This window comes from Mus caroli, unplaced genomic scaffold (genome assembly GCF_978045245.1).
Source record: "Mus caroli unplaced genomic scaffold, Mus_caroli_1 scaffold_10, whole genome shotgun sequence".
In the NCBI taxonomy this organism is placed as follows: Eukaryota; Metazoa; Chordata; class Mammalia; order Rodentia; family Muridae; genus Mus; species Mus caroli.
The window spans coordinates 104,115,229-104,632,692 of record NW_028227265.1 but is presented as its reverse complement, the minus strand read 5'-3'; the positions used below and the strand labels follow the sequence as shown (position 1 = coordinate 104,632,692).

The following is a 517,464-nucleotide window of genomic DNA, read 5'->3' as shown; positions in this document are numbered from 1 at the left end:
CAGACGAGGACATCCATCCTCTACAGATTAAGGTAGACGCTCTCCACATGGGTACCAGCTTGCCTGCCCCTGCTTCCTTGGTCACTGTGTGGAAAACTGGAAAAACCCCCAATGTGCCAGACAATTTACTTCCATTAATGTCATATAAAGTGTGCAGACTGGAGCTGGGTGTGATGTCAAATGCCAGTAATCCTAGCACATGAGAGGCTGAGGCAGGAGGATTACTGATAGTTGGAGGCCAACTTGAGCTATACAGCAGAATGAATCCAAGAACTGAGAAACTAAACCCTCCCTAAACTCTGCCCTGCCTCACCACTGAGGAGGGCGTGCACATCCCAAGAGGAGATGGACTTTGGGCTGACTCACCTGCTCAGAGCTTCCAGCCTCTCCATAAACTGTACTGAGCCGGTGATGTCTAGGAACACCAATCAGCCTGGCCACAGGAAGAATGGCACCATAGAACTTCAACTCTTGTCTGGGGCCTTGAATCAGGGTTGTGGGGATAAGGGAATGCCAGAGAGAAGCCAGTGGTCAGCAGAACAGAACCAAGTGGGACTTGGGTAGTGCATGCAAAGAGGCTTGATCCTGGAGCAGAGACTTAAGCCCCAACAAGCGAACCATCATCACCATCACCATCATCATCATCATCATCATCATCCCAGTTAAGACCCAGGGAAACCCTACAGGTGTAGCTCAGACTGGCTGCTGAGCATGCACGAGGCTCTGAGTTCCATCTCCAGCACTGCAGAGTGAAAACCAACCAACCAAATAAATGAGCGGGGGAACAACCTCTGGGCAGCAAAGGATGCATGTGGACTGTAGCCCAAGCCAACGGCTAGTCCGGGCTCCTCCTCCAGGTTCCATATTCTACCTTCCCCCAGGCCTGGCTCCTCTTCCAGTTTTTCCAACATTCTTTTCTGCTCTTAAAAAACCAAGAGCTTCAATTTAGCTGTGCTGACCACTGCCCAGACTCCTCCTCTCCCAGACTTCTCTGTCCAGAAAGGAAACCAAAGGACTCCCAGCCGAGGCTCTACGCGGCCAGCCCCAACTACTGGTGCCACCAACCTGGCTGACTGCAGAGGAAGCCTGAGCATGGAGGGAGGAGAAGGAAGAATGGGAGATAGAATCCCGGGCTCCGTCTTGTCCTCCCTTTCCCCTATAGGTCCTGGGTTAGCCCCACCACCTCAAACGCAGCGTTACCTCTGGGGTTTGGAGAGACCCTCCTAAGTTTTATAGCACCGTGAGGCTTCCACGTTCTTGTCTAAGCTCACAGAGGCCCTGCGGAGGAGATGATTGTAATTCTCTCCCAGACTAGAAAACTGAGTTGAACAGTGAGGCGCATAGGCTAGACAGTGGGAAAACAGAACTGGAATGAGCCTACCCACATGTCTGGGATAGGTCACTATGACACAACAGTACCTATGTTCCACGTATCTCTCCACTGTCCCCAGTACCTGGTCCTTGCCCATGGCCTTTTGGGGCCCCATTTACATCTTTGGAAACTGAGGCACGCACTCACTGTTCTTCCTCCCTGGTTCTGTTTTTTTTTTTTTTTTTTTTTTTTAATTTGGTTTTTCGAGACAGGGTTTCTCTGTGTAGCTCTGGGTGCCCTAGAACTCACTTTGTAGACCAGGCTGGCCTAGAACTCAGAAATCTGCCTGCCTCTGCCTCCCAAGTGTTGGGATCAAAGGCATGCGCCACCATGCCCAGCCTCTTCCTCCCTGTTTTTATCTATCTATCTATCTATCTATCTATCTATCTATCTATCTATCTATCTATCTATCTATTTTTGTTGGCTTTTCAAGACAGTACTTCTCTATGGAGTATGTCCTAGAACTTGCTCTGTCTGTTCTGCTTCCCCAGTGCAAAGATTAAAGGCAGATGCCATCACCCACTGGCTTCCTTCTTATTCATCTATGATAGGCTGATGGATGCTAATGACTTCTGCTCTTTGGTCTTGTTTATGACAAGCCTGGGGACACCAGGCATGCTCAAAGCCACTCGAGTCAAACCTGGGGCTCCTGAGAGGGCATGAGGGGATGACCCTACCCACTAGTCTTGCCTCCCAGCCAAGGCCTCTCCCCTCTCAGGGTTCCCTCCGACAGAGGCTTGAGTTGTACTTCAGGAGAGCCCCTGAGACCTCAGTTTCCTAATGGGATGCAAATTGGAGTCTGCTTCCATAAAGATGTATTATGCATGGGCTCTCTACTCCATTCTCTTGAAAGCTCCTCATCCATCACCTCGGCAGGGCCTGGGCAACCTCAGCTCATGTCAGCAGTTTCTTCCCATTTGGTGTCTGCTGCCAAACTCATTGACTTAGGCTGTTGGGTCTAGGAGACGTCTAGTGTTTAGAGCAAGGTTGGCCCTGCCCTTAGTAGTAGAGGATCGGACCAAGATGAGAAGGGTAGTGCCCTTCCTCATGGAACCATCATCTCCAGAAGTGGTTGGAGTCACATGACCTCTTGGCACTATGTTTGAGTGCCCGCTGGAAGAGGTGTGGAGGTTTCCTCCACCTTAGGTTCTAGTCTGAGAGGGTCAGGATCCAGGTCTGACTCTTAGCCCAGAATTAGGCTGGAGAACTTTCTTATCACCTTCGCACACTCATGCCCTGGCACACACACACACACACACACACACACATTATTCTCTACACAGACTCAGCTTCGACTCATGTACACACAACAGACACCTAAACCTACACTCGCGCACACACACACATACACACACACACACCCACACACACAAGCATACATGTAGCACTACAACACACACTGGGCACACTGGTGTATGTAGAACTCACATACATAGTGACAGCCATCATTACCTACACGCCATATACAACTCCGTATCACACCCACACACATTCACAAAGACTCACGTCCCAATATTACCTCACAGGCTCCAGACATGAGCTGCTTTATTCATTCGAGAAAGGCTGGGGCTGCAACCTTCCGGAGTCGCTAGGATACAGACTGTGTGGGCGTTCAGGATCTGTGATAGACAAGTTCCCAAGCTCAGTGGGAGTAGCAGTGACTAGTGAGATAGGAGCTGAGTTCCCTTTTAAAGGATTTTCCTTTCAATGGAAAGGGGGTTAGGCAAGAAAGGATGAGAAATCGAGTGTGAAGAATCAGGTGTTGGAGATGTGACAAAGTGAGAGACTTCTGCCTTTGAAGATAAGGAGCCCATATCCTCACCCCTGTTGGCTAGGCACGCATACACTAAAGCTAGGACTGAGCTTGGGGTATGTTTGCCATAAAAAGCCCAAGCCAATTCACAAAACACAACACACAATCTAGGTCAGGGTATGGTCTACCAGCGGAGGCTTTTAAACTGATAAACCAGCCTGGCAAATCCACCAAGGCTTCGGTGACCAGGGACTCAGGGAAGATCATGTGAGTAGACAGTAAGGCTAAGGAAGAGAACACCTTCAAGACTGTGGTATTGAGGACCTGGCCTCTGAGCTGAACTGAATGAGGAGCCTGGGTTCCTCAGAGGGGGAAAAATGACCTGTAGCTACCCTTCAGAGACTCTCACAGACTCATCTCTTCCAGGAAGCCATCCATGATGCCCGTCCTTAGAAACCAGCATATTCGTTACCGAGTAACGAATTAGTTACTTTTGAAGGTTTATCTCTTTATGTGTATGGGTGCTTTGTCTGCATGTATGTCTGCACACCAGAATAGGGCATCAGATATATCCTATGGAGCTATAGTTATAGATAGTTGGGAGCTGCCATTTAGGTAGTGGGAGCTGAACTTAGGACCTCTGCAAGAGTGTCCAGTGCTCTTAACTGCTGAGCCAATTCCCCAGCCCAAGACCTAAGTTTCTGACCTCAGACTTGATAAAGACAGCAGAGTGTGTTTTCATAAGAACTTTGATGACAAAGAGTGGGATCCCCATATACCAGAGCAAGTCATCTATGCTCAGAATTACTAGCAAGCCATGTGAGGTGACCACTATTTCATATCAGAGGGCAGGAATGCACAGAGGGGGACAATAAGATACTGAGTGATAGCCTTAGGGATAAGGTGGGATTCGAATGGTGCTGGAAAACAGGCTTCACTTCCCAGACATCTTTGTTCCTTGTAATACTTAGTATAAAATTAGACCTTAGTTAGTTTACAGCCAATTTATTATCTTGTCCATTCATCCAGCTAATCTACTTACTTTCTTCCGAGCCCATTGATGGAGCGTCTAAAAGCCTTCCTCACCCTGGGAAAAGCAGAGTCTATATCTGGCCTACTCCTTACCCTGTGAGTCTGTCTTTTCTAGGGAAGGTTAGAAAGAACCAAGGTAGACGTCTGGCTGCCACCTGACTCTGTAAGCCAGAATGCATCTGAGTCTTAGAACGAGGTCCTCTGAGTTGTAACTCAGTGTCCCCCTCCCACAATTCAATGGTGAGGCAAAGTCTTAAAGATTCAGTGAGAATACGTTAGAAGCATGCTTTCTGCTTGTCACAGCCCACTCGGGAAGCCCACTCGGGAGGCTGAGGCAGTTAAACCTTCAGTTCAGGGTCAGCTTGGGCTACACAGTGGGACCCTGCCTAAGAACCACTGCCATCAGCAAAATCCACACAAAAGACAAGTTTGTTTTCACAAAGCCTGGCAGTGGATAACCCTAATACACATGACAGTCCCTCAGCCAGGAGACCCAGGTCAACAGGCAAGTCATGCAATGATGGCGCCTCACTTTGCTTTTTCTCTTTTTTACACAGAGTCTCACTCTTACCCTCAGCTGGCATCAAACTCACTAGGTAGCCCAGGCTGGTCTTGAACTCATGGAAATCTTTCTGCCTCAGTGTCTCAAGTGCTAGGCTTACAGGTATGTGCCACCATGTCTGTCTATTTCTAAACATATAAACAAATGTGTGTGTGTGTGTGTGTGTGTGTGTGTGTGTGTGTGTGAGAGAGAGAGAGAGAGAGAGAGAGAGAGAGAGATTGTTTTTGAAACAGGGGTCTTATGTAACTCATTCTAGCCTCAAACCTCCTATGTAGCAAAGGGTAATATGCTCCATCACACCTATTTTCTATGGTGCTGCTAGCAATAAAATTCAGGGCTTCATGCTTACTATATAAGCAATCTAACAACTCAGTTATATTCCAGTGTGTGTGCGCAAACAAATGCATGTGGAGGTTTAGAGATGGATACTAGGTGTTTTCCCCAGTAACTTTGGGGTTTTTTTTTTTATATTTGTGTTTTTGTTATTTCATTTTTTTTCTTTTTATGCACATGAGTGTTTTGCCTGCATATATGTGCACCACGTGTGTGCCTGATGCCTGTGGAGGTCAGAAGAGGGTATCAAACCCCCTAGAGCTGGAGTTGCAGATGGTTGTGAGCCTCCATGTGGTTGCTGGGAATTGAACTCAGGACCTCTTAAAGAGCAGTCAGTGTTCTTAACCACTGAGCTATCTCTCCAGCCCCCACTGAGCCATCTCTCCAGCCCCTATGTGTTTTTCAGACAGAGGTGCTCATTGAACCTGGGTCTACCGATTGGCTTGACCAGCCAGCGAGCCCCTGGATCTGCCTGTCTCCAGCACTACACCCCAATATTGGATGGGATTACAGACAGACAACCACATTCAGCTTTATGTTGGTACTGTGGATCCAAACTTTATCACGGAACTGTTTCTCCAGGCCCTGTGAAATAAAGATGTCTATTTTTCTTTTTAAGTTCCATGTGGGAACAAGAGAGGAGGCTCAACAGGGCTTGTTGTGCAACCATGAGGCTGTGGTTCAGGTCCCAGCATCTACTTAACAAGCCAGGAGTCCTGAAAACACCTGGCACTCCAGCCTCCATGGATTTCACACCCTCTTCTGGCCTCTGAGAGTTAGCTTGAACACCCACGTGTGTGCATACATACTCACCCGGGCACACCCCTAAATACATAAATTTTTAAAAATTCATGTGTTTCAAAACAGAAAATCACTCTGGCAAAGCTGGCTGTTACAGGTGTGAATAGTAGACCCCAGCCTCATGGTCAACATGTTTTGCCCATGGTTGCTCCACCCATGACACCTCCTTGTGCTCTTCTTGTTTCTAACAGTTTAGCTAACATTTCTTAGTTTTGATAATCCTAGCAGTTTGGGTTTGGTTTGGCGTTTTGAGACTTTTTTCTCTTGTTCCAGGGGCTGGCCTTGAACTCCCGACCCTGTTTCCATCTCCTGACTGTTGGGATTTCAGGCATTCCCCCACTTTGTTGTTTTTGGTTTGTTTTGGTTCAGATCAAGTATGACCCTCCTGTGGCATCTGTGAGGGAATGGTTTCAGGGAGGCAAAATCTGCAGATGTTAAAGTCCCTTGATTTTGTGTATCCATAGAAAAGCATACAAGCCGGGTGGTGGTGGTGCACACCTTTAATCCCAGCACTTGGGAGGCAGAGACAGGCAGATTTCTGAGTTCGAGGCCAGCCTGGTCTACAAAGTGAGTTCCAGGACAGCCAGGGCTATATAGAGAAACAGTGTCTCGAAGAAAAAAAAAAAAAAGAGAAAGAAAAAAGAAAAAAGAAAAGCATCTACAACCTTCTGTATTCAACGCCATGTAGACAGTCGTTACATTATATGGATTAAGGAATGCTGAAAAAGAATAATCTAAGGCTGGTTAAATTATGGAGTCACAGACACAGAAGATCAACAACTGTTTTATAGGACACCAGACAGTTGGTATTTGTCTCTTGACCCTGATTTTGATTTCAGGTCTCTTAGAGCCACAGAGGAGATCGTAGAGCTGAGACCACTTCTGTTGTCTGGACCAGGGAGGGTGGGAGTGCCACTCTCCCTTCCCTCTGTCTTAAAGTCCTGTGTCAGGAGCAGCTGAGGGGCCAGGGCAGGTGAGTTGTGTATCATGTGAGCATGTCATCTATGGGGAAGCCTAGCCCTAGTAGCATCCTGGTTCTACCTGGCTAAGATAAGGTTGTTCCCAGCTTTGCCTTTTCTTCAGGGGTCACCCCTAGTGAGGCAGAATCCAAGAAGGGAAAGTCTTGGCTAGAGATGAACTATTCCAGACGATTAGTCTCCGTTCACATCTTTCCAGAGCCAATCCAAGAGCCAGGCCCATCCCTCTCAGTCAAGTTCAGTGGTCCATGGGGACCAATAAAACTGTGGATGCTGGGGCCTTGGAGAAGTTTCCTTGACAACCTATTCTCTCAGGTGTGGGAGAAAAGGGAGGGTACCTGCGTGGGGACAGGATTCTGCGATGCTGAGCTACTTTTAGGTGTGTTGGTATCTTTTATGTTCCCTTACACCCTCTCATTATACAACTTCCTAGGGTCAATCCTCAGTGACCAATCTCTCCTTTCAGAACAGGCCTGATGTGGGGGAGGCAGCACTGGCTACTGAACTGTGTGGGCTTGACAGAGCTGGCAGGCAAACCCAGCATGCTAAATGCAGTGGACCATTCAAGATGTCTAGACAGGAAGCCAGGCTGGGAGAAAAGCAAAGACACTCCCCTCATACAAGAGCCCAAGCAGCCTGTGCCACTGCCCCCAAGAGCCCAGAGGATGGGTCCTTTGGGCTCCAAGTACCAATTTATAGCACATTTTCACCAGATTAGAGGGTGTACCCTGACAGGGTAAGTGATATTGTGTCCAGTGAGGCAGACACACCACGGCCAGTTGTAGGATTAGGTCAAAGTGGCCCAGAATACCTAAGGCTAGGAGACTAAAACTAGCCTGGCTGGAAACAAGAAATAAAACAACCAACCTTTTTGCTGGTGGGTACCTGACTTCAATCTCAGCACGTGGGAGGCAGACGTTGGTAGATCTTGTTGAAGTCAGTGCCAGCCTGATCTACATACTGAGTTCCAGACCAGAGCCAGGTCTACAAAGAGAGACCCTTGTGTAGAAAACAAAAAGCAATTTGCTCAGTCAGAACTGCAAAAACATTACTGGTACTGAGCATGCTCAGAATGTTACTTAACTGGGTGAGGACCCAGAGGGGAGTCCGGAAGGGTAGCTCTGGAGAGCACCTTAAATACCTCGAGTCTGCTTCTTAGTCTCCATCTTTGTGAGATGGTTTAATACGCATCTGCCCTGCCGGCCTCGTAAGTTATGGCGCGGCACAGATGAAATGATATAGGAGAACGACCTTTGGAGAGGGCTTGGCAGGCTTGCCTATAAATGATGTTTACACTGTGCAGCTAGCTCTGAGACTGCTTGATTCTGTTGCCTGAAAGGCTTGGGGTTTTTTGGCTATCAATGACTGAACCACTTAGACTAGAAACACACACCCTGCCTCCCGCGCACGTCTTCCTCTCCTCCCCACCCTGACAGGGCCTCTCACTACCGTAGCCCAACAGTAGATCCAGGCCCCTGGTCGCTACACACAGTTCTGTGCCTCCTGCTACTCTGCTTCCATTTCTGCCAGGACCGCATCATCCGGTGCCGGGACCCCATCATCCAGTGCCAAGTTCCCTCTGTCTCACCTGACACCAAGGATGCCGAATGAATTCTTCACTTGCGTTCTGGCGTCTACTTGCTTGCTGCCAGACCTATCATAGGAGGCCCCTGCCAGATTCTGAGATCTTGAAGGAGCCATAAAAGAGTGAGAGCCACAGCAGAAAGATGATAACCAAGCACACTATCAGATTTGACCGTGGATCTTCGTCGGTTGCCCAAAAAAACGGCTGCCTCGCAGTCCGTTCAGCAGCCTGACCCTCTGTCTTATTCAAGCGGCTCTGAAAGCCATCTCCTCTAGGAAGCTTTCCCAGATCAGCTAAGCCCCTGGCAGCTGCTCCAGCTGACTGCATCTGAACTGCGTCTTTTCCTGGATGCTTCTCACATCTACCTGAAGGCCCGTGTGGTTTCAGCTGTGGAGCCTCTCCCAGCATCCGTGCCTGCGCACTTCCTCCCCCTACCTTCCCGGTACTCTACACCCTCCCGACTCCATCATGCACTTGACATAGATTTGATGTTAATACCTACTTGTTCCACGATGCATTCGCTCCCTGCTCTCATTCGGTTTTGAGTGTGACCCTTTCTCCACAGCCTGACAGTTTGTCTGAGATGCTTACAGCTTGGATCAACAAAGGAATCATCTTTTTCATCATTTTCCCCTGCCCTTTTGTTGACTCAATGGCATGTGACTGGACTCCTATCCCTAGAGCATTAAATTGGTCCAAATTCCATATCTCACCATCCTCAGCCCTTTAACTGAATCCTACTCCTCTGAGACTTTTGTTTTGTTTCCCCATGAGAAACAGTCTTAAAAAAAAAAAAGGCTGTTTCTATGTACCCCTAGATAGCCTTAAATTTACTATGTAGTCTAGGCTGACCTTAAAGAGGGAATCCTCTTGCCTCAGCCTTCCGATTGTAGGCACGCACTAATATGCTCAGTTTTAAGGGCTTTTGTTTGCGGGTTGGGTTGCTTTCTCCAAATCGTTATACAGACAGTTCCATTTTCTCTCTGACTCAACTGACTGGTCATTTATCCTCTGATGACAGCCCTGCCATCAATCGATGTTAGATGCAATGGAGCATGCCTTGAACCCCAGCTCTCAGGTGGCAGAGGCAGGCAGAGCTCTGTGAGTTTAGGCCAGCCTGGTCTACAGAGCAATTTCTAGGACAGGCTACTCAGAAAAACCCTGCCACAAAAACAAAACAAAGCAAAACAAAACCAAACAAAACAATGAAACAGCCCACAGGGCTGGGTGTACTAGCACATTCCTTTAATCCCAGGCCTACAAAGGCAGAAGCAGGGTAGAACTCTGTGAGTTCAAGCCCAGCGGGGGCTACAACTGAACCTTCCTGCAGCTCTTACAGAGGGCTCTACCGGCCTGTCTAACTCTGGTTATCCTGGTCTAGGGTGTAGCGTTTGTCACAATCCTGGACTAACATGGCAATTCATTGTACTTGCTTTGAGTTTTTTTAAAAAATGATATTACACTGTACTTTTCTGTGTCTGACTGGTTTCTATCATTGTCTCTGTTGACAATAACTATTTTTTTCTTTTCATCGTTGAGTATCATCTCATGAGTGAGTGAATCTGCTTGGTTGGCCCATCTTCTTGGCGATGAGCATTGGGTTATCCTGTCATGGCTGCTGTGACCTTCTTTGTGCCCCCGCCCTGGCTTACCACAAACACAGGTCCGAGAATTCTCCAGGATTTGTTCCCGTGATGGAATAACTACAAACTTCCACTTGAGGATCATTTGCCAAATGGTTTATGATAAAGTCGTACAGTTCCCACCAGCAGCATGAAGAGGAGTTCCCTTTAAGTCCTAACTAGTGCTTAGCTAGGTGTGGTGGCTCAGGTGCATAACCCCATTGCTTAGGAGGCAGACGGATCAGGAGTTAGAGGCAAACCTGGGCTACACAGAGAATTTGAGGCTATCCCATGCTACATAGCAAGACAGAGTCTCAAAAAATTATATATATGTACATATATATATATATATACTCACACATATATATACATATACACACACATTTATACATATATAATTCTCAGGATGGCTATCATTAAGAAAATAAATCATAACAAGTGTTGGTGAGGTACATAAATAAAGAACCTTGGTCTACTGCTGATGGAAATTTACGGTAATCCGGCCACTATGGAACCCAATATGGAAGTTTCTCAAATAGCAACCAAGAATGGTCTTACAGCTAAAAGAAATGCCTAAGTAGGAATAAAGACTGGATAGGTTTGATGCAAAGCGGGTTCTCAAAATTGTTCTTCATTGCTTCTTGCCACCTTCGTTGGCAAAGAACTTCGTTCTGAACTGGCAAGGAGACCTCCGAGTGCCGAAAGGGAGCATGAGTCTGTTTCTTCCCGATGTTTCCGATGCTCCCTGTCACAGGCAGCTGTATCCACTTCCTCCTGCATCAAACTTCTCTTTGGCAGCTTGGCCCCGTAGGAATGCAAGGGACTGTCCCCGCTTACACTCCCTAGTGCATCCTTTACCGGAGATAAGGAGGAAACTTCAGTGTCGTGTCTGCCAGCCATACACCTAAAGCATGACTCTCATGCGGAAGCCCCAGTCCTCCCTTCTACAGGAACAACTCCCCAAACACCATGCCCCATTTTTAGACAAGTCTTCATCACGACCGTGTTTGTCTTTCTATTAGAGAGAAAATCGCCTTCCCGATGTTTCTTGCCCCCTGCATCATAGTTCCGAAGTTCTCCCCCTTCACCACGAACCTGAGAAATGCAGCCGGAACATCATTCTTAAGCTTGTTGCAAGGACAACATAATTATCTGTTAGAATCAAGCGTGGTGAGCACTTTTTGATTGCTATACCGACATTGTACCTAGTAAGGTTTCATAAAGACATTTCCATGAGTATGCAAGGAGCTTTGACCATGTTCACCCCATACCTTCCTCTTTCTCCCCCGCCCACCATATCCTTTGTTCTCCTGGACACTTTTGTGTCTATTCTCATGGCATATATAATTTTATGTATTTATATAAAGCATAGGATCTAGAAATGACTGTGACCAAATTCCTTAACTTTGGCGTGTGAATCAAAGACTGCTGGATACCTAACTCCATTCATAACTTGCTGTTTACCAGGTATCTAAATGTAAGAATTAAATAAATAGGGTCATCCAGATGGCTCATCTGCTAAGGGCATTTGCCAAACCCTTGTAAAGGTGAAAGGAGACACCGACTACATAGAATTGTCTTCTGACTTCCACACACATGGCATGGCATGTCACATACACATAACAGAGCCCTCTCTCTCTCTCTTTCTCCCTCTCATTCATACACACAAATAAAATATTTTAAAATATATTTAAATAACTAGTGTGGTGGTGCACGCCTTAAAAATTCTAGTGCTCAACCAGGCGTGGTGGCACACGCCTTTAATCCCAGCACTTGGGAGGCAGAGGCAGGCGGATTTCTGAGTTCGAGGCCAGCCTGGTCTACAAAGTGAGTTCCAGGACAGCCAGGGCTACTGAGAAACCCTGTCTCGAAAAACCAAAAAAAAAAAAAAATAAAAATAAAAATAAAAAAAAATAAAAAAAAATCTAGTGCTCAAGAGACAAAGGCAGGTGGTTCTCTGTGAGTTCCAGGCCAGCCAGATCTACACAGGGAGACTGTGTCTCAGTGTGTATGTGTGTGTGTGTGTGTGTGTGTGTGCATAAACATAGTATTTAATTTAAATGGGTGAATTAATGAAATTTCTGTTAATCTAGACTACTGTTCTCTAGTACTAAATCCAAAATAAATAAATATTAGGGAAGATGATTTCTATGCCAGATGGAAGAGGTACTTTCTCTCTAATCTTTGGTTCAGATAACGGTGGTAAGGTGAGAAATGGCTTTTGAACAAATTGGTGCCTTTAACTCAACAACTACAAAATCCTTGTCTAAGGCTCTCCTGTATGTGGCAAGTTCCTGTCTCCCGTCCTCTCTGAATTCTTTATGCCAGCTGATAGCAAAACCCACTTGTAGCAAAGGCCTCTTTCTGTAGAGGATGGTACCATGGGCCACAGCACAAAGGCTTGAATGGTTCTGTTTAAAGCTGAATGGACTATTCAGTCTTTGCGCATGCTGGACTGAGAACTGTACAAGCAGCCCAAGAACCTTCCTCAGAGCAGGGGAAGTCTTCTTTCTTAATCTGTGTATGTATGCATGTGTGTGAGTGTGTGTATATGTGGTCATGTGTATGTGTGCATGTGTGCCTGTGTATATGTGTATATATGTGTGTGTGTGTGTGTGTGTGTGCTTATATATGTGTGCTTGTGTAGAGGGCCCAAGACAAAGGATGACCTCTGATTTAGTCTGACCAGACCTTCCTGGATTGGGACGGTAAACACCAAGCTGGCAAACTTCCTCCCAGACAGGGACAGTGTTGAGGGAGAGGAACATGGTTGTTACTTTTACTTAGGGCCTGGAAGGTTAGATGAATGATGAGTCTACTCTCTAATTTAGCATCCCGCCTGAGAGGAAGCTGAGAAGATTCTAGAATAAAAAGGAAATGTGATCACTCTCACCAGATCTCCTTCACTTCGGGGCTTCAGACACCTTCTCCCTTGTCCAGAAATGTGAGAGCCTATGTGCTCTCCCATTAACTCAGTCCTAGAACTGAGCCCTGGGATTTGTGAGGACTGAGCTTGTCTTGAACTCAGACAGCCTCAGGAATCTCCCATCTATCTATTCCCATCCTCTGTGGCTACCTCCCAGCTTCTGCCAGCCAGCCACACAGTTCACTACCTGACATTTTGCAGAACATGTACAGACTCAATTGCATTATCGGAACAAAAAAAAAAAACCCAAAAACCAAAACCAGTAACCCCCAAAGGGGTGGAGAACTACTGAACAAAGAGAAGAAACTTGTTTCCACTCATCCGGAAGCTTAATTTGTATCAGATGAGATTTACATAAGGCAGGTAAATGCCAAATGTATGAGCCAATGTGGGACACAAAGAATATTGAATTGAATATTTAGGTAGGCCCTGCTGCATCTGAGCCCGGCCCCACCTTTGAGGGAGGAATTTGCAGAAGGCACTAGCGCCTGGCTTTCCTGAGGGAGAGCACAGCTCTAAAACCAGGTGTGCAAGGGAGGAAACATAGAAAGCAGGTGCCTGTGGTTCCAGCCTGTCTATGTGGTTCTGTGTAAAAGCAGTCAGGAGGCAGGGCGATGAGCATCTCTGAAAGTTTGAAGCCCAAACAAGAAAAGTAGGTGTTTAGGGCAGCCGGAGAGATGGCTTATCAGCTAAGAGCAAACACTGCACACAGGAAACCAGAGTAAGGTTCCCAGGACTTAGCTTCTGGTCACTCTGGGCATCTCTGTACACACACACACACACACACACACACACACATGAGCACACACACATAAAAAGAAAGAAAGAGAAAAATCTGGATAAACTAAAACACAGAGAGACCGGAAACTTCAGCATCGAGAAAAGAAAATTTAAGACAGAGACCATTTTGTTACTAAGACCCCATATTGTCTCTCACACATCCCACAGATCCAATTGCACAAATCTCCAACATTTAGAACTCTGCAGGTAGGCACAGCACAGCACAGCCTGCTTAACCTGCCCTGTGGCACCCTTCAAAATCATACAGGTTTCTGAAACAGGCTCTCACCCCTGGAATGCTGGGATTACATGTTTGTGCCACATCCCTAACCAGACCCACTTTGTTTTGCTTGAGACAGTCTCTTCGCATAGCCCTAGCTGTCCTGGAGTGAACTATGTAGACTAGGCTGCCCTCAAATTCATCAAGATCCACCTGCCTCTGCCTACAGAGTGCAGGGATTAAAGCCGTGAATCACCACGGCTGGCTAACATTTATTCATGTTGTATTTTTCATTTTATGTGTATGGGTGTTTTGTCTGCATGTGTGCATGCCTGGTTACAGACAGTTATAAGTCACCACGTGGGTGCTGAGACTTGAACCTACGTCCTTTGGAAGAGCAGGCAGTACTCTCACTGAGTCATAGTTCCAGCCTGAGTTCCATGGTTTGAAACTAATATGACAGATGACATCCTCTCCTCTTGAGTTCCTCTACAGGATAAAAATACACAGGCAACAACTAGCACCTTCTGAAGCCTAGAACAGAGCCTGACCCCACTAGCAGGAGGGACTGTTGCTCTCTATGGCCCCTCATTGGTGTTTTGCCTACATGTATGTCTGTGTGAAGGTATCAAATATTGGAGTTACAAACAGTTGTAAGCTGCCATGTGGGTACTGGGAATTGAATCCAGGTCCTCTGGAAGAGCAGCCAGTGCTCTTAACCACTGAGCCATCTCTCCAGCCCGAGGCTACTTTTTCTATACCAACTAAAATAGTTGGACTTGCAGTTTTAATTAGCCCTACCTCAAGAAGGCCTGTTAAATTCCAGGCTCTGGAATTTACCACCAGATCAGCTAGGAGATACTGGGTATTCATCCCTGGAAGTACCATTGTGCTCATAGACATAACTTGGGGAACAGCTCTTTGTGAACCCCAGGAGCCTTGGCTGCAGAGGGAGAGCCGACACCTCCCAGGATGCTGTGGACTGAGAGACTGTTGTCTGGAGACCATGCAGCCTGTGGGACAGTGAGTCGCCTCTTGAATCCTACAATGGCCGGACTCACAGGATCCCTAAGTTAAGCATCTCTCTTCCAGCAGCAAAAGAGCCTGCAGCCTCCTCTGACCCAACTGTCCCCTCTAATCACCTGTCATTCATCTGCTGTATTCTCTCATTCCCTTTAACCTCTTCCTTCTCCACATTTTTTATATTTTATTAGATTATTTTATATTTATATTATTCCATCTCTGAGGCTTGTGTCTCAGTGCGAGCTCTCCCTCATGGACCATCTCTCCCTTCCCAGCTGTCCCTGCCCCAAATAGCTGCTTTTAAATCACGCTCCCCATGCCGCCCAGAGTATGGTACAGTCAACAAGTCTTTTGGTTAAAAATAAAAGCACCCAGGAGTTAAGGCGATTGTACCTGCTGCCGTTCCCCACAGTTTACCCTGAAGTTCCATAGAAATGGGCAAGAAGTCGCTTTTTCCCCCCCACCACCTGTCATGAGGAAGGATTGCGGAGGTCAGAGTCAGAAGATGACAGAGCAAAGGAACATGAGTCTCTCGGTGCCCACTAGATTTGCAGTGATTGGAATTCACCACAGGTCAGGGACTCTCCATTTTATAGCTGAGGAAATATGACCCCCAATCACACACACACACACACTCGCACTCTCTAGAGTGTCTTCTGGTCTTCAAGGGGATCCTGGAGGCCAGTGAAACAAACACCGGTCTTGGGTTATTCTATGTTTTGATTAAGGCTGGTGGAAGTCTCATTTAGATTTTCCAAGAGGCTTGAGAGTTAAAACCAAATGGCTACCCCAAGCAGAAACAAGGCCCTTCCAGGGCCTGGGACAGCGACCATCCAACCTGCTGCCTGGCTGAGCTCTGTGTCTTTCCTTTACAGTGCGCTCCAATTCACTACTTGTCACTAATACTCTTCTCTGCTGCCACCAACACGGGAAAATCTGATCTGAAAGAAAAGGCAGACAGCAAGGGATCTATAGAAACAAACATCATCAAATGTCCTGGCTCCCTTCCCAGGGCTCAGTGAAAATGCTGGAGGGGAGAGACCACAGGGTTCAGCAGGTCTTCCCCAGTCTCCAACAAGTCCTGAGGACTGGACTTGCTTGCTGATCACTAGCCTGCTGCTGAGGAGGAGGAGGAGGAAGAGGAAGAGGAGAAAGAAGAGGAGGAGGAAGAGGAGGTAGCCCTCCTAGTTGAAGCTTGGGCTCAGTGGCAAACACAGAGAGGGACACGTTGGGTATTTGTCTTCCTAGAGTGTAGTCTTTATTTCTGTATTTAATGTTCTGCACTTTACCATTTTAATGATATTTACTGCATTAAAGGGCTGGAGAGATAGCTTAGTAGTTAAAACTGGGGGCTGGTGAGATGGCTCAGTGGGTAAGAGCACCCGACTGCTCTTCCGAAGGTCCAGAGTTCTAATCCCAGCAACCACATGGTGGCTCACAACCATCCGTAACGAGATCTGGCGCCCTCTTCTGGAGTGTCTGAAGACAGCTACAGTGTACTTACATGTAATAAATAAGTAGTTAAAACTGTACCGTGCTTGCTCCTGTGGGGGATCCATTCGTTCCCAGGACCCACATCAGGTGCTCACAACCACCTGTAACTGCAGCTGCAGGGCGGGATTTGGTTTCCATGGGCACCTGTACTTATGGGCACATATTCACATACACAAAATTAAAAATTAAATCTTCGCTGCCTAAGGTGGTACACGCCTTCAATCTCAGAACTCAGGAGGCAGAGGCAGGCGGATCTCTGAGTTCGAGGTCAGCCTGGTCTACAGAGTGAGTTCCAGGACAGCCAGGGCTACACAGAGAAACCCTGTCTTGAAAAAAAACAAACAGACAGACAGACAGACGAACAAAAATCAAAATAAGCAAACAAAACAACCTTGGATTTAGTCATGGTGTTCAGTTCAACTCTAATCTGGGCAACTAGTGACCCCCATTCTGTTCTTAGGAGGGTAAGTTAGGGCTGGTACTAGGCAAAGGGTTCCAAGCACCCTAGTGTCTTAGAAAGGAAAGGAAACATCACGGTCATAGACCAAGCTGGCTTTGAACTCAGAGCTCGGCCTACTTCCAGAGTGCTAGTGCCGCTATGCCTTGCAAAGCCGGAGTACTGCTCTCTTACTTCTGGACCCAAAACTTTAGAAAACCAAAGCAGATGGAATTAAATGCAGGTGAAGGGAGTGGGAAAAAAAAAAAAGACAAAAATAAACTTGAAGCATACATAGCAGAAAGCATACTTGATTTGGAAGAATTTTTCCATCTCCGTTCTCCCCAGGCCTATTCATAACAGAGATATGGTTTCTTAAAATACATTTTCTGTGAGGGCTGGGTGAGTCTCCTTTAAAAAATGCCTGCGGTACTTTCCCTGGCCCTGCCTCAGATGGACTCCTGACCGGCACCTCTAGTAAGGCCAGCTGGATCTGAGCAGCTGGGGTGACCCGGAAAAACCCAGCTAAGGGCTACAGATCCCAGCCTACAGGTGTCAGATTCCAGTGGTTTTTTTGTTTTGTTTTGTTTTCTTCCTCTTCTTTTCTTTTCTTTTTTTCTTTTTTTGTTTTTTGTTTTTTGTTTTTCAAGACAGGGTTTCTCTGTGTAGCCCTGGCTATCCTGGAACTCACTTTGTAGACCAGGCTGGCCTAGAACTCAGAAATCCGCCTGCCTCTGCCTCCCTCCCGAGTGCTGGGATTAAAGGCGTGTGCCAGTGTGCCACCACCGCCCGACTTTTTTTTTTTTTTCTTAAGTGTCTATATGATATGCAAGCATTATGAATACATGTTGGGTACATGTGTGTGGGTGCTTATACACAGTGTGTGTGTGTCTCTGTGTATGTGTGCCTGAGGCAGACTCAAAGACTGACAGTGCCAGAATTCCATCTGATTCTCTGAGGCAGGCTCTCTTCACTGAACTGGGAGCAGACTCTGGTGGTCTCCTGGGATCTCTTCTCCCTGCCTCCTCGGGGAATCACAAATGAGCCACTACACCTACCCAGTGCACATGTGGAGCCTGAACTCTATCCTCTAAGCCATCTTCCCTGCCCCTCAATCATTTTTCTATCACCCCCCACCTTAGTCCTCCTTCTCAACAGTTACCTGCATCGCTGCACACACCCCTGTACTCTCAAAAAAACCACACCCAGTCACTGGATTGGACAGGATAGAGCTGTTGTGTGAATTCAAGCTGGCTAGCACTAAGTCCTCTTCAATGTACTGCTCCAGGTGGTCACCATTCTTTTTTGCTTAGTTGATACTTTAAAAATAATAATAATAATAATAATTAAAGTTTTAAAGAAACACTAGTTCTAAATCCCCCACTGAAGGCATGTTAAGAGAGAGGCCTCTTCCTGTAGAGAAGGATTTGGAGTCTGTCTCTTTGGACCTGGAGGCTTGCTTCTGTGCCTTGTCTTGTTATTATTTCGCCTCCAGAAGGCTCAGTCTTCCCACCTGTGAAATGGGAGCTGATCATAGTCCCTGCCTTATCTCTGTGGAGTTAAATGAGATCGATACACCACTGCTTCAGTGTGCTGCCAACTTGTAGTAGACACTGTCAAACATTAGCCTCAAAAACCCAAACCAAAACAAACAAAAGAAATCATACACACAGGCTCAAGCACAGAAGTAGTTGCAGAAGCCAGGACCTGCCCGTCCCCTCCAACTTCTCCTTCTTTTTCCTTCCAGCCTCCCCAGCATCATTGCAGAACCTGAGCCCAGTCTTCGAAAAGAAGCTCAACTCCAACCACAACAAGCAACCAGACCTGGGGCAGGGTGTGTGTGTGTGTGTGTACCAGTAAGAAGCAATTGAAGATACTGTTGAAACACAAAATGAAATAAGACTTTAAGGAACAGGCCAATGAAAGTAATTTAAAAGTAGAAGAGGAGAAATAGAAGAAACTCCACAAACCATAATTTCAGAAGAGGCTAGAATGAATTCACCCAAATCCCAAACTTTGAATTTAACGTTTTTTTCCCCCCTGACATCCACAAGTATAAGGATGTGTAAGGAGGAAGAGAGAGAAGGACTGGATTGCTCAGCAGGAGTGGAAGTCACAGACTGAAGATGTAAATCACACCCAGGGCTGTAAATGTCTAAGCAGGTAAGAATGCTTGCTATTCTTGCGGAGGAACTGAATTCTATCCCAGAAACTATCAGCTGGTTTACCATCTCCTTCCCTTCAGGTAAGGGACGATTTAGAAAGGATCGTTGCTATCCAAATGGATACCTAACAGGCCATTTTTCATGAATTCTCTTCTTGCCTAAGTACAAAACCCATCCCATTTATCTTAGGCTCTTTATTGCTGCGATAAAACACCATGACCAAAAGCAAGTTGAGGAGGGAAGGATTTATTTGGCTTAACAGTTCCACATTGTAAAGTCCATCACTGAGGAAATTCAGGACAGGAGCTCACACAGGGAAGGAACCTGGAGGCAGGAGCTGATGCAGAGAAGTGTTTCTAATGACTTTCTCAATCTGCCTTCTTAGAGACCCCAGGACCTCCAGCCCAGTGGGGGTCCTATTCCCAATGGCCTGCACCTTCTCCCATCAATCACTAACTAAGAAAATGGGTAGCCCCAGCTGTCCTGAAACTCATTCTGTAGACCAAGTTGGCCTTGAATTCAGAGATCTGCCTGCCTCTAGATAAAAGGTGTATACCACCATTGACTAGCATGAAAGCACTTCTCAATTGAGGTTCCCTCCTTTCAGATGACTCTAGCTCTAGTTGACATAAAATTAGCCAGGACAATTGACCCCTTGTCAAATTGACACACCAACATATCACTGTTAAACCGTAACCTTTTCTTTCTTGTTCATCCCCAAGAACACACATGGATATCAGCATCACAATATAAAACATTTTACAAACTGAAAAAGACTCATGGTCTTCACAAATTCAAACACGTTACAACTCAGTCTCTTAAAAAAAAAATCTAGCCGGGTGTGGTGGCGAACGCCTTTAATCTCAGCATTTGGGAGGCAGAGGCAGGCGGATTTCTGAGTTCGAGGCCAGCCTGGTCTACAAAGTGAGTTCCAGGACAGCCAGAGCTATACAGAGAAACCCTATCTCAAAAAAACAAAACAAACAACAACAACAACAAAATCTAAAGTCTCATTGGTGGCACAATAAAATAAAATTAAAAAGTCCAAAGGCTCACTGGTAACCTTTAATCCCAGCACTCAGGAGGCAGAGGTAGGCAGATCTATGAGTTCAAGGCCACCCTGGTCTACAGAGTGAGTTCCAGGACAGCCAGGGCTACACAGAGAAACCCTGTCTCGAAATAAAACAAGACCAAAAAACAAACAAGCAAACACCCCAAGTTCTAAAGTCTCATTTCAAAACAAAACAAAACAAAAAACGAAAAGCACTCTCAACTGCAAACTTCTGTAAAATAAAAAAATAAGTTGATACTTTCTTACTTTAAGAAGGAACCAGGGCACAATTACAATCAGATCAAAACAAACTCCAAACTCCAAACTGTGTAAATAAGTCAATGTCCAATCATCTGGATTCACTCACGGTCTTCTGGGCTCCTCCAAGGGACTTGGGTCACTTCTCCAGCTCTGCCATCTGCAGCAGACACAGCTATTGTCTATGTCCTGGCCAGCTTTACCCCACTGCTGCTGTTCTTGGTGGTCATCCTATGGTACTGGTATCTTCCATATACTGGGGTCTTCTGCTACAACTGGGCTACACTTTCACTGATAGCCTCTCCTGACCTCTCACAGTGCCAAGCCTCAGCTGCCCTCCATGACCCCTTCATGTCTTCAGAATGCGTACACCTGGGAGGCTCTTATGCTACAAAGTTCAGCTTCCAGCACAAAGGTACAACTTTGGTTGCCTCTGGAGCACAGCTTCTGTGCGCTGACCCTGAGGAAATGCTTCCCAGATTTCACCTCAGTGATGGTGGATTCTTCTCAATCATTGCTAATTTCTTAGCTCCAGCTGACCAGCATCAATTGTCCCAGGAAAGCAAGGGTTTTATTTACTTCAGTGGTTCTAGTCTCGTGTTACCCACAGCTGATTCTTCAGCCCCAGTTAACCAGAACCACAGATTCTCAACTCAAAATACCAAACATACCCTATAAGTCTTTAAGTGACTCTCAAACTTCCCTCTGGAATTCACAAACCAAGCCTCCATTGTCTGCAGGGCTTTCCACATTCTTTTCTTCCCAAGCTCCCACAAAACAGCTCACCAAGCTTTGAATTCTCTCTCAATGGCTCTTCTAGCCCAAAGTTCCAAGGTCCTTCCACAATCCTTCCCAAAACATGATTAAGTCTGCCACAGCAATACCCCACTAGGCTGGTATCATCTGCTTAGGGTTTCTATTGCTGTGATGAAACACCATGACTAGAACCAAACTGGAGGGGGTGGGAGTGGAGGAGTGGAGGATTATATGATATTCACATCATTCATGAAAGTCAGGACAGGAATTCAAACAGGAAGGAACCTGGAGGCAGGAGCTGATGCAGAGACCATGAAGGGATGCTGCTTACTGGCATACTCCCCATGGCTTGCTCAGCCTGCTTTCCTATAGAACCCATGACCCCACCTCCACCCCCCAGCCTAGGGATGGCACCACCCACAATGGGCTGGGCCCTCCCCCCATTAATCACTAATTAAAAAACACCCTACAGCTGGATCCTAGGGAGGGCATTTTCTCAAATGAGGCTCTTTCCTTTCGGTTGACTCTAGCTTGTCTCAAGTTGACCTAAGACTAGCCAGGACACCATTCATTGTAGGTTTAGAGGTTTTTGTTTTGATTCATTTTGTTTGTTGTGTGTATGTATGTGTCTATGTTTGTGTGTATGCACGTGAATGCTTGCAGTTGTGTGTGTGTTTGTATGTAGTCAGAGGTCGGACGTTAATGACATGTCTTCCTCAATCACTCTCCTCCATTTTTTTTTTTTTTTTTTTTGTGAAGAGGAGCTCACTCACTGAACCTGGAGTTTGAGGCCAGTTAGTCCCAGGAATCCTGTTCTCTGCCTCCCCGGCACGAGGGTTGTAAACCAGCTTTCTCAACCTAGCTTTATATGTGATTGTGAGTTCCAGGTCAACCAGAGCTACACAGTGAGATTCTGCCTTAAAAAAAAAAAAACTAATTAATTAAAATAAAAAATAATAAAGAGGCCGGGTGGTGGTACTACACGCCTTTAATCCAGCATTCTGGAGGCAGAAGCTGGCCAACCTGGTCTTCGTAGTTCTAGAACAGCCAGAGATAAATAGAGAAAGCCAGTCGCAAAAATCCAAAATATAAGTAAATAAATAAATACAATAAATAATAAAGAAGCTGTCACAGCCACAAAGATAATTATTAGTAGTAGTTTAGTTAATTACCCTTTTGCTTCAATAGAAAAGGAAAAATTGGTTAGGGAGCAATCACAAATACATAGTAAGATTTTCTCCGTTGTTTAAAATTACATTTTATCTCATTTCTTTTTAGGTTTACTTTACTTTATGCATGTGTTTTCCTTCATGTATGTATGTGTACTAGGTATGTGCCATTGGAGGTCAGAAAAAGGGCATGAGTGCCCCTGGATCTAGCATTGTAGATGGTTTTAAGCCATCATGTGGGTACCAGGAATTGAACTCAGATACTCCACAAGAACAACAAATGCTCTTAACCATTGAGCCAGCTCTCCAGCTATTAACATGATATATTAGTATGTGTGCATCTGTGTGTGTGTGTGTGTGTGTGTTGTATGTAGATGCCTATGCAGCATATGGGCACATATGTACCACGGTATTGTAGTTAGGGTTTTTGTTGCTGTAATAAAAAAACATGACTATCAATTACTTGGAGAGAAAAGGGTTTATTTCATATTATCCTTCCAGGTAACCGATCAGTGAGGAAAGTCAGAGAAGGCTTGCTCCCCATGGCTTGCACAGCCTGCTTTCTTATATCCCCCAGGTCTATCATCATAGGGGTGGCACTGTACACAGTGAGCTGGGCCTACCCACATCAGGCATCCATTAAGAAACTATACCACAAGCTTACCTACAGGCCATTCTGGTGGGGGATTTTTCTCAATTGAGATTTCCTTTTCCAAAAGGACTCTAGCTTGTGCCAAGCTGACATAAGACTAGCCAGCACATACCACACACATATGGAGGTTAGAGGTTAACACACAGGAGCGAATTCTTTCTATCATGAGGGTTCTGGGGGTTGAACTGAAGTTGTCAAGCATCACAGCATCACAGCTGGTACCTTCACCTGCTAAGTAATATCATTGGCTCCCTTGGTAAAAATGTCAAGTTCTAAAGAATGTACTCTGTGGTGGTTTGAATATGCTTGACCCAGGGAGTGACACTATTAGGAGGTGTGGTCTTGTTGGAGGAAGTGTGTCCCTGTGGGGTGGGCTTTGAGATACTCCTAACTACATGGGAGCCAGTCTTCTCTCAGCAGCCTTCAGATGAAGATATAGAACTCTCAGCTCCTCTTGCACCATGCCTGCCTGGATGCTGCCATGCTCCTGCCTTGATAATAATGGACTGAACCTCTGAACCTGTAAGTCAGCCTCAATTAAATGTTGTCCATCATAGGAGTTGGCTTGGTCATGGTGTCTCTTCACAGCAGTAAGAGCCTAACTAAGACATATTCTAAAAGCATCTTCCCTCCCACTGGTCCACTAGTTGCTTAGTCCACCAGTTTTGTGAGCTTCTTTCCAGATATTCTAGATGAACAAATATGTTAGTCTTCCATATCGAAGGGCTCAGCAATCCATGGACTCAGTCTAGAGTGCGAGATATTTTTAAAAATTGTGTCTGTTGAATATGCCCAAACTTTTTTCTTTCCATTACTCCCTAGATAATGCACTGTAACAATGTTTACATAGCATTTGTATTGTACTGGGAATTATCAGTAGTCTAGAGATGCTTTAAAGTGTTAAGAAAGAAGTCATTGTCATATGCAAACACCCATTTTATGTGAGGTTTCCCAGCATGCTTGGATTTTTGGTGTCTACGATTTTGGTGTTCATGGGAAGGTGAAAATAACTGTTACAGCATTGTTGGTGAATGAAAACCACTGAAGTCTGTGTGCATGCCCCTTATCTGACTAGTCCGCAGGGAACTTGGCAAAATAGATCATGTGCATCCATAATTCAAAACTGGGCATCCTCCTCTGGAGGATCCAGGTTCCGTTTCAAGCACCCTGCCAGGCAGTTCACAACCTCCTGAAAGTCCAGACCCAAGGGGTCCAACACCCTCTTCTGACCACACACACACACACACACACACACTCACTCTCTCTCTCACTAAATAAGTAAACAAATACATATTCTTTAAAAAAGGATTAAGAAAGATCATTAATTATTACCTAATTAGGAGGGAATAAACACGATGCTTCATACATCTGCATGACTGTAACCTTGTGTTAAGAAAATACACTTATATAGATACCTATATAAATATAGCATAGCTAATCTATGTGCATGCAATAAACATCTGTGTAATAATCTCATAGAGAAGAATTACTGGAGCCAGATGCTTTTGGTTTCTTTCTTTTCCTTTTTTATTTCTTCTCCCCACCCCCACCCCCACCCCCCTTTCTTTTTTTTTTTTTTTTTTTTTTTTTGGTTTTTCGAGACAGGGTTTCTCTGTGTAGCCTTGGCTGTCCTGGAACTCACTTGTAGACCAGGCTGGCCTCGAACTCAGAAATCCACCTGCCTCTGCCTCCCGAGTGCTGGGATTAAAGGCGTGCGCCACCACGCCCGGCTCCCACCCCCCTTTCTTAAAGATAGGGCTTCCCGCTGACCTCAAACTCACCAAGGCAGGAGGGTGACCCTGGACTACTGACTCTCCTACCTGCATGCCCAGAGTGTTAGGTCTCCTTTCTTTCCGCAGTGCTGTGGACTGAACCCAGGGTTATGAGTATGCTAGGCAAACACTCGCCTGCATCTGATTTTTCTCCCGCCTCCTGCTTTTAAGTTCTCCTTCTCTTCCACGACGCCACCTCTCCCGATATCACCAAAAGTTCTCAACCACCTAGCAGAAATTGTTTGCAACTCAGATGGAATCCACTTCAAAGTTCAATCCCCAAGTGTCTCAGTCTAAGCCTGAATCTTTGATCTTTGTCCCTAGGCAGAGGCCTTAGAACTCATCCACCCCCCCCACCCCACCCCCAGGGCTTCTCAGAAATGCAAATTGTTTGCTCTGTCACCTTTTTAGTCGCTTGGCCTTGGATGAATTGTTGGCTTTAACTGGGAAAGGTTTGTAAGTGGGAGGAAGGGAAACTTTGGAAATCCAGAGGACAAAAGGCCAACCTGCCTTCAGTAAGCATCCTGAAGGGAGGTGAAAAAAAACCAGACCGGAGACCAAGGTTGTACAGATTCATTGAGGTCTGTATAAGCCTCCTTTTCCATTCATGTTTTTGTTTTCTTGTTTCACAGTAAAACCTGTAACAAAGGGGACTGTTTATCTTGGGGTGCCAAAAGGAAGGGTCAGCAAGTGTGGAAAATATCCTTTTCTGCCACTGCTGTTGGAGAAAGGAATTTCAACAGGGGTGTAGGTAGAGAGTGGATAGTAAAGCCACACAGAATCCAGAAAGTAGGCTCCAAAAGTGATGGCTTGAGCCAAAACAAAGTTCCTGGGCTTAAACGGAATAAAAAACACCCGGATTGATAGTGTACCTACTGCGTGCTAGGCACCACGCCAGCTGCATTGTTGCAGTATCTCATCTAATCCTTTCAACAGTCTCAAGAAATTACTCTTGGGATCTTCAAGGTACCATCGTGGAAACGGAACTGGCAAGAACACAAGCAAGAAGGCGTGGCAGATCCGGAACCCACACTCAAAAGTGACCTAATGTCAACCTAACCCATCCTCCCATGTGTCTCTGAGTCTGCTTTCCTCCACCATTTCAGGTAAGTCTGCATGTTTGCTTGGCGTCTCTCAAAAGTTCAGGCATCTCTTCCTTTCCTAATCTGTTCTCTTGGAGGCAGAGCCTGACACACAGATGTCCTCCGTCTCCGAGAATGAATGTGGCAGCTCCCTTTCCCGATTGCTCTCACAGCATCCAAAACGAACCTTAAGTTATTTACAAAAACACCATGCCAAACAAGATTCTGCCCCTCCGTCCCTCACTGATGCTACACTAGGGACAGCCAAGGGTTACCAAATGGCGGCCAGATGGTAACTGGCTGCTGTCCCTAACTCCAGGAGCCTGGGGCAAAAGGCACAAGCGGCCCACCTGCTACCCAGGGCCTGTGAACCAGCCACTTTTAAATGGAGAGCCAAGCAGTTCTCTGCTCTTGCATCCCTCTCCTGCGACGACGGCTCTCCCAGCTAGCCCGGCCAGTTCCCAGCCTTCCAGGGACTCCAGCCGGCTGGGCTGGGCTTGGTGGGCCTGAGAGCCCAGCCTCTGCTTCCTCCCTCCCAACCAGGGAGCACTGATGGCCGGATCAGGAGGGGGTGATCGGCCATGATGGGCACAGTTGATTCCTGAGTTAACAGCCCGGAGAGAGCCTGGCTCTATAGAAGTTCTGCCTTCCTGCTAGAACCTGCGAGGCAGAGGGAAGGCTCTGCAGACGTGTTCCTAAACAAAGAAGGCAGCCGGGGCTTTGGGGAAAGCTCCGTTTCCCCCACTTGTATTCAGCACCGCTCCCCTCCTCCCACCGATCCCAGAGGCAGCAGTCCCCTGGTTATCTCTGGTTCTGAAGCGCAGGGGCCTTTGTCCCCCTCTCTGCCGACCCACCGGCAAGGCGAGGGGCCAACAAACCTTTCCTGAACTTGCTAGCTCTTTGTTATCTCAGAGGGAAGATTACGTTTCCCGGTAAAGAGGCAACTGCTAGGAGCCCTCTCCCTCCTTGCAGATCCAGGGCCCCGCCGCGGTCGCCCCACCCTGTGGCCTGCGGCGTCCTCCGAACTGCCCCGGGGACTAGCTCCTGCAGAGCCGCAGCCCCTCTTGGAGCCGGGAGGGAGTGCCACAGCCCTGGAGCAACGCTGCAAGGCGGGGAAAGCAGGCTCCCTGGCTGGATCTGCGATCTGTCTCCTCTGGGTCTGTCACCTTCCCCAGTCCGGCCTCTCTAGCTGTTTCCCGGAGAGCAGGTGGATAGAGCCGAATTGGCTACTCTTATCTACCCTGACACTGTAAAGGAATCTTTTAACTGTGTCAAAGTCTGCGCCTCAACACCAAATAGGCACGTGGGTCTTCTTTTCTGGTTACAGCAAGGACACATTCTGGTAATATGCATATGCATATCACCAAGTCACATACCCAGCCCTGTGCTGTATTAAAATCCTCTTGTTTTAGATGGGCCTGGGAGTACAGGCCTGAAACCCTGCTTTGTGAAAGGTTGTTGTAGAAGTTTGATGCTCGCCTGACTGCCTTAGTAAGACCGTGTCTCTAAATAAATAAAGATCTTTTTTTGGTCAGAAGAACTGCTGAGATGAAGTGTAATGCTCCGTCCTTAGGAACAGTGGACAAATGTAGTTGGCCCTGGGTAGTCAGTTCTGCATTTTCCATGACTCCCCTTCCCCACAATTACCCAAGTGGTAAGGTTTCTTTCTCTGGTAACGTAAGGATCTATGATTTGTCAAAGAATAATACTCCATACTCTGGACTCAAATAGTATGTAAACGTAAAGAGTGTTTTATTCTGTAGTAGTCTAGTTGGGGTCATGGGAGCATGACCAAGATAGACAACCAAGTGTGCTTGCAGGCCTGATTTAAAGTACATCAGGGCATTCCAGGGGTAGGTGACCTTTATCTTGTTCTATCTCTAGAGACATCCCATTACCAGGGCTTGGGGGCTGTCAGTGTTGTTGGGGAGATCTGGAAACTGTTGTTGACTGATTGTCCTTGCCTCAGACCAGCTTCTGAGGCCTAGACTTGCCTGGACTTACCCAGTTCTTAAAAACAGAGATGCAGGCCTAGTCTCCTGAACTGTCAATTTAAAGCCCGTCATAGAGTCAGCCTAGCCTTCTCAGTAACCCAGGTTTCTCACATGCAGCTGTTCCCCAAACAACAGATCTATAGAAAACTCTTGAGATAGATGAGATCTAGAAAAGATCTAGAAAACTCTTGAGATAGATGAGATAGATTCATGGGACCACTGTCTTAGAATAGTTCTGCAGCTTGCTGGAGAGAACCCACAAAATAAAAAAGACAGCTAGTAAAACTATGCTAAATATCAAATCAGTAGATACAGTGGGAGGCAGAAACACCTCCAGGTGGCTGGGCCGAGGCAGAGAAGGCTGTTTGGTAGCTTCTATGAGAGAATAATTGGGACCAGACTAAAAGCCAAGGGACTGAACAGGGCAAGGATATTGTTATGTGGGTAATAACTCTTAAATATTGGCTGGTGTTCATTTATTCCACAGAGTCATTTCTGTTTTTTATTTATTTTTTGTTCAAAAATACTTTCTGAATATTTACTTCCTAGGCACTCAATAAATGTATTCTCTCTTTACCCCTCCTCCAAATTTGAACCCAGATCATTTTGTATATACTAAGCACACTCAGTTAAACATCAAGCTATGGTGGGTGTGGTGGTGTCTTACAAACTGTTGTCTCAGTAGGCAAGAGGCAAAAGGTGGGAGAGTCTTTGAGTTTGAGGCTATGTAGTGATTATATGCTACCCTGGGCTACAGCATAAAACTATCTCTAAAAGCAAAGACAAAACAAACAAACAAAAAAACAATCCAATACACCAATAAACTCATCAATAGCCCTTCTTCTTTTTCCTCCACCCTTTACTGGAGATAAACAAATGTGGTAATATCCCGTAGCTTCCATTTTTTCACCTGGTGGTCACATAGAAAACTGTCTTAGAAACTCTTAGTCTTCAATGTGGAGGGAAGAGTTGGGTCGTTTGGTATTCAAGCTGTCCTGGCTTGCTCTGTGGAAGAATAGAACAGTCCTCCTCATGATGGCTTTCACGTGTGTGACCCTTTTGGCACACTTACATTCATTCAGTCTGCTTCTCCTGGGGGAGACCCATAGAGGGACTAGATCTTATCAGATTCGTGACATGCCCAAAGTCTTTGAGTGGTGGAATTCACACCTAGTGTGACATATTCCACCCTTCCAGTGCTCCCCAAGTAGACATCACATCACAGTCACCAGGAAAATTTGCAGAGCCCCCACCCCACTGCTATGCAGCAAACCAACAGGCACCAACCACCTAATCAGGTCTAGAGTGTGCTGGAATCAAAGCACTGTCTTCCAGCTAAGCTGCATCGCCAGCCCGTGTGTGTGATTTGTTTGAGACAGGGTCTGTAAGCACAGGCTGTCGTCTCAGTTCCTATGTGGCCACCGGTGATCTTAAGTCTCTGACCCTCCAGGGCTAGGATTGCATGTGTACATCATCATTTTAGACTGCTGGAAAGTGAGCTCCTGCAACGAGGCGAAGGCCCCACTAGCTGTCTCAGAATTGTTAGCATGCTTCATCAAAACATGGGGATTTCTCATGTCCAAGCAGGACCAAAAATTTGTATTTTTTAACACTCTCAATATGATTCACGTCCACTGGACTCATTGGATTAAAGAGCCACCGATTAACCTCTCTGTGGAGGGACCTGGTGAGAAGGGCCTTTCAGTGATTTTCTTTGAGGTTCATAGTATACTGTGGAGGCTCTGGTTTGACTCTGATTAATTCCTAAGGCAAACAAAACAAAACAAGCAAGCAAGTAAACAAACACCCCCTCCCCCAATCCGAAAAAAACAAAACAAAAACCCCTCCTCTCTTCGGTTGCTTCCTGAAAGCTGGTGATTTCTAAGGCTATCATGAACAGCACTGTAGAATTTGCAGGGTCCATTCCAGAGTGAACCACAAAACCTAAATTATGTGGCTGGGGAAAGTTGAGATCCAAGGAAAGGGTCTGAGGGGGAAAGTCAACCGATCCATCAATAAAAACAGTTCGTATATTGTGAGCTATGTGAGGGTCCTATTTATTCCTTTTAGAGACTGGAAACCCGAGATTTAGAGCACGAAAATCATACCCCAAGGCACAGAGATAACCAAAGACCAAGTTGCCAAGTGCAACCTCAAAATTATAGCCAGTCACCCGCCCCTCCCCACCCTCCACTCCTGTCCCCAAATCGCTGATCTACCCACAGTCTGAAATTTGGGCGCCTTCCAGGCGAAAACTCAAGTCAGACCAGATTGTAGAGCAGTTCTGCTCGCTCCAGGCTTCTCCCGGGCTGCGGCTTGAGAACTACAAGGCCCAGCAGGCAACTGCAAGGGGAGGAGGAGGAGGAGGTGGGACTAGCGCCGGGTGGGAGTGAGAGAGCGAGCCCTCGCGCCTCGCCGGCGCACAGCGCTCGGAGCGCTCCTGCGGGTACTTTGGCGGGGCTCTCCGCTGCGGGCGGTGCCGAACGGGAGCCGGAACGCCGGTGCAGCCGCTGCGTGCAGAGGACCCGGGCTGCGCAGGGAAGCGGGGCCGCGACGTCCGGACTGGACAGAGACTGTGCTTAGCGCATTGCGGCGACCTCGCCTTTCCCGGCCGCGAGCGCGCGCCGCAGCTGGAAAAGCAGCGGAGACCGAGGACTTTTCTCAGGTCCCAGGGGCGCACCACAGCCGTGCTGCAGTCAATGCACGCCGGAGCCCCAGGAGGGGTGATGGAACTCGGGCTGCCAGAAGCCTGAGACACCGCCACCGCCGCCGCTGCGTACTGGAGAGCGGGGGGCGCACGATCTGGGGACCCCGGGCGGCGGACCCGAGCCCTCCCCCCCGCCCCGCCTCCGGGGCACCAGCTTCGGCTCCATTGTTCCCGCCCGGGCTGGAGGCGCCGGGCTCGGAGTGCCGCTGGGAGTCGTGCCTCGGCCGCAGAGCCCTCGAGACCCCATCAGGATCTGAACGGAGCCCGGAGACGAGCGGCCGGAGCGCAAGACACAGACACCCGCCGCGCCACGGCGAGCTCTCCAGAGGCGGGACCGCAGCGCCAAGTGAGGTAAGAGTCGCCGGCGCCCGCAGAGCCGGCTGGCTGGGCGTCCCGAGCGGCCCCCGCGCTTCGCCAGTCGCAGCCCGCGCCTCCCTCCTCCAATCCCCCCCTCCGACTCCGCTCCCTCCCCGGCGCCCCTGTCCCTCCTCCCTCGGCCAGTGTCGCTGCCCGCGCCCCCTCCCCGCGCGCGGGGCCCGCTGCTGCTGCCCGCTGCCCAACTTTTCCGCCAACTCGCGCTCCGGAGCTAGCGAGGAGGCTGCTGCGCTCCGAGTCCAGACCCCGACCCTCTCGGCCCAGGAGAAGGCGGCGGAAGCTGTGTGTTCCCTATTGGGGAGGAGGGCGGGAATGGGCCGGGAGGTGGAGGGGGTGTGTGTGTGTGTGTGTGTGTGTGTGTGTATACACATCATCTATCTTTTGGTCCTCTTGAGGATTCACCCCGTTTCAGGCGGTGGCTTTAAGCTCAACACCCTACATCTGGGATCTTTTCAAGTGTTTTCCTACCTCCGGGCAAGTCTGGGGTCCAGGTTGGGGGGTTGAGGAGGAAAGGAAGTGGCGGGGAACGCTAGCTTGTCTTGGAATAGGTTTGAAGGAGGTGTCGTCACCAAATGGCTGAATCGGCTTTAGCGGAGAGCGAGCAAAGATTCCCCCCTTTTGAGGGGTGATGGTGGCGGCGGCGATGTTCTATTCTATCTTAGACTTAGAGGACTCTTGAAGGGGTCTGGAGAAGCGGGGGGTGGGGGGTCTCGGGCTCTGGATCGTTCTGGGACGTGGAGGAAATGAGGAGAGCTTGTCCGGTGCGGAGGAGCCCTCTTTTGCCCGCTTGTTGCTTCTCTGGCCCAGACCCCCTCTCCACACCTCCTGCGCCTCCTCTTGTGGTGTCTCCGGCGGGGTAAGACAACCTAGTACTCATATTTTTAGAGGAATTTACTGACTTTTTAAAATATATAGATGGGGTTTGTAATAATCAGTTACCCACCCAGTGAGGCAGCCGGACACCTTGGGAGTGCAGGAGGGAGTTCTCTTTCTCTGGGCCTAGAAGCTATTAACTCATTTGCAAAGCATTTCGACGGCGTTTTTCTCCCCCACCCCACCCCCCATTTCCCAGATGTAGCTGCCGCATCTGGTTCCGTTTCACCCTACACGGGTACACCGCAGCCACATTATTAAACATCCCTCTTCCTCCCCTCCCCCTCCTAAATTAAAACTGAGATTCTTTAGCACCACCGCCACCACCACCACCCTTTAAAATTTCTTGAGACGTGGAGCCGAGGCTTTGGGATTGGAAGAGAAAAGCAAGTTATAGATCCCAAAGTGGTTTTGGATTCCTTCACTCTCTTGCTGGTGGCGGAGGATGGGGAGGTGCGGGGAGGGGGGCGGTGTTTAAGAATCTCTGGACCCTCTTGGGAGCCGCTTGCTTACGAGAGGTGGCCTTTGTCGGTGGGTCTGGGCCAAAATTGGCCCTGACGTGTCCTGGAACCAAGTATTGCCTCTCCCTTTAATTATAGTTGGAGCATCTGTCTCATGTGGACACCGCGGGCCCACCTATAGCCACGCGTCCAAGTCCATCTCGGGGGTTCCGTCCTCCATTTGGGGAGCAGGGTGCGACACCTGGTGCTGTAACTGCCAGAGGGACCTTGTGTTTTCAGTGAGTTTCCTGGGTTGCAGCCCTCAGAAGCTTAAAATGGAGTGTTTTTGCCGTTTAAACAATGACTACAGGGCCAGGGATGGAATGTCCACTCTTTTTTGGGGGGGGGGGCAACAAAACATCCTAAGGGTCCATCCAAAGTTAGCGGCTGGGTGGCTGGGTGGGTAGAGTTTGCCGGTGCCTCTCACCCTCTCCAGTCTTTTAAATTGAAAACACTTCTCTGGTTTCCTTCTTAGGGCGGTAGTTTTGGAGGCTGTAATGAAATCGCACTTTCCCTAGACATGGTAATTAAGGTGACTGTTTCCTTCCCAGATGTGCTCTGGCCTTCGCACCTCCGGACCATTGCTTTTTTTGGAATAGTATCTAAATTGTAGAACCATTGCCCTGAGATGGTTGAGCAAAAAGTGGCCAGTCTTCCTCCCTTGGCCAGGCTCCGGGTTTCCTCCTCTCTGGGCCTTCTTTTAAAGCTAAGTAGCTTGCCCCTGGGACCTGCCACAGTCTAGCCAATTACCCCCACGCTGGGGTGGTGTCTCTTCCTTTCAGTGACCTAAGGCCAAAGGGCTCCACTAATACCCGTCAACTGTGCCGATGGCTTGCCTCCCTCCCTAATGGCTTGTTTACATATTTCCCCAGTTGGGACACACTCTGGGGACCCAGATGACCCCAGAGTGCTGGGTGTTTGGGGACCCTGAATTGCTGTCTGGGGCTCGGTTCCAGCCGGAACAGTTACACACTTCATCAGTGACAAGCTACTTAAAATATGTTGCGTTTACCCTTAGTCATATCTGAATGTCAGCTTTTCAGTGAGTGGCAGTGGATTGAGAGCCATGTGTATTTCCAATATGAGTTTCATGGGTATTTTCATTCACAATGCGAGGTTGGAAGAACTGCTTCCTTCAGTCCCATGGTATACAGTCTTGAGAGGGTTGTTTTCCTTGGCCCCAGGCCATGAAGCCATGGTGGAAGGTTAAGTCAGTGTCCTTTGAATAGCAAGTGAAGCAGAGGGACTGAAGAAACAGAGGAGCGTCACACTTATCACCATCTCCTCACCTCTCCTCACGAGAGAGGATTAGAATACATATAGCCACCCTAAACCCCAGCTAGCTGACTTCAGAGGCGACTCCAGATGAGGGAATTGAATGGAGCATTGCGTAGGCAAGACACCAATCTTGGAGACCAAGACAATCCACGGAGTGCACTGATAGCCATCCTCTCTTTGCTTATTTGTGATACTCACTCCATGCACGGCTCTTAAAAGCTTGTTCCAAAAAAAAAAAAAGAAAGAAAGCTTTGTTCCTGGGAACTTGGGGCTTAGCAACTAGTGTCTCTGAATGCTTTTTTATTTCACGTTCATTTTTTTTCCTTATTAAAATCACATTTATCTACTCATCTATTTATGTGGGCACCCCAGTGCTCCAGTGGAGATCAGAGTGGAGTGCAGGAAGTGGTTCCTCTGGCTGGAGAGATGGCTCAGCCGTTAAGAGCACCACTGGCTGATCTTCCAGAGGACGCAGGTTCAATTCCCAGCGTGCACCTCAGGCAGTTCACAGGAAAGGTACTGTCTCTGAAGACACCTGCACTGGTATGCACATATCCACCACACACATATATGTGTAATATAAAATAAAGTAAAATGAAATAAAATAAAAAGGAACTTGGTTTTCTCCCACTATTGTGGGTTGGATCTAAGAGATCTAAATCAAGTTTAGCTGCAAACCCCCACCCCTTCTTTACCTGCTGAGCTATCTTGCTGGCCCCAAAGGCTCTTTTCTTGCCTCCAATTTTTGTAATCTCTTTGATCAAAATGGCTGTTGAAGGGTAACACCTGTCATCTTGATGACCTCCATGCCTCTGGGTAGAAGTCTGAGGAGCCCCAGTTCAAGGTCATCCTGCATGCTGAGTTTGAAGCTGGTTTGGACCTCCTGACGACCTTGTTTTCTTCCTGGAAAGTCTGGGCCTGAGCTACAGGAGGAAGAAGAGTTTGGATGGACTGTGATGTCTTGTGAAAAGGCCACACTCCTGTCACTTGGGAGGAGTTTCATTTCCTCTTGGGAAATTTGTCTTGCAGGTCTCCCCTTCTCCAGGGTTCTGGAAAGGGTCGGAATGCACGGTGAGGAGGCCAGGTGTGGAACTTTAGAAAAGGTGCTGGTGTTTCCAGAGGGGGGATTAAGTGCCTCCTATGAGTTAGGATATTGCCCCCCACCCCTAATTCACACACACACACACACACACACACACATTGCCCCCCACCCCTAATTCACACACACACACACACACACACACACACACACACACACACACACACCCCACCTCCAGTTTGCATTGGCTTTAAATAGAAATTCTTAGCTTACTACCATCCCTCCAAGAAGAAGTCCCAACCCCCCAGCCCCCAAGCCTGGAGATTTAAATAATGTTCACCTGAGTAAGGAATTCCAAGATTACACTGGTAACACTGGACACCTGTGCTACGTCCTGTCTTCAGCAGCTAAGCTGTTGTTTCACTTGCTGTGTTCTTGTTACTGTTTGTTTTTTAGACTTAGGTGTACATGTATGTATGCGGATCACACGCATTTCTGACCCCTGATGCATTTAGAAGGGGGTGGTGTTAGGTCCCCTGAAACTAGAGTTACAAATGGTTTTGAGCCACCTGGTGCTGCTGGGGACTAGACCCAGTTCATCTTTAAGAGCAGCAGGTACTTCTATCTGTTGAACCTTCTCTCCAGTCCCTGGGTTTTTTTTTTTGTTTGTTTGTTTGTTTTGTTTTGTTTTTTGTTTTTGAGTCTGGTTTTCATAGCCCTCAAGGCCAGCAGCTTGAGATACTCCTGCCCGAGCTTCCTGAGTGTGAGGTGGTAGACAGGCTCCATGCCCCCATACAATTACTAATTTTTCGATATAAAAGACATTTAGATACTTTTTACATATGCAAACAAACACCCCCCCCCCCTCCTTTGTTTTGTTTCCGTAGTGTTGGGGCTCACCCAGGGTATATTGCTCTTGCTAGGCAAATAGTTTTACTCCGGAGCTAAACTTTTTTCAATGTGGATACTTTGTAACAGAGATGCAAAATAAGCTAGGCCACTCTCTATAGAGAAAGCCTAGTCCTCACTCTTGGGTGTGTCTTTCAGAAAGCCCATTTCCTTCTTTTAACCCCCGTTGCTTAAAATATTTTTAATAAACCAAACTTCTTCATAAAACATGCAAGCATTGCATTTCTTTTTATTTTATTTTTATCTATATGTATATGTCTGTGTGCGAATGTGAACTTGTGCCGCCGAACTCAGAACTGAACTCACTAGACCCGAGTGATGGTCTTCAGCTAAGGCAGCCAGCAAGGCTGAGAGAGCTGCAGCTCCACAATTAGCATTTCTTTTGTTCCAGTGTCAATTTTGTGAGCAAAGCTACCCCTAGTGTTTAAAAATGTTTATTAAAAGCACTGTGAGTGGAAAGTTCCCTCTATTGTTTAGTACCTTTTATTTTTACCTAAAGGGAGTCATACTTCTGTACCATAGTCCTCAAATCTGGGACCTCAGTATGTTTAGAACATTCCTCTGTTGGTATTGTGGGTAGTTAGCATGGGGAACTGGCTGTGGCTCCCCCGCCCAAAGTCTCTTCTTTTTCCTTGGATATATGCGGGTTGAGAGCCTTGATTCCAGAAGCACATGCCCTGTTGGCAGTCAAAGAATTTCAGACTCCAAGATATTTGGGATCTCACACGTGGGGCTTACTGGCAAAGCCTATCCAAATGTTCTGACATCCAAACAACTATATCTGAACCATGGAAGGTTCCAGACATTTCCCAAAGAGGGTCCTGGGTCTGGGATTGTTTCTTCTAGGCTCACTTGCCTTTTGTCCCACTCTAACATGGATGCTCCATCTCCTGTGTATATCCCCACCTCCCATTCTGAGGGTAGGATGAAAGGCAGGTAGGCACCAATCCTGCTTCACGGAAGCCCACAGGTTTTTCCAGTGTCTTAGAGTTTCTGTTGCTTCTGTTGCTGGGATGAAACACCATGACCAAAAGCACCTTGGGGAAGAATGGGTTGATTTTTATCTTACCCTTCCAGGTTACTGCCCATTGCTGAGGGAACCAGGGACGGATGGAGCCACAGAGGGGTGCTGCTAACTGGCTTGCTCCTCTGCTTTGCCTGCTTTCTTCTAGCTCCCAGGACCACCCACCCAGGGGTGGCACTGGACACAGTGAGCTGGGCCTGCCCACATCAATCACCAATCAAGCAAATTCTCTGTAGGCCTGCAGACAGGCCACTCTGCTGGGGCATTTTTCTCTGTTGAGGTTCCCTCTTCCAAATGACTCTAGGTTGTGTCAAGTTGACATAAAACTAGCCAGGATGCCTGGGGAGAGAAGAAAGGGGGACATGGGGACATGACCAGTAAGTTGATGAGTTGACCTAGGCACCCTGGGACAGGGGCTGTTGATTTATACGGAAATCAGAGGACTGGGCTGAAGAGCTAGAAGGCCTCTGGAAGCAGAGCTTTGTGACCTAATTGTGGGGATCTAGTTGCAAGAGGGACACTGGCTCAGACCCCCAAATGCAATGGGAGCCTCCTTAAGTTTCGGGGCAGTAGTATTCTCATTTGGAAGTCTATGAGAAGAAACAGGTGAAATCCACTTTAAATGTATTTGTTTAGATTTTAAGAATACATTGTATTTATAGCAGGTCTATGTATGTATATGATATTATTGCTATTTCTAAAATATCCTTTTACATGGAGTCAATATGAAAATTCGGAATTGCTGGCAATTCAATTGAACCAACAGCTTCAAGCATGCTAAAGTACACACTGTATCTGGTCCCAATATTTAAAAAAAAATGGTTAAGATATTTTACGTTTTTTTCCCCTGTGTTGATGGCTGAGTTCTGTTTTTCACTCTCATTCACCCCAGTTGGCAGGGACCATATTTCAATAGCTCAACAGCTGCAGTGTGGCCTGGAGCCACCAGATTTGCCAACTAGGTCTAGAGTGTTAGGGCTGTGAGGCTGGAGGGTGGGAAGTACCTGTGCGAAGCGAGGAAGTTCGTGTTCTGTAGGGGAGTGTGGTCCAGGAGAGACTCAGAATACAAGGAGTTTGGGGTCTGGAGAGACGGCTCAGTGGTTAAGAGCATTGGCTGCTCTTTCCGAGAATCTGGGCTTGGTTCCCAGCACCCCCACATGGCGAGGCTCACAATCTGTAATTCCAGTTTCAGCGGGATCGGATGCTCTCTTCTGTTCTCTAAAGGCACACACGGGGATACACAGACGTACAAGCAGGCAAAACAGCTATATACATAAAAGAATATAAGTTTAAAAGTAATTTTTTTTTAAATACAAGTTTACGATTCTTTCTTCTGTTAGCCTAGTATTATAGAGAGAAGGCGCTTCACTGTGCTTGCCATGCGTACACACGTGAACGTGTATACATGTAACCACCTGTGATGTGGGAAGACAAATGTTCAGGTCTCCTTCAGCTGGGAACCAATGCCCAGGTTAAGGAACTGTCCCGTGGGTCAGTGTCGTGAATAAAAGTGTTTGTTGACTGCCTTCTAGAGAACAGGGAGATGGAGAACTAGGGGCTGAAGAGATGGCTCAGCTGTTAAGAGCACACACTGTCCCTCAGGAAGACCAGGGTTCATCTCCCAGGACCAACATCAAGTGGCTCATGCCACTTTATACCAGGGAATATGATGCCCTCTCTCCTTGACTTCTTGGGTACCCATATACGTATGACACACAGTCACAACACACATGCACACACACATACACGCGCACACGCGCATGCACAAAGAAAATTTTTAGGAGAAAGATGAGAAGGTGGGTGTGGACCCTAGCACTTAGGAGGCAGAGGCAGGTGGTTCTCTTGAGTTCGAGAGCAGCCAGATCTACAGAGTGAGTTACAGGATAGCCTGGACTACACAGAGAAACCCTGTCTCATGAAAACCAAAAGAAAAAGAGAGGAAGATGAGGGAGAAGAAGAGACCATGACCTACTTGGCCCTGAAAGCACCAGCCAGTAGGTTTCGTGCATCATTTTAGACAAAGAGATCCGATGTTGTTAATAGACTCTCTAGTCCTTTCGAATTGAGGTACAAGGCTGGGTGCTCCAGGCTGACTTCCTGCTAGATGTAATGAAGCTCCTGTTGTGTAAGTTATTTAAAAGAGACCCTCTCCGTCTCTTTCACACTGTCCATTTGGTCCTTATAACCACCCAGATATCATCAGGACAGATATTTTAGCCTTCCCACAAGTATGAAAACCGAGGTAATATGATCTCAATGCTCTTCCTTGAAGATCTCTTCATCTAAGCTCTGGAATCGGGGAGCCTGGGCTGAGAGTGGAAGAACTGATGGGGTGGCAGACGTAGCACTGTGAGGAAACCTCTGTGTACACCTGGCTGTGGGTCACACCTGTCAAGCAGAGGCGATTCCTAAGGGCTACGGGGCCAGTCTTTAGGATTCCCCATCCAGTCTGGATTCGTGGTTTACGCCACCGCACGCTCTGCAGATGTGTGAGCGGTGCATTGAGTGCACCCGACAACCTTTTCATTCCTGGAGTTGGTACCAGGAGACTGAGTGTCTATAGCATCTTTGTTGTGCAATTTGAGGCCCAGAGGGTAGAAGAGGGGGGGGGCAGGAGGGACTCTTGTACCTGTTTTGGACATGAGTCAGGGGGAAGGTGCCAGACTACTCTCAGAATAGTCTCAGGTGTCTGAAGAGCATTCATCACCGGGGATGAAAGAAGGTGTGTACAGCCAGCCCACACCTAGCAAGAGGTAGGTGGGCAGATGTCTCAGGGGACAGAGTGACAGGTGGAAGCTGCGGTCTGCTGGAGTATAATCAGTCATCTCATGGTGACACCTGCTCCTCCTACCCATCCTTTGTTGATACTAAGGACTTAGTATTCAGGGTTACCCTGGGATTCGGGGTTTTGTTGTCCAGTGTACTTCCTGGATAACGGCTATCTACACTGATTAGGTACAGCTTTGGGATCTGAGGTGTGGGTTTAGAGCATCTTCAGGCCTGAGGCTGTGCCTGACCCTGGGTCCTGAATGGCCCTGAGTGGACAGGGAACGAGGGACTTGTCATTTCCAGCATTAACTTGGATTTCTCTTTATCCTCTTAGTTTCTCTAGCGCATGGGAATCCGCCTGTGTCTGCCCACATCGGATAGAGGGCTGGTTTTTATTTTTGAATTTCCTGTGTTGGGGATGAACTCAGGACCTCTTGTATGCTGGGCGGTGATTTCTCCCCTGAGCTGTGTCCCATTTAGGTGTGGTGAAATTATTTGCGTTCTCCCACCTTGAATTAATGTCTCCCAAACCTGGGCGATCAAGTTCTAGTGTTACCAACAGCTCCATTTCCTTGGGCAAAGTTCTTAAGCTCTTGGGTTCCCGATCTCCCCCCCCCCCCCCGCCCCCTTCCCCATCCCAGTTTCCTTCTCTTAGCCGAGACCAGTGCTCTCCTTAGAGGCAGAGGAGGAAGAATAAAGGGAGCTTTAGAGTTATGAATGTATTTTACTTGTGTAGGCTCCACAGAACATTCAGCAAATATTCCTTCCATTTCTAACCCTTTTCCTAAATTCAGAAGGAGGAGGAAGAGGAGGAGGAGGAGGAAGAAAAGGAAAAAGAAGCTAGAAGGGAAATATTTACTTCACTTTTAGTTTAAAATTATTATTATTTTTTTTTAAGTAAGCCTTTGGAGGAAGCTAGTGGTAGTGTGCATATATTCCTCTGGCCAAGAATTTGGTTTTTTTTGGTTGTTATTTTTTTTTTTTTTTTTTTTTTATTTATTATATGTAAGTACACTGTAGCTGTCTTCAGACACTCCAGAAGAGGGCACCAGATCTCGTTACGGATGGTTGTTAGCCACCATGTGGTTGCTGGGATTTGAACTCTGGACCTTTGGAAGAGCAGTCGGGTGCTCTTACCCACTGAGCCATCTCACCAGCCCCGGTTGTTATTTTTTATTTATTTATTTTTTGCCAGCCAGGATTGACTTGACTGGCTAGAGAGGGGCCCTTCTTGGTTCCGGGGAAGGCAAGGCTGAAACACCACATTAGGGCATGTTCCGGAAGCAGAGTCTCTGACTAGCTTGGATGGTTTCCTGGAGCACCGAGGACAGAAAACACCTGGGAGACAGGAGATGGTCACCCCAGTATGCAGTGGCCAGCCAGTTCTCGCCAGTTGTCATCTTATCCTTAGGACTCTCAGAAGTCGTTTTAAATTTTACCATCACAGAGCCAGTGAGATGGCTCAGTCCACATAACCCATGCAAAGGTAGAGGGGAAGAGCTGACTCTATGGAGTTGTCCTCTGACCTTTGCATGTGTGCTGTGACACAGTTACCCTGTCCCCCAGCAGTAATCCATAAAAGAAAAACATTTACAATACCAAAACATGACCATCACAAACTCGAAACGGCTCCAGGGCTGCAGAACTCACGGCTTTTGCCAGGTCCGTGTGAGCTACTTTGCCTCAGTCAGCCTCTGCATCGGCCCTTGACTGCACTTGTCTGTAGAGCCTTCCTCTCCCACTCTCCCTGACATGGCCATTCCTGGCTGTCAGATGTTAGTGTCACCACCCAAAGTCAGAGATAGCTGGATCCACCGCACAGTGTCCTGCTCTGCCTTCAAGTAGGGGTGAAGCATGTGTTCCCTGGGAGGGAGGCTGGTGGGACTGGAGGTCCTATGAGTCTTCTCCTTTTAGGGGCAAAAAAGAAAAAAAAAAAAGACCCTGGGGACCCGGGGATGGATCTCTGCGGTAGCACACTTGCTTAGCCTGTGAAAGGCCCTAGATTCTATCCCTGGTCAAACCTACCCCCTGCCCCCCACAAATGTGGTTTATAGAGTCTCCATATTCCATGTGACCTGAAGCTATGAACTAGTACTTTAACCTCCTATTTCTCACCCCCTCTTTCCCTTTCTTTCTCTCTTTCTTCCCTCTTCTTCCCCCCCCCCCCCTTTCTGTCTGTCTTCCCGGGACTCACTGTGTAGACCAGGCTAGCCTTACTCACAGAGATCTGCCTGCTCCCAGAATGCAGGGATTAACAATATGCATCATCTTTCCTTTAGTCACCTGCCCATGAAAGACGGTCTGGAGCACCTTCTGTGTCTTGACTTGTGACCCCACTCTTCACCTCTCTATTTACTCTTTATCAGAGGGATTGGTTTGTCCCGGATGGAATGAAGTCGCGTGTTGGGAAGTCAGCAGATTCCTGTCCCTTACAATGGTTGCATAATACTTAAACAAGGCTTGCTCTTTTTCTTTCTTTCTTTCTTTCTTTCTTTCTTTCTTTCTTTCTTTCTTTCTTTCTTTCTTCCTCTCTCTCTCTCGTTATTGTTTTGTTTTTTATTTTTAATTTGCACATTACCACAACTATCTACAAATAGTGTGTGTGTGTGTGTGTGTGTGTGTGTGTGTGTGTGTGTGGCAGGGGTTGAGGAGGGGATGAGTCACACTGGTCTATCTGGGGCCTAGACACCAATGGGACCCTGAGCAGCAGCAGCAGCCTCGGCCTTGCTTGGACCATAGCCTTTAGTTGGTACAGTCTGCAACCCTTGGCCGTGCAGCCATGAATCTAATCCCTGAACTTGAGTGGGTGATAAAAGCAAGTCTGCCTACCCTGTGGATGGGGCTCTTTGTCATTCAACCTCCTTAGGCTTTAGAAGGGGTTTAATGACCTCAGTGTGTGCACTTGTTGCTTCTGTATTGCTTGCCTGCATCTTAAGAGATTCATATCTTTGTGATTCGGGTTTCTTTGGAGGTGGGGGGTGGGAGGTTGAGACAATTCTCTGTGTAGCCCTGGCTGTCCTGGACTTTTCTATGTAGACTAGGTGGGCCTCAAACTCAGAGATCCCCATGCCTCTGGGACTATAGGAGTGCCCTCCACACACAACTTTCTTACCTGCGTTTCTTGATGCCATTTCTGTGCCGTTGGGGGTCGGGCTGTTTGAATGTGGTGGTTCTTGGCCTTGTCTACTTAACCGGCATCGGAAGTGCTTGGGACCTGAAACTGCACAGTGTTTTTCTTAAGCTCTTAATCACAATATGGCTTTTGGAGGCTTCCATGAAGTCCTTTCCTTTCCTTTCATAGATGAGCGAGGCTTTTATTTCAAAGAACATCATGGTGGCAGTCCTAGCCAACTTGGCCCTTAGTCTGTACTGAGAACGTTGTTGTAGAACTGCAGAGTAGAATCCAGCTTCCCAATGCTCTCACAAAATAGCTGAAGCAATCAAGTTAAAGAGAGGAGAGGTTTCTTTAACTCCGTTTTGTGGGTTTCAGTCTGGGGCTGACTGTTGCTTTTGAGCATGCCTCGTGGTGGGATGAAGGCAAGTCCTTGGAGCTCTTCGTAGTGGAGAAATCCTGCTCACCCATGACCAGGGACAGAAAGGGTGGAGAGGGATGGAAGACTGGATCTCTGTAATCCTCTTCAAGGGCATGTCCCCAGCTGACTTAAACCCTCCCAGGAGGGCTATCTCTCAAAGTGCTCTTTACCCCTTAAAGGTACCCATGGGGGAACAAGCCATATTATGGATTTAAGCCCAGTTGAGACCTGTTACCCCTGATTCAGTGTCAGGATAGGCTCAGTTCTCTTTGTACCCTAAGAAGCATCCTTCTGGGATTGTAGGAGCCAGAGGGGTCAAGAACCCCACAACATCAACCAGGGCTCATAGGGACTCAGAGTCTGAGCTGACAGTGAGGGAGCCTGCATGGTCTAATGGAAGCCCTCTGCATATGTGACAGTTGTGTAACTGTGTTTTTGTGGGATTCCTAACAGAGGGAATGGAGGCTGTTTCTGATGCTTTTGCCTGCCTGCTTTGGGAACCCTTATCCTCCTAACTGGGTTGCCCCGTCCAGCCTTAATATGAGGGGAGGTGCCTAGTTGCTGTTGTTGTTTTTAAGATTTATGTATTTATTTATTTTGTGTGTTATGAGTGCACAGTAGCTGTCTTCAGACACACCAGAAGAGGGCATCGGAGCTTATTAGGGATGGTTGTGAGCCACCATGTGGTTGCTGGGAATTGAACTCAGGACCTCTGGAAGAGCAGTCAGACTGCTGAGTCATCTCTCCGCCCCAAGGTGCCTAGTCGTATTGCATCGAGTGATATGTCATGTCTGGTTGATATCCCTGGGAAGCCTGCCCATTTCGGAAGAGAAATAGAGGAGTGGATGGGGAGGGGAAACCAGGGTCAGGATGTAATATATAAAAGAATAAATTAGTTTAAAGAAGCAGAAGCAGCAGCAGCCACCGCCGCCTTCCTGGCAGCAGGTTGACCAGGGATGCCATGCGCTCCTTTTCCCCCTCACCCCTCTCCTCTCCAGCGTCTATTTCAGCCGTTGTTTCTTTCCCCAGAGTCAGCTTGCGAAGGCAGACCACGCTCACGGTGGAATATCCATGGAGGTTCGGAGCCTTGTTACCAACCTCTAACCGCAGAACTGGGATGTGGGGCTGGAAGTGCCTGCTCTTCTGGGCTGTGCTGGTCACAGCCGCTCTCTGCACTGCCAGGCCAGCCCCAACCTTGCCCGAACAAGGTAAGATGCCAAGCGGGAGGGTCAGCTGGACCCCTGAGCTGAGGAGACAGGGTGGGCTAACTGTCGTGGAGGTGATGCAGTCAGCTGGACAGACTTCCTCTTTGGAGGAGCAAAGGGCCCCTTCCCCATACCTGGGCTGATTTGGGCTTCCTTCCATATACGGAACCAATTTTATCAGAGGCGGGGATCAATGGGGACCGCTAGCCAGAAGTGAGATTCCAGGGGAGCGCTTTCTTTCTGGGTCTTTAACTCAGATGATGAAAGATGCGAGTGACGCGAATAGAGATTTGGAGAAAGCATTCCAGAGTAAGAAGAGCTTGGCCGTGTGGCCTCTGGCTTCCAGAAAGCCGTCCCAGTGACAGATCTTCTACAAGGGCATGAGCAGTCAGTTACGAGCATGTGCCTTTTTGGACTCTGTCCTTCAGGTCTTACCTGGGGGCCTGGTGGGTAGTTTGCTTTGGAGATGGCCTGTTTAAGGGACTTGGAAAGGAACAGGAGGCAGGATGGGGATCAGGGGTCTTAGGAGGCCCCACGGGCCTGTGGTGTGTTCCCCAAAAGTTGTTCTTGCTCCTGGTGGCTTCTGAGGGACTTGGAGATTAATGTCGAGACCTTTCTGTCGTCAAAAGGCTCGAGAGTTCGTGGCTGGTCCTAGAAGGCTGCCGTCGAGTGGGTCAAAGGCTTGAGATGGCCATGCCAACCATGGCCATGCATACAGGGCTGTCCTCTAAGCTGTCAGGGATCTGTTAGCTGATCAGTGAGTGAATCTGTGCATACGAATGTGTACACAAATGGCAGTGAGAGAGGAGCAGGGTGCGGTGGCGGAAATTGACATATTCATGGTGCATTCAGTAGTAGAACCAAAGAGAGAGATGAGCAAGCACATGCTTAAGGCTCAAGGCAAGAGAGGACCTCTGTACCTATAGGGCTATAGGTATATATAGGTATATAGTTACCGTCAAACAGTGGAGAGACAATAAATATGAAGCAGACCGTTGACTTATTAAAACTTATTTATTGTATGTGTCTGAGTGCCTTGCCTGCGAGTATGTGTATATGCTTGGTGCCTGCAGAGATCAGAAGAGGGTTCGTGGAGCCTCTGGAAATGGGAGTTAAGAATGATCATGCGTTAGCCGGGCGTGGTGGAGGCAGAGGCAGAGGCAGGGGGATTTCTGAGTTCGAGGCCAGCCTGGTCTACAAAGTGAGTTCCAGGACAGCCAGGACTACATAAAGAAACTCTGTCTCAAACAAAACAAAACAAAACAAAACAAACAAACAAATAAAAAAACCAAAAAAAAAAAAAAACCCAAAAAGCAAAATAAAGCAAAGCAAAACATGATTGTGAGTTGCCTTGTGGGTGCTGGGACCCCACTTCCCTGCACAAGAACAGCAAGTGCTCTTAACTTCCGAGCCATCTCTCTGGCCACCAGTAGTCCATAGTTAAACGGTACAGTAAGGTTTTATCAGAATGCAGGGGGATGTCATACCTAGAGCTGAACCGCATCTGTCCCGCTGTCCGCGGTGCCACCTGCCTTTAATCTCAATACTCGGAGGCATATCTCTGAGTCTGAGGCCATTTTGGTCTGTGCCAGTGCCACATAGAGAGAGTCTGTCTCAAAAGGAAAAACAGAGAAAAGAGAGGAGGGGTAATTTATCTTTTTGTTTTTGACATAGGATCTTGCTGTGCCGCACGATCTTCTACCACAGCCTTTTGAGTGCTGGATTACCTGTAATCTTACTTTAGGGTACTAAGGTCTCTGAGCGGGTTAAGAACCAGCATTCTTAGTCGAGAGGCTTAAGATGTGTGGACAGTGGTATTGCTCACTGAGTACAAAGCTGTGGAGAGGAACACCTGGGAAAACTGGATACAGCCGGCATATGGAAGGCTTACTTACATCTTGCTAAGGAACTCAGTATATCTAAATGGTTCTTACCGAGAAATTTGAAGTGTACCGACATAACCCAGTTTTCGGTATCTTGGTTTGCTTTGTGCGACAAACCACTAAAATGGGAACAACAATAAAGGCTCAGATGTCACAACACAGACACAATACTTCCACGTGAAAATGTGCATAGCTGTTCTTGCATCTGCTGTCAGGAAGGGCTGTAGAAGGGCACGTTGAGTGTCGAGTCAGGGAGTGGGACTGAGGCGCCGGGAGAGTGATGGCCGTATTCTAGGAGCGAATCCATGGGTTTCGCTAAATAGTCGGACGCCCGCTCCTCTTCCCTCCCGGTCCTTTTCTCTCCTCCTCTTCCTCCTTTCCAGTCTCATCCTCCACCTTTGCCTTCCTTTTCTCCTCTAACAAACTCTTAACAGCTCAAGGAAGGAAAGCAGACAGACAGTTCAGATCTCATCCCAGGCCCTTGCAGGCAGGCAGTTTCCAAATGGTCCTCTTATAAGAAATTTTAAATGACTTTTTATTTATTTTTTTAAAATAATTTTTACGTGCATTGGTGTTTTGTTCATGTGTGCATCTGTGTGAAGGTGTCAGATCCCCTGAACTGGAGTTCTAGACAGTTGTGAGCTGCCATGTGCGTGCTCAGAATTGAACCTGTGTCGTCTTGACGGATATAGCCAGCGCTCTTAACCCTGAGCCATCTCTCCCTGCCCCCACGTGAGGAATTTTAAGTGGAGGGGGAGGGTCGTTGAAGCTGCTGAGCTGCCAAGGTGGAGACTGAAGCAGGGGACCTACGACCTTTTCAGCTGTTTTCTTTTTGTTTGTTTGAGACTCGGTCTCTGTGTGTAGTCCTGCCTGTTCTGGAACTCTGTAGACCAGGCTGGCCTCGAACTCAGAGATCTGCCTGGGATGAAAGGTTTGTGCCACTAAACCTAGGCACAGTAGTGGTTCTGGGAATAGAAGGGGAGGGGAGGGATGGAAGAGTCTGTGTAGTAGTCATAGCTGAAGTCAGTTGGTTGAAGGATAATTTATTTAGTATGAAATGTGCCAATTTGAGACAGGCAGCTCAGTGAGTTTTCATAAGGGCTACATCTTATGTTGCTACCATCCTAGTTGAGAGATGAGTGTGTCACCCTAAAAGCCTTTCCCATGCTTCTTGCTGTCTCCAACCTGTGTCCTGTCACTTCCTGTCACCGTACACTAGCAATGTTTGTTCGAGGATTTCCTGTCAAGAATGAAGTCTTACGATGACATCTGAATCTAATCACCTGCGATACCCATGTGGGTCACTGTATTATTTCATTTCTTTCCCTATTTTCTTTGTGACAAAGTCTCACTCTGTAGCCCTGGATGCCCCGGCTCTTATTATATAGACCAGGCTGGCCTCGAACTCAGAGATCCACCCGCCTCTGCCTCTGAATGCTGGTATTAAAGACTTATGCCACCACACCCTGTGTGTGTGTGTGTGTGGGGGGGGTTGGCGGTTTTGAAAGAACACAGACCCACTATTAACTGTGATGTCAGAGGAATAGTTTCTGCCCATGCCCTGTAAACTTTGGAACCTCACAGACATGCCGTGTACTGTAGTCTTGGCCATGCTGATGATTAAGTAATGCTGCTATTGTCTTTAAAAACAAAACAATACAAAACAACTGTACTTTATGTGACAAAGATTGGTCCACAAGTTAAAAACAAATCATCCCAAACTTTGCTTGCACTTTGGGAAGGCTTTAGGGAAGGGGGAAAGGAGATGGCAGCCCCTCCCCTGACTGAGCACAATCCTGGCAGTCCTCTGCAAACGCCCCTGCCCTGAAGGGACCCAGGAGGCCTGCAGTTTCTGGCTGTCCTTACAAAGTTGATTTAATAAGGGTTCCAGGAAAACCAACCTCCTCTCCTACCCCACCCCTTCCTTCTCCCGTTTGCCATATTACCGAGTCTTAAGTTTTGTTACTTCAGATCAGACTTTGGGGTTTGTGTGTAAAATGAAACTGGGACACAGGCCCAGGGGCAGAATACCCGCTTCCAAAAGTTTAGGAGTCTGAGGAAGACTGCTTGCATGTATTTGTCTCTGAGAACAGGACTTGAGGGATCAGTGAGTGGGTACGTCCAAAACATTGCGGGGCCACTTGTAGTTGGGAATGGCGGCCTCTGCTTCCCTGTTCCCTGAGCACCCTAAAGGAGCAAGCGAGTGTGAGACTTCCAGCCTTGAAATACTTTCCTCCATCCACAGAAACCTGCATCTCATAACAGATTTAATGGCTGAGGTTTACAGCTCCTCCCACCCACCCAGATTTGAAGGAGTCTGCTGGCAGGATGAGGGAGGAGAGGTTACATCAAATGGAAAAGCTGCAGGCTGTAGGCCCGCCTGTGTACCACAAAGCCCGGCTTTGTCCTTGTTCTGCCGAAAAAACCTGTGCCTATGGGGAAAGGCTGGGGGTGCTGCCAAAATCTGGCCCTGGCCTCAGCTGTAGCTCCCTAGTAGCCCTCCCACGCCCACCCCACTAGGGGTCCTGAGCTGCCACTGGTCCAAGAGGGTGTGGATTTCAGCCTAGCTGCCTGGGAGCCTAGCTAGGTATGCAGTGTGCATCACTGACAGGCAGGCTGTAGTCCAGGCAGCTTTTGCTTGTTGGTGTGACCTAAGGAGTAGGGTCACATAGCTGGCCTGGAACACTTTGGGGGACGCACCGTGGCCGCCCAATACCCCCCAGTAAAATTTCTTGTGAAAAGACCTTGTTTGTTTCTAACCCACTGGACAGTAGAGGATTCCAGAATGAAAGTGGAGTTATATGAAGCAAAGGTGTTAATTGACGCCCCCCCTTTTGTTGTTGTTGTTCAAGTGAGGGTTGGGGGGTTAGGTAGGTCCATGAAGCCTGTTGCCAGGTTTCCCTACGTCATTGTGCATCCCCTCCCTGGAGGTAGAACCAGTGCTTCTGAAAGGTACTTGCTAGTGGAGGGGGGTGGGGTGGGGAGGGAGGGCCGTGCTCAGCCTGTGAGAGAATGTGAGGGTACTCACGTGTCCGGATCAGCGAGGCCCCGGGCAGCCGAGCCGCTCAAGGCTGTGTTCTTGGCTCGGGCCTCCGCATTGCTACACCATTAGCCTCACTCATTTTTCCACTCTGCCGTTGCCAGCCGCTCCCCAAAGTAAGGGGGGAGGAGGAGGAATTTCTCAGGGAAGAAAGAACAAATGGTTGTCCAGAGGACTTGCTGTCGGTGGGGGGCAGGGATGGAGGCCATACAAAGAATCCAGCCAGGATTCTGTCACCCCGAGTCTGGGACTACCTGTGGGGAAGGCAGAACTGGAGGGAGCTGGCTTCTGCGAGAGCGGCTTCTGCTGCTTCCCGAGTGGGTGGGCAGGGCCTAGGCAATGGGTAGTTTCTGTCAAGGAGCAGGGTGTCTCTGGGATGTCATTGATGGCCTTGGGGAAGCGAGTTCTGGGGAATCATTATCCAGGAGGTGAGAGCCAGGTCAGAGAGTCTGACCAGCAGCTCTGCCCTGTTTTTATAAGGCCTCATTCCTCGAGGCTATTGGGAAGTCTTTTGCTCAGCCCCCATCCCCCACCCCCCACATCCTTACTTCCCTCTTCCCTGGAAACCAGACAACTGTTTCTCCCCTAACTGGGAGTGACCCCGCTGCTAGCTCTCCTCAGCTTTGTAACAGTACTCATAACAGATTCTCAGATGCATAACAGTATCACAATTACAGTTAGGAAGTAGCAACAAAATAATCTTATGGTGATGGTGGGGTCACCACAACACTGTATTTAATGGTCACAGTGTTAGGAGGTTGAGACCCATGGCCTTAAGAGAAGCCTTTTGGAGTCTGGGCTGCCTCTGACTTTTAGTTTGCTCTGTCAGCCTGTAGTGTGACCGGGTAGGAACCCAGTCACCAGGGCCCTCTAAATGGCTGTAAGTAGAGAGCCCTGGGCTTGAGCCATTGCCCCGCCTCGCCCCCATCGGGTCTTTGGCTAACACCACTGTCCATTTACCTCATACCACACATGGTCCCTGCTGTCTTCATTCGGGAATCATGTCCTGCATACGGAGCAAGGCTAGGGTGAGAGTTGAAACCCAGCACACCGTCCTTATTAGCTGAGTTGCTGTGCTCCTGAGCCTCCTGGGATAGCTTGTGTAAGAGAGGCGATTGGGGGGGTTGGGGGGGGGGGAGGCAGCCGTGCTCTTCCCCAGACCCTGAATGTGTAGGCAAAGTGGGTAAGAGGGCCCGGGAGTTCAGCAAAATGTAGACTTGCCGCCTGTGAGTCTGGATAGAAAACGTCAGGACTGAAATTTCAAATGGTTAATTAGCAAAGAAAATTGTGTCCAGGACTCACCCTTTCCTCCCCCATGGTCCCCACAGAGACTGCTAGGCTCAGGCTGGTTACAGGCCTCTTCCTTCACTGATTCTCCCCCATCTCTCCAAGTATATTCCTATTTTTTTCCTTGACCATAGCATGCACCATATATTTGTCCCTCTCCTTTTACATGAAATGCCCACCCGTCCCCGCCCAACTTTTTATAATTCTTTAATCATATGTACTTAGTTCTTACCCTTAAGATTTAGTCTGGGTCCCCACTAAGATTTTATTTAAAAGGCCACCTCTTTCTTGGGGTTTCTTTTGTTTCCACATTATTTTATGTGTGCTGTGTGCATGCAGTGCTTGCAGTTCCGGACAAGACCAGAAGAGGGCGTCAGCTCCCCCCTACACACATACACACCCCTGAACTAAAGTTACATACAGATGGTTGTAAGCCACCCTGTGGGTAGGTGCAGGGGAATTGAACCTGGGTCTTCTGCAAAAGCAACAAGTGTTCTTAACCACTGAGCCAACTCTCTAGGCCATGCCTCCACAGTTTAAAGAATCCTAGATTACCCCTTCTCCCCCTTTTCAGTTTGTAGTTGAATGCTTGTTTTATTCTGTTTGATGTATGTTTTTTTAGAAAAATATTTTATTTATGTATGTGAGTACACTGTTGCTGTCCTCAGACACATCAAAAGAGAGCATCGGATCCCATTACAGATGGTTGTGAGCCACCATGTGGTTGCTGGGAATTGAACTCAGGACCTCTGGGAGAGCAGTCAGTGCTCTTAACCGCTGAGCCATTTCTCCAGCCCAGACACTGTCAGTCTTTAAGAACACTGATTTATTTGATGGGTGTAGAACCTTTAATTCTAGTACTCTGGAGGTAGAGGCAGGTGGATTTCTGTAAATTAGAGGCCAGCCTGGTCTACAGAGACCCTGTTTCAAAAAGCAAAACAGAACAATCAATCAATAAAACAACAAAAATTAAAACAAACAAGAAAACCTCCAAAACACTATTTTGATATGTGTTTATAACAAGAAATCAGAAACTACAGGCTTGTACAGACAGATAAATAATGTCTTAGATTCTCATCATCCATCAATAATCACAGTTGGCCTGAATCTTTTTTTTTAGATTTTCTTCTTGTGTTTATATCTGAGAAATGGAATTTATACCATATATATTGGCTTGTATCTTAAATCTGTTCCTATACAGACTTTTTTTTTGTAGTAACTATATAGTATTGCATTGTGTGGGTTACAGAATTTTTACCCTTCTGCTACCAGAAAATGATTTAGGCTATGTGTAGTGGATTGCTCTGTGGCATTTTCTCTTCTTTTTTTCTTTTTTGTTTTTAATTATGATTTTTCAAGACAGGGTTTCTCTGTTTAGCCCTGGGTGTCCTGTGACGCACTCTGTAGACCAGGCTGGCCTCAAACTCATAGAGATTCCCCTGCCTCCATCTCTGGAATGCTGAGATTAAAGTGGTACACCCCCATATGTTTTCATAGACTTGCAGATAGAATAAATAACCCAATTAGGGAGTGATACTTGAAGCCCACATCAAATAAAGACAAGATATATAAGAACATCTCACACTGCATAAGAGGGCCAAAGGGCTCAAAGTAAATGGACAAACTGCTTATCTGCAGGCAGTGCCAGCTCATTAATTTCATTATGGTTGGATATACAGAGAGGTATTTATAGTGATTTGTTGCCTTAATGGTGTCTGGAGGCTTGTACTATGAAAAGGTTTTGTCATCACGCAAGCAAAATAAAGTGTTCTTACAAACTTACAAAGTGTAGCCCCGCACACCTAGGCTATATAGTGCGTACCTCTGTGTATATGGTATTTGACCTTGGTCTTAGGCCACAATAAGCCAACACAAGTTTAAACCAAGTACAAGATCAGGATACAGCCAAAGATGGAGGAACATTGAACGTGTGAGGCTGCTCTTGGCATAGTGTGAAACATTGTTTTATAGTGAACTTTTTTCTTTTTAGAGATGGGCTCTCATCTACACCAGGCTGGCCTCAAACTCCCAATCCTCCTGCCTCCGTCTCCCAAGTACTGAGGCTATATCACTGCACCTAATTTTATGGTGAAATTTTTTAAAAAAGGGAAAGTGCATGTGTGTGCTTGTAGATCAGAGGATAACTGGCTGGAGTCAGTTTTCTTCTTCCACCATGTGAGTCCCAGGGGTTAAACTCAAGCCAAAACCTTTCCTATGTAATGGGTGACATTCTAAAGTAATAATTAAAAGTATAGCATAGGGCTGGAGAGATGTCTCAGTGGTTAAAAGCACTGACTGCTCTTCCAAAGGTTCTGAGTTCAAATTCCAGCAATCGCATGGTGGCTCACAACCACCTGTAATGAGATCAGATGCCCTCTTCTGGTCTGTCTGAAGACAGCTACAGTGTACTTACATATAATTAATAAATAAATAAATAAATCTTTTTTAAAAAAGTATCGCATACTCACAGCTGACAAGATGGTGTAGCAGGAAAAACACTTGCTACACAAGCCTGGGTGATCACTTGCTGCTGAATTCAATCCCCAGAACTTCTGTAATGGGAGAAGGGGTGACTCAGCTCCACAAAGTTGTCTTTTGGCTTCCACGGGTGTAGGCGGTGGGCGTGCACATACAGAATGACAATAAAGAATTTTTAAAAATGCTTTAGTATATCCAACCTACTCTATATCATAGTTTGGCCCACTTTAAATGTGTTTGCCGGACTTCCTTCAACCTGACGCTTGGCCAAAGCAGGAAACATAGAGCCTAATCTTAGCCAACGGAGGAATATCTCGGCGAGTGCCTGTTATCCTAGCTGTTTGGGTGGCTGAGGCAGGGGGATTGGGAGTTTGAGACCATTTAGGTAGAGGTTGTAACTTAGCGTTTGGCTGGGTGCTCGCTTGACATGTGTGAGGGTCCTGGGTTCAGTTTTCAAAACCCCTCCTCTCAAACTGGTTTATGAAGAATCAGTTATTTTGCCCTGTAATCCTAGGCTGTTTAGGAGCCGCAGCAAACAGCCAACACATCAAGGCTGCATGGCTTACGAGTAGCCTAGAATATGGTATAGTTTCTACTTTCCTACCATATTATAGTTGGAAGGGTTTTTTTTAAGATTTATTTTTAATTACATGTAGGTATGTTATGTGTGTATGTGTGTGCACAGGACTGCAGCCCACAGAAGTTAGAAGAGAGTGTCAGATCCCCCAAAGCTGGAGTTACAGGTGGTTATGAACCTGTCTCACGATGTAGATCAGTCTGGTTGCAAACTCGCAGAGAACCACCTGCCTCTACCTCCCGAGCTCAGGAATTAGAGAAATGTGCACCACTATACTATGTTGGCTCCATTTTCATTTTTTTAAAAAGGTACCTTTTTGTTTTCAATTTTATTTTCATCTTTTAAATTTTACCTGCTTTGTGTTTGGGCTGCAATGCATTTACACGCACCGCGTGTGTACAGCACCCTGCTAGGGTCCTCTGTAACTGGACCTACAGATGGTTGTGAGCCTCCATGTGGGTGCTGGGAGTTGAACCCCAGGTCCCCGTCAGTACTCAACCACTCAGTCATGTCTCCACACCCTAACAATTCTAATCTTAAAAATGAAAAGTTGGCCGGGCACAGTGACTCTAGAATCTTGGCACTCGGGTGAAATGTGGACGCTAAGCCAGAAGGCACCTAGCTAGGCTTGTGGTTAGCTTTCATATTACACATGGAGACTGGGTCTTCACAGGACATCACTAGCCCAGAATCAAGGTACTAGGCTCTTCTAGCTCAGTTGTCTGTCTCTGCTGAACTGTGTTGGCTTAATCTGGGCCTGCCACTGAGTGAATGTTAGACCTCTCTTCCCAGAGGTCATTAGGGTTGCTTAGCTGAGGGAAGCTTGTATGTACCCCGAGTCCCATGGTTCTGGATTACCAGGTAAAAAGGGTACAGAGAGCCCCTCAAAAGTCAGACCCCCTCACCCATGCTCTTTTGAGCATTCAAGCAAAGACTGCTTGCTTGTTTTTGATATTGTGAGTGCAGGAGATAGAGGCCGCAGAGTGAATTCATTCTGTGGACAAGCAGGGGCTATAAATGAAGCTCCATTCTGGACATCTATGCTCCCAGATCTTCGTGGTCTGGTAGTTTGTGTGAGCGAGTTAGGTCCAGATAGATGTAACCTGAAGCTCTCCACTTTAAACCTTTGTATGGCGTTTTTCAGACAGGGTCTCTCTGGGTAGCCTTGTCTGTTCTGGAACTTGCTATGTAGCCCAGGCTAGCCTTGTTAGTACTATTGCTTCAATGTCATAAATGCCAGGCTTTTATAGGGCAAGAGCCACCATGGCTATGTTCACATTGCTGTCCAGCAATCTCGGGATCTTCCGCCTTCCCTAATTGATAGCCTATTACCAAGTAACCAGCTTTTGCTGTATTATTTTATCTTAAGGCATTTCATTTTGTGTATTTTCATAATGCAAAAATAAGGGACTTTTTTTTTTTTTTTTAAAGGCAAGGTCTCAGATCTTGTTGCATAGTCTGGATGGCCTGGAAATTGCTTTGTATACCAGGTTCAGTTAATCTGCCTGCCTCTGTCTCTGGATGCACTGCCCCATACACATACACAGTGCTGGGATTTAAGATGTGAGTGCTACTAAAGAGTCACCCCACCCACCCTTTTTTTTTTAAACCTATGAGTGAACGTGATAGTGGGGATTGAAACAGAACCTCTAAAATTCCAAGTAAGTCTTCCACCCCTAAGGTGTCTCCCCAGCTGGGGGCATTTCTTCATGGCAGAGAATGACATGACGCTTTGTGAGAAGGCTATTTGCCCACCCTGGATTGGGTGGTCTAACGCTGGGCTCTCTGACCTAAACACCCCCAGACTCATTGGCACGGTGCGGACAGACCGCAGGCCACACGTAACCAAGCCGTTCACTCGGGCACCATCTGTGGTTTTTTTTTTGGGGGGGGGACAGAAGGCACATTCCGAAACAGCTGACACTCCTACTGGATGAATGGATCAGCAAGTTTTTTGGGGACTGCAACTTTTCCTGCCCAGCTGCCGGCCTTTTCCTTCTCCAAACTGGAGCTTCGGAGCCTGGGGGGAGGGGCGGCCCTAGAAGGCTCCTCCCCGGGCGGGCGCTTGGGGGCAGGGCAGTGCATTCCTTTCTTTAAGGAACCTGACCAGACTTTAAGGTCAGGGCCTAGAGTAGAGCGGACTTCGGGAGTTACCTCTTCCCTGTAGAGTCCTCTTATTCCCCCCCTCCCCCATACTTAATGATCTTCCCATTACAGAACCCAGACCAGGAAGTGTATGACAGGTCGCAGCTGCAGACACATGGCTGGGAGGCCTGGGCTCCCTGCCAGTAGTGGGAGGGTCCAAGCTACCGCCCTAGCAACAGGACCACCACTCTCTCTCCTCCCCGCCCCACCCCCCTTCCTGGCCGAAAACTTAGCAGAGCGGTCCTTAGGCATTCTATCATTCGGTGGCCAATTGTAGTTTCCGATTCGAATTGAGGAAGTGACTTTGGGTGATGGGGGCTATGACAAGACTCACCTGCTTACTGCTGACGGCGCTAGGCTCTTCCAAGAAGTCTGCAGCGACTTTAACCCAAAATTGAAGCCACCTAGTCCAATCACAGAAGCTTCCTAATGGTGTGTGTGTGTGTGTGTGTGTGTGTGTGTGTGTGTGTGTGTGTGTTGGGCAAGGGTATCCATAAGCCCTCTGGAGGACTACAGCTCCCCAAACACGCTTTGCAAGTACATGATGGCATGGGCCCACGTTTTAGTCACAGAGCTCCAGTCTCCCTACCCCCCCCCACCCCCTCTATGGGGATGGATCTTCTGACTTTAAGTTGCTCAGGAAATGTCAGTGGACCCTAAACTGCCCTAGGAGGCAGTTGTCACACAGTTTTCCTCCGCTGCCAGCTGTGTGGTTGGCCTCCTTCCCCGAATCTGCCATGGCTGCATTCTTCTGGTGCCAAGTGAGACATGGTGACTCCAACTCCTGGGAGCCCTGAGCACAGACAGCCCTTCCTGGAGCTGCAGGGCATCCTCTTTTTGGGTTCTTTCTGGCCAGTGAACTAGGAGGAAGAGGAGCAATGGATTTAAAGACCCAGTTGGGAAGAAGGGTACAGGAAGAGATTTGGGTTTTTTTTCCTGCTTGGTCCAGGTTTTTACCAGCAGAGCCAGAATCTTTGCTGGGGAAGAAGGGGAGATTTGATTCCTTTCTTAATCATGTAATTACAGTCCTTCCAGCTGGACCGGGCTGCGGTGGGAGTCGGGGGTGGGGTGGGGGTGGGGGGACACCAGGGCCTGGGTACCATAAAGCCAGTGGGAAAACTACAGGCATGAAGTTTGTGTCCCGACTGAACACAGTCCTGGTGCACACCTTTGTTGAAAGGTTTGTCAGGTCGAAACAAAACTCTTGCCCTGGGACTCCCATGTAAGCCCAGCTTGGGGGAGTGGGGGGGCCGATTTGGGAGGGGAGGGGGGTGTCATGTGGTGGACACAAGGACCCTAGCTAGCTGCGGCTTTGGCAGCTCCGTACTAAATTACAGTGATGAGGTGGGGCACACAAAAGACTGAAATCTTTTTTTTTTTTTTTTTAATAAAAACAAAACAAAACTTCAGCCCCAAGCCCCTGGGCTCCTGAATGGCCGTGGCTTCCTGTCAGGATTAGCTCGGCTGCCTGGGCATGTGTGCGCTGCCTTTCTCCTCAGGAAATACCTTTAGTAAGCCCCGGTGGAGTCCCCATGGCAACGAGAGAGGGGACCTGCTGACAGAGGCCATTCAGCCCTCGTTGTTCCCTGGCCTCTTTGTTGTGTGCTTCATCACGGCCCCTGTGGCAAGCACCGCGCTTTGCACCATTTTGTCAGCCCAATGTGGAGTTTTACATTTTAATGGGCTGTTCTGGCAATGGCCCATTTGCATGCAAAATGTTCCTTCTCGCTCCTCTCCCTTTTTCTATTAAAAAAAAAAAAACCTGTCCAAACCCCCGGTCAGGGCCCCAAATGTTGCTGACCAGGAGAAAGGCCCCTGGTAATTGATTGGTGCTTCGGTTTTCGTTACCACAACACACCTATGCTCCCCCGGTTTTGCAGCCCTCCTTGTTTTGAGGAGATCTCGGCGCCCGGTCCCTCGGAGAGTGATGACTATCACCTGGGATCTTACTGTGATTGCTTGTTCTGTCTTGGTCTTGCTAGATGAAAGTTAAGTTTTCGGTTCCATTTCAAAGTCAGAATAACGTAATAAAGACCTCTGCCGAGGGCCCCTGGAGCCCCGCCCGCCTGTTCCTTCTTAGTTGCTTTCAATGCCACCCCAAATTCCTCCCACATCCACAATTGCTCCCCACTTATCACTGGGAGCTTGTGCCAAGACTGTAAACATTCCCAGACCACCATCTCCCTCTTGTTGCTGAGACGACCCCCTCTGCCTTCATTTTCTTTAACCCAAAAAAATCCCAACCACAGGCATTTCACGGGGTGTGTGTGTGTGTGTGTGTGTGTGACCCTGAGACCACTCGAAGCACCCCTGTCTGGATTTAGCGAAGGGAGTCTTTGGGTACCTAAGATGTCTTTATCATTCCTGACCTTTGAGAGATGCTACACTAGTGTAGACTGTTCTAGTTGTCAGGTAAACAGGGCTAATGTACGGATTCTTCGAAGCCTTGTGTTCCGTCCTCAGCGCCACATGATGTGGCGTGGTCATAAACACCTGTGGCGCCAACATCCCTCTTCAGTGTTCACTGATAGCTTGGTAGTCCCTGCCTCACAGGGAAAGAAGGAGGGAGCAAGGAATGTCGCTTTTTTACTGTAAGCTTCAGAAGTAATTTGAAGTGATCTATTTGTGTTGTTGTTGTTGTTAGAAAAAGTCATTTAAGAGATGCAAAGTCTCTAAAGTGGCAAAAAGCTTCATGTGAGGGATAATGAAGAAATGGGTATGGGGTGGGGGTGGGGGACGGGATCACTGAGGCAGGGGAGAGGAGACAGCTAAAAGACTCTGGATTTTGTTTTTATTTTTCAAGACAGGGTTTCTCTGTGTAGCTCTGGCTATCCTGGAACTCTGTAGATGAGGCTGGCCTCGAACTCACAGAGCTCTGCCTGCCTCTGCCTCCCGAGTGCTGGGGCTGATGGTGTGTGCCACCGCTACCCACAGCTCTGGATTCTTGAGGAGGGAATAAGCTGGGCTGGGGAATCTCAGAGTGTGAGGGAAATGGCAGACAGCGTGTCATTTCTGCTGTTGAGCCGGACTTCTCTCAGGACCTCTGATCTATGGATCTCGGCCAAGGAGAAGATTGTCCAGGCCCCATTGACTAATGTGGATGGCGCTAGAGGTTATCAGCTGCAAGCTGTAAATGACGGGTGAGAAGACAGCTCTCAGCTGTCCTGACTGCTAAGAGCTGAGCTGCAGGGATGGGGGTGGTGGTGGTGGGAGGATAGCAGGGAGGGCTGTGAGGACAGTGCTGTGTCTGCAAGCCATCCGTGGGTCATCCCTAACCGTTTAGAACACGCTTCGGGTGAGAAGCAGTGGGGAGGAGCCCAGGACACAGCTAGAGCCTTTTTGTTTTGTGACTTTGCAGGAAGTCTCACAACCTCTCTTCAGTGGGAGGCAAAGACAAGGAGCTCGATCACAAATGACCACGTTTTGTAAGTGTCACATGCAGTGCCAATGATTAGTTAGGGCATGCCACTGAGGAGGGTACCCCCAATTCCCAAACCTGCTCAATTGGAGGGGTTCCTTCAAGTTAAAAACACTTTTTTTTTTTTGGTTTTGCTTTGTTTGCTTGTATTGAGACAGGGTTTCACTATATAGCCCTGGCTGCCCTTGAACTCATGGAGATCTCCCCGACTCTGCCTCCAGAGTGCTGGGATTCAAGTTGTGTGCCTCCACACATAGCGAGGTAAATGAATTCTTAAGGTATTGTTGAGATTAAGCTGTGAGATTGGGGGGTGGGGGTGGGATGGGGAGGATAAGCCCAGAGCAGCCAATTTTAGAATCCCATGCAAGAAGATGGGAGGCAACTGGGCTCTATTAGATGAGATTAAAGGGTTGAACCAAAAGCGCTTTGCAGATCTCAGGGAGAAAAAAAAAAATCAATGACTTTAAAGACATGGTGAAGCTTAGTTGTGTACACACAGTAGCTCATTTATCCCAGCACTCCAGAGGCAGGAGGCTTGTCACTATGAACTTCATAATAAATGGAAGACCAGCCTAGGCCATTCTGTCTCGATGGGCAGGGGTGGGGGTGAGGGAGCAAAACAAAAGACACAGTGATGTAAATGAAAGGGTGAAAGGGTGAGCTGTGCCCGGGCTTGTGTTGGCACTCGGGTTTGGCTCCCACTTCTTAGTAACGCTTACTACCCAGGTGGATTGCCCTGTACCTTTTATCTCTCCGTCTGCCTCCATTTCCCCCGCTTCTGAAATGAGGATACCGATGGGACCCTATTTTATCAGCTGTGGGGATCCGATTAGGTAACACAAGACGAGCTGTACATGGCGCAAGCCCCACAGCCCCACAGGATAGAGAGAACACGATGAACTAACTTGCAGCCTGGAGAAACCCTCTGCCTGCTGTGTGCTGGTATCTGGTTTGCATGGTTGTGAATGGGAAGCTTGCGGGGGGGGGGGGGGGGTGTCGTGAATGGCAAAGTGCTGTGTAGTACTGCTGCCTCTCTTCTTTGAAGTCACAGGAAAATGTGGGGTTTGGGCATGCTCTGCCCTCAGTCCATGTTTTATAGAAGCAGGTCTGGGGTATGTTTTAATAAATTTTTTAAATTGCATTTATTTTATATTAATGGTGTGTGTGTGTGTGTGCGCGCGCGCGCGCGCGTGTGCACACACACACATACACGCGAGCGCACACGCACATGCCCAGGGACATATACACAGTGCACATGTGGTGGTCAGAGGATAGCTTGTAAGAGTCAGTTCTCTCTACCACGGGAGTCCTGGAGGCAGAACTCAAGTCAGGCTTTGCAGCAAGCTTTCTTGCCAAGTGAGCCATCTCACCACCCCAGGAAGTGATCTTGTACCATCCGGTGCTGTTCCAGCTCTGCTGATTCCTGTGGCACGAGTGGGCTGCATTGGCGGTCTCCACAGACAGGTGTGCCCCCGAGGATTTCTTTAATGGCTGTCTCCTATTGACTGCTGTACAAGCGGAAACATAATAAGATTTATATGGATTTGGGCCTCCAGGCTCCACTCTCCCGCTGATGATACAGGGCTCATGTCAGAGACCAGATTTCGAGTGGGGAGATGGATTTGATGGACATCCTCAGACCAGAATTAACCTGCTAAACCACTGGATCACTTCCGGCCTGCTCTGGTACAAGCCCCTCTTGGCTTGTTGAGAAGTTATCCCAATAGCTGAAGTATTTGGGGGTACAAATAGGAAAGGGGGCAAAAAGGTTTCATTCACATTTATCATGTTCTTTAACATAAAAGCACTATGAAAGCTGATTTCTTGAAGATTACTGAAGTCTGGTTCCCCACCTCTGTTCTAGAGGCTCTGAGAGAGGAGAGGATAAGGCTGACACATAGTTTTCCCTCCTTCTAAAGCAGTGGTTACTTAGTAACTGTAATTTTGCTACTGTTATTATAGCTGCATGCTTTGATACTAGTACTGGTTTGGGGGGCGGGGGGCAGGCGGAGGCAGGCAGATCTGTGAGTTTAAAGACAGCCAGGGCTACACAGATAATCTTTTTTTTTTTTTTTTAGATTTATTTATTATTATATGTAAGTACACTGTAGCTGTCCTCAGACACTCCAGAAGACAGAGTCAGATCTCGTTACAGATGGTTGTGAGCCACCATGTGGTTGCTGGGATTTGAACTCCGGACCTTCGGAAGAGCAGTCGGGTGCTCTTACCCACTGAGCCATCTCACCAGCCCCACAGATAATCTTTTTAAAGATTTATTTTATGTATATGAGTGCTCTATCTACATGTACTCCTGTATGCCAGAAGAGGGCATCATATTCCATTATAGATGGTTATGGATGGAAATTGAACTCAGGACCTCTGGAAGAGTAACCATTGCTCTTCACCACTGAGCCATCTCTCCAGCCCCGAAGATTTATTTTTGTTTTTATGTGTATGGGTATTCTGCCTGCATCTATGTCAGTGCATCACATGTATACCTGGCATTCAAAGAGGCCAGAAGAGGGCATTGGATATCCTAGGACTGGCATTAATGGTGGTTATGAGTTGCCATGTGGGTGCTAGGAACCAAACCTGGGTCCTCTGGAAGAGCAGCCAGTGCCCTTAACCTCTGAGCCATCACTCCGGCCCCCTTAAAATGTTTTCAACCAGCTCGGAGGGACACACTTTTAATCTCAATACTTAGGAAGCAGAGACAGGCAGATCTCTTGTAAATTTGAAGCCAGCTACATGGTGAGTTCCAGGCCAGATAGGACTACATAGTGAGGTCCTGTCCAAAAAACAAAAACCCCAGCTGTTTTAGAAGACATTTCCGTTTGTTTAGTGTGTGTGTAGTGAGGCCAGGGAGCTCATTCCTTCTCCCACCACATGGGTTCTAAGGCTTGCCAGCAAGTGCCTTGCCCCTGCACCATTGATCTGACTGGTTGGCTCTGTACTTTATTTCAACAAGTTCCTATCCTATCCTACTATCCTGTGCTACCCCATGCAATCCCATGCTATCCCATGCTACCCCATGCTATCCTATCCAGTCTTCTATCAAGATTGGAATGTGGATTTCAGCATTGGCCGAGTATGACCCCCTTTTGCATCCTTCACAGCCAGTTTAATGAAAGTAGCAGTTAGCTGCTCTCTCATTGGCTGATAAACCTGCCACACTGTAGCTCCAGGCCATTGGTCTTGACTGAGAAAGTCCAGCTCAGAGGAGGCTATGAATGCCAAGTACCTCTTGTCAAAGGAAGATGTAAGTTCCACACAATTCTTAACCAAGGCAGTGAGTTGCTAGTGAGCGTTACCTAGTAACAGGGTCAATGTCAGGACCACTCTAACACACAGGTAATAGTCCAACGTGTTACCTTTCTATGCCTTCCACAACAAAGTAGCTTTCTTTATAGCTGCTTTGTAAATGGGGGACCCATATATCTAAGGCCTCTGCTATCAATGAAGAAAGCCACTAATACTTTACCGCCCCTTGGCTGATTAATGAGTCCTCTAAAAGACCCATTTCTGTGTCCCTGGTGTTAACTGTAAGAGTCAGTTCTGGTCTGGGTTGCTTTCTAGGTCTTAGGAGAAGCAAGGTCTGGGTACTTGTCATCACTGAGGGACAGGACTCCCTGATGTCCTCTGGTACTGGTCATGCACCCAAACACTGAAGTGTGGAGAACAACTCTGACATAGAAGGGCCTTGCTTCTTCTTGACACGGTCACAAAATACCATACAGAGTGCGATCCCATTGTCTGAAGTACACGGAACAGTGGTGGCTAGTATGTGGTAAGGGTGCTGAGTGTAGCGGCGGGCACCTATAATCCCAGGATTTAGAAAGCAGAGGCAGGCAATCTCTGGGAGTTCAAGGTGCAGGCTTGTCTATAATGAATTCTAGGACATCCAGGGCTATTGAGAAACCGTGTGTGTGTGTGTGTGTGTGTGTGTGTGTGTGTGTCTGACTGTCTGTCTGTCTATCTATAGGGTGTGTAGGGGATGAGGATTCAGTTCTATGACTGGATTTTTTTTGAGACAGGGAGGTAAAATAGTCTGAAATTAGATTTTTGGAATGGTTTTCTAACTTGGAATATACAGCTATTCTCCCATGTCTATGGGATCAATCAACCACAGATGGAGAATCTATGGGCAGAATTTTTTTGTCTGTCCTGAATATGGATGACAACCACTATGTAGACTGGCATGTCTGCTGCTGGGATTTTTCTGGCCCGTAGACTTTGACTGATTGAGGCAGGAGAACTCGGGAGGTTATGACTGGTGCCATCAGAAGTCCATTTACTGTGCAGGGGGATGGTGCAGTTGTGCAGGGGCATAGCCAGGTTTGAGTGGAGTAGGAAGACAGGGTTGGCAGGAGCCTTTGGAGGCCAAGAAGGATTTGGGCCAAGCAATGGTTGCACCTGCCTTTAATCCCAGCAGGTCAGCCTAGTCTTCAGGGTGAGTTCCCGGACATACTGGGTTAGACAGAGAAACCTTGTCTCAAAAAATCAAAGGGGGAAAAGGGTGCGGGGAGAGAAAGAGGGACTTGGGTCTTACTTTTTATCTAGGGTAAGATTTTGATGAAGACAGTGACTACGTAAACCAGAGGGTGGGTCTTGGAGGAGTGCTGTCCCAGGATAGCTGCAAGAGTGGGGGGTGGGATGGGGGGAGAAACAATGTAGAAACAAGGATGCTGGTACCCGAGGCTTTCTTAGCTCAGAGATGAGTTTCTTTCCCACATTGGTCAGCACCAGCTAGAAGTTACGACCATGGGAAAGGGCAGGCTGCTGGCTCCTTCCCTTGGGAGCAGTGCCTGTCTGTCCGTTCTCTTCGCTGAGTTCTTTGGGAGCTACTTTTTAGTCTCTGTGACCTGTGTAAGTAGACTGCTCGATGCCTGACTCTGAGAATTTGACTTCGCTGTTGTTGACCAGTGGTTAGTGGCTGGTGGGGATCGAGAGCAGCAAAATATTTAATCAGTGAGATCACTTGAGGGGAAATGAAATCGGATCAATAGGCGGAAGGAACGCTTGCTGTTTTCCTTCAGGGTCAAATCCAGGCTGTTTTTCTTCTTTTGGCAAAACCATAAACCAGTAAGAATGGAAGGAATAGTCCGTAGCAGCTATTTTTAATCAGCTGTGCGTTCTGTTCCCCTCTGGTGCTCTCCTTGACCAGAACACAAAAATAAACATGTATTAGCTTACTGGTATTCAGACGTTAACTTGAGATGGCACTGTGTTTAGGAGAGAGAGCCCTTAGGTCGATAAACTGCAGTGTGTGAGCTCCTTGGAAGAAAAGCCATGGTCAACCCCCATGGATGGACCTAAGGCTTCTAGTGCAAAACCAATGGACCACTTCAGAGAGGAGCTCATTAAAATGAGAAGTTAGAGGCTGCAGTGGTAGCTCCTAAGAGGATCAGAGTAGGGAGGGTCCCAGTCTGGTTCCTACTCCCCATGTTACGTGGCTCACAACTGTGTGTAACACCGGCTTTAGTTGTTGGTGGGACACTGCTCGCCTCCATAGGGACCCACACCCCACATGCACACGTCCACAGACAGACACAAGCACATACACACAGTCAAAAATAAGACCAGTCTGAAAGAGAGAGGAGCCACAAGGCGCTCAGTGGCCCAGCCTTTGCCCAGCCCTGGCTTCCACCCAAGCACTGCTAAAGAAGGGATGTGGGGTAGGGTGGGGGTGTCAGATGCTGTGGGACCATCTGTGCTATACAGTGAGTTCAAGGCACTCTGGGCTATGTAGTAAGACTTTGTCTCAGAAAAACAAAAGTCCCAGTGTAAGTAAAGGTTGGTTACATACCTTGAACCCCAGCATGGAGGATGAAGAAGCTGGTAGACCTCTGTGAGTTCTGGGCTAGCCAGGGCTGCAAAGTGAGACCCTGACAAAAGAAGGAGGCCAGATGGTGGTTAGACCTGAGATCCCCGCCAGTTCTAGGACTAGATGGTGAACTCCTAGAGAGAAGCAAAGGGTGGAGTCAGAGCAGGATTGGGGGAGCTGCTTCAGAGTTTCAGGCACATGTGACTTCAGCCTAGGTGGGTGGCCAGCACGTAGAACATTCTTTCAGAGGAGGAGGCCAGGCCAGCCATTCATTTAAATGTGCAGGAAAAAAACCCAGAAAGTTCTTTGCTTCCTCCTTAGCAAAGGGATTAATTTATTTGGCCAGTATGGCTAACTACTGGTAGTGCCAAGAATATGGGTCTTTCTGATCACATGAATGAGGCAGCTCATCCACAGGAGAGGTGGATGCAGGGGCTGGCGAGATGGCTTAGCGGGTAAGAGCACTGACTGCTCTACCGAAGGTCCTGAGTTCAAATCCCAGCAACCACATAGTGGCTCACAACCACCCATAATGAGATCTGATGCCCTCTTCTGGTGCATCTGAAGACAGCTCCAGTGTATTTATGTATAATAATAAATAAATCTTTGGGCCAGAGTGAGTAGTGACTGAGTGACCGGAGTTGACCAGAGTGAGCAGAGATCCTAAATTCAATTCCCAACAACCACATGAAGGCTCACAACCATCTGTACAACTACAGTGTACTCTCATATATATAAAATGAATAAATAAATAAATCTTTTTTTTTTAAATTTATTTTTAAAAAAAGGCGGGGTGGGTGCTCTCCATAGTTGGATGTTGGGGGGTAGGTCTTGTTCTGGTTGAGATACAGAAGGGGATGTGTAAGGGACTAAGGCAAATTAAAGCACTTAATTGGAGGCTTGCTTACAGTTTCAGAGGGATGAGTCCACGACCGTCCTGGTGGCAACCATGGCAGCACGCGGGCAGGCATGGCACTGGAACTGCAGCTGAGAGCTTACATGCTGTCTACAAGTTAGAGGGAAGGAAAAAAGAGAGATAGACAGACAGACAGACAGACTTGGTCTGGCATGGACTTTTGAAACCTTACTCATAGCAATAACACCTTCCCCAACAAAGACACCTCCTCTCACTCTGTCCCAGAACAGTTCTGCCAACCCAGGATCAAACATCCAAAAGCCACTCTCAGTCACACCACCCACAGTGCGACACCGTGTCTCAAGGAGAAAGATGGGGTGCAGGAAAGGGTGAGCCCAGGCAGGCCATGAGGAGAGGTTTATGTGTGCCATGTCTGTTGCCAGAGCAAATGTGCCGTGGTGGCAGCTGCAGGCCTTGGGCCTAACACCTGTTAGCTGGAGGCTCCCCTGAGCTGACCTCTTGCTTGGCTGTCCCTCCCACATGTGCATCTGTGTTGCTGGAGGGCCAGGCCCCCACCCACGCTGAGTCATGTGTACCAAGAGCCCTGGTTGACCAAATGCCTGCTCTCATCTTGGGCGTTGGGGTTACTGGGTTCATGAGGGGTTGGTTGGCGTGATTCGCTAGGGAGAGGGGTGAGGCCGACTGGGGTGTGTTCTGGTGGGAAGTGGCAAAGAACTGAGCAGCATATGGGGAAAGGGGCATTCTAGAGACGGGGAGGCCCTTCCCCTTAGAACAGTGGAAGTTGAAACACTGCTTAATGCTGCTGCTGCGGCTGCTTCCTAACTTTGCCTCTTTCTTCTATGACTAATGGAGAAGCGGGGTGGAGGAGAAGAGCTGGGGGCCTCGGGTTGCCCATCATTTCCGACTGATACACGTTCCGGTCCCCAGCTCTCTTGCTTTAGTTGAGGCCTGGACAGTGCAGTGACCTACGGCTCGGCTCGCCCTATGGCTCACCTAACTCCCTTTCTCCTCCTCCTTTCTCCACTTGGCTCTTCCTCCTGGCCCTTGTGGGTGGCTGCTGCAGCTCAGCCCTGGGGAGTCCCTGTGGAAGTGGAGTCTCTCCTGGTCCACCCTGGCGACCTGCTACAGCTTCGCTGTCGGCTTCGCGATGATGTGCAGAGCATCAACTGGCTGCGGGATGGGGTGCAGCTGGTGGAGAGCAACCGTACCCGCATCACAGGGGAGGAGGTGGAGGTGCGGGACTCCATCCCTGCTGACTCTGGCCTCTACGCTTGCGTGACCAGCAGCCCCTCTGGCAGCGATACCACCTACTTCTCCGTCAATGTCTCAGGTTGGTAGCAATGCCCTCTGCCCCATCCCACTCCTCCCACTTTGCTAGTTTGAAAGGGAGGCGGGCTTCCCCTCCATGATCCCGCCCCTTCTCTGCTTCAGAACTGCTGCCCACTAACATTGCTCCCTGCCCGCTGCGTGGCTTGGCTCTCGGTTGACCGGGTAGGGCAGACGCCAAGCTAAGACCTACCTCTGAGGTGATTATGAATGCTTGGGGGTGTTAAGACCCTGTCATTTCTCCAGCACAGCAGTCCAGAGCATGCTAAGTGGGGCTCGCCCACTTCATCTTGTCAAGGCCTAGGCTTAGTGATTGGGACCTGAGAACATACAGTAAGGTTCGCTGCCGTGTTCGGGCTTTGTGGGAAAAACCTGTTGCCTAGCAACCAGGGAGCGAGCCTAGAACTCTCATTGCTGGGAATATGCTTCCCGTAGAATGTCAGTTTCCCAAAACCAGCATCTGAGGAAGAAGCAGGAACTTTTCCTTGTACCATGATGGGGGCTTGGTACCTTATCTCAGTCACCATTTAGAACTTGTCCCCAGATAAGAAACATGTTTCTCTAGTTCCCAAGAGTGTCAGTCTCTCCACTAGAGAGACCTCTGGTGGATATCAAGACCTTTTTTTTAAAATAGGGTGCATCCCGCCCGGGCTGGTGAGCTGGCTCAGCGGTTAAGAGCACTGACTGCTCTACCGAAGGTCCTGAGTTCAAATCCCAGCAACCACATGGTGGCTCACAACCACCCGTAATGAGATCAGATGCCCTCTTCTGGTGTATCTGAAGTCAGCTACAGTGTACTTATGTATAAAAATAAATAAATCTCCTTTTAAAAAATGAGGTGCATCCCATTTTCAGAGTGAAGTATCTCTCTACACAGCCCTGGCTATTCTGCAACTCACTGTGTAGACCAGGCTGGTCTCAGAGTCTCCAAGATCTGCCTGCTTCTCCCTCCCGGGTGCTGGGATTAAAGATGTTACTGAACATAGCCTGTATTTACACAAAATGCATCCCATTTGGGGAGTGAGACTAGCTATAACCGGCATAGTAGTGTACACCTTTTGTCCCTGCACTCCACAGGATCTCTGTTTTTGAGTTTTGTTTTTGAAGCCAGCCTTGTCTACATCTCTACATCATGAGACACCCTGTCTTAAAACATCTACCAAAAAGGCAGCTCTGGAGCAGGAGAGTTTGCCCAACTGTTAAGAGAGCCTGACACTCTTGTAGAGTGGAATTGGTTGCCAGCATTCACATAGCTTGTTTACAGTTGCCTGTAACTTCAGGTCCTGGGGATCCGGCACCCTGTTCTGGCCCACCCGCCTTGCGCTCCTGCATATACATGGGACATACTCACACAGGCTCATATAGATACATATAAATTGAGAGAGAGAGAGAGAGAGAGAGAGAGAGAGAGAGAGAGAGAGAGAGAGAGAGAGATTGAGAGAAAGGAAAGCAAGCAGCTCCAGCCCTCAGGAAACTCATACCAGAAGATTCTGATTGCAGGCTGGTCAGCCGGAGATTTTAATAGTAGCCTCAAGGCCCAGGTGTCTAGATCTGCCTGGGTTTCTCAAAGGCTGATGTCCAGAGAATACTGATTCCTCAGCTGCTGTTGTGGATACCCAAGTGGTACTGTTAGCTGAGTGGCCTTGGTGTATAGGCTAGAATTAAATAAATTTGGGGGAAAAAAAGGAGCTGGCCCTGCTAGAGCCATCTGAACTTTTAGGCAGAAGGCCGGGATGAGCACTGGAGCACACAGTTCTTAAACACAAACTGTCACTGAGGCAAAATTCAGGAAAATTGGGAGTCCTTATGGGACGGCTGTTGCGTTGTCCATGTCACCGCGTTGACCGCAGTAAGGTGGTCTGTCTAGACAGGGCGACTGCTGTTTGGACGGAGGTCTAGACGTTCCTCAGTCCCCCTCCTTCCTCTCACAGATGCACTCCCATCGTCGGAAGATGATGACGACGACGATGACTCCTCCTCGGAGGAGAAAGAGACGGACAACACCAAACCAAACCGTAGGCGTGAGACACTGTTTTCTATCTTACTGCCTTTGAGACCTGGGAGCTGGGACTTAGAGGAAGGCCTGTCTAAAGTGGGAGGAGAGAGGCTCAGAGGGACTGGAGGCCATGGTGCCTGGTTGCTGCCTCTCTAGAAGACTGGGGTACTTACTGAACAGGTAGACGGGAGGCATGGGGTCCTGCCTGGGCCCTGGCTTCTGAGCCTGGCCGCCCCTGCTGCCCTCATTCGTCTCCTTTGGCTTTTCCTGTACAGCTGTAGCTCCCTACTGGACATCCCCAGAGAAAATGGAGAAGAAACTGCACGCGGTGCCCGCTGCCAAGACGGTGAAGTTCAAGTGCCCGTCGAGTGGGACACCCAACCCCACTCTGCGCTGGTTGAAAAATGGCAAAGAGTTCAAGCCTGACCACCGAATTGGAGGCTACAAGGTACGCGTGTGTACACACCAAAGCAAAGTTAGAGTAAGGCGCTGGAGCGGGGACGGGGTAGCAAGCCTGTATTATCTGCTATGCTTACTTTGGGTTTTGTTGTTGTTTTGGTTGCCTTTGTAAAGGTGAGATGTTGTTGATGTTGTTGTTGTTTTAATTTAAAGTTTATTTTGTAATTGTTTCACGTGTATGTATGTGTGTATGTGCCACATGTGTGCCTAATGCCTACAGAGGTCTGAAGAGGGTGTCAGATTCCTGGGAATTGCAGTGTTTTGATTTTTTACTACTTTAGTTTTTTTTTTTTTTTATTTGCGGGAGGATATGCATATGTGGAGATCAGAGGAAAAATGGGAGGACTCAGTTCTCCTTCACCTAGGTGGGTCCTGAATATCGCTCTCAGGTCAGCAGGCTTGGTCACAAGTCCCTTTCTTTACCAGTTGAGTCACCTTACAGGCCACCATTAACCCTCCCCTCCCTCCCTCTTCTCTTCCTTTCTCTCCCCTAACCCCCTTCCTCCCTCTTCCCTCCTCCCTCCTTCCCTTCCTCCTCTCTTTGGTTTTTGAGACAGGGTCTCACTCTTTCCTTAGCTCTGGCTGGCCTAGAACTCACAATGCAGACTAGGCTGCCCTCAGGCTCACAGAGATCCACCTGCCTCTGCAATCCGGGACCTAGGATAAAAGAGGGGTGTGTGCCACCACGACTGGTCCTCTTGTGCACTTTTAAAGGACCTTTCTCAGGACCGATTCCTGGAAGTGGAATTGTCAGATCCGATGGGGTAGATCTGTTTTAAGCTCTTAGTGCCCATAATCCATTTCCCTCTCTCCCATGCCTTTCCCCAGTGCTTCTGCTCCCATGTTGGGCGTTAGAAGCCTGCACCATTGAGTTTCATCTTCAGCCCCCAAGTCCTAAAAGGAAAAACCAGTCACCTCCCGTAACAGAATAGTCGAATGACAGACTCCCTAGACATTTGCCAAGAAGTACAACTGGGTGAACGCGTTTGTGTTGCTTTTTGATACCATTAGGCACTTCCTATGCTGATAAACTGCTTCCTCTCCCTCCGGGGTCAAGTCCTTTGTACTTGTAGGAAGAGCATTTTGATGAGAATCTCTTCCTCAGAGATCTGATGAGTCCCCAAGGTCCCCAAATATGTCTCTTCTCATACCTTTTTGACTTTTTTTTTCTTTTTTTTTTTACTGTGTTCCTTGTCTATGTGCCCCAGACTGGCCTGAACTTCAATGCTTCTGTCTTAACCTTCCACGTGCTGAGATCACAAAGATGTGCCACCATGCATGGCTGTTGATTGCTCCTGTATAAGAAAAGGAAGAGGGGATGGCTAGAGAGGCAGCTTAGTGATGAAGCAGAGAGCACTCTACTCTGTTGCAGAGGGCCAGAGCCTGGTTTCCAACACTCACCTCACGGCCACCCGTAACTCCAGCTTCAGGGTTTCTCTGTGTAGCTCTGGCTGGCCTAGAACTAGCTCTATAGATCCGGCTGGCCTGGAATTCAGAGATCTGCCTGTCTCTGCCTCTTGAGTACTGGGATTAAAAGTGTTCACCACCACCAGTTCTTTTTCTTTTTCCTTCCTTCCTTCCCTCCTTCCCTCCTCCCTCCCTTCCTTCCTTCCTTCCTTCCTTCCTTCCTTCCTTCCTTCCTTCTTTCCTTCCTTCCTTCCTTTTCTTCCTTTCTTTCTTCCTTCCTTTCTTTTTTTAAAGAAAGAATATGGGGAAAGCTTTACCTTACCAAGTCCTTTTGTTTGCAAGTTAGGATTTTTGTAACCACATCTGAAGGCTGACTGTCAAAGGGCTGCGACTGTGGTAAGCAGCCTGCAGGGGGAGCTCCTCCATGCAAGAGCAGGGGAAGGAGGAGGACGGGTCTGACCAGAGTCAACTAGAAGCAATGGGGGTTTCTCTGTAATATTTATGTGCATTCATTTTGTGTGCACATGTGCAAGCAATGGCGTGCACATGGAGGTCAGATGACAACTTTCAGAAACCGCTTGTCTCCTCCCACCACGTGGGGCACGTGCCTTTATCCACGGAGCCGTCTTGCCAACCCTGAGGAGATAGCTTGTGAAACCTGCCATGTCAGGCATAGGTGTGGGCACGGAGAGGAGTCCCAGCTTAGGAGAATTGGCCAAAGGTGCATTGGTCCAGCTCCCCGCTGCTCCTGAACGCTGCTGTGAAGATGGCCAGCGTCTTCATGGACCTTGTCAGTTTTAGTTTACAAGAAGGGTTCTGAGTGTGACTAGACCAGGATCTAGTCCTTCTGTGCTTTGTGTGGCTAACAGTGCAGCACTGGCCGTGTGTGTGGCTCTCGTCTGCCCTCCCCCCCCCCCCCGCCCCCAGGTCCTCAGCAAAGCCCCTTGTCTGTGCCCCACAGGTTCGCTATGCCACCTGGAGCATCATAATGGATTCTGTGGTGCCTTCTGACAAGGGCAACTACACCTGCATCGTGGAGAATGAGTATGGGAGCATCAACCACACCTACCAGCTTGATGTTGTGGGTAAGAAGGCTAAGTGGGCAGAGGCAGGGTGGGGCAGGGTGGGGCAGTGGAGGAGGCTGAGGTCCTAGGATGGGGTCTGGACATTTGGTACTCAACGTCCTGCTTTGAACTTTACTTTCTGTCACCCCCCCCCCCCCCTTCTTCCTTCTTTCCTCCTTCTTTCCAGTTTGAGATATGGTCTCAGACTTTAGCCCAGACAGCTGTGGAACTCACTGTATAACTCAGCCTGACTCTGAACTCATGGCCATCCTCCTGCTCCAACCTCTCAAGTGCTAAGATTAAAGGCTTGGGCCTACCTTAAGCCTCACTTTTCTTTCTTCCTCCCTCCCTCCCTCCTTTCTTTCTTTCTTTCTTTCTTTCTTTCTTTCTTTCTTTCTTTCTTTCTTTCTTTCTCTTTCTCTCTTTCTCTCTTTCTCTCTTTCTCTCTTTCTCTCTTTCTCTCTTTCTCTCTTTCTCTCTCTCTCTCTCTCTCTCTCTTTCTCCTTCCTTCCTACCTCCTTTCTTCCTTCCATTCTCTCTCTCTCTCTCTCTCCCTTCCTTCCTTCCTTCCTTCCTTCCTTCCTTCCTTCCTTCCTCTCACAGGTTTGCCTTAAGCCTCACTTTTCTCCCTCCCTTCCTTCCATTTATTTATTTTTGAGACAAAGTATCTCTATGTATCCCTGGCTACCTGGAATTTACTATGCAGACCAGACTTCCCTTGAACTCACTGGAGATCTGCCTGAGTGCTGGAATTAAAAGCATGCACAACTGTTCCTGACTCACTTAAAAAAAATCATTCATTAAGCAACAGCTACTGTTACACTACATATCTAGGAAGACACAGCTTGATATAGCAAGGAGAAATACAGCCCAACAGTAGCTGTTGCTTAACGCCGGGCATGGTGGCGCAAGTCCGTGCCCCCTGAACTTTGACCTTCCTGTCTTTGCAGTACAGGTACCATTAGAGTATCTGTATAAACCAAGTGCACATTCTGGGGTGCAGAGGCCAAGTGCCTTGAAATGTAGAATCGCCATTATGTCCACTTGGTAGTATCCTGGAAGACAGGGGAACAGTATGTTGTTCATCTCAGGGCGCTGATTGAAAAGGTTCTGGGTCTTCTGCTCCAGAGACAGTGTGGTCCAGCACCTCACAATGAATGCCTGCCTTGGCATTGATGTAGCCCAGGCAGAAGATTCTGATCTCAGAGATCTGGGAAGGGTCTAAGATGCTGGAATCTGGGGTCATGTCTCTATTTAGACAAGAGACTTGGTTGTGTCTGGAAATGTGAGTGCAGGACTAGAGGAAATGGCACCCCTTCTCTCAACTCAGGTTCAAAGGGCTGGAGTTTAGCAGAAACAGTGGGAAGGATACTGTAGATCAGTGTAGGCCTCACCACTGGCCAGTGAAGAGTCTGACATGCCTGTCCTCTCTGTGCCTCCACAGAACGATCTCCGCACCGACCCATCCTTCAGGCAGGGCTGCCTGCCAACAAGACAGTGGCCCTGGGCAGCAATGTGGAGTTCATGTGTAAGGTGTACAGCGATCCGCAGCCTCACATTCAGTGGCTGAAGCACATCGAGGTGAACGGGAGTAAGATCGGGCCAGACAACTTGCCGTATGTCCAGATCCTGAAGGTAATCCTAGCCTCCTTTCTTGGCTAAGTTTGCTGGGAAGGTGACCAGGTGGTCCCTGGGGCTCAGTGCCTGGGATTTGAATTCAACTTTACCCATAAGGCACATACTCTCTCCTAGTAGGGATCTGGCCACAGGCTGGTGACAGCGGGGGGGGGGGGGGGGAGTGGGTGGGTGTGTGTGTGAACTGGGAACAGAGGGTGGAGTGGGTGACGCTGGTGGCTGGTTCCTGAAGAGCTTTGAAGTGTCCCAGGATCTTGGGTCAGTTGTTCAAGGAAGACATTGAAACTCTTGCTTGCTCGTGGACCCGGGACCACAACCTTCCAGCAACAAATGTTTCCCGGTGTCGTCCTGCTTGTTTTTCCTAAGTTAACAATGCTTTTAGAGAATGGAGGCCCACGATAAGGGTGTTGCTTAAACAGTTGGAAAAGCAAATGGCACCTATAAGTCCTAAGCCGCTTGGGGAGTAATGGCATTCTCTTCCTTTTCCCTCTCGCTCCCAGACTCGAGTGCTCCATTAATCCAGGGAGCTAACTGGCCAAGTCTCCAGTGAGTCTTGCAGCAGGAGTAACCAGAAGTTAGACCTCATCCTCCCCTGCCTTGGCTGGCCTAGAGACTTACTGGCTGTCCCTGTCTTTCTCTTTGCCACTGGAGCTGAAAACATTCTGGAGGAAAGGGGGCCAGCTCTAGCTTTGGGCCTTTTGAAGCTCGTTCTTCAATTACGAGTTCCCGCCCCACCCCCGTCTTGGAGGAGGGAGTGTAACATATACTGAGTGTTTGCTTTGGGACAGTGACCCCTCCTCCGACCCCCTCCTTTTCCCTCCTCTTCTTTCCTCCCTCCATTTCCCTTTTCCTACCCTTCCCCCTCCTGTTTTACTATTTTAGCTCTTCGTCTCTATCCACTCTCATTAGCAGTTTTGTTTTTACTTTTTGTCCCCCTCAGAAGAGAAGACTGTAGGTCTCAGCGTCTCCCTTGCCTTGACTCCTCGGGCTGGAAGTTACCGCCCAGGGGCATAGTGTGGTCACATCTCAGTGTCTGCCCAACTGACTGGTGTGTCGTTGGTTTATTCCAGCATTCGGGAATTAATAGCTCGGATGCGGAGGTGCTGACCCTGTTCAATGTGACAGAGGCCCAGAGCGGGGAGTATGTGTGTAAGGTTTCCAATTATATTGGTGAAGCTAACCAGTCTGCGTGGCTCACTGTCACCAGACCAGTGGCAAAAGGTAATGGGGAGATGGACGGGACCATGTACCGGGTACTTGATTTAGGCTCCACACTGCTGGGGCAGGTTGGGAAGTCAGTACCAACTCTACCTTTCTCCTTCTGTGTTCCTAATGTGCCCAGAGCCATGGAAAAATCCCTGGCTTGGGAGGCTGGTTTGGTTTGGTACTATGCTGGTTGTCTTTGGCTCCCTTTGTGCCTTATGTATATATGTGTTCTCTCTCTCTCTCTCTCTCTCTCTCTCTCTCTCTCTCTCTCCTCACCCTTTTTTCTTCTATGTGTGTGTGTTTCTGTGTATAAGTACTTGTGCCTGTCTGTGGACTTGTAAGGTGTTAGGAATGATGCTTCTGACTGAAGTTTTTGATAGTGACAAAAAGAAGAGACCAGATATTCTCTCTCAGACCAGTATCTGCACGTCGTGCGTGCATGTGTGCGTGTTCGAGATGCTCTGGGGGCTGCTTTTCTTTCCTTGCTATCCCGTCTGTACCCACTGATTCTCTTTACCTAAAACCAAACAGCCCCCTACCTGCCAGGCCTCATTTCTCCATGCTGCCCACCGCCCGCATGCTTGGCTGGGCCAGTGGCTGCCAGCGTCTGGTGAAGGGTCGTAACCAAGCCGTCGTCTCCTCAGGTCTGCCGGAGAGCCTCCCCTCCAGAGCCTCGCTGTTTTCCTCTAACAGGTCTCGCTGGCTGGTGGTGTGTTTTTTTGCCTTGTTGCAAAGGAGATGCTGGGGAGCGTTTCTTCCTTTGGTTTTGGTCCCCTCCTCTGTCCTTCTCCGTTTCTCTGCCTCTTGGAGGCCTCATGTCCCGGGCTTGTCCATTTTGCTTCCGTCGTCTCTTCTAGACTGCTGGAGTTAATACCACCGACAAGGAAATGGAGGTGCTTCATCTACGGAATGTCTCCTTTGAGGATGCGGGGGAGTATACGTGCTTGGCGGGTAACTCTATCGGACTCTCCCATCACTCTGCATGGTTGACCGTTCTGGAAGGTATACACTGCACTGATCCTTTCTGGGTCCTGCCTTTTGCCATGGGAGCAGCACATCCGTTACAGGGCTGGGGAGAGGCAGAAAGGGACGGCTCCGTCTGCTGCGTGCCCTTTTCTGCCCTGGCTTTGAGGGCCATGCAGAGGGAGTTCCTGGATTTTCAGGAAGTGACCGTGTCAGCCTCCCCTTGCACATGTACATCTGGCTCTCTCCCTGGTCAATGTAATGCATGCGTGAGCTCTGGGTTTACCTTGCAGCAGGGCTTTCTAGCACAGGCTCCTTCCATCCTTGGGTACAGCATCTTCCCTCATCCATTTGGTACAGAGGCTTTGAATGACGGGGTCTTCTTTAGCCAGTCCCACGAAAAGTCATGGGCCTCTCCTCCATGAATACATGCCAATAGGAGCTTACTGCGGCTTCCCTGGAGTATTGGCCCACTCTTCATTCTGCTCTGCACTTTGACGTGCCAGGATAGCAAACCTGAGACACCTGTCTTAGCCATTCAGGAAGTCTGGAAGTGCCCATTGGTCCTCTCAGGATATCCCTCCTGGCCTGCCCTCCCATGTGAGAAGATCTGTGTCAGTGTGCTACCCAGGAAGGAAGGAACCTGTGGCCTTGCTGGGTGGTGGGCTGGTGACCACAGGCCCAGTATGGTCTTGCTTGCATGTGGCCTGAGAGCTGCTCTTTCTGTGGCCGCTAAGTGCATACCTTCTCTACTCTTCCCTTCCACCTTGCTTGCCCAGCAGTCTCCCACACTGCCGCTAGCAAAGAAGCATCCTATCTTTATCATCGTCTCTGTCCGTTTAGTCAGTGCTCCCTGTGAGTCTTCATTTCCTGACAGTTGATGGGCGGGGAGGGGAGGGGAGGGGAGGAGGAGCGGGGATGATGGACAGACACAAACAGAATACTTCCCTGTCATCGGCTCTGTTGTTTCCTTGTTGGGCTGGGAGGACTCCCAAGGGTATCACTTCGGCTGGCTGAGGTTTTAGAGGGAGGACTGTTGGAGGAAGGCTGTATGCATGCAGGACAAGGAGGTTCCAGTAGGCAGACAATGTTTCTCACGGTGAAGGGAAAGGTAGACTGACTAGCAAGTGGGGATGAGTGTGTGTCTTAGCTGGGATCACTATGGCAGCAGTGAAACCCCGAGATCAGCTTGGGAAGGAAAGAGTTAATTTATTTCCCTTACTCTTCCATATCACCCAAGTTCATCATCCAAGGCAGGGGGAGGGGGTCGGGTGCCAGAAACGGAAACAGGGCAGGAACCCAGAAGCAGAAGCCTGGTACCGAGGCCATGAAGGCGTGCTGGCTGCTTACTTGGCTTGCTCAGCCTGCTTTCTTATAGCACCCAGGGCACCTGGATGGCACCACCCACAATGCACTGGGCCCTCCCCCTATCAATCACTAATTAAGAAAATGCCCTACAGGCCTGCCTACAGCCTGCTCTTATGGAGGCGTTTTCTCCAGTGAGGTTCCCTCCTCTCGGATGACTTTAGCATGTGTCAAGTTGACAAAAAACTAGCCAGCACTGTATGAATTCTAAATAGAGGTGAAAGAACATAGAAAAATGATTGCCTGGCCCCCATCCCATTTCCTTACCTTTTAAGAATCCTGTGGGACCATGAATAGATTTCTTTTCTTCTTCATTTTTTTAAAGATTTATTTATTTATTATATATAAGTACACTGTAGCTGTCTTCAGACACACCAGAAGAGGGCATCAGATCTCATTATGGGTGGTTGTGAGCCACAATGTGGTTGCTGGGATTTGAACTCAGGACCTCTGGAAGAGCAGTGAATGCTCTTAACAGCTGAGCCAACTCTCCAGCCCCATGAATAGGTTTCTTAAAAACATGTTTTTTCATCTAGAGACATATTTAGACACTATATTTACTCAGCCTGTGTTTTAGCTATTTACTGATCTGATCTAACAGAGGTGATGGGTGTTTAGTAATACATGAGATGAGCATTCATTAGAGTCCCACTCTGTCATGTGCTTTGAGGACTGTCTGGTCTCTAGGGCATAGCAGCCTGTTTCCATATGATATGTGTGTGCAACATATGCAGGGTCTTTGGTGCCCTTCCAGTCCAGTGATCAACTATGCAAGTTGGCTCTGGAGTTAGTGAGTGTTGGGCTTGTTTGGCAGGATAGTCTAGGTTGTATGTACCCTCTATGGGGTTTGAGTTTAAGGATGTTTAAGGATACTTCAGAGGTCCCAAGGTCCTTTGATGCCAGGATCCCAGGGGAGAAGGGCAGGTGCTGGGTTTCTCATGGGGCACACCTCTCGTGAGTGAAGCTTCCCCCCCAGTCCCCATGACCTGCTGACACACTGTCCACACTGACCCAGCCCTGGAAGAGAGACCAGCCGTGATGACCTCACCGCTCTACCTGGAGATCATTATCTACTGCACCGGGGCCTTCCTGATCTCCTGTATGTTGGGCTCTGTCATCATCTATAAGATGAAGAGCGGCACCAAGAAGAGCGACTTCCATAGCCAGATGGCTGTGCACAAGCTGGCCAAGAGCATCCCTCTGCGCAGACAGGTAACAGAAAGTAGATGGGGGATTTGCAGGCTCACCACTGTCTTGCCGCAGCCTCCTCTTCCTGGGCCTCCGGGGCCGGCTCCCTTTCCTACCCTCCTGGTTGGCTTCTCATCTCCCACTTTGGACTTCGCTCCAACTTCTGGACCAGACACATTGGAATGTTATAAACCAACTCTGGCTCTATGCCTGTCCACCCTGTACCCCAGCCACAAAGACCTCCCTCTGTCACCTGAGACACGGTGGGAGGAAACGGGTTGGGAGGTGCAGGCGTGTGAAAGATTAATCCTTCCTCAGAAGAGGGCTGGCCCAGAAAGGTGCCTGCCCAGAAAGACTTTTTGTTTGTTTGTCTTTTGATTTTTTTTTTTTTTTCAGGACAAGGTTTCTCTGTGTAGCCCTGGTTGTCCTGGAACTAACTTTATAGACCAGGCTGGCCTAGAACTCAAGAGATTGCCTGCCTCAGGCTTCCCTGCCCCCCCCCCCCACCCGCCCACCTGCCCCCCCCCCGCCGGGCCAGTGCTGGGACTAAAGGTGTGCACGCACACCACCAGCGCCTGGCTGTGGAAGGACTTAAAAAAAAAAAAAACTTTTATTTATTTATTTTTAAAGATTTATTTATTTATTTATTTTATGTATATGAGTACACTGCAGCTGTACAGATGGTTGTGAGCCTTTGTGTGGTTGTTGGGAATTGAATTTAGGACCTCTGCTTGCTCTGGTCAGCCCTGCTCACTCAGGCCCAAAGATTTATTTATTATTATACATAAGTACACTGTAGCTGTCTTTAGACACACTAGAAGAGGGCGTCAGATCTCATTATGGGTGGTTGTGAGCCACCATGTGGTTGCTGGGAATTGAACTCAGGACCTCTGGAAGAACAGTCAGTGCTCTTACCCACTGAACCATCATCTTGCCAGCCCTGGAAGGACGTTTTGATGGTAGAAATTCCTCAGTCAGAGCTTCTGCCCTTATGGATGTTTGTTTGTTTGTTTGTTTGTTCCGCCATACTGTTAGGTATGGAAGTAAGTCTGTGCAGTGGTTAAAAAACAAAGCTGGGGGTTTGGGAGGAGTTGGCTACCACTTCACCCTCTCCCTGCTAGAAGGGTGACCTCACTCTTCCTTACAGGTGTCAGCTGACTCCAGTGCATCCATGAACTCTGGGGTTCTCCTGGTTCGGCCCTCACGGCTCTCCTCCAGCGGGACCCCCATGCTGGCTGGAGTCTCGGAATATGAGCTCCCCGAGGATCCCCGCTGGGAGCTGCCACGAGACAGGTAATACTGCTGTAGTGTTCCATTGTAGACCCCTGTTTCGAGAAATATTAAAATGAACCGCCAAGTTCCTGCGCCAGCAACTCTTCGCCCCCACCTCCGCAGCCTCCACAGCTAAGCTCCATGCAGCGTCCGGTCGCAGTCTTCCCTTCCCAGCTCTGGTTCACTGCCTCAGTGCCGCCTGTGCCCTCTCAGCCATAATCTTGCTGTGGTCGGTGGTCCCATCTTCCAGTAACCCAGTAAAGCAAAACTCTAGAAGCTTAGAATTAACAAGGCAGATTTATATATCAATAAATTTTCAGTTCACAAGATGCCCACACAATAATCTCAGAACCAATTATTCTGTCCCTATATGATATTTATAACTACCCGTTGCTATTTGAAACTACACGGGATCAGGCTCTTCTTCCTGTATGTCCGCCTCCATCTTGGCTTCTCCTCCCTCTCCTCTGAGTGGCTCTCTGTCTCTGCAACTCTTCGCTCTGCCTCCCTTTTCCCTGTCCAGCAGGCTTCCTGCTGCACTAATATTTTAATGTAATTGGGCAGAGAAAATCCTGCCACAGTCACCCTACCCCCCACCTCCCAGGCTTTTGTTCTGGCCATTCTGTAGTTTTCCATCACAGACCCCTCTTGCAAGAAATATTAAAATGAACTGCCAAGTTCCTGGGTTGTTGTGTATGCTAAGGCCTTCTAGGCAGTGAAAGTACATGAGATGCCTTTAGAAATAGCTCCGCTATTTCCTGCTCTTGGTTGAGTAGCGTACCAGGAGAAACAGGGTTGAGCTGTCCTATAAAAGCTTGCTCTGGGGGGCTAGAGAGATGGCTCGGCAGGTTAAGAGCACTGACTGCTCTTCCGGAGAGGTCCCGAGTTCAATTCCCAGCAACCACATGGTGGCTCACAACTGATGCCCTCCCCTGGTGCATCTTAAGACAGCTATAGTATACTTATATACATAAAAAAAATTACTAAAAAAAAATCTTCCGGGTGATAGTATCACACACCTCTGCATTCAGGAGGAGAGGCAGAAGTAGGCAGATCAGATCTCTTAAGTTCAAGGCCAGTCTGATCTACAGAGCAAGTTTCAGGACAGCCAGGGCTACCCAGAGTAACCCTGTCTTGATAAAGGGGGTTTGGGGATATTGATCTTTACCAGCCCTGACTATCACTGCACGTTTATCCTGTCCTAACTGTCACTCACTGCTTGTCCCCCACTCAAGACTGGTCTTAGGCAAACCACTTGGCGAGGGCTGCTTCGGGCAGGTGGTGTTGGCTGAGGCCATCGGGCTGGATAAAGACAAACCCAACCGCGTGACCAAAGTGGCCGTGAAGATGTTGAAGTGTGAGTGGAACTCCTGTGTCCTGTAGAGTCGTCTCTTTCTAAGAAAAGGGGGGTCTGGACCCAGTCAAAAACATCCTATGATGCAGTCACGGCTCACACCTGTCTCACTACCGGAGCTGAGGGGGATGTCACACTATACGTGTTTAAATATCACCTAGCTTCTTAATGTTGTCCTGGGCTCAGGTGGTCATTTTAATCCTACAACGGGCTGAGTTTTCTTGCTGGTGTCTCCAGCTGCCCTCAGTACCACATGGTAGTGGTGGCTCCTGGGAGGAAAGTAGAGAGTCCTGGAGAAAAGGGGGCTCCTCCAGGATCCGCTTCCCCCACCCCACCCCACCCCACCCCACCCCTGGCGCTCCGCTGCCCTTCCCACCTGCCTCACCCCGCTCTCTGGTTTGCATGCGAAGCCGACGCAACGGAGAAGGACCTGTCAGATCTGATCTCGGAGATGGAGATGATGAAAATGATCGGGAAGCACAAGAATATCATCAACCTTCTGGGGGCATGCACACAGGATGGTAGGCGACTCCTGGGGCAGGTCCGGCCTCTGGGCATCGGCTGAGAAACTGCCTTGCCAGGGGGGTTGATGTGTTGCTCAGGAGCTGGGCCAGCCTGATTGGCACACATTTAAGGTTTCTTACCAACACCCAGATTCACAGTGTGAAAGGGACAGTAATGTTATTAGAGTCTACATCAGGACACCTACCCTCAGCTCTGCTTGGGAACTTTCTGGCCTATACTGGGAGGGGGTCTTCTTTTGGCTACTTTGGGAAGAATGGTTTTACCTGTTCCCTTCTGGAGGCGGCAGGGAAGCGTTTACACTGGGCATGGGAGACAGTGGGCTATGGCATCAGGAGGAGGGGCCTCCATTAGGCGCAGCTCCCCTCCCTGACCTATTGCCTGACCTGTGGTCTCTCTCTCTCTGTGCTCTCAGGTCCTCTTTATGTCATTGTGGAGTATGCCTCCAAAGGCAATCTCCGGGAGTATCTACAGGCCCGGAGGCCTCCGGGGCTGGAGTACTGCTACAACCCCAGCCACAACCCCGAGGAACAGCTGTCTTCCAAAGATCTGGTATCCTGTGCCTATCAGGTGGCTCGGGGCATGGAGTATCTTGCCTCTAAGAAGGTGTGGAGACTGAATGCATCCTTCCCCGCAAGAGGCAGGGTGGGACTTTATCCTGCTAGCACTCCAGCTATATCGTCCACACCGGCCTTGATTCATGGTCCTTCTGCCTCAGTCTCTCTGGTGCTGGGATATTAACACAGGCTACTATATCGGTCTCCAGCGTACACCTGTTAATCTTTAGAGCTGTGGGTGCATGGAGCTTGGCCCCTTGTGTTGTGTTAGGCTTTCAGAGTTGGGAGAGCCTTGCAGCTTGTAGCCGTGGGATCAGATTGAATTAGGTTTGAGTCTATGTCACCACTTTCTGCGGAGACTCAGGCAGCTGTTTTTAATTTATATATATATATTTTTTTCTTTTTGAAATTAAGGTCCCACTAATTTTTGTAACAGAGGCTAGCCTCAGATTTACTGTGTAGCATAGATAAGCCTGAAATTTATAATTATTCTGCCTTGGTCTCTCAAGGGCTGGGATTATAGGCATGTGCCACTGAACCCAGCCTTGTATTTCTTTTTTTTTTTTTTTTTTTTTTTTTTCCCCCCCTTGGTTTTTTCAAGACAGGGTTTCTCTGTATCCCTGGCTGTCCTGGAACTCACTCTGTAGACCAGGCTGGCCTTGAACTCAGAAATCCACCTGCCTCTGCCTCCCGAGTGCTGGGATTATGATGGTTGTGAGCCACCACATGGGTGCCAGGAATTGAACTCAGGACCTCTGGAAGAGCCTCCAGACCACGCTCTTCTCTCCAGTCCCTGTATTTCTTCAGATACAAAATAAGAGTACTTATTTCTACATAGTAGAATTATTTTTTGTTTTTGTTTTTGTTTGTTTGTTTGTTTTGTTTTTTTGAGACAGGGTTTCTCTGTATAGCCCTGGCTGTCCTGGAACTCACTTTGTAGACCAGGCTGGCCTTGAACTCAGAAATCCGCCTACCTCTGCCTCCCGAGTGCTGGGATTAAAGGCATGCACCACTACACCTGGCCATAGTAGAATTATTGTGACGATAAAATTAACTGTGTCTGTGAAAATGCTGAGCACGGCTTCAGTGCCCACGGTATCTTTGCTTAAGCAGGCGTGCCCTGCTAGGGAGGGCGACGCTCAACCCACACACCTCACAGACCTAGCATAGGCCCAGGTGGTCTGTTTTGGAGGTATGAATCTAAAAGCTAGAGGTTAGGATCAAGAAATAAGGCATAAAGGAAGGCTTGTTACAGTGACTGAGAAGGCTACAGTTGGAGGTGTCTGGAATTAAAGAATATTTGGAAGGGGTCGTCGAGAGGGTCTGGGAAAATCTAGAGGGTATAGAGGTGTGAAGGCAGAAGACCCTCGAGGAAACACTGCCCGCTGTGGCAGTAAGCGCTGGAGTAGAGGGGACTGGATGGGTGAGTGGCAGTTCAGGGCTGTCATCTCCTCTGGTCCCCCCCTCTGCAGTGTATACACCGAGACCTGGCTGCTAGGAACGTCCTGGTGACCGAGGATAACGTAATGAAGATCGCAGACTTTGGCTTAGCTCGAGACATTCACCATATCGACTACTACAAGAAAACCACCAACGTAAGTTTCTTGCTTAGAGCGTGGCGTGGGGCTCCACACCACTAGACTTGTGCGCACTTCGATCCTGCTTTGATGTATCTGCTGTATTCGTGTGGAGTTGAGTGGTCTAAGATGAAAGGGCTTGTAGGATGGGCTGTGGACTTGTGTCCCACTTCCCTGTCAACTCACTGCCTGTGCTGTCATCTTCCGTTCACCCCGTGAGTCCTCTGTGTCATCCCGCCAACACACATCTGCTGCTGCTTGTAGGGCCGGCTGCCTGTGAAGTGGATGGCCCCTGAGGCATTGTTTGACCGGATCTACACCCACCAGAGCGATGTGTGAGTTTGAAATACACAGTTACCTGGTATATGCGGGAGAAAGAATTCTAAGGGCCCTGCATGCTAGACTGATGGGAATCTTATTCCATCACTGGGGCGGGGGTAGCATTGTCTTGTCCCGTGAACAGCGTGCTTCCGGCTTCCTTGCATAGTCTCTTGCTGCCCTCTTGTCTCCTGTGCCCTGCCCCCCTGAACTTAAGGTCCCTGTAGAGGTGGGAAAGGTTCAAGATGCACACCTACTACTCTTATCTTCTTGAGGACTTGGGAAGGAACTCCTAGGGCAGCCTGACTCTGTGCTAAGCCACAGCGGAACTGTGCTCTCCTGTAGGTGGTCTTTTGGAGTGCTCCTGTGGGAGATCTTCACTCTGGGTGGCTCCCCATATCCTGGTGTGCCTGTGGAGGAACTTTTCAAGCTGCTGAAGGAGGGTCATCGAATGGACAAGCCCAGTAACTGTACCAATGAGCTGTAAGCATAGGCTGGGGGGTTAGTAGCCGGCACTGTTTGAGTCCAGCCCTGGCAAGCTGGGTTGGATGTTGGGACAGCAGGTGGGGGGCCTCAGGTGATGGTGGCTTATGCGAGGTTCCTGAGGTCCCAAGCCTGGCTCTGAAGGAAGCAGGAGCATGGTGGGCAGGGGTTGAAAGGTCTGTTTGGGAGAATGGCCTCCCTGTCCACCCCTTCCCGAGCCCTCTGGTCCAGCTCTGCCCTGGTCCTCTCTCTCTCTCTGACCTCACCATCCTGCTTCAGGTACATGATGATGCGGGACTGCTGGCATGCAGTGCCCTCTCAGAGACCTACGTTCAAGCAGTTGGTGGAAGACCTGGACCGCATTGTGGCCTTGACCTCCAACCAGGTAGGGCTGCCCCCCCGGGGTTGGAACTTGGGCCTCTGTCACATAGGCTCCTGGGAAGGTTTGGGTGCCACCCACCGATCCCTTTCTGTCACAGGAGTATCTGGACCTGTCCATACCGCTGGACCAGTACTCACCCAGCTTTCCCGACACACGGAGCTCCACCTGCTCCTCAGGGGAGGACTCTGTCTTCTCTCATGAGCCTTTACCTGAGGAGCCCTGTCTGCCTCGACACCCCACCCAGCTTGCCAACAGTGGACTCAAACGGCGCTGACTACCAACCCTGTCCCCAGCCTTCTCCCATTCCGTCGTCACCCATGCCCCTCACCCACAAATCCCCTTATTGGACACACTGCCTTTCTCCTTCTCCTTTGCGGCTGGCAAGAGCCAGTGTCTGACTGAGGCCTTCCTGTGTTGTGGCCTTCCCCTTCCATCACACCCAAGACCCCTCTTCTCCCTCTTCTTAGCCTGCTGTGTGAGAGAGGAGCCAAGAGGCAGGTGCTTGCCGGCGGCTGCATCCTCCTTCCCAGGTGTTGGACCAAGACCCGCCCCGCTGCCTGGCACTGCTTGGAGGTGTGCAGAGTGGAAGCAAGTGGAGCATCCGGGGCGTTCCTGTTGACCCATCAGCCCCTTCTGTTCTGGCGGCAGGGGCCTTGGGGCTCCTGGAAGCAGTGAGGTTTCTGTTTAGGCCTTAACTGAAGGCAGCCTCTGCTCCAGATGGATGGTACCAGTAGCCTCTTAATTCCAATACTAATTTGCTTTGCTGACCAAATACCTGCCTGGTACCAGAAGACAGGGAGGCATAGACTGGGAGCCGTGATGTGCCCTTGGGCTGAGCCCTAGACTTGGGGCTCTGTACATAGCTATGAAGAAAAACACAAAGTGTATAAATCTTGAGTATATATTTACATGTCTTTTTAAAAAGGGTCGTTACTAGAGATTTACCCATGGGGGAGATGCCCCAGGGTAGCATCCGTTGCTATATATTAAAAACAAACAAACAGAAAGAAAAAAAAAAGGAAAATGTTTTTTAAAAGGTCATATATTTTTTTGCTACTTTTGCTGTTTTATTTTTTTAAATTATGTTTTAAACCTATTTTCAGTTTAGGTTTCCCTCAATAAAAAATTGCTGCTGCTTCATTTTTATCCTGGGCGTGTGAAAAGAGAGCAGGTGTCCACCGCAGAGGAGGGAGACAGGGGCTAAAGGGCCATGAGCTGGTCTTCTCCCCCACCCCCCATGACCTCTGTCTCCTGGATTGTGCCCCAGACCTCCCAGCCAAGCCTTTTGTCTCCTGATGCATTGGGAAAGGCAGGGGAAGAAGAGGTCCTGAGGGCAGAGAGCCAAGCTCATACACTTGTTTCCTCAGAGGAGAGAGTGAGAGGATGAGGCTAGCCAGAGGGTAGAACTGGACAGAAACCCAAACCCTAGACTCTGTACATTCAGATGTCTTGTCTGTCTTCCCCAACCTACTCCTCATATTCCTCTCCTGTAAATATCCTCCCCTTCCCTGTTGGTCTCTGTTACCCAGTTGGGTCTGTCCCTGAGCTTGGCTTCCTATAGTTTTTCCTTTACAAACTCCACCCATCCCTCAGGAAAGAGCAAACAATCTCTCTGGTTTGGGTCAACTTGACAACTCAATTCTGCCACCTGCTGGTTGTTTTGGTACCTTGGTCTCTTATTCAAACCCACCCCACTCTAGCCTTAGAGGATTTGTTTTTTGTTTGTTTGTTTGTTTGGTTGGTTGGTTGGTCTTTTTTTCTGGGTCTCTGCTGAATACAAACCAGTTCAGTATGATTTCATCCGTTGGGGTTAGGGCGGCTTCTTTAAGTGCAGTTTTGGCAGCTGTGGTTTGGGTCATTGTCATAAGAGTTCTTATCGTTGTTTCTCTCTGTACACATGTAACTGTCAAAATATTATGAATGGTTTTTATGCTCAAAGAAGACATCATTTGGCAAAGAGGGCCAGGGAATGAATTTAGCACAAACTTATTTTCTTGGAGACCGTCCGTATCATAGTGTTTTTTGTTTTTTTTTTCCCTTGTTAAAGCTGAGCATTATTTCTGCCTCAGGTCTACTTGGCTCCCTGCTGTGTGGATTGAAGGAGAACACAGAAAGGGCTTAGTGTGACTCAAGGAGAGGAGCTAGGAACTGGAAGGAGCTGAAGTCCCCTCTGTTACTATTCAAATTGCCCGCAGATGGCCCCGGGGACAGGGGTGGCTATCAAATAGAAAGTAGTGACATTGACATGAAGGGAAATGAAATGGCCATTTCACTTAGAGGACCAGATTAGGTCTCGTGGGAGGGGGAACCCAGCTTACAGAATGAAGACGTACTGTCAGAGCACAGCATCTGTCTGGTTTCCTGGGGGTTAAAATATGGCCCAGGCATCAATCAATACTGCTTCCCCATCTTTTCTAATTGCCACAGGCTAGAGGTCATCAGTCCCCTGGCTCTGTTAATGTAATGTATCGATTTCAGGTAAGTAAGATTGAACATAGATGAAGTAAGAAATCGGCCTTAATGGTAATGAACTCTCTGTTTATCAACTGCCACTGGGTGGAGCCAGCAAGCTAAAATACCCTCCTACACACAGACAGTGTTAGGTAATACTGTCAGAACCAGTGTCCTCTGAAGTAACAGATCTACCTGCAAGTGGGAACTTTTGGCCTGGGTATAGCATTGTCAGACTCTGGACATGACCAATATGTCTTGTACAGAATTAGACATGGCACAAGTGCAGGGCCATACTATTAAGTAGCAGCAACAACTATTACAATTACAATTCTGTGTAGAATGTGCGCTGTGTCTAATGTCGCTACAGGCGCATGTCAGAGCTTACAACTGTACCCAGTGAGACTGTTAGCAGCTGGTGGAGCTTGGTTCCACCACATATGCAGGAAATAGTGAGCTGGGAGGGAGAAGGGAGGGCTTTGAAGCAACGTGGCATGGCCTTCTATCCCCTTAGCTAGCAGAAACCAAGAAGGGAGTAGACCAGCAAGAACCCTGAAGTTGGCTGGTCCTGGTGGTGAATGCCCTTAATCCCAGACTCAGAAGGCAGAGGCCGGTAGATCTTGAGTTCAGGGACAACCTGGTCTACATCGTGAGTTCAGGGCCTGCTGAAGATGCACTGTGAGACTCTTATCTAAAAGGAAATTAAATGAACCAGAACACACTGAAGTTATGAAGGACTCTGGAACTGGCTCCCTCTTGTTTGACACACAGCAGCATTCAGAATCATCTTTACTGTACTGCCTGCTGGGTGCATGCATGTCCTAGTGCACAGAAGCAGTGCATTCAATTGCCTTGCTGTCGGAGGTTCCATTGGTGTGCTGAAACTGGCTCTCTAGAGGAAAGTATGTGTGTCTTGCACTGAAGTCATCCATTTCCAACCTTGGGACCTGCAACTGTGCTTACTAGCCATTGGCCAGACGCTACCAGTAAGGTTTCAGCCTGGGGTTATGGCCAAGTACCCCAAATTTTGAAAACATTGACATCGCCTTTAATCCTGAACTGGGGAGGGGGCAGAAGCCAGTGGATCTCTTAAATTCAAGGCCAGCCTGGTCTATATATTGAGTTCTAGGTCAACCAAGATTGCATGGTGAGACCCTGTCTCCAAAAAAGTAAAATGGGGGATGGGAGTGGGGTGGGTCGGGCACAGGTGGAGCCCTCAATGGCCAGACTCCACGACTTCACTACTTCCATTTGCTCATTGAGAAGGCCAGAAGGAATCCACATGCATCGGGGAGATGAAAGAGGATTACGCCAGTTAAGTAGCTAATCCCTTTCCCGTATTACACACCTCTAGTATGCACTAAGTTTAAAAACCCACCACTTCCAAAGGGAAGTTGTATTGTGAGATACCTGATTAGAGCAATGGCAGCATCCCAGAGTGGTGGATGAACACAGCCTACAGAAGTCAGTTGATTAGCACACTGGGTGGGACTGGTCCTCCATGACTAGGGAGCATTTTGAGGAGGTACATGCTCTGGGCTGGGGCGTAGTCCAGTTGCTAGCATGAGGATTAAGGAGTTCATTGGCTATGTGGTAGTGGCACACACCTATAATCCCGGCACTCCTGAGTTCAAGGCAAGAAGTCGTGCCTTCCTGGGAAGCACGTCTGTCCTGGTCCACGGGTGCGGTACTGTTCTACTGAGAAGTCCCTCTACAAAGGCAGGCCAGGTGCTCTTAAAGGTGGTTTGGGGAATCTCCATGTTCTGGCTAACAATTCCGAGCCACAGGAGGCAGAGAAAGGTATCTGAGGTGCCAAGCTGACTCCATTGTGAAATATATTTACTCTTAAAAGGTCCACATCCAATTGGGCCTGCTAACATAAAGTCTACATAATCCTAGCTACTTGGGAGATGGGGGGGGCGCTGAAAATTCAAGGCTAGCCTGGGCAATTCCGATCTTACCTTGCCATTTACAAAGTGAAAGAAAGGGCAGGGGAATACATGCAGCTCAATGACAGTGCTTGCCTAGAAACCACAGCCCCACCCCCACCCCAGCTCAGTTCCCTCCCCAAGTTCACACAAACAGGAAGCCATTCGAACACAACTTGGTGGGAGTGTCTTTATGCAATGTTTAGTAAGATGACAAAATTATACAGTAGAGATGGACTGTAATTAAGCTTCTCTAAATGGCCTGAACTTGGTGTCACTGCTTGCATCTCTGGGATGGTCACAAGGCCTCCAACGACTTAATGGCTGATCCTTTATCTCAAGCCAGACAGTCTTAGCTGGAATTCCTTTGTGGACGCCACTGCTGAAAGGCAGTGACTGAAGAGAGGGAGCGCCATCTTCAAGGGATCCTTAGGCTCCTTTGGAATCAGCCTTGCTGTTCTGTGAGGTCTCCTGGGACTTGGCCTGGAGGATCTGGATATAAAACAGCACTTTAGGCTTTGGTCACAAACAGCTTAAATTCTGCAAGCATCCACTTTGAGCTTCTTAATCAAACTAATGGCCACAAGCCAGGCTCTGTGTGTGTGTGTGTGCGCGCGTGCATGCATGTGTGTGTGTGCATGTATGCTGAGCCTGTAATCCCTGTTGAGACTGGTGAGGAAGGAGAACTGGCCTGAGTTCCAGGAAAGCCTGAACTACATTCAGAGTAGTATGAGGTCCACCCTCCCCAAAGGAAGGCAACAAGACAGGGGCCACAGATTCAGACCTGTGCGACTGCTTTGGTAATAAAGATGGAGACACAAACGAGCACGGAATCCCTTTCTGAGTGCCAGCCCAGCCACAAGATCACAGATGAGCCTACGGTGGACCTGTCACACGCAGTTCATCTGTCCCCAGCCGCCCACCCCACCCAGTGACCTTCCTACTGTTTGCTTGTGCTTTCTTACCTCCCCCAAATGACTTGGCCCAAATGGGAGAAGTGGGCACAGAAATGTCCTATTTATGTGTCTTTTTCTAAAACTTTAATTGCTTTCCTGCTTGTATTTCCTGACATCAGAAGCCCGTGTAAACTGGATAACATGTGGGAACTATTTGCATTTAGCACATAAAACTAAGGCTCTGCCTATAGTGTAATTAGCTCTAGACTTCCATGTTAGGGTTGCTCCACCAGGGTGCGGGCTTTCCCCCTCAACTTCGGGACAGTTGAGGGGAAGAGGTAGTGGCCATGAGATCGCTAGAGTCCAGCCTGCATTCCTGTCTGGATAGCAGCAAGACTCTTGTAGTGTTCTGTGGTAAACTTGATGCTGTGGTCCCAGTGCCCTTCCGGATACCTGGGGAGAGGTTTCTCTGTAGGTTACTTACTGCTTCTTTGGAAATAGTTGCTGCTGGTGCTATGAGTGATGACGACGGTACTGGGGGCAGTTGTATAAATTCTTCATCCTTAAACATTAGAACTGAGAAATTAGTGATTTAAGCCAGTGCATACCAGGATCTACCACGGATACCAGGAACTTGTAACAACTATATTATGTAGGGTTTGAAAGGCAAAAATCTGAAAATTACATCAAATGTTGACTTAAAACATTATTTCTGGCAGTAACTGGAGATGGAAGCTGTGGCCTCACATTTTCCACAAGCCCGTTACCAGTGAGCTACACACCCAGTCCAATAGGTTGAGCTTTTTAAGAAACAGATTAAGCAGTGCTATTGATGTTCTTTATTACCAGGTAGTGCTGCATTGGATACAATGAGTTCTGTTCCTCTGGGAGGATTAGACATGTAGAGAAATGGCTGGGTGTGTGCTCCTGTCATCTCAATCCTTGAAAGGCTGAGGCAAGGGGTCCCGGAGCCTGCAACCAGCCTGAGCTACACCATCATCTCGTTTTGAGGAAAAGAAAATTGAGTCTGATAATTTTTTTTTTTCAGTTTAATCACGTAGAAAGAAAGTAAAGTAACTAACTAACCTTCGTTCCCTTCAGCTGAGGTGCAGAGTCTGTGAGGTTCTCCTCTGACTTGGGCGGTGGAGGTGCAGGGATCGCTACTCCAAGGTTTGTCTTTGGAGTCTGGGGACACATTATGCAAGTGTAAATAGTCAGGCCCAGAAGCATGGACAAGAATATGTGCCTTCCTCTGTCCCTCTGTGTAGGGGTATGCATGTGGGGTTGAGGTTTTGTGTGTGTGTGTGTGTGTGTGTGTACATGCACGCAAGTGTGTGCATTTGCGAGAGGTATGTGTATGGGCAGGGTCTCACTATGTAGATCTAGATGGCCTAGAGCTGACCTCTGCTAGGATTAAAGGTGTGTGCCTGACTATATCTTCCTCTATTTTTATTGGTTTGAGATGAATTTCAATGTGAAGGTTGGCCTGGAACTCACTATATAGACCAGACCAGTCTTGAATTTGTAGAGATCCCACCTGCCTTTACCTCCCGAGTGCTGGGATTAAAGGCATTTACCACTATGCCTACTGGACTTTCTTGAGTTACATGGAATATGCTCCTGTAAGTTAGTATTTGAATACTGAACTCCCTATATACAAAAGTTGCATAGTATTTATATTCTAGGATTTACAATACGTAGTTCTAGGCTATTGAGCACTACATAGTAAGACTCTGCCCTCAAACAAACAAACACAGGTAGAGTATCCCATGCCTTTAATCCTAGCATCCAGGAGGTAAAGTCAAGAGGATCTCTGTGAGTTCAAGACCAGCTTGGTTTACATAGTGAGCTCTAGGCTAAGTAAGGATTCATAGTGAGATACAAACCAAATAAAGAAAACCTAAAACCACAAAACAATTTGGCAAGTCTGGTTTTGCTCCCAGTCATAAACAAAGCCGCCAGTGGTGGGGCGTACCTTAATCCTAGCATTAGTGAGGCAGGGGCTGGCAGGTCTCTGAGTTCAAGGCCAGCCTGGGCTACAGAGCAAGTTCCAGGATAGCCAGGACTATACGGAGAAATTCTGTTTTGAAAACCAACCAACCAACCAACCATAAACAAAACCAAAAAACAAACCAAAAAACTACAGGTAAAAAAAAAAAATTAATGAGTTGAAAAAAAAGAAGAAAAAAGTTAACATTCTAAGTTATTCCTTATTTGCTTTGACATTTATATAAATATGAACAATTGGACTTGGAAAGAAAAGGAGCCATTAGCTTAAAAAGATACAAGTAATAAAGAGTACTGAAAGTCAGCTAACCCAGATTCCCAAAGCAGTGCCTGCTCTGACCGGAAGACACTGGTGGAGAGGCCTGTGCTGGTGGGATCCAGGCTCTGTCTGCATCCATGCACTTACCTCGATATTCGGTGGAAGTTCAATAGGCTTTGGCTTCACATCGATCAGGTAGAAGGTGCGTGACAGGAGCAAAAGAGAAGGAGGGACGTTCTCCTTCAAGTGGAGGTCCAGCCACTAGAGAATGGGAGGTAATAAGACATGCTGATATAGACTGCTGTACCTCAAGAGGACCTGTTTGTCACCTATGGCTTCTCTGGCTTGCAGCTAGCTGTTCCCAGAGCACACTGATGATAACCTCTGGCACAGGACGAAAGCACCAGCGTCCTGGCTTCTACCTCTGGGCAGGTACCCAGCAACCACTCGCACTCGTCACTCAAACTCTATCCAGTTCTGCATCCAGATAGCTAAGTGTCTTCTCTTAGCAGAAACAGATGGCTAGAAAGGATAACCCAGAAGCCAGGTGCATGCCTGTAGTTCAGATTTGGGAGGTGGAGGCAGGATGTTGAATTCAAGGCCAGCCTGAGCTGCATGATAAGAGCCTGACTCAAAATAAACAACTTATGAAGTAAAGAAGTCAGCATTAGAATGAAGGTGTGATGTGAGTTTTAAAGCACCACAATGGCCAAGTGTTTTGTCTGTCACTGTGTTTAATTTTGCTGGGTAGCCCAGGTTTCTCACCTGTGATCCTCTTGTCCCAAAGCTCCTAAGTGCTGGGATTACAGGCATGGGCCACCATGTCACAGCTGTTCTGTAAATGTTACGTAATGAGTGACACACATTGCTTTGTACTTTGTGTGTGTGATATGCATACGTGTGGGTGTGAGTGGTGGCCAGAAGACACTTTGAGGAGGGATCTAGAAACTAAGCTGGGGTTTGTGGCCTTTGCAGCATGTGCTTTGACAGACGAGCTATCTTGCCAGCCTTTGTCCCTTGCTGTTTTGTCCCCATTGAAACAATCATGTCAGCAGCTGTAGTACTAACCCCTTAAGTATCTGGCTATGTTTCCATTGTATATAAACACCAGAGTCTCAGTGCTAAGGAAATAGAGGCAGGTAGACCTCTGAAGCTCAAGGGCAGCTTGGTCTGCACAGTGAGTTCTAGCCAGGCAGGTAGATATAGCGAGATCCTGTCTCTTACACAAACAGAACAGAACAGAATTTAGGATAGGGGCAGCAGAGGTGGCTCAGTGGTTAAGACTGTGTACTGCTCCGTGTTCTACTGCACACTGGACCGAGGCTCAGTTCCAGCACCCACACCAGGCAGCTCAAAGCTGTCCCTGGCTACAGCTCCAGGGACCTACAGATGCTTCTGGCTGCCATGTCTTCTGTTGCTTTTCAGGACAGGGTCTCATAGCCTCTGTGACCCAGGCTGGCTGGTCTTGAACTCTTGGTGGTCCTTGTGCCTCAGCTTCCTGAGTGCTAGGATTAGAGTCCTCAGCTACCAAGGCAGGCAGTGTGTGTGTTTGTATTTTTGAGGGATGATGTGGTTTGTCTTCACGGTTTTATTTTTCAGGTAGCAACGCCTAAGTGCCCTCTACCCAATCTCTAACAGCCTGAACCTTGCTAATATGTTGAGTGTGGCTTATCTCAGGTTTCATTTACTTTATAAGAAAGGTTAAGATAGCCACATGCTTACTATTTTTAATATCTTACTTTTTTTTTTTTTTTGAGACAAGGTCTCACTCTGAAGCCCATGCTGTCCTAAAACTCACTATATTGCCCAAGCTGGTCTCAACCCATGGTAATCCTTCTGCCTCAGCCTCTCAACCAATGGATTGCCCTCTATAAAGGTTCGGCTTCCAGTTAGTGTATTGTGCTAAGATTAGGAGAATGGCTCCCTAACATGGTTTCCAAGTGGCAACACTGCCCCTTGGCCCCAAATAATCTTAACATGATACAGAATTTCTTAAAATGATAACAATGAGGACCTAACGGGAGCTAATTCTTGGTTTTTGAATACACTGCTGCTGCTGTTAGAATACAGTGTGCTCTCTGATGGGGGCTACAGACATCTACCACCAAAGCAAACACCATAGGCTGATTTGGAGCACAAGAGGGAAGAATAGCCAAAGTGGGCTCTGAGATGACACCTGTCAGCAGAGACTGAACTGACAAGTGAGAGACCTGTGTGTGAGAATTTCTGCCAAGACCCCACTTTTTTGTTGTTTTTTTTTAGCCAAATTCTAAATTAGCCCCAAGATCTACCATATACACACCTTCCAGTTATTCAAACATTAATCTAACTTAGTGGTTCTCAACTTGTAGGTCACAATGGGTCAAATGACCCATTCACAGGGGTCACTTAGGACCATCAGAAAACAAATATTTACATTACAATTCATAAAAGTAGCAAAAATAGTTATGAAGTAGCAATGAAAATTACTGTATAGATGGGGGGTCACCACACCACAAGGAACTGCAGCATCAGGGGCTGCAGCATCAGGAGGTTGAGACCTGCTGGTCTAGATGCTTTATGAAGGGATTTTACAGATGAAATGGAGGTCCCACCTCAGTCTACTCTGAGATATGATCAAGGTGGGATTTACCTAATCACAAGACCTGGAGGCCCAAACCAGAAGTCCAAGGTCTAAGGCACGAGTAGGGACTGGCACATGGCAGACTTTACAGATGGAAGAAGGGGCCAAGAGGGAAATACAGGTGGCTCCTGGAGCTGGGAACAAGTGGGCTGGCAGCCAGCGAGGAGACAAGAACATCTTCCTTCCTACAGCTGCATAAAACTCAGCTCTGCCAACAAACTCAAGGAGTTTGGGAATGGATCATTCCCCCAAGGACTCCAGGGAGGACTCCAGCCAGCACTTGTGACCTTTAGGGCTTTAAGCTACTAAATGACTGCCATTGTGATCATTTATAATCATGGTAGTTTGTAATAGCACTGTAGAAAATTGGTTCCCTTCCCTGTCAAAGGGGAAAGCAGATACACCTCTTCAGGGTATATTTAACTGCTCCATGAAATAAGGTAAACTATGTGTGGTGGCTTAGCTGTCTGGACTTTAAATGTTCCCCTGAGTTCCATGTGTTAAAAGCATGTTCACCAGGCTATGGTGCTATTAGGAAGTGTGGAACTTCTAGAGCTGAGGCCTGGTGGGAAGAGGTTAGACCACTGAAGGGAATTTTGGAACTTTGTCTCCTGATTCTTTGCCCTTTTTAAAAACACAAGAACCAGGGTTTCACTTGGTAACCCTAGCCGGCCTGGAACTCACTGTGTAGACCAGGCTGGCCCCAAGCTCACAGATCTGTCTGCCTCTGTGTCCCAAGTGCTGGGATTTAAAGGTGTGCTTCTCCTCCCTCCTCCTCCTTTGCTTCTTGGCCACCATAGAATGAACAAGACTTCTCTGCGGCACAAGATACTCTCTGGCACAGGGCCAGGGAGCTGGCACCAGGGGACCATTGGCTGAAGACATGGGCGCCATGAGCCAAAACAAAGCTCCCTCTTTCAGATGCATTTAGTCACAGCCATGGATGGCTGACTCACAACTTGCAAAGAAGTCCCCTCGTGAGGTCTGTGAGTCCCAGGGAGAAAGTCTCAGTGAGGAGGGCTGGAGTGCTACTTGCCCCAGTGAGCTGCTGGCACAGTTGCTCCTCAGTGAGGCCCAGCGACCTCATCCCCCGGGCCCGGCACGCAGACTGCAGTTCTGACACACTCAAAGCCTTCACCCCTTCTTTGGCAATTATCTGCATCAGGTATAAGGGATGGTGTTAGCTCTTTGGATTTCAATTTTACTTAACCCCTATATTCCAGCAAAACTGATAGAAAACCCAACTCTGATGCTTCGGCCCTCTGTCCCTGCACTGATTGCTGTAAACGGGCCATGTGGGAAGGTGGCAGCTGAGATGAAGGGATACCACTAATGGACAGACAGCAATAAACGATAGTTATAGAGCTGCCCCAGCATTTTGCCAATAAAGTGTATCCTATCTTGGTTTGGACTTTGTCTAGTTGTAACATCTACTTTTCTTTTTAATCTTTAGGGCTTGTTAGGAAATAAAAAATAAAAAGCCTGTTGCAAAAAGCTTCCTCCTGATCCCATTGGCTGAGTGTCTCAGTGCAGTTTCCTATACCGCCACCCCAGGAACAGCCTGGGTTCTCTGGTCCACAAGACCCTGATAAATAACAATTCCTGCATGGTGTGATCCAAAACTACTGTTCTTCTGGGACCAGTATCATTCATACCAAAGTTCTGAAAGCAACATTCAAAATCTAAATAGGCCAATGTGTCTTTGTTTTGGGAAACATGCTCCCCTAAGTAGAACACTATATCAGCTGACTGAGAATCAGGAAAGTCTTTTCATATTTTAAAGGAGCCTGATTGGTAGTTAATAGTCCAAATGGTGCCTTCTGTAAGATGGCCAGACCTTGGTTTTCCTCCTAGCATTGTGTTCTGCCACCTTCTTTTAACCAGACCAGCTTATCCAGCAGAATCTTTACTTTGGCACCAGTTCCTCTGTAGGAGAACAGTGTGTATATGTGTGCATGTGTGTGTGTGCGTGTGTGTGTGCGTGTGTGTGTGTAATTGTGTGATGGGGGTAAGTGCTGCCAAGAATCTACTGAGCTGGTATTTCCTTCCCAGCAGGTCCTAACTACTTTAGATTATTCCCAGCTAATACATCCAGATTACTGGCTGCTTACAATGGCCTTCTCAAGATATAACAAACTAATACGAAAGTGAGTAGTAAAAGTTGAAGTTGTCCTAGGAATGGTTTCTTAAGCCATTCACTTTGCTGGCTGCCTCTCTGGCAGACCCAACAGAAACCAGTGCAGTTGGCTAAGGTACCCTCTGCCCTCCCAGAGGGCTGTGGTTCCGCTCTTACTTCATCATCTGCTTTTATAGACTTCAGTGTCATCAGGAGCTGGAAGCGGAGCAGATTGTTTGTTCCGAAGGTCTGCAGTTCCAGCAGCTTGCACAGGGCAACCAGCTGGGGCCGGTCTAAGTGTTCCAGGGCTAACTGATCCTTGAAGAGTTTGGAGAACCTAACTATCTCCTTCGTGGAGGGCTTGTGACCTGTTTGGACCTAGGCAATGGGACAAAGGCCAATTAAAACCCATCTCCTACTTAACAAAACCTCCTCAATAGATTATTTGAAGATGTCGAAGGAATTAGAGACTTTCTGTGTTGTATAGAAATGGATCCAGTGGTTCACTGGGAATAACCAGTGTCAAGTTGTAGCTTAGGGGAAGACTGGGCACTTGCCCTACATGAATGCTGGCTAGGTTCAATGCCTAGTCTAAACCCCCAGCCCTGTAAATCTAGAATCAAACTTAAGTCACTAGAAAAATCAGCAGTATTTTTAAAGCTTGCACTGATTTTTCTTTTCAGATGATTACTTTAAGGTGGCTTTATTTTATTTTTTTGCCAACCACCCTAAATGTTCAAATGTTATTTATTTATAATTTAGGATGTGGCATTTCAGAGATTCTGAACAATTGGGATAGCCCACGATGACATATTTTTGTTTTTGTAACTCCAGCTCAGAAGTCGCTGGCCTGGGACGAGCCCTGTTACCTGTTTCACATAGGAAGAAAGCTGGGAAGATGCATCTCCTAGCTTGGCTCGGTTTCTCCTCGCCATCTCTGTCATTGTTTCTTGAAGGAATTTGGCTATTTCCAGTTTGGCAGCCATCGTCTTTTTCTGTTTTTCTTCCTTAACAGAAGAGGAAAAAGTCAATCATAACTGCAGGATGGTACTGAGAAAAATAACTCCCTCCTCACTAAGGCTCATCCACATAGTGTAGTAACATTATTAGCAGGCCGGATTGCCTAAATTTGTAAGAACCAGGCCACGTTGAAGGAACTTCTCTTTGACTTGTCTCCTTAATCTTGCATTTAGTTCTCACTAATACCATGATGGTCAGCCTCAGTGAGAGGCTCTGTTAGAGGATGAGTTGTTACCTCCCAACCTCATCTAGGCTACTACTTAAGCCAAACATTGGTACGTAGCCCCAGACTGAGCACTACAAAGAATACTCAGACACTAACTCTATGCTCACTGACCTTACAGTTTAAATCAAAAATATATAATTATAATATAGTGTTATGTGCTATAATAGATTTGAAAAAAAGCACTAGGCAGAAGATCATTAAATATACATTCTCTGTTTTGAGACAGGGTCTCTCTATACATCCATGGCTGTCCTAGAACTTGCTATATAGTCCAAGCTGAGATCAAACTAAAGACTCACTTGCCTCTCTGCCTCTCTCTCTGCCTCTCTGCCTCTGCCTCCCAAGTGAGGCACCACACCTTATTTAATGTAAATTCTTAAGACACTGTTAACAAGGGCTGGAGAGATGGCTCAGTGTTTAAGAGCACTGACTGCTCACTCTTCCAGAGGTCCGGAGTTAAATTCCCAACAACCACATGGTGGCTCACAACCATCTATAATGAGATCTGATGCCCTCTTCCGGCGTGTCTGAAGACAGCGTCACTGTACTCATTTAAAAAAAAAAAAAAAAAAAAAAAAAAGACTGTTGACTAATTAGTAAGACTGTTGACTAATAGTTACTGACTCTTACTGTCGGAAATGATGCATGGTAGAATTTTGAAATAAACATGGTCAAAATGCTGGGCACAAGGTAGAGAGAAGCAGGTATAATTAAGCCACTCTCTCAGTCCCCCAAGTTCTTTGTATTCAAGAACATCTTCATCGGAATGCTGTGGGTTGTTTCTAGATACTGTTTTAAATGTTAAGTAAATTAAGGCCTGTAACTCTAACAGTTTGCAAAGGGCACCTAGCCAAAGTTTAAGTAAAACAAACCATCTTCAGGCAGTTAAATATTATAGTTTGTTTTTCCACTTTAATCTTAAACTAAGGTCTAGGGGTATAGATCAGTGGTAAAGTGCTGGCCAAGCATGCATGAGGCCCTGGATTCTATTCTTAACATCACTGAAAGAAAAAAGGAGCCAGATGTGGTGGCACACACTTTTTTTCTTTCTTTCTTTCCTTTTTTTTTTTTTTAATAATTATTTATTTTAGGAATATGAGTACACAGTCGCTGTCTTCAGACACACCAGAAGAGGGCGTCAGATCCCTTTACAGATGGTTGTGAGCCACCATGTGGTTGCTGGGAATTGAACTCAGGCCCTCTGGAAGAGCAGTCAGTGCTCTTAACCTCTGAGCCTTCTCTCCAGCCCACAGAGCATACACTTTTAAACCCAGTACGCAGGAGGCAGAGGCAGGCAGATTTCTGTGAGTTCAAAGCCAGCCTGGTCTACATAAGGAACTTCTTCTCAGATCTGTCTTGCATCCTTCATTCTCAGTGTCAACCTCTTGATTTAGACTCTGCTTCCTCCCTTCTCATGGCACTGTCCCGTTCAGTCCTTCTACCAGCAGTTATTTCCCTACAGTAAGGATTTGATCGTGCCACCCACTGCGGTGTCAAGTTTTAGCTTTCATTATTTACTACCCATTGAGCTTCACAGTCCTTAGAGTGGGCGATGCTCTCCAGCCTGCCTTCTCTCTGTCTGTCTGTCTCCTTGACCAGCTGCTTCCCAGACTTGCAGACTGTGCTAAAACTTCACCCACTCACTGAACCTCAGCTCCAAAACTCTTCCTATGGAATGGTTTCTTTCTTGTGTTTCAGATGGTATTTCCCACTTACTGAGTGGAAGATTTCATTGTCCCTTGGAGAACTCTGCTCCCACCTTTATGACATTGTCTAGCAGAGACAGAGAGTGGCGATGGGGAGGAGCGTCTCTTCTACCCCTCCCCAGCGCCTCCCCACCCGTTTGTGGTTGCCAAGGCACCCTCCCTGCATTCCTCACGGGTGCTAGAGCTCTGCTTGGCCCAACAGAACATATGTTGTACTCATGACCCAAAGTAACGTTAGATGCTCGTTTTCTTTGTTACTATTATTCTAAATAAACCTTTAGTTCTTATTTTATACGTATGGGTATTTTGCCTGCATGTGTACCTGTCCACAGGGACCAGAAGGCACTGGATCCTGTAGAACTGGAGTTACCCATGGTTGAGCCACCATGTTGGATGCTGGGAATTGAACCTGATACTGTAAGCTCTTAACCATCTCTTCAGCTTCTTTATTCTTTTTTTATTTTTTTATTCTTTGGAGCTCACTATGTGGAGTAGGTGACCTTGAACTCACAGATCCTTCTTTTTCTTTCCTTACCCTTCCTTCTTTCCTTCCTTCCTTTCCTTCCTCCCTTCATTTTTCTTTCCTTCTAGAAGTTAAAATAACCGTAGAGAGGCTGGAGCATAATTGTACACACTTTTAATGCCAGCACTTGGGAGGCAGAAGGAGGCAGACCTCGGTGAATTATAGGACAGCCTGGCCTACATAGTGAGTTCCAGGACAGCCAGAGTTACATAGTGAGACCCTGTTTCAAAAACAAGCAAATATATAATAAAATATAGTAGAGATTGGACATTTAATAAACAGTAATATAAAAACTAGACATTTACATATAAAAATCCTGATACTGATATTATAAACTTTCATTAAAAAATGAATTATATACTAGAAGACACAATGTAAAACTTTAAGAATTCTAGAAAAAAAATAGTAGAATCATCTAGTTGGGGCTGATGAAATGGCTCCACTGACTTCCAGAGGACCCAGGTTCAGTCCCTAGCACCTACATTACCCTCTATAACTCCAATTCCAGGAGGTCCAATATCCTCTTCTGGCCTCCTCAGGTACCAGGCATGTATGTGGTACACAGACCCATGTAAATCAAACACCCATACACACAGATTATAAGTGACCTTGAGTTTGTTAACCAACTTCTAGTTGTAACTCCAAAGACATGATCACTTTAAGTGTTTGTCCTATGAAAGGATGAACCATGGGTATGAGATGTATCTTAAACAATAATTTGCCTACCACAGGCAAAGACCTGGGATCCATTCACAGCAATGGAAAAAAAAATAAAGAAGCTAGCTTAATTCCCAGGAATGGGGACAGGGGGCAGGGAGGCATAGACTGGGAGAAAATATATACAAAGTATATATTTGATAAAAGACTTGTATAGGAATACAGAAAGAACTCAAGACTTCAATGCCTTTAATCCCAGCACTTGGGAAGCAGAGGCAGAAAGATCTATGTGAGTTCAAGGCAGCCTGGTCTACAGATCAAGTCCTAGAAGAGTCAGGGATACACAGAGAAACCCTTGTCTCAAAAACAAAACAAACAAACAATCAAACAAACAACCCCCAAGCAAGCAAGCAACCAACCAGAAACCTCAAAACAAGAAACAGAACACCCAGTTACAAAGTGGACACAAAGGCCGTGGAGATAGCTCAGTGGGCAAGGTGCTCGCTCACACAGGCATAGGAACCAGAGTTCTGCCTATTTGTAGTCCCACTCTGTGGGACGCAGAAAAAAAACTGGGAAACTACACTAGCCAAATCAGCAAGCTGTGGGCTTATGGGAGAGACCCTAACTCAATATACAAGTTGGGGAGCTGATATATATAAATCAGAACCCAATATAAGATGTACACACTTGCATACACATGCATGGCCACCCCCACACATGTACACCACAAATATTCTCTCTCTCTCTCTCTCTCTCTCTCTCTCTCTCTCTCTCACACACACACACACACACACACACACATACACACAGGTGAGCAAAATGAACATACACCTCCACAAGGAAGTTACAGGGATGCCAAGGAAGCTAACCAATACACACCTGTTAGAATGGCTAATGTCCAAAGTATATCAGATGCTGGGAAAGACAGGGGACAGCATTCTTAGGTGGGATGCAGGATGCATGGCTGCTCTGGAAGAAGGCTTAGCAAATTCCTACAATGCTAGATATAGTCTTACTGTGTGCAATCACTCTTGCTCAAGTTAAAAAGAAAAAAAAACCTGAACACAAATATTCATAGCATTTTATTCAACACTGCCCAAATTAGAAGCAACCAATTTCTAAAAGGTAAATGATTTAAAACAAAAAACAAAAATAAAACAAAATAAAACTTGTCTATCCATGACTACAAAAGTCATGTCTTTTCAGGGAAGAACTTCAGTTGGTTTTTTTTTTTGTTTTTATTTTTATGCATTAGATTCCCTAAAAGTGGAGGTAAACGTGGCTGTGAGCCACCACGTGGGTGCTGGAAACTGAATCAGGTTCCTCTGCCCTGAGTAGTAAGTTCTCTTAACCACTGAGCCATCTCTCTAGTCCCTCGTGGGAGAACTGTAATTGCATATTGCTAAGTGGAAGAATTCAGTCTGAAGTGTGTGATTCCAATTGTTTGGCATTCTGGGAAAGACAAAACTACAGAGGGAAACATCTGTAGTCACCAGACTGAAAGAGAGACACAGCAGATACAAACAGGCACAAGACAGGTGTTTTAGAACAGTGAGACTATTCCATGTGACCCTGTGATGGTGGACGGGGCGGTACTCAGAGCTGACAGACCTGGGAAGCACAACGGGTGAATCCCAGTGTCAGCCATGTGCTTTCATTAATAACAGTGTATAATGTATTAACATTAGTCACATGTACCATACGGATGCAAGTTGTTATCAACAGCAAACCCACGGGCTGTGAGAGGTGAACATGTGGAATATGGCAACTCTATTTTCTGCCTAGTTTTCCTGTAAACCTATGAAACTGCTTTAAAAATTGAAGTCTATTAGTTCTTTAAGCAAGCTTTAAATCCTGTGTACCTTTTTGGATTCACTTTCAAAAGTTGATGGCAACATGTCTGGGAAGAGCTTCAGAAACACTGGTATCAAGAACTCCATAAAAGGTACAATTATGAACACCATAAATGGAACCAAGCGGAAGACATCGGCACACGTTCTCAACAGCTGAAGAGACAAAGGCACAGCAAGGTATTATATGCAGGATGGATATGCCCCAACCGAACCATACAAGACCCACCGCCAAAACAAAGCCTGCCTTTGTCTCAGAGTGTGGAAACACTAAGGTTTCCACAGCTGGAAAGGAGGGCTTTCCTCTTCAACACAGCTCTCAAGTAGTATGTATGGGCTACCCTCAAAGAAACCTATGATAATATGCATTAATGAGACATCTCTTAAAGGTCCACATTTTTATAAAACCCTGTATCAGTTAAGATTAGTTGAAGGTTACTACGTTGCCCAGGCTGATCTTGAACTCCTAGGTTCAACTGCTGCTCCTGCCTCAGTGTCCTCAGTACCTATGATTAACATTATGCTCTACTGCATTTGGCTTAAAAACGTACACACGGGGCAGGGGGGCTGAGACAGGGTTTCTCTGTGTAGCCCTGGCTGACCTGGCTGTTGACCAGGCTGGCCTCGCACTGCCTCTGCTTCAGTGCAGGGATTAAAGATACGTGCCACCACTACCTGGCTTATATTTTTTATATATAAAAAATGAAGACTTTCAAGACCTTGAGAAGATTAAAAACACAATTATAGGACTGGAGAGATGGCTCAGAAGAGCACAGGACAGGAGTTCGGTTCCCAGCACCCACGTCAGGGGGCTTACAATGGTCTGTAACCCCAGTTCCAGATCAGATGCCTCTGGCTTCTGCAGATGCCTACACTCACATGCACATGCCCACATGCTGACACACGCTTATACATAATTTAAAACAATGAAAATAAATCCTAAAAAACCTCACAATTTTAACAATTCTGTAGGCAAAGTTGAAGACAAGTAAGATCAGAATTAAACAGGTTCCCAGGGGCTGGGAGGATATATATATATATATCCTGCTAGATCCCGCTGGGAGGATCTATATAGATCCTTGCTAGATCCCTTGCTTAGATGCTCAAGGCCCTGGGTCCCAACCCCAGCAATGGCACGAAGCTTTGGTTTCTGATCAGTAGTTAGTTTCTACTTTAGGAGAGTGGGGAGTGCTCTGCATCAACCTCGGGGCCTACAGCATGCTAAGGAAGTTACTTAAGATTCTGAAGATGGAGTTTTCGTTTTTTTACTTCCCCATTTCAAATCTGTTTCTTGCCTACCCTTCGCCTCTCTCGTCTGGTTAGCGTATTACCATGCAGTAGCCTCCACACTATTCTGGCAGCGACTTTGGTGTCAATCCAAAGCAAGCTGAATCCTTTGTAATAGTATTTAAGTTCATTCACAATTTTTTGTCTCAAAGACCGCTTTTCTTCTGTAGTCTCTGTCTCGGCTTCTTTGGTAGGCTGAGGGCTTGCTGCCTTTGGCTTCCCTGTTTGCTCCAGCTGAGGTTTGCCAGGGACATGTTGTAGCCAGCAGGTTGTGTGCAGTTTTTGTGGGAGCCTGGCTCGTAAGGGATGGACTTTATTATTGCCTGTTAGACTGGGATAGGAATACTTCCTGCTTCCGCAGTTTTTCACGTAGGCTGTACGTAAGTGAGAATCTGGCAAGTGGAGAAATGCAAGTGATGGGAAATGAGAGCAGGAAGGGTACACAGAATGGCCAGGCAGTCTGGAAAAGAAGGATAGCACTCTTTCAGTGAGACATATTACAAACAGCAACAAAAGGACATTTTATCAGGTTAAAACAAGACAATAAGGCTAGAATATAAGCAACTGATGTTTATTAATGAATGAAATACAATTGTGTGTGTGTGTGCTTGTATGTTGCTAGGCATCAACCCAGGACCTTATATACTTCCTGAGAATGTCCTCTATCATTGAGCTACAAGCCTCCTCTACCCCCAGCCAGAAATACAACTTTTTTCTTTTTTAAACTGACATTGAGACAGGGTTTATATAGCCCTGGCTCTCCTGGAACTTGCCAGTAGACCAGGCAGGCTTGGAATTCAGAGATCTGCCTGCCTCTGCCTCCCTACTGCTGAGATTAAGGTGTGCACCATTAAAACTATACTGGGAACCAAAGCCAAAAAAAAAAAAAAGTTCACATATGCTAGGCAAGTGTTCAAATTGCTGAATCGTGCTCAATCATTGAACATATTCTTATGAAAAATATCAGTAAGTTAATTCTGAAGAGTAATTTGCTATAGCAAGTTCCAAGTTCTGAAACTATTAATGTAAACATCTAGGGGCCAGTGAGATAGTTCAAGGGTGTAAAAGCACTTGCTGTCAAACCCTGGTTAAATCCTTGGGACCCAGATGGTAGAAGGATAGAACTGACTTTCATAAGATGTCCTGTGATCTCCAAAAGGGTGCCAGGCGCATGTTCTTTTTGAGTAGTTAAGCAACAAAAAGATTTAAAATGTCTTATTAGAAAAAGTATCTATTCAAAACCATATTTCTGTCAGGGATGATATTTGACAGCACTGTCTCTGCTCTTATAAAGTAGCGGAAGCTCTGACTGTTAGCTACTCTACCGACAACCAAGAACGTTTTGATGAAACAACTTCACAGTCCCTGTGAGGGTTAACCAATCAGGGGAGACTGCTTTGTCCATGTGTCTATGGAGTCCCTCAAAGGGATGAAATATAATCTCCTTGAAATTACTCAAGAGACTTTGAAAAATAGGAATTAGAATTGAGCCCTTCGACCAATGGTTTTTATATTCTAATCCTGTAGTTAAGCTAGAACATAAATAAAACACAGCCAAGTAGAAAGAGCACCAGGCAGCCAGTCAGTCAAGAGTGGTGCACACCTTTAAACCCAGCACTCAGGAGCAGAAGTGAGCAGATGCCTGAGTTGGAGGCCACCTTGGTCTAGAGTGAGTTCCAGGACATAGATACAAAACAAACAACAACAACAACAAAACCCCAAGACAAACAAACAAAAAGAAAAAGAAAGGAAGGAAGGAAGGAAGGAAGAAAGAAAAAAGAAAGAAAGAGAAAGAAAGAGGGGGAGATTTTTGTTGTTGTTCTTGGCTAAAGGATGGCCTTTTCCCATTCTTTAATGCAATTTTTAAACATATCAAAATATAGCCTATAAATGGACAAAAGGAAAAATATACAATGAATGTGGCAAGTGGTGAGTGTTCAGTTAATCTTCTTCTGAATGCACAAGTGAGATGACAAGGGACCTTAGACTGGAACATGTCCTGGGCTAAGCTTGTTTAAGAGCCATTTTACTTTTCCTTACACCTGAGGTCCTCGTGTAATCTTCATCAATAACAGAAATGCCACTCTAAAACTGTCTCATCTATTTTTCCTCTATCATGTATTTCCAAAATTACTCAGTTTACATTCTAAAGCAGTTCAAATTAAAATATGTTCTTCCTTGAAATGTATTGAAAACTCAGCAAGGTTTTCTGTACTAAGCCAATCTTTTTGTTTTGTTGGTTACTTCCTTTATTTATTTATATTTTTGAGACGGTCTTGATATGTAGCCCAGTCTGGCCTTGAACTCAGAAACCAGCCTGCCTCTGTCTCTTGAGTGCTGTGACTACAGGCATTTGTCACCACGTCTTTTACAACACATGTTTTTCATATAGATGCATGAGTTTATATACGTTTTTTTTTTGTGGGAAACTCCAAGCCTTACCTTGTCCAGAAAATAGCTAAGAATGAATTATAACTGTAGAAGGCCATGTTTATTTTTTTGTTTCAACTAACCAACACAGAGACCTAGGCAAAAGAAGCAAACAATTTAGTATTTTAAAAAGGAATCAATTAAACATGAGAATTTAGGTGTTTTTTTTTTAAGAAAAACTAATGCAAAGATAGAGATTTGCATATTCAACGTGTAAAATTTCCTTCAAGTTCATTTCCAAAAGCCTCAGTATTTTCTTAGCTCTGGATTTGAAAATGGTACTTTTTCGATCCAAACACACAGAAATGGGTTCTAAGAAGTTGATCCTGAAGACGATGTGATCTCCAAAGGCTTTTTTTTTAAAAATTTTTAAAATTTCTGGTCAATAGTGTCTAATAATCTGCTGCGACGGTTAAAAGGAGAAAGACATCTTTATCTGTAACCAGAAAATACAAGTAGAAAGTAAGCACCCTGGATTCATTTACCACCAACCCAAAAGTCTAAAGTTCTCACTAATTTCATGTGGGAACAGCGAAGACATAATGGTATCTACTAATGGCTCAAGCGCAGATGCAGAATCTCGAGAGTCCGAACTAAGCTCTGTACCTTTAACTAAAACCGTTCTCCACCCCGAGCCGCTTCTCTGCTACTGGCATAACACTGCGATCTCGCAATCGTGCCGGAAGGAGGTTCCCCTGGCCCCCCACCCCACCCCATGGAAACCTCAGCTGAAAAGTAAACATCGCGAACCCCGCACAGCACCTCGGAAACCAGCCCCACCGCGGACGGCGCTCCTCCGGAGGGGGGCCGGGCCTATTGCGGAGGCTCCCCAGCCCTCGGCTCCGGGGCTCCGGGCCACTCCCAGGCAGTCTGCCCGGCGTTTCGGGGAACCCCACGCCCAGCGCTGCGGGGTTACCTCTGCACCCCGCGCTCGCCGCACCGGTGCAAAAGGCGCCCTCGGCTCTCGGCCGGTGGTCTCCGCGGAAAGAGGGGAGGACTGCGGTGGGTCTGGGGATTGTTGGAGTGGGGTCAGGTACACCGTAGGGGAGAATGTCCAAAGTTTAGGGGAGAGATCGGGGTTGACGGGAGACGCCTAGGGAGCCCGTGTCCGTCGCGAGGTGACTAAGGCCCCAACCCTACCTTCCCAATTCCTCCCCGCCCCCACGCTAGAGGGGCCGGAAGCCCAGTCTCCATGGTTCCACCTCCTGCGCCTCGCCCTGTGACGTCACTCCGAGTGACGCCACTACCATCCAATGAGCTCTCAAATCCTGGGACCCGCTCGCGTCCTTCACGGCAGCCGCGCGGAAGGCAACAAGGTCCCCCGCACGAGCCCGCGAAGTCACTTCTTGGTCGGAGTTAGTTGAGGCAATGTCTGTACTATAAGGACCAAAGCTGCGTTTCCCCACCTGCCTGCCCACATTCTGTAGTCTGGCCAACTCCCCGAGAACTCCTTGAATGGAGGCCCTACCAGAGTAAGGTCTGATAGTAGCCTTTGTAACCCAAATTGGAGTCACTGATGACGTCACTTTGATGATTCCGTTCCTCACCCTTTAGTCTCAGAAACTACCTCTGTCTCGGGTCGGCGAAGGAGGTTGTGAGGTCCTGGTGGCAGAGGGGCAGCACTGAGAAAGAAAAAAAACCTTTCTCCTGCGGGGTCGAAGGCTGGAATGCTTCTGAAATCTTCATACAGAATTTGACTTTTCTCTTTAAAAAATGGTTTCATGTTGTCGCTTATCATTAGTTATGTAGAAATCTCAACATTCAAAAATATATTCTAGAGTACTTGTTAAATAAGATAGGCATTGTAGGTTTGAGGACATTTAAGTTCCTAGGGCGGGCAACTAGCTATCTTCGAAAACTTAAAGTTCTGAAAGCGTTTTTGTTCCTATTTATTTATCTGGGTTTTTTTTTTTCAATTTCTTTTTATTTTGCGGGGTTCTTATGTAACATGGGCTGGTCTGGAACTCAATAGGTACTAGCAGAAAGTGGTCTTGAACTCTTGAACCACCTGCCTGCCTCCCCAGTGCTTAGATTACAAGTGTGTACCACTTCAGCCATCTTTGACTCTATATATTTTAGTTTGCTTGCTTATTTATTTATTTACTTATTTAGATACAGGGTTTCACGATGTAGGCCTGGCTGGCCCAGAACTCGTTATGTAGACCAGGCTTGCTTTGAACTCACAGAGATTCATTTGCCTGGTCCTCTAAATTGCTCAGATTTAAATGTGTGAAACACCATGCCTGGCTCGAGCTTTCTTCAACTTTTCTGAGAACTCTGATGATAAAATTATGAGCTGTACAAAATAGAGTAAGTTTTGAGGGCTGGGCATGGTAGTGCATGCCTTTTATCCCAGTACTTAATAGACAAGACGGGCAGATCTGTGTGAGCTCAAGGTCACTCTGGTCTACAAAGTGAGTTCCAAGACAGCCAGGGCTACACAGTGGGATCCTGTTTCAAAAGAACCAAAAAAGAAAAGAAAAAAAGAAATGGAGGCAGTTTTTAATCCTAAAAAAAAAAAAAAAGTATATTTCAACTAACCGAATGGACTACTTAAAATAAGCAAAACTTTTCAGTTTGGCCACTAGGGGTCCCTTTGTGCATGTCAGGCAATTTTCCACTAGGGGTTCTGTTTCACAGTCTGATCATAAAGAATTGAAATTTACAAAACTTAACCTCCTCCTTCCCCGCCTTGAGACAGGGTCTCACCATGTAGCCCTGGCTGGCCTGGAACTCACTGTGTAGACCAGGCTAGCCTCGAACTCACTGAGATTCTCCTGGCTCCTGATTAAAGAAGTGCACTACTGTCCCAGGCTAAAGCTTCCCTCTCCTTGTTTTCTTGCTCTGACAATTCTAAGCTCTACAGTAATTATTTTTATATTTGTCGAATGCAAAAACATTCTTATCATTTTACAATGAAATATCTTATACTGGAAAAATTATTATCCATGAATTATATTCACTTACAAGGAGGTATAGTAAAATGTATTAAATATTTAAAAGCCAGATGAACTATCCCATACCCAGTATTTGAAACTTAAAGTAGATTTTTAAATATGGTCACAAGTTAACAATCCAGTTCTTTTAAGAAGGGTTGGGAGGGGGATAAGAACCCTGATGAGACCCATTTGTTCAAAGCAATGAATACTTTCTCCAGGCTTGTATACTTTATCAAGTTTGGCAATTTGGTGTTTAGGATAAATTGAATATATTTTTACCACCATAACCTGAAGAAACCTATTCTGCTTCTGTCTTGATAAGCTGTTTGCTCGTTTGCTATTGAAAAGAGTAAGCATGGTTTGAACCTCAGAATATGTTAGATGATGGAAACATAAAGTATTACGTGTGGGTAAATTGGGGAAGGAGGCTTTCTGGGTCTAACAAGACTTAACAGATGAACAGTAAAGTGGTCTACGGAGGTAGCTCATCTGAAAAGGTGCTTGCAGTGCCACTGATGATGGGAGTTCAAGCCCTGTAATACGGTGAAAGTCTGGAGCTAGCTCCCACAAGCACTCCTCTCATATTTGCACACACATAAAATCACACAAAAATCAAAACTATTGTTCTCTGCATGGTGTCACACACCTTAATTATAGCACTTGGCAGGCAGAGGCAGAAACTATATTAGGTTGAGGCCAACCTGGTCTTCACAGGAAGTTGAACAGCCAGGGACTGTGTCTCAAAAAAAAAAAAAAAAAAAAAAGACCTTTTGGGGCAATTGTGGTGCATGCCTTTGATCCAAGCACTAGGGAGGCAGGTGGATCTCTGAGTTCGAAGCCAGCCTGGTCTACAGAGGGAATTACTCCAGGACATCCAGGACTGTTACACAGAGAAATTCTGTCTCCAAAAACCAAAATAGAGACCAAACCAAAAATAATAATAATAATAACAATAATAATAATAATAATAATATCATCAATGGAATTATTTTCATGATCACTTTTAGTATGAGTGCCCATTAAAATCAGTGAACTGCGGAAATTTTTCTAAAATTCTGAGGTGGGCTGGAGAGATAGATCAATGGTTAAGAGCACTTGTTCTTGCTGAGGGCAAGGATTTGATTCCTAGCACCCAAGAGGTTGCTCACAACCATCCATAACACCAGTGCCAGTAGATCTGACACCTTTTTTAACCTTCTCGGGGACATGGCATGTACAAGGCACACATATATATGTGAGCAAAACACTGATAAACATAAAAATATAAAATATTAAAAACAATTCTGAGGCAGGGCAAGTGGTGGTGCACGCCTTTAATCCCAGCACTTGGGAGTCAGGGGCAGGTGGATATCTGAGTTCGAGGCCAGCCTGGTCTACAGCGTGAGTTCCGGGAGAGCCAGGGCTATACAGAGAAACCTTGTCTCGAAAAGACCAAAACAAAACAAAAAACCCAACAACAAAAACAAAACAAGAACAAAAAATTCTGAGGTGGTATTTGAAACACATCAGGAAATTTCCTTTAATGGTAGCAAATGTAGTCTCTATGGAGAGGAGGTTGACACTTTTTTTGTTTGTTTTTGTTTGGTTTTTCGAGACAGGGTTTCTCTGTATAGCCCTGGCTGTCCTGGAACTCACTTTGTAGACCAGGCTGGCCTCGAACTCAGAAATCTGCCTCCCGAGTGCTGTGATAAAAGGCTTGCACCACCACGCCCGGCTGGAGGTTGACACTTTGTAGTGACAGGGTTCCGTAATTCTCGGAACAGAAAGCAAGAGGGTATCGGTTTCCTCATTTGATGGCTACGTATGTTTCCTTTGTAAGTTCTCGTCTCTGGGTTGTACCTTCTAAGTAATTACCAGGCCCCAAGAAACTACATCCGCACACCCCTTCAAGACTGTTTACCCGGCCCTGTCACTGGATCACACGTATTTCCTAGAATGGGGAGGGCAAGGGGTTTGCAGAGGACTGCCTCCCTTCCTCTCACTCTCCGGTGATCGCTCTGGGACAAATATCCCCAAGTCACTCGGTGCGGAGCTCTGGCCCGGAGCAGCGCAGGGCCGGGGCACGTGACCCGCCCGCAGTCCTCGCTGTGGCCCGCGGCCCGGGATGCAGTCGCGCTGACGTCCTCCCGGCTACCCACAAGCCTCTGTACCCCGGTGCGGGCAGGAAGAGGGCAACCGGGTCCAGTGGCTGCCGGGGAGATCGGGGTGCCTTCTGTTGCCGGACGCGGACTGCCCGGCAACCCCCGGGTGCTTGCAAACTGGCGGCTACCGGTCTCTCTCCGTGGCGGAGAAGGAGACTGCCCCGGCTCGGGCTGTCGTCCTAACGTGCTGGCCCGTGTCTGGGACGCCGGGGCCAGGGCGCTCTGCTGACAGCTGTCAGACTGTCAGCGACTCCCGGGCACTCCCCGGTCTGCGTCACCGCGTACCGGTCATCAGGTTCTTCCTAACATCTAGGAATGGTAGCGCAGGGCCACTCGAGTACCATATGGCGTCTAGTACGTGCTGCCGTTTAGTAAGTATTAGCCTCGCAGGCCCGACCTGGCTGCCCCTCCGCACCAGCCCTTCCTGTCCCTCTGCCTCATCGCCTGCGGTCTCGCGTCTGCTCCAGACTCTCGCGCGCCCCTCCTCTCCGCGGCTGACGAGCCTCTTCCTCCTTCGCTCTCAGCGCCGAGCTCCGGACTGCATTTCCCGGCAGGCGCCGCGGCCAGTAGCCAATAGGAGACCTAGGATTTGGCGGCGGCGGCGCCGAACGGGGCGGGGGGGCTTTGTGCGCGGAGGCGGCGGCGGCGGCGGCGGCGACGGCGGCGGGAGCTGGCGGCGCGGAGATCCGGACGGAGGCCGAGGCCGGGGCTGGGTTGCCGGGTGTCTGCTGGGAGAGGTGTGCAGCTTTCGATCAGAACCCTGGGACCCCGCTGCCCTTCGGGGCCGCCAGCCTCCGGCTCCTCTCCGGCACCAGCAGCTACGCGGCGACCCCCGTCCGGCCGCCTCCCCTTCGCTCCGCGTCGCCCGCAGCCTTCCGTCTGCCCGCAAAACGAGCCCGGCCGGCCGGGCCGTGGCCGTCCTCAGTGCCGGCCGCCATGGCAGGGGTGCTCGGCGCGGGGGAAATCTAGTCCGAGGATTTCATGAGGCCTAGCTCGGTTCCGTCTCCTGCGCCCGCGGTCCCGGCAGCTGCCGGCAACCCAGCCCCACTTCGGGCCTCCGTGTCTCTCCTGTGATCGCACTGACACGGCAGGGGGGTTAGAATGGAACAAACTGAAGGTAAAGTGCTTGTGTATGTGTGTGTTGCGCGTCAGGGCTGAGGAGGCTCCTTGGGGTGGGGGCGACCTAAGACCCAGGCACCCGTAAGGAGTGAGACCCTGGAAGAGAAGGGGCCGCGGATGGCCTGAAAGGGTTCTGGGAAGGAAGAGCAGATGGTAAGGTGGGTGTGGAAGGAATTGGGAGGTGGGGCAGGTAGGCTTGGGATATGATGTAGTGGTGCTGAGCTGGGAATTGGGAGTAGAGGTGGGATGGGGGCGGGGATAAGGATGGAAACGGGGGAGGGGTAGGAAAAGAGAAGAGTTAGATTTGGACATTAGAGACCTAATGCAAATCAGGATAGGTCTGGATGGAGTGTGGAAACTAGAAGAGTTGGGGGGAAAAGGATAGGGGTGATGGAGAAGCGAGGCTTCTTCTGGGAATCAAGGAGAGAAACTAGTGAATCAAAGTGGAGGAAAAGATAAGATTAGGAAATAGGGATGAAAAATGATTGTGTCAGGATGCAAGAGCAGGATAGGAAATAGACGCAGGAAACTGAAAGACATACGATTGGGCTAGGGAAGGACATTAGCTGAGTGTTGGAAAGGATGAGAATTATCGACCAGGCGTCACAGAGTGTGAGGAAAAGAAGGATAGGGATTATTGAAGTGTTAGAAGGGAAAGCCTTTTGTTCCTATGTTTGTGTGTATTCTGTCTTGTATTTCAAGGCTAGAGAAATGGAGAAGCTAGTGGTTATGGGTTTGTGATTGTTGTGAAATGAGGGAGGTGTGGGTGTTACTGTTCTGAGAGAAGAGGAGATGTGTTTGTGTTATGGTAGGGAGGCAGGGAAAGACATGGCCATAATTTGATGGTTTTGGTGAGGGAGTAAAGACTATTCAGATTTAAAGGGGGCAGGGGCAGCCATGTTTGTTACCCGGCACTGCAGTGTAAATAAATTCCTTTTCCTCTCCGACATCTGCGTGAATCTGGAAACGGCAGTTCACATTGTTACACCTCCCCTTCTATTCATGAACTTCTCTTACCTCTTGGGTCATTTGCAATTACTCATAACCACGGAAGGACGCGGCGATGTTTCCCATCTTGTGTGTTTTGCTGCCTCTTCCTTTCTTTCCCCTTTTCTTTCTAGTTGCAAAAAAAGGCATACTGATAAACTGCAGTGTAAATTTTCACCCTTTTTTATAAATTTAAAATTAGATTAAAAAAAACTAACTGAAGAAATCATTGCTATCATATTTCAAGCTTGATTGTGAAAAGTCTTAAATATTGATTGGTTTCCGACACCTCAGAAGCAAGTCAACATTTTTTTTTTTTCCAATTCTTTAAGTAAACAAGGAAACTGCATTGGTTATTTTACTTAGGGCGCTTTGAGAAAGGGGTGGGGAAGATCAGCCTGTTGTAGCTCATCTGCTTGCTGGACTTAGGATTTTGGAAAATTAGAAATGTTCCAGGTGATATGCATGTTGTTATGAATAATGCCTTTTTATTAGCTTTCCCCCTCTCTTCCCTTTGCTTTCATGTAGCTAGTTCAATACAGTCTCCAAATGCTAATCCAGCAGCGTGATCTGTGAAGTAGGCATGTCGTTCTTAGATCCTCACTGAGTTGTCAGCTTTTGAGGGGTGGGTGGAGGGGAAGTTCTGTCACTCCCAGGAAAGCGCCAGTAATTCTTTAATGCATTCAAATTTAACTACTTGTGTGATCTAAATTTAGACTAAGGGTCTAAGTCCTGACAAAGTAGATAAATTGGTATTGGGTGAAATTTATTTTCTATTCATATTGAAAAGGATTCAGTATTCACCTTACTTAAAATAATTGTAATTATGGTCATCCAAACTTTAGCCATGTGTTAGTATTGAAACTGTTTTCTAACACCAGGAAGGCCTGCTAACTATACAGTGGGCTTGGTCCATTTGTACTACATACAAATCTTAATAGTAATGTTCGCTCAGTTTTTGTAGAGTTTGGTGGAAAACTTAAATTTAATGTTGTTGGAGTGGTACTATCTGAGATTAGACTTTGAATAAATGTCAGATTTATAACTTGGCGTATTTTGGTTGATAATATATAGCCTGAAAGAAGTTTTCTTTTTTTAAATTCTAAAGATAAATTTTATTCAAAGTCATTCAGTGTATATGTGGAATTTATCTAATTTGTAGAGATATTTTATTTGTATTGCTCTCCTGGTTGACATATTATTTGTAGTTAGTAGACTTACTTGCATGGACTGTCAGTGCCATCACTTTTAGGAAAATGAGCAACTGTATATTATAGCAGATTTGGAAGCTTGAATGAGCCCTCTTAGAGTGTTGTGTCTGGGTTCCTTGGACAGGTATCCATTCAGTGAGGAAGGCTACTGTATTTATCAAAAACTTGAAACCCAAATCTGCTGTGGTTGCTGCTGTGCTCATCATCTGCCCACGTGGTGCTTAAAAACACTTTTAAAAATTATTTTCCTTAGTGTCTGTGTGTTCTTACCTGTATGTATATATGCATGTCTGTGTGCCACACATGGACGTCAGAAGAGGGCATCAGGTCCCCTGAAATGAGAATTATGGATGGTTGTAAGCTGCCATATGGGTTCTGGGAATGGAACCCAAGTTCTCTGGAAGAGCAGCCAGTGCTTTTAACCACTGAGCTGTCTCTCTAACCCTGATACCTTTTAAAAAAATTATTGAGACAGGGTCTCATATATCCCATGCTGGCCTCAAGCTTTCAGTATAGCTGAGGCTGACCTTGAACTTCTGATCATGCGTTCATCTCCTGAGCATGCTGATACGTGCTAGCATTGCCTGGGTTATGGAGTGCTTGGAGTCCCACCTAGGGACCAGCTACACTACATCCCCCCCCCCCTTTTTTTTTTTTTTTTTTTTTTTGGCTTTTCGAGACAGAGTTTCTCTGTATAGCCCTGGCTGTCCTGGAACTCACTTGTAGACCAGGCTGGCCTCGAACTCAGAAGTCGCCTGCCTCTGCCTCCCAAGTGCTGGAACTAAAGGTGTGTGCCACCACCGCCCGGCTCCCCCCCCCCCCTTTTATTTTGAGTGACAAATTAACAGTTAGTCTTGTAATGATTAGATTAAAGGAGTTTGGAATGAAGGAAACTTATTGCCCACAAAATTGGTTATTTTTGGCCCAACTCTTCAAAGTGACTCTAAAGACAATAGCTTCTGGAATTTTAAATAATAATCATAATGTAAAGTAACAGTTAATAGTTACCCTCTTGCCGTATACTGCGCTAAGTGTCCTGCATGTATAATTTCTTTCTTTTTTCTTCCCAGCAGTTTTCTAAGACTTCACTTTTAACTGCTTTTTGCAAATGGAAAAAAAGGTTAGATAACATTACAAATGTTATTAAATATTTAAATAACAAAGCTGGTATTTGAGTGTAGGTCTTTTAAGTTATAGAACCCAGAGAAGCTAATTGTTAACATAAAAATAACACATGCCTGTTATTTTAAAATATTTCACAAGATTAGTGTCCCCAGTCCTCAGTATAACTAGTTAGAAGTGTCCTGATTGTCCTCAGCAGTTTCTGTGGGTTTACTTAGATTCATAGAATGGACTTACACTAATTCTAGAACCCAGGTCTGTGTAGAGCTAAACCTTGGCCTTTCTTACTTTATTTGGAGTTGTCTTCTTGCTTGAGTCTTCCATATGTTTGAGATTCTGTGTACACAGCCAGCCCTGACTAGTGTTTTGTTTTACTTAGCAGGCATGTGGGCCTCTTAACTTTTATTTGAGAGTCAGGTGGAATACTACAACTTTAACTAACCCTTTTGTTTGATCATTTTTGTTTTTTTTTTTTGTTTGTTTTTGAGGAAGGGTCTCTATTAAGTAGCTCTGGCTGGGCCTGTAGTCACAGCCATCTTGCCTCTGCCTCCTGAGTGCTGTGACTGATTAAAGATTCAGTTAAATCAACTTCTTTTTTTCTGTTGTAAGAATGATTTTGCCTACATTCCTAGCAGTTTGTTTGAATGGAAGATAAATGCTCCAATCGACCTTATTTTACAGGAGAGAAAACCCTGAGGTCTATAGAAGTTAAGTACAAGCAAGGCTTTGGTGCCAAACTGGTGACTTCTTGGATCTCAAGACCACATTGCTTTACTTCCTTACTATGAAAGTATTTGAGCCGTTCTCTCAAGCTCAAGGTGAGCGGGATGTGCTGAGGTCAGGAGCGTGGTATACCAGGGAGTTCCAGGGAGTTGCAATGAGGCAAGCTGTCCTGCTGAGGTGTTTTTTCATTCTCTGATAAGCAGCAGCATATGGACAGAGTGTTTTTATGTGTGACTGGATTATATCCAGCCTATCTTGGAGTTTGTGTTTGGTGTAATGGAATAGGTGTTGGCAAAAATCCCCCCCTCGTAATAAAATTGTCAATGAGATAGTTAGCAGTGAGGGAGAAAAAAAATCAGTAACCCAGGCCTGGCCCCAGAGTAAAATTGAGACACTGGTGAATTCTTCTTCTTCTTCTTCTTTCTTCTTTCTTCTTTCTTCTTTCTTCTTTCTTCTTTCTTCTTTCTTCTTTCTTCTTTCTTCTTTCTTCTTCTTCTTCTTCTTCTTCTTCTTCTTCTTCTTCTTCTTCTTCTTCTTCTTCTTCTTCTTCTTCTTCTTCTTCTTCTTCTTCCTCCTCCTCCTCCTCCTCCTCCTCCTCCTCCTTCTTCTTCTTCTTCCTTCTTCTTCTCCTTCTCCTCCTTCTCCTCCTCCTCCTCCTCCTCCTCCTCCTCCCCTTCCTCCTCCTCTTTTTCCTCCTCCTCCTTTTTTTTTTTTATGAGCTGAAAAATACCTAATTAAAAAAACCAATAGTTTTAAAACATTTCAGGTTGGACATGGTGCTTCATGCTTTTAATCCCAGTCCTTTGGAGGTGGAGGTGGGTGGATCTCTGTGAGTTCGAGGCCAGCCTGGTCTCCATAGTAAGTGAGTTCCAGGACAGCCAGGGCTATATAAAGAGACCCTGTCTCAAAATAAAAAAAAATAAATAAATAAAAAACATCTCAGGAGACACTGTTGATTTATTTTAATTATGTTTTCCTATAAAAAAAAAATAGGTGACCTCAAATTTATATGAAATGATTCACTTGAACTCACTGTGTAGCCTAGGCCAGCATCCCTAACTCGTGACTTTCTCTACCTTAGCCTCTCATCTGCTAGCATTACAGTTTTGTGTCACTGCTGAACTTATTGAGCCTCTTAAAACAAAACGAGAGTCTCACCTGTTGTAGACACAAAAGAAATTAAAATGATTATTTTTAAAAAAATTTTTTGAGATTTCAATTTTATGTGTATGCACATTTGCCTGAATGTATGTCTGTGCACTTTGTGTGTGCAGGGCCCATGGAGGGCAGATGATGATGGATGTCCTGAGACTGGAGTTACAAACAGTTGTTAGTCTCCATGTGAGTGCTGAGAACTGAACCAGATCCTCTGGAGTAGCAGCTAAGTGTCTTAACTGCTGAGCCATCTCTTCAGCCTGGACTTACCCTACCTTTTCTCAAAGGTTATAAAAAGCCACAGCGATTATGTTTTATTGGCATAAAGTTAGATGAGTAGACTAGAGTCCAGAAATGGGTAATTATCAAGAAGTGTTGTTAAATATGAAGCCAAAAGTGGTAAAAACCTAGAATCCCACCACTTAGGAGGAATTCAGGTTTGAGGACAACCTAATAAAAACAGACTATCTCAGAAAACATCGCGTGTGTCTGTAGCTCACCCCCCACCCCCACTGTGTTACATATATACTGTGCTACATATATACTGTGCTACATATATTGATAATATTTTAAAAGGAATAAATTATAAACATACCATGGATGAATCTTGAAATAATCCTAAGTGAATCTAGACCTATATATATATATATATATATATATATATTCTATGATTCCAAATAAAAGTCTTATATGCACACTACCCCATAGTGACAAGCAAGCCAGTCCCAAGAAATTAAAGTTATTAAAGCTTTAAAAGCTTTAGAAGTTGTTATTCACAAAAATCTGTTTTTCACTGCAATGCTTTTTTAATTCTAATTTAGAGAAAAGAGTATTTTTGAAGAAGCAACTCAAATGGTTTATTTTTTGTTAAAAACACATCTGCCTTTTGAGTTTTTAAATAACTAATGAGCTTTAGTTCTTTAGAATAATCTTTTCATAAATATTTATAAGATGGGGCCTGTGGCTGAGATGGCTCAGCAGGTAAAGGCTCTAGTCACCAAGTCTGATGCCACCCTGATTAGATCCCTGGGACTAAATGGGGGCAAGAGAGAACTGACTCCTGCAAGTTGTCCTCTGAACTACACAGACACAAATTAATTTAATTTTTTTTAAATATTTTTTATTAGGTATTTTCCTCATTTACATTTCCAATGCTATCCCAAAAGCCCCCCATACCCTCCCCCATGAATTTAATTTTAAAAAATTAAAAAATTTACCAGCTAAATGTTCTAAAGTGCCCTAATTTTTTAAAATGTCGCTCTTGTGTAAATGTTTATCTGTGCAGGTGCGGGTGTGTGTGGGATCAGAGGAACCCTTGCAGGGTGTATGTGTGTGTGTGTGTGTGTGTGTCTGTCTGTCTGTCTGTCTGTCTGTCTGTCTTCTGTCCTTCTGCAGTCAGTCAGTCAGTCAGTCAGTTCACACAGTCAGGCTGTCTAGGCAGCATCTGACCCTTTGAACAATCTGGCTGCTAGTATTTTTAAAAAGCTTACAGTTTCATTTTCATTTTTACTGTCAACCTTAGGAAATACATATAGTAAGTTCCTTAAATACTACTATGGCATGTATAATACCTATATAGTGTGACATGAAAAAGTAAAAAAATGTATCTAACATTTTGTGAGTGAGATAATGTTGTTACAGGATGTGTGTTGTTAGCCCTCTGGTACATCTGCCATTAACAAGACTGAAAGAGAGCTCTTAGCTTACCTAAAAATTATAGTCAGGGCTTTGTTTTGCTTGTTTGGTTTTGGCTTTGAAGATGGGGTCTCCAGTAGCCCAGGCTGGCCTCCAGTGAACTCTCTACGTAACAGGGAGTGGCCTTGAACAATTAACCTTTTGCCTCTACTTCCCAAGTACCGCTATAAGCAGGCAACACTACACTGAACTAGATCTGGATCTTTCCTTTCTATTTGAGACAGGCTGGCCTCAGCCCGTCATGTGGAGGAGTCTGGCGTTGGATTTTACTGCTTCCACCTCCCCAGTGCTGGGGTTTGCAGACATTCATCCCCAAAGCTGCCCTAGACACGGATCTCAATCATCATTAAGATATGTTGAGAAAGCAAATGGGAAAATGAAATATGTACATTATAGTTTGTATTTAAGCTGTATGATAACATTTTATATGGTGCCTTTTTGGGTTGTTTTATAAATACCCACACCATAACTCCATTTGTTAAAATTAATCTGAAAGCACAATAATTATTTAACTCAATAATGGGAGATTTTGAAATTTCCCCAATGCCTAAGACCAAAAAGACTAATCATCTAACATAAATTAATTTTTTTTGGATTTCAGTCTACTTCCAAATTACTACTTTAAAATTTGTTTTTCAATTTTATGTGCATTGATCATTTTGCTTACATATATGTCTGTGTGAAGATAATTGGGTTCCCTAGAACAGACAGGTGTGAGCTACCATGTGGGTGCTGGGAATTGAACCTTGATCCTCTGGAAGAGCAGCTGTGCCATCTCTTCAGCCTAAAATTATTATTATTTTTCAATGCTGGGATTAAAGGCGTGTGCCACCACTACCCAGCGAGCTGAAATTTTTATTTGTTTATTTCTTGCACTTGGGATGTTTTTTGGTGACATACTTGACCTGATATTGTTTGCTATAACCCTTCAAAGAAAATGACATTCAGTTTACTTTTGCAAGCTGTAGTTCTTAGAACTAGTGAGCTTTTTTTTTTTGGTTTTTCGAGACAGGGTTTCTCTGTATAGCCCTGGCTGTCCTGGAACTCACTTTGTAGACCAGGCTGGCCTCGAACTCAGAAATCCGCCTGCCTCTGCCTCCCGAGTGCTGGGATTAAAGGCGTGCGCCACCACGCCCGGCTACTAGTGAACTTTTAACTTGAAGTTTTAATAGCTTTTCAACATTGCAATATTCTAGTCAATTCTGTGGACCATAAGGGTTTTCCTTCATCTTAAGACTGGTGATATGGCATCCGCACTGCCAGCTTTTGCTGAATGTCCACAGAGATGTTTTCAGATAAGTAGGTCAGTTGGCTGGCTCTTAGAGCAAGTCAGCTTGCTTGCTTGCTTGCTTATTTATTTATTTGTTTGTTTGTTTTGAGGTAGGGTTTGGGCTTTTAGGGCTGGCTGTCCTAGAGCTGGTTCAGAGACCAGGCTGATCCTCCTGCCTCTGCTTCCACAGTGCTGGCATCAAAGGCACATTTATCTTTTCTGAGACAGGGCTTCTTGGTGTATGTAACCCTGGTTGTCCTGGAACTCTGTCCTCTCTCTGCTCTCCAAGTGCAGGTGAAGTGCTGTTTGCCATAGTTCTAGATACTTTGAAGTCCAAGACAGAAGGGTCCCTTGACTATAGGATCTGACTGAGCCCAGCTTGGGCATTTTAGGAAGAGCACGTCTTAACAAACAAACAAGCAAAAGGAATGCTGGCAGGACATAGTGGTCCACACATTTTTGTTTTCTATGTGTAGCCCTGGCTGTCCTGGAACTCCTTCTGTAGACCAGACTGGCCTAGAATTCACAGAGATCTGCCTGCCTTGGCACGTGTGCATGCATACACACACATACACATACACACACACACACACACACACACACACACACACACCCCAGTGCTGGGAGTAAAAGTGTACAGGTGCTGGGTAATGGTGGTGTACTCAGGAGGCAGAAGCAGGCAGATATCTGTGAGCTGTTTGGCTAGCAGTTTGGTCTACACAGTGGGCTCAGGCCAACAAGGACTACACAGTGAGACCCTGTCTCTGGAAAAACAAGCCTGAGTAGCTGGCTCATAGGATAAAGGTATTTTCCACGCAGCCTGATAACTTGAGTTCAATCCCTGAAATTCCACATGGTGGAAAGGAGAGAATGGATTTTCCTCAGTTGTCCTGTGACCTCTATAGAAGTGCTGTGGTACATGCATGTTTCTGCCTCCAATATACACAGAGATAAGCAATTAAATGAGCAAAGTAAAGTGTTTTGATTCAGATTTGATTTATAAACGCCTTATTTTTAAAAATGTACGATGGACAGTGTGTTCTACCCACCTATTTCACTGTAAGAGATTTGCTTTGATCTAACTGACCTTTTTCCTAGTATTTGTTCTGCAGGTGTGTTTACTTTGAGCCAGTTTAGCAAACTGTGTGTGTATTGGGGGGTTGGTCTGTGCACATGTGTGTATGCACTTATGTGCATAAGCACAGAGTTACTGGGTATCTTCCTCTAGTACCCCCTACCTGTTTCTTCTGAAGCAGGGTCTCTCCCTGTACCTGGGGCTTGTATTCTTTTTTCCTACTAGGCTATTAGCCAACAAGCCTTCAGTATCTTCCTGTGTCTGCCCCCACAGGACTGGGGTTGCAAACACACATTTGTGAGACCACACCTAGCTTGTTATGTGGGTGCTGCGATCTAAAGTCATGGTTGTGCAGCAGGTGCTGTCAACCACAGAACCTCTCCAACTCCCTCCTCTTAGATGGGGTGGGCACTGGACTTGAAAGGCCTATGTTGAGATCTGAGTTCCTACCACCATTTTACCTTACCATTGAAGGTTAATGCTTTTGTTGATGAATAGAAAAGACTACTTAGAGTTGTAGAGCTTTAAACTGAAGTGCTAAAGTACGAGACTTTAGCACCAACTAAGCATGTACTTGGTAATTCACACTCCTTAAAAACAGAAATAAAGTATTGGAGGCTGAGGGTGAGGCTCAGGAGTAGAATACTTTTCTATATATAAAGGGGCCCTGGATTTGATTTTCAGCTTTAAAAAGAGAAGAAGAAGGAAAAGGTAAGGAAGGAAGGAAGAAAAGGTTGTCTGCAAATGAGGTTGTCTTTAATTGCATGTTTAGTAGGTGAAGAAATGAACTCACTTGGCTGCCTCAACAGAAGTTAAGAAATGTCGGAGCAGCATCTTTGCAGAGGCTGTGTGGGTGTTCTCAGTAAGAGATTCATGTTAGTACAAGTATGAACAAGAAGTTAACTTTCCAGTCCAAACTTACTTTCACTGTAGTTACTGTAACACCATGCATGGAACTGCACCAGTGCTTAGTGTTCTGATGAAACAGGTACAGGATGAAAAGCTTGGATAGAATGAGCTTGAAATCCTGAAGTCATAAAACTAGTGAAGCAAAACAGAAAACAAAACTCCAGAAAACACCCAAGTGTCTTTAGAGGTTATTGAAAACTTAGTTACAGGTTTTAGTTTGATACAGTGTACTTTAAAATACTTATTATTTCTGTCATAATTATTTGTTTTGACTTGAGGCTAACAGAGAATCCAAAGTATAAGAAAGTAAAATTTGAACATTTATAAAACCTAAGAACCAACTGGATGTGGTGACTCACTTTTAATCCTAGATTCGGGAGGCTGAGGCAGGGGATCTCTGTGAGTTCAAGGCCAGCCTGGTCTACATGGTTCCAGGATCCTCAAGGCTACATAGTGAGACCGTCTCAAAAGATATAAAAATAAATCTCTTAAGAACTAATTTCAGAAACGATCTTATTATCATTTACTTGATTTCAGAGAGAGTAGAGCAAGGTGACTGATAGAGAGGTTGGCTTAGTTTGGGGCCAGAGAGATGGCTCAGTGCTTAAGAGTGCTTGCTGCTCTTGCCGAGGACCTAAGTTTGCTCTCTAATGCTCACATGGCTCACAGTCGCTTGTATAACCCAGTTCTAGGGGGTCCTGTACTCGGGTGTTACACACACAGCATACATAACACACTCGGGTGCACACACATGCACATACAATAGATTTTTTTTTTTTAAAGAAATAGCTTACTTTGTAGTAACTTTTGGAATGAGCCTACTGGTACCCTTGTGGTAAGAAACTGGACAGAAATCTAATACACATCTTGAAGTGGTAACCATGTTTGTTGTTGTTTGGTGTAGTCAAGAACAAAGTAAGAACTGTGGAGGTGAAACTGGGAGAGTAGGGAAACAGCATTTAATTAGTAATCATTGTATTGTTACAAGGTGGTCAAGCAGTAATGTGGTTTAGTCAGGAAAAAACTGACCTATAATCTAAAATGCTGAATAATTTAAGGAAATGATAATCAAGTGAAAACAGATTGAGTTTAATAACAGGGTTTATGGATACGTGAAATACAACGTAGGTTTAAATTTTTCTTAATTAATTAATTATGTTCCATGTCATGCAAGTCACTCTCCTGACACAGGATACTTTAATCTCTTTGAGAATCAATTTTTTTTTTTTTTTTTTTGGTTTTTCCAGACAGGGTTTCTCTTTATAGCTCTGGCTGTCCTGGAGCTCACTTTGTAGACCAGGCTGGCCTCGAACTCAGAAATCCGCCTGCCTCTGCCTCCCGAGTGCTGGGATTAAAGGCGTGCGCCACCATGCCCGGCTGAGAATCAATTTTTTTTTTTTTAACACCTTGGTTTGTTTGAGATGGGGTGGTGGTGGTGGTTTCACCATTGTAGTCTAGGCTAGCCTTCAAATTCTGAGCGCTACATTACAGGACTGTAGCACACTGTAAGTGGGAAATTTAAAGTGGAAATTTTAGGAAATACTTAAGGTGACAGCAACACAGCTAACCAGATTATGGGGCAGCACAGTTATACTTAAAAATGTTGTTTGTTCTGTTTACATTTTTGAAAATGTAAAAAGGAAAATTAGAAGAAAATATACATTTTTGGACATGCTTTGCTTACTTAGAACATGTCGTGAAGTCATGGTGATTTTATATTTGTAAAAGCTTATATATCTAAGCATTGGATGTAAATTTCATTTAATGTTTGATGTTACAAGTGAAAGTCACTAAATAATGTTAAGACTATTGAGACTTAAAGTTAAATCAATGTCAAAATAAAAGCCCAAGCTATACATTTATCTATAGACATCCAGAGGGATGGCATCTCCTTCCACTCTTTGGTGTCATTTCAGGTACAGCATCACTTGGTTTAATCTCCACATCTCAGACAGTAAATGAGTGCGATAGCTCCGTGGTTACGACCTGGGTGTGATTCCCAGCACGCGCTTGGTGAGCCTCAGCTGTCTGTAGCTCCAGTTCCAGGGAACCCACTACCTTCTGGTCTCTGAGAGTACCAGGCATGCACATGATGCACAGACACCCATGCAGGCAAGTCACCCATACAACCAAATAAAACCCTTTGAAAATCTCCTGACTTACAATTCCAGTCACATGGCTGTAAGCCAGTATTACCAGTACATGCTTCTACTCTGAACATTCTGCTTGTCTCTGGGTTCACCTGTCACTTAGCATGTAGTATGATTGCTTAAATGTTCATGTAGGTGATTGCCCTTCTTTTTCCTTCCTTCCTTCCTTCCTTCCTTCCTTCCTTCCTTCCTTCCTTCCTTCCTTCCTTCCTTCTTTCCTTCCTTCCTTCCTTCCTTCTTCTTTTTCTCCTTCTTTTTCTCCTTCTTTTTCTCCTTCTTTTTCTCCTTCTTTTTCTCCTTCTTCTTCTTCTTCTTCTTCTTCTTCTTCTCCTTCTCCTTCTCCTTCTCCTTCTCCTTCTCCTCCTTCTCCTTCTCCTTCTCCTTCTCCTTCTCCTTCTCCTTCTCCTTCTCCTTCTCCTTCTCCTTCTCCTCCTTCTCCTCCTTCTCCTCCTCCTCCTCCTCCTCCTTCTCCTCCTCCTCCTCCTTCTCTTTCTCTTTCTTTTTCTTTCTTTTTCTGAGATACAATGTCTCCATGTAGGCCAGACTGACTTTGAACTCACAGAGATTCACTTGCCTCTGCTTCCTGAGTGCTGGGATTAAAGGTGTGTGCCATCATGCCAGGTTGATTTCTTTCTTGCATCACAGTATTTGCCCATTTCTTTAAAGTTCATGACTAACCTCATTTCCATAAGCATGTTAAGATTTTCATGAGGTTGTTTGAAGGACAGTGGTGCTTTGAGGTGGTCGAAAGAACTGAATTTCCCTTTGAGATAGGGTCTCCAGCCCAGGCTGCCCCCAAACTTGCTCTGTGTGAACTTCTGACTACAGTCACCCAGTCACGTACCACCAACAGCAGCTAAGGATTGGCTGCTGCTGCTGCTTTTTCCCCCCTAGAGTTTTAAAGACTTTAAAAGTTTGTATTATGTGCGTTCTATGTCTTTGTGTGGAAATGTGTATGAAAATGCTGAATAGGCCAGAAGAGGGCATCTGGAGCCAGAGAAATTGTGAGCCACCAGACATGGGGGCTGTAATCTGGACTCTGCTCCTCTCCAAGAACAGTGAACTCTTAACCACTGAGCCATTTCTCCAGCCCAGGATACTTGTTTTGCTTTGTTTTGTTTTTGATGTTTTGAGACAGGGTTTCTCTGTGTAGCCCTAGATGTCCTGGAACTCTTTCTGTATAGATCAGGCTGGTCTTGAATGCATTTATTTTATTATTTTGTTTGGTTGCTATGCCTACATATATGTTTGAATGCCACGCGCATGCCCGGTGCCAGCAGAGGTCAGCAGAGGCCAGCAGATCTCCCAGAACTGGAATTACCGGTAGTTGTGAGCCACCATGTGGTCCTGGGAACAGTGGACCTCTTCAAGAGCAACCAGTGCTCTTACCCACTGAACCAACTCTTTCAGTTCTCCTAGAAATCTTTTTTTTTTAAATTAAATTTAATTGATTTATTTTTTAACTTATTCTCGCTCACTGTCTCCTTCCCTGTCATTCTCTCCCACAATCCTTCCCCTATGCCCCCTCCCCTTCTCCTCTGAGCATGTGGATGTGGGGGCCCCTCTGGGTACCCCCCCCCCACACTCTGGCACTTTAAATCTCTGTGAGACTAGGCAGTTCCTCTCCCACTGAAACCAGACAAGGTGGCCCATAGAATTCTATTAGTTAATAGAATTAACAGCATATAGACTGCTAAGCAATAAAATGATTTTTTTGTTGTTTGTTTGTTTGTTTTTCAAGACAGGGTTTCTCTAAATAGCCCTGGCTGTCCTGGAACTCACTCTGTAGACCAGCCTGGCCTCGAACTCAGAAATCTGCCTGCCTTTGCTTCCCATGTGCTGGGATTAAAGGCGTGTGCCACCACTGCCTGGCTAAAATGGTTTTTTAAATGTTTGTTTGTTTGTTTGTTTGCTTTGTTTTGTTGAATCAGGGTTTCTCTCTATAATCCTGTCCTGGAACCTGTTCTGTATACCATGCTAGCCTCAAACTCAGAAGCAACAATAGAATGTTTTAATTATAAAGCCCTTGCCTTTGTGTTTGTATGTTTTGGACTAGTGCATGCTTATAATCCCTGTACTTGGGAGGTGGAAGCAGAAGGATCTGAAGCTTGAGTTCATCTTCAGTTATAAGCTGTGTTAGAAGACAGCTCACGTTACATGAGACCTTTTCTTAAAGCAACATTAAAAACCAAACAAACAGTCAGTAATCTGTGTGGAAAGAAGGACTTTGTCTCTTCTCACCTATCCCTAGCCACTTGCTTTTATTTTCTTCCTCCCTCAGGAGCTCACTATGTAGACAAGAATGTCCTGGAACTTCTGATTCGTTTATCTCTACCTCCCCAGTGCTGGGATAATTGATATATGTCACCACACCCAGTTTTATAGTTTGCTGACGCTCAAAACTAGGGTTTTCTGTGTGTTAGACAGGAACTACCAACTGAGATAAATTTCTAGTTCCCCATAAAAAATTTTTAAAAATTATTTTATGTGCATGAGTGTTTTGTCTGCGTATATATGTGTGTGTGTCTGTATATTTGTTTGTCTGTCTTCCTGTCTACCATGTACTTGCTCCTTAAGATCAGAAGAGGGTGTCAGTCCTGTGGGGTTGGAGTTACAGATGGTTGTAAGCCACCATATGGCTGCTGGGAATTGATCCTCTACAAAAATCACAGTGCTCTTAGTCACTGGGCCACCTCTCCAGCTCCATATATTCGTAAATGATGAAGCAGTTATGTAAAATGTGAATTTTTTCTTTTAATCTAGGGGACTTGCTCATAATTATGTGTCTCTGGGTATGTGTTCATGTGTGTTGGTTCCTCTCACTCGTAGGTGCATATAGAGACCAGAGGCTAGTGCTACAATGCCTTTCATCAGTTCACCACAGTTTTTAAAGATTTCTTTTTGTATGTGAGTGCTTTGCTTGCATGTATGTCTACCACGTGCACGCAGTGCCCAAGCAGGCAGGAAGCCTGGGTCTGGTCCCCTGGAACTGGAGTCGGAGATGATTGTGAGCTCCTATATAGAGGCCAGGAACTAAGCCAGGGTCCTGTGCAAGAGCAGCAAGTGCTCCTAACTGCTGAGCTGTCTCTCCAGGCCTCCCTCTTGCACTTTATTTTTCTGAAACAAGGTCTCACTGTGTAGCTGACTGACCTGAAACTCATGGAGATCTGCCTGTCTCTGTCTCCCTCTGCTGGGATTAAAGGTGTGCACAATCATACCTGGCTCCTCCTTCCCTGTTTAAAGTCCGCGGCATAGTTGGTTATCTGCAGTGCTCTCCCTACCCCTCCACGTGCACCACTTTGTTCATAGCATCCTTGTGATGCCTGAGGCCCAGCTGAGTGAGACAGGACGTGTGTTTGCCTGGTCGTTTCCTGCTATCTGAACTCATTCAGCAGCTTCTGTATTCCTCTGTGGTCTGGGCATGGGGGATGCAGACACGGGCGCAGCACAGCACCAGCGGGGCTTCTGCCGGCTGGTTTGCTTCCTATTTTGGGATAGGGCTTCACTATACAGCCCTGTCTTGAACTCACAGAGATCTGTTGCCTCTGCCTCCCCCTCCTGAGTGCTGGGATTAAAAGCATATGCCACCCTGTGCAGCTATAACAAGAATTTCTGTCAGAGTCGCTTCTTTTCCATCATAGAAGGCACTGCCACAATTTACTTTGGATGTTAAAGACATCAAAACTTGTTGGTCTTGGTGTCGAACACTTTTAATTCTAGTTCTTGGGAGGGGAAAAACAGAGGCAGGAAGATCTCTGAGACACTGTCTTGAGGAATAAACAAACAAACAAGCATGAATTTGAGATATCCAAACTGGCCAGTATGTCAACAGTGAAGCTGCACAAAAGACACTTCAAATGCATATGATTTTTGGTGTTTAGGACAAGATTTGTATTAATCTGTCGTTAATATCAAAAACTCATTTTTCGGGGCTGGAGAGATGGCTCAGCGGTTAAGAGCACCGACTGCTCTTCCAAAGGTCCTAAGTTCAAATCCCACATGGTGGCTCACAACCATTCCTAACAAAAATCTGATGTCCTCTTCTGGAGTGTCTGAAGACAGCTATAGTGTACATATAAATAAATAAATAAATAAATCTTTTTTTAAAAGTCATTTTTCTTTTTTGGGGGGGTCATTTTATTAGAGGTCAAGATTCTAATATTTTTGAGTGATAATATTATGACAGTTTCTGGTAATCTCAATAGTGACTCAAAGTTTTATATACTGATATAGAAGATAGAACTTCATAATGTACTCAGTATGAATTGTAGCACACTCTCAGAAGTTCATATATGCTTGTAGTTATTAGATGCATGATAGAGAAGAACATCATGTTATGTAAATAGTTAATATTTCTTTTCTTTTTTTAAAAAAGATTTATTTATTTATTATATATAAGTACACTTTAGAAGAGGGCATCCAATCTCATTGCAGGTGGTTGTGAGCCACCATGTGGTTGCTGGGATATGAACTCAGGACCTCTGAAAGAGCAGTTAGTGCTCTTAACCACTGAGCCATCTCTCCAGCCCTCCCCACCTTTTTTAAAGATTTATTTATTTATTATATATAAGTACACTTAATATTTCTTTAAAAGACTTTTTAGTCAGGGACTCTTAGATGACATATATACTGTGTACTTTCAGCATTTTCTTTTACATTTATTTATGTGTATGTGAGTGCTGTCGTACATGAGTAGAGATCGGAGGCTAGCCTTTGGTAGTTGATTGTCTCTTCCATGTGGCTTCTAGGGACTGAGCGCAGTCATCAGGGTTGGTGGCGAGCACCTGTTTTCAGCAGTCAGTAAAAGCCTTCTGATTTTATTATTTTTTAAAATTTACTTATTTATTTTTATGTACATTTTGGTGTTTACCTACACATATGTATATGGGAGGGAATCAGATCCACTGGAACTTGAGCTGTAGACAGTTATGAACTACCATGTGGGCGCTAGGAATTGAACCTGGGTCCTCTGGAAGAGCAGCCTGTTCTCTGAACTCCTGAGTCATCTCTCCAGTCCCCCCCACCCCTAATTTTATCTTTTTAGTGAAAGTATAACCAGCTAAAATAAAATTGCATATTAGAGTTGCTGGACGGTTGAACAGCCTGGGGTAAGCCTTAGTCATTTTCCTAGTGACCTGAGTCCTGCTGCTGGGCTTTGTGCTGAGCATGGGGAAGGCTGCAGATGCTTTCTGAGCTTCTTCACAAGTCCTTTCAGAAAGAAAGTAAATCTCCCCGTGCCCGGTGCATGCCTTTAATTCCATACTCAGGAGGCAGGGGCAGGAGAACTCTGTGAGCTTAAAGCCAGCCTGATGTAGTGAGTTCTAGGACAGCCAAAGCTGTGTAATGAGACCCTGTCTCAAACAAACAACAAAAAGCAAACCTGGTGCTGGCTCAATTGATAGTGTTTGCCACACAAACGTGGAGCCTTGAGTTTGGATTCTCGGTACCCACATAAAAAAACAAGATATAGCAGTTTCACCTGTGACTCTGAAACTGGGGAGTAGACAGGTGGGGAGACCCTGTCTCAAAAGATAAAAGGTAGAGTAATATAGGAAGGCGTCTAGTCCTGTCTGCAGGCATGTGCACATAGCAAGCCAGTAACATCAGCTGTGATTCATGTTACAAACATCTAGTGGCATATCGGTAACACACTTAATGGTAATAAGATATTTTGATGGTTAATCCAGTCCTGTGTTTCCCTAGTGTTTTTTCTATCAGAATTAATTTATTGGTACTGTGCCAGATACTGCAGTTAGCTGTGGGTCTTCACAGAGAATTTATTCCAGTGTTCCTAAACACACTTCATTCTCCCCTTAGCTTCTGGTACCTACCCTTCCATCCCCAGTTGTGTGGTGCATTTTCATTAAATGCATCTCACTTGATTTCACAGCATTTCAAGAAAAAAAAAAAACATTTCAAAAGCCAACTTGGTATTTATAATACTGAGGAGCTCTGAAAATTCTTAATTGAAGTTTTTGAAGTGCTATCTACTGTCAGCTTTCAGAGAACCTTTTGGCTCTTCTCAGCCTGGACATGTGTGATATCCCACATTTCACCGTCTTAGCCTGGATATTTACTGCCAGGAGGGACTGAGTCTGTCTTGTTTATCTTTTATCTCTAGTGCTCAGGACTTGACATAATGCAGGCACTCCACAGGAAGCGCTGCACTCTTATCAGGACTGCTCTGGGAGCTCTGCCCCCAGTGTTCCCTGTATTGACTTCTCCCGAATATTGTAGGCTCTAAGATTATGGGGCCTTGTCTGAGTCTTCACCCCTCTACTGTTAGACTTAGCTCAGTGTCTAACAGTAAACACTTGTGCTATTAGAGAAATCTGAATAGATTGGGGCTGGGAGGGGTTGCTGGGTTGTAACATTTGGTTTCTTTCCCGTTATAGCAGTAACAGAATGGGAAGGAAGGTGGAGCTGGCATGAGTCTTCCCTGGACCTTCTCAGACTAGAAAGGGTAATTGACAGCAGTGGGTGCTCAGAATTGATGGAGCCAAGTATTCTAGTGTTCTTTCTTGTGTAGATATTTGAGATCATGCTCACTTTACACACACACACACATACACACACCCCTCTTTCCTATACTAGGTATTTAGTGTTGTGGTGGAATGTAAATGTAGAATGCTCTGTTAGTGGAGGAGGACTTGACCTGGCTTAGAGCACATGTGATATGGCATTTTAAGGCCACTTGGAGTGTATTAACACCTGAATGGAATAATAAGACTGAGTGGTGGCTGAGAGAGAAAAGGTAACATGGTGGAGGGCAAATGGGACCCTGCAGGTCTTTGACTACATAGGCTGGCGCCACAGTATCAGGGGCTTCAGCTTTTTTGATTTGTTCTGAGGCATACAAAGGCTTATTAAGGTTAAATCTTGTTCTGTTTGTTTGTTTATTGAGATATATGTATTTTGCCTGCATGTATGTATGTGTGCGGTATGTATACCTTGTATGCACAGAGGCCAGAAGAGGGTATTTGATCCCTTGAAACAGGAGCTAATGGTTGTAAGCTACCATGTGGATGCTGGGAGCCCAACTATAGGTCCTTTGCAAGAGTGACAAATGCTCTTAACCTCTGGCCACATCTTTCCCGCCTAAGTTACATTTTTCCCCGTGTGGTAAAATACTATGACCAAAGGTAACTTATGGAGGCGTTTATTTTGGCTTAGTTCCAGAGGGCAAGCTGTCCCTGATGGTTGGGGAAGCATGGAGAGAAAACTGGGAAGCTGGTTGATGACATATCCCCAAACAGGAAACAGAGCAAGCAGGAAGTGCAACGAGGCTTTAATCCTCAGAGCCCTCTCTCTAGCAGTGCTCTCCACCCTGAGGTGCTACTGTACCCTCCCCTGATGCCACCAACTGGGGGCCAGTGTTGAAATACAAGAGCCTTGGGGGAACATTTCTTAGTCAAGCCACACATGTCTTTTTGCTTACTGTTTATGCTGTAAAGCATGGTCAGAGATGGATAATGCTGGAAATAGCACTATGAGTTAGGAAACATGTTCTGGTTAAGGTAAGGACTCTTCCAGCATAAGCAGTGAGTGGGAGGAAGTGGACAGACTTGGGAGAGGGAGCAGGAGGCACAGCCTGCGTTGACTGCAGCTTGTCTTCTCACTTGTGGCCCTCACTGTCACACTCTTGTAAAAACTCAGACTGACTCAAGTACTTATTTGTCTTACATTCTCTTTGGGTTTTGTTTCTTTGAGACAGTATTTTACTATGTAATGCTGGCTGGCCTGAACTATCTGTGTAGACCTCCATGTTCCTTTAACCTTGATCCTCGGCCTCTAGAAAGTGCTGTGATCAAATGTAGCTGTCTCCAGACACACCAGAAGAAGGCACTGGATCCCATCACACATGATTGTGAGCCACCATGTGCTTGCTGGGAATTGAACTCAGATCCTCTGGAAAAGTAGTGTGTGCTTTTAACCACTGAGCCATCTATCTCCAGCTCCCAACAGAGGTTCTTACTAATGCCTAGAGAATGAAAAGCAGTCTGTTAGTACTCAAGCTCAGGAGGCAGAGGGAGGTGGATGTTTATGGGTTCCAGACCAGCTTGGTCTACATAGAGAGTTCAAGCCAGTCAGGCCACATAGTGAGACCCTATCCAACAAAACAAAGAAACACAATAAAAATCAGAAAGAGGGAATCTTTTGCTTTTCCTAAATATTCTTGTTTTACTTTTTACAAGATTTTAAATTTTATTTTATTACTTTATGTGTATTTTGCCTGCTTGTGCATCTAGGTACCACAAGAGTGTTGGGTGCCCAAGAAAGTAGTGAGCCACCATGTGGGCAATGGGAATCGAACTTGGGTCTTTCACATCACATGCTCTTAATCACGTGGCCACCTCTCCAGCCTTTGTTTTACCTTTTATAATAGCTCTGCAATCTACATGGTGTATCATTTATCTATATGGTGAGATGTCACCATTTATTCATTCATTCATTCATTCATTGAGATAGGGCCTCTCTGTGTAGCCTTGGCTATCCTAGAGCTTCTTGTGTAGACAAGGCTGGCCTCAAACTCACAGCTATCCTCCTGCCTCTGCCCCCTGAGTGCTGGAATTAACTGTGTGCCACCATGGCCAGCTCAGCACTGCCTGTCTTCATCTACATGGTGAACAGTTGTTTCCACACCTTTCTTACCTGGCTGTCCCTTGCTCTGCTGTGCTGCCTAGTCATGTTACTTGTACGCAGGCAGGCTGTGACTGTGCTCAGATATGGTTTTGTTCTAGCCCTTTCTGCTATTCACCTTTTAATTACTGGACCTCAATGATAAATGTAAGAGATTTTGTTTTCAGCACATTTACCATGTACATTGAAACTAGCAATTCTTTGGATGGATAATATAAATTTTATTGTGAAATATACATACTTAATTTTTTAAAAGAAAAATGTGTCTAGTTGTGGGAGGTTTTTTGAGACATAATTCATGCTTATTAAAACTCATGCTTTTAAAATTTTAATTAATTTTTATTTTAGACAGGGTCTCACTATATAGCTGTAGTTAGCCTAGAACTCGTTATGTAGACCAGACTGGCTTTGAACTCACAGAAGTCTTCTTATCTGCCTCTCCAGTCTCTCACAGACATCATCTTCTAAAGCATGCACTGTCATACCTGGCTAAAAATTCTTTCAAAGTATACAGTGGGATGACTTTTAGTATATTTACAGGCTGTACAACCATCATTTCTATATCCAGAGCATCAGTCAGGAGGCCCCAAATCTCATTACACGTAAAATAAAAACTTAAAAAAAAATCTCTCTCAAAGTCTGAGGTCTAGTGCTGTGGTAGTCCAGCTATCTGAGACTGAGCTAGGGGGAGAGCTTGTGCTAGGATCAGGAAATCCTAGTTAGTTGGAACTTCACTAACTAGACATGATTTACATCTTTGAAAAGTGAGTAAAGTCACATGAAAATGTGAAGTGAATAACTTACAGGAATCCGTTCTCTCCTCTCCCTGAACCTGGATCGAACTCAGGTCAGGCTCGGCAGAGGACACCGTTATTGTCTGAGCCATCTTTCCAACCCAGCTCTTATTTTTGTTAATTTTTAATTGTTTATTTTTTGAAGATTTATTTATTTATTTTATGTATATGAGTACACTGTAGCTGTACAGATGGTTGTGAGCCTTCATGTGGTTGTTGGGAATTGAATTTTTAGGACTTCTGCTCGCTCCAGTTGGCCCTGCTTGCTCAGTCCCTGCTCTGTCCGGCCCAAAGATTTATTTATTACACATTAAGTACACTGTAGCTGTCTTCAGACATTGCCAGAAGAGGGCATCTCATTATGGGTGGTTGTGAGCCACAATGTAGTTGCTAGGATTTGAATTCAGGACCTTCTGGAAGAGCAGTCAGTGCTCTTAACCCACTGAGCCATCTCTCCAGCCCCAATTGTTTATTTTTTAAGCCAGTAGGTTTTGCACTTAAACTCAGAAATTAGTCATCAGCTTAGTTGGTTGGTTTTTTTTTTTTTTTTTTTTTTTTGGAAAGGCTACCTTGGAAAGTACCTTTAGTGAACATCCACAGATAAGGTTACTAATATAGAATGTTAGTTCTCATAGGAAAAGGCTATAGTGCCTTTGTGGGATAATACTGTTTTATTATAATGATTGCTGGAAAGCCATTCAGGGAAGTTTCCTATAAGTCATAGCCTTTAATTTTCATTTAGCCTCAACCAAAGTGATAGGCACTCGTTCATTCATCCCTCCTTCCCTCCTCTCTGTCTCTCTCTGTCTTGTCTCATAGTGTAGCCCTGGCTGTCCTGGAACTCACTATGTAGACCAGACTGGTCCAGAACTCACAGAGATCCACCTTCCTCCTCCCAAGTTCTGGGATAAAAGTCTGTGCTACTAACTCTGGCTTGGTAGAAGTTCCTTTCAAACCATAAACTTTGATATCTCAAAATGTCTTAAAAAGCCACAGGGAGTCGGGTGTGGTGGCTCACGCCTTTAATCCCAGCACTCGGGAGGCAGAGGCAGGCGGATTTCTGAGTTCGAGGCCAGCCTGGTCTACAAAGTGAGTTCCAGGACAGCCAGGGCTACACAGAGAAACCCTGTCTCGAAAAAAAAAAAAAAAAAAAAGCCACAGGAAAACTTAAAGATTATAAAGTGTCTGGAAAGAGAGAGTGCTGTTAGATAAAGGTTTGAATGCGTGTTTGCATTACCACAGGGTTCACACATTGAGAGAAAATGCCCAAGTTGTAATCAGAAATCAGATACTTGTAACCCAGAGTTATGTATATGCATATATAAAATGTCACTGAAAACAGTTCATTTTGTTTCTTGGCAAAATAGTAAATCTTATAATCTAGTGTTTGCTCTCTTGGGGCAGAATGATCGACAGACAAATAGAACAGCCACTGCCACTCGAAAATTTGTTTGTAGTTATCACAAAACATTTTCAAGGAGAATCTATTCTATTTGAAAGATTGGTCTTCTACTGAAGTTACTGTGCTAAATTCCGGTATTGCCTTTCATCTCCGGGAAATAGATGAGATGCTTATCAATTCTAGCTGCTTTTTGTGAAGGTAAACATTATTATTCATTTCCTTCTTGGTGCTGCGGAGGTGTGGTCAGGTTCTTAGAATCCTGTGGGGTTTTATTATTTATTCTAAGAGCTCCATCACCATTGATAACTTAATGGTAACACGTTAAACTCTGAGTAGAAACAACCTACAAGTGCCTCAAAGTGGGGGCTGAGGCAGGGGATCTAACAGAACTAAAAACCAAAAGACCATGTGAGTTAAGAAGAAGGTTGGCTTGTGCTGTAATGTGGACCGGTAGAACTTGACTCCCTCTGCTGTTACTTATTAGCTGCTGAGTGGCTTTCCAGTTTAAAATAAAGCAAAACAGCACACTTCCACTGTCCTAAACACAGGCTTGTTACATTACTAAGTTAATATTAAATTATGAAATCAAAGTGGGCAATACAAAAGTTGTATATTACTACTACTACTGCTACTGCTACTACTCCTCCTACTCCTATTACAGGCTTTTCAAGACAGTTTCTCTGTGAAACCCTGGCTTCCCTGAAACATGTTCTGTAGACCAGACTGGCCTTGAACTCAGAGATCTGCCAGCCTCTGCCTTACCCCCAACCCCCAGTGGTGGTCTGAAAGGCCAGTGTCACTACACCTAGCTTCAACATTTGTAATTTAGAGTTCAGGATTCACACTGATCATATCTGTACAGAGATTGAACATAGAACCCAAAAAGGATGGGAGCTCTGTGTACTTCAAAGACTTCACATGGTTTGTTTTTTAAAGGTGACTGTCCACTCTTTCAAGGTTAGATGTCGGTTCAGTTGCTTTTTATTTTTGCCATAGTGGTGGCCAAACACTAAGATTGCCTGGTTCTGAGGATCAACGTAGTAGGTTCAATTCCATAAACTGCACACATTCCATTCTTGTTGTATGGAAAGACTTTAGGACTAGATTTATTATAAACCTGGAGAAATGCTCTGTGAAACAGTTCATATGAAAAACATCTTGAATTTTTGTTTTTCCTGATAAAATAAAGGGCCTGTTCTGAGCAGTGTAGAGAATGTGTTAGCATTGGATACTTTAGTCATTATAGTGAGGTTATTTTAAATACACTGGATTATATCTGCTGAAGTAGTTCTCATGTTCTTGCTGATTCCATTGACTGACTGTGGAAACTGTTGTGAGTTTCAGTTCTGTAGAACTAATAACAGGGTTTTAAAGTAGATGCATTTATACGATGGTTTTTAAGATTTTGGGGGGGGGTTATATTAACATCTTCCTATAAGCTTTTTATACCATATCAGAGGACTTAAAATTTAGGGAACTTTGGTTAGACTAAAAGGAATATTGGTGGTGGCAAGGTAAGCAGCTGTCAATCAAATTCATGGAAAGGCCTTCAACAGCTCTTTTTTTTTTAAATTTCTTTTTAGGTTTATTTAATATATATGAATGTTTTGTGTACGTATATGTATGTGCACCATGTATATGCCTGGTGCCCAAGGAGGTCAGAAGAGGATTGTAGGATCTCATGGAACTGGAGGTGAGGATGGTCATGAAGCACTGGATGGATGCTGGGAATCAAACTCTGCTCATGTAGTGGTCCCTGGTTCATTTTCCAGCATCCACGTGGTTCAGTTCTTTCACTCTAGCTGCAGAGATCTGATGCCCTCTTCTGGCTGCTTTGAGCACTGCATACGTGTTGTACACAGACACACATGCAAGCAAAGCATTCACACACATAAAAGTAAATAGTAAAAGTAAGAAAGGTCGGTGGCTAATAGTATGTATTACTCTTCTAGAGGACCTGAGTTTGATTCTCAGGACACACATTAGGTAGTTTACAATTGCCTGTATTCTCTGGCCTCCTCAAGCACCCCTACTACACACACACACACACACACACTTAAAAAACAAATATTTAATAAGTGTTAAATAAATATTTTTATGTTGTGTGTGTGGATGTTTGTCTGCATGTGTGTCTGCTTACCACATGTGTGTCAGTCACTAGGAATCCAGTCAGGATACTCTGGAAGAATAGCCAGTGCTCTTAACCACCCAGTTATTTTTCCAGACCCCAAAATACACAAATCTTAAGAAAACAAAATTCACATAAATAGATAGTTCAGTGTTTCTTCTAAGAGGCATGCACAGGAACTCAGGAGAGTTACTCAGACTAACTCGGCTTCCGTAGCTGTTTCTTTGGAGTCACTGTCTGAATTCAAGGGGTGGGTAAAGTTAAGAGAAAAAGAGGTGTTTAGGGGGCTCACTGCATGTAGGAGCTTACATTAGTTAGGGCACAGAGGTGACACCTGAGAACTGCAATCCTAGTGTTCCCCTGCTAGAGCAGAGAGCCTTCAGAGTAGCCAAGGAAGGGTAGGCCTTGCCTGGAGGGTCTGTCACCATATTCAGACCTTCTCTAGGTAGTGGGAAGCCTAAGAAGGACTTTGTCTACAAAGCAATACATTTAGATTTACAGGCTAACATATTTAAGGATTAAGAAGTGGCTTGAAACAGAAATAGGTCAAGTATATGGCATCTTAGGGACACTTCAGATTCTGAAAGGTCTTAGTGGTGAGCAGTAGAAAGACTTTTGAAGTGCAATCAAATGTAGAGAGAAGAGGTTAACATTGAAATAAATGAGTATGTATATGATCTAGCATGTAAGTCTGTAAGGTAGAGTCCAGCAAATGTACACTCTACCAAAGAAGATCGTCCATCCTGTTGGACAATCATTAGTTGTCTTAACTGTGCATTTAACACGTTAATGCCTAGTTGATACTTTTATCTTAAAGCTGTTCATTTAAAATACATAATACGGTTACTTTCTTTTTTTTAAAGATTTTTATTTATTATTATAGATAAGTACACTGTTGCTGTCTTCAGACACACCAGAAGAGGGTGTCAGATCTCATTACAGATGGTTGTGAGCCACCATATGGTTGCTGGGATTTGAACTCAGGACCTTCGGAAGAGCAGTCAGTGTTCTTACCCGCTGAGCCACCTCACCAGCCCCCAATACGGTTACTTTCTTTTTCTGTTTCTCTGGTTTGACTTAAGAATCTGATCCTCTTTCTTTCTGCTTTTTCTTCTTTTTCCCCTTCTTTTGTGAGACGGGGTCTCACTATTTAGTTCTGCTTGTCTTAGAACTTGCTATGTAGACCAAGCTGGCCTGGAACTCGGAGGGATCCACCTGTCTCTGCACCCTGAGTATTGAGATTTAAACATGTGACCTACCATCCCTGGCTTGATATACTTTTTAAAATTGTTACTCTTCCCATAAATACATTGGGAGAAAAATAAGAGTTTACAACTTTTGTTGATAATTTTCAACTCTCCTTCCTCTCCCCTCTCCTCCCCTCCCTTCCTTTCTCTTTCCTTCTCTTCCTCCCCCTCCCCCCCTTTCTCCTTACTGCTCTGAAACTGTATGGGCAGCTGTAACAAATCTAAGAAGCCTTCATCAAGTTTACTTTTAATGCGAGTGTATGTCTGTTTGTGTGCATGTGCATGTTTGTTTGTTGTATGTGCATGTGAAGTCCAGAGGTCAACAATTAGTGTCATCCTCAGTGACCCTCCCTCAAAAAAAAAAAAAGAAACAGGGCGTCCCATAGAGCATGGGACTCATCAACTCGGCTAGGTTTTTGGGCCAACGAGACCTTGGTGTCTCTCTGTGTTCTCCCAAGTGTGCTGCCATGCTCGGCTTCTCACATGGGTCTGTGGGCTCAGACTCAGGTCTCATGTTTGCCCAGCAAGCCCCTTACTGACTGAGCCATCTTTCCAGCACCTTGCCATCTTTCAAAAATACTATACTTATCTGTTTAAAAGTACAGATTATCTGCAACCCTGTAGGTGCAACAACATTATGAACTAACCAGTACTCCGGCGCTCTTGTCTCTAGCTGCATATGTATCAAAAGATGGCCTAGTCGGCCATCACTGGAAAGAGAGGCCCATTGGACTTGCAAACTTTATATGCCCCAGTACAGGGGAATGCCAGGGCCAAGGGGTGGGGGTGGGTGGGTAGGAGAGTGGGGGGAGGGTATGGGGGACTTTTGGGATAGCATTGGAAATGTAAATGAGGAAAATACCTAATTAAAAAAAAAAAGAGAGAAAAAAGTACAGATTACAGGGTTAGGGATGTAGGTCACTTAGTAGAGTACTTACTTAGCATACACAATGCCCAGGGTTGATACCCAGCTCGGCATAAAATTAGGGTATGGTAGGAGGTAGGAGGATTCAAAGTCTATGGTTTTTTCTTGACTGTAGAGCATGTTTGAGGTCAGCCTGAGCTGTGTAAGACCCTACCTTAAAAGAAGATCTAGGTGAAGTGATGCAGTTGTTTAATCTCCCATGGAATGTTAACTCTAGGAAAGGTGTGTGTGTGTGCACTCATGCATGTGTTCGCACCTGCACGTGCAGTTTGTGGGCTGCTCGATTTCTTCTTGTTGTTTTTTTGTTTTTTAATTCCCATATTTATGAATTGGGAAATAAAATTGCTCTTTAAGAGCTGATGTTACTGAGCAAAGTTTGTATTTGAAAACTTGACTGTTTTGGTGGGGGGGATATGGTCTTGGTGTTTCATTTGAAAAGTGTGGGTAATAGTATTTTTATAGAGAAATATTTGGGTTAGGACTTAAATAATGTAATGAATATAAAACATTTAGGGGAATATTGATTGATATATAGTAAACTTCTAAATGTTAACTATTGGTAATATTTCTTTTTGTTTGTTTGTTTGGCTTGTTGTTGTTTGAGACAAGGTTTCTCTGTCTAATAGCCCTGTGTGCCCTGGACTCCCTTTGTAGGAGGCCAGGCTGGCCTCAAACTCATAGAGAGATCAACATGTCTCTGCTTCCCAAGTGTTGGAATTAAAGGCATGTACCACCATGCTCAACTTATACTATTTTTTAAACATTTAAAAACATTTACTTTATGTGTCTAAATGTTTTGGCTGCATGTACATATGAAGATTACCTGTGTGCCTGGTGCCCATAGGGGTCAGAAGAAGTCATTGGCTACCCTACACTAGAGTTACAGATGGTTGATTGTAAGTTACCATGTGGGTCTTGAAAACAAATTGGAGTCCTCTGCAAAGAGCAACAAGTACTCTAAACCACTGAATCATCTCTCCAACCCTGGATTCATTAACTATTTATATCAATATTATTATTACTATTATTATTATTATGTTTAGTGGTTAAAAATTAGGATTTGTTTGCATGTATATACATATGCACATCTGTATACACAGACACACACATACACATAGAGCGTTGAGATCCAACCCATGGTGTTGTACATACCAGGTGAGTACTCTTCCACCAGGGTACATCCCCGTCCTAGGTGGACTGCCCTTATCTGGGTTTTATTTAGGTCACAAAGATGTCAGAATTTTAAATCATCTCTACAGGGGGTTTGAATGTAGAGGATGAGAAACTCCCTCGGTTTCCCAGCCTGCCTTTCGTGGTTTCAGCACCCCGCCCTTCATGTGCTTTCTTCCTCAGTGTCTTTTTTTAACAACAGTGGCAATGCAGTGCGGTTCCTGGTCCCCTTCTGCTTGCTTCTTTTGAATACAATATTGTACCAAGTAATAGTGAAGGGGCACTGAAGGCTAATGACACCAGGCACTGTTCTAAGTGCTGTATGTGGATTAAGTGTTAATTTTTCCTGCAACCCTGAATAAGGTAGACAGACAGATTCTAGAAAAGGGAACTAAAGATAAACTAAACTAAAGGCCTAGGGATATGGGGAAAGCAGTCTAAAATCCTAGGCCCAGAGCTGGCCTTCTAGCTGGGCAGTGAGCTCAACAGTGCGTGTCAGTCAACAAAAGAGGCTGGGTCCTCTTTTGTGAGGTTCTAATCCTGGCATCAATCCATATGTCTGCTGTGGGCTCGTCCATGTATAAAAACCACTATAGAGTAATATCCTGGGTATAGTGTAACAGGCTCCTAATCCCAACACTAGGGAGGCAGAGACAGGTGGATTTCAGTGGGTTATGTCCAGCCAGACCTACACAGTGTTACCCTGTCAAACCAAAATAAAACAAAACTGGTTCATGGACTGCCAGGATAGCTCAGCAGGTAAAAGCACTTGTTACCAAGCTTGACTTGAGTTTGATCCATGGGACCCACACAGTAGAAGGAGGGAGCCATCTCCTGAAAGTTATCCTCTGACCTTCCATGTTTACATACAAAAGAAAAATGTAAAACTCAAACTGTCTTCTTAATTTTCACTTTAAGAAGTTTAAAACTTTTTAAAAGGAGAACTGTGGATTGTGGCATCAGCCTTTAATTTCAGCACTCTGGAGGTAGATGCAAGTAGATCTCTGAGTTCAAGACTAACCTGATCTACATAATATATTACTGGCCAACCAGGACTACACAGTGGGACCCTGCCTTGAATTGGGGGACCGGGGTGGCGTGGGGGTGAGGTGGGGCAGCAGGAGGAGTCTGCTGCCAGTTAAACTGAGCAGGTCCTTTCTTGATGGGGCCTGGTGTGCAGTGGCCACAGACAGCAGTGTCCTGAAGAGCACGTTTGTTGCCTGAATGGGCTGCCCTGAGGGGTCCTGGGGACAGTCTCCTGGCGGCTTTTCCGGTATGTCTGATCTCAGTGCTGTCAGCCAGACAGCTCCAGACAGGTACGTGGGATGCCTTTGGGGGAGCCCCAGGGCACAATGGCCAGGTCTTTCTGTCCATCCACACCAAGCTGCAGAATAAGGAACATGTGATTAAGATCCTGGATAGAAGCAACATAAAGTTCCCTGGCTGCGGGGTCAAGTACAAACCCACTCATGGTGTTCTTTACAAGTGGCAGATCCCTAATCCCAGCACTCGGGAGGCAGAGGCAGGCGGATCTCTGAGTTAGAGGCCAGCCTGGTCTACAGAGTTCCAGGACAGTGAGGGCTACACAGAGAAACCCTGTCTTAAAAAACCAAGAAAAAAAAAGCAGCAGACCCTATACTCCTCAGTCATGTCCTGTGCTGTCTCTACCCCACCACGCCATGCTTAGTAATGCACCTCCTATCCAGTCTGCCTTTCCTCAGGTGAGGGATTCTCGTGTAAGTAGCTGCAGCTGGAGGTATAGATAGGGGAGTTATAGAGCATGTGTAAGGCCCAGTGTTCAACCCCAGGACCACAAACAAAATTACAAACCAAAAAGATTGCGTCTCCTAGAAATGACAAACTGCAACCACAATAACACAGCAGTATGACTGCCTAAACAGGACCCAAACAATGCCAGTACTGACAGGCATGTTAACAGGAAGGGGAATTCTCAAAGGGCCCTACCTTAGAAACTACCTACAGGCAAGTACTGACTCTGAGAGAAGGAGAAGTATTCTCTCCCACAGATGAACACCTACTGGGTTATCTAGTGCAACAACAACAACAACCAAACCAAACAAAATAAAAAACTCAAAACCTTGAAATCATGTACATGAAAACAGCACAGTGGTCTCAAAGATTGTCTGTCTGTCATCTATCTGTCCATCCATACATCCATGTATCATCTCCTTACCTGTTTCTATCTCTGTATGTCTATATAGATATTACCTACACATGCATGTATGTATAGTTAGAGGTTTAGAGATCAGGAGGAAACAGTGGAATCAGTTTTTTCCTTCGCCTTTCTGTGGATTCTGGGGGGTCAAACTCAGGTTGTCAAGCGTACAGAGCTAGCACTTTTAATGGCCAAGCCATCTTACAGGCTCCATGTGTCATTTCTTTCTTAGATTTCTCTTATTAGCCTTGGAAAAAATACTTCAGAGCTTTTTGCCGTGCTGGCTTATCACATTCCGAGCCATGGGTATCTCACTGTGGTCAATATTTGCTAGTAACTTGTTTAAAGTGGTGGCTGTTATGTATCTCTGGTGATTTGAATGAGATCACCGCGCACCTCCCCCAACCCCCAATAAATCTTGCTCCTTGGTTGTTGGGACTGTTTGGGAATGACAAGAAGGTGTGGCCATATTGAAGGAGGCTTGTCACTGTGGTTGGGCTCTGAATTTTCAAAAGTCTCCAAGCTACTCTTTCTGCCTGCTGCTTGTGGATCTAGTTAGGTCTCATCTGTCCCTGTTGCCATGTCTTTGCTCCACTATAATGGACTACCCTATGAGCCATCCAACCAGTTAAATGACATTTTTTTTTAATAAGTCGTGGTGTTTGTCAAATAATAGAAAAGTAACTAAGACAATCATCATTATATATATTTCTGTTTTCTATTTTTATTTAAAAATAGGATAGTAATAGTAGCCTAGGATGACTTGGTTTATCTATCTATCTATTTATTTATTAAATATATGTGAGTACACTGTAACTGTCTTCAGACACACCAGAAGAGGGAATCATATCTGATTACAGGTAGTTGTGAGCTACCATGTGTTTGCTGATAATTGAACTCAGGGCTTCTGGAAGAGCAGTCAGTTCTCTTAACCCCTGAGCCATCTCTCCAGCCCCCTAGGATGACTTTAAAACTATTGTTTCAGTTAAGAAACCTTTAGTGAGCCCCTTATGTCTTCGAGTAGTATGAAACTGTTCCTAGTATAATCATGGTGGCACATACCTGGAGCTCTAGCATTTGGGAGGCTGAGGGCTGCACATACATACGAGTTGGAGACAAGCCTATATGTACAACAGTGTGAAGTTCACCTCTCTCAAGCACATAAAACAAACCTAGAACTAGTTCCTGAGATAAAGCCCATTGTTAGCTGTGCTTTGAAAATATGTTCTCCTTGCTTGTCACTAAAAAATCTCTTTGCTTCTTAATGATTTTTTAAAAGATTTATTTATTTTATGTATATGAGTACACTGCCACTGTCTTCAGACACAGCAGAAGAGGGCATCAGACCCCATTACAGATGGTTATGAGCTACCATGTGGTTGTTGGGAACTGAACTCTGGACCTTTGGAAGAGCAGGTGGTGCTCTTAACCTCTGAGCCATCTCTCCAGCCCATTCTTAATGATTTTTGTTTTGTTGTTTTTAATTTTTGTTTTTTGAGACAGAGTTTCACTGTGTATGGCCCTGGCTTTCCTGGACTCCCCTTGTAGGACAAGCTGGCCTCCAGCTCACAGGGAACTGCCTGCCTTTACTTCTCAGTGGAGTGGGGCTGGAGAGGTGGCTCAGTGGCTAAGAATAGTAGTTGCTTTTCCAGAAGACCCAGGTTCAGTTCTCAGCACCCATATGGCACCTGGCGATTTCCTATGATCCCAGAGTGTGCCAAGAAGGAACATGGCACATTTGAAACACCACAGAGAAGCCAGTGAGTGCAGCAGCAGGGAGTCTTGGTCGATGCTGAGGCTTCATGTGGTTACTGTTCTGTGTGGTAGGAGGCAGCACTAAAGGAGGCGGCACCAGCAAAGCCATGGCAGGTGTGGTGATGCACCCTTTAGTCCCAGCACTTGGGGGGTAGAGACACATCATTCTGAGTTGGAGGCCAGCCTGGTCCATAGAATGAGTTTGAGACCAGCCAAGACAATACAGTGAGACCTTGTTTCCAAAAAACAACAAAACCCCACAAAAAAACTAAATAGAATAAAGTCCCATCATCTCTTTCCCATTGCACCTTTGCTGTGTAGAGAGAGCCCAGAGTCTTGTGCATATAGGCAAATGACCACAGCCTTCAGCGTGACATTTATGAGTGTTTCATTGTTGATTGTAGCAATAGTTCATTTTCCTTGTTGTGTTAAAGGATTTTGAGGGGAATAAGTTGAATGATTGGAGTTTCTTTTTAGAGGTGACTAGATGTTATAAGGAAAAACAGACTATGAAGAAGCAGAAGGAGGTTAGAAGGTGTCTTGTGTTAAGTTTCTTTTGACTTGGAATTTGAGAGGGTATATTCATTATGGTGGAGAAGCTCCTGGTGGAGAGAGCATGTAGCAGCTGCGTATTACACGCTTCCAGTGAGGGAGTAGCGGGAGACTGAGACGTGGGGAGGACCACGGGAGGGGTGATGAGAGGGCTAGAGAGGAGGGCGGGGAGGATGGGTAGTAGGGAGAGAGAGAAGAGACTAGATGAAATGAGGCACTCATCCTCCCCAAACTGACTTTGCCCATTTCTAAAAAACTCACACGGCTTATCAAAACAAGGCCACCTGGGGAGAGCCAAGGATTTCAACACATGAGCATTGGGGTGGGAAGACAGTTTCACGTGAACCACACTAGCAGCAGTGGAGTAAGCAGGCTGGGAAGATCATCAAGAGGAGATGCAAGGACACTGACAGTTGGAGTTACATATGTCAGAAATAAACTCGTGATGTCCCATGATCTTCAGGCTTCTTGCTTGGACAGCTAACACGCGTGGTTGCTTTTGGAAGTACACATTTAGATAGACTAAAAACTGAGTTTCAGATATGGGCATTTAGATTCTGGGTGGAGTATCTGGGAAGTGAGACGTCTCTCTACAGTGGAAACATTGAAGGATGTGGGTTCAGGAAGGAGCCTGGGAGAAGAGCTGAGTTTTCTGTTTCTTTGGGCTCCAGCTGGCTGCACTGTCGAAGAGCAAATCCCATGTGGAGTTAAGTGAGTGCAATGTGATAGCAAGTCCACAGTTGAACACTGTTTGGCTCTGTGGATGCTCAGAAAAATTGGTTCATGTACATGCAGTTTGGACTGAGAGAGGAAAAGGTCATAGAAACCTAGGACAGGCCTGGGGGAGACTTGCTATATCATGAAGCTGTTCTGTTTCTAAGTTTACAATTAGACTTATAGAAGTCTGATTTCAAGAACTATTTTCTAACTGCTGTGAAGAAAAACATTAGATGCAAGACATATTTCGATAGCAAGATGTGGTGGCCACTGCCCTTAATCTCAGCATTGGGAAGCTGAGGCAGGAAGATTGGCATGAGTTAAGTCCAGGTCTACCCAGGCTACACTCAAAACAAAACAAAACAAAAGAACTATCTAGAAAGTCAATTACAATAGTGTAGGTTAATAGTGCTGACAGCTGGTTTGGGTTTTGAAATTAGTATAGAAATCAAAGAATAAATCTGATTTTAAAAAGAAAAACTGCCAGGTGTGGTGATGCATACCTTTAACTGGAGCACTCAGAGGCAGAGGCAGTTGGATATCTGTGTTTGAGGCTTCATAGCAAGTTCCAGGCTAGCCAGAGCGACCTAGGGAGATCCTGTCTCAGAAAACAAAATGTAACAAGAAGAAACTGTAGGCTTTGTCCAAACTAGTTTTATGGCTTGAGAGAATATGAGTCTGTGCTTTGTAATCCGGAAGCTATGAAAAGGGTGGAGCCCTGACAAGATGAAGAAGCAAGTTGAGTTAGGGAATGGCCTGCTTCAGGCCTGACGGTGCGACTCCTGAGGTTAAAGTATGGTTGTCCTCATGTCACCAGCCTCTATGGCAAAGACACTGAGAAAGAATACAAGAGTAGAAATCAGAAAATTTAGTCTTCAAGCCAATACTGTGGCTCTGGGAAAATCTACATCTCCGGTATTCTGTGTAGTTAGCTAACAAGTGAAGCTAATGCACAGCTGCCTTGGCCGCCTTCCAGAGTTGATTTGCACATCAAATAAGGATGCATATTAGGGTCTGGAGAGATGACTGAGAGGTTAGAGCACTTACTGCTCTTGTGGAAGATCCATCAGACAGCTCACAGACCCTGCAGTTTCAGTTCCAGGGTATCTGGATACCTCCGAGGGCACTTGAATCACATGTATGCACACATGGTGTACACGCACACACAGCTTTTAAAAATGCTTACAGTATTAGGAATGTAGCTCAGGAGTGTGTACAAAGCCTTGAGTGTTGTCCCTCTCACCCTCAGTACGTATACAAATACTCTGTCACTGCAATTCCCCGTGTAATTATAGGGCGGTTATTGCACTTCTCAGTTCAAACTAAAACAAAATTATTTGTAGTTAGGACTAGAGAAGGGAAAATAAGAAAAATGTCAAAATCTTTAACTTTTGATTAATGAAAAGTATAGAAACGTGAGTCTAAGTACATGCATCTGAAAACTTGGTAGACTGATTTGGGAGACTCATTTGGAAGTTTGTATCATGACAGTGATCACAGCTAAAAATGCAGGTTGCGTCTTACTGGATGTGACCATTTAACGTGCCTTTAGATGGAAGTATCTATGAAGAGTTTTTATTTTTATCTATGTGGTGCTCTATGTGTGGTAACAGAATTAGAAGTCACCCTCTTATAGATTGCTTTTCTGTTATGGTGATGACTAAAAGCAACTTGGCATGGGAGGGGAAGGTTTGTTTCTTTCCATCTTTGAGGAAAGTTGAGCAGGGACATAGAGGCAGGAACTGTGGGGGATTGCTGCTTATTGGCTTGCCCCTCATTTCTGTGCAGCTAGCTTTCTTAAATAGCACAGGATAGTACTGACCAGAGTGGGCTGGGCCTGCTGTATTAATCGCCACTCAATAAAATGCTCATAGACATGCCCACAGGCCAGTCTGATTGAGCTGCCCCAGTGAGCCTCCGACAACTCTGCGGTGTGTCTAGCTAGGAGAATCCTCTATGCCTGTTGCTGTGAGCTAGATGTTTTTGTCAAGGCTCACATTTCAGAAATGTTTCTGTCTTGCCTACCTCCTGATATATGATTGTGACACTTCTCAGCACTGTCAGTGAGTGATGTACGTGGGCTATCGGGGCACAGGTTCTGGAGCCAACTGAGTTGAAGCTTAACTGTCAGTTGACAGAGTTGTGTTTACTTGTCTGAATTCTCGCTGCCTCTGCATCTCCATCTGTTACAAGGGGTAATATCTGGGGAAAGGCTAGTGAGAGGATGTCAGGTTGAACTCTGTATAAACATTAGAGTTAGTCATTACAATAGTTGCTAATTTGACAGTTGTCCAGGAATGAAGCACTTGAACAAAAAGAACGAATCCGATAGCTTGGAGGAGGAGATGGGCTTTAGAGGCAGGGCATGTGAGCCTGCATTCAGTCTAGAGCTGCCCTTTGTTTTGTGGTTCTGGCAGACTGCTTTGCCCCTCACTCAGACCTTCTCGGGGTTTTACAGGAGTCATAGTGCATAGCTACCTAGCAGGTTGTTATGAAGGGGAGATGAGATGATGCAGAAACACCTGGCCCAGAAGTGCTGCTAAGAAAGTGAGGCTGCTGCTGACACCCCACCCCTGCCACATCTGTGGAGAGAGCACTTCTGAGAATGAGATTTTTGTTGTCTTACATGGTTTTTGGTTTTGTTTTTAATATTAATTTTTAGTTGTTCTTTCATAGCTCTGGTTGGCCTGGAACTCACTGTGTGGATCAGGCTGGCCTTGAACTCACAGAGATTAAAGTTGTGTGTGTGCTACCACAACTGGTACATTTGCCTTCTGATTAATTTGTTGGCAATTTTAAAATATCTCAGGTTATTTGTTTGCTCACAGTAGAGCGGACAGCAGCTGTATGAGTGGGTGGATAAGACTCAAAAAGTACATTGTTAGGTTTTGTTTCCCTCCCTGATCTGCAGTTTTGAGTTTGGTAAGTACTAGATACTACTTAAACAAAGAAGGTAGACACTGTTAATCATAGAATTGTCTGTATGCCTCAAAAGCCTTCACAATATTCCAAACATCTAAAATCAGCTTCTCAGAGATAGTACAGTAATAAAACCTGTTTGTTCTATAGATGTAAAAATAGTATCTGAACTATTCATTAATGTTTTATCTTGGATGTGAACTTGCCCAAGTTCTGACAAGACAAAGAGGTCTTATTGCAGATGTGTGTCTTCATTAAACATTGTTACCTAGTGTGGACATGTTCATAGACTTGTAGTACATTGCATAATTGTAAAATAAATACAGTGATGAACTACAGTGATCTAGTAAAGAACTTGCATTAAAATTAGCTGGGATGTGGTCTTAAAATACTCATGCGTTAACCCCCTCCACACAGACTTTATTAAACTGGAATCTTCAAGAGTAAAATACCAGGATATGCATTTAAAAATGATTCTGCTATACATGCCACTTTAAAAACAACTAGATAATGGCCAAGAGTATAGATAACTAGACAGCTTTACACACTAGTAATATGATTATATAAATTGATAGAGTATGGCCAATAGAACAGTTGTGCAGCTAGATAAAGTTTTAAAATCTGCCCTCTATGAATACACATATGCACAGATTTATAGTTTGATTTTTTTTTTCTCTTTGAGACAGGGTCTCCTTCCTTATTGCTCAGTTTGCCTCCAGCTCAAGGTTTGTCTGTCTCCACCGCCTCAGTCATGCACTGGCAGGTGTCTAATAGTGTACTCTGCTGAAGGGAATAGTCTTCAAGAGTGGCTCTGTAGTAGTGCATGCCTGTAATCCCAGTACTCAGGGGCAGAGGTAGGAGAGTCATGACTGTGAGGACAGTGTAGGTCACATGGTGGTACCCTGACTCAAAAGGTTTTTTCTGGAGACATGTTTGTATACTAAAAACTTGTAAGCAGCTAATTGATTTATAGTACACACATGGCTGAATCTATTAAAGTGATACTACAGTTTAATAGTATAATGCCACAGGGGTGGTGTATACCTTTAATCCCAGCACTAGGGAAGTAGAGGCAGACAGATCTCTGTGAGTTCGAGGCCAGCCTGATCCTTAGGGTGAGTTCCAGGGCAGCCACAGCTACACAGAGAAACCCTGTCTTAAAAAAAAAGGAAGAAGGAGGAGTAAAGTATACATGTGTGAAGATTACTTATGCATCCTAAAGTTGCTATGGAAGTAAGCAGGACTTTTTCTGGATGTGGTGGTGTGTTTCTATAATCTCAGGACCTGGGAGGATGAGTCAGGAGACTCCCCAGTTTAAGGACAGCCTGGGCTCCATAGCTGATGCTATCTGCTTTATGTCAGAATGATGTAGGTTTAATGTCTGCATATCTGAATGTGAAAATTAGGTATAAAGTGCTTGTATAATCCTTGGTTGGCTTCTTGCCTATTAGAATTTTAATACTTTTTAATTCTCTTCAATTTTAGGCTCGATGAGAGAAAGGGAAAGTTAAGGATGCTGGAGCAGAACAATGGATTTCTCTTTCTCTTTCATGCAAGGGATCATGGGAAACACAATTCAGCAACCACCTCAACTCATTGACTCGGCCAACATCCGCCAGGAGGATGCCTTTGATAACCACAGTGACATTGTTGAAGATGGTGGCCCGACACCCTTTGAAGCTACTTTGCAACAAGGTTTTCAATATCCACCTACAACAGAAGACCTTCCTCCTCTCACAAATGGCTACCCACCATCAATCAGCTTGTATGAAACTCAAACCAAATACCCACCGTATAATCAGTATCCCAATGGGTCAGCCAACGGTTTTGGTGCAGTTAGAAACTTTAGCCCTACTGACTATTACCATTCAGAAATTCCAAACACAAGACCACATGAAATTCTGGAAAAACCTTCTCTTCCACAGCCGCCTCCTCCTCCTCCTCCTCCTCCTCCTCCTTCGGTACCACAAACTGTGATTCCAAAGAAGACAGGCTCACCCGAGATTAAACTAAAAATAACCAAAACTATCCAGAATGGCAGGGAATTGTTCGAGTCTTCCCTTTGTGGAGACCTCTTAAATGAAGTACAGGCAAGTGAGCACACAAAGTCAAAGCATGAAAGCAGAAAGGAAAAGAGGAAAAAGAGCAACAGACACGAGTCATCTCGATCCGAAGAGCGCAGGTCACACAAGATTCCCAAGCTAGAGCCGGAGGGACAGAATGTAAGTCCAAATGTTCTGTGTAGCTTTGTTGTCTCTGTGTTTACTGGAAGTTGGGAATCTTTTTTATGTTTTTCTTTTCAAATATGAATATTTCTAGTGAGTTCTTGCCATTGGCAAGGTGCCTGGAAATATAATGAATAAACACTTGATGAGAAGATAATAGGCATTATTAGTGAGGAAATATCTTTAACGTTTTTGACACCGAGAGTCTTGCTTCCTTTTCTCTCCTCCCACCTCCTTCGGGGGCTTTCCAAGACAGGCTTTCTCTGTTTAACCCTGCCAGTCTTGGAGCTCACTCTGCACACCAGGCTGACATCCTGAGATCCATCTATCTCTGCCCCTTGAGAGGCTTAATTATTTTCACTTGTTTATATCAAACTCTTGGTTTTGGAAGATGGAGACAAAAGCCAAAGGAAAAGGGGATTTTATATCAGGCCAGATTTGCTGCTAGAGCTTAGATATAAGATGGTTCCCAAGTGTTTGCTCTTCCCGGGGCTGGGGCTTGCATCTTCAGTTCTCACACTCAGGAAGTAGAGGCAGATGCAGGCAGGTGGAGGGAACTCAGGAATTCCAGGCCAGCCAGGGCTACACAGTGAGACCCTGTCTCAAAAATAAAATACAATTAAGGCACATTATTTAAACATATTGATTAGGTCTTCAAATGGAGTTTTTATCAAAGCCTATGTATACTGGTGGATTTTTTTTTTTTTTGGTTATTAATTTTTTTGTTATTTTAATCCAAAGGTATGAGCCAGCATGCCTAGCTCTGGAGCTCTGGTAAATGATTTTACTATCTGGGATTTGATTGTGAATTTCATGGCAATAAGATAATAATACTAAGTATGTAGTAGAGCAGTTCTATTTATATTTCTTTTTTCTTTTCTTTCTTTTTTTTTTTTTCTTTTCTTTTCTTTTTTTGTTTTTTTGAGACAGGGTTTCTCTGTATAGCCCTGGCTATCCTGGAACTCACTCTGTAGACCAGGCTGGCCTCGAACTCAGAAATCCGCCTGCCTCTGCCTCCCAAGTGCTGGGATTAAAAAGGCGTGCGCCACTACCACCCGGCTAGATCAGTTCTACCTTGAGTGAAAAGTTTATGATATAAACTATAGATGTTTCCTAGATATGCATTTAGGGAGAAACAAATAAATGCTTACTTTATGATAGTTATTTGCCTTTATGTTTCATATGTCTGAATAGGTTAATTTCTTGTCTTTGGTTTAAAGAAAGATTATTTAGTTGCACGTTTCTTGGATAGCTGGATTCTACTATTTAGTATGACTAAAATGTGACTGGTCTTCCCCCACCCCTCTTGGGATAAAAGTCACAGTAATCTAGGTTGTCATCAGTCCCACATGTAGTATTTCATGTATTTCCCTATATTTTCTGTCATTTCTTATTCATTTAACACATGTTGATTGAATATCACGTCAGTCACTGTTCTAAGAATTGAAAAGGTATGACTGAATGCAAAGCAAAAGCTATCTGCTCACAGGTGTTTATATTCTAGTTCATTCGTGTGTGTGTGTGTGTGTGTGTGTGTGTGTTGTAAGTATGTAAGTGTATGGGTGTTTTGTCTGCATGTATGTCTATGGTACCACATGAGTGCAGTGCCTGTGGAAACAGAAGAGGGCATTTGGATCTTCTGCAACTGGAGTTACAAACAGTACTGAACCACCACATGGGTGCAGGGGATTGAACTCTGGTCCTTTGGAATAGCAGCCAGTGCTCTTAACCACCAGGCTATTTCTCCAGCCCCTTTTTCCCTCCTTCTCTTTCTGTTTTTCTTTCAGTGTTTTGTTTGTTTGTTTGTTTTTGTTTTTTGGGTTTTTTTTTTTATCATCATATAATGAAATACTCTCTGAAATGCTGTTTTTAAAGCAGTGTGTGTGTGTGTGTGTGTGTGTGTACACCATACAGCATGTGTGGCAGTCAGGATAACTGAAGAGTAGGTTCTCCTCGTTCACCATGTTGATCCCAGGAATTGAACTCAGGTTGTCAGGCTTGGCAGCAAGTGCCTTTCTCTTGGAGCTGTTTCACCAGTCCCCTCTTGTGTTCTCACGTATGTTCATGCATGTGCATGCAGCTATCCATGGAGGCCAGAAGAGGGTCTTGGATCCCCTGGAGTTAGAGTTATAGCCTGTTGTGAGCCGCTTGCTGTGGATGTTGGGAACTGAGCTGGGTTCTCTGGGAGAGCAGCAGCTACTCTTAACCATTGAGCCATGTCTCCACCTGTGTCATGAGTCATGAGGTTTTTTGTTTTTGTTTTTTTCGAAACAGGGTTTCTCTGTGTAACCCTGGTTGTCCTGGAACTCACTTTTAGACCAGGCTGGTCTTGAACTCAGAAATCTGCCTGCCTCTGCCTCCCAAGTGCTCACCATCGCTTGGCCTTTTTTTTTTTTCTTTTTCTTTTTCTTTTTCTTTTTCTTTTTCTTTTTCTTTTTTTTCAACTATCTTCAGTTCTTAATGCTGTCTAACAAATGTCCCACCAGCTTCCATAGTGTCTCATATTGACTTTCTGTTGAGTAAATGAATAAGGAGGATAGAAGTTAGTTGTGCACCACAGATACACTCAGTATAGCACTTGTTTTACTCTAGCCTTGCACAGGGTAGGCACGTGTGTACCACTGAGCAACATTCCCAACCCCACTGTAACATTTCTTGCCTAGATGTTATGAAGAGACATGGGTACACAAAAACCCACATCTGAATTGGCTTTTAGCTTAGTTTCTGAGAACTGCTGTGCTTGCCTGTAAACATTGGTAGTTTTGTTCTTTTGGAGAATATGATTTTGTTTATCTCTTTGAGAAATATTTAGCTAATGTTGTTAAGGGCTTACATTCTACCAGAATTTATTTGCATCTTTTCTTTTCTTTTCTTTTCTTTTCTTTTCTTTTCTTTTCTTTTCTTTTCTTTTCTTTTCTTTTCTTTTCTTTTCTTTTCTTTTCTTTTCTTTTCTTTCTTTCTTTCTTTCTTTCTTTCTTTCTTTCTTTCTTTCTTTCTTTCTATTGTGTGTGTTGATTCCATGCCTCAGCTGTTTGGAATGATACAGATATGGGTGTAGCTGTAGATCTCGCTCTGAGATCCTGCTTTCTGTTTGAGGTACAACTAGAAATGGAGCTATTAGATTAGGGAGGGATTCTGCTAATTTTTTTATTAATTTTTTCCTATAATTAAAAAGAAAGAAGAAATTTTACTAGAAAATAGATCTTCCCATGTAGTATCAACTGCAAATATTTGAAAGCAGTATACACTCATAATCTCACAAAGGTCAGGCGCAGGTGAGTGAGACGTAAGGAAGAGCCGCAGCTCTCCGTCCGCTTGGTGTTCTCCTCTTCCTCACAGTGACAGTGGGGACCGGGAAGTGGGAGCTTGCTGCTTCTCCTCTCACAGTTGACGGAGGAGGATTCCATACTCAGAAGCTGTCTGGTAGCATTCTCTAAACCCTTATTTTTCTTGATTCTGAGTATTTGATGTCATTATTTTTTTAGTTGTTCTTTAACTCATTATGTAGGTCAGGCTGGTCTACTGAAAGCTGTGTGCCACCATATCCAGTTTTAACTTAAAAAAAAAAAAGACTTATTTGTTTTTATTTTATACATGAGTATTTTGCCTGCATGTATGTCTGTACCATGTGCACACAACACCCAAGAAATCCAGGAGAGGGTGTTGGGTTGTCTGGAACTAGAGTTAAGGTACAGGTGTTTGGCCATCCTGTGGTTGCTGGGAACTGAACCCAGGTCCTCTGAAAGAGCAAAAGTGCCTTCAGCTGCGGAGCCTGCTCTCTAACCCTGCTTGACTCTCACTGGCCATTTCTCCAGGAAAGCCTGTCACTCTTCCCTTCCCTCCTCCTAAGATGTCCTCTGTCTGTGCGTTCCAGGCTGCTCTGCTCTTGAATGGCCACAGCTTACCTTCCTCTTGGTCTTGAATGCTGGAATTGAGGCTTGCCCCAGCACAGCTGGTGTACAGCTTCTCTTACTTAAGTTTATGATGCTGTTTTTCATGTTGACCGATTCACCTTATGAGCTCAGAGATCTCTAAATGCCCGCTAGCTTTCTATTTTGTTTCCAGGTTAGCACATCTGTGACATGTGGCATTTTTGCATGGAATAAGGGAATTTAGAGTAAATCTTGGGCTTTCTTTCTTTTGCCACCTCTTTCCTTTGAAAATGACTGAAAATTTCAAATCTTCTTACATGAATTTGACAATGTATCAAAATAGCCTGAAAGAACTATCAACAATTACGTTGGGTGGTGGTGATGCACACCTTTAACCCCAGTGCTCGGGAGGCAGAGGCAGGGGGATATCTGTGAGTTTGAGGTCAGCCTGGTCCATAGACTGAGTTCTAGTACAGCTAGGACTACATAGAGAGACCAAAATAAATAAGTAAGTAAATAAGCAAACCTTTCCTTTATAGAAATTTACTTTTTTTTTTAAAGGGAGTCTCATTAGCCCTGCCTTGGTGGCCTGCTCCTGTCTCCAAGAAAATTTGCTTTTTACAGAAAATGCAAATAATACAAAAGTATAGATTTTCTTTTATTATTTCTTTAATCTCATTGTCCAAAACAGATAATTACTATTATGTTTGTCTTATGTTGTATCAAGTCTTTTCAAGGTTCACATTGTTTTTTTTGTTGTTGTTGTTTTTGTTTTTATTTTTTTCAAATAAAAAGTTTGAAGATGTTGATAGATGTATGGATTACTCCAAAATAATACTATAATTACAATCTCTCTGGTTAAATTTGTTACTTTTATATTTTTTGTGTTTCTGTAGGATTAATTCCTGGAATGTAGTTGTTGAATGAAAGAGTAAACATATTGTAGACTTTTAGTAGCTGGTTCTACCTTGCCTTATAGAAATTCTTTGTTTTCTCTGAGCTTGTAGGAACTGAAGTGCCTCACACATGCTCTGGCAAGCACTCTGCTGTAACTGTATCACCTTTACCTGCCTGTAAAATGTCTCAGTTATAGATATTAGTATGTGTGTATATGGGGAGGGTTGGAGCACAGCTTTGGGTAGTCAGTTCTATACTTCTTTCCTCACCCCATGTTTTTCTCTTTCTTTCTTTCTTTTTTTCTTTCTTTTTTTTGGGGGGGTGGGAGTTCGAGACAGGATTTCTCTGTGTAGACCTGGCTGACCTGGAACTCACTCTGTAGACCAGGCTGGCCTCAAACTCAGAAATCCACCTGCCTCTGCCTCCCAAGTGCTGGGATTAAAGGCGTGCGCCACCACGCCCGGCTCCATGTTTTTCTTTTAAGAGAAAAATTCTGTTACTCTGGCTGGCCTCAGCTCAAGCTATCCTCCTGCCTTAGCTCTCAAATATCTGGTGTTACAAGTCTGTGGCACTAGACCCAACATGGACATTTACTTTTGAAATGATCTGTTTGCTTGCTTGTGCTGTAGTGTGTCTGTGTGTGCCAGGGTGTTAGTGGGAATCAGGGAAAGTCTCTGTGCTCCACAGTATTGTTCTCGGGGTGAACTCAGGCTGGCAGTCTTGGTGGTAGGCACCTTCACCATCCTGCTAGCCACAAGTTCACTATTTCAAAAACTGTTGATTTGTTTAACTTTCTGTGTGTATTAGTGTTTTGCCTGCATGTATGTCTGTGTCCCATGTGCATGCCTTGTGCTTCTGGAAGACAGAAAAAGGCATCGCATCCCTGAAACTGGAGTTGTGGATGCCTGAGTCTCCACAGTTTTGTGTTTGGGAACCAAACCCAGGTCCTCTGCAAGAGCAGCCAGTGCGTTTAGCCAAAGAGCCATCTCTCCAGACTTCTGAAGTTCACTTTAAAAAGAATGTATTTCTGGGGCTCATGATTTAAAAAGTAATATAATAGCTTGTACTTTGAAATTTTATATTTCTTTACTTTAAATTAATATTTTAATTAATGTACATTATGACATTTTCATGTCATTCCTCACTTACAGTTGCATAAGCACCACCCTTTTCTGACACCCTCACGGCTGTCTTGCTGGTCCCTTCAGACAAAGATCCACCTTCTGCTTTCGTTTCACATGCATATATGCACAAATATACACATACACACACATATACGCACATGCATATTACCTTTATATTTAATCAGTTTTATTTTTATATAACTATCTTAACGATGATTCATTAATTTATTTAACTATGCTTATGTGAGTTTGTATCTATCTGGGCATGTGCACAGGAGTGCTGTCAGAGGTCAGAGGCCTTGGAGCTGGAATTACCGGCAGTTGCCAGCCTCCAGGTGTAGGTGCTGGGAACTGAACTCTGCGATGACAGGTGCTCTTAACTGCTGAGCCAGCCCCAGCCCCAGCCCCAGCCCCAGCCCCAGCCCCAGCCCCAGCCCCAGCCCCAGCCCCAGCCCCAGCCCCAGCCCCAGCCCCAGCCCCAGCCCCAGCCCCAGCCCCAGCCCCAGCCCCAGCCCCAGCCCCAGCCACGCTGTCTTCTGGTATGGTTTTTAGAAGCAGGACTGGTTTGCATATCTTCACACTTAACTGAGTGCCTTTTCAGAAACAATTTTAGAAAATTTCCTGGACAAAAATCTGAAATTTTAAGTCTCTCCATACACATTACCAAAGTACTTTCCAGAAAAATTCCAGGTTACAGCTTTAAGCTGTCTCAGTGTCCTATTTTTCCTTCAGTCTGATTAAAAAAAGAAAATGCTGAGAAGAACTCATTGAGTAAAGGTGCTTTCTGAGGAAGCCTGGATACCTGTGTTCAATGCCTGGAACCTACATAAAGGTGGGAGGAGAAGGAGAGAAAGGACTCCCACGTTGTCCTCTGACCTCTGCACACACATCAGACAGAATAACAGGTGTGGGGAGCTGGGAGAAGAGATCAAGTTTTAAGAAAGGAAAAAGCCAGTCTGCCTAACAGTGCTGTTTAGGTGATAAAGTGAGCAGTGAGTTCTAACTGTAGTGTGGAGTGGACAGGTTAAAGCCTGCAGCGCCACATCAGTGTACGTCCTGTCTGAGGTTTACTGCCTCTTTATTCTGTCCCCTACATTTTTCTGCCTAGAGACCAAATGAGAGGGTGGACACTGCACCAGAGAAGCCAAGAGAAGAGCCAGTGCTCAAAGAGGCCATCCCGGTGAGTGGCATGTGAATACTGCGACCAGGTATGGTGTCAGAAGGTGACGGGGCTGGAGAGATGGCTTAGTGATTGTGAGCACTGGTTGCTCTTCCAGAGGACCCAGGTTCAGTTCCCAGCACTCGAACGCTGGCTCAGTTCCAGGGGATCCAACACTCTTCTGAACTCCAGAGGCATTGAGCACACTGTGCAGGAAAGATATATTCATGCACTTAAGTGAAATAAATAAGTCTTCAAAGAACAAAGAGAGGTGACGGCATAGTGTCTGCTTGTTAGTAGTCCACCATTACCATTCATGCCCATCTGTATGTCAGAGAGTGCACTAAAAACCCTTTTAGGACTAGGGGTTTACTATGAGTGATTGTCCTTTTACAGCCATGATCCTCTGTTTTCACTGAGTTCCCAAGATGCAACAGAAACCAGTGGTCCTGTTTTCAGTATTGAGGATGGCCTTATTATTTTCCCCCATTCTTTTTTGCAAGCTATAGATTAGTCGATACCAGGCGAGAGTATAATTGAAGATAATTTTTACAGGTGTGGGGAGCTGGGAGAAGAGATCCCCATGTAAGCACTCCATGTGTGTCCATGTGCGTGAGTATGGGTGTGTGTATGCTGCAGCTCACAGCTTGGAGGTCAGAGAACAGACCTGTGTGTCCTTCCACCTTGTTGTGGAAATGGTCTCTGTTGTTTGCCCCCGTGTTTGCCAGGCTGACTGGCTCACAAGCTTCTGGAGAATATTTCTTCTCCACCTCTCATCTCCATAGGAACACTGGAGTACAGATATGTGCTAGCTCACTTGTTGGTGCCTCGAGCTCGCTTGAGTGACAGGCACCTTATCCTCTAAGCCATCTGCCCAGCCCTAGGAGCACTTAGCATGTAATTTATACACAGTTCTCTCCCTTCCCGCCCGCCTTCCTTCCTCCTTTCTCCTTCTTTTATCCTTCCTCTCTTCTTCTACCCTCCTCCCCCCTCTTTCTCTTCTGTTGGAGTTTTGTGGCATTTTTCTGTAGGTTCCTTCTTCTTTCTCTCTTTCATTCTTTTCTGATGGAGTTTTGTGACCTTTTCCTGTAGGTTCAGCCAATACTGTCTTCTGTTCCAACAACAGAAACATCCACTGGTGTTAAGTTCCAGGTTGGTGATCTTGTTTGGTCCAAGGTGGGAACCTACCCTTGGTGGCCTTGTATGGTTTCAAGTGATCCCCAGCTTGAGGTCCATTCCAAAATTAACACAAGAGGTAAGAAAAGTAATAAATAGATATTAAATAACAAGTTTGCAATAAAGCAAAATGAACATTCAATGTTATATGTGAATGCAAGAATATACAAATATATATTATCTGGCATAAAAATATGAATATCAGATTTTTGTTTCTTCTTGTGATGTGTTTTTGATACAGGGTCTTATTGTATTCAACATTGACCTTGACCATGCAACAATCCTCCTGCCTCTGCTCCTCAGGATTTCCTCAGTTTTTAGTGACAAATGAAATAATTATGGTCTTTTTAAACTGGCAGAGAACATATGTCTTTATATAACTAATGTCTTTATATCTGACTATGTAGCCCTGGCTAGTCTGGAACTGGCTTCATAGTTCAGGCTGGTCTGGAACTTCGAGATGCCCACCTCCACCTTATGAGTGCTGAGCACTGCATGTGTCACCACACCCAGCCCTTATAATAACTTCCTAAAAATATATTTGTGTGTGTGTGTGTTGTGTGTGTGCGCATGTGAGTGTGTATTTACATTTGTATATGCTGGTGCTGTGGAGGCCAGAGGAAGGCATTAGATCCTCAGAAGTTGGAATTACAGGTGACTTTGAGCTGCTTGACATGGGTGCTGGGAATCAAACTTGTGTCCTCTTGAAGAGTAGTAACAAGCCATCTCTCCAACCCTCAATAACAGTTTTCCCCAAAACCTAGGAGTTGAAATGAGGGTTTTGCACACAGTAGGTGAGCATTCTCCAACCAAGTTTTGATAACCCCCTGATGTTTTTGTTTTTCAAAGATTTTTTTTTTCCTTAACTTTATATTATGTACTGGGATCTGTGTACTCTGTACCCACAGAGAAAGGCCAGAAGGGTAGGTATGTTAGAGCCCTTGGAGCTGGAGTTACAGACAGTTAGAGCTGCCTGATGTGGGTGAAGAGAACCACACTTGGGTCCTCTGTAAGAGCGTTATGTAACTACTGAGGCATCTCTCCAGCCCCTTCATCCACAGACCTCTTAGTTAATTTATTAAAGAAAAAACATTTTTTTGGTCATCTGGGAGATGAATATCTGAGAGTACCTGAGGGATTCTCTTAGTTGTGTTAGTAGTTGTGGGAAGAGATGTGTATAGTGTAAGACCCTGGACATTGCAGCCACGCTGTGTGAAAGAATGGAGAAAGGCAGCCATTGGTATGACTCAGTGGGTACTAGCAAGCCTGCTGACCTGAGCTAGAACTCTGGAACCTGTATGGTGGAAGGAGAGAACCCACTCTCTGGAAAAGGTGACCTCTGTGCTGCCCACTACCCAATTCATAAATGTTCGTTCGTTCTTTCTTTCTTTTTTCCTTTCTTTCTTTCTTTCTTTCTTTCTTTCTTTCTTTCTTTCTTTCTTTCTTTCTTTCTTTCTTTCTTTCTTTCTTTCTTTTAAAACATGTCAAAGCAGGACATGGTAGAGTACCTGTTTTAATCCCAGCACTATGGGGGAGGTGTAAGCAGATAGTAACTTCTAGGCCTGCCAGAGCTGTCTCATAGGCAAGACCTGTCTCGAAAAAATTAACTAACTAAGCAAAGAAATAAATAAACAAACAAAACTAAACTAAAACAAAAAATGGAGACCGTGGACTGAGCACAAGCATGCACTAATTCATTGCTTTCTGCTCTTGATTGTGCTGTAGTGTGAGCAGGTCTCCTGTGCTCTGACATCCCACTGTGATGGACTGCAGCTTGGAATTGTGAGCTTAGGCTAGCCTTGGACTTGAAATAGTCTCACCTCAGTCTTCTAAGTAGCTACCATACCTGTCTCCTAGATTTGTTTTTAATTTCTTTCATGCTTCCTTTTATTTGTTTGTTTGTTTATTTATTGGTTTTTCGAGACAGGGTTTCTCTACGTAGCCCTGGCTGTCCCGGAACTCCCTCTGTAGACCAGGCTGGCCTCAAACTCAGAAATTCACCTGCCTCTGCCTCCCAAGTGCTGGGATTAAAAAGGCCTGCGCCACCACTGCCCAGCCGTGCTTCCTTATCTTAAAGACACTAATTTACTGGCTTTCATACTTCACTTAAAAATGAAAGCATATTAGTGATTAGATATTTTATATGAGTTTAATGTATAGACTAAGCCTTTTTTTGAGCTGTCCTGTGTTTTGTTTTATTTTGTTTTGATACATGGTCTCATTCTGTAGAGTCCGGGCCATTCCCTTCTGCTTCATGATTCTGAGCTCAGGGCTTACAGATTGACTTCACCGTGCCTCACTCAGGTGAACATAAGTTCACTATGAATTCCTATGCGAGTCATTTTCACTGAAACAAGTACTTTTCATCGTATTAACTTTCACACGGTGATGGTATTAACTTTCATTCGGTGCTTTTATTCTCTTCTGACTCATTCATGACTGTAAATACACCTGGAAAGTTTTTGAGAGGACAGACGTATGCCTTGGCTCTAGCTATAATAGATAACTGTGCCTTAGGAGTGTTGCAAGCTAAGCAGGGCTATATTCTATGTGTGCTTTGTCCAAGCATGATAGATTCCTAAGAATCTCCCACCTGGAAGTGATTGCTAAGTTCAAAGACAGTTTGGCTTATAATTTATTTCTGGGTACCTGCTTTGTGAACACATCTTTATCATCTGTTGACTTCTTCATTATCAGTGACAATTTTTTTCTTTTTTCTTTGGACATTAAATTTCCTTTTTGATACCTGTGCATTATTAATGAGAAGAAAAAAGTGTCTAGAGGTCAGATTTGTGGGGTTTGCCCTACTGGTGACACTGGCTAAGAATAGCTAAGAATCTGCCAAAGTATAGTAGTTAGTATTGTTTACCGTCTTTCTTCTTGGCACCATGTGCTGATTAAAGGCTGGCAGAGTAGATGTGGGGCAGGACTGAAGAAACTCAAAGCTGTCATTTGTTTTGTTTGTTTGTTTGTTTGTTTTGCAAGGTACTGTATTAGATGGTTGTATTATGTATTTCTTAATATTTTTTTTTTAAAGCAGTCTCATGTAACCTAGGCTGCCCTCAAAGTTGCTATGTAGCTGAGGATGATGTAAAATTTCTGATTCTCCTGCCTCTACCCTCTGCTGGAGTTATAGACGTGCACCACCATACCTGCTTAATGGGTGCTGGGAATGGACCCTTACTCTTCGAGTAAGGCAAGCACAGCTGAGCTACCTCTGCAACCTACCTAGTGAATATTTCCTCCTGTGATGCTTAAAGCAGCTATCCATGAGGTGGATCCTGTGTCTCAGCAAAGTAGTCTGAAAACCATGTCCTAACCCATGCTCTACAGCCAGCTGCGCCCCTGCAGTCATAACTCAGAGCAGTACATGTGGGAAAAGGGGTTAGGTCAGCCTTGTGCTGGAACTTCCATAGCTCTGTTCATGGAGAATGGGCAGGCGTTGTCAAAGAAGTCTAAATCAATTCCTGAACTAAAACAGTTCCTGCCCATATATATCTAGGGCTTAAGAGCTTTCAAAGTGATACCACACGAGAGTCATGGCTCTCCTCTTCTCTCCTCATAAGACAGCAATCTCTTGAGGTTAAGGAGTTTTTTTACAAATTTCTTTTTAAACTTTCTTTCTTGTATGTGTGCATGGGGAGGGAGAGGCGTGCACAAGCCTGTGGGTGCCCTGGAGGCTTAGATCCCCTGAGCTGAAGTTACCGCCGAGTCTTGAACTTCCTGAGGTGCACTGGGTGGGAACTGAGCTCGTCCTTTGAAGGAATTTGCAGTCTTCACTGCTTGAGTCATTAATTCATCCACTAATCAGATGACTTCATCGAGGCCAGTTTTTTATTTTAGTGCTAGAAAATTTGTTTATATTACTCTTAGTAATTTGTAGAATTTAAAAATCATTCATGCTTTGATTAAAAGCATGAATTGTATTTTGTCATAAACCTTTTAAAATCTCATAGCTTTTTTGAAATAGTCATATAGTAAAATTTAATCATTTATTTGTTTGTTATTTATTTGAGGCAGGATCTCACTATGGAGTTCTTTCTGGCCTGGCATTCCCTGTATAGACCAGGCTGGCCTAGGACTAGAACTGCCTGCCTCTGTCTGCCAAGAGCTGGGGTTAAAGGTGTGTACTACTAAGTCTGGCTCAGGTTTAGTTACCCTTTTATTTAAATGCCAGAACTTACTGATTTTTAAAACTCCATTCAGAGTCGTGCTACTGTCCCCACAACCTAAGAATGTTGTCATGCCCTAAGAGACATGGCTAGCTGTCAGTCAGTACCTTCCCCCTTAGTGTCATTGCCAGTCTGCTGGCTTCTTTCACTTAGCATGGTTTAGAAAGCTATCCATGTTTTAACATGTTATTAGTACTTTGCCACTTTTTATTGTCAAATAATATCCTGTTGTAGCATATAGTATAGTTTTAAGTAGAATAGCTTTCTCAGATTTTAGTTTGTACATGATGCCTGTGAAGCGCTCCGTGCTGCTTTGTATCTAAGCCATTTTGTACAGTTTATCTTGATCATACATAGTAGTCATTGCTTTCTATATTGTTACTAGTCAGACTGTTAACATTGGACATTATATTTAGCAATTTTCATACTATAAATAATAGTAACTTTTTGCAAGAGTGTTGAAAGATATTTAGACCGTATTTCTATTTTAAATTGTATTTTATTGTTTAGTTTTCATTTTAAGTTGAAATTAAATGCTTTTATTTTTAAAATATTAAATATTGATTGGGGTTGGGCAAGACTCCGAGTATAACTGACAGAACCCAAAAGATGTCCATAACCCCAGCTTCCATCTATGTAAATGCTATAAAGCTTGAGGTGGGCTGGAGAGATGGCTCAGTGGTTATGAGCAATGCCCACTCTTCCAGAGGACCTGGGTTCAATTCCCAGCACCTACACACAATCTTTAACTCCAGTTTCAGGATCTGATGTTCTCTTCAGGCTTCCTTGAGCACCAGGCACTGATGCATAGATACACACATGTGCAGATAAAACACCTGCATACCATATTCAGAAAATAGACATTTTTGAGGTAATTATTTTTCTCTCTGCATATTTGTAATTAAAAGACATGTAAATGAAGGTTTTCTTTTTCTTGGGGAGGGTTGGTGTTTTGTTTTGTTTTGTTTTGTTGTTGTTTTGTTTTGTTTTTGAAGTATCTCACTGTGTTGCCCAGGATGATCTGGGACTTTGAGCCCTTGGCCTTCTGAGTACTGTGTCACATAGCATGGACGTTTACTCTGTGAGTGTGTAGGTGTGTTCACCTGTGTACACACACTGACCTGGAGGAGGATGCTGGGTGTCTTATTGTATATCACTGTCTACCTTATTATTCCCTTTGAATCTGGATTTCCTACTGAATCTGCAGTTTAGCTGATGGCCAGAAAACCCAGCTGTCGTCCTGCCTCCATTTTACAGCGCTGGCTTACAGGCAGACGTATGAGGTCATGCCTGGATTCTCACCCTGGTGCTGAGGATATGACTCACATCCTCATGCCTGTACATCAAGTGTGCTTATCTGCTCAGCCATCTTCTCTTTTCTCAGCCTCATGCCTCATGCGTGCTTCTCTTCCCCCTCTCCCCTCCCTCCCCTTCTTCTCTTCCATGTGACAGGGTCTCATTATGCAGTCTTGACTGACCTTGAACTTGAAGAGATCTGCCTGCCTCTGCTTCCTGAGTGTGGATTAAAGCATGTGCCACCTGCCAGCATGCTCACGTTGCCTTTTCACATCAACAATATTTTTAAAGTTTTCAAAAGTACATAGTTTTTTAAAAGCATGAGTATTTTGCCTGCAGGTGTGTATGTGCCCCATCTGTGTGCGTGGTGCCTGGGGTGCAGGAAGAGTATTGCATCCTTGGAGTAGAGTTGGTTGTGAGCCTCTGTGTGGGTGCTGAAAAAAGAGCCTGGTCCTCTGCAAGAGCAATGTGCTCTTAAGTACTACTCTGGGTGTAAGAGAAGGTTGGGGCATCTTGAGTTGTGGCTTGTGCTGGAGCCACAGCACGCACTGGGGCACTGGACACTTGATTGTGGAGTCGTAGAACTGCTTGACATCTGGCCAGTGGCACTTGCCTGCCAAAGTCTCTTCTGCTTTAACTCTGGATGGAGCGAGCACAGATATGGTGCCGGGCACCCATGTCTTGGTAGCACTGTGTGAAGGTACCAGCAGTGGTCAGGTCCCAATACTCTCTGTACATGCTGTCTGTACCACTGCACGAGTATATGCTGTGCTAACTTCCCAAACACCCTCCCACAGAGCACTGCCTACCCCCTAACTAAATCATCTTCTTAAGATGTGACACAAAGTACCAGAAGTGGGATTTGGTCACATGGCTGGGTACAAAGATGGGCATCCAGGACAGTGGTGGCATGTGGCACTTTGGGATGGGCAAGCAGCACCCTACCCTGCACCCCAAAGTGTGCCCAAGGTCCTCATGGCAGTCAGTCCTCGTAACCCCCACTCATAAAAGGATTTTTGTTTTTGTTTTTCGAGACAGGGTTTCTCTGTATAGCCCTGGCTGTCCTGGAACTCACTCTGTAGACCAGGCTGGCCTCAAACTCAGAAATCCCCCTGCCTCTGCCTCCCAAGTGCTGGGATTAAAGGCGTGTGCCACCACCGCCCAGCACAAAAGGATTTTTAACAGACTTTTAATTCTGGTTGTGGGTATGTGCATCTGAGAGTCTCTCTGGAGCTAGCGTTACAGGAAGTTATGAGCTGCCTGATGTGGGTGCTGGCACAGACTCTAGTTGTCTGGGGGATCCCTAGATGCTCCCCACCACTGAGCCATCTCTCTAGCCCTGCATTATTTCTCGGATATAAAATCATTTCTTCTGGAAATGAAATGATAGAAAGCTTAGAAAGTTGAATCAGCTATTCAGAGACACACATGTTTGCTTTAGTTTTCATGTCTTCAGGATTTATTTTATTTTATTTATTTTTTTTAAAGATTTATTTATTTATTACATGTAAGTACACTGTAGTTGTCTTCAGACACCCCAGAAGAGGGCGCCAGATCTCGTTACGGATGGTTGTGAGCCACCATGTGGTTGCTGGGATTAGAACTCTGGACCTTCGGAAGAGCAGTCGGGTGCTCTTACCCACTGAGCCATCTCTCCAGCCCCAGGATTTATTTTATTTTGCTTTTACTTTTGCTTTTTAGACTGTGGGTGAGAACAACTGAGGACTGAACCCTGGGCCCCTGTAAGTGTTCTCACAGGGAGCTATACCCCCAGGCTTTTAAAAGCTGTTTATTTGTAAATGATTTACTTATGTTGACGTGTGTGAGTATGTGCCTGCATATATTAATATGTGTGCACATATGTGTGCCTGGTGCCCGTGAAGTCCAGAAAAGGTTGCCAGATTCCCTCGAACTGGAGTTAGTTGTGAGCTGTGTGTTGGGTTCTCTGCAAATGCTCTTAACCACAAGTCATTTCTCTAGCCCTTTAGTTTTTATTTTGAAACCAGTTCTCACTAAACTTCCAAAGCTGGCCTCAAATTCTTAACCTTTCTACTCTGCCTCCAGAGCTAGGATTACAGGCGCACTCGTAATCTCTTTTTTTTAAAAAAAGATTTATTTATTTTATTTATGAGTACACTGTAGCTATCTTCAGACACACCAGAGGAGGGCATCAGATCCCATTACAGATGGTTGTAAGCCACCATGTGGTTGCTGGGAATTGAACTCAGGCCTCTGGAAGAGCAGCCATTGCTCTTAACGGCTGAGCCCTCTTTCCAGCCCCACTTGTAATCTTTACATACTAACACACACACACACACACATATACAAAGCTACTTCTTTTTTATAATAGTTTTTTAATTAAAAACTTTTTTGAGATTTTATGTGTAGTTGTGTTTTGCTTGCTTGTATGTATGAATACCACATGTACGACTAGTTCCTGCAGAGATCAGAGAACATTGGGTCCCCTGAAACTGGAGATTGGATTGTCTCAAGCCATCATCTGGATGTTGGGAATGGAAACCTGGTCCTCTGCTAGAGCAACTAGTGCTCTTAACCACTGAGCCATTTCTCTAGGCCCTTTATAATAATTTAAACTTTATTTTAGATTTGTTTTATGTGTATATTTTGCCCGCATGTATATATTTGCATGTGTGTGCAGTGCCCACAAGGCCAAAAGAAAGCATCGGATACCCTGGAACTGGAGTTAGAGGTGGTTGTGAACATGTGGGTGCTGGGAATCAAGCCTGGGTCCTCTGGAAGAACAGGCACTGCTCTTAACCACTGAGCCATCTCTCCAGCTTAGTCCCCACACTTTTTATTGATCTGATAAATTTTTCTGAGTGATAAATTTTTGGAATTATCTTTGATAAAGGCCCAACTTTTGTTCTAAAAAAGTGAAAGCCCTTTTTAAAATGTGAAGTGCAAGCTCACTGTCTGTCCAGATGTCCTAAACAGTGTCAAGTTGTTATACACATTTTAAATCCTTTGAGCTCATTTGGTTTATTTTAGAAAGATTTATTTTTCACTTTTGCTGAATATATGTGTGTATACATGTGAGTACCAGTAAAGGACATCAGGTCCCCTGGAGCTGGGGTTACAGGTGCCAGGGTGAGTCCACTCCGAGAGAGCCACAAGAGCACCTGATCTCTGAGCCATTTCTAGCCCACTCTGTTTAACTTATAGTAAGTAGTCCAGTTTGTTCTGCTGGCTATGGCTTAGGAGTGCTTAATAGGATAAGGCGGGACATTACGTTGGAAGTCAGCCTTGGCTAACTAACTAGACCCTGCCATCTCAAACGAAGAGCTTTGATACTTTTTGTAGGTTATATCTAATACTATTTAATTTAGAAATTAACTTTTAGTCACTTGCAAATTATTTCATATAATCATTAATTATGGGTTTGGTTTTTTCTTCTTTTTCTTTTCTTTTTTTTTAACTGTTTTCTTAAAAGATAATGGGGGCTGGAGGTCTGGCTCAGCAGTTAAGAATACTTGCTATTCTTTAGGAGACCCTGAGTTGCCAGCACTCACACAAGGCAGCTCACTACTGTCTAACCCCAGCTCCTGGAGGCTCTGTCTCCTGGGACCTCCTAGAGTCACTCATATATATGCACATACCCACACCACACACACAAGTGTATATAGTTAAAATAAAATTGTAAAAACACTAGTTAATGAGGGGCTGGTGAGATGGCTCAGCACTTGCTGCCATGCCTGCAAACCTTTGTTCAATACACAGAACCCACATGGTGGGAAGAGAGACCCAACTCCTAAAAGTTGTTTAAACAATGTAGTATGATTTTCTTTTCAAACTTAATGGAGGCATGATATTGTTTTTAAATATTTGCAGATTTGTAATGTCTGGCTTGATTTTCATATCCATTCTACATTCAGTTATGATTTGCTGTTTTGGTTGCAAATGGAACATAATGCTGATTCATACATCTGCAGGCTAGGAAAGGGAAGAGAGGTTTAACAGTCTCTTGAGAGCACTGAGGAGAGCTGCTTCACTACACCAAAGCTCAAGGGGTAGAAGGTAAATTCCAGACGGAATCTGAAATCAGTTCAGTGAACATTTGTCCTTTGTTACGTTCAAATCTCCTGGTTCAACTAGGCATGGAGCCAACAACAACATTTAATTCCAGTACTTGGGAAGCTGAGACAGTCAAATCTCTTGTCTGTTTGAGTCCAGGCTAGTCCAGAATGAGTTCCAAGCCAGACAGGAGTATACAGTGAGGCCCTGTCTCAAAAGAAAAGAAAACAAAACAACCCCTGTAAGTTGTTTTGTATAGGTCAGAGGACTATATTGTGCTTTGATGGGTCTTTTACCATCCATGATTTTGTGTGCATGCACTGGCCATTTAAAAAATTCTTGTCTTAGTAAGATCTTTCATATGTTGACAAATCCCTTTGTAGCTATATTCTCTTTCCCTCCCTCCCTCCCTCCCTCCCTCCCTCCCTCCCTCCCTCCCTCCCTCCCTCTCTTTGTCCCCCCCCCCCGCCCCCCCCCCCCACCAGCGTCTTTCTATGTAGCCTTGGCTGTCCTGAAACTCACTCTATATATAGTTTAGGCTGGCCTGAGAGTAAGAGATCTACTTACGTCTGCTTTTCCTTGTGCCAGACTGAAAGCATATGCCACCACGCCAGCTAGGTGTTCTTTTAAGTCATCTCTTCTCAGAATCTTTTTGATATTGAGAAGTTAGAAGACTAAAAGAGGCAAAGACAGGTTTTCCAGAATTCCAGTATGGTTTGAAAGATTAAACTGTATCATTGATAACAAATAATGTTGTTTTCCTTGAAGTAGGACTTCGTTCTTGAGAGATACCTACACCTTCTCACATCTGAGTAACTGCAGAAAGGCACATTGTCTAGTGACTCTGGTGCTCCACCGTGCTCCCAGATGACCTCAGTCTGTGCTTCCTCAGGGCGGCCTTCACTGTCAGTCTGCACACGTGCCTCATGCTTTTCCTTTGCTTTCTCATTGCACAGCGTATTAAAGAGTCAGATGCAAGTAGGAGGTTTAGGAAAATTAGTAATTTTTGCTCATTTGTCAAGGCCATTGCATAAAACTCTCCTTTAGAAAAGGTGCCAGTGTGTGGCAGTGAGGCACCTCATGGCTGGATGTAGTCCTGTGCAGTGTTTGTGTTGAGATGCCAGGAGTTTTATCTGCTACTGCTTTTCTGCCTTAAATGTAAAGAGAAATCACTGTGGTATTATTAGTGAATCATTGTAGGGGTCACAGGACCCCTAAAACAGTCTCATGTTTATATAGCTAACAAAATGATTTGATCAGTATTTGGCTCTTAAAAGTTCAAAGAAAAATGTTCTGTTTTGGTGAGAAATGTTTTGTGTTTTTATTCCAATTTGTAAAAATATTAGAGACAAATATATGTGGATTTTTATGTCCTAACAAAATTAATATAAGTTTTTACTTACAGGTGCCCGGGAATATCATGTCCAATTTTTTAGCAACCAGCCCGAGAGGGCATGGGTTCATGAGAAACGGGTCCGGGAATACAAAGGTCATGAACAGTATGAAGAGTTACTAGCCGAGGCAGCCAAGCAAGCCAGCAATCATTCTGAAAAGCAAAAGGTAATGCGGCCTGCTAATCCTCATGGTTTGTTTGTTTGTTTGTTACATTGGAGATGGAACCCAGGGCTTTCCCCATGGCAGGCAAGCAGTCTGCTGCTGAGCTACACCCCACTGTCCACTGATGCATTAAAGCACAAGTATCACTTTAAAGTTTGAGGCCAGCCTGGTGTATATAGCAAGTTCCAGGCCATTCAGAGCTACACAGTGAAGCCCTGTCTCAAAAAAAAGAAGTACTAAATGCACAGTTGTGTATGTCATGCAACATTGTAGTACTGCCGAGACTGTGGGAAGTGAGGCTGTAGCTCATGTGGTTGAGTGCTTGCCGTGGACATAAAGCCCTGCGTTAGATTGTTGCTTCCACACAAGCTGCACATCTGATAGAGGCGGGAGAATCAGAGCTTCAGTTTCTGCTCCATAGAGTTTAGGGCTAGCCTGGAATACACAGGATCCTATCTCAAATACAAAGACCAGTTTAATAATCTCTTGTAAATTGATGTGCACAAATCCAGAAGATAGTAATGACACTTACTTTGATAAGGATTGTAAATATTTTTTTCTGTAAATATCTTCCTGTAACTTCTTTATTAATAAACTTATTTTTTTTTTTTTTTTTTTTTTTTTTTAATTTGGTTTTTCGAGACAGGGTTTCTCTGTGTAGCCCTGGCTGTCCTGGCACTCACTTTGTAGACCAGGCTGGCCTCGAACTCAGAAATCCGCCTGCCTCTGCCTCCCGAGTGCTGGGATTAAAGGCGTGCGCCACCACGCCCGGCTAATAAACTTATTTTTATCAAAGATTTAAAAATACGTGATAAGAACCAGATGTGTGATATCTGTAATGCCAGCATTTTGGAGGCTAACATTGGAGAGTTCAAAGTTTAAAGTCAACTTAGGCTACACAATAAGAACTATTTTAAAAACTAAGATCAAACCATGTAAAAAAGTTTAGTACTTTCTGTGAAATAAGTGTTGTTTAAAGTATTGATATACTTATTTAATCTTTATAATAATTTAACTAAGGTAGTAAGGTATTGTTCTTTTCAACAGATCAAGAAAGTAAGGTACGGAAGGCTTAAGTCACTGGGTTCATCTTAGAGCATGCATTATAGAACCAGGAAATCAATCAATCTCTCTCTCTCTCTCTCTCTCTCTCTCTCTCTCTCTCTCGTTGATTTTTTTAATTTATTGTCTTAGTTTGGTTATATTTTATCTGTTATTGGCATATTCATTATACATACTCAGTTCTAGGTTTCATAAAGGTAATTTTTTTTCAAGTATATCATGCAGTTAGTGTAGGTCTCTTATAATTCAGAAATTTCTAATTTTTTTATACTTGCTACATATTGGCTAGGAGTGTCCTGTGCTTTAACCCCAGCATATACGAGGCAGGAGCAGGCAAGTCTGGGTGAGTTCAAGTCCAGCCTGGTCTGTAGAAAGAGTTTTAACCACCAACAGCAAACACCAACTAAACTTTACCACAGGATAAAATAAAAAGGAATAGTAATTATTATCACCATCATCTTTATTTATTTATTTTGATAAAACAAAAAACAGAGTCCAGAAGCATCTGACTCTTTGGAGCTGGAGTGACAGGCAGCTATGAGCTGCCTGTCCTGAGTCCTAGGACTCAACCTCTGCTCTTCTGGAAGAGAAGTACATGCTTTTTGGGGCAGAGAAGGGGATGCAGGGGGCGTGGTTTAGGTCACCCTTTGTATCCTTGGCTGTCCTGAAACTCACTATATCCTGAAACTACCAAGCTGCCCTCAAACTCACAGAAATCTGCCTGCCTCAGCCTTCTAAGTGCTGGGACTAAAGGCATTTGCCATCATGCCTTGCCTTCAATACATACGCTCAAGGCTGAGCCATCTTTCCATCTGGGTGGAGACACAGAGGATTTTAATTAATTTTATAAGACTTAAATTTAAATACTTAGTCATCAACATTTAGCATATACTATGCCATCTCATAGTCTGCCTCTTTAAAAAATTTTATTATCACTTTTTGTTGTTTTTCCGAGATGGGGTCTCACTGTGTAGCCCTTCCTGGCCTGGAGCTCACTCTGTAGACCAGGCTGGCCTTGAACTCCTGCAGATCTGCCTTTCTCTGTCTCCTGAGTCTTGCATTAAAGGCGTGTACCATTCTGCTCAGCATTATTATTGTATTTATTCTGTCTATACATGTATAGCTCACCTGCTGCAGTGTGTGTGGAGGTCAGAGGACAACTTAGAGGAGTTGTTTCTCCCCTTCTGTCATGTGGGTCCCAGGGATGGTTAGTGAGGCGTAGAGGCCAGCGCCGCTGCCGAGTGCCTCCCTGGCCCCTGCCTGCCTAAACAGTTCTTCCTTACTTTGCTCATCCTTTTATTTAGCTTCTTTCAGTTTGATTCAGCGCTTTCTTACCCTCCTGCCAGTGCAGACTCTGCTGCTCAGCCTCTGTGGACAGGCGTCCAGGGTTTGCTGACCACTACTCTGTAACCGAAACACACACACACAACACCCCACTCCCACCCCGACCCCCACCCCACACTGGCTTTCCTTTGTTTTGTTGCTCCCTTAGATTTTCTCCTTTCTCTTCACTCTATCCTTGTTGGCATATTGGCATCAACTGGTCACATGTCTCCACAGTACCTGACTACTTAGCTACACATGGAGGAAAGCGGCGACTCTGCAGAAGCGTGTTTAATGTTAGTGTTTATTGGCCCCTGAACACAAGTCATGTGTGTAGTCTTCCCTCTCTTTCACTAATACTATTCAACACATGTGATGTGGAACAGCTCCTCTTTGGGGTGCTGTTCAGCAGAGTAGTCATCAAAAGAAATATAAATAAAAGGACAGACTTTCATGCCACTTAATAGATTAATACTAGTTTATTCATGGCACAGGATCAGCACATTCTATTTATTTGCTTAGAGAATCTAAAAATATTTATGTGTATTTGAAAAAATTGCAGAGTGCTTGGAAGATACATGTTGATTTTAGTGTGCCTATTGGATTAAACATTTCACACAAAGACTCTTATCTTTTTCATAAAGATTCGGAAACCCCGACCTCAGAGAGAACGTGCCCAATGGGACATTGGCATTGCTCATGCAGAGAAAGCATTGAAAATGACTCGGGAGGAAAGAGTAGAGCAGTACACTTTCATCTATATTGATAAGCAGCCAGAAGAGGCTTCGTCCCAAGCAAAGAAGAATGTTACCTCTAAGACGGAAGTCAAGAAACCCCGAAGACCAAGATCTGTGCTGAACAGTCAGCCAGAACAGACCAGTGCTGGGGAGGTGGCCTCCTCACAATCAAGTACTGACCTTCGAAGGCAGAGCCAGAGGCGGCATACTAGCTTGGAAGAGGAAGAGTCACCTCCTGTTAAAATCGCCTGGAAAACAGCAGCCGCAAGGAAGTCCTTACCAGCCTCCATCACAATGCACAAAGGGAGCCTAGATTTGCAGAAGTGTAATATGTCTCCAGTTGTGAAAATTGAACAAGTGTTTGCTCTCCAGAATGCAACAGGAGATGGGAAGTTTATTGATCAGTTTGTTTATTCAACGAAGGTACCTCTTGTTCTTTAGGGGTTTGGGGAGTGCTACTAAAAACCACTTAAGAATGTGATTTAAATCCCCCTTGGAGCCACTGCATTCGAAGCGTACATTCCTGTTTACTCTGGGCGGAAAGCTCTGTTCTTCCCGTTTCCCTCTGTGACATCCCCATCTGTGGTAGATTAATCTTGAACAATGCAGCCAACATTGAGCTTAGCTCCTGAAAGTCATGGAAGAAACTGGGCAGTTTGCCTGTTTCTAATTTGTAGAGTTAGTTTTTCTTTGTTGTAAAGTATGATTTTTATTAAAAATTTTCTTTTATCTGAATTAACCATTGCTATTAAAACAACCTACTGGAATAATTGTGCCTGCTGATTTGTTTGGTTGCACCAGCAGTAGGTTTTTGTTTTGTTTTGTTTTAATTGTATCTATACAGTTCCTTTATCTCAATGTAGTTAAGCATTAGTTCAGTGTGTAGTCAGTACAAAGGGATTGGTGAGCTTTTCCTCCTTTCTTTGTCTTCTCACTCTTTTGAATTCAGTGTATATCCTCCTCCATCAACCTCTCTAGGGCATTATATAGCCCAAGCTAGTCTGCATAGTTGAGTTTGACCCCAAGCTTCTGAGTCTCTTGCCTATACCTCCCAAGTGCTGGGATTATAGATTACAGCTGCACAGCATACACCTGGTGCTCAGGATGCAGCCCAGCACTCCATAGGCAAGCTCTGTACCAACTAAGCTCATGTTTTACATCTTACTGGAGACTAGCCACATTTCAGGTCAGCCCCATGTGGCTACTGTGCTGGAGTTTGCAGGTTTAGTGAGGATTTCTTGCATATCTTTAAGTCTGCGCATGGTGAGTTCTGTTAAATGGTGTGCTCATTTCTCTGGGCTTGGTAGTGCATGCCTGTCATCCCAGCACTCAGAAGGCAGAGCCACAAAGAGTTAGGCTAGCCTGAGGTACATAGCAAGACCTTGCCTCAGAAAATTAAAAAATCCAGCTAGTCCTGCCTCCTGGCCAATACTCCTCCTAACAGCTATACTTAGGCCTTGCTCAGGCCTTCTCTCCGTCCAGCTTGAAGCTGTGAGAAAAGGCCACACATTTAGTTTGGCATTGCTGTGGCAGCAGTTTTGTTAGATTTCTGTTAGCTTGGGATAGCTTGTTGAGTTTTAGAGAAGAAATTCCATTACTGTGTTGGAAAGGGTAATCAGTGGTATAAGTCAGCCACTAAAACTCCATCAGTCCACCCCGGGTTTCTGTGTAAAGCTCCCTCAGTCCACCCTGGGTTTCCATCGCAGGCACTTAAGTTTTGGCTTGCAGGCGTCAGAATTCTTGATGACACTGTACTATGTACACGCCTCCCAGCCTACTTCATAACTCGGGGTTTGTGCTTTTGATTTAATTGTATCACATGTCTGTGTATATTAAGGAACTATGTTCTTTCTTCACCATTAGCATAGACACAGAGACATTTAAGTAACTGGTTAAGTACAGCATAGCGATGATGCTTCATGTTGAGACTTGGGTTAGAAATATCAAGAGTCCTGCATCCATTCTTTCTGCCTGTGGGTTTAACTGATCTCCACAGAGCCAGGTTTTCCAGAACAGCTTAAATTTGTTTCCAGCCAATGTCTCCATGTTGTCCCTTTGCTTTCTCCCTTCCCATCTTCCTCTCACTCCCCACTCCCCTCTTTCTCATTTCCTTTCCTTGCCAGAGTGTCGGATCCCTTAAGGCTGTTGTGAGCCCCACAACACTGGTGTCAGGACCAAACTTAGTCCCCTAGACATCAGCAGGTGCTCTTAGCCACTGAGCTATTGCTAGCCCCACTGTGATTCTTTTGATAGCAGCATTTGCATATTGTTTGAATGCAAATTGCCTTTATTCTTAGAGCTGGTTTTATTTACTTCTGTATGAAAAATATCCTCAACACCCTAAGGCTATTAAAGACAATTCAAGATAAAACGTTTATCTTTTGGGGCTAGAGAGATGGCTCAGCCCTTAAGAACACTTGCTGTTCTTGTACAGATCTGGGTCTGGTTCCCAGCACCTAAATGGTGTCTTACAACCTTCTATAACTCCTGCTCCAGAGGACCCCGCTGCTGCAGGTACTAGGCATACATGTGGTACACATAAGTGCAGGCAAGCACTCATAAAGTGAAAATCAATAAATCCTAAAGGACAAATTGAGCTTTTGAAAAATAAATAACATTTAAAATTACTCTTATTTCATTACATTAAAAAATACCTAAATTAAGATCTAAATTAACTGCACTTATTGTCTGTCTGTTCCTTGTTACCTACTTGATCTCGGTTTGTAATATAAATGGCATATCTCTTTTATCTAATGGTATTCTCATCTCAAGACACAGTGACCTTTCTGCCTTTGCAATAAGCAACCAAATGACACTGGTATATAAAAAAAACTGTTCAGACTAGGAATTACCTTTTTTTGACAGAAAACAGGGTAATGTGAGTTTATTTGTTACGAATATTTGCCAGGCAGTGGTGGTGCACGCCTCTAATCCCACCACTTGGGAGGCAGAGGCAGGCGGATTTCTGAGTTCAAGGCCAGCCTGGTCTACAGAGTGAGTTCCAGGACAGCTAGGGCTACACAGAGAAACCCTGCCTCGAAAAACCAAGCCAAACAAACAAACAAAAAGAATGTTCATCATCTGAACTTAAGGCAAATTTTTCTTTTTCTTTCAAGGGATCTCATTAAAATGCATCCTGATAACGACTAATCATAATTGGCATTACAAGTTTGAGCAAATTACGGTCACCTTAAGCCATCTGTATCAGCTCATGCTGTTATGTGCCTACTAACTTGTCTTTTTATTCTACCTCATTTTAAAGGGAATTGGTAACAAAACAGAAATAAGTGTCAGGGGGCAAGACAGGCTTATAATCTCTTCACCAAGTCAGAGAACTGAAAAGCCAGCTCAGAGCGCGTCATCTCCGGAGGCAACGTCTGGTTCTGCAGGTGGGTGTGACTGAGGGGCCCCTGGCTCCATCCTCAGGGGTTCCTAAGAAACTTTCGTTGTCAGAGGTAAACGAGGCTGAATGAAGGCAGGCCATAATGACATACTGCGTAAGTATTTCACTGTGAGAGTCCTTGCTCTGTATGCCAACTCTGTAACTCCAGCCCCGGGCGACTGATGCCCTCTTCTGGTGCACATGTGCACAGACGTACAGGGAAACAGCATATTCAGCATTTGGATTTTAAAGTAATTCTTTTAGAAGGAAACAATAGAATCAGAGCTAGGGAGTTGTAGTCGTAGTTCTTTTCCCTAAATACAAGCACTCTTCCATAACTAAGAGTGTAGCTGTAAATTCTATGCTGAGCATGGTGGCGTGCATGGAATCCTTGCTAAAAGAAACCAGCAACATCCCAGCTCGGAAAAGAAAAGAAAGAAGGGCGTGCGGGTGGGGCGTTACAGCTGTGACTTGTAAGCCTGTGAAGTCCTTTATATCTTATAGCGAAGGACAGCAGCTTCCTCTGCAGCCACGGAGACAGTCTCACCCTCACCCTTTGCTCCTTTATCTAACTCTGTTGGAGATAGAGTTGCTGTTTGGATGTGTGCAGTGCTAGTGGCTCCTCATCCTTAAAAGAGAAATGTCTGAGGGAGGGAGTCCGGCTGCAGAGGCGGCAGCAGAGGCAGGGAGGTCTCTGTGAGTTTGATGCCTGTCTTGCCTGCATAGCAAGTTCCAGGTCTGCCAGAGATGGACAAAACAGAATGACAGGAAACAGCAACAACAAAAACAGAGAAAGAAAAATGCCTGTATTTAGTAAGGTTGTACCTTTGGAAGACTTTAAGGCTATGTTTGTATCTAAAGTTGGAATTACTTTTACTTATTTATGTGTGTATGTGTGCACTTGCACACATGCCACAGCATGCATGTAGGTCTCAGGGGACTTCTTGTGGGAGACAGTCTCTTTTATTTATTTATTTATTTATTTATTTATTTATTATTTTCTTAATATACATTTCAAATGCTATCCCGAAAGTTCCCTATACTCTCCCTCCGCCCTGCTCCCCTACTCAGCCACTCCTGCTTCTTGGCCCTGGCATTCCCCTGTACTGAGGCATATAAAGTTTGCAATACCAAGGGGCCTCTCTTCCCAGTGATGACCGACTAGGCCATCTTCTGCTACATATGCAGCTGGAGACACGAGCTCTGGGGGTACTGGTTAGTTCATATTGTTGTTCCACCTATAGGGTTGCAGACCCCTTCAGCTCCTTGGGTGCTTTCTCTAGTTTCTCCATTGGGAACCCTGTGTTCCATCTTATAGATGACTGTGAGCATCCACTTCTGTATTTGCCAGGCACAGCTACCTCATACGAGACAGCTATAACAGGGTCCCTTCAGCAAAATCTTTCTGGCATATACAATAATGGGAAACAGTCTCTTAACATGGGTCCTGGGGAATCAATCAAGTCAGATGTGGCAGGGAGCAGCCATATTCACTGAGCCATTTTATCAGATTGAAGCTTGCTTGCTTGCTTGCTTTCTCTCTCTCTCTCTCTCTCTCTTTGTTTTTGTTTGTTTGTTTGCTTTTTTGAGACAGGGTTTCTCTGTAAAGCCCCAGCTGTCCTGGAACTCACTTTGTAGACCAGGCTAGCCTCGAACTCGGAAATCTGCCTGCCTCTGCCTCCCAAGTGCTGGGATTAAAGGTGTGCACCACCGGCAGCCATTTTTCAAAAAGACTTTAATATGTATCTTAGTTTTAATAGATCATGTGCTACATTGTTATTCATAAATAACAGTACTATATGAATGATAAAATGAATAATTAATGTATATTATTAGAAATAGTATTATGTATTATTTTGATTCCTATAGTCAGTAGAAATAGAGCTGTAATCAGTTGGAGAGTCTTCCATGAGCATGCCGGTTCCAAGGCCAGTGTAAGTGGCTTAGTAAGACCTTGGGCCAAAATACAATGCTATAGTGGGGTACGAGCCACGTGTGTGGTTTCCTGCCTGTTATCCAGCACTCAGAAGACCAGGCAAGAAGATCACTGTCAGCCAAAGTTAGCTTGGGCTATTTCAGGATAGCCTGGGCTGCAGAGTGAGAACCTGTCTCAACAACTCCCCCATCCCCATAGGCTGGTAGAGTGGTTGTCTGGTATGCACACTGGCCTAAGTTCAACATTTAATTGAACGAGAAAAATCTTAATTAGCTTGGTCATTTAGAATCTTATCTTAGAAATAAGAGTTTATTTTGTTCTTTAAAAGATTTTGAATTCTAAGAAATGATTTTGTAATTTAGGAAGAAAAAACTTGAACCATTTCTGTTCTGCCATACGTTGGCCACATTGGATAGTCCTGGGACCCAGATTAGTGGATTATTTTTCCCCATACTGACCATCTTAGACACCTGCTAAGCAACCTTTTTGTCTATTTTTGTTTTGAGACAAGGCCTCTCTTCATAGCCCTGGCCGTCCTGGAACTCACTCTATAGACCAGGCTAGCCCTGAAGGCAAGATACCTCCTGCTTCTGCTTCCCTCGTATGGGATTAAAGATGTACCACATCGTCTCTTGATTCATTTCTCTCAGTGCCAGACCCTTCAGGTTTAAGCTTGTGTGTGTGTGTGTGTGTGTGTGTGTGTGTGTGTGTGTGTGTGTGTGTGTGTGTGGTTTCATAGCGTATGTTAGGAAACCCAGTCTGCCTGGACTCCCTGCCTTTTGCCACCTCCCACTGCTGCTCCAACCAGCATAGGCTCCCACACCGCAGGCACTGCAGAGACTCCAGATAACTCCAGGACTTGCTGGTGGTGGTTGGTTTGTTTTGGTGTTTTTTTGGTTTGGTTTTGGACAGGATTCTTCCAATGTAGGCCAGGCTAGCTCTGGGTCACAGGACTCAGGTGAGCACTTCATTGAAGCTTACTGGGTTGTTTTTAAAGGCAGCACAGATGTGCAGACAAAGGGCTGTATAGTTTCTATGTCCTTGTTAGGTATCTGCCCTTCCAGGCCCCTCCTGTTTCCTCATCTGGGAGTTTTCTACGGCCAAAGTTGAGAAGGTTTTAGGAGGCTTTGGCACATACAGACGGTCTATTGGTAAGTTAGGTTTCAGCCTATCTTCCCCAGGAGTTTGTCCTTCTAGTGACCAGCCAGTGCCTGGCAGCCCTTTAAGAGTTGTGTCACCAGAGTAAAAGACAGATCTGCTGTCATCCACTTAACGGCTCTGTGCCAGGAACTAGGTCAGAGACCAAACAACAGATCATGCTTTCCTTCATACCACCTAGAGAATGAAAAAGGATTTAGGAGGGAAGGGCAGAGACCATGTATATACTTCTTCCTTTTTCAGAGATGACATTTATTTATTTGTCAGTGTGCTGCATATGTGCCACTGTGCACAGAGGTCAGAAAAACCTGCAGAAATGGGTTCTGTCCTTCCACGGTGTGGGTCTCTGGGGCAAGTGCCTTTACCCACTGAGCTATGTCACTGGCTCAGTATACTTTTTATTATATTGTAATATTATACTGATCAAAGAATCTTCTGGAAGAGTCAGAGTCTGGAAAGTAGAAATAGAAACAGAGATCTCGAGTCAGTAGCAATCAGGCAAGTCTGTGATGGAGGGAACTGAAGGGTATTTTTGTGAGTTGAATTTAAGTCAAATCTGAATTGTTACAAAAACTATATAACAGTCACCATTCTACTTGGGTCTGGCAGGGGTGGGTGGCACATGACTTTAATCCCAGCACTCAGGAGGCAGAGGCAGGCACATCTCTGAATTTGAAGTCTGCCTGATCTACAGAGCAAGTTTCAGGACAGGACAGCCAGGGGTAGTCAGAAAAACCCTGTCTTGGAACAAAAGGGAAGAAAGAAAAGGACTTGGACTAGCTATCTAAAAAAACTAGGGTGAGGGTTGCAGGACAGGGTGTAGGTGTTCCCACGGGCTTGGGCACAAGTTAGATGAGGCACAGTGAACAGCATCTTTATCCAGGATCAAGCTGGGCAGGGAAGTGGAACTGAATGAGGGAGTAGCGAATGCCGGCAAGTCTGCTGTCTGCAGCATGTCAGACACCATCTAATGCAGTGAAGTTGAAGGTGAGCAAGTGACTCATGCTTTGCATTGACTTAGGTTTTGCCAAGACGCAGTGTTCGCTTTCTTTGGATATAACAACAACAACAACAAAAATGTTTTGACCTCAGCTATTCAAATAGGCATATTGGCTTTTATAGCGGCTTTGTTTTTTTGTCTTACATTAAGTGGGATATCCAGATGTTTATTTACACACCTATAGTCTCTCAAGAAGGGAGAAAACAAATTCTTCATTTGCTACTGGACACTTCTTAAGTGCCACAGCTTTTATTAATGGGTCGTTTTTCCTCTCCTCCCCTCAGCTGCTGAACACATCCTTGTGTAATCTGTTAAGTTTCAAGTTCTGTTGTGAACTTTGCTTTGCTTTCTTGTTTTGTTTTGTTTTTTTGGTTTTTCGAGACAGGGTTTCTCTGTATAGTCCTGGGTGTCCTGGAATTCACTGTGTAGACCAGGCTGGCCTCGAACTCAGAAATCTGCCTGCCTCTGCCTCCCAAGTGCTGGGATTAAAGGCGTGCGCCACCACCACCCGGCATTGCTTTGCTTTCTTTAAGTTGTGTGTTGTTCTTTGAACTTAGGAAAAGGCTGTCTGATTATCAGACATACATTATGAGCTCGGTCTCTGAGGTTTGACTAGAACCTACTTTCAGGGATGGGCGCCAGGGCTTTGAGCTTGCCTTTCGCCTGTTGCCAGTGTGGCTGGCAAGCACGCGTTGTCTTTTTAAATCATTACCTCTCTTCTGTAGAGATAGCTCTAGTGGCCCAAGGATTAGAAGAGAGACTGTTTCCCCACAGAAGCCATTGTGTCATCATCTCAACTGAAAGCCAAGAGTCCTTGAGCTTTTTTAAAAACTTAAATACATAAACTATGTACCACTGACATTTCTGTGATTTTGAAGAATGATATTTATATTCATACTAGGTTACTACATTATTTTCCGAATATACACACACATACACACACTTAAGAAAATAAGTGCAAAAATTGTTAGTGGTTTTAAATTGTGTTTGTTCATTAAGTAACTTTCAGAATAATTTTTTATTTTTGTTTTTCAAGACAGGGTTTCTCTTTGTAGCCCTGGCAGTCCTGTAACTTGTTCTTTAGATGAGGCTGGCCCCAAACTCAGAGATCCACCTTACTCTCTACCTCCTTAGTGCTGGGTGTAAAGGCGCACACCACCAATGCTGCCGCCACCACCTGGCCAGAATAATTTTCAGAAGTCACGTTCCTTCACCCTGTGTAAGCTATATGTTGGGTTGAGATGTGGCTCAGTTGATAGAGTGTCTGCCTAGCATGCATAAAGCCCTGGTTCAGTTCCCAGCACCACATAAATTGTTGGCTTGTGCCTGTGAGGTCCAGCACTTGAGAGGTTGGGGCAGGGAGGTCTCCCTGATCACCCTTGACTATGACTGTGTGGTGTGTTCAAGGCTACACAGGGACAGCTTCTGTGACTACAATTTGCTAACCCCACATGTTCCTCTACACACAAGCAGGTTTTGTTTGCTTGCTTGTTACTGCTTCCAAGTTGTTTTCTTTTAGGTAGTTCTTGAGTAGTGGTGATTGTATTAGAGCACGGGCTCTGAAATCCTCAGCCAGTCTCATCACGAGGGCAGACTATCTCTTGCTTTAGTAAACATTTTTATCAGCTTAAGAAGAAAGGTTGAGCCGGGCGTGGTGGCGCACGCCTTTAATCCCAGCACTCAGGAGGCAGAGGCAGGTGGATTTCTGAGTTCGAGGCCAGCCTGGTCTACAAAGTGAGTTCCAGGACAGTCAGGGCTATACAGAGAAACCCTATCTCGAAAAACCAAAAAAAAAAAAAAAAAAAAAAAAAAAAAAAGAAGAAAGGTTGAGAGTTAAAGACGGTTCCGGAACCTTCCTTGACAGTCTGTAACTAGACTGTGACTCTGGTGCTAGAAGCACATAAATTATAGCTCTGAATATACTGTTGCCACACTGCCAGATGAGTGAGATAGCCCTCCTGTATTCCAGCCTTGGAAGGTGGCTCTGGAGACCAGCTGTTCGTTAGCCCTGGGTTTGTTTGATTCCTGATAGTGCCTTCGCCTGTGTCTGTACCAAGGTGCGCACACACCCATACACACAAGTGTGACTGACTGCTTGTACCCAAGCGTACCCATACATATATACATGAAAAGAAAAACAGCCAGGGAGATAGTCAGTGGGTAGAGGTACCTGATGACCTGAGTCTGACTCCCAGGATCCACAGGGTAGAAGGAGAGAATCTACCCCCACAGGTTTTCCTCTGGTCACCACACTGGCACTGTGGCCCGAGTACCCATATAAATACACACGCACAGGTACACAGAATAAGTAAATTGTGGACTGCCAAACTACCAATTCTTCCACAACCCAAGTAGTGGGATTCTTCTTTTTATGGCTTTGAGCTAAGGTGAAGGAAACCATTTCTGTGTAACTCAGAGCTGAAGACATGTGAAGGTTATCCGCATTGTGCATGGGAGACACTTGTCTCTTGACTGTAAAGGAGGTACGTGGCTGAAGGTCAGAGGACAACCTGGGGGAGGTGGTCCTCTCTTGGGTTCTGGGGACAGAAGTCAGGTCGTCAGGCTTGGTATCATGCACCTTTACGTGCTCAGCCATTTCACTGGCGCAGGAAGTAAGTTCTGTGTAGCAAGGGCATTTTGGTCAGTTACACTAAAGACCCAACAAATGGCTGCAGTAAAGGCATTGCTGTTCATGGTGTCCAGGGAGACTCACTCGTGGCTCAGCATTCTTTCAAGTTGCCAGGTCAGCTTTAGTTTTCACATGAAGTCCGTGTAAGTGTTTATCACTTTATGTTTTAAACAACTGTACTGATCTTAGGCCCAGAATCTCATCCCTTTAATGCCAGCACTTAGGAGGCAGAGTCATTTCTATATCTGAGTTCCAGGTTATCCAAGACTACATAGTGAGAGTGTCTGTGTGTGTGTGTGTGTGTGTGTGTGTGTGTCTGTCTGTCTGTTTCTCTCTCTCTCTCTCTCTCTCTCTCTCTCTCTCACACACACACACACACACACACAGACAGACACACACCCTTTCACTTACTCACCATTAAGCTTATTTTACTACTTAGCGTAAAAAATATTAAAAATTTGCTGTAATTAGTTTCCCATGATTCCTTTTTTGTTTGTCTCTACTCTTTCTGTTTGAGATTAGCCTCCTGCAGCCCTTTATTCCCGACATCACACTTCCTAAGTGTGTTTATCCACCTTCAGTGTCAACTGTGCCTCTGCTGTTTTGGTCTGACTTTAAAACTAAACTAGAGTCCCCCATATTTGTGTAAGTAGGATCTTTTATAGAACTTAGTCTCGACTTTTTGGAGCTATTAAGTAATTTTGCATTCCCAAGTATACAAAAGTTTTTACTGACGTTTAATTAAAATTCTGTAAATAATGGAATTTAAAAGTCAAGAGTCTGGTCGGATCATAAGCAACTGAATCAGGCAGTGCGTAAGCAAGTCTTTGTTGATGTGTGTGCTTCCGTCATCTCCTAGGCCCAGTAGAGAAGAAGCAGCAGAGAAGATCCATCAGGACTCGATCTGAGTCAGAGAAGTCCACCGAGGTTGTGCCAAAGAAGAAGATCAAAAAGGAGCAGGTTGGCTTCCTACATGTAGAGAGTTAAAGCATATCTGTAATGTGGTGGCTTATTTCTTGTCACCAAAGAAAGATCCTCCCCACCTTGGCCTCCTTCCTGAACTATCTTTCCTCCTGTCCTGACGGGTTGCGGTGGCGACTTCTCAAACCGCTGTCTTGTGACGGTGCTTCAAGCATTTTCACAGGGAACAGGTTTGGGAGATGGGAAGCCAGCAGGGCGAGACCCTGACATTCATTTTGAAGTTTCTGTTATAAGCACAATGAGTTCACATTTCCATGAGTTTTCCTTGGAACTATCATTGAGTTCCCTTTTTAAAAACTTTGATTTTTGGTTTAAGCTGCTGGTATATATTGTTTTTATTTTTCAAACAAATCAAATTAATTTAATTTATATTCTTATATTTAAGAATCAGGTAATCATAGATGGTCTGGTTTTTCTGTTGGTATCACAGATCTTTTGAAATGTTATTTTTTTTTTTCCAGTAGAATGGCACTCATCTGGAATCAAACTGTCAGATAAACAATATTGAAGTATAAAGTGTGTGGGGAGGGGCTACATTTTGATTGAATGTGTTCAACTGGTGTAATCGATGTAGTAATAATATACATGTGAAATTACCTTTTCAAAGAATTCTGAGAAGTAATTCTATTAATTATAAACTCGCAGATTTTTTTTTGATTTTTATAAAATGAATAAATATCCATTTTTAGGTAAGCACTTTGCCGCTGAGCTGGTCCCCACTCTTTCCTTCCCCTTTCTTTACTTTTTGAGACAGGCTCTCACTATGTACCCCTGGCTGACATGGAACGAAATCTATAGACCAGGCTGGCCAGGCATTCACAGATCCTACCTGCCTCAGCCTCCCCATTGCTGGGATTAAAGGTGTCTGACACCATAACCAGCTTTAGAATATTTATTTTTTATAGCCCACTCATCTAGTATTAAAATCTCAGAATTAGTTACAGTAAGTCTAATATTTTAAAGCAATTTACCATGGAGGAGTATGTCCTTTTTTATTTAAAATCTTCATAATTTAAAACTTCCAAATTTAAAAGCTAACTTTGTGGGTGCTCTATAGTATCACAAGCATATAAAATTTTTTTGAGAATATTTAGCTAAAATTTCAGTAATATTTGTTATTTATCATATAATTTCCATATATAGGAAATTAAAGAAAAAATTCAAGTCTGACAAATCTATAGAATTTGTTACCAAAATGAAATTGTGACTTTGCCACCTGGTTCTCAAATTCAGTCTGTGACCAGTCAGTTTAAAATAAACAAACAGAATGAGTAAAAATAATGGGACAAATTGTTACTGCCACTGTGTTATATATAGTTAGTAGTAGACTAATACCAGTGATTGTTTAGAAGATTTTATATTTGTACAACTAATTGTATCGTACAAAAAGCATTCCTGTTGTATGTTTTTTTACCTGTTGTAAAAAAAAAATAAAAAAAATTTTTAAAAAGCTTAGAACAATCCTTACATATTTACAAAATGTGTTTCAACATGCATATTTCACATCTTAAAGAAACATAAAATTCCATCCTAGCCTAAACAGAAACTTCTACAAACAGCATCTCTTCCCTATTCCAATGGTTCAGTCTTCCAGTACCACGTGTTCTACATATACATTGGCAGAATAACTTCTGATCTCGCTCTCCTAATGTAGGATCAAGACACTGTTCATAAGACACTCAAGAAAGTGCTAATGCAATATCACAGACGTATTAAGTTTGTTCTAGCAGCACAAGTATTGAGCTTCCAGCTGTATGGAGCCATGTAGCACTCTCTACAGAGAGGGTCCCGATTGCCAGCAACTTAGCTGTGAGTGCAGGCGCGGAAGGAAGGGTCTTAAAGTGGCGTGAGTTACATTAACCTGAGTATCATAGTAAGTAAACATTTATCCTAATGTCTTTGGGGCGGGAGGGGTTCATAGCAACATTGGGGCTGGTCACAGAAACAGACATTGAGGAAAATGCTCTGGCTCTCCTCTAGCACCAGGGGCGCGGTGGGAAGTCTTTGCTAAGGAGCATGAGGCTACGCTGTCACCTGGTACTCAGCACAGGCAGCTAGGGCTTACGCCTCCCTGACCTTGAGACAGACAACTTGACTCAGAAGATGGGATTGAGTTTAGACTTTCAATGACATCGATCACTCATCACTATTTAGATTGATGAAAATGCACAAATTTTTTCCCTCTATTTTCTACCAGTGAAAAAACCCTCCTGTTAATGTTGTACTGTTCTTTCCAAACAGGCTGAAACAGCTCCCCAGGCTTCCCTGAAGACCGGATTACAGAAAGGTGAGTTGCTCTAAGGTGCTGCTTGGCATTTCCTGATTCAACCATTTTCTAAGAATAATTTATCTGTGCTTCATGGATTTTTATCTGTCTCTGTAAATCTTTGTTGCTATTCAGTGTGGAATTTTACCCTCTGTGTGTGTGTGTCTGTGTGTGTGTGTGTGTGTCAGAGAGAGAGAGAGAGAGAACACAGAGAGAGAGAAGACAGAGAAAGAGAGAGTCGAAAGAGAGAGTCTTCTACTGTTGATCCTACTCTGTACTTCCATGTGAAAAGTCTTTCTTGTTTTGATAAATTAGAGAACACCATGTAGACTTGTTACTGTTTCCAGCTTTTCTCCATAAGATTTTGGGATTTCACTGGCTTATAAACTAGGGATGTGACGAATCCACTTTTTTGGTATTCGACCGAATACCGAATAGTAGCTATTAATGCTTGTCAAAAATGGACTATGGCAAATCAGACAGGACAGCTTGACTGGGAAAAAATGATGCCTCCCCCCCTTTTCAGTGCTGTACAATTGTTTTGTAAATTGACCCTTAGCGTAACTATGGCTACTAGTAGATGACCATATTATGTAAATCTCTTTGAGATATGCACAAAGTTTAAGAAGCCTTAAACTTATCTATGTGTTTTCTGTGTGCAATCTGAGTATAGTACAAACTCCATAGCATGACTCGTGAAATTTTGGTGAGCTCAAACTGTATTTAGTACCTGTAGTTTACTCTGGGCAAATTGCATTATTTTAAAATAAATAAAATAAAACACCAGCCTGTCTGCACTCTCGGGGAGAAGTCTGCAGCGATGGTCTCCGTGGAGATCCTCAGCAGAACTGAACGCCTCTCGGAGGGAACACTGCTTGGCGGAGCTCCAAGAAAAGACATCGCGATCGATCGCTGCGAGATTAGGAGGCCTGATTGCGTTGTGTTTCCACCATTCCACAGGGTCGGCGGACCGAGGAGCGCAGGGCTCTGTCAGATTCAGTGACAGCTCCGTCTCCGCAGCGAAAGAGGAAACTGTGGACTGAGATTCCTGTACAATTTCATCCCAGAAACTCCAGACTTGGAGTCTCCGTGCAAGAGTTCTTTGTCGGCGGCTCGATAAAGTTCCTTTTGTTTTGATTTTGATTTTGCCAATCATTATTATTGGCATTCTCTGGCCTGGTTTCTTCTTCAAGACTGAACAATTGCTTTAACATTCAGATGATTTCTCTCTATCTTTTTTTTTTTTTTTTTTGTCCGAGCTGGATGGGTACAGCTTAAATCATGGGTCCAGCCTAAAAAACAAACAAACAAACAAACCACCATTTAACTTACCCTGATCAATTCCAACATGGACTGTTTTGTTTTTAAATAAAGCATCATTAATACACATCTGCAGGGTTTTGCCAAATGGCCCAAACTGTATACGTTGCAATCATTAAAAGCTCTTATTATTTTTTCTAACATTAGTGCCGTTGTCATGGAGAACAACAGGACAGCTGCTTTCAGCGGTCTGTCATTTTTCTGGCATTTTCAGAAATTCATCGGAATTGGCGGTACCCGTGTTTCCCTTCGCAAGCCTCTCAGTACAGCACTCCTGTTCTTCTGTTAAAACTCCTTATTAATCCAGTGATCTCTTAGGCCAAGGAAATACTTTGTGGTGGTGGTCTGGTTCCACACACCAGCAATGAAAGAGATAGATTTGTGTCCTTGTGTTCTCGAATCAGCATTCACATGGGCGGGCACCCTCCTTTGTAGCTATCAGGAAGCATTCAGTGCAAACTTGTAGGATGGGATGTGCTAAGAAGGTTCCAGTAACCAGAGCAGTCTCCCGAGGCCGCCACCTCCACCACAGCACGTGGCTAGACACCAAGCGCTCCCTTCAGCCTGTTGCGGATCTTCATGGCCTCAGGAGACCTGTTTCTCCACAGTCTCTTCCGGACTGCACAATTCCACCATAGCTTGCTGGGCTGATCTAGATATCTGTCTGTTGTATGGAAAGTTGGGGTGGGGGGGGAATCTAAAACAAACTGGGTGGAAATCTTACCCGTCTCCTTGGTTCCTTGGTATTCACCGTGCCTGATCTGCACATTTCATCGCGGCTGTCTCTGTCTAGCCTACCGCATTAGCCCAAGAGATTGTTGCTTTGTAACTTTTTGCACTATTGTTTTGGCTGGATTTGTATTACACGCAGTTTTAAAAAAAAAAAATTCCACACTCTTCTCTGCCTTTTTTTTCCCAAGTATATTTCTTCTCTCCCTCACAAAGTCCAGAGGCCTCTCATCTAGCCCTTGGTGATTTCTCGCACTTGAACACTGATTGTCCATTCAGCCCTCAGTAACGTTCCTCCCACATGGCATGACGTGTGTGGACGTGCCACAGCACTTGTTAACAGTCACAATAAATGCCACTTTACCAAGAAAGAACAATTATGAAAATCCAAAATGTATTGGGGGGCTAATAATCAACTGAATTGCAAAATTGGGGGGTTGAAACGGCACTATCCGAGTAGGAATCGAATACAAATCAAAGATTTGTCACATCCCTAATCAAACAAGATGGAGGTGTCTCTGCAACCGTATCTGTGAACTACACTGTGTTGGGTTTCATGTCTTCCCCTTACGCAATCAAATGGTTCTCTGAATTGTTCCAAATCAATTGGCTGTCTCTCAGTTTGGATAGAATGGATGTCTAGAGTGGAACTTGGGCCCTGCTGGGGAAACGGCGACAAGCAGAACTGAACTTAAAATGTTTTTATAGAGCAGTTGTGAATGGGATCACTTAGTACCGGAAGTCAGAAACTTACCAAGTCCGGGCTTGCAGCTTCAGTGCTACAAACATCTGTGAATTTCCCCAGTATACTTGACACGAGTTTGGGGAAAGAAAATACTCACCAACAAAAAAAAGTTTACAGTGACCTTAAATACTATTTTAGGATTAATTTCAGTGTGTTATGTTAAGGTGCCAGCGAGATTTCAGATTCCTGTAAGCCCCTAAAGAAAAGGAGTCGTGCCTCAACGGATGTAGAGACGGCTAGTTGCACGTACAGAGACACATCTGACTCCGATTCTAGAGGACTGAGTGACGGGCAGGTGAGTGTGTGCTCGGGTCTGAGCAGACAACTTGTTTGCCAGCCACAGTAGCATGCTTTCTCGGGAGAATCCGGGGAACGTAAGCGTACTCATGGTAGGATAGCATGTAAGGGGGAACTGTTTGTCATCGCTCACTCTTGGTCACCACAACATTCAGCTTACCTATCTGGGTAGGCTTCCCTTTCTTCATTGCTGCATATGCAACTCCTCCAAACGGGAAGAGAATGGCCTTCCCCAATAGAGGAGAGTCTTTTCCAGGGTGTAAGTGTGTGTGTGTGTGTGTGTGTGTGTGTGTGTGTGTGTGTGTGTGTGTATGAGCAGCTACATTCTGCTGCTGGAAAGTCTTGTCAGTCTTTCAGGAGGGGAGACCGTAGGGTAGTCAAGCTTCTAAAACTGTGGGCCCATCCAAATAAGATGCTTCATGTGTGGTGGTGGTCAGCCTTTGTTTAAACAGATTACCAGCCAGGCATGGTGTCACACGACTTTAATCCCATGCTAAGAAGGCAGAGAGTCAGGCAGATCTCTTGAGTAACTGGCCAGCCTGCAGTACATAGGAAGTTCCAGGATAACAGAGCTACATTATGAGACCCTGACTTATAAAAATAATAATAAAATCAATACTCTTAGAAAAATCAATGTTTTTGAGACATGACTTCATTATGTAACTCTGGATGGCCTAGAACTTTCCATGTAGACCAGGCTGGCAGACATCTGCCTATCTCGGGCTCACCAGTGCTGAGGGGGGTGGGGGAGAACGATTCCCTTTGGTTATATGAAACTTATTTTGTAGATTTCTTTCATAACAGAGGAGTTCTGTCATTTTGCCTTTTAAATATTTGCTTCAGTTTCTCCCAAATGACAGATACACCGACAACATCCCTGGGTTGAAGGAAGGAAGACGGGGAAGGCAGGCGGGCAGTGATGAGATGAACTTCAGTCGGTTTCCTTGGGTTTTGCTTTTCTTTATCTTGTTTTGTTTGTTTTCCACATAGGTAGGCTTTGGCAAACAAGTAGATAGCCCGTCAGCTGCTGCTGACGCAGATGCTTCTGATGCGCAGTCGGTGGACTCGAGTCTGTCACGGAGAGGCGTCGGCACGAGTAAGAAGGACACTGTGTGTCAGGTAGGCGGGTGGCTACTTAGAAGCATGTGATCCAGTTCGTCGACTCCTGAACTTTTTATTATTTTATTACGTTGCTTTAAAGCTACAGGTCTAAAGGCTATTTGTGGGTCTCCCTATCCTGATGGGATGTTTGTCATTGTTGTTTTGCTTTTGAGACAGGATCGCCTTGCCTGGTCTGAGGCTTGCTCTATAGACCAGGCTAGCTTTGGACTCACTGTGAGCACCACTGTGCCCAGCCCCTGTTCCTCCTTAATTTTTTTGAGTTATTTAATTTTATGTTTTGCCTTCATGAGGGTCTGTGCACCACATGCTTGCCTGGTGCCTGAGGAGGTCAGAAGGGAACTGGAATTACAGATGAGTGTGTGAGCCCGGGTAGGTTCTGGGAACCAAACATAGGGCTTTGCAGAGGAATCATGTCTCCAAAAAAAACCCCTAAAAAATAAAAGAAAGGAAGGGAGGGAGGGAGGGAGGGAGGGAGGGAGGGAGGGAGGAAGGAATGGAAGGAGGGAAGGAGAGAGAGAGAGAGAAGGAAGAACTGCAAAATCTTGGATTCCTTTTTTATGCCTTCTAACTCAGAATATTAGGAGAAAAATCCCATGGCCTACTTGAGTAAGCGCGGTAGTCAGTTCTGAGCTGCAAGTTTGAGACCTGCTGCTTTCTTGCTCTTGCAGGTCTGTGAGAAGGCTGGCGACTGCCTTGTTGCTTGTGAGGGGGAGTGCTGCCGACACTTTCACGTGGAGTGCTTGGGACTGACTGCAGTCCCTGAGGGCTGCTTCACTTGTGAGGAGTGTGAGACTGGTGAGCCACGGAGGGCGGGGCGGGTCGGGGCTGGCAGCTCTCCATGGCGTGGCTCCCCTTGATTTACTCAGTTTTTGGTTAATGCAGCTCCCCTCCCCTCCCATAGGTATTTTAGCAAGCCAAGACACCATCCAGTATTAAGCTTTCCAAGATCCAAAAACCAGTCCAAACCACCTATGTACAAAAACAAAATAAACTTGTTTTGTTTGTTGAGTATGTAAATCAGTTTAAGATTGGTGTGTGTGCTTAACAAACAAGTTTAAAATCCTTTAGTAGACTCAACAAGTATCAATTGAAACTCTAATTATGGTTACAGTAAATTTCTAAGTATAATATAGTAAATATTTATAGTAACTATAAATACGGTTATAGTAAAACTGTAAATATGATTATATATTTTTGGGAAAAAATAATGCTATTAACTTTTTTTAAAGGCAGGGTCTTACAGTGTAGCCCTGGCTGCCCTATAACTCACTGTGTAGACCAGGCTGGCCTTAAACTCACAGAGATCTACCTGCCTGCCTCTCCCCCCAACCCCCCACCTCCTCACCCCATACAGGAATTAAGGGTCTGCATCACCATGCCAGACCTGCTGTTAATTTTTTTTAAACTTAGTATTTATCATTGATTTCTTCTCCCACTATATATTTTCCAGTGCCTTCTTGTAGCATACAAAGAAATGTGCTAGTTTGTGTTTCTTCTGTAATCTAGTTCTGGTTTTGTTTCATTAGAAAGCAGTTGTTTAACCTGAGACAGCACAGCTAGTTGGCTTAGTTACTTTCCTACTGCAGTGAAGAGATAAGAGGTGCCATGACGTTCTATAAGGTAACATATAGAAGAAAGAGTTATTGGGGAGTTAGGCTTCAGAAGGTGAGCCTGTGACCGTGGCAGTGAATGTAGCATCAGGCAGGCAGGCACAGTAGTAGAGCAGGAGCTGAGAGCTTAGATGAAGTAGAGAGATCTGACTCTGAAACCTCAGAGCCCATCCCCCCCTGTGACACACCTCCTCCCCCAAGGCCACACCTCCTGATCCTGCCCAAATGGTTTTACTGACTAGGCACTAAGTCAAACATCTTGTATTTATTTTTGTTGCAGTATCGGTAGGTTCTGTTTTTCTAGGAATTTTCCCATTGATAGGAATTTTCAAATTAGCAAATGTTTAGCGATGTCTTTATAATCTCTTTTAAAATAGGAATTTACTTATAACTTTTTAACAGTTTATTTTTATTTCATGTGTGTTGGCATTTTGCCTGTATGTATGTGTATGTCTGTGTGAGGGTGTCAGTCCTGGAGTTGCAGACAGTTGTGTGCTGCCTTGAGAACGCAGGTCTCTTGAGAAAGTAGCCAGGGGTCATGACCACTGAGCCATCTCTCCAACTCCAGGTCTCTTTTTGTATGCTAAATTCTGAAATGTAATAGCTTTTTCTTTCAAGTGAAGCTCTTTTTTGTTTTGTTTTGTTTTGTTTTGTTTTGTTTTGTTTTTGTTTTTTCAAGACAGGGTTTCTCTGTGTAGCCCTGGCTGTCCTGGAACTCACTTTGTAGACCAGGCTGGCCTCGAACTCAGAAATCCACCTGCCTCTGCCTCCCAAGTGCTGGGATTAAAGGCGTGTGCCACCACTGCCCGGCCAAATGAAGCTCTTTGATATTTGTAGCTGCTTCTATATAAAAGGAGTATTTAGCTTATGTGGAGGCACACACCTGTAATCTGAGTGCTAAGGAGACTGAAGCAGGAGGACCAGTTTGAGCTGGTCTGGGGTACCAAGTGCTGGGATGTAGCTCAGAGTCCTCACCTAGGATGCCCAAGGCCCTAGGCCTAAGCCCAACACTTTGAATGATTCAATGAATGAACTGTAATATGTTTTAATCAGATTTTATTTAACCTATATATATATATATTTTTTTTTTTTTATCAATTTTCTAGGACAGCACCCATGTTTTTCATGTAAAGTGTCTGGTAAGGATGTGAAACGTTGTTCTGTTAGTGTTTGTGGAAAGTTTTATCATGAAGCCTGTGTCCGCAAATTCCCCACTGCCATCTTTGAGTCAAAAGGATTCCGCTGTCCCCAGCACTGTTGCTCTTCCTGCTCTATGGAGAAAGATATCCACAAAGCAAGTAAAGGTAAGCAAAGCTAAAGGAGGGGCCGTGTGCAGAGTGCCTGCGGCAGTGCATGGCACAGCTGTCAGCAATGGCTGCAGGCCTTCTGTTTATTTCCAAGTTCAAAAGCTGAGACACACAGTTGACTTATTTATTAGGCAGAGGCTACGTTGTCAATTCAAACATTCAGACTATGCTAAAATCTTCCTTAGGTTTAGTTACAGCATTCGTAGTAGACCCTTGTTCTTTTGGAGGATTCTCTAAGTGACTATTAGCCTCCATCTAGGGACCGAGAAGAATAGGAATGATGGCGTCAGCCACAGCACTGGCCTTGCAAAGAGCATTCTGTACCACCTGTAACAAGTTTGATATGGCGGGGGAGTCCTGTTCCCATGCTGTGCCGTAGCCGGCATGCTGTGTGCTCCCGTGCTGTGGCCAGCATGCTGTAGCCCGCTTCTTGACCTGTCTTCACACAGGCCGCATGATGAGGTGCCTGAGATGCCCGGTTGCCTATCACGTTGGAGATGCGTGTGTCGCTGCTGGAAGTGTATCTGTGTCCTCGCACATTCTCATCTGTAGTAACCATTCCAAGCGGAGTAGTCAGTCTGCTGCTATAAACGTAGGCTTTTGTTTCGTTTGTGCCAGAGGTGAGTGTCAATCTGGTTTTTTTCCTCGTTCTGGCATCATTCGCATATTTCTCCATTTAACTGTGTCTCTGCATTGGTGAGAACTCCAGCTGTCTGTCTCATGAACTATGTCCCAGCGAGTGCTGACTGCATTCTGTTATATATATGGTACTAGGAGAGAGTGTTTCAGGCAGACATTCCCATTGTGAGAATATTATTTCTTCCACAAGTTAAACTAACATCTGCATTTTAAAAATATCTTAAGCTGGGTAGGGTGGTGCACACCTTTGATCCTATCACTGGAGAGGCAGAGGCAGGAGGATCTTGGTGAGTTTAGGCAAGGCTGGTCTACATAGCAAGTTCCAGGGCCAGCTAAGACTATGTAGAGAGACCCTGTCTCAAAAAGGAAGAAAAAAAACCCCAAGCTTAGAATTACAATTAAGTTGTCGGTTAGTGTTTTTGTTTCTCTAATAAGAAGGTTATTCCCTTCAGTCTTTACTTAAAGCAGAACCTTCCTGCACTGTCGTTGTCAGCTGCTCGGGAGTGTCATGTGCAAAGCAAGGGCAGCCCCTTCTCAGTTATATGCTTTGATCATTGAGGGCCTGAGAAGAGCAGCCAAGGAGGGTTTTTCACATTCGTGAAATTATAAACTGAAAACAGTATCGTGTCCTTTGGAGGACCAGAGATGGTATTAACAGACTTGAGTTCATGGTGTGTCTTGCTTTTTTATTGCTGTGACAAAACACCATGACTGAAGTGATTTATAAAAGAAAACATTTAATTGGTAGCTTACTTCCAGTTTTGGGGGATTAGTCCATGACCGTCGTGTGGGAAGCACGACGAGTTAGCAGGTTTGGTGCTGGAGCAGAAGCTGAGAGCTCACATGGTGCAGTAACCAAAGGCAGAGAACAAGACAACTAGAAAGGCTTGGCTTTTGAAACCTCCAAGCCCACCCCACAGTGACACACAGGCTCCAACAAAGCCACACCTCTTAATCCTTCACAAATGATTCTACCAACTAGAAAATCAAGCATTCAATCCTATGAGCCTATAGGCATGATTTACATTTTCAAACCACCATATTCCACTTCCTGGCCCCCATAGGCTTGTGGCTATTTCATTATGCAAAGTGCATTTAATCCAACTTTAAAGGCCCCCATAGTCTCTTCGGTTTTAAGGCTTCATAAAAGTCCAGAGTCTCTTCTGACTCTGTTAATTGGCTCTCTTCATTGGAACCCCTGTAAAATCAAAAGGCAAATCATGACATACTCCAACATACAGTGGCACAGAGTGCACACTGCCCTTCCAAAATGAGGGAAGGAGCACCGTGGAGAAGAACTGGACCAAAGGAGGACAGAAGCCCAGCGGGGCAAACTCCAAGTTCTGCGTCTTCAGGTCTGATGTCAGAGGGCTCTTCAGATTTCCCGCTCCTTCCAACTTTGATGTCTGCAGCACTCTTCTCTCTCTTGGACTGCTTTCACACTGTTTGCAGTTCTCTTTGCCAGTTGTCACAGGACTCTGGCATCTCCAACACTGTGGATCTTCAGTGCAATCCCGACTTTTTCTCAGCTTCGTACAGTACCCTCTCTGGGTCTCCATGCAGGTACTCCCCTGTCACACGCCTGGCCTCAGCATCTTACTTAACCAGGAAGGAAGATTTTACAGTCCTTTACTTGTGTATTCCTGCCTCTAAAGCCGGAGCCCTGTAGGGAGCTACCAAGTCCACACTGCTTGGCAGGGGACCTGGCCCCTCCTTGGACTGCATTTGCACAGACTTGGATTTGCTGATGCGCTCCACCCTGAGTAAGCTTTCTTTCCCTTCAGAAGCAAGGGTCCCTCATGCACTTCCTCTTTACAAGTTAGAAGTTCGGCTGAGTGAGCTCTTGCCTTTGTCCCAGATCCAATCAGGCCGGGCCTGTCTTTAAACATCTCATCTCTGAGCACAAGACTTGGCTTCGACATTAATTTCCTTAGGCTCTTCTTTCCCTCTCATTGTACACTGTATGTTTGCTCTCTTCCCTGCTTGTTCTTCTTCACTGTCGATCTGCACAAAGTAATCACTAATAACCCCAACACACAGTCAGTACTAGGTTGTTTTGGAATTTCTGCCCATGACAAAATCCAAAACAATTTAGCTTCAGGCAGATTCTTAAGGCAAGGGCAAACACCAACCACATTCTTTGTCAAAATATCACAAGAGTCCCTAAGTCCCATGCTTAATAGCCTTCCCCTCAGACACATGAGAGCCGAAACCTCCATAGTCCATGTTGTTCTTCCCACTGCTGATTTCCAGACTCCTGCAAGGATGATGCCCAGAGAGTCCCATGTACAGTGTTCAGCCTTGCTTTCCTCAGCCAGTCTTCCGCTTCTCTAGGATCAGCATAACCCAGCCTGACGGCAGTATACCACTTGCTCTTGTATTGCGGTGGAGGAATATGACAGAGGCAGCTTAGGAGAGAGCACCTAGTTAGGGCTTTCCTGCAGTGTCAGAAGCTCCCTCATCTTATCAGGCCATAGCAGCAGGCAGCTGTGGTGCTAGCCTAGGTCAAAGCCTGCAGTTGTGTCAAACACCATGAGACAGAGAGAGCACAAACTGGCCCTGCTCTTTAAACCTCAGAGTCCTCTCTCCCGATATACACTGTCCATCTTTATCTTGGCTGCATTATAATAAAATTCTTTTTCCTAATTAGGAATCTTATAAGTGTCTGTTTTGCTTAAAAATGTCATTTGTTTTAATTTTTTTTTTCACTTTTTGCATTTCCCTGTATGTAACATTTGAAAGAACTACTAGATATATCAAGTCTGTTATATTATATTTAGATCTTACTGAAGATCAGAACTTTTTGTTGTTTGTTTTTGCTTTAGGACACAGTTAATTTGTTGGAAGTATCATGTGTGTATGTGTGTTTATACATTTTCTTTCTGTTTTTTGGTTTAAGATGAGATCTATCTAGAGACTGGTATTAAACTTCTGAACTGAAGTAATCCTTCTGCCTCAGCTCTCCAAGTAGCTGGGGCTGTGGGTATTTTATTTACCATGCCAACTTATAAAGATATAGTAGATTTAAAAACAACAACAAAAACTTAGAAGCGATAGCCAGTTATAAGTAAACACTTCTGTATTAGCAGCTTGTATGTGGTCGCTTCTATAGCCAGCTGGGTTCCTTATGCTGGGGCTTTCTAGCTTCCTCAGTTTCCTAAGCATGTATGCTATCTGCCAGCAAGTAAGGAACACTGGTGTCTTAGTTTTGATTGTTTGTTTGCTTGTGGTCTGGGGATTAAACCCAGGACTCAGGCTGGAGAAGAGCTCCACCATTCTTCCTTATCCTACCCTGAAGCAAAAGTAGCTGCCCTGCTTTGAAGCCTGCGGGAGTTCAACCAAAATATTCACTTTTCCACACTGTTAATGGTGACAGAAAAGATTCAGAGGGGGTCAGCTAGGCAAATGATAAATAAAAATGTGTCCCCACTTTGTGTTACAGAATAGAATGGTGATCAGAGAGGACCTGAATTCAGGTGTGTGTACCTGAATGTGTGTGCATATGTGCATGTGCGCAGTGGCCACCAGGCCATAAGAGATCATCAGATCCCCTGGAACTGGAGTTAAAGGTGGTTATGAGCTGTCATGTGGGTGCTGGGTATCAAGCCTGGGTCCTCTGTGACAAAGCAAGTGGTTGTAGCATCAGCCACCTCTCAGACCCAGACTGTTGACTTATAAACATAATCCATATGGTTAGAGGCCCTCAGACAGGCGGTGACAGCATGCAGCCCTGGTTGCTTAGCTGCTTTTTCTCAGTCTGCCTCTTCCAGACCCTTTTAACTGCTATGTTAGCCAAGTCCAGTCCAATTTAGTCAGTATTTTAACCAATATTTTTGTGCTGTTTCATTTAATAATTGATCTTTGTTTTGTTTGTTTTCCAAGACAGGATCTCAATTTGTAGAACTCACTCTGTAGACCAGCTGGCCTCTGCTCCCAAGTGTGGGCTTAAAGGCGGGCACCATTACACTTAGCTATTTGCTGGGGTTTTTTGGGTTTTTTTCCTTCTTTTAAATTGGTTGCTCTTTAAAACTGTTTTCAGTTTAGGACAGGTAGAAAATGTACAGTTACAGGGACGTTTGCCATTTTATGAGATGAAATGGATGCTCATGAACTAGAAGCTTGAGAATAATATCCATGGGACAGAGCTCCTCCATTCAGAATTAGAATCTATGACTCATCTGTCTATATTTTATCTAAATACCATGCAATGAACTCCCGCATATTTTAACTGTATAGCAAATTAACTTTGTATTAGAAGAGAACTTCATTTTCTTTCATAGCATTTTTGCAAAAATTCAGTCTAAACGTACCAGATGTTTCAGATTTGAGAAGATTTAAATCAGAGTCTTTTAAAGTACAAGCATGGAAGCCAGGGGTGGTGGCAAACATCTTTAATCCCAGCATTTAGAAAGCAGAGGCTGGCAGATGTCTGATTTCTAAGCCAGCCTAGTCTACAGAGTGAGTTATGAGACAGCCAGTACTACATGAGATCCTATCTCAAACAAGCCAAAAAGAAGAAAAAAAAAAAACTATAAACATGTAATCTTTTAAACATTAAGGACACCTATTTTAAATAGACTGACTATAGTAAATCTATATGACCAAAAAATAAAACCTACTTTAATAAAATATGTTTTAGAATTAGAAAATATTGCTTATTTTCTCTTTCTAACCTTATTAAGAATGTTTCTAATCCCATAAAGGATTTTTTTCTTAGTTCCTGGTTATTGGATATTTAAAATCATTAATCCTGGGCCATTGAGATGGCTCCATGGGTAAAGGCTTGTTGCCGAGCTTGGCAGTCTGACATTGGATGCCAGGGATGCAGGGATGCACTCAGTGGAAGGAGAGAACCTGCCCCTACTCGTTATCTCCTGGCCACTATTTGCATGCCTCTATAACACACGTGGTTCATTACCTAAAAAATAAAGTCATAAAGCTAATTCTTAAGCACTGAAAGGTCTAGAAATATCTTTAGAGGTTTTACCTACATCCCCAGCCAGCCTGAAACACCACAGAAAATAGTGAGATGTCTCTCAGCGCAGTTTATATTACTTAAATGTTCATGCTTCTTGAGTACTATATACAAGACAGAACTTAACATCCTAAGTCTTACTTTGTAATGGAACTGGTAGGTTAGGTTCTCTTTTTATTTAATAGTGGTAATAGCATATGCGTAGAGCACACTCTAATAGACAATGTGAAATGATTGCCACCGATGCTGTAGGAGGAGTATTTCCTGGTTTATGTGAGTAAGAACACTAAAACCTAGGTTGAGTTATTTTCCTAACATCACAGACTGGTGAGTGGGGAGATTCTACTTGACCTTCTTCATTTTTTCTTTTTATAATCACGTGGTAGAATTTATAACAAATGTATAGTAGAGTTTTAAAATATATTTTATTTGCAGATAGATAACTTTAAAGATAGTTTAAATAGCTAATAAGCTACTCAAAGCCTTTTATTTTATTCTCTCATAAATTACATCTCATCCACAGTTTTCCCTCCCTCTTCACCTTCCAGGCCCTCCTCCCTCTATCTCTCTCCTCCAGATCCATTCCTCCTTTTCCCTTCAGAAAATTGCAGGCCTCTCAGGGATATCAACCACACATGACATATCAAGTTGCAGTAAGACTAGGTACCTCCCCTCATATTAAGGCTGCACGAAGCAACACAGTAGGAAGACAAGGGTCCCAAAAGTAGGCAAAGGGTCACTGTTAGGAGTCCTACAAGAAGACCAAGCTACACAACTGTAACATACATACATACATACATACATACATACATACCTGCATGCATGCGTGTGTGCATGTGTGCATGCATGCTCTGTGATTGTCAGTTTAGTGTCTGGGAGTCCCTGGGAGCCCTGGTAGTTGAATCAGTGGATAATTTTCTTGTGGTGTCCTTGACCTCTCTGGCTCCTACACTCAGTCTTCCCCATCTTCTATGGGGTTCCCTGAGCTGCATCTAGTGCCTGGCTGTGGGTCTCTGCATCTGTTCCCATCAGTTGTTGGATGAAGCCTCTCTGATGACAATTATTCTAGGACTTGTTTTTCTTGTTCTAGGTCTCCAGGCTGCCCAGCCTCTGGCTCCTGGTCCTCCAGGCAGTGTCCATCATGGCTTCCCTCTCTTGATGTGGGTCTCAAGTCATTGGTTGGCCACTTCGACAATTTCTGTACCAGACTTTTCTCACTTTAAAAATCTCTTTTCATTCATTCATTTTTAAATACCACCTCTTTTTACTAAATGAATAAAATGTTTTGACATTACAAAACTTTTCTTAACAAGATTCCTCTGTGAGTGGCAGTGTTGAGTTACATTCTGTCACTTTGTTCATACCTATCATCCGTCCATCTGTCCTTCAATCCTTCTTTCCTTTCTTCTTTCCATCCTTCCCCTCCCCCTCCCCTTTCTCCTTTCCCCTCCCCCTCCCCCTCCCCCTTTCTCCTTTCCCCTTTCCCTCCCCCTCCGCCTTCCCTTTCCCCTTCCTCTTCTTCCCCTTCCCCTTCAGACCCACCCTCCCTCCCTCCCTTCCTTCCTTCCTTTCTTCCTTCCTTCCTTCCTTCCTTCCTTCCTTCCTTCCTTCCTTCCTTCCTCCTTCATTCCTATTTGTTTTTCAAGACAGGGTTTCTCTGTGTAACAGAGCCCTGGATGTCCTGGACTTGCTTGGATTCACCTGCCTCTGCCTCCCAAGAACTGGGACTAAAGGTGTGCATCACCATGCCCAGTCTAGTTCAGACATTTCTTGACCCCATCTCAGTGCAGAGCAGCATCAAATGCAGATTGCACCCAAAGGAAAAGTCAGTGGTGATCCTCCCAAACCACAGCTCTTCCTTCTCAGAGTGGTTCCTGTGTGACACTGTTGTGACTTACAGACTAATAACCAACAGAGTAATTAACACTAAAACAGCAGCGCCCTGGGCAGACAGTGGGTTGTGCATTGTGGATGTACCTGGAGGTATTGGGGCCAGTGCTACAGTGAATCTTGTGTTTCCTTCCAAATAGGAGAGATGGATATGTAAGCGGGTCATAGTAGCTTTCTAGAACATTTTAGGTGGTAAGCACTTCCTGTGACAGCATAAAGAAATCTAAAATGATTTGCACTCCCTTGGGGAAGTCAGGGAAGTAGGGCTGCCTCACTCCCATTGCCAACTTAAAGGCGTGGTCACATAGAGGTGCTGAGTTTTCCCCTCATGGAATCATGGGTAGTTTCATGGCAGCTCATCTCTTTCTGTTTGTTTCATATAGGGCTGATAGTTCAGGACCATTCAGACCCCATGTTCAGTTCCTATGCCTATAAATCCCACTACCTACTGAGTGAATCAAACCGTGCTGAGTTGATGAAATTACCTATGATTCCTTCTTCGTCAGCTTCCAAAAAGAGATGTGAGAAAGGTAATCGTGACTAAATAGTTTATCTCGTGTTTAATCTCTGCATTTTCCGTTTCTCTCTCTAAGTGGAGGGGGGTAGGGGGTATGCCTGCCAAGCACTGCCTGTTGCTTTTGGTAGGTCCTGACTTTGTGGTTATGACTCTGTCTTCATATGGCTACAGAATTACTAAAAAGGCTTAAAACAATTCTGTCATCACAGATTTTTATTTTTCTCCCTGAATCAATTCTCAACATTCAAAGATGTAACAATCACCGTTCATTCCTAATGTACCATTTATGCATAGCAAAAATAGGCTTTTATTAGTGTTTTAAAATACAAAGACTAGGATTTTATATAACATAAAAGACTTCCTCATTTGTTTGAGGTAGAACTGTCTGTCATTTATGTTAAACTAGAATAGCCATGATATGGTTTCTTCTCCTTGTAAGCTAAGCAACCAGAAAGGCCACTTACAAAAGAAAGACAAGCAGGCTGGAAAAGATTGTTTCTAGAACATATTCTATGATTTTATTTCTTAAATATTTAGTTAAGATGCAATGAGAACAAATGCCCTTCCCGTAGGAGGGAACCTGGGGTTCAGGGCTAAATTTATGTTCACATTCCTGAAATTCAGTGTCATTCCTGAAAGAACACTCTTAGCCGTGCTTAACTTGCCATAGCCTGCTTGCAATAAGGGGAAGGTGGCTTCATGTTTGATTTGCGGGATTATTATCTCAGAGGAAGCGTCTGTGAGCTTAGAAGGGATGGATAGACCTTTTGCTTAATATATTCTTATTATAGTCCAAGTTCAGAACTGATAAAGAAAAAAATCACCATTCATTCCTATTGTACCATGTATGCATATCAAAAAAAATAGGTTTTTATTAGTGTTTGTTATCTGTGCTGCCTCTTTGATCTGTCCTTGCTCTTCTTGGCCCAAGTAGCAACTAATAAGTGAGAGAAGCGCTATCTGGCAAGGTGACTAGAGCCACCAGGAGTCCTGAGAGACTGGCCTGCGGCTGGGCTGTGTGCCTTCTGCTGAGGTCAGCCTCCAGTGCCTTGTTAGTGATGTCCTAAGCTTCCATAAGGTAGGCAAGGGCCTGCATTACTCCTCAGCAAGAGAGAATTAGTCTGTTAGTGCATTTATAACATTAGATTAACTCAGCTGTTGTTTTGTTTCCAGCATTAACATTTGACATGAACTGGAATTATTTTGAAACCTCTACTTAGCTTGAATGATGTACTTCCTCTCTTGTATCTGGAAAACAGTTTGACTTTTTTTTTTCTGGTTTGTTGGTTTGTTTTTTTGTTTTGTTTTGTTTTTGCATAGCACAAGGCAGACCATTCATGTTTCATTTTCTTTATCTTTCTATATTTTGAACATTTCTGTCATGACAGATTTCACTGATTCTGGCTCTGTATTTCCTCTGAAATAAGACTGAACATTTAGAACCATTTACATTAACACTAAACATGACCAGCCCAACTTCTACTGTGGTGCTAATGATAACATATCCTCTAAGGCTGTCTGCAAGACAGGCCTGCCTACCTCTTGATCAGTGGGTTCCAGTGGACTTAAAACCTATGCAGAGCCTGGCGGTGGCCGCGTACACCTTTAATTCCAGCACTCCCAAGGCAGAGGCAAGAGGATCTCTGTGAGTTGGAGGCTAGCCTGGTCTATAGGGCTAGTTCCAGGATAGCCAGGGGTACACAAAGAAACACTGTCTTGAAACAAAACAAAACCTTTAAAACATCCAAGCAGCTGGAAAATTGAACCAGTTAATCCCACTGATAACCTGTAGTCAAAGGGGAACTGCTAATGTGAAGGCTGGCAGAGGAAATACAGTTCTCTGGTCCATCATGGGTGTGTTTAGGTTTCCTTTTCATGTAACAGTTGAGGTTTGAAGGTGCAAGAAGAGAAGATTTCTGGAAATCTTTAAAAGGTTAGAGCATGCGATTTGGTCAAGTTATATGGAAGGCTCTGAGTCTTTTGCCTGTGAGACTTTAAATCTCTTGTTGGTTGTAGAAGGGACTAGTCAGTGGAAGTGTCCTTTGTCTTCAGTGGTGACCTGTCTGTTACTTGTGCTCGTACGGGAGATCCCTGTCCCCTGCCCGCTCATTTTTATTTGTTTGCATTCGAAACGTTACTCTGTTTGTTGCACCTGTTTTGGTTTCAAAGCGAGGGCTTACTAGAAACCCGAAAGGACAAGCTTGCACATAGTACTTCATTCTGCACTGACAATTGTGGGGTTCTGTGCTATAAAGCAGTGGTTCTCAAAACTGAGTCAGGGGAAAAAAAAGAAAACAAAGAAAAAATTCTAAGCATTTTTGGAAATTAAGAGAATTATACCTTCATACAATATAGAGCTATATGAGATTTTATTTGGCTATAACTTTAACTGTTCAACATGCTAATACTTTCTTTGCTTTTGGATCATAGTCTCTAGTAGTTATGTATTTCTTTGGTCAATACAAAAAGGGGAGCTGGGCATGGTGGTGCCTGTCTGCAGCCCCAGCCCTTGGGAGACAGGCAAGAGGATCACTGATGGAAGGTGTGCGCTACATAGTGAAATTCTGTCTCCAAAAAAGGTGGAGGAAAATCCTTCATCTTGAAATGCAAGTTTATTTTTGGTTGGTATGATTTTGAAAACGTAGGTCATAACTAAGAGAAAGGGACCGTGGTGATAGGACAGTTACAGACCACTGCTGTATAGCCTGCTTGACTGCCTGTGCACTGGGAAGGAGTGACGCTGGAGCTACCGTTGTGAGAATCTGTGTTCCACCTTCGTATTAGAAGGAGAAAATAAGTTCTGATCACCTTAATTATTTTCATTCTTGGCTGATGTTATTATAAAGAGATTTAGTTTATTGTGGGATGGATTAAAATAACAATGATTAGTGCTTTTTCCCTAGCTGTAAAGAACAAAAGAAAGCTATTTGTTTGAAAGCCTATTTTCAAATCTACATGGGCTAACGAGGTTCTGTATCTCTTGTGATATTTTAGCTAGCCAACACCCGATCCCCTGTTGCTCATATTCTAAAGGAGCACAGGTTGGGTTTTGTTTTTGTTTTTTTTTTCTACTCAAAAACTTCGTTTTTAGCTGCTGAAGTCTTAAAAACTAGCTATTTCATTCATTTCCTATTTTAATCCATCACTCGGGACATAATTCAGTCTCTTTGTTTCCCATTTGAATAAAATCTAGTATACTTAAACTTTTTCCTTCCTTCCGTTTCTCGGTTACTAAGGCTGTCTGTCTGTTTTAAGGTGGAAGATTGCTCTGCTGTGAATCGTGCCCTGCTTCCTTCCACCCAGAATGCCTGAGCATAGACATGCCAGAAGGCTGCTGGAATTGCAATGACTGTAAAGCTGGCAAGAAACTGCATTACAAACAGATTGTTTGGGTCAAATTGGGAAATTACAGGCAAGTTTTCCAAGCACAAAAAAGGAAGTACTACTGTTGCAGTGGGGGTCATGATGTGCACGGAGTGCACTTAGTGCACAGGCCGGGAGACAGGCGTGCAGGCTCCACTCCCTCAACAAAAGGGCTCAAAGACAAGGGCGGCTGGCCTGGATTTCTAGGGGATGGCAAAGGTTATTTTGCTCTCGTACTTTTGTTTGTGTCTGATTGCCTTTTCTTTGAGAGTGGGTTTCCACTTTGCTTAGGTTCTGAGAATTATTTTATACTGATGAATTATGCACTACTAAATTTTGCAATGAAAGGATTTACATAAAGAATGGAGGTTTGGTTTGGTTTTTTTGTATCTTAGTTTTATATTGGTTTTAGACTTTTTTATAAACATTTATTTGTTTGTTTGTTTATCTATTCATTTATTTGGTGTATGAGTCTTTTTACCAGCCTGTACGCTTGTATCTCATGTGTGTGACACCTAGAGAAGTCAGGTGTCAGATCCCCTGAGACTGAGTTACAGACAGCTTTGAGCTGCCATTTGCAGGCTAGAAATTGAACACAGGTCTTCTGGAAGAGCCCTGGACAATATCTCCATGCCTTGATTTCTAATTTTGAATGAGATCAAGAGTTTATAGCTTTTATCAAAATAGATCCATTCAAATTTGTTTTGTTTTGTTTGTTTTTGTTTGTTTGTGTGTTTTCAAGACAGGGTTTCTCTGTGTAATAACCCTGAAACTTGCTTTGTAGACCAGGCTGGCATCAGACTAACAGGGGTCCACCTGGCTCTGCCTCCAGAGTGCTGGGATAAAGGATGTGTGCCACCACACCCTGCTAGGTCAGTTTGGCTCTAAACCAGGCCCACTGTGTTCAAGTAGCCCTAAGCTGTGTGGAAAAGTGCTTTGTTTTCTTCATATAAACTAAAGAGTGAGATTATTCCAGTAAGAGCCATAAATCTATGTATTTATTTATGCTGGGGCATACAAGGGCCACAGTACAATTTTAGAGGTCAGAGAAGAGCTTTCTGGAGCTGGGTCTCTCCTACCCAAGAGAATCTCAGGAGGTCAGCCTTGACAACAACAGCTTTACCTGTTGAGCCACCACACCAGCCCAAGCCTCAGTTCTTAAAGGCATGAGAACAGGGGCTGCAGAGATGCTAAGAGTGATTGCTGCTCTTTAGATCCGTCTTCAGTTCCCAGCATCCATGTCAGGAGGCTTACAGCCCCCTGTAACCCCAGCCCAGACAGTCAGACCTTCTCTCCTGGCCTCACACAGGTGCATATGCACACATAAAAAATAAAAACGGAGCCGGGCGTGGTGGCGCACGCCTTTAATCCCAGCACTCGGGAGGCAGAGGCAGGTGGATTTCTGAGTTCGAGGCCAGCCTGGTCTACAAAGTGAGTGCCAGGACAGCCAGGGCTACACAGAGAAACCCTGTCTCGAAAAACCAAAAAAAAAGAAAAACCAAAAAAAATAAATAAATAAAAACGTAGGACTGGTGAGATGGCTCAGCGATTAAGAGCACTGACTGCACTTCCAAAGGTCCTGAGTTCAAATCCCAGCAACCACATGGAGGCTCACAACCATCCACAACCATCCGTAATGAGATCTGACGCCCTCTTCTGGTGTGTCTAAGGACAGCTACAGTGTACTTTCATATAATAATAAATAAATAAATCCTTTAAAAAAATAAAAACATAAAATTTAAAATGAGAGAGAGGGATTAATATTATTTAAAAACATACTCCTTTGTGATAAGTTATTTCTCTGCCAGTGAAATGAGCCAATTCAAGCCAGAGTAGAGTACATAGCAGGTTTATAGGGAAGCTGCTCTTGGGCTAGGTAAATAGTCATGGGAGGGGAGAGAGAAAGAGAGCACGCAAGCAGGGAGAGAGAAAATGGAGAGAGGGGGAGACAAGAGAGGGAAAGAGAGACCAAATTGTCTAGATTATATGGGAAAGAGCCTCTAGGGGAGGGGAAATTCAGGGCAGAGGGCGTACTCCCTGTAACAGGTAGGGACTGAGGGATGCTGGGAAAACCTGGAGGCTAGGTCCATCTTGATATGTAAATATACACCTCAGCCTCTTGTCCTGGGTCTGAAACCTACCCAGCATGTTAAGGCTTTAATATTTTTGTTTTATTATTTTATGTGTATGGGTGTTTTGCCTCCGTGTATGTCTGTGTGCTATGGACCCAGGGAGGCCAGAAGAGGGAGTCAGGTTCCCTGGAACTAGAGTGACAGATGGTTGTGAGCAGCCGCGTGGTGCTGGGGATCTAGCTTGTGTTCTCTGGAAGAGCAGCCTGTGCTCGTGGCTGCCAGGCCATCTCCCCGGGCCCTCCTGTAAGATAATTCATAGCCTTGATATGTGTTAGGATTGGTATTTTGAGGCAGAGTCTCACTGCGTGGCTCTCTCTAGCCTGGACCATATGTAGACCAGATGTCTGCCAGACGGCCTGCAGAGTGCTGATAGTAAAGGCGTGTACCACCACATCCACCTTAGCTGTTTGTAAAGATGGGGTCTCACTATATAACTCTGGCTGACCTCAGACTTGGTGTGCCAAAAAGGCTGATCTAAACTACAGAGACCCACCCCCCTCTGCCTCCTGAGTGTACCACAGTATCAGGAATTGTATTGGAATTCTGAAGAAAATATATTTCTAGATAATTGCAACCATATTGTAAATGGTTTGCATGAAGAGTTGAGTTTAAAGAGTATATTAAGCATAAGCAGTCTGTGTCCATGTTTTTACATGTTATTTCCCTTTTGGAGGATAGGACAGAATCTTCCTGGGCTAACTAACCTCTTGGCTTAGGTGGTCCTCCTGCCCCAGCCTCTCAAGTGGGTGACACCACCATTGTTGGCACTGCTTCTTGCTTTGTTGTTGGAGGAATTTTGTATTTTTGTTTTGTTTTTTGTATTTTATTTTATTTTTTTAATGGGAGCTGGAGAAGTGGCTCGGCAGTAAGAGCACTGACTGCACTGACAGTGGCACTCACAGCTGTCTGTAACTTCAGGTCCTGCTCCACACCTAGCACACACAATACATACATGTAAGCCAAACACATACAAATAAAAAGTGTGTGTGTGTGTGTGTGTGTGTGTGTGTGTGTGTGTGTGTGTGTGCGCGTGCACTTTAAGTGTAGATCTGGATACATACAGTCTTCTTTTTTCCAGTTTTGTTTTATAGGGACAGACCCTTTCTCCAGGTTAGCCCCACCCCCACCCCCAGCCCTGCTGTACAATGTGTTCTTCACATTTGGGGAATCCATCTAATGCCAATAGTCTCCATGCCGAGAGCACAGGGGAGATGTTTTTTTCTACTTGTACCTTGTGTTCATCAAGTTGAACTGAGTCTGGAATGCTGACACGGAGCCTGGTATTATCAGGGCGAGAGGCACCTCCCCTGGTTGATGAGTCGAGAAGTGCTGGCTTGCATGTAGTACTGACACTTTGCTATGGCAGAGGCTCATTCTCAAAAGAATCCCTCTGACCGCTAGAAACAATCCTTCATTCTCAAAAGATAGTCTCCTCCCCCTGGGAAGACAGGAAGTCCATCAGTTGTGGGAAAGTGTGAATTTCCTACGGGCTGGGATCATACTAGTTAACATCCCGATTCCAGAGCTGGGAAATGGGCGCATTGTCCTTCTCACAGTAGATGTTATAACTGATATGTTCGTGATATATAGTTAATAAATTTTAAATGCTGGTCCTTTAAGGAAAGAAACCATGTGGAGTTGTTAGGGCTTTGTTCGGCCTATGTTCTCTATTATGTTAATTCAGCAATAGTGTTTGGTTGTGGTCGTGGTGTTTTGGTGGTGGTGGTGGTGGGGGTTCATTGGGGTTGGGAAAAGTGAGGGTGAGACAGGGTCTCACTAAGTAGCTCTTGCTGTCCTAGAAACTCACTATGGTGACCTGGCTGGCCTTGAATGCACGGAGATTTGCCTGCCTCTCCCTGGGATTAAAGGCATGCTAAGTGTATTTTAGAATGTTAACCCTTCTCTCCTCCCAGTCTGTAAGGAAGAGTATGAGGTTTTCACCTTCTCCATTTTGTCCTCAGATGGTGGCCTGCAGAGATTTGCAGTCCCAGGTCTGTGCCACTGAACATCCAGGGCCTTAAGCATGACTTGGGGGACTTCCCCGTGTTCTTCTTTGGTTCTCACGACTACTACTGGGTCCACCAAGGCAGAGTGTTCCCTTACGTTGAAGGAGACAAACACTTTGCAGAGGGACAGACTAGCATTAACAAGACCTTCAAAAAAGGTAAGTTGGGCCATGCTCACAGAGACTCAGTGCTCACGCTCACGCTTCTGCCACGCAAGAATGTTCACCAGGGCCGGGCGTGATCCCAGCACGCGGGAGGCAGAGCAGGCAGATTTCTGAGTTTGAGGCCAGCCTGGTCTACAGAGTGAATTCCAGGACAGCCAGAGCTACACAGAGAAACCCTGTCTCGAAAAACCAAAAAAAAAAAAAAAAAATGTTCACCAGGCAGGGATTCTACATCCATAAACCTCCTATGACATCAGGACCAGGCTTGAGATGCATAAAGCCTGGAGCACTAGGCTATGTTTGAAGTGTCTTTTAATCAAGTGAAACTCCTTTACCACAGACAAGTAGGAAAGGCTTCCCAGGAAGACCTTGGACCTTTGCAACATGACAGAAGTCTACCTTTCTTTTTCTTTTTCTTTTTTCTTTTTTCCTTTTTAATTTTTATTTATTTATTAAGATTTATTTATTTATTACAAGTGAGTACACTGTAGCTGTCTTCAGACACTCCAGAAGAGGGCGTCAAATCTCATTACAGATGGTTGTGAGCCACCATATGGTTGCTGGGAATTGAACTCTGGACCTTCAAAAGAGCAGTCAGTGCTCTTAACCGCTGAGCCGTCTCTCCAGCACCCCAGAAGTCTACCTTTCTCAGTAAGGGTAAAATCAATTTAAATCTAGGACAGACAGGGTACACAGGCGCTCTTCACAGGGTCACCTAGAGGTCTCCTAGAGGTCTCTGTCAGTGATGTCAGCCCTGTGCTCTGATGCATGGACATAGCATAGTGTTTGATGCTAATGTATTATTTCCTCTACAGTGGTGGTGACTGGTGATTTCCAAAACATAATTTTAGAAAGTCAACCTCAGGCCAGAGGCAGAGCATGTCTAGGATGGTAGAATGTAACTTACCACGCTAATGGGGTGTACTCTTCTTTTGATAACGGCTTGCCTGCTCTTCTTGTCAGCACTGGAAGAAGCTGCAAAACGTTTCCAGGAACTGAAAGCCCAGCGTGAAAGCAAGGAGGCTTTGGAGATGGAGAGGACCTCTAGGAAACCCCCTCCCTACAAGCACATCAAGGTGAGTGCGTCTCCCTGCTGCTTAAAGCCCCTTGACTTACAGGGATGCTCTGATGGTCACCTTCTACTTGTTAAGCCACACCACCTGGGAACTGTGGCTTACATGGAATTCTGTTGTTTCTGCCAGAGTATCCTGCAATTAGACAAGGATATAGATCTTTAGCCTTCCTTTTGCAGACATCCTAAATAGTGTATTGTCCCTTGATTTCAGGTATTAAATTTCATCAGCCTGTGGCAAGCAGGGGCGGGGGGGGCGGCGGTATGAGACTTGACATCAAGCTTCAACCTTTTTATGTAGTAAATAGTCATAGTTATTGTTCCTTGTCTATTCTGGAGAAATCACAATAAAGAGCTTTCCGTATTGTGTCTTAGTGCTCTGATGTTCAGTTCATGTTGCTCACAGATCCTCATCTTCTCCCGCCCCTCTCTTGCTCTGTTGTCTCTCAGGCCAACAAAGTCATAGGGAAGGTGCAGGTCCAGGTGGCTGACCTGTCGGAGATCCCCCGCTGTAACTGCAAGCCTGGTGATGAGAACCCGTGTGGCCTGGAGTCGCAGTGTCTGAACAGGATGTCACAGTATGAGTGTCACCCGCAGGTGTGTCCTGCCGGGGACCGCTGTCAGAACCAGTGCTTTACAAAGAGGCTGTACCCCGATGCAGAGATCATTAAAACCGAGCGGAGAGGATGGGGCCTCAGAACCAAAAGAAGTATCAAAAAGGTAATGTGGTGGCCACATGGCTGCCCGCGTCTCTTAGGACGTGTCAGTCGTGGCAGGACTGTAAGAAGCATAGCTACTTAAAGTCGGAGTTCTCACTTCTCACAGGGTTTGCACTTGCTGAGCGAGTAGAAAGTAGGAAAGGATAACAGAATACACAGCCTGGCACTGTCATTGATGAGCCTTGCTCAGAAGGGGCACTGTGCTCTTTGATTTCTTTCTTTCTTTTTTTTTTTTTTAAATTATTAAGTGGAATGATTCAAACATATTTTCTTGTTGTTGCTTTTCATGGTGGATAAACATGTCAGAGAAGCAACATAATAAAGTTGATTACTCACCAGGGCAGAAACTAGCAAACCCAGAACTTTGCTGCAACCTCAAGTCATAGCCATAAGTGTGACCGAATCACCAAATCACTGAGGTGGGCTGTAACAGTCGTCCATTGTGTGGAGTCACAGCTCGTTAGAGGCCTCGGATTATATGTGCAGGGGTGGTAGAAACAGTTGAAATAATCTAACTCTGTAACTTTTTTTTTGTACTTTTATTTTCACACCTTGAAATAGGTTTTTTTCCCCCACAAGACCCTCCTAGCACAAGAAATATATACCAGTTAGAGAAATATTTTAAAGCCAAAGAGCTTAAAGAAAAATTAAAATTTCTAGTAAACCTTACTATTCAAAGCTTTTAGAGTACCTGAGAATCTCCTGTGGCTCTTGTCAAGAAACCAACTGTGGCCGGGCGGTGGTGGCGCACGCCTTTAATCCCAGCACTTGGGAGGCAGAGGCAGGTGGATTTCTGAGTTTGAGGCCAGCCTGGTCTACAGAGTGAGTTCCAGGACAGCCAGGGCTACACAGAGAAACCCTGTCTCAAAAAAAGAAAGAAAGAAAGAAAGAGAGAGAGAGAGAGAGGGAGGGAGGGAGGGAGGGAGAAAGAAAGAAAGAAACCAACTGTGGGGAGGGTGATGTGTGTGTTTCATCCTAGTACTCAGGAGGCAGAGGCAGGCAGATCTCTGTGAGTTCAAGGCCAGCCTGAGTGAATTCTAGGTCAACCAAGGCTAGATAGTGTCTCAAGGAAAGAGAGAGAGATGGGATGGGGTGGGGTGGGGTCGGGGGGAGACAGACGGAAAGAGAGAGAAACCAGGGACTGGAGATACCAATAGTTAAAAGCACTTGCTGCACCTGAATTTGGCTCCCAAGCTTCCATAACCCCAGTCCTAGGGCATCTGATGCCCTCTTCTGACCTAGGCACTACCAGGCACAAGTAGTGCACATGGATACACATGCAGGCAAAGCACTCCTACAGAAATGAGAAATACATCTAAGCAGTGGGGAGGCCGGGGAGGTGTGCTGGTGAAGCGTGCTTCCTGCTCTCACAGAGGACCCAAGAGACGGAAGCAAACAGCCTGCACACTAGTGATGAAGACTGAGTGGTAACAGAACATGAGCTGAGGTAGGTAGCCAAGAGCCAGGCCTAAAGCCGTCCTTCAGGCAAGAACTACCAGATGGCTTTAGTAGGGTGGCTCACTGACCTGACAACTCTGGTTCTCACAAAGCCAGGACCCTCAAACTGGCTGTGCTGCTCACACTTGTTTCCGTCACTTGAGAGGCTGAAGCAGAACCATCACCAAGAACTTGATGCTGGTCCGGTCTATATAAACTTGGGAATTATGGCCTGGCCTTAAAAGTAAGACCCTATCTCAAAAAACAGAACAAGTGAGCAACTCAAGGAGCTGGAGAGGCAGCTCAGTGGTAAGAGCACTGGCTGCTTTTACACACAGGACCCAGGTTCAATTTGCACCACCCAGCATCACGTGGTGGCTTACAACCATCTGTTACTTCAGTCCCAGGGGATCTAAACCTTCTTCTGGCCTCCATGGGCACTAGACATGCACATGGGACAGGGACAGCAAGCACACACAGGAGTTAACAGTTTCATTGTCACAGCTGACGGGTCGTGGGTCAGGCTGTGCTCAGCTGGACCGTCATTTAGGATTGCAGGGAGTCAACCAGACTTCATCCTTAGATCACACAGGGAAGGGCCCACTTCCCGGCTTACCTGCTATAGAGTTCCATTCTTTGTTGCTATGGTCTGAGGGCTTGTGTTTTGAGATTTTTTTTTCTCTCTGCTCTTGGCCAGTAATGACTCTTAACTTTGAGTGGCTTCCCCAGTTCCTTGCTACCTGAGGTTTCCAAAGTAGGCATTAGAGACTCCACTTAGCATGCCAGACATTGAGATCTTAGACAACAAGGTCTTATTAGCCTGTGCATGCCATCATCGTTGTCACATCCTCACAGGAGGGGATCACAGGATGAATGGTATGAATCAGAAACAGGATCTGGGGCAACCTTGAGGACCTGGCACATTTAGAGTTTTAGAGAACAAGTTTGCCTGGAGAATGGAGGGATTATGAGAAAGGAAAAAAATGCTAGGATGGAGCCTGTTCCAGCAGGCCAGGAAATTGACATGCACAAGGCCAGTAGGTCTGCAGGCCAGGAGAGTGATATAGACACAGGGTAGTAGGTCTGCAGGCTAAGAGAGTGACAGAGACATTACTGATACATACTCGCAGCTATCCTGTAATGAGAAGTGAGGAGAATTTGTGGAGTGAAAGTCTGTTAAAATAGTAAGCACACTCATATTTGTTTCTCAAGGTATTTATTTCCTCTGATGAGTTTGAAACGCTGGTGAGTCTTGCAGCTAACACAGCTGCCCTAGACTGAGTGAGTGTGGCTTTCGAGATGACGAGGTCAGTGATAATAGAAGCCCACGCAGCTGACTGACTGCCTGGTCCCACTCATGTGGTCATCACTTGAAACAACAATGGCATTTCCCAGTTCTTTCCAGGATCCAGAAGTCCTGGGCCTCTTCTGTGTTGGTGGTGGGACTGTAAATGGTGCAGCCATTGTCAGCAGTAGTGTGCCAGATTGTATAAATACACACACTTGCTGTACTACACAACAAATCTTATCTACTGGCTATTTAAAGCAGGAAAATGAAAAACTGTAATCGCATGAAAACTCTTCCCAAATGTGTACAGCAGCTGTATTTATAATAGCAGAAGTCTAGAAAGACTGGCCAGTCTGCTTGAGGGGTAAATAAACAAATGACGGCACATCTACACTGAGGAGTCCCACTGAGCCATTGAAACACACAACTGAAACACGCAAGTTGGGTCGTCTGACAGGTAGCTTTTTTTTTTTTTTTTTTTTTTTTAAGCTCGCTCCATAGCTATAGATGTGGTTTAGTCATTAGGCGACTCCTATTGAGGACCCAGGTTTGAGTCTCAGCACCCACACAGAACTATCTAAACTCCAGTTCCTCGGCATCTGATTGATACCCTCTTTCAGCCTCTCTGGGCACTGCATGTGTGTGCGTGTCCACACACATACACACACACACACACACACACACACACACACACACACACACACACGCATGCAGGCAGAACACTCATATGCATAAAATAAAAACAAATCCTCAACTATTTTATGTGTGAGTGTTTTCTCTATGTTATGTGTTTGTGTTATGTTCCTGCTTGGTACCTGCAGAGGTCAAAAGAGATCATCAGATCTCCTGCAAAAAAAAATCTTTAGGAGCTAAAGAGATGGTTTAGCAGTTAGGTCACTGACTGATTGTCTAGGGAGCTATGTTCAATGCCCAGAGGTCACATGGCAGCTCACAGCCATCAGTAACTCTAGTTCCAAGGGACCCAGTGCCCTCTTCTGGCCTCAGAAGGCACCAGGCGTGTAAGTGGTGCACAGATATACATGCAGGCAAGATATTCATTTAATTTTTTAAATAATTAAAAAAAAAACCAAATCTAAAAATACCAGTCTCAAAAATTACATATTATATAAATCTGTTTCTAGAACATTCGTGAATGGCAAAATTATACTGATGGATTAGTTCGGCAAGGGTTAGGTGCTGAAGTGATGGAGAGTAGGTGTGGCCTTCAAAGAAAAATTAAAGACATCCTGTTCATACAGTCTTGAACATGGCTTTGTGGTAACAGGACTCGGTGTCTGAGTGAATGAGTGCCAACACCAGCTTCCTAGTATTAGTACTGTTAGTGTTCTGTGAGATGTTACCATTGGAGAACTCTGAGAGAACAGAAAAACACTGCTTTTTTTTTTTTTTTAAGCTTGCTGTAAATATAATTACTTCAAAATAACAAGATCTAGTGACATGCCACAGGTGCCACTTGGGAATATAGCAATAATGTCAGAAGGAAAAAGCAAGCACATTGCTGCCTTTGGAAATACTTGCACAGGAATATTCCTGCCACCCAAATACCTGTGAATAAATAATAACTATTTACTTTTAGGGTTGAAGGGGGATTTTCAGGTTCTCTTTTCTTTTTGTAGATGTGTGCTCATGCCTGTTAAAGTCAGGTAACAATCAGGATGTTGTTTCTAAGGTGTTTTCATGACTTTAATGCATCTTAGTTAGCAAACTGGGGAGGAAAAGATTTCTTTTAGCTTACAGTTGTAGTCCACTATGAAAGGAGTTCAGGGCAAGAACTCAAGGCCTGAACTGAAGCAGAAACCAAGGCTCAGTCAGCTTGCTTTGTTTGTTTTAAACTTCTGGCTGTCTTGAAACTCCCATGTGAGTGCTGGAATTAAAGGTGTTGTCTTAGTCAGGGTTTCTACTACTGCACAAACATGACCAAGAAGCAAACTGGGGAGGAAACATTTCCACATTGCTGTTTATCTGGAACTCAAGCAGGTCAGAAAGCAGGAGCTGATGCAGAGGCCATGGAGGGATGTTCCTTACTGGCTTGCTTCCCCTGGCTTGCTCAGCCTGCTCTCTTATAGAACCCAAGACTGCCAGCCCAGGGATGGTCCCACCCACAAGGGGCCTTTCCACCTTGATCACTCATTGAGAAAATGCCTTACAGTTGGATCTCATGGAGGCATTTCCCCAACTGAAGCTCCTTTCTCTGTGATAACTCCAGCCTGTGTCAAGTTGACACCCAGAACCAGCCAGTACAGGTGTATGCCACCATGCCTGGCCAGCCTGCTTCCTTAGACCATCCAGGACCACCTGTGAGCTGGTGCTCCCCTGTCAGTCACTAACAAGAGAACAATACCTCTGGACTCAGCAGGCAATCTGAGAGAGGCATTTTCTCATTCAAGGCTCCTCTTCCCAGATAACTCAAGCTCCTGTTGAGTTGACAACAGGCCAACTAGAACAGACCTGCTGTTTGACAGGGTTTCTCACCACCTGGACCTTCTCCAAGCTGGCCAGTGAGTGTCACTGTCTCTAGGATTTCACAAAAATATGGTGTGTGCCACCATGCTTGGCCTCTTAGTTTCTATGGATCTGAGCTCAGATCATCACATTGTTAGGCGAATATTCCACTGCACAGCTCTGTGGTGTTTATCTTGTTTTTCATTAAAAAGGATTGTCTGAGAAACTAGGCCTAGGCAGATCCACATGTACACACCGTGTGGCCAGTAAAAGTCAGGACATTGCTCATTCCCTTACATGGTTCTTAGCATCACACTTAGGTTACACACTGAGCCATCGCTTTCCCCCAGTCCTGGACTTTTGTTGTTGTTAAGGCAAGATCTCATGGGTCCAAGCTAGCCTTGAACTCCACACGAGACGAGACGAGATGAGGGGGACCTGAATTGATGCTGCTGCTGTCTACACCTTCCTGTGCTGGGGCTATAGACATGTGCCATCATGCCCCGTTTGTGTGCTGTTGGGGACTGAGCCCATGGCCTTCCTATGGCCTTACACAAGCCAGGCAAGGATTCTGCTATTGTATTACATTCCTGGCCCTCACAAACACTTTTAGTTAATTTTCTTGGTTCATACATGTGGTGTTAGGATGTTCATTACAGTGTAGCTGATGTTCCCTGTTACATCCTTCTTTGCAGGGGGAATTTGTAAACGAGTATGTCGGTGAATTAATTGATGAAGAAGAGTGCAAACTCCGAATCAAGCGAGCCCACGAGAACAGTGTAACTAATTTTTATATGTTAACTGTTACCAAGGTAAAATTGCTTTTATTTTTTGGTAAGAAAAAGGGACGTTTTATGTTCTGTTTGTGATTTTATGTTGACCTCGGTTTCTATTCGTTTCATTTTTTTCTAAGTAAACTATGAGGATTTTCAGTAGTTGGTGCTGTAATTATCTCAGGATTACAGAAGGAACCTTCCAGAGTCAGGAGATTCCAGCAAGAGGGAAATGCTAAGAAACAAAAGTGACCATGTCTGAGGCAGCGAGAGACCTGGGTTCTTCATCACTGCTGGAGAAATCACCTATGACTCTGAGTTATAAAATACCTTGAAATTTTTCATTAGCCTAAAGCTCAAAAATTTTCTCTGTATTTATTAAGCTCAAAAAAAAAAAAAATGACAGGCTGGAGAGATGGCTCAGTAGTTAAGAGCACTGAGTGCTCTTCCATAGGTCCTGAGTTCAAGTCCCAGCAACCACTTGGTAGCTCACAGCCACAGCAGTGGGATCTGATGCCCTCTTCTGGTGTGTCTGAGTACAGTGATGGTGTAATCACATACATAAAATAAAGTCTAAAAAAACCAAAAAACCAATGACAAGAGGGTTGGAGAAATGTCTCCATGCTTTTACAGAAAACCAGGGTTTGGTTCTGAGCTCCCACATACTGGCACACAACATTTGGAACTTCATTCCCAGAGGACATGACATCTTATTTCTAAAGGCACCAGGGACCAGGGACGCCCCGTGAGTCACATACATACATGCAGGCAACATACTCATACATGTAAAACAAGTAACAGGAAAATAATGAATGTTGGCATAAGAACAATGGAAGTAAACTAGTTTAAATAAAACTTTAGCCAGGCACTGTGGCATGCACCTGTACTCTCAGCGTTTGGGAGGTTAAGGCAGGAGGATCATAAGTTTAAGTTAGAGCTAGCCTGGGCTACACAGTTACGATCCTGTCTAAATAAAAGAGAAACAAACACAGAAAAGGAAACAGAGTATCGAAGACCAGTAACCAGTAGATTGATCTGTATTTGCGTGTCTCATGGCAGCCATGATGTCATTTCTTATCATCTTCCTTACAGAGGATAGGAAGCCTAGGCCTAGGCGTAGTTCATTCGTTGTTTAGTACACTACTACACACTAAGGACCAAGACTAGTCCTCCTGTTCCCCGTGCTCTGTGATGGTTCTAAAAGAGTCAGAATGTCATCTAAGCTGAGGCCAAGGCTCTGTGCTGAAGCATGTACTGAAGGTATGTGAGGCTGTGGGTTTGAGCCTCATCTCAAGCAAAAACTTGACAGAAAACCAACAAAAAACAGTAAAAGAGGTTGCGGGCATGGTGGCACACACCTTTAATCCTAGCACTTTTGAGACTGAGGCAGGCAGATCTCTCAGTTCAAGGACAGCCTGGTCTACATAGCATGTTCCACACCAGCCAGAGCCACACTGTGAGACACTATCTCAAAAAAGAAAAAAGGAAGATAAACTATAGTAGTTATGTTCTTATGTGAAAAGTGTAGCTGGGCGTGGTGGTGTACACATTTAATCCCAGCACTTGGGAGGCAGAGGCAGGCGAATTTCTGAGTTCGAGGCCAGCCTGGTCTACAGAATGAGTTCCAGGACAGCCAGGACTACACAGAGAAACCCTGTCTCGAAAAACCAAAAAAAAAAAAAAAAAAAAAAAAAATTAAAAAATAGAAAAGTGTACAGCTTGCATGGGCTTCACAGGGTAACCTCGACTGCCGGTGTTAGGCTGGAGTCTGCGTCTTGAATCCTTCTCTTACTGAGTTCAGTTCAGTGACAGCGTCCTGTGTGTTCAGGCCTTGGCAGGACCTCACTGTTAGAATCCACACTGACAGACCTGTCTAGTGTTTCCTGCGTAGGTAACCCCTGTGAGAGGACAGACGTGAAAGACTGTCACCTCCCGCTCAGAGAGAGTCTCATTGCCCTTCTCTGTCCTCGTGGGTAAACTCCTCCATCCCATAGCAGTTTATCTTCTAGCATAGAGTTCAAGAGAGAAGCCAAGAAGGAAACACCTGAACCATATAGCTCCGTGCATGATCAAGAATGCCTAAACATGTGACCTGCTGGTCCTTATTTATTAGACTACCATCAGCAGTTTCTATGCGGTTTCTAGAAAGAAAGAAAGAAAGAAAGAAAGAAAGAAAGAAAGGAAGGAAGGAAGGAAGGAAGGAAGGAAGGAAGAAAGAAAGAAAGAAAGAAAGAAAGAAAGAAAGAAAGAAAGAAAGAAAGAAAGAAAGAAAGAAAGAACTTAAAAAAGATCCCAGCCTGGTCTACAGAGTGAAAGAAAGAAAGAAAGAAAGAAAGAAAGAAAGAAAGAAAGAAAGAAAGAAAGAAAGAAAGAAAGAAAGAAAGAAAGAAAGAACTTAAAAAAAATCCCAGCCTGGTCTACAGAGTGAGTTCCAGGACAGCCATGGCTATACAGAGAAACCCTGTCTTAAAAAAACAAAAGAAAGAGAGGGAGGGAGGGAGGGAGGGAGGGAGAGAGAGAGAGAGAGAGAGAGAGAGAGAGAGAGAGAGAGAGAGAGAGAGAGAGAAAGAACTTAAAAAAATCCCTAAGGTCCTCGAATAGAGACCGTGGTAACTCCACAGAGGAGTGTCTGCAGTGTTTTTAGAGCTGACAGTTGGCACACCAGCTGATGATAAATGATACTGTCTTGGTGTTCCCTAACTGGATGTTTCTAAATGGGCTTGTATCTAGTTTATGTCGAAGCACCCCCGCGCACACACACACACTTTTTTTTCTTTCTGAAGGACCGTATAATTGATGCTGGACCAAAGGGAAATTATTCTCGTTTCATGAACCACAGTTGTAATCCAAACTGTGAGACACAGAAGTGGACTGTAAATGGAGATGTTCGAGTTGGACTATTTGCTCTTTGTGACATTCCTGCAGGTAAAGCGTGACTTGCTGCCGGGGTCCCTCCATGGGGGAAGCCTGTCTTAAAGGCCTGGCCCCAGAGTGTTTATTCAGATCAGACAACTGGGCATTACTTGCCAATTTGGTAAAACTACATCTTAAGAGAAAACCTGTCCAGACTTTTTGCAGAAGAGGACATGGGAGGGTCTGCCACAGTGCAGACACGTCACTTTCCAAAATAGTGCTGTCTGCAGAATAGAACTAGATGCCCTAGCTCTTCTGTGCTTTTAAAACATACTAAAGGTAATTAATTAGCTCATGGAGGCTGGAGAGATGGCTCAGCAGTGGAGCATCTATACTTGTTTTGCAGAGGGCCGGAGATCAATGCCCAGCGTGCATGTGGGGTGGCTGCACTGCAGCTGCAGGGGTCAGAGCCCTCCAGCTCCCATGGACACCCACACCTACTCACACATACACACATACACACATACACGTAATTACAAACAGTCCAAGTAAATCCTTTTTTAAGAAAGCAATTTGCTGTGCCCACACCAGCTGGCTTCTTTTTCTTTTCTTCTTCAACTCTAAAGATCATTCTGTTTCCGGTTAGACTTGAGGAGCCTCGGAGCCATGGTTACTGCTCTCCTTTCCTTCCTGCCGAGCATGTCAGCAGAACCAGCTAGTTTTCCAAGTTTAGGGGCTTGGTAAGGGCGGCTCAGTAGCTAGGGCACCTGGTGAAAGCCTGCTCAGCATGGCTGTGTGTGGTGAGTGAGCTACAGTTGTAAGTGCTCATTGGTTCACAGTGGAAGGCGTTCCTAACACTGTCATGACACCACAGTAGTGTGTCACTTAGAAACTAGAGCTTAGCTGTAGAAAGAGGGTGAGGCTAGAAGCCCTTATTTAAAAAAAAAAATTATTTATTTTCTGTATGTGAGTACACTGTCGCTATCTTCAGACACACCAGAGGAGGGCATCAGATCCCATTACAGATGGTTGTGAGCCACCATGTGGTTGCTGGATATTGAACTCAGGTCCTCTGGAAGAGCAGTCAGTGCTCTTAACTGCTGAGCCATCTCTCAAGCCCTAGAAGCCCTTCCCGACCATAGGTCCCATGCCCAGAGCTCTTATTTCATTGTTTTCTCCACTTTTTGCTGAAGGGTTTCCTCTTTTTAGAACATCTTAGGTGGGCAGGGATTGTTGACCACAAGGCCCCTCTCTATCGTTGTTTTTAGTGAGATGGGGTGTGGAAGGAAGAGTCTTTAATTATGTGATTCATGCATTTATATGTGCTTGTAAGGACAAGGCAGGAACTCCTAGGGCTCTGCTTCGCCAAGGGATCTGAATCCAGCTCCCATTGTCAGGCTTTCATGGCAAGAGCTTTCACCCCGAGCCAACTTGCCAGCCTGGGACAAGCCTTTGTCTCAGAACCGTGTGTCTACGTGAAAGTGTCTGGCAGTGTTTCTCCCTCCTAACGTCACTGTGAATAATTTGTTTCTCTTGTGTTTCAGGGATGGAGTTAACGTTTAACTATAACTTGGACTGTCTGGGCAACGGCAGGACGGTGTGCCACTGCGGAGCAGACAACTGTAGTGGATTTCTAGGAGTGCGGCCAAAGGTCAGTTGTACAGAGCGCTCCACCCAGGGCAGGAAAGGGATGTGCTAGAGACGTTAGCTTACGACCTGCTTGGCTTTGTTACAGAATTCCTGCTGCTCCCTCAGCTCTGTGGTGAGATGGGGGTGGTTTTGAGATCTCTTGGAGCACAGGCTGGCCTTGAGTTCTCTCGTTCTTGAGGATGACTTTGGATTCCTGACTCTTCTACCCTCACTCCCCAAACACTAGAGTCCAGGCGGAGGCCACCACACCCAACGTGCTATTCTCACTTTATAATGAAGCTTGTTTTAGTAAGGTCTGATAGGTTCTGAAATGTATAAAACTCACTGAATTATATACTTTTAAAATGGTGAGTGTTACCTGGGTGTGGTGACTCAAATCCTAGAACTTGGGAGAAAGAAGATTAATTCCAGGATAGCCAAAAACAAACAAACAAACAAACAAACAAACAAACAGAAAACCCTGCAGAAATACAAAAGTATACGTTGTCGTATGTGAATTATAGGTCATTGCGGGGACACCTCAGGCTTTCTGAAGTCTGAACACTGATGAGTAAAAGCGCTTGCAGTGAAATCTACCATTCCAGACAAACAAACAAACGAAATAGCTCAGCCGTCAGGACTCTTCATTAAAGTGAACTTGTCTTTAAAAACTCCGTAGTAGCCAATGACAGTCACTGTGCTGCCATCATGCCCTAGAACGGCGGGCAGCCTGGAAGTCCAGGTGCTAGGCTGGAGTGCCTCCAGCCTAATGGTTCAGTGCTGGAGAGCACTCGCCCCTCTAGAGGACCCCAGCTCAGTTCCCCTCATCTAAGTCAGACAGCTTACAGCTCTCTGTGACTGCAGCCCAGGGGATTTGGTTCTTCCTGCCTCTGCGAGCAGCTGCATGTACCCACACAGACATGTAATACGGAGCAAGTCATTAAAGATCATTGAACGTCTAGATGCTTATCCAAAATGCTTCACTGTGGGAGCAGACAATGTGGGCCCCAGGCAAATCTGTCTGTCCCTCTGAGGGACAGCTGTGGTGCTGGTAGGCAAGACCACCAAGGTGTGCAAAGCCCCTGGGAGTATCTGGTAAACAACCCAGCTCTGGAGAAATGGTTGCCTTGTACCTGAGGCTGGGGATGAGGGGTGTTTATGTTCACCAAGGAGGGTCTCACGGAGGTCATGAGCCCGCTGTTGCTCTCTAAGATGCCCACTGCTGCCTGTGCCGCTGCCAGGGCCCCATGTCATGGTGTCATGCAGCCAGAACACGGGTTCTAGATGACCACTTTCTCGTAAGCCTCTGGGGCAATTTCATCACTGAAATTCACCAGTGATGTACAGTTGACAAAATCCAGACACAGTGGATGCCAGTGGAGCCCTACTACTGACCACATGGCAGCTTCCTCTGGTGGACTTCACACTCCTGAACAGAAGCGTGTGGCATCACAGAGGAGGGCTCCGTCTGCAGTCTTGCCAGTGTCAGCTGCCCAGTGGCTCCCTAACCCTGCCTCCGTACCACATTCTATGATCTATGGCTACTTACGGCTCCTGACTTGGTCTGTGGTCCTGAGTTCACCTTCCCACTTGCTGAAAACACCAGGGCCACCTTGTTGCTGCTGTTGCTGTGGCCCCAGCCAAGGCCAGAGTCAGAGGAGGCTAAGGGGACTTGTTTTTCTGACTAATTCCTCCAAGCACCCACCAACTCAGCCAGCTTAATTTGAGAAACATGTAAATGAAGGCCTACGTCCCTCTCTTTTTAAAAAAAAAAAAAAATCAAGGAAGGGGCTGGGGAGCAGGTTCAGTTGTTAGAAAGCACTGGCTGCTCTTTCAGAGGACCAGAGTTCAAATCCCAGTACCCACGTGGCCGCTCACAGCTGTCTGTAATTCCAGTTCCAGGGGATACAACTCCCTCATACAGACTTATGCCAGTGAACATCAAATAAAAATAGATTTACAAATGAAGGCAAAGATAAGAGAGTACTGTAGTTCTTATCCACAGCTGCCTGGTAGAGTCCCAGCCGAGCGAGCGTTGACAGGCTGCTGTACTCACTGTAGTGTCCTCTGGGGTCAGCCCCCTGCTGTCTTTAGGACACATGCAGAGATTCACTGTGTGCTCCTTCCTGTGTAAAGCCATCGTTAGCCGATGTTAAAACCCTGGTCTGTCTGTCTTGCCAGTCTGCATGCACATCAGCAGCTGACGAGAAGACAAAAAATGCCAAGTTGAAGAAGAGACGGAAAGTCAAAGCGGAGGCAAAGCAAATCCATGAGGATTATTGTTTTCAGTGTGGGGATGGTGGAGAACTGGTCATGTGTGACAAGAAAGACTGTCCCAAAGCTTACCACCTCTTATGCCTTAACCTGACTCAGCCACCCCACGGTAAGCCAGACCTGCAAGCCCTTCTCTGCTTCCATTTTCACCACTGATTTGGGATACATTGCTGTCTTTAATGCAACTGTGAAATCAGAAACATTTAACGTTACAAACAAAACTACTCGTCGGAAATCTGTTTCTATGCAAATAACATACACCTCATGTGGTACTGAGGGCACATTTCCTGTTTATGGTCACCATGGGTGGCAGTTGGCACCTATGACATTGGGTTTGGGCCAGTAGCTCATAAAAAAAACACTACAAGACAGAAGTTTGTTTGGCTGAGGTTTGGAGATGGATTCTCTAAGCAAAGCAGGTAGGGTACAAGCCAAGTACAGTGGTGCCCATTGTTAACCCAGTGCTTGGGAGGCACAGGCCAGTGGATCTGTGGGTGTTCGAGGCCAGCCTACACTTTGGAGAAAGACCTTGTTTCAAAATGGGGTGAATAACATATGCCTTTAATCCTAGCACTTAGGAAACAGGCGGCAGAACAGCCAGGCTACACAATGAGGCTCTGTCTCCAAAAAGGGGAGGGGTACCTCTTGGGCTTTTGGGTGGGTAATCAAGAAATAAGCTAACAGGTACTTTCCCTCTCCTCCCCACCCCTGCATTAGGAAAGTGGGAGTGCCCGTGGCATCGGTGTGATGAGTGTGGCAGTGTAGCCGTTTCCTTCTGTGAATTCTGTCCACACTCATTCTGTAAGGCTCATGGAAAAGGGGCTCTGGTGCCCTCTGCACTAGAAGGTCGTCTCTGCTGCTCCAGCCACGACCCCGCATCTCCTGTGTCACCAGAATACTGGAGCAAGATCAGATGTAAATGGGAATCCCAAGACAGTGGAGAAGAAGTAAAGGAGTGAGCGGTGGTGACCTCCTCCAGCTGCTCTCAGTAGAAGAGGTGCAGAGAGGCCGCACCTGCGCCTGTCCTGCTGTCAGTCTGCCTTGACGGGGATGGGCGCCAGCTCACACAGGCTAAAGCACTTGCTGGTGTCTGGGTTTCTATTTTGTTGTTTGGGGGATAATTTTGTGGACAGCAAAATTCCCTTGGTCTCTTCTTGTCTTTCATTGTGCTTCAGTGTCTTGCAATCAGCAAAAGAGGTGTCCTTGTTTTTAGAGTTGAGAGAGAGAAAATTAAAAGAAGGTTTTGTCGATACGATCAGTGTAAAGCCTAAGATGTAATCCTGGGTTATGTAAAGGGAAAGTAGACATTCCTGTATTTATTTTCATTTTTAGGAATTCTGAGAAGTGTAGTTCAAACAATCTAACCTCCATGAATGCTCGTGCGTGTGCGTGTGTGTGCAAGCGTGCGGGACCACCTTTATATACCTCTTTCCTGAGCCGTGGATTGGCTGACTTCTCTTTCCTTTTTCACATGCCTTGAGAAGGCTCTCAGCAAGTATTCAAACTGGCCTCTTGAAAACAAACTCCTTGACAGCATTTACCTCTGTGGTCTTAAACTGGTTGGGCTTCATGGTGTGCCAACTCTACGTAGAAATATCTTAGAGGGACAAGGAGTGAGTGCATTCCACTCATTGCGATTTTCTGAAACATTTGAGGGATGTGAATGCATAGGGGAGTGCTCATTCCTGCTGTCCTGACCACTGGCAAGGGGCTAAAGAAAGATAAGGCACAGACCAAACATTGGATCATATATGCACCATTTTCTGACCAATTTAATGTAGACTCCAGTCTAACCTGGAATTTAAGGGCATTTTACTTTCTGTCTTTCCCTCTGCCAATCATGTTTCCTTTGCCAGCTGGCCACTCAGTCATGCTTCCTGGTAAAGCTATGTAACGGAATCTGAATTATATGAAATAGACTTTGTCAGTTGACTTCCTAACTTAAGGATGGTGCAAGTGGGCAGGAACATCCCTACCTTATATGTGAACCATTTCTACTTAGTATTATGCAATACTTAAGACTATCCCCATTGCATAAGGGGAAGAACTTGCTCTTTTACAGGGTATGTAGGAGCCTCAGAGATGCTCCACGTAGAAAGCACTTGAAACCGCCCCCCACAAAGTCAGTGTTTGCAAACATGGCTGAGGTTTGAATAGTACAGACCCAAGCATACCAAGGCGTCGGCCCACAGAATTCACTTGCATCTAGCACTTAGGATCCATCTATTCCAGTATTACTTGTGTGAAATCATGTCAGACATGATAACATTAGACTAAATAAAAGTCTAGTGTTACCATGAAATATGAACTTTCTCAGTGCATTTCAACTGCTTACTGGAGGTACCCAGTAGGCTCTCTTCTCCTCAAGAACCTATACTTTACTAACATAGGGCACGAGATGCTCTATGACACCCTGTAGTTGTGTTAGGTGCGTTTGTCCTTTTTTTATTTTTTTACAAATCAATTCAGACCTCATCTCTGGACAAAAGAAAGAGCAATTTTGTGCCTCTTTTTTTTTTTAAAAAAATATATAAATGTGCAATTTATAGGCAACAGACACTACAGTTCCTCTCTAAGCTCCTGAACTGCCATTTACCTAGTCTAGCACTTGTGGTAATCCTGCTGGCTAGACAAGCTCCCATAAGGAGGAAGACAGCACGGTATCCAGCACCCAGTGCAGTCCCTACGACCGACGAAGCACAGCCCACGCAAACACTAAACTGTCTGCTCTTGAGCAATTATGAAGTTTGATGTCCTTTAAAACAATAATGTAAGAGTACCTGGGTTTTATCATATTAAATTTTATTTTATACAGACATAACATTTTTTAAACTTGTTGATAAGCGACTTCCTTTGATATTCCAAATGTAACCCTCATGAGAACAATGTCCGATAAGAGATTGTATCTTGTTTCCTTTTTGACCTCATGCTTTTTAGTATCTGATAACTTTTATAGAGTAAGCCCCAGGGTTCATCTTGTTTTTATAAACACCCTACCCTGACCTATCTCTCTTCTGCTTCTCTGCTATGGCTTGCTTGGTTTTATATCTATAAAAGGACTTTGCACTTTTCAGATCTTTTCTTACTAGATGACTAACAGGCTTGTTCTCAGAAGCCTTCCTGCTCCAAGTTTGCCTCTGCAATGCCAGTGCAAGGGCACATGCCTGTGCCATCATCTCAGCCTGGGTCTTAGAACTGAGGGTTAGGAAACAGAGCGTTGGCTGACTGACTTAAGTATATGCACACTGTCAGTCGTTCCATGTTCTGTGTCAGTGACATTGCAGAAGGCACTGTGCTTACTCAGCCTGAAGCTGCTCGGTGGTAGCTTTTTAATATGGTTTTGGTATACAGCATTTGTGGTTGATTTTATTCAGCCCAGAAATAAAGGACTCAAAGCAGCATGGGATACTAGTGGTATTTCCTAACCTCAGGAGGAAGATGGGAGTTCTGATGATCAGCGGAAAGCTTTAGAAATTGGGCTGGAAAGATCTAGAGATGATAGCACGAGGCCACCACAGGCGCTGTGCCTTGTAGGTGTCGCTGGGCCACCAGGGTAGCTGCCTGTGTCTGGCCAAGCAGGATGGGACCAGTGCTCATCACTGCCAGTGTGCTGCAGTACGTGACCTCTGATTTCAGTCAGGGTGGGGAGCAGAGTGGAGGAGGTGTTATCTTCACTTTTGCTTTGCAAGCCCTACCTACTCTTATTTTAATTCTCAAAAATTACCTTTCCTAAGCTGTAGAATAGACTGAGTTTTCTGTGTGATATATAAATAGCATATATATATATATATAAATATAAAATGTTTTATATATATAAGTGGTGTGTGTGTGTGTGTGTGTGTATACATACATACTGAGTTAGGAAGTATTTGAAACTAAAGAGATAATAAGGGCCTGCAGCCCACTGCTTCTGTCAGTGTCTCCCACTGCAGTGTTTGTGGAAGTGATATGGATCTGAGATACTGAGGGTCTGTCTGCTCATGTGAAATACTCGGCTGGACTGGTAGGCAGCTTTTATGCAGTGGCTTCTTTTTTGAGTACTTTCTTACTGTTTCGGGTCAAAGCCAGACTACAGTTTGAAGTCCTCCCGTTACCTGTTCAGAACATAGACCCGGCTCTCCAGGACCTGCCGCTAATCTTGTCAAAACAACACTCCTCTTGCGGCACTTCCCCACGGAGCTAAGATGCTGCCAGCCACTTGTCATGCCCTAATGGGAGAGGGAGACAAATTGCCTCTGTCTCCCTGAGCGTGAGCAGCGTATGGTCTTTATGTTTCTCAAGGCACTGCTTCATTTCTAGACTTGAATTGCTTTTCACGTGGCTGTTGCATCTGACCACCCCTGACTCTGCCAGGCTGCTAAGGGCAGCTTGGAAGTGATCAGATGGCAAGGTCCTTCAGGAAGGACCGCCCACACTTGGTCTTTGCTTATTTGTAACAGAATGGTTGGTTACAGAAAGGTCTGGTCCCTCCTGGGATGGAGGAAGGAATCAGTGTAGGCAGCTTTGCCGTGGATTGTTGTATGGACTGAAGTGTCACAGTTTTCACCTTGGGTAGGGGAATGGGAATGTGGGGAGAAAGGGAGGGAAAGGTACAGTGTAGTTCCCCTAACACCGAGACCCCCGCCCCATTTGAATTCAGGCTCTTCAATTTTTTGGGACTTCAGATTCTCATTTTATATTTTACAGTTTTAAAATTAAGACATGGAAAGCATCATTTTGTATACTGTCAGATATGCAGTCCTCCCGACGGGAACACGGGCATCTTAAGATTTGTTGGCACCTTTGAGGTCCGGGCTCCTGCATGTTTAGAAATGATTTCCCTGCGTCTTTGTTTTGCCTTTTTCTCCTTTCCTTGCCTCCTTTCCTTGTTCTTTCTGTTTAACATATGCTTGTGTGGGGGGAAGAGGGCGCACTTATGTTATACTCCTAAAATGCTATGTATAACCTTTGTTTCAAAAACCCATTTCCACTGGGCGTGGTTGCATACACCTTCAATCCTAGCACTCCAGAAGCAGAGGCAGGAGGATCTCTGAGAGTTCAAGGCCTACCTAGTGACTTCCCAGCCAGCCAGGACTATGTAGAGAGACCCTGTCTCAAAAGGGGGGGGGGGGATAAATTGTTTGGCTTTTGTCAATCCATTGCAAAAGTGGCAGATGTGAGCGCTTGTATTTGTGTATGGAGGAGGGGGGAGAAAAGTATTGTTTGTCCTTCAGTAGGCTCTGGAAGTCATTGACATGTAAGTTCAAGGGAAAATAGAAGTTGCCAAAGTCAGTATTCGGTCCTTGGTTTTCTTGTGACTTCACTGCGTCTGTTAAGGGACGAGAAGCCTTCCTTACCTGCTGACTGAACCTTGCTCTGTGCAGATGGCTTTCAAGTATCTGCCATTTTGCCTCAACAGGGTATTCTTGTCAGTTAAAGGGAATGAGAAAATTACACTTTTGTTATCAATTAACATCTCATTTTTGTACCCTATGGTAAGTAACTGTATTGCCGCTAATAACCAAGTTGCTAACTGATTACAGCTGGCTAAAACGTTCTTTTTATATACAAAGATTTGTGTATTTTCAACTGCTATGGCAAATTTATTTGTGTCCATTTAAATATTACACAATAAACACATACCTGCAGATCCCACCCTCACTTTGTGTTCTTTGAATAAAGTTCTTGATAGATTGTTTACATCTGTATTTACCTGTAATGAACTCTGTAGAGCTGTGAAATATCAAAGTGTCAACATCCATTAGTCAGTCTCTTTGGTTTCTGTGACTTGGAGCTCCTAACACTAAGGGATTAGTGTTCATTTTCCCCAGGGGGATTCTACTAGGGCATTACTGTTTCATGACTTCAAAATATATTTTAAGGATTTTGTTTATTGACCAATGTCTTATTGCAAAGTATGAGCCTACCAGTCTTGGTTAACCTGTACATAGCCGTTAACTAGTGTAGTGTATGTGAGATTGCCTGTAACATTTGAGCTTCTTACTGATGTGTGCTGGTGGGACAGGTTTTGTACATTGTATTTACTGGAATCCTGTCTTTTTAATCTTACAGATACTTTAGAATTCAAATATGTTTTCTGCTTCTGTAAGAATGTGGGAAAGCTTTTAATGGCATTCCATTGATTTCAGGTCTTGCTTGAGGTTGACTTTAATAAATCGTCCTGTATGGTCTACTTAAGAATATGGGCTGGTTCTTTACCTGTAATTTCATGGTTCGGTTTACTGGGATATGAGACACAAAAATACAACCACTCACCCTCAGCCCAGTTCTTTCCCTTCGAAATGCTCCAAAGACATGGCTTCTTTAAAGTGGATTTTCTGGTTCGCTTTTGTAGAGGAAGCATCTCTGGGGAATGGTGTTCCTTTTCTTGTCCTATAAGCTGATCTGGGTGGTTGGTGAAGGACACATTGCTTTGAGACCCAAAGGTGACCTGCTGGTTGGACAATAGTCAGGTCATGCAGATCAACCAGAGGACAGTGTCCTTGTTATCTGCTAGGTGGTACTCAAAAACAACACAGCAAATGAGCTCTGAATTTCCTGTGTCCCGGAGGCCCCGCTGGTAGTCAGTCCCCGCGGAGTTCGCTAGGTGGCGCTGGACGCCGGGCGGGCGGGCGGAACCACGGCGCGCCGGGGCCACGTCAGCGTCTGATCCGCGCGTACGGCGGGATGGGGACGGCGGCCCTGGGCGCCGAGCTGGGCGTGCGGGTCCTGCTCTTTGTGGCCTTCCTGTAAGGATCTGTCAACGCTCCCAGGCGTCCCTGGGCGCTCGCACTTCCTAAGCGGCTCGGGGCGGCAGGTTCTTCCGCCGAAGTAGCCTGTCAATCTTCCCCGTTTCCTCCCCAGGGTGACCGAGCTGCTCCCTCCCTTCCAGCGGCGGATCCAGCCCGAGGAGCTGTGGCTCTACAGGAACCCGTACGTGGAGGCGGAATACTTCCCCACCGGCCGCATGTTTGTGCGTGAGCTGCCCTCCCGCCCTCCTCCCGCGCTGGCACGGACTCCTCCGGGCCTTGAGTTCCAGGGCTAGGGCGAGGCGTCTGGTGGGCAATCTGAGCCCCGATCTTGGTTAGTGCGCGGCAGCTGGTGCTTTAGGCCAGGAGGGACTTGGTTTTACCGACCCTGTGCTCTCCTTCAGGTCATTGCCTTTCTCACTCCACTGTCCCTGATCTTCCTCGCCAAGTTTCTAAGGAAAGCTGACGCTACCGACAGCAAGCAAGCCTGCCTCGGTAAGTGGCCCTTGTTCCACTTGTTCCTGTCTTAGTGTTGGCAAGTAGCTATGGGGTTCAGCCACTGTACCCCTAAAGTATGTCTTCTTACCCCATCATTTACCCCATGAGACCAAAAAGCAGTACGGTTGAGGATGTGCTTATTAACACAGGCGCCACACGGGTGTTCCTTTTTGTTTGTTTTGTTTGTTTTTTCGAGACAGGGTTTCTTTGGCTGTCCTGGAACTCACTGTGTAGACCAGGCTGGCCTTGAACTCAGAAATCCGACTCCCTCTGCCTCCCAAGTGCTGGGATTAAAGGCGTGCGCCACCACGGCCAAGTGTTCCCTATTAACACAGGAGCCACACAGGTGTTCCTCAGTGCTCCGCTTCTCTGCCCCTAGGCCGTTTGGGTTTTTATTCTGGTTGGGTTCTATCTCAAAGCAATGAGGTGGTGGCTTACTCTTCCCCAAACAGATGGCACTAAGGGCTTCTTTGCTTTCCAGCTGCCAGCCTTGCCCTAGCTCTGAATGGTGTCTTTACCAACATAATCAAACTGATAGTGGGCAGGTAAGTGAGAGACCTCGGCACTCAAACCTCCCTGAGCCCCCACCATATTCTCAAGATTCTCAGACTAGTCTCTCCTTTCTCACCAGAACTCACTCTCCATGCCCTCTGCCTGTTCTAAGTGTCCCACCTGGTCTGCGTCCTGCCCTGAGTATTAACCACAGCGACAACCTTTATGTATCTAAAGCTGCAATATGATTAGCTGCTCTTGTGCTAAGATACAATCACGTGCTAGAGACTGACTTGAACATTGGCCACGACTAAGTGGCCTTTTTCTCAGTATAAACACTGATCTCACCCCATTACATTATTTTGCCTATGACATTAGTGGTCAGTGGTCAACAGATTATTGACATCTACTATTACTGAAAAATACTTCCTGAGAGAGTAAATTATATTTCTTCCAGGCCACGCCCAGACTTCTTCTACCGCTGCTTCCCCGATGGGCTGGCCCATTCTGATCTGACGTGCACGGGGGACAAGGATGTGGTGAACGAGGGCCGAAAGAGCTTCCCCAGTGGACATTCTTCCTGTATGAGTTTCATGTGAACTACTTCAATACTTACATGTCTGTGTTCCGCTCTTGTGTGTGCATAGTATAGGGGCTGGAAGAAGGCATGTGATCCCCTGGAGGTGGGGGTCAGACCAGCATGAGTGCCATGTGAGTGCTGGGAACTGAACCAAGGTCCTCTCAAAAGCTAACTGCTGCCGACTCAACTTTTGGCTCCTCCAGCTCCAATACCTACTTTAAATAGAGTTACATTTAACCTGCAAAGCTTTGGAGGAATGAGCCATCTCTTACTAGTCATTAAAAGAAAAAAATCTTTATTCAAGAGTTACTACTGGTGAGGGGCTGCTGAGCCTTTGACATTGTGACCTCTGTAGCTCCCAGGAACCCAGCGTGGTATATTTTATTATTTTTGTGATTCCCACTTATAGGTGAGAAGTCTACAGCACCGTCCACAGTAATAACTTTTATTCCAGAAACTACTGTTACTTAAAATACTAACTCTGGGACAGAAAATACAGTCCTTCATTTTTTTTCCTTTCCCTGTAATCAGGAGGGGTTAGCCCTGCTCCTGCTCCCTGCCCTGTCTGGACAGGAGTGACGGGGACCCCACAGGACACAAAACTCACAGGTCTTCCCTTTCTAGTTGCATTTGCTGGTCTGGCCTTTGCTTCCTTCTACCTGGCAGGGAAGTTACACTGCTTCACACCACAAGGCCGTGGGAAGTCCTGGAGGCTCTGTGCCTTTCTGTCACCTTTACTCTTTGCAGCCGTGATTGCACTGTCCCGCACGTGTGACTACAAGCACCACTGGCAAGGTAAGCACAGGAGTTTGTGCTTTGCTTGTTTTAACCCTAGATTGGCAGAGGGTGGCTTGCTAAGCATCGGCTGAGTGAAGGAGCAATGGAGGAGGTGGGGACAGCCTGTGGAGTGTACTGTGTGTAAATGCTCTTACCTGCTCAGCCAGCTCCTCAGCTCTCACTGTTAACACACCCCTACCCCACCAGACAGGGTTTCACCAGTTCACCCTGGAACTTGCTATGTAGACCAAGCTAGCCTCAAACTCACAGAATTATAGCAGCCTCTGTCTGCTGGGTGCTGGGATTAAAGGTGTACATCACTGTGCCTCAGCTCCCTTTATTTTTAAGACAGGGCCTCGCCTCTAGCCAAGCCTAGACAGAAGCAGGCCTCTGTCTCAGCCTCCCAAATGTTGGGATCATAACCGTATGCCACCAAAATAAATTCTTTATTATTTATGTTTGTGAGTACACTGTAGCTTCTTCAGACACCAAAAAGGGCGTCAGACCCCATTACAGATGGTTGTGAGCCACCATGTGGTTGCTGGGAATTGAACTCAGAACCTCTGGAAGAGCAGTCAGTGCTCTTAACTGCTGAGCCATCTCTCCAGCCCCAGAATTCTTGAAATAGTGAAAACAAATTGATGACTAGAGTCAAACACTTGTTTAAAAATTCTAACTCACAGGGCAGTGGTGGCGCACGCCTTTAATCCCAGCACTTGGGAGGCAGAGGCAGGCAGATTTCTGAGCTCGAGGCCAGCCTGGTCTACAGAGTGAGTTCCAGGACAGCCAGGGCAACACAGAGAAACCCTGTCTTGAAAAACCAAAATAAATAAGTAAATAAACTCTAACTTAGTCCATGCTGATTTAACTGAGGGTGTTGATTTGATGTTTAGAGAACATCTGACTAAATAGTTCTGTAACTGTATGATAAAATCAAGTTGCTCTAAAGAATCTAATAGCACAGGTTCAGGGCTCTTTTTTTTAGCCCCTACAAGCAGAATAACTGGGAGGGCCAAGTAGCCTGTAACTGTGGAGCACCTAGCATGGTTTTAAAGGGGGGTGCTATTTTCTCTCTTCAGATGTGCTAGTTGGCTCCGTGATTGGAATGACATTTGCCTACGTCTGCTACAGGCAGTACTACCCCCCTCTGACTGACGTAGAGTGCCATAAACCATTTCAGGACAAGCACAAACTTCCATCCTCACAGAAGCCCAGTGAGTTGCACCATTTGGAAATTTAGCTGAATCTACCTCAGTGGAGAACAAGCAAATCAACCCTCCTAACTGGACAGGACGCACAAACCAAGGATTTCTGGCTTGACCTCTTCAGGGTCAAAGTGAGGACATAGCCACACTGTACTTGCCTCCACAGAGCTGTACACTTTGCCCCACTTCCAAGGCTAGACCCTGAGGTCTCAGTGCTTGGCCTGGCACGGCTCTGTCAGGACTTCTCTCACTAGGTTAATCCATAGGATTGCTATTCTAAGACCTAGTGTCTACATTGATTAAATGTCACTCCAGAAGAAACCTTTCCACAAAGGAAGCTTTTCATGACCCCATTTACCAAACATAATCCCTGTCCTTTATAAATAAGGGCAGTGCTAGCTAAACTCTGATTTGGCTTACTTTTTGTGGTAACATTCCATTAAGCCTTAAATAATAAAACATCCAATTTTGGCCAATTTTTTTACTTTTTACTACATTAGGAAAGAAAAATTAGGGATATTATCTAGAAAATAAATGTTATTTTCTGCCTTTGTTCATAATGAAATAAATGGCACAACTAGAGGCTATTACCAGGACATCATATGGAGGACCAACTGATAGCTACTGCTTCTTTATTGTTATTATACTTTAAATAAAAGTCTTTACTTCTTCCTATAACATACTCTGTGTGTGTGCGTGTGCATGTGAACTCAAGCGATCCACCTGCCTCTGCCTCCACAGTGCTAGGACTAAAAGCATGCCCAGCATTGCCCAGCTCTGACATCGTCTTAAACGTGTTCTCAGTGAAACAGAAGAGTGTGTCTGGCGGTCTGTAATTTATAAGAACCACTCAGGGCTAGATTAAGACTGGCTTCCCATCTGGTGTATGTAACTAACTGCTGGTGTCTGTTGTATAAGCTAATAGTGCAGATGCTAAAGGACAGGCTCTGTTGTCTGCATTTATAGGCCCGCTTTCAATTCTGAGCTACAGTGTCCATGAGAATGTAAACATCAGTCAAGTGAAAAGAGCTTACTGTCAGTTATTTGCCTAAAACTTTTGTTTTGAATTTAGTAACACGTAAGAGGAAATGCCTACTATATTGATTTTCTTGATGATAGATAAGGCCACATGAATGTAGGCAAATGGTCAATAGTTTTATTTCAGCATTTACTAAAGTCTTAAATATAATCACATATAAAACAAACATTTCAAAAGTGCAAAATATCAGCAAGGTAGTCAGAGCTACTAACACACCCCCCCCCCCCTTGCAAACAGTCTCCTGCTAACTGTGCTGCCAGAATCACAGACAAATGCTGTCACACTGGAGTCTAGAACAGCCTCGGTCAGGAGATTGTACACGATAACAAACGACGCAGTGCAGATCCACACCTAGGTCCCTTGCCACCACACTGCCTTGTCTTAACACTCAGCCATGGTAACGCCACAAGCGGATCTCGGTGAGGTGTAAGTACCGGACTGCGGGAAGAAGCCTTTCTCAGTGCAGCGGTTTATGTAGCTCTCCAGGGCCAAGCTGCCCATCTTTGGTCACAAGAACGCACTCTTGGTTGTGCTTTGGTTTACTCTTAGGTAGTAGTGACTCTGCTAACAAGAGTAAACAAACCTCTAGACAGCAACTGACAAAACTTACTTTTTAGTATTTAATGAATAGACCACTTAATTCTCAGGTATTCTTACTCAAGACATATTGTAGAAAAAATAAAGTGTTCCATATACCTGGGACTCCTTAGTAGCTTGCTCATCCAGTATTACCCATGAGCAGGAAGGCAGGCCAGGCCTGAGAGCCACGCTTGCCTCTCTAACGTCCAGGGCACAGTGCTTCCCTCCCTTTGCCTGTCTGTAAAGGGCACTGCCATCTGAGGGTTTCAGGGCATGTTATGTGCAGTGCCTCGGGATACCATGATAGGTTTACAAAAGAAGGAAAAAAATCAAAACACAGCTCACCTCTCCTGCCACTCTATAAAGAGTCCTGTGGAAATCAGGAGATAATCTACAGAGTTAAATAAAGGACAATCGTGAGGAGGACAAAGATGACGGCACATGCTAAGGAAGGGAAGACTTAGTGTAAAGTCACCTTTCCTCATGATAAATGTGCCTTGAGTTATCCAGATTCAGCTCCCAGTGCACAGCACACACAGCTGCTCCTCAGACCCTGTAGACATGGGTTTCCTTCAGAAGCTCGCATGCTCAAATCCATGACTGCCAACTGTAGTAAACAATTTGATGGTACCTCAGAAAGCAGTGACGCAGCCGGGCAGTGGTGGCGCACACCTTTAATTCCAGCACTCGGGAGGCAGAGGCAGGCGAATTTCTGAGTTCGAGGCCAGCCTGGTCTACAAAGTGAGTTCCAGGACAGCTAGGGCTACACAGAGAAACCCTGTCTCAAAAAACCAAAAAAAAAAAAAAAAAAAAAAAAAGCTGTGACATTTATGTCACATACTTCCTTTACTCAAGTGGAAGGAGCAGGTGACTTAAATCGGTGCTACAACGTGAACAGCAGGGAAGGGCCATGTCATTTCAGGTTGACCTTCAAAATAAGTATTACCCAGTAATGTCCTCAACTTCACCGCTGGCTTGGAATATGGTGTAAAAGAGCAGGCACACAGTTAATACAACCTTCAGGGTTACAGAAGCTGAAGCAGTTGTGAGGACCAGCACCAGTGGTTCTCCAATCCACCCACTGACAGTGTTCAGAGCAAACTGTGTTATTAGTAAGCTTCTGTCTGATCTTCATATCATCTAGGAAAGAAAAGCTGGCTCAAAAGCCAGCAGCTCTCCCAAATCCAGTGATGCTCAGCCCTCCAGCACAGAGAACAACAGAGGGCCAGGAACCCTAAGTACCTCTACATCTTAATATACTCCCACCCGTACAGTTTGTAAGGATAAGGAGGGACCCCCCAAGCCCCGTAGACAGACTGTATTCATTCCCATGTAAGAAGCAAGGAAGTGCTGCTGTTAAAGCATTGGGATATGTAAACGTCCTAGCTACACTACCTGCTGAGCGTTCATACAGAGCAGTGAGTGCCCCCCCCCCCCCACTTTCCAGTAGTCTCCAAAGAGGGTTCTCTTGGGAAGATCCCGTGGAGTAAGGCAGGCAGCATGCAGGACACAAGGTAGCTGAGAAGGAAGCTGCAGCAGCAAGCGTGTGGATTTTCAGGACAGTCTCCCTCAGTATCCATCTATGGGAGAGAGGGGGAGAAGGTCAGGGTGGACACCCAGGGGAAGCAGCTACCAGAGAATGCCACAGTAGATCTAATACAGACTTTCCAGGTTCCTGTCTGGAGGCTGGGTGGTAACTTGGGATCCCAAGCACAAGGTAAGATGTACACCAATCCTTTTCTGAGTGGACACTGGACACTTCCTGTGAATTTTAACCAGTGTCCTCGAAGTGAGTTTTACCTAGATCTCGGGGATGTAGACAGAGCTGTACAAAGAGCTCAAGGTTCCAATGTTCCTTATAACGTGGTCAACACTTCACTGCATTAAAAACTTACATTAAGCAGCCACAGATGGGTCAGTTTTACTGTAAAGGCTGGTCAAGGAAGATACCCTGGGTTTGGTAGATCTCTTTGAGAACCAGCAATACTGTATCTTCAGATTCCCTGTGGAGAGAAAAACTTACATTGAGAAAAGACAAAACCGTCTGGTACCATATGCTTTTCATGTAATCTATACAAATACCTTAGCTTTTTATTAATTTTTACTACTTTAAAATATGTGCCTTAAAGGTCCATTGCTAGTGGTTTGGGAGGTGGTCTGGAAACAGGAAGAGGGGTGCTGGCCCCTTCCATCATAAAGGCGGTAAATGACTGCTCGAGGCAGGCCTCACTCTAGCCCACGCTGTGCCTGGAACTTACTCTATGGCTTAGGCTGGTCTTGAATTCACAGAAATCCTCCAGCCTCAGCCTCTTGCCTCAGGACTACAAGCATAAACCCACTCTTAGCTCCCAGAGGCATTCTTGAAACAACAGGAGCAGCTGTCCGTTCATCACCTTCATTTTTAAACTTATTTGCTTTTTAGAAAAGGCAATAAGATTGTATGACCCAGAATTCCCAATGTAGCAGATGGGGTTAGAGAGAAGGCTCTGCGGCTAGACGGGGTCTGAGCGTGGAACACAACACTCACATGAATCGCCAGGCTGCTGAGCCTCGGATAGCTAACAGCATAGTGACGGCTGAGTGCTGAGGCTCCCTGGTCACCTCACATGAGCACATACGTATTCATGCACACACACATAACCCATACAGAGAGAAAAAAAATATGTAATATGCATATTTTACATTTATAACCACTTCCTGGTTTAGAGTCCTTTTCCTAAACACCAGCTTGAGACTCTCATCTTTCTCACTCTGATACCCCTCCACCCCCTGACATCCAGCAACTCGCAAACTTCCACTGCGGAGCCTTGCTACATTCTCTAGAATTTTCTCATTTTTTTTGGAGACATTTTGCTATGTGACCCTGGCTGGCATTGAACTTGCACATATCTTTCTGCTCCAGCCTCACAAGTGCTAAAATTATAGACAGATCCTGCTAGCTATCTTGCCTCATGCTCAGAAAACCTGACTCTCTAGTCTATCTCCCTTCTGAAGCAGCCAAGGGGACCCAATGCCATCTTCCTGGTCTCCGTGGGCACACTGTATGGCACATGGTGCAAAGACATAAGCAAGCAAAACACCCACACACATAAAATAAATATAGCCAGGTTGTGTTGGCACATGCCTTCTTCAGCACTCTCTGAGTTCGAGGCCAGCCTGGTCTACAGAGTGAGTTCTAGACAGCCAGGACTGCACAGAGAAACCCTTTCTCGAAACACGCCCCCACCCAAAAACCCACAAAACTTTAAAGACAGAAAGAAAAAAATCAGTTCAAATTATTCCAAAACAGGAAAATGAATTAACTATTTATTTTGAAAGTCATTATTAACCAAAAGAAGGCCAAAAATGAGAGACTAAAAATGATTATCCCTCACAAATAGGGACACAAAACTCTTCAGCAAAACACTAACAGTAATGCACTCGCACAGAAGGACCTGCCATACACAGCAGGCCACACCAGGGAGCCACAGCTCGGGTCTACATTGAAAACCAGTAAGGAAGGAGTGACCATACCATAGGAGCTCTGAGCATTTGCCTTCCCAGGAAGCAAGGAGAAACTGGGTAAAAAAGATTAGAACCAACATTCTCAAAACTATGAAAGTTAGTTTTAGAACAGTTTTAGATGTCTACATAGTAAGGTCCTATATCAAAAAAAAAAAAAAAAAATCTTGTTAATCCCAGCACTCGGGAGGCAGAGGCAGGTGGATTTCTTAGTTCAAGGCCAGCCTGGTCTACAAAGTGAGTTCCAGAACAGCCAGGGCTACACAGAGAAACCCTGTCTCAGAAAAAAAAAAAAAAAATCTTGAATGTCTCTATTAAAAAAAAAAAGGCTCTGGAATGGTCAGATGGCTCAGTGGCTAAGCACTGCCTGCTCTTCAAGAGGACCCAAATTCAATACCCAGCACCTACATGGTGGCTCACAACTGTCTGTGGCTCCAGTTCTAGGTGACCTAACATCCTTGTACACACACATGCAGGCAAAACAGCACTGTATATAAAATAAATAAGTTACTTAACAACAACAAAAAAGAGGCTCGCCAGGCGGTGGTGGTGGTGGCGCACGCCCTTAATCCCAGCACTTGGGAGGCAGAGGCAGGCAGATTTCTGAGTTTGAGGCCAGCCTGGTCTACAGAGTGAGTTCCAGGACAGCAAGGGCTACACAGAAAAACCCTGTCTCAAAAAAAGAACAAGATTTTGTTTTCATTTGTTTGGGGGATTTTTTTGTTTATTTTTGTTTTATTTTTAGACAGGATCGCAAGTGATAGCTCTGGCTGGCTTCAAGCTCAGATGTCCAACTACTTGTTCCTTTTGGTGTTAGGATTGCTGGCAACAAAATGTTTGTTCACACACACACTTGTGTAGGTGGGATTATTTTAACAGCTAACCCTTACACCCCACAATTCCACATGCAGGGCCCCACAATTCCACATGCAGGTCTCTCAGCTTAACCTCCACAGAGAAGGCCTGGGGATCAAGGCCAGAGTCTGACCTCCAGAGGCCATGTAAAAGCCGTGTGTCTGGTGTGCATCTGAAATCGCAGCACTCCTATGGTGAGATGGGAAGAGCAGCCAGGATAATCTGCTAGACACTCTCAGGCCAGCCATTCCACAGTATGTGTAGCACAGTGGCATGAGAGAAACCAGGCCTCAGCAAGGTAGAAAGCAAGAACCAACTCCCAAAAGTTGTCCTCTGACCTCCACATGTGGGCCACAGCACAAGTGCTCACACTCATGCACAGAATAACATAAATACTTTTAAAAAGAGAACTCTAGGGGCTGGAGAGATGGCTCAGCAGTTAACAGCATTCACTGACTGCTCTTCCAGAGGTCCTAAGTTCAATTCCCACATGGTTCAATTCACATATACACACTCACAATAATAATAATAAATAATAATTAATAATAATAATAGATTTTAAAACAACATTTTAAGGGCTAGAGAAGATGGCTCAGTGGCTAAGAGCACTAGGAGCCACATGAAAGCCAGGTTAGGAGGCATGGAACTACAACCTCAGGACCTGGGGAAACAAATGGGACTGGTCTGTCCCCAGAGCTCACTGACCAGTCAGCCTGGCCTAATCAACCAGGTTCAGAGAGACTTGTCTCAAAAAATAAGGTGAAAACATGAAAGAAAGGCACTGACAGTGACCTTTGGCCTCCATCTATAAGTACAGATGGTGCACATTGCCTGCATGCACATGTGCACACAAACACGTACATACATCACACAAAAATCTATTCTCAAAACACAAAAAGCTATGGGAAACACTGTAATGCCATGTAATGTCCACTGTATGTGATGAGAATGTAAAGTGGACACTCTGGGCCAGGGAGAAGAGTCAGTGAATACAGCATTTCCTTCCTGCGAAGCTGAGTCGGGTCACCAGGACACATGCATACACAAACACTAATAAATAAATATGATAAATGCTTTTGTAACCTTTGTTCGGCAGCATTTACCAAATATTACAAACGCATATAGCCTTTATGCCAGCAATTCCATTTGTAAGTAAGGCTTGAGTGGATGGGGCAACATGGACATGCTGTAAAGAGTAAAAGGTCTACCAGCAGAGGACTGACTTACAACTGTGATAAATTAATAAAGGGCAACACTTGGGCTGCAGATGGCTCAGCGAATAAGAGCACTGACTGCTCTTTCATAGGTCCTGAGTTCAATTCCTAGCAACCACATGGTGGCTCACAATCTTCTATAATGGACCTGATGCCTTCTTCTGCAGGAAGACGGCACTCATATACATAAATAAATAAATCTTAAAAAAATAAAGTGGAACATTATGTCTAAAAAAATGAAGAAACGCAAAAGTATCAGTAGACAAGGCAGAAGATTTGTCTATCTACATCTTAAAGGAAATCTTTCTTTCTCATTACTACAAGACACATGACAGCTGCATGTGGGGACACCCACTACCCTGGCCCAGGATGAGATGGAGTGCTTGCGCTCTCTCCCCCTTCCCTCCCTCTAAATTATTTATCTTCCTTTGAATTTCACACCACTCAGAAAAAAATTAATCCAGACTAGGAGATGCATTCTTTCTTGTCTAGCATTTTGGGCTCTGAGACAGGGGCTCATGTAGCCCAGGCTAGTCTCAAACTTGAAACAGAGCAGCACATGGCCTGGAGCTCCGGATCCTCCTGCCTCCACCTCACAAGTCCTGGGATACAGCCATGTACCAACATTTCCAGCTTTAAAGAAAAAGTTTTTAAATTAGGTTTAATTCTGTAATAAGCAAACAAACAAGACCAGTGCACTAGCTTAGCTGTAGAGGTATGTGCCACCAAGACTGAGCCCTTCAGCTTAATTCCACAAGTTGTGCTAACTCCCACTTACATGCTATAGAACATGCACACACAAATAACTATAACTAAGTGTTTTTAAAGAAAGCATTGTAAAGAGAACATATTTCAAGGGCATTACTTTAGCTCCTTATAGTGAATGGTTAGGCTAAGCTTTAGTTTGGCATTATTTACCATATCGAGAGGGCAGTGATTACACCAGAATTACCCCTTATCAGAGTTCCACTGATAAATTCCTCAACATAAAACAAGGTCACAGCAAACCTCCTGCCCCAGCCTCCAGAATACTTGATTACAGGTGAGCATCTTTTAAAAATACTTCTCTGTGCCCATCTTATTGTTCTAGCTTTATTTTTCTTTATTTCTGCTTCGTTGGTGATGAAACTGTATTGGTAAATGGCACAAAATTTAGTAACCACCACTAATGATCTACAATCCATCAGGCAATTAATTATATTTAATAATAATACATGTGACAGATATTGTGAATGCTTTTAAATGGGTCGCTTTCTTTTATTTCCTTTTCTTCCCCTAACCCCTTAGTAGGGTAAGGGAGGAGGATTTCAGAGGCTGCCTACACACTTGAAATCCTCCAGATTCAGCATCACAAATGCTAGAGTTACAGGCATGAAAGCATTGAAAGATAAATGTTAAAGGTCTGAGCCAACTGGGGTGAAGCTGGGTGCCAGAACTTCCGAGACCCTGCTCAACCCTAGAGAAGCCAAAAGGGAAGACAAGAAAACAGAACACGCCGGGCGTGGTGGTGCACGCCTTTAATCCCAGCACTTGGGAGGCAGAGGCAGGCAGATCTCTGAGTTCAAGGCCAGCCTGATCTACAGAGTGAGTTCCAGGACAGCCAGGGCTACACAGAGAAACCCTGTCTCAAAAAACAACAACAAAAAAGCAGAACACAAAACAACAGAAACCACTCACCAGTAGCATAGATGGCTTTGTAAAGCAAATAAATATTCATTGAAACTTTCAATGGGCTTCTCTTGTAGCACGTAGTCAATACGCTGGCCTCCATTCAGCATGCCCACATTGATGGGAGCCTCTTCTTTAACTTCCACAGGAGGCTCCTCTGTGTTGGCTTCTGGATACAGAAGGGCCATTGTAAGGGGCTAAGTACAGGACTGGAGAAATGACTCTGCTGAGGTGGCTAACTGCTTACCCTGCAAGCTCGAGGGACTGCACTCCTATCACCAACACCCAGACACCCACCAGAAAGCTGGAGGTGGCAGCATGAGCTGTAATCCCAACACCAGGGAGGCAGAGGCAGGAGGACTGGGCGCCAGGTGATGAGCTCCAGGATCAGGGAAAGGCCCGAATGACTAAGTCTAATAAATAAACGTAGTCTAAATGAACTAAGGTCGAGAAAAATGGAGGAAGACACTCTGGCCTGCACATGCATGCATACCAACACACACATTGCACACATGTATATGTGCCCATGAAGATGTACACACAGACAGACAGACACACACACACACATACACACAAACACATCCATCTAAAAGACTTTGCACTCCCTCAGACCCCATGTTTACTTATAATGAGGTACTCTGCTCAGAGCTCCCTTCTGTCTTCCTCTCAATTTTTTAAGTTCCTCAAGTCACACTAATTTTGTTCAAATTCTTCTTCTGATCAACACATCTCATCACCTGTACATCCATGAGTCAGGTATCTTGAATTTTATAAACTAAATGCAAACCAAGAAGACTCTATAGGAAACTGAGTATCCTAGCTAGTCCTCAGCAATGGAAACTGATAACACACACACACACACACACACACACTTCACCTTATAAAAAGTGTAAGAATGGCTCAGCAATTAAGAGTACTTACTGTTCTTGAAAGAACTTACTGTTCTTAATTCCCAATACCTCCATCAAGGAGAGTATAGCCCCTGTGACACCAATACCAGGGGATGCAGTGACTCTGGCCTCTGACAGCATCAGGAACTCACTTGATACATACACACACTCAAGAATGCACGCACACACACATAAGAGTGAAGACAAATGCTGTTGAAAGGGAAGGGAAAGGAAAAGGAGCTTGCAGGCTGGCTGGGCAGGTTCGTGCACTTGCTCATCTTCCAGAGGGACACATTTAGTTCCTAGCACCCATGTTGGGCAGCTCACAAATGCATGTACCTTCAGCATCAGGGATACAGTACCCTCTTCTGGCCTCCACTATTCACACAAACACATAAATTATTATTATTTTTAAGTAGAAACTTAACAGTAGGATTTTGTTTTGCTTTTAGGGATAGGGTCTCTATGTAGCCTTGACTAGCCTGAAACTAATTATGTAGATCAGGCTGGCCTCAAACTCACAAAGATCACCTGCCTCTGTCTCTGCCTCCTAAGCAGAGGGATTAAAGAGTTGTGTCACCATGCCTAACAGAGTAGGCTTTTAACATTATTCAAAAATCCAAAGTGGGAAATGTTTCAAGGGTAGTAAATAGCTTCTTTTGACATTTTCCTCCTCACACAAAAATTTCATCCTAACTTTCAGCAATTAAAATGCAGGAAAGGTTAGCATAGCTCAAGGTCAACTATGACTCACAGAATAGACCCTACATAATTAAAGGGAAAGGGAAGCAGGCCCTGGGAAAGAACTCCACAGCACAGCATCCCTCCTCGGGTCATTTCTATGTCCTGTCACTGACCATTGGACTTTTCTGAACTTGATTCGGGTTCTGCCTCAGTTTCTTCTGCAGTTTCTGAGGCTTGTAAGGCAGGGTATGGGCCTCTGGTGAAAGACTTCCAGGCCATCCTCAGTGACCCCAGCAAGTTGTTCTTCAGGTCCATACTCATCCTGGTCAAGCCCTCTCTCAGTTCTGAAACGTGAGTGAATAAAGTATGCTGTGAGATGTCAAGGTTAAAACAAAGAACAGAATTCAGTCCACTTAGTTTATACTCACCAGCACATCCAGAATTATCAAGGTCTATTAACAGACTCACCTAAGTGCATCCGCTTCCTGCCTTTGTGGTGTGGGATCAGCATTGGCTCAAACTCTATTCCTGGGGCCACCATTGGCTCAATCCTATATGCCACAGGATCAAACTGCATAGGAAAATAACAGCTAACTATTCATCCCTAATAAGACAGAGTGAAGAATTATGTATCTGAGATAAAAATAATTACATTTATTTTGTAAAGAGGTACAGTTGTGGACTGGGAGATGGCTCAGGCAATACAGTGCTTGACCTGCAAGGGAACTAAGTCTGATCCCTAGAACGTATATTAAAAAACAACCAACCTGACAACCTGTAAATCCCAGCACTGGGAAGGTGGAGATAGGCAGATCCCTGAGGCTCACTGGCTAGACAATCTAGCCTGCTTGCCAAGATACAGGCCAGGTCAATGAGAGGCCCTGAGCCCCCCAAAAACAAAACAAAAACAAAAACCCATCAGACAGCACTGAGGCTGTCCTTGGGCTCATACACCTGAATACACACAGCTCTCCTATCTAATCACTTCTTAGCTCAGGCTGTCCAGCCACCAGCTCTGCAGATCAGGCTGGCCTAGAACTCAAGAGATCCATATCCCCTACCCCCCAAGTGCTGGGATTAAAGGCATACACCAGCGCCAGCTCCTAATTTCTTCTTCCTAATCAATACTAACAACTGTCTAATTTCTAAAGAATAAAAAACATATAGCAGCTATTCAATGCTTACTGGATGGTAAATATTGAAGAAACCTTTGCATGTAGGGAATTTATAATTAGGGTCGATCCTTCGTAACCCTCGGACAGTAAGAAACATTCCGATGGGCGAGCCAAAGGCGAAGAAGATTTCTGGTTTGTAGTTGAGCCTGGGGTATTTTACAGACACCTGGAAGGAGGAAAAAAGCCAGTCCTCATTAAAAATGAGTCTTATCTATTCCTACCAATGACTAGTAGAAAAAAACAAACCCCCAAAACCAAAGAGTACTTTTACCTGCCCAATGCCAACATCCAGATATTCACCATTTTCCTTGGAGATGTTTACCTCAGAGGTTGACATGGCTGGTTTATTAATACCCTAAAAAGAATAAAAGAAAAAAATAGTTTCATGGAAATACTATTCCCTGGAAATAGCTGCTACAGTCAAAGGAAAAGCTTTAAAATGGCAACCAATAATTCTATGTAGCGTCCCTTACAAAACAAGATAAATGTACTAAAAAAATGATAGTTGCCGTATGATATGAGCTGATAGCCCTATGTGCTTCAAAACAATGGATGAGGGGCTGGAGACGGCGCAGTGGGTAAGACTGGCTGCTCTCCAGAGGACTTGGGGGTTGGTTCCCAGCACACACATGGTAGCTCACAACTAGCTGTAACTGCAGACCCAGAGAATCCAATGTCCTCTTCTGATCTCCATGGGTACCAGGCACACACATGAGTACACAGACACACATGCAATCAAACATATAAAAACAAAACAATAAAATAAATCTTAAAAAAAATAAGTAAATTCTAGGCATGGTGGAGCCCACCTTTAACCCCAGCACTTGGGAGGAGTTAGAGGCAGACCCATCTTTATGAGTTAAAGGCCAGCCTGATCTACATGTGGGTCCTAGGTTAGCTACAACTACACAGTAAGACCATGTCTCAAAAATATATAAATAAAAATAAATTACGAAAACATTTTGGCACCAGCTGGAATTTCAAGTAACCATATGACAGGCAAAACACCCGTTGCTAAATTCTACAAAGTGTATGTGTCTGCAATGAAGGCAAATGTGATGTCTCTCTGGGGGTTGCACATAATACAAATACTGGATCAAGACTTGGATCTTACCAGCTGTGGTATAGCACACACCTTTAAGGCCAGCACTCTAGAGACAGAGGCAGGCAGATCTCTGTGACGTCCACGCAAGGCAGTTCTACACAGTAAGACCCTATCTCAATATAATGAATGAATGAATTAATGAATGCATGCATGACTTGTGTCTTACAAAGACTTGGGTCTACTGAAAAGTTGAAAAGGAATTAATCACTACGGCCTGAAACTAGGTATAGTGCCCATGATGCCAGCACTCAGACACACACACACACACACACACACACACACACACACACACACACAGACAGAAAGGACATATACAGATCTTAATATGCAGTACTTTGCTAAATGAAAAAGGGCAGTCATAAAAGGCTATATATGCATAATTTCACTTGTATGAAAATTTACTATTAAAAAGAGAAGCATAAACACAGAGACTGTCAGTGGCTGGCAAAGGCCGCAGTCATACGCAATGATGACTACAAATCAGTACGGGATGTGCTCTGGAGTTGATGGAGACATACTAGAATTAGTAGGAATGGTTATAAAAAATAAGGAAGCCTAAAAACAACTGGATTTTATATTGCAAAAAGTTAATCATATGATATGAATCACACTGTTATAAAGATAAATCTAAACAGTAGGAGCTCTAGGAGAAAGACGTGAAAACAAAAGTGTATCTAAAGATGCAGATAAAGAAAATATGTTTAATTTCTAAAAGAAGAGCCAAGTCTAATGATGAAAACTACTCTGTCAAGAGTGGTAGCCCTCATCTGTAGTTCAAACAATTTGGCTAAGGAAAGAGGAAGCCAGGTATAGTAGTGCACACACCTTTGATCCCAGCACTTGGGAAGCAATGCTGGAGGACAACTTGGTCTACATAGTGTGTTTCAGGACAGTCACAGCTACAGAGTAATACCCTGTCTCAAGGAAAATAAAAATGCCAGGAGTGTGAAGACACTTGAGTAACATAGAGAGACCTCACCTGGCCAATACACAAAACAAAGACAGCAGCACTGGCTGGGCTTGGTGCTGCAGGACAACAGTCCCAGTTACTCGGGAGGCTTGAGGCAGGATGGTTTCAAATTCAAATTGAAGTCTCCCTGGCCTATAGAGTGAGTTCAAAACCAGCCAGGGCAACTTAGTGAGACTCTGTCTTAAAATAAAACATTTAAAAAAAAAAACAATCAAGCACCCAGTTTTCAGGTGCTTGCCTAGCATGGGTAAGGTTCTAGACTTCATCCCCAGAATGGAAAACCGCCCAGAGCAGTACTTGGTACGCAGGGTGTCTATCTCACAAAGCATAAAGATACCATCAGTGTCAAAGAACCTTCTCACGCCACTAAGCCATTTTAGACACATACCACTGAATTCTTCCTGCCACTGAAATGGTTCAGTATCTTCTTTCTGGGTCCTAAGGGGATCCCCATTTCCTGAAGATCTCTGTCTGTACATAAAGCCTAGGCATAAACAACACAACAGGTTTGTTTTTTAACTTCTAAGCAAAGTAAAATCAATGAAATGTTCTAGACTCTAAAGGAGTCAGTCTTGTTCTTGGTTCTACACTGATCCAGCTCCCTTAAGGTATAACACACAGTAACTTTGATAACGAAAGTCTGTCTTAATTATAAGATAACCCACCAAGAAGAAGTATTAGTAAAAACTACACTGTCAACAGATAGTCATAGAATACTATATGAAAAAGAGCAATTAGGAAAGCTGGTATCCAGTGATGGTTAGACTGAGACTCCTCCTGATGGACAAAAGCTGTGAGGACTTTGGCTAACACAGAAGGATGACAACGGGTTAACATCAAAATCTCAGCATAAGTGCCACTCACTTTAGTGGGGAAGGCTGTCCTTCCCTCTGCATTCTTAACTGCTGTGTAGTTTCCATGCAAGTGCACTGTAGCTGTCTTCAGACGCATTTTCTTCTCTCCGGCCCTGTTCACTTTGGACCCACTTGCTCCAGCCCAAAGATTTATTAATATTTGTACGTACACTGTAGCTGTCTTCAGACACACCAGAAGAGGGCGTCAGATCTCATTACGGGTGGTTGTGAGCCACCATGTGGTTGCTGGGATTTGAACTCAGGACCTTTGAGAGAGCAGTCAGTGCTCTTTACTGGTGAGCCATCTCACGAGGCCCTCCTCCTAAGTTCTTAACTGTGTAATTAACACAGTAACCAGCTCCATGTTACTAGCACCCTATTGCGCATGCCTGATCATAGTGGGCACTTATTAAATACCAGCTAAGTGAACCGATGTATCAAATCAGAAAAAGCACAGCAAAAGTGAGAGAAAGAGAATACCAAGAGTGCAGCACGTTACCTAGGAAGCTGTAAGAGCTGGGCAGCTCCTCTTAGACCACTCACATCTGCTCTAAGCTTGCTTAGATCACTCTGATATGTGCACAGCAATATGGTCCATGGGAACCCTGAGCTCCCACACAGCAAGGATCCCTCCCTTCATTTGACAGAATGCAGGGAAGCAATGCTGAAGCCCATCATGAGTGGTGAGATATGTGGAAGTAGAGAGCTCCAAAGGGCACGTTCTTGGTAAAAATGTGAGGATAAAAGAACTGAGAATTGCTTGGTGTCACATTTAAAAGCCTATTCTTTTTTTTTTTTTTAAAGGTTTATTTATTTATTATATGTAAGTACACTGTAGCTGTCTTCAGACACTCCAGAAGAGGGCACCAGATCTCGTTACGGATGGTTGTGAGCCACCATGTGGTTGCTGGGATTTGAACTCTGGACCTTCGGAAGAGCAGTTGGGTGCTCTTACCCACTGAGCCATCTCACCAGCCCTAAAAGCCTATTCTTACCAGAGCTTCTCTGTCAACTTTCTCCTTCTCAAAGACGGTGACGAACTCAGAGAGTTGAAGCTTCTTTAGGTCTTCTTCTAACGTTGATGCATCGCCTCGGTCCTCAGCAGAGCTCAATGAACCCTAAAAATCGTATCATAAAGTTTATTACTCAGAAAACGTCTTTACTAATACTACTTTATAATATGAGGCATATCATGTAAGATATTTACAACAATGAACTGAACTCTAACCTTTGCCTTGGTTTTGAGATAAGGTCTCATGTAGCCCAGGCTGGCCTCAAACTTACTGTGTGACTGAGGACTCGATTTCCTTTAATTCTGGACCCTTCTGCCTCAACCTCCCAAGTTTTGGGATTACAGGTATATATTACCACACCCAGTTTTAAATAAATTTTAACTTACACCAAATAAAACAGGGATGTCCAACTTTTTGCAACCTCAACTAATTTTTTTTTTTTTACTTCTACCTTTTTACCTTTTCTTTTGTAGACAGTATACATTGTCTAGACCTAGCTGGCCTCACACTCACAGATCCACCTGCTCTTGCCTCCCAGAGGCTGGAATTAAAGGCATGTGCCACAATGCCTGGCAAAAATTTTTTTTTTTACTTAATATCAAAGTCTCTCCATTATCATTAAAAAGCCCTTAATGAATGCTTATGAAGAAAACATAATTTAAGATAAAATAATCAGGGCTGGAGCAACGACTCAGTCGTTAGGAGCACTGGCTACTCTTCCAGGGACCTTTACTTCCTAGCAACCACATGACAGCTCACAACTTAACTCCAGCACCAGGGAATCCAATGTCCTCTCTGGCTTCTGAGGACTCCAGTACAGGGATGGTGCAGACATACATGAAGGCAAACCCCTGATACACATAACATTCTAAATCAGTCGAGGAGGCTGGAAAGGTGGCTCAGCAGTTCACAGCTTGCTCTCTTGTAGAGGATTTGGTAACTAGCACAGATGGTTGCTTACAACTCTCTGTAACTTCAGTTCACGGCACCTGATGCCCTCTTCTGACCTTCAGGGGCAGCAGGTGCATATACAATGAATATATACACATACAGGCAATACAGCTATACAGGAGCTAGAGAGATGGGCCGGTGGTTAAGAGAACTCTTCTTCCAGAGGACCCTAGAGTTCAGTTCCCAGCATCCACATGCTGAGGCACAACCATCAGTTTTGAGGGGTCTTGTACCTTCTGATGCACACACACACATACACACACACACACGGGCAAAGCTCAGATATAAAAAACAAATCAAAGCAAAAAAGCCATACGTATACAAAAAAATAAATCTAAAAAACAAAACAAAGGTGCAAAATAGTCTAAGACAGAACCCAAGTCTTGGAAGAACTCAGAACCCAAAGGTTCACAGGACACTTACAAAAATAAATAAATTATAAGATGGTCTATCAAATACTGAATCAATCTAATACTGAATCAATCTTATCTGTGGTAAAATGTCTGTCCATGGACTTTATGAAGAGAAGTTTCATCATCCAGTCTCCCCTTGTCTTTCACACATAACTTCTACAAAACACCCACACCAGTCTTCCTGTCCTTACACACTCCACAATGAGCTCAGGAGAACAGTTCTAGTCAAGCCCCAGCAGTGCAGATTTACAGAGAAGGAAAACACCTATGCTTAGTCTATAATATGCAGGGGTCCTTGCTTCTAGCATGCAAGAATGACAAGGCATAATTACCAGGCTGTTACAATAAATGCACATTTAACATGGCATAAGACTAAATAGCTAAACACAAAAGGCTGGAAATCTAAAAATCTTTAGTATAGAATACTACAAAAGAACCTATCTAAACTTCCAAATTACCTTTTCACTGTCAATATCCCCAATAGAATTTTTCTGATTTGTTAGGATATCAAACAATATAAGCGAACCTATAAGTAAAATAGAAGAAGGGACAATTTCTAAGACATTGGCTGTCCTTTATACAAAACGTTATAAGCCAATTACAAATGTAAGAAAATCAACACAGAGAATCTTTCCAATTTCCCACCCCCCTTCCGACCCCTTGCAAACTCTTCCTCATTGATTATTTAGTTTTCTGACTCTACAACGGATTAGAGACACTGCATTTCATAGTGCGATTGTCCTCTCTGGCTACAGAGAATTCATTTGTTACCTAAACTATGACCAGCAATGGATACACCCCCTTTGAAATCAGGGTTCCTCTGCAGAAAAAGTGTATATATTCGGTTCATTTCAGAAGCTACTGTGTCCACAATAGTCTGACAGTAGGTGGGGCTGTTGTAGAAGAAGACATCCAGAATTGTATCATTAGTGAAGTGTCTGAGGCGATTGATACTGGGTAAGGTTATCCGTTGCAGATCTCTGAGGGAGGAAAAAAAAAGATATTTTAAGCAGGAAACCTAAATGTAGTCCATTGTTACTTCTAAATTATTATTTAACTTATTCTTAAAGCTTATAATCAAATATGCAATAATAGAAGAGATACTTATCAAGGCGGAGAAAAGACAAAAGTTTGAAAATATATGTTTAGTGAAGCAAAAAAGAGGTGATCAAATAAAGACACCCAGTTTCTTCAATACAGAAATTATAAAATCAAAACAAAAAAACTTAGAAAGTTAAGATGGAGACATGCCATGTCATGTAGGCAGATCTGTGTGACTTCTAGAGTAGCCTAGTCTACAGAGTGAGTTCCAGAAAAACCAGGGCTACATTAAAAAAACTCTGACTTGCAAAACAAACAAGCAAAAACAAAACAAAAAATGAAAATAAAAAAAGAAAAGAGAGAGACATTTAATTTCAGAGTATAAACTTTGAATCTCAGTCTAGAAAAAAAAATTGACAGGCTATCACTTCCTAGCCCAGGCTAGCCTTGATCTTGTGATTCTTGGTTCAGCCTCTCCAGTAATGGGGATTGCAGGTGTAGAGCACCACCCTCAGCTTAGATTTCAGTATTAAATATGTGTCCATCCGTGTCGTACAGGTATATAAAGTATCAGCTGGACACAGGAAATTTGAATTTTCTCCATGAGAACTGCCGTTTATTCCTGAAGTTGCCAAATTGTCATCAAGGATTCACCAATTGGTGTCCAAGGGACACAGAGGCTCACACACTGAGTGGGGGTTGCCAGGAGTATGGGGGAGGTGGGATAGGTCCTCCTCCTTCTAATGCCACAGAAAAGGGTCATCCCCTGGCTAGCTCTCTTCCCCACCCCCCAGGTCCAGTTTTTCTTGGGGAGAAGGGCTGTGGGCCTGAGAAGAGGCCCAGCTCCAGGATGGAGGAGCACTGGGGAAGAACCCATGCACTGTAACTCCGATCCTCACGGGAGGAGACTGCGGAGGTTGGCTGACCCAGGCTTCCCCTGCCCTAGATTTGGAGATCTAAATGTTAGTTTAAACTGTTGCTTTCTTCTTTTTCCTTTTTCCTGAGACAGTGTCTGTCTGAATAGTCACGGCCATCCTGGAACTTACTGTGTAGACCAGATGGGCCTCAAACTCACAGATCTGTCTGCCTCTACCTCTGCCTCCTGAGATTAGAGACATACACGACCATGGCCAGAAAAAGGTGCTGAAGCCCCCAGAACTGGAACTACAGGCCTTTGTGAGCTACAATTTAGGTGCTAGGACCTGAACTTGCATCCTCTGTAAGAGCATTTTTTTTTTAGTTAAAGATTTATTTATTTATTATATGTAAGTACACTGTAGCTGTCTTCAGACCCTCCAGAAGAGGGAGCCAGATCTCATTACGGATGGTTGTGAGCAACCATGTGGTTGCTGGGATTTGAACTCCAGACCTTCAGAAGAGCAGTCGGGTGCTCTTACCCACTGAGCCATCTCACCAGCCCATGTAAGAGCACGTTTAACCAATACATTAACTATAGCCCTAATCCTAACTCTTCGCTACGTTTCCCCACAGAGCTGAGAGCTGAACACAAGGTCTTCATCTAAATTCCCAAACTCACTAGATACTATTTTTTTAATTATAAGACAATTTACTTATGGTTATTACAGATGTCAAGTTGTGTCCCCCTTTCAAAGATCTACTAATGCACCAGTTAAATAACTAAATTATCACCTTTAAGTAAGAAACCAAAAATAAAAAGAAACAATGCAGAGAGGGGGTGGAAAAAGATTTAAGAGGCCAAGGAAGGGGAGGACTGCTGTGAAGTGGCACCTTCTGGACATAATATAGCTGTGTGTACCCGGGAATTCACTGCAGTTATGGTTACACCGAGAATAAAAACAACCAATCTATACAAGGGCAAGCCAAGGTCACCAGTCAGCACTCCATCAGGCAGCAGTAACCAGATTGAGTCAGTCAGTCTGTCTGTCTCTCTCACACACACACACACACACATACACACACACACACACACACACATACACACACACACACAAAACATAAAGGTGGCAGGGAGATCATGGGCGGGTTGCTGACAAGTGTTGGGAGTGCACACTATCAAGATACACTGAGCACATTCAGGAAACTGCCAAGAGTGAATAAAGATTTGTTAAACGTGAGATGGATGAGGACAGGTCAGGATGCAGCCAAGCAGTGCGTGACAGGCTGGCCGAGACTCTGGGGGTTTGAGCAGGAGGATGAGGAATCAAGGGTTTTGGAGAGAGGATCTGACTTGAGATGACTCTGAACCCTTGGTCCTATCTCCACCTCCCACATGCTAGAGTTACAAGCATTAACTAACAATAGGCCCTTTGAACATTTACTTGGTAAATAATTTTTTTTGAAAATTTTGTATATAAATGTAGCATGCATAGTGGTACATTCTGAATGATATTTACTGAATAAATTATACGCATATAAAAATACCATATGGGCTGGTGAGATGGCTCAGTGGGTAAGAGCATCCGACTGCTCTTCCAAAGGTCCTGAGTTCAAATCCCAGCAACCACATGGTGGCTCACAACCACCCGTAATGAGATCTGATGCCCTCTTCTGGAGTGTCTGAAGACAGCTACAGTGTACTTACATATAATAAATAAATAAATCTTAAAAAAAAAAAATACCATATATCAGGGTTCTTTCACTTTTTACTGATTCTTTGTAAATTTCACATCATGTACTCCAACTATCAGTTTCTTAAACTTGTGACTCCTTATCATCCAAAACATGTTCAAATGACTCCAGGTACGTAGGTATATAAAATAAGTATGTATCAAACATTCACTGATTGTCTGACCACCATATGTGCACTACAATCAATGTGCCTGCATGCACACACACACACACACACACGCTCCCTTTCTCTATCAGTAATGATAAGTAAAGAGGTTTTTTTTTTTTTTTTTTTTTTTTTGGTGAGGAGCTATCGGTTGGTTTTGTTTTTCTTTTTTTAAGCAAGGTCTCTCTACAGAGCCCTGGCTATCCTGAACTTCACTATGTATACCAGTCTGACCTTGAACTCAAAGAGATCCACCTGCCTCTGCCTCTGCCTCCTGAGTGCTATAATTAAAGGCATCTGCTACCACACCAGGAACAATTCGTTAATTTTAACCAGAGATAGCTCAAGACAAAGGACTGACTATAACTTAATAATAAATCTCCACAAAATTATAAATATATAGTGATGGCTTCTGCAGTAGATATACTAACATCAGAACAGTACAGGTAAGATTAGCATGGCCCTGTGCAAGACAGCGAACAAATTCAGGAAAATGCAGGCTTCTTTGTTTTGTTTTGTTTTACCACAAATTTGATCTGATATATGCCAAGCATGCCTTTGTACACTGGTATGTAGGTGAGAACGCATAGGCAAAACACCCATATACATAAAATAACTAAAAAAGTATAAATGTTCTACACTGAAGCTGTACATGGTAGTGCAGCCCAGAGCTGTAATCCCAACCCTGGGAAGCTAAGGCATGAGGATCAGTATTTCAGTCAGCACGGGCTGTACAGTAAGACACTGTCTCAAAAAGGAGGAAGTGAGCTGGGAGGAGGGGCTAACCCTGTATCACTCAGGCATCAGTGGGACTTAGTGCTAATGGCTGTGATGCAGCTTTGTAGTGGAATGCACGGCCCGGGCAAACCCTACAAACAGAAAGCACACAGGAGAGAGAGAAGCCCTTTAATGCTGAAAACCTTGGGGCCCTTGAGGACATGGCTACCTTACGGAAGGACTGGGAGGAGGCTGGTGTGGAAGAGAAAGAAGAAAGAGAATACTGAGTGGACTATCAGGAAGGCGATACTTTTATGAGAAGCTTAATTCTTTTTGTTTTGGTTTGCTTTTTTTTTTTTTTTAAGATCTATTTATTATTATACATAAGTACACTGTAGCTGTTTTCAGACACACCAGAAGAGGGCGTCAGATCTCATTACGGGTGGTTGTGAGTCACCATGTGGTTGCTGGGATTTGAACTCAGGACCTTCAGAAGAGCACTAAGTGCTCTTAACTGCTGAGCCATCTCTCCAGCCCCCTTGCTTTGCTTTTTGAGACAGTCATAGTCTTTACTATCCTGGAACTCACACTGACCTCAAACTCAGAGATCCATCTGCCTCCACCTCCCTCTATCTCCTGAGTGTGGGGATTAAAGGGATATACCACCAAGGCCACCAGGATGCTTATTCTCTTCAACACTGGAAGTGAAGGTCTCCTCAGTTAATCTGTATGTAGTAGTATATGCACTCAGAGGCACTTGGAGAGAAAATCTCTTGTACTGTATGGAAGCATCACCTGTCAATAAAATGCTGTTGGCCTATTAGCTCAGGCAGAAAATGGGAAGGAGGAAGTTCCAATACAGAGAAACAGGAAACCTCTGAAGGAAGACAGTTCTATGAAACAGAGGACCAGCTAACTAGCCACATGACAGAACTTAGAATAGTATAACAGGGTGATTAAGTTATGTGCTACTCAGGGAACAATCAAAGGCTTTTGGCCTAGACATTCATTCATATATAAGAAGTCTCAGAATCGCCGGGCGGTGGTGGCGCATGCCTTTAATCCTAGCACTTGGGAGGCAGAGGCAGGCAGATTTCTGAGTTTGAAGCCAGCCTGGTCTACAGAGTGAGTTCCAGGACAGCCAGGGCTACACAGAGAAACCCTGTCTCAAACAGAAACAAACAAACAAAAAAGAAGTCTCAGAATCATTATTTCAGGGAACAAAGAGGCGGCAGTTACAGATGGTTCCAAGTAGTTACAGACCTACACTTTAAATATGAACGCTTTGTCAATGACCCAAGCTGTCCATTTCTCTGATAGGTATTAAATAAAATTTCTATCTTTAATTTTTTATTTTAATATATAATCAGCTATTAAAAATGTACTTAAGCGGGCTGGCAAGATGGCTCAGCGGGTAAGAGCACTGACTGCTCTTCCGAAGGTCCTAAATTTAAATCCCAGCAACCACATGGTGGCTCACAACCATGCGTAATGAGATCTGACGCCCTCTTCCGGGGCATCCGAAGTCTGTTACAGTGTACCCTATGTCTAATAATAAATAAGTCCTTAAAAAGAAAATGTACTTAAGCATGATGACAATCAAAAATACTCTAATCACAGTTAACAATTTCAGGGTCTCAGGGACTACTCACATGTCCACGCCAGTAGAATGCAAAGGACTGTGCCAGTTGACTGGAAGAAACTCCACCCTTCCGATCTGCTCATTTTCTTGGGCTTTCTTAAAATGTGTTTGGAGCAGGTTCAAGGAAACACTTCGAAAATCATTAACTAAAAAAGAAAATTAACGTATGCATCAACAGCAAAGCAGTTAATACACAGGCTCTGGATGCAACAAAACACCAGCAGCACCTGCTGTGCACCTTAGAGACACACTGCCTGCACACAAAATAACTAGCCTACAAAAGACTCAGACATGTAATTAGGAGAAGTTTCATATAAAGCTTGGGTTTATCATATGAAACACTATATAACAGAATGCTTTCGCTTTTGAAATCCCATGACTCCACGTCAAGCATCTTGTAGTCCTGTTCTTACCCTAACTGCAGTTGTTACTGCTTTCCTGTTTGATTTTTCATGTGTGTTTGACAGAAACAGCATCAGTCAGCTGGTCTATCAAAATGGCTCAGTAAGTCATGGTGCCTGCCACCAGGCCTGAACACCTGTGGACACACATGGCGGAAAGAGAGAAGTGACTTCTCCAAGTTGTCCTCTGACCTCCACAAATATGCTGTGCCACATATGTGCTCGCACACAAATACGAAAATGAAATTCTTTAATATTTAAAAATTATTTTTAAAAGAAACAGTTTAAAAAAGAAAAAGACAGCAGGGAGTGCGGCTCACACCTTCAGTGCCAGCACTCAGAGGCAGAAGCAAGCGCAACTCAATGAACTCAGGCCAGATGGTCAGCCTCATAATGGATCCCTGGTCAGTCAGGGTTACATAGTGAGAGCCTGTCTAAAAAGACAGGCAGGCAGGCAGACAGACAGACGTAGACACTCCTGGAATGGAAATAGGCTAGTAAACTAACTGGAAAGACAGCTATTCAAAAGTCAAAACTTCCGGGTTTTAAAAACATCCATTAGCCAATAATTTATATTTATTTTTTAAAAAGTTACTTCTGGACAGGTGTGGTGAGGCCTTTAATTCTAGGAGCTGGAAGGCAGAAACAATCAGATCTCTGAGTTCAAGGCCAGCTTGGTCTACAAAGAGAGTTCCAGGACAGCCAGAGGGAGAACCCTTCCTTAGAAAGACAAAGTTACTTTTATATATTTACTCATGTGTGTGCTTTGCCCGCATGTTGTATCTGTGCTATACGCATACACTGGCTGCAGAGGCCGGGAAAGGCCACCAGACCCCTGTAACTGGCCTTCAGAGAGTTTGGAGCTGTCACGTGCATGCTGGAGGAGCAGCCAATGAGTGCTTCAAACTGCTGAGCCTTCTCCACATCCTGTAATACTTTAGATTTTTGGAAAATACACTGTTGTTCAACATTTTTATCACATCAACCTTAACCTTGCAGAACATAATTCCCAAGTGGGACAAACTGTGAAGCCCACCAAACTCTGAAGATACTGCCTTTCAAAATTAAGTTACATTCATGACTTCAGCTGAGGTTTGCCAGAGGTTTGTTGTGCTCTGAATTACAATACTGGTAAGTCTCTGTTATTAAACTCTCATCCTTATGGCTCTGAATTTGGTTATAAATAGGCTGGTTAAATCACAGACGAGTTTCACCAGGATTACAGGATTACTCACTCACAGTAAATAACACTAGCTAAGAGTATTAAGTCTCTGAACTTATCAACCCTCGGGTCTAAGGGAAGCTTCACTCCCTTCTCACCATCCTTAGCTACAAAGCTTCTTATGTACTTAAGGTAACAGACTAAAGACAATGCTTGATCCTGCTCACAGGGGATAATGTTTCTCAAATGAGCTATCGTACATGCTTTACAGACCTACCACATTGAACAATGCTTCGAAAACGAAGATCACAAGCTGGGCCAATCCCATGGACTACAAACACTAAGTGATCTATTTGTAACGGTTCCCCTAGAAATAGAATTAAAAAGAAAAATTAGGAAGATTATAAATATAACAAAATTAAAATAAAAATAGATAAGTTAAAAGGTACAAAATAGTCATATATTTAATTACTTAATACAACATTAATTTTACTAATTTTTTTTTTCTGGTTTTAGAGCTTTATTGTAGGAAGGTAGGGAGAAAGAAGGTAGAAAGAGGGAGGTCGTCCATGGCCGTGTTGGGGGGGGGGGGTAGAGATGAGAGTAAGGAAGGTGAGAGCTTAAAGCTTACTAATTTTTTTTTTCTGGTGCTATTCACGCACTGAGTGCACACATCCATTACCCAGATGTATTTCAATTGGTAGAATGTGCCACACCCACTCCAGTAAAGACTGTGTGGCAGGCCCAAAAGCTTGGATGCAGTCCCAAGGCAAAAATGTTTCATGGAAACTTAGCCTCCTGGAACCTTGGCATTCCCATAGCACGAATGCTCCCTGCGATTTGTCCCTGCGATTATTGTGGAGGGTCTTGCACGCTTTCTTGCAGTATTTTACTGGATAGGAGCTAGAAATCTCAGGGCAAGCTTAGCAAAGTATACTTAGGATTCTCATTACAGACATGAATGGCAGCCTACATTACATATTAGTAGAAAGAAGGTGGGTCATGGTTTAAGGAGGAACTGGAGTACTGTATTATTCATGAATGGGTTAGTAGTATGGAACTCCCCTGGTGCATGTTTTCTCTATGCCCAGAGGAATAGCATAACTAGGTATTTACTAAGGGACCCCTGGTGGTGGGTTTAGCATTGCATCAGACCACTCACCTGGTTCCTGTGAATACCTGATTTTAGATAGGGCTGTTCCTATCTCAACTGTAAACATTGCCTGGTTCCTGCCAGTCTTTTTTGTTTGTTTGTTTGTTTGTTTGAGACAGGGTTCTGACAGTCTTTTTGTATGCATTTCTCTGTTTTGTGTCAGATAACTTCAATGTACCTTGGCTGATGTGTCACCTAACTTCTTTGCTTTCTTCTGTAATATATAAGTCTGATGCTCTTTTTGAGAAATTACGTTCAGATCAACACTCCCTTGAGTTCGCGTCTGTTTGTCATTTTTCACCAACTCCCTGCCCACCTGTACCAGGACCCTGATTCTCCTGCGGGTTGAGGGGCTGCTTGAGGCGAGTCCGTGGCAAGAATGCTTGCCTAGCATACACAAATCCAGCCCTACATTTCTTTGTTTGTTTTGGGACAAAGTCTCACTATGTTGCATAGGCTAGCCTGGAGCTCACTATGCAGACCAGGCTGGTCTCAACCTCACAGAGATCCACTGGCCTCGGCTGGACCACTGACTAATGAGATGCACTACAATGTCCAGGGAAGACTTAGGTTTGATCCTAGTATCACATAAAATGATCAAAGCAGGGCATCCCTCTACTCTCAGCACAAGAGGGATGGTTGTAGAAATATCAAAACTTTAAGGTTAGCCTTAACTATAAAATGAGTTTAAGACCAGTCCTAACTTACAGGAGACCTTTGTCAAAAAACAAGAATAAAAACAAAAGCAAAAATGTAGATGAAATGATATTAGTCTTAACTTACAATGAACTCACATAATTAAAGAACATTTTTAATCCTCTGAAGTAATACAAATCCAAAGAGGAAAGCCACAAATTATAGAATAAATCAACATCAGAACATAAGGAAAAATAAAGGATTAACATTACCACAGTGAATATCAACAGGGATGTTCTCGACGCCTCGTTTTACTGATCTTGGCCGACCTTGTTCAGTGGATGTTGAACCCCATTCATCAGACCCTGCGATTGGCTGGTAATGCACCATGAGCTTAAGCAGAAAAGATCAGAGCAATATAGTCTACATTCACTTGTGATTTAAGACTTCTTTTTTTTTTTTTTTTTTCGAGACAGGGTTTCTCTGTATAGCCCTGGCTGTCCTGGAACTCACTCTGTAGACCAGGCTGGCCTCAAACTCAGAAATCTGCCTGCCTCTGCCTCCCAAGTGCTGGGATTAAAGGCGTGGGCGATTTAAGACATTTTGAATGACAAAAACAAATCTGTCATATAACCAAACCTTAACTGGAGTTTTGACAAGCAAGTCCTATAGCCTGAAAGTAAAAAAGTAAAAAAAAGTAAGTAAAAAAAAAAGAAAGTAAAAAAGAAGCCTGACAATACATTAAACTAACAGATCAGATGGGCCAGGTGTGGTGGTGCATGCTTTTAATTCCTGCACATGGGAGGCAGAAGCAAGAACTTCTGTGAGTTTGAATCAGCTTGGTCAACACAGCTAGTACAGTGAACTCAAAGCCAACCAAGGCCACATAATAAGACACTCTTAAAAAATAAATCCTATACATGAAAGACATAAAAGGATTTTCCCTAAGGAAAATTCTTAGGGCTGGGGAGACAGCTCAGTGTGTGAAGCACTCACTGCTATCACTACCTGAAGTAATATCCCCAGAGCCCAGGTAATGGTGGGCACAATAGCACATGAATCTCATCCGCAGCTCTGATGCTGAGATGAGAGGCAGAACACAGGATTCTGGGAGGGAGACAGGAGAAGCCTTACAAGCTAGCCTGGTATACACATCAGAGAACAATGAAGAATTCCGTCTCAGGCTAGAACAGGACTGACATTCAAATCGGCCTTGACTTCAACAAGCACACTGTTGTATATGCATATCCACATTCACACATACACTGAACACAAATCACAAACACAGGCAGTATATACATATACACGTCATACACATATAGAAGAAAATTCTGACATAAGCTAGCTGGAGTAAATAGTGACTATAAACATTAATAACCTTTATAACAGAGAGTCCAACATCAACTATGCCAAAGGTCATTCTATGTGGCGTCCATAGAACAAAAGAGCCACTGGGTTTCCTTAGTAATACACTGACCTTTGATCTAAATCTTCCCCTTACCTTTGGGTTGTGTAACACAATAATTTCTCTGTTTGGAGATTCTAGTTTTTTTTTCCATTCATCCAGAGTTACTGCAAGCATGTACGTATCCTTAAAAGAAAATGTATTTTATATTAGATTCTCTAACAACTGTTTTTAAAGCCGAACTTATTAATGAATTCCAGTAAGAAAAATTATTCTCCAAGTTAACAAATTCATTTTAAAACTCTTGGTAGTATAGTGCCGGAAAATGGATGCAGGGCCTCGCATGTATTAGACCAGCGCTTTACCACGGAACTGTATTCCTAGCTATTCAACAACATCAATATCGATAACAATCTATTTCAAGTTCAAGAAAATCAATATATTTCTCAGAGTAAGAGTAATTCAAATTGGGGCTAGAGAGATGGACTGGTAGTTAAGAGCACTTGCTGTGCTGTTCTTGTTGAGGACCTGGGTTCAATTCCCAGCACCCACACAACAGCACACAAGTATTTATAGCTCCAGTTCCAGAGGCTTCCATGCCCTCTTCTGGCCTCCTTGGACACTGCACACACAGGGTACTCTTACATGCAATTAAACACTCCCTAATTAAAAGAAAAGAAAATTTAAACAGCTAGGCATCATGGCACATGCCTTTAGAATCAGCAATCAGGTGACAGAGGAAGGCAGATCTCTCTTGAGTGTAGGCCATCTTGGTCTACATAGCAAGCTCTAGGACAGTCGGGACTTCAAAGAGAAACTCTGTTTCCAAAAAAAATTTTTTTTAAATTTTCTAAGAATTATGTAAAAGATTGTTTTGTGGTTATATTTTAGATATTAACAAGAATTACCATTGGGAAACATTCAATTAATTGACTGATTAGCTTATTTATTTGTTAGAGACAAGCAAGGTTTCACTGTATAGTCCTGGATGTCCTGGGTCCCACTCTGTAGACCAGGCTAGCCTCAAACTCAAGCGCTCCACCTGCCTCTACTTCCTGAGTGCTGGGATTAAAGGCATGTACTACCATTGCCTGGGTACATTTAAATTTAAAAGGCACAATACCATTTCTAGAAAACTTGAAATTACAACTTTAATTTGAAACTAGCCTGCACAGAGAAATTACATAAAGTATGACATAAAAGCAGGTGATCTCTTCCTGGAAGTTTCACACGGTCTGTTAGAAGAATTGGGACAGGAGGAACGGAGAAAGCAGCGGGGAAACTGGACGCAGAGGAATACCTCCAAAACTTGGCTGAAGCTCTCCGAGTAGGGGACATACTTATTGTCTTTGTCTCCCTTGTAAAACCACGTACACCGTCTCACTTCCGATGGCAGCTCGTCCCAGTACACAGCATACCGCATCCGCTCCCCTAAATGAACATCATATCTGCCCCCATCGGTGGGAACAATCCTCTCATTACAATCTTTTCCTGTCAAGAATTGCAAAAAGGAAAAGAAGCACACTGTGTCACAACAACTCTCCCAAAACACCCTTGAAAGTTACAGTCCAGACAGCCACAGGAGCTGTACACAGGCTCCACTTGGCTACAGCATAAACAGAATTTGGTTCCTAGTTTTTTCTTTTTTCCTTCATCCTTTTTCTTTTTTTGGTCATATCTTTTTCATGAGTGATTTTTAGTATTTCAAACCAATTATATTTTAATAAAAAAGTAAATACTAGCTGAAGATTTTTTTCCTCTTCTAAGACAATAATGCCTCTTATACACACTTAAACACACACACACAGTCTTATACAGATACATACATAGATTTTTTTCTCAAGTTTTTACTTGGATGAAAAGGCAAATTAATAGCAAGTATGATATATCATCACGAACACTTTCTTGTCACATGAGAACAAAAGTGACATGTTAGTTCAGTCTGCACTGTGACAACTCTACACACAAACTCTCTGACTAAAAAGTCAAACACAAGCTAGAAGAGAGAAAAATACTTGATAATTATGCAGAAATTTAATATAGTTTTAAAAGGATGAAAATGGTGTAATTCTGAAATTTCATGTTAATGGCTATCACAGTAGAGGCTATTACTGGTTAGTTTTTATTAGAGTCTATTAGGAGTCATCAGTTTCTTCCTACCAGAGCCATATGCGTCTTCCAGCTGCTGTGAATCCTCAGAGTTGAAAGGAATCCAGAGCTCCTTGGAATCTAGTACCTTACAATAAAACCAATGTGGAGAAACGGGCTCATAGGAACTACTGGCGTCCATGTCTATGAGTTCGAAGGAACTACAAGAGTTCGGGGATGGGGATGGATCTGACTGAGACAGCTGCTCCTGGTGTGATTCCCCCGATGACATTTCGCTCTAGAAGACAAAATAAAAAAAAAAAAACTATCAGGGGAATTATTTTGCATCTATTAACACTGTAATGTTCATATGCTCAATAACCATTTTTGGAAGCTATTCTTGAAAACAGCAATATTTAAAAGCTACATAAATTTTATACACACACACAATTACTTGGGGAGAGAAACAAAATGTTCAGCTCCATCATTCTATACTGAGCTTCCAATTCTCCTTAGAAAACTAAAAATGTTTAATCATACAACAAGCTCTTTAGTAAACCCAGAAATGTCAAGAAACACACAGTCAAAACGGATTGCAACAGGGTGTGTTTGTTTTACCACAACTTTCAAAATAAAGGTAGCAGCACCAGCAAAAGCGTGCACACTACAAACCATTTAGTGTGTCATACAGTAATAACAGGTAGGTTTAAGGCCCCAGGCTCTATTATACATTTCTAATGACACATTTACATAACTATTGGAATCTTACTATACAGAAAATAGAACTAATCGCTTAAGAACCATTTTGGCTGATTCTCCCAGTGTGCTTCAATACAGGCTCTGGTACATTTAACGCCCAAACAGAAATTTTGCCTGCAGGCTATAGCTGTGCATCGACCCACGGAGACGCAGAGCCAGAGTTTCGGGTGAAAAGTAACAAATGACCTCAATTGCCCCCGGGACGAAGGATGCCGGACGAGTTCCCACCGACCCCAGCACTAAAGCACCCGGCGGACTAGCGCTGTAGACATAGAAGCAGAACCCAAAAGCCAGAACGAGAGATGGACGAGCGGCACCAGGCACGGTCGGACCGCACAGCTCAGGAACCAAGGCTCCCCGGCCCTCCCCGTTATCCTCCCGAGACCTCGGCCTGCCCTCCTCTCCCGACCCGCTCCGAACGCCAGCTCCGGGCTCCGAGTTCGGGATCTAGGAGAGCAGCCGAGCCGTCCACGGATGCCCCGGGGTACCGTGCACACTGGAGCCTCCCCACCCCCGGCTCGCCCCGGCCCAGGCGCCCGCGCGGACCTGGACTCGCTCGTCCACACCGCCGCTCGCGCTCTCAGCCCTCGCGGAGGGAGCCCGAGCCACATCCCCGCTGCAGCCTACCTCCCAAGCCGGGCGGGGCGGACGGGCGGAGCCTGCGGCCGCGCCCCAATCCCCGCACTCCTCGGCGCTCCAGTGGCGGCGAGCAGTGCGCCCGACGGAGTCTGCGCTCCCGGTGAGAGCCCGAGGCGCAGAAAGATCCGCCGAAGTGTCGCGAGATGTGCGGTGGGGACTGGGGGACTCGCGCGAGACCTGGCTCCTCCTGCGGGCAGACGTCGGGCACCGGGCACGCGCCGGGCACGCGCTAGCGGCGTGGGGAACACGCGCGGGAGGCCTTGTCCGCTCTGAGGCTTTGAAGGAGGAGAATCGGACCACTTGACCCCTCATGGGTCCCGGTAACCCCGGTGGACAGGACTGGGGTGACTGAAGGCTCTGTCTGTCCTCCATTCCCCCTACCCCTGTCCCCAATCCCTCCCTCTATTTGGATTGAGAGGTTGTCAAAAAGTCATTCCTAAAGCCTAAGAGGTGAGTCTGACAGAATACGGATACTGTAAGAGGCAGCAAATGAGGTTTTTGTTGGTTGGTTGGTTGGTTTTTTTGTTTTTGTCCTAGTTGATGTAAGGTGATGGCGGTGGCTATTCACGTAAGCCCAGCGCTCTGGAGACTGGCAGGGCTAGAGATGCGGATTGTGGATTGTCGCTGGAGCGCCTGACAAGCAGGTGCCACGGGAAGGAAAGACAAGAGGCTTTGCTGGTTTCCAACTTGATTATAAGACAAGGCTTCGAGATTTTTTTTCCCCCAGACACTGAAAGAAGAAACAAAATGTGGACTTTTTTTTTTTAAACCACATAGTCTCTGCAAGTCAATAGCTACACACCAATATCTGCACGTTTATGTAATACCCTTTTTTGTGTGATTTTTTTTGTTTTGTGATGGCCTTACTATGAAGCCCCATATTGGTCTCTGACCTTTAAAAATTACTACATTTATATATTTGTCTCTCTCTCTGTGTCTTAGGGTTTCTGTTCCTGCACAAACATCATAACGAAGAAATAAGTTGGGGAGGAAAGGGTTTATTCAGCTTACACTTTCCACATTGCTGTTCATCACCAAAGGAAATCAGGACTGGAACTCAAGCAGGTCAGGAAGCAGGAGCTGATGCAGAGGCCATGGAGGGATGTTACTTACTGGTTTGCTTCCCATGGCTTGCTCAGCCTGCTCTCTTATAGAACCAAAACTACCCGCCAGAGATGGTACCACCCACAAGGGGCCCTCCCACCTTGATCACTAATTGAGAAAATGCCTTACAGCTGGATCTCATGCAGGCATTTCCTCAAGGGAGGTTCCTTTCTTGTGATAACTCCAGCTGTGTCAAGTTGACACACAAAGCCAGCCAATGCAATGTGTATGTGTTGCTACTTGTGTAGAAATCAGAGTATAACTTTCAGGTGTCAGCTTTCCTTTCACTGCAGGGGTTCTGGGGATCAAACTCATGTCTTGTCCCAAGGGAGTGTACATGCAGTCACTCTAGGCCACACTGGAAACCCTCCCCACATTTGGGGGGCAGGAGCAGGGTGTCCTTAACACTGATATTTTAAAACATTTTAGATTTATTTTACTATGTGTGTATGAGGGTTTTGCCTACACATAGGTGTGTATATAATGTGTGTGTCTGGTGCCTGTGGAGGTCAGGAGGCAGCAGATCCCCTGGAACTGGAGTTTCGGGTGATGGTAACCCTTCCCATGCAAGAGCAACAGATGCTCTGTCGGGTCAGCTCTTCAAGCCCGAGACCTTTTTATTCTGCAGTGCCAGAGATCAATTTCAGAGCCTTGGGTTGTGCTAGCCTCTTGAGCTACACACAGAGCCCCCAAAATGATGCTGCTTCTTAGGTTGCAGTTTGGAATCTGAAAAAAAAAAAAAAAACCGATTTTTTTCATAACCCATTAAAATATATCATTAGAATATATCAATCTACCTTGGACTTGTGAGTTTTCTTTGTTATTGCTTTAGTTGTAAAGCCGATTTTCATTGTCTTTTGAGCTAGGAGCTTAGGTATCCCAGGCTGGCCTCAGACTCCTTATGTAGCTAAAGACGACCGTGGCCCTTGAACTGTGATCCTCATGGTTTCATGAAAGTAGTTTTGCTTTTGTTACTCTTGGAAGCAGCTCCAAAATCTCCATCATCCAGGGTCCTCTTTATGAACTCTGGTCACTCCATGTGCCTGCTTTGAACTTCGAACACAAAAGTAGTTAGCATAGTATCTACCATGAAGTTCATAGTCCTACCAAGGGAGATAACAAACAGATAACTTTATCTTAGTGGATGCTATAAGAGAGTCAGGCACTACATACATTGACAGTAGTCAAATACGCAGGTGTGTATCCCAAATCCTCTTTTCAGGGGGTCTTTGGCAGGACGGAAGAATCTGCTGTGTGTGTGCATTTAGCATCTGTATTTTAAATAAGTGCTCTGTGAGATTTAGATGCAAGTAGTTTGGATCTGTACTTTGAGAAACACACTGCCTCAAACCGAATAAATTAGGTTCCCGCAAAGGCCTGGGGAGAAGCTAGTTTTAGGCAGATATTTATAATAGCTCCCATAAATAAGAGTTCACTTAGTCTTTCTAGCTACTGTTTGCGTATAAATCTTTTTGTTAAATATTTATTTTGTTTTGTTTTTTTTCACTATTTCATTGTTTTTAGTTGTATGTCTCTGTGTATATCTGGGTGCCCACAAACGCTAGAGAGTCACAGGTGGTTGTCAACTCCCTGGTGTGGGTTATGGGAATTAAACCCACCCAGTCCTCTTCTTGAGCAAGTGCTCCTAACCACTGCGCCATCTCTTTTGTGTGTGTGCGTGTTAAAGGTAAACTATGAAACAGGCTTCTACCTTTTCCCTTTCAATATTCTAGTGCAGAGATGAGATAAATATTTTGGGTCCTGTGGCCACAGGTCTGTGTTGCAGTTAATCCCCTGGCCTGCTGGCAACAGAAAAGCAGCAGAGTCTGTTGTCTCCTTCCCCTTTCGGCAGTTTGAATGATAATGGCCACAGAGGCTCACTGAGTAGCTGGCCCCCAGTGGGTGAAATTGTTTGGGAAGCATTAGGTGGGATGGCTGTGTTGGAGGAAGTCTGCCATGGGAGGCCTGCTTGAAGGTTTCAAAAGCTCACCCCCAGTCTCTCTCTGCCTTGTGCTTGTAGCTCAGGTTGTGAGCTCTTGGACACTGCGCTAGCACCATGCCTATTCACCCACTGCCAGTCCTTGACATGAAGGCCATGGACTCTAACCCTCTATATCAAGCCCCAAATAAATTCCTCCTGCAAGTTGCCTTGGTCATGGTATTTTATCACAGCAATAGAAAAGTAAACAAGACACACCTTTAGGTGGACTCTGAGGATTGAACTCAGGTCATCAGGCTTAGCAGCAAGCCCCTTTACCTGCTGAGCCATCTCACTGGCCCTCAATCCTTTTGTTGTTCAAGGTCATCACTGGCCACATACTAAGTATGAGTCAGGTACTGTCAGTGAACTCAGTGAAGCTGCTCTCCCCCTCTAATGGGTCTTGTACAGATGACCACAGGGGTACACACGGCTCAGAAGCAATTCTAGAAACTAAACTCTAGAAACCCCGAGACAACAGAACAATCTACAATTCTTAAAGTAACCATTCCCTAGTAATTAGACTCACCTAGTAAACTATCTGTCCGATATGTGGTAAAACTGACACTTTAAGTCACACAAGACCTTTAAAGGCAAACACTTCCCATGAAGCTACTGAAACTTCATCTCTTGAGCTAAGGAAAAAAAAATACAAACAAACAAAAACACAACACCACCACCAACGACAAAACCACACACGTGTCTTAGGGTTTTACTGTTGTGAATAGACACCATGACGAAGGGAAGTCTTATAAGGACAACATTTAATTGGGGCTGGCTTACAGGTTTAGAGGATCAGTTCATTATCATCAAGGCAGGAGCATGGCAGCATCCAGGCAGGAATGGTGCTGGAGGAGCTAAGAGTTCTACATCTTCATCTGTAGGCTGCTAACAGACTACAGGCTTCCAGGCAGCTAGGATTTGGGTCTTAAAACCGACACCTACAGTGACACGCCTACTCCATCAGGACCACATCTCCTAATAGTGACACTCCCTGGGCCAAGCATACACAAACCATCACAACATGCAATATAGGTAAATAAGAGGCCAAGGGAATTCTCCATTTATGGAACAAAAGCTCTAGCTGACTTCCCCAGGAATCTGAAACAAAATGGAATAATGTACAGATCTTGAGCAAATACTTAAGAGGCCAAATAGATCATTAAGGACATAGGCATCCAAGTAGACAAAAGATTAATTACAGGGCTGGAGAGATGGCTCAGGGGTTAAGAGCACTGACAGCTCTTCCGAAGGTCCTGAGTTCAAATCCCAGCAATCATATGGTGGCTCACAACCACCCGTAATGAGATCTGATGCCCTCTTCTGGTGTGTCTGAAGACAGCTACACTGTACTTACATATAATAAATAAATAAATCTTTAAAAAAAAAGATTAATTACAGGGAAAACAAGTTGTTCAAGAAATGCCCACTCACTACAGGACTGAGCCCTGGTTAGTAACGACAAAGTTAGGACTGCAGCTATCAGAAGTAGGGAGGGACGGACTGAGCCAGATTGTGGAAATGGCAGAAAAAGAAATGCCTATCATCCTGTAGGAAATGCAGAAGGGTGCACTAAATCCCCAGGGTTCCAGCAGGCTGAGGCAGGAAGAGGACATTCCAAAGCTACCCTGGGCTACAGAGCAAGCTCAAAGCCAAGTTGCTCGACATGTGACTCTCTCACAGAACAACAGAACTCTAAGACTAAGAGAAAAAACACAATTGTGTTACTTAAAAGTCAGTGATACATTTCCAAAGTATATTTTACTTTAGAAAGTGGTCACCAAGGCTGGAGAGTTAGCAGACAGTTAAGCGTACTTACTGCTCTTGCTGGGGGGATAGGGGTATTGGTTTTAATTCCCAGCACTCACATGGCAGGTCTTAACTGTGACTCTAGTTCCAGAGGATCTGGTGCCCTCTTCTGGTCTCTAAGGGCAACAGGCATATACAATGAACACACAGACATGCAGGTCAAACACTCAAAACAGGTAAAATAGTAAACCTAACAGATTTTTTTCAAAACAAGGGTTTTCTCTGTACAGCCCTGGCTGTCCTAGAACTCATCTGATAGACCAGGCTAGCCTCAAACTCAGAGAGATCTGCTTGCCTCTACCTCTTGGATGCTGGGATTAAAGGTACAACCACTACCCAGCTATAAATTTAACATTTAAGTGGTTGCCTTCAAAGAGGAGAAAAGGGGGCGGGACCAGGAGAATGCTGGTTTTCATAATCTGACTCCCTAAACTCAGAACATCATTTTCATATTCTTCTTTTTTGAGTGTGTGTGCGAGCATGCACATGGAAGTCAGAGGTAAACCAAGTGAGGTCTCTCCTTTCCCACTGTGGGTCCCGAGGATTCAACTCAGGTCCTCAGGTCTGGAGGTAAGTACCTTTACCCACTGAGACATTTCACCTGCCCTAAACGTGTAACTTTAAAAGAGAAATAAAAAAAAAAAATCAAAGATGATGTGATGGTGTGTATATGCTTGGCCCAGGGAGTGGCACTATTAGGAGGTGTGGCCTTGTTGGAATAGGTTTGTCACTGTGGGTGTGGGCTTTAACACCCTCATCCTAGCTGCCTAGGAGTCAGTATTCTGCTAGCAGCCTTCAGATGAAGATGTAGAACTCTCAGCTCCTCCTGCACCATGCCTGCCTGGATGCTGCCATGCTTCCTCCCTTGGATAATGGACAAAAAAACAAGCAAACTAGTTAAGGGTTATTCTTTATGCCAACTAACTAAAGCACTATTCCTTTTGTTGTTCATTATTTGTTTTTACAAACCCTTTCTTTAAAAGCAGCATCCCGCCTTAAGTAGGGAAGACAGACCCCACCAGGCTCCAGAAGCTTCAGCAGGGCTGCTCTGGTTAGCATTAACCTTGGTAGTTTACCTGAACAAAGGTGCTAGAGAGAAAACAGCTGTTTATCATGCCAGGTGTAGGTAACTTTATTCAAGATTTTGACAAAAATGATCCCCAAAGTAATATAAATTTAGACACTTTTAAAAAGTCTAGTTGTGAATTTCAAAAGAAAATTGCTTCAGTTTTAAATGAAATTCAAGTCAAAAGTCAAACAAATTTTACAAATCATAAATACTAGTTTCCTTCTTATTCATTACATTTTCAAAGACAGGTCACAAATGTTGCTTTTTTTTTTTTTTTCTCTTTGATACTGGCTACTGGAACCAATTAACATAATTTCTATCTTTAAATTCTGAGTTTATACCTATCCCGAATATCTTGTTATAATTAAAAATATAAATCCAGAAACCACAGTTCCTTCCAGAAGAATTCCAATTATTAAATATAGAAGAAATGAGAATAAAAAAAATCACCATTTAAACACCACAGTAGTAAATGCCACAAGCAAGATCTGCCAGGAGATAGTAAGAGGCAAACTCTAAGCAGAAACAGGACATTTGCATAGTCTCAAAGTGTCTCTAGCAAATACTTAGTAATTACAAAGGAAAGCAGGGTAAAGCTTACAGCAGAGGAACCTAGCAGACACCAGGTTAGCAGAGCGCTCAATGTGAACCACGCCAGGATCACATGACAACACCAGCCATCCGTAGGATGTAACATCACAGAGCAAACGACTACTGAGACAGACAACCAAATGCAAAACTGGATGTGGAACAGTTGAGAGGATGCTACTAAAAAGATAAATGAAGTGTCTACTTTTAGCTTGCTACTTCAGCTAATATTAATAGCACTATTAACTCTTTAATTTTAACAAATGTTTCTGTTAAAGAAGATGTCAAAACAAGGGGAAGGCGGATGGAGGATACACGGGAATGCTATTTTTACAACTCTTCTGTAAGTTTAAAATCATGTTAGTAGTTCAAAAAATAACTTAAGGTATATACACATATATGTACATTTGTGCATAACGTGTACACATACACCAATGAAGGATGTGCATTAATTGGCATCGTGGGCAGCGTAAGTGAAGCAGACATGTTTTCTTCCGAATCTCTCACTGGCAACACAGCTCAGCTTTAAAGTTTCTCCTCTTAAAGTATAATTGTCAAAACTTTTATACAAAATGTTTGGAGGGGTACTTAGAGCTCACTCCTGGCTAGCCTGGAACTATGTAGACCAAGATAGCCTCAAATTCAGAGATCCACGTGCCTGCCTCTGCCTCATAATGCTGGAGTGACAGGCGTGTGCCACAAATCCAGCTTCTAAAACCTTTTAAAGACATTTCTATATTCTCTTTTATACATTCTACATAAGCTATGCCTCAGTACAGTGCTTGCCTGACACTGCATAAACCAGGCACACACCTACCTGTGTAATACAAAGTGAGGCAGGAGGACCAGAACTAGGTTGTCCTAGGCTATATGCCAAGTTTAAGGCCAACCCGGTATGAAATTCTGTCTCAAAAATAAAAATTATAGATATAAAACACACATACACGTGTGCACACAAGAATACACACACCCCATAGACAGATGATTGATTAGATAGAGATTAAATGAGTTGAGATGGATTTGATAGTGTCTCCTTATATAGCCTGGGCTGACCAGGTTGGCCTTGAACTCAAGAGATCTACTTGCCTCCTCTGACTGAATTTAAAGTGTACACCACCAAACTCAGCCAAATAATATTTTTTAAAAACTACAGACTCCTAGAATACAATGATTACTTCTTGAGTCACTTAGACTGTTTATTTTTGTGGGCAGGATCTTACTTGGCTCAGGCTGGCCTTGAATGTATTAGGTAGCTGAGGATGACCTTAGACTTGTAGTCTTCCTGTGTCCACCTCCCAAATGCTGAGACAGGTATGTACCACTATGGCTGGTTTATCCACTACTGGGGATTTAGCCCAGGACTTCATGTATGTTAGGCAGACACTGTACTAACTGAGCCACACACATCTCTAGCCCGTAGACAATCTTTTTACTACACTTTTCCTCATCCTAGGTTAGCATTTGTTTGATTCCTGTGAGTAGAAGGGAAGGCTCAGGCTTGGTATCACTAATATAAAGGCCTGCTAGTCTAGAAAAAGGTATCACCTTGATATTCTACTAAGAAACTGCCTCTGTTGCAAAAGCGGGTACTGAATGCTAGATCTCACTTTAGGCTTAAAAGGTAAATTATTTACCTGTCTCTGAATAACAACATACACGGATAACCAAGAAAGGCCCCTTTCTTAAACTTGGCTCTAAATTGACCATTACTAATATTAAATAACATCTTTCTTATGAAACAGGCAATTCTATGCAATTTATCCTACGAAATATAGACCAAATTTAAATTAAAAAAAAAAAATTAATGAATTTTCCACTTCAGCTACGGCTGACTCATTCCCTGAGTGTGAATCTCCTTCTTTTCCTTCTATCAGCATTAACTGAGCTCAGATCTGTCCCACAGGTCTACTGACTGGAGAATGGTGTTATTAAAGAATTGTATTTGTTGCTTTTTTGCCGTCACTATTTATACTAACCGTGGCATTTAAGTTTCCATGTTTTTATCATAAGGCTCTCTATAGAAGCAGCAAGAGCCAAAAAATATTTTTCTTAAGAAAGCAATTTCAAAGTGGATCTTTATCCAAATACAACAAAGCAAAGAATGTCCACAAACACTGTCATTCCTATTTCAATGTAATTTTCAGAGTCACCTTCCCCATCATGAAAAGCAGAAGTGGGAAGAATGGAACGGAACATGCTACACGGAAAGGGACACGAATGACTTTAGGAGCCCACCACACACTGCAATATATTCAAGTGGTAAAAGGATATGAATTCGTTCAGAACTGCTCACCTATCTGGATGCCAATATTTGATTATATTAAACATATTACTACAAAATGTACGAAGAAGTAGAATAGTATTACATTTATGACCTGCAGGTAAGAAAACAGAACAGAGGTCCAAGAGTCTAAGCTATAATATACACATGAAGTATCTGCAGTCACAATGCACAAAAATGTGACAGTCCAGATGCTTACAAAACAGCCTGTTTGTCTCAGATTAGGCGTTTGACAACCTTTAAAGAAAGTCTATCTCCCTCCTTAGATCTGATAAGCAGCAGCCTACAGACACCTTGGCTTTCGTAAGGAGTAGGTCTACTTGGCAATACTGACAATTCCAGTTTTCTATTCTGTTCAGTCATCTGAAAACCGGAAAGAATCTTGTCACTGCTGCTTTCATTCCTCCGCTGGCTTTTCCAGTTTTTTCCCCCTTTCAAGTTTTAGGTCAGAAGAAAGTTGGAATGTGTTGCTTCTTGTCACAACAGGCATTTCAAAAGATGGGAACTAACCAAATTAAAGAGTTCTTTGGCCAAATCAGTCACAGGCTTCCCCTGCATTCCAAGTTATTTCATAGTCCCTTTTTTTCTAATTTTTCCAGTATGGCCTGGATCTTACAAACAGCTTCTTTCCTGGCCTGACGGACAGAGTCCTGGCCCCCAGTTTCAACAGAATCCAGTTCTAAAAGTTCCTTTGTCAGCATTTCTTCCAGAAGCCAATATGCTTTGTCTGTCTTTTTTCCTACAAACTCTTCTACTTCTTGCTCAAGAAACTGCACCTTCTCCAGCACATGTATGATCTTTTTAATACTTGGAGGAGTGCCCTCATCTGAAGAGAAACACTCTTCTGGGAGATTATTACTTGGAACTTGGTTGCTGGGATGCTCACTGCTGGCATTACCATACAACTGAGGCTCAGCACTATACTGGACTTGAGAATCCAAAAGGTCTGAGTTATCATTGTTCACTGCTCCTGGAGATTCATACTGATGGACACTGCAGGGAAAGCTGTGCCGGCTTAGGCCTTGACCCGATGGGTTGTAGGAGTACGAGGGGTCCTGGGAATGGGAAGACAGAAAGGAGAGAGAAGCTGTCTTAGTGGGAAGCTATCAACATCAGATATGTCAGTGCACATCATTCACCAACCAGGAAAGAATTGAAAAGACTTCCACAAAACTGGCCCCTACAGAACCATCAGAGACCAACACTGTTAGACGACAAAAGGGGAGCCCTTTGAAGCAGGAGGCACACAATCCCTAAATACGATGGTTGGAATCTACCTCAGTGCAAGTCACTCTGTGAACACTTCCCAATCTTACGACCTCACAATTCCTCGGTGACTTAATCATTAGTTTCCCTTAGACAGTGAAAGCCTTCAGAGCATAGGCAAAAGCAGAGAGTGTGTTTATGGCTTATGAAAAGCCCAGCACCCAAGCCAGCACACGCTATTCACATCGATTTCCCTCCTGCTGCATAGCATGAGGTTGTGAAATACATCCCTTGATTCTGTTTAATATTCAGATAGTACCAGCAGAAAAGAAGCACTTTCCTGTCTATTTAAAAAAGATATGGTCCTGGAGAGATGGCTTCTCCTGAGGACCCAAATTTGATTCTCAGAAGCTACAAGGCAGCTCATAACTGTCTGTAACTCCAGTTCCAGGGGATAAGCCTCCAAGGGCAACAAGCACATATGTGGCCCATAGACATACAGGCAGCCAGGATATCCATACACATAAAAATAATGAAAAATTACAAAAACAGGTAAGAACCTAAAAAAAATCCCCAAACAATACTGTCTGTAAGAGAAAACTAAGCTAACACCATGCTGAGTAGTAACCACCAACCGTTTTGCATCTAACAGACTAATACAGAGAAGTGTCATCTTGTGTCCTCTTAATTGCCTAGAGATCAAAGGAATAGCATTCCGAAGGCCTCCTTCCTACCTTAGGCTGCTGAGGTGGGGGTGAAGGAGGTGGCTGAGGAGAACTGTTTCCAGGCCATGGTGAAGCACTTTCCGTCATGTACAGGTTCCCAGCCGAGGCGGCTGAGGGTGCAGCTGAAGGCCAGGGGTAACGGGCTCCCATCCCATAAGCACTAGAAGCCCAGGCATCATCTTGTGGTCGTCCAGTCGCTCCTGACTGCGGCACAGCACGGTTGCCATCTCCATAAGGATAATGGGGCAAGGTCATTCCAGGGTTCTAGATTGGGAAAACAAATATGCTGGTATGCTGGCAGGTCACTGCTTAAAAAGCAAAGCTTATACGTAATGAAAACAGCACAGACAGGTCCTGACCTGCTAGTGACTCATTAATCAGTTACCAAAAGTTCTCCACACCTGAGAAAACCTGGCTCCCAAAATAAAGAACAGAGTTGGTAAAAGACTCATGAGTTAGATACAAGATTCACTGGGTGAAGCATGTATTTTCCAAAAACACTACAGATAAATGAACCCATACATTATAAGACAGTAGAAGTGTCCTCGAAACAAACAGAATAGGATTGGTATACTCACAGCATATTAATATACACCTAGAAGCATTAGGAAAGATTAAGTTAGGGAAAGCTTCAAGCAACAAAAATTGTATGGGGGCTGGAGAAATGTCTCAGTGGTTAGAGCACACACTGCTCTTCTAGAGGATCCAAGTTAAAGTCCTAGATTCCGTATGAGGTAGCTCCGGGATCCATCACTCTATAGTTCCAGGAGTGCTCATACCTGTGGCCTGAGTACCTGCACTCATGGACATGAGCACACAGTCACGAGTATATATGGAATTAAAAAGAATGAAAATAGGAGAAAACTAAAGAGGTGCCAGGTGTGGTAGCATGTGTGTCTAGTCCCGACACTCAGGGGAGAGAAGTAGGCAATTTGCTGTATTTGAGGCCAGCTAGGTCTGTAGAGGGAGTTCCAGGTGCCCAGGAGTAATTGCTCTGCGTATAGCCAGGTACATAGTAAGCTAACACCTGATCTCAAAGAAGAAACAGACAAAAAAGAAACAGACAAAAGTATATAAATTATGGGCTGGAGAGATGGCTCAGTGTGTAAAGACACTTGTTATGCAAGTCTGGGGACTGGAGTTTGATCCCTGGAACCCACAGAAAGTGAAAACCTGCTCCACAAAGCAGCCCTTTGTCCTCTACACATGCGCTGTGGTACATGTGTATCATCCTTTACAACTCCCATCATGCACACAAATAATAAATATACTAGGATTTAAAAGAATTATGACATTTTTTTTTTAAAGATTTATTTATTTATTATATGTAAGTACACTGTAGCTGTCTTCAGACATTCCAGAAGAGGGCACCAGATCTCGTTGCGGATGGTTGTGAGCCACCATGTGGTTGCTGGGATTTGAACTCTGGACCTTCGGAAGAGCAGTCGGGTGCTCTTACCCACTGAGCCATCTCACCAGCCCCGAATTATGACATTTTTAAGGTCTCTTCAGCCTCATCCATTTAGGCATCAGTATAAAAGAAACCCCTTCCTTCACTTATCAAACAATTTCTCAACATCTACAGTACTTTCTTTTCTGTTCTTGTTTTTTTTTTTTTAAAGATTTATTTATTTTATGTATGAGAATAACATTGTCACTGTCTTCAGACACACCAGAAGAGGGCATTGAGCCCAATTACAGTTGGTTGTGAGCCACCATGTGGTTGCTGGGAATTGAACTCAGGACCTCTGGAAGAGCAGCAGTCAGTGCTCTTATAGGCTGAGTCATCTCTCCAGCCGTTTTGTTTTGGAGACAAGGTCACATTACGTAGTCCTGAATGGTCATGAACTCAAGGGCTTCACCTGCCTCTCTCTGTCTCATGAGAGCTGGGGTTAAAGATGTACACATCGTGTATGGCTCTAGTTGTTTTCTTAAAACAGCACCAGTGTAAATGGGTAACTTTCCACTGTTTAAAACTCAGGAAAATAGAGGCATTTTTGTTTCCTTACCTGTGAAGCAGGATATCCTGGCACCTGTCCCCTCAGAGGAGGTGCTTCTGTTGGACAGTCCTGCTGGGAATACATCCAACGAGACATTGGAGTTGGGCTGTTACCAGGTGAACGGTAGGTGTTTGGAACTTCCGTGGAGTAATTGCTCTGCGTATAGCCAGGTACATAGTAAGCCCCAGAGTAGGAGGCAGTACTTGCTCCAGGGCCAGGAGGGTAAGGCGGACCATATGCTCCATTTGCATAAGAATTCAGGCTCTGGGGGGGGGAAAAAAAGGTAGTGGCAAGGAAAAGATGAATGGCTAAAACGCCTTTAGTGTTCAACCTTGAGAACTTTAGGAAGTAAGGTGTCAGTAACCGATGACCATCTAAGCTATGTAAGCAATCTATGAGGTACTTTCTTTTCTCTATTTGCTATAATCACACTCCAGGTACTGAACTCAGGCTATGTAAATTAAGGGGCATCAATGGAAGACTACATGGTGATGACAAAGTGAGAAATAATGGCTCCCTCAAACATCGTCTTACATTTAATTCATAACTGCATGTCTAAACAGAGAGCTTGTGCCCACAGGAGGCAACTCTAGGAATTCTGGGGGACAGGGTAGAGGAAAAAGAATATCATTATAAAATAGAAAGGGGAAAAAGTCAGAAACCCTCTCTAATAGCTTTATATTTAGTTACTCTTAGCTTCCGTTTCTCTAACAGGAAAATGAAGAGCCAAAATTTACCTTGTAGGATCATTAAGAAAAACTAAGATAACAAGAATAAATGACTTAGCAGATAAACAGTTTGTTCATCAGATGGTGACTACATTATTGTAAGTATTATGATGAGTTCCAGAAATGACCCAGTCCATATTGAACTAAGCAACCACCCTGCTTTCCTGATAGCAATAACAGATAACAGAGAAACTCTTCACTATACTGCTTATTACTGTGGGTTATTATAGTTTGGTTATTGTTTTAAACAGTGCTGCGAACTAAACCCAGGACCTTGTGTGTGTTAGACAAGTGTACTACCTCCAAGATACATTGCTGATCCTTTTTTCTGTGGTTTTAAATCACCTACCTAGACTACGACATTCCTCATACCCAGAATCCTGCTTAATGCTCCAAATAAGATTAAAGCTAAGCCCTAAACTTCAACTCTTACTTTATAATGTTTTCTATTATTTGCTGTGTGTATGTGTGTATGTGTGTGTGTGTGTGTGTGTGTGTGTGTGTGTGTGTGTGAATGATGTGAGTATGTGTATCATGTAGAGGCTGCATGCTTGTGGAGGTCAGAGGACAATCTAGATAGTGGGTCCTTGTCTTTCACTTGCTGTTGAGCTTGTATGGCACAGGGTCTCTTATTTGCTGTTTTCAATTCCAGGCTAGGGAACACAGCCTTATGTGGTTTTGGGAATCCAAACTCAGGTCACATTTGAATGGAGGGCACTTTGTCCACTAACTATCTCCCTAGTCTCCCTGTAGCTTTTTAAAATAGTAAACACACAGGATTGTGTTTTCTTGTAAGCCAGCAGGATGTACCAGGAAGAATTTCAAGTTTGCAGCTAGTAGTCTACATAGTGAGACCCTATGTGAGAAAAGGAGGAATCTGAATTGTGTGTACACGCCTGTAATCCCAGCACTAAGGAAGACGAGGCAGGAAGATTACTAGGTAGAAGGCCTTGGCCTACATTAGTAGGACCCATTTTAAAAACAAAACAAAAGAAAGAAAATACAAATGCCTAAAGAACTGCATGTGTAGTCAGGGTCAAGAAGAAAGAGCCAAGTAATATATTCCCCATAAGCCCTTGAGGTTTTCAGTCTGAAAAAAGAACTCCTTAATAGAATACAAAGGACAAGATTTGATAAAACACCATGTGACTCTTTGGTCTGTATTCCAGCTTCCCACAAGGAAATCACTCATCTAGAAAAAAGTCACAGGCACGAAGCTGTCAAGTATATTACTTGTAATTACACAAAACAGCACAGGGAGGGAGGGATGGCTCAGAAGTTAAGGGTGCTGACTACTCTTCTGGAGGACCCAGGTTCAGTTTCCAGCATCCACTTGGCAGCTCACAACCATTAGTAATTCTACTTCCAGGAATTCTGATTCCCTTCTAGTCTCTACAGGCACTGTATATGTACAAGCAGGTGAAAACACACACTTGCACAGACACACACACACACACACACACGTACCACAGAACCTAAATGCCCTATGGTAATCAAATGACTAAATAGATTGAGGACTATTCTATTTTTTTTTCCAGAAAAAAATTTAATTTATTTTTATTTCACATGCATTTGGTGTGTTGCCTGCGTGTTTGTCTTGTGTAAGGGTGTTGGATTCCCCAGAACTGGAGTTACAGCAAGCTGTAAGATGACATGTGTGTAGTGGGAATTGAACCCAGGTCCTCTGGAAAAGCAGCCAGGACTCTTAACCACTAAGCCATCTCTCTAGCCCCAAGAATTATTCTTTTAAGAAATTGTATTCAATATATTGTTAAAATTGAGTAATTTAATTTTAGAACTGTTTTCTTGTCAATAAAATCGCTTGCTTTGTTTTTACATTTATTTATTCACTTCTTTTTGAAACAGGGTCTCATTATATGGCTTGGTTGGCCTGAACTTGCTATGTACATAGGACTGGCCTTGAACTCAATCCTTCTGCCTTTGCTTCCTGAGTGCTAGGAAAGAAGGTATGTGTCACCATGCCTGGTCTTCCATCTTTATTGTGTGGGTGACAGTGGTGGGAACGTACATAACACACGAGGGCACCTCTAAGAGTTGTATCCTCTACCACGTGGGTTCCAGAAACTGAACCAGGGGATGAGATTGGCAACAAGCACCTCTACTCACTACTTTATCTTGCTGGTGATTCTTTGTAAAGTTTTAATGATGTTATATGTAATAGACACTTTTCTGTTGCTGGGATAAACACATGACCAATTAAGAGAAGGGTTTATTTGGGTTTTTGATTCAGGGCTGAATCCCACTATGGTGGAGTAGAGGCACAGAGGCTGGAGCAGTAAGCTAAGAACTCACATCTCCCCAGCCCCCCTCTTGTGTTTTCTCTCTCTCTCTCTCTCTCTCTCTTTCATTTTATGTGCATTGGTGTTTTGCTTGCATGTATGTAAAGGTGTTGGGTCCCCTGGAAGTGGAGTTATAGAAAGTTGTGAGTCACCATGTGGGTGCTGGGAATTGAACCCAGGTTCTCTGGAAGAGCCAGTACTCTTAACTGCTGAGCCATCTCTCCAACTCTAAGAGCTCACATCTTTTGTTTGTTTGTTTTGTTTTTACTTTCACATCTTAAACTATAAGCACAAAGTAGAAAAAAACAAGCTGAGAGTGGCTCAAGTCTTTATCAAAACCTACCCCTAGTGACATACATACTTCCGACCGTACCTCTTAAACCTCCCCAAAGCACCACCAACTGGGAACCAACTGTTCACTGTCAGAGTCTCTGGGGGACAGTCTCATTTAGACTGGTAGGGTTTTTTTGTTTTGTTGTTTTTAAATACACATACTTAAATTTATTTACAAGCAACAAAACTACACTATTTGGTATCTGTTTCAAAACCCTCTGAAGATAAACACAATATGGTCCAGTATTGAGACTTGTTGAAGCTGAGAGGAACATTTGTTTCTAACTTTAAAATTTTCCTTAATATGAAAGAAAATGAGGAGGAAGCTGGGTATGGTGGTCACAGGCCCATAATTCCAGCACTCAAAAGGCTGAGAGCTATGGAGGTAAGAACAAAGAAGTTCCTGTCACTGAGTCTATAAATTGCACGTGACAGGCAAACACAGAAGTGTGCAATGGGGCAGTAGATAGCTTAATGGGTAAAAGTGCTTGTTTTGCAAGCCTAATGACGCAAGCTTAATCCCTTGATCCAGTGAAAAGAACTTATAAGAGTTCTCTCCTGACTTCCACAAGTGCACTATGGCACACTCCGACCAACAGCACACACACACAGGCATGCACACACACACACACACACACACGCACAACTAGAAACTGCATTTAAACATTTAAAAGGCGTATAATGGTTTCAGGCGTAAACAGACGATAGAGGAAAGGCTTAAGATGTATTTCCCAAGTTATCTTCATTCTTTCCTTACTTTTCAATTTTATATGTCTGTCAGTATGAAAAGGGTCTTATTCTGAAATTCTCTGGGAAGCTTCTGCTAGTGCCGAACTTGTGATTCTTCTTATCTCTGCCTCTGCGTCTTTTTTCTTTTCTTTTTCTTTTTTTGGTTTTTCCAAACAAGGTTTTCCTGTTTGGCTCTAACTATTCTGAAACTCATTCTGTAGAACCATACACTGGCCTCAGACTCAAGAGATCTGCCTGCTGCTGCCTTCCAAATCCTGGGACTAAAGATGTGCCACCATGCCCTGCTTCTAGATATTTAATACACAAACATTAATTGGTTAATTTACATTTTAAAAAAGCTTTATTATATATTACAGAATTATAAAATTTTATAAAATAACTGGAACCACAAATAAATAAGAAGGGATATAATACTCGGTTCATCAAAGGACACTGTGTCTGCTCTTAGAATTTTCCCCTAAAACTATAAATTTCTATGATTTAAGCAGAATGCTGATAGTTTCTTTCCTTCTTTCTCTTTTTTGGTTCTGTGTAGTCCGGGCTGTCTGGGAACTTGCTCTGTAGATCAGGTTGGCCTTGAACTCAGAGAATCAATGGCCTTGCCTCCCGAGTTGTTTTAAGGCATGATTATGACCTTGATCTAGTTTTTTTTTTTCTTCAGTACCTCAGGAACCATTAAATAAATCTGTGACTATTCCATATCTGCACTTGGAAACTGGCATCTTCTGGGCCTTTGCTAGCTAATAGCTACAATTACTTTGTTGTCCTTTGTCCCAGCCAAATACTGGATGACTCCAGATATCCTTACAGGCAAACACAGAAGTGTGCAATGGGGCAGTAGATAGCTTAATTGGAATAAAAAAGTAAAACAGTTCTGGTACTCCTAATTTTCCTGCTGACCAATTGCAAGTCATTAGAACAGGCCGTGAATAGACCAACTGCAGTATGTAGCTGACCTGCCAGTTATCTACAACGTGGACCTTCACTCTTCTAAACGGATCCCACCCCACCGCTTTAGCTCCGGTTAGTTCTGGCTGCACACTTCCTCCATTATAGGCAAGCCATTCTGATACTCCTGTTAGCAAAGAAGTCGGCGCCTTTTTGAGACGGCACTACCTCCACTTGCCACTGTGGCCTCAAAAGATGGCCCCTTAAAAGAAAACATCCTCATTTTGTCATCACGCTGTTCATAAACTATTTCCTGCAGAGACAGTGCTCATAAATGTGTCCTGTGACTTGATCTCAATGTCAAAAATTGGGGGACCATCAAGTCTGGGTGCTATTCTGGGCAAAAGGTTCTTTCAGGAGGCAGCCACTCCAGCTCAGATGGGCATGGCAGCACACACTTGTAATCCCAGCACTCGGGAGGCAGAGAGGGAGGCAGATCTCTCTTCTCTCTCTCTCTGAGTTTGAGGCCAGCCTTGTCTTCACAGTGACTTCTAGGACAACCAAGGCTACACAGAAAAACTTTGTCTCAACATACCCTAAAAAAAGAAAGAGGGCAAGTGGACACAATCTCCTATCCTTTACCAAGAAGCTCTCTGCAGCTGGTACCTGCTGGGAAAGAGAAATCAGCTATTCCAAATGGAGTTGACACCAGGTATAGCAACCACACACCAAGTCAAACCCACCTTTAGGAGTAGCTGGCCAACACAAACTCCTCGTTTTGTTGAGGGCTCATTTTAGTTTGTTTGTTTTATAGGTGTTTATTTTTATTTTCTTTCTTTTTTTGTTTTTTGAAAGAACAAGAAGTTAGGTACAAAGGGAGGGAGGTGAGGACACCTGGGAGGAATAGGGTGATGGTAAAGGCTGATCAAAATATACTGAATACAAGATTTTAATAAAATAAAAAGGGGAAAATGAGACCCGTTATCATATACTTAATATATGCCATTATCATATACTTAATATATGCCAATAATCGTTTTAATTGAAGCTTGTGGGAGTGTTTACCTAGTGTTCAAGAAGCCCTGAACACTGAATAAAATTGGTGTGGTAAAAGGCCTAGAATCCTAGCACTTAAAGAGGATCAAGAGTCAAGAAGTTCAAGGCCATCTGTGCTTTATAAAAGTACCTTTAAAAAAGAAAAGAGAGCTGAGAGGTAATTACAGTACTTAAGAGTACAAGGCCAGTGTGATCTACAGAGTAAATTCCTGGACAACCAGGACACAGAAACAAAACAAAACAAAACAAATAAACCCACAAAAACAAATAAACAACAACAAAGAACGAAAAGGAAAGGGAAATCTGCTCATTTCCAACCATACCTGGCCTTGTAACTCTGGCCTCACAGAGTATGTGCTTGGGTATGGAGCCCTGGGTCGCACGGAATTCCAGTAGTTGGAGTTATAGCCAGGATATGGTGGCTGTTCCTAAGGAAAAGAGGAACAACTTAAATAGCATTCTTTCTACTGTTGATACTTTCTTTTGCTATAGAGTTTCCCTACATACACCAAGTAATTTGAAATTTGCTATACCACCAAGGCCTCAAACTTGCAACCCTCTTGCCTCTGCCTTCTAGTGCGAGGATTACAGGGAACACTGACATAACCAATTCACTCTTAATACCAGTTAGACAGCAAAACAAAGACTTCTAACATGAGGCAAGATGAGGAGAATCAACATGAGCAGGACAACCAGAGACAGTAGTCTGCCTTTGTCCACTTCAGTCACTGCCACTCATCAGTACTTTTTGAGTATACCCAATCTGAAATTTTGAAATCCAAACTGTTCTAATTCTGGACATTTAGAACTTTGATATGATGTCCCAAGAGAAAAAAATCCATAGTTGATCTCATTTGATAAGCTGCAGTCAAATGCAGGTAATGGGTGTGTGGTTCCGTGGTAGAGCACTTCACTAAGCACATTAGAGGGTTCGGGTTCCATCCTCAGCCCAGCAAAACAAACAATGCAGGGGCTGTACAGCTAAAATGCTGTACAGTTATCCTCAAAGCCACATATAAAAGTTAGACATAAATAAATTTCATGTTTAGATTCGGGTCCTGCCTTCAAAATAACTCATGTTTTATGCTTTCAAAAATCTGAAATCTGGCCGGGCGGTAGTGGCGCACGCCTTTAATCCCAGCACTTGGGAGGCAGAGGCAGGAGGATTTCTGAGTTCGAGGCCAGCCTGGTCTACAAAGTGAGTTCCAGGACAGCCAGGGCTACACAGAGAAACCCTGTCTCGAAAAACCCAAAAAAAAAAAAAAAAAAAAAAAAATCTGAAATACTTCTGGTCACAAACATTCAGATATGAAATATTTACCCTATTTATTTAACTGGTACAAAATAAGTTATGCATCGTCACTATTTAGAATTATACTTACCCAATAAGTTTGGAACATAAAACTCTTACTACACAATTTTCCCTGTCCAATCACTTTAAATATTAATACAAGAAGCCTGTGATTGGATAGGGAAAAGGGAGGCAGAGCGAAGAGTTTCAGAGACAGGGATGGAGGAGGGAGATAGAGGATGAACAGGACGATTCAGATTCCACATGGCTTTTAATAGCCACAGGTAGCTATAATATCATATAGAGATAGAATAACTTGTGTAATCTAGGTGGGCACCTTGTATCATTATCAACTGGCTCTGAAATTACTTGTGTTGGCATCTTGTGAATTGAAAATTTATTGATATATAAATCTGACTGATTAATTATAAGCTTCTAGTTTTGATTTTCTAGGTTACTGGAATTTGGGACCACCGACCACAGACGGTAGACGGCTGAGAAGGTACAAGAGGCTCTGAAACAGGCGAACTGGAGTTGAGAAGACCACCACACAGAGGCTAGCCTAGAGGCAGCAGGACCGCAGGAAGAGAGTAGCTGGGGGTGAACTGCGGGAACCTGCCATTCTTTTCCCTGTCCAATCACACACAGTATATCTATACATTTTTTTCTTGTATTCCAGTACTTTCTGCTTATAACTTCAGTATCATCATCAACTCATATAGAGCAATCACCACTGGAACGTGTAACTCTAGCTGTGATAGCATCATCTTTTCAGGGCTTTGTCTTTAAATAAATTACATTAAGACACTAACTCTTATAAGAATGCTCCAAACCAATTCTCTTTTTTTTTTTGTTGTTGTTGTGTTTTGTTTTTCGAGACAGGGTTTCTCTGTGTAGCCCTGGCTGTCCTGGAACTCACTCTGTAGACCAGGCTGGCCTCGAACTCAGAAAACCTCCTGCCTCTGCCTCCCAAGTGCTAGGATTAAAGGCGTGCGCCACCACTGCCTGGCTCAATTCTTAAACCTTTCTGACTGTGTAGCTGAACACACAATGTGTTTTATTCTTTGAACTTACAGTTTAAGTGCACTTTTGGCTCATAACAAAGCACTTTTATTTCCCTTATATAGATGGGTTTTATGGTTTGTTGGCTATGCCGGATTAAACCTAGAGTTCTTGTATATCTACGCTCTCTACCGAGAAGACAGTGCTGGAGCTGACTGTTCTAGATGTGCTGAACCCAGGCCTACATCTTCAGACTCTAAGGGTCAGTCCCTTCAGGTGAATCTCTAAGGTTCAGTTTAGCTACCAGGATCCTCCCGCTATTCATTCCCTCTCTTCCTGACTCAGCTTCCTAACACCATAGCTCCTTGCTTTTCTTTCTTCAGCCAGACTCACCTCACAAAAAAACATCACTGAAGACCACCTCCAACCCATCCCCAGCAACTATTAACTGTCATTTTCCTCTGGAAGGCGGAGTGCCTTGTCAGCCACTCTCTACCAACTTCTGTTTATGGCCTACAAATCCTCAGAAAGGTGGGCCTAATGAACCTCTTCCCTGTCAAGGATGGAGTGCTTCTGAGCCCAGTGCTGTGTAGGTCTTAAATAGTAACCACAGCTGCTGTGAGTTCATCAATGCAGCCATCGGGTCATACCCAGAAGACAGTCTTTCATAACACCCTCCTCCTTCCTCTGCCTCGTACATTCTTTCCACTCCCACTTCTGTAGCGTTCTTTGATCCTCAAAGGGGATAAAATGCATGACCTCTTTAGGGCTGAACATTTTAACAGTGACTTTTTTTCAGCACAATAACCAGTTTCGAGTCTGAGCATTAGTAGTTACCATCCACTACAGCACACTAACACAACCCCACACACACACTACCACTACCAACACTATCAAACCCTTGACCAAACCTGAGAATAGCAACAATCTGTGAACAGAAACATAATCAGAAGGAAGATCTTTGGTGAGCACAATTTGTCCATTTAGCAAAACAACAGTAGGCGCAGTTTCCCACTACGGTCTATGACAATCCCCAGCCATGGGTTCTGAGCAGCCTTACAGTAAGTACCAGGAATGAATTCTCTCCTGGAGAGTGGGACTCAAGCACAAGGTGCTTCGGACCCTACAACAGTCATGCCACTCCATCACACTGGTAGGCACGTTTTCCCAGGCAAGTTAGTGGTTTAGCATGAACCCACTGTTAGAACCTAGGTAAAATAGTTACCTGGCTAGCCTGCCATCTATAGCAAAACTTTCTCATATGTTTCTGCTGTTACTAGGAAACTTTCTAATTCCAAGATGATTACATATTCTGTTATGTTCTGTGCCCTAGGAAACCAATCACGATAGAAATCAGTACAACTGTTTAGTATAGTTACCCAGAAGCTTGGACCTGACCCAACCACCCAGCAGCACTCCCTGCTCCTAAGTATAAGCTTTTACTGCATTTGCCTTTATTAGCTGTCCCTGAGATGGACCCCAACATAAGAGAGACACCTGCATCAACAGAAGAAACTATTTGGAATAAGACTTCCATTTTGCGTAGTGGTTGAGTAAAATTTAAGTTCCCAAGATCTCCCTGGGAACAGACATCCTACTTGGCAGAAAGAAACATGTATGTGGATAACTGACATCCTGGTTGGCAAGTTAAGACATGAACGTTAGACAAGTCCCATCCTGGTTGACAAGTTAGGACAAAGCAAGCCCCCAGCCACAGCTGAATACCCCAACCAATGCAAGCAGGGTGCATGCTCAATAAACTATCCCTGTCTGACAAAGATGGACGTTTCTTGGGACACCAACATCCACAGCGAGTTAAGACTGTTCATGAACCTTTTTCCTCAAGCAGCCTGCACAGCAACTCAAGGCATTATGAAAACTAGCCAGAAGGGAGAAAGTTTACAGGCCAGTTTCTCTTTCATTTCTCTACAGTCTGCAAAGTGTGTGGTGTCTTCAACAATAGGGTTTTATCATCCAGTTCTGATGGCTAACCAAGAACTGTGGCAGTAGGATAAAAATATTACAAACACACGTATGCATGTGTGGCTGGTGCCTGAGTAGGCCATAAGAGGGCGCTGGACCACCTGGAACTAGAGTTAACAGACAGTTGTGAGCTGCCATGTGGATGCTGAATGAACCCAGGTCTTCTGGAAGAGCAGCTGTTGAGCTGCTCAGGCCTGGACGTTCTCTCTCTCTTTTTTTTTTTTTTTTTTTTTTAAAAAAGGTAAAACCCTGTGCCATATTTAAATATATTAATTTCATTTGGTTGTTTTGTTTTGTTGGAAACAGGGTTTCTCTATGAGGTCTGGCTATCCTAGGAACTTGCTCTATAGGACAGACTGGCCTTGAATTCAGAGATCCACTTCTGCCTCGAAAATGCTGGAATTAAAAGCATGCACTACCATCACCAGCTGTTTTCAATATGTTAATTTAAAACCAGGAAGGGTGGGGCTAACCTATAATCTCAGCATTTGAGAGGTAGAGGCTAGCAGCTGAAAAATTCAAGCTCTCCCTTGCCTACTTAGTGAGTTCAGGGCCAGTCTAAGATACAAGAGACCCTGTCTTGGAAAATTAATTGACAAGTCTTAACTGTATGAGGACACACCTGTGTGGGATGCACATCCATACAGTATGAGTCCAAGGCTGATTCCTTCAATCCTTCTTCTACCTTACTCCATGAGGCACAGTTTCTCAAACAAACCCAGATCCTCCCCGCTTCCCCAAGGCCAGATACTCTTGCTAGCCAGATTGCTTCTGGGGATCCTTCTCAACCTTCTAAAGACGGAATTACAGGTTGAGCCATTCCAGTCACCCAACATTTATGTGGGTTCTAAGGACCCAAAGCCCGGTCTTTTTTTTTTAAAGATTTATTTATTTATTATATGTAAGTGCACTGTAGCTATCTTCAGACACCCCAGAAGAGGGTATCAGATCTCATTACAGATGGTTGTGAGCCACCATGTGGTTGCTGGGATTTGAACTCAGGACCTTCAGAAGAGCCATCAGTGCTCTTAACCACTGAGCCCTCTCTCCAGCCCCAAAGCCCAGCCTTTTTACTTGCAAGGTGTGCCATCGCCATAGCCCTGCACTTTTTTTTTTAATTTCACACATAAATATTATAAAATTTAGTAAAAGCCAATAAAGCTAAGATTGTGGATTTGGGGGAGGGGGGGAAGTACATCTATGACAATATGCATAGGCAAAGGCAGAAGCAGAGGCAGGTGGATCTCTGTGAGTTGGAGGCCAGCCTGGTCTCCAGATGGTGTTCCAGAACAGCCAGGGCTACACAGAGAAACCCAGTCTTGAAACAAAACAAAACAAAATTTACAGATGCCCATTATTCATTTCCAGTTTATCTCAAACTACGCTAGCCCCATAATCTGCCCTATATGCACAACTCTACTCCAAACCTCTTAACTCCCTACCAGATGCTAAACTTGAACTTTTGCAAGTCTTTCCCTAACCAGACAGACTTTTAGTTTGATAGCAAACTCGACAGAAGCCACTTTAAAGCTCGACTCCTTTTCCTAATCAACTGATCTTTAATTTGGGCACATAAGTCTAGATCCTGTGATTACAGTAGATCCATCGGCCTACTCACCCCATCCTACTTACCGAGTCAGCACAGGGAATCGGGATCCCTCTTCCATCTAACTTCTGAATGCTACCTGGTTTCTATTCTTATACAATTTTTAGAGGAACAATTAGCCTACCCGTTTAAAATGTACAATTCAGTGGTTTTTAGGATACTCAGAATTGGGAAACCATCTTCACCAACTTCAGAACACTGTATCACCTCAAAGCCCAGTTTTGCAATTCTTCCTTCCAGTCCCCAACCTAGCAGCCCACCATGTTTCTGTCTGGAGGAATCGCTCCCTATGGGCACTACATATAAATGGAATCACACAATATGAAATGCAACCCTTGTGACTAACTTCATCCAACAAGCAGGATCTAGTTAAGGTTCATTCCATGTTGAAACAAGTATGTGAGTGGGGGTGGAGGGGGGGGTCAATTCATACCTTTCCAGATGTTATGTCCTAAAATGTAAGTCATGTTAGTTAATCCAGCAATCAGTTGATAACTATACAAGTTATTTCTAATTTTTGGCCATTATCATTAATGATGTTAAAAAGATGTATTAAATAGCATAAGGACATGTTTTCCTTTTTTGTGGTGGTGGTGGTTCGTTTTTTGAGACAGGGTCTCACCATGTTGCCTAGGCTGTCCTGGAACTCATTATGTCTATGTGAACCAGGCTGACTAGTCTGCCTCTGCCTCCTGGGTACTGAGATTAAACACACCAGCCCTTATTTTTTGTTGTTTTTGTTTGTTTGTTTTTGGGTTTTTGTTTTTTGTTGTTTTTTTTTTTTCGAGACAGGGTTTCTCTGTATAGCCCTGGCTGTCCTGGAACTCACTTTGTAGACCAGGCTGGCCTTGAACTCAGAAATCTGGTTGCCTCCCAAGTGCTGGGATCAAAGGCATGCGCCACCACCACCCGACTTTTTTTTGTCGTTTTTTCAGCCCTTGTTTTCTATTTCTTGAGTATACTTACAAGTAGACCTGCTAGATCATAAATTAACTCTCTGTCAGAAGTTTTAGGAACAACCCAGCTATTTTCCAAAGCACTGTACTGTTTTACATTCCCGTCGTTGATATGTGAGAATTTTATAATTAATTTTCAGCAAGTAAGAATGTTCCAAAGGCCAAAAGATGTGTGCCACCATCCTAGAATGATAGCCCCATACGAGGAGAAAATAGAAACACATTTTTGGCATGTATGCAAGCAATAAAATGTTACAGGTCCAAACATACTAAGCAAGTCGGTCTCTCAGAGCCTTCTCCATTCAAAAATTGGGAAGCATTAATAACATCTGTCTTGCAGTCTTGCGATGATTAAATAGAACATTAAGGTACTTTGCAACATTGATCCTTCCTGATTCAATTCCAGGCAAAGCTTTAGTGATAAGGAACTAAGTGATCAGCCCGCCCTGTTTCGATCCCTTCCCCGTGGGAGGGGCTGCTGAGTAAGGACTGGGGCTGCAGCTCCCCGAGCCACGCAGGATAAATTGTTACAGCCCAATCACGCTAACCTACGCTCTCGGGAAAGAGATCCTGCAGCCTGCTACTAAGCTTAGGAAGTCAGCGCAGAATAATTTTTCGGGTTTTTTTTTTTTTTTTTTTCGTGGCTGAAGTAAAAAACAAAAAACAAAAAACGAAGGGACAAATGGAACCCAAGCCTAGCTCCCCTCGCATCTCCGGTCCTCGTCTCCTGCACCGTCCCCAAAAGAACAAATCAGAGACCCGAGTCCTAACAGACCCTAAGTATAAAACCCCCAAATGTCCTCACCTCTGCCCAAGACTTCCCGACTGGAGCCCCGGAAAAGACTTCGAAGCTTACCTGGTGGCCTCCCCCGGCTCTGCTCGCTTCTGCCCAGGCGCCTCCCGAGGGGTAGTAGCCATCGCCACCTGCGCCTTCGCCCGGCCAGGTGGTCTCGGCCGGGGCGCCCCCGCGCCCTCGCCAGGAAACCGGAGGCTGGGGAGGCTCCGGGCGAAGAGGAGGGTATAAGGGCGGAGGTACGTGCACCGGGACATCGCCTCCCCCGGGCCCGTAGTAGCGGCCGTACGAAGGGCCGTCACTGGGGCCGTAGCCCGAGCGCCTCAGGGCCGACATGGGCTCCGCTGCCGCGAAGCGCTTCCCGCCCCCCACGACCGTCCCTTTGCGCAGGCGCCTGCGGGAGGTCGCTATTGGCGGGCGGCGGAGGGGGATAGGACGGCTACAGCCAATCCCGAGCCGGTCCCGCCCCTTGCACGCCGAGCTCGGAGCGGTCATGGACCGTACGGGTCAACCCGGGCCTCGGGTCTGGAAAGCGAGGCGAGGGGCAGCGCTCGTCACGCGTGAGGAAACGCCTATCCTCCGCCCTTCCGACCTGGACTTCATTGCACTGACTGGAGGGGAAGAGAACGTGGTCGGCCACCGACCGGCCGCACGCCCGGCACGCCTCTTTCGGCGGACGGGCAGGCGATACCGGAAGTGGGTGGGGTCACCTGAAACGCTTCCGGCGACTAGCGGTGTCTGAGCTGCAGGTGAGCGACCGGTTCCCGTCCGCGTCCCGCCGACGGGCGACTGGACGCCCTCGCGGCCGTCCGGTGCAGCCTTGCGAGAGCTCAAACATGAACTATATGCCCGGCACCGCCAGCCTCATCGAGGACATCGACAGTGAGTACCTAACCTCTCCTTCAGGGGAAGCCTGGTGTGGGACCCCTTTTCGAGTGGGCGTCCCTCGACAAGGGCCCAGAGAGCGATCTCTGGGCCTGGGCCGGGTGATTCTGCCTTCACAGCCTCGGATGGACCCCATTCCCAAGCTGCCTCCTCTGTCTGTGAGCGGGTGACACCTCCCCGCCCCCTCAAGCTGTGAAACGCCTTCCGAGGGGCGCAGCATCCGACTTGGGAACGTGAAGTGGCCCAGGCGACTTCCTTCGCGTGCATATAGTTCACGTTTGACAGTGAATGGATGGAGATTGCTTCTAGAAAGGACTCACCATACCCGACAATGTTAAGACAACAGCAGTTGAATTTAATTAGCAGAGAACGTAGGCTTTCTGTTGGATAGCCACTAGCACTCTCCTTTTTCTGTGAGGGTCATTAGCACTTTCAGATTAAAGTTGTAGAGACAGGTGCCAGACATAATAAGGCTTTTCTGCCAATGCTAAGTCACTTCAAACGTACTCTTTTCTGTTTGACAGTTTTGCTTTTACTAAAAGGAGGTTAGTCCTGTACAAATAAAGAGGTTACAATTTCGGTTTTTTTAAAGGTTTAATTTGTTGTGTATTCATGTCTCGTCCACATGTAATTAAACCTCGGACATATTGGTATCCACGAAGCCAGATGACTTTCTCTTCTTGGGATCCTCTGGAATTGGCGTTATGGACCGAGTTACAGAGTCACAGTGTGGGTGCTGAGAAAGGAACTCGGATCTTCTGCAAGAGCAACACGTGCTCTTCTGAACCATCTCTCCAGCCTCCACTTTCATTGCCCTGCCCCCAATTCTTACCTGTGTATGATTCCTTGAATATAACTTTTTTTTTTTTTTTTTTTTTGGTTTTTCGAGACAGGGTTTCTCTGTGTAGCCCTGGCTGTCCTGGAACTCACTTTGTAGACCAGGCTGGCCTCGAACTCAGAAATCCGCCTGCCTCTGCCTCCCAAGTGCTGGGATGAATATAACTTTTAAAGCAGCATTTTAAAAAAAAGCTGTATGTGAGCATGTATGTATGTGCACTTCGTGCTTGCCTGGTGCTGGAGAGAACAGAAGAGGGTACTGGGACTCGAACCAGGGTCCTCTGGAAGAGCAGACAGTACTCTTTAGCACTGAGCCATCTCTCAGGTCTATAATCAGCATTTTAAAATCATTTTAATACTGTGACTTTTCAAAAGCAAAGTGGTTTATACAACTTCAGACAAGTAAAAATATTTTGTGTGAGTTTGCAAATTAGAGAGCAGCTGTGATTATATTGACTGGGACAAACATATTAAACTTTGCTCATATATTACAGGTATAGATATTAATATATATTTATATGTGTATCCTAGCTGCATACACATATACACTACTTTATAAGCCTATCTATGAAGTGTGATGAAATACTCTTAGTGGAACTTTTTGCCTTCACCTTTCCTTAGATACCTGAATTACCGAAGCTTTTTTTTTTTTTTTTTTAAGATTTATTTACTTATATGTAAGTACTCTGCAACTGTCTTCAGACACACCACAAGAGAGTATCAGGTTTCATTATGGATGGTTGTGAGCCATCATGTGGTTGCTGGGATTTGAACTCATGACCTTCAGAAGAGCAGTCGGAGCTCTTAACCACTGAGCCATCTCTCCAGTCCTTACCGAAGCTTCTAACAAGTCTGCTATCTTACTAAACTTGCTTATGTTCTCAAGCCTTCTTGTACTTTGTGGATCTCAGACCCTTTCATTTGATATACAACCTTTAGAAAGTGTCTGTCCCAGTCTTTATGGGACTTTTTGGTTTTTCGAGTTGTTTTGTTTTTGTTGTTATTGCTTGTTTTTTGTTTTGTTTGTTCTTGGTTTGAGACAGGATCTCTCCATGATCCTGGCTATCCTAGAATGCCCCTGCCTCTGCTCTCCCTTGCTCTGATTTAAGATAGGTGCCATCATGCCTGGTTCAGCTATGCTTGAGTCTTCCTAGCTCAGATATAGCTCAGTGGTGTGTCTCCATCAGATTCGCATCCCTTCATGAGTACCCCAGTGCACTCCAGCTTTGACTCTGCTGACCATCTTTGCTGTCTGGATTTTGCTGTCAGAAGCTTTGGGGTTTTGTTAATTTTTTTTTACTGGTTTGGTTCATTTTTGAAAGGGCAGTCGCCAGGCTGGCCCCTTTAAATCATAGCATTCCTTCTGTCTCTGTTTGTAAAGTTCTGGGGTTACTGTGTAATTGTGGCTCAAATCCCAGTACTCAGAAGGCAAAGGCAGGCAGATCACTGTGAGTTCCAGGCCAGCCTGGTCTACAAAGTGAGTTCCAGGACAGCCAGGGCTACACAGAGAAACCCTGTCTCGAAAAACAAACAAGAATTCTGGGGTTAAAGACATGGGCCACCTTGCCTAGCTTTGATTGAAGATTTTATATATATATATATATATATACATATATATATATATATATTTTTTTTTTTTAAGATTTATTTAGTATCTATAAGTATCTTGTAGCCGTCTTCAGACACACCAGAAGAGGGCACCAGATCTCATTACAGATGGTTGTGAGCCACCATGTGGTTGCTGAGAATTGAACTCAGGACCTCTGGAAAAGCAGACAGTGCTCTTAACCGCTGAGCCATCTCCAGCCCAAAGCTGTAATATTTTTAAAGATTTATTTATATTCATGTGTATTTTTTCCTATGAATTTTTAAAGATTATTTACATACTGTTTATATGTTTGTGCCTACATAAATAATGAATTTATATGAAGTGCATGTGTGCAGGATGCCAGAAGGAGGGCATCAAGTGCCCTGGATCTGGAGTTAGAGCCAAACCTCATGGTGTATAAGAGAAGCAGTGTTGTTCTTCACTGTTGAGCCAGTTCTCTAGCCCCTCGAAGCTGTATTCATAGTTATAAATGTAAGGCCTTCCTTTTAAGTGCAGCTGTGCATTGTGTTGTGTGTTTGAGTTTTTTTAAAGGTTTATTTAGGTATTTATATGTATGTGTACATGTATGCTTACATTGATTATGTGCATGCAGGAACTGACATCAGGTAGTGTGAGCTGGGAAGTGAGCCTGGGTCCCCTAGAAGAGCAGTAAGTGCTCTTAGCCACCGAGCCATAGAACCTGCCCTCTGTTGTTTTCTTGGTTTCTCCAACTCTAGTTCTTGAGGATTTTCTTAGTTCTCTAGACTTTACTGTTCTCTAAACTAGGTGTCTGAGTTGCATGTTTGGTTTGTTTTCTCTACATCTCTAGACATTCTAGTCGGGCTTAGCATCATAACTTCCAATTTTTCTTCCTTTCCTTTTTTTTTTTTGATTCAATAAAGTTTTATTTTCCCAAATGCACAGCTGATTGAACCTGTTCATGCATCTTCCCCAGCAGCTGGGGCGTCTCCACCCTTTGTGTTTCTGGGGTAAATGACTTGGGCTCTGTGCTTTGAAACCAGCTTGATAAGTCCTTTACTAAGGAGCTCCTGAAGGGCTACCCTGGCCAAGGAGCCACGAATCTTCAGTCTCTCGGAGACCGAGGCTGGAGTAATAAGCTTATAGTTGGGAACTTCCTTACAGAGCTTGTCCTATGTGGCTTTGTCAAACAGGACAAGATTGTTCAACTTGTCCCGAACTTTGCCTTTGGACCACTTCTTCTTGGCCTTGCCACCAGATTTATTTACTGGGTCTTTGTCCTTTTTGGCCGACTTTCCGGCATCTTTCTTCTTCTTGTCGTCTTTGGGCGGCATGGTGAAGCTCAGAGAGTCGTGTGGACCAGACCACTGCAGCCTCACTAAGATGTCGGAAAAACCAATTTTTCTATACATCAGTCTTTCATGTTTCCTCATTGTTTTGAAGTTAAACTTGCCTTCAATACTTTTCAGACTTTAGCTCCTGTTCTTTGTTTTCACTTGGAGCCCAATGTGAACATGCTACTTCCCCTTATACTAATTTACAGATTCTCGAATCTTTCCTTTCCACTTTCTCTTTCTCATAGCCAAAATTTATTTATCCTTAAAGATCCGACCTGGATAGGTCTAGTTTCTTTTTTTAAGTCTTACATAATTAAGATTTGCATGCTTATGATACTTAATTATAGCTAATGATGACATAATTCCTTTAGAGGAGACTCATTGCCCCTCTTTTCAGACAGAAAATGCTTTATGCTGGGCACTAGTGGCACACACCTTTAATCCCAGCATTCAGCAGAGGTAGGCGATAAGTGAGTTTGGGCCAGCCTGGTCTACAGAGTGAGTTCCAGGGCAGCCAGGTCTATACAGAGAAACGCTGGGGAGAAGGGCATTCACTGCCACGCCTGGCTTGGTGTATGCGCTTTATTTTTGAGCTGGGCATAATGAAACACATTATGTGTCTCCTAAGTGCATTAATCCTACAGAGGTAGGTGGGTCTCTGTGAGTTTAAGGCCAGCCTAGTTTATAGAGTTTCAGGACAGCCAGAGCTATACAGTGAGACCCTGTCTTAAAAAGAAAAAAAACCGGGCTGGTGAGATGGCACAGTGAGTAAGAGCAGTGACTGCTCTTCCGAAGGTCCTGAGTTCAAATCCCAGCAACCACATGGTGGCTCACAGTCATCGTAGTGAGATCTGACACCCTCTTTGGGAGTGTCTGAAGATAGCTACAGTGTACTTAGATATAATAAATAAATAAATCTTTTAAAATAAAAAGAAAAAAAAAACCAAAAGTACTTTATGCATAGCATTAAAGAAATTACTGGTTGAAATCTTGCTTTTCTTTTTTTTCCCCACCCCTCCTTTGCTTGCTTTTCTAAACGATGCTTATCACACTTCAGAGTCCCCCACATCACACTTTCTGTGATTGCTTTGGTGTGTCCTTCATCCTACTGTTTAATTATTCAGTTGGATTTATTGTAAGATGTAATTTTTTTGCTTTCATCCTACAGTGAATATAAATTCATGAGGTTGGTGACTTTGAGACCTCAGAATAGTTTAGAGCAATGGTCCTCAACCTTCTTCGTTCAACAACTCTTTAAGACAGTTCCTCATGTTGTGGCGACCCTCTACCATAAATTTATTTTTGTTACTACTTCATAGCTGTAACTTTGTAGGCCATAGTGGCACAAACCTTAATCCTCACACTCGAGAGGCAGAAGCAGGTGGATCTTTGTGTTCAAGGACAGCCTAGTCTACAGAGCTAGTTCCAGAACAGCCAAAACTAAAACCAAAGAAAACATGTTTCAAAAAACCAAAAGAAGAAAAAAAAGCTGGTGGGGCTATGAATCTTTCACACACACACACACACACACGAAAACAAAACCAGGGCTGGTGAGATGGCTCAGTGGGTAAGAGCACCCAACTGTTCTTCCAAAGGTCTGGAGTTCAAATCCCAGCAACCACATGGTGGCTCACAACCATCCGTAATGAGATCTGACTCCCTCTTCTGGAGTGTCTGAAGACAGCTACAGTGTACTTACATATAATCAAATAAATCTTAAAAAAAGATTCTTTGTTTAAAAAAAAACAAAGAAAACAAAACCAAGAACTAACTTTACTAATGTAATAAATTGTAAATATCTGATATCTGATAGGCAGCCTCTGTGAAAGGGTTGTCTGATCTTAAAGGGGTTGCTACCCCCAGGTTGAGAACCGTTGGTTTAGAGCTTTCAGTAAATGTTTAATTCAGTCTAATGAGACTGCTCAGTGGTTACATATGCATACTTCTTTCTCTTCCTGAGGACCAGCGTGATTTCCAGCACCCATGTCCGTGGTTCCCTGAGAACTGTTTGTAACTCCACTTCTAAGGCGTCTGATGCCAACTTCTGGTCTGTCCAAGCATGTGCACAGACAAACACAACACATAATTTTTTTTTAAGCTTTTACTTGAATTCCTGTTCTAGATCTCTATCACATCTTGCCTGTCTGAGGCATTTCTAAATTTTAGTTTTGGTGCTGGGGATTGAGCCTAGGGTTTAGGGGCTTGGCTTCTCAGCTACACACCCAGCCAGCCACTCTAAAGCATTGTTTTCATTTCAGATTTCCTTGATTGGATACAAATGTTGAAATAATTCTAGGATTAAGGTAATTGAAATTTAGCCAATGATGAAAGTAACTAAAACTTCCATAATCCCAGAATTTAGATGGAGGCAAGGCTTTAAGAGTTCAAGGCTGGGGCTGGAGAGATGGCTCGGCAGCACTGAGCACTGACTGCTCTTCCAGAGGTCCTGAGTTCAATTCCCAGCAACCACATGGTGTCTCACAACCATCTGTAATGGGATCTGATGCCCTCTTCTGGTGTGTCTGAAGACAGCTGCAGTGTACTCAATATGTATAAACTACATCTTTTATTAAAAAAATGAGGGGAGGGGTTTCTAGGTTATCCTGAATATGAGCTCAACTAGGTTAGTAAAACCCTCTCAGAAAAATAAAGCCATCTAGACTTAAGCTTCTCTATTTAAGGTAGAGAAATTATATGATGCTAAAAGGGTTGAATGTAACATCAGAGCCAGAACCGCTTGCTTTCCTGGCTACTCAGTGTCCTTTTCTAGCTCAACAGCACTAACTGCTCCAAGTCTCTGCAGTACTGATGTCATTTAAATCCCAGGCTACAGTCTTCCATCCTGTGTTTTACACCAAGCTCTATCCTAAATACATTAGAAGAGGGTCTGGTACCGCTTAGACAACTATTAACTGAATTTTTATTGATACTGTATAAGTTCACTGAAACTGACACCTTTGTTTTAAAGATCTTTTCTCCTTTCCCCAGAAAAGCACTTGGTCCTACTTCGAGATGGAAGGACACTTATAGGTTTTTTAAGAAGCATTGATCAATTTGGTATGTATTGGTTATGATCCCAAAAAATTTTTTGCACTACTTCATACTGAAATTTACTTATCTAACTTTTCCACAAGTGTCAGCCTAATGGAAGTATTGGGTGAGTAATTTTTTTTTTTTTTTTTTTTTGGCTTTTGGTTTTTCGAGACAGGGTTTCTCTGTGTAGCCCTGACTGTCCTCGAACTCAGAAATCTGCCTGCCTCTGCCTCCCAAGTGCTGGGATTAAAGGCGTGCGCCACCACACCCGACAAGTAAATTGTTTTAGAGTTATGATTAGGTGTTTCAAAACCTTGTATGTTCATTCACAAGTTTGTATTCTAAAACTGATTTACACTTATTTCCCCCACTAGAGGGCGCCAGGTTTAAAGTTAGTCTTAAAATCATTTCCTGGAGGTAATCCTTCCCTGTCCAGTGAGAATAGGGTCAAAGCCATTTCCTGAAACTCTTGTTGGGGGCAGAACACAGATAAACTCAGTAGTTTACATACAGGAATACATGAGATTTAGTCATCTGTCTGCACTTTCTGAAGGAAGAGATCTATTTCTCCCTTTGGTGTAAGAAACCTCTCCATTCACACCGACACTTGTTGGTCATCTGCTGGGTTCCTGGATTTGAATGTGAGGGCAAACATAGCTGAAAGGGCAAACATAGAAGGTGTAAACAGCCAGCCGTGCGCCTGGGTCCCAGGGACTTATGGGTAGAGCAAGAGGGTCACTTTGGAAACAGATCAAAGCAAAACAACTTCTGTTTTACTTCAAGTAAGACAAATAGTACTAATTCAAAGGAGAAAAAGATTTTAAAGAAGAAAATGTTCTAAACCTTAAGTTAAATTGATGTAAGTGCTATGAAGAGATAAAAAGCAAATACCAAGATTACCATGCACATTATATAAATCGTTGTTGTGTCCTAACCCATAAAATTTAGTTTGGATTACATGAGTCCTAATTACTAAAAACTTATTAAATCTCACTAAAGTCATCACATACATATATTCACACAGTAAGGAAGCTCTCCTTCTAAAAATGCAGACTTTCAATCTTAATAGTTGGCTAGGCTCAAGTTTTCCAGCTTTCCACTCATTTATATTTCCCTAGGGACCATGTTGATACTGGCAGGAAATGACATAGAAGTAACCTATTCCTACCATCATTCGTTCATTAGCACAGCATAGTCGGAAATACTCTTTACTTGTTTGAAAGTCTCCTAAAACTGAACATGCCTGTAGTCTCAGCATGTATAGCATGTGAAGCAGGAGAATCACCACAAATGCTGGATCAGGACTTCCAGGCCAGCTGAGGCTAGAGTGGGACCCTGGGACCCTGCACCCCCCCACACACACACACAATAAAGCAAATTCTCATAAATGGCTTGTCAAAATTGATAAAATTTTAAAAATAAATAATTGAGTTATAGACTTTATACTCAACAGTGTGAACTAAATATCTGTTTCTTCTTTGTGTGCTTATAGCTAACTTAGTGCTCCATCAGACTGTGGAACGAATTCATGTGGGCAAAAAGTATGGTGATATTCCTCGAGGGATTTTCGTGGTCAGAGGAGAAAATGTGGTCCTACTAGGAGAAATAGTAAGTGAGACTGTTAAACTGCTGTGCATCTGGGTATTGATGTTGGCTGCTGCTTTCCAATTTCACCAAGCTTCCCACAGGAAGTCGGCAACTAGGGAAGCTGTAGTTGCCAGAGCAACACTACAGAAAGTAATTAATGTTAGTCTGTGACCTTTGGCATTTTAAAGATTTGATTTCACTAGCAAAATATTGTTGACTTTGTCGGATAGAAAACAATATTGCTGGTATTTGCTTCAATAGCACTTATACTAAGGTCCAAACAGTACAAAGATTAACATGGCCTGTGCAAGGGTGGGACACATATATATTATTCCACATTCTCTCAACTGGAAAGAAAGAGACAGCATTGCTAGGTATGGTGGCACATGTCTAAAATCCCAGCAGTTAGGAAGCTGTGGTAGGTGGAACTCCTCTAGTTTGAAACTGTCTTAGATAGGGTTTTACTGCTGTGAACAGACACCGCAACTCTTATAAAGGACAATATTTAATTGGGGCTGGCTTACAGGTTTCCATGGTGGGAAGCATGGCAGCTTCCAGGCAGGCATGGGGCTGAAGATGCTAAGAGTTGTGCATCTTGTTCCAAAGGCCAACAGCAGAAGACTGGCCTCCAGGCAGTTAGGCTGAGAGTATGAAAGCCCATCTTCCAACAAGGCCACACCTCCAATAGTGCCACTCCCTGGCCCTCATAGGCTTGTCAAACATGAGTCTGCATTGTAGCATAATGCAAAATACATTTAGTCCAACTTCCAGAGCCCCCATAGTATATTGCAGTCTCAACAATTAAAAGTTCAAAGTCTTATGAGATTCATTCAATCACTTAAAGTCAAAGCAGATCACACAACTAAAACATCACAGGATATACACTACCGTTCCAAAATATCATAGTGAGTAAATGCTAGAACAAATACGACCAAATCCCAGCTGGGCAAACTCCAAACTCTGCATCTTCATGTCTGTCGTCAAAGCACTCTTCAGACTTCCAACTCCTTTCATCTTTGTTTACTGCAGCACAGTTCTCTTTGGCTGGTTCCACTCCCTGTTGGCATCTTTCCTCAGAGGGTATCCCACAGCTCTGGCATCTTGAAAATCTTACGGTCTGTAAGGCAACTTCAGCATTACAGCTTCTTGTTCCAGTGTCTGGGGTCCACACATGATCTTCTGGGCTTCACAAAAGGGCTTGGGTCACTTCTCCAGCTCTGCCCTCTGTAGCACTCTAAGCTCAGGTTGCTCCACTCCACTACTGCTGCTGTTCTTGGTGATCATTCCATAGTACTGGTATCTTCAATACACTGGGGTTTTCTGCTACAACTAGGCTTCACCAGTACCGTCTCATAGGCTCTTTTCATGGTACCAAGCTTCAACTTCTTTGCATGACTCCTTTAGTCCTGGGTTGTCAACTACAACTGAGGCTCCACCTTTATCAATAACCTTCCAGGCCCTTGCACAGTACCAAGCCTCAGCTGCTCTCCATGACCCCTTCATACCTTCAAAACCAGTACCACCTGGGTGACTCTTACACATTACCAAGTACAGCTGCAGCACAAGGTACAACATTGGCTCTCTCTGGAACACAGCTTCTTTGTGCTCTCAGAAAACACTTCCCAGATTTCACCTCAGTGATGCTGGTCTCTTCTTAATCACCACTATATTCTTATCTCCAGCTAACCAGCATCAATTGTCTCAGTAGTCCCTTCTATTTTTGACTCTAAAGCCAGAGCCACATGACCAAAGCTGCCTTGCAGGAGCTAGAACATGGCCCCCTTGTTCTATTACATTATCAAACAGCTTTCTGTTTTGCATCTCTTTCTCTCCCTAAGGCATAGCTGTCCTGGAACTTGCTTTGTAGATTGAGACCTTGAACTCAGATCTGCATGGCTCTGTCTCCTGAATGCTGGCATCAAAGGCATGCACCACCATGCCTGGATTTAAGCTTTTCTCTACTTGGAACTTGTTCTATACCAGGCTGGCCTTGAACTCAGAGATCTGCTTGCCTTAGGCTCCTGGGATTAAAGGTGTGTATTACCATGCTCAGGCCTAAATTTAGCTATGTGGGACTTAGGCCCAAAGTCACGGCTCCCTTAATCTGTTCATCGTCTTAAACATGGGATGCAGCTCCATTTCACTTCCTAGTGCCCCTTTATTACTTGAATCATGCATTTTATATTTTTCCTTTCTCAACTTGTTCCTTTTCATTAAAATGCTTTTCATAAGAGGAGTGAACTTAAGTAACCACACAGCAGAATTTGTACTGGACTGTTTTGAGACTTCCTTTGTCAAAAGAAGAAATCTAAATTTTGTCACCTTAGCCTCAGGCAGACTCTTCAGATAATGGCAAAAAGTAGCCACATTCTTTTTTTTTTTTTTTAAGATTTATTTATTATTATATGTAAGTACACTGTAGCTGACTTCAGACACCTCAGAAGAGGGCATCAGATCTCATTACGGGTGGTTGTGAGCCACCATGTGGTTGCTGAGATTTGAACTGAGGACCTTCAGAAGAGCAGTCAGTGCTCTTACCCGCTGAACCATCTCGCCAGCCCCAGCAGCCACATTCTTTACCAAAATATCACAAAAACAGTCTTTAGGCTGCATACTAACATTCTTCTCCATTGAAGCCTCTTGGGCCAGGTCCTCACAATTCAAATCACTCTCAGTAACAAAGTCTTCCATACTCCTACTAGGATAGCCCAATAAGCCCCATTTAAACCATTCCACTGTTTTCTAAACCCAAAGTCCCCAAATCTTCCAAACAAAAGCATGGTCAGGCTTATCACAGCCATACCCCAGACCCTGGTACCAACTTCTGTCTTAATTAGGGTTTTACTACTATGAACAGACACCATGACCAAGACAACTCTTATAAAGAACATTTAATTGGGGCTGGCTAACAGGTTCAGTGTAGGCTTAGATTTTTCAAATCCTACTTTTAATAAGGGTTCTTAAATGCTTTAACCTTCCTTCTAACCCACCATTCACCAGAGGTAGTGGGAAAGAAAGGTTATTAAGACATGAGGGTTGTGAGAAGCGCACCTGTTTAGAAATAGTTCTTTGGAACAAATCCAGTTTGCACTGTCAGGATATATACTAGAAGTCCAGTTCAGTAGTGTCAGAATAGCAAACACAAATCAGTAGTAGCACAAAACAGCCAGGCTTCCCTCTGCCGAATAGGCACCAGTCAGGACCAGCAAGGACACCAGGAGTTCTCTGCCATGCCTCTCTCAACAAAGTGAAGATCAGCGATGACAAAAACTCAAGACGAATGAAGTGCTGCCAAGCTAGCTATGCAAGCTCCCAGTCACTGTCTGTTTATACTCCTCCCACAGGTCTTTCCTCAGTGAAACACTAAATAAGTCTATATCAGCTGACATCACTCTGCCAATGGCGAGAAACTGCCAAACATCACCACAAGTTTTTTTAATCATTTTTTCCTATGAATTCAAGACAAATGATGACCATTAAGGAATGGCAAGGCGTACCAATACCATCCATCGTTGTCCATCACCTGTTAGGTTATATTTACCTTTCTTCTTAACATCATGTGTCCTTTCCCATGTCTGCTTTAGCAAAATATCCTTTCACCTGTGTCTGCCCCAGCAAAACACCATTTGACATAATTCACTTTCCAAAGAAACTAGAAGTTTCCACATCAGAGGTTCAGTCCATTGTCATCAAGGTGAGAGCATGGTAGCATCTAAGCAGGCATGGTGCAGGAGGAGCTGAGAGTTCTACGTCTTGTTCCAAAGGCAGACAGGAGAAGACCAGCTAGGATGAGGGTCCTAAAACCCATGCTCACAGTGACACACCCCCAAATAGTGCCACTCTCTGGGCCAAGCATATTCAAACCACCACCGAGGCTATGATATGCTACATAGTGAGTTTGAGGCCAGCCTGAGCTCCAATATAATCTGTGTTTCAAAAGAAAAAAGAAAAAAAAAACAAGAACAAATAACATAGTCATGTAGTATTTAATCTCAAAAGCAGAAAGTTACAGAATTTAAATTACCTGTCCTGACATATAAAGGTACAGTTTAGAGCTGGAGTCTGTCACAGTGGTAAAGTCCCTAATGCAACTGAAAACAACAGATTTACATGTTGAAATATGTTAATTTAAATAACTGGTTAGGAACTTAGAGCGATGGCTCAGTAGTTAGGAGCACACACTGTTCTCACTGAGGACCTGAGTTTGGTTCCAATCTCACAATTGCCTATAACTCAGTCTCCAGGGGATCACAGGGCACCTGTGTCAAATGCATATACCACCCCCACATGTACATAATTTAAAAAGTAAAATTAAATTGTAGGTTACAAGTAGGTCTTCATGGCATGGAGTTAACTGGCAACATTTGAGGAAAGTGTTGTATGTGTTTTTAAAGGGGAAAAAACAGAAACAGGTTAGGAAAAGCCATTCTGAGATTTCAGAATAGAGCTTATGGCCAGAGAGAAGAGACATGAATATTTGTGCCAGAAAGACCAGATATTAAATGTTAATCACATTTGTTGAAATACTGCTTGCTATGTATTTGTATGCATACATAATAGAAGTTGATTATATGTATACATACATGTGTGTTACATAGATAAGTTTTTATTCACATTTTCTTAAGTATATTTAAACTTGAATCCTATTGGGTTTGCTAGGAAAATCAAAATACTGGTGAGACTGGCTGAAATTAATGGGACAGGAGGAGTTGGTTTGCTCAGTAGCAGTGTGCTTCGGTGTCACGTCTGGAACCTTGAATTCAATCCTCAGCACCACAAAAGAGAGAGGGAAGGAAGAAATTAAAGACTGACTTATGTTGGAAACAGTCAGCTTAGTCGCAGCTGTCTAGTGACTTTCAGCTCAGCCTGGACTGTCTCCAACACACTGGGCTAGGCAGATGGCTTGCTGGGTAAATGTTTGCTGCACAGTCATGAGAGCCTGAGTTTGGATCCCCAGCACTGGGAGGTGAAAACAGACAGATTCTGTGACCTCAGAGGCCAGCCAGTCAAGCACACACCAAGAGTTCCAGGTTCCTTGAGAGACTGTCTCAAAAAATAAGATAGAGGTAAAGACACCCTACGTCAGCCTTTACTTGTGCATGCACATAAACTTATGTGCACATAAACGTACTTCTCAAATGCTGCTATAAAATGTATTAATACCTCATCTTAAAATATTTTGTGGTAGGGCTAGAAAGATGGCTTAGCAGTTAAGAGCTCTTGCAAAGCACCTGGTTATCCGCCCAGAAGCCACACGGCGGCTGACAGTCATCCATAACTTAAGTTTTGAGGACGCTGATGCCTTCAGTAGGTACCAGGCATGAACACAGTGCACATATTCATTCTTTTTTAAAAGGATAATTATGGAAGAGGTCTGCAACCCTATAGGTGGAACAACAATATGAACTAACCAGTACCCCCAGAGCTTGTATCTCTAGCTGCATATGTAGCAGAAGATAGCCTAGTTGGCTATCATTGGGAAGAGAGGCCCCTTAGTATTGCAAACTTTATATGCCTCAGTACAGGGAAAAGCCAGGGCCAAGAAGTGAGAGTGGGTGGGTAGGGGAGCAGGGCTGGGGACTTTTGGGATAGCATTTGAAATGTAAATGAAGAAAATATCTAATAAAAATATTTTTTAAAAAAAGGATGATTATGTGAATCAGCAATTAGTCTGAAAAAATTATGTACTAAAGCTCAAGAAAACCATAACTAGAATCTCTTTAGGAAAACATTACATTGCATAAGTAGTCTCTAATGTACCTCATGGTGGCATGGAAGCTGAGGTAGGATCAGATCACAAGTTTACAGCCAGCCTGGGTTCTGCCTCTCTGATGAAAGATTCCAGCACTAAGGGCGTTTACTGTCGAGAGATGGTTGCTTCACAGTCATGGTGAGTAGCTCAGTGAGTAACATACTGAAAACTAGGAAGAGAGCTAAGAAAGTCTTTTCTTCATCCCAGGGTTATGCGGGAAAGGTTGGCTGATTATATAGTTTTTAGCAGATAACCTTTGACTCAAGTGACTTATGCAACTAGTGTGGCTTCTAATCTCCTGGTGAGAGCCCTCCATCTGATACCACAGTGCTGAGCTCTGCAACCTTGGAGGCCTGTGTCAGTTAACTTGCAGACTGAAACATCTGTAGATGTTTTTGATCAGTGTCTTTCTAGACCATCTCATCAAAAGTCTTAAAAGGAACTGGAGAGATGGTTCAATAATTGAGTGCTCACTGCTGTTTTAGAGAACACGAGTTCCATTCCCAGCGCCCACATAGGGTTATCTCATAACTGACTATAACTCTAGCTCCAGAAGATCTGAACCCTTGTCCAGCCTCTGCAGGTACCCTGTAGACACATAAATAAAAATAAAATACAATCTTTTAAAAAGAAATGCATCACAGGAACAGAAATGAGAACACTGCTGAATTGGCACACCTGGAATCCCAGTATTCACTAGCAGGGGACAGTGTCTCAGGGCAGCTTGGGCTGCAGAGTGAATTCTAGGACAGCTTTTGCTGAATAACCAAGAGCCTGTCTGGGCTTAATGGGGGGAGTCCAGCCATACTTCACTACTTTGTCTGTATAGGCTGTCTTTGTTACAGAAATATAAATAATACCTATACTTTTAAGGGTGAGAGGATAAGTGAGGCTTGTTTATAGTTCTACATACAAAGTTGGGTCTTAAATATTTATGACATAAAAAGTATATCATGCTGTGTTAAATGAAAACAAAATTTAGTCACTATTTTCATTATGGGTTTGGTTTTGTTCTAAGTCATAGATATGCCTGGTCTGATGACATAGCTAAGCAGTAGAATGCTTGCCTGTGTGACCCCTAGCACCACAGAACAAAAGCAGTTCCTAGGCCTGCGAGAGTGTGCAAGGCTGACAAGCAGAGGCTTGAAATCCCATAACTCAAGTGAATGTGGAAGGAGCAGTGGACTCCACCAAGCTGTCTTCAGACTTTCACACATGTTTGAAAACACAGACCCAGAAGATACACATAGATTCAATGCTTCTGATAACAGACTGGCCTACACCTGGGAATTGATAATAGTCTCCAAAGTATTTGTGTTCCATATCGAATTATAAGTAATTTTTAAAGTGTTTGATTTTATTATAAATTTTCTACAGTGTATTTTTTTTAAAGGGAAATGAAATCGTATTTTTAATAAACCAAATAATTTATTCAAGCATAGTGGTGCATGCCTTTAATCCTAGCATTTGGAGGCAGTGGTCATCCTGGTCTACAAAGGAAGTTCTAGGATATCCAAGGCTACACAGAGAAACCCTATTTAAATAAATAAATAATTTTTAAAGACTAAATTACTAGAGAAATAATGTATTGGACTAAACAAGAATGATTTACCAGGCCTCATGATGTTTTCTATCAATGGTTGCCACAGAGACTCCTAGTTAGTGAAACAGGAACAGTTTATTGCCCACAGCTGTAGGAGTGTGGTGTACATTTGAATCAAGGTTTTAGACCTTCTTCCTGAGCAACAAACCGCAGAAATTAAATTGATGTTGAAATTGTAAAATACAGTATTTGTCTTCTGTAGCCACCGTGGCTTTATGTGACTTCTAGGGATTCAAACTTGGGTCTTCACAAGGGCACAGCAAGAACTTTGTCCACTAAGTTATCTCCCAAACTCAAATTTTATTTTGATGAAAAGCTTTTAATATAAAGTTAACCCTGACTAACAATGGGACTATAAAGCCTGAGCTTTTACTCTGTGCGTCTGACTCATGTGTGTTCTGTAGCCTTGTTGCCGCCTGTCTCTTTGCAGGGAGAAGGGTACTTTGGCCTTACCACAATTATGAAAGGCAGGCCAAGCTACATACTGGAATCTGCTGTCTTTAGAGCCATAAGCTTGTCTGTTCTTGGTCTTCATGGGAAGTCGTTCAAACCTGCCTGTTTTGCAGGACCTGGAGAAGGAGAGTGACACGCCCCTTCAGCAAGTGTCTATTGAAGAGATCCTAGAAGAACAGAGGGTGCAACAGCAGACCAGACTGGAGGCAGAGAAGCTGAAGGTCCAGACCCTTAAAGATCGGGGCCTTTCCATTCCTCGCGCAGACACTCTGGACGAGTACTGAGTCCTTGCTCAGAGACTGCTCTAGAGAGCAGGTGCTGTCACCTGGTCACCTCACACATTGACCAGAGTATCACATTGAAAAGTGATCTCATTCTTTCATGGATGCCAACATGAAGAAATCATGGGATTTTGTTTTGTTTTTTTTTTAACAAAATCATTTTATATTAGTTTTGCTTTTCTTCTTCCAACAGTCTCAACACATAGTCCTGGCTGACCTAGAACTCACTATGTAAACCAGGATGACCTTTAGCTTGTGGGATTGCAGGTGGCCTCCACCAGCCCAACTTTACTGTTTAAAGAAACAGTGGCGTGACCTCCCCTCACACAAGTCACTGTGGAGCCAAGAACCATGTCTTTATATTGCTTATCTCAGAGTTTACGTTTCTTTTCAAAAAATATTTCATTTACTTGTAAATAAAAAATGAATCTCAGAACTGTCACAAAATGGAGTTGCCTCTGGTGGAAAGACAAAATTCCCTACTGCAACATAAGGTTGTATACATCCTAATGTATACACTAGGATGCCTGCTGTTGATATAGCTGGCTTCTCAGGAGGACATTTCATACTCTGCTGCTTCCTCGTTGCCATTTTCATGTTTGTACTTGGCAGAAGTTTTAAGCTTGAGAAGGGAGTTTTCAAGGAACTGGTTACAACAGAATCCTCAGGTTTAGAAAACTTGAGCCCTGATTTACCCACGGTTTTTCCAAACTATAAGAATGTCTTCATAATATGCTTTGCTCTCAATCTTACATTAACTTATCCAGATTCTCAACTCCTTTTGATCATCTTTTGCTTAGATTATCATCTATACAAGAACAACAACCCTCCCTACACACACAACACAAAAGCCCTCAAATGGTGCTTAGTAACAACTGATTCATGATGACAGCACGTTTTGTTGGCTTGATTGTTGGAGAGTAATAATTGCGTAGGAAGTCTGACAGGTGACACTTTAAAAGCACTGTGTTTCAGTACACAGAGTGAGCAATGAGGCAACAGCATGCAAATTGGCTCATTGGCACATTGAAATGATTCTCAGTAATTTATCTCGGATACATCATTTTTTATAATCTTTTGAACAGTAATACTCTTTCCTAAGAGGTTTGTGGACTTTTTCATACTGCAATATGAAATACACTTTTGTTTTGTTTTGTTTTTGGAGACAGGGTGTCTCTGTGTAGCCTTGGCTGTCCTGGAACTCATTTTGTAGACCAGGCTGGCCTCAACTCAGAAATCCGCCTGCCTCTGCCTCCCGAGTGCTGGGATTAAAGGCGTGCGCCACCACGCCCGGCGAAATACACTTTTTTATGTTCTCGGGTGTTTAAGAAAAAAACCTACCCTGGAAGCCATTTGACATGTGAATTCTTTATTGTTGAGTTGATTTTACAGTAGATACATTTTGAAGTCCTTGGATTGAGGATGTGGCTCAGTAAGTAGCAGAATGCTTGCTTAAGATATGCAAGGTCCACATGTCACATGCCTAAGTGCAGTGACATCCTAGTTCAGGGACAGCAGAGTGACTGGTTAATTGAGCTCTGCGTAGGTCACTTAGTTATTTCAGCATCAGTCAGACAATTCCAGTGTAGCAGCAGATATGAGTTACAAAGGGGAAAGGGACATTCCTGCCCTTGACACCTATGTTCTTTGCAAGGTTCAGCTGTGTGAGGTTTCCAGTCCAGGTCATGCAGCAGCCTGGAATTGGTCTTAAAAGTTAACACTGTTGGGACTGCTTCCCCTCTCTCCGCTCTGGTTCTCAGCTGAGGGCCTGCTTCCGCTGCCCTTCCCTGTGTTCGTACTGAGAGGCGGTGCTCTGACCACACTGGCCGTCGCAGGAGCAACTCCAGTTCATACTGAAAGTTCCTACCAGGTCGGAGGATTTGATCCCCAGAGCCCTGCGTGTAGCCATGTGCATTCTGAAACTACTGCGCATGGCTGCTTCAGGCTCTTTTAATGTCTCCCGAGGCCCTTCATATTCGATTTCATGCTCTCTGCTTATTAAACCACAATAACCTCCTACCCTGAATAGAATACAAAAGAAAATGTAAAAACAAGAAAAAGAGTACATCATGTATAATTAAGTTAGGCTGCATGTAAAACTATGTATGTATGCTGATGTTGGTATTGTCAATCAAGTACGTGTTTCTGAGTGACTCAAACACCTGAAAAGCATTACAGTCTGATTTGAAATGTCCATTATCACTAGGAAAGGACGAAGCACGTGTTGGTTGTCTCAGCTTTGATTTCAGCCTTTGCTGTGTGAGTATGTCCTCTAAGTGGAAATACCTTCCCATGGCCTGAATGCTTTTCTTTCTGCCTTCAGATTTCTGCTCAAGTTTCACCATCCTTGACTACTTTTTCAAAATCCCGTCTCTAGGATTGGAAGGGTTGCTCAATGAGGGAAAGCTCATTTAGCATGCACAAGGCCCTGTGTTCTAGTGTCCAACATCGGAGTAGCAGGAGAAAGCCCTCAGAAATCCTGCCCCACCCATTTTCCTCCAGCTTGATTTTTCACTATCGACAGCTGACAAAGTTGTCATTGTTTACTGTCAATCTCCAAAGTAAATGCTTAGGACTGGGATTTTTGATGTATGGGCACACAGCACTTGAGAGGCAGGAAGGTTGGAAAAAAATTTTTTTTAATTTTTTTTAAATTTTTAAAATTTTTTTTAAAGGTGACAACCGATAATTATAACAATAATGTTTTGTTGTTTCCTTTACTTTTTTTTTTTTTAATTTTGGTTTTTTGAGACAGGGTTTCTCTGTATAGACTTGGCTGTCCTGGAGCTCACTTTGTAGACCAGGCTGGCCTCGAACTCAGAAATCCTCCTGCCTCTGCCTCCCTAGTGCTGGGATCAAAGGCGTGCGCCACCACGCCCGTCTTTGGAAATTTAAGGACAACTTCTGCTACAATGTGATCTGGAGGCCAGCCTGGGCTACATGAGTCCCTGTCCTTAAAAGAGCTGGTGACACACCTTTAATCCTAGCACTTGGGAGGGAGAGACAGGGTCTCTGATTTTGAGGCCAGCCTGCCTGGTCTACATAGCTCTAGGACAGCCAGGGCTACATAGACCCTTTGTTGACCAAACAAAACCAAGTAAAGGGATTTTCTGTCTGCTTGATCTTGTAGCCCCAACATCTGAATGGGGCCTGAAATACTAGGTTTCACTGTAAAGCTGTTTGAAGGCTAGACAGATGAATGGCTAAAAATATGGATGTGAGCTCAAGTTGAGTCAGACCCTCCAGGGACCAGTACCACACCAAAAGGTGAGGACAGCTCATACACGCACTGTCTTAGCTGCAGGCCACAGATTCCAGACGTCAAGAATTTGTGTCAGAGTTTCTGAAGACACATCTCAGAAACACATGGGGTGGAGAGTTGGACAGGGCCCCAGTTGGAGGGAGTTACTGGAGGAGCCTTAAGCCAGTGTTCGTCATTCCCCTTGCACAGCACCTCTCCAAAGTCTTTTTCCAGATTGTCTTGTGGGTGCCTGCTGTTCTCTGTTAAGTAGGTCTTACATTTACCAAGTGGCCTAGAATCAAAAGTAAGTTTTGGGTAAGCGGGTGTGCACCTGTAGCTCCTAGTTTCCAGGGACACTGAGGCAGGGCCAGCCTCCACAATAGAGTAAACTCCCCAGCCTTTTTTTGTTTGTTTTTGTTTTTTTGTTTTTTTTGAGACGGGGAGGGGGGTAGCCCTGGCTGTCCTGGAACTCACTTTGTAGACCATGCTGGCCTCGAACTCAGAAATCCACCTGCCTCTGCCTCCCAAGTGCTGGGATTAAAGGCGTGCACCACTACGCCTGGCTAACTCCCCAGCTTTTAAAGAGAAGCTGGAGAGATGGCCCAGGCTCAGCAGTTAAGAGCACCCGCTACTTTTCTCGAGGACTCCGGTTTGGTTCTCAGCATCCATGTGGCAGTTCACAATTGTAATTCCAATTCCAGGGGACCTGATGTCCTCTTTGGGCCTCCATGAGCATCAATCAATCAGGCACACAAGTGGTGCATAGACATACATGGAAGGCAAAATACAAAAAAACAAAATACAAAATTAAAGAAGAAAAAGCCAGGCATAGTAGCACACACCTTTACAGACCTCAAGGGGTAGGGGAGGGAGGGAAGGTGGAAGGTGGGGGGCATTAGCAGTGCTGAGCAAGGCGCGACCCATACCGTAATCTCAGCATTTACAGAAGCAGGGGCAGGAATATATCTCTGTGGCACTCCTTTCTCCCTTCCCTCTGTGGGCAGAGTCACATGAGTCTATGTGACGTGGTGGACATTGAGTGTAGGGTGGTTGATACTTAATGATGGAATGCCCTTTTCTGTTGCAAAGCCTTGTTCCCTCTCCTTGTCTGCTCTGTCCATCCAGTCTCCTTCTGTGTAGGCTCTGCTCTTATCAAAAGGTAAAGCCAGATTTAGATACCCAGAGTCAGAGGGTATTCCCAGACCTTTCTTGACCTTTCTGCTCAGAGGAACAGCAAGAGTTAAGTAGTCATTGAGCCTGGAGAGGATAAGAGGAGGAAGAAAGTCTTGGCACTCAGGGAGGTCACCCCACACCCCCTCCCTGAGTCAATGGCAGTGTCTGACATCAGCAGCAGCTGGATGTCTCAGCGTTCCAGTCTGCCCACACTACCCCCTCCTTCCTCGAATGCCATAATTCTCCACAGAATGGCAACAGCAAGGCCTTGAATATTATCTGTATGGCCTGTCCCACACAACCCCTTCCCAACTCCCTACCACTTTCCCTGAAGGAGGGCCCACGTGTGTCTGGGGAAGCACGTGTACCAAGCAGTGGGGAGGATGCCAAGCAGTGGGGAGGATGCAGCTAGGCCAGCCTGCCAGCGCACCTTCAACCTAGAGAGGAGCAGGCTTCTGTCTTCTCTGGGAGCCTGGGAGCTGGAAGGAATACCAGGGAGGGAGTTTCCTGAACCAAAGGTGTGTGCCTGTGTCCCTTGCTGCTTCCCTAAGTAAGGCCCCAACAGAGAAATAAGAACACTGTGTCCTCATAAGAACTGAGTGCTGGAGCCAACAAGTTTGAGAGCGAAGTAGTCAGTACCCGTGGGAATTAATCCCAAAGAAAAAGGTGTTGCAGACCGTGTCTATAGGCAGGAAAATCAGAATCTCAAGGCTTGTCTGAGATACCTAGCAAGTTCAAGGACAGGCCAGGTTAGACTTTTTTTTTTTTTAAAGAATTATTTATTTTATGTATGAGTACACTGCACTTCAGACACACCAGAAGAGGGCATCAGATCCCATTACGAGATGGATGTGAGCTACCATCTGGTTGCTGGGAATTGCACTCAGGACCTCTAAAAGAGCAGTCAGTGGACTTAACTGCTGAGTCATCTCTCCAGCCCAACACTTTTGTCTTAATCCCACAAGAGAGGCAGGAACTGGGTTACGCCTCTCCAGTGGGCACTGATTGGGAGAGGGTGTGCACTAGGGGGGGACAAGCTACTAGAAACCTGTAATGGACAAAGTGAGCCCTGGCACAAGAGTAGTAGGCCTTTGGGACTAGACCTTAGAGCCTTAGATGCCTCATGACAGTAGCTCCCACAAGGCTTCTCACACAACCTCAACAGGACAGAAATGTAGGCTGTATCCATATATAACTATTAATCCAGTTGCCTTGAAGGAGTCTTGTCCTGCCTTGGGACAGTAATGACAAGATTCAAAAGTATCCTGCTGGCGGCAGGGTCTGGTGCAGAACAAATCTAATGAGACTTTACTGATGACATTCTTGACATATGAATTTAGTTTAAAAGTAGCCTCAAAGGTACTTGGAAAGAAGAGATCTTGGCAGGGCAGGGCTGGGTGGTAGAGCTTTTCTCTGCCTGGCATGTCTGGGAGCAACTGAGGCAATTCGTTCAAAGGTTCCCTGAATCTGCCCAGTACCACAGGGATCACATACCTGCAGGGACTGACAACAGTCCATGTCCAAATGATTTGTGTTTCTCACCTTTGTGCACAGGTCAGGACCTGGAGCAGGGCAGGCCAGCCTTAGCTGCATGAGGAAAGGATGAGCTTGCAGGGTGGAACCCAGGCCTAAGTTACTCTCTGCCTTGAGAGCTTACTGGGTGGGTCATCTCATTTTCAGAGTTCCCAGAATGAGAAGTTAGAATGGAGTTGGTATCAGTGGGTGAGCAAATAAATGAAAACTGAACAACACATGGGGTGTTCAGGAGGTCCCACGTAGAAGGAACCAAGGCCAGCTAGAGGACTTGAGCTATTGTCCTATATTGCCCTACCCCTGACACTGGCATCCTGTTTGTCTTTGAGCCAGCCATTGACACCCTCCAGACCTGATGGACGGTCTTGCAGGTTTTTTGTTCTTTTGAGACAGGGTCGTTCTGTGTAGCCCTTGCTGTCCTAAACCTTACTATATAGACCAGGCTGGACTTGAACTCAACAGAGATCTACTTGCCTCTGCCAGGGAGAGTATGTGCCACCATGCCTACCTCTGGTCTTGTTGCAAGAACTCACTCTTTGACTCTTTTACCCTGGCTCCCTCTCTTGGCCAGAGCTTCTATATACTTTTTGATGCACCGGAGCTTGAGGACAGGGCTTGAAGTCTACATTTACAGCTTTAGAGAAGCTATATGTGCCCTCTGCCCCATTCCAGTGGCCCTGCTTCCCCTACCTGCAGAGTCTGGTCCCTCCCGTTACGCAGTCTGCCCCCTCCCACCTTGGCCAGCACTGCAGGGTGAGGCAATCATTCCATCCTTGACCCTCTGCACAATGACTGATGACTTTTTTATCTCAAGTGATGATGCACAGCCTTCCACAGGAAGCATTTAAGGCAGCTGCAGGACTCAGGACCTTGAGAGGCTCAGGAAGAACCACCCTTGAGAGCAGCAGCAACCTCAGCACCCAGCACTGCCACATCTGCCGAGAAAGCATGTTCCTCGCTACGTTCAAGCTGTGTGCTGGAAGCTCCTATAGACATATGCGCAATATGAAAGGTGAGTCTGGGTTAGGGGGGAGGGATGAGAGCCTGCCAAGAGCCTCTAGGCAACATTGTTTTGTGGGAAAGCTCTTGGGCAGGGGAATAGGTCACCTCAGCTTCGATCCCAGCTATGCCTCTTAACTGGGGGAGCCTGGGTAAAGCCCTTCTTCTCTGGACCTCAGGTTTTCACCTAAAAAAATGGCCTGGCTACTAAGGTGCCACCTCTCATCCAGATTCTGTAATTCCTAGTTTCTACTCTAAGGCCCTAGTTGTTCTGGAGCTAGTACTGATGTTGCCTCCCCTCACGAGTGGATTAAGTCTGTACCAAGGGTCCCAGGCAAGTTTTTGTCATAGTGGTAGAGAAATACAGAAGCTAGTCTTTACTCTAAGAAGTGCCTGGCAAGTCCGAGACACTGTCTGGGAAGAAGAGCAGAAGACAGGAGGGTTGAGCAGCAGAAGTACAAGGCAAAGGATGCTAAGGGTGACTCTTGTCCCTGGATAGCTGGTTGTCCCTTGGTAGGGCAACCCTCAGGAGATGGAGCGCATCCTACTCAATATCCAGGGGCTACCCAAGTGGCCCAGGGAAACTTTTATGGCCAGGTAGGGCCAGGTCTGACCAGTCCACCCCTATTTTCCATGATGGAAAAGAGATCTGGGCCCTGGAAGTGCGAGAGAAAGTTTAACACTGAACTTGAGAGTTAGAGATGTGGCTGGAGTTTGGGTCCCTGCTGGGATCTGTGTCCCTAGGCCGGTTTGCTCATCTGTGATGAGTGGACAGAACGGTTCCTCTCCCAGAGATTTCCTAGCTACTTGACAAATGTTTCTTTCCCTCCCTGCAGGATTAAGGCACCAAGCTGTGCTGGCCATTGGCCAAGAGCTCAACTGGAGAGCACTGGGGGATTCCAGTCCCGGGTGGATGGGTCAAGTTCGACGGAGCTCTCTGCTTGGTAAATAAATATTGGGGCTTTCTGAGCTTCTGCCAGTGATGGGTCTTAGGGTGCGTGAGGCCTGTCCCCTACCTGTGGTTACTTAACTCCTGTGTCTACCTTGACCTGCAAGTAGAGCCCTGTGGCTATGATGTTGTCTCTTCTGAAGGCTGAACACATTCAGAGGGCAGAGGGATGAGAGCTATGGATTGGCTAGGACCATTGTACCCACGTTTTCTTTTTCCTTGGCTATGTATGCAGGTTCTCAACTGGAAGCAACACTCTATAGTGACCAGGAGCTGTCCTACATCCAGCAGGGAGAGGTGGCTATGCAGAAGGCCTTGGGCATACTCAACAACCAGGAAGGCTGGAAGAAGGAAAGCCAGCAGGTAAGTAAAGGCGGCTGTGAGAAGCCTGCAGTTACTGATGGTCCCACTACCATGCTCAAAGCCTGCCGGGACTCCCACTGCATCCACAATTGATAAACAGTCAAAAAGTTTTGGTCTGAGAACTCTCCTAAGAATATATCATCAAGTGGGGTGAGGGTGCATAACTTTTTCATCTCAGCACTCAGGGGCTAGCCTGGTTTAGGTAGCAAGCTCCAGGCTAGCCAGGGCCGCATGGTCACACCCTTCCTCAAAACAAGCAAACAGGGAATGTGTTCTCAGATCATCTTCCCTCCTGAAGACTCATTGAGAAACAGTATTCCTATTTTTTTAACTACTCTCCGAATGCTGTAAACTCATCCAGTAAAAAACATGATCTCATCCTGACACACAGAAGCAAAACCTACGTTAAAACCAGTAGCTCTATTATTAGAACTACTTTGGTGGCCTTATCTTCAACAAAAGTCTACACATTGTCCATTACCCCAAGTTCAGATGAAACATCTTGTTGCTCAAGCTCTTACAGGAACGGAAATAACAGACTAATAGGATCTGATATAGTAATCGACTAATCTGGGATCCAGCCTTAGCAGTGTATCTTTGCTAAGCATCTTGGGCAGATCACTGAAACTTTCAGGCCCCAGGTTCTTCCAAAGTGAGTCAACAAAACAAATCAAAAAGCCCAGCCTTCTCTGTATCTAGTTAGCTGCTGTAGACCAGTTTGTCCTTCAGGCCATTTCAGTTGGACCTACCCATACTACCAACATTCATCACTAACACAATAGGCGAGGTACCTCTTCCAGCTTTGAGTGGACATACAAGGCTTATGGCCGCAGTGTCTACCCACTGGGTCCTCACCAGGTAGTGATCCAGGCACCTATTGCTCATCGTAGGCCTACTGTCCCTGTTCCGAGTGTTGTCTGAGACCTAGGCTAGGAATAATGTTCTCTAAGCAGAACCCCATGGCTCTCTTTTGTCCCCAACAGGAGAACGGGGACGAAGTGCTAAGTAAGATGGTGCCAGATGTAGGCAAGGTGTTTCGCTTGGAGGTGGTGGTAGACCAGCCCATGGACAGACTCTATGAAGAACTTGTGGACCGCATGGAGGCCATGGGAGAGTGGAACCCAAATGTCAAGGAGATCAAGGTGAGGAAAGCCCAACTGTGGGCGGCAGGGAACCAAGCGAATGCAGTCCTGAACAGCGGGTGCTTAACCTACCAGTGGCTGAGTCCAGGCTCCAACTCCCTCGTGCTAGGTCCTGCAGAGGATTGGAAAAGACACGGTCATCACTCACGAGCTGGCTGCGGCGGCAGCAGGCAACCTGGTGGGGCCCCGAGACTTTGTGAGCGTGCGCTGTACCAAGCGCAGAGGTTCCACCTGTGTGCTGGCAGGCATGGCCACACATTTTGGGGAGATGCCCGAGCAGAGTGGTATCATCAGGTAAAATTTGGTGGCAGTCTCTAAACTGCAGTGCCAAAATCTTGATCCCCACTTCCAAGCAACCAATTCTTAGCCCCACTCTCAGCTTTAACAAAAAAGCAATGGCCAGAGTAGCCCCACTTCCGCAGCTAGGTGGTCTATTCTACCCTTCCAGGAACTTTCTAAGAATCCTAATGATTTTCCAAAGCTAGGAGCAGGCCTCTGTGGGTGGGTTCTAACCATGGTGGCCCAGCAAGAAGCCTCACAACCAGCAGGTTCTGATGAGCGAGTACCCATGCCAACTGTTTAGTATTCTTGGTAAAGTACCTCCTGATGAAAGTTAAAAGTCAAGGGACTCTAGAAGTGTAACTCTACAGTCTTTAGGAATTCTCACTTGTCTTCCTGCCTTACCAGAGCTGAACACGGCCCCACCTGCATGGTGCTTCATCCACTGGCTGGAAGTCCCTCCAAGACTAAACTCACTTGGCTGCTCAGTATTGACCTGAAGGTGAGAGGCCTGGGGGGATAGCCTGAGTGGGAAGTAGTGACAACAGTATGCTCTTGTCCCCAGCATAGAGAAGCCTCTTGCAGGTTTTCTTGACTTTTAAAGCACGTTGTTGTTGTGTATGCACAATGTGTATGTGTGAATGTAGGTGCTCATGTGTGACAGCGAGGTGGAAGTCTGAGGACACTGTTGATCTGGGGCTCTTCCTCCTCTACATGGGCCCCAGGAACTTATCAGATGGCCAGGCATGTACTCTGACCCACTAAGCCGCCTTGCCAGCCTTCTTCTTGCCTTCTGATAAGAGTCACAAGCTGTTGGATAGGCAACAGACAGAAGCATGGCTTCCTATTCTGCCAGTGTGGAAGCTTGCAAAAAAGCTTCCACATCTAAAAAGCTAGGTGCTGTGTCATAAACTTCAGCACTTTAGGGAAGAAGTAGGAAGATCACACATTTGAGATTCCAAGATAGTTTTTTTAAAAAATCAGTTTTATATATAATTATGACCATTTACAAAGAGGTGATCCTAGGCCCAGTAGATGGGGATTCTCACCTTTCAGGTGACACAGATGTCTCGCTCGGGGTCACACATCCTATCTTTAACCATAAGGCAGCTAAGGCCCCCTTATCCAGCAAGACCAAGCTTAAGGTGCCCCTGCCTATGTGGGGTACAGAACTGTGCTCAGGATCCCAGTGCTCTTGTGTCTACCCCAGGGGTGGCTGCCGAAGACAATCATCAACCAGGTCCTATCGCAGACCCAGATAGAGTTCGCCAACCACCTGCGCAAGCGCCTGGAGGCCAGCCCTGCCTCTGAGGCCCAGTGTTAAGGAGTGTCCACCACGTCGACCTGCAAGTCATTGGAAGCTCTGACAGGAAGCCTGCAAGTCTGTCCATCTTCAGTTAACCACATCGGGAGGGGTGGTAGGCAGAAGACACTAGGACTGACTGGTAAAATCAGGATCAGCAAAATAGAAATGAGGCTTAGAATAAAAGTTCTCTAGTGTCTTCCACTGCCTCGCTGTGAAGGCTAAGGGCTAAGTAGCTATGAAACCTTCCATCTAGGCTTGTATATGCTGACCTAAAAGACATCAGCAGCTACGAACAGGAGATGCTAAGGATGGGGAACTGTTGTCATACCAGCTCCAAATGTCACTACCTGAAGGCAGTGTGCGCACAAAGCAAGGTCTTACCTAGGAAACACTGTGGCCTTCTGCTCCTCTGTAAAAGACCAGAACTTGAAACTACCTACAAAGGGCCCTTCCAGAGTATTCCAACTTTTCTCTGAGGAAAAATGAAACCACCATTGTGCCGACTTCCCTACTAATCCCATGACAATAAAGAACATGCATGCACACTTCAGCCTGTACATTTCAGGTCCCAGCCTAGGGAATCACAGCTTCAGCAGAACTCTGCGTTTAAATCTCCTAGCTCACAAAAGGGAACAAAGCTTCTGGAGATTTGTCATTTGACTGTTTCGATTCTTTCCTAAAAATGCAACCTCATAATTAAAGGCACATGCCTTTAATCCCAGCACTCAAGAGGGCAGAGGCAGGTGGATTTTTTCTAATACTGAGGCCAACCTGGTCTACACAGAAGGATAGCCAGAGCTACATAATGAGACTCTGTCTCAAAACCACAAAACCCAGGGATTGAAAAGATGGCTGACCTGTTGGGAGCACAAGCTGCTCTACCAAGGAATCCAGGGCCAATCCCCAGCGTCCACACAGCAGCTCACAACTCTAATTCTAGTCCCAGGGAACCTGATGTCCTCTTGTGGCCGCCATGGGCACCAGGTGTGCAGTGGTACATAGACATACAGGTATGTAGGCTGAACACTCATTAACACAACCCTTGTCGGATGCGGTGGCTCAACAGCTTTAATCTCAACACTGCAAATGGTGACACCAGTGAATCGCTCCAAGTTCCAGGCCAGCTAGGACCCCAGTGAGACCATCTCACAACAAGCAGGAATAAATTCTTCCGAGTTGATAGTTAAGATTTACAGCATTCTGGCAGGAAGATGATGACAGGATTTTCATTTACCTATACTGATTAAATAATACGACCAATAATGTTAAGGTAAAGTGACTGCTCTATTGTTTATAGACAGAGTAGATGCCAGCCTGGCTCAGAGCTAGCAACTTCCTTATTTGAAAAGGTTAAAATGTTATGTTACCTTCTAGGAAGACAAATAGCTACAAGTCAGTAGAGCTAGAACATTCCTATTCCGGGATTTGGAGATATTACACTTTAAAGGTATAAATTGAGAGCCAGGTGACGGTGGCACATGACTTTAATCCCAGCAGAAGCAGGTGGATCTCTTGAGTTTGAAGTCAGCCTGGTTTACAGAGTAAGTTCCAGGAAAGTCAGGGCTGTTACATAGAGAAACGCTGTCTCAAAAACATAAAATAATAAAAATGACAAAAATATAAGTGTGACCAGCAAAATGTGTACGTGCTTGCCACCAAGACTGATGACATCAGAAGCCACAGAGATGGAAGGAGAAATGAAAAACAGAGAGGTCCTTATGGCTGCTTATCCACACTAAGTACCTTACACACATAAATACTGGTATATATTGGAATTCCTTTCCGAATGTGTTAAGGATGAACAATTGTAACAACCAAAAGCTTTTCATTCTAAGCATCTTTCAAAAAAAGAAAAAGTAGTAGTAATGTCTGTGTGAGTGTGCACGGGCCCCAGCAGACACGTGGATGTCAGAGGGCAACTTCAGGAGTGTGCCTTCGACCCCCACCCTGGTCTTGGGTCCTGGGTTGTCAGGGTAGGCAGCAAGCGCCCACTTTTCTGTCCCTTATCGTGTGAGTGACCCCCATCATTTGCAAAGAGCTAAGCTTATTTATGAACAGAACAATGTGGAACATGTACTTATTTATTGACGTCTTAAGCCTTCACTGATATTTATTGCTCACCTCGGTGCTTTGAGGTGAGGGAGGGCAGCTGTAGTGTTTCTGATAGAACCATCCCGGGAATCAGCTAAGAGAGCAGCCACTTGCTGAAAGACCCACGTGTGCCGGCCTCGAGACAACAGGCTGCCAGTGGAGAAGCACCTTCAGCAAACACTGTGGCTTTGATTGGACTAGCGTTTGCTCCTGTACACACTGTAACTCTATCTCTGCCGTCTGGGATGTTTGACCCATTTGTTTAATCTTACATTTTAATAAAAGCAGTTGTCACTGGCATTCTGATACCTATTTTATAGTACTTTTTTAATCTTTCAAAGGAACCTTATTAACACATTCAAGTTTACAACTGTACACACGTTTTTTTGTTGTTGTTTTTTTTTTCTTGTTTCACTTCAATTGTTCTTTTGAGACAGGGTCTCACTCATTCTGTAGTCCAAACTGGCCTGGAACTTATATCAACCCTCCTGCCTCTGCCTCTCAAGTGCTGGGATTAATGGTGGGGCCTGCAGGCATCTGGCGAATTTTTTCAGACACTGCTAAGTACCGTCAAGCACCTTGAGAACTTCTAATGCAGGAAATCCAGGTACACAAACACGTAGGTACACAGGCAGATGAGACCTGGACATGGCTATGTGCCAACACCCACCCGTACTTCATTTTCTCCAGAGTCCTTCAAACGCTGATGAGCTCAGTAAGCTGGCTTGTTCTATCTTGGACTAGTACTTGCATTAGTGGGTATCCAGCCGCTGGTAGGCTGTGACCCCAGCTTTAAGTAATGTAGACACCCCAAAGAAGGCATAGCAAGACAGATTTCTGTCAGTTTGAAGCCAGTCAAGCTATATAGACAGACCTTGCCTCAAAAAGGCAAAAAAAAAGATATTCAATGTATGAAAGAAGTTTGGGGGATTCAGCAGCAGACAAGTATAGTAAAGTTGCCATTTGTGTTAATAGTCACTCGAACCTTGGGAAATTTCTTTCTTTTTTTTAAGATTTATTTATTATATGTAAGTACACTGTAGCTGTCCTCAGATACTCCAGAAGAGGGCATCAGATCTTGTTACGGATGGTTGCCATCTCCCCAGCCTGGGAATTTTTTTTGTTGTTGTTGTTTTTTTCGAGACAGGGTTTCTCTGTATAGCCCTGGCTGTCCTGGAACTCACTTTGTAGACCAGGCTGGCCTCGAACTCAGAAATCCGCCTGCCTCTGCCTCCTGAGTGCTGGGATTAATGGCATGCACCACCACGCCCAGCTTGGGAAATGTCTTAAAAACAAAATACTTCGACTATAACTCTGCATCCTCCTAGCTCCTGGTTAGTCACTTTATATCACAGTACTCAAGTTAAAACAAAACAAAACAAACAAACAAACAAAAAAGGCGACACAGGGACATCTTTAGGTCAGTGTAGGATTTTGCATTTGCCACAGACTTATGCATTTAAAATCGGAGGTCATTAAGGCATCCTCCTAAAGGCTGGCTCCTCACCATTCTTTGACCCATACCCCTGGCTGGCTACTAGAAAGGCAGGCAAGAGGACAAGCCGCACACATCAGCACCAGGTTCCAAGACGGACTGGAGGCCTGCTAGCCTTGCTCTCCCTGAGGGTCCACTGTACACAGAGCAGTGAAAGCGCCTGGTGACCTGGGCAGAAGGACAGCAATAAAAGCGCCTGTCCCACCCTGCCAGTGCTGTCCCCCGTCACACTGCTTACGGTGCTAATAGGGTCAACAGGAACTCAACTTCCAGTGAAGCCAAGTACCACACAAGCTTGAAAACAAGTTTTATTGGAGGAAAGATCTAGCTTTTATAACCTTTAATATAACCCTGTAGGCATATTCCTTTCACAATTATAGTTTATAGAACCCACTAGCTTCCCAGATCCCCAAACTCCACACCAAAAAGACCGCCTTTAGACTGCTCTGGAACAGACTGCCATTGATTTCAGCCACTCAGAAACAAGCTTGCCTCCCCAGAAATCAGGGGATCCAGCATCCTCAAGCAAGCTGTCTGGACATGATTACTCGCTCTTTGGAACACACAGGAAAGTAACAGGTCCTCCCTGGCAGGTCTGGGCACAGCAGCAGCCTTACAGGGAGCGGCTGATTTATGGCACTCAGAGTAAGTAGTTGTGTGGGGCAGGGATGCTAAAGAGCAGGCACTGCTGCAGTCCCACCCAGCCTTGTACCTCGATCAAAGTGTACTGCAGCATCTCTGGGAAAACATTTGACACTTTATAGAAACAAAACCAAAACCCCCAGGATTATTTTACAGTGTCACCAGAAGCAAGGACTGGTTAGGGTTCCCAGGGTGGACTACGCCTTCCGTCCACTTCTGTCTCCACGTGATACAAAACATCAGCCAGTGTGTGTTCTACCACAGCGCCCCAGCCCATGTCACTCATCTGCAGGAGCAATAAAAACAGAATGGGTGACTACAGAAGTCTGAGCAAGAAACAGAAGGATGAAGGATGAATGCAGGTGTCCTAATGGTACTCACAGGGTGGTACGTGAGATCCTTTGGAGGGTATTTGAAGGATGGTCCAAAGTTAATGGAAACCTGGGACAAGTTCAATACAAGCAGACACAGAAAAAAAATTGAAAAAGAACAAAGTTGACTTGGCAGGGGATATTGAAAGGAAAAGTACACTAGTAGAATTGTAGCACATGCCCCGGAGAGGCTGAGGCAGGAGGATCCTGAGATTGAGGTCACCTGACTACATAGCATACACTGTTTCAGAAGAACAGCATCTCTGTCACACTCAGGGTCTAGCTGGGACAAAGGAGGCGTGCCAACATCCTGGTGTCTATCAAGCATCAGGGACAGCAGACTTCTCACTGATTCCTGCTTGGAACCTCATCTTACTTTGTTCAATAGAAGGTAATGAGCAAATACATAGAACTCTCCATGAGCTAATCTTCCCTTTTTAAGCAAGTAGTAAGGGTAGGATATCTATTTGTTTATTTATTTGTTTAATTTTTGAGACAGGTCTGGCTGTCCTAGAATTCACTGTTTAGACCAAGCTGACCTTAAACTCAGATCAGCCAGCCTCTGCCTCCCAAATGCTACGATCAAAGGCATGCACCATCACGCCAGGTAACCCTCTCTCCTCTCTCCCCGCCTCCTCCACGCCCTCATCTGTGTGTGTGTGTATTTTTGGTTTTTGTAAGTATAAGCAACAGTCACCAATCGCAAGTTACCAACACATGCCCGCACTGATCCACGAATGGATATGCTCTGTACCTTTCCTGTCAAACAACAAGACCCGCAAAGCACAGAGCATGCTCACCCCTGATCTCACTCATGCACATGCTGAGACACCAGCCTCCCAGAGCATGCTCTCATTTCTTCCTAGAAATCACTTTCATATCAAAGGCTTTCATAACAACCCACCCCCACACTTCCAAATAGAGAGTACATACCGTGCAGCTCTTGTACAGTGAGATGGCTGGGAAGTAAACTCCTTCAAAAATATCTCTGTAAGCCACACCCTGATTGACACCATTTTTATAAAATATTATCTGAAATGAAGATCAAGGTTTTATTTTAGAATTTCACAAAGATTTAAAAAACAAACTCAATTGCAGAACACTTAATACTGCTACTGCTACCAGAATGACAATAATGTTAATGTACTTATTCTAAAAATACATCTTATATTTGCCACTTTAGGCATTTTCAAGGAAGATGAATATAAGCATGTATTATTTCAGTTGACTTTGGGCTGATTTTGGATTTCTATGCTGCATATAGCGAATAGCTGTGAGTTGCATTACTCACTGTTCTTTACGTGGAGGATGGAGTGGGACAGAGGCTCACAGCCTAGGCTGCCTCCAGCTCACTCTGCTCACACCGCCTCAGCACTGTGCTTACCTGTGGCCTGTGCCACATTGCCAGCTTTACCATTCTGTATTTGGGGGTTTTTTGTTGTTTTTTTTTGTTTGTTTTGTTTTTTCCCCTTTTTTTATTGGGTATTTATTTCATTTACATTCCCCATGCTATCCCAAAAGTCCCCCACACGCTCCCCCACCCACTCCCCTACCCACCCACTCCCACTTCTTGGCCCTGGCGTTCTCCTGTACTGAGGCATATAAAGTTTGCACGACCAATGGGCCTCTCTTTCCACTAATGGCCGACTAGGCCATCTTCTGATTCATATGCAACTAGAGACACGAGCTGGGGGCGGGGGTAATTGGTTAGTTCATATTGTTGTTCCACCTATAGGGTTGCAGATCCCTTCAGCTCCTTGGGTACTTTCTCTAGCTCCTCCATTGGGGGCCCTGTGATCCATCCAATAGCTGACTGTGAGCATCCACTTCTGTGTTTGCCAGGCCCCGGCATAGCCATTCTGTATTTGTAAGAAGAACCAAAGTCTTCTTTCTGGCATGACCTTTTTTATGCCTGTTTCAACTTTTATCTGGATTTTAATCCCCCACCCCCAATCACTCAGAACTTTGTCTTTGTGTCACCCCTCTGCTGACCCCTGCGGCTCTTCATCTCTTACTTCTCCTCACTCCCCTTTCCTTTCTGACCTTTGACCCTGAGCTTGACTCAGTGTGCCAGAGGCCCTTCTTGATTTCGCTGTGACCTTGGGCTGCAGGACTGACTCCTGGGAAGGGACAGCGAGGAAAGTTCTAGAACAGTGAGTGAGCCATGCAGCCCCAGGTATCTCCAAGTGACACAGCACAATCTCCTAGTTCCAGTCTCTCTCACTGCCTTCTTCAGTCTCCTACACAGCTCCTTATCAGGTCACTGACTTTGTAGCCCTTTCTTTACAGCCATGCAGCAGAGAACAGGCAGAAGTGACTCACTTCTTAGCTGCAGGCAGCTAGCCAGGCGACCCTCAGTCTCCTTGAGCCTCAGCTGCCTCACTTTTATCCTCAAGGAGTCTCAATCTTCAAAGCCTTACACTCTGACATGTTTATGACATGACTCACCTCACTATGGGGAGTCTGTTTTAGGCTCTTCTCTGCTTTGTCCACAAAGTCTTTTTCTTCAAAATACAAATAACTCTTGAACTTTATCAAAGCCTTGAAAGTGCAGTAAGAAAAAAGAAAATGACACATTAAAGAATCACCTAAATTATCATGGAGAAAATAAAGTCAGATTCATATACACAGTGCCTTGGCCATGAAGTCTCTCCCAGAGTTTTTCAGTTTTCAGTTCTGAAGCTGTCACTGCCCCTCCCCTCATTCAGGGTCTCACTATGTAGCTCTGGCTGGCCACAAACTCACCTTGTAGACCAGGCTGGCCACAATCTTAACAGACATCTGCCTGCCTCTGTCAAGTGGAATTAAAGGCAAGAGCCACTATGCCTGGCTGCTAAGTGCTTCTTAAAAGAGACTAGCTGTCCATGTTTGTTAAACATGTCTGTTTGTTTGTTTGTTTGTTTTTCGAGACAGGGTTTTCTCTGTGTAGCCCTGGCTGTCGGGGAATTCACTGTGTAGACCAGGCTGGCCTCGACCTCAGAAATCCACCTGCCTCTGCCTCCCAAGTGTTGGGATTAAAGGTGTGCGCCACCACCGCCCGGCACCTTTTTCTCTTTTAATGTGCACTGGTGTTTGGTGTTTTGCTGTATGTCTGTCTGCATGTGTGACGTTGTCACATCCTGGAGTTAGACAGTTGTGAGCTGCCATGTGGGTGCTGGGAATTGAACCTGGGTCCCCTGGAAGAGCAGTAAGTGCTCTTAGCCACTGAGCCATCCCTCCAGCCCACTAAAACTTCTTATTCTGTGACATTTTTGGAATCACTGGAAGAGTCATTGATATGATTCTTTGATTTTCACTAAATACAACAAAGAAATCCAGTGGAGGACACAAGAAATTAATAATATCATGTTGGAATAATCTGATATTTCTAAGAAAAAAATAAGGTCAACGTCTGCACTATCCTTTAGTTCAAAGTCATCAGTGACCTAACACAAGGACAAAGGCAAACATGGAAGGAGATGTTCAGGACTCGTGGGTACCCCAAATTTATTAGGTCACAGAAATAAATGTAACAGAACACTCAAAACAAAACAAAGAAGATGGCATCAGGGCTGGACAGAAGGCTCCGGCTTGCAGCAGGTACTTTGTGCAGAGGACCCGAGTGTGGCTCCTAGCCATGTGAGGTGGCTTAGCCACCTCTAACTCCAACTCCAGTAACGTCACTCTAATCCCTCTGACCTCTGTGGGCAGCACACTCAGGTGTACACACCCCTATACATACACATCATTAAAAATAATTTGTTTTGTTTTCTTGAGATGGAGTTTCTCTGTGTAACAGTCCTAGCTATCCTGAAACTCCCTTTGTAGACCAGGTTGGCCTCAAACTCACAGGATCCACCTGCCTCTGCCTCTTGAGTGCTGGGATTAAAGGCATATATGCCACCATGCCCAGCTAAAAACAATTTTTTAAAAAAAATCATCGGGGCTGGTGAGATGGCTCAGTGGGTAAGAGCACCCGACTGCTCTTCCGAAGGTCCAGAGTTCAAATCCCAGCAACCACATGGTGGCTCACAACCATCCGTAACGAGATCTGGCGCCCTCTTCTGGAGTGTCTGAAGACAGCTACAGTGTACTTACATATAATAAATAAATAAATCTTTAAAAAAAAAAAAAAAGAAAAAAAAATAAAAAAATAAAAAGAAAAAAATCATCTTTTAAAAAGATACCATTAGAGCCGGGCGGGGTGGCGCACGCCTTTAATCCCAGCACTCGAAAGGCAGAGGCAGGCAGATTTCTGAGGTCGAGGCCAGCCTGGTCTACAAAGTGAGTTCTAGGACAGCCAAGGCTATTCATATACAGAGAAACCCTGTCTCAAAAAACCAAAAAAAAAAAAAAAAAAAAAAAAAAAGATACCATTAAACTGAATAGAGAGTTGGTGCTGGCTGGAGAGATGGCTCAGTGGTTAAAAGCACTGACTGTTCTTCCAGGTCTTAAGTTCAATTCCTAGCATAGCATTCACATGGTAACTCACAACTGTCTATAATGGGATTCAATGCCCTCTTCTGGTATGCAGATGTACATGCAGACAAAAGCACCAATATCCATAAATAAATAAATTTTTAAATAATTGACAATAAAAATAAAATAAGCCTTAACAAAACAAAACTGGATAGAGGGGCTAGAAAGAACTCAGTACTGGCTGTTCTTCCAGAGAACCTGGCACCAACATGGTGGCTCACAACGATCCAAAAGTCCAGCTCTAGGGATCCCCTGTTCTAGATTCTAGACATCAGGTGCCCACATACATACAAGCAGGCAAAACACTCATAAAAGATAAATTAGTAATTTTAATCTTTTTTTGTTTTATTTTGGTTTTTGAGTCATGGTTTCTCTGTGAAGCCCTAGCTGTCCTGGAACTTGATCTATAGACTAAGCTGACCTAGAACTCAGAGATCTGCCTGCCTCTGCTTCCTAACTGCTGAGATTAAAGGCCTGCACCACCACCTAAAATAGCTCAGCAGTTAAGAACAACTGTTCCCCTTGCAGAGGACTCAATCTAATTCACAGTATTTGCATGACAGTGGGCACCAGACATACACAGGGTGAGTGTGTGTGTGTGTGTGTGTGTGTGTGTGTGTGTGTGTTTATCTGCACACAAAACACTTATACATAAAAACAAATTAACAGGAGTAAAAACAACCATAAAAGAAAAAAAAAAGAAAGGGAAAGAGGTAAGGGGGGGGGGGCTCAGTGCGGGGTGCCAGTCATGCATGCAGGAGGCCCCAGGATTATTCTAACACTAATTTTTTTTTTGAATGTGGAGGAAAATTCTGTACCTGACAAATCTTAAAATTATATCTTTAAATCTTTTCGTTTAAAAATTCACACACACACACACACGCACGCACGCACGCACGCACGCACGCAAACAAAGTTGAACAATGGCTAATGATACATTTCCTAAAATACTTTTTGGGACAGATTACAAGAATGTAATGCCCCTCTAGTACATATTAAAAAAAGAATGAATTGATAACATGTTAATGGTAGAATTTAGGTGACTACTCAGGAACAAAACCTTAAAATCTTTTAATTTTGTTGCTATGCCTGAAAATGTTCAGATCAAAAGATAGGGAAAGCACACACAGCAGGGTCACCACACAGAAGACAAGCAACACCTTGGGCACTGCCTGCGGCTACAGTGGCTGCCGGTGGCCACCCTTACCTTATCTTTGTAGGTGTCGGGCAGTGACTTGGCGGTCTCTGTATCTTCAGGGAGGTTGATATAGAACCCTAGGACATCCCCTTGCCCGTAGCCGGACGAGTAGTGCTTGCCAATGGACTGGTGAAACTTGGTGCCCTTCTTGCTCCGCCAAGAATAGCTGAACTTATCATAGCCTAAGGGAGCTTGGAGGTTTCCTGTCCCAATGAAGAGATGTGAAAATCAGAGGGCTGGAAGTTTAACTGGTTTGTTAAAGAAAAAAAGTTCTACTTTTCTTTGTACATATTTTTGGTCAATTTTGCAAGCTACTTACAAACTATCTCTCACAGTATTCTTTTTTTTTTTTTAATATTTTTTATTAGGTATTTTCCTCAATTACATTTCCAATGCTATCCCAAAGTCCCCCATACCCTCCCCACTCTCTCACAGTATTCTTAAGAATACCAAACTGGCTTCAACTTCAGGAATTTAATTTTTAAGACTATGCTCTGGTAAACCTCAAGCCCATTACCCCTGCTGTGAGGCCCACACAGCTCTCCCAGCTCACCTAAGGGCTGGGACCAGCCCAGCCTGGCAGCAGTGTCTGGTGGCATCTCATCCACAGTGATTTCAAAGTACCAGGCCCCTTTGCGTACTCCATGAGAGGCCCGGACCATGGAGTAGCCCTTCTCTCCGACCACGGTCAGCCGGTCATCAGAGATCTTTAACTGAGGAGCTGGAGGGGGAGAGAGTTGAAGGTCAATGGTTGTTATTTGAGGGACTTAGAGACCAGAGTCCCTTGTACTACATACACAAAGGGCCCTCAAAAGAGCTGGCATAGGGGGCACAGCTTTGATCTCAACACTCTGGAGGCAGAGGCAAGTGGATCTCTGGAAGGTCCTGGACAGCCAGTGATATAGTGAGACGCTGTCACAAAACAAATTAAAAAAACAAACCGATTATAACAAAGAAAAGACAAAAGGCAACAATTATGAAGCCAATTGTTTATAGCAGCGTGGTTGAGTCCCTTCCATCAGTTTCTGCGGACGCTACTGTCTAAACGACACAGTCAAAACCAGACATAGCTCCTTAGGGAGGCTGTGAGGATCCAATGGGAGCACTAGGGAGGAGCTGGGGCCGGGCAGCCGGGAGATCCCATTTCCTGACTATAGACTGGTTCTATAAAGATATAAGATCTTTAAAGGATAACCAACTCTTTCCACAGACAGCTCAATCCACTCCCCTTGAGTGTGGGAGGGACTGAGTGACATTGCTTTGTTTTAGAGAGCATCTTGCAACATAGTTCTGGGAGAGCCTGGTATGCATCATGTGGCCGGCCTCAGGCTTGTGGCAATACTCCTGACTCAGCATTCAGAGAGCTGGAATGCTATGTCCGTGCCACCATGCCCCGCTTAAGTAACGGGCAGTGTTGAAGACTCAGTGTCTGGCTGTATGATGAGCACACGCAAGGTTCCTGGGCTTAAAGCAACCAATCAGGCTGAAGTGAACAACCAACTTCAGAGAGGATGACAACCAGCTGCCATACAAGTGGCAGCTTTCTCAAATCGATTGCTCTAGGATTATTTTGGAGTACTTGGTGAAGCTAATAAAAAGGAAAACCAAAGCAGAAGAAATGGCTCAGTAGTTAAGAGCATTCTTCCAAAGGCTGTGAGTTTAATTCCCAACACCTACTTCAGGCAGTTCATAACTGCTCTAACTCCAGCTTCAGGGGATCCGAAGTCATCTTCTGACCTCGGTGAACATCTACACACTTGTGGCATATTCTCACAGGTATACCTACACACCCAACTTAAAATAAGAATTGTAGGTGGTGGGATTTAATCCTAGCACTGAGTACGCAGGGGCCAAGAGAATCTCTTGAGTTTGAAGCCAGCCTGGTCCATGAGTTCCAGGATAGCTGGGGCTACACAGAAAAACCCTGTTCTGAAAAACAAAAAAACCCAAAACAACAAAAGAGTACTAGTGTTTCAACTGGTATGAACCAGTATACAGAGCAAAATGCAAAGATTACAAGATGCTGTCCTTTCTGTATAAAAGAAACAGAATACATGAATCTGTGAAGACAAATCCAGTATCCAGGCGTGACGGAGCGCATCTGTAGGCAAGCCCAGCACTTGGAAAACTGAAGTCGGATTACTGTTGTGAGTTTGAAGTCAGCCTACATTAGATAGTGAGACCCTCCCCTCCCCAACCCCCACACTCCAAAAAAAAAAAGAGGAAAGACGATAAAACAGGAAAAGAAAGAGAAAAAAACTAGCAAGGAGGGAATGGGTGGAAAAAATTAAGAGAATGAGAATGGGATGTAGCCATGAAGAAGCAGTGACACTAAGTACAAATTTTTATCAAAACTTATAGTAATTAGGTCAATGCGATGGTTCAGTGAGGGAAAAGGTACTTGCTGCACAAGCCTGCTGGCCTGCATTCCATCCCTGGAGCCTACTCAAGTACAGCAGAAGACTGATTCCACAACATCCTCTCACCTCCACATGTACCCATGGCACACACACACACACAGATGGGAGGACGCAAAACAGTAGAACCCATCAGGAAATGAACCTTGTTGAATATCACACAGAGGGAAGCAGGGGGAAACAACCAACGGCTGCTAACCAATGCTATGATCTACTGGCTCCTCACAGTAGCTGTATCTTACTGACAAGCCCCCGACTGGTGCTGGGGAATGAACTCAAGGCCTCATGTACATTCTGTAAGTTCTATACTACTGAGCTACAACCCTCACCCCACTAAAAACAAACAAAATACTTTCTTACATTCTGGCACTATAAGAATTCCTGGCCAACAATACTGTACTTTCTGAAATTATCTTAAATGGGTATTAACAGGCAAGTAAATATACTACAGATAATTATCCACAGTTATCTAGTCAGTCAAATGCTCCTGTTTTCGTTGTTTTCCACTGTTAGAAACGTCCTCATCTTTGCTACGAGGCACTCTGGAGACACGGAGACCCACCCCACTATGTGAGCATACTTGCTGTGGTTGAGCTTCTCTCCCACAGAGTTTATGCGTGGCAAGCTCAGTTTCTGTGTGGTTGTACTGAGATGGTGCAAATTTTACAGTTGTACTTGGTGAGACTAATTAGTCATGGGACATTACCCTGAACGAAGTTTAATGCAGGTCTTGTGGGAGAAGACAAGCTCTTGAGAACAGGTTATTACAAAGGAATTTTGGGTAACCCAGTTAGATTTCTATTGCTGTGACAAGTACCAAGTGTAAGTGTCCAATGTCTGGGACTCCAAAGGGCCTGGCAGTTGCAGGACTCTGATTCTGTCACTTAGAGCACCCAGGGCATCTCTCAGGATCAGGCAGGCTCCACTGCACACCTGCTGCTGTCCTGGGCAGTTTTCCTATGGTCCTGGCACCTCCACTATCCTGAACCATCCACAGAAGCTGAGCTGCATCTCCTCCAGCAGCCTCACAGGCACAGGTGCCAAGCCTCGGTTTCTCTGCATGACTCCTCAAACTCAGCAGCCTTCACTACAACTAAGCTGCATCATCACTGACAGCTTCCCGGCCACATCTCAGGAACTCCAACCTTACGGAACAGTACTTCTATGACCCTCAGTCCTGAGGTTTCCCCTGTGACTGAATAGCACCTTCATCAATAGCCTCTCCCAGATGCCACAGTGCTGAGCCTCAGCTGTTCTGTGACCCCTTCACTACTGCAGCTCCAATGCTGCCGAGACCAGGAAGTGTGAAGATTCTCCCCACACATCACCAAGCTTGGTTGACAGCTTGAAAAGCAGCCATGGCCCACTCTGGACAAAGTTGTGTGTGCTGGACCTAAGGAAATACTTCCCAGAAGAGTTTACCTCAGTGCTGCTGGTCTCTTCTTTATCAGTCAATTCTTCAGCCCCACTTGACCAGAAACCACAAATTCTTAATACAAAATACCAAATACCAGGTCTTATTGGGGTTCTCGGGCTCCCTCTGAAGCCTCCATGGTCCACACTCTCAGCTTTACCACCCAAGCTCCCACAGAGCAACCTCTTCAGCTCTGCACTCTGATGGCTTTTCCAGCCCCAAGTTCCGAACACTTGCCCAACACAATCAGGCCTGGGACAGCAGGACTTCACAGTCCTGGCACCGACTTCTATTGCTGCGAGAAGCATAATGACCAAAAGCAGCTTGGGGAGAAGGGTTTACTTCAGAGTACACTTCCACAGCACAGCCCGTCACCAAGGGAAGGCAGCACACAAACTAAAGCAGAAGCCCTGGCTGGCTGTCCATGCTGTTTCAAGTTGCTTTCTTTTATAGCCCAGGACCAGGGATAGCATCACCTCCAGTGGGCTGAGCCCTCCCACTTCAATTATCAACCAAGAAAATGCCTTACAGATTGTCCACAGGCCAGTCTGATGGGGGCATTTTCTCAGTGAGGAATCCCTCTTCCCAGAACAAAAAACTACCCAGCACAATTTCTTTCTTTCTTCTTCTTTTTTTTTTGGGGGGGGGGGTGCGGGGGGTGGTGGTGGAGGTTCAAGACAGGGTTTCTCTGTGTAGCCCTGGCTGTCCTGGAACTCACTCTATAGACCAAGCTGACCTCGAACTCAGAAATCCACCTGCCTCTGCCTCCCAAGTGCTGGGATCAAAGGCGTGTGCCATCACCACCTAGCACAGCCCAATTTCTAAATGATCATTAAAACTTACACACCTCGATCATGTAGGGCTAACAAGACTCGTTCATATAAGCAGGCTCTGTAAAGGTCTCCAGGAATAGGTTTTCCCGCCCAGCAGTCAAGTTCAAGCTTCTCCGGGTCGGGGGCATGAGGATCGGGCTCAGCGAGAATATACCGATAGCCATCTTTGTTAAATGGATGTTCCAGAGGATAGCCATGAGGAGGGAGACGCTGAGCAGAAAATAAAGGATCACTGAAAAAAAGAGAGAGACAAAATGAAGCCACGGAGCCCTCCCTCCCCTCCAGTTACCTGTGCTCTGTCCTGTACAAAAGCTCTGGTCTGTTGTTTCTGGTAGAACACACGCAACTTTACAACAAAAGCTGCATTTAACTTCAATAAATGACCTGAGCCCTGCAAAGACTCGGCTACATTACCTATAGTTAGTGTGTAGGGACTGACACCCTACTCCTGGGGAATCCTCACATGTGTACTGTCGTTCAAACTGAGCAGTCACAGTAAGGAACAGGAGAAACAGAGCCAATGTGCCTGCTTTCTTTTAGCACATTTATTTCATTTCTTCAAGACTTGTTTTTACTTTACGTATACGTTTGGCCAACATGAGTATTTATTTATGCACCACACATGTGCCTGGTGTCCCTGGATGCAGGAGGACATCAGATTCCCCTGGAAATGTAATTACAGGTGGTTGTGGGCCACTACGTAGGTGCTGGGAGCCAAATCCATTATGCATCCAAGGATGACCTGGAAACTCTGACCCTCCTACTGCTACCTTCCAGTATAAGGCTTACAGGCCTATGCCAGCATCCCTTGTTTAGCCAATTCTGGGGATCAAACCCAGGGATCTGCATATGTTAGGAAGAATTCTACCAACTGATCTATACACATCTCCAGGCTTGCTCAGCCCATTCAGTATAGAAACTGAGCCATACACATTTCCAGCTCTCTGTACTTCATTTAGTATATAAACCAGGGGACAGAAACCTGGAGGCAGGAGATTTACTCTCAGTTGCCAGTCTAAATCAGAAGTGACCTGGATTTCATCACCCCAGCTTTGGACAAAGGGAAAGACAGACATGAGAAAGGAGAGGCAGGATGTTAAGGAGCTAACATTTAGTAAGCTTTATTTCCTTGTCCTCAGATCTCAAAAGGGAATTTTAGTGCTCAGAACAGAAAATACTGTTATTGTTTGCTGTTTCAACACTGGGGATTCAACCTGGGGCCTCACCAAGTCAAACAAGCCCTCTACCACTGAGCTATATTCCCAGAGCAAGGATCTATTTTATAGTAATAAGTTCACTTGAAGTTCGTCTTCCCAGAGGCTCAGGACTCCCCAACAAGCCAACATAACCTAAGGACATGAGACTTCCCTGTCAGGGGACTCTGCCCACGGCAGACCCAGGGACTAATTGGGGCGAGCGGGGGAAATCACACCTTCTGGCCTTTTTGGTGGTCCCTGTTGTCCCTCCATCTTGCTGCTTACGCTTGGCTCCTCTTCCTTTCCCACTGCTTCCGGCTGCGATCCCCCCTTTGAAGAGAAGGCAGATCATTTTCACAGAGCCACTATGGAGGCAGAAGGGCACTCAGAGTCCATGGGGATCACCATTCCCAATGTGCATTTGTGTAACATCACAGAGGGTTTTCCTCTTGACCTAGGCTGGATGGATTTTGGCCTGGTTTTGAAAGGAAAAGCTGTATTTCACAGCCAACATTCAGACAGTAAGGTCATATGAATCGAGTACACCTGAGGTCTGAGTTACACTTCCGTCCTTTCTTCCTTGAATAAACAGACAAATAAATAGAAAAGCAATCAGTCTATCAGTTAACTAATGTGTATGTGGAGGCCGGCCAGAGGCTAACTCTGTAGAGTCCCTCCTGTACTTTACATGGGTCCCAAGGACTAACTGAAGTTGCCAGGCTGCAGCAATGCCTTTGCTAGGTAAGTCGTCTTTCCAGCCCTTTCTTAATGGACTGTAACCAATGGTACTTTATGGGGTTGTGACACAAATGCATCTGTACCCAAATTCCAAGCACCCACAGCTAAAGAATGAAAACACTGCATGGACTGTGCTTATTCACCACTTAATACAAACATCAATAAAAACATCCTTACTGAAGGTCCATGTCCACTTGCTTCCACTGCATAATGTATTTCATAAACATATAAAGGCATTATCTACACAAAGCACTTGAATATCCAACAAGACATACATAGAAAACAAAAACAAAAATACTAAAAAGGTGTTTCTCTCCAGTGTTTGTAAATTTATCGTGGTTATACATAAAATAACAGAAGCTTTAAATTTAGTAAGCAATTTTTAGTTCCATATCAATATACTTAAAACTGTGCCAATGAATTTAGTGGGTTACATTAACCTGATTTGTGGATTTAAGGGCAAATAATACAATTCATGTATTTTCTATTACAACACTTGCACATATTCAGGTCACCAGGAGCACTGCCTTATGTGTTTTGAAGTAAGTATTTGTAAACTTTTTTTCATTTCTACTATTCCTCTCAGTTTGTTTTTCTTATTCCAGAAAATGGTCCCTGAACTGCAGGAAAACACCTTTATGTAAACAACTGCATAGAGTACTATGTGTAAATTTGGGACAAGCTTGGAAATTATCAGCAGCTCTGCTGTAATAAAAAGAATGAGGACATGGAGAGCAGGTCATATTCTGCACACACAGTACCAGATTGATGCACAATGTCCTTTTATGAACCAGGCCACTATTCATACAGCTCATGAAAGGTCAATGTAAGCAGTTGTGATGCCAGGATTATCAATCGAAAGCCTGCCAAATCCTCTATGCCATTTGGTGTTGCTGAACAGAGTAAGCAACACTGAAGGGACTGCTGGCTGGCCATGTTAGGCAGAATATGACAACACCAAGCTTTTATTCCCACCATTAAACTGGAACTACAGCTTCATAGTAACTGCCGCCACACCACTTTCACAATGCTTTAAAATTATGGAGTTTAGCTTCTACCAAAGCTCAGCAAAAAGCACTTCAAACCACAAGATACTTAAGTCTGGGGCTGAAAGAAGACAGAGAGGAATTCACCTCCCAAAGTGGCTCCACCTGTAAGAACAGAAGTGGCACTATGTATTGTCAGATATCAACAGTCCAAAGGGAAAGCATGGTGTAAGAACAGAAACAATACACTCGCATTTCCAACACACCTTACAAAGTTAACTGTGGACTGGACTATATAGCTAAGATGCTCCAAATCTAAAGACAAGCTAGTGAATGTTGCCATGTGTGGGATGGATACCCACCAAGCTACTGCCTGGGCCCCTAGTTTTTATTACATTAGCACAAAGAGAATTCCCTCTATTAGTTAGCTGGATTACCAAAAAAGGGAGGCGGGGGTTGGGGGAAGCCATAGTGAGGGATCCATACAGAAATGCTGACAGATGAGTATGCTGAAATAATCAGGGCAAGAAAAAAAATTAGATGGACAAAGGCAACATGTCAAGCAACTGTTGGGCTATGGAAAAGAGTGGAGATCAAATGAATTTCCCACATTAGGAGTTTGTTATCATACAGATGTGGAATCTAACAAAAGTGCAGGAAGTCTAACCTTTAAAGTATACTACAGTGTCTTACATGAAATCTGCCTCGCTTCAGTCCTAATGGAATTTGGGTGGATGGACATTATTAATATTTGATGTATGCATAATTAGAAATTCACAGTACATCCCATTAGTGTGTAAAACTAATGTATAATATACTAGTGTTTAAAATTATAATGTGTAATAAGACCAAACTGCTGTAAGGTGGCAAAAGCTCTCTTCCATTATCATTTCCCAAGTGTTTAGTGAGCTGCTACAGTATGCATGTCAATTTAAAAACACTTTAGTTAATTACCCAGGTTTGGCTCCTCCTACAGAGCACCTCATTGCAGGCAAGGCTTTCATTATTCACAAAGCTTCTGACAAGATACTTAAACACATACCATTTAGGTTCCCACTAGCAGACACAGCACTGCTTTGTTTCTGGTTGTCATAAGCAGGACCAATATTACTAAGATCCTAGAAGAAGAAATATCCTAGTAAAAAAAAGGCCACATGAGCAAATTAATCTGGCAACTGCTCCAAAAATGGACAAAATTAGAGCACAGAAAATCAAAGTCATGTCCTAAACAGCAAGCTGCAAGGTCCTCAACTTGGATGCTTCAGCAACTCACCAAGGAGCATGTGCCATGAGTCAGGGTCAGAATGGTTCCAGGAGGGAACTGACCAATCAACCGGTAGGCGGGAGCTGCACAGCAGGCCAGGACGCTGAAGTCCCCTCACTCTGCTCTCACAGCTGAGCTGTCCCACTGTATGAGACAGCAACCTGAATCTTCACTGTCCATGCTACAACAGTGACCACCGAGAGGCACTGCAGCTCTTCAATCTGCATGGGTAGCAGTGAGCTCCCACCTCAGCGACTGCGAAGGTGGCTGAGGGCAGAGGTCTTGAGCTTGTGCTGCACTGACAGATCTCATCTCAAAAAAGGCAGCAAGTCAGACACTTTAAGGCAAACCTTCTTGTTGCCAATGTGTCCTTTGCAACAAAAAATGGAAATTTCTTTTTCCCATAAGGTTCTAACAACAGATTCCCCCAAAATTTCTTCACACTAAAGAATGCTTTTAGAAGCAAAATTTCAGATAACAGAAAGATTAGAAAAAAACTTAAAAAAGTAAGCCCTAACACGGAGGAACAACCAGAATCAAAACCGGTTCCTGAGCCAGGCACTGCGCCTCACACACGTAACCCCAGCAAGGAGAGAGCCAAGGCAGGAAGAATGGTCATGAGTTTAAGCTAACCTGGGCTACAGTGAGATCCTGTGACAAAGAGATCACCACTAACTCCTGGGAACCGCGGAGCTGGGGATATGAACTCATATTTCAAGGCTTGAACACTTTTTGTTTGAGTCAAGGCCTCAGGTAGCCCAGGCTGGCCTCTAACTCGTGCTCTTCCTTGTTTGCACCTCCTCAGTGCATTACCATGAATAAACCAGGACTCCCGGGCAAGGACTGCTATCAACTCGGCCACATCTCTGGCCACATGCTTCACTGCCCCTACATGGCTTCTGATTAAAAAAAGACTATGGGGCTGGAGAGATGGCTCAGTGGCTAAGAGCATCTGCTGCTCTCCCAGTGGTCCCAAATTGGAGTCCCCAGCACCCACAATTGTCTGTAACTCAGGTTTCTGGTGCTCTGCTCCACTCCCTCGTCTGGCCTCTACAGCCACTACACAAACATAATGCACAGACCTCATATAGGAGAGAGAGAGAGACAGAGAAGGAAGATTAATGTACCTGATCCAAAAGTCCAAACTTGGGATAATCTTCTTCTGGGTCTTTGCTTCCTGGGTCAGGGTGTTCCTTTACCAAGAACACATCTCTCTCCTTACTCTAAAAGGAAGCGGTATCTTAGCAGTGATGAACATTTTACTCAGAAGTGTGGAGGTACTCACTCACCAACTGCCAAGATCAATTCTTACTGTACTCTCCAAACCCCTCAGAAAATCCGTGCAGACCATAACAAGTCAAGAGAGAGCACTCAGAGCCCAGTCAGGCTGGGAGGCATCAAGACCTCAGCGTGAGCCCTAGCACCACAACACCACCAAGCATGGTGGCTCCACACAGAAGGCCAGCACGAGGAACGCAGAGGCAGGAAGAGAGACCGTGAGTTACACAAGTTACAACTGTACTGGCACTCTGCAGGAGAAGGCCGGGGTCAGTCACCCTTGGCTACACACTGAGTTCAATGCCTGGGCTACAAGAGACCTAAAAATAACCAACAGGACAGTGAGGGCCAGTGCCCCCCCCCTCCTCTTGCCTAGGTTAAGCAGACTTCTAAAGTCAATGTTCAGAACAAGACTTTTCTTATCTAATGAAAAAATTTAAAAATGTATCCAAATTTCATTTAAAATTAAATCTGCACAAGTGTGGTGGACAGAGATGGCTGGACCAGAGGGATGGCTCAGTGCTTAAGAGCACCTGCTGCTCTCCAGAGCATCCAGGTTTAGTTCCCAGTATCAATATCAGGGGACTCAAAGCCATCTAACTCCAATTCCAGGGGATCCGATGCCCCTTTCTGGTCTCTATAGGTACATATACACACACTCAAGCATATACATATAAAATAAACAAATCTTAAAAAAAAAAGGGGGGGGGGCTGGTGAGATGGCTCAGTGGTTAAGAGCGCCAACTGCTCTTCCAAAGGTCCCGAGTTCAAATCCCAGCAACCACATGGTGGCTCACAACCATCCGTAACAAAATCTGATGCCCTCTTCTGGAGTATCTGAGGACAGCTACAGTGTACTTACATATAATAAATAAATAAACCTTAAAAAAAAAAAAAGACAAGGGTTTCAGCATATAAAAGCAGTCTTAGAGAATTATATTCACATAAGACAGTAACTAACTGAATTTGTATAAAAAATTTAAAACAATGGCCATAATCACATTCATTCAATGATTAATATCAAATTGCTTGCATAGTCTCAGCCATCCTATTATTTCAAACTAAAGAGAATTTATCGATTAGAAACAATACTGGCTTTTTCAAACTGATCTTATCTATTCAGTTTTAATTTACTTACCATTGTTTTGACAATGTTATTGGGCCAAGTCATTTTTCCAGGTCTCTGTCTGGTTGTCATACATTCCCAGTATTTATCAATAAATGGTATAATATCCTATTTTTAAGAAATAAAATATATTAAGAATTATAGTTGTTTTCAAAGTTTTACACACACACACACACTTTTCAAAAATTTCATTACAATCTAAAATAAAACTCTGGCTGTAGCTTTTAGGTACTGAAGGAATATTCAATTGTTCAAAATAACATATGGCATGCAGGGTGGCGCAGGCTTAACAGTTTCAGCACTTGGGAGGCTAAGGCAGGAGGGTGGCTAGGAGTTCCAGGCCAGGGCAATAGAGTAAAAAAATCTGTCTCAACCAACCAACCCACCAACCAAATATGCAGATTATGGAGATTTCAAGTGAGTGTCTATAGATTTAGCAATTCAGCACTTATAACCCGCAGAAGTTATACTCCCTTCCGTGGCTGTTAAGTGGAAAGTGACTTCTGAGCTTTTGTTTCGGTGTCCTGAGAACACTTTCTTCTGGACAACCTACAGAAATGTCACTCTTCTTTGTGAGATGGAGCTCTGGGCCTGGTAAGTTTACTCTGTCCAGTTCTATTTTGCTCTTACTATTTAGAATTGCTGATCACTCAGAACCATCAACTAGACACGCTTAAGTCACTCTGTGTCTTTTCTTACAATCTCTATAACCAGAACACATGAATGTAAGGTTTCCAGGCACTTCACCTCTGCCAGGCTCCCTTCAGCTACTTTGATGGTGGCCCCTGCTTGCCAGTTCTTGCTAATCTGACTGAAACAGTGTCTGACCTTGGTCTGCTGGCATCATGTCAGCACCATTTTACATCATCTTCCAAAGCCCACTACAGCACAGTTTACTCTATGGAAACGAAGCATTTACCGTGCAGGAGCTGAATTGGGAAAATGTACAGAAAACTCATGGGGACATGTCAAAAGGTTTTCATTATCAAGGTGACAAAGCTATCCTGGTTAAATGTGAGACAATTGAAAGCTACGTGAGACTAACTCACACACAGGAGAAAAGCAAAAGCCGTGGAAAGCCCGAGCTTATGAGCCTGCTGACTTGCGATACAATGGTGTTTTACAGCATACCTCTCCCTCGGAGTGTACGCTCTAAGTAATGATTAACAACTCCCCTACAGCAGTGGGTCGTGTGGGTCGTGGTGGCTCCCGTCCTTTCCATCCCTGCCTTCAGTCTCCGTCCTACTGCCCATGATGGCCCTCATCTGGCCAGTTAGCATTTTTTCCCCACAGGGATAAGGATGAGGTCAGAAACCAGGCAGCCAGGCATCTTCATGCTCTTTCCAGGGAAGGCTGAGACAGTCATGCCTATAGGATAAGGACACGTCCCATGTGACCTTACAGAGAATCAGGGACAGAGGCTTTGGCTTCTCAAACAAGGTGAAACAGAAAGGCTAAAGCACATCATGAGCTTGAAGACACCGGTTCCAGGCCAGCCAAGGCTAGAGACTGGTTTCCACAGGACCTGACTACGAGATCGATGACTTGCTTGCTTCAAAAGCCAACCAGCTGGGCGGTGGTGGCGCACACCTTTAATCCCAGCACTTGGAAGGCAGAGGCAGGTGAATTTCTGAGTTCAAGGCCAGCCTGGTCTACAGAGTGAGTTCCAGGTCAGCCAGGGCTACACAGAGAAAACCCTGTCTCAGGGAAAGGAAAAAACAAACAAACAAACAAACAAAGCCAACCAATTTGTGTTTAAGGACTGATAATACTAAAAGCTAAGCCAAATGGCATCTACTAGATAACTGGTAAATTATAATTTCTACATATGGAAAAAAGAAAGATGACTACTACACGATTTACTCATAAAACTGAGAATGTACTTGCTAAAGAGGACAGCTAGAAGTTCTACTGGATTCGATTCTTCAGCATACTGCAGTGACATTAATTCCAACTCTACCTTATCTTTGGAGAACATGGTTTTTGGATGTTCATCCTGTGTTCGAGACTGCCACGTCAAATTCGCCAAGGCACTAAGGCACATTTCTTTTAAATCTATCAAAAAAAGTAAAAGATGTATTTGTTAAATCTCGACTTCTACCAACAAGAGTATATTCAATATAATAGGTGTGATGGTTAGTTTCAATTTGACACAATCTAAAACCACCTAACAAGAGTCTCAGTAAGGGAATATCTATATCAGGTTGTTCTGTGTGCTGTCTATGGGAAATTATTGTGATTATGTGGAGTTCAGAAAGCCTACCCACCATTGGCAATACTATTTCTTGGACAGGGTATCCTGAACTATATAAGTAGAAAAAAGCAAGCAGAGCTTAAACATCCAGTTCTGTACTCTAAGTCTGAGGTCAGTGTGGCCAGCTCCCTCCCTTGGATGCCTGCTGCTGTGATGAGCACACTACGGAGCCGTGATGGAGTGTAACCTGAACTGTGATGTGCACACTGTGGAGCTGTGATGGAGTGTGAGCTGAACTGTGATGTGCACACTGTGGAGCCGTGATGGAGTGTGAGCTGAACTGTGATGTGCACACTGTGGAGCCGTGATGGAGTGTAACCTGGAGCTGCAAACCTTCCTTTAAGTTGTTTTTGTCAGAGTATTTTATGCTATCACCAGATAGAGAAACCAAGTCAGCTAAGAGTGAAGTAATAATTTGATTTGTAATGGGTAAGTGCAATTATTTAGAGCTAAATATCAAACTAATTCCAACCAGCTCTTAGGCAAAGGTATCCGAAGTGTGCTAACCCAGATCTCTCCTGTTTTCCAAAGGACAGCCATCTTTTTAAAATACTGTTCTTACTTGCTTGCTTCCGGAGAAAGTAGGTATTCCCACTGTGGTGGCACACATTGCAATGGAAGCTGTAGTTGGTCATAAAAGGCAGACATGACCTGTGGATGGGCCAGATTACACACATTAGTGAACCACTCAACACATTTTTGCCTTCCTTTAAAACGTTTATTAGTAGTAGTAGCATGTGTACCCATGATACATGTTTGGGCACATGACCCAGGGTGTACATGTACCAGGGTGCACAGCTCCGAAGGACGTGGAGGCCAACCCTGTGACTCAGTTCTCTTCTTCCATCTTCATATGGTTCAAGGGATCAAGCTCAGGTCTCAGGGCTTACTCAGGAAGTGTCTATCTGCTGACTATCTCACTAGCCCACTCATTGGCTTTCTCTGAGATAGGCTCCTGATCTAGCATTAGCTATGGTTCATATAACCTGGAACTTGTGATCCTCCTGCTCCAGCCTCTTAAGTACCTGAATTACAGGTGTGCACAACCAGCTCCACTCAATATAATTTGTCCCCTTCCAGACAAAGACTTAAGGCACAGCTCTGGCTGACCTGATGTTCAACTATGCAGCCCTGCCTGGCCTCAAAATGAACAAAGACTGGCTCAAAGGCCAGAGGATTCCTGCAATTTTAAGGCCAATTTGGTCAACAAAGGGCACCTCAGGCCATCCAGGGCTATATATATAGTTAGAGAGCCATTACTTAATAGTTATCCATCAAAATGCTCGTTATTACCTACTAATCACCTACACCACACAAGAGGAGACCTTTTGCTCTGAATTATAATATGATTTTAATTCTCCAGAACAGGTACATGTTTAGATGTAAGTTTTGTTTGTTTGTTTGTTTTGTTTTCCTGAGAAAAAACATAAGATACCAACTGGGGTACAGTATAAGCAATGAGAAAGGAAACAAAGTATACTTTAGACATGAAAAGCCCCGATCACCTCAACATTTTTGAGGAATTAAAAACACTTCTCTGCAGTGACAGTGATCCACCCAGGGCTTTGCACATAGCAGGCAAGTACACCACGAATCAACACCACACCTTCAAATGTTCATGACAACAGGTCTTGCCCACTGTAAATACCAAGCCCAGAACACACAAAATATATTATCTCAAACTTAATTACATAATCTCTTCTCATTGCACAGACTCCTTCCCGATCAGACTGTAAGGTCAAAAGCAAGAACGATGCCCACACTCATACCTAATAGAACTCTCATCTCAATACTTCAGAACGTGCCATAGGAACGCAAACAATTCTTCAGTCAGCACCTGGTCACTGAACAGGGTTAGAGTGACCACAAAATACTACCTACTGACTTTTTTTTTTTTTTTGGTATATTTAAAAATACTTCTCAATTGTCTTGAGATTGAAATATGATTAAGGGGCTGGTGAGATGGCTCAGCAGTTAAGAGCACTGACTGCTCTTCCAAAGGTCCTGAGTTCAAATCCCAGCAACCACATGGTGGCTCACAGTCATCTGTAGTGAGATCTGACACCCTCTTCAGGTGTGTCTGAAGACAGCTACAGTGTACTTACATATAATAAATCTTTGGGCTGTTGTGAGGGGAGTTGGAGCAAGCAGGGCTAGAGCAGGCAGAGGTCCTGAGTTCAATTCCCAGAAACCACATGATGGCTCACAACCATTTGTACAGCTATAGTGTACTCATATACATAAAATAAATAAATAAATCTTAAAAAAAAAAGAAATATGATTATGTAATTTTCCCTTCCACCCCTAGAACTGGGGTTCCTTGAGCTGCCATGTGAATAGTGGGAATCAAGCCCAAACCTCTGGAAGGGTAACTAGTGCTCTTAAATGCTAAGCCATCTCTCCAGGATCATGCTGTCTAGAAGGCCATGAAATGTACTCACGACGTGTCTATTCCAAAGGTGTCAGCGGTGAACCATTTTGTACATATCCCACACTGCAACTCCACTTCTCCCAACTGCCGCCCATTCTCCTCATCCACAGAGCCCGCCTGGGTATCCATCACTTCTGAAGTGTCTCCGGTACCTTCCTGGAGCCACGGGGCAATAAGAGAATCAAATGGGCTGACTGACTACTTTAAAAAAAAATTAGATTAAACATCTTAAAACCAAATCTAGTTCGCCTTCCAAAGGCCTCAGAGGAAATACTTACCAAAGTATCTTTTCCATTAGAAGATTCTGTCTCCAGACCACTCACATCAACCAAGTTTGCATCCCTATAATGAAAAGACAAACATCAAAATGGCTTTTCCTAAACAGAAAAACACAATGGTCCAAATACGGAGGGGAGGGTATGTCTTTTTCAGCTAAGCAAGTCCTGAACGGGATGCCCACAAGAACAATCCTGAGTATCAGGAGGGAGGTTGTCAAGCAAGACAAATGTGTTCGCGGCCCAGGGCTTCCTAGTGCACTGGGGTAACGACGGGAGGCTGCCGTCCTCGGTGCTTTCGGAACCAAGCATTGCAAGAGGGATCAGCGAGGTCTTCCCGGGGCGCGAGGACGGGAGAGAGGGAAACGCGCTTGGCTCACACCGGTGCTGATGGGAGCCGAGGAGCGGCTAGGAGCCGACAAGCAGCCAGCGAGGTTGCGGAGGGTACAGGGCGGGCGGGCCGAGCCGTTGGCCACGGGACCTGGATCCGGAGGGCGACACCGGGAGGCGCGAGCCGAGGGCTTCCACGAGGGGCGGGCCCTCGCGCGTCCCCGGGGCTGCGGGTGGATTGCCTTACCCACTTTCGGCCTCTCCGGAGCTGGGCTCCGCTCCCGGGGCGGCTGACGGCCCCTCGCCAGCCCCCGCGGCCACCGGCTCTGTCTCCCGGTCCTCCGCCGTTGTGGCACTCGCAGCGGCTCCGGGACCAGGGCCGGCGCCGACTCCTGGACCAGGACCCGCTCCAGCCGCCGCCATCGCTGCTACTTCCCAAGCTCTCGCGAGACTACATCTGCGCGGCGAGTTGCCGCCACGCACGGCGCTCTTAAAGTGGGAAAGACCTTTTGCTGGGGGGGGGCCCGCCACTTACTTTGAAGGACGCACTTTGAGCCCGCCGCTTTAAGGCCAGAAAAAAAAAAAAAAAAAGAAAGAAAGAAAGAAAAAGAAAAAAGGCAGGACGCGACTCGGATTGCCCAGGTTTGAAGGGAGCCACTTGCGAGGTCTGTCCTTTGCTTTCCTCTGGGATTTGCATTATTCAAAACGCCTGCTCATAGTCGTGGCTAAGAGTGGAAATCACGGCACATATGAGGATGTGAGAGACTCCCCTTTACACTGTGCGGAGCAGGCGATCATACTAAAACCCTAAAACGTAGGAAACTTCCAAACAACAACAAAGCAGCACTCTGGCTCACACCTGCCGGGAGCGTCTGTAACTCTGCGTAGCTGGCCGCCAGAAGCCCGTTTCCAGGCGGCTTTTGGAGACTCTAGAGGTCTGATTCCAGAGCGCCCGAGGTAGTTGTGGGTGGAAAAGACGTTAGGAAAAGAAACATCTGGCCAGAGGAGACTAGAAGCGCTGTGCGCTCGGGGAGCACGAATTGCTAGTTCACGGAGGGAAGTAGAGCTTCCAGGCGAGAGTCTGCTAGCAGAGAACAGAATTCAGCCAGGTTTGGGGCTTAGCGAGAAGGGCAGAAACCGGAGTGAGAAAGGGATATCTGCTGGTAGTTAAACCCCTGGACTGAGTGCAAGCATATGGGTTCTAAACTCTAGCAAAATAGAAACTGCCGCCTCACCCCGGTCCTCCGCGTGTGCGCGCGGGACAGGTGAGAGGACAATAGGGTGAGAAGAGCTGATTTCCCTCCACTATGTGAGTTCTAGGAATCTAGCTCAGGCTTGGCAAGCAAGTGCCGCCTTTGCCCACTGGGCCATCTCACGGACCATACATTTGCTGTTTTAAAACAAACACATTGATACTTTGCAGTTGTTCAGAGAAAATGCCGCCATGACCAAAAATATCTTAAGCAAGGTGGGGGGGGATTATTTTGGTTGAGGGGGGTTCAAAGAGATAAGAATCCATGATGTGGGGAGATAAAGGTAGCAAGGATCTGAAATGGTGACTATCAGGCAAGGCTGAGAGCTCGAATTCTCTATCAGAATCACCAAGCAGACAGGGAGAACTTCAAGGAAGCAGCTTCACTTTTACGTGTAAGCTTGCCCCCAGTGACTTACCTCCACCAGCAAACGTTCACCCCCACCCCCAAGCCTCCCTAGACATCATACCAACTGGGACTCAAGTGTTCAGATCCCCAAGACTGTGGGGGAGGTTTCCCATCCAAACCACCACAGATCAAATTCCTTCAAAAGTAAACTTTCTCTAAAAGTGGGTAGTGTGCATGGGCTGGGAATGTAGCCCAGCATGCAGAAGCCCTGGGACAAAAGACATGAACTAAACATCCAGTTCTGAGTCCGTGATCTCAGAACTGTGGAAGCAGAGACAGGGAAACCACAGGTTCAAGATCGTCTTTGAACATATAAGGAGTCAGAGGCCTACAGTATGAGATTTGTATCAGTACCCCCCCCCAAGCAACTTTAATATCATTTTGTTTGATGAAAATTAAAGAGGGTAACTTTAAAGCAGAAATGATGGAACCATGATAGATCTGGCAATGTGGTTCATTGGTAGAGCACTTGCCTTGGTATGAGTGAGGCTCTGGGTTCTCCCCACCACAGAAATAGTGGCATACTGTGAAAAGTTACTAAACAGTTTCATATATACATCTTGTGCCACTGATTAATTTTTGTTTTTTTTTTCGAGACAGGGATTCTCTGTGTAGCCCTGGCTGTCCTGAAGCTCACTTTGTAGACCAGGCTGGCCTCGAACTCAGAAATCCGCCTGCCTCTGCCTCCCGAGTGCTGGGATTAAAGGCGTGAGCCACCACGCCCGGCACTGATTAATTTTTAAGTTTGTCCCCAGGGTGACAGGACATCCCATCAACAAAGAGATGCTTATCCCCAAAACAGCATGTATGAAGCACTTTCCCTTGGAGTCTCAACCATCTTTAGTCTTGAGGTGGAACCTATTTAGTCTTTCACTGTTGTGTGAATGGGGACCTATCCTCCCTCCCATGCCCCACCTTACCCTCTCAAATGCATGACTTTTTAAGAGAGTTCCCCCTTCCATGTTAATATGTCTATTAGGATTGCCATAGTTCGATCTCATTTGGGCAGCCATATTGTTGTGACGTCATGGGTCGTTCCTGATAGCACAGGTACCAGTCCCCTGGCTTTTACAGTCTCTCTGTTCCCCTCTCCCTCAATGTTTTCTGAGCCTTAGGTATAATGTTGGAGATATACCCACTGGGACTGGGTACCCCACAGTTAACCAATCTCTGCATTTTGACTAGTTGAAAACCCCTGAATAACATATCTGAATACAGCTATTTATAAAGCAAGATCATCTAGGGGCTGGGGAGATGGCTCAGTGGTTAAGAGCACTGACTGCTCTTCCAGAGGCCCTGAGTTCACTTCCTGGCAACCACATAGTAGCTCACAACCATCTGTAATGAGATCGGATGCCCTCTTCTGGTGTGTCTGAAGACAGCTACAGTGTGTTCATATAAATAAAATAAATAAATCTTAAAAAAAAAATTATCTACCATGATCAAGTTGACTTTATTCAAGAGATGCCAGGATGGTTCAATATATTAAGTCAATAAATAAGTGGATTTAAAGACTGAAACCACATGGCCATCTCAAGTGATTGCAGAAAAATCTTTGCCAAAATCCAGCATGCCTTCATGATAAATCTCAGAGAGAATGAGTGAGAGAGAGAGAAAAAAAAAAAAAAAGGAGAGAGGAAAGGGAGTGAGGGAGAGAGAGAGAGAAACCATAGAGTGTTCCTGGCATCAAGCTGGTAACGATCATGAAGGCTACTAATTATTCTGCAATGCACAAAACTGTCCCCAACAGTGTTACTCTACTCAAAATGCCAACAGAGCCCAGACAGAGGAACCCTGATCAACAAAGAGGACTGAGTTCAGAGCATGGACACCTTACCAGTGGCTACACCACTGAAAAAATTACTTCCCGTATCACAGCAACCACTGCTTAGCAATACTCCTGAGGCCTCTCCCCATCCATGATAAAATGTTGACAGGGCCCCATCTTGTGCAAGCAATCATGGCCACTGTACTTCTGATTGCGGTGGTCATCCATCCCATGAGCAGAAGGAAGACAGTGGTGCTGAGTAGGAGCTGGGACTCGGGTAGACACTAAGGCTAAGCGCTCAACAGTCAGTCAGTCTTAGCACTGGCCTCTGACCTTCTGCATTAATCATGGCAAAAGGCAAACTTCTGTGGCAGAAGGCTAAGAGCAAAACCAATCTAAACGCTTAGAAGGCAGTTCCATAACTCGTGCACTGTTAACAAAGTAACAGTGGTATGTCCCCCATCCCTGAGGGTTGGAGGACTCAGATCAAAGCATTGAGGTTTCTTCAAGAACATAGCTTTGAATGTTAGCAGACTCAGCCAAACATCTGTCCAAAAGAACCAAGGACCGGGGAGACCCTTGGTAGAAACCACCACCCCTCCCATATGTCAAGCAACGGAGGGCTTCTCAGGAAATGTAGCAAGGTCCTGAGTAAGCATTTTGGCAAGGACAAAACCCCAGGATGGTGTCTCTGTCATTTCCCAAGGCCTTCAGGAAGGTTTAGTCAGTAGAGAGGGCATGGGGGAGGGGTGTGGTAAACTTGACCCTCATTCAAGGACACTGCTTGGCTGTTCCCAGGACTCCCAGGCGCCCCCAAACACATTAGGGCCTCTCACCCTTGGAGCCATGAGTGTTTGGCTATGTTTACAGCTCCAGGCATGAATTCCTTCTTGTGGAGCAGGCCTCTGAGCTAAGCAGGAAGTGCTTGGTTAACCCCAGAGCAGCCACATCTTATCCCGCAGGTTGGTATGGTAGCTCACGGGGTTCACGCTTGAACAAGACTCTTCACATCGCTTTTCCTCCAGTAATCCACACAGAAGCTTCTGGCCCTATGACCTCTAGCCAACACAGGGGGCGTTTTCAGGTCAGCTCCAGTCAGATTTCTCAATGCCATAATTGAAGTGTGTAATGCCTTCAGCAATCTGGTCTTACCATCTATTTCTGGTTGGCGACCAAGATCGGCAAAGCCTCCCTGACCTATGACGAATAAGGAGATACCTCTAGCCTGGCTTTGGGATTTTTGTGCAATAACCTGTGACTCCATCCAGCAGTATCGAGCCATGCAAGGTACTTCCATCATTTTTTTTCCTCTACATTTAAAAAGGAATGCTTAGCTGGGCGTGGTGGTGCACACCTTTAGTCCCAGCACTTGGGAGGCAGAGGCAGGCAGATTTCTGCGTTTGAGATTAACCTGGTCTACAGAGTGAGCTCCAGGACAGCCAGGGCTACATAGAGAAACCCTGTCTCGAAAAAAACCAAAAAACAAAAAACAAAAAAACAACAACAAAAAAAAGGAACGCTTACAGAATGTTTCTGCCTGTAATTTTTTTCCCCCCGAGACAGGGTTTCTCTATGTAGCCCTGGCTGTCCTGGAGCTCACTCTGTAGACCAGAAATCTGAGTTTCTCAAACTCAGAAATCCACCTGCCTCTGCCTCCCAAGTGCTGGGACTAAAGGCGCGCACCACCTCGCCTGGCTGTCCACCTGTAATTTTTAGATTACCTTTGGTTCTGCATAGCCCTCCCCCACTCCTCTTGGCACCTGCACCCCCATTTCCACCCCTGGTCTTTGCCTGCTCTTTGTACTACTTGCTTTTCAATACCCCCTTCTTTCTGTACTTCTTCTCAGCCCTTTAAAATACGTAATACGTTTCTGGTCCTAAGATAAAGCAGTCGCTTGTGTAATCTTTTTTTTTTTTTTTTTTTTTGGTTTTTCGAGACAGGGTTTCTCTGTGCAGCCTTGGCTGTCCTGGAACTCACTCTGTAGACCAGGCTGGCCTCGAACTCAGAAATCCTCCTGCCTCTGCCTCCCGAGTGCTGGGATTAAAGGCATGTGCCAGCACGCCAGGCTCGCTTGTGTCATCTTAAAAGCTGGTTTGCTTTTTAAGTCTTAAAGGGGAGCACACCTGCACACGTGACCCACACCCATCTGACAAAGAGTCTGTCTTTAGTAGGTAGTCACAAGACTATCTGCCGCTTTTCATTTTTATCAGCTCTTCAAGCACAACCAGAGAACTTCCTTAGTAGACGTAGAATATAATATTGCTGAGAAATTATCCACCTCCCAGTCTCCAAAAGTTGGGTTGCCTCCGTGACAAAGTAACTCAATAACTTCAGGAACCGTTATCAAATTTGAAACTAGCAGCATGGCTAATTACACTTTAAATAGCACTCGACGGCAACAGGTATACATGCACTCATGCGTGCACACAGACACACACACACACAACTGTGGCACACATCCATGAATGTAGAGTATTACCCACTTGACAGTTTGCAGTGAGAAAAGTGAAATATGGAATAGAGGAGTGTAAACAACTGGAGTCTACGTAGATTCATACTTCATTCATAGTTCTAAGGATCTGTAATTTACACATCCAATCACCAAATAATGATTAACTTGATTGCCAGGTGCAGTGTTAAGATACTGGGTGCTTAGTGCCGAGTAAACCAAGCAGGATACAATGTGTTTGTAGAGCACACAGACTTAGAGGAGAACACAAAACAAGCAACTATCATATTTGAAAGTACCATGGAGTGGGACAGAGAGAGGTCCTGAGGTGGAAGCAGGAGGTTCAGAAAGTGAAAGCCAGCCTGGGCTACGAGGCCTGTCTCAAAGAAAACACCACTATCAATCTTCCACCAAGCGAACAAGTGAAAAACCCACAGAGAAGGGTCAGGATGCCATAAAAGACCATCGGACCAGCTTCTGGGATTTGGCTTCCGTAGGGTGGTCAGGAGGAGGCGCCCAGACCTGAGGAGGTGGAGACGTGAAAGATGACAGGTCCTAGAACCATGCACTCGTCAGAGAGAACAGAGACAGCACACCACAGAGGCCTGCAGAATGGAGGACTTCCTATGTTCCCACTGAGAGGAGGCCATGTGGCAGGAACACACAAAGGTGGCACACAGGTGACCAATGATCTCAATTTGCCCAGGACTGAGCAGTTGCTCAACTTTATATTGAGCAAGGGGCAAATTTTGTTTTGAGACAGGGCCTTACTGTAGAGCTTCCTTCGTAGAGTATGTTGGCTTTGAACTCACGGCCTCTGCAATGGAACGTCACTAGGAGCTGGTTTAATACTATGTCCATTTAGCAGACTAAAAGTAGGAAGTTCTCTCCAGTGGCAGATGACGTGTCTAGTCACAGGTTCTTGTCCTGACGTCAACCGTACCAGGACTGGGTCTCATCTTGCAGAAGAGGAATCAATGGGAAAAGTGACTGGTTTCCCCAGGATGCTCATGCCACTACGGTACTACTGAGCATGTCTCGCCAGGCTAGTCATTCCTGTAGCTCAGGGTTCACGGCTGCATATGACTCAGGGTCACTTTTCTCTTTGAGAGCTTACATTATACATTGCAGCAGCAGGCAAGCCAGCAAGGAGAAACAAAATTTCTAAGTCAGCACCAGCTTCATAGCCCCATGGTCTCTGACGTAAACAGTATCTGCAGCAAAAGTGTCCTGCCATCAAGTTCTGGAGAGTAGCCAGTAATATTGGCAATAGCTCCTCCCTCCCTTCTTTATCTAGACAGGGTCTTACTGTGTAGCTCTGGTTGGCCTCGAACCCATTCTGTAGACCAAGTTGGCTTGGAATCCAGAGAGATATGCCTGCACCTGCCTCCCAAGGGCTGGGATAAAAAGTGTGCCCCACTTCCAGCGCACACTTGGAAGTCAGAGGATACCTTTGGAAAGCAGTTCTCTCCTGTGGGTCCGCTTGGTGGCAAGTACCCCAGACTCTAAGCCTCCTCACCAGCCCCATGTGACAGTATGTACTGGTGAGCAGAATATCAAGGAGAAAAATGGCTTAGTTATCTGAAAGAAAATGGAAAATGATGCCCAGACGACATACGGTTGAAAATATTAAATGGTGAAAGTCAAGGAAGTGGAAAAAATGGCAATTACTATAATTATGACAACGTAAGCAGACACAGTCTGAATAAATGATGTCTGACCTTATTTTCCAAATAGCTACAAGCCTCCCTACATATGTGTATGTTCACATGTGGACACATGCTTGATCCCAGAATCAAATGTGTGCGTGTGTGCACGTGCGTGTGATAAGCACAGACTTCGAGAGTGTGAGTGTGTGTGTGTGAGAGAGAGAGAGAGAGAGAGAGAGAGAGAGAGAAGCACAGGCTTCGAAGGCCATAGGAACTGAATGCCTTGGAGCTGGAGTTGTAGGTGGTTGCATGAGCCACCTGATGTGGGTGCTGGGAACCAAACGTAGGTCCAGAGCCAAACGTAGGTCCAGAGTCATTCCTCCAGCTCTGTAAACGACTCTTCATTACCTCTCCTCCCCTCTTTTCTTTCTCCATTTTGAAAGGGGCTGCAATACTTACCGGCATCTTTTCTATTAGTGGCCCCTTTAGCTCAGAGACCCCATCTTATATCGTCTCCATCTTGTACACAGGCTGCTTTTTTTTTTTTTTTTTTTTTTTTTAAGATTTATTTATTTATGTAAGTACACTGTAGCTGTCTTCAGACCCACCAGAAGAGGGCATCAGATCTCATTATGGATGGTTGTGAGCCACCATGGATGGTTGTGAGCCACCGTGTAGTTGCTGGGATTTGAACTTCAGACCTTTGGAAGAGCAGTCGGGTGCTCTTACCCACTGAGCCATCTCACCAGCCCGGCTGAATTCTTAAGAATCAGCTAAATTCGCAGAAATGGCTTTTGTCTCCAGGTGCCCCGTATGAACTTAGACCACAATATCTCATCCTGTGCTTTCTTGCTTAGCACCCAGGCAGGACTGAAAACCAGTAACTGCTAAAGAGGCTCTGACTGACTGGTCTCGATCCAGGCCAAGTTATCAGGGAAGCCATATGAGGGTATTTAAATCAGGTGGCAACAGATTTAAGATGCCAGGTGTGAAAGAGAGTTCGAAACATACAATATCGGATTGGTTGCCCTACCCGTCCTAGTCTGTGGGGTTTTTTATTTTGGTTTGTTTTGGTTTTTTTGTGGGGGTTTTTGTTTTTTGTTTTTCTTTAAAAAGTTGTTCTGTCTTCAGCTGGGGAGCCCTGGGGTTGAATTAGGGGAAAGGTGGAAGAAGCTGAGGAGGAGGAGGACAACCCTATAGGAAGACCAGCAGTCTCAACTAGCCTGGACCCCAGAAACGGACACTGAGCCACCAACCAGACAGCATACACCAGCTGATGAGGCCCCTGACACATATACAGCTGAGGACTGACTGGTCTGGCCTCAGTGAGAGAAGGCTCACCTAACCCTCGAGAGACTTAAGGCCCCAGGGAGTGGGAAGGTCTGGTGGGTTGGGGACATCCTCTGGGGGAGGGGGCGCGGACTGGAGGGGGTTAGCCGCTGGACTGTAAGGGGAGAGTAAAGAATTAAAAAAAAAAATAGTTGCTTTGTCTTGTCCCCCACTGACATGGTTTCAATCCTGAACCCAGCTCCCTGATATATCAGCTATCACCTTTTTATATATCAGCTATCAGCTTTTTATATATCAGCTATCACCTTTTTGAAAAAAGAAACTTTTGTGGTTGGCTGGATCTTGGTTTTCATGGTGTATTACTACCAATCTCGGACTGTAACATTTTCTTTTTTTAAATAAATTACATTTTAAATGAACTAATTGTGTGAGAGAGAGAGAGAGAAAGAGAGAGAGCGCCATGTTGCAAATGGGGAGGCCCGAGAACAGAGAGAGAGAGAGAGAGAGAGAGAGAGAGAGAGAGAGAGAAGAGAGAGAGTCATGTTGCAAATGTGGAGGCCCGAGAACAATGTTTAGGAACTGGCTCTTCAGTACTAAACCCAGGTCCTCGGGTTTGCTGGCAGGCCCTTGACCTGCTGAATCATTTCATTTCATGGGACTTCATCTTAATTCCTTTCTTAAAATTATCACATTTATTTCTTATGCATTTGCATGCATGTGCAAATGCGTATGTGCGTGCTGGGGGCTTGGGGGGGAGGGCGCAAGCATGGCGGTCAGAAGACAATTCGCAGCCCTTGATATCTTCCCACTGTATGGATCTAGGGGTTGAATTCAAGTGTTTGACCTTGGCATCAAGCCCTCTTACCGGCTCTCTTTTAATTTTCTCTACTCTCTTTTCTCTTTTGTAAAAGTACAGGGCTTTTCTACGCCGGCTCTTGTTCCCAAATGATAGAGACCTTTCCATTTTTCAATAAGGTTCTTGCACTATAGGCGGGCAGATTCTGATCTATTCTAACCTGACTATGCTGGCCTGGCCTACTTCCCAGTCACTTCCCAGCCACTGTGGCGTTACCTGCCATCTTGGTCTCATCCTGACCTCCTCCTTCATCCGTGTCTCAATGGCGACTCCTTGGCGACTTTCTCCAGTAACCTCCCTTCTTCCTTCTTTCCACCCAAACCCGCCTCACTGGAATGGGAAGTCCCGCCTCCCCCTCTCCTGCCAGCTATTGGCTGACCAGCTATGTATTAACCAATCAGAAGTGACGAAAAACAACTTTTGCATATCATTGAGACCGGAGACAGTTGACCTGCAACTGTCTCAGTAATCAGAATCTGAATACACAGTGCACAAAAGAAAAAAAGAAAAAAAGATCCCTCTTCCCCAACCTCTCTTGTCCTCTCCTCCCCTCTCCCTTCTCCCCTCACCTGCCTCCCCTCTCCCTTCCCCTCCCCTCCTCTCCTCTCTTTTCATCTCTGCCCCCTGCTTCCTTTTTAGAAACAGGGTCTCACTATGTATCTCAAGCTGGCTTCAAATTTATGATCCTCTAACCTCAGTATCTAGAATTCTGGACCACACAGTGCACCACACTTAGCATAACATCTTTTCTTATATTTAGTTTTAAATATGCTCTTTAAAACATGGAATGCTGCCAGGAGGTGGGGGTGCACGCCTTTAATCCCAGCACTTGGGAGGCAGAGGCAGGCGGATTTCTGAGTTCCAGGCCAGCCTGGTCTACAAAGTGAGTTCCAGGACAGCCAGGGCTATACAGAGAAACCCTGTCTCGGGAAAAGAAAAAAAGAGAGAGAGAAAATCATTGCGTTTGACATTTACTGACTATAAAGTGAAGGAGACTCTTTAGACCTTGCTTGGTGACAGGTGCTCAGAGCTCCTCCCACTTATAAGGACAATGCTGCCCAGAGCCCACTGGAGGGTTGTAGTAGAAGTGACAGAAAAGCTTGGGCAACAGACAGAACTGCAATAGCAGTCCAGGAAATGACTTCTCTGTCTCCAGGAAATAGTGTGTTACACAAAGCGGTCAGGCTGGGCTCCTGGGGAGCACGTGTGTTCCTGACGTCTGATCCTCTAGGACAAGGGTGAGACAGGCTCGCCACCCTAGACAAAAATTCTACCTCAAACAAATGATAAGGTCTGACATTTCTTACAGCTTTGAAAGAGAGACTTAGAGGGGAGTTGTCGCTTTCTGATCCGTGTTTGTTGAACCAGAGGTTTTACTGACTGGGCAGAGATAAGGAATAGATGAGGGGCCAGTTGGATGGTATCAAGTGACCAATCACATTACATTACAGTAGAAGTGCTTATATAACACCCATACTCTACCATGAGCCATTCTCACTTAAAAGATAAACAAAAATATATCTCCCAAAATATATATAGTTTAAAAACATAAGTGATTCTTTGAAATGTATATATTTTCAGTGCTCTTAACTATACATATTTAAGTTGTCAATTATCATCCAATCACACCTACCATTTCATAGTCACCATGTGTATAGGTGTGTGCAAGTGACAACATATGTGTCCAGAACACCCAGGTTCTACTCCTTCATTGTTTCAGTACAATTTTACAAATATATTTCAATATTACTAACCAGTCTTCATGCAGTACCTTAGATATTTAGATGAATTTACTCTGTTTATCCACAATTTTTCAAAAGAATAAACAAAAATCCAAATCATTAAGGATTTCTTTTTTTTTTTTTTTCTGAAATTCTCAAGAGCATATACTATTATCTCTGAGATTGCTGCACTCGTGTCACCAAAAAGAAAGTTTGAAGTTGCTTGACTAAACAAGCCAAAAGGCAGCCAGTGGCTAGTCAATGCCCCAGAGAGTAGAACTCCTCAAGGTCTCACATGAAGCAATGAGGGCGTTCAGAATATTTATCTACTGACCACCTCTGGTGGTCCCTCGCATTCTCTGTCAGTTGACTGCAGTCAATAAGTTTTCCCCGAGTGGTTAAGGGACTCTTGATCCCTGAGCCTCTCATTGGCTTTCCCATCAGATCCTGAGGTGATGTAACACAAGGAAGTGTGCCTCCTGGGACTGTTGCCGGGTGACCATGACGTCATAGATTAGCCCAACAGTGTCTGTCTCAAGATGTCTCAAACATTGCTAGACAGTTTAAATCAGAAGGAGTTGACGGAAACGTCATGTACAATCGAAATCCAGGCAGCGTTCATTCTTTCCTCCTTGGCAACTTTCTTCGGGGGACTCATCATCTTATTCCTTTTCAGAATAGCCTTGAAAAGCTCAAGAAGTTGGAAATACGTCAAGGGGCCAAGAGGAGTCTTGGTCAGTTTCCTTGTCTGGGACACCCGTGTGTGAAGATTGGCAAAGCTTGTTGACCATGTATGAGGATGGATGTACCAGAGTCTCTGTTCTGAAAAAAGAACAAAACAAAACAAAAACAAAACCTTCCATGTACATTGACTACAAACCTGCTTCAAATCTTAAAAAGACAGTTAAGGTCAAGTGTGGTACTTTATGGATTAATCCCAGCACTTGAGGCAGGAGGATTAATGTGAGTTTCAGGCCATCCTAGGCTACATGGATTGAGGAGATACTATACAGAGAGAGAGAGAGAGAGAGAGAGAGAGAGAGAGAGAGAGAGAGAGAGAATGTATATGTAGTGTATAAATAATCTACTATAAATAAATTACATATATAATTTACATATGTGTGTATGTGTGTGTATGTGTGTTCTTAGAGAAGACCATAATAGTCTACGTAGCGTGTTCCAGGACAGCCAGAGCTACAAAAGAGAGATTATCGCCAATGTGAGCTTGTGATCAGCCTGGGCTACAAAAGATTCTGCTTCAGAAGGAAAGGGTTTTGTTAACTACTATAAGGGAGCCACAAAGGCACAAGACATCAACTCAGCCTTGCCTTTGAATATACTTTCCACACAATTCATGTGTGTCCTATGTATACACTGCTCTTATGAGTTACCAACATCAGCCACACACATGTGGTAGGTATTTCCTGTCGTGTAACTAGTTCTGCAAAGGTTGATGTTGATCGCTGGCAAATGATAATGGGGACAGATGATGTTTTATGAGGATGACATATTAAAAGTCTGAAACAATGTCTCTCCAATTCCACACAATTGTTCTATTTTTTGTTGTTTGTTCCTTTGTTTAGAGACAGGATTTCTCTGTGTAGCCCTGGATGGCCTGGAACTCGATATGTAGACCAGGCTGGCCTCTTAACTGTGTAGACCAGACTGGCCTCTTAACTCATTTGCCATTTGCTTTTGCCTCCTGATTGCTGGGATTAAAAGTATATGCCACCACAATTGGCTCAGTGGAAGAATGTTATTAAGCCCTCTATAGTTCATTTCAATTTTTTACTTCTTAGACTTTGTTTCCTCCTGGAATAGATCATAATAGTTTTTTTTGTTTGTTTGTTTTGTAATAGAATACTTTTTGCTTGTGTTTCATAATTAATATGTGGATTTTGCTTAAATATGTCTTAAATGTTAAAGTGGCATAAAGCAAGTAGTCTGAAATAAGAGCAAAAGGTTAATGTTATTAGCAAATCGGTCTTTATATTCCTGTATTTGAGACTACCTAGTATTGAAGTTTATAGACTTTACTGATAAGCCAGTTTACTCTGTAACTGTTCTACTTTAAAGACTTTAAGCAGGGTTGGAGGCAAGGCTCAGTGGTTAAGAGTACTGGCAGCCCTTCCAGAGGTCCTGGGTTCAATTGCCAGGACCCACGTGATGATTCACAGCCATCTGCACTTCCAGTTCCAAGGGATGCCCTCTCTTGGCTTCCCTAGGCACCGGGCATGTACATGATACACAGACATACATTCAGGCCAAATGCACATTTATTTATATAAATTAAAAATAAATAAAACTTTAAAAACAAGACTTTAAATCATAAAACTATTGGTGAAAGAATTCTGAAATTATGGGTTAAAGGATATGATGGACATTCTCTCTCTCTCTGTGCACACATGTGTGCACATGGATGTGTGTGCACGTGTGTGTATGTGTGTGTGCTCAATGTGTTTGTGTAGAGTTTGTAGCATTTAGAAATCTCTTTAGTTGACTGCTTCATATTCATAGTATTAATTTCCTGGGTTGAGCGAGATAGGATTTCTGATTAATAGCATGATAAGCACCTCCCTCACCCTGAAGCTCCTCCCTCAAACTGAAGCTCCTCCCTCAACCTGAAGCACCTCCCTCAACCCGAAGCCAACTAGTTTCTCATGAGCTCACTCTGCCCATTCTCTTTTCCCCCTCACAGGAACTATTCTCATCACGTAGAATCGAGGCTAATCCTTTGAGGAAACTTTACTTTCATGGAGTATTTCGTGAGCGCATCGAAATGCTGCTTTCTGCACAGACCGTCGTGGGGCAAGTGTTGGTGAGTACACTTTCACCGTTCTGGTGCTGATGGACCATAGCCAGGAATGTGATCTTAGTCCTCTCCGTATTAACCACACCAGCAGGCATCTTCTCTTCCGTGGTGGTCTTAGCTACATCAAGCCCTGCATGTAGGACTCCCTCGTCATCATTCTGCTTCGCTTTTCTCTAAGTGAGCAACATTATTAGAGTTTATACATACTGCTGGCTTCTCTGCTGGAATGAACGCTTCATTAGTACAGAGTTGTGTACATTTTGTGCTTTGCAGATAGATGAACGCCTGGACATAAGTACTAGAAAAACATCTATTGTAACCTTCAATTTTCCCATAGAGAAGAGGGGCTTAGAGTAAGTGGCTAATTTTTCTTGTTTTCTAAAAACGGTTGTAGTCCAAGGGTGACTGTTAGTAGAAGATATGAGAAATATGTCATTCCCTCTAGTACACAATCAACTTTTACGACCATTTATTGGATTTTGAAAGAATATGTGTTGTTTGATACCCATGCAATACTTATTGGGTTATATGTATTTTTTCTTAAATTTTGTATTGGTTCTTTGTGGATCATGTACCCCACAAAGAATCTCATTCATCTCCCCCTCCCCTCATATCCACCCCATCCTTGCAATCTTCCTCACAACAAAGAAAAAAAAATCTTGTTGTGGAAGCTGTGGTGTGTGTGTCTCAGTGTGTCCTTGTGCCCACTCTTCTTTGGCTGCAAATGTTCATTGCAATGACTTTTAGTCTGGTACGAGGCCTCTGGCTTCTGCTACACTCTCAATACTGGATCCTCACGGAGACTCCTCTCAGAGATCCAGATGTTGCCCCAAGTCATGGGATCTGTAGGACCGGTCCCTTCATGCACTCCAGCAGTTCATTGATGGGGTAGATGTTGGGGTGAGCTGATTCAAAGCCCTGGATCTGGGCCTGAGAGGTCAGCCCGCCAACTCTCACGATCTTGGGGCTGGCTCACCAGCATCATCTCCAATGCCAAGGCCAACTCTGTCCTGCTGCCCAGGTGAGGGGCAGGGCCCTGCTATTTCCAGTATTGCAGCTGGTGAGGGACATGGCCAATACTCCCGATCTCTTGCTCCTGGGCCAGCTCTCCTGCCTGACATAGGTAGCAAGGGCATTATGTATTTTCAATGTCCTTAATTGTTTGCTGAACAACTAAAAAGGACATGTCAAAACCTACATTTATGGGTTTGGGTTTGTTTGTTTTTTGTGGTTTTTTGTTTTGTTTTGTTTGTTTGTTTTTTGTTTTATTGAATGTCTTGCAGTTCCAATAGAATTTGAATGGAATATTCTTTGTTTTTGTTGTTGTTGTTGTTGTTTGTTTTGTTTTTTTGATTTTTCGATACAGGGTTTTTCTGTATAGCCCTGGCTGTCCTGGAACTCACTCTGTAGACCAGGCTGGCTTCGAACTCAGAAATCCGCCTGCCTCTGCCTCCCAAGTGTTGGGATTAAAGGCGTGTATGCCACCACTGCCCGGCTGCACATCATTTTTAATTTTCCAGGATTTTTCAATGGATGCTGGTGGGCCAAGTCGGCATAGAGGAGGGCCACAGGCCAATCTTGGTCAATCATAGCATCTAAGTGGCAGCCATCTCTTGTCCCTTGGTGTCCATACTCTTCTCAACTGTCTTCAGTGCCACAGTCTGTGTGAACTGATCCTTTCTAGTCTCTTTTGGGTTAAGCCTGGTCTGTCAGGTCAGTGCTCTCAGCCTTTGAGGGATACAGGGCAGAGCAGAGTTGGGGAGTCATCTTGGGCCGGAAAATGTCAGCTGGGAACAGATCATAGACAGGCTAGGGTGCTTTCTGTTCCAACCTTGAGGAGGGTAGTCAGGCTTGGGATTCGCTCTCCAAATTCAACCTACTGTGTGCTGAATTTTTCTTTTTTAAAGATTTATTTATTTTATATATGTGAGTACACTGTTGCTGTAGCTGTCTTCAGACACACCAGAAGAGGGCATCAGATCTCATTTCAGATGGTTGTGAACCACCATGTGGTTGCTGGGAATTGAACTCAGGACCTCTGGAAGAGCAGTCAGTGTTTTTAACCACTGAGCCATCTCTCCAGCCCATGTGTACTGACTTTTTTGTTGTTTTTGTTTTTTGGGGTTTTTTTTGAGACAGGGTTTCTCTGTATAGCCCTGGCTAGCCTGGAATTCACTCTGTAGACCAGGCTGGCCTCGAACTCAGAAATCTGCCTGCCTCTGCCTCCCAAGTGCTGGGATTAAAGGCGTGTGCCACCACGCCCGGCTATAAACTGATTTTTATAAATTGGATTTCATATGACAGCAAAGGAGATTTATAAGGCCCTCTTGAGGTATTATAGAGAATTCTATAATATGTGTAAACCACTCAGGGCATATTAAGCAATGAAAATGAGCTGATCCTTGCATGTGCAGGTCCTGGGGTGTTTAAGAAACATAGCTATTTTTTATGTATAATTAAATGTGTGTTTACAATGCATTAAAGCACATTGACCCCCACTACCCTCTTTTATCCTCCGACTCCTGCTGACCCCATACTTTTCCCCAACCACTCCCTTCCTACTTCCCTGTCATTTCTGTGTGCTGGCAGCCACAGCTGCTGTGTGCTCCTGATCCCATTAGATAAAACATAGATTAAAAAATATACATGAGGCAAGATCTTTGCTGTGTATCCCTGGCTGCCCTAAAACTGTGTGTAGAGCTGGCTAGATTTGAACTCACTGAGATCTACCCCTTTCTACTTCCCAAGTGCTGGAATTTAAATTGTGTGCTACCAAGCTCTTCTTAAATGATTATCTCTGTGCCTGTGTGTGTGTCAGATGAGTGGAGAGTCCACAGACTGCAGAAGAGGTCATTGGGTCGCCTAGAACGGGAGTTTCGTGTAGCTGCCTGATAGGGGTGCTGGGAATTGAATTTGGGTCCTGTAGAAAAACAGTAAATACTCTTAAATACCAAGCCGTTTCTCTATTCTGTGAGACGGGTTTTGTCTTTGTTCACTGATGAACTGAATAGCGTGTTGGTGGTAAGAAGATCTAGAGATACATTTACTGAATTCAAAGAGAACTTGTTGAAATCCCCGAACATCAATGAAACAATCCCCGAGGCTGTTGATTCTGAGTGTTGGTTTTGAGCCAGATATAAGAAGAGTCTGGGAGATGGATTGTGCGATCAGATTGATGTGTTTCAATGGTTGCATGAACTTAAAATAAAAAATACAAAACAAGACATTTTTCCAGTTCTTTTTTTAAACTGAGAATTTTTTTTCATACAATATATTCTGATCAGTTTCTTCTCCCTTAAATCCTTCCTACCTGTCTTAGTCAGGGTTTCTACTCCTGCACAAACCAAGAAGCAAGTTGGGGAGGAAAGGGTTTATTCAGCTTACAGTTCCACATTGCTGTTCATCACCAAAGGAAGTCAGGACTGGAACTCAAGCAGGTCAGGAAGCAGGAGCTGGTGCAGAGGCCATGGAGGGATGTTCATTACTGGCTTGCTTCCCCTGGCTTGCTCAGGCTGCTCTCTTATAGAACCGAGACTACCAGCCAAGAGATGGTCCCACCCACAAGGGGCCTCTCCCCCTTGATCACTAATTGAGAAAATGCCTTACAGTTGGATCTCATGGAGGCATTTCCTCAACTGAAGCTCCTTTCTCTGTGATAACTCCAGCTGTGTCAAGTTGACACACAGACCCAGCCAGCACAACTCCCTCTCACTTGTCGGACTCCAAACCTTCTTTCTCTTTAAGAAGCAGTCAATAAAATAAAAACAAAAAACCGAGAATTTTTAAAAAAGAAAGAAAGAAAAGAAAAAGCACAAGAAACACATGCAGTGGGGTTTTTGTTGTCGTTGTATGTTTTGTGTGTGTTTTAAAGATTTATTTATTATTATATCTAAGTACACTGTAGCTGTCTTTAGACACACCAGACCAGGGCGTCAGATCTCATTACCCATGGTTGTGAGCCACCACGTGGCTGCTGGGATTTGAACTCCCTTCGGAAGAGCAGTCAGTGCTCTTATCCACTGAGCTATCTCACCAGCCCTTTGTTTTGTTTTTAGACAGAGTCAGCTACCCATGCAGAGTGGTACACACCTTTGATCCCAGCACAAGAGAGGAAAAGCTAAGCAGATCTTCGTGAGTTTGAGGACAGCCTGATCTGTATCTTGAGTTCTAGAACAGTCAGGGCTGTGTGGAGACACGCTGCCTCAAAGAAACAAAAACAGAACAAGAATAACTGAGATGGCCTCAGGTGTCTGGGGGCTCCCTTTGAAGACCATGTTGACCTTGAACTCATGGAGATTCTCCTGCCTCTGCCTTGAGATCGCTGGAATTAAAGGAATGTGAAAAATAGAGATCTTTATCTTGGTGGCCTTACATGTACTTTTGATAGTGACAAAACAACAACAACAAAACATAGCTGGGAACATCAGGTCAGAGGCTTATAGCAAAGTGGGACTATCCTTGCGTTGGGTTGATACCTGGTCATATTTCAGTTTTTAGTCGGTGAAAGCAAGTTATCTACTACGTTAATACATTCAAAAGGTTTTGCTTGAGTCAAAAGCATGTGAGGACAGGTGCAGAGGCCCAAGATAATTTTGTCTCTGGATTTCAAGTCTCTATAATCAGTCTTATAGGATATTCACCCCCACACACACTGTTTACCCCACCCCACCAGAGAACCCTACTTCACAGGAGTAAACACTGAATACCTTCCATGCTGGAGAATTCCTAGGCCAGAGTGTCGTGATAACACCAGTCTGGTTAAGAGTATTTTATGGGGGTCTCCGTGCCCTTAACAGGCTGCAGAAAGAGGTGCCAGGTCTCAACACACACCACTCAGTAGCCCCAGTTGGCTCAAGCTTCAGGAGTCTGAGCCCCGAGGGGATTGTTTTGGTCACGGTTAAGCACAGCCCAATTGGGTGAAAATGATTCTGGTGATGACTAGCTCAAGTCCGTGTGCACAACAAAGCAAACAGAAATCACCTTGAGAAACGAAGTGATTTAAGTACGGGTCCGATGTGTCTAAGTGGGAACTCTTCGTAAAGTTCATAAAGATGGGTCTTTATAGATTGGCCGATGGATCTAGGGGATGATCAGGGGCCAGGAAGATCTCTGGCCGCATAGATAGAGCAAAGGTCACCAGACTAGGAAGCTCACCCACTCCCAGCCTTCTGGGTGGATAACAACCATAGCATTTCGTCCCTCGAAGGAACAATCGCATAAGTGTTAACATTCCAGGTTCCCCAGTGCTTGTCTGCAAGCCCAAAGACCTGCATGCCTCCTGCAGAGAGGTCACCACTAGCCTAACCAGTGAGCGAGCAGACACCCATAATCACAAGCACAAGTGGTTAAGAGAAAAGAACATGAGACCCATCCAAACTCTGTCTGAGTTAGAACAGCTCGAACATATTGTAAATAAAACTCTGAATTTTACCGGGCATGGTGGCGCACGCCTTTAATCCCAGCACTCGGGAGGCAGAGGCAGGCGGATTTCTGAGTTCAAGGCCAGCCTGGTCTACAAAGTGAGTGCCAGGACAGCCAGGGCTACACAGAGAAACCCTGTCTCGAAAAACCAAAAAAAAAAAAAAAAACAACTCTGAATTTTATCATTAAAACTATATCGAAGCTGGGCATGGTGGTGCACGCCTTTAATCCCAGCACTCGGGAGGCAGAGGCAGGCAGATTTCTGAGTTCAAGGCAAGCCTGGTCTACAAAGTGAGTTCCGGGACAGCCAGGGCTATACAGAGAAACCCTGTCTCGAAAAACCAAAAAAAAAAAAAAAAAAAAAAAAACTATATCGAAAGCCGGGTGTGGTGGTGCACGCCTTTAATCCCAGCACTTGGGAGGCAGAGGCAGGCGGATTTCTGAGTTCAAGGCCAGCCTGGTCTACAAAGTGAGTGCCAGGACAGCCAGGGCTACACAGAGAAACCCTGTCTCGAAAAACCAAAAAAAAAAAAAAAAACAACTCTGAATTTTATCATTAAAACTATATCGAAGCTGGGCATGGTGGTGCACGCCTTTAATCCCAGCACTCGGGAGGCAGAGGCAGGCTGATTTCTGAGTTCGAGGCCAGCCTGGTCCACAGAATGAGTTCCAGGACAGCCAGGGCTACACAGAGAAACCCTGTCTCGAAAAACAAAACAAAACAAAACAAAACAAAACAAACAAACAAGCAAACAACAAAAAAACCCAAAAAACTATATCGAACTAGACATATTTAGCAATCTGTTTGTTGAGATAGGGTCTTGCTAGGTACCTCTGGCTGGCCTCGATGTATAGACCACGCTGGCCTCAAACTCCCAGAGATCCACCTGCCTCTGCCTTCTTAGTGCTGGGATTAAAGGTGTGGACCATCAAGCCAGACAAAAACCTGATGGTTTGAAAAGTAGAAATTACAGGAGGGATGCTTAATTATCTAGAGCCTACCTGAGAAAAATCACAGAAACTCACAAAGGTCTCACCCAGCTCTGCTGGAGGCTTCTTGAAGGCAGCTTCCTGACTGTGCTATTCTGCAGGGGTCTGCTTCCCGTACCAGATAAGCTGGCATAGCGAGAGCACTCACTATCTCCTCACAGAACATTTTCCCAGGTCGGGAAATGTCCTTCAGGAACTATCCTGGGCAGTTCAAGTCCAAGACTTATTTATCAGCGCTCACTTCTATCACTAAATAAAACTACATTGCATTTGACACACGCTAAGCAACTGGTAAACATTTGCTAAACTCTAGGAGGAGCAGGAAGGGTAAAGTACCCCAGCTTATACTGAAGTGGGTGAGAGTTAAAACTGGGTGAGTACAATGGGTACACATTGACTTAGTGGGACCCTTAGTCCACTTTTCTTCAGTGAATGAGTGAATGGATATAGGCGTAAATGAAGGTGTGAATGCCCATACAAAGGAAAGGTAAGGCAAAACCATTTTCTCCCCTTCCCTCCCTGCATATAACAAAAATACACAACATTTACCTCATTTAAAACAGAAAACACAATTTTGTGGGCTTGTTTACTCCATGCCGATAAAATAAACTTGCATCTGTCGCCTCTGTCCTTTTCCGTTTGTAGGTGATCCTTGTCTTTTTACTAAGCATCGGGTCTCTTGTGATCTATTTCATCAATTCAATGGAGTGAGTAAAAACCCCGGGCACTCTTGCCTGCTTTATGAGAAACTTAATTGCTTTAGAATTTTCTCTTCAGAGATGTCAAATACAGTTCTGCTCTCACGTACGCACACCGCCCACCCCCCAACGCCTCCCCACTCAGAAGTCAATGAAATGGTAGCCATGTAGTAGTAGCTCTCTCTCAGTAAGCACCAACTCCAGTTCTCTGTATAAATGCACGTCTATGCCCTGTGTCTTAGTTAGGGTTTTACTGCTGTGAACAGACACCATGACCAAGGCAAGTCTTATAAAGGACAACATTTAATTGGGGCTGGCTTACAGAGGTTCAATCCATTATCATAAAGGTGGGAGCATGGCAGCATCCAGGCAGGCATGGTGCAGGCAGAGCTGAGAGTTCTACATCTTTATCTGAAGGCTGTTAGTGGAATACTGACTTCCAGGCAGCTAGGGTGAGGGTCTTAAAGCCCATGCCCACACTGACACGCCCACTCCAACAGGGCCACACCTTCTAATCCTGCCACTCCCTGGTCCAAGCACATAGAAATCATTACACTCTGTATCTTGCCAGCTCCATTGCTAGTGCTGAGGTGGGGTATACCCACGTGGGGTAAAAATTAAGAATTCCTAAAACGCCTTTTAGAAGCTATCTTTGAATTTGTTTCAAATCCATTCATTTGATCTCAAGTCCCAAAGGGGTAGAGAGAGAACGGAAAGATCTTGTCTAGAGAGATGGGTTTTCAACCAGAAAGGACCATATATGACCTCTGAGGCTGGATCCCCACGTAATAAAATTGACTCTGTAACAGAGTGGTGGGATCTTCTACTATTTACTATCCGGAGCTCCATGTGTAGTCTAGTGGTATACACATACACACACACACACACACACACACACACACACACATATATATATATATATATATATATATATATATATATATATTTCCATTCCCAAGGAGAAGGTGTGAACATGAGCCTTGCATGGAGCTTTCACGTTGAGTAGGTGCGTTGCCTACCCCGCCTTGATCTCTGCTCTGTAGACATAGGTTTTAAAATGTTTATTATCTTGGAAAAAAAAAAGTTCCCATTTCTTTCCAGTCCTGTTCGAAGGTGTTCTTCATATGAAGACAAAATCGTCCATGTGGATTTGAGTTTCAACGCTTTCTTTAGCTTCTATTTTGGGTTGAGGGTAAGTACCTAGGTAAAGCGGTAACTACCACGCCCCGCCCACCCCACCCCAGACAGCAATATAGAGACCTGTGTGCTCCTTATTTGCTCAGACTCCCTTGCATCTCAGACTCTGAGGGTAGAAGACCTATGCTCCAAGTTATTAAATATTTAACGAGACCTAAACCCCACATGTCCTGTGCTTGAGCGTGTAAACCAGGTCCAGAATTCTGACACACCTGAGAATGACTCCATCAGTAAATACCCTTACTGCAATCCTTCCTGGCTTCTGGTCTTCCACCGGGGAAACTTTACTGACAGCCAGAAGCTAGGAGAAACTGAACATCAGTAGTATACTAATGGCATGTCTGCCATCTTACTTTTTGAGCTCTTGACTTATTTCTCAAGTGTTTATAAGTTATCTCATGTGTATGGGTGTTGGGTCTTCATGTATGTCTGCACACTTGCATGCAGCGACACGGATGCCAGAAGAGGGTGTCAGATTCCTTGGAACTGAAGTTATAGAAGGTTGTTGAGTCACCATATGTGTGCTGGGAACAGAACCTGGGTCCTCTGCAAGAGCAGCAAGTGCTTTTACATATCGAGCTATAGCTCCAGCCCAAAATTGAGCACTCTTAATCTAAATTAGGAAGCTCAGAGACACAATGGCTGGGCAAGCTTTTTTCAAGCTGTAGACTTTTCATTGGAGACTGTCCCGAACCATATATGTTCACTAATCACAGATAGTAAACTATATGTATATGACACACATCGATGTATAAAAAGAAACATATATAAGAATTATGACTTATATTAATGTATACATTGTATATATAGATATAACAGAAAGCTCTAGGAACAATTGAAAGCTCAAAATGTTTAAAGTGTGAGAGTTGAGGTCTGCTAAGTAAAATGACTATATGACCATTGATAGAACACTCATTAAAAATATGTTTTCTCTCTCCTTCACTCTTTTGCTTTGGTTGGTTGGTTGTTTTTGAGACTGGTCACACTATATAGATCTGGCTGGCTTGGGACTCTCTTTGTAGACCAGGATGGCCTCAAACTCACAGAGATCTGCCTGCTTCTGTCTCCAAAGTGCTGATATTAAAAATGTGTATCACTGGGCAGTGGTGGTGCACGCCTTTAATCCCAGCACTTCAGAGGCAGAGGCAGGTGGATTTCTGAGTTCGAGGCCAGCCTGGTCTACAGAGTGAGTTCCAGGACAGCCAGGACTGTAACAGAGAATCCCTGCCTCGAAAAAAAAACAAAAAGTAAAAATAAAACAAAATAAAAGCGTGTATCACCAAGCTCAACCCAAGGTACTATCTCTTTATGTAATGTGTATGTATTTGTGTATTCTTACAAATGTATATGTTTGTGCATATGTTAAATAGCATGCAATTAAATCTTCAGGGAATGATTGATGTATAGCAAAGCAGTAATTATCCTTCACAGTCCCTTCAAAATTCGAAATGGTGATAGACGCTTTGATAGATGCCCTGTGTTCAGGTCCCTGTTCCTACATGACAGTTCAAAGCTGTCATAATCCCAGTTCCAGATGATCTGACACCCTCTCCTGGCCACTATGGGCACCATACTTGCACATGGAACACATTGAAACATGCAGGCTTAACTACATACAAAACACACTTACATGCATAAAATACGTTTTGTTTTGTTTTTTAATCCCAAGGATAATATAATGTGGGTGTCTTGCTTCCATTTCAGTTTTGGGCAGCTGAAGACAAGATCAAGTTCTGGTTGGAGATGAATTCAATTGTAGACATTTTTACCATCCCGCCAACCTTTATTTCTTATTATTTGAAGAGTAATTGGCTAGGTAAGTGTGCTGTGGCAATCGGCAATCAGTACCAATGTTGCTTTAACCTCAAACTGCTCAACATCCATTTAGAGTATTTATCTCTCCAAACACATCACTGATGTGGAAGGGCTCACTGTTTTTTTTTTTTGTTTTTTTTTTTTTTCCGAGATAGGGTTTCTCTGTGTAGCCCTGGCTGTCCTGGAACTCACTCTGTAGACCAGGCTGGCCTTGAACTCAGAAATCCGCCTGCCTCTGCCTCCCAAGTGCTGGGATTAAAGGCGTGCACCACCACGTCCAGCAAGAGCTCACTCTTGACTGTAGAGTTTTGTACTGCATTTACAGAAACGTTTGGTTTTGGTTTTGTTTTGTTTTGAAATAGGATCTCATTAATTAGCTCAGGCGGGCCTTGACCTCTCGGAGACCCACCTGCCTCCACACTCACAAGTGCTCAGGCATGTCACCACCTGAATGACCAGAAATCATTTCTTGATCCCAGCATGTAGTAATATGCCTGGTACACAGCAGGTGTCCAATAGTTGTTGATGGAATAGCTACATTTACAGCCAGAGGGGCAAGGCTGTAGCACCTGTGGACCCTTAGGATGGGATCTCATAGGGACACAAGGAATGACCTCCTCTGGTTTCTCAAGGCCAATCATCATATTCAAATACACTTCCGATGGGGACTGTTCATTAGTTGTGTTATCTTTAAGGTGGGGGTATTAACAGTGCATGAGCTTTTGGAAAAAAACAGTTTTAATAAAATTTTATATTTTATTTATTGTTTATAAAATACACATCAAATCTATTTCTTGCTGTTGCTAGCAAAAAAAGGATAACTAGGATTACTGAAAAGCTGAATAACTAGGAGCTTGGTTGACCCATGTAAAGTTTCCTATAAATTTTTTGTTTGTTTGTTTTTTTGTTTTTCGAGACAGGGTTTCTCTGCGTAGCCCTGGCTGTCCTGGAACTCACTTTGTAGACCAGGCTGGCCTCGAACTCAGAAATCCACCTGCCTCTGCCTCCCAAGTGCTAGGATTAAAGGCGTGTGCCACCAATGCCCGGCTTCCTATAAATTCTAAAGAAGATTGGGGTAAAATGAATAGTGCTTATTACATACAAGGCCAGCTCCCACACGTTTAAGATTGGATCTACAGTGTTGTAAGGTGGATCCTATTGCAATTCTCATTTCATGGATGAGGAACTATGGAAGTGGGTGCCCTAGGTATCAGTAGGTAGTAAATGTTCAGGACCAGGATTTGAACTCCACGTCCTTAAACCTGTGACATTACAACACACGATATTGAAGTGTTTCAGGAAAGCATAGTTTATGCATCTCGGTCTCATTGGAGTTCAGGCGACTGACTTTCTCCTGGTTGCTTTGTAGGTTTGAGGTTTCTAAGAGCTCTGCGGTTGCTCGAACTCCCTAAAATCTTACAGATCCTACAAGTCATCAAGACCAGGTAAGTTCTGCCCTGTCTGGCATGCTAGCTTGGTGGCTCGGATTAGGAAGTGAAAACAACTGGTCCCTGTGCTCCCTGTACCCCACCAGGATTCCAGAGTGAAAATCAGGAACTCTGTCAGCATCTGTGGTGCCTGTCACTCAGCATCTATGGTGCCTGTCACCCACTCAGCATCCATGGTGCCTGTCACCCACTCAGCATCTGTGGTACCTGTCACTCACTCAGCATCTGTGGTGCCTGTCACTCAGCATCTGTGGTGCCTGTCACCCACTCAGCATCCGTGGTGCCTATCACTCAGCATCCGTGGTGCCTGTCACCCAATCAGCATCTGCGGTGCCTGTCACCCACTCAGCATCCGTCACTCAGCATCTGTGCTGCTTGTCACTCAACATCTATGGTGCCTGTCACCCACTCAGCATTTGTGGTACCTGTCACCCACTCAGCATCCGTGGTACCTGTCACCCACTTAGCATCCATGGTGCCTGTCACCCACTCAACATCCATGGTGCCTGTCACCCACTCAGCATCTGTGGTGCCTGTCACTCAACATCTATGGTGCCTGTCACCCACTCAGCATCCGTGGTGCCTGTCACCCACTCAGCATCCGTGGTGCCTGTCACCCACTCAACATCCGTGGTGCCTGTCACTCACTCAGCATCTGTGGTGCCTATCACTCAGCACCCGTGGTGCCTGTCACTCAGCATCCGTGGTGCCTGTCACCCACTCAGCATCCATGGTGCCTGTCACTCAGCATCCGTGGTGCCTGTCACCCACTCTCTTCCTCATTTGTCCTTTAGCACCCTGGCTGAAAACTTGGCAGTCTTTGTACAGAGACTGCTCACTCCTTGTTTTGCAAAGCTACAGTGTGTAAAGTCAGCTTTGGTTTTAATCCCAGATCTCTCTACCCAAAACAAAACCAAGAAGACCAAAATGACAACAGTCAGCCGATGCAGTACCTTTGTTATGGAGAATCGCCTCTCTCCCTGTGGCTTTCAAAAGCTGCTCCTAGAAGCTGTGGATTGTTAAACAGATCCCAGTGGCAGAGGTAGAATACCTCCCATAGAGTTCCTGGTTGGGATCAGAGATACCCCACCCCCAACAGTACAGCCTCTTGTCATTTCTCCCAGACTTATCAAAGGTGATAAGTTGCTGAAGACACTGCATACCTTTGTTACATACGATAGAGAAACCAGTGTGGGTGGAAACTGAAAAGCTTCCTCTCTGCTGGGCTAGCTTTCACAGTCCCCCTCTGAAGACACTGTGCAAGCTACATAGTAGAAAAGGCACCTGGCTTACCCAGGCGTGAACTGTACGTACTACAAGACCAACTTGCCAGGCAAGATGGGTGTCTTAAGGGGTCCCACTGCTGTGAAGAGACACCATGACCAAGGCATCTCTTATAAAGGACAACATTTAATTGGGGCTGGCTTACAGGTTCAGAGGCTCAGTCCATTGTTATCATGGTGAGAAGCATGGCAGCTTCCAGACAGGCATGGTGCTGCTGAAGGAGCTGAGAGTTCTATAGGCAGCAACCAGGAGAAAACTGGCTTCCAAGCAGCTAGGAGAAGGGTATCAGAGCTCCCGTCCCCAAAATGACACATTCCTCCAACAAGGCCACAGCTCCTCGTAATGCCACTTCCTGGGCCAAGCGTACTCAAACCACCACATGTGCCCACTTGTGCAGCAGTGGCATTGCTGTTGTGGGTGGGCCTAACCAACTGCTCTCTGCTTGGATTAGAGACCTGTACCACAGGAGGGAATCCATGCCCGGTTCTGTGAATCTGGTTAAGAATCCATGCCAAGGAAGATCGTATGCACTAAGGAAGGCAAAGGGCACATGGGCGGAATGCTATTGTTTAGCTATATTTCATAGTGTAAAGCTGTCTTCTCAGTACTTACATTTATACCAGCAGACAAATGCTACTCTCAGACTTAGAGACACCATCTTTTCTAGTGATCGGTGGTGAATGCAGAGACTCATGGGTGTATAAAGCACTGATAAGGGATACATGAGTGCTTATCCCCAATCGAGAAATGTGTCCTATCCCTCTAAGGTTCTGGGAATGTTGTGGAAGAGGCAGATGGAATGTAAGAGCCAGGAAATAGGGAGACGGGCTGCCAAAGGTATCTTTTGGGCAAGACACAGCCATTGCAATTGTGAGTTTGCAGTAGCTGTGGATGTGTGCCCTGGGTCTGCACAAGAATATGTCCATTGACAATCAGGCATGGAGCGAGGGGCGGTGCCTTTTGAGCCCCTCCCTCCCTGATGAACCATGGGATACTGATAGGTTTGGGAGATGGAGAGTCAGTTGTGTACCCAGTAAAGACGCCACTAGGCTCCCATGGATCATTCCAATGTACTGCTCAGAAGACAGCTCTAGTTAAATCAAGGGTCATGAGTCTGGGAAAGAGACTGGTAGGGTGGGGATCGGCAGGATCATAAGTTAGGATTGTGGGACAAAGTAATCAACATGCATTGTATACATGTATACAATTGTGAAAGAACAAAAGTAATCAATTAAAGAGTCACCTCTTGTTGGCTAGTAAAGTAAACACCTCTTCAGGTCGAGAGGAATAGCCAACAGTTCCTCAGAGCGTGAGAGATGTCCATCAGCAGCAGGGAACGATCGCTTGGAGCAGGAGAATGGGAGAGTGCTATATTCAAGGTGCCAGGTTCAAACCTAGCATTATAGATAAATAAAAATAGTGCAACTTAATATCTTCAAAAGACAATAATAAAAGTCTAAACTTTCTCCCTTTAAAACAGTGCTGCATTCTTATTAGAAGTGTCCATATTATAGTCTAGGTGCATCTCAATTTTAACTATGCATTATGAAGAAATCAAGGCAGAAAAGACTATGTTTACACGGCAAATGACCAGGCCAGAAACCGAAGCTTTTTCGGCTAAACTTTAAGGCTATTCTTGACAAATGTAATCCTCTTTGATACGTTTGCTTCAATGATTCTAGTATAAATTCAGCATATGCTGTGACATCCCTGTAATCTATTCACATCTTATATTACAAGTCTACATCTGGACTCCTGCCATTTTGTCCCACTACATTAGACAAAGTTATATCCTTACAAATCGATTGACTATTGATCCACAATCATGCCTCTAAAACACCAGGCTGGTGAGTGATACGGTAAAATCTGTAACGTTCGAAAAAACACATACACACCAGGCGAGTTTCCTGCTGTGTTTCTCCAGGTCATAGCGCATACATGAATGATACAGAGGCCCTGTGGCCATGCTGACCGGAAGGGGAGGGCAGAGCCCCAGGCAATGCTGTACCTTCCAATCTGCAAGCCACACAGTGAGCAGAAAGCTGAGCCCTGGAGGGCTGTGTGTTTGCTTTGATTAAGAACCTGCCTGCATGGGGGGTAGGGTTGAAGGGTATAGGGAACTTTCGGGATAGCATTTGAAATGTATATAAAGAAAATATCTAAAAATATCTTAAAAAAAAAAAAAAGAACCTGCCTGCAGAGACCTAACCGTTCTTTGTCCTTGTTCTTTTAGCAATTCAGTGAAGCTTTCCAAACTGTTGTCAATCGTTATCAGTACCTGGTTCACAGCAGCAGGATTCCTTCACCTGGTAAGCAATTCACAGTCCCTGATGGCATCCGCCAATGCGGGCATCCTCCAATGCGAGCATCCTTGCCGTCCCCAGGGGCATCCACCAGTGTATCTTTGTAGTCTCTAACAGCATCCCCCATAATGGCATCTGCCAGTGTGAACATCCTTGCCGTCCCCAGTGGCTTCCACCAGTGTGAGCATCTTTGCAGTCTCTAATGGCATCCACCAGTGTGACCATCCTTTCTTTGAAACTGGAGAGGGACCACGCCAGAGGTTCATTTTCTTATTTTTAACCTTTTTGGTTTTATTTTTTAATTCCTACCCTCATTTATCATAATTTTGTTTTTAATCTCCCACTATCAAGATAGCTTTGTTTCCTCTTTCATTATTTCTATATCTGGTGTCAGGGGGAAAAAATCTCTTCAGGTCTAAAGGTCTATGATATATAAAGCATAAGATTTATTGGTAAATCTTCATGGAGGTTTGAGGATTCTTAACTTTTGAATAACTGTGTAAACTGAAAGAAAGGAGAAGCTAGGACTGAGGTCCAGTCCAGTGGTAGAGCTCTTGCCTGTCCAAGGCTGTGGGTTTCATCCCCAGAACTTAGGGAGAGAAGCCCACGAGAGAAATCCAGACTTGTGAAAACCGGATGGTTATTGGGAGCCGTTGAGTTGCCATTGGAAAAGAGAGATCTGGAGCCAGCCTTATTCTTCTGGAAAGGGCTTGTTTCTGCTCTGCTGACTGGGGCACTGTAAGGTTCCTCAGTAGGAAGGGTTCGGGGTTTCACTGCTGGAGGACATTTGAGTTATCAGAAGTTGCGGGGCTGGGGTGGGGTGGGGGGTGGGAAACTGAAGAGCAGTGCTAAAAGGCTTCAGACCACAAGTCTTCAAAGAAACAGAAAGAAAACAGTAAAAGTCCTTTTGACCTGAGGGTCTCTTTCAAATTAACTTAATGATAACTATAAAAATATATATAGCACAGCTTATTAAGAAAACAGTCGGGGCTGGAGAGATGGCTCAGCGGTTAAGAGCACTGACTGCTCTTCCAGAGGTCCTGAGTTCAATTCCCAGCAACCACATGGTGGCTCACAACCATCTGTAATGGTCATCGGATGCTGTCTTCTGGTGTGTCTGAAAACAGTGACATGAAATAAATAAATAAATCTTAAAAGAAAGAAAAGAAAAGAAGAGAGTCAAGCCGGGCGTGGTGGCACACGCCTTTAATCCCAGCACTCGGGAGGCAGAGGCAGGTGGATTTCTGAGTTCGAGGCCAACCAGGTCTACAAAGTGAGTTCCAGGACAGCCAGGGCTACACAGAGAAACCCTGTCTCAAAAAACAAAAACCAAAACCAAAACCAAACCAAAACAAAACAAAACAAAAAAAAAAACAAGAAGAGAGTCAAATACAGAATGCAAACTCTGTTAGAACCTTGGATATTTTTGAAACTAGCCTCACCTCCTCTGAGTGTTCAGGGAGGAGGGAGATTCCTGAAGTGTCACAGCAGGGAGCACTGGATCAAGAGTCGTGTTCTTTCCTGGGCAGAAGCAACCATTGCTGTCCCAGAATTCTAGAGGAGACGCCACTAAGATATCCTCTACCCTTACTTCCAATGAGAAGTTCTCAGGCTCCCCGAGGCCTGAAGGCATGCTTTATTTGGTCTAATTACTTTATTAATTTTTTTCTTTTTCTTTCTTTTGTTAACTGCTAACTCTTATGGAGCATTCATATAAATGTGGATTTCTGGATTCTCTGGGAGAATACAGGAGTCTGGTCACCCATTCTCTCAAAGTCACTAGGGGTCATAAACAGAATAGCTGTGTAGGGCTGTAGGCCCGTGTCTGCTCAGCCACAGGGCACGGCCTTGGGGAGTTTGCTCTTACCCCATGCCGCAGCTGGGGGTGGGTGCTAGGCTGTAGGAAATCATGGAGACACTACTCAGGGAAGCCTCAGGTCTCTGCCCACCGAGTCTCTGGGTCTCAACCTGTGCTACCGAACTTCTGCTTGAGTTTACGTCCCACATAGCTGCTGCCTGCTATAGCAGGGGCTGCTGGACTGGGCGTGTCTCTGAATCTTTGAAGTCTCTTCTTCAATTCTGTAAGCATGGGTGCATGGTGGATACGCAGGACCTCAAGGAAAGGAAGTGTATGGCAGGGATTCATTCAGAGAAATACGGAGAAGCCATCAGAGGAGTGAGAGGATTCTATTCTGAACTGCACTGATTTGGAGAATGTAGACAACAACAAAAGGAAACATTACAAACAAAACAAAACAAATCCAAAAAACCAAAACAAAAGCAAAAACCCCTAAAGAGCTTTATCCACAAAAATAGCAGATTTCTTTGAGAGGATGTTGGAAAAGACACCTCCAAATCAAAGTTATAATTATCCCCCTGCCTCACGATCCTGTACTTGCACAATCTTTCAGGTAACCATTAATACCATTCAAGAAAAATTTGGGCCATGGTGGCACATGCCTTTAATCCCAGTACTTGGGAGGTAGAGGCAGGCGAATTTCTGAGTTCGAGGCCAGCCTGGTCTACAGAGTGAGTTCCAGGACAGCCAGGGCTACACAGAGAAACCCTGTCTCAAAAAACAGGAACAACAACAACAACAACAGAAAAGAAAAAAAAAAGAAAGAAAGAAAAATTTGGGGGTGGTGGTGGTTCAAGACAGTTTCTCTGTGTACCCCAGACTGTCCCAAAACTCATTCTGTAGACCAGGCTAGCCTCAAACACAGAGATAACCTGCCTCTGTCCCCCAAGGGCTGGGATTAATGGCATATGCCACCACTGCCCAGCGAATACCATTCAAGTTTGAATATTAACTAGAAAGAAATCTGTATGGTGCCTAGGCTTAAATTTCACACACACACACAATAACAAAAGGTTGTTACAGAACACCATGGATATAAACTGTTAAATGTAATTGGCCAAAGGGAACGATAACAAAAAAGTTAAGAAAAAATACCTCCTTGTTTGAAGAAGTACAAATGAGCATATAAAAATCTAACATTATGCTTTATATGAAGGCATAGAATATTTTGACCATCAGTGGAATAGCCACTCGTAACTAGCCCATGACAATCAATATCTCCTCACCCATGCTCCTGGAAGCAATCCTAATAACCCAGGGAATCAAACACAAAACCTCCAAGACAACAAGAACACAAAAGACTCGTAAGTAGGAGCAGAACTTGTTGGGACGAAGAACAGATTCAGTGGGAGAAAGTCTAATGAGGGAAGGTGGAAATGACTGAAATATATTATATACATGTATGAAATTGTCAAATGTAAATGTAAAATGATTTCTAAAAATCATGAATGAAAAATATGTGACTAACAGATTATGAAACCTTAGAAAAGAGTAGGCTCAAAGATATCAGAAGAATAAACTGTCTTATGAAGCTGAAGCCATATCGGGGAACAAGACAGAACAAATTCAGAAGCAGGGAGGCCAGCCCTGTAGTGAAAGACTGGCTGGAGAATAGACAGAGATACACTTAAGGATCTACCCTCTCTGTCATGTTTGAAGCAGCCTCTGATGTTCAAGGATAAGAGAGTAGACGCTGAAGAAAGACAGGCTTTTGGAAGGAAGCAAAAAGAAACAGCATTGGATTTCTCGGTAGCATTGATCAACACCAGAAGACAATATGAAGCTTATATGAAAGTGATAGAACCTAGTGGGGAAACCCCCACTCAATTTCCGATTCTGCAGGCACCCAAAGAATCATGAAAAGGCCTTGATGTAATTATGTGAAGTTGTTTAATATCGGAGCTCCGGACCGACATGCAGCTCCGGACCAACATGCATCCCACACAGGAGATAATGGATGTCGGCCACGAGGCTCAAAAGCTGGGGGTTTTTATGGGGTAAGGGGCTTAGGGGTGTGGAATTCAGCATAGGGACACACTATTGGCTTATTCAAACATCAGCAGAAAAATTAAATGTATGTGCAGGGTGTCAGAGTTCTGTGAGTTGTTGACTCGGTTTAGATAGCCCTGGTATATCCTCACAGTCCTCTTTATCTTTAAGGTTAAGCTGTTCCCAGGAATGTTTTAATTACGGGGCATACCTGGGTTTGTTTTTCTTTATTCTCAGCCCCAGGCAGCCTCTAGGCTCACAAACAACCAGCAATTTCTGAGTACTTCATATGACTTACAGGTCTTGAAATTTCATCTCTCTTTCATTCCCCTCTTCTTCTACTAAGTAATTCTAATCTTAGAATTTCGGAAGTCTATCTCTATGTGGAGAATAGAAATCATACTCTTCTTCTATCTTAACTTTAGGTTGGTGTTGATGCTGGAGGACCATAAGCTGTAACAAAAACAGAATAAGAAGGAATAGTAAACAGAACTAGGCAGGGACTTTTCTAGTGAAGCTTGAGGGTCTGGGCATGATGTAGGTGCATGTAGATCAGATCTCTGGCTGGAACTGGTGAGATGTCTTTGGGGTACCCTGCTCATTCGCTGTAGCCAGTTGTGACCAGACTTCTTTCTGCACCACCTGCAAGCCTTTTAACTTAGCATACAGATCATTATTATAACAACATAGGTTTAAACACATCATTTTAAGACAGTGATGGGCATGGGAGTCCCATAAAGGATCTCAAAAAGAGTAAGTCTGAATCAAGAGGGAGTGTTCTCAGTTCTAAATAGGGAAAGGGGAAAGAACACCAAGTCTATGCCAGTCTCCATGGTTAATTTTGTCAAGGCCACTTTTAGAGTTCTATTCATTTTTTCTATCTGTCCTGAGCTCTGAGGTCTGTACACACATTTTCATTTGACCTCTAAATACTTGGCCACACCCTGAATTACCTGGGCAACAAAGGCAGGGCCATTATCTGACGCTATTGTTTTTTGGCACTCCGAACCTTGGAAAATTTTCTTTAATAATCTTCTTGATGACTATCTCAACAGTCTCATTTTTACAGGAAAAGCTTCTATCTTGAGAACGTTCACAAAAACCAGAAGGTATTCATACACATATTTTTCTCAGTAAAGTCTATTTTCCAGTAGATGTCATGTCTGTCTTCCCATGGGAGGACTAGTTTTCTTTCTTCAGTTTCTACTATTCTATACAGGGTTTCTTTTACCAATCTTAATTTGTCTATAACTTGATATCTTCAGACTGTCAGGATCCTTGCTCTTTGGGATGTCTGTTTGGCAGTTAGATCTGCCATCTGATTTCCACATCTAGAAGTCCCAAAGCTGGGGGCGACATTAGGGCAGTCTTAATGGCATCCAAGGCCATCCAAGGTTGTTCTTTATTTCTCTATACGAAGAGTTGTTTATCTCTTTAATTTAGCAAAACCTGAAATCCACAATCTGCAAAAGCCCGCAGTGCCCAGGAACTTTTCTAACTTGTTTTGCACTGGTTGGTGGGGGAATATGAAACACAGTCTCTTTTCTAGCTGCTTTGACAGGTAGGCCACTGGCCTCTTCTAAGGACTCAGCTTCTGTGTTAGCACCCCTTTTGTTATCTCTTTACTTTTAGCCACGAACAGGTGAAGGGTTTGGTCATGGGGGGGGGGTGCTCATCTTCTTTTTGTTGGGGCAGTCTCTCACCCAGTGCCCTTTTTCCAGTAAACACATTGATCTTTAGCCAAAAGCTTTCTTTTGTTGCCAGGTACTATGTAAGTTTTCTAGTTTCCCTGACTCTTGTGGCCAGCATTTCATTTCTCTTATCTCTTTTTAATTCCTTGGCTTCCTGTTTCTTACAGATCATTTCTAAGTGCCAGCATTATCAGCATGTGCCACCTTGCTAGGTTCTAGTCTTTGTTATTTACCTCTCTTTGCTCCTGTTTCCTAACTGTAATGGAGATCTCATATAATGTTCTCTCTATATATATTATCTTTTGTTCCTCCTCCTTGTCTTTGCTTCCTTTGGATGCTATTTAATTATCACATCTATATTCTGTCACTTATCTTTTCTCATAGTTCACCTCTGCACTGGTTTATCTTTCTTTCTCACTGAACATCTCTGATTCTGACTCTGGTCTCTGTCTTTGTCAGCCTTATGTTTCCTTAATTATTCTTCTTGTCTATCTCTTATTTACTGGTTCTTCCTCTAAATATTTCTCATTCAGAGTATCTCTCTCGTCTCAGACTTCTCTAATCTCCTTCATCTCTATTTTTACTTCTCCTCACTGTTAACCTCTCTATTTGCCACTGTCATCCATCTCTCCTGAGTCTGCTGAAGCTTTGTTCTTAGCTCACTTCTTTGCAGACCTCTATCCTTCCTTCCTTTCTCTTCTTCTGCCCTTTCTTATCGACTTACACTAACTTTCTTACCGACTTACCCTGTCCTTCTCTTAACTTCTGTAACTTCTTATTACTTCGGTCAAATTGTTGGGGCACTTTCTAGTCCCACAGAGACAAGACCTCCATCAGAGCCTGGTAGTTAGACTCGCAGGTGCTCCTTACCTTGGACAGAAGCCCAAAGTGGGCAGATGCCTCTCTCACTGGAGCTTGGAACAGACTCACTGCCAGCACCTCAGGGCAGGGCCGCCTGAGAAGAGAAAACACGTAGGGCAGGGAAGGGAATGCAGCTCTCACAGCCGGCTGCACCGGGCCACTGATATCTCAAAGTGAAAACACTTTTTCTGTTAACAAGAGACAGGATGCAGGGGACAGGGGAATACCATTAGGCAAGTATGAAAAGCAACCAGGGCAATGAACACCATAGGATACTCCTGGCTGGCCACTCCCACAGCCTCCTCTTCTTTTCTCTTCAGCAGCCACAACATCCAGGGCCACTGACTTCTCAGGGACCACCCCTCTCTTGCCCCAGGTTTCTGAGCTCATTTCTCCCTAGGCTCCAGGTCCATGGGCAGGACCACTGTGACCCGCTGGCTGCTCCATGGAGTTGGAGTAGGAGGCAGGGCAGCTGAGGATCTGAAAGGAAGTGGTCAGCATAGGGATCTGACAGGATTCTTAGGCTTATTCCAGAGGGCATAACTCAAAAACAGTCGTCAGTTGTTAGTCCAAGTCTGAACACAAAGAGACACACAAGACACACACAGAAACCTTTTTCAGGCAACCACCATAGAATCACAGTACCACAGAAATGACAAACACAAGCAAGACCAATACAGGGCGTCTTACACGCGATTTCCAGAGAAGCCTGACACTATCTGTTCCAGGCATATACTGAACTCTAGCTGCTGCTGGGTTGAGAAGGACTGTTTCAGATCCAACTTCCCAGCTTGACACCAAAGCATCCTCCAGTGTTGTGGCCTGCAATGTTTTGGCACATCTCACTGTCACTGCGACCAACCCAAATGGAAGGCCTCCATGGGAAGGCCCCCAGAACCTAAGACTGGTCTAAAACCAAACCAAGATAATCAGTCAACCCCTTGGGACCAAAACCAGACCTGAAACCAGACAAACCAAAAGCAAAACAGAATCAGAAGGTGGTCTAATGGAGGACACACAAGTGAACAAGACAGACAGACACACAGACATACAGACAGACAGACAGGGAGGGAGGGATTCCACTTTACCTCCGATGTACGTTGTCTGTGTCCCATGATGAAAACCACAAACAAAAACAAGACAGCAACAGAGAAAAAAACACCAGTATATCTAAGCACACTCGTCCGCTCCTGAACTTAGACAACCAGCCAAACTCGACTTCCTGACAGGGGTCGGATTCCACATCGACTCCCTTTCTGGCAGAAAAAGCACATTATTATTTTTCTCACTCTGCCAGATGACAGTCAGACCTCTCTGACTGTCCCTCACCCTGGGCACTTCCTCCAGGGTCACCCTTGGAACGTCTTCCAAGGTCGCAGCCTGCAGAGCCTTAGAACGTCTTTCTCCCACAGCCACTAGGTCCTCACAGGCCACAGTGGCAGCTGCCAGAATACAGAATACCAGAACTGAAAAACCAAGACACAAGGTGGGACTCAAACCCACAATCTCAGAACTGAAAAACCAAGACACAAATTCAGCAGTGCCACACTTAGACACGTAGACAACAGACAACATGCAAGACTCACACAAACACACGTACTTCCAAGGGGTCTTTTGGGGTTCCTGGGTGTCATGCAGATCTTGGTGGAACCTCCAAATGATAGAACCTAGTGGGGAAACCCCCACTCAATTTCTGATTCAGCGGGCACCCAAAGAATCATGAATAGACCGCCCTGATGTAATTGCATGAGGTCGTTTAAGCTCCAGACCGACATGCATCCCACACAGGAGATAACTGATGTCGGCCACGAGGCTCGAAAGCTAGGGGTTTTTATGGGGTAAGGGGCTTAGGGGTGTGGAATTCAGCATAGGGACACACTATTGGCTTATTCAAACATCAGCAGAAAAATTAAATGTATGTGCAGGGTGTCAGAGTTCTGTGAGTTGTTGACTCGGTTTAGATAGCCCTGTTATGTCCTCACAGTCCTCTTTATCTTTAAGGTTAAGCTGTTCCCAGGAATGTTTTAATTACGGGGCATACCTGGGTTTGTTTTTCTTTATTCTCAGCCCCAGGCAGCCTCTAGGCTCACAAACAACCAGCAGTTTCTGAGTACTTCATATGACTTACAGGTCTTGAAATTTCATCTTTCTTTCAAAAGTATACATATCTTGCATCATAAGTCTGCAAGGGAAAACAGCCCCCCTTTCGGAAATGTGTGTTGATAAATTAAAAAAAAAATCAAACCACAGAGGTGAATTAAAAGTAAGAAGTTGAGAATGAAGAGGCATAGCAAAAATGTAATGACTGATGAATTTAAAGACTAATGTCATAACTAGAGAAACGATGCCTGCGTACTGGTATGCACACCTACTGTCTTAGGGTTTTTTTTTTTTTAACTTTTTATTAGGTATTTTCCTCATTTATATTTCCAGTGCTATCCCAAAAGTCCCCCATACCCTCCCACCCTCTCCCCTACCCACCCACTCCCACTTTTTGGCCCTGGCGTTCCCCTGTACTGGGGCATATAAAGTTTGTGTGTCCAATGGGCCTCTCTTTCCAGTGATGGCCGACTAGGCCATCTTTTGATACATATGCAGCTGGAGTCAAGAGCTCCGGGGTACTGGTTAGTTCATAATGTTGTTGCACCTACAGGGTTGCAGATCTCTTTAGCTCCTTGGATACTTTCTCTAGCTCCTCCATTGGGGGCCCTGTGATCCATCCAATAGCTGACTGTGAGCATCCACTTTTGTGTTTGCTGTCTTAGGGTTTCTATTGCTTTGATGAAGCACCACGACCAAAAAAGCAAGTTGGAGAGGAAAGGGTTTATTCGTCTTAAAGCTTCCACATCACAGTTAATCACCAAAGAAGTCAGGATAGGAACTCCAGCAGGACAAGAAACTGTAGACAGGAGCTGATGCAGAGGCCATGGAGGGGTGCTGCTTACTGGCTTGCTCCTCGTGGCTGTGCAGCCTGCTTTCTTATAGAACCCAGGACCACCTGCTCAGGGATGGCGCCACCCACAATTGTCTGTGCCCTCCCCCACCAATCACTAATTAAGATATCCCACAGGCTTGCCTACAACTGGATCTCATGGAGGGAAGTGTTTTCTCAATGTAGGCTCTCTCCTCTCAGATGACTCTAGCTTGTGTCAAGTTGACATGGAACCAGCTAGCACTCCTACCATGTAAGGATGACAAAGCACACGGGCAAAACAACTTAAGTGTGGACGGATTTGCTTTATTAAGTAAGAGAGAGAGAGAGGAGTGGGTGAGATGGAGAAAGAAAGCGAGCCTATATTCGTGGGCTCTCCTTTTTGGCCTTTACTCCACTGAACACCCCTAGCCTACAGGACGACAGCATCCACATTCAGAGCAACCACATGTAGACTGGGTGTTTTCCCTTAGCTATCTCTGGAAATGCTTTCACAGATGGAGATAGAAGTTTGCTCCACGAGCTTCCTGGTACTTCTCAGTCCAATCAGTTTAGCCATCAAGATCACCTATCACACAGTAACTAATGTGAATGTTGAGGTTTGCATTATTATTATTATGTGGTTATTGCGTTACGAGTGACCAGAGGTGAGGAGACGGGGTTCCTATGTCTCCTTCCTTCCTTCCTAGAGTATCTTATTTAAAGTTGAAATGTAGATGTGGAAAACATGAAATTCAGTTTGAACTAAGATGGAATAGATAAGAACTCTACGTGCCCATGTTTATAATTCTTTGGCATTAATGTAGCCCACTCCCCATTGACTGACCGTTTTGTGCTACCATGGTAAGAAGAGGAGCTGAATGAACTTAGGGACCAGCACGAGGCTGTTGTCTCTCTCCCACTGTAAACATGAGGGCAGAGAGGCTGGGGCAATGAGAAGGGATTTGAAATATTGAGTGAATATGCCCAAAGACGACGAGTTAAACTTTCTAAGGTTATTCAAATATATATGAAGATCTTCAAATTGGAGTTAGTTTCATTTTAGTCTGTATAATATGTTATTCAAGGATAATACTGATGTCTGTGTTAAGATATTACCAAAGATGGATTTTAGTTCAATGTACTCTCTCAAAATATGAGAGCCAGGTGGTGGCACACACCTTTAATCCCAGCACTCAGCTCTGTGAGTTCGAGGCCAGCCTGGTCTACAGAATGAGTTCCAGGACAACCAGGTCTATACCGAGAAGCCCTTTCTTGAAAAATCAAATATATATATGTATGTGCGTGTGTGTGTGTGTGTGTGTGTGCGTGTGTGTCTGTGTGTGTGTGTGTATATGTAAATTCTATCTGTGGCTTCCCAGTTCCACTGTCTTGCTTTATTTTATTTTCCCCAGAGCTTAGGATCAATCCCAGAGCCTTTCCCTTCTAGACAAGTGCTCCATCACTGGGCTACGTGCACAACTCCTCAATCTGTGTGGTTTAAACTTATTTTTAGATGTACATAAGCCTTAAAAACTAGTGAAGACCCTGAGCTGTTAGCACAGTTGATAAGAGTGCTTGCTCAACATTCGCAAATCTCTGTGTTCAGTTTCCACCACCATACATACACATACACGTACACGTACACGCACACGCACACACACACACACACACACATATACACACACATACACACATATACTCACACACATACACACACACATATACACACACATACACACACATATACACACATACACACACATATATACACATACACACACAAACATATACTCACACATATACATATACACGTATACACACATACACATACATGCACATACATACACACACACATATTTGTCATATTGTGTGTAGTGGCACATGCCTGTAATCCTGGTGCTTTGGATGTAGAGACAGGAGGAGCAAAAATTCAATGCCATCCTTGTCTGTGTCACGACAAGGATGAGCTACAGGACATCCGGTGTTGCCAGTGCTCAAGACTTGTGCTTAACGCTTAACATACTCAAAAGTTAGGGAAGTGCTAACACTTGGCACACCACTTGTAACAAGTGACTAAGCACTTGAGAAATGATGTAGTTTCTATTTTCCATTCCAGTCCTCTAAATTTATTTCTGATTTCTTTATTTTTTAATTTAATTTAATTTTATAATTTGATTTCTTTGTTTTTGTTTTTGTTTTGTTTTGTTTGTTTGTTTGTTTGAGATACGGTTTCTCTGTGTAGCCCTGGCTGTCCTGGAACTCACTCTGTAGACCACCCTGGCCTCGAACTCAGAAATCCGCCTGCCTCTGCCTCCCGAGTGCTGGGATCAAAGGCGTGCGCCATCACACCTGACTGTGATTCTTTATTATGTGTAGTGCTTTGCATACATGTATGCATACACCACATAGGCAGAAGACAGTGTCAGATCCCCTGGGACTGGAGTTAAAGATAGTTGTGCTCCTCCATGTTTGTGACCTGGCCCTCTGGAAGAGCAACAAGTGATCTTAACCGTTGAACCAACCCTCCAGTCCCCTCCAGTCCTGTTCTTAATTGGAAAGCAGAAGCTTAATTTCTCCAGATAATTATCAACATTTAATCACCTTTGTTTATGCATAGAAATAACTAAGCGACTGGGCGTGGTGGCACACGCCTCTAATCCCAGCACTGGGGGTGCAGAGGCAGGTGGATTTCTGAGTTCAAGGCCAGCCTGGTCTACAGAGTGAGTTCCAGGACAGCCAGGACTACACAGAGAAACCCTGTCTCAAAAAAACAAAAAAAGCAAAAGAAAGAAATAGGAAATACATAAGCTATTTTGTCCATAAAGATGGACAAAGGCAGTCAAATATAAATATATATTATAAATGTATACATATAAATATATCTTAAATATAAATTTTTGCCTGTAAATTATGTGTTGGTATGAAAATACGAACAGAATTCTGTGTGTATGTAATCACTTTTCTCACTGCCATGGTGAGATAGTTGACAGGGCTCAGGTAAGGAAGGTTTGTTTTGGCCCCACCACAGTGGGGATGTTGTGGAAAGTGAGGCAGCCAGGTGTCTTGCACTCCGTTTCTCTACAGAAAGGAAGCTACAGAGCTTGCGCTTAGCTTGCCTTCTCCTTTTACTCTGTGTGGGATTCTAACCCACGAGATGGTACTGAAGCCTTGTTCCAATCAATTTGGAACATTTATTGTTCCTTAGACACTAAGGTCACATGCTTACACTCACTGAAACCCGAGCTCAACTTCCTTATTGATTTTCCCGCATCTTCTTAAAAATGAAAAGGAAGGGTGGTTTCTGGCTCCAGGATACAGTTCTAGACCTTCAGAGCAGCAGGAAGCACCCACTTTATAGGGTGTTCCAAATCTGGGTGCCTGCCACGTGCCTCCAGCAGATGTCAATGCTAATCACGATGGCGGAAATATAGTTCTCTTGTTCCCACTCGAAATCCTAGGGCTCTCCCAGCAGCCACAGTCATTTGCTCTTGTCTTTGGATTGAACTGGGAGAAATTGAGGCACCATTTGCCTTCTTCCCTTGTCTTCTATTCACAGACCTTTCCTTTGCCATCTCTCGTTGGACAGGTGGAAAATTCTGGTGACCCCTGGCTCAACGGAAGAAACTCACAGACTATGTCATACTTTGAGTCTATTTATCTGGTGACAGCAACAATGTCAACTGTTGGCTTTGGGGACGTGGTAGCCAAGACATCCCTAGGACGGATTTTCATTGTTTTCTTCACCCTTGGGAGTTTGGTGAGGAAATTTTTTATTATCTTTTAAAGTATTAAATAAAGCATGCAGTTAAAATGGTGAGAAAACAAAACATTCGAGAGTGAATGTTGCTTTACTCCGTGCATGTGAAAGTGAAAAAACACACAGACCATATAGTTTCCAAATGATATACCCAGGGACCTGGAGTGCAGTTGCTTCGTTCCCAGGGATGAAGGGAGGTAGGTTCTACATTGAATCAAACAAGCCCATCTTCCTCCATATTTTCCTGTCAGAACAACACCTCCTCCTTCTGAAGAGGAGGGACATTTGAGATGTGCTTCTATGCCATCACACATCTCCAATGAGGACCCACTTACTACACCACAAGTTAGTTCCAGGCAAGCTACAGATTAGTTTGCATTTATTCTTGGTTCAAGAGAGTATCGAGGGCAAAGGAAGTCTCGCTTCTCACTTTGATCTCTTAAAAACTGTAACAGTGTTTTTCCACAACCGATGCTACCTTCGGACAGTTCAGTCATCACCTTAGACCCCTTGGTATCATAGGAGAGCGATTTTTGTTTCTTTGTTTGTCTTTTTTCCATATAGTGTTCTCTGTGTTACTCTAGCCATTTTGGAACTCATAGATCAACCTGCCTCTGCTTCCCAATTGCTGGGATTAAAGATGTGCACCACCATGCCCAGCTACCAGGTTTTTGTCTTTTTTTTTTTTAATTACTGTCTAAACAGTGTGAATTCATAATAACAAAGAAGTTAGAAAACATCAAGTATAAATGTCCCTTTTATTTTCTCGGATGAAGGGATGAGATGAGAACCGTACCATAGCTGTGCCAACACAGCCCAGAGCATTTCTTTCTCCATTCTAACTATCCCTAGGCCTAGGGCTGGGATCATCTAGATCCATACAATCGAATTTTACAAGATGACTGATTCAGTCTGGCTTCTCTCAGCTTCTCACTGAACTGCTCATCTTGGCCTTATATTAACTCTGGCAATCTGTTCTGATCTTCTGGATCCTTCTCATTCTCTCTCTCATTCTGTCTTCACCTGCGTCTAGCTTGTCCTCTCTGTAACCTGTCTCAGTAGAACTGTCCCAGTAAAACATCACACATCTCTCCTTGTGCTGCTCAAAAGTAGCCTCTTCTTCCTGTGCAGTTCTCATAAGAGTTGGACATATCCTGTCTCTGACCCATTCTGTCAAATCTTTCTCTGATTCATCACATTGTCTGCCCCTCAGTTAGATGACATGGCTGCTTCCTTCTACAAACTAACTTCACCTTCACCTTCATTGTTAGGGAATAAAGGTGTATACTAGGGCATGTCTGTAGATCATACTGTAATCCATGGCATGTCTGCATTCCAGCCAGATCATGTAGACCTAGAAGGTCTGTGGATGCGATCCCTTGTCATAGCAGTCATGTTGCTGGATTAAGATTCCTCCACAATCAAGGGACAAACTCAGAGTGGTTGGTTAATATTTACGTTTATCATTTTGAAAGCTGAACACCATTTTGCTAACTGTAATCAAAATCCTAACTCTTAAAAAACTCAGAGATGTATGGTTTCTTTTTAAAAATGCACTGTTCATTGTTATAGCCTACTACTAGGTCAGTGGTTCTCAACCTGTGAGACAACACAAAACCCCTTTGTCAAGCCTCTATCTCCAAAATATTTACATTATGGTCCATAACAATAGCAAAATTACAGTTATAAAGTAGCAACAAAAGTAATTTTATGTTGGGGGTCACCATGCATTAAAGGGTCACAGTGGGCTGGAGAAATGGCTCAGCAGGTATAAGCACTGACTGCTCTTCCAGAGGTCTTGAGTTCAATTCCCAACAACCACATGGTGGTTCACAATCATCTGTAATGGGATCTGATGCCCTCTTCTGGTGTGTCTGAAGACAGTGACAGTGTACTCATATAAATTAAATAAATAAATAAAATCTAAGGAAAAAAGTTCTAAAAAAACAAAAAGGAATTTTTTAAAAAATAAAAATAAAGGGTCACAGCATTGGGAAGGTTGAAGACCACAGTGCTAGATGAAAAACACACACATGTACTTGTCTTCTTCTTTGTAGTCTTATAATTTAGGGACTATCTTTCAAAACATTAAGCCCTGAGGAATTTTTTGACTTATTATTTTAGATACTATTTGCAAACTACATTCCAGAAATGGTGGAGCTCTTTTCTACCAGGAAGAAATACACCAAGCCCTACGAAGCAGTCAAAGGAAAGAAGTGAGTAGCTTTTCTAGTATAATCTCTCCCATTTGATGCTTTTGACCCCAGATCTCATTTTACACACACACTGCCTGCCATAGTAACAGACCCAAGGTGCTTCATTTACTGAAGAGAATAGGGTTAGAAAGAACGCCATCCAAACAGGATGTTCGCTAATTGATAGATGTTATCATACAGATCTGTTCATATGAGTATTTAATCAACTTACGTCAACCTAAGTGAGAGAGAGAATAATGACACATGTGAATGACAGAATTTTGCAACACAGGAGGTAGTAAATCTATTATGAGTGATAAATAACTATGACAATTTTAACAGTAACAGCACCTTTCCTAGAAATCTTTGTATAATGCAAAGATCCTAAGGTTTGGAGGCATGCACTTTTTGAGATGAGGGAAAAACCACAGAACTGGATGCTTCCTTTTTACTTTGGAGTCCTTTGTGTTTGCATTCTGAAAATCTAAAAGCTGTATAGATACAACTTATCTAAAACAAGTTTAAGCTAATTGCCTCTAAGTCTGACAGGAAGATACAATCAGTTCTCTCAGATTTTGGGTGTCCAGCCAGCCTTAGAAGTGGGAACAAAATACTCAAGGGGGGAAATATGGAGACAAAGTGTGGAGAAGAGACTGAAGGAAAGGCCATCCAGAGACTCCTCCACATGGGGATGCATTCCATATACAGACACCAAACCCAGACACTATTGTGGATACCAACAAGTGCTTGCTGACAGGAGTCTGACATAGCTGTCTCCTGAGAGGTTCTGCCAGAGCCTGACAAATACAGAGGCAGATGCTTACAGCCAACCATTGGACTGAGCATGACATCCTCAATGGAGGAGTTAGAGAAAGGACTGAAGGAGCTGAAGGGATTTGCAGCCCCATAGGAAGAACATCAACATCAACCAACTAGACCCCACAGAGCTCCTAGGGACTAAACCACCAACCAAAGAGTATACATGGAGCGACCCATGGCTCCAGCCACATATGTAGCAGAGGATGGCCTTGTCGGCATCAGTGGGAGGAGAGGCCCTTGGTTCTGTGAAGGCGCTATGCCCCAGTGTAGGAGAATGCCAGGGCAGGAAGATGGGAGTGGGTGGATGGGTGGGGGAGCACCCTCATAGAAGCAGAGGTAGGGGGAATGGGATTGGGGTTTCTGGAGGGGAAATGGGGAAAGGGAGTAACATTTGAAATGTAAATAAAATATCCAATAAAAAAAAAGAAACTATTTAAAAACAATTTGCACAAATACTAAACTCATGTAGACTGTTTTCTCTGTCATTATTCCAGACACCGCAGTGTAACAGCTGTTCACATAATATTTACATTGCATTAGATTTACAAATAATCTAGAGTTGTCTTCAAATAGGCCAGGAGGATGTGTGTAGGTTACATGCAAGCTTGTGTCATTTTAATTGAGGACATTGAACATCTCTATATAGATTTTGTTATTTGGGGGGTTCTTGGAATCCATTCCTTCAGATGCCAAGGGAGAGCCGTCTCTTTGCTCCTCGGGTGATCCACTTTCCCGTTCTTGCTGCCTAGGTTCATCGTGGTCTGTGGAAACATCACAGTTGACAATGTGACTGCTTTCCTGAGGAATTTTCTCCACCGGAAGTCCGGGGAGATCAATATTGAGATCGTATTCCTCGGAGAGTAAGTGCATCTTAGCTGCTGAATCCTTTCTTCAGTGCTGTTCTTAGATAATACATTTTCACCTTGTAGACTATCTCTGCGTTTACCCTAGTAATACTTCTAATATTAGTATACAAAGCTGTAAATTTCACGAAAGCACATCTGTTGTGGCATATATAGTCAATGCTTTTAACATAATTTCTTTCTTTCTTTCTTTCTTTCTTTTTTTTTTTTTTTTTGTTTTTCGAGACAGCGTTTCTCTGTGCAGCCCTGACTGTCCTGGAACTCACTTTGTAGACCAGGCTGGCCTTGAACTCAGAAATCCACCTGCCTCTGCCTCCCGAGTGCTGGGATTAAAGGCCTGCGCTTGGCACATAATTTATTTCTAAGAATAATTATAAAGGACTATTGTAATACTTATCAAGCCAATAGTGCTTTTAGCAGTCTTGGTTTGGTTTTGTTTTTTAAATTTTAAATGTGACGAGCATATATATTTAAGAGTGTGGGATACTTTATGAATCTGCAGGTCATCTTGGAGCATGAATCATGCCAACTTCCTCTGTATTATTCCAATCTTAGCATATGTATTGCTGCAGTGAGCAATGTAGAATATTAATATTGATTTTTAACTTTTAATTGTACTACACAATATGTTCTGTAACTATTTTTTGCAATATGAGATGTTTTGTGGCTTGGGAAATTTATTATTTTACTAAATTTTTTTGACATCTTCAAAGAAATTAGGTTTTCTAAATTACTAAAATGTTTAAAATACTTGCCAGTTATTTACAGGAGTGTTAAAATTTCACTCACCAGTGACAGGTTTGGTTCCTACGTTCTGGCCTGTGTTACCACATATGTTTAGAAGCCGTTTTATTACGTCACAGTTTGCAAACGCTGTATCTTTTTTTTTAATTTTTAATATTTTTATTACATATTTTCCTCAATTACATTTCCAATGCTATCCCAAAAGTCCCCCATAGCGCCCCCCACTTCCCTACCCACCCATTCCCATTCTTTTGGCCCTGGCATTCCCCTATATTGGGGCATATAAAGTTTGCAAGTCCAATGGGCCTCTCTTTCCAGTGATGGCCGACTAGGCCATCTTTCGATACATATGCAGCTAGAGACAAGAGCTCCAGGGTTCTGGTTAGTACATCATGTTGTTCCAACAATAGGGTTGCAGATCCCTTTAGCTCCTTGGGTACTTTCTCTAGCTTCTCGCTATATCTTTTTCTATTTAAGATTTTATTTTAAAGGATGTGTCTGTGTGTGTGGATGTGTGCCCTTGAGTGTAGGGACCTGGGGAAGCCAGAGGAGGGCGTTGGCTCCCCCTGGAGCTGGGATTTGCAGATTGTTCGGAGCTACCTTGTATAGGTCATCACGGAGAGCCTGCTGGTGCTCTTAACTACTGTGCTGTCTTTCCAGCCCCCGAATGCTGTATCTGGGTGATCGAATTGGTTTTGTTATCTAGTGATTCATGTTTGCATGCATTATTTGATTTGGGGGTTTTGGTTTTGAGTCACTGTGATTGCTCAGGCCTGCTCCGTACACTCATTCGTGGACCTAGTTAGCTGTGTCTGCATTCTCTGGCTGTACGGACTCATAATGGAATGCAGGTGTCTTCTGACGGAACTGGGGATTTAGAACGATTGGCTAACAGCCGCCAAACAAGGCCTGCCTCTGGGCTTTCCCACCTTTGCCACTGAACTGTTTCACCTAGGACTCTCCCTTGCGTGGAGCTGGAGACCTTACTGAAGTGCCACACGTCCTGTACCACCTTCGTATGCGGCACTGCACTGAAGTTCGAGGATCTGAAGCGAGTTGCAGTAAGATCTAACTCACTTTCTCTGTCCCTTCCCTAAGCCATATTGCTCTGCCAGAAGTCATCAGTCCAGGTTTGACTGTAGGAGAACGCAGCTTCCATGATTTTAGACACTGATAGTATAATAACTGACTTCCGAATCCTTCTTGACTTGTACCAAATCAACCTCAATGTTGATCTATTCCACCAATTTCTCTATGGGATTTTATTTTATTACTTAAGAGGTCCGGAGAAGGTTACAGATAACAAAGGTGTGTATTCTTTTACCTCTTTTCTTTTTTTTTTTTTTTTTTTTTTTAGATTTATTTATTATATGTAAGTACACTGTAGCTGTCGCACCAGAAGAGGGCATCAGATCTCATTACGGGTGGTTGTGAGCCACCATGTGGATGCTGGGATTTGAACTTCGGAAGTTCGGAAGAGCAGTCAGTTGGGTGCTCTTACCCACTGAGCCATCTCACCAGCCCACCTCTTTTCTTTTTAAAAATATTTTTAAGAAAACATTTATTTGCACAGTATATGATGCAACCCCCCTTTGTTTTTATGTATTCTTTAAGGATTTTATATATGCATAGCACGTGTTTTGCTTCTATTCACTCCACTCCCCATCCAGCTCTTTCTGGATTCCTCCAGGACTCACTCCCTCTCAACTCTCTCTCTCTCTCCCTAATCCAACCTGTGCTGCCCATATACGCATGGGTATGGGATCCTTGACTGGCTCAAGGTCAACCTACCAGGAACCACATCCCTAAGAAAAACTGACTCCCTAGTAGCCATTAACTGTCAATGGCTCCTCAGCTTTTGGCTTGTGCGCTCCTCCACAATCCGGGCTGACTTGTTCACTGGCTCCATCCTGTATAGGTCTTATGCAGGCAAGAAAAGCTACCATGAGTTCGTAGGTGCAACAGCCCTGTCATTCCCAGAAGATACTGTTTTGTCCCGGAACTCCTCAGCCTAAGGATCTTTCCACGATGCACTTTGGCTATGTTCCCTGAGCCTTTGTAGTGAAAGGGTGTGATGCAGATGTCCACTTTGTGGCTAATCATTCGACAGAAGACACTTAATCTCTGCACTTTGATCACTTGTTAGTGTATGTTTTGATCACTGTCCACTCCATAAACTTCTCTGATAAGAAGCTACACTTAGCTATGGGCATAGAAATGATGCATTCAGAAGGTGTTTTGATAGTATGTCCATTTAGCAAGAGTAGTAGATTCTCCCCTGGTGCCTGTGAGCTTCCGGCCATGGGTTTGGGTTTACAGTAACAGGTATGAGCTTCTTTCTATTCCCAGGCCTTAAATCTAATCACAGTTGATGATTCCTGTATCATTCATACCACCATTACATCCATGGGCATAGTTTGCTAGGCCAGTTAATACTGTAGCTTGCAAGGCTCATAGCTGGGTAAGCTTTTTCTGCTGATGACTCCTCCCACCTCAGCTCCCCTTCTTAATTATCGGTTTGCCTTTGATAAGTTAAACATTAAGATAAATAGCAGAAATCACAGCAAGGGCAAGGCTATAAAAAAAAATGAACAAGGGCCAAGTGACTAGTAAAGTTTGATGTTAGCTCAAAACTGGCTACCTGGTATCTAAGTAACTAGCCTGAATAATTCTGTTTAAAGCAAAGGCTCACAGCAGTAAAGCAGTTCTCAACCGGGGGCCTGCATCCCCTTTGGGGAGGGGGGGGTCTAATGACCTTTTTACAGGGGTTACCTAAAACCATGGGAAAGCACAGATATTGGCATTACTATTCATGACAGTAGCAAAATTACAGTTATGCAATAGCAATGAAAATAATTTTATAGTTGGGGCTCAACTATAAATTTAATACAGTTCCCCAACCCGAGGGACTGTGTTAAAGGGTCATAACCTCAGGGGGGCTGAGAACCCCTGGTCTGCAGAGCTAATGTCAAGATGAAGTAGAAAATGACAAGCGTGACCTTTTTTCTGTCTTCTAATTGATACTGTAGGAGTCATTTCAATCATTTTCTTGCACTTTAAGATTCAGAACCCAACTGCTGAGCGACTCTTCACTAGAGACAAGTGCACTCCCGATTCTGCCATTGGCGTCCTGGCAGTTGTCGAGAAAGGTCTCATTGCTTATTGTCCGCCATAGAGTAATAGAGACGTTCGGTTTAGGAAAGCACAAGTTTAAACTGTACCCATTGTGAGGCACATTTAGATTTCTCTAAGAGTTCCTGTGCTCTGGTCCATCAGCTGCAGCCCTCAGAGCGTTTGCAGGACCATGGTCTGGATAGGAAGATGTTTGGTTCCTAACTCCCATCCTGCATGAGCTCTTTTGCTTGGCAGTAGTTTGATGAAACCATACAAAAAGCGCCCCAAAGGGGCCGTTAGAGTATCCCCCCCTGTAATTAACCTGACAGCTGCTATTTCATCTGAAGAATAGGTGGAGAACTCGGAGGCGTGCCTGATTCTAGCCAACCATTTCTGCAGTGACTTACATGACGAAGACAACTCAAACATTATGAGGTAAGAGACCGACGTTGTTTCGCTCTGTTTGCTTGTTTTGTACACTCCAGTGATGGTGTTTCTCTCTATACAGTAAGGACTAAATGAGGGGAGATGATATCTTTAGCTCACTAACTCCATCACCTGCCAGGTTTCTGCCAGTTCTTCCCTCACACGCACCCCAAAACAATGAAGACAAAGGGACAGGCATCCCAACTGCACATGACATTCTCTATATTCTCCCCTGATGCTTCCTATAGATAAGAGTTATATACATTTAAAAGCAAGCATACCCACACCTTCTCCTCTCCTTCTATGGTGGTAAGGATCAAATCTAGGGCATCAAGTGTTAACACTCGACCAACTGAGGTACATTCCCAGCTGTAACACCAAGTCTGTATTTAGACAGTACCATTATAAGACAAAGATGGCATTTGTGAATCCTATTTGTTTCTTTATTGGCATTTCTCTTTGGTAGCTTTAGGAAAAGATTATGTGTGGTCGAGTGTGATATGTGTCTATGAGCCTTGGCAAGTGTTCTCAAGGCAAACAGAATGAGTGTTCCCAACTTTACCTATTTCATATCTGTGAGCGGGAACTTTTCTTGTGGAAACAGAAACTCCAAGTATGAGTTTGGTGGCTCTGTTCCTAGAGCAAAACAAATCTGTGCAGTTGAAGATGACTCCACACAGGGTAAGAAACAGCTGAGGTGTCACACCACACATGCTTCATTCAACAGGACATATATTTTAGGCTTCTTTTGTCCTTTCTTTTTTTTCTCCCCCCCCCCCCCCCCGAGACAGGGTTTCTCTGTGTAGCTCTGGCTGTCCTGGAACTCACTCTGAAGACCAGTCTAGCCTTGAACTCAGAAATCCTCCTGCCTCTGCCTCCCAAGTGCTGGGATTAAAGGCATGCGCCACCACTCCCGGCTATTTTACGCTCTTAAGCTACATCCTGTGGGAACTGAATTAGACATCCCATTCGCCACTTTGAACTATAGCGCACGAGGTTAAGGTATATGAAACTGTTTATTTTTTCCTTGTCAGTGGATCCCAGCTTTCTAACACTAAAACCTGACCTTTCTGTAGATTTGGTTACTTGGTTACTGAAGCTGTGGGTGTCGTTATAAAATGCTTTTCAGGAGACAATACAGTGGAGTAGGGGGTGGCTCAGCAGTCAGGAGCACTCATTGCTCCTTCACGAGACTCAGGTTCAGTTCCTGAAATTCCAGGGACTCTGACACTGTCTTTGGGCCTTGTGGAACACATACATATTCGATGGGAACACTCATATTCACAAAATAAAAATAAATAAATTAAGAAACCCCTCTGCTAAATAGATTGTAGGAACAAGCAAAGAATTTTGTAATGTGCTGAGTTCCTGCCACACTTTTTGACAAATAAATTTAACTCTGAATTGGATTATATTACAGAGCCAGTATGATACATGGCTATTGAACATATTGTGTGTGTGTGTTTTAGGGTGCTCTCGATCAAGAACTATTATCCACAGACCAGAGTCATCATCCAGATACTTCAGTCTCAAAACAAGGTACCACGGCAGTTCATACATTTGGTTGTTTCATCTTTAGATCTCTTCATGAATCTACAAATTAAAAAAATGTCAACAATGGATAAAATCTGGACTCTCTTTAAGATGGCAGATCACTTGGGAAATAGGGACAAAATTAGTGAGTTCAGTCATTAGATATGATTTATACAACTCCAGCTTTTTTTGTTTGTTTGTTCCAAAAGTGAAGTCCTGGAGGCAGGCTGACCACTTCCCAATGCTGACTTGGTTCCAATCATGTCCATTGACTTTGTTAGAACCCAAAAGTGAAGAGTAAATTAGTTAAGGAAACTGTCTACCAGAAGAGAGTTCTTGTGTTGTCTGCATTCCCAATGCCTGACTTGGTTTCTACCATGAAACAGGCTTTCCTGTCAAAAATCCCCAACTGGGACTGGAGCGCTGGAGACAATATCATCTGCTTTGCAGAGCTAAAGCTCGGATTTATCGCTCAAGGCTGCTTGGTGCCAGGGCTGTGCACCTTTCTCACGACTCTGTTCATTGAACAAAACCAAAAGGTAACTTTACGAACCAATAGTGAGTCTTGGAGTTACTCCATGCCCCCTGCCCCCATAATGGGATCCAAAGTAGAAAAATAACCAGAGAGAATAAAGGAAGTCTCCAAGAAATGGGATTTGCCTCTTGGGCAGGGAAGGATTGAGAAGTCTGGATTCAAGTTCCAGGCATATCCCTAGACTCAGAGAAGTCACTGTTAAAAGATCTGCAGCATCTGTCTGCAAAGAAGGGAGACTGACTCCGCTTCCCATCTACATCCCAGGATGCTGTAATGTAAATATTTTCATAAATTCAGGAATACTTTGAGCTGAGAGCAGAAATGTAAATAGTTCATCTTAACAGAGAAGTAATGCTTACATATAAATGAATATAAAGCACAATAGCGATTCTATTAATCAAATAGAAATAATATAAATAATAACTAAAAATGAATGAATTTATAGGTTACTTTAGGGAAAATCTATTCAGGTACAGGAACAGTGGTCATCAATCAAGTGTTTATTATGTCTTCTGTTGCCTCTCAGCGGTGTTTCCAGGAAGCACCCAGCCTGGGGGTGGAGGGAGGTGGTGGGAAAGCTAACCAACCTGGTTATATAGTCAGGTGGTGATGAGCATACCAGGACTCCTCTGGTTCACAGACTGTTTGTCTCTGATGTTGGGTATTCATTCTCCACTTCTTAACTTAGGCCGTAGATCCTTTGACTGGGACAAAATAAGGTGCAAATGGGGCTTGCTTTTTATAATCCTACAGGGTGGTCATCAAGTGTGTTTTCCATGAATGTTCCTGGGTTAGGTGGCAGGGTCTCCTGTCACTCCTGCAGAGCTGCCTGCCTTCTTGTCCATTTCATTCTCGTTCCACATTTGCCACCTCATATGCCGATTTTCCTCTTGGCCTCTCTGGACTTTATTTCCTGCGTTTAATAATTCCTTTATTTAATACATATTTTTACACCTTTTCTTCCCTGGTGTGACTTAGAAAAAGCAAGAGTGTAGGAAGATGCTCAGATTGGCAGACTGCTAACTCTTGCAGAAACACAATTTTTGGCAGTAGGGATGCATGTGGCAGCAGGGATGCAGTAGGCCTGGATGTTTCTGTGATGGGCAGGATCTTATCTTCACATTGTGCTGACTGTGCAGCCTTCTACAGTATGCAGAGCAAGTGACAGACTTCAGGGCCCTCCTCAATTACTGTGACTTCAACAGCCATGATTGGAAGAATCAAATGAAATGAGAATCCTTTTAGGAAGACGTTGTTTCCTTTATGGCAATGCAGTGCAGACGTAAAACCCAATCTACCTCTATATTTCTTTGCTTTTTGACATGGGCTTGTTAATCCCGTTAATCCCCATTAAACATGATCCCATGTCAGTGTGCACCAAGAAGTGACGTTGAGAGCATAGGAGATATTTGTGGTCTCCATATTTTAAAAAGATGAAATCTGAAACTCCCGTTTAGGAACCCTTAAGTGGGTAGAATCATGGTGGGGCTTGCCAGTCCTGTCTGTGGTAGATTTTGTTTTGTGACAAACTTTGGTTTACAAACTTATAAAAATGGACAGCGTGTAGAGCTCTGTGCCTCTCATTAGGTACTTGCTTTCCCTGGCCCCATTTCCCTATCTGCAAAATGAAAATAATATTTCTCACAACCAGGTTCCCCAGGCGCTGCGTGAACACCTGTAAAACACCTAAGCGCTCACATTAGAGGGTCTCGAATCAGTGTCACGTGTTTTAATTATATTAATTTTATTGCGAGACATTGTAGGCGCTTTTAGGCACAGAGGGTTACTTACACTTCAGTTGAGTTTAAGTTTACCCTGGCTGGATTACGTGAGTTCGCAGATTGTTCTGCCTTACATTCATTTTGTCCTCTTGCTTCTCCTTTCGGAATGAAAACAGACCCGGCAGTCCTCTGCTCTACAAGTCAGCTGGTGTGTGCTGCCTGTTTGGTGGTCCAGTGTTTGAGAGAGATCTCAGGGGTCTAGGTTAATTGAGACTGCTGGTCCTCCCACAGGATTGCCCTTCTCCTCAGCTTCTTCCAGCTTTTCTCTAATTCAACAACAGGAGTCAGCTGCTTCTGTCCATTGGTTGGGTGCAAATATCTGCCTCTGACTCTTTCAGCTGCTTGTTGGATCTTCTGGAGTGAGGCCATAATAGGTCTCCATATTTTAAAAAGATGAAATCTGAAACTCCCGTTTAGGAACCCTTAAGTGGGTAGAATCATGGTGGGGCTTGCCAGTCCTTTCTGTGGTAGATTTTGTTTTGTGACAAACTTTGGTTTACAAACTTATAAAAATGGACAGCATGTAGAGCTGTCCATTTTTGTGAGCGCTCCATAGCCTCAGTAATAATGTCAGGCCTTGGGACCTCCCCTTGAGCTGGATCCCACTTTGGGCCTGTCACTAGACCTTCTTTTCCTCAGGCTCCTCTCCATTCCATCCCTGTAATTCTTTCAGACAGGAGCAATTATGGGTCAGAGTTGTGACTCTGGGATGTCCCCCCCCTCATTTGATGCCCTGTCTTCCTGCTGGAGGTGGGCTCTATAAGTTCATTTTTTGGTCAGGCAAATACTGTAGCTCTTACCTCAAAGAGATCGAGAGATAGTTTATCCTAGAGCCTCATTTGAGTGACCCCAAATCCTATGTTCCTGTATGGAGTTTTATGGACTTTTCGTAGGAATAGAACAAGGAAAGTCATAAATCAAGACATTGGCAGCGCTGGGAAGATGGCTCAGTGGTTAAGAGCACTGGCTGCTCTTCCAAAGGAGCCGGGGTTCAATTCCCAACACCCACACGGCAGTTCACAACTGCCTGTCATTCCAGTTCCAGAGGATCTGATACCCTCACACAGACATACATGGAGGCAGACCACCAATGTGCATTAAACAAACAAACAAATACCACATTGACAAAACCACCGGAGAGGCAGGTTCTGGGCAGGCCGAGAAATCTCAGCTACAGGCCTCAGCTACTATCTGATAACTTGCTGAGCCCTTCAGTTGGTGAAGAATAGGGCCTTATTAAGTTAAGACATTCTAAAAGTTGTTATTTATTTATCAGGAAGTTAGGTTAGACACAGAGGTAGGTAAGGCATGGCTCTTTAGGGCGCTGTGAAAACTGGAACTAGGCTCTGGAGTGGCAATCTTCCACCCCACCCCCACCCCCCGCAGGCACTGATGCTTTCATTAGCCAATCAGCCTTGGCAGATACAGCTTCTTTCCGGGAATTCTCCTTCATGATGCCATCTGGGAAGAAACTAAAAGGTGCGGCATCCGCATCACCTCGAACGCCACTGAAAACAGATGCGTTTGACTCCTTCATTAACGTTGTTCCACATGAACACCAGGACGTGTCTCCCCTTTGTGGGCTACCTGTGGTGGAAACTGGACTTAGCAGCCTGTGTTATGATGTCGGCTTCCCTTATCAACATTCTCTATACGGTATTGTTGCATTTTCTAGGTTTTTCCTAAACATCCCTGGCAAAAACATTTCTTGAATGGCTTGAAGAACAAGATTCTGACACAGCGCCTCTCGAATGACTTCGTTGGGATGACATTTCCCCAGGTCTCCCGGTACGTTGGTTAAGTGAAGCAAGCCCTTCTCCCATTCTTCGCGGAATGCCTTCACCCCACACTGTTGATGGAGGACGTTCTACAGGCAGGCTCCAGTACAAACTCTGGAGATGTAAGAACAGTGAAGTCAGTGCCTCTAGAGCAATGAGTGGATCTCAACCTTCCCAACTCTGCGACCCTTTAATACAGTTCCTTGTGTTGTGGGGCGACCTCCATCCATAATATTATTTTGTTCCTACTTCGTAACTTCGTAATTTTGCTACCGTTATGAATTGTAATCCAAATATCTGTGTTTTCCGATGATCACAGACAGCCCCTGTGAAAGGGTCTTTCATCCCCCTACGGGGTAAAGACCCACAGGCTGAGAACTGCTGGAATAGAAGCTTTGTAATGCAACTGTCCTGGATATCCAGTTGTAGCTCTAACGCATACTAGATGCATAGTCTGTAAAACATTCAGCGCTTTCCATTTTCCCATTTTCTGCCTGTAAAGTTATGAATTATGATTCCTATGTGAAATTTTTGGGGATGAGAAGATCCTGGAGGAGAGACAGAACCCAGAGCCTTGAGTGTGTGAGGCAAGTGCTCTACCTCTGAGTTACATCCCTGGCTCGCATGTAGGATTCATGCTATTTGAGTAACACATAGAGACATTTAGAATAATAACCGGCTCAGAGTAGGCAATGGCAAATTAGATTCCATTTTGTACTCCCTAGAGTCAGTGTACCTAGGTATGAATCGTAATGTAAGCCTATCATATGCAGGCTGATGTGTCGCCCCCTGTGAAAGGGGTCGTTTGACACCCCCTCCTCTAGGGGGCGCCACCCACAGGTTGAGAACCGCTCCTGTAGATAGCAGCACCTCACACCCCATGCGGGACAGTTTCACCTCTGTCCCTCCCATCTGGCATTCATGCTAAACATGTGTGCCAGGTGGATTGAACTTCTGCCAAACCCGTGGTTCTTCCCCCCCCCCCCAACACCCCCAGCACGGGGCTTAAAGGATTGGTTATGTTCACGTAGCCCAGTCTTCCTGCTTGTGTCTTCATGACTCCTCTGTGTTCCCTCCTAGGCTCTGCTTTGTGAAGCTAAATCTCATGCTGATCGCCATCCAACACAAGCCCCTCTTTCACAATTCTTGGTACTGATGAAGCTTCTCAGGGCTTCAGGGGTTTTTCTGTTTCTGTGGTTGAGGGGGGTTTGACTGTTGTTGGCAGAGCAGACGGAGGAGAGAGAGGGGATACTATCAGACCATTGGCATTTCCCAGGAACCTGTAAGTTATGAATTTATAGCCGGATATGGTAGCACTGACTTATAATCGAAGCACCCAAAAGCTTGAGGGAAGGAGATCTGTGTGAGGGTAGGCCTGGCCATAGAGCAAGATCTCGTCTCAAAAGCCAAAGCCAAACCAAACCAAACCAAACCAAACAAACAAACAAAAAACAAGACAAAAACCCAAGATAAAATAAGTTTATGAGTTCTTGCAAACTAAACCAGGTATATTATTGTTATTATTGGGGCACTTCTTTTTTGGTGAGGACCAAGATTCTGTATGTTTTGTGACAGTATCTTTATTAATAGATAAAGATACACACTTGGCCTTTGACAAAAGGCCAAGAAGAAATAAATAGGTGTTTAACATGACCTCAGAGACCTCTCCCCACCCCCACAACAGGAGCTACCCAAAAGTCGTTGGACACATTAGACGGGTGCTTGCTAATGGAGTTTTTTAGGGGCCACAAATCCACGTTCTTCCCTTAGGAATTCAAAACCAACCATACCCTCATCTCAGTCAATATTCACCAGTGCCCTACATTGTCTTAGGTAAAGATCTGCCACAGCAGTGGTCTGCCTCTCTCGGCAGAAGAGAGAAGCTTTTGTTTTGGAGCCCATGTCTGTTCACAAGGACTGTGAACTCGTTCCGAGTTTACTCTGAACTCTCCTGACAAGAGAAGAAGCCAGAATTAGGGCTTGACCTCCTTCCAAAGTGAACAAGAGAAAAGTAAATTGGTTTCTGTGTTTACATTTTTTTTTTTTTTACATAGACTCTTACATAGCTGGTCTGAAACTCAATATGTAGACCAGACGGGCCTTGAGCTCAGAGAGATTCACCTGCCTTTGCCTCCTGAGTGCTGGGATTTAAAGGCCTGCACCACCAGGCCTGGCAAAAGTATCCTTTAAAGAAGGAAAGGAATGCATTATCAGAAATGAAAGAATTTAGGGTTAGAAAGTTAAGGGTTTCACCATGCAGGATGTATACTTGGGATTGGGGTTCGGGCTAAATACAGGGCATTGTGATAAACAGAGAGCAGTGCGGGACACTGAGCATCTCAGTTAGGGGTTGACTGCTGAGAAGAGACGCCATGACCATGGCAACTCTTTTTTTTTTTTTTTTTTTCTTGGTTTTTCGAGACATTGTTTCTCTGTTTAGCCCTGGCTGTCCTTTGTAGACCAGGCTGGCCTTGAACTCAGAAATCCACCTGCCTCTGCCTCCCGAGTGCTGGGATTAAAGGCGTGCGCCACCACGCCCAGCCTTCCAAGGCAACTCTTAATCAGGGCTGGCTTACAGTTCAGAGGTGTAGTTCATTATTGTCATGGTGGGAGGCGCGGCAGTGTGTGGGCTGACAGGGTCCTCGAGAAGCTGAGATTTCCACATCCAGATGGCAGGCAGCAGGAAGCAAGAATAGCACACTTTCGCCCACAAGGCCACACCCACTCTAGGGCCAGACTTATTCCAGCAAGGCTACACCCACTCCAACAAGCCACACCCACTCCGACAAGGCCACACCTTTTACTAGTGCCACTCCCTATGGGTCCTTAGCGCTTCTTCTCTGGCTTATTATTTAGTAGCAATCAACAGAGTATGCGTAGTCAAATTCACCTTTCCCACTGGGGTTGGCAGTCAGACAGACTTAAATGTATGACTATGGTAACTTGGAGAACCTCTTGTTAGCTGACAGCATGAAACATCAAAGATTGCTACAGATCTTAGAAGGAAAACGTGGGTCTTTGTTCTCCCATTTCCAGCACTCTGATACTAAATCCATCATCCCAAGTGAGGCTGAATAAGGACACCTTAGGGTTCTTCATTGCGGACTCCTCCAAAGCCGTCAAAAGGTACCACATGGCCTTTCACTTATGAAGGGAAAGACACGCAGAATGTAGTGGGAGGCGGGCTGTGTGAACATCGCATCTTTTCGGTATTAAACATTGCTCATTATTTATTCTCATTGTCACAGGGCTTTCTTTTACTGTTCCAAGTGTCACAGCGATGTGTGCAATCCTGAGCTAATTGGAAAGTGTAACTGTAAAGTCAAGAGCCGACAACAACTCATAGGTTAGTCCATTTTACACCTGTCTTCAACCCATCCTCTGAGGTCTCTGCTGGAGGAAGGGAGAGAGGCTGCCATCACTGAGAAGAGAAGAACTATTGAGGCCTGGCATGTGTTTCCCACTGGGGATTCAAGACCTGATGACTGATCTTTTAAAGCCAGAAAGCAAAACAAAACAAAAAAACCCAACCAACCAACCAAAGACTTCCTAGTTGCCCAGTTCAACTCCTTTACAGGCTAGGAGAATGACTTTCAGAGAGATGTAGTAATCGATTACAGAGCCAGAAATAGCATCATCAAACTCCACCCCAGCCATGTTGGCTTCCAGTCCACCGCTCTTTCCCTTCACACGGGCTTTCATAACTTCAGCCTAAATATTCAGCCTGTATTTGACTGCCAGAGTGTGGGCAATTTTGAAGTCTATCTGGTCTGTCACAGTGTTGCAGGAAGGTAACTCCAGTTGAACTCAGTGGTTCACTAATGACTCCACTTTGATGCAGGAAAAGAAAATTTAACCCTAAATAGTCATGATAATGTAATCCCTTCTACTTTAAAAATTAGTCTGTTCTGGGTGCGTTCATAGTCTTGGGATAAAACGCCAGTATCTTTTAAAAAATATTTATTTATTTATCATATGTAAGTACACTGTAGCTGTCTTTAGACACTTTTTTTCTTTTCTCTCTCTGGCCCTGCTCACTCTGGCCCAAAGATTTCTTTATTTATTAGATGTAAGTACATTGTAGCTAAGAGGGAATCTGATCTCATTAGGGATGGTCGTGAGACACCATGTGGAATTTGAACTTAGAACCTCTGGAAGAGCAGTCAGTGCTTTCAACCACTGAGCCATTTCTCCCGCCCCAAACTCCAGTATCTTAAAACATAAGCTTGATCAATTCCAAATGTGACTTTCCTGGCAAAAATACATTTTACAGGTTAAACTTCTAGATCTCCTTTCCAACCTGACATTGTCCCTTTATTTACTTACACAATTCTTGAGACCCCTTTTCTCAACAAAACAGTTATACATCAAGTGAAACACTGTGTGCTGGCTAGTTTGATGTCAACTTGAACCAAGCTTGAATTGTCTGAGAGGGGGGAATCATCACTTGGAAATACCTTTAAACCTGCCTTGCTCGGTGGGCAAGTGTGTGAGGCCTTGTCTCAGTTACTCACTGATGTGGGAGGGCCCAGCCCTCAGGAGGCGGAGCCACTCTGGGTCATGAGTTTAAACACGCTAAACCTGAAAGCGTGGGGGTAAGGATACTACATGAAGTAAGTATACTAGTCAAAGATGCTATACAAAAGAAATTGTATTTACAATGTGATAAAACAAATTAGACCCATCTGTAAGTCATTAGATGTCTTTGTATCTCTTCAAACAAGCTAAGATTTTTATATGCACTTTTATTTACATGCATGTGAGTATATGCCATGCCTGTTGATGCCAGAAGAGGGCATTGTATCCCCTGGGAGCTGGAGTTGCAGGTAGTTGTGAGCTACTTAGTACGGGTGCCAGGACCCAACAAACTTGGATCCTCTTGAATAGGTATGGCCCCATAGATTCCTGTCTGAATGCTTGGCCCATGGGGAGTGGCGCCATTAGGAGGCGTTGCCTGGTTGGAGTAGGTGTGGCTTTGTTGGAAGAAGCATGTCACGGTGGGGACCGGCTTTGAGATCTCCTACACTCAAGCTCTGCCCAGGGAGGAACACGGTCTCCTTCTGCTGTGTACACATGAAGATGTAGAACTCTCAGCGTCTCTCACACCATGTCTGCCTGCATGCTCCCTGACTTGACAATAATGGACTAAACTGCTGAACTGCAGGCTACCCCAACTAAATGCTGTCCTTTATAAGAGTTGCCATGGTCATGGTGTCTCTTCACAGTAATGAAACCCTAAGACAAGTGGCCAGTGCACTTAACCATAGGGGCCGTCTCTCCAACCTCCTCACATCTTTCTTCCCAAAGATCCTTCCTATCCCCCATTTTATCTTGTATCTTATCTTGGCTTGAAAAGATAAAGACCTTGAAAAAAGAACAACTCATACTCAGCAGTCAAAAATTGTATCTTGAAAACTTGTTTTTAGTGGTCAGAATTTATCTTAAAATGTTTACATATACATGCATGTCTACACATACATGTACATAAATCTTAAAAAATAGGCATATATTAACAACCGGGATCAATAAATCTTAGACTATGCATTAATGAAAGGGCTGTGAGTTTTGCTATTTACATCTGTCTTAGATGTAAACAACATGTAAAGCATTCATGGTCAGTAGACAAAGGACAGATAAAGACTTACATGAAAACAATTTAGGAACACTTTTTGTTTGTTTGTTTGTTTGTTTGTTTGTAGAACGTGATTTTAATATAATTTAGGAACACTTAGCAAGGAAACTCAAAGGATATGTAACAGGGTTCAGGGAGATCTTCATGTGAGATTCCCCAAGTCATTGTGACAGCGGTGGGTGGTTTTAGACATCTCAAAAAACACACAGTGGTGCCGGGCGTGGTGGTGCACGCCTTTAATCCCAGCACTTGGGAGGCAGAGGCAGGCGGATTTCTGAGTTCGAGGCCAGCCTGGTCTACAAAGTGAGTGCCAGGACAGCCAGGGCTACACAGAGAAACCCTGTCTCGGAAAAAAAAAAAACAAAAACAAAACACAAACACAGTGGCTTTCAAGCTATCCTTGCAAGGACTCCGAGCCTGGCCTCTGTGGTCCTCACAAGCACATGGCAAAGACTCCAGGATTCGCTCAATCTTGCATCTTTCCTGCCTACAAAATCAGGGCCATCTGAATGACCACAGACGCATCAGCTTCCTCTGCTGACCCTGGGGAAATCTCTTCCTGGTTGATTTGCAGTACCAGGGCATCTCCATAGCAGATCCCTGGTTAAGTAGTCCCAGTTAAGACCCTCTGCTCTTTCAAATGAATTGGCCTTTTTTATATATGGGAGCCTTTGACGAATGGGATCTTATTATCTTCTGGGTGTTTCCCTGTTGTCTCAGTGCAGAGCAGGAGGTTTCTCTCCAGCAGTTACAATCTTTCTGGCATGTACCCTGGCTGCAATCTTAAACCTTCTGGAGCTCTTTTGGTTGGCAAAATGCTCATCCTTAATATTGTTCTGCCCTGCTTTTGCTTTCTTACTGTAGACCTACACTAGAGTGCTGAGCTGTAACTGTCACACAGCCTGAATGCTTTCTCCTCTTGACATTTCTTCTGCCAAACAAATTAGTTTACCACTTTAAATTCAACCTCTCTCAAGTTTGCAGGACACAGGCAGAGGATGCAGCTGGGTTCTTTGCCCGAGCATCACATGACTGGCCCTTGTTTTGGTCCCTCATAGAGCCCTTGCTTCCTCTGAAACATGATCCAGGCCTAACTGTTCACATTTCTCTGCATTCTTGCCTTTCATTCCCGGTCCAGAAGTTCTCATTAAGCTATATTTGCAGTATGCAGGGCTCTTCCAGCCCAAATTCAAAGTTCTCCCACATTATTCCCCCTAACCCATTCCAAAGGTCTAAAAAATATGTAGTGAGGTTTATCTCATCAACAACTTTACTTCTTGGTATCATTTTTCCCAGTTAACAACTTAAGTGCTGTGGCAAAAGCAACTTAAGAAAGGGAGGGAGGAAAGGAGGTAGGGAAGGAAAGAAGAAAAGAAGGAAGGAAGGAAGGAAGGAAGGAAGGAAGGAAGGAAGGAAGGAAGGAAGGAAGGAAGGAAGGAAGGAAGGAAGGAAGGGAAGGACAGACTTATCTTGGGTCACCATTCAAGAATACAGTTCATCGTGGTGAATAAATCTTAGCTGTGGGGACATGAGGCCTCTGGCTACATGTCCGTAGTGAGGAAACAGAGAAGTGACTCACTTTACAATCAGCTTGATTTCTTGTTTTTAGTCAGTCCACAGTCCCAGCCCCTAGCATCAGGCCACCTATCTTTAAGGTGGGTCTTCTCAACTTGGGTATCCTAATCTATATAATTGTTCACAAGCATGTCTCCAACCTTGTCTCCTAGGTTAGTCTAGGTTACGTTAAGATGCAAATGTTAAGTGTTATGCATGTGTTTTAGGAAACTCAATTTTCCTCTTCTGAAATCTTTGAAGAAGTCATTCCTCAGCAAAGAAAAAGAAAGATACTAAAATGTTGGACATAATGGCCAACCTTCCCTGATCACTTATCTATTCCCCATGCCACCTTTTGGCGTGTAATTGTTGCCTTAGGGTTTTACTACTGTAAGCAGACACCATGGCAACTCTTATAAATGATGACAGTTAAGGAGTTGACAATGGCAGGAAGCTTGGAGGCATGCAGGCAGACATGGTTGGTGCTGCAGAGGTAGCTGAGAGTTCGACATCTGGACCTGCAGGCAGCAGGAAGAGAGAGACACTGGGCCTGGCTTGAGCATCTGAAACCTCAAATCCCACCCCAGTGATGCATTTCCTCCAACAAAGTCACACTTAATCCAGCAAGGCCAATCCTCCTAATAATGCCACTCCCTGGGGACCATACATTCAAATCTATGTCTATGGGTGTGTTCTTATTCAAAGCACCACAATGGTTTATATAGAAATCTTCCTTAAGGCATCCACCGGAAAACCCTAGTAAAGTGTCACAATAATAACAGTTTACCCTGAGAGCAGGAAGCCATTCCTCTGCTCTGTCCTAAAATATAAGAAAATAATTACTTGTACACTGTCAGCCATAGAAAGGCAGATAGACCGACAGGACGGATGGACAGAAAGATAAATGACATAAATTAATAAAGTTGAATAGAGTTTCAAGAGGAGATTGGCATGATTGAATAGTACATATGGGTGCAGGAAGAATGTGTCTGTCTCCTGTGCTATCTTTCCAATCTTACAGTGTCTTAATATTGTTCATTTAGTCTACTGGGTTCAAATATTCTTGTATTTATCCTCACGAACATCCTTAAAAGTAGTGGTGTATTCCTTCTCATTTTTTTTGCAGAGGAGAAAATTATTAGGTTTTTTTTTAAGATTTATTTATTTTATGTATATGAGCACACAGTATTATGTATATGAGCACACAGTAGCTGGCTTCAGACACACCAGAAGAGGGCATCCTTATATATCCCAGATCCCATTATAGATGATTGTGAGCCGTCATGCGGTTCCTAGGAATTGGACTCAGGACCTATGGAAGAACAACCAGAGCTTCTTTTTTTTTTTTAAGATTTACTTATTTATTTTATACATATGAGTACACTGTAGCTGCACAGAGAGTTGTGAGCCATCATGTGGTTATGGGAGTTGAACTCAGGACCTCTGCTCACTCTGGCCCCACTTGCTCCAAATATTTATTTATTATTATTTGTAAGTACATTGTAGCTGTCTTTAGACACACAAGAATAGGGTGTCAGATTTCATTACAAATGGTTGTGAGCCACCATGTGGTTGCTAGGATTTGAATTCAGGACCTTCGGAAAAGCAGTCAGTGTTCTTAACCGCTGAGCCACTGCTCCAGCCCCAATTATTAGTTTTTTGTTTTGTTTTGTTTTGTTTTGGTTTGGTTTGGTTTTTGGTTTTGGGTTTTTGGTTTTGGGTTTTGGGTTTGGGTTTTGGGGTTTTTTTGTTTTTGTTTTTTTTGTTTTTGTTTTTTTTTGTGGGGGTTTGTTTTGTTTTGGTTTGGTTTTGGTTTTTGGTTTTTCGGGGCAGGGTTTCGCTGTGTGGCCCTGGCTGTCCTGGAACTCACTCTGTAGACCAGGTTGGCCTCAAACTCAGAAATCCGCCTGCTTCTGCCTCCCAAGTGCTGGGATTAAAGGCGTGTGCCACCACTGCCCGGCCAAATTATTAGTTTTTATGTTACTTCAATATGTGGAAATTCCCAAGCAGTTTGAGACATATCCTTGGAAGATTAAGACTCTTTAAAAGTTTAAATTAAGCCTGGCAGTGGTGGTGCATGTCTTTAATTCCAGCTCTTGGGAGGCAGAGGCAGGCAGATCTCTGAATTTCAGCACAGCCTGGTCTACAGAGCGAGTTCTGGGGCAGTTAATGCTACACAAAGAAACCCTGTCTTGAAAGACAAGACAAAATGAACAAACAAAATAAAATAAAAAGTCTAAATGGGTAACCAAAGAACCCTCAGAAGGTGATGCCTGATGACAGAGCGTAAGAGCCTGACCAGTGTGGGCAAGAAGATGGAGGGTTTGAGCAGTTAAGCCTTGTGGGTTCTAAGGTAACGCCGGACTCTGCCCCTTGGAAAAGATACTAAGGTGCAGGAATAACTCAAAGGCATTTACTCTCATGTGCCAGGAGGATCTGCAGCCTGTGCAGCCTGAGTCTATGGGGCAGTGGCCCTCAATCTGTGGGTTGCAACCCCTTTGGAGGTTGACGACCCTTTCACAGGGGTTGCCTTAGACTATCTGCATAGCCGATGTTTACATTATGATCCATAACAGCACCAAAACGACAGTCATGAAGTAGCAATGAGAATAATTACATGGCTAGGGGGTCACCACAACATGGGGAAAGGGTCGCAGCGTTAGGAAGGTTGAGAACCACTGCTGTAGATGGAAACCAAAGACTATGCTATAACTTGTCTTTTCAGAATAGCTAGGGGTTCCCAGCGTCTTCCTAGGCAGGAGCCTCTAAATGACTCAGTCAGAGGAGAATGGTTAAAAAGTCCCCGGTAAGGAGGTGACGGACAGATGACGTGCTCACTCACTGAGGTTGCTGTGTTCTTGCAGCACCGACCATCATGGTGATGAAAAGCAGCTTGACCGATTTCACCACTTCTTCACACATCCACGCTTCTATGTCAACAGAAATTCACACACGTTTTTCAAGAGAACAGCCTAGTTTGGTCACCATTGCAACCAACAGGTAAGGACCCCAGGATATAATGTCTTGTGACACTCTGCAATACAGATTCAACTCGGATTAAAACACTTGCTGTATTAGTTTCTTTATAGACCAACAGAGTTGCTGTTTACAAAGTAAATTCATCTCTGCTTCAGCCCTGTATCATAGACTTTTTTTCCTACCATGGCTCAGATCAGTAATAACTCAACATTGGGCACCCAACCTCCTTTCAGGTCATCTGTTGGGTACTCCATAATGAAAGTTAGAGCTAATTCTTAGCTATTCCTAAATAGCAAATTTTTGTTATTAATCGACTCCTACTTCTAAGAAATTGGTAAAGGGCCTAACCAAAGAATCCCCCTCCCTCACACACACCTCTGCTCTCTTTCTCCCTCTATTAGCATATTTAAATCACGGCCTGAAGATGTACTTGTGGCTAAACTGCTAGGGCGCAAACCTGAGCTTGGTTTCTAGCATCACATAAAACCAGACACGTTGTCATTAGAATGCAACCCTAGCATTTGGGAAGACCAGGGATTCAAGGTTATCCTTGTCTATACAGCTACACAGTAGTATATTTGAGGTCAGCCTGACTACTCGATACCTTATCTCCAGAGCAAAGAAAAAAAAAAAAAAAAGACTAACCAGAAAGTGTTGAGGTTCAGGAATTGCCACTCAAACCATACAAACATGGAACTCAGTTAAGCAAGACTAGTTTGTTGAATGCACGCCTTAATACTGAACATTCACGACCGCAAAAAGGACTCGGAAGCCTAATTGCTCTCCTGGTAGATATTTTTTTTTCTATAGGAAAAACCAGGTTCAAAAGTTTAAAGGGCAAGGAGAGGAACAGTTGGTTTACTAGGGAAAGTATTGTCAGCTAACCTTTAAGCTGATTGGTCCTGAGAAAGGTAAAGGGGGTTGTGTGTGTGTGTGTGTGTGTGTGTGTGTGTATGGGTGGTGAACATGGAAATTTCAGAACATTGAGATAACAGAGCATGAGTATTATAATCATAGCTTTTTGGCTTGTTAGTAGCATTCTTCAGCGGCAGCCACAAAAACAGTGAACTCATACCTAGGTGCAGGAAGGGCTGACTGGTGCTCAGCTCTGACTCAAGAGAGTTTAGACATAATGGTTCATATTGACCTTTGATTGATGGGTCCTACATAAAGCTTTGCGGAATCTCTTAAGATTAGCAAACCTCATATAGAACATAAAGATAACAGAACAAATCAGGGTACATGGTCAGCATGACCCTGCTCTGAGTTGAGTTATTTTTCTGTGTCAGTGACTGGCAGGCATGTTACAGCAACAATATGAAATAGCTGGCAGGCATGGAACGAAATGGCTACAACTATGCTGGGGGGGGAGGGAGGCTCAGACTATAACAAAAGCAAGATGAAGGAAGATTTGTTTAGTTGCCTTTAAAAAGCAGGTGTCTTAATCAGGGTTTCTTTTCCTGCACAAAAAAATATCACGACCAAGAAGCAAGTTGGGGAGGGAAGGGTTTATTCAGCGTACACTTCCACACTGCTGTTCATCACCAAAGGAAGTCAGGACTAGAACTCAAGCAGGTCAGAAAGCAGGAGCTGATGCAGAGGCCATGGAGGGATGTTCTTTACTGGCTTGCTTCCCCTGGCTTGCTCAGCCTGCTCTCTTATAGAACCAAGACTACCAACCCAGGGATGGCACCACCCACAATGGGCCCTCCCACCCTTGATCACTAATTGAGAGGCATTTCCTCGAGAGAGGCTCCTTTCTCTGTGATAACTCCAGCCTGTGTCAGGTTGACACACAAAACTAGCCAGTACAGCAGGTCAATCTAAAAGGTTTATCATTCCTAATCTTAATGAAATTAGCTCTGTGTTATGTAGGCAACATTTCAGCTTAGCAAGAATAACCATCTAGGAAGATCTTTAATGACCGAGAATTTTGATCACTTAAGGGTAAATAATATCATGCTATCAATGAAACATAAACTATTATGACAACATTATAATATATGACCAACACGGTGGAGTTTTAAATGATAGCATGATATTAAGTATATAAGAGCTTCACTTCTATAACCTCGATATAAAACAATGTGAAAGTCTCTCAAAAATAAAATACACACAGGATCCGATAATCTGATTTCTGACTATTTGGCTAAAGTGAATGAAATTGGTATCTCAAATGATTCCTTTGGTTGTAGCTTTTGTCACAGTGGACAAACTGTGGGACCCGAGAGTAAAGATGAAAGGGAAAAAAGATGTGACATGTATCCTTATCTGTCCACACCGGAATAGAGTCACACTTTTTGCTAGTTTTTGTTTGTTTTGTTTTGAGACAGGATCTTACTTTGTAGCTTCGACTGTCTTGAAACTCAGTATGAAGACCAGAATGCCTTCGAACTCATAGAGATTTACCTGCCTCTGCCTCTCAAGTGAAGGGAGTAAAGGTGTTTGCCACCTCACCCAGAGAGATTCATATCTTATAAAGAAGGCAATCCTGACCTTTGGGAGAACATGGGTGGACTTCAAGGGCGTGTAAATGCTCTCACGTGCACATAAAATCTAAAGTGAGCCCACAGAAAACCTGACGGTTGACTGCCAGCCCCTGGGCTACGGCAAAATAAAGGATGTCAGCCAAGCGTGTAACAAGAAGAAAACAACCACAAGCATATTTCTCACTACATATGCCTCAGTGTGGTAATACAGTTTCTGCTTTGTGATTCTGGGGATGGAAACCCAGAGTCTAGTACATGCTAGACAAATGCTCTACCACTTAGTGTATTCCTGGCCTCCTAGTGTAGTAATCAGGTTTATACTTGGGAAAATAGGGGACATGAGTCTGAATTAATAATAATATTAATAGTTAATATGAGGTTTCACATGTTTTTGATATCAAACATGCTTCTTTGCAATGAGTCGTTGGTCTGGTTTGAGGCTTCTGGCTTCTGCTACACTCTCAATACTGGATCCACACCAGGACTTTTCTTCCACATCCCATTGTTGCCCTGTGTCATGGAGATCCTGTCGCTTTAGTTCTTCACACACTCCAGCATTTCATCAATAGGGTAGATGTTGGCGTAGGCCAACTCAAAGCCTTGGATCTAGATCTGAGTGGTAGCTGAGTTGGTCAGCCTGATAACTCTCCTGCATCCACACTGCTAGGGCTAGCTCTCCCACTTTGCCGCGACAAGAGGTGGGGCAGGCTGTCCTGCCTGCTGTACATAGTGAGGGCCAGGGAAAGCAAGAGCTATAGCTCTTGTGCCCGCACCACTGCATAACCTTTGAGGTATGGGGTCACTCTGAGGCTCTCATGCACTCCTGAGCTCAGAGCTCAGGGCTGGCTCACCCCTGCCCATGCCACCAGCTCCCAGGAAAGGTGAACGGCCTGCTTTCCCAAGTGCAGCCTGCAAGGAGTGGGACTAGCGCTAGGGCGGGACCAGCTCTCCGAATTGACATCAGCTTGGCAGGGACCTCACGTCAGGCTGTTTCTCAGCACCCTCCCGTCTCCAGTTCCGCCTCTCTTCACTGTGCACACAGGGATTTGTGTCTCTTTCTCTTCCATCCACCACTTCCTTGTTCATATTAGTGGGGCACGGGCCTCTGGGTGTCTTCCACTCACCCAAGCTGTGCTGTATGGCGGTAGGCAGGGCCTTTGCCCCTCATTTTCCTATTCTGTGTGATGAACAAGGAAATGGCCCAAGGCACAAATGCAAGAAGAGGTGTCCTTATTCATCTGTCCTGAATCAGGCTGGGGGTTACTGAACATATCTTACTCTCTGTTCCAGACAGATCCAGGGGACACATACCTGTTTTGTTTGGTTGTTTTTAAATTTTTTTTTGTTGTTGTTGTTGTTTGTTTTGAGACAAAGTCTCACAATGTAGACCAGGCTGGCCTTGAACTCACAGAAATGCCCCTGCTTCTGCCTCCCGAATGCTGGGATTAAAGGTATGAACCATTGGACAGATATCTTTACAGTTGATATCTAGTTCATTTTTGTTGATGAATTTTAAAGCAAGGTAGGTTCCTATGAAAACCCCAGAGCTTAAGAACACTAACCCGGCCGGCCTTTGGATCCCTTAGAGAGGCAGCAGACACGTGCCACTTCCGGGGCTGTTTGTACGGTCTGGGGGTTCTTCCCTTGGTCCTGATTCCTTGTTCCTTGAAGTGGTGGGGTGGGGAGGCGGTGAGCATTGCCGATCTCCTGGACCTCTTTTCTGATGCTGTTCCCATTCTCCTCACCGGTGACTGCATTCAGCCTCCGCCACATTCAACCTTCTCCTTGATGCTCCTGCATTTCCGCTTGGCTGGGAATAGTGGAGGTGGGGAGAGGGCGAACAAGCTCAATGACTCCACATCACGGTCCTGTGGCCCTTTTCTGCTATACCGTCCATAGTCTGCTGGGTTTACTCTTCTCCCTGCCTGCTGGATTCTGTCTCTGCTGCATCCAGTCACGCTGTGCTCGTCCCATGATCCTGGCCACGTGAGGGGGTGGGGTGGGGGATGAACGTCCATTTGCCTCTCCAAGTTCGGCGATCATAGCTCGCTCACGTTCTCCATTCTGGCCACTGAATTCATCCTTGATTATGGTTCCAGCAGTGCAGTCTCCCACAGGGGTTTCTCTCTACCTCAGACCTTGCGTCTCTCGTTTCTCTGGACCTAATTTGCTGTGTCCCACCAGTCCATATATGGGAGGGAACGAGAGTTGGCATATTTCGAGCAAGAGCATCCTCTAACCTAAGCCTTAAGTGGAAGCTTTGCAATTTATTAGTTATACATCAATATGCGCCCAGCTCCCTTAGGGTTAGAAGGAACCATGTGACTGGAGCAGGCCAATGAGCTATGGCTCCAACCTTACCGTTATCACCCTAGTTTCCCGAACTTTCTCTTCACTCTCTCTGCTTAGACCAACGACAAGCGACACAGTGGACGATACCGATACCGATATGCTGGACAGCAGTGGCATGTTTCACTGGTGCAGAGCAATGCCCTTGGACAAGGTGGTTCTGGTAGGTCACCACACCTCAGAGTCCCAGTGACAGAAGTTATTTGGAGGGTGAAGAGAATGACCTGTGCATCATAAGGAGCACTCGGCTCTTCTGTAAACCGTTTAATTCGGAAGGAAAGATACATTAGCCACACATATCACAGACCATGAGGCATGACACAAAGACTGGGTAGCGGTGTGCTGGGGTTAAAATGCACGTCACTTTACCTATGAGGTCCTTCTTTGAGTGGTTTATCTGAAGTAACTACTTCCGACAATGCTTTCCTGAAACCTAGCAAATCTAAAGGTGCCAGATAAACATATTTACTACAGTGTACATATTCACAACTTAACACATTAACTTAAAAGAAAAAAGAGGAATCTGTTAAATGCTGCCTCCCCTCACCCCTGACCCTGAGCCTTGTAGATGATGTAGTTCTGCTCTCAAGCAGATACCCTTCCCATCTACAACTACCTAATAATTATAACTATTTCCTTGATTTTCAAAAGCACTTAAGTACACATACCATCCCCCCTATACCCCACCTCGGTGGTTCAATGCCAGTATCCTGACAGAACATGTCCCACTATTTGTAAAACCTGACCCCCCATTTGATCAGAATCATTACTCTCTCAGAGCTGTGATAGCAGCAGGAAGACTCCTCCAGCTGCCAAACCAGTATGTCAGCAGTTCCATCCATGCTCAGTAAATATCCACCGAGCAGAAGCCAAACTGCTCAACAGAGAGCAGGTTTTTTAGAAAAGCTGAGGCTGGATCCAGATGGGCACACTGAAGAGAATCAGGGAGCGGGGTGGGGGTGGGGGATGGGAGAGAGGGCTTTTGTTAGATCACACTCGTTAAGCACACAAACAACATCTTTCTACCTCCCTTACAATGCTAGTTATAGAATGCATGGAGCTCAGAGCGAGTCATTTGCTGTAGCTTTTATTATTGCTTAGGGCTTTGAATTTTTCCCCCAGGAATGGAAAGCCCAGATGTTAAAAACTGGACTTTGAACTTGGTTCTCCTTGTACAAAGGTCAAGAACTCATTTTACGTTAATTTGAACAAAGGACTGTCTACCAAACAATCTCTCTTCACGGGGAGATAGAATTTGCCATTGTCAGTTAGAGAAAGGGGCTTCCCGGGCTGTGCCTGTAGATGCAGTCTGCTGTGGATCTTATTTCTAGCTGTTCAGTTCTCCCCAGAAGAGCAACTGCTAGACTTCAGGCATGTTGCATGAGATTTCATAAGAGGCTTCATTACTCATGTGAAATTTAAATACATTTAACTTAGTCTCTACCAACATTCAGGGGTCCTCTTTTAAAATTTTTTTTCTGTGCTTTGGGGAGGGGGTAGTAGTGCACACCTTTAACACCAGCACTTAGGAGGCAAAGACGGGTGGACCTCTGAGTTAGAGGCCAGCTTGATCTGTATAACGAGATCTAGGCCAGGCAAGGCTACCTGTGAGATGCTATCTCAAAACATACAAACACAGACACAGACATAGACACACACACACACACACATTAGAGCAATGGCTCAGCAGTGAAGAACACGACTACTTCAGAGGACCCAAGTACCTATCTGATGTCTCAGATCTGTCCATAACTCCAGTTCCAGGAGATCTAATACCCCCTTCTGACCTGTGGGCATAATATACACATGTAGGCAATATACACATAACATAAAATAATAAAATATCTTTATAAAATATTTTAAATTAGCACACAAATAACCAATCTAGGAGCTTAATAAAAATTGAGGTTGATTAATATCCATTGAACAGTGCTCTACTTTCAACTTTGAACATTTAAAGACATTGAAGGCCATATAAGTTAAAGCAGTTGGCTCAGCTAAGACAGGCAGAATACAAAGTCAAGCCTCTTTGCTACATTGTCACCAAGTCCTCTGTCACTTCCCACTGCCACAAGAGATGCCTGTTCTCTGAGAGAAATCGCTCTTTGTCTTCAGTAACTTTGTAGTTTTTAGTGTGTCTAAGAATCTGAGGGAAATCCTAATCTAAAGGTGTCTTTTACCTGTATTTTGTTTCCAATTTAGAGAGAGAGAGAATTTGCCTGCTGATAATAGCATAAAATACATTAAATATTTGGGATTAAATGAAGTTTTAAAATATGATTTATTTAAGCGTGTGTGTGTGTGTGCACATGCATCTACCACATGTGTGTGGGTACACATGGAGGCTAAAAGAGGGCATCAGGTACTCTGGATCTGGAGTTACAGGCAGTTGTGAGGCGCCCAACGTAGGTGCTGGAAACTGAACATCAGAAGAGCATCGAGTGGTTTAACTTCATGATGGATTTCCTTGACTTGGTAAAGAATTTGTCAAGTCAGTTCAGTATATTAGATATAATCATATGAATTTACCGAGGGTCAACCATTCTTGATACATGAAAAGGAAATTTCACTATGAGAACCCATTGAACACTGCAACATGATGTACAGTTTAATATAACTTCCCAGGTTCTCTTGAACAGATAGGTTTAGCAATGGTACTTGAAGGTCTCTGATTTTTTTATTTAATCATATACTATATTATATGATATATATATGTGTATATATATATATGTATATACATATATATATATTGTGTATATATATATATATTGAACTCTTACCTTGTTTGTAAAATTGACCTGGTTCTGGCATGTGTATCCTTAGAAACGAAGTGAGAAGGCAAAACACGAGTTTCAGAACCACATTGTAGTATGCGTGTTTGGAGATGCCCACTGTACCCTGGTGGGGCTTCGGAATTTCGTGATGCCCCTGAGAGCCAGCAACTACACCCGGCAGGAGTTGAAGGACATTGTTTTTATTGGGTCTCTGGAGTACTTCCAGAGAGAATGGCGATTTCTCCGAAACTTTCCCAAGATACACATTATGCCTGTAAGTATCTCATGAGGATAAGAGTACTAGTATTAGTAACAATAGTAATAATATTTATAGTTTACAGTTATACGGCACCTGCTATGTGACAGACCAGCTAAATTGTTTACCTGTTGGGAACTAACTGGGTGTGTAGGGGAAAGAGGGGGAAGGGAGGAGCCCACATCTGGTCAGAGTTCCTCCTATGCTCTGGGCAAGCAAACTGAGAGGGCTGCCAGACGCTTTCCACTTGGCCCAGGTGGGCATCTTAGCCACTGACCCCCACTCAGCAGGGGTGGATAAGGGGCAGCCCCCAATACCAGGGGCCCCAGGGTAACACCCTCGGCCCTGGGGTTATGGGAGAGAGGGCAGAGGGAGAGAGGTTCCCACACAGGTGAGAGTTCGTTCAAGTATAGTGGGCCTTGATGAACAGAGACAGTCTATGGTTTTAGAGCTTTATTGTAGAAAAGCAGGGGGAAAGGGGAGAAGGTGGAGAGAGAGAGAGAGAGAGAGAGAGAGAGAGAGAGAGAGAGAGAAGAGAGAGAGAACATGGTCAAGAGGAGAGAAGGGGGAAAGGAGAGAGAGAAGAAAGGCTAGAGTAAGAGGGAGAGAGGGAGAGGAGAGGAGGGAGAGAGAGGAGAGGGGAGGAGAAGAGAGGGGAGGGGAAGGGGAAGGGAGGGGAGGAGAGGGGGGAGGGGAGGGGAGGGGAGGGGGGAGGGGAGGGGAGGGGAGGGGAGGGGAGGGGAGGGGAGGGGAGGGGAGGGGAGGGGAGGGGAGGAGAGGGGAGGAGAGGGGAGGGAGAGGAGAGGGAGAGGAGAGGGAGAGGGAGAGGGAGAGGGAGAGGGAGAGGGAGAGGGAGAGGGAGAGGGAGAGGGAGAGGGAGAGGGAGAGGGAGAGGGAGAGGGAGAGGGAGAGGGAGAGGGAGAGGGAGAGGGAGAGGGAGAGGGAGAGGGAGAGGGAGAGGGAGAGGGAGAGGGAGAGGGAGAGGGAGAGGGAGAGGGAGAGGGAGAGGGAGAGGGAGAGGGAGAGGGAGAGGGAGAGGGAGAGGGAGAGGGAGAGGGAGAGGGAGAGGGAGAGGGAGAGGGAGAGGGAGAGGGAGAGGGAGAGGGAGAGGGAGAGGGAGAGGGAGAGGGAGAGGGAGAGGGAGAGGGAGAGGGAGAGGGAGAGGGAGAGGGAGAGGGAGAGGGAGAGGGAGAGGGAGAGGGAGAGGGAGAGGGAGAGGGAGAGGGAGAGGGAGAGGGAGAGGGAGAGGGAGAGGGAGAGGGAGAGGGAGAGGGAGAGGGAGAGGGAGAGGGAGAGGGAGAGGGAGAGGGAGAGGGAGAGGGAGAGGGAGAGGGAGAGGGAGAGGGAGAGGGAGAGGGAGAGGGAGAGGGAGAGGGAGAGGGAGAGGGAGAGGGAGAGGGAGAGGGAGAGGGAGAGGGAGAGGGAGAGGGAGAGGGAGAGGGAGAGGGAGAGGGAGAGGGAGAGGGAGAGGGAGAGGGAGAGGGAGAGGGAGAGGGAGAGGGAGAGGGAGAGGGAGAGGGAGAGGGAGGGGAGAGGGAGAGGGAGAGGGAGAGGGAGGTGGGGCCAAGCAGCCCCTCTTATGGTGGGCTGTTATCTTACTGTTGCTAGGTAACTGGGGAGGAGTGTAGCCTGAAGGTCAGAAGCTTGCAACATTGTCTATATGACTACTAGCCACGCTTCTCCTGTGGGGGCTGTGGGGCCAGTAACTTCCATAGGAGCCTTGAGTCCAGGAGACATGCGGGAATGCCTACCGTGCTATATAGGTGAATTATCACCACTGGGTCCAAGGATTCAGACCTCAGCTGGATTGGAGACCAGACTGTCTGTGTATAGCCCAACGCCCCACATTTACCCACATTCGCTTATTTATAGTCAAGTGGAGTAGAATATAAAGATGCTGAATGTTAGGTGTGGGAGCAGTAGGTTTCCAAGTAGATAGCTTGTCCGATATTATAGGGAATGTGAGTGGAATGAGTAGAATTTAAATCCAGACATTACAGCTCCCGAGTTTCTGTTCAGCCCACCATGTTTTATGGTCTGTGTACAAATGAGATCTTTCCCCTGTGTTTGTGAGTCTGTCTGCTTCTCCCTTGATGGTTAAACCTGAGCCGGCTGGCTGGGCTCTGACCATCCCATCTTTTCTGGACACATCTTACATGGAACACAGTTGCACGTGGGCCATCACAGGGAAGATACAGAGAGGGGCTGGGTCTCCATCGAAATGGACCTGTGGTTGGAACGGCATTTTGCCACTGTGACTGGGCTGAGAGGTGGGACCTAAAGGAAGTGATTGGGTGTGAGGACTCTGCTCCCATAATGTGGTGACACTGTTCCCTGGAATGGGTCTAGCTGCTCAGGGACAGTTGGCCTCCTGCCCTGTCCTGTGTGTGCCATGTGGTTCCCCCCATTCCACACTAAGATGCAGCAGGAAGGCCCTTGCATTATTGGTCCTTCCAGCTTAGATTTCCTAGACTCCAGAACTATGAGAACTGAATTTCTTTTCTTTGTAAATTACTCAGTCTGTGGCATTCTGTTACAGAAGAATGAGCTAAGGCAGAACACAGAGTGAGTGGGTAGCATGTGGATGGTGTTTTATTTGTATTTCACTCTCAGGTTTGTATCCAAAACCATTTCCCTGGATGTAAAGTCCATAATGGGCACTGTGAAATGCATTTTAACTTTTAATGAAATAATACTGGCAGTGTGTAAAAAATACTGATTCTCTAAAAAGCCAATTGGATTTTGTTTTGTTTTGTTTAAAAAAAGAAAAAAGCCACAAAGTTCCCTGCTCCTCCCAGTTTCATTCTGCACAACAGGAGAGAAGGTACCCAGAAGTCTCCAGCTTTAGCTAGTGTCGGGAGTGATCAGTGTTAGACACTGACGCTGCGACAGACCTGACCATGTATGGGGGAGGGTAGTGGAAGGACCCTGGGACTTTGGGCTGAAGAAGCCACCGAGTGGTCAGAGCTTAATGAACATTGTTGGAACTTTGAAGATAATGCTGGGAGCGGTGTAGCCACTGGAGGAGGCTTGTGGAGTTTCAGAAGGAACTTGGAGAGCCCATTAAAGATTCTGTTGGCACTGTTTGATACTTTGTGTTTTAAGTATCTGTGGTTCTGGTGACTGGGATTATAGAACTGGCACTGGTTAAAAAGAGACCAGAACCACGAAGCGGAAATGTTTGCTTCACTGGGGCAATTGCTCCTGGTGTGCTAGAGCCGAGAAATAGGTCGTGATTAAGAAGAGACCAGCATCACTGAGGGGCATAAATCTGGGATAATTTCCTTGGGCTCAGCACAGAAAAGCTGTGGCTCTGAGGAGGCCAAGGCTATACCTTATGCTGGCAGTTGAACTTGGTAATGTGTAAGATTCTCCTTCATAGTACTGGTTTGGAAGCATGAAGGGGTTGTGGAGACTTGTCAGTGTGAGAGGACAGTAGAGGCCACCGGGAAGGTGCACCCTTAGTTAAAGTCTCGGGATTGAAGGAATTACAGAGAGAAGTTGAGGCTTAACACCATGCAGCATGTTAGAGTCCCCGAAGAGAGCCTCAGAGGGGCTATTGGTGACTGTATAACCCAGCTGCAGCAGGAGATTCCTAGATGAGAAACCCCCATTTCCTAGGACAACTACCAAGTACGGCAGCAGCTGTCTGTTCTATCCCAAACCCATTGGAGCCTGGGTGATCATTCTAGGAAGTCTGAATTATACACTGTTGGGCTTCATTTTGATTTGATTTGATTCGATGTTCTGAATCTTCCTGGAGCAGGAAAGTATTTAACTTAATGTTTTGTTTTATAGGATCCATGGTTGAGAGATTTCAGATATTTTGCAGAGGTTTTGCACATTGGCAAGGGACTAGGGATGTTTTAAAGAGACTGAACTTTTTAAGACCATGGGACTTCTGAAATCATTTATGTTTTATATTGCAATATATGAGTTTTGGGGGATGAACAAGAAAGGAATGGCTATGGATTGATAAGTGATGTGTGTGTGTGTGTGTGTGTGTGTGTGTGTGTGTGTGTCCAGCTGACAAGGGATCAATTGTGCTGGCTAGTTTTTTTGTCACCTTGTCACAAGCTGCAGTCACTTGGGAAGAGGGAACCTCAAATGAGAAAATGCCCCCACCAGATTGGCCTATGGAAAAGCCTGTGGTATATCTCCTTGGTTGGTGATTGATGTGGGAGGGCCACTTTGGGTGGTCCCACCTCTGGGCTGGCTGGTGGTCCTTGGTGCAGTAAGAAAGCAGGCCGAGTAAGCCTTGAGGAGTAAGATATCAAGAAGCACTTCTCTAAGGCCTCTGCTTCAGTTCCTGCCTCTGGGTTCCTGCCCTGCTTGAGTTTCTGTCTTGACTTCCCTCTCCAGTGGACTGTAATGTGTAAGTATAAGCCCTTTCCTCTCCAAGTTGCTTTTGGTCTTGGTGTCTCAGCACAGCAATAGAAATGCGAACTAAGACAAACCCCCAAGCATCTTAAAGGTGGGGCTACATTGCTAGCTATTTGGAGAACACAAGTGTGATGGGCTTCTTGCAAGGGTGGGAGATATAGAATTAGCCTTTAGCTCCAGGGTCTCTCTCTCTCTCTCTCTCTCTCTCTCTCTCTCTCTCTCTCTCTCTCTCTCTCTCTCTCTCTCTCTGTCTCCCAACTTTTTCATCACCATGATCACCTTTTACATTCTCTTGCTTGAGTTATTGGGATGGATTTTTTTAAATTTTAATTTAATTTCATGTGTATTGATGTGAGAGTGTCCAAGCCCCTGGAACTGGAGTTACAGAGAGTTGTGAGCTCTCTTGTGAGTACTGGGGATTGAACTTGGGTCCTCTGGAAGGGCAGCCAGTGTTCCTAACCACTAGACCATCTCTCCAACCCCCAAATACTTGTTGTTTGTTTGTTTGTTTGTTTTTCAAGACAGTGTTTCTCTATGTAGCCCTGGATGTCCTGGAACTCTCTCTGTAGACAAGGCTGGCCTCAAATTCACAGAGATCACCTACTTCTGTCACCTCTGCATCTGTACCAAAGTGGATTTTTGCTCCCCATTATCTCATCCGAATTCGTCCTCTGTGAGGGGTCAGTGGCACCACTTCATAGTAAGATAGAAACTATTGATCAGCACAATGTATCAGACAACGGAGCCCTACATTTTAGTCAAGCCAGCAGAGACTTCAGCTAAAAACTGCATCCAAAAAGACACAGCATCATGAACCTTGATGGCCTTCTGACAACCCCTTCACAACAGGAACTTCTCTCCGTAGGGATCTGCACTCTACATGGGAGATCTGATTGCAGTCAATGTAGAGCAGTGCTCTATGTGCGTCATCTTAGCCACACCCTACAAGGCACTGAGCAGCCAGATTCTGGTGGACACAGAGGCCATCATGGCCACTCTCAACATCCAGTCCCTGCGGATCACCTGTCCTAGTCCAGGGTCTTCAAAGTCAGGTCAGAACAATGCCAGACCTCCTGGGCAGGCCCACGGGAAGCTTGAAGGGTTTCCAGTCAAGCTCTGATTACTATCTGCCACATTGTGGGCTGGAGGTGGGGGTGGGGGAGGTTGGCAAACCTAGGCAGTGAACTGATAGATGATAGCATACATGATAATTAAGTTTCTTATACAGCAGGCCTCTGTATAGTTACCTGTTCCATCAAAGACCATCTGTTACAGAATGCCAAGGCATTCCAGGTAGAGTCAGCCAGGCTCTCAGAGTTGGGGAGATGCAAGCAATATCATCTAGAGGATCTTGAGTGGCAGCTAGCACTAGGAGCAGAAGGCTGTTGTAAGGTCTCCAGGGTGCTCAGGAAACAGCCACAGCTTATCATTCCCTACCTGAATATTCTGTAAGAGTATTAATGTGACACAAGGCTCCAAATGACTGAGATACTACTCAAACTACTACTTGGAGACTCCTCTCTCTCTCTCTCTCTCTCTCTCTCTCTCTCTCACACACACACACACACACACACACACACACACACACACACACACACACACACCATCCCTCTTTTATAAAAAGAAGAGACCAAATACAGTCAATCTTCCATCAAGGGTTCTGCATCTGTCAATTCAACCCAACCAGAGACAGAGGCTATTCAGGGGAAAATGTGTCTACATTAAACATCTAAACCTTTACAGACCTTGCCTTGCTGTTCTTTAAGCCCCAGCATCATAGCTATTTATACTGCTAGGTATTGTAGGCCACCTGAGATAATGTGAGCTCCTTGGGAGCTGCTTTGGTGATATGCAAATAACTATGGTATTTTCTGAGAAAGGGCTTACACATCCAAGGATCGGTATTTACAGGGACTCCAATCTTTGTAGATGTCAAGGGGGGCAATTATAATATTCTTTTCTTAATATAGAATTGAATTTGGGATTTGGACCAGAAAGTAACTTTGCTGAGAGAAAGCATTGGGTCACATGGAGTTACTGTACATCTAAGCTTTATGAGCTGTTTATTTGTGCTTGTTGTCTCCTTTTTGTCTGTAGAAGTAAAGATATCATCTGGCTTTGATGGTCATGAAAGGAAGCAAAGATACCAACAGATTCCCATTCTCACTGAGCTGAGTAAGTTGTGTTTCAAGCGGAAATTGATGGGAGAGACTTTTATGGTGCATAGCTGATGTCTCAAGCTCTTTCTAGATCCACAGTCAGGGAATTAAGGAACCAGAAGGTGCCCCAGCAACCTTTTGGGACTGCTTGGATGTCTCCTTGGGCTTCTATCCTGCTGAGGATGCCATCCATGGAAAGTTGTTCTAAGCATCTGAACCAATATCTGTCAGTCAACTTGCAATCACCCTGAAGCTTAGCTGGCTGCAAGTTTAATGTATATCTTCCATTTTAACCCTTTCTAACTTCTTTTGTTTTTGGTTTTGGCTTTGTTTTTGTTTTTTTGAGACAGGGTTTCTCTGTGTAGCCCTGGCTGTCCTGTAGACCAGGCTCGCCTCGAACTCAGAAATCCACCTGCCTCTGCCTCCCAAGTACTGGGATTAAAGGCATGTGCCACCATCCCCCAGCTTTTCTTTCTTTCTCTTTTTTTTTTGAGGGAGTCGGATCTCATTACAGATGGTTGTGAGTCACCACGTGGTTGCTGGGATTTGAACTCAGGACCTTTGGAAGTACTCTTAAGTCAGTGCTCTTAACAGCTGAGCCATCTCTCAACCCCATCTCTAACTTCTAAGATACAATACATTAAATGTATAATTAGAGAAGACGGTAAATGAAGGTGGTGGGCAGATGAGGTGTAGTGTTCAACCACTCAGCAGGGACCACAGCCAAAGACCTTCTGGAAGTAGACAGCCACCATCTAGCAAGTCACCTGCTGATGACTGCTCAGTCTTTGCTCTTCTTTGCTGGAAAGGTTGAGTTGAAATGGGAGCTTCAGGTCTGGCTTTGGTATAGCATATGCCGCCTAAAGGAGAATGAGGAAGAATTTTGAGGCCACTGGTTTAAATGACCCAGCAGAATAAAGACAAAGTCAAATGGTGTATGTATATGTAGGTTAGAGGACAACAGTTGAAATTCTCCTCTCACCACATGGGTCCCAGGGATCAAGCTTGGCAACAAGTGATTTTAGCCTCTAAGACTTCTCTCCACATCCTGCTTTGTTTTCTGTGACAGACCTCATTGGCCTGGAACTCACTAAATGAGCAAATGTGCTGGACAGAGAGCCCCAGGGGCCACCAGCCTCTTTTTTTTTTTTCCCCAGCTCTGGGACTATAAAGATACTCCACCATGCCCAGCTGCTCATTGTTTTCATTTTTGTTATTATTTTAATTTATGTATATGGGTGTTTTGCCTGCATGCCTGTGTATCAGGCATATGTCTACGGCTCACAGAGGCCAAAAGAAGAGTGTGAGGTGTCCTGGAACTGGAGTTCCAGACAGTCATAATCCACCATGTGGATGCTGGGAAATGAACCCAGGTCCTCTGGAAGAACAACCAGTGTTCATAACTGCTGAGCTGTCTTTTCGGCCCCATGGCCTTTTAAAAGTAAACTCTTGGCTCAAACTGCTCTTCCTGCTATTGTGACAAATAGTTTACCGATCAACTTCTATGGTGTGAAAGGAAGAAACGCCCATGGGACACTCTCCCCCTCAGAGCTTTTGTTTGCCACAAAGGATTGGGTTTAGGATTGCAGGCAGCAATCTCTCTTTTGCCATGTGCACTGGCCTTGCCTTTCAATCTTGTCTTGCAGAGAATCCCTCCAACATCCACTTTATTGAGCAGATGGGTGGACTGGATGGAATGCTCAAAGGGACTAGCTTGCATCTTAGCACTTCTTTCTCCACCGGTGCTGTCTTTTCAGACACCTTCTTGGATTCTCTCCTGGCCACGGTAGGTGCAGATAAGCCAGAGTCCCCCCACACACACACTCCCCAGGAACAAGCCCCTCATGGAGAGACCACAGCTCACTGTTCTAAGCCCCTTTAAAAATTTCCCAAAAGGTAACTTGTCTACAGGCATTCTTTCAGGTTTTCACATTTTCAAGACGACAGTCCTGGTGCCGGGATCCCATAAGCCTGGAGGATCAGGACTGTCTCAGGCAGGGTTTCCATTGCTATGAAGAGACACCATGACCAAGGCAACTCTTTTGAAGGGCAACATTTAATTGGGGCTGGCTTACAGGTTCCGTGGTTCAGTCCATTACCATTACGGTGGGAAGCATGGCAGCATCCAGGCAGACATGGTGCTGGAGAAGTAGCTAAGAGTTCTACATCTTGATCTGAAGGCAGCTAGAAGAGTGTCATCCACAGAGGGCAGAGCTTGAACACTAGGAGCCCTCAAAGCCCACACTCACAAAGAGTCACTTCTTCCAATAAGGCAACGCCTATTCGAACAAGGCCACACCTCTTAGTAGTGGTATTTCCCATGGGCCAAGCATATTCGAGTTTGGTCCACAGGGACCAAACTTGGATCTTCACATTCATCCACGAAGACCAGGCTCCTCGGTGTCAGAGCTGTATAGATCATGTAGAGCCCAGTCATTTCTGTAGACATCACCATAAAGGGACCCAAGCCTTTCAAGGGAAAAGGCTTGGCCTTGAGTAGGTGCCAGGAGCCTCCAAGCCTGGGTAGGGTAAAGATGGTGCACAGAGTAGGATTATGGTGTAGCTTTAAAGACTGAGGTCTCTGGATATTCTAGCTCTCTAACTATACTGAAACGCTGATGATAACTTCTTTAAAAGTCCTAAAAACTTCCTTGCTCATTTTGAGAGTTAAAACCCTCTGACTTAGGCGATTGACACCTGTAGCCTAACAGCAGGGGTAGGGGAGTGGGGGTAGGTGGGGGGGATTAAGCAATGTGTGTCCTCTGTTCTATCTCAGTAGGAACTGCTCAGCTCTAACTTTCAGCCTGCTAGTAGTCTGGAAATTGCAGGAAGAAAAAGGGACACTTTGAAAAGTGATTATTGCCATTTATTTCTAAGTTTTAAAAAAGTTTCCTATGAAAGTTTTCTAAGAAAAGGGGGAAAACATAAAGATCTTAAGTGGGGCAAGGGAAAATTTTTCTCTCACTCTTCTCTTTGGGACAATAAACTTCTACTAAACCAGGAGAAGAGAATAACAATCGCAGAAGGAAATACTTTTACATAAGCGAATATGCATAAACTCACAGAAGTTTAGATACAGATTCACGCATGTGCATTTATACATTTCTATTCAATCCCATTGGGCTCAGCTTGCATAGGGTCTCATAATTACCCCCCCCACACACACTCACACACACACTCACACACACACACTCACACACACACACACACACACTCACACACACTCACACACACACACACACACACACACACACACACACACACATCTATACTTACATATGCATTTGGAGCAAAAGATCAAGCATCAGTTCAGGAAGAACTCATTCTGGATGAAAAGGAGCTCCAATCTTTATTGCATAGTGAAAGAAAAAGCTTCTACCCTTTTTAATGCTAAATGAATTAAACTCGTTTGCAAGAAGCAGCTTTGTTCCTTAAATAAGACTAACCTGCCTTGTTATTAAGAAAGGACCAGTTCTGTCCCATGGTAAGGAGAAACCTGCCTGCTCCTTCTGCTCTCTCTGCATTCTGCACATTGCTCTCTTATGTTTTTTTTTTTTTTGTTGTTGTTGTTCTATTATCTATAGCTTCTAAGTTACTCCACTCTGCATTCTCCTCATCTTGCTCTCTTCTGCTCTGGTGTCACAACAATGCTCTTGCTCTCAATGTCTTTTCTCTCAATGCTGTGCCTTTACTTCTAAGTTCTTTAGTTCTAATTTCTGTCTAAAAAGTGTTCTGTCTAAAAAAAATTCTCCTCAGCCCAGTTCCTCTGACTCTTCTCTTGTCCTCAGCACTTATACATCTTCCAGAATATATGATTACATGTTAAAAAGTTCATCACAAGTTCACACATAAAATCAAATCATAAATTGAAATAGGAGTTTACAACAGCGAATGTTTACATGCATATCCATTAGGAGTACTAGCTAAACATTCATCATTGGCCACAGCTCCACAGGTTCATTGAAAGTTAAAAACCATAACTAAGTTATTAGTAATGTTTTATATAGATAAACCCAGTCAATATTTTATCTTCTGTCCTAGCGCCAATAATAAATTGTTAGTTCCCTTTTTATGACCTTTGGTTAATTGTTTTACAACCTCTTGGAATGTGCTCTGAGTAGGAGAAAGTCTGTTTTCTATCTAGAAGCAATTAACTGGTGACATATGGGAGACTGGCAGAGTTCTCATTGCAGTTTTGACCATCAGAAAAGGACCTAATAGCAGTCTACTATAAAAGAGCTTAATAAATACTGATATAATTTTAGGAATTCTTATAGGATCACCATTAAGAATTAAGAAGTAATCTATTTGTCTATATAGCATCACTGCAAGACAGTACATCTTCATAGTTCTGTAGCGATCTGCTCAGAAGGGGTGGGCTAATACCTAGTGGTTATTATATATGTTTAATAATAACAGGAAAAGCATATTGACAGCAGGAATCTTTCCTAAAATGATTTAGTCCTGGGTCTTGCCTGTCGGAGCTTTGTCCTAGATATAATCCAATGGGAAGTCATTTCAGGAAGATCACCCGCTAGGCATTAGCTTGTCCTATGATGGGTCCTGACAGGTAGGAATGTGAAGTTTGTTCAGGTCTAAGCCAAATCTTGTGCATTGCCCCTGTCTTGGGATCCATTTTAAGCACTTGGTGATTGGTTCTTTGGCAGTGATCAGATGACTGGCATCCATTACAGGATTCCCATAAGTAGAGTTCACTCTGAAAGAGCAACTGAACACCTACACTGTGCTGGTCACTGTTCAAGGATGTACCAGTGACTGATTTAAATACAGATAACTAGTGATGCAGAAAGAATGTATAGAAGGGCAAAAGTCAGGGGAGATAGGAAATATGAAGTGTAGGGAAAGGGTGTCAGTTATAACCAGGGAAGGGATTCTGAAAAGAGTTATGCGCATCATAATCTAGAGGAGGGTAGACACCACTCAGAGCCTTGGAGAAGAATGTTTCAGGCAGGGGTAAGGTAAGAACATGCCCTGGGAATCTGAGGAGTTGTCTAAGACCCAGAGAGTCAGTGTGCAGCCATTTAGGAATGACTTTGGGAACTCCTGAAAGGAGTCAGTGTAAGCCAGTGCCTCAGATTGCTCCCTCTGGGACTTTTCAAGAGGTTACAAGAAGACCAAATATCAATACGCGGATCTTAAGTGCACAGGGCTCTGAGGAAAGGCTGATAAACATTCTGCTTTCTGCAGTTCCACAAAAGAGAAGGCATCGTTCCTGAACTGAGTGGATGTCCCAAATGCATTACACATATGGTAGAGCATGACTGGATATGCATAGTCTCTCTATGTCCTCAGTGCCATTTAGTACTGAATCACATGGCTCTGCTCCCCTTAGCCACAGGGAACATCACAAAAACCCCACTGTGCTCTCAGACAGATAGCTCTACCTTGGTACTAGAACACTGAAACCAGGGACAGGCTATCAAGTTCCTGAAGGGTAAGCAACTTAAAACCCTGGCCAAGCCAGACATATTTGCATTGAAGAGAACCAAGTCAGGTTCTTTTTCTGAGCTAACTCATGTTAACATTGTGTAACTGGATCTCACCAATGTGTCAGTTAACTTTTTAACAATTAAACCAGGGTAGGAGGCAGAGGTGACTGTTGATGAACTTGACCTGCCGAAAAGAAACATTGTAGCTCTCTGCTCTCTGCAGATACTCTTAGGCTGCAGATTAGTTCTCGTTCATTATGAGTGTGGAACACCGATAAGCGAGTCAGTCTGTCATCATCCTCATCATCCACAAGAATGGGCTCTTGATTGAGAAGGGTGACCCATAACTAGTGTCCCACCACCTAAGAGTTCTGAACTATGTGTCCATACATGCTTTCAAGAGATATATTATATCCATGGCTAGCAGGAGAGATGGAAAGTGTTGGAACAGTAGAAATTTTATGAAGGATTGTATAATATAAGCCATCATAGGAGACTCATTTTTATGTAGTCTGGAACTAGACATTGGGACCGTGGCTCAGGGATGCCTCTAGTCACTCCCTATGTGGGCTTGGTCTTGCATAGTCCGAATGCAACATAACGTGTCTTTATTCATTGTACCAGTGGGTTTTAGTCAGTGGAAGAGATTGACATCATCCTGGGGTTGGGGGCAAGAGAAATAGACTACATAAAACCCCCAGAAGAGGGGCTGGAGAGATGGCTCAGCGGTTAAGAGCACTGACTACTCTTCCAAAGGTCCTGAGTTCAATTCTCAGCAACCACATGGTGGCTCACAACTATCTGTAATAGGATCAGATGCCCTCTTCTGGTGTGTCTGAAGACAGCTACAGTGTATTCACATAGATATAATAAATAAATCTTTAACAAAAACAAAAACAACTCAGAAAAAAGTATTCTAAAGCCTGGTGACTGTCTATGGAAAAGAGACAAGGCCAAGAAAGTGTGCTCTATATAAGTATTTGTCATAACAGGTCAAAAGCAACAGTGGCCATCAGCTAAACCTTAATGTTCCTTAGCACTACACATTCAATGTAGAACTGTGTCTTGGTTAAAGGGATAAGGGAACAGGCAGCACCCCCAACAACAAAACCAGTGTGGTGGTGCACGCCTTTAATCCCAGCACTTGGGAGGCAGAGGCAGGTGGATTTCTGAGTTCAAGGCCAACCTGGTCTACAGAGTGAGTTCCAGGACAGCCAGGGCTACACAGAGAAACCCTGTCTTGAAAAACAAATTAAAACAAACAAACAAACAAAACCAAACAAACAAACAAAAAAGGCACAGGCAGCAGTGGAACATCAGTGTAGAGTCATCCTTATGCCAAGGAGACTAGCTTAGGTCTTGAACCACTAGATACCCACCTGGTGCTTTCTGTTCCAGCTATTAAATCTTAAAGATGTGTGGCTGGGGTAGGTACTCCTAACAGCCAAACCAGGTCTCCAGCCCAAAATATGTATTTTTTAAAATGTGAATGTGTTGGGGTGAGAGGTATGTGCATGTGAGTGTGGGTACCTACAGAGACCAGAAGAGGGCGCCAGATCCCCTGGAACGAGAGCTATAGGCAGTAAGAATTGCTTATCATAGATTTCAGTTGGTTTAACTTGTGTGGTTCATTGACCAAGAATTATTTTTTTAATTTCTCAGGTTCCTCTTTGGTCTACTCTTCATCATTGAGTAATGAGCTTTTAATCTCTGTGAGTTTGTGTTGTTACTCAAGGTGTGTTTGCTGTTGATGTTTATTGCATTGTAGTCCCATGGAATACATGGAATTATCTCAGTTTTCATGTCCTTGTTGAGCTTTGTTTTCTGTCCCAGTATGTGGTCTATTTTAGAGGCACTTCCATGGAGTACGGAGTCCATTGTACGTTCTTTGGTGCTCGGATAGTGTTTTAGTTAGGGTTTTACTGCTGTGAACAGACCCCATGACCAAGGCAAGTCCTATAAAAAACAACATTTACTTGGGGCTGGATTACAGGTTCAGAGGTTCAGTCCATTATCATCAAGGTGGGAGCATGGCAGCATCCAGGCAGGCATGGCACAGGAGGAGCTGAGAGTTCTATGTCTTCATCCAAAGGCTGCTAGTGTTAAACTGACTCTCAGGCAACTAGGGTGAGGGTCTTAAGCCCACACCCACAGTGACACACCTACTCCAACCAGGTCACACCTATTCCAACAAGGCCACACCTCCAAATGGTGCCACTCCCTGGTCCAAGAATATACAAACCATGACACGTAGGTTACTCGGTCACTGTTAGAACCGTTTGATATATGGTATAATTTGGTTCTAATGATTCTTTTTATTCATTGTCCAGACAACTATCACTGATATCTGTGGTAGAATGTGGGGTATTGAAATTGCCCACTACCAGCCAGGTGTGGTGGCACATGTCTTTAATCCCAGCACTCGGGAGGCAGAGGCAGGAGGATTTCTGAGTTCGAGGTCAGTCTGGTCTACAAAGTGAGTTCCGGGACAGCCAGGGCTATGCAGAGAAACCCTGTCTTGAAAATCCAAAAAAAGGAAAAAGAAAAAAAAAAAAAAAGAAAAGAAAAGAAATTGCCCACTACCACTGAGTTGGGATTAATCTGAGTCTTGAACTACAATAGTATACTTCTGTTGCATGTAATTTTAAAAAACACGCTTCTGCCTTTGCCTCGGACTGTGGCCTGTGCTCTGGTTCCTCCCAGCTTAGCTCTGAGAATGGATACCACCAACCCCTCTCCCAGCTTGCCCAAGAGCTGTGACCCTACAGCTTCTGCCTACAGTCTGGCCACTCCCAGCTTCCTCCTTTGTCCCTCCTGGCTAGCTTTGGCAATGGCCAGCTACAATGGCGCTCCCAGCTTCTCTGGGCTTAGCTTTGCCAAGCCACCATCAATGATTTGGCTTCTCTCTATCTCTGCCCACCTTTGCTCCATGGAAGAAAAACATTCAGAAAGCTTTATTAGTTTAGAACTTGCCAGATAACACAGTTGCTGGTCACAGAATCTCCTGCCCTAAACTTATCCACCAACCTGTCTCAGCTAGCATATATCAGTCCAGCTGGTTCTAACTACCCCAAGATCTTACGTGGTTGTTGTGTGCTTCTTGTTCCAAAGCCTGACTGAAAAGGCCTCTCCTCTTTCCTCAAGTCCCTTTTCCTCCTGGGACCCAGAAGTCCCACCTTTACCCTTTGTCCAGCAATTGGCTCCCACCTTCTTTACTGACAAAATCAAAAGCCAATTAGGGAATCAGCACATCTCCTCCCTACACACTTCTTATGAAATTGGGTATGTCAGAATTTGGTGCATATGCGTTTAGGATTATAATGCCCTCTTGATTAATTTTTCTCTTGAGTGGGGTAAAGTGTCCTTTATTTCTTCTGGTGGGGTTTGACTTGAAGTCTGCTTTGTTGGAGATGAGGATAGCAGTGTTTGCTCATTTCTGGTCCCGTTACTTGGAGTTCTTCTTCCACCCTTCCACACTTAGGTGATGCCATCCTTGACATTCTCATAGACAATGAAACTATCATTTTCTCCTCTCTTTGTTTCTTTCCTTTTGGGTTTTCAAAACAGGGTTTCTTTCTATAGTCTTGGCTGTCCTGGAACTCACTTTATAGACCAGGCTGGCCTTGAACTCACAGAAGTCCAACTGCCTCTCCTCAGCCTCCCAAACTTGTGTAAGCCCCAGACAAGCACGGGAGAGCAAGGCCACATAGGGATTCATCACCTGAACTCAATACACTGAATAGGTGAAACTCCAGATGAGGACTCAAGAGTTTTCAGTAACGACCTGCAGGAGAAGACAAATGGCAGCAGATGAGTCTCCCCCAGGCCCTTGGGTGGGAGGTGGTTTGAGAACAATGCCAGCAGTCTGGACAGGAGAGTCAGAAAGATGGACTCATGATGGACTCAAAGTCAGCCAGATTTAGTAAATGTTCTTTCTAAAGAATATTTAGTAAGAACATCAATATTTTAAGAACAAAAATAGAAATGTAAGAAGTGAAAAAAATGGGGCTGGTGAGATGGCTCAGTGGGTAAGAGCACCCGACTGCTCTTCCGAAGGTCCAGAGTTCAAATCCCAGCAACCACATGGTGGCTCACAACCATCCGTAAGGAGATCTGGCGCCCTCTTCTGGAGTGTCTGAAGACAGCTACAGTGTACTTACATATAATAAATAAATAAATAAATAAATAAATAAATAAATAAATAAATAAAGAAGTGAAAAAAATGATTAAATAAAAACAATGTATTTTTTCCTTAGCATATTCTTTTTTAAAAAAACAATTTTTATTAGATATTTTCTTCATTTACATTTCAAATGCTATCCCCAAAGCGCCCCCTATACCCTCCCGGTGCCCTACTCCCCAACCCACCCACTCCTGCTTCCTGGCCCTGGCATTCCCCTGTACTGGGGCATATGATCTTCGCAAGACCACGGGCCTCTCTTCCCAATGATGGCTGACTAGGCCATCCTCTGCTACATATACAGCTAGAGACACAAGCTCTGGGGGTACTGGTTAGTTCATATTGTTGAAAAAGAAAAAGAAAAACCCACAATGTAGCGTATCCTGAGAGTTCTAAAATTTTCACCGCCGGAAAAATGAAGGTTAAACTGCTCTCAAAGTTTGTCTTGCTTTGGAAATGACCACAAAGGCTGGCCAGGGTGTAGGGAATGTTGGGCCTTATTCAGAGCTTCCAGATATGTAAATTTCTGCAGACTCTATGGAAATCAGGATGGAGGCTTCCCCCAAATTTAAAACTCTGGATCGAAGAAGACTCAGTGGTTATGAGTTCCTGTGCAACTGCAGGGCCTAGAGTTTAATTTCAGCATCTACACAATAGGCTGAGTGTTGATCCACGAGCTCCAGATTGTGAGGGAGACAGGAGAATTTTCTGGCTGCTGGGCTAGCCAAAGCCATACAAGCTTCTGGGGCAGTGAGAGACCGAACCTCCCTCCCCAGGCATAACGCCAAGAGTGATAGGATTGTACCCTGTTCCTCCTTTGAGCCTCCACATTTACACAGGAGCATGGACCATCACCTGTGTTTGTGCGCGAGTGTGTGTGTGTGTGTATCTTTTACACATATACACACAGAGAAAAAACTTTGAACGATCTTTATTATTTAAAAAAAAACTTGCATCAAGCAGAAGAGGAAGGTGGATCTCTGTGAGTTCAAGGCCAGTCTAGTCCACAGAGTGAGTTCCAGGATGGCCAGGGCTACACAAAGAAACCATGTCTTGAAACACACACACACACACACACACACACACACACACACACACACACACACACAAATAAAAACATCACACACCAATTTTCAGACTCAAAGATCATACAAACTTAAGGAACTCATATATTCAACGGACTCCAAGCCAATACACTATAGAAATACACATCCATTTTTCTAGTTGTGCTATTCACAACAGTTGAAAAACAAAACCAGCCAAATACTTATCAACATACCAATGAATGAACACAGCGTGGCACATAAGCACAATGGAATTTTTTTTTTATGCAGTCATAAAGAAAAATGAAGTAATGGCTTTTACAGGACAATATGTGCACTTATGTGTTAAGTGGAATAAGGCAAATGCAGAAAGACAAATACCATATGCAAAACCTAAAGAGGTGTGTGTGTGTGTGTGTGTGTATGTTTAGGTCATGAAACAATCATGAGAGGGGAGAATGATATTTAAGGGCTTTGGGGAATGTACAGAGTAGTAGAATACGTAATAGGAAATTAAGGACTAACTGGGGGAGAAAGGGAACCAGCTGGATAATGAAGGTGCATGGGAGGAGAGGTGGGATGGGAGGACAGGGGAGCAAATATCTATATCTATCTATCTATCTATATCTATATCTATATCTATATATCTATATCTATATATATATAAAGACACATACACACACAGATACCATTATAAAACCCATTCCTATGTCCTGACAACCTAAAAAATAAACAATAAATAAAACTCTTAGAAAATCCACATTCAGCCAGCTTGAGAAAACCTACTATGTAAGAAAGATTGTGGCAGAGATTCCGGAGAAGGCAATTTACGGAGACACATCAGACCCTCAAACTGTCTAGACTCAAGCTTGTTTTAGTATGAGAGCTTGTCCCCATTTACTCTTTTGGATTCGTGGATGGAAAATGTCTGGTTCGAATAAGAGTAACCCTCATAGGCTCATATATTTGAGTGTTTAGTCACCAAGGAGTGGCACCATTTGAAAGGATTAAAAGGATTAGTAGGTATAGCCTTGCTGAAGGAAGTGTGTCACTGGGGGTGGGCCCTACATCTTTCTATCTGCCTATGGGTCAGGATGTAGAACTCTCAGCTCCTCCAGCACCATGTCTGCCTGTGTGTCACCATGCTCCCTACCATGATGATAATGGACTAACCTCTGAAACTGTAAGCCAGCCCACAATTAAGTGCTTCCTTTGACATGCATTGGCTTGATCATGGTGTCTCTTCACAGCAATACAACAATGACTAAGACACCAAAGATTCTACAACCCCACTTATCTTACAGCTATAACTGTTTCTGTGCTGAAAAGGACTATGGGAACCCCTTGTGCCTATGAGTAACACCACTGTGTAGCTTTAAATAGGGCACTATTCAGAGGAATATTAGTAGATTCACATCCAAAAGGCCTCAAGAATAATTGACAAAAAAAAAAATGTCAGGGCAAATTCCAGGAAAAAGCTGTCTCATTATTTATATATACATTTCAAAAATGTACATTGATGATCTGTAGGGTATTAATAGCTTGTCATGTACAGAGGGAGAGAACTCTGGGACGTCAGCTTCATGGCTCATTTCTTAGTGTCTACTCCATAGGAACGAGACCCACTCCACTGTTTTGTTCTCCCTGCTTTGACTAATCCACCTCCATACCCAAACTTCCAACTTGCAGTCGATTTTGATAGCGACAATGAAAATCAGTGTTCTGCACCATCAGGACCATTTCACATGGTGATGCTCACTGAATCTCCATGTCCCAATGCCTGTACAATTCATGTGTTGGCCCTTGTAATTTCACACATGGCTTGCCCTTACTTTCCAGTCCTTCTACAACTACCATGTCGTGGAATTACTTCAGATGCTAGTGACTGGAGGCATAAGCTCTGAGATGGAACACTATTTGGTTAAGGAGAAGTCCTATAAGACAACTGATGACTATGCGGCAATCAAGTCTGGGAGGACGCGGTGTAAGCTGGGACTCCTCTCTTTAGACCAAACCGTTCTATCAGACATTAATGTGAGTTCTACTCTTCGTAAAGCATTTTCCTACATCCTTATCCCTCTGTGCTTCTGGAAACAGGTTTATTGGGTTCATAGATAACTTGACAGCCCAGAAATAATAGTTGGGAAATACTTTACACAATATAGCACTATAACTTCAGAGCGCCTGCGCACAGTATGTTTTTATCAGTTGGGTTTATTCTCTGGGACAATCTCAAGAGGTAGAGGATGCAGTTGCTTTCTCTACCCTCCAGCTGAGGATGCAAGCAGCATCTGAGAGGCCCAACACTATGTCTGAATGTGTCCCCTATAGATCCCATGTCGGAAACTCATGCAACCGTGTTGAAGGGTGAGCCTATTACAGATGGTTAGTTGATGGACCATAATGGACTAGGTGTCACTAGCAGGAGTAGGTTTTCAGTTGAAGGTGGCCTTGGCTTCCTTCTCCCTTCTTTCTTGCCCAGGACATCTCTTGCCCTTTCAACTTGTCATGAGACAATGCAGTAATGAGTTGTCATATCTAGTCCCCTTGACCTCAGCCTTCTAGGATCTAGAAGTCCCAGATCTTCTCTGTATCTATTTTAGTCTTTTGTGTTTAATCTGTCCAGGGGTGGCACGAGTTAAGTAACTAATTTCATTTAACAGACCAAAACAAACAAACAAAACAAAAAAAACCCAAACCTTTAAAGGCTTACCTGAGGATGTCACAGTTTCAACCATGTCACAGCAGGGCTCCAGCTAAGGAGTGTGGTCCTGGTTCTCACTAATGCTTCAATACCTAAAAAGCTAAAGAATTCTGGTTGGGGCTAGAGAGATGGCTCAGTGGTTAGGAGCACTGACTGCTCTTCCAGAGGTCCCAAGTTCAATTCCCAGCAACCACATGGTAGCTCACAACCATCTATAATCTATAATAGGATGTGATGCATCTAAAGATAGCAAGGTACTCACAATAAATAAATAAATAAATAAATAAATAAATCTTTAAATTAAAAAAAAATCTGTCCAGGCTAGCTGGAATCAGGCGGAACTCTGTGGCTGGGTCTAAGAATGACACGGGTTCAGTAGACCATGCTGATGCTCTCTTAGCCCAGGCAGCTGGTAAATGGGGACTATAACAAGGTAACATGTTGGACAACTTCCAATGAGTTATCTCTTCATTCAGGAACCAGAGTAGAGTGAAGTCACATCACAAGCAATCTGTTCCTCCACATTTTGCTTTTTGTCTTAGTTTTGATTGACCCTGCATCTGGCTATCCAGTGTCACAGTCAGGACACAGCAGAACAAGGGGACATCGTTCGTAGAGTAGACGCACTGGTTATCAGCTGAGCCCCCTTCAAAGAAGTCTGCTCTTTAGATCTCTGCTCTGCACATGGCTCAACACACACTGCCCAAATGGGCAGGCCCTCTGTGTGTACTGTGCCTGTGAATTCCAGATGCAAATGCCATCTGCATTCATGTGATTCTGGGATCCTCACCTGCAGTTGACTAGTGAGTGAGGGATAGGCCCAGGAAGCTGCTACAGGCACCTCCTGTTGTAGCAGGACAACAGCCGACTGTCCTGTATTTCTGTCTTTAGAGATCTTGAACTTTCCCTGAGGAGTCACAGAACTGAACTGCTATTTAGCTTTCTGGATGTATCTAACCTCTTTGCCACTGCCTTTGAATTGTGACCGCGCTGGCCATAGTTTTAGAACCCAGGGGCTTGAGTTTCCCAAAAAGTGAATTTTTGAACCTGCTGCTTATTAATAATTCTTTTTTTTAATAATCTAGTTTTATTTATTTATTATATGTAAGTACACTGTAGCTGTCTTCAGACACACCAGAAGAGGGCATCAGATCTCATTACAGATGGTTGTGAGCCACTATGTGGTTGCTGGGATTTGAACTCAGGACCTCTGAAAGAGCAGTCAGTGCTCTTAACCACTGAGCCATCTCACCAGCCCTTATTAATAATTCTTAATGGCGGCCAAAATATCAACAGTAAAGTAATGTGCATGAGCATGTGTGACTACACCCACCAGAGGCTCTGGAAAAAACAGAATGCTGAAGGGATATAAACCAATCATAAACTTCTAAAACTGCCCACGTTACGTTGCTACCACAAGCAGATGAAAAGTTTCCAGGTCCTCTAGGTATCAGGCAGACAAAACTCACGTAAGTTCTTGCAACTGTTTGATTAAAGCCCTTAGCAAACACCTGCTCTTCTGTTCTCTTCCCAGCCAAGAAAAACCTTTGGACAGCTGTTCTGTGGCTCATTGGATAATTTTGGGATCCTATGTGTCGGCTTATACCGCTTGATGGATGAAGAGGAACCCAGCCAAGAACACAAAAGGGGAGTATGATGGTTTGAAAGGTGCGAGCCACCTTTTAAGTGTGAGAACCAAGACCACGCCATCTCACTGAAAGCCGCACCCAGAGCTCCAGATCAGCCATTGCATAGAGGAAGCAAAGAGTTAGGCTGATAACATAGCTCTAAGGAAGGCGGGGTCTAAACGGCAGGAACCATGTGATCAGAACACTGACCTTGAAAGGAGAATGGAGAGTCTCTCCCTACTGAAAACTAATTGTAGCCTTTCAACAAGAGAGTTTTACTTGTTTTGTTTTATTTTATGCTTACCTCCATTCATGAAGCTGCTGCCTCTTAGGGAGATGCTCTGGGTTTCTGCTGGACTCACTGAGAATGTTCACAGATGCTCCCTCTAGTCAGTATGGTTTGCATGTTCTTAAATCATCAGCATACTTTGTTCAGACTCCAATTTTATTTAATGGATGTCATTCTCTTTGCTGTAGGAAAGAGAGGATATCTATCTAGATCAAAGGCAAAGGAGCAAAAGCAAAGAGCATGAGTCCAGAACAGCACAGCCATGCAGTTCTAAACCAGGATGGTCACTGTGGGGATGAGAGCAATTAGCAGACTGGGAGACAGAAAAATATGAAAGAGTAGACATGAGTTGGTGGAGCCCATTCCAGGCAGAGGACAAATAAAATTGCTCCAAGTAGTGGGCTCAAGTGAGGAAAGGAAAGAAGGGGAGGGGAGGAAGAATTAAGAGAAGGATGATGGGAAAATACAGTGAAGAGGGAGATAGAGGAGGGATACAGTGCAGAGAGAGATGGAGGAGAGATACAATGCAGAAAGGGATGGAGGAGGGATGCAGTGCAGAGAGATGGAGGAGGGAAACAGTGCAGAGAGAGATGGAGGAGGGATGCAGTGCAGAGAGAGATGGAGGAGAGGCACACTGCAGAGAGAGATGGAGAAGGGACACGGTGCAGAGAGAGATGGAGTAGGGATACAATACAGAGAGAGATGGTGGAGGGATACAGTGCAGAGAGAGATGGAGGAGGGGCATGGTGCAGAGAGATGGTGGAGGGATGCAGTGCAGAAAGATATGGAGGAGGGACATGGTGCAGAGAGATGGAGGAGGGATGCAGTGCAGAGAGAGATGGAGGAGGGATGCAGTGCAGAGAGAGATAGAGGAGGGACACAGTGCAGAGAGAGATGGAGTAGGGATACAATACAGAGAGAGATGGTGGAGAGATGCAGGGCAGAGAGAGATGGAGGAAGAACACAGTGAAGAGAGAGATGGAGGAGGGATGCAGTGTATTGAGAGATGGAGGAAGGACACAGTGCAGAGAGAGATGGAGTAGGGATACAATACAGAGAGAGATGGTGGAGGGATGCAGTGCAGAGAGATGGAAGAAGAACATAGTGCAGAGAGATGGTGATGGGTGCAGTGCAGAGAGAATAGAGGAGGGACAAAGTGCAGAGAGAGATCGAGGAAGAACACAGTGCAGAGAGATGGAGGAGGAATACAGTGCAGAGAGAAATGGTGGAGGGATGCAGTGCAGAGAGAGATGGAGAAGGGACACAATGCAAAGAGATGGAGGAGGGATGCAGTGCAGAGAGAGATGGAGGAGGGACACAGTGCTGAGTGATGGAGGAGGGACACAGTGCAGAGAGATGAAGAAAGGACACAGTGCAGAGAGATGGAGGAGGGATGCAGTGCAGAGAGAGATGGAGGAGGGATACAGTGCAGAAAGAGATGGAGGAGGTATGCAGTGCAGAGAGATGGAGGAGCGATGCAGTACAGAGAGATGGAAGAAGAACATAGTGCAGAGAGATGGTGATGGGTGCAGTGCAGAGAGAATAGAGGAGGGACAAAGTGCAGAGAGAGATCGAGGAAGAACACAGTGCAGAGAGAGATGGAGGAGCTATGCTGTCCAGAGAGTGATGGAGGAGGGATGCAGTTCAGAGAGAGATGGAGGAGGGATGCAGTGCAGAGAGAGATGGAGGAGGGACACAGTGCAGAGAGAGATAGAGGAGGGACACAGTGCAGAGAGAGATCGAGGAAGAACACAGTGCAGAGAGAGATGGAGGAGCTATGCTGTCCAGAGAGTGATGGAGGAGGGATGCAGGGCAGAGAGAGATGGAGGAGAGATGCAGTTCAGAGAGAGATGGAGGAGGGATGCAGTGCAGAGAGAGATGGAGGAGGGACACAGTGCAGAGAGAGATGGAGGAGGGACGCAGTGCAGAGTGATGGAGGAGGGACACAGTGTCGGGAGAGATGGAGGAAGAACACAGTGCAGAGAGAGATAGAGGAGGGACACAGTGCAGAGAGAGATCGAGGAAGAACACAGTGCAGAGAGAGATGGAGGAGCTATGCTGTCCAGAGAGTGATGGAGGAGGGATGCAGGGCAGAGAGAGATGGAGGAGAGATGCAGTTCAGAGAGAGATGGAGGAGGGATGCAGTGCAGAGAGAGATGGAGGAGGGATGCAGTGCAGAGAGAGATGGAGGAGGGACACAGTGCAGAGAGAGATGGAGGAGGGACGCAGTGCAGAGTGATGGAGGAGGGACATAGTGCCGGGAGAGATGGAGGAAGAACACAGTGCAGAGAGAGATAGAGGAGGGACACAGTGCAGAGAGAGATGGAAGAGGTACACAGTGCAGATAGATAGAGGAGGGACACAGTGCAGAGAGAGATGGAAGAGGTACACAGTGCAGATAGATGGAGGAGGGGCACAGTGCAGAGAGAGATGGAAGAGGTACACAGTGCAGATAGATGGAGGAGGGGCACAGTGCAGAGAGATGGAGGAGGGATACAGTGCAGAGAGAGGTGGAGGAAGGATGCAGTGAAGAGAGAAATTGAGGAGGGACGCAGTGTAGAGATAGATGGTGGAGGCATACAGTGCAGAGAGAGATGGAGGAGGGACACAGTGCAGCGAGATGGAGGAGGGGCACAGTGCAGAGAGAGATGGAGGAGGGGCACAGTGCAGAGAGATGGAGGAGGGGCACAGTGCAGAGAGATGGAGGAGGGATGCAGTGCAGAGAGAGATGGAGGAGGGATACAGTGCAGAGAGAGGTGGAGGAAGGATGCAGTGAAGAGAGAGATTGAGGAGGGACGCAGTGTATAAATAGATGGTGGAGGCATACAGTGCAGAGAGATGGAGGAGGGATGCAGTGCAGAGAGATATGGAGGAGGGACACAGTGCAGAGAGAGATGGAGAAGGGCCACAATGCAGAGAGAGATGGAGGAGAGATGCAGTAAAGAGAGAGATGGAGGAGAGAAGAGTACAGTTGTGCTAAGTGTCATTTAGAAGTGATCAGGCCCACAGACAACTGGTGGTAGATCATTCGTAGACTACCAGCTGGATAGCCGTGAAGAACAGCAGGTAAGTCATGCAAGGTCAGACTGCCTATTTTTTGGTCCTGAGTCCTGGCTATTACTTCATACCGGTTGAGACTGGCTGCAAACTTGATATCTTGTTGAGGTGTCTTGCTTCCTACAGCCTTCTCAGGGAGGTCCAGGCTGTAGGTTTTCTTGCAGATTAATTTAGCTTAAAAATTTGGGTGTTTTAGTACTTACGTCTTTGGCCAGGCTTGCATTCTGTGTGAAATTTCTGTGACATACACATCAGGCTAAGATCATATATATATATATATATATATATATATATATATATATATAATCTGGAACACTAGCACATTGTAAAGAGTAAACTGTATCCTTCAGTTCCTTTGGTCAAAGGAGCTTTTCCACCATCAAGTACTAAGCTTGCTTTTGTCTGTCTGTCTGCAGTTTTATGGTTGGGCCTTGTGCCTGTGGGGCAGGTGTCTGCCATTGGACAAGGTCTCTCTACCTTGTACCACACTTTGCCTCAGTGGTCAGAACGGTGCTGGTTGAAAGTTCAGTATATATACTGAAAGCAGATAAACCGAGGGTAAGAAAACCCCACAGAGGTGAGCTATCCCAGATACAGTCTCATTCCTCTCATGAAAATAATGATAACAGCCGCCTGCAGAGAGTTCCGATGCTATGCAAGGTGGGCCTATTGCAGGGAGATGAAGGTCAAGCCCCTGCTGTCTCCTCCAGTGCCTCTCCTATTGTTGTGCACCGATGCAGAAAGGAAAACGCCCTCTTTATGTGGGGTGTTGCTGTAGCTACGCTTTCTAAACTGCAGTCTCAGAATCCATCCTTGGTTTCACCTCACAGGTTTGTGATCACCAGGCCATCCAATGAGTGCCACCTGCTGCCCTCAGATCTCGTGTTTTGTGCCATCCCTTTCAGTACCACCTGTGGCAAATCAGACAGCAGCTCTTCAATTCAGGTTCAAGACAACTCTACAAACGCGACGCCATTGGCCCAGGAGTCGAATTTCTTCAATTCGCACCATGCCGACGAGTCCCACCATCTTTACCCAGTCGACGACACGGGAGAGAGGTGGTCTCAGCACAACTCCCGAGTCTATCCTTTGGACACGTTAGGTGCCAGTGATATTGTTCAAGAAAAATAAAAACAGAAACATGCTATTTTTGTGCCAGTTGCTTAGTGGTCGACGAGTCGGCAAGCCCACGGTGCTGTGGAAGGGACCATCTTATCCAAGTGAATCTGGTGTGATGAATAAAGATGCCCATGATAAACGGTACTGAAGTTCATTGCTCTCTTTCCTTGAGCACAGATGGTTTCATTTGAGCTGAATTAACAAGTCCTCCTCTTGGATAGATGCCAGCTGGAACTGGCACTCATGTGTCGCTGAGTAAGACCTAGGTACATGCCTAAGACAGGGCATGTGTTTAGTAAAGTATTATGAGATGTTGGGATCTTGTCAAAGCAGGGGAATGAGCAGAATTTGGGCTGACCTGGGTCATAGGGAGGGGCTCTTTTGAGAAGGACCACTTCTTGATCCTGGGGTGTTGCAACAGCCCACTTTTGGATGGAAGTTTGAAAACCCAAGCAAAGCCGGCAAAACAATGCTTTATTTTGTCTTTGTGCTTTTTGTTTTTTTAGAAACAGGGTCTCACATAGTCCAGTCTGGTCTCCAACTTAGAACTGAGGCTGTTCTGTCTGTAACCTTCTTGCCTCTGCCCCATGGGTGTTATGACTACAGGTATGTGCTATGAGTGCCTCCCCTTGACAGTGCTTTGACATGCACAACTAAAGGTGGAATTTATGAAATGTGAGGCATTTCATGACAAAACGTGACCATCTAGCATTATGTTAGCCTTGAGCATAGGGAGGCTAACGGCTTGATGGATACTATTTTGGCATCAATGTCAAAAGGGCCCTAACTAGCAAAAGTACATCTACATTATACAAATATGTAACGAAAGACCAACACTAGCAATGTGCTTTCCCACTGTTATGGTTTGTAAATGCTCAGCCCAGGGAGTGGCACTATTAGAAGGTGTGGCCTTGTTTGACTAGGTGTGTCACTGTGAGTGTGGCCTTTAAGACCCTCATCCTAGCTGCCTGGAAGTCAGTATTCTGCTAGCAGCCTTCCCGCTCAAGATGTAGAACTCTCAGCTCCTCCTGCACCATGCCTGTCTGGCTGCTGCCGTGCTCCTGTCTTGATGATAATGGACTGAACCTCTGAACCTGTAAGCCAGCCCCAATTAAATGTTGTCCTTATAAGAGTTGCCTTAGTCATGGTGTCTGTCACAGCAGTAAAACCCTAAGACTGAAGTTGGTACCAGAGTCTGGGGTATTGCCGTGATAGGCCTGACCATGCTTTTGTTTGGAGGAATGCGGATTTGGGGAGTTTGGGTTTGGAAAGCAGTGGAATGCTTTAAGTGGGGCTCAATGGGCTGTCCTAGTGGGAATATGGAAGACTTTGTTGCTGAGAGTGATTTGACCTGTGCGGACCTGGCCCAAGAGGTTTCAGTGGTGAGCTTCAGAATGTGGCCTAGAGACCGTTTTTGTGGTATTTGGTGAAGATGTGGCTGCTTTTGGCCCTTGTCTGAAGAGTCTGCCTGAGTCTAAGGTAAAAAGGTTTATATTAATTACATTGAACAAAAGAAGTCTCAAAAAAGGCCCAGCAGAGACTTTGGTTAGGTCTCATGAAGAGTGTTATAAACAAGGTTGTAAGGGAAAAATCATAAAACATATGGTCCAATTATTAAAGGGGCACCAGGAAGTGAAATGGAACTGAATGCTATATTCTAGTAGATAACAGAGTAAGGGACTTTGGGGCAAGATCCTACCCATCTAAATTTAGACCCAGGCATGGGAACATATACCTTTAATCCCAGGAGACAAAGCCAAACAGACCTCTGAGTTCATGGCCAGCCTGGGACAAAGCAGGTTCTAGGTGAAAAAAAGCTTAAATCCAGGCATGATGGTCTATGCCTTTAATACCAGCATTACAGAAGACAGCCATGCAGATCTCTCAGTTCAAGGTCCAATCTACAGAGCAAGTTCCAGGAAAGCCAAGTTTAGGTAGAGAGGGAGTCAGAAAACAGAAATCTGGTAATAGAATAAGGGGGCCATGTTCCAGCCCCAGAAACCAGCAGAACACAGAAGCTTCAGCCATGTGGCCCTGGTTTTAGAGTGAAAACTAGAACGGACTACTGGGGCAATCGATGCAGGTTAGCTGGAGCTAAACTAGCATGGACTACTGGGGCAATCGGTTCTGGTTAGCTGGAGCTAAACTAGCACGGACTACTGGGGCAATTGGTGCTGGTTAGCTGCAGCTAAACTAGCACGGACTACTGGGGCAATTGATGCTGGTTAGCGTGAGCTAAACTAGCACGGACTGCTGGGGCAATCGATGCTGGTTAGCTGGAGCTAAACTAGCACGGACTACTGGGGCAATTGGTGCTGGTGAGCTGCAGCTAAACTAGCACGGACTACTGGGGCAATTGATGCTGGTTAGCGTGAGCTAAACTAGCACGGACTGCTGGGCCAATCGATGCTGGTTAGCGAGAGCTAAACTAGCACGGACTACTGGGGCAATCGATGCTGGTTAGCGGGAGCTAAACTAGCAATGACTACTGGGGCAATCGATGCTGGTTAGCTGGAGCTAAACTAGAATGGACTACTGGGGCAATCGATGCTGGTTAGCTGGAGCTAAACTAGCACGGACTACTGGGGCAATGGATGCTGGTTAGCTGGAGCTAAGATAGTGATGATTGATAGACCAGCATTACTGAGGTGAGATCTTCTGAGAAGTGTTTTCTCAAGCACAAAGAAGCTGTGTTCCAGATACAGCCAAGGTTGTACCTCATGCTGCAGCTGGACTTGGTAATGTGTAAGAGTCACCCAGGTGGTCCTGGTTTTGAAGGCATGAAGGGGTCATGAAGAGCAGCTGAGGCTTGGCACCGTGAGAGGCCATGAAAAGCCATGGTGAAGATCCAGTCTCAGTTGCAGTTGAAACCGTGAAGAGAGCCTATGAGAAGCTATTTATTGGTGAAGCCTAGTTGCACCAGAAGACCCCAGCATATTGGAGATGCCAGTACTGTGAGATGATCACCAAGAACAGCAGCAGCAGTGGAGTGGATCAACCTGAGCTTAGAGTGCTACAGAGGACAGAGCTGGAGAAGTGACGAAAGCCCTTTGGAGGAGCACAGAAGATCATGTGTGGATCCCAGACATTGAAACAAGAAGCTGTAACATTGAAGCTGCCTTGGAGACCCCAAGACTTTTGAGATGCCAGAGCCATAGGATATTTGCTGAGGAAAGCTGCTAACAGGGAGTGGAACCAGCCCAGGAGAAAGAAGTTTGTTGCAGTCAACAAAGATGAAAAAGGAGTGGAGATCTGAAGACCGCTTTGACATGGAGATGCAGAATTTGCAGTTTGCCCAGCTGGTTTCCTGTCTTGATTCAGGGATTACAGCTAAGTGATAGGATGGATCTCAGAAGGGACTTTGAACTTTGGCCTTTTAACATTGTTGAGACTGCTATAGACTATGGGGACTTTGGAAGTTGGACTAAATGTACTTTTTAATTATGCTATGTTTAGGTATGGCACCCATAGCCTCATGTGTTTGAACAAGCCTATGGGGGCCAACGAGTGGAATATCATGGTTTCAATATGCTTGGCCCAGGGAGTGGCACTATTTGGAGGTGTGACACTGTTGGAGTAGGTGTGTCTCTGTAGGCATGGGCTTTAAGACCCTCATCCTAGCTGCCTGGAAGTCAGTATTCTGCTAGCAGCTTTCAAATGAAGATGTAGAACTCTCAGCTCCTCTTGCACCACGCCTGCCTGGATGCTGCCACATTCCCACCTTGATGATAAAGTACCTGTAAGCCAGCCCCAATTAAATGTTGTCCTTATAAGAGTTGCCTTGGTCATGGTGTCTGTTCACAGCAGTAAAACCCTAAGACAGGCCCTAACTAACAAAAGGAAAGGCGGCTCACTACACTTGAGAGAAAGCTAGATTACACAAATATGTAACGAACGAGCAACACTAGCAAGGCGCTTTCCCCAGCTTGCTTAAACATGTTAACATCTCAAAGCTGGGATCGGACACTTGGTTACTAACAAGTCATGGATAGGAGTATACTATTTAGCATCTGGAGGGACCTGCCCCTACTTTAAAAAACTGATCCAATGACCTCTTCCTGGAAGTCTTCTCTTTTATAAAATTACATTTTAGGTGAGGAAATGCCCAGTATTTCAGTTGAATTTCACTCCAGCCAATACCTTACACACGGGATATTTACTTATCCACGGAATCCTTTATATTAATGAACATAAAATGGTACAACTTACAAAAACTACAGTTACCCAATTGTAAACAGGAACTAGAAATGCAAATAATTTTAAAGTGGTTTAAAGGACAAACTTTGCTCCTGAAAAGGTCTAATGTCGTCTGTAACTGCTGTAGCCACCAACAGTCATGCTATCCACACCCACTTCCCAGTTCTGTTAGTCACCGGGCTGACACACCTTGTCTTCCCTCTCTCAGAAGGTACCTGTCCACTCACTCAGGCCATCACCTTCTTGGGAATAACCTGGACTGGATTAATACAAAGTCTCATCATTTCTGATTTTGAAGGCATTTCTATCCAATGATCCTTAAGGACCAGGGTTTTGGGGTTTTGTTTTGTTTTGTTGGCTAATAAACTCTAAGATACACAGAGACTCTGCCTCTATACAGTACTACGTGTCACAGCTGGGATCCCAGGGGCCATGTCTGCTGGCTGCAATGGTAGTAGCATGCCTGCCTCCCCAGGAACTGCTTATCGGGGTGAGTTTCCTGAGAGTTCTACTCTATCAGGACTCAGTGCTTCTTTTGGCTCAGGGCATCCTAACCTTGACACAGCAGCCAGTTCCGAGCTACTCAGTAACTCTGAAGTCACCCTTTAATGAAGGCTCCGATTATAGATGGGAAGACAGCACAGCCGTGGCTATCCTTATCGGTGCACTGAAGAACTGGGCAGTACCAGGAGTCCCTAAAGCGGCCTGTTCCCATTAAGAACTCCATCAGCATTCTCAAGGGACTCTCAATGGGGAATGTCAAATTTACTTCAAAGTCATACTATTCAAAAATGAAGATGGGTTGGAGAGATGGCTCAGATTAGAGACTGGAATCTGGTTCCCAGCACCCACACTGGGTGTCACACAACTGCCCATAACCCTAGCTCCAGGGGAACCCTAAGCTGCTTCTTGCCTCTTCAGGCACCACATTCCTATGGGGGCATGATCCTGCCCCCATAGACATATCATTAAAAACTAAAGTCTTTAAAACAATCACATCATTTTGCTTTAATAAATGTTTATTTAGCACTTGCTAAGTACAAGGCAGTGCATTTGGTACCACAAAAAATACAGAATATGTAATTCTTGCCATTAACATCCCGATAACAGAGAAAATAATCATCTCACGAGGCAGAAGCGATTAATGCTAGGAGACGGGTATCAGTGAGAACCCCGAAGAGGAGATCAGCTCTGGCCGAGAATGAGATTAGAGGTGATGCTTCCACAATGGGCCCTGTGAAGGACAGATCAAATACAGGTGGGGAGAGATGAGGAGGAGGGAGGGGTCCATCTGGGCTACAGCCAGCAAGGCGGTGGAGACAGGAAAACAGCAGGTGCTGGGATCAGATGAAGTGGGCTGTGGCAGACAGAGATGCCCCAGGCACAACCGAATTGGACAAGATGGTTTGATCCAACTCCTGCTTTATAAAGCTGGATCTGGTGGCAGTGGACCAGTGACTTCACAGAAAGAGGCAAGCAGCTACACTAGAACACAAGCCATAAAGGAGAACAAAAAGGTGGGAGATGGGAATGGAACTGACAAGACTTAGCAATGACATATATACGTATATATGACATATATGGTGTATATATGTGTGTGTGTATGTGTGTGTGTGTGTGTATATATGTGTGTGTGTGTGCATATATATATATATATATATATATATATATGGATATATGTACATGTATAAAATATTTTTTCATGGGAAAGTCCAAGTTAAGTAGTGAAAAGACAGGGGCAGTTAGCTCAGTGCTCTGACAGAATGAATCATTCAGAACTAGGAAAACATGAAGGAGTTTCCATTTGTAGAGAAGGGAGGAGCTGGGCCAGAGATGCTTTGGCCATAGGAGAGAAGACAACAGGAAGCCCAGCAAAGAGTCCAGGGCAGAGCAGGGAACTGACTCAAAAGCCATTCACACATGATTCTTTTTTTTTTAGACAGAAACAGAAACTTTTATTTTCTCTTTTTTTTAATGATCTTTTTGCATTTTCCATTTTCTTTTTTTTTCTTTTTTTTTAATTTTTAATATTTTTATTACATATTTTCCTCAATTACATTTCCAATGCTATCCCAAAAGTCCCCCATAGCGCCCCCCACTTCCCTACCCACCCCTTCCCATTCTTTTGGCCCTGGCATTCCCCTATATTGGGGCATATAAAGTTTGCAAGTCCAATGGGCCTCTCTTTCCAGTGATGGCCGACTAGGCCATCTTTCGATACATATGCAGCTAGAGACAAGAGCTCCGGGGTTCTGGTTAGTACATCATGTTGTTCCAACAATAGGGTTGCAGATCCCTTTAGCTCCTTGGGTACTTTCTCTAGCTTCTCCATTGGGAGCCCTGTGATACATCCAATAACTGACTGTGAACATCCACTCCTGTGTTTGCTAGGCCCCGGCATCGTCTCACAAGAGACAGCTATATTTGGGTCCTTTCAGCAAAATCTTGCTAGTGTATGCAATGGTGTCAGCGTTTAGAAGCTGATTATGGGATGGATCCCTGGATACGGCAGTCTCTAAATGGTCCATCCTTTCATCACAGCTACGAACTTTGTCTCTGTAACTCCTTCCCTGGGTGTTTTGTTCCCAATTCTAAGAAGGTGCACAGTGTCCACACTTTGGTCTTCATTCTTCTTGAGTTTCATGTGTTTAGCAAATTGTATCTTATATCTTGGGTATCCTAAGTTTTGGGCTAATATCCACTTATCAGTGAATACATATTGTGTGAGTTCTTTTGTGATTGTGTTACTTCACTCAAGATGATGCCCTCCAGGTCCATCCATTTGGCTAGGAATTTCATAAATTCATTCTTTTTAATAGCTGAGTAGTACTCCATTGTGTAAATGTACCATAATTTCTGTATCCATTCCTCTGTTGAGGGACATCTGGGTTCTTTCCAGCTTCTGGCTATTATAAATAGGGCTGCTATGAACATAGTGGAGCATGTGTCCTTTTTACCGGTTGGGACATCTTCTGGATATATGCCCAGGAGAGGTATTGCTGGATCCTCCGGTAGTACTATGTCCAATTTTCTGAGGAACCGCCAGACTGATTTCCAGAGTGGTTGTACAAGCTTGCAATCCCACCAACAATGGAGGAGTGTTCCTCTTTCTCCACATCCTCGCCAGCATCTGCTGTCACCTGAATTTTTGATCTTAGCCATTCTGACTGGTGTGAGGTGGAATCTCAGGGTTGTTTTGATTTGCATTTCCCTGATGATTAAGGATGTTGAACATTTTTTCAGGTGCTTCTCTGCCATTCGGTATTCCTCAGGTGAGAATTCTTTGTTCAGTTCTGAGCCCCATTTTTTAATGGGGTTATTTGACTTTCTGGAGTCCACCTTCTTGAGTTCTTTATATATATTGGATATTAGTCCCTTATCTGATTTAGGATAGGTGAAGATCCTTTCCCAATCTGTTGGTGGTTTTTTTGTCTTATTGATGGTGTCTTTAGCCTTGCAGAAGCTTTGTAGTTTCATGAGGTCCCACTTGTCAATTCTCGATCTTACAGCACAAGCCATTACTGTTCTATTCAGGAATTTTTCCCCTGTGCCCATATCTTCAAGGCTTTTCCCCACTTTCTCCTCTATAAGTTTCAGTGTCTCTGGTTTTATGTGAAGTTCCTTGATCCACTTAGACTTGACCTTAGTACAAGGAGATAGGAATGGATCGATTCGCATTCTTCTACATGTTAACAACCAGTTGTGCCAGCACCATTTGTTGAAAATGCTGTCTTTCTTCCACTGGATGCTTTTAGCTCCCTTGTCGAAGATCAAGTGACCGTAGGTGTGTGGGTTCATTTCTGGGTCTTCAATTCTATTCCATTGGTCTATTTGTCTGTCACTATACCAGTACCATGCAGTTTTTATCATAATTGCTCTGTAGTAAAACTTTAGGTGAGGCATGGTGATTCCACCAGAGGTTCTTTTATCCTTGAGAAGAGTTTTTGCTATCCTAGGTTTTTTGTTATTCCAGATGAATTTGCAGATTGCACTTTCTAATTCGTTGAAGAATTGATTTGGTATTTTGATGGGGATTGCATTGAATCTGTAGATTGCTTTTGGCAAGATAGCCATTTTTACAATGTTGATCCTGCCAATCCATGAGCATGGGAGATCTTTCCATCTTCTGAGATCTTCTATAATTTCTTTCTTCAGAGACTTGAAGTTTTTATTATACAGATCTTTCACTTCCTTAGTTAGAGTCACGCCAAGATATTTTATATTATTTGTGACTATTGAGAAGGGTGTTGTTTCCCTAATTTCTTTCTCAGCCTGTTTATTCTTTGTGTAGAGAAAGGCCATTGATTTGTTTGAGTTAATTTTATATCCAGCTACTTCACCAAAGCTGTTTATCAGGCTTAGGAGTTCTCTGGTGGAATTTTTAGGGTCACTTATATATACTATCATATCATCTGCAAAGAGTGATATTTTGACTTCATCTTTTCCAATTTGTATCCCTTTGATCTCCTTTTGTTGTCGAATTGCTCTGGCTAGGACTTCAAGTACAATGTTGAATAGGTATGGAGAAAGTGGACAGCCTTGTCTTCACACATGATTCTAATGTGCCCAGGTCACCACAGAAGAATGGCCTGAAGTACAACCCTGTACTGGCTAGCTTTGTGTGTCAATTTGACACAGGCTGGGGTTATCACAGAGAAAGGAGCTTCAGTTGAGGAAATGCCTCCATGAGAACCAGCTGTGGGTCATTTTCTCAATTAGTGATCAAGGGGGAAAGGCCCCTTGTGGGTGGGACCATCTCTGGGCTGGTAGTCTTGGGTTCTATAAGAGAGCAGGCTGAGCAAGCCAGGGGAAACAAGCCAGTAAAGAACATCCTTCTATGGCCTCTGCATCAACTCCTGCTTTCTGACCTGCTTGAGTTCCAGTCCTGACTTCCTTTGGTGATGAACAGCAGTGTGTAAGTGTAAGCCGAATAAACCCTTTCCTCGCCAACTGCTTCTTGGTCATGATGTTTGTGCAGAATATGAACCCTGACTAAGACAAACCCCATTGTGCTTCTTTAAAATGCAATTCTCACCGGGCATGGTGGCGCACGCCTTTAATCCCAGCACTTGGGAGGCAGAGGCAGGCGGATTTCTGAGTTCGAGGCCAGCCTGGTTCCAGGACAACCAGGGCTATACAGAGAAACCCTGTCTCGAAAAAAAAAAAAAAAAGCAATTCTCCTGGGAAATCTCCAGGAGGGCGTCTGTACGCACAGCCATCGCTTCCATCCCTAAGAAACCACGGACAGCCATTGGTGGGGTTCACTTGGATGCAGAGAGGTTTTGCGATGATTGGTTTCCCAGGGTTTTCTGTGAGATCACACAGAAGCTGCTCATGGGTCCCACCTTACCACATCCAAACCCTGAGAGAGGAGGGAGCATCCCTGTTCCTTTCCTTCCACAGATGAGGGAACCAAAGCTCTGACAGGCCAGGGGATGGCCCCACACCTTACCTAGGAGACAGCTCCGGAGGACCCATCAAAGAACATACATTCTTCTTCCCAGGGCTACATCTCTGGGTACCTAGAGATGCCTAGGTATCATCCAGAGACATGCCAGCACAGACAGATAGACAGAGCTGTAACGAGAGTGGTTTGCAATAACAAAATCTATATTTCAGCTTTCTTCCAAGTGAGGAAAGAAGTGAGTAGCTTTAGATGATGCATTTTGTGGGGCCATCAAAGCCGTGAAAGTGGACAAGGAAAATCACTTTGGCTTTCTAGAGACAATAAAGTTCATGCTATAAAAAATAAATAAATAAAATCAGACAACATGACACAGTCCATTCAAAAAGCTTTATAGTCTGTCACCATGAAACCACGGTGGTACGGTCGGCATGCGCATACACGTGGAAAGGCAGTTTTCAGGAACTAAGACTTGGTTCTTTTTGTTGTTTGCTTGTTTGCGATGCCAGGGACCAAACCCCAGGTGCTGTCCAAGCTTGGAATGGGTTCTCTCTGAATCAAGCACAGTCTACCAACCTCGGCCTCTTTCACAGAGGCAAAATAAAATGTCCAGAGTAAATCTCTGAGAAGTTAAACAAGATTTCCACACGTGTTCCAAATATAGCAATTTCATACAAAATGGAGAAAGCGGAGAGCATGGCATTTCAGATGCGTAAATATGTGAGTCAGAAAGACACAGGCAACTTTCTGATGTCTAAGCAAATCGGTTTGGACACAGCATCCGGAAGCAATCCCCTCTGTGAGGGAGGCTGTCGCCGCTCTTCTCCCAGGCCCTCTGGACTCCTCTAGCTATGTATTTCAGCGGGTGCTGTCAGATTTTCCAAAACAGCTTCTTTTTATAGAGAACGTAGGCAATGAGCACCCAGAGAGCCGTGGCGACTATGTTCTGAATGAGATGCTCTTTGTGTGACTGCTCATCCGCCAGCTTCCACTGGAAGGGGAAGTAGTTCTCAAACACCTCGTGGCCAACATACACCAGGATGGAGTTCATCCCTTAGAGAGAGCAGAATGAGGGTTTCCAGATCATTCATAGAATTCCTGACATGAATCCAATAAATAGCATGAAACATGCACTTGCATTATTCCCCACTGCCCCACATGCATGAGGCAGAGCTTGGCTGTGAAGTCAGTTGTAAATTTGTAGGAAGTAGGAGCGTCAGCTCGCTCAGGAGGTAAAGAGGTTTGCCACCAAGCCTGCTGACCTCAATTCTACCCCAAGGACCCTCTTGGTGGAGAGAACTGACTTCTGTAAGTTGTACTCCAGCATGTGCACACATGTGCACGTATCACACATACACACCATGCGCACACATTCATACACACACTCACACATATACATACATACTCACATATATACATGCACACACACATATACATACACATATACATACATGCACACACTCATGCATATGCACACACATGCATATACACACATACACAGGCACATTCAATATACATTCACAAACATGCACACACACACACTCACACATGGACATGCACACACACCACATATACACATATATACACATATACACATGCAAGCGCATACACACACACACACACACACGAGGCACAATCATATTTCTTATTAAAAGCAATCTGTTGTCCTGGATCACATCCAGCACTTCACCATTTTATACTGCCCGAATATAAGCAGAGTGTATTTACTGACTCTAGGGACTAAACGTGTGACAATGGGGTAGAGGGCTTTGGGACAGGCCAGTAACCTCCTGTGAGCTGGGTGCCCCAGCCCCTGCTGGTTTCTTCCTCAGCTTGCTTCCTGGAAATGTGTCTCTAGACAGAGCTTCAGCTCTAAGGAAGCCCAGTCCTCTGCCGACAGCTAACTCACCTGGATAGAAGAAGGGGGCTCCCGTCCACAGGCCCCTCACATCCACAACTGGGTAGAGAATGAGGAGGATGAAGAAGGCGAAGCAGCCCAGCGTGGTGACATACGAGATGGACCTACAGGAAGAAGAGCGAGGGAGAGCTGTCACACTCCTGGGAACACCCGGTTTCAACATGAGGGCCAACAGGAACACGGCACCCTCTGCCATACTTACCAGAGATTCTTGTTTATTGGAATAAAACCTTCATTTGCAGACACTTTTGTCAACACAATAGAAATAAGCCCCTATGAAGGAAAGAAGCATGTTAAAAATGTATATTACAATCTCAATGCGCTTAAGACAAAAAAAAAAAAAAAAACAAAAACAAAAACTGCTTAGGGAGGATTGAAAAAAATCACCTTTGATTTTGTTCTTTTAACTTGACACCTGTTGTAAGATGTATAACTAATACATTATCCAAAAACATTTCCCAGTGTTTCCTGAGTTAGAGACCATAAGCGATGAGTTACAGTGACTCCTATGGTGACTCTGAAAGGCTGGGGAGAACAGGCAGGCAGGCAGGCACAGGCAGGCAGGCAGGCAGGCAGGCAGGCGCAGGCAGGCAGGCAGGCAGGCAGGCAGGCAGGCAGGCAGGCAGGCAGGCAGGCAGGCAGGCGCAGGCAGGCAGGCAGGCAGGCAGGCGCAGGCAGGCGCAAGCAGGCAGGCAGGCAGGCAGGCAGGCAGGCGCAGGCAGGCAGGCAGGCAGGCAGGCAGGCGCAGGCAGGCAGGCAGGCAGGCAGGCGCAGGCAGGCAGGCAGGCAGGCAGGCAGGTGCACAGCATGTTCTTAATGGGATGCTCCTGCTTTTAAAACCACCGCTTGCCTGGCTGTTTCCAGTCTTAGTTTCTCTTCTGTTTTTGAGACAGGGTCTCACACATCCCAGGCTATCCTCAAGCTCACTATGTAGCCAAGGGCTCGTGGATCCCCTTGCTTCCACCTTCTCATTGCCGACACCTGTCACCACACCCAGGCTTCCTGAGGCCCCAGGGCTTCATGCATGCTAAGCCCTCTATTGAGCTACAACCTTATCCCCTGTCTAGTCTTTCTGATAATGAGTCCCACATAGAGCATTCTTTACCCCTCCCCCTGTTTTGTTTCCAGAGACAGGGTTTCTCTGTGTATCCTTGTCTGTCCTATAGACCAGGCTGCCCCTGCCTCCCAAGTGCTGGGATTAAAAGTGTGCGCCACCACACTCGGCTCCCTTACACATTTTCTCCAGCAATCGTCATTCAAGTGTTTGATATCAAACACTATGCTATTTATTTATGTAATATAGTTTTCTAAGAAACTAAGCCTGAGAATTTAGATATAAAGATGTTGTCCTCCTTGGGACTAGGAGCGAAGCTTGGTGGTACAGTGTGTTACTTGGCACACACCAGGCTCTGGGGTCCAGGCTCAGGAAATAGAAATCATTTTTAAAGATGTTAGTCTGTGAACCCTGTTATTCAAGACAACTGTTCCTCGTCATGCCGAGCCAGCGACTGCTCAACACTTCATTTCTTCTTAAACAAGTGTTGGCTTTAAGAATAGCAATCGGGGGCTGATAAGATGGCTCAGTGGTTAAGAGCACAGACTGCTCTTTTGAAGGTCCCGAGTTCAAATCCCAGCAACCACATGGTGTCTCACAACCATCCGTAACGAAATCTGATGCCCTCTTCTGGAGTATCGGGACAGCTACAGTATACTTACATATAATAAATAAATAAATCTTTAAAAAAAAAAAGAATAGCAGTTGGACTGGGCGTGGTGGTGCACGCCTTTAATCCCAGCACTTGGGAGGCAGAGGCAGGCAGATTTCTGAGTTTGAGGCCAGCCCGGTCTACAGAGTGAGTTCCAGGACAGCCAGGGCTATACAGAGAAACCCTGTCTCAAAAAAACAAAACAAAACAAAAAAAAGAATAGCAATCAGAGTAAAGAAGGATGGCTACTTACAAGGATACAGCACCAGGCGGCGAATCGGGTCAGGATGGCTTTCATCTGATCCTTGTAATACAGCAGTATTTTTCCTGCCTGGGGAAGAAAACAATATGACCAAGAGAGTCACCTAGAGAGTGAATTCTTGTTTCTATTTTCATCGACTTGACCATCTAGCACACAAGAGTTATTTACTAAGTACACGTTCTAGACTCTGGGGATATAAGGAGGAATGCAAATTGACTCCTGTGCCCTGGTGGAGACAGAGCATTAGAGCAGGCAGGACGTTCCGCGCGAAGGAGAAAGCACACACAGAAACTTGTTAAAGCACAAGAGTGCTACAGTAGGCTGAGAAATGAAATAATGGGGCTGGTAGGGGGCTCAGCAGGTCTCACTCAGATCAGGGGCTTTCTCTCAGAGGTTTTGGGGAGCCCAAGAGCCCACTGTGAGCAGCGCTATCCCTGGGTCAGTGCTCCTGGATGTATAGAAGAGCTGCCTGAGTACATGTGAGGCAGCAGGCACACGTGAGCACAAGTAAGGCAGCGGGCAGCAGGCAGCGGGCAGCCCTCCTTCCTGCAGGGCTTTTGCTTTAAGTTGCTGCTTTCCTGCCAACCCTCACTCCCCTCAATGAAGGGCTGTGACCTACCAGTGAAACCACCCTTTCCTCCCCTAAATCACTTTCCCACAGGGTGTTTTATCACAGCAACAGGATGGAAACTAAAAGTAACACCCATTTAGGTGACAAGAAACTAGGTCAGACTAGCTTGGCTACAAAGTATCTGGTCTGGCCGCACTACCCAAGATGCATAGGAGCAAAACGGAACTGGGTGCAGGGGAAACTTAAAACCTCAGACAGGGCACTGCACAAAACTCTCTGAACTAGAGTCAAACTTTGAAAGTATCAAAGGATACAGTGTTAATCATTTGTAACAGTAGCTGAAATGTACAAGTGCTACCTATGTGCTAGTTCTTGGGGTTTTGTATAAATTAACATATTTCATCCTCATAACACCCCTGGAATTAGACACAGCAAGCGTCACCCAGCCTGCACATGAGAGCTAGACACAAATCCACACAGTGTAGCTGTGAGCCTGTACCTAAACTTTTCCACGCTAACCCAACCGCTCTAGCAGGCTGAGGTTTGCCTAGTGTGTGTGTAGAGAGAAGGTGTATATATAAAAACAGAATCTAAGCACCACAGGAATAGAGGCAGGGTGTCAACCCATTAGTGGAAAATTATTTAATTCCCTAACTGTACACATTTGAGGTCTATACAATTTAATAGGACCACCACTAGCTATGTGTGGCCATTTAAATTTTAAATCGAGTAAAATTAAAAAGCGAGGCTCTTGGTCATACTCCAGCCACATCCTGTACTCCACAGGCTCCTTGCAATGGCTGCCTGCATGGTCAGGATACTCCCTCCATCACAGAATGGTCTCTCACCTGCTCTAGAAGCCTTTCTACTCTCCAACTGTTCCCTCAAAGAATAAACTCAAACGCCAGAAAGGACAACTTTGCATAAAGACATCTAGCGTGCTGAATCATACAGAAGTGCACATGAGGGCCACCAAGAGTGACCAGATTTGATTTGGGGCATAAGACAAGCATGCTTTATATCCATTTACATAGCTGGCTGTGACTGGAAGTCTGTGTCTTTCCTAAGTTCATACAAGGAAAACTCAGAAGGGGATGGGACCGGAAAGAGGTCTGGTCCTTCTGGGACCAGTGTGGATCTCTGCACTTATGAATATACCTTATGATCTTACAAAGGGATGCGACAGCGAGTTCAGCATCTGCAGCCTTGCAAGCACCACCCCGTGTGGCACAGTGCTCGTCCCTCCACAGGCTACATGCTGGGAAGCAGAGATGGAGCCCTGCCTGAAAAGGCACCTGCCAGCACTTTGAGCTGGGGCCTGAGAAGCAACTTCTGCTGTTTATGAGTTAGTCCATCTCTGCTGTTTTGTTGTATGGTGGCCCCTTCATGTTAGCAATGTTGAAACATTCTGAAAACTCCACATGGACTCTTTCATAGTGTCTGTTTTCATTTGTCTTGTTCTGGGACCCAGTCTGGTCTCAAACTCTGAGTCGTCCTGCCTCAGCCTTCCAAGTGCAGGAATTAGAAATGTGGCCATTGTCAGGCATGGTGGCAAGCACCTGTGTCAAGGCCTAGGTAACTGTTACCTGTCTGAGCCTTCCACTTTGTATTGTTACTATGTTGCTTCTGCTGTTACCAGGAAACTTCTTTTTCTTTCTTCCTTTCCCTTTCCCTTTCCCTTTCCCTTTCCCTCCTTCCTTCCTTCCTTCCTTCCTTCCTTCCTTCCTTCCTTCCTTCCTTCCTTCCTTTCTTCTTTGTTTTTCAAGACAGGGTTTCTCTGTGTAGCCCTGGCTGTCCTGGAACTCATTCTGTAAAACAGGCTGGCCTCGAACTCAAAAATCCTCTTGCCTCTGCCTCCCAAGTGCTGGGATTAAAGGCATATGCCACCACTGCTAGGCTACCAGGAAACTTTTCATGCTTAAGTTGACTACATATTCTGTCACGTCCTGTGCCTTTGGAAACTAATCACCATAGAAGTCAGTAGACTTATCTACAATAAGCTTGGGCCAGAACCAACATGAGCCAACCACCCAGCAACACTTCCTGCACCTATGTATAAGCTTGTATTATATTTGCCTTTATAGGCTGCCCCTGGGATGGACCCAACGTTAGAGAGACACCTGCATCAACAGAAGAAGCTGTTTGGAATAAGATGTCCATTTTGTGGCTTAAGTTCTTAAGACCTCCCTGGGAATTGACACACTACTTGGCAGAAAGTGACTCGTACATGGGTAATTAAAGACACAAATGTTAGATAAGTTCCATCCTGGTAGGCAAATTAGAACATGAATATTAGACAAGGCAAGTCCCCTGCCACAGTTGAATGCCCCAAGCAATGGAGGCAGGATAAGTAGTCAACAAAGACATGTTCAAAAGGAAATCCCCTATCCCTGAATCCTGATTGGTGAACACAGATGTTTATGGATTTGGAGCTCAAAAGCCTTGTAGAATCTTAACTCAGTGTCATGGTTCAGTTCCTGAATCTGCACCATGGCCCTGGCCGATCAGTCCTGGGGTAGATACTCAATAAACCATCCCTGTCTGACTGAGATCGGCGTTCGTGCGGTTTGTGATGCCATTCCTGGACCCAATACCTTTAATCCCAGCACTCAGGAGGCAGAGGCAGGAGGATCCCTGAGGAATTTGAAGCCAGCCTGGTCTACAAAACAAGTTTTAGGAAAGTCAAGGCTACCCAGAGAAATTCTACCTCAAAAAACAAAAGGAAAAAAGAAAGAAAGAGAGAAATAAATAAATAAAGTAACCGTTAATAGAACTCACTATCCACAAATTGCTGGGCTAAAATAAATCCACAACTAGTATGAATTTAGTCTCCAGAATGCAAGGATCCAGCTAGTCATTTGAATTGCTGAGCTACCCCACACTAGTTTGCATACCCTCCATCCTAAACAGAATTTACCAGACCCGTAGGGCAGCAGATGGCCTCCTTGCACTACCTCAATACAGTGCTGTTAGCACTGTAGCACTGTTAGCAGCTGTCACAAACTGTCTGAAGGGTTATCCTGAGGACATGAACAGATACCTGAACTCCTAAAAACGCCATCACAATTGAGTTGATAGTCCCTAAGACTCCTTCAGGGTCGTAGGCCACCTCTGTGTGATACAGCACCTTGAGGAAATGGAGAAGGAGACCGACAGTCAATCGCTGGACACAAAAGAAATGCAAGACGGGATACACTCCAATAGTGGCGCTTCCTGGTTTCCTTCTCCCTCCCTCCCTCCCTCCCTCCCTCCCTCCCCACTTCCCTCCCTCCCTCCCCACTTCCCTCCCTCCCTCCCCACCTCCCACCCTTCCTTCCTTCTTTCCTTCCTTCTTTCTTTCCTTCCTTCCTTCCTTCCTTTTTTTTCTTTTTTCTTTTACAGCAGAAATTCACTGGCAATTTATAAGCATCGTAAGAAGGAAGCCATGACCCTGCCTGGCCACATTAGCACGTCTGGCAGACAGTGTTGGACCACATTTAACCAAACTCGAATGCAAATGCCTAACAGGGCAGGGACTGCGTGCTGCTTCTGATTTCGTGAACCCCACTGCAGCAGCAACAGCACCTAACCTTCTTGGGCAAATAGCATCTAACAATCCATTTGAAAAGGGGGTGGGGCAGTGGAAGCATGCATGCTTAGCATGTAGGAGGCCCATATTTTAAGAGCTAACATGCAAACAAAATGAAACAAAAACCATAGTCAGTTACAATAAAACATTTGTATTTTTTAATATAAAAACGAGACCAGAACTTTGGGAGTATACAGTGCACCACCCAGATCCTCAACCTTTCCAAGGCCTGAAACCGTCATACCCAGCAGGCTACTAGAAATGCTGCCAAAAGGCTTCTGTCACATACTTCATGCAGGGGCCTTGAGTAAAGCCAGGTACACACTATGAGCGTACAGCTCCCTGGGCCTGAGCTGGATCCCACAACATAAAACAAAAGAAACGACAGTGTGGGGCTTGGTCTGCTTTCCTAAATCCACCCCTCCTCCAACAAGGACCATAAGGGACCCACCCCTCACCCAGTACAGATCAGTTCCTGAATGCCTCCTCAGAGACACAGGGATTAAGCACAGTGCAGTTCAACACCCCCACGCCCCAGCTGCACTCCTCACAGGGATCCATGAGGATACCCCGCGCATCCTGCACTGGAGTCCCTGTCTCAGAGTCTGGGCCTGGAAACCTGAAGGGCTAAATAAAACTCTGCTTGTTTCATATGGTACACTTCACTCCGAAATCAGAAATGCCTTTACCTGCCAACAGGGAGTGAACATCCGAGGCATGAATGCAGCCAGTTTCCCTAATAAGAGTGATTTCACACCACCTTTTCCTTAAAGAATACAAAGCTAGCTTCCTACTTCCCTACTTCCCAGTTCTCAGTAACGGAAAGGCTCACGCACGGTGGAGGACGGGTGCTGGTACAGGTGACTGTCTCCCAGGAGCAGGCGGTCTATGTAGGCAGCTGCTCCTCCAGTACAATGAGGATACTTCCCCAAGTCCCCTATACCGCCAGGGCCAAGGTAGCCACTAGGGGAGTAAAAAAACACACTTAAACGACAGAACCACAGAGCAGTGGCTGTCCACGAAGCAGGGTTCAAACAGCCTCACACACAAACAGGCCCCCAGCAGCCCCAGCCCCTGAACTTAGTGTTCTCACTGGGACACAGCTCTACTTTCTACTCAGAGTGATGCTGAGACAACTTGCCCTCCTCTCAATGGAAAGAGAGCCTCAAAGGACAACAAAGTGTGAAAAACAACTCGTCTTCAGTGCTCTAAACCTCACTGCTGACTCGCAGAAAGGAACTATCATGACTGGGGGGTAGCTCAGTCAGCAAAGTGTTTGCTTTGCAACCATGAGGACCTGAGTTTGATTCCCCAGAACCCATGTGGGGAAAAACAAAAAGAGAGAGATTGAGACAGAGAGAGAGAGATAGAGACACAGAGAGAGACACATCCACACAGAAAAACACAGAGAGAGACAGAGACAGAAAGAAAGCAAGGGACAGAGAGAGACTGTAATGGTTTGTTTATGTTCCACCCAGGGAGTGGCACTACTAGAAGGTCTGGCCCTGTTGGAGTGGATGTATCACTGTGGGTGTGGGCTTTAAGACCCTCATCCTAGCTGGAAGTCAGTATTCTACTAGCAGCCTTCAGATGAAGATATAGAACTCTCAGCATCTACTGCACCATGCCTGCCTGGATGCTGCCATGTTTGTGCCTTGATGATAATGAATCAGTAAGCCAGCCCCATAAGAGTTGCCTTGGTTATGGTGTCTGTTCACAGCAGTAAAGCCCTAAGACAGGGACACACAGAGAGAGTCAGAGAGAGACAGACAGAGACAGAGAGAGAGAGAGAGAGAGAGAGCGCATTAGATTCCCAGAACCCACGTGGAGGTTCCAGTTCCAGGGGACCCAGCACCTCTTTCTGGCCTGCAAGCACATGGTATGCAGATATACATGCAGGCAAAACACTCATACACATAAATATATTTTTATTATGAAAAAAAAACCATGCATGGTGGTACATATTTGTAATATCAGCAGGTGGATCCTTTGGACTCCCTGGCCAACCTACTTGGCAAATTCTGTCAATTCTGTCTCCAAAAAAAAGGAGGGGGGAATAAAGAATAAAGCTGATACTGTGAGCCTTCAGATGCACATGCACACACATGCATCCCCTCTAACACACAAACAGGAGCACGCACACAAAGGGATTACCTGGCAAGGGGTCACTTACGTAGGGCACCCAGGGACAGGCAGAAAGAATGTCAAAGCCAGCCAAATGCTTTCCAGCGTCAGAATGGTGAGCCACTGGGGCCAGCTGGACGTGATGTCTCGGAGAGAGAAGCAGCTGCTTTCCTGGGTGAGAGGCAAGAACGGCAGTCATGAACAGCCCAACACAGTCGGGAAACACACAGGGTCATTTTTTTCAGTGGTAGCATGAGGACCTCAACCCAACCCTCGGAACAAACACAAGAAGGCCGGTGTGTGTTGTGAGCCTATAACCCCAGTGTAGATCTCTGAGCTCGCTGGCCAGCAAACCTGGCCCACTTGGCTGTGCCCAGACCCAATCTCAACAAGAAAACGTGGATGGCACCCAAGGCTGTTCTCGTCTGCACACACAAGTATACACGGAGATGCGTACACACACACTGATATTACGATGCAAGGCACAGTGGCACCTGAGAGGTGGAAACAGATGAATCGGGAGCTGAAAGTCAACCTTCAGCAACATTCTGAGTCTGCGGCTGCTCTAGGCTACACGAGGGCCTTGGGTTTAGTCCCTAGTACTGTATCAAGAGAGAAAAAAAAAAAAAAACCCAAAAAACTAAAAAAGAGTACTGTGAGGTGAAGCATGCCTTCAATCTCAGCACTCAGGAGGCAGAGGCAAGTGGAACTCTGTGAGTTCAAGCCTAGCCTAGTGTACATAGTGAGATCCTGTTTCACTGTCTCAAAAAACAAACAAAAAGAAGCAACTGATGGAGACAGGAAAAAGCATTTTGCTGACAGAAGTGCAGTGATACACTACGCAAACTATGCAAACTAAGGATTCAGAAAACTGTACCGTGAATTGTCCTGTTGTTTAAAAAAATGATTTCTGGGAATGAGCGGGCAGGTGGATCAATAGGGAACTATGGTTCCATTCCAATGACCCCTGTAATGGAGGGTCCCTAGGGCTCACTGGCTAGGCAGCCTAGCCTACCCAGAGAGTTCCAGGCCAGTGAGAGACCCTAACTCAAAAGGAAGGTGAACAGCACCGAACAAATGACCCCCAAGGCTGTCCTCCAGCTACACACCCCCCCCTCCCTCCACAGACTCTCACCAAGGCACAACTGTCAGGCACAGGCTTCCAGAAAAAGAACTCCAACACAGCGACCACGAAGTATGTCACTCCCAGCCGCTGCAGGACACCAGGGATCCGCACTTTATCCCAAGACACTGTCAAAGACACAGGTCACCTTAGGCTAAGCCAACAGGACGCATCTTACCCCAAGACAGGACTGTGTCCTGAGGGGGAGACACTCTTTCTATCACTTGTAAGTAAATTATCACATGTGGCTTGAGGACACAGTGGCCTCTGCAAACAAGCAGCCGGCCAACTTCACTCAGGAAGGGGAGTAAAGCAAGGACTCCCCGTGGCATTGAATCCTGTCCTGGCTCTTTGCTATTAGGAATATGGATAAACCCTCCTGTCCACCAGAGACACTCAGACCAAACCCAAACCACTCTTCACCTGTACAGCAGGCTACAGCTGTACTCCAGGAGGGAACAACCTATAGCAAACCTGTAGTGGCTTCCCCCAAGGTTGAGAAGAACAGCACTTCACACGGAGTCCATCAAAATGATCTCTAAGCCAGTGAGCCTATCGGTCACAACCCCTTGCGGGGGGTGGGGGGGTTGTCAAACAACCCTTTCACAGGGGTCACCTAAGACCATCTCGATATCACATATTTGCAGAACGATTCATAACAGTAGCAAAATTACAGCCATGAAGTAGCAATGAAAATAATCTTATGGTGGGTGTCATCGTAACTCGAGGTACCGTATTGAATGGGTGCAGCTTTAGGAAGGCTGAGAACCTTACCTTAAGCTCTTAGGCCTCTAGTAAAGGCACGTACTGTTGTTAGTAAGGATGAGGCTGGATTTGGCTCCTGTGTAAGCATCTATTCTCCTTTGCCAAAGATAAGTCAAGCCCCCAGGATGGTGACTGCTGCCTTCCCTGTCAGCCATTGGTGCAATGTGAGGCGCTCATGACCTCTGCTCTCCACCTGGAGGCACCGAGGAGCACAGAGGCAAAGACCAAGTCCCCTTCTCAGTAGCACACAGGTCAGGACAGATTCTTAAACTAACAGCAAACACTGGCGGTCCGTGGAACCGGAAGGGCCAGGGGACAGAGCATGAGAACAGTGACCTGGTCTTTTTCCCCCTCTGTCCCTGAACACATGGACACAACCCAGAAACAGAACTTCAACCTCACTCAGCGTGACCTTTATGTCACAGGAACTGGAGTAGTCACAACAGTACCTCCCAGTACTAAAATGCCAAGCTAAGTACAGTAGCCAATGATATACAAGCGGTAAGGATACTCTCCTAATAATTGGCCTGCAGGGAGGGACTGGGTCGGAAGAACTCCATCAGAGGAGGGCATGTGGGGCTCAGTGTGTGCAGGGGCCTGGGTTTGCTCCCAAACACTGTGTGTGTGTGTGTGTGTGTGTGTGTGGTGTATGAATATATAAAACAAATCTTTTCCATAGTCCAACCTGACCATATACTAACAACAGGGCAGAGATACTTACATGGACCAAGGCAATAATTGGGGTTGACAATGATAACTCCTATACAGATTAGCACGAAGCTTCTCCACACAATCTTCCCCAGCAGTTTGAGTTTTGAACATCCTCGTTGTAGAATAGAAGTCATTGATAGGAAAATTGAAGTTCCCATAATAAATACAAACCTAAAAAGAAAGGCTATTGGTAGGTGGCCATTTTCTAATATTTATACATGTATCCTTAATATTTTATAATACAGGAGGGAGGTGACACACCATCTGTCCACTGTAGCTAATTTGTGAAACCGTGTCAGGCTCATAATACAGGAGGGGCACAAACACAGCCCTGTTGGCTGGGAGTTTTGACGGGGCATCTTGAGTCCTGTCGTAGAGGGAAAACTGGCTAACACTTGGCGGGACTCCGAAGAACAGCCTTCCCAGCAGCTGTGACAGGAAGGCTATGAACACTGGGCTGCAAGGGGGTTGTGCTAGCATAGGAAGTCCTTCAGGAAGAAAACATCCCATCTCTTAGAAACTCATTCCTTCTCCTGGAAGAAAAAGTCCCCCCTTCACTCCCTCCCCATCTGGTAGGAGTCACATACATTTCTCTTTCCTTTCTTTAAATTCACAAAGTCTCCCCCCAAAAACCAAAACTGAACGTGAGCTGGCCACAGGGTTGCATGTTCAATAGTCAGTCCCATTTGGTGATGTTTTAGGAGATCATCGGGCCTTTTGGAAACAGGGAACAACTTGGCCATCACAGGAGTATAGGGTAGGGCGAGAGGTCTGGAGCAGCCCCATTCCTGCCCAGAGACACTGCTTTGGGTCCTGCTGTGAACAAGCTGCCTCCTGCTCCGATGCTACCCACCCCTGAGCTACAGAGATATTTTGTCCCAGGGAGGAGAAAATAACTGACACACCACAGTGAGTCTTCCTAGCTGCTGGCTAGGGATTAGGGAAGCGTGGCTTGCTCTGGCTGCCTCCCAGCATCCTCTGGCTTCTCTTCCAGGGTCAGCTGCTCACAGGACAGTAACAGGAGCCGTGCAGACAGCATGCTGAAGTCCTTACCAGATCCTGAGCAAACAGAAAGTGCCCTAACCAAATTCCTCTCAAAAAAAAAAAAATCTTTCCCTGATCCTTGACCTGTGGTAGTAATAAAACACCAGAGTCCCAACATATCAACCACTGTCCCGGAACTGTCTCTGGTGATGGAGCACCAAAGTTGCTCAGAGCATCAGTGTGAACCTAAGTGGTGCCTCAGATGGGAAATATGCCCTGGCAAGACTAAGAATCCATGAGTGGAGAGTGTGTCCACTCTACTACCAAGATGCTTTATTTACACCTCTCATTTCCTGCTACATATGTACCCATATTCTCAGGTGTACCTGTTTTTAAGAGACATGTTTTAAACATATTTAGGAGATTTATGGAACCTGATTATAATTTCAGAGCTTGTGGTAGAATTTCAGCATCAAGTAGAGCATATCTGTTCTAACAAGCTGTTCTCCCCTATGGAACCATTCACCTTTGGGACTGAGATGACAGTTTGGTGGCAGAGCACGTGGTTAGCAAGCACAAGGTCTTAGTTTCAATCTCACGCAGACACAGAGATACCATTTTTATGTACGCATGTGTAAACATGATGTCAAGGGTATGAACCACCCAGTAACACAGCTTACGGTAGGGCTTCACAACAGTCAGTGCTGGCTGATGATCCAGAAACGGCCCTAAGAGACTGGAACTTTTGCCAGGGTTACTAATACACCTTGAAGTCACTTATGACTGCTATTCTGCTGTGTGTGCAGCCTGCTTGATTCATCGGCCTTTAAGAGAACAATATGAGTCTACCTGACTTTCCTTGGATTTCCATGTTATCGACTGTACCACCTAAGCTAATGCATAGATTTAATCTTAAATTACTCTACCATTTCCCTGGCCTGGAGAACACATGTGTATCATTTGCTGAAAGCAGCAGATAGAGAAATTGAGATCTACTTCCAAAAGTCTATCGTGAAGGTTGAAGGCAACCAGTTTGATAGATATTGGTGGATAAACAGTGCTGTTTGCTGTCTGGATCAAGTGGAGCCAGTGACTTAATCCCTTGGAAAATCCTGTTAAAGATTTCTGTAAGCGTCCCCTTCCTTCCCCACTGATGCTTTCTGTTCTGTTCAATAAATGCAGAGAAAAGTCCCTTGTTAGCGTGGCACACAGCACCCGCAGACAGAAATGCAGTCATACAACAGACAGACAAGGAGATGGAAGGCACAGAGCACTGAGGTAGAGAGTTCAAATCTGGACTCCATGGAGAAGGCTTTTATCTCCTTCTGTTATCCAGTACCAATGCATTATAGGTGATGGCATTAACCACGAATGTGTATAACCCTTACAATGTATTGTCAGCTCACCATGGGAAGACGAGGTCGGCCACAGTCAGTCCTGTAAAATAGCACAAGAACAAACAGTAAGAAAGAGGACTCTAGAATATAAATACTTCCCAGTTCCCAATGTGCACATTACACTGAATATTTACAGAGTACAATATGCAGACAGGAGCCCCTACACAGTCACTGGGCCTGACCAGGTGCGGGGAGGTTTCTGACTATAAACCATTCATGGAGAATAAAACTAGAGAGCTGTGGACAAGTTTGTGACCTTCCAGCAATACTAATCAAAACCTGTTCTTTCCTTCCACCAGACACTCCATGTCTTCTACCAGAATGTCCAACATGGAACCTACCTGGAAATAACCAGCCACACAAGAAAGGATCTGATGTCTAGGTATGAATGGAAGATAGAACTCTCCTTTTAAATTTCTTTGTTAATTAATTTGTGGGTGGGGAAGCATGGGTAGAGGTGAGAGGACAACTTGCAGGAGTCACTTTCACAATGTGGGTCTCGGGGATTGGACTCAGGTTGTCAGGCCTGGCAGCAAGCACCTTCACCTGTTGAGCCATTTTGCAAGCCGATGAATCTTGTTTTACACTTGGCCGTAGCCAAGAGTTCAAGGAGCAATAACTCTTGTTTTAAAAAAATGCTTAAAACCAGTTCATGTTCTATCAGCATCTGGACTGCAGGTCTGAGTATTAGCTGCATCAGCTACAGACTCCATCATCAATACATGGAATCTGGGTCCCAGTGGTCAAAGTCTCTTCTAGAGGCTTCCACAGGTGTGGTCTGGTTAGGATAAAGACAACTAAAATTTCTCAAAAGTCCATGTCTGCATTTTATGTCATTTTCCTGGTTCTAAAATAACCACTGTCCAGCCAACTACCCTCCCAGACTCAGAGCTATTCCTGAGTGCCACTCAGAATAATCTTCCTAAGTGGCAGCCCAAGAAAGACTGTAAGTCTTACGTAGGTAGACTCCCCAGAATACGGGAGTTCTACTATCTAGACCGTACCAATGATTGTGTAAAACCAAGTCTTTACATTCCCTGTGGAGACCCGCAGTCTCACAGCAGAAAAATCCAGGGCTGCCGTGTGACTAGAGAGAATCGCTCTAGATCCTCGACCAAACCAAAGGGCCCCAGAGTAAGGCCAGGGTGGTTCTAAGCAGGCTGGGAGGGCTCTGGTGGATGCCCACAGGGGGTGCCCAGTCTCCTGCTGATCTACAGTTCCCTGGGGACACTACCTGCAGGAAGTGTCTTACCGTTCCAACTTGAATGTTTGAAGTACCAATACTTTCCTCCCCCATAGTTAACAAAGACCATGAGGACGAGAGCTAACCTGCAAGGCAGACAAAGAGAGGGGGATGTAAGGACAGTCGTCAGGGACAGACACACTTCACAAAGGTGTGTCACATGCTAATGTGACTCCACAGGACAGATAATGACACAAGTAGAAAATTGTAAGGCGAGGTATGGTTACTTGGTGCTCACTAGGAAGGGACACAACACGATGCTCTGAGTCTACGTTTTTATCTTAGTAGGTCAAGGAAATTTTATACTGGGGCTGGCAGGGTGGCTTAGCTGGTGAAGGCACTTAATGTAAGACAGAAGACCCCACCAGGCAGTGGTGGTGCAGGCCTTTAATCCCAGCACTTGGGAAGCAGAGGCAGGCGGATTTCTGAGTTCGAGGCTAGCCTGGTCTACAGAGTGAGTTCCAGGACAACCAGGGCGACACAGAGAAACCCTGTCTCGAAAAGAAAAAAAAAAAAAAGATAAAAAAATAAAGTCTCAGCCGGGCATGGTGGCGCACGCCTTTAATCCCAGCACTCAGGAGGCAGAGGCAGGCGGATTTCTGAGTTCGAGGCCAGCCTGGTCTACAAAGTGAGCTCCAGGACAGCCAGAGCTATAAAGAGAAACCCTGTCTTGAAAAACCAAAAAAACCAAAAAAAAAAAAAAAAAAAAAGTCAAATAAATAAATAAATGACTAAAGACCCCAGCCTGACATGGTAGAAGGGGAGAATTCACAATGGTAAACCATTGTTCCAACTCCACACATTTTTTAAAAAAAAGATTTACTGATTTATTATATATAAGTACACTGTAGCTGTCTTCAGACACACCAGAAGAGGGCATCAGATCTCATTATGGGTGGTTATGAGCCACCATGTGGTTGCTGGGATTTGAACTCAGGACCTCTGGAAGAGCAGTCAGTGCTCTTAACCACTGAGCCATCTCTCCAGCCCCACACACAGCCATTTTAAAGAAAACTTCATACTACATTACTGAATTTTATGATCAGAAAACAAAGTAACATGTTTCCAGTAACACAACTTTGTGGTAATTATTTTAGATGCCTCGAGTTTACTGACATAGAATCATGAGACTCACACAGCTAAGGATTCCAAGCTCAAGTCTTGCTGCCTCGATAGGTGCTTCCTAAGTATGTATGTTCTGTTCACCTATGAGCTTCTTATCTCCACGTGTCAATGGTGACAGGAAAGAACAAGATACGGTTAAAGTAGCTTCTAAACAGACTATTGTTGACTGCTAACCTGAGAAGAACACTTGGCATGCTGAGGTCTAACGTGCTGTGCTCAGTGGCCCACCTACAACAGTAGCCTGCCTCTCCCGCTTAGCAACTGAGTGGCTGAGAGAGTTATTTAACTCAATGGCTCTGTGGATGGCTTCCATCCGTGAAGCACACCCACTAAAAGCACATTCCATAGTATTTCTAAGTGTTCAGATAAGACCTGTTAGAGGTGTGGAGGCTCCGGGAACTACAAGGTTGGTTATTGATTCTGTAGACTGTGGTGGGTTTCATCTGCAACCTGAAATGCACTAATATACCAAGTGTGGCCACGAAGCCACGGGTGGAAAATGTCAGCTCACAGTAAATATGTGGGTGGTGAAGTCGTGCTCACTTACCACATGTGCAGCCTAGCCTTAAATCCCAGAATGCCTCACTCCCACACCCAAAAGAAAAAACACAAGACAAAAACAAACAAACAAACAAACACCCCCACAGGCACTATAAAAATCCTGCCTAAAATCACTTTCAGGTCACGCATAGTAAGAAATCTAAGTTTGTGTTTAGACCTGGGTCCCACCCACAAGCTCTCTCATGGTTAATATTCCAGCACTCTGAAATCTGAGATACTTCTGGCTCCAAACTTTTTGGATAGGGGCGGCTTATCCAAGCACCTGCACTGGCTCCCACATATCCAAAAGGGTACCCAAGACTCCCGATGCTGGGAAGGCACTGTGGGGCTCTCTCAGATGGGAGAAAAGACACTGAGTGTTTTATTTTTGGTTATTCACAAATCTGCTTTGTCAGAGTTTGGCCTTCGCCCTTCCACCAGAAGTACAGCGTGACAAGCCACAGCCCGTGATGGCAGAGCTGCTGTTAGAGGGCTTGTTATTCCAGGTGTGCTAGGAGGAAAGGGTGAAAGTGAGTCTTCCCCACTCGGATGTGGCTGTGGGCTGGCGTCCCTTCCAAACTGCTGCTGCTTGCTTGACACAGTGAACCAGAGTGTGTCCCAAAAACAGCCACTTGCCCAGACTACTAAACTATCCACCTGGTTCTGGCTGCATTCCCTCCCTCTTCTCTCTCAGCACCACACCGATCTTGCCTTTTGTTTCAGTGCTTTTTTGTTTGCTTTTTGTGGTGTTGGAGAATGACCTCAGCGATGCACGCAAGCTAGGTAGGTGGCTTACTTACACTCCAGGCCCTTATCATGACAATCCTAAAACAACTACCTTCTGTTTTGTTTTTAACTTTGTTTTAGAAAGGGTCTTGCTAGGTATCCCAGGATGGCTTTCAATTCCAAGCAAGCCTTTCGCCTTGGCTTCCTGAGTGCAACACTACACCAGCCTAGAAAATTAAAAGCCTTATGCTAGAAATGGGCTTGGTGCAAAATCTAACAAGGGCCTGTGGCCACCATTGAGCCCCTCTTACCCCCTAAATGTGTCCACACATCGGAGACGGTTCGCAGAACGCCGTGTTTCTGGTTGGTAATCAGCGCTAAGAGGGTCTGCTCTGCTGGGAGACCCTAGCTCCTTCCAAGCAAAGGGAGAAAGAGGTGATGTTTGATAGGATTAAGGAATACATTTCATTATTTGACAATCCAAAGAAACTGGAATGGAGAGGAATAATTTTTGAACAATAGTTTGGTTTTGTAAGGACCCCATCTGAGGATTCATTATCCACTTTATTAGCATTTTTATGTTCTTTGCTGATCTTGCTGGCAGTCACGTGATAATGACACAGGTCTGGTTCTGGGTCTGATGATGTAAATCAAAGGCAGAGTTCGTGCTACCACATGAGAGACCATGCGTTCAGCCTGCCCCCCCCACCCCCCACAACTGAAAAAAAAAATAAGACATGAACTGGTTCTTGGGTGGTCCAGAACAGACGTGGAAGCAAATATGTTATAGAGACTTTATAAGTCAAAATGTAACATTATATTTAATTATTACAATGGCCATCGACATTTCTACTTATAATACTAATGTTCTGATTCATTTATTTTCAAACGGGGCTGCCTGCTGAGTGGAGATTATACATCTTAAGGCGGCCCAGACTTCTACCCTCACTGAGAGAGGGGACTGGGCCCTCCATAGAGCCTGAGAACAAGGCTGCTCCTTATATTAGGGAAGCAGGTTGGAGGCTAGCAAGATGGCCAAGCCTGAAGTACCAGCTGCACACGCCTCACAACGTGGGTTTGATTCCCAAAACCTATGGTGGAAGGAAAATATCTTCTCCCAAATATCTTCTGAGCTCTATGTGCGGGCCATAGCACATGTACACGCACACACACACACTCACACCCACATGTCTCTTACGAACACATAAATAATAAATAAATAAATAATAAAATATAATGAAAAAATAAATGTGAGTGGGCTGGGACAGTTGGGAAGGTGCTTGCCTATCTTGTTAAAGGCCTTAGGCTTGGTTCTTAGTACCACCTAAGTAACTAAGACGGCACAGGCCTCTAATCTCAGCACACAGGAGGTGGACAAGAGGGGGATCAAGAGTATCCTTGGCTATATATACACAGTAAGTTAGAGGTCAGCCTAAGCTACCTGTGGTGACCTTGTCTCAGAGAGGGAGGGGGAGAGGGAGAGGGAGGAGGGAGGAGGGAGGAGGGAGGAGGGAGGAAAGCAAACATGCAAGCAAGCATACAGGGAATGCTGGCACACGGGCCGTGGGTTAGATTCATCAGAAGGGTAAAACACTCAGGACATAGAGTCCGGCCTTGTACAATACAATCAAACGTATTAAACTGGATAATAACGCTCACAAAAAGAAAATTACAAGTTCAAATTTAGCAAACCTCCCAGCCAACACATATAAACTTGAATAACTCACAGAATTGATGAGACGGTCAGTCTCTCGAGAAGCTATTGCCTTAGATATCCAGTTATTGACGTCATCCAAACTGTATTTAAAAAAAAAAAATCCTCCATTAGTTGTCTATCTTGAATGGTAATATTTTCAAGCTGACTAGATACTGAAATAAAATTTATGTTAACGTTCACAGACATTATGAAAGAGTTTTAGAAATGGTAAAATAGAGATCCAATTTGTAGCAGCCCTCATCAGCTAATAAGAATAATGATAAAGACTGGAAGACTGAAAATCTCAGGAGACAGTGTTCTCTGTCACCAGGGTTCTTGCCACTGCTAAAAGTACGAGAACAAGTATGTGGCAACAATTGTGACCACTCGACAGAGGAATGACTCCACCGGACACACAAGGAAATGAGCAATTATACACAGAAAAGCAGAACACACACTCTCCGTTATTGCCACTACATGCAAATGCACACATGCACACTGGAGAGCGCATCTGTTGGCAACGAACCAATTCTTCTACATGGTTGACAAAAGGGTAAATACATTAATTGATTTTTCATTAGGATGAGATTTCTACTTGGGCATAAATATTTCTAAAGATCCCCAGCCCACAGGATTGCCCACTAAGTAAAGATGCTTGCCACCAAGCCTGACAACCTGAGTTTGCTCTCAGGAATCCACATGGTAGGAGAGAACTGACCCCCGAGAGGTGTCCCCTGACATCCACACACATAAACACACAATTTTTTTTTAAACATAATTTTTGCTGGGTATAGTGGTACACGCCTTTAATCCCAGCACTTGGGAGGCAGAACGAGGTGGATATTCTAAGTTTGAGGCCAGTCTGGTCTACAGAGTGAGTTCCAAGACAGTTAGGGAAAAATCCTGTCTCGAAAACATAAAACCACAGAATCACCCATATGTTTTGATAAATGCACTGAGTCACTGACCTTCAAACATCCTTACTTCATCTAACTTCCCCCTCCTGTCTCACTGCTTGGTAGCAAGTACCTTTACTGTTCAAGCCATAAGCAGACCTTTCCCATCATGCATTTCAAAGGATAGCCATGCTCCTTATTATCCTCATGTAGCCTCCTCAGTTTCCCTGGCTTGAGGATGTTGTTTATACGTGTTCAAATCAGCCACACATGTAACCCACACAGTGGATGCTTACACTTGCCATCCCCTTAGAAACCACGGCCATTCCTAGTCTGCACTGTCACGTGAAGACATTAAAAGAGACACACTCAAGGAAGCACCAAAATGGAGAAGTTGAAATGCCTAAATAATAAATAAGGCATCCATCTTCAGCTGCCTATTCTCTGAGTGAAAGGGGGAAAAGTCTTGGATCACACAACATCCTTGGACTGACACAGGCATGTTGAGAAACAACAGGGCAAAGAGTAGGCTTTAGCTCCACCCCCGCTGCAGCAGTCGTCCCACCTAGGAGAGCCAGAGGGGTCCAGTTACACGGGGGCAAGATGGCAAGATGACCAGTTCCTCCTTGCAAGTACGTCACCCCAGCTCTCTGTCTCTCTGTCTCTGAAGTGAAGGGACAGATCCATTCACAGGGAAAGCACGCCACTGTATTAGAACAGCGTGTCCATCTTACCACAAGACTGAGAGGACAGCGCCTACCTCGTCCAAGAAACAGAACTTCAGGAGTTGCACTCTCCTCCTAGGAAGCAGCTGAGTCCAGAGTTGCACTCTCCTCCTAGGAAGCAGCTGAGTCCAGAGTTGCACTCTCCTCCTAGGAAGCAGCTGAGTCCAGAGTTGCACTCTCCTCCTAGGAAGCAGCTGAGTCCACTGGTCACATCTAAGCGGCAAGTGAGCCTTACCACTGTAAGGTCAGGCTTCTTTTTTGTTTTGTTTTGTTTTTTTGGTTTTTCGAGACAGGGTTTCTCTGTATAGCCCTGGCTGTCCTTGGAACTCACTCTGTAGACCAGGCTGGCCTCGAACTCAGAAATCCGCCTGCCTCTGCCTCCCGAGTGCTGGGATTAAGGGCGTGCGCCACCACGCCCAGCAAGGTCAGGTTTCTTAGACACAGAAGGAAACCATTTCAACGCTCCCAGAGTCCAAATGCCAAGGCTCCCTCGGGGCAGCCAAGTGAAGGTCATGTTTTCATTCTTCCAGCCGGGATCAAGGTGATGTGACCAGTGAATTCTGTGGTCCTTCCATCCATCTTTCCTTTCTCAGACCACGTTTCACTACGGAGCCAAGGCTGGCTTTGAACTCAAGCCCAACATCTTCCTTTCTCTATCTCCCAATCGTCGGGATTACAGCTCTGTGCCTCTATGGTCACCCTTCTGCCTTTTAGAACACGAAAGAACTTTCTTCTAAAGTTAGTCAAAGGTTTAGCGAGATGCTCCTCAATGCAGAGTGTGTCCTGTTCTTAAAGAAGACCTGAGTCTGGGTTCTAGCCCCCACATTGGATTGCTCACAACAAACTTTACTCTACCTCCAAGGAAACCAATGTCTCTGGCCTCTGTACAGACAGACAGGCAGATAGGCATACAGACAGGGAGAGAAACAGATACACACAAACACATACATACTCCTTTTAAAAAAGATAATTAGATCTGGGAGTTGATTAAGCCAGCCTGGCTCTATTTCGCTTTATTTCTCTTCTCTTGTCTACTGACTCACGTCCCAGGATTACTGTTAGCCATGCAGAGGTCATGTGGCTTCTCCAATCAGATGCTTCTACAGAAGAAAAGGGAGCCCTGCTGAGGTCCTGAGCTACACGCTACCCTTGTACTACACTTAGCCCCCACCTGACCTCTAGACTCCTGGGCTAGCGGGGAGCAGAGAAAGAGGGAGTGTGTGTGTGTGTGTGGGGGGGGGGTGGTTAAGATGTCAAGACTCAGAGAGGTTATTAACTACCTCTACTAACTAAGACTCAATCCAGGAGACAAATATCTTCAGCCATGTTGGGAGAATGGAAGGCAAAAACCCATTCACACCTTTATAAGCATGCCCAAGGTCAGAGACTAGCATCTGCCCAGATGCCCAGGACTAGAACCGTCATGGCAGATGTACAAATCCTACTAGACAGAGAATAACGGTCATCTATGACTATCTGCTCTTGGTGATTGTCCTGAGGCAGAATAATGGTCAGTTGAGGGCCAAATTGCCCTTTCTGGGTTTATTACGTCTGGGTTTATGCTTCCCAGTCACGTTCTCCTCACCAACTTACCTCAGCAAGAGCCTCAGGAGGGATACTGCGATGATGAGGGCTAGACCAACAAGGAATGCGATGCTCACAGCTGAAAACCAAGAAAAAAACGTTATCCCCCAAATGCCATCTTGAGTACCAAAGCTGTCAGGGCATTAATTACTCTGTCAGCGGCAACTGGATCAGAATGAGCTAAGCTGACATTTCCATGTTGAACTCTGTGTGAGGAAGCAGGAGAGCTACATGATATACTCACAGCACACCCTTCCCTTGGCTCCTGAGAGATTTACTATGATTATTAAGACACTGTCTCTCTTGGGGCCAGGGATACAGCTCTGTGGAGGGGCACTGACCTTCCACTCGCCAGGACCTGGGTTCTAACTTTAGCCAAACAAAAACCAATATCAGTCTGTTTCATCTACTAAACCTCGTCTTGTTTTGTTAACATATTTTAAACCCCGGGCAACACGTCGCTTCACCCCTAAATCCTTCTCTATGTTCACAGTGGGTGTGGGTCCTGGAGAAGGTCTGGTCGCCGCACTGAAGAGAATACAGCTCTCCTTGGGGAGTTTTCTACCCGCAGATGGAAAACCTCTACTGACTCACGAGAAAATATCTACCAGGGTCAGTCTACAAAACGGCCAGTTCTCTTCAAAATCATCAAGGTCATGAAAGACAAAGAAAGGCTTGGGCCTATCTTTCACTGACCAGGACAAAGCAGCTTTGACAAGTAAATGCAACATGGGACCGTAGATCAGATCCTGGATGGGAGAAATGATGTTAAGGGCAGGCAAGATAGCTTGGCCTGTGCCACCTAGCCTGACCACCAGAGTTCTATGCCCAGAAGCCACATGGTAGAAGAAGAGAACCCAAACCTCAAAGTTTCCTTTCTCTCTACAACACGCGGACTCTGACTCTTCCCAACACAATAAACAAACCAGCGTACACTAAAGAGAGACACTTGAGAAGTTTAAATGTCTACAGTATATATGTGCTATAGAAATGTTAAGTTCCTGGTCCCAAAAATTCTATATGGAGTGATTATAGTGAGCTTACATAGTTTAACAACATAAACAAAGTTCTATATGGAGTAATTATAATGAGCTTACATAGTTTAACAACATAAACAAAGGCAGATAAGGAGTGTTCGGAAAACTTTTTGTAACATTTCTATAAACCTAACTTTTTTTTTCACAGACACAGTACCATGCAAAGTTACCAATGATTCAGCCTGAGGAAGCACCGCCTACAGCTGGCCATGTGACAGATGACCATGCTGAAGAGGCACTTCCTGCTGCTGACCACGTGATGCAGACTTGCTGAGTTAGCAAGACCTGTTTATTTGGTCTCTGAGAAACAATATGGGTTCCAGGTTCAGGCTTAGCAGCAAGCACCTATTCTGCTGAGCCATCTTGCTGATCCTCAAGTGAGAATTTTAAATCACCAAGGTTAGTACTAGGTGCCCCCGTTACTCCAAAGGCAACTTAAGTATGGTTTTTATTTCTGTCTTCTTTGTTTCACACTAGCCCTGCAGTTTTTATACTGTTTGCCGATGTTATTTTTCACTAGTGACATTCATTACTTTCCTACGCTTTTTACTCATGGTGTGTATACATGGCACTTGTGTGTCCCTGTGCATATGAGGGTGTCAGAGGACAACTTTTAGGAGTCTAGTCTCTACCACGTGAGATTCAGGGATTAAACTGGATCCCCAGGCTTGGAGTCAAGTGCCTTTACCTGCCGAGCCTTCCTGCTCAGCCTCAGTATTCTTTTAACCAGTTAACCTTCTTCCCCAGTGCCCTTTTGGTATAGGCTCTACATTCTTTTAAAGTAATATCACTCAACTTCCTGTGAACTTATTAATGCCACAGAGATCCCTTGTTGTCCCTTGAAGAGCATCTCGCACAGCTAGGGAGGGCTCAAGGGGACAGACATTCTACAGTAGAGTTGTAGGTGAATGAAGGGTGTCCCTTACTGTAAGGGAACCTCAGCTGGCTGTCCACAGGAAACACTATGTGTGCCCTCAGTCCTCAACCAGAAAGCCAATCACCTTACATCCAGTTTCTTTCCAGTCTGTTGGCTTTTAAAATACGCTGGGTAAGTAAACCTAGCAGTATCATATGGTGCTACATCACACGATTTTTCTTAGTATACACACTAAAATAACCAAGCTGGGATTGGAGGTATAGGCCAGTGTTAGAGCAAACACTTCAGCGTGTGTGAGGTCCTGATTTTACCATCAGCACCCAACACAAAGAAAACTACAACTGTACCACAAACAAATGATAGAGATAATATACAGTTTTAAATTAATGAACACATCATGAAATGTCAGAAGCAAGGAGACTGAAACCCCCGAAAACACAAACTTAGGAAACCAACGACGAATCATATACTTACGAAGGTTACTGTCGACTGGATTCTCATTGACGATGATGTCACAGGCAATTTTATTGGCCCCGCTGGAAGCATGCTGCACCAAAAGAGAATAGTTTCCAAATTCTCCAAATTTGTATTCCAGCCTACAAGGAGCAGGCAAAATTATGGCAAACAGTTACATGAGGAAATAAGAAGGGAGACCAGAGGTTCTCAACCTGTGGGCTGTGACCCCTTTGGAGGCTCGTATATAGGATATTTTGTATATTAGATATTTACATTATAATTTATAATAGTAACAACAATTATCCCTAACAGTTACGAAGTAGTAACAAATATACTTTTATGGTTGTGGTCACCACAACATGAGGAACTGTGTTAAAGGGTTGAAGCATTAGGAAAGTTGAGAATCAGACCTAGCCGTTGCTAACAGCATCAGCAAAGAATGATAGGAAATCTTATATACGGGTCAGGATGACTGAGGAAAAGGAAAACCGTGTAGGAAAAAGAGCAAACTTGAGTTTGACCATAAGGACAGCCACAGACCTGCAAGCTGCTCTCTCCTCCAAGGTGGAGTTAACCTGCAGGATGGACCCGTGCTGGGTGCTCACAGAGACAGGTGCCACGCTTGGCTTTGCTGGCTTTCCACCATGAGAGACGTTCGCCAATGGCTGGAAGGTGCACTGTTAAGACAAAAGCCCAACGGGCGCAGTGTCAGGGGTCTGCCGTTATTATTATTGCTGTTGTTATCTGGCGGTGCTGGGGCGTCAGAGCCAGGACCTTGCATTGCCAGGAAGATGCTTTTCCATAAACTGCACCTCTGCTCCAGTTAGAGGTTTGGAAAGTCTCTCGGTTGTAGGAGAAAGTAATATCCAAGAAAAAAAAAATCCTAACTTTTCCTTCATACTTTAAAAAACTTAAAAGTGGGAGCTGGAGAGAGGGCTCAGCCCTTAAGAGCACTGACTGCTCTTCCAGAGGTCCTGAGTTCAATTCCCAGCAGCCACATGGTGGCTCACAACCATCTGTAATGGGATCCGATGGCCTCTTCTGGTGTGTCTGAAGGCAGTGACGTTGTACTCACATACATAAAATAAAGAAATTTATTTTAAAAAAAAACCTTAAAAGTGCAGTTATTCTGATAAAACTTACCTAACTTATATTAGGTACGGAACAAGGTATTTGTACTGATTATTCACAGGGTTACTTTCCAGTCTACCACTAAATCTAGCATTCTATTGTTTTTGTTTTTTGTTTTTGAGATAGGGTTTCTCTGTGTAGCTCTGGCTTTCCTAGAACCTTCTTTGTAGACCAGGCTGGCCTCAAACTCGCAAAGATCCACCTGGCTCTGCCTCCCGAGTGCTGGGTTATATATAGGCATGCGGCACCAGAGCCGGCAAAAAATAAATAAATAAATAAAAAATAAAAATAAAAGGATAAGAGACATCCTTATGGATGGCCAAACATTCTCCCTTGACCACATTCTATCTAGTTTTATTATGAACTGTTTCCTTGCCTGTAGCTGTGAAGGGAACAAAAAATGGCTTAGGTCTGAGAACATTCAAAGAATGTGTCCGACAAGCCTGGGGCAAATGCTGAGGACGCATACAATTACGTACTTGGTAACAGTAGTCAGATTTCCAGTATACAGTCAGGCTTGTTCCCAAGAGTTCATTGTGAATAAGCAGCAAAGCCTGATCCATCTTCAGCTCCACGTTCCTTTTTTCATCTAAATCTGACAAGGATCAGAAAGAAAAAAAGTTACAAAACCAGAACAGCTTGAAGGGTGTCAGAGACGAAGAAGAGGATGGCTGCACAGCGTCACTCCACAGCACCTACACTCAGAGCAGGGGCAACACCCCATGTGCGCAGATGTCGCGTGTGCAAGGACAAATGCATGTGCCCCTTTGCACGGATGGCTCAGCTACACCTGAGGATTCCATCAGCATCACCCACATGCAGTGTGTGTGAGGACTCCGTGAGGCAGTCACGGTCATTGAACTGAGTAGTCGCCACACAATCAGGATGTCTAAGCTAGGTTATTTTCTGTTTTGCAGAAGTACAAAGCTCACAGCGGTTTTTGTTGTTGTTGTTGTTGTTGTTTTGTTCGCCCATGTCCACAGCTATTCAGTGAACTCACTGACCTGAACCAAGAGTCTGTAATTCCCTCGTCTAGACGTCACCACCTTAGTTATTAGCTCTGCCCCAGCGGCTTGTTAGAAATGCAGGCTGCAGCTCTATGTCTCCAAGGAGGGCAACAAGAGACATCAAAGGCCGCTGCTCTTCCAGAGGACACTAGTTTGACTCTCAGCACCCACATGAAACTCACAACCATCTACAAGTGCAGTTCCAGGAGAGCTTATATCCTCCTCTGGCCTCTGCAGGCACCAGGCACGCACAGGGTGCGGAGGCATACATGCAGGCAAAACCCCACGCGCCTTAAGTAAAATAAAGAAACACAAGATGCAGATATGTATGGAAACGCTAACGGGCAATATCATCCGTGAATTCCAACCCAGTGGAATATTAAGACCAAAATCCAACCATGGCGCCCAACCTGACCACCAGCACTTAACACACAGCAAACAGCACTGGAGCATGACCGCACACTCTTGGACTACGTGATCTAGGAACAGTCCAGCCTGCACCTACAGCTCTCCCAGAAGCACAACTATGACGAGATCATCTGCCCCCAGTGCTACACTCACCAGTTGCATGCTGCAGCCACAACAGCAGCCTCCAACCCAAGGCCACGCAAAGCCAAGAGCAGCTGCCAGACCTAACAGTGCAACCAAGTCCCACTTACACTGAGTGGAAGAAAAACCTAAATACAGACTGCAGCCCTCCCGAGTCACACGTGCAGGTGGGCGAGACTCCTGGGCCATTCTGCCTTGTAAAAGTTTGAGACCTCTTGCACCCCACCATTCTGGTGGAAGATTATGAATCTCCTTGCTTTAATGGCACATTTGAAAGGCATATGACATGTATGACAAGACTGAGGGCACAAAAACTCCCTGCTCCAGCATTCAATCAAGAGGTACTTGCTTGATGACATCATTAAGGTGGCACAAAGATAGCACTCACTTAGGACTGGGGTGTCTCCTCTCACCACATAGACTCCAGGGACTCAACTCAAGCAGAGTTAGGCTTGACAACATATTTACATTACACACACACACACACACACACACAGCATTTAAGAATGAACTTCTGGGGCTGGAGAGCTGGCTCAGCAGTTAAGAGCACCAACTGCTCTTCCAGAGGTCCTGAGTTCAAATCTCGGCAACCACATGGTGGCTCCCAACCATCTGTAATGGGATCTGATGCCCTCTTCTGGTGTGGCTGATGATAGTGTACTCCTATACACAAAATAAATAAAACTTTAAAAAAAAAAGTTGTCTTTAAACAAAAGAATGAACTTCTGGGAGCAAATATTTTGTCCCCAAAATAGCTTTTCAAAAATGTTAATGCCATCTCAAAAGTACTATGAAATTCCAGTCCTTTTCGGTGGGGCTGGTGTATGACATCCGCAGAGACCATAGACTCGTAGCTGGTAAGGATGACTGTCTTACTGTGTGCCATTTTTCCCCCCCTCCTGTGGGGACTTCTCTGCACTGCAGTGATTGGCCTTGAATTGTTGGGTTCAAGATATCCTCCTGCCTCAGTCTCCCAAGTAGCTGATGCTCCAGGCAGGCACCACTGTGTGCACTAGAGAGACCAACCAACTTGTTTTAGGTCCCGACCTGCTGGGAGGTAGGTAGAAGTGGAGTTCAGTCAGGGGCAGTAGTTAACTCCTAGGTTATCACACTCCAGAAAGGAAGCAAGCGTATCTGCTCTGTCCCTCCAGCTTCCATCAGCCCTTGGATTTCTCCCTCATCTTTCAGCTAGATAAACAGAAAACAGCACTTCGAACATGCCCTCCCAAAGCTCAGCACAGCCATTTACATATCCTGTGAGTTTTGGAATATTCATTTAACGGCTTTCCTAAACCCAGGTATTCTTAGGGGTTTTGTTTGCTTGTTTATTTGTTTGATCTGTCATAATTTTCTTTTTCATTTCTCCTGTTAATTTTTTAAAATGTGTTTGGGCGCCTGGCCTGCATGTATGTATGTATGCATACCACATGAGTGCCTGGTACCCAAAGAAGCATCAGAACCCCTAGAACTTGAGTCATATGTGGTTGTGCCCTGACATGGGTGCTGGGAACTGAACTCAGGTGATATCAAAGGGCAGCCAATTCTCTTAAGCCGGAGATATCTCTCCAGGCTACCTCCCGTTCATTCTTGACATTCTTCCTATTCCAGTGAGAGTAACTCCCTGTGCGGCTACTCTTTACCCTATACAACAGCATCCTTTCCTGGACAGAATGGCTGGATTTCTACTTCTTAGTCTTTAGTAGTATGTTTTACGCTTAGATTTGCCATGTGGGTTTTAGACTCAGAAAGAGCTTGACATTATTACTATATTATTTGGGAGCATGTAGAGTCCCTCAGGCCTGGCTGAACGTCAGAATTGCCCCCAGGAAGCTTCAAATAAGAGCAGCAGTGAAAAGTTCAAACACCCTGGCCAGACCCCAAACTCAGCAGGATTTCCTTTTAACGCTCTCCTCCCAAGGACGGGTTGTAATTGCAAATTGTAACTCACACCGTTCTTCGTGCTTTTTGCATTGTTTCAATGTTTTTTTTTTTAAGTTTGGAAGCTGGAGGGGTTTCCAACACAGGCACCACATTCCAATTCCTATACAGAAAAGAGGATGAGATGGAGAGGAAAAAGGCAGGTGACACACCTTGCCAGGTGACAGGCCCTATCCCAAACAATGCATAAAGGTAAGGGGTGGGGGTTTGGGGTAGAAGTGGGTGTTCACTTGCCTCCGTCCTCGACCCAAACTATCCTCTCCATAGGAGTTTGTGAAATGGAGTTGCGGGACCCTACGGACCTTCAGACCCAAGTCAAGAGAAGTCCCAGAATTCCTATTTTTTCACCCTTTCCCCTGGTGAATTCGGAGACGGACAGAGCACCCAGCCCCAAGGTCCTACAACTGAACCTGGGAAGCCAGACCCGGGTCGCGGTTCCCGAGACGCCGGCACTGCGGTCCACCCCAGCGTGGACCGGGCGCGACGCTCAAGTCCTGCGCCCCGCGGGCCGTGGGGGGAGGTCCGGGACAGGCCCACGCACGGTCCCCGCTGCCCCGAGCCCGTGGGGCCGCTCGCTCACCTGGCTCCGCCCGGCGGCCGGGGGCCAGCAGCGTGGCGCTCAGCACCGACCCGGCCAGCAGCAGCGCTGCCAGCGCCGGGCCCGCGCCCATGCCTCCCACAGCCTCTCTCCGGGAGCCGCGCTCTGTCCCCGCAGCCGAGCTGCGCTCCTCTGCCCGGCGCCTGCGCGAGCTCGACCCGCCCGTCATCGCCCGCTCCCGTGGCGTCACCGCTCCTGTCCCGCAGGGGACGGCGGGGAGAGGGCGGGGCCGCCCCTTCCTAGGCACGCCCCGCGGAAGCTTCCTAAGCCCCGCCCAGCTGGGAAAGCATGCGTCCAGCTAGTGTCCACCATAGAGGGCAGCCAGGCTGTTTTCTACCCTCTGCACAGGGTTTCTGTCCCATCGGGAGAAAACCGCAAAAGAGTGGTCTTTGCTTTCCCAGTCATCCACTCCCTCAACGTCCTAAATTCTTGCATCTTAGCCTTTCAATGTACAGATACGTGGTACTCACCTTCTAGGAGAGTCCTTAGTAGTAAAAATGACTACAGAGCTTCCCCCTTACACGCACAAACTCTGGGCGTTCACTACCTAGAGTGAATGATACACCCCTTAAAAGGTCTCCTGTTTCTGGCCTTGCACAGGTTGCTGCCAGTCTGTGAGAGTTTAAGCTGTCCAGGGATGAGGACTGTATAAACCACACTGCTGTCTGTATTCCGGGAGAAACCATCGCACGCGAAAGAGGGCAGGCATGATGTTTGTAATAAAATTGTAATTGCAAAATCGTGTGGGCAATCTGAATGGCCGCCAACGAGACAGCATCGCGCCATGCAGCAGTGGAAATGAACAGCAGACCTTCCCATTTCCACGTGTGAGAGGCTTCCATAGGAAACTGGTTGCACTTAGCTTTGTAATGAGTTTATTAACGTTTTTAGATGGACTCATTTACAAATTCAATTATGCAAAGAAACATACCAGCAACCTCATTCAAAGAATCACATTCTTTTGTTACTAAACACAACAGTGGTCAAAATTATAAAGTATAGCCTGGATCCCAAGATTTAATGGAAAAAAGAAAAAAACAAAACAAAACACCCTGTGCTGAAAAGTTTCAGGTTCCAATGTCACTGAATCCGATACTGAACATGTTTCTTAATATTTCTTTGTAATGGACCCCCAGACTGTAGCACAACTGCCTTAGTGAAAGACCCATTCAGGTTCTATAATCAGCATATACAATGTAGCGCCCACCAAAACTAAAACAAAGGCCGAATCCATCAAAATCCATAGTTCTGGGAAAGTCTCTAAAGATAATAAGCTTGGTTTTGGCTTCTGGCTAATTGTTCTCTTTAACTAGAGTATTGCAACACAGGGTATAGTTTTGTGCTTAAGAGTTCACTAGCCAGCTAATAAGGACTTCCTATTGGCTTAGACCCATGTCCAAGCAGTCTTCTCTGGTGGACTCCCCCACAATATGTGTTAGAAATATGATCTGGGTCACAAAGAAAGAGACCATCACTGCACCCAAGAGTCTGGACAAGGCAAACTACTTTCCTCTCGATCAAGGGTGTGCTCTGTGTGTCATACTCAAATACAGCGAGATAGAAATTAATCTGGTTTTTATTATAACTCAGGGAGTGGCTGGAGCCCGATTTCACAATCTTATCCAGTTAGCTAGTCTGAAAAAGACTGGCCCACAGGAAATGAAGGAGGAAGAGGAAAGATCTTGCTGGACTCAGGAAAAAAGAGTCACTGCTCCAGGCTGTTAAATTCCTAAAATAAGTGCAGTGGGCCTTTATGTAATCCAAAGGGTTTACTGGGTAGGGAGGATTAAAACATTCTCATAAAAGTCTTACAAGGTAGGGGAGATTAAAAAAATTTTTTAATTCCCTGTCCTAAACATGTTTTGCATTGATAGAAAAGATTCATATTTGATATTTCTTACAAATGGAAAGATAAATGCTATATTCAAGTAATGGTTAGGAGGGAGAGAGCAAAATGTCATGCCAGTGTCCTGGCGGGCTCCAACTGGCAGCATCCTTGTTAGGCTGGGTAGTAAAGAGGTATACGGGCACACCCTGCATCATTCTAACATGCTTCATTTGAACTACTTGATAATTCTAGAGTCCCAATACAAAGGCAGTATGACTGATGTCAACCTGGAAGGTCACGGTGCCAATTATTTGACAGAGGCTAACTGGTGCTAAGACGCAAGGATTTGATGGGCCCTAAACTCCAGGCTGCTCCAGCACACGGTAAGTGTCTCTGTACTACTGCCTCTGGTGTTACCGCCTCAGACACAAGAAAGGCTTCTCTCAAGTGGATTCTTCTTGCTCACCGTGCAGAGCAGCCAGAGTTGTGGCTGTCTCCCCTCCGAAGAATCAAGAAGCAACTGAGAGCCTTTCAAGAGTGACCAAAGAAAGAAAGGACAGAGATGAGAAGACAGAACAGAGAGCTTTATTTTTTTTTAATTTTTTTTAAAGGTTTATTTATTATTATACATAAGTACACTGTAGCTGTCTTCAAACACACCAGAAGAGGGAGTCAGATCTCATTATGGGTGGTTGTGAGCCACCATGTGGTTGCTGGGATTTGAACTCAGGACCTTTGGAAGAACAGTCAGTGCTCTTAACCGCTGAGCCATCTCACCAGCCCAACAGAGAGTTTTAAACGGATAAAAAGTTTTAAGAAACCAGAGTGAAAAAAAATCTGCAGGCCCTGGATGCCAGCAAAGTCTAAGACAGCATTGAGGATTTCAGGGCCAAGAGTTCTAGTTCCCGTGCTGAGAGCTCTCATACTAACCTCTGGAGGGATTGCTGGTAGGGTTAAGAGTGCTGTACCTGAGGACTGTATCATGGGAGGGGGAGGAGGGGGAGGAGGAGGGGGAGGAGGGGGAGGAGGGGGAGGAGGAGGAGGAGGGAGGAGGAGGAGGAGCCTATGGCTGCCTCCTGCTGCTCCTCCATGCTGCCCAAACACTGGGGGGAAATTAAAAGTGAGGTGATAGCATCCCTTGCAGAGCTCCCCCTGCCACAAACTCTGCCCAGAGAGAACAGAAGAGCTCTCAGCTTCTAGTGTGAAAGGAGGGAAGGGAGGTGGGTTACACAGCAGAGCTCAGGAGGCAGCTCCCAGTGAGGGACTGTAGGAAGGTGTTACTACTCACAAGTGTGGCTGAACAGGAGGAAACTGACAGGTGTCATAAATAATGACCGTGAGAATGTGCATCTCCTGGGACACAAACTACCAGAAGGTACACTTGGGGCCCCAAATCTCAGCGAGACCAAGTAGGATGCAGACGGGCTGAGTGTGTCAGGCCTACCCATTCGTCACAAGATCTCTGAAGCAATCATTGCTTGGGTTCCCAAGAAAGCTCTGGGCATCACCTTCAAGACATCAGTGACCATCTCAAGGGGCTGAGCTTGTCTCTGATATCAACCCATAAATTGGAGGAACTGTCATTAAGTGCCAGTAGAATTCTGCAGCAAAGGGTCTCAGAAGAGCTGCCGTAGACCCCCAATTTCCAAATCACTGTGGTAGACCACACAGGGCTCTATGGAGCTCTTAAGAACATCACTCATGGGGGCTGGAGAGATGGCTCAGCAGTTAAGAGCACTGGTGACTTTTTCAGAAGATACAGGTTTGAAACCCAGGACCCACATGGTTCTCACAACTGTCTGTAACCCCAGTTCTAGGGGTTCCCACATCCTCCTCTTGCCTCCGCAGTACTGCACACAAATGATACACAGACATACACGCAGGCGAAACACTCTCATACATAAAATAAATAACAGAAAAAGAACTCATGTATTAAGAGTTAAGAATACTTCCCGCTCTTCAGATCCAGGTTCGGTTCCTAGCACCCACATCAGGTGGCTCACAACCACCTGTAACTCTAGTTTCGGGGAATCCTAAGAAAGTGTGATTGTCTGTTTTCTCTCCCTTCTATAACTGAACTAATTATAAAACAGATTTTTTTTTTTGATAGGGATTTTAAACAACCACGCCAAGACATCTGGAGCATTTCCAATGCCTTCACAGAAGCACGTGAAGGAACAGCAGACCACACATTTCAGCAGTTACAGCAACATCATTAGTCACGTTTCACTCCTGGTGGATCCTTTTTTTTTTTTTTCCTTCCATTTTTTGCTAAGCGCAGGTCTTTGTTAAGAGGAAGAGAGGACCGTAAGTGAACATGACGTCTATGGAGTAGGACAAGGAATTAGGTTTCAGTATTTTACATTCTTGTTTGTATTTAGGGTCTACGGACTTTGAGCTTCAGGATCGTTGCATTGTAAATGTCTCCGAGGTTGGCTTATACACACAGCAGTGGATGATGGGAAAAGATGCACTCCACGAGCTTGAGCCGATAGCCAGAGATGCGAATTACTGAGTTATCTATTTTTTTTTTTTTTTTTTTTTTGGTTTTTCGAGACAGGGTTTCTCTGTGTAGCCCTGGCTGTCCTGGACCTCACTTTGTAGACCAGGCTGGCCTCGAACTCAGAAATCCACCTGCCTCTGCCTCCCGAGTGCTGGGATTAAAGGCGTGCGCCACCACGCCCGGCGAGTTATCTATTTTTGTAACCACCCATCGACTCTTTGTTTCTTGTGCCAATAGGAACCGCACACGGAACCTAGAATGTAAAACCTGCACTCTGGTCTTGCCGGTACCCTTCTCATTAATGGCAGCGTAGGAGAAATTCCTGCCTGAAACTCACCCCAGGGTTGGCGCTGAACCAGCTTCTGCATTTTAACTTTGTAATGCAGCCCACAGCTGGCCTGAGGAGGGCGCTGTGGTTGGTGCCAATGTCCAAAAGGTAGGAGTTCCTCGGAGGGTTCTGATTGGCTGCCTCCCACTGACTTGTATTGCCTTTGCTTACAGACAGCAAGAGGACGTATAAAGGCTCGATTTAAGAGCCATTAACTCGGCCGGGTGGTGGCGGCGCACGCCTTTAATCCCAGCACTTGAGAGGCAGAGGCAGGCGGATTTCTGAGTTTGACCAGACACAGCCGTGTGGTTTATCTTTGAAGGTTTTCCCTTTGAGTACAAGTCAATAGTGAGTCCTGCCGGAGTTTTGTAAAAATCTCCCGCTGTGTACACTCAGCACGTTTCATCACTTCCAGTAGTCAATTCCTCTTCCCCTTCACACACACTTACCTTCCCGTTTCTATGTTTTTAGCGCTGGGTGTTCCCAATACAATTACACAACATGTTGTCCTCCGTGAGTGGCTTCTTTCACACAGTGTTTTCAAGGCGAACTATAGCATGCATGCACCAGCATGTCATTCTTTAAGGCTGAACAATTCCATTAAATGGATACACGTATACTTTATTATTGACCAACATTTGGGTTATTCTTCACCTTTTGTCTATTCTGAGTAACTGTGCCACCAGTGTTAACGGATAATGTGAACAAGTTTTTGATCCTCCTGGGTTTATCCTTGGAAGGACTAACTGCAGGGGCTTGTGAGGAACTGCCTGACGGTTTTCCAAACATGCTTTTGCATTGTTAAGTTCCCACAAGCAACATAGCAAGGGTTCCAATAACTCCATGCCCTTGTCAACACGTGCTAATGCCTTTGAGCTGATGGGTTTGGGGGAGTTTTTGTAAACCCCGAGTGAACGGGGTCATGTGTGCTTCAAGGAGGCAATTCGTCTCAGATGGTGATTCTAAGAGGAGGGGGAAGAGGAGGAGGGAAGAAGAGAAAGAAGAGGAAGAGGGAGGAGGAGGAAGGGGAGAAAAGGAGGGAGAGGAAGAGAAGAAAGGAGGAAGGAGAAGAAAGGAGGAGGAGGGAGAGGACAAGGAAGAGGAGGGGATGATGATGAGAAGGAGGAACAGCAGCAGCAGCAGCAGCAGCACAGGAAACCTGTTACAAATTCATGAACTTCATTCTAGATCTGTGCAGCTAGAGACTCTGAGGTGGGCCTGGATCTGTGACTCAAGGAGAAGACAAGAGGCACCTTATGAGTGACCATTAATACATGTCAGATTTCTCATGTCTCCCAAATAAGGATGCCAGCACCACAGGGAGACCTTTTTGGTTTTTTTATTGGGGTGTGGGGGTAGACAGGGTCACGGTATATAGCCCAGGATAACCCTGAACTCCTGGTTCCTCCTGTCTCCCAGGTGCTGGGATTACAGGTGGGTACCATTATTCCTGGCTCCACAGTGTTTTAAAGTGTTCAGGCATGCAAGCCCAGAGCAGACTTTGTACTTTCCAGTACAGAGGGACACTGGATAGAAATATTCACACAGAAACTCCAGGTCAGCAGGAATTTCAAAGCACCATTCAAGACAGGTAAGAAAGTTCCTTCAACTTGCTGTTCAAAAAATCTCTAGACATTCACAATCTCAAGAGCATGCTATCATGGTGCACTTTGGTTTCTTAAAACAAAAACAAAACACAGGTAAGAATGTTTTTGTTTTAATCCCAGGTGTGGGATGCCAGGCTGCTTCAGACTGTCCACAGCAGCTGACTATGATTTGCCTCAGGCTCTAGCAGGGGTGTAGTTTTGCCAGCAGCCGACAGTTTCTGTGAGTGTGTGATGATTGGAATTTCTGGGGACTTTTCAGAGGTACATAAGTGCTAGGGCCCCCGAGAGGCGGGGTGGGTTGTTTGTTGTTTGCTTTTGTCGCTGTTTGTGAAGTGGTCATGGGTGAAGAAGAAACAAGAAGAAACGAGATATCCTGGCAGCAAAGATCATTGCTCCAAGGAACTCGACACCCCCAATCAGCAAGAAGTCGTCTAACAATAACAGTGCCCACTTTCCTTTCTCTCTCATCTCTCCTATCTAGTGTTAGGGGGTGGAAAGGGAAGAAATAGGGTAGAAGAAAGAAGAAGCCACAAAGTAGCTAACGACCATGCACACTTGGCTCAGTGACAGGAGTCAGCACAAACGCTTCATAAAAAAATCATCTCCGGTACTGACAATGACCTCACTGACAAGAAAGGGGCACACTTCTGGCATCTGGGATTTTCTTTGTGCACATGCCATGAGTCAGATCCAAGGCTTTGCACACAACTAGGCAAGTGCCCTGCCACGGAGTTAAAACATCCCCAGCTTCCAACAGGGCTTTCTGAATGAGAAGAAATTGTCTCTGGGGAACTAGTGGGTTGTTTTTTTCCCCCCACTGAAAGATTTCTGTTTCCTACTAGTCTATAAAAAGTTACCAGGGCAGGCAGCATGTCTTCAAGGTCACCGTTTGATCACTCCCTTGAAACTATGCAGATCCAGAATCCTCTGCATCTTCACCAGGGAGCATCCTGAAGCCAAGCTTTCTCGCTTGGCAGCTTCTGTCCAGGCTGCCAGGAGAGCAGAACACTCAAACGTGCAGGCAGACGTAGAGGACGCCTACGTGGTTGAACAGCCAGGGTCAACATCCATCCATGCAAAGCTCTTCCATCATCAAGAGCGGAACAGCTGGGATGCCATTCAGTCGTCAAGCATGTCACTCGATGGCTCATTTTTACAGCATTTCTTTCGTCTGCGACATCACAGTGTCTCGGAGTGAATGGAAAACCCTCTGGTAAGCGTCTAGCACGTTCTGAGCAGTGGGTCTTTCTGCTGGGATCTGGCTCTTGCACGCCTTATGGATATCAAACAAATGGAATCTAACCATATCACTCCCTTCCACATGGCCCAAGAGGAAACTGGAGACATCTGGAATCTTCCAGATGTCAACCTTCTCATTGTAGGAAGGCATGAGATCGTCTTGGAAGGGCGTGTCTTCTCCGTAGGGCCACAGCTGCTCTGGAGCCACGAAATCCCCATGGAGCTCTCTGTGGCCACACTTTATAAGTACCCCAGAGTCATGGTCTACCAGGGGCAGCGCGTCCAGGTCGTTTGCCACAATGCTGAAGTTACTTGTTAGCAGGTACTGAGACAATGTTTTGGGCAGGTCGTTAGAGTCACACATGACCCTCGTGCCCAGGGGGCTGTGATGCAGGTAGTTAATGATGCTGACGTACTCCATGGCCAGCTGCAGCCTGTGCTGCCAAGTGTTCACGTCTTGGTACTTTGAAAGGTTTAGTGTTTCTTCCAGGCTGCTCAAGGAACCTAAGGGGTGATATTCGGTGAGAATAGTGCCATCTTCCTCACAGTAGCCCACCAGCGTAACCACATGCTCACTCTGTAGAGACTTCAGCATCTGCAGCCCATGCAGGAAGTCCTCCTTCATCTCCAGCCTGGTGAGCCGGGAGAGAGCGACTTTGTGTTCCTTCCATTCAGACAGAAAGACCTGAAACAGGACCACAGAGAACATCATTCCTGGACTCTCTCCAAGGTGAGCTGAGAAACAAACACTTCCCAGGAGGCAGGTATAGTGCAGAAGACGTGGAAATGTCCCAGACCAGGCCAGGGCCTGCCGCCCCAGAGCTATAGACCAAAACACACACCACTCAGCAAGATGAACGGCTAACAGACAAGAAAGAAAGGAAGGAAGAGTTAAGGGGCAGATGAGATTCTTCCAAAGGCTGGAAGAACCCGAGAGCTATCGTGTACCATGGTGTATAGGAGTACAGCCTGCTCCTGGCTGACAGAAGAGGACTCAGGACAACCCCTGGGTGTATGGCTCAAGGTGGAAAGTGGTATCATACACTAAGAGGGCGAAGCAGGCCTCACAGCCTCAGAGAGGAGATTACCAAGAATTCCACACCAAGTCAGCTGTTGTGACACAAACTTGTAATCACCAAACTCAAGAAGTCGAGGCAGGAGGATGATGAATTTGAACAGTCTGGGTTATATAGTGAAACTCAACTTTAAAAAAGGACAACAAACAAGAGTTCCACACAGGACATACGGACATGTTCAGAGAACTCCAAATAGAGACATCAAATAAACAGTTGATTGTGTGGACCTAGGACTCAGGGACAGAGGCTAAAGGGAGTTTGTTAAATACATAAAAGCAACAGAGTTGGGTGGTGGCGACGGCGGCGGCACACACTTTTAAACCTAGCATTCAGGGGGGAGAGGCAGGTGGATCTTTGAATCCAAGGCCAGCCTGGTCTCCAGAGGGAGTTTCAGGACAGCCAGGGCTACACAGAGAAACCCTGTCCTGAAAAAACAAACAAACAAACAAAAACAAACAAACAAACTGATGCAGTAAAATTCAACTAGGTCTAGATGCTAGATTATATCTAGAGACACAGAAAGATGCTCTCTCAGTCTCACGAACACGGCTGTGTTCAGTCCAGACAGCTATGCATTGAGGGACAGGCCTGTCCTGTGTGGTATAAGGAGTCTGGCAACACTGCCACTGAATGCCAGTAACACTGAATGCCAGTAACAGCTCCACCGTCCAGGAGTGACAGCCACGAGTGTCTGCACACATTGCTATCTCCCTCCAAACTGCTGCGGGTTGAGACGAGGGAAGAGAAGTCAGGAAAGGACTGCCAACAGGAACGAGGGCTGCAGACGAGGAGCCTGTGGCCACTCCCAGAAAATCAGAGTCCAAGGGCAAGAAGCAACTGAATCCAGGCTTGCTGGCTGCGAGGACTAAGGAAGAGGAAGGCCTTCTTCAGCTTGTACTCAGCTGGTGAATCAATTAAAAGCAGCTTCCTGGCGTGTGGAAGTCACACAGGGGAAGGATGACAGTGACAAAGAGCCCAGGAGGTAGAGGGGGTTAACGGAGCTCTCCCGTGACAGAGACAGAGACAGAGGGTGGCAGCTGCGGAGGACTGGGCAGTCAAGACAACAGACTTCTTTCTGTGATGTGTGTTTATTCGTGCCCCACCGGGAATGAAGGGCGGGGTGAGAACCACTCTATAAGCCATGTGGGCAGGGAGCTGTGCAGACTGACAGCACAGGGAGAAGATGAGGATGCTCTCTGCGGAGCCCTCTGTCCTCCTAACTCAGAACACATAAGACCATTAGCTAAGGTAAAGGGTGAGTGTCTGAAAAGGTGTGTCCAGTCTCAGAGCAGGAGAGCATCACCGAGGCCTGCTGTGCTGGCCTGAAGGCTCAGAGCCCTCCCTAACTCTACACGCTGTCTACCCTGCTTGTGTTTTCTCCCAGAACTAGGAAACCTGGTAACTGAAGACAGTATATTCTACCACTAGGTACCACAATTTTTTTCTTTTTATTAACTTACAACCCTGGGATTTTCTTCCTGAAACCAACTGGAGTCCCGACCTACACCTAACAGCCACAGATAATAAACTCATGTAAAATAAATAAAATGTAATAAACAAATAAAATAAATAAACTGTGCTTCTGAAAATATGTATTTTTGGACAAGATCTCCTATAGCCCAGACTAGCCTTAAATTCCCCACATAGCCAAAACTGGCCTTGAAGCGAGCGTTCTTTTTTGGGGGGTGGTTTGAGACAGAGTTTCTCTGTGTAGCCCTGGCTGTCCTGGAACTCACTTTGTAGACCAGGCTGGCCTCAAAGTCTGAAATCCACCTGCCTCTGCCTTCCGAGTGCTGGGATTAAAGGCGTGCTCTACCACGCCCGGCTTTTTTTGGGGGGCGGGGGGCGAGCGTTCTTTTAACTGAACTACAATCCTGGCCTCTCTCCTAAAAGTATCATTTCCAGCCTCTCATAGGATAGTGCACTTACACACCTGGCACCCTTCCTCCAGATGGTTTAGCCCTCCCAGAGTTCCAGATCTGAGAACACTGGGCTCAAGAACCCACACACAGGGCCTTCGGCTCTCTCCTATTTGCTTTTAAGCCAGTGTTTCACTCTGCTGCCCTGGTTGGCCTCAAAGTCCTGCCACCAGCCATCTTGCCTGAGACACTCAGGTACAGCAACAGGTGCCATATCACTCTTCCAGAGATGCCGCTGCCCGCAGCATGCACCAGGACGCTCTTCCAGCCAATGGCACCAAGCAGGAATACTCACTCTCTTCACGGCTCCCTCCCCAACGCGCTTAAGCTGCCTGACTTCTGTCCTCAGCTCTTCACAGGACAACCAGTGCGAGCAGTTTCTCATCCGCCCTATTCTGAAGTAGCCTGGAGGACAGCGCCTAGAGTCTGCGGTGGATCGTCCAGGGGAGATGAAAAGGTGATCGAGGCAGAGGTAGAGCGCCACGTTCATAAGGGCCATGGCGAGCAGCAGCCCCACGCCCCGGGGGAGCTCTCTGTGCGTGAGACCATTCCTGGTTCCATGTTGCTGTCCCATGTCAGTCCCTACAACAGAAAAAGAGACAAGGAGTAGCAAGCACCATTGTCTGCTTGGATTTCCACGGAGGCACTCAGATGCCTCTGGCAGGTTGGAGGCGGCCACACCCACTCATGGGTTCAGTCAGCTTCGGGGTCACTTGCAGGCTTGTGTGATGAACCCGCAAATGTGAGCGACTCTTATAAACGTTATTCTTCATTACAGGCTAAAAGGAAGCTCACCCAGACCGGGTCTGGTCTTTTTCTGCCACACTCAATCGACAGCCTGAACGTTTAGTAAAACATAAGCAAAATATGTATTTGCCGGACTGGGATAGAATATAGACAAGGGTGTAGTATAGTAGGCAGACAGGGGCCTCCTGCAGCTAGCTGACATGTTAGGGTGCTCCTTGGAAGTTACCCAAAAGCCCCTGAACAAGCTGGTGATATAGCTGGGAGCTTCCAGCATGTGCAAGATCCTGGTCTCAAACCCTAATCCAGCAATAACAAGATAGTTACGCTCTCTTCTTTTGGGGCTCAGGGGATTGAATGCAGGGCCTCCGTTATGCTAGCACCCCGGCCCTGAGAGACAGAAGCAAAGGTGGCTCTTCTGCAGGTGCACAGGCGGCTCTCGGGTGGGGAAGATGGAGGTGTAGAGGCCCTGAGGGTGGGAAAGATCTCTAGCTGCAGAGACCCTGGCAATAATGGGGGGGGGGTATAACAGTTGACAAAGTTGTGGGTGGCAATCACCCTGACAAGATCTTCTGGAGAGATGACTCAGGAGACACTGGAAGTAGGGACCTAAAAAAATCCAGAATGGGGCCACTACAGGCCATCACGAAGGGGCCATGATGGAGGAACCATGATGGAGGGGCCTGGATGGAGGAGCCTAGATGGGGATAGGTCTGAGATACACCCTCAAACAAAGGATGCTTGTCCCTGGAGGTGCTGGAGAGAGATGTTCTAAGCTGACTCTCAAGCTGGGGACATGGGGACCCAGCATCAATAGTGACAAAAAAAAAAGGTTACCTTCAGCAGTTTCTTTTTTCTCCCAGCAGGGTTTCCATCCACATGCCTGTGTCCCTCAGTGACCTGCTTGGTTCAACATGGCAGCTCACAACCTCTATAACTCCAGTCCCAGGAGATCTGGTGGTGTCTTCTGGCCTCTGGAGATACCGCATTCACATAGCACACGGACACACGTGTAAGCAAAATACCCATAGATGAAGAATGAGAAACGGATTGTGGTAATGGTGGTGCACACTTTAAATCCCAGCACTTGGGAGGCAGAGGCAGGTGGATTTCTGAGTTCAAGGCCAGCCTGGTCTACAGAGTGAGTTCCAACACAGCCAGGGCTACACAGAGAAACCCTGTCTGAAAAAACAAACAAACAAACAAACAAACAAAACCCCAAACCAAAACCTAAACAAACCAAATTATATCTCAACTTAAAAGACTACTTCTCACCCATGGAAGGAGTTACAGAGACAAAGTTTGGAGCTGAGACAAAAGGATGGACCATCTAGAGACTGCCATATCCAGGGATCCATCCCATAATTATCCTCCAAATGCTGACACCATTGCACGCACTAGCAAGATTTTGCTGAAAGGACCCTGATATAGCTGTCTCTTGCAAGGCTATGTCGGGGCCTAGCAAACACAGAAGTGGATGCTCATAGTCAGCTATTGGATGGAACACAGGGCCCCCAATGGAGGAGTTAGAGAAAGTACCCAAGGAGCTAAAGGGAACTGCAACCCTATAGGTGGAACAACAATATGAACTAACCAGTACCCCGGAGCTCTTGTCTCTAGCTGCATATGAATCAGAAGATGGCCTAGTCGGCCATCACTGGAAAGAGAGGCCCATTGGACAAGCAAACTTTATATGCCCCAGTACAGGGGAACGCCAGGGCCAAAAAGTGGGAATGGGTGGGTAAGGGAGTGGGGGGGGAGGGTATGGGGGACTTTTGGGATAGCATTGGAAATGTAATTGAGGAAAATACATAATAAAAAAATACTAAAAAAAAAAAAAAGACTACTTCAACTCAACTTCAGGTCTTCTCCCCCAAATCTATTCCGCTACACATTTCACATCGGTAAATAAGGAATCTCTCCTTCCTCTTTCTAAGCCCAAGAGGACACGGGTGGTGTCGGCACAGCAGCGAGAGGAGACGCTAGAACTGACAGTTCACTGGCTTTCGCTTACACCACAGAACAGAACGCTGCGCTCATTCCTGCTGTGCTCAGGGTGCGCTCAGGAGACCCTGACTCTGCAATCACTTTGGTTTCTGTCAGAGAGGCCACCTGGAGGCCATCTCACCAGTTCACCCCACAGGCTGGGTCTGCCCAGCTAGCTCCAGCAGGTGACTCAGGTCATTTGTTCATCTTTCCACAGGGTCCGTACTCATCTTAATCCCCAGGCGGCTCCCTCAGGGCATCTTCAGGGAGCTGACAAGAGCTGTGACAACGGTGTCCACTCCTGGACTTGCCATTTCTCTTTCAGGATATATACTTTAAATGTCTTTACATATTTATTTATTTATAAATGTATTTATACACATATATTTAATAGAATTAATATATTTAAAAATGTTATGTTGATGATGATGATGGTGTGTAGGTAGGGTGAGCGCATGCTACAGTGAGCGTGGAGAGGTCAGAGGATAGCTGTGTGGGGCTGATTATCTCTTCCATCTTTAAGTGGGTTCTGAAGTGACAGGCCAGGTGGTGGTGGTGGCGCACGCCTTTAATCCCAGCACTTGGGAGGCAGAAGCAGGTGGATTTCTGAGTTCGAGGCCAGACTGGTCTACAGAGCGAGTTCCAGGACAGCCTGGGCTATACAGAGAAACCCTGTCTCGAAAAACAAAACAAACAAACAAACAAAAAAAGTGACAGGCTCACACACCAGGCACCTTTATCCACTGAGCCATCTCTCCAGCTCACTTTCATAATCCTTGGAGAGACCAGGTGTGCCTCAACTTAGACCTTAGGTCTAGGGGTTGTAATTGTTTTTTCTCTACAAAGTATCAAATGCTAAATAGGCTCAGGAGTCAATGTCAAAACCAAGTGACAACCACATGGGTGCTGTGAGGTGCAGAAAGGGGACAGGATGCCCTGGATCACCTGTCTGCCACTCAGCTCTGCTGTGGGGTGTCAGAGAAGCTGCTGCAGAGTGCAAAACCAAAGCTCTGCGTCTGTACTCTACTCAACGGATGCAAGACTCTTCGTCTGGTTTTCATGCAATCACAACGTAGCTCTTACCCATGGTTTACTGAGAGAAAAGTGGCCTGGATACAGCTCCCTGGTAAGTGCTTGCTTTGCTCCTGGTTTTTATAAAACCAAGCAGTCGATTGTAGCTGGCCAAACCTGGCATCAGATGGTAGGATTCCTTCGTGGGTGTTGCAGACTGAAGTCATCTCACCTCATGCCAGGTCTCTGGTAGCTCTGTGAATGCTCACAATCCCTAAGTTTACACTGTAGCCCACATCTTTCTCCCAACACTCCGTGGGCTCCATGTCTGAATACTCCCTGCCCCCTCCCCAGCACACCCCTTCTCTGGGGTTCTCACTCTTTCATTTGGATAGAATCCAGTCATCATTCACGGCACCGATCAGAGTGACTCTGTCCTTCCCTCCCTTGAGCCCAGAATCAGCCCAAGTCCTACATACTGTATCACCTGTCTCTAGCCTGTTCTCAGCTGTCCTTCCCTCACTCCACCCTTGTCACGTGCCACCAGCACCCCTTACCTGGCCTTCTACAGCCAAACCCTGCATGGTCTTTCTGTGTTCCAGTCCATTCTCCATGCAGCAGACAGGATCTTCCTTCTTTCACAAAATGCCTCAAAAGAAAAATACAAATAAAATTATAACCATCTATTCTGTCTTTGTTAATCTATACTTGTCCTGACTATTTTTCAAAAATATATAAATACACATATATGTATTTTTGAGGTGGCGTACTGGGGCCCCAACCCAGAATTGAAATGTACCCTGAAGCACCTCTGATGCCCTCCTCCCCAGCTGTCATTAGCCTCATGGTTGGTTCTCTGGTGTTCTCCAGTTGTGGATCTGGGAACTTGGGAGGACGAACAATTTCCTAGGTGCTCACATACTGATCAGAATCAAAGTGTGCTTTGAAAGTTCTCTAAGCAATCTGGATGAATGCTAAAACGAGGCCCTCTAGTGGACACCGTCGAACCCGCGTGTTCCTGAGATCACAAGTCTCTGTCCAACTTCTCAGGCATTGTGCTTCTTGCTGTAGACTGGAATTCTGCTGTGGGAGAACAGTCCAAGACTGTTGTGCGAGGGGAACTCTGGGAGCTTGTGAGAAGACTCAAGGAAACAACACAAGAGTCCTGTGACCTCGGTTTCTTAGAACTACAGAATCAGTCTTGGAATGTGTTCCCATGCTCCTCCCAGATGGAGCGGATGGGCGTGGATTTACTTCAGCTGCTGTTATCCACGCGCCTCCATGGAAGAATGTTGTCTGCCACATGCGGCTTGCCCTTGTGATTGGACACTTGGCCTAGATGACTCTCCTTAACCCTCAGAGTGTAAGTTGTCTGATGCTCTGAATAAAGATGGCTACGGGGAGAGAGTTTCGTCTGCCTCATTTTTAGGCCCTGTTCTCACAGGTTCACAACACCAGCTAGAACAGTGAACACTCTACAACTAATGTGTTTTAAAGCACAGCATAATTGTTGTTATAACTTCTTACATTTTATTTATTTGAATATGGGAAGATGACACCTGCTAAGGCATACATGTGGAGGTCAAAAAACAGCTTGTAGGAACCAGTTCTCTCCTACTATGTGGATCCTAAGGGTTGAACTCAGGTTACTGGGTTTGACAGCAAGCCCCAATCTCCACTGAGCCATTTTGCCAGCCCACCCACAATGTATTTTAGAGATGCATCTATTGTTCTTCATTAGTTGTGACTGACTCTAAGACCATTAGTGAAATAATTCCCACCCCCCTTGCCCCAGCCTCATTGTATAGAAAGACCAACCATATATACGTCTTGCCTCCCGTGTCTCCCAAGTGCTGGGATTATAAACATTCACAAACACCCAGGTGTGAAACACACAATTTGAACAATTTGAGCCACAGTCTTGGTCACAGAGCCTGATCCTTCCAAACCACAGATTTAATCCCACCCTCACATCCTCCTGGCCGGGAAATACAAGCATTCAATAGTCCCACTGCGTCCCGAGGAACACACACGTCTAAATGCGTTGTACTGGCTAGTTTTGTGTCAACTTGACACAGCTGGAGTTATCACAGAGAAAGGAGCTTCAGTTGAGGAAGTGCCTCCATGAGATCCAACTATAAGGCATTTTCTCAATTAGTGACCAAGGGGGAAAGGCCCCTTGTGAGTGGGACCATCTCTGGGCTGGTAGTCTTGGTTCTATAAGAGAGCAGGCTGAGCAAGCCAGGGGAAGCAAGCCAGTAAAGAACATTCCTCCATGGTCTCTGCATCAGCTCCTGCTCTCTGACCTGCTTGAGTTCCAGTCCTAACTTCTTTCAGTGATGAACAGCAATGTGGAAGTGTAAGCTGAATAAACCCTTTCCTCGCCAGCTGCTTCTTGGTCATGATGTTTGTGCAGGAATAGAAACACTGACTAAGACATGCGTGGATGAGTCCTGAGTGACTAGGGATGTAGATAGTCGTATATCTTGTGCTCAGCATATTCTACGATGCAGTGCCCTGGAGAATACCAACGGGAACATAACACTCCTGGAACCCAGTCTTGTCTGGCTTACCTCTCTAGACGCACGCATGCCTGCTATGGGCCATACTCCAGCCCCCACCTACTCCTAGGTGCTCAAAGAAACCCTTTAGGAGCTGTGTAGGCCTTTGCCTTCTAGATTCCGTGCTCCTAGATTCTACATTGCTGTCTCCTGTTCTGTTTGGTTTCCACTCTGCAGTGCCTCGCACAGCAGGGACTTGAATGCACCGACTAGCCGGTCACGCTGCACTTTTCTGTGTTTATGGTCTCTGGCACGCACACCCCCGCCTTCCTTGGGTTCCCTCAGCCCCCCCCCCAAGCGTCTCTTCTTCAGTTCTCTGTGGGATCTGCCTTGTAACGCCTCTCATCCACCCATTTCTTCTTGCACCTGGTGTAGCCACACCAACACCATGGTTACATCTTCCCAGTGTCAAGTCTCACCCTAACCTCCCCCTCATCTTACTTGGCCACTGGGTGAATGCAAGCTTCATGCAGCCTAGAGCTCATACCGTTTTAGGAAGGAAAGGATGCTCCCCAAGAAAACAACACAAGGCAGACTGGGCAGATGGCTCAGTTACGGGTAGTGAGGACCCCAGAATCCCAAAGAAGCCAGATGTACTGTAATCCCACTGATGGCGGATAGTCGAAAAGCTGCTGGACCAGCTAGCCGGACACATGGCGGGACACCACAAAGTGACACCGTCTCAAACAAGGCAGGATGCCAAGAGCAACACCCATGTTGCACTCTGACCTCCACATGTACGCCATGACACACGTGTGAAACACGCACATAGGCACACACACACTTTTGAATCCCCTTTCCAGGATTTTGCAAGGGATTTGTGGCAGCACACAGAAACTGTCTTTATTGGGGGCTGGAGAGATGGCTCAGCGGTTAAGAGCACTGGCTGCTCTTCCGAAGGTCCTGAGTTCAAATCCCAGCAACCACATGGTGGCTCACAACCATCCATAATGAGATCTGACGCCCTCTTGTGGTGTGTCTGAAACAGCTACAGTGTACTTACATATAATAATAAATAAATCTTAAAAAAAAAGCTGTCATTATAAATTCTCACCCACTACTCATACTCCAGTACCATATATGCATGTCCAGTCCCCTATGGTCCGGGTGAGTATCCTCCAAAGGCCCATTCATTAAAGACTTGGTCTCCAGCTGTTGGCACTATCAGACAGCAGCAGAACCCCGAGGAGGCGGTCTGCTACAAGGAAGCGTCTGTAAGTAACACGTGACCTCGAAGGAGATACTGGGCCCTCAGCCTGTGTCTCTGTGCTTCCAGGATGCCAGGAAGTAAGATGACCTCTCCCATCATGGTCTTCCCCTCTTCAATTTTCCCTTCCACCACTCTCTCCCGCCAGGACGTGCATAATGACCACAGGCCATAAGCAAAGAATCCCACGGCTGAGCCCAAGAAAATCCTTCCCCTTTAACAGCTGACCATAGCAAGAAAAGCCAGCATCACTGACAAAATGCTGCAGGAACCCAGAATTCATATTTTTAAATCTACTTATTTTATACACAGGAGTGTTCGCTTGCATGCACACTGTACAATATGTGCTATGTGTGCCTGGTGCCGAGGGAGGTCAGAATACAGTGCTGGATTCCCTGAAACGGAAATTATGGGCAGTGGGGAGCTATTAGGGAATTGAACCCAGGTCCTCTGCAAGAAGTGCTGTTAGCCACTAGCCATCTCTCCAGCCTTAGAATCCATACTATCAGATCTATGCGGAACCCTCCTTGCTGGGCAATCGATTAACACACCTGTTTCTTGTGGACCGCCCAGGCAGCCCAGAGCTTAAAGGAGTGAGTATGTGTGGTCGGCAGAGCGGGAACTTCCGGCACTGTTTAAACACCAAGGCTATTTGATAACGGTGAAAAAGGACCAGCGGCTGGCTGTATGTCGGCTGCTTAGGTTAGTCAAGGAAAATAAGTCAACTAAATGTTGACTTATGCCAATATGCAGAATATTTTACACAATTCGAGAAGGGGCTGGTGTCACCCAATTCAGACTAAATTTCATTTCCCGATAACTATTTAAATAGTCTGGATGTTATTTAGTTTGGACAGGCGAAGGTGGGGGGCGGGAGGCATCAAATTTACTAAAGGTCTAAAACTGGTTTTTAACAAAGAGGGGGAGAGAAAGCGAGAGCATGGCAGACAGCCTCCGCTCACATGGATCAATAGCAGCTCCCGGTGCATGGTACTAGGATACCATGGATACCGGGAGAGGGGTGCACAGTACGCACCCGGAGAGGGGTTGCGCGGTGAGCATCCAAAGGGAATGCATGGTGGACACCCGGAGAAAGGGTACACGGTAAGCACCGGAGGAGCCAGCACCAGTACCCGGTTTAGTTTTCATGATCCCCATGAGAGTATCTACTTTGGGATTGGGTCCGGGGGCTCAGGAGGGTCAGGCTTGGAAAGGCCCCGCAGAACCCTGTCCCGCTTCACTATGCCCCGGAGCCTACCTGGCGACCACCAAATCCGGCTCGCATTCCAGGACGCCTGCGCGGCCGGAAGCGGTTGGAGACGAGCGTGAGGCTGCCTCCTGGTGGCCGCCTCTTGCCTCACACTGGACGCCCGCGCCAGCGTAGGCATGGTCATCCATTCCCTGGTTTTCATTTCCTCTAGCCAAACTGGTGAAGGCCAGGCAGCAGCAGCAAGGTTGAGCCTGGGGCTGGGGACCTCAGAGGGGCTGCTTCCTGATCTACAGCTCTACACTCTCTGCAAAGCGGTGGCTGCCAAAGAGTGATCCTCAGAAAAGCAACACGAGCAAATCGCAGAGTGAGGCTCAGTGCACTGATAATGCCTCTGGCTTTGAAAACTATGTGACTTTGGAGCTTCGACCTGAGACGCAAAGCTGCACGTCACAGATTTCAGGGCCAAACCTCAAGTGATGTGAAGGCTGGAAGGTCTCAGCGTGTTACACTAGTATTAGTACTGGAAGTGAAATGGGAGGGGTAAGGTTGAGAAATGGAAAATCAGGCATATCATCTACTTCTAAACCGATTTATTTTCCAGATTTGAAATCAAGACATACAGTGTGTGGGTAAAAACAAAACCCATCAAAGTTTATTATCCAAACTCTAAGCATGCTAAAGAACCTGGAATCTTGATCTAGGAAGCACTAGAGGAACCAACAAAACTCCCCACAAAGAATCGCTGTAAGCAACTTTTGCTTCTCAGACTGACAAATGCGTTTGTGCATGTGTCACGGTGTGCTAGAGAACTCAAAGGCCAGGAGTGATAGACTTGCTGGTAATTGTGGTCCCCCAGATACCAGTGCTATATGAACTAAACTCAGGTACTGTGGCCCCCTACAGCATCATCACTTATTATAGCAAACTCTATATAACACACTTCCTGATTTTAGTCCTTTTGTAAAAGGTTGCTTTGGAATTTATTTTATGTGGATGGGTGTTCTGCATGCTTATATGTCTGAGCACCACGTGTGTGCAGTGCCCTCAGAGGGCCGAAGCAGAGGAGGTCTAATCCTCTAGAACTCAGTTACAGGTGGTTGTGAGCTGCCAAGTGGATGACTGGAACCCAGGTTCTCTGGAAGAGCAACCAATGCTCTTACGTACTGAGGGGGTCTCCCCAGCCCGTATCTGAGTCACTTTTAGTGTTTATTTCAGTGGCGTTCAATATATTCACATTACTTTACAACCATTACCTCCATCATCACCAGAAGTTTTAAAGCTTCACAAACTGAAACTATTCATTAAACAGTGTTCTTAATGGCTTTTTAATATAATGCCTATAATTTATTTCTGAAATACTTGCTGTTATACATCCAGGTATATTTTCTACTATAAATAGCCCTGGTGCTGGAGTACTATGACACCATAGTAGAGCAATGTGACAGCACAGTGGAGCACTGTGACATCACAATGGAGCAATGACAACATAGTAGAGCATAGAGTGCTGTGACAACACAGTGGAGCACTGTGGCACCACAGTGAAGCATGTGACACCAGACTGGAGTATTATGACACCAGAGTAGAGTAATGTGACAGCACAGTGGAGCACTGTCACATCACAGTGAACACTGTGACACCACAGTGGAGTACTGTGACACCAAAGAGGAGCACTGTGACACCACAGTGCAGCACTGTGACAACACAGTGTAGCAATATGGCATCACATTGGAGCACTCTGACACCAGAGTGGAGCACACTGACTCCCCAGTGGAGCACTCTGTCACCACAGTGGAGCATGTGACACCACAGTGAATCACTGGGACACCAGAGTGGAGCACTGTGGCACCACAGTGAGCACAGTGACAGCACAGTGGAGCAGTGTGACACCACAATGAAACACTGTGAACCAGAGTGGAGCATTGTGACACTACAGTGCAGCACTCTGACAGCAGAGTGGAGCACTGTGACATCACAGTGAGCACTGTGACAGCAGAGTGGAGCACTGTGACACCACAGTGGAGCACTGTGACACCACAGTTGAGCACTGTGAAACCACAGTACAACAATGTGACACCACAGTGCAGCGCTGTGACACCACAGTGGAACACTGCGACATCACATTGGAGCACTGTGACACCATTGGTGCACTTTGAACCACAGTGAGCACTGTGACACCATTGTGGAGCACTGTGACACCACAGTGGAATTTTCTGTCACCACATTGGAACATGTGACACGACAGTGGAGCATTGTGACAGCACAATGGAGCAATGTGACATCATAGTGGAGCCCTGTGACAATACGGTGGAGCACTGTGGCACCACAGTGGAGCATGTGACACCAGACTGGAGCACTATGACACCAGAGTAGAGCAATGTGACAGCACAGTGGAGCATTGTGACACCACAGTGGAGCACTGTGACACCATAGTACAGCATTGTGACAGCACAGTGGAGCAATGTGACACCATAGTGCAGCATTGTGACAGCACAGTGGAGCAATGTGGCATCACATTGGAGCACTCTGACACCACAGAGGAGCACTGTGACACCCCAGTGGGGCCCTCTGTCACCACAGTGAGCACAGTGACAGCACAGTTGAGCAATGTGACACCGTAATGGAACACTGTGACACCAGAGTGGAGCATTGTGACACTACAGTGCAGCACTCTGACAGCAGAGTGGAGCACTTTGACATCACAGTGAGCACTGTGACATCAGAGTGGAGCACTGTGACACCACAGTGGAGCACTGTGTCACCACAGTGGAGCATGTGACACCACAGTGAGCACTGTGACACCACAGTGGATCCCTGTGAAACCACAGTGGAACACAGTGATGCCAGAGTGGAGCACTGTGACACTACAGTGCAGCACTCTGACAGCACAGTAGAGCACTGTGGCATCACATTGGAGCACTGTGACACCACAGTGGAGCACAGTGACACCACAGTGGAGCACTGTGACACCACAGGGGAGCACTGTGACACCACAGGGGAGCATGTGACACCACTGTGGAGCACTGTGAAACCAGAGTGAAGCATTGTGACACTACAGTGCTGTACTCTGACAGCAGAGTGGAGCACTGTGACATCACAGTGATCATGGTGACAGCAGATTGGATCACTGTGACACCACAGTGGAGCATGTGACTCCACAGTGGAGCACTTTGACACCACAGTGGAGCACAGTGACACCACAGTGGAGCACTGTGACACTACAGTGCAGCACTCTGACAGCACAGTGGAGCACTGTGGCATCACATTGGAGCACTGTGACACCACAGTGGAGCACTTTGACACCACAGGGGAGCACTGTGACACCACAGTGGAGCACAGTGACTCCACAGTGGAGCACTGTGACACCACAGGGGAGCACTGTGACACCACAGTGGAGCACTGTGACACTACAGTGCAGCACTCTGACAGCACAGTGGAGCACTGTGGCATCACATTGGAGCACTGTGACACCACAGTGGAGCACAGTGACACCACAGTGGAGCACTGTGACTCCACAGTGGAGCACTTTGACACCACAGGGGAGCACAGTGACACCACAGTGGAGCACTGTGACACTACAGTGCAGCACTCTGACAGCACAGTGGAGCACTGTGGCATCACATTGGAGCACTGTGACACCATAGTGGAGCACAGTGACACCACAGTGGAGCACTGTGACTCCACAGTGGAGCACTGTGACACCACAGGGGAGCACTGTGACACCACAGTGGAGCACTGTGAAACCAGAGTGAAGCATTGTGACACTACAGTGCTGCACTCTGACAGCACAGTGGAGCACTGTGACATCACAGTGAGCATGGTGACAGCAGATTGGATCACTGTGACACCACAGTGGAGCACTGTGAAACCACAGTACAGCAATGTGACACCACAGTGCAGCGCTGTGACACCAGAGTGGAGCACTGTGACACCACAGTGAGCACTGTGACACCACTGTGGAGCAATGTGACACCACAGTGGAGTTCTCTGTCACCACAGTGGAGCATGTGACACAACAGTGGAGCACTGTAGGGGGCCACAGAGATGGCCAGCAGGTCAGGGTGCTTGCCACCAAGCCTGACCATCTAAGTTCAATTTCCTAGGACCCACACGGGGAGGTGAGGATTCTCACCATGTCATCCTTAGATTTCTACATGCACATGCATGGACACACACACCCCAAATAGACGTGACATTAGGTTATGCTGTGATGATGCATACTGACATGAAGAGATATTCATGACACATGGATGTAGTGCTTTTAATGCTAAGCATCCGGCATGCTCCCGTGGTCCTCTGTGGGGGAGGCTGCTTTGGAGGTGGAGCCCTGTTAGAGGATGTGATTCCTTAACAGGCCTTACTTCCTGTTCACTCTGTTTCCTGGGTCTGGGTGCCAATCTCCCATGGGGCAGCATCAATCACTGTCTGCTGCTGTATTGTCTTGAAATGATAGCCTGTGTGCCCTTGGCATAATGAAACAAAGTAACAAGTTGCTTTTGTCAGACAATGTGATTAAGATAGGAAAGTAACTAAGGCAATGGCTAAGGGTGGGAAACAATCCCATGCTTTAAAAATGTTTTTAATGTTGTGGTACCCTGCATCGACTCCAGGAGCCCATGCTATCCTCACACTGCGGAAGCCAATAAAACAGCGATTTCAACAAAAGATGGGGAGGGGACTTCCCAGAAAGATGGGAAACTTCCATAAAGCACAGCTTCAAAATCCAAGCAGATTTAAGGGTAGAGCTATTTGTGGGGGTCAAGGAAGACTGGCATTTGGAGCAGCATGGATCTGGTCTGGCGATGTCTGCTCTGTTCTCCCCTGACCTAAATTCCGTATGGCACAAACCCTGGAAGTCCTCTAGTTAACCATGGTGCAGCAGCAAAGAAGGCTCCTAAGTCAGGGAGTGGAGGAAACCCTCATTTCTGTGTTGTTCTGTCCCTGTTCTCACTTGTGCCTTTTCTTTATTTATTCCCAGCCACCTGCACCACAGTAGCAAATGTGACTGCCAACCAAAAGCTGCAGGACCAGAACACAGTAAAGCCTTCCTTTCTACCCAGTGGAAATGGACTCTGAAGAAGCCCAAACCAGCTCCTCCTGCCTCCCTCCCCAGGCCCAACCTGCTTCATTGCTATAGCACGATTGTGGACGTAGGCAGATTCTTGTGTGTGTGTGTTTTTAAAAATTATTATTTTTTCTTATTCTTAGGGAATGAATTAAGGTCAGATCCTCCCCCATTTCCCTTATACACTCTCTTCCCAACATGTCCCCTTCCCACCTGCATGTCTCCCCTGCCCCCCTTGGTGCTGCTCCTACTGGGGCTGCTCCTATATGGAACCTTCAGGGCCAGCAGGATTCTGTAAAGATTCTGTGTGAGTCCTCAGCTGCTTCACAGCAGTCCTGCCTTTGTTTTTCTGCACATAAGTCCCTTGTTCTAGTATCAGAAACAGCCAGCAGGTATGAGTGTGCACATGCACGTACAGGTGTGTACACACCTAGAGAGGCCATCTGAGCATAGGAAACCTACCAATGGCTTCACCTTCAGAAAGGATTCTCTCTCCAGTGATCAAGTGGCAGTCTTTTCTCGGTAAGGGGTTAGGGAAGAAAGCACTTCCCCAGGCTATGTTGGAGTTTCAGCTGGCTCAATGCTGTGCAGGTAATCACAGTGGCTCTGAGTTTCTGAGCACAACTGCTGTGGCCCATCCCGTTCACAGTCAGCATCCCACTGGCACTCGCTCCTCCTCACCCTGTCCTCTGGCTCTTATATCCATCCTGCCTCCTCCTCCTGAGTCAGACAGATGCCTCACGTAGGGTTGAGCACCCAATCTCTACTTCTGGGCGCTGTGCATTTCTGTAGATTGCTGGGCAGGTTCTTGACTGTCAAACTAGAATCTGGGTCTCTGGCCAGAGAACTGACATGGGCTCTCTGTGAAAACTAAATGTTCTGTGTGCAGGGTGTGCTGGGACTTGCCTTTAATCTCAGCACTCGGAGGCTGATTGACCTGGACATCACACACCTGATTCCAACCACACAAGACACTTCGAGAACTATGCTAATGACGAGGGTTCTGCTCATGTCCAAAATAATGCTGGAGGACACACACACTCTTGAAACAAACGTTAAAGTACAAAGTATCTCATAGGGGTGGAAATGGCTGAGCTGTTGTGGGCACACACTGTTCTTATGGTGGATCTGAGAGACAAACACAGAAGTGATGGCAGAGCAGAGGGTGCGGAGCAGACTGAGGACAGACTAACAGAAGCATCTCTGAAGGCAGGGTCTGGCTATCCAGTAGCCTCTGGAGCATGGGAATTATAGCATATATCTCCATGCCTGCTTGTTTTGGTCAAGGCAGAATCTCACTTGGTTGCCCAGACTGCCTCTGAACTTGTAAACCTCTGCGTGCAGGGATCGTAGCTATGTGCTACTATGCTGGGCCCGTTCTGCATCGTCTTAGCCCTAGAAACAAAGGTAAGTCACTGACAGCAATTTCTGAGGATAAATGTTCTTAGACTGGCGGTTTTTGTTTTCTTGAGACAAAGTCTTCCTATGTGGCCTAGATGACCTGGACTCTGAAATGTAGGCCAGGCTGGTCGTAAACTCACAAAGATAAACCTGACTCTGCCTCCTTAGAGGCATACACCACCACAATTGACCACTAGGCTGTGTTTTGTTGTTTCTACTTCAATGCTGCTAAAAAAAAAAATGCTATTTTCAAATATAGAACTAGAGATTTGGGAGATCTACAAGTGACAAACACTAACATAAGATGTAAAAACAAAAATAAAATGTTAAAAATGACTTAAATGTATTTTCTCTACTAAAAGTTATTTCCCAAGTTTATGTGGAGAAGAGGCTTATTCAGGTCTTCACAGTGGCCTGCTTGGCTGCGGTCTGGTGTTCTAACACTGAAATCCCTTATGGCCTGCTGCTGGGGCTAACACACTAGTCTGAGGTGCTCAGGCTCCTTTCTAACTCCACTCTAGTCTCAAGTGACTGGTAGAGGCCAGAAATCAAGGGACTACATTTCAGAGCCTCTGGTCGGTCAGTACATCGCAGGTGTGCTTCCATAGAAGGTGGCAACCTAGAGCTGGCATAGGGAACCGTGCGTTCCAACTCCTCACGCCGCAGTTTCCCAGCTCTGGTTCAAGCTGAGCAGCAACTTTTTGCTATTGCATAGCGTGGATGTGGGATAGACTTCAGAAGATGAGGCAATGACTGTGAGCTATCTATGCTGATTAAATTCAGTTTAAATTATCTTGAGTACATTTTGTTGCTGACAAGAAAAACAGGACCAATTTCCATTTTTAATAAATTCACATTCCCTCCCATAATCACAAAATGTATAGTAATATTTTCTTTTTAAGTTTTTGACTTTTTTTTTTCCAAAGAAGGCTACCCTCTATGTTCTGAACTGGCCCAAACCTCTCTATGTAGTCCAGACTGGCTCAAACTTGCAGCAATCCTCCTGTCTCAGCACCCTCAAGCACTGGGCTTCTTGTTTGTCCTTTATATACTGTTAAACATCAAACACTATGGAATTGTTTATAGATAATGTGACTTTATTATAAAACCTTTCTTTTGGCATTAGTTGGTTACAGTGATAGCAAGATCCTGTGAGTGCGCACAGCGGCTCTAACCAACAGGCACAGTTGCCGCGTAATGCACCGAGATTCAGGTTACTGCAAATCAATCGCACAGTTCCCTTTAGTCACTCCCAGCGCACAGCCTTGCATATACATCTTTCAGGAGGAGTGGATTCTACAGGACTGGACTAAATGTTGGGAAGACTACAAAAGCAGTAGTTCCTTTATGGGAAACGTTCCTCCCCCTCCCCTCCGATGCCTTTGCTTTAGAAAATGGATTCTTAGAGCTCGTCTGAACAGCGTCAGCACACAGGAGTCATACTTAGTTCTTGTTAAAAGCAGCACCTGGACAGCTTTAGCGCACAGGCAAGAGAGGACCGCTCTAACCACTCTACGCTCCTGCATAAGAGGCCTTAGAAAGCATCGTCCACTTCTCCCGGATGCCCTTGCTGCTATACACTCGCCGGTATGTCACTTTCTCTGCAGTGTTTACTCTGAAGGGACCGTCCAATATACCTCCAATATTCCTTTCTTATAGTGTCCTTTTCTTTAGCTAGGATCTCACATAACTGAAAATGAAAAATAAAAATGTATTAATGTTTAATTCATTTTCAAGGGTATATGTCAATTTAACATGGGTCCTGCACAAATGAGAGATACCGCACAGCAGTTACAACTGACAGTGCTGCCCAAAGCTAGAAAGAGCCCCGAGAAACCCATGAGGTGTGACGCAAGCACAGTGGCAGTGGGAGAGAGAGACAATGAGAGGAACTCACCTCTAGTGCTTTATTAAGAATGTCCTCCTTGTTGTCACACTGGTTTTCTAGCATGTCTTCATAGACATCCACAAGAAAGGCAATCAGGTACGGGGAACTGTGGCTTGGTTGTAAATCAAGCAACTGATTTAATAGATTAGGGTATCTAGAAAGACCACGGTCCTGCAAAATCCTAAAACAAAACAAAACAAAACAAAACTCCATTCTGAGAGAGCACACACAATCAGAGAAAGATCAGGAGAAAGTAAGCCTGAGGCACGAGCTGGGGAATACTTGCTCTGAACAAGAGAGGCGGGAAAAGAAAGAAGAACTTATTTTAAACTGTGTGGGCCTATTTGATGGAGGTTAAAGTTCAGATAAAAATAACTTAAAATACAATGAAGTTGGACTGGGGATGTGGCTCAGTTGGCAGAGTGCTTGCCTGGCGTGCACAAGGCCATGGGTTCAATGCCTAGCAGTGCACATCTGTGATCCCAGCATCTGGAAAGTGGAGGGAGAGATGAGAAGTTCAAGTCACCGTCAGCATCAGAGCGTGAGAGCAACCTGATATAGACGAGATCCACCTAACAAAGTTGTAAAACAATCATATATAACTCAAGCTATATACATCACTATTGAAGCAGAGAAGAGCTCTTCTTAAAGGTAAGAAGAAGAGCAAGAGACAGACGCCCCTACTTCTTCTTGAGGTGGTTCTCCACTCCTTCAACTACGTAGGGGATGAGAGGTCATGGTGCATCTCCAAGTGTGACTGGGCCTCAGGGTATGCTC

General features: G+C 45.0%; 13 protein-coding genes, 1 long non-coding RNA gene, 1 other non-coding gene and 2 pseudogenes across 42 annotated transcripts in view; 7 read left to right on the top strand and 10 right to left on the bottom strand.

Annotated features, from left to right (window-relative positions):
• The first annotated feature begins 30,209 nt into the window (after window positions 1-30,209).
• Fgfr1 (fibroblast growth factor receptor 1) lies at window positions 30,210-86,885 on the top strand. 7 transcript variants are annotated; one of them, XM_085844057.1, is made up of 18 exons: window positions 30,211-30,873; window positions 43,852-44,030; window positions 66,620-66,886; window positions 68,814-68,897; window positions 69,154-69,326; window positions 71,706-71,829; window positions 73,253-73,443; window positions 75,507-75,651; window positions 77,993-78,189; window positions 79,313-79,458; window positions 80,673-80,794; window positions 81,202-81,312; window positions 81,729-81,919; window positions 83,343-83,465; window positions 83,712-83,782; window positions 84,111-84,248; window positions 84,528-84,633; window positions 84,728-86,882. In XM_085844057.1, the coding sequence occupies exons 2-18, from the start codon at window positions 43,940-43,942 to the stop codon at window positions 84,902-84,904; spliced, it is 2,457 nt and encodes an 818-aa protein (XP_085700183.1). In that variant the 5' UTR covers window positions 30,211-30,873; window positions 43,852-43,939; the 3' UTR covers window positions 84,905-86,882. The 7 variants fall into 7 exon arrangements, with proteins under 7 accessions (XP_085700186.1, XP_085700183.1, XP_085700182.1 ...); XM_085844056.1 differs by having other exon boundaries at window positions 77,993-78,196; window positions 79,314-79,458; XM_021169255.3 differs by having other exon boundaries at window positions 68,814-68,903.
• Window positions 63,821-67,225, bottom strand: LOC110299551 (uncharacterized). Of its 2 annotated transcripts, none has more exons than XR_002378471.3 (4): window positions 67,076-67,225; window positions 65,588-65,685; window positions 64,662-64,740; window positions 63,821-64,010 (listed from the first exon to the last, which is right to left on the bottom strand). It is a non-coding gene; the product is annotated as an uncharacterized LOC110299551 (long non-coding RNA). The 2 variants fall into 2 exon arrangements; XR_015048676.1 differs by lacking the exon at window positions 67,076-67,225 and adding an exon at window positions 66,550-66,604.
• A 2,307-nt stretch (window positions 86,886-89,192) lies between the features above and the next one.
• Window positions 89,193-107,814, bottom strand: Letm2 (leucine zipper and EF-hand containing transmembrane protein 2). 9 transcript variants are annotated; one of them, XR_015048675.1, is made up of 11 exons: window positions 107,375-107,785; window positions 106,625-107,048; window positions 104,195-104,642; window positions 102,908-103,051; window positions 97,780-97,917; window positions 97,088-97,288; window positions 95,831-95,950; window positions 92,319-92,432; window positions 90,992-91,090; window positions 90,390-90,481; window positions 89,193-89,501 (listed from the first exon to the last, which is right to left on the bottom strand). XR_015048675.1 is itself a non-coding variant. In XM_021169869.3 (11 exons), the coding sequence occupies exons 2-11, from the start codon at window positions 106,669-106,671 to the stop codon at window positions 89,439-89,441; spliced, it is 1,452 nt and encodes a 483-aa protein (XP_021025528.1). In that variant the 5' UTR covers window positions 106,672-106,707; window positions 107,753-107,814; the 3' UTR covers window positions 89,193-89,438. The 9 variants fall into 9 exon arrangements, 8 of the variants coding, with proteins under 8 accessions (XP_021025528.1, XP_029336785.1, XP_021025527.1 ...); XM_021169869.3 differs by having other exon boundaries at window positions 90,390-90,467; window positions 106,625-106,707; window positions 107,753-107,814; XM_029480925.2 differs by having other exon boundaries at window positions 90,390-90,467.
• A 3,687-nt stretch (window positions 107,815-111,501) lies between these two features.
• On the top strand, window positions 111,502-231,339 carry Nsd3 (nuclear receptor binding SET domain protein 3). 7 transcript variants are annotated; one of them, XM_029480236.2, is made up of 24 exons: window positions 111,502-112,063; window positions 151,019-151,755; window positions 158,760-158,831; window positions 159,903-160,065; window positions 170,892-171,046; window positions 174,073-174,588; window positions 177,428-177,554; window positions 185,130-185,230; window positions 187,493-187,538; window positions 190,476-190,606; window positions 191,599-191,727; window positions 192,399-192,525; window positions 194,447-194,644; window positions 195,097-195,267; window positions 202,535-202,681; window positions 205,924-206,080; window positions 210,125-210,327; window positions 211,297-211,409; window positions 211,856-212,125; window positions 218,008-218,124; window positions 220,869-221,010; window positions 222,483-222,589; window positions 224,749-224,950; window positions 225,559-231,339. In XM_029480236.2, the coding sequence occupies exons 2-24, from the start codon at window positions 151,063-151,065 to the stop codon at window positions 225,798-225,800; spliced, it is 4,329 nt and encodes a 1,442-aa protein (XP_029336096.1). In that variant the 5' UTR covers window positions 111,502-112,063; window positions 151,019-151,062; the 3' UTR covers window positions 225,801-231,339. The 7 variants fall into 7 exon arrangements, with proteins under 7 accessions (XP_029336096.1, XP_029336097.1, XP_029336095.1 ...); XM_029480237.2 differs by lacking the exon at window positions 111,502-112,063 and adding an exon at window positions 112,584-112,809 and having other exon boundaries at window positions 218,008-218,091; XM_029480235.2 differs by lacking the exon at window positions 111,502-112,063 and adding an exon at window positions 112,584-112,809.
• Window positions 142,543-142,670, top strand: LOC115031786 (small nucleolar RNA SNORA70; annotated as a pseudogene).
• Window positions 231,340-231,457: 118 nt separating the features above from the next.
• Plpp5 (phospholipid phosphatase 5) lies at window positions 231,458-235,803 on the top strand. Of its 2 annotated transcripts, none has more exons than XM_085844052.1 (7): window positions 231,458-231,569; window positions 231,685-231,793; window positions 231,974-232,064; window positions 232,549-232,612; window positions 233,017-233,141; window positions 233,806-233,934; window positions 234,996-235,803. In XM_085844052.1, exons 1-7 carry the CDS (start codon window positions 231,508-231,510, stop codon window positions 235,154-235,156), a joined length of 741 nt encoding a protein of 246 aa, XP_085700178.1. In that variant the 5' UTR covers window positions 231,458-231,507; the 3' UTR covers window positions 235,157-235,803. The 2 variants fall into 2 exon arrangements, with proteins under 2 accessions (XP_085700178.1, XP_021025634.1); XM_021169975.2 differs by having other exon boundaries at window positions 233,764-233,934.
• Window positions 235,804-236,255: 452 nt separating this feature from the next.
• Ddhd2 (DDHD domain containing 2) lies at window positions 236,256-267,376 on the bottom strand. Of its 2 annotated transcripts, none has more exons than XM_021169791.3 (18): window positions 266,419-267,376; window positions 265,105-265,330; window positions 264,245-264,435; window positions 263,041-263,130; window positions 261,812-261,932; window positions 260,028-260,117; window positions 258,198-258,333; window positions 252,804-253,012; window positions 252,491-252,558; window positions 250,651-250,773; window positions 249,190-249,285; window positions 246,998-247,081; window positions 246,737-246,892; window positions 246,020-246,122; window positions 245,725-245,895; window positions 243,987-244,146; window positions 238,635-238,742; window positions 236,256-238,319 (listed from the first exon to the last, which is right to left on the bottom strand). In XM_021169791.3, exons 1-17 carry the CDS (start codon window positions 266,800-266,802, stop codon window positions 238,661-238,663), a joined length of 2,490 nt encoding a protein of 829 aa, XP_021025450.2. In that variant the 5' UTR covers window positions 266,803-267,376; the 3' UTR covers window positions 236,256-238,319; window positions 238,635-238,660. The 2 variants fall into 2 exon arrangements, with proteins under 2 accessions (XP_021025450.2, XP_021025449.1); XM_021169790.3 differs by lacking the exon at window positions 266,419-267,376 and adding an exon at window positions 266,338-266,411.
• A 2,945-nt stretch (window positions 267,377-270,321) lies between these two features.
• Window positions 270,322-293,267, bottom strand: Bag4 (BAG cochaperone 4). Its single transcript, XM_021169880.3, has 5 exons — window positions 292,940-293,267; window positions 285,569-285,673; window positions 279,200-279,454; window positions 277,200-277,454; window positions 270,322-276,314 (listed from the first exon to the last, which is right to left on the bottom strand). The coding sequence occupies exons 1-5, from the start codon at window positions 293,210-293,212 to the stop codon at window positions 275,829-275,831; spliced, it is 1,374 nt and encodes a 457-aa protein (XP_021025539.3). The 5' UTR covers window positions 293,213-293,267; the 3' UTR covers window positions 270,322-275,828.
• Window positions 293,268-293,340: 73 nt separating this feature from the next.
• Lsm1 (LSM1 homolog, mRNA degradation associated) lies at window positions 293,341-310,658 on the top strand. The gene is made up of 4 exons (XM_021169881.3): window positions 293,341-293,758; window positions 300,491-300,559; window positions 302,028-302,143; window positions 310,044-310,658. The coding sequence occupies exons 1-4, from the start codon at window positions 293,713-293,715 to the stop codon at window positions 310,212-310,214; spliced, it is 402 nt and encodes a 133-aa protein (XP_021025540.1). The 5' UTR covers window positions 293,341-293,712; the 3' UTR covers window positions 310,215-310,658.
• LOC110299920 (small ribosomal subunit protein eS25 pseudogene) lies at window positions 297,125-297,499 on the bottom strand (annotated as a pseudogene).
• A 6,386-nt stretch (window positions 310,659-317,044) lies between the features above and the next one.
• Star (steroidogenic acute regulatory protein) lies at window positions 317,045-321,345 on the top strand. The gene is made up of 7 exons (XM_021169998.2): window positions 317,045-317,170; window positions 317,994-318,101; window positions 318,342-318,469; window positions 319,453-319,611; window positions 319,721-319,905; window positions 320,299-320,392; window positions 321,101-321,345. The coding sequence occupies exons 1-7, from the start codon at window positions 317,107-317,109 to the stop codon at window positions 321,212-321,214; spliced, it is 852 nt and encodes a 283-aa protein (XP_021025657.1). The 5' UTR covers window positions 317,045-317,106; the 3' UTR covers window positions 321,215-321,345.
• A 3,727-nt stretch (window positions 321,346-325,072) lies between these two features.
• Window positions 325,073-357,945, bottom strand: Ash2l (ASH2 like, histone lysine methyltransferase complex subunit). 3 transcript variants are annotated; one of them, XM_029480806.2, is made up of 17 exons: window positions 357,884-357,945; window positions 347,667-347,730; window positions 347,399-347,544; window positions 345,520-345,608; window positions 344,664-344,758; window positions 342,716-342,811; window positions 341,427-341,522; window positions 340,078-340,153; window positions 339,183-339,200; window positions 337,548-337,641; window positions 336,130-336,347; window positions 332,005-332,172; window positions 331,461-331,654; window positions 328,244-328,336; window positions 326,729-326,827; window positions 325,806-325,865; window positions 325,073-325,710 (listed from the first exon to the last, which is right to left on the bottom strand). In XM_029480806.2, the coding sequence occupies exons 3-17, from the start codon at window positions 347,515-347,517 to the stop codon at window positions 325,603-325,605; spliced, it is 1,623 nt and encodes a 540-aa protein (XP_029336666.1). In that variant the 5' UTR covers window positions 347,518-347,544; window positions 347,667-347,730; window positions 357,884-357,945; the 3' UTR covers window positions 325,073-325,602. The 3 variants fall into 3 exon arrangements, with proteins under 3 accessions (XP_029336666.1, XP_029336664.1, XP_029336665.1); XM_029480804.2 differs by lacking the exon at window positions 357,884-357,945 and adding an exon at window positions 348,241-348,435; XM_029480805.2 differs by lacking the exon at window positions 357,884-357,945 and adding an exon at window positions 348,044-348,132.
• A 1,977-nt stretch (window positions 357,946-359,922) lies between these two features.
• Kcnu1 (potassium calcium-activated channel subfamily U member 1) lies at window positions 359,923-443,823 on the top strand. Its single transcript, XM_085843490.1, has 26 exons — window positions 359,923-360,122; window positions 362,087-362,206; window positions 369,257-369,318; window positions 370,411-370,501; window positions 372,211-372,322; window positions 373,691-373,766; window positions 377,287-377,362; window positions 390,256-390,426; window positions 392,551-392,642; window positions 394,190-394,300; window positions 396,003-396,108; window positions 398,514-398,596; window positions 400,057-400,126; window positions 400,507-400,659; window positions 404,112-404,224; window positions 405,295-405,363; window positions 407,251-407,340; window positions 407,463-407,560; window positions 414,265-414,400; window positions 419,278-419,380; window positions 422,041-422,265; window positions 427,496-427,682; window positions 428,728-428,805; window positions 430,436-430,575; window positions 441,302-441,496; window positions 443,701-443,823. The coding sequence occupies exons 1-26, from the start codon at window positions 359,928-359,930 to the stop codon at window positions 443,821-443,823; spliced, it is 3,075 nt and encodes a 1,024-aa protein (XP_085699616.1). The 5' UTR covers window positions 359,923-359,927.
• On the bottom strand, window positions 394,776-394,882 carry LOC147002477 (U6 spliceosomal RNA). Its single transcript, XR_015048888.1, has one exon. It is a non-coding gene; the product is annotated as a U6 spliceosomal RNA (small nuclear RNA).
• Window positions 443,824-458,236: 14,413 nt separating the features above from the next.
• Window positions 458,237-489,322, bottom strand: Hgsnat (heparan-alpha-glucosaminide N-acetyltransferase). The gene is made up of 18 exons (XM_021170698.3): window positions 489,100-489,322; window positions 485,505-485,620; window positions 484,435-484,571; window positions 483,913-484,034; window positions 481,534-481,603; window positions 478,351-478,420; window positions 476,935-477,035; window positions 474,242-474,318; window positions 472,999-473,029; window positions 470,619-470,779; window positions 469,145-469,260; window positions 468,059-468,180; window positions 466,722-466,848; window positions 465,358-465,444; window positions 461,738-461,815; window positions 459,981-460,051; window positions 459,770-459,882; window positions 458,237-458,913 (listed from the first exon to the last, which is right to left on the bottom strand). Exons 1-18 carry the CDS (start codon window positions 489,284-489,286, stop codon window positions 458,732-458,734), a joined length of 1,968 nt encoding a protein of 655 aa, XP_021026357.1. The 5' UTR covers window positions 489,287-489,322; the 3' UTR covers window positions 458,237-458,731.
• Window positions 489,323-495,099: 5,777 nt separating this feature from the next.
• On the bottom strand, window positions 495,100-508,436 carry Pomk (protein O-mannose kinase). 3 transcript variants are annotated; one of them, XM_021170007.2, is made up of 6 exons: window positions 508,385-508,436; window positions 503,916-504,007; window positions 501,199-501,335; window positions 499,913-500,199; window positions 497,199-497,307; window positions 495,100-497,126 (listed from the first exon to the last, which is right to left on the bottom strand). In XM_021170007.2, exons 4-6 carry the CDS (start codon window positions 500,189-500,191, stop codon window positions 496,537-496,539), a joined length of 978 nt encoding a protein of 325 aa, XP_021025666.1. In that variant the 5' UTR covers window positions 500,192-500,199; window positions 501,199-501,335; window positions 503,916-504,007; window positions 508,385-508,436; the 3' UTR covers window positions 495,100-496,536. The 3 variants fall into 3 exon arrangements, with proteins under 3 accessions (XP_021025666.1, XP_021025664.1, XP_085700177.1); XM_021170005.2 differs by having other exon boundaries at window positions 495,100-497,307; XM_085844051.1 differs by lacking the exons at window positions 503,916-504,007; window positions 508,385-508,436 and adding an exon at window positions 503,431-503,897 and having other exon boundaries at window positions 495,100-497,307.
• A 7,439-nt stretch (window positions 508,437-515,875) lies between these two features.
• Window positions 515,876-517,464, bottom strand: part of Fnta (farnesyltransferase, CAAX box, subunit alpha) — an 18,402-nt gene continuing 16,813 nt past the window's right edge. Inside the window, exons 8-9 of the mRNA XM_021169807.3 lie at window positions 516,697-516,868; window positions 515,876-516,489 (exon numbers count right to left, since the gene is read on the bottom strand). Of these exons, the coding sequence (XP_021025466.1) occupies window positions 516,373-516,489; window positions 516,697-516,868 (289 nt within the window). The 3' untranslated portion in view covers window positions 515,876-516,372. The remainder of the gene's footprint in view (window positions 516,490-516,696; window positions 516,869-517,464) is intronic.

Coding starts and splice junctions, on each gene's coding strand:
- Letm2 (XM_021169869.3), bottom strand. CDS start 106,671: ATGGCCTTCTACAGTTATAATTCATTCTTAGCTATTTTCTGGACAAG. Junction 97,918..102,907: donor TTGAAAGTGAATCCAAAAAG/GTACACAGGATT, acceptor TCTTCTGTTAAG/GAAGAAAAACAGAAAAAGAC. Junction 91,091..92,318: donor AACTTCCACCGAATATCGAG/GTAAGTGCATGG, acceptor ATGTGTCCCCAG/ACTCCAAAGACAAACCTTGG.
- Bag4 (XM_021169880.3), bottom strand. CDS start 293,212: ATGTCGGCCCTGAGGCGCTCGGGCTACGGCCCCAGTGACGGCCCTTCG. Junction 277,455..279,199: donor CAGGATATCCTGCTTCACAG/GTAAGGAAACAA, acceptor TTCCCAATCTAG/AACCCTGGAATGACCTTGCC. Junction 276,315..277,199: donor CCCCACCTCAGCAGCCTAAG/GTAGGAAGGAGG, acceptor TCCCATTCCCAG/GACCCCTCGTACTCCTACAA.
- Lsm1 (XM_021169881.3), top strand. CDS start 293,713: ATGAACTATATGCCCGGCACCGCCAGCCTCATCGAGGACATCGACA. Junction 300,560..302,027: donor AAGAAGCATTGATCAATTTG/GTATGTATTGGT, acceptor GTGTGCTTATAG/CTAACTTAGTGCTCCATCAG. Junction 302,144..310,043: donor TGGTCCTACTAGGAGAAATA/GTAAGTGAGACT, acceptor CCTGTTTTGCAG/GACCTGGAGAAGGAGAGTGA.
- Hgsnat (XM_021170698.3), bottom strand. CDS start 489,286: ATGACGGGCGGGTCGAGCTCGCGCAGGCGCCGGGCAGAGGAGCGCAGC. Junction 474,319..476,934: donor TGTGTGGACACATTTAGGGG/GTAAGAGGGGCT, acceptor TCTGCCTTGCAG/GTTAGCTCTCGTCCTCATGG. Junction 465,445..466,721: donor ACCAGCACCCGTCCTCCACC/GTGCGTGAGCCT, acceptor CATTTCCTCAAG/GTGCTGTATCACACAGAGGT.
- Fgfr1 (XM_085844055.1), top strand. CDS start 43,940: ATGTGGGGCTGGAAGTGCCTGCTCTTCTGGGCTGTGCTGGTCACAGCC. Junction 83,783..84,110: donor TACACCCACCAGAGCGATGT/GTGAGTTTGAAA, acceptor GCTCTCCTGTAG/GTGGTCTTTTGGAGTGCTCC. Junction 84,634..84,727: donor TGGCCTTGACCTCCAACCAG/GTAGGGCTGCCC, acceptor TTTCTGTCACAG/GAGTATCTGGACCTGTCCAT.
- Ddhd2 (XM_021169791.3), bottom strand. CDS start 266,802: ATGGAGGACAGACAGAGCCTTCAGTCACCCCAGTCCTGTCCACCGGGG. Junction 247,082..249,189: donor GTGGCAGGAAGAATTCAGTG/GTATGTGTCTAA, acceptor TATTCTTTTTAG/GGTATTAATAAACCAGCCAT. Junction 246,893..246,997: donor TGGATGTTGGCATTGGGCAG/GTAAAAGTACTC, acceptor TCCTCCTTCCAG/GTGTCTGTAAAATACCCCAG.
- Plpp5 (XM_021169975.2), top strand. CDS start 231,508: ATGGGGACGGCGGCCCTGGGCGCCGAGCTGGGCGTGCGGGTCCTGCTC. Junction 233,142..233,763: donor CCCCAGTGGACATTCTTCCT/GTATGAGTTTCA, acceptor TTCCCTTTCTAG/TTGCATTTGCTGGTCTGGCC. Junction 233,935..234,995: donor CTACAAGCACCACTGGCAAG/GTAAGCACAGGA, acceptor TTCTCTCTTCAG/ATGTGCTAGTTGGCTCCGTG.
- Kcnu1 (XM_085843490.1), top strand. CDS start 359,928: ATGTCTCAAACATTGCTAGACAGTTTAAATCAGAAGGAGTTGACGGAA. Junction 394,301..396,002: donor GAGATCGTATTCCTCGGAGA/GTAAGTGCATCT, acceptor TGTTTCACCTAG/GACTCTCCCTTGCGTGGAGC. Junction 405,364..407,250: donor CCCCTCTTTCACAATTCTTG/GTACTGATGAAG, acceptor TCCCATTTCCAG/CACTCTGATACTAAATCCAT.
- Nsd3 (XM_029480236.2), top strand. CDS start 151,063: ATGGATTTCTCTTTCTCTTTCATGCAAGGGATCATGGGAAACACAATT. Junction 174,589..177,427: donor AGTTTGTTTATTCAACGAAG/GTACCTCTTGTT, acceptor CTCATTTTAAAG/GGAATTGGTAACAAAACAGA. Junction 210,328..211,296: donor TAACAAGACCTTCAAAAAAG/GTAAGTTGGGCC, acceptor TCTTCTTGTCAG/CACTGGAAGAAGCTGCAAAA.
- Star (XM_021169998.2), top strand. CDS start 317,107: ATGTTCCTCGCTACGTTCAAGCTGTGTGCTGGAAGCTCCTATAGACAT. Junction 319,612..319,720: donor CAAATGTCAAGGAGATCAAG/GTGAGGAAAGCC, acceptor CCCTCGTGCTAG/GTCCTGCAGAGGATTGGAAA. Junction 319,906..320,298: donor GAGCAGAGTGGTATCATCAG/GTAAAATTTGGT, acceptor CTGCCTTACCAG/AGCTGAACACGGCCCCACCT.
- Ash2l (XM_029480804.2), bottom strand. CDS start 348,416: ATGGCGGCGGCTGGAGCGGGTCCTGGTCCAGGAGTCGGCGCCGGCCCT. Junction 347,545..347,666: donor CTAATGGAAAAGATACTTTG/GTAAGTATTTCC, acceptor CCGTGGCTCCAG/GAAGGTACCGGAGACACTTC. Junction 325,866..326,728: donor CACTGTACAAGAGCTGCACG/GTATGTACTCTC, acceptor AACTTGTCCCAG/GTTTCCATTAACTTTGGACC.
- Pomk (XM_021170005.2), bottom strand. CDS start 500,191: ATGGGACAGCAACATGGAACCAGGAATGGTCTCACGCACAGAGAGCTC. Junction 497,308..499,912: donor GGGAGGGAGCCGTGAAGAGA/GTGAGTATTCCT, acceptor GTCCTGTTTCAG/GTCTTTCTGTCTGAATGGAA.